The 576,716-nt window shown below is 45.3% G+C and overlaps 1 protein-coding gene, 2 long non-coding RNA genes and 1 pseudogene across 3 annotated transcripts; 3 read left to right on the top strand and 1 right to left on the bottom strand.

Moving 5' to 3' along the window:
• The first annotated feature begins 11,104 nt into the window (after positions 1–11,104).
• On the top strand, positions 11,105–12,731 carry LOC102149167 (mitochondrial fission regulator 2 pseudogene; annotated as a pseudogene).
• Positions 12,732–85,042: 72,311 nt separating this feature from the next.
• Positions 85,043–446,441, top strand: GRIN2A (glutamate ionotropic receptor NMDA type subunit 2A). The gene is made up of 14 exons (XM_023616336.2): positions 85,043–86,012; positions 86,603–86,793; positions 88,204–88,635; positions 298,720–299,312; positions 337,367–337,481; positions 371,280–371,485; positions 377,559–377,727; positions 377,838–377,991; positions 382,836–382,961; positions 385,651–385,880; positions 393,596–393,756; positions 413,606–413,793; positions 437,285–437,523; positions 444,396–446,441. Exons 3-14 carry the CDS (start codon positions 88,222–88,224, stop codon positions 446,193–446,195), a joined length of 4,395 nt encoding a protein of 1,464 aa, XP_023472104.1. The 5' UTR covers positions 85,043–86,012; positions 86,603–86,793; positions 88,204–88,221; the 3' UTR covers positions 446,196–446,441.
• LOC138917027 (uncharacterized) lies at positions 115,090–120,272 on the bottom strand. The gene is made up of 3 exons (XR_011424354.1): positions 120,167–120,272; positions 117,973–118,056; positions 115,090–115,227 (listed from the first exon to the last, which is right to left on the bottom strand). It is a non-coding gene; the product is annotated as an uncharacterized lncRNA (long non-coding RNA).
• On the top strand, positions 179,137–245,062 carry LOC138917028 (uncharacterized). Its single transcript, XR_011424355.1, has 4 exons — positions 179,137–179,320; positions 243,785–243,920; positions 244,387–244,469; positions 244,949–245,062. It is a non-coding gene; the product is annotated as an uncharacterized lncRNA (long non-coding RNA).
• Positions 446,442–576,716: the final 130,275 nt, after the last annotated feature.

Below are 576,716 nucleotides of genomic sequence, written 5' to 3' on the forward strand. Positions count from 1 at the left end.
TTTTTAAAACACTTATAGCAATAACATTTACCCACACAATATCATAGATCTCTATGAAATAATGTCTGGTTATCTATTTAACCTAAGTGACAACAGAAGATGTTAAAGGCAAACATAGAGAGTTAAATAGTTAAAAAAAAGAAAAAAAAAAAACCTTAGTTCTCTTAATAGAGAGACCTCAGCCTTTTTGAACATAGGAAATTATTTTGACAAAACCAAAAATTTCTGTCTTTTAGGTAGACTTACTCAAAGATAAAGAAAAATCTTTTATAATCTATTTATCAACAGCAGACTATGGGACCAGTCTGGTGGCACAGCGGTTAAGTTCGCACATTCCACTTTGGCAGCCTGGGGTTTGCCGGTTCAGATCCCAGGTGTGGACCTACACACCACTTGCCAAGCCATGCTGTGGTAGGCATCCCACATATAAAGTAGAGGAAGATGGGCATGGATGTTACCTCAGGGTCAGTCGTCCTCTGCAAAAAGAGGAGTATTTGTGGCAGGTGTTAGCTCAGGGCTAATCTTCCTCACACGAAAAAAGAGCAGACGAAAAGTTTAAGAAAATTATCCTCTTAAGAGAGAGAAAACCAAATTCTAATTTTGCACTGACTTATTTTTGATATTGAAACTCATTTACGTAATTAAATTCATTTTAATCTTAGTCAACTTGACCACGCACAAAACTCTTTTCTCTCTTTCTCTCTCTCTTTTTTTCCATAAACTGCTGTAACCTTTTTTATTTTTGAGGAGATTGGTGCTAAGCTAACATCTGTTGCCAATCATCCTCTTTCTTTTTCTCCCCAAAGCCCCAGTACATACTTGCAAATCTTAGTTGTAGGTCATTCAAGTTCTTCTATGCGGGGTGCTACAGCACCATGGCTTGCTAAGTGGTGCATAGGTCCGTGTCCAGGATCTGAACCAGCAAACCCTGGGCCACTGAAGCACGGCATGTGAACTTAACCATTCAGCTGTGGGGCTGGCCCCTGCTATAACCTTTTTAACAAACAAAAATATCTTTATTTCTTATACCTTCCTTACTGAAAACATACATCTTACTTTCCTTGAATATGAAGATGTTTTCCTTATTAATTTTTAGTAGCTTTAATCACGTATATTAGAGTTTTTAACCCTTACAGACCTTAATTTTTAGTGAAAACTAAGAAGTAAGCAATTGTGAAGTGTCTTTTACATTAGCATTTTGTGGCTTGGCAAGTTTATAAATACTTTTTGTAATTTCTAGAAACATGGTACTTTATAGTGCAATCTTTTAATAAAATGCAAGACATGTTTACTAATAGATCCAAACATTTTTTAGTTTCTCCGTAATAAGACAAAAGTAGGTAAACTTAGACATGTTTAGCAATTCATGTTTCAGTATTTTATCTCACTTGAAAATAATCTAGATACTCAATGAATTCTTTTATCATTTAATTTCACCTCACAAATGTTCAAAGTTTTTAAGTTACTGAAGAGATATTGGAAGTTACTTTAAATACCTGTTTCATAAAGTACAATTATCTTTAAAAGTTTATCTATAAACTCTTATCTCACTTACGTATAAATCATTTGCTCCCAACAATTATGTTTGATCACCCAAAAACCTTATGAGATATTAGACAAAATTAACTATCATTCTAAGTTATTATTATTATTTTTTTTGAGGAAGATTAGCCCTGAGCTAACATCCACTGCCAATCCTCCTCTTTTTGCTGAGGAAGACTGGCCCTGAGCTATCATCTGTGCCCATCTTCCTCTACTTTATATGTGGGACGCCTACCACAGCATGGCTTGCCAAGTGGTGCCATGTCCACACCCGGGATCCCAACCAGCAAACCCCAGGCCACTGAAGTGGAACATGTGCACTTAACCGCTGCACCATCAGGCTGGCCCCTAAGTTATTATTTTTGCTGACAAATTTTGTAGCTGAGATAACACGAGCTTGTTTGACCAGTAAACCTAGGCTGCATGTCTGCATCATATCCAATGCTGATAATTCTTAGGACATGTTTATTTTAATCAAACCAACAAACTTAATTAAGCTTTCATTTACCAAAGATGATTTTATATCATGTTAACTTGAAAATCATTTCAGTTAGTTTCTATTACATTTAGAAATAATCAGTATAAGTGCTTACTTTAAGCCTATTACATAGAGCTCTTTTAGAAGTTATAGCATCTGGAGGGAAAATATCACACAAACATAGACACACATACACAGAGACTCCACAGCTATTGTTTCAAAATTACCATCATGAATCAGGTACAGTAACATGAGGCTCACTACTTATGAAAGAACGATTGGATCCAAATTTTGTTTCAGCAATTGGAAAGAGTTAAGTTCACCTGCTAAATGTTTTTTCTAATATTTGTGGAGAGGACATTTAAAACCTTTTTTTTAAAAAAAAAAAAATAACCATCTTAAGATTTCCATCCTGCTGGGATGAGACTTGTGACTTTTCCCTTTCTGATTCCTCATTGTTTCCCTTTTTAATATTTGATTTACTTACCTTATTTTCTAAAAACCTTAAAAAAAATTTTTTTTCTTGTGGAAGAGAGTCTCTTGACTTTCCCTGGACTTCTTTCTATTTTCTTTTTAAATTAACTTAATGTTTTCATTAGCATCTGTGAGATCCTGAGAGGACGCTGAGGCCCTAAATTTGATTAAGTTCTTAAGGCTAGTCATTATTTCTTTGTATTTCCTTTTTAATTTGGTCTTTTTGCAGATATCAATGAAACAATTATGACAAGAGCTCTCTAAAAATTTTTCAGATTTAGAAGTTTTTCCAATTTAAATGATCCATTGTAAATCCATTAACGAGTAGGATCTTAATAGCGACTCAAACCAATAAGCCTTTTACGGCCTAACCACGGGCACAAGAGGAGTCCCCAGAAGAGAGTGCAAAAGAAGCAGCCCTCACAAGATCCAGAAAGTTCTCTCCCAAAAATAGTCTCAGAAAGCAAATGTCTTCATTGCAGAGGCAGTAGCAAGCAATGAAGTTTGAGACAACACAGGCCCATTGTGAAAGCAACTGGGACCCCTTATGACAAACTCACCTGAGAGCTGACACAGCTGGACAAAGAGAATGCATCTTGGAGGCCCAGTCTGTTCTACTAGTTACCAAGATGCACACTGGTACATGCATCTACTGGGTGGTGGAGACCAGAGAGGTCACAAAACCAAGCTCTCAAGACACAGAACAAGACAAAAGAAAAGACTTTGTTTTATATGCATGTTGAGCGCATTAGCTAAGCCTTGAGTCTCTTGGAGCCAAACTAATACCTAGAGGGAGGTTCTGTGGAATTGTGGGTTATGTGTGTTTTACATAGTACCTCACTGCAGGGCCATTTTCTTGAGATTGGTGGAGGACCTGTGTCACCTACCCTGCTCTGTGAGCAACTTCTCCTATCATGGGAGTCTTCTTGAGGTGGCAAGTGCCATAGTGGCTCTTAAATGCTTGACCTGTGCCCACTAATTTTGCAATCTTTTTGCTTTACAAGATGCCCCTTAGCAACAGCTTTCACCCCATGCACATATTAACCCACAGCAAAGTTTACTGTGGGATCAGCCCAGATAACAGTCTTATAGAGGTGCCTACATCTTGCCCTGTGGTTTTTTATCTTTATGACAAATGACACAAAAAAGAGAGACAAGGAAAAATAGTGACCATCTCTGGGAGGAGAAGGATCGATAAACTGATCAGTACTCAAATCAAATTTCCCAGAGTTGCTGAGTCCAAGAAGCTAGCTTCACAAATATTTCCTCCTGCTAATCTAAATTTAGCAAAGGGAAAAATAAAAACTCACCACTCTTGCTTCCACTGGACCCTGCAGGCAGAGATCTGGGAGACTCATGTGGTAAGAACTCTTACCTCCAGCCGGCTCTTGTCAGGGGTCCAGGATCTCTCCGCTGCCGTAGTCCCAGAGTGAGCAGTGTCCAGCCAGCTAAGTTTTCTCCTGTTCTCATCACCAAACTGTAGGGGAAGAAGATCTATTCCTTCACCCTCTAGGTCCTTCTGGCTGGTCTACGAATTAAATTGACATGGAACAGAATAACAGGAGAAAATCAAACAACGTATAATAATATGTATACCCAAGAGAAACCCGGGAAAACTGAGTAACTCACCAAAATGGCCAAAGCCACCACCTTAAATAACATCTTCAGCTAAAGACAAAGGAGGATGTTGGGGGCAGTGGTTTGGGCCTTGAAAGGGGAGGAAGGGAATTTACATGGAGATGGAAAAGCATGTGTGTGATAAATGAATGTTGACCGTGTCTTGCAAAGACGATGAGAGATGGAGAGCACTTTGATTAAAATGTCCTTGCTGGGTTCCTCCCTGTCTATCACGGCTAGTTCGTGTTATACTATAGTTATCTTACGGTGATAGCTCCATCCTGGAACAGAGCTTCTATCTTAAATTCTTTTAGGCAGTTAGGGGGAAGGTCAAAGTTTCTTTCAGAGACTTTTCTCCTTAAAAATAATCAAGTCAGGGGCCGGCCTGGTGGCTTAGTGGTTAAGTTTGTACACTCTGCTTTGGTAACCCTGGGCTTGCAGGTTCAGATCCTGGAAGCGGACCTACACACTACTCGTCAAGCCATGCTGTGGCAGCATCCCACATAGAAAATAGAGGAAGATTGGCACAGACGTTAGCTCAGGGCCAATCTTCCTCAAGCAAAAAGAGGAAGATTGGCAATAGATGCTAGCTTAGGGCCAATCTTCTTCACCAAAAATAAAAAATAATAATCAAGCCAAAGAGACATATTTTGGGGGGCGGGGCAATTCTGATCCCCGACAAGAGCATGGGTTTTTATTTTACTGACTTAAAGCCTATCCAGTTTGTTTGCTAGATTCTGCTCTTATACCAGGGAGCAGGGGCCCCAAAATCTGTCTGCACTTTCATCTTGGCTCTTATAAACCATTGTTCTTTTAGTTATTTTTGTGAGGCAGATTGTCGCTGAGCTAACAGCTGTGCCAATCTTCCTCTATTTGATGTGGGATGCTGCCACAGCATGGCTTGATGAGCGGTGCTTGGTCCACACGCGGCATCTGAACCTGTGAACCCCAGGCTGCTGAGGTGGAGGGTGTGAATTTAACCACTATGCCACCAGGCTCACCCCTTATATACATACCATTGTTATTTGGAGTTCCTTGTATACACAGGTGAGTGTCTGTCCTTACTGTGAGTGTTATTATAAGCTATTCTTTCCCTGCCCAAAGGCCCCTTTTCTGAATCAAAGGAAACACCAGGATTAGATTATGAATCTTTTACCGTGATGGTTAAAATTATTCTGGGGAAATTAATTCGGAGGGAAAAAACCTGAACATCCATGAGGGGAGAAATAGAGACACATAAACAATTTATCTCCCAGCTTCACCTTTAGTTTCCTCCCCAGAAAACAAGGGCAGGACCTCAGGGGCCCCTTTGAACTGAAGACTTTTCGCTCATGATACATTTCCCAATTAGCCAGTGGCAGATTTTCTGCTCATTTGCATCTGAACAGGATGACTTTCCTTGGAGGCATTTCCAATAGAAACCAAGCTTCATAGAGAAAGGCAGAGGGAAGAAGACATTTTAAACACAAGAGTGGCCAAAGTGGAACAGGTGAAGACACCTGGTCCGTTTGCTTCCCCATTGTCTGCCTGCATCATGAGTCACACCCTCGAAACCTGTAAGGAAGCTCACATTCCAGCTCCTGACCAAGTGTCAGACTTGATTATGACCTGGTGAGATGGTTCCACGTCTTGGTCCTGACCGACCTGGGAGCAGTAGGGAAAAGGGACCACAGGATGGGGAAAGTGGGACATTCCTTGAGAGGACCAGGGAGCAGGGCCTCATTATCATCTACAACAACATTGTAATACGGAGGTGAAGACTTGCTAAGGAGAACCATCTCAACTTGGAAATAAGGCAAAAAGATGATTGCAACCTGCTAGGACATTTTTTAACCAGCCCACCTAAAGCTTGTCTGACTTGCTATGGGATTGTAGCACTATTTGCACAATCGATTAGGGCCCAGACATTTTATAATTCTGTGAAACTAATGAGATAGAGAAGAAGACACAACCAAGACTCTCTCTTGAGCAGCAGACAGAACAGCAGCAGGATGCAGCTGTCACCCAGCCTCTGGGATTAACCATCGGCCTGCGGCTCACACCTTCCGGGAACTCCACCCTCTGCGAACACCCTCCCCTTGCTCAAACCTCCCTGCTTCAAACTGACCAATCACCAGCAGCCAGCCTGACTCCCATTTCAAACTGACCAATCACCAGCTGCCCACTTCAACCACTATAAATCAGGACCCCAGACCCCTACTCGGGGCTGGGTGGTCAGTTTGCACCCAGTCAGCCTGGCCTGTTTCCTTCCTTAGATTTTCTCTAATCAGCCTGGCTTTTGCCTTTTAATAAACTTGTGTAATCTCTCTTGACTTGCTCTTCATTTCCTTCATGCGCGAGGTCAAGAACCCACACTAAGGGCCAGTTCTCACCTGGGACCTCCGTCCCACCCTATCTGGTATCTCTGATAAGGTGCCATGATTCTCCTTTTTTGTCCACTAGAGAAGATAAACCAAAAGGTTATAGTTTTATCGCCCTGTAGGGTATTAACCAATTTTGTGTATAGTGTGGTCATAGCAATCTTATCTCAGCATTCTTTTGTTTTTGTTTTTCACGAAGTGTCTACAACATATCAGTTTCTTATCTTGATGTAGCCTTGTCATTATTTTGCTTCCCTCAAGACTCAGACATGTGTGTGATACCTATTTGAATGAGAATTATTATTTTTTAAAAATGTTGAGAATTATGCTTTGATGGGGTATAAGGTTTGGCCTCAGGTGGCCTGGTTTTTTGTTTTTTTGTGAGGAAGATTGTCACTGAGCTAACATCTGTGCATATCTTCCTCTATTTTAGGTGGGATGCTGCCATAGCATGTTTTGACCAGTGGTGCTAGGTCCATGCCCGGGACCAAACCTTTGAACCCCAGGCTGCTGGAGCGGAGCACATGAACTTAACCACTATACCACCCGGCTGGCCCCGTGGCAGCCTGGTTTTGAGGACTGGGCCTGACACTTTTTAGCTCCCTGAGCCGGAGGCTGTCACTTAACCACTCTGAGCCTCACTTGCCTCATTCATAGAAAACAGAGTAAGAATGGAACCAATTTCATAGCGTAAGTGGGACAAGTGACTACGTGAAGCTTCTTAGCACATGACTGGCTCAAAGTACAAATCTGTTAAACGCAGCCACTATTGTGTGTGCCAGGAGTGGTGTGAGATGGAATGAGGCACAAACTTCCCCCCTCCCCCCACCTCCAACCTCTCCCTGTCACTCGGCCTGCACCCACCCAGTCCCGGTAACAGGGAGTCTTTTATAATGCAACTCAAGGAGGAGGAGAGAAAGAGGCCCGTTTAGCATAATAAAGCCCAGGTTTTGGGAGGGGACCACTCCTGGCCTCCCCCAAGGGCTGACTGCTGTGTAGATGGTTCCCGTAAACTGGCAGAGACCTCTTTCCTTCATCCTCCCCAACCTCTGCCCCCAGGGGTCCCAATCCTGCAGGTCTATTCTGGGAGCCAGATGCAATGTAGGCACCGAAAACTGGCCCAAGGCAGAGAAGACAGGTCACTGGGGTTCAGGGAGCAGAGTGATCACAGGAAAGACTCTGCCAGGTAGGCGGAGGGAGGGCTTGCTTTGTGGTCACCCCAAGACAAGGAGGCCATGCCCGCAAGTGAGCATCTTGGTCCAGATCTCCAAGCGAGTGGCTGACAGAGGCAGAATGCGAACCACTCACTGAGAGCTGAAAAAGGCAGAAGAGGGACTCTCATCGCTTTCTGTGTTTGCAGAAAGTGGAGGGAGAAAAAATGACATTCCCTCCCCCCTTCTAGGTTCTTGGTTGAGACCCGACTCCTCCCTCCCGCCCACCCCTCCCCCCCCCCCCCCCCCCCGTGATAAAAAGACAGATTAACAGGAGAAAAACAAATTTAATTACATATGTATGTATGGAAGTCCCACAAAAATATGAGAGTCAAAGAAGTAACCAAAGCAGGAAGCTTTTATATCTTTCAGACAAAGAAACAATTTGGGAAGAATTGACAGAACAAAGGGGTTTGGGCCAGAGGTACTAACAAGGTTTCTTTGTTTGCACAGCCTTCTTGGCCCTAAATTCCTGTCTCTGGCCATGAGGATACAGAGAGGCTACCCTTCACGTGGGTCATTCATCTCTCGCTTTCAGGGGGACAAAAGGGGCCGGAGGGTCTTTCTTGCACTGACTGTTTCTCAAATACCTTTAATTCAAAATAATTAACATGCCAAAGTGGCATATTTTGGGGTGACATATTATGAACACCTGCAAAAACAACTGGATTTCATAGAAAAGAACTTTACATTCTTTTGGACTTGAAAACATTTTATGATTACGATTATTGTTATTTTTAAAAGAAAATTCCACAGGCACTTAATTTCTGGATCTAGTCGACTTTTATTAGTGATTTGTGAACAAGGAAGCATCCAGTCATAAAAATAGAAAGGACTCTGAAGAGCTGTGCCAAAGCAGCAGAGTTCTGTGGTCCAAGGTGAGCAGGAAGGAGGAAGTTATCCCAGGCAAAGCGCTGATTGGTTAATGCAGGGTGACCTCGTTATTTGGAATAACAAGGAACCTTTAGCTCAGGTTGGGTAACTAGGGCTGAGAAGGCAAGTTCTGATTGGCTGGCTTAGGTTTCGTCTGCTTCTGTGAGCTGCTAGGGTACCAAAACCATCTCAGTCAAATTGCCTGCTTGAGCATTAATTTAATGTTATTATTATTGCAATGAACTATATCTGGGGTGAGCAAACTTTTTCTTTCTTCTTTTTTAATTGTGGTAACTGGTTTATAACATTATATAAGTTTCAGGTGTACATCGTTATATATTTTGTTTTCTGTGTAGATTATATCAGGGTCTCCACCCAAAGACTAATTACAATCCATCACCACACACATGTGCCTAATCACCTCTTTCGCGCTCCTCCCTGCTCCCTTCCCCTCTGCTAACCACCAATCCAATCTCTGTCTGTGTTTGTTTGCTGTTGTTTTTATCATCTACTTATGAGTGAGATTATACAGTATTTGACTTTCTCCCTCTGACTTATTTCACTTAGCATAATACCCTCAAGGTCCATCTGTGTTTTCACAAATGGCCAGATTTCATCATTTCTTATGACTGAGTAGTATTCCATTGCATATATATATATACCACATGTTCTTTATCCATTCGTCCCTTGATGGGTACCTAGGAGCAAACTTTTGCTTTAAAAGGCCTGATAATAAATATTTTAGTCTTTCTGGGTCATGCAGTCTCTGTTGCGACTATTCAACTCTGCCCCAGTGTCAGGAAAGTAGCATAGACAATATGTAAACACGTGGGTGTGGCTGCATTGCAATAAAACTTTATTCACACAAACAGGCTGCAGGCTGCAGGCTGGATTTGCCCTGTAGGACGTAGTTTGCTGTACCATCGTGCCCTTTCGTTGCTAACAGCGTGATAAAGCCTAAGTTATTTTTAACCTTCATAGCAAACCATGAGTCCAGATTGTTATCCCCACTTAACATATGAGGAAACTGAGGCTCAGAGCGGGGCAAAGTCACTTTGCTAAGGCTTCACAGCTAGGAAGTAGAAGAGTTGGGATTTGAATCCAGAGCTGACTGCTCTGAAGACCATGCTCTGTTGACTATGGTGAAGTCACTTCCTAGATGCAAATGACATGCATAAATTCAGCTATGCTCATTCAGGGGAAGAGAGGGAGGGAGAAAAGGAAGGAAGGTGGGGTATCCTACCCATCAGTCAGCACTCTGTGCTCCAGCGGTGATGTATAATGGGGAGATGTGACCGCTGGTCCCCTGGGCAGTCTCAGGCCCAGCAGAGCTCTCATAGTGTGGTAGATTGCCATATATTAAGGAAGAGTTTTTCTTAGGGTATAGCCTGGCTCCTAACTGTAGCTCAGCCATACCATCTAATGCCTAACTAAGAGAACTAGTGACCTCTCCCTTTACTGGAGATGAAACAACTCTGGCTGGGCTGGACCTAAGTAGAGATGGTGCAGGATAGTGGTCTCCAAAGATAATTCTCTCTCTATGCAATATTCATCTTAAGTGCTGGCTATAAAACTTAGCCTCTGTGGACTCAGGCTGTCAGCTGGCAGGAGCAAGGAGGCCACAAGCTTGGTGGAGCCATGGTATTCAGCTCCTTGGTGATGGTTTGTGATTCTGAGATTTCCTGGAAGATATAGATTCCTGCCTGGGTGCTAGCAAGTCCTGGGAGTAATAAGCATTGGCTGGAGAAGCCACCATGGGGCTGAGTAGAACTCAGGAGGGTTGATACATTGACCAGGTGAGAGATGAAATGATGGTGATGCAGCCATATAAACCACTGCCGTTGACTTGTAGACGTGCTTCCTGCTATCAGTGATTTGTGTTCAGGGCTCTCTCTGACCTGTGGCGTGGCGTGTTGGAAAGAGCTGGAAGCGGGAGGTGGGAGACTTGGGTTCTACGACTCATTCTATCACCAACTTACTGTACCACCTCAGGCCTATCTGTTTCAGGGCAGCAATGTCTTCATCTGTTAAGTGGAGCTGATATGGCCAAGGCAAGAAAATGAATATTAAGGTAACACTAAATATTAGTATTTAGCGATCGAGTGAAGGTTTGTCATCATTAATCTTATGCCTTCTTCCCCCATGATTCATTTGTTTATGAATCGTTGAGTCAGCCTTATTTATTCACTCAGACGCCAGGCAACCACACACCCCAGCTCTGCTGCTACTCTGGCTGCTGCTGTGAGTGGTGAACTGTCCCTCTTCTCTGACCCAGGAGTCTCGTGCCCTTTACCAACATCCATGAAACTGCGATAGACTAATTTGATAGCATGCAAGAGGGCTAAAATCTCTCACCTTCACAGTTCTCGACACTGTCCTGGTCCAATACGTCTGCCGTCATCTAGAGAGGAGAGGATGAGGAGAGGCAGGAGCAGAAGGGCGAAACCTCTTCCTGGAATCTTGAGTCAGTGTTAGGGGTCTCCCTGGAAGTGCCTGCTTTCTGCTGCACGGCCTGCAGTTGCATCTGCAGAGAAAGCACTTCTGGAACAATGGGTGATGGGGAGAACGAGAGACAATGTAGGACAACTCACCGGGTCTCACCTTTTGCACAGAACAATGTTTTCCAAACTCCAGCCCTTCGGGTACCAGTTTGATTTTTATTTTAGTCCTATCTGTCTACAATCTCCATAATTGCCTTCCTATTGTTATTTTTAATTGACTTGCCTTTTTATTTACTTAGATAATTCTTTTAGCAAGAATCTCGATATCACTATGACAAATGGAAACTCCAGGATTTCTTGGCTGTACTCAGAAGACAACTTTGCAAATAAATACAATGAAAACAAAAATAAGGTTATCAAATAATAACCAGATACAGTTGCCCTGAAGACCTTGGTCCTGTTCTTACTGTTACAAAGGGGCATTAGGGTTTGATTTTCCTGTGGGGACGCGGAAGCAGCGAGCCGGTCCTGGGGGCGGTGGCAGGTGTCGAGGAACTGATAATGTTTGCTTGAATTTGCTTCTGTGTTTGCTTCCTCAATGTCTCAGGAGAGATGCTGGAATATTATGGTGTTCCCATAGGCCAAGTTTTGCAGATTTGGGAAAATAAAGACTATGGATCAGCTCGAAGTATTGTTCAGATTATTGGAAAAATTCTTCCTTTAGGACCTGGTCCCAGGTCTAATTTTGAGAAATAGTATATGGAGAAATGATGAAGAGGAGAAAGTTGAATAGTTATTGTCACCTGCTCTAAGACATAACAGACCAATGAAAAATGATCGGCCTGTAAGTGAAGCTGCAATTAAAAAAATTAGTCGCCCTTGAAGATGAGCTGACTTTTCTCTGCTCTCAGATTGCTGTGATTGTGGAAATGCAGAAACTGAGAGACAGGACAGATTCTGGCTCCTTTGACTTGAATAATGGGTCTAGTGGTTTGGGACAAATATCGTCATCAGGGACTGCTCAACTCAGCGACGAACCAGATCCATGTTCAAGTTCATTGCCTCCCTCTGCTCCTCCTCCACCACCCCTGCCCCCTCACTTTTCTCCTCTGCAGCCTCCATGTTCTCCTCTTGTACAACCAGGATCTAAGAATATTTGTGACTCAGATAATTCGGCAGCTGAAATGAAAAAACAGCACGCAGGTGCTTGTCAGACCATTTATAGTCGTCATCCAAAAAAACCAGAAAAATAAAGATGTTCCAAACATGCTGGATGTTCTACAGGATATGAATAAGGTGAAACTCCGTGCTGTTGAATGGTCACGGGAGGTAGATCCATTCCTAAGAGATCTCGTGGCCTTAATACCCCATGCACTTAAGCAGAAATTTGCATTCCAAGATGATTCCTTTGAGAAAGAAAATAGGTCTTGGGAGCCTTTTCCCTTTTCTAGTCCAGAAGCTTCAAGGTTTGGACATCACATGGCCCAGTCAGAAGGACAGTGAACTAAAAGAAGAAGTGACAGACACAAACCACGTTGACCAAGGTGTGCACGTTGCGAGCTGTGCCTACACCCATGAGGAAAGATTGCAGAAGCACACCAGCCAGCCTTTCACGACGTGTTAAAGGAGCACGTCTTCTGTTACGTAGTTAAATGAAGTCTGTACATGGGGTATATGAGTGCAGAGCTGTGAAGAGTCTTGACCCTCAAGAATTCCTGTCTCTGGTCTTGGAAGATCCAGCAGCTACCTGGGTACTGGATAGTTAGGTGTATGGATTTTTTCTTTGCTTTGTCTCCCCAAATCCCCCCAATACATAGTTGTATATTATAGTTGTAGGTCCTTCCGGTTAAGGTATGTGGGATGCCTCCTCAGCATGGCCTGACAAGTGGTGCCATGTCCGCACCCGGGATCCGAACTGGCAAACCCCAGGCTGCCGAAGCAGAGCGCACGAATCTAACCACTGGGCCATGGGCCGCCCTCCTGGACTTTTAAAAAAGTGTATTTAGTTAACGCTATTAAAAGCTGAATACACACTGTGAATGATTTTCCTAAGAGCTAAATAGTAAATGACCTAATGTTTCTCATTAGAGAATAGTGGGCTCTCCCTATAAGGGAATAAACCATTTTAAATGGATTAAGAAAGTTATGTAGGGGCCAGCCCGGTGGCACAGAGGTTAAGTGCACATGTTCCACTTTGGTGGCCCAGAGTTCGTCGGTTCGGATCCTGGGCGCGGACATGGCACTGCTTGGCAAGCCATGCTGTGGTAGGTGTCCCACATATAAAGTAGAGGAAGATGGGAACGGATGTTAGCTCAGGGCCAGTCTTCCTCTGCAAAAAGAGGAGGCTTAGCAGCAGATGTTAGCTCAGGGCTAATCTTCCTCAAAAAAAAAAAAAAAGGAAAGTTATGTAAAGTCTGTATTGTAGTACTCAGAAAACGGTGGGGTATTCGGGTTTTTAAAAACAGTTTCTTAAAGCAATTATGACTTCTTAATTTAAGAGCCTTTGAATCTTTTAAAAACTGGTGATGATCTGGTTGACTTGGCCTCCAGGAACTTGGCGATTTTCAAAGAATATAAAATTGTGGTTTTTTTCATTAGGATAGTAGTGGTTTGAATCGTGTAGGTTGAGCCTCCTAAAAATTCTTCCTGAGGTGACAAAGAATTATTCTTAGAAACAGATTTGGATTGTTAAATTCCAGAAGTAGAAATATTTAAGGAATCTTCCTGGTAAGTTTTGCCTACACTTCTGTGTAAATATTACTCTCCTAATTTTATTTCCTTTATTTCTTATTACATTTATACTCTGTATCTTTGTAAATAAATGTGTTTTTTGAAGGAAAAAAAAACCCCAAAACCCAAAAAATCCTAAAAGAATCTTAACCAGGATTGAAGGGTTTAAAGATAGACCATCGCCGTGCAGACTTTCTCTTGATGTAACGGCAGTGCTGCGAGACCAAGGCAAAGGGAGGGCCTTCCTGATCACGTGACTCAGGGTCAGCCACTGCCGTGGGAACTTGCTGCCCCAGATTGTCCAAGTGGAGGTTTAGGTGCTACGCTTTGGGAAACGCTGGCCGGAACGATGTCTAACCAGAAGGGCCTCCTGCTCCTGGGGGTGTCCTTGCATCCACCTCAGTGCTTGCCCTGCCTCCAGGCTCTCCCTTCCTCCGGAACAGCCAGAGGAGGCTTTCCAAAACTCCAGCCTGACCGTCACTCATCTCTCATTTCTCCCTATCTCCCTTAAGATAATGTCCAAGCTCCTTAAGCAGCAGCCAAGGTCATTCACTTGTCCTCGTCCATCCAACACTTGTCCTGCATGCCAGTCAAACAGGACAACTTACAGTTCACTCATTCACTCAGCAATTTATTGAGTGCCAACTGCATGCTGTTCTAGACGCTGGAGCCATGGCCACGTTACCATTTTTGGGTCTAGGCACTTTTACTGTCTTGGGCCCCTTCCTCCATAAAAAAATATAAAATCATATGTTGCTGCTCTCTTGGTATAAAGGTGAATAAAACCCAGGATGGAATCATTATTGTCACATTCATTTGTTTCTTCTGATTTTAAAATAAAATTGAAAGATGATACTTGAAGTATCATGGGCCCTAGGTACCATGCCTACTGTGCCTAATGGGGAATTCTGCCCGAAGAGCGAACACACACACACACACACATGCACGCACACACACTCTTCTTATACACCTGAAATTACTGTCCAGTTCCATAAGTGTTTGCTGCTTTTTCACATCTCCGAGCCTTTGCTCCTTCTGCCTACAACTCCATTTCTTCCCTTCTCTGCTTGGTTGATGATGCTCAAGCATGCCCTTTTTAATGTGTGGGATTTGTTCTGGGATGTATGAGTGGTCCCAGTTGGATCAGCACTGGGTCCTCCCAGCCCGTGGAGGTGGCTTCTCACCATAATTCATTAATTTTGAGCAACACAATTAGGGGGTTGCTGGCCGACGTCTCTACCTTCTCAGCTTCCTTTGCAATTATTTGAGGGTAGCTGCGGCCAGGCCCTGAGCACAGCCCAACTCATCCAACCTTCACTCTTGAAGCCTTCAGAGTCATACACTGTAACATCCAGGGCCTGAGTCTGGCCCTAAAGCAACCCTGTTTGTTTATCCCGTGCAAAACTCTCTGCCTAATTGCTGGGAGTCAACAGCCTACCACCGTGAAAATAGGACGTTAACAACAGAGGGGGAGACCACAGTAGAGTAAACAAAGCTAGCAGATGGCGGCCCATCTTGGGCTGAGGAGAACACTGCCTGGCCTCATGGCCTGCTCTCTGCAGGGAGCTGCAGGGGCAGCACCGAGGGAGGCAGACCCACAGCCCCGAGAGGCCCAGGTCTCTGACCAGCTTGTTGAATTGCCTAGTACATATTTACAGAGCAACTGCTCATGCTAGATGCTCTGCTAGGGCTAGAAATAACGAGCTGGGCCTCCAGGAAGCCCTCCCCGTGGCTATCTCCCTCCCCCAGAGGTTGGGTGTCCCAGGAATGTTTTCATAGCATTGTCTTAACACTTCCCATTCTTCCGTGTAACAGTCTGCTCACTTATCTGTTCTCTTAAGTTGTCTGCAAATTCTTTGAGAGAAGAGAACATGTGTGAACCCTCGTATCGTAGCATCTTGTCTGGCACATGGTAGACGCTCAATAAATCTATATTAGATGCCTTAGTCCATTCAAGATGCTATAACAAAAATGCCATAGACTGGGTGCCTTAGACAATAGACCTTTCTTTCTCACAGTTCTGGAGGCTGGGGAGTCTATGATCTAGGTGCGGGCAGATTCAGGGTCTGACAAGGACCTGCTTTCTGGTTCATAGATGGCGTCTTTCTTGCTGTGTCCTCACATGGTGGACAAGGGAAAGGGAGCTCTGTGGGGTCTCTTTTATGAGGGCACTAATTCCACTCATGAAGGCTCCACTCTCAGGACCTAATCACCTCCCAAAGGCCCGCCTCCTAATGTCATCGCATTGGGGGTTAGGATCTTGACACATGAATTCTGGAGGGACATAAACATTCAGTCCATTGCATTAGATGAATACCTGAAATTCCACCGTTATTAATTCATTCCATTGTGTTGTGCATTGCCTTCTTTCAAGGTGCATCTTAAAATGCAAACCACCTCAGTGACAAAAACACATTCAGGTCCTGGGAGCTTAGTTATTTAACTCTGTTAATTTATTTAAAATTGGTGGTATATTCTCATGGTTCAAAGTTGTGAATGTTAGATAACCCAGCATCCTGGTATTATCAGATGTCCATTATAAAGGAGCCTCAAGAGGCTGGCCCAGAGGCATAGTGATTAAGTTTTCATGCTCCACTTCTGTTGCCCAGGGTTCACAGGTTTGGATCCCAGGTGTGGTACCACTCATCAAGCCATGCTGTGGCAGGCGTCCCACATACAAAATAGAGGAAGATTAGCACAGATGTTAGCTCAGAGCCAATCTTCCTCACCATAAAAAAAAAAAAGGGAGGGCCCGGCCCAGTGGTGCAGAGGTTAAGTTTGCATGTTCTGCTTCGGCAGCCCAGGGTTTACCAGTTTGGATCCCGGGTGTGGACATGGCACCACTTGACAAACCATGCTGTGGTAGGCATCCCACATATAAAGTAGAGGAAGATGGGCAGGGATGTTAGCTCAGGGCCAGTCTTCTTCAGCAAAAAGAGGAGGATTGGCGGCAGACGTTAGCTCAGGGCTAATCTTCCTCAAAAAAAAACAAAAAAAAAAGGAGCCTGGAAATAGAGAGGGATGGAAGGGGGAAAGAGTGAGCTATGATACAAATGTGGCTGTCTCTATCATTTTGCTGTTTTTTGTTTTTCTTCCTTCTCTGTGTCTATGTTATGTTATGTAGTTAATTAAAAAACGAAACAAAACACCTTTACTACCATACCGAAAGCATTGGTATCCCTACATGATTAGACACGGTAGAACACCTTTATATTAGCCATGTTTTTTTTTGGTTTCCGAGTGATAAGCCTAATTTACAAACCCACAAACACAGCATTGAATGACCTAATTGAGACGTTCATAAAGTTTTAGGCATGGCTGGATCTGGGTGCTTAAGTGATGAAATAAAGCACTATTAGCCTGAGTCTTAGCCTTTAGTCTAGCAAATCCAGAAAAAAATAAATATTTCCCAATAATTTCCCAAATAATTTCTGGGACTAACGTTGTTACCGCCAAAAGGGGTCTTCTATTTGCTGCAAAGACAAGCCAACAGTCAAGAGGCAAGGTGGTAGGAGAGAAAGGGTTGTTTTAAATTTTTATTACAGCTTGCTAGCAAGGGGGAAGATGACTGACTAATGTCCCAAAGAACCATCTTAAGACTACAAAATTTTGAAGCAGTTATATAGGGCAGATGGGCTGAGAAAGGAGGGGGTGTCTCAGAATGTTGACCGTCTGGTGTAGTAGACCTTGCGACGTGAGATCATCTCTCTCCTGTCACAGGTGATCGATCCCAGCATAGGGCCCTTTCCTGGAGGTCATTACATTCCTGAGAAAACTTCAAGAACAAGGTTATCACCTTATCGCGATTGGGGGTTACTATATGAGCCAGGGCTACGAAAATAGCAGAGCAAGCATATTTCTCAGAAGCAGGTGCTTCCTTATCTAGGTTATTAAAGCACTGTTGACAAGTAAGGGGGGTGTCTGGTGGGTAGGGTCATTTACACTTCCAGCATGGCGTCCTCCTACAAGATGGCTTCCCTTCTGCTAACCTATGCAAATCATTGGCTGTATTTATCTCAGCTACTTAGGCAGCGCTAACAATCCTGATTATTTCTGGTTGGAGCCCGGGTCTTAGACTCCCTCTTGGATACAGAGCAGGGGAAAATCAGGATGCTGTTATTAGAAGAAGGAAGGATTGAGGCTGGGAAGGCAAAACTGCATCCTCCCATGACATCTTCACCCTCATTAGACCCATCCAAGGCCTGGGACACAGCCCAACAAGCCATTTGGCTTTAGATTTACTTTCTGAGAGCTCGCAGGTCAGAGACGGCTTGAAATTTCTGGCACATCATGAGAGCAGTTGAACTACAAATTCAGGGCCGAGAGGAACATCAGTTAGATACGTTGGCTAGCCACCAATGAGCCTGACTTCTGTTCCAACCCGGGAATGGAAGGGAGGGCGGGTGGAGTTACCCTGGTTGGATTTACTCCCAAACCATGATGCTACACATGCCGTTGTTACTGCAATTTATTGGTACTTTTGGCCTTGAGGCTTTGTTGTTAGTCATGCATCCCACTTCCTTTCAGAGATCTGCCTCCCCACAGGACACAGCCTTTTGAGGACTGTCCCTTGGCCACGTGTGGACACATGACCCTCCCCAGGGGAATTTGCTCTATGCTGTCAAAGAAAAAAAAATTATTCTGACACTTGTTACAGGACAGTAACAAAGACCTTATTCAAGGGACTAATGATGTTTCGGTCAATGACAGACCACATATACAGCAGGGGTCCCATAAGATTAGTACCACAGAGCGTAGGTATGTAGCAGGCTATTCCATCTAGCTTTGTGTAACACACACTAGGAAGCTCACACAACGACGAAATTCTCAGAACGGGTCCCCATCCTTGAGCGACACAGGACTGTACTGCCATGGGAGTTTGCAGAATGGGAGAGAGATTGGGCTCAGCTCCAAATACAACATGAAAAGTGGGGATTTATAGCCAAGAAGTTGGGGAGCAGGGGTGATCAGTGGATGGAAAGTTACTAAGAGGGTAGGGTAATTCTTGCCAAACTGACCTGGCAGGATTCTTGCCACAGGCAGCCCAAGCTGATCGGATAGCCCCCTGGGGGATGGTGGCCAATGAGGAATCTGATCAGATATTGATCAGGGGATCAGATGAATGGGGAGATTTTGGGAATGGTAAAAAGGATATGTGGGCTTTGAACCGTTTCTGGCGCCACAGTTCTGCTCTTGCAAAGACTAGATTTGTAAGACGAGTGCAGTTGCTTTTAGTTCCTCAAAGAATTTGGTTGCAACGTGAATGATATAGAAGCTGCCCCACCCATCCAACTACATCTTCATTTTGCTTCTTTATATCGGGGAGGGCCTCCACTAAAACAGAAACCAGAAGATTCCTGGGTTCTAGATTTAGACCCGTGTGTCTTTGGAATGCTTTAGTAAATCCTTCCACAAAGGCTTTCAAAGGTTTTTCTTTCCTTCTGGGTACATAGTTTTGTTCTTTCTTAGGGGAGAAGACCTAAAAGAAGTTCTTATGAGACTTTGCACATCACCTTCCAATCTGGCTAACTTCTGACCACTAGAGCTACTCAAAAAAAAAAAAGAAAAATCTCTTCAAATATCTTGTCAGGTTTCAGCCAGGACAAACAGTAAATATTCCTGGTCGTGCTGAGCAACCCCTTGGAAGGAAAGGGTGTCGCCAGAGAGGGTGCCAAGGATACTACTCTCCCAAGATCCGGAGCCACTCTCAAAGATAACCCAAGGAAAGAAAGACTTAAGACAATTCCCCTGAGAGCTGGAACAGCCAGTAGGACCCTAGCCACAAATGAGGGGCAACCACATTTCTGTCCGGCCATGTTTTTGGGGTCCCCAAACTGACAATCACCAAGCCAAGTTGTCAGGACACAAAACGAGACAAAGAAGAAGGCAGGAGCTGTCCCTGGGAGAGAAAGGATGGCCATCGGTGGGTACCCGAAGGCAAATTCACAAGTCAAAATTCAAAGATCTAATTCTTACAAATGTTTTGTCCCAGTAATCTGAATTTGGAAAGGAAGGGACAACGTGAAATGTTATTTTCCTCTCTCGACCAGGCATCACAGGCAGAGATCTGGGAAAGCTGTCTTTCGTAAGAATTCTCACTCATTGCTGGGTTTTCCAGGATCCTGTCTGTCTGCAGGTCTGGCGTGAGTGGGGCCTCCCAGTGGGTCTCCTCTTGGTCACCAGAAACCGGAGAGGAGGAAAGATAATTTTCCCTCCACTCTTTATGGTGAGTGGTTGGCCCAGACCCCTTTGTTTCTAGGGCATCTCATGAATGGATCAGCTTATCTGGGTTAAAAGTTCTCTGCTGTGGCCACAAGGTTAACCTGGTTGTTTAGTCTTAAAACAAAATTTTATTCACCTGCGGGCTCACGCTGGCCCCAGCTTAAGTTGGACCCCGTCTGACCTGGAGCTCCTCTGGTTTCTAAGTCGGACCTGGTCTGGTTTCCGAGTTGGACACAGTCCACTCCAGCCTGTTTCCAGAGTGAGTTCAGAAAAAGAAGCGCCCTGATAAAGTCTGGAAGCTCATAGTACAAAGCTGCAGGCTGGGATGCAAGAGGGACTCAGCCACGACCTCCGGAGGCAGTGAGCTCAAGGGGCTCCACAGGTACCCATGTCTGGTTGCTCGCGGCTCCTGGGTCTGTGGCGCAGGGCGGGGGTGGTCTCCTTCATTTTCCCCTTCTGACATGAGAACTATTAAAAGCTAAACTGAGGCATATTAACACTTTTAAAAGTTTATTTGAGCAAAAATTGATTTGAATCAGGCAGCATCCAATCTGGCAGATAGAAAGGAGCCTGGGGAGCTGTACGAAATGAAAAACTTATAGGCGGAAGAGGGCAGGAAGAGGGAGGTGGTACTTAGACAAAAAGCTGGTTGGTTATGGTAAGGTCACGCTCCTATAAGGGACGGCAGGGGCCTATCAGGCAGTCGACCTCACTAGTGCTGATCAGGCGATTCTGGACTCCATTTCTGGGACAGCCGAAACTGTAATGAAGTTAAGTCTTGCTTTGGTGATGTGGGACTTAGCATAAGCAACTCCATTTTGGTCCTGTTGTCTTGTTCTTTTTTTTTTTTTTTCCTTGGGGGTGAGGAAGATTGGCCCTGAGCCAACATCTGTTGCCAGTCTTCCTCTGTTTTATAGGTGGGATGCCACCACAGCATGGCTCGATGAGTGGTGTGTAGGTCCACGCCCAGGATCTGAACCTGCAAACCCCAGACCACCCAGGCAGGGTGCACAAACTTAACCACTAGGCCACTGGGCCAGCCCCTTTGGGCCTGTTGTCTTGTTTTTTTAACAACAGTGATAAAAAGATTGGGGAAAAAAAGTAGAGCTGTAGAGCTGCCTCATTCCTACTGTTCTGAGCTCAATTCCATGGCCTTCTTTTTGATTCTTCAAGTTACCTGATATCCTCTCCATTCATTCCTTTTCTTCATGAGTCTGTCAGAGCAAATTTCTGTTACTTGCACCCAAAGAACCTGACTAATGTAACAGCAGCTCATAATGGGATCTGAGCATGTTTGCTAACTCTGTGGTGCGTGGGTTTCTTCCTCTGTAAAATGAGACTATTAATTCCTGTTTGACAGCTTGGTGTATGGATTCAAAATAAAATGACTTAGCGCAATGATAGTATGTTTCGTATTAATGAACGATTTTTAAATTGGGGGTCTGTGGATGGCCTTTCAAAAGACAGTGAACTAGAATTTATATGCTGACTTGTGTTTATGTGTGGGTATGTGCATGCAGAATTACTTAATTTAATTTTTTTGAGCAGAGCGTTCATGAGATTCTCCAAATGGTCCCTGACCCCAAATTATGTTAAGCCTCCCCTCCCCGCAGCACTAGACCGTGAGCTCTGTGAGGTCAGGAACAAGCCTATCTAGCTTCCTTCTCTATCCCCATCTCCTGGCTCAGTGCCTGAAGCTGAATACATTAGTCACTCAACAAATATTTGTCGAATAAAGAAGAGATGAATCATAAATGCTTGGAGCTTTGGTTTCCTCCTTTATAAAATTGGAGAGTTGGCATTGAAGTTCATTGTCATTTCTGACCTGTAGTCCTGGAATTGTATGCCCCAGGGAAGTGAAATGGCGTGCCCCAGAGAGCAAAAGCCATGTCTCCAGCCCCCAGGCCAGTGCGCTGGCATCTACAGCATCTTCTGCTTAGCCCAAAGGCTTCCACTCTTGCTGAAAGTCTGGTTTCTCCAAGACTTGTTGCCAGGTGTGACTGAGAGGGGCAGTTGGTTGATTTCTCTTTCCCAGACTGTGCAATCACTCGTACTCCAGAAGTGGCTGTTTTCCACTGATCACAGTGGTAAAGGTAATACTGAGCCCAGAGCTGGTGCGTGGGTGCGTGTGAAGGGGGCACACTCATGCTCTGTTGGTGTCATTGAAAGTGGGTAAGACTCTGAAGGGAGGACAACTTGACAATATGGATCAGAATTTGAAGGGTGCATACCATACTTTCATTTTCAAAATTTCAATTTCTGAAAAATCAATTTCACTTTCAAATACTTTTCTTCAATTTCAACATTTCAAAGTAATTTTCACTTTGGGGAAATTTCTTTAAGAAAATTGTGTTAGCACAAAGAGTTGACGTGTCACTTCAGACTCATGTGAATCATGTATCTAATCTAACACCCATCCTAACCAGTGATTAAAAATTACAAGCAAGACGTAGGCACAAAAGTTGCGTTCCTTTATGAAAGATCCCAGATTTGTCAGCTGCCGCTTCTTAATTGTTCTGAGTTGGTTTTGGATTAACCAGGGAGTACCCAGTGATGGGTATGGATCGTTGTCCTCAGAAGAAGCAATTTTGACTTTGTGGTTTCCCAGTTTTATCCTTCGTTAATTACATAGATAGAAATGCCTGCGCTTATGTCCTGTTCTCTAGCTAGCTGTTCCCACAAATCGCAGGTTTCCTCAAAATAGGCAATCTAGACAGGCCAGGTACATCCCGCTAAAAGCCTTAGAAACAAGGGCTCCCTGGTCTCTTCAGTTAGTAAATCCCATTAGCCTATTTTCAAGGAAGTCTGGGGGAGGCCATTCACTTGCGGGTCTTCCCTGGCTGGGAAGCTGTGAGTCACGGAGGGTTGTAACTCTTTGCATCCCCGAAATAATCTGGAAAGTGCAAAAAGTAATATATAGGAGGGTATAATTACAACATCTCTCTGATGATTGTTAACATTAATTCTCAGAATGTTAAAAAGCATAGTTCTTACAAAATGCATAGTAAACATGTGTGAGAATTTCATTTAACTTATTAATGAGGGTAACAGAAGGATGAAAAAGCTGGTCCGAAGATGGATACAAGAAACTGGAGCGAGGCCGGCCCACTGGTGTGGTGGTGAAGTCTGTGTGCTTCGCTTCAGCAGCCTGGGGTTCGTTGGTTCAGATCCCGAGTGCAGACCTACACACGGCTCATCAGCCATGCTGTGGCAGCATCCCAAACACAAAGTAGAGGAAGATGGGCATAGATGTTAGCTCAGCGACAATCTTCTTCAAGCAAAAAGAGGAAGATTGGCAATAGATGTTAGCTCAGGACCAATCTTCCTCAGCGGCAAAAAAAAGAAACTAGAGGAATCAGGGGTTCTGTTTGGGCTTCATGAAGTTTGCAATGCCTATGATACATCAGAGTGGAGAGATCAAGCAGGCAGATGAGTATACAAATCTCAGACTTAGAGACGAACCGGCTAATGGCATAAATTCATGAGTCAGCAGCATTTAGACAGTATTTAAATGAAGGAGAAATGAATGAGATCAGCTAGGAAGTTGGCTGAATTCATTATGATATCTTTATGCATTGGAACCTTGTAGGGCTCTTAAAGGGATTAAATAGCAGTGAAAATATACTTATGATTTATTGTGGAGTAAAAAAGCATGGCTTCGAGAACATGATGCATGATACAATTCTATTTGGCCATCAAAAAAAGTCAGGTGTAAATAATAAAGTCAGGCAAGGTATTCACCCACCAGTTAGCAGTAAGAATCTGAGAATTCTTTCTCAATGCCAGAGCATTAAAAAAAGCAACACCAATACTTATAACGCCTTGCATTTAACTCGTGCCTTGAGATTTAGAAAGCATTTTTGTGTGTATATTTCATGCAATCCTCAAAAATACCTTCTTAGATGGGGAGGGGTATTCTGATGGCCTTCTATCACCCCAATGGGGAGGGAGGGACCTTCACCCTAAATAGCACGAGATAGCCCAAACACACAACACACAACGCTGGACAGATGAGAGAGACGGCCGTGTTTGGTCACGTATACTCACAGCCCTGGGGAGGAGGACAGTGCGTGCCCGGCAGGGCCACACAGGGCTTTCACTCAGGGACAGAGTGAGCAAGCAGGGACTGTGGGGGGCAGGTTTGTAGGGACCAGAGGGCAAGGTGACCCCTGGTTTCTGTGAGAGGACGTGATTGGCTTGTTTGGGCTGGCAGGGAAGTCTCCAGGTTGAAGACTGAGTGAGTCCAGCTGGTCCAGCTCATGGGGAACTAGCCAGGTGGGGGGCCTTTCCCTCTGTGTCGGGGCATTTCCCTTGGGTGGGGGCATATCTGGCAAGAACAGGGGAACTCAGGCCTTCAGGGCCTTGTGAGGCTCAGACACACCAAGGCGGCATGTGAAATTTTAGGCCTTATGATATGGGGGTGGGGGAAGGGTAACAGTGAAGAAGACCCACTTTATGGCTGTTATCAAAGAGTCGAGAAACAGCAAGTGTTGGCGAGGATGTGGAGAAAAGGGAACCCTGTGCACTGTTGGTGGGATTGTAAATTGGTGCAGCCACTATGGAAAACAGTGTGGAGGTCCCATATGATCCAGCAATTCCACTTCTGGGCATTTATCTGAAGAAAATGAAAACAGTAACTCAAAAAGATATATGCACCCTCATGTTCATTGCAGCATTATTTACAGTAGCCAAGACATGGAAGCAACCTACGTGTCCACTGATGGATGAATGGAATAAGAAAATGTGGTTTATATGTAGACAGTGGAATATTATTCAGCCATAAAGAAGAATGAAATCTTGCTTGTGACAACATGGACAGATCTTGAGGGCAAGTGACAACATGGACAGATCTCGAGGGCATTGTGCTAAGTGAAATAAGGCAGATGGAAAAAGATAAATATGGTATGATCTCACTTATAAGTGGAATCTAACAAAACAAAAGAAAAAAACCTGAGATCATAGATACAGAAAACAGACTGGTGATTCTCAGAGGTGGGGGGTGGGGGATGGGCAGAATGAGCGAAGGGCGTCAAAAGGTACAGACTTCCAGCTATAAAATAAATCAGTCCTGGGGATCGAATGCACAGCATAGTGACTACAGTTAATAATACTGTACTACATATTTGAAAGTTAAGAGTGAATCTTAAAAGTTCTCATTACAAGAAAAACATTTTTTATAACTCTTTATGGTAGTGGATGTTAACTAGACTTCCTGTGATCATTTCACAATATATACCAATATAGAATCATTATGTTGTATACCGGAAATGAACACAATGCTGAATGTCAGTTATACCTCAATAAAAAAATTTTTTTTTGAAAGGAATACCCATTTTACAGATGAGAGAACTGAAAGAGAATAAGCCTCATGCCTAGGGTTACTCAGGCACAGAATGTGGTCTTTTATCCAAGTTATTTTATAGATTTTTATGACAAACATCTTCAAACATGCATAAAAATAGAATAAATGAAACTTCATAAAGCCATTATAGAGCTGTACCATCCAATATGGAGGACACTAGCCACAAGTGGCTATTTAAATTCAACTTAACTGAAATTAAATTAAAAAAAAATTGTTTCTCAGTTGCACCAGGCACATTTCAAGTGCTCAGCAGCCACAAGTGGCTCATCACTACTGTAACATCCAGCTTACATACAGAACATTTCCACCATGCAGAAAGTTCTAATGGATAGTGTTGTTTTAGATTGAACGATTATTAATATCTTGCACTTTCTTTCACTTTCAATTTTTGCTATAGTATTTTAAAGCAAATCCCAGTCTATGTAATATTTCACCCTTAAAACAGTTCAATATTCTTCTTGATAAAATAAAGGACACTGTCTTATATTGCTACAGCGATCACATTGAACAAAATCAATAATAATTCCTTAATCTTGTGTAACACCTGGTCTACAGTTCAGTTTTTGGATTGTCTTCATGGTGTCTTTTTATAACGGGTTTTCCAATTGGGATCCAGACAAGACCCACACCCTGTGTTCGGTTGTTGTGCCTCTTGAATCTTTGTCAATCAACAAGGCTCTCATTTTTCCTTTTCCTTTTTCTTTTTCCCCATGCCATGGACTTATGAAAGAGACCACTCCCAAAGTGTTTTAAATTTAAAACCTTGTTTTTTTTCTCCAACGACATCCTCTCCTTGAACTCTCCAAACCACGAAAGTCAGGCTCTGGGGCTCAGAGTCAGGTTTTGAAGAAGTTAGTGAAATTCCTCCAGGGCAGTGCGAGGTGATGGGCTGTCCAAACGTTGGAGATAGTACGTGTGTTAATCATAAATCTAAGCTTTGGTTCTTGAGGATGCTCTGGGGCACGGACGGGAGAAGGCATACTCTAAGCCATTTGGGGCCAGCTGAGTGGCTGCTGGGGAGTGGGGCGGAAGTGAGACCAGGGAGCCTGGAGTTGGGAGGGCTGACAGACAAAATTGAGTGTCGTGAAATGAAGGACTTAATCTTCTGAGTTCACCACTATGTCCCTAGCACCCTGAACCACGCCCGACCCTTTGGGAGTGCTCAATATTTGTTGGATGAATGAATGAATGAACCTCTCTGCCTCACGTGCTTCCTTTGCATGGCGTGAGGATACCACCTCCCCGTGGTGAGTTTGAAGGGTTCAGGGATTCAAGTATGTTAGTTCTCTGCCTTTTTGAAAGTGAACTCTCTTTGTTATTAGTGAATTTTGCCTATTCTAGATTTTTCTGAGGTTGTCAATGACAAACGGCTGGTGTCATTATTTTTATAGGGACAATGGCATCTACCAATTTTCAGTTCAAAAAATTCAGTTGTCTCTCTGAGCCTTAGGTTGCTCATCTGTCAAATGGGAATATTAATAATAATATTAACTTTGTAGGGCCGTTGGGAAGATTTACCGAGATGTGTAGGAGGCACCCAGTGTTTGGCATACGGTGGGCATTCAATAAGTATTTTTGGCAGGAATGGATGATAGGTGGGCATGTAAACAAAGGCAAAATACACCCAAATAAATGTTGGTTAATCCAGTTGACATTTATTTGTGATGCTATTGGCAAATCACTCGTACTTGTTTGAAAGCTCCGTTTGCTTGTTTATCCTGTTTAATTTGGTCAACCGCTCTTGGTGAGGCTGATTAATTAATGTGGATCTCAAGGGACGTTTTCCATTCTCGGTGGTCTTAGATGATCCCCTGAAGTTGTTGGGTAGGTAAAAGCAAGCCCAGAATTCCAGGATGCTTTCTCCTGTGGAGGAGGGAGTTATTGCTTACCGATTTTGCTTATTCTCATGTTCTTAAAGAGAAAATATGTGGTATTTAGCACCTCTGTCCAGAAAACGTGTTCCTTTTGTCCCACTTCGCTGGCCAAACCCTATCAAGATGTGATTTCACGACACAGAGTTTATGAAAGAAGAAGGCTCTGTCTTGATAAAATGCCGAGAGTCCGTCGAAAGATTCAAAGCAAATCTTTGAAGTTCCCCAACACTCTCCTTCTACCATCAGAACGTGTGCTCCAGTCCCTGAGGGCCACTTGAGCTGTGTGACCTGGGGACATTCCAATTTCTCTGAGCTCCCAAATGAAACCAGGCAGAAGGTAGAAACATTTCTCTTGATTATTATTAGTAATAAGAATGTCTAATATTTATTGGGTAGTTAGACACCATGATAAGATTAATTTGGTTACGTAAGCAAAGACTTTATTTCCAAAAAAGGTCACAATCACAGACACCAGGTGTTGGGACTCGAACATATCTTTTGGGGGGACATAATTCTATCCATTAGAGATGCTAGTCTAATTTGTTTATTTCCCATCTCCCCGACTCCCCTTCACTAGGATTTAAGGATGTAAGCTTGCACGGAGGCAGGCCTGGTTTTCTTTTTATGCTGCTTTTAGTTCCTGATACAGGAAACAATTGCCCACAAACAGTTTGTTGAATGAATACACGAGTTTTAAATTCTGGTTCAGATATCTAGAGGAAAGTTCAGGCATGGACACGTCCCCACCCCTGCTCTCACTCCCACAGTTTGGGATGAGCACCCCGGAAAACAGCAGCGACCTCGTAAAACCCCTGGAAGAAATGGGCTATGTAGGGATTTTTGAAAATTTTCAACCAGAACAAGAAATAGCTTGTAGAGTTGAAGTGTTATCATTAGTCTTTCAAGAGTGAGCAACAGTCTCGGAGATTTTGTGTTTGAATATGACAAAACGTGTTTGTACCAAAAAGAAATGAAACCCACAGAGAGGTTGAATGTCTCCACTTGATGTGTATAAACATGGGAAAAATAATTTAAAAAGAATTTTACGTGTCACATTCCCCTTGACAGGAAGGGTATCAGAAGTGTTACTATTAACACAATTTTTACAAGTGTTGGCCTCGCTACTAAGACCCATGCATATTTATGTTCGATTATCTGGTCTTTGTCCTCCCCCACGAGATTCTTGGCATTACTCCTCCGTTATCATTACCATCACTCTGCCCACCTGCCAGTCTCACCAACAAGCCTGATGTAGCTCAGAACAGAGAAACTATTGAACTGGTCACAGTTCTCAAACACACTTCTCTCCCAACCTCAAGTTTAATAGCATTTAAAACATCTCCAGCTCTTGTGACGACATTTGACTAAAACATTTTTGGTTTCGGGTGAATTTATCTTAAAATATGTTAGGCAGCAGGACCTGAAGTTTTTGGAAACAGAGACCTGGTTTAGAACCACCCCCCGTGTCCTTCATTAGCTGTTGTGACCTTGGGAAAGACGCTCAACCACTCTGAACCTCAGTCTCTTCATCTCTGAAATGGGGATGAATATCTGCTTTTCAGATTAAGCTAGGGAAAAAGTGAGATACTGTAGGTGAAGTTCCTTGTCTAGTGTTTTATAAAGGGATCAAGCAATTTTTTTCAGGGGTGGGGAGTGAGGTGGGGATGTCACTGTTCTGAAAGTCTTTTGGAACTGATTCATTAAAATCACGCAAGTTGGGCTGGCATTCCAGAAGGTTTCGGTTTGTTGTTTTGAACACTTTTGGCAAATGCAGGGAGCATGAAAGAAGGCAACGAGGGGTCAATTTGGTAACTACCTCTTATTGCTAAGTGGTAACTGTATCTTGCCTTCTCTGTCAGTTAGGTTCGGAGGGGGTGGGAGTTAAGCACCAGAAGGAATCGAGTATGTCCTGGGGTAAACGGGGCCTCTCTCTCCCCAGATCTTTCATTCCCCTACCAGATTACTAACTCCAGCATTAATGGTATAAATGGCTAAGCGAGGTGCACATTAAAACTTTCTGCAGGGGGCTATCCGGTGGCACAGCGGTTGAGTTCGCACGTTCCGCTTCTCGTTGGCCTGGGGTTCGCCGGTTCGGATCCTGGGTGTGGACATGGCACCGCTTGTCAAGCCATGCTGTGGCAGGTGTCTCACATAGAAAGTAGAGGAAGATGGGCATGGACGTTAGCTCAGGGCCAGTCTTCCTCAGCAAAAAGAGGAGGATTGGCAGCAGTTAGCTCAGGGCTAATCTTCCTCAAAAAACAAAAAACAAAACTTTCTTCACAACAAAAATAGCATTGGCGATTACTGCAAATTACAGAGGCTGCAGAGTGTAGCGTTCAGACTGTGGGCCAAACGCCAGCTCCCACCCTCACTGGCTGTGTGTCCTGGGCCTCATCACTTTACCTCTCGGAGCTGCAAGTGTTACCAAAACCAACGTGTGTTCCCTTCTGGCGAGTCAAATCAGACTCTCCCCTAGAAGTAGTTGTCTCACAAAGTAAACTATATTTGCAGCAAACAGGAGACCAGGAGGAACCGTATCTAAAGTCCCCTAACAAAGGGAAGCGGGGACATTTATTTCTGATGGGGAGTGAATATTCAAGAAGGAGAGGTGGGTCTTCGCTTGCGCAGGTTCAGTTGGAAAACTTGCTTCCACACACACTGCAGGTTACGGGAATAAGGCCTCAGCTCCTCCTGGAGAGATCTTGGCGTTAACAATAAGGCAAAGGCCACAGGCAGAGCTCTCGTGGTGAGGCTCGGTCGGGTTCAGGGGTGTTGGTGATTGCGTCTCCTTAACTTAACAAAAGGAAAAAATAATTAAAATGCTTCCAAACCCACCCTTGAGTTCCTCGAGGGGCAACTCGTTGGTGACACAATGGCTCATCTGGAAAATGGGAATGATGCTGGGACCCACCTGTGCGGATGAGATGAGCGTGCACATGTGGAGCGCCCGGCACAGTGTGTGACAGACAGTGAGCACAGCGCAGACGTCAACTCTCATTTCAGCTAAGGTTCTCCTGTTTTCTGTTGTAAAGTCTTTTGTGCCTCAGGAGCACATTTTCCCACAGCGGTTTATTTTGCTTTCTGTTCCCTGAGAAGGAAATCTTAGATGCAAACCATGTGGGCATTCGCCTAAACATGTATACTCGAAAAATCAGAACCTGGAACAGAATTGGCAACAGGCAACTTTCTTGACCTTTGCCCTAAGTACCATTGGACCGAATTGCCATTGAACAGAACCACGACTTGGGAACAATTTAGTCTTCTGAGGTGTCGAGCTCTGGCCTTTGCAGTGACAGACGCTCCTGTGGATGTGAGGGGTGAGGTCGCTGTCACCTCTGTGGGCAACATCCACTTCACCACTTTGCTGCGTGCAAAATGGTGCAGAGATTGCCACGTTTCTTTTCAAATATGGAATCCTTTGGTCAAGAGTTCTTAAGAGCCCATCTTCTTTTCAATCAATTTCCCTGGGCTCATTTTGGAGCTAAAATAAAATGTTTTCAATTAATTTTAACTGAAGATGAAGTCATCATGAACCACAGAAGCCAGGGGTGTGCCCTGTGGGCGTCCCCACCTTTGCAGTCACTCACCTCTGCTTTGCCATCCCAGGGAGGGGCTACATTTTCCAAAGCGTGTCTGGAGGGGCTCTGGTCCTAGGGGATATCCGTGGTGTAGTGGGCCAGAGAGTCTGGGAAACACTCGGTTCAACACAGCTAAAGTGGCTTCTTTAATTAACAAGTTCATTAAATATTGATGCCATTTATTCATTTATCACATGTTTGTTGAGTGCCCCTTGTGTTCAGCATTGTTCAGGGAGGGGACACTATAGTGACTTAGACTTGATCTCCCGGAGATTAAAATCTAGTAATGATGCAGGACTTCTCAGAGCCTTTATTAACCAAACATGCCTAATTTGCTCAAAAAGGAAGGAGATGTCCTGCATTTTCTGGCCTGAAAACCCTTTTTTAGGAGAAATACCTTTTGAGTTTAGTCTTCCTTGGGACATATCTTTAGGAAATCCTTGGGTTGGGAGTGTAGTTGCTACATTGTGGACACCAAACCACCCCCAAACCTTTGGTGTGCTCAGAGATGATGCGAAAATGCCAGCAGGGGCAAGGTCACATCTTAGAAAGTGAGCACACCCCCCCTCCTCCCGGTCTCTCTTCTCATTCCAATCTATGGGCCTTCTTTTGGTAAGTATGTGCGAGACCCATCTGAGTGTGGGGGGAGCACTGCAGATATGAGTAAGAAAATAATAATAGAAGCAACAGTAGTCAGCTTCGGTACACACTTAATGAATGTCTAGTCTTAGGGTAAGTGCTTATTTCCTTAAAATCTAATGCCAACGATAGCTGGCATGCACTGCGTGTGCACTTCACATGAATCACTGTGTTTAATTCTTACAATGACTCGGTGAAGTTAATACTTTATCATCAACTCAGATGATGAAACAGAGGCACAGAGAAGTGAAGCGGTCTGCTCAAGGCACCCAGCTGAGAAGTGGCGGAGACAAGACTGGGGGCGCCCCACGGCCCATTACTTTAGCCCAGGGCTTCTCAGCAGAGGGCAGCTCTGTTCCCCGGGCACAGTTAGCAGTGTCTGCTGGAGACATTTGTGCTCGTCAGTAGTTGAGATGAGGTTGCTATTGGCATCCCGTGGGTGTGCCGGGGACGCTGCTAAACGTCCTACAATGCCCAGGACAGCCCCCCAAGAAGGGATTATCAGCCCCAAATGCCCTTGGTGCCAAGGTTGAGAAAGCCAGCTCTAGCCAACACGTTCGGCAAGTTTTAGCTCCACTTGAGTGCCTCACCGTTAGCGGGTGACGTGACAAACGCACACACTAATTCTAATACAAGCCAAGAGGCGTGCTACTGAGAGGGTGTAAATCGCCTTTATGGCCCTCATTTGGGCCTTTTTACTTCTTTATAAACTCTTCGTCGCCAGAGCCACCTCACGGGGCCATTTCCTAGCCGGAAAGCCACTCTGGCCACTCCCCAGCTGGACCTCCGGGGCCTCCAGGTGGCCTCAGGAGAAACTCCAGCCTCCTCAGAGACCCACAAAGTCCTCCCCTGTCTGGCCCTCACCTGCTGTTTCTCCAGCCCCAGCTACGCCCCCTCCGCGCCCGCTCTGCTCACCCCCGCCCCCATCCGGGGCTCCTAGCTCAGGCGCTGCTCCCTGTCTGCCATCCTGTCCTTGCTGCAGCCCAGGGGGCTGCCCTCTCTGTCTGGACCCTCTTCCTTCTTCTTTTGCAAACTCCACTCCCCCTTTAAGATGTTGCTCAGAGAGCCTCTCCTCCTCGAGGCCCCCTGATTTTCCCAGAGTGAATCGCGAGGCCCTTTGTGCTTTCCGCTCCTTGGACGCAGCTCTGGGATTCATGCTTATAACTTATTGTTCATATGTCTCCATCTCCATCTGTTCTATCCCTCAATCTGTGGCTTCTAAGCCTGACTACAACCTATTCTGGAGGGTTTGCTAAGCCCACAGCCTTCCCTGCGGGATCTCAACACAGTGGACCCAGGACGGAGCTCCCATCCTGACCCTTGTTTCTCGGGGCCGTGAATGCCAGGCGAGGGCAGAGCACTGGGAGACGCTCTGTGGGCTTCCCAGGGTTTTTGCAAGAGGGAGGGAGGGAGGTGACTCACGGCGAGTGCCGGGTGTACCGTGCGGTAGCTTGGTGTACAATGGATGCAGGAGAGCCGAAGCCCAGCTGTGGGAAGTGTCTGTGAAGAGGCTCCCTCAGAACCTGCAAAGGAGGAAACGTGGACTTGAGCTGGGCTGATGGCTGCGAGCATGGAGCACGGGGAAGAGGACCATGCGGGCACGCGGGCTGGTGCAGGTCTGGGCCGCTGCCTGGCTGCAGGGAGGGCTGAGATGAGCCATTCAGGATCGACACCCGGTTCCCAGCCTCAGCCCTGGAAAGCTCGTGCCACTGCTGGTGTCAGAGAAGGCTGAGAAAGAGCTCCTCTCCCAGGGGTGGAGGGGGAACCAAGGGTGGGACCCACTGAGTTTGGGATCCTGGCAGGTCACCTAAGAGGAAATGCAGTGGACCAAGAAGAAGGTCGAGAGAGGAGAAACTGAGGAATCCTCAGAAACACCTTTATCGAGGGTCTGTGATGTACCATTTTGTTAATTCAAGAAGTAGTCCTGTGGCACCTCTGGTAGGCAAGTCCCACACCAAGCATTGGGTTTGAAGTGATGGACTGAACAGATGTGGTTCTTGTCCTCATGGACCAGCCCCTGGAGGAGACAGAGAGAAGAAATGTACCAATTTTTTTTTCTTTCTTTCCTTTTTTTTTTTTTGCTGAGGAAGATATGCCCTGAGCTAACATCTGTTGCCAATCTTCCTCTATTTGGTATGTGGGTCGCTGACACAGCATGACCATTGAGTGGTGTAGGTCCGTGCCTGGGAACCAAACCTGGGCTGCCGAAGCAGAGTGTGCCACACTTAACCATTAGGCCACTGGGGCTGGCCCACCAAACATTTTATATAATTAATAATTCAGATAAATGCTCTGAAAGAAACCAAGATAAAGAATAAGACCCAACTTGTCCTAAGTGGGTTTCCCAAGCAGAATCCGAGAAGGGGATTCCCATGTAAGTGATGTACTGAGGGGACCCTCTCAGGACAAAGGACAGAGGCAGGCTGGGCAGGCAGGGGAAGGGGCCGGCTGAAGACGTGGTTTCAGGAGAAGTCCAGCTCTGACCTGATCCCACGGGAGCGCTGGCGTGTGAACTGCATCACAGACACAGTCCTGCCGAGATGCCAGGGGGCCAGGGCTCCCTGTCCCCCATCAGTCAGTCATTGGCCACGGAAGGATGTAAACTGGCCCTCCAGGTGGGACAGCTCCCACGAACCGAGGATAGTCCTCTGAGACGGGTGTGGCTGTGAGCCACGCACAGCAGGACCCGCAGCGCCTGGGAGATGCGTCCAGTGGCCTGGGAGCAAGGATGTGGTGGCACACCAACGGTCCCCGTTCCCTGGTGGTCAGGGAAGGCCTTGAGAAGGTGGCATTTAAACTGAGACCTTAAGGGTATGGAGGGTGTGCTGAGAGAAAGCCTGGGGGCATGCAGTGGGTGGCGAGAAGGCAGGGCTCAGCATTCCAAGCAGAGGGATCAGCACATTAGTCCTGATGGAAGAATGGACTTGCGGGGCTGGAATTTTCTGACAGAAGGAAAGAGTGGCCCAGCCTGAGGTCAGAGGCTCACCAGGGCTGCAGAAGCCAGAGCGGGGAGTCTGGATTTTATACTCAGAGGGTGGGATCCTTGGGAGGGTTTGTAGATGAGCAATTGCCAAGACCTAATTTCTGTTTCGAGATCATCTGACTGCTGTGCAGAACATGGATTAGGGTGGGCACCAAGGGAAACCCACTGTGCTAAACACCTTATAGACACTCATGCAAATCCAACAATTGATCCCCATTTTATGGAGGTGGGAACTCAGGCCCAGAGAGGGTAAGCAAGCTGCCCACAGACACACAGCTAGCAAGTTGGCAGAGCCAGGATTTGACAATAGGTGGTGTGGATGCGAAGTCTGAGCTCCCACCACAGGAGCATCCTTTTTCTCGAGGTCCGCCTTGTTCTTCATCCTGTCCCAGCGACGTTCGGCACAGGATAGGAGCTCAATAAATGTTCGTCGAGTGGAAGAGCGTAGGAGTGAGTGAATCTGAACAGGAAGGGGAACAAGAGTTGGGAGCACGCTGGGTCAGAGAAGTTGGAGGACGGTGTTGGAAGACGGTGGTCATCCAAATGATACGCTCCCAGGAGAGACGCGAGACCCTAGGAAAGATGCCGGACGGGGCGAGTGGGAGTCAGCAGCGCCCTGGCTTGGGCGGCAGAGGGAGGAAGCCAGATTGCAGCGGATTAAGGAGCGAGGGGGCGGTGAGACCTGCTCTCCCGATTCAGCCACGGGAGCCGGCGCTCTCCACCCACACGTGCGGCTTGACTGCGGCAGGAACGTGCGCGCACGTGTGTGTGTGTGTGTGTGTGTGTGTGTGTGTCCGCGCGCACGCCCACAGGTGCGACGCGCACGCAGGTGGGCAGAGGAGGTGGCGGGGGAGGCCCAAGGCCCAGGCGGCACGGGGAGTGCGCAGCCTGGAACGCGGAGCGGAGCGGTGTGGGCTGCCGTGGGACCACGTGTGCCGGCAGCCACAGCGACTTGAGTGGTGGGAGTGGAACAGCGTGCAGGGGCCTCGCTTGGGGGCTGGGATGCCGGTCTTAGGAGATGGCAGAGAGGAAGAGGGAGCAGGGGGAGAGAGAAAATGGTTAGCGGGCCAAGGGGGCCGGCCCGTGGGGTTTTCCCCAAGGCTGTAGCAGAAGCAGGAACGGGTAACAGCTAACGTTTACTGAGGACCTACTGTGTGCCAAGCACTGCGGAGTATGCTTAATCTTCCTGATAGTCGCAGCCTTAAGAGGAACGTAATACTAGTATTACCCTCAGGTTGCAGATGGGGAGACTGAGGCCAGGTTAAGTCACGTGACCAAGTGGGTCCATCCCAGCGCTCAGATGGAACCGGGGTTGGCAGGTTTCCGGCTGAGGCCCCTGGCCCCTGACCTCTTTTCCGTGCTGCCGCCTTCACCAAAACTTTCTCATTCGAGTGCAGACACCGTCCCGGGGTGACACGTGGGCTTCGGAGTCGGGCAGACCCGGGAAGCAGCCACTGCGCGGGGACTGTGGGTCCTTCCCACCCCACAAGGCTCCGTTTCTTCTTCTGCAAAGTGGGGACACGGAGAGACTGACTTTGGAAAGGGTGATGTGAGAAGCGACTGGATTACGGCAACGCGTTCATTCTTTCATTCATTCCACGGCAGGTGTTTATGGAGTGTCTGCTGTGTGGCCAGATGCTAGTTGCTACGGACACGATCACAAACTAGACTAAGTCTGGGACCTCATGGAGTTTAAGTCCAGGGGAGGGAGATGGGTAGTAAGGGAGTAAGTAAACTGGATAATTTCAGATGGTAACAGGTGTTACAAAGACAATAACGTGGGGTGATGAGAGAGAGGAGGCGTGTTGGCTGGAGGCCTTTGCGAGCTGTAGCTGTGGAGCTGATGGCCGTAGATATGATGCTCCGGCTTCTGCCTCAGGCAGAAGCATCCAGAAACCTGAGCCCAAAGATGCTGGACCCCTGAGAAATCCAACCAAAAAGTGGATGCCTGGGGCTGAGGATTTGGGAGAAGATTCCCTGTCTGTTGGGTGGATTATCCTTAGCATGAAGAAACGGAGGCTCAGAGAGGTTAAGTTACCTGCCTGAAGTCACAGAGCTAATCAATGCTGAGGTCAGGATTTGAGCCTGGACGATTGGATTCTGGAACCCGGAACCCTCACCAGTCGGCTTCTGGAGACAGCAGATGCTTCTGGTTAAAATGCAAATATTCATCCTGGGAAGACTATTGCATGGGGCTGTTCATAGCTGTCGCGTGAATTTCAGAGTACAGAGGGCCTTTAGTGCTCATTTAGGGTTGTGGAACCTGAAGATCAGAGAGGAGATGTCACTTCCCAAGGTCACACAGCTAGGCAGCCAAGGAGCTGGGTCAGGAGCCTGAGGACAGATGTCTCTAAAGGGTGTGACAGTCTCCAGCATGAGGCTCCTTTCAGGTGGCTCTTGTCAGCTGATCCCCTGGCTCTGTCAGCGATTCTGGCTGTCTTCATGGGCACAGACATTTTTATGCCCTTTATTCAGGCAAAACTCATTCCAGATTTTGAGTAACTTTGCATCTGGGGACACGCTTCACAGAGCCCCGGGCGGCGGGTTTGGCTCTTGCTGGGTGACAATGACTCACTTTTATGGCCCCGTTGCTTTTGAGCCTGTGCCCGCTGAGGATAACCTTGCGAGAGGCTGCAGCTGCCCTGGGAGGGAGCCGCTCCCCGGTGCTCTCTCTCGCCCCATCTGCAGCAGAGGTGGCATCCAGTTTTCCCATCCCATGCCTCCCTCTACCCACCTCTCTCCCCGGTGTCTGCAATCTGTCCCCCTGGGAAAGGCAACTTGCCGCCATTTGGGCCTGGGATGAGTAATTGGTACTTAGAAGGAAAATAAAGATGCAAAACATGTCTACACATTTGTCTGAGTGACGCCCGTGTTCTTTCAGACCCCGATTTCACGTGGCCCAGAGCATTCTGACTTCAAGCACCATTTCCCACCCTCCTCCCTGGGTTGGATATGGCTGAGAGCAGGAGAGACCCAAAGCGGGCCCCTCGGCTTTGAGGCAGCGGATGATCAAGCTAAGCAGACAGAAGAAAAGGTGACCCCCACGGATGGTGCTGATGCAACCCAGATGTTGGTAGGCAGCTTTGATTTCAGCCCTCCCCTGGGCATGTCATTTGTCAGAGCCGCATTTGTTGGGGTCTGGTTCTGATCCTGCTGTCATCACCTGTGGTCACTTATTCATTCAACAAACAAGTGATGAGGCCTCCAGTCTCTCTGTCCAAGTTATAAACAGATTTGACTGATGGCACTGGAGTTATCTGTGTTTTTCTTTCTTTCTCTCTCTCTCATCCGTCTCTTTCTTTCTATCCACCCATCGATCCGCCTATTTTATCTACCTCCCCCCTCCACCGACTTTTTAAACAAAAAAATCAAACCTGAATGCTGGTAGACTCTAGGCCAGGGTTATTCACACTTGACACCATTGACATCTTGGGCCAGATAATTCTTTGTTATCCCCAGGGGCTGTCCTGTGCACTGGAGGATGTTGAGCGGCATTCCTGGCCTCCACCCATGAGATGCAGCCTCCATCCTTCCTCCGCCAGCTGTCACAGCCGAAAAATGTTTCCAGACATTGCCAGAGGTCACCCGGGAGGCACAATTGCCCCAGACTGACAGCTCCCGCTCTAGGCTATTAACCCCCCACTGCTACTCCACACCACCAGGCTCGCACTTGACCTTCGTTCCCGGTGAAGCGATGAGCATGGCGCCAGCTGCCGTCCCCTTACCTGCTCTCAAGTGCTTCTTGTTCCCCTGGAGACCCTGAGGCTCCAAATAGGTGTCTTCTTCCGTGGGCCGGGGGCAGAGCCAAGCCTGGTGCGGGCGGCGCAGCTGACGGCTGGGTCGGCCTGACTCGTCTACACACACTGCCGTCTGTCCTGGGCCGCGTCCCCGGGGCTGTCCCCTGGGGTCTGTGCGCCTCTGTGGCGTTCTCAGCGGCTGTTCTTCTGGACGCGGTGCCACTCTTCCAGCTGTCCATCTCCTGCAGGGACGTGTTGTTTCCCCCACCTGCCAGGTGACGTTCCTCAGACAGCGACACGGCTCTGGAGGATTTCTCCAACTTTAAAGGGAGTTTGTGACCATATGGAGCTCTCGGCAGAAAACCAGTGGTTCTATTAGAATGACAGTCACGGGGCTTGATGGGACTTAGGGAAGAAACCGTGTGCGGGGAGGGGGGACGCCTCTGCTTGGGGCCTCGTCCACCTTTAGCGCATTCCTTCTGAGTCCTTTGGATAACGTCCAGACTCCCTCTGACCCCTAATTATTTACTAAACAAGATTACCGCTTGCCAGGCTCTGCTCTAAGTACCAGGATTCAGAGGTATCCTTGCATCCATGATCCTTAAAGTCTACTGACTATCCACAGATTTCATTTTCGTTCTGTAAACAATGCTCTTGAGGGGCCGGCCCCGTGGCCGAGTGGGTAAGTTCACGCTCTGCTTTGGAGGCCCAGGGTTCCACCAGTTTAGATCCTGGGCGCGGACATGGCACCGCTCATCAGGCCATGCTGAGGTGGCGTCCCGCATGCCACAACTAAAAATACACAACTATGTACCGGGGGGCTTTGGGAGAAAAAGGAAAAATAAAATCTTTAAAAATAAATGCTCTCGATTATAAGAAGTACCACTAATTCAAGAGTCGCCTTTTGGTGGTAAGGGGAAAAGAAGGGGTGAAAGAAGGGAAAAAGAAAGGAAGAGAGTCTATATGAAATATGCATACTTGAGGTAACAAGTTTCAGAAACATGAAGATATAATCAACTTTGATTTTGCGGGGAGGCTTGAAAAAATATGCCTAAAGCTGCAAAAATGCAACATATTTAGTAAGAATATCCCGAAAGCCCAGTAGACCTGTGGGGCTTCATGACGGTAGGTGCATTCGTTTCCTAGAGCTGCCACAGCAAAGCCCCACAAAGTGGGGGGCTTAAAATGACAGAGATGTGTGGTCTCACGGTCCTGGAGCGTGGGAGTCTGAGATCACGGTGTCGGCAGAGCCCGGCTCCCTCGGAAACCTGGAGGAACCCTGCCTTGCCTCCTCCTAGCTTCCCGTGGTTTGCTGGTGAGGTTGGTGTTCCTTTGTTCACAGCCGTGTCACTCTAGTCTCTGCCTTTGTCATCCCCTGGACTTCTCCTTGTGTGCGAGCTCTGTGTCCAAACTTCCATCTTCTAAAGACGCTAGTCCTGGTGGATCAGGGGCCCACTCGACTCCAGTAAGACTTTGCATGAATTCATTCCGTCCGCCGTGACGCTGTTTCCAAATAAGGTCACGTTCAGAGGTGCTGGGCTTAGGGCTCCAACGTAGCTTTCTCTGGGGGGAACCCAGTTCAACCCCCTTACCGGTAGGTATCTACTGTCCTCTGTTCTAATTTCTCTTTGTGATGGCATCTCTCGGTTTCTGTCTCGCCTCTCACCCCACTTCTTCCTTTATATCGCCTCTTGGGTGAATATAATACAGACCTGAAATATCTCTTCATCTCTATTTTGTGAGGTACGCTTTTATCTTAAAGAAGCCCATTGTACTATTTTCCTATGGCCGCTGTAACCAATTAACATGAACTTAGTGGCTTAACACGAATTTATTACCTTATGATGTTGGAGGTCAGGAGTCCAAAATGAGTCTTATGGGGGCTTAAGTCAAGGTGTCAGAGGGCTGCCTTCCTTCTGGAAGCTCTGGGGGAGGAGCCGTCTCCTTGTCTTTTCCAGCTTCTAGAGACTTCCTTCGTTCCTTGGCTCATGACCTCTTCCTGCATCTTCACAGTGCACGACTCCAACCCCTGCTTCCTTCATCACAGCTCCTTTTTCTGGCCTTCCCACCTCCCTCTTATAAGGACCCTTGTGATCCCATTGGGCCCAGCTGGATAATCCAGAACACTCTCTCCATCTGAAGATCCTTAACGTAATCACATTTGCTCAATCTCTTTTCGATGTAAAGTAACATATTCACAGTTTCTGGGGGTTAGGAGGTGAACATCTTGGGGGGGGGCATTATTCTGTCGTCATGGGGAGCCACACCCATGAATGAAATTTTTTTTACGCATACACAGAAGGCCTCTTTCTGGAGAGGCGGTCCTTTCGTACAAAAGCCTGCAGCAGGATAGGAATAAATACCAAACTGGGAGTCGGGATACCTGCCTGTAATTGTTAAAGGAACTGATTCTTCAAGGATCAGGGCATAAGGTCTAACAAAGAAGGCCCTCCAATGTCCAGGACATCCGGCCACCGTTGGCCCCATATCCCACCAAATCTTGTCAATTCTCCCTCTTGGCCTTCCCCAACTTGCCCTCTTTGTTCCATCCCCACGGCTGCCAACCTGCCCAAGCTGCCACCGTGCCTCACCTGGATGACTCCAGTGGCCTCCTGACTCCGCCACCCCGCAGCCCAAGGCATCCTTCTTAAACTCAAACTGGCCCTGCCGGTCCCCTGCTGCCAGTCTCCACGACGGCGCGTTTGCTGTCAGGATAATGTTCCAGTGCATGAGCAGGGCCCCCGGAGTCCTGTACGGTCCGGCCGCTCCCCTAAGTCTTTTCTGCTGCCGCTATCCCCCCCAGCAGACGCTCCGGCTGACCCCTGTCTCCCCCTCCTCTGTGTTTCTCCAACACTCGCTCTTCCAGAGACCCCCAGGCTAAGCCCCACCTCATCAAGGGCGCCTTCCTGGACCCCCAGAGCCATTTCCCCTATTGCAACACAGACCCAGCTTTGCTCCTTTAAATCTGTCCACCTTGCCAGATTTTAAGCTCCATGAGGGTGCGCCTTGTCTCTAGTGCCTAGTGCAATGGCTGACACACAATGAACCCTCAACACGGAGTCCTTGAATACAAGAGCGGTGAGTTCTGATTGCGGCCGACTGTGTGACTTAGAGAAAGTTTCATTCCCCCTCTAGGAGCTTCAGCTACCTCATCTAGAAAAGAGGGTGGTAGAGATGTGTTTTTCATTCATACAGGTATTTTCCGTTTTCTCTCTATCTGTGTATCTGTCTATCATCTATCTATCAATCCTTGAGAGGCACAGGGAAATGGATTGTCTGAGTGGCAGCTTCTGAAGGTAAGAGTTCAGAAGTCAGAGAGGCCTGGCTTTGAGTCTTGATTGTGCTATTTTATGCTGTGTGACCTTGGGGAAATTACTTGGCGTGTCTGAGCCTCACTTTACTCCTCTGTAAAAATGGGGCACTGCTGGTACCAGCCGAGTTAAGTGGAACTGTATGTGTCACCCCAGAGCCAGGCGAGAGTAGCTGCTTTAGAAAGGCTGGCAATTAGTATTGCTGTGATTAAAAACATTTGACATGATCAAGTCCCTTACAAATACTCTTCCTTTTTCGGAGACCCGTTGTTGGGCAAAGCAGTGTGGTTCGCTTCCTATTACCCTAAACGCCGTGTCTCCATCAGTTCTCTATTCCTCGGCACTTGTTCTGTTCCGGAAACTTGGCACGTAGCGTGTGCAGCTATTTTCAGAGGAACGAGTGGGTAAAATCGGCAGCGTTTCCCCCGGAGTGTCTGTGCCCGGGGAGAATGAGTTTATGGTGCATCTGCTTTGTGTAGAAAAGCCTTGTTCTCCCCCAGCACCCCCCCCCCCCACCTCAGAGCAGAGCAAGCGGGGACCCGGGCTGCTCCCCGCGCTCCCATTCGCCGCCCGGGGAGGGCTCGCTGAGCAGCCCGCACGGCTGGTGCCTGTGCTTCCAGGCGTCTGGGTGGGTGGAGGTCACTACGGGAGGGGCGGAGGCTCCGAGGGACTTGAGAGCAGAATTCAGGCATTCTTCCTCAACCTGCAGCCCCACCCAAGATGATGATGACAATGATGATGACAATGACACTAGCTGCAGGGAGGGTGGCATCCTCTCCCCACTGTCTCAGCTCAGAAACCCAAGTTGGGGTCCCTTTAACTCCCCCTGTAGGGGTGGGGGTGTTCCTCACTGGCCTGCTGGGTGTCCAGAGGTTGCCTTGGGTCTTGTGGTTGTGGAGGGGTGGGGGGTGTGTCCTCTTGGGGCATCCACACATGGCAGGAATGAAGACCTTGACCCTGGGGCAGATGCCTTTGTTGCCCCAGAGGGTCAGCTGAGGGGGAGTGGTCAGCAGGAGAGCCTCCGCTCTAGCAGAGATCTTGGGCACCGAGGGGTCCCTCTCAGCACTGTCTCTTGGCCTCCCACTGGCATTTCCTGGCCATTGGTCTCTCTCAGAAACCACCCTTGGGTCAGGGTCTCTGGTGCTGAATCTCCTCCCTCTCTCCTCTCTGGCTTCTCCTTCCGGCCCTCCACACCCACACCCTCCTGTCATTTTGTTTCTCACGGCAGCCTTTATGGCAGGTCTAGGTGACCCCCTCCTGACTCTTAACCCAGGAGCCCTCATAATATTCGCCACAGAAAGTTCCTTCCTTGACCCTTCAGGGAAGGGAGGGTTTGATCTTCACAAAACACACATCACCTAATTTCTACTTTCTGTACTCCAGAGCTGAATTTTCATAATTAAACAGACAGGTTGAATCATGACCTTAACCTTTATTCTAGTCTCTTTCTTCATTTCGCAGGAGAGTAAACCAAGGCTCAGGGGAGACAACTTGGCCGTGTTGGCGTGTGGTTACTAAACTGCCAAGTCAGGATTTGAGTGTTGGTGTCCGATGCCAAAGCTGGTTGGTTTCCCCGCTGTGCTTTCCTGCCTCCTTTGTGGCCTTGGACAAATCAGCCTCTCTGAGCCTCCGTTTGCCTTACTGTTCATGGAGACAACACCTATCTTGCAGGGTGCTAATAACAGCAATAGATATGGTAATAATGATGATGATGATGGCAAACGCTTACATGTTGCTTCTTATCTGCCCCGGTCTAAGCATCTTTTGTGTGTTGACACAACAGTCCTCTGAATGGGTACACTGATTACAGGGTTAAAGCAACTGTAACAGTGTCTGACACACAGTGGGCTATCAATGGTGGGTCTTATTGTTATTATTGTTATTAATAGAGACATGAAGTGAAGCTGCTCTTGGGTCTGAGAGGCCCTGTGAAAACACTGCCTTAATCAATCCTGGCTCCCATGTTTTGGAAGCTTTTCTAGCATATTCTCTCCAGTTTGGCTGTTGGATTCTTTTGGCGCCTTCCCAAAGATAGGCATTCCCAGACAGTTAGCAGAGAGGAATTAGTTTTCTCTTTAAAGAATTCTGCTCTCCGCCTTGGCCATCTTTTCCCTCCCTGTGTTGGGGAATAGAACCTCTGAGGGCAGCATGAATCTAGCGCACGCCCCGAGGCTCACTGCTTCCGGCACTGACGGACCCTGGTGCTTCCTGGTGGGGGAACCAGGAAGAACTCACCCCGGGGGAGAGCGAGCAGGCCGAGTGGTCCAGCCGCCTGCTCTGGGTGCCCCAGCCATGAGCACACAAGTGACATGCCTCTGTCCCTCGGGGCTGCTGTGGCCTCCCGAAGCGCAAGCCCCCTCGCAGGGAGAAATCTGGCATTGTGGAGGCTGCATCCCACTGGTCTCTGAGTGCCAGCTGGCGCGCTGGGACCAGCTACAAAACTGAGTTCTGGTTTCCTTAGGATCGAGTGGGAGGGAATCGGGGCCTCCAAGGCGATGGGAATAATAATAGTGATGTTGACAAGGACAGCAGTAACAGCCGCAGCTATGGTTTAATGGGTGTCAGACTTTTTGTCAGGCACTTTGTTGTCAGATTTAATCCTTAAAAGCACCCCATGATGTGGGTCACCTTCCCCCATTTTACAGATGGGAAAATAGAAGCTTAGACGGCTTAACAGATGGTGTGCCCAAGACCACATGGCCACCAAGTAGCCAAATGAGGATTCCAACCCAGGTCTAACTGATGACACGCTAAGGATCTCACTGTTAAGCTACTTGGGTTTAAAGGCTGTGGTGCCCCCCAGCACGAGGCAGCCCGTAAGAGCATGGGCTCTGCATCAGGCCGCCGGGGTTTCAATCAGATCTCTCCCACTTTCTGGCTGTGTGAGTGTGGGCAGTTTGCTTACCGGAGCCTCAGTTTCCTCATTTGGAAAATGGGAGCAATGATGGTAATAACGGTGCCTCACTCATAAATCGTCATTGTGAGGATTAAATGAGCCAACACTTATAATGCTCAGCGTCTTGGAACATAACAGGGTTTCTCAACCTCAACAATATTGACTGGATCTGGGGCTGGATCAGTCTTCACTGTGGGCGGCGTCCTGAGCACTGGAGGGGGTTTTGCAGCATCCCTGGACTCCACCCACTAGATGTCACTAGCACCCCCTCCTGTTGTGACAGCACAGATGTCTCCAGACAATGACAAATGTCCACTGTGGGGGGAGAAATTGCCCCCATTTCAGAATCCTTGGCATAGAGCAATCGCCTGATACATGTTAGGTGTTTCATGATGATTATTTTGATGGAACCCTAAGCTACCTCAAAGCCGGGCTGGTGGGGAGGTCCTTTTGGGAAGTCCTTAACCACTTTGCCAGCCAGGAGGGCAGCCACTCAAGGAAATTTGGAGCTGCTCCCTGGCTGGGGCTGTCCAGACAAAGAGCTGTGCTCTCTCCTAGGCAATAATAAGCAGGTTTTGTTCCCAATTTGGGAACATTTGGGGGGACCATTTAAAAGTGCCTGGTTCTTCTGTAGCACCGTGACAACCCATGAGAACTTCCTTTAAAGTAGTTAGGCCTCCTATCATTTTACCCATTCAATCAGCAATGACTGAGCACCTCTTGTGTGCTAGACCCTTGCAATATAAAGAGGAATTGCTAACACTTAGTAGGCCCTTCAAGTGTGCCAAGCACTGTTCCAAGTTTCCTACAGGTGTCATCTCCATGCATCCTCAAAACGCTCGTATCATTCCCCCCATTTTAGAGGTGAGGAAAATGAGATACTGACAAGTTAAAGCATCTTGTCTATGATCACACAGGCAGCAAGTTCATCCCCAGGTGGGTCTGGCTCTGGGGCCACTTCAGTCATATGAGATGTCTTGTTCTGGGGGAGCTCACAGCCTAGAAGGGAAGCCAGACCAAGGAGCAAGGGGGCAAGGATGAGGACAAACCCAAGACACTGTGGGGCCGGAGGGTGGAGAGAACCCTCTGAACCTGTGGTCAGGAAAAGCATCCCCAAAAAGGCAGGCTGGAACTCAGTCTTAAAAACCCAAATGATGAGTGGGACAAAGGCATTCTAGCTACAGGGACAGAATGTCCAAAAGTCCCCAAGTCCAGAGACACAGAACAATATAACATGTGTGTGGTGAGCTACAAATGTATTGGAACCAAGAATGTGAGGCAAGGAATGTCGGGGATGAGAATCTAGAGATGGGCCAGGGCCAGAGGGTGCTGAGCAGAGGAGCTAGAAGAATCGAGGAAACCCATCACTCTTTGGAAAAGATCCAGGACTGACTGGGTGGCGGAAACTGGTTGAAGTACAGGACAGCAGGTACGTGTCCATTAAATTGGAAGAACAGAAAAAGCCAATGCCTTCGGAAATGTTGACCAAAAAACTTAGCATAGGCGGATTATACTGAGTGCCAGGAGACCTGGGCATGAAGTGTCTAGGTCACTGGGTGAGGGTTGCTGGCTTGCGCAACTCCAGGGGGCGCCATCCACATCGTTGTCTATGTCAACAGCACGATCTGGAGCAGCACAGTCCACCAATGCTTTCTGCAAAGATGCAACTGCACTGTGTCTCCGCTGTCCATTATGGTCGCCACGTGTGGCCTTGAGCACTTGAAATGTGGCTTGTGACTGAAGAACTACATTTTTAATTGTATTTAATTTTAATGAAATTTTACTTATTTGTAATGAATTAAAATTTCAATAGTGGCTACCCTTTGGACCACACAGCCCTAGACTCTTGCAGTGTCCAGTCTGTGTGGCTACAAGTTGTGGCTTTGACTTACACGTTCCTTGGTCAAGCCACTTGCCTTTCAGTCCATCCCAGCCAACTCACAGACACGTGAGCTAAACGAGTGGCTTTTGTCATAGGTCACTGAGATTTTGTACTTGTTATGTGGCAGAGGTCTATAGATACATGGCTGTTAATTATTTGACTTGAAATACCCTTATTCTTCTGGAGTATTTGAAATTTAGGGGCCTACGTTACCATCTTCTCCACCCTTTGACACTCTAGTTTCTCTCGATGATATTTACAAGTTAAATATTTTCTTTTGGATTTTAAGAGCAATACGTACTCATTTCAGGAAACGGCATGAGAAAGAAAGAAAATTTTAAAATTATGTGTAATATCAACCCCCAGAGATAAGCACTGTTAACATTTTGTTGTATATCCTGGCAGATACGTAGAGAGATTGATACATACATACCTGTGCATGCACACACACACACACACACACACCCCTATACAAGGATCATATTACACAGAGATCTGTGTTCTGCATTAGTTTATTTAGTTCAACATTTATATACATCAGCATTTCCCCACGTCCTTAAATATTCTCTGGGAACATGATTCTTAGCAGCTGTGTATTAATATTCTATGATATGGCTGCATCATATTTTATTTAACCATTCCCGACTTTTGGACCTTTCAATTCTTTGCAATTTTTCACTATTACAAATGATGCTGCAGGGTACATCTTTGTCCATAAATCTCAGTGTGTTTCTATGGTTGTCCCCTTAGACTGTGTTTCTAGAAGTGAAATTCCTTGGTGAAAGGGTCTGAGCAATTTTAATAAAGCATTGCCAAATTGTCCCCTAAAAGGGCAATTTATAGCCCCACCAGCAGAATAGGAAAGGGGTTGGTATTTGTGATTTGTAAGGTCACATTGGGGAAATTTCAAAGCAGACAGACTGGGACAAGGATCTCTTTGAGTTTGTGGCTTACCCGGGACCACAGACTTGGAATCATGTGGAACTCCGTTAAATGTGACATTGAGGGAATCCCAACATTCTTGACCTGCCCCATCACCTCTAGCCATGTGATTTCTGGCTGAGCTTAGGCAGTGTCGTTTAGAAAAGACAGACGCATTGCGCAGTGGGCGTGCCCGGTCGACACCTTCTTGGCTGGCAGCACCTGCCTGTATGGAACATCCCTGTCACACGAGGGCGAGCTCCAGCTCCATCACTTTGTAGCTTTGAGACTTTGCCCATCTACTTATACTCTCAAGGGCCAGGTTTCCTCATCAGTAAAATGAGGATAAAACTGTGATTTAAATTGGCAAAGCATATACTTAGAAGGTGCCCTACGAATATTAATTTTGTCCTTTTGTTTCTACAGAGGAACTGGGCCTGTGGGTGAGGTGGGAAATAGTTACAAATTCAGAGTCATTTGCAAACTTCTTCTTTGATTGTTGTATATCCCAGATGAAGTTTTCACAGGTTTGCGACAAAATGAAAAATAATATGTAGGCAGTTATTAATAGAGATACATATATCTCTAAAGCCTTTCCTTTATTATGAAATGATGTACTTTTGATTTATTATTGTTTTTTTTAGAGCTTAAAATCCTTTCTTAAGTGAAATATGGAATTTTGCTCTGGTAATGGCCAAGTAAAACCCATCTCCTTGTAGGGAGGATGGTGGTGGCTAAAACTCCAATAGAAAATCTGCACTCTTTCTGGCCTGAGGAGCTAGAGGACAGAGCTGTGGACAAGCACTTTCATAGGAAAGGAGCTAGAGAAGGGGAGCCACAGAGATGTGGATAAATTCCACCCAAATCTCCAGCTGACTTCTGAGGCATCCTTGTACGTGGCAAACCCTACGCAGTCCAGACAAGGCTAAAAGAGAGGAACTGAGAGTTGAGCTGCTGCTCAGCTGGTAGAGTTTGCAGTTTGAGTCCAACCAGGTTCATTGGCTCCTAAACAAATGAAAAAAATCAACCCTCTTTGGGGGAAATAGAACAGAATCCAGAGTCTCCTCCATGACGTGACATTAGAAATATCTAGGATAGAATCCAAAATTACTCGAAGTGCAAAGAAATAGGAAAATGTGACTCATTCTCAAAAGAAAAGACAATCCATGGAGGCTGAGTGCAGGATGACCCAGATGTTGGCATTAGCAGACAAGGATTTTTAAAGTAGCTATTGTAACTATGCTCAGTGATGTACAGGAAAATCTACTCATGATAAACGAAAAGAAAAGAAATTGCAACCCAAAGTAGAAGCAATAAAAAAGAAACAAATGGAGATTCTGGATCTAAAATGTACAATATCTGAAATTAAACATTCACAGCAAGGGTTAAGACCAGAATCAAGATGACAGAGGAAAGAACCAGTGAATTTGGAAACAGATCAATAGTATTTTTCAAATATTAATTGATGAGCTTTCTTTCCATTTTCTTTTCTCTCTCCATGTCCCTTCCACCCAATCTGAACAGATGGCTGGGCTATTTCCTAGAGGGAGGGATAACACGATATAAAAAAGATATGGGACATTATAAAAAAGAACGTCTGCTTGGCTTCAGTGTTCAAACATCTCAGGCTTTGGGAGAATTCAAAGGATTCAGAAGAATTCCCAAATGGTTGGAATAATTAGAGTTTAAGAAGAGTGAGGCTTCCGCCTAGATTGGGGGGAAGGGAGAGAAGAGGGGAGTTGAGTAGAAATAATGGTGCATCCTGGAGAAAGACCAAGGAGAAGAGACTTATGGAAGATCTTGTGCTGTCAATAAAATGCCCCAGTCTGGAAGCGACACACATCACTCTGCTCACAACTCATTGTGTAGAGCCAGTCACTTGGCCCCCCTCAACCGTGAAGAGCCCGGGAGGTATTATCCCACCGTGAGCCTGGAAGGGGGAAAGCTGGAAGCATCTGGTGGAACAGAGCTGATGATTCCCACGGCAGGCATCTTTGAGACCCAAGTCTTCTCCCACTGGGATTATGACAAGTACCTCTCATAGGCTGTCTCTGTCCCAGAATCTCCTGATCTCCAATCATTCTCCATCCAGACATCTTTCCCCAAAACAGATTGAGGACTTTTCAGAAAGCCATTCTCACGGGAGAAAATTGCACGGTCCAAAGTGACACAGGTTGACCTAACTCGTTTGGGTTTTGTCTGGATCTCTTCTTCTTAGGTGAGCGTGTCGCCTGGTCTCGCTGGTCCAGGCTTATGGTGGCCTACAATTCACTGGAGCAGCCAGTCCCTTTTTCTACATCTTGGCACGTGGGAGGTTTCTTCCCTTTGGCAGCCACAAAGATGCTTCCCTTCTCTCAGGAGACCTTGGAAAAGCAAACCCCTTCTTTCCTTCATCACTCAAAGATGGAGGTGCAGACGATAACTGTAGGGACCTGTCTAGTTGGCAAGGGAAACAAGGCTGATGGAAAATTCCATCCAGGCCTTACATCTGCCTGCTTCTCTTACCCTGACTCATGTCTTTTCTCCATGTGCACATTATTCTCTTGGCACACTGAACGGGGTGTGGCTTCCCAAATGCACCAAGGCTTGCTAACTTTGCATATGCTCCTAACTCTGCGGCGAATGTCCCTCTCCTCTGTCTTCCACGTGGGCTCCCACTGATTTTATTCACTAACAAAGATTTCTTGAACACCTACTGTGTGCTAGGAAGCACCCTTGGTGCTGGGGATACAACAGTGAAGAAGACACAGTCCCTGCCCCCCTCATGGAGCTTATAGTCTAGTGGGAGAGCCAGACATTAAACAGAATTCCCAGAAAGTAAGTGCTAAGAGTGACGAAGAGAGGACGCCTGGAGAGAGAACGGTAGGGGGGACCTAATTTAGATGGAAGTGGGTCACGGAAGGAATGCTTGGCTGAGCAAGTGGCGTTTAAGCTGAAACCTGGAGTGTGGGCAGAAATTAGCCAGGTGAAGAATGGAGAGAAGCTTCCAGAGAGAGGGGCCAGCATCTTTTAATCAGAAGCAGCTTTGTGCTTTTGAGGAACAATCAGAACATCCTGAACAGGACCAAGGCCAGCGCGTCAGGGCTCAGCTCGCATATCCTCCCTCCTGGGGAACCTTCTCTGACCACCACGTGCTCTCACAGCGCTGGTACATCCTTCCTTATGCACTCTTATGTCAACGTCACTTGTCTATGCCATGCACATGCCAGCTGGGGCTCCCCTGCCCCTCAGGAGCTCATTTTCTCACTCAACAAGTGTTTACTGAGCATCTAATATGTGTCAAACTCTATAGACACATGGGTAAATAAGATAAGGTTCTTGCCTTCATAAAGCTTATGTTCTGGGGGCAGAGAGATAATAAACAGGTGGATACATGAATCAGCAGTGCAAGTTCAGATGATGGTGAGCGTTCTGAAGAAACTGATATAGAATCATATTGTATAGATTGAGGGAGAAAGTTCTCAAATACACAGAGGGGTGGGGAAAACCTTGAGAGAGGAGGTGATGGTTGAGCTGAGAATTAAATAGTGAGGACTCAGCCTTGGGAAAATCACAGGGTGGGGAGTGGTTTAGGCAGCACAAACAGCCAGTGCAAAGGCCCTGGGGTGGTAGCAAGATGGGTCTGTTCAAGAAACAGAAAGAGGGATTTTATAGGGTCTTGAAGGGCTGAAGAAGAACTCTGGAGTTTGCTCTAAATGCAATGGGAAGCTGGAAGCCATCGGAGGGTTTTAAACAGAGGCGTGACATGATCCGAACTCAGGGACTTTATAAATTTAGTGTCAATATACAGTTGCATTTGAAAAGCTCACTGTGGCTGCTGGTGAGGAATCGATACTGTGTGTGTGGGGGGGGGGGGTGGGGGAGGGAGTTGGCAGACAGAGAAACCAGAAGACTCCTGAGGGGGCTACTGTGGCCTCCTGGTGGGCAGCCTGCAAACTTGCTCAAACGTCCCTGACCCCTCGGCTTGAAGCGGTCCGAGCCCTCCCACGGTTTCTCAAGGGCTTACTTCCTTGTGCTTCCTCCATCTTCTGCCCCCGTGCCTGCATGCTGGTGCGCTAACTGGTTGACGATGAGAGGCCTCACCCCACGTCCCAGTGCTCCTGGCCTCCCCTCCGTGTCCTGGCACTCCCCTTCATTCTCTGCTCTGGGGAACAGACAAATCTGCCTCATGCAGAGCGATTTCATCCTCTTCTCTTGAAGTCTTGGCACTGGTAGCGTTCATGCCCGTAGGGAATCAATTTTGCCCTCAGTGAATTTATTAAGACTCCTCTCCAAACAAATGTAGCACTTTCCCCAAAAAGAAACCTGGTGAATCAAGTGTTTTCCGGTTTGTGGCATGTCATCCTCTCCGGTTAGCCCGAGAGCTCCTTGAGGGGAGGGGCCGTTGTGTGAATGATGCTTGTGTCGTCATCAAGGTCTCCCAGAATCAGACCCTGGGACGAGGATTCAGGCGCACATGATTTATGAGGAAAGTGCTCCCGGCAGAAACTGACAGCCAGGGCGTGGGGAAGCAGCACAGGGAAGGGGGCACGGCCAAACACCAGTGAGGTTTCAGACCAAGTTCACCCACAGCCTGATCCCGCCTGATCCTGTCTGGAGCGTAAGTGACATCTTAGAGTCTGTCCCACCTGGAGTCAAGGAGCAGCTGTGCTTGCACCCTCCTGCCCCCAGGAGTCATTGGATGTGTCTGTTCACAGGCCCTTCTATGGCTCTGAGATATGAGGGATGGGGATCGTGTAGCTCAAAGGCAGACCCCCCAAGAAGGTAGCAGGAGTGAGCTGAGCACGTAGGAGCTCGGAGATGAGCACCAATGGTGTCCACTATGGTACCTAGCCTCAGTTCCCAGAACGACTGATGCAAGGTGGGTGCTCAGTGGTGTTTGTTGAATGAATAATTGAGTTACTGTCCAGGATTTCAGGCTGGTATGGATCACCGTGGGTACGAGGTAACCAGAAAGGCAGAAAATTCTTAGTGAAGAAAACTCTTCTAAGCTTCAGGAATGGTGTGCGGTGAGGCAAGACTTGGAATACCAGTGACAACAGCACATGAGGTCTCGGGTGCCATCGTGATTGTTAGCCATGCCCTATTCTGAGAAAGCTCCGGTAGCAATCATAACATTTGTGCAGTGTTTTGACATTTATGAGTTGATTTTTCCCACTTAATTTTCTCATTTGACTCTTAAAACACACCCATGAAAGAGATTATTCCCATTTCAGAGATGAGAAAACTGAGGCTCAGAGAAGTTAACTCACCGAGTTTCATAAAGTGGAGGAGTGACAGCTCTGGGGCTTGAACTTGTCACTAGGGGTGGTTGATAATGATTAATTAGCTTCCTAAGGATGCTTAAGATGATTATTTAATGAAGTTGCTCTTTGCTTCTGAGGTAGCACGGTGTACGATAGAGCTTGCAAAATGGTGGCCCACATGTGAATTCTCAGATGTGTTCTGTCTGGCACAATGCCGTGGTCTGGACGCTTGTGTCCCCACCTGCCTCCAGTTCATATGTTGAAATCCTAACCTCCAAAGGTGATGGAATTAGGAAGTGGGGCCTTTGAGAGGCTTTTAAGTCACGAATGCGATTAGCGCCTTATAAAAGATGCTCCAGAGAGGTCACTTGCCCTTTCCACCATGTGAGGACACAGCAAGAAGTCAGCAGTCTGCACCCGGGCAGAGGGCTCTCACTGGAACCCAGCCCTGCTGGCACCGTGATTTTGGACTTCCAGCCTCCAGACTGTGAGAAATAAATTTCTGTGGATTATAAGCTACCCACTGTCTGGCGTTTTGTTATAGCAGCCTAAGCACACTAAGACACATAATATTTTTTGTTATTGGTGAGGAAGACTGGCCCTGAGCTAACATCCATGCCAACCTTCCTCTATTTTGTATGTGGGATGCCGCCACAGCATGGCTTGATGAGCAGTGTGTAGGTCTGCACCTGGGATCCAAACCCATGAACCCTGGGCTGCCGAGCACATGAACTTAACCACTACGCCACTGGGCCGGCCCCAAGACACACACTATTTTTTAAGTTCATGGATCCATTGTTTTAACATTGAAAGATTTGACATGAAAATCTGGATTTCTGGCTTTTCTCGAAAACCAGAACATCTGGTCCCACATTCCTTCTTGGATGGGATTGTGGCAGCTGTCACCTATAGATGGGTCACTGTGCCCCCTCCAGTTTTTAAACGTTCCCCACCACTCCTTATAGCTCCACCCTCCTTAAGGTAGCCAGTAGGCACATGTGGCTGTTGAACACTTGAAGTGTGGCTGGTCCAAACCGAGATGAACACTTGAAAATTTTAAATTACCAACGTGGCTCACATTGGATTTCTCTGGGACAGTGCTGGCCTGGAGTCTTCCCCATCAGGCCAGCTCTTTGCGTTTCTGCTGCCTGCCTGACTCTGCGGGCTCATGAATTTACCATCCCTGCCGAATGAGAAGGAAAGAAACTCGGAGTGAGGAAGACTAGCGTTCACGTCTTGGCTCTCATCCTTGCTGTGTGATCTGGGGAAATTACCTTCCCTCTCTATGCTTGGCTTCCTCACTTCATGATGGGGAGTTTGGACTTAATTTCCAGCTCGCTCCTTCCTCGCCCACGCATCTCTGAATTTACCCTTCTGTGGTGGGATGTGCCTGCCAGCTTTGATCTGAGCTTTCCCTGCTGTAGCCCCCTGCTCTGGCCCTGGTTCCCAGCGTTCTAACTGCTCCCACCTCTTCGGGGAGCCCTGTCTCCATCAGGGCCTCCCTCCTGGCTCCACGGTGGGTTGCATCCTGGATCCTTCCGCTTGGCTTGTTTTTTACAAAATGAGAGCCTGACCACGTTTCTCTTTCTGCTTTGGTTAATATCTGCAATTTGCCCTCAGTTAATTCACGTATATCAGCCATCAGTTTGCTCACCTTCCACAGTTGTTTTCACGCACCCTTGGGCTCATAAGCCATTGTTCCAAGTGCCGTGTTGCCTATTTTAAGAACTTAATTTGTTTGTAATGTGTGCATCAGCCGCATGATTTGTTTCTCACTTGTAATTAACTTTTAAGCGGATGCCATTCCCCCGCCAAAAGTCAAACTCAAGGTAAATTTCGTAAGATTAATCGTGCCGGCTGCCTTCACATCTTCCGACATCTTCCTCGGACTCAGCAAGTTTGGGGGGAAATGATATTTTTTCCCTTCCACTTCCATCTGTTACCCTGCCGAGCTTGGAGCCAATCGATCCACTAGCGGGCTTCAGTGTCGGAGTTAGAGTCTGATACGTTTCAGTTTCTGGACCAAGATAAGCAAGCTTTCCCTCCAAACCCTCTTACCCTGCATCTTGAACCCATCTCTGCTTTCCTGAGAGGGTCCCTGGACCCATGGGCACTGATGAGTCATGAAACGGTTGTATAAGATCTTCCAGCTTCCCTTGTCGCTGTTGCTGATTTCCACGGTCTTTTGCAATGACATGAACCAGCAATGTCTTGGATTCATAATCTATATTGGGGGCGGGCAGGGATTGAGTTGGACACAGCTAACTATATTAATCTTACCATTTCACGACACTCTGTGGGTCATGGGTGAAATCTACATTCCAGGCCACTTTCCTCTGTGGCTCTAAACAGATTTAGAAATTAGACTGTTCTAGACAAGTGCTTCTCAAACCTTAACGAGCACGTGAGTCCCTGGGAGATGTCGCTCCCAACAGAGGCCAGTGCTGCTGGTCCAGGACTGCACTTTGAGAGGTGGTCCATGGCTTCTTGAAGACTGGAATTAGATCTGTCTTGTTCCTCATTGCAGGTTGAATGAGTGAATGAATGAATAAGCTGCCTCGGGAATATAGATTACTCCCTACCAGATCGATCTTATTGGAGGGAGATGTCTTCCTTCTGATTCCCACACTAGCAAAAAAAAAGGAGTAATTTTATCTATTTCCCAAGTTAGGAAGGGCTAAATGTCACAGGCTGATTTATCCCTCCATATATATGGTATTTATGTATGTGCACACATATGTTTGGCTTTTGGAAATGAATCTATAGTAACAAAACTGCTCTTCAGCATGCGTCTCTGTCTAAGTATAGCTGCCTGCCTTCATCCGAAAGGGCCTGCTTCCAGAAAGCCCTGCAGACGGAGAAATCCTTGTTCCTGTTTTTAAAATCCTTCGGAGAGCTGCTGCCTGCTTCTCCCTCTAAAGCCTGGCTCTTCCAACGTTCTTCCAGGTCTCTGATGACATCAAAGGAGGAGCTTCAATTAGGTGCTGACTTTCTGTAATCCTTCTCTCGAACATTCGGAAGCTTCTATTCTTTTTTAGCTACTACGGATGGGTTGTTAATTTTGCGCGAGGCCAAGACTGTAAATCCATTTATATACACACAGACTGTATCTTTGAAACAGAGTCAGGACATAGGATCTGACGGCGATGCTTATTGAAAGAGACAGAGCGGGAGAGTATTTTAAATCGGATCCATTTCCTAATGCACCTGATTTTATGTTTGGAATTTCGTATTTGTGCTCTTCAGGAGGCCCCCCCAATTCTTTCGGCTTCAGGGTCCACTTGAACCTCTTCCTCCAAGATAGGCGGTGGCGTCTCGTAGATTTTTCCACCAGGCTCTCTGGATGATTATGGACTTCTGGGGTTTCTTGGCTCAACCCCCGCTGTAGGATGTGGGAGGAAGCCCAAAGGAGGAACAGAGCAGCTCAGAGGTTGTCATTTGCCCAAGGCTTTGTGGCTAAGAGGCAGTGGGGTCACTCCAGAGATTCAGGCAGTCTGACCCAGAGCCAGCAGTCTTAACTATTATGCTCCACTGTCGTGCTTCTCAAACTTAACGGGCTGAGGACTCTCGTGGGGACCTTGTTAAAATGCGGAGTCTGACTCCGCAGGTCTGGGTGGAGCCTGAGAGTCTGCAGGTCTAACCGGCTCCCAGGTGACGCTGATGCTGTTGATCTGGGATCCACACTCTGAGAACCACTGATCTAGCTGGTCTCTCCCCTGACTGCACGTTGAGATCACCTGGGAGCTTAAAAAAAAAAAAAAAAGCCTGCCACCTTGGCCACCACCCCAGAAATTCTGGTTTAACTGGTTTGGGGTGCAGCAGCCTGAGCATCAGGAATTCGAAAGGTCCCTGGATGAATCTAGTACATAGCAAGGCTGAGAACCACTGTTCTAGCGCCTTTTGTTGAGATTCCGTCTGTTTGAGACCCCACCCATCTGCTCTCCTACGGAACAGTCCACTCCCCTATCTCTGGGACAGGGAAGACCAGCCTAGGGCAGACTCGGTGTCTCCTCCTCACCCCCTGTCCAGCCATGGGCTGGTTGGTTGGACCAGAGATGCTCTGGGTACCATGGCAGGGGGGAGCAGGCATGTGATGGGCTAAATCTGGCCACGTACACCACAGGGAGAGGAACAGAGGTCTCCCCTGGGGTCCAGGAGACACTGCCAAGATGCTCTTTGCTGAAATGCTTGGCTGCTGACCTGAAAATAGCTTCCACATTGCTGAGGAGGCTATCAGGGATTCCCTTCCTGCCTGAAAGGGGGGCGGTGGGGGCCCTGGAATCCCGGGGAAGTCGATGCCACCAGACCAGGGTGTGTTGGCAGCCCTGGAGCACTGACTCCCTCGGAGGGAGCTGGGTAGGGCAGACCTAGTGCAGCTCGGCGCCATTGCGCATCCCCGGCGATGGAGGGCATCTAGTCCGGCTGTCCTCCAGTGATGCAGGCCCTTACGGGAGATGCTTCCTGGCACATATTAGCTTCCTATTGCTGCCGTAGCAAATTAACTCAAACTGAGTGGCCGACAACAGATGCAAGTTTATCTTACAGTCCTGGAGGTCAGAAGTCTGGTGCAGGTCTCCCTCCGCTAAAATCAAGGTGTTCTTCTTGGAGGCTCCAGAGCAGAATCCGTTCCCTCATCCTTTATCAGCTCCCGGAGGCACCTATGTTCCTCCGCTCGAGGCCTCCGCCTTCAAAGCCAGCAACAGCCGGTTGAGTTCTTCACATCGCTCATCTCTCTGACCTCGTCTGATTAATTGGGTCCACCTGGATAACCCAGAGTAACTCCTGATTTTAAGGTTAGCCGATGAGCAACCTTTAATCTGAAGCCTCAGTTCCCTGTTGCTACGTAACAGAACATCGTCACAGGTGCTGGGGATGGTGATTGACATCTTTGGGGGGCCGTGATTCTGCCTAACAGGAGATTGGGGGTTAGCCTGAGTGTGGAACCCCTGATTCTTATCCCTTACTTCAACCAGACCAGTTCTGTTAAATACATTGTCATGCAAAATTTCCTTTGAAGAGAGTATTCCAGGGCTAACCAAGTTTCTCAGCCTGTGGTCCAGTCCCTCACTGCTCTAACCAGGGCTCTGGACCAGCAGCATGAGCATCACCTGGCAGCTTGTTCGAAATTCAGAATCTCAGGCTCCACCGCGCACCTTCTGAACCAGAATCTACATCATAGCACAGACCTAGGACAATTGATACACACGGGGAAGTTTGAGAAGGCCTGAGGCAGTACCCTGAAACCATGGCTGAAATCACCTAGGGAATCTTAAGAACGTACCGACGCTTGGGTCCCCGCTGGTTCATCGGCTGGGGAGGGGGGCGGCCTGGGTGTTGGGATTTTTCAAATCTCCTGGGTCATTTAAATGTGCAGCAAAATTTGGGCACGGCTGGTCTAGTCTAGCTTCCTCTTCGTGCAGAAGAGGACATCTCCCAGAGAGGGAAAGTGACTTGCCTAGGGTCACGCAGAGGGTCGCTGGCCATCCCAGGAGAGGATTGGCACTCTTGATTTTCTAGATGAAGGATTTCTCCCCCGACCAAGAAAAGACAAACAGTAGCAATAATATCAACAACAATTTGGGCGGAGTCAGGGGAAGGGGGGGTGTTTTCCTTCTGGCTTTAGCCTTCTTCGAAGTTTGAACTGTTTTAATGTCCAGCATGTTGTAGTTTGTATGTATAGAAAATACTAAAGACTGGATAAGAAACAATGAGGATAACTCAGGGCTCTAATAACGGTGACCATTTTTGGAAAACCAACCACATACTGGCAACTTTGTACACAGTCTTTCACTCCGTCCTCGCTGTGTCTTGGCAAGGTGGGAGCTCATTGCTCCATTTTGCACATTTTGGGGAGGATCTCCTGAGTTCTGTGGTCTAGACCCCAGAACCTAGCTGATGCCTGAAAACTTGGATGGCCCACGGTTAGCTGTTGGCTCGGCCCCTGTTACAAGGTGGGAGGTGTGGGGGTGCGGTAGCCCCAAAGACTGGTCTCGATTTCCTGTTTTTTCCAACTCACCTGGTGTGTGCCCCGTGGGTCACCGTTCTGTGACCATCAGCTCAGAAGCAGAAACAAGTCGCTGTGTGTCCCCTGTCTGTTTCCTTTTTTCCTGCTCTTCTGGTCTGGGTGGAGGAATCAAGAAACCTTTGCCTTTGCCTTCGTTAATTCGGTCCCTAAATAGCATCATGGCATTACAAAGGAAACAAGCGGAAACCTTAATTATTATTACTCAGTTTTGAAGTTCAAACGCAATGCGTAACACTCACCCGCTTTACTGGGTTAGCTGTAAGGAGGATAATAACGATCCTAAGAAACAGCGAACATTTATTGAGGCTTGCTTCTTGCCAAGTTCTGTCCTTTACCTGTTTGAACTCATTTAAATCTCACAAGCCGGGGGGGCAGTACTGTCACAGCCCCACTTTACAGATGAGAAAATCAAGCCTCAGGGATTAAATGGGCTGATGCTCAGAAGTGGCCAGACCGCGGCCGCGGGCAAGTGTGCAGACACCGGGTGGGTTCCTGTCGCTCGCTCTCCCTGACAGCTGTCTAGTCCAGTCCCAGCGCTGCTCAGAGACACCCTGCCAGGCCTCCTCGCTGGCGGTCCTGACTCCCGGGGGCATCACCCGTCTGCCTCACCTCCGTCTCCCCTCCTAGGCTCTGCTTTCTCTCTGAGGTGCTGGGAGGTTTCTGTAAATAGTTCCCTCGAGGTGCTGGAAGCACTGGGTGGAGAAACTCACTATAAATACCCGGCATTTATAATTAGTCCTCGTGGCGGCACAGTTCTGCGCATGGGGGAGGCAGACACCTGCAGGGGCGGAAAGTCAAAATGCAGGGGGCTCTCGAGAGCTGGCTTCTTGGTGCCACCTGAGCTGGAGAGACCCCACAGGGAGTGGCGCCCCCCAGGCAGTGACAGGACTCCCGTGGTTTTGCTGCAGCCTCAGGCAAGAGCAGTGGGGACCACTAGGGGCTCCCAGCTCCGTCGCTCCCCGTCTGTGCGACCTCCTGCAAATTAGTTCACGCCTCTGAGCCTCAGTTTCCACATCTGTAAGAGGGGTATAAGCATTCTTATTGTGAAGAATTAAAGATAATGTGTATAAAGGTCCCAGTACTGGTGCATGGAGTAGGTCCTTAATGCATGTAAGAGTCTCCTTGTTTCCGTTGTGAACACAGCTGGGCAGATGCCAGCTAACTTGCATACCAGAGGGGCCTCTCCTCCCTACTCCTTACAGACTTTCTGAGACTCCCTATTGGTGGCAGAGGTCCCCCGTGGCTGTGTGTTATCCCCTGGCTCCTCCTCTGGGCTGAGACTCACTCTTGCTCGCAGCTGTCCGCCTCATGAGTGTGTCCAGCATCTCCTGTTTTCTGCCCCCAGAGCCTTCTGGGATGCTGCCAGAATCTGCTCAACCTGTGCAGAAGGTTGTGCAAACGTGCAGAAGTGCAGAGTAAAGAGCCCAGAGCAACCATCAGCCAACGGGGGAGGGGAGCCGTGGTTAAGTGTGCTACTCCCTCTTACAGGAGGAAATTTCGGAGGCTCCCTGCTCACCTCTGGGAGGTCTCAGCAGCGTGGAGCCTCTGCTCCCCCAGCAGTCGCTTGATGGTGAACTCCTATATGGCTTTCCCTTCCAAATCTTTCCCTTCCAACCTCATTCCTGCTTCTTAAAATTGCATCCCAAATAAACCGCCTGCACGAAACCCTTTTCTCTGGCTCTGCTTTTGGGGAACCCAATTCATGACATTATCATACCTGGAATAGGATCCACACTCCTTGCTGTGGCTGCAAGGTCTGGCACAATGCACTTTTGTCATTCCAACCTCATCTCCTACCACACTCCTCACTGCCTGCTGCCTTCCACCATACTGGCCTCCCATTATCTTCTTTTAACTTACCAAGCATTCCCTCCACAGGGCCTTTGCACGTGCTGTTCCCTCTGACTGGAATGCCCTTCCCTTTGCTGTTTAGCTGTGTCAGTCCTTCAGGTCTTGGCTTAATTGTCAGTTCTTTGACTCCCTCTTTGCCTCTGATCTCCTGCAGGTTCCAGCCCCCTTTACTCTCTCTCATTACAACCTGTTCCCTTTCCCTTGCATGGATTTGAACTTGTATATTTATTTGAATGTTTATTTGTTAATTATCTCTCTCCTGCACTGGACTGTAAACCCCGTGTAAATAGGGATGGCCTCTGCCTAGTCCCACGGACTCTATAGTATCTGGCACAGCTTCTGACACACGGGGAATAGTTAATAAATATTTATCGAATGAAGATACAATTCAGATTGGTCAGTTCCCCCACCATCCCAAGCTTTCTCTCTTCTGCCAGGCTATGGCATGTTGGCAGAGGGCTTTTATGGGGGATGGTGGGAAAGGATGCAAGAGTGAGGAGGCCGTAAAGTGAGGTCTCTGTCCTCGCCTCCCTCACTCCCACTTTGCCGGGATCAGAGGATCAGTGGAGACCAAAAGAGACACTCCAGTCTGGGCTCAGGCTCCAGGAGGATGTACCCGAAGGCATCCTCCATGACAAGGAGATTTCTTGCACACCTGGCGCTGTTCTCATCCGGATCCTGGTGGGGTGTGACTTCAGGGGGCCCAGGAAGGCTGATCTTCATCGTTGGCCTCTGTAAGGATGGGGCCAACTTAAAGGTGGTCTGTGTGACTCTGTGCTTATCTGCAGAGATGCTGGAACCATGGACTTGGCTGAGAAGGGATTAGCTGTCCTAATCAGTGACTTGTAGTGTGCTGTCTGAAGTCCAAAACTGCCTGGAGGAGCCGTGTACCAACTTGCTGCATCGTTTATTGGAAAAACACAGATGGATGGTTTGCACCTGGTTTCAGTTATTACGCCAGGTTACTCAGCCGGTTTTGGCTACGTGACCAGAGGGAGACAAAACGAACAATGGTCTCATTGAAACTTACGCCTTGGCATCCCTGAGGCTGAGATCTCCCACACGCATCGAGGTGGTTTGTGGTCCGGAGACCAAGCTAGTCCTGTGCAACTGGAGGGGCCCTGTGCAACTGCTCACGGATGCCGTGGATCTGCCTGAAGTTGCCCTACTCGTGTTGTTCTGAATCCTTTGCCTTTAACAAAAGCTTTCATGACTCTCACTGTTACCAGCCCTTAGTTAATATCAGTCCTGATATTGGTTCCCCTACAGTGAACCTGGCATGTGTGGGGTTAAAAGTAAAAACCTGCGTTCCTAGTTCCCTGGGTCTTTCGTTACACTCATATGTAAATATTTGTTTCTTTAGTGTCTGACTCCCTGAGCTTTACAACCAAATAGAAGTTACAAATTGAAAGCCCAGATGGCCTCAAGCTGGGCTCCCACTAAAGTTGCAGCTGATGCCAGGACCTCAAAGTTCTTTCACAGAGAAACTAACGTCCAGAGAATATCAAGAAACTGAAGCTTCCCAGCCCAACTCCTCAGCTTCCTGATGCCAGAGTCTACCTTCCACTATGGACATAAACATCCAAGGACACTCATCGGAGAAACCCTTTTTCTCCTCCGCTGGAAGCAGCCCAGACACAGGCTGATGGGAAAATGCTGATCAAGGAGTCCACGGCCCCCCCTCCCCTACATAAAACCCCAAATAAATACCTATCCATTTCTTAATGGGGAGTAAGCAACTTTTGGGGTACTGGCCCTTGCTTTGCTCCCTCTGCCTGGCAAAGTAAAGCTTTTCTTTTTCTCCCGAGACTCTGTTCTCATTATTTGGATTGACATTGGGATCAGAGACCGAACTTTTAGTAACATTACTTTGTTGGAGTCTTGTGGGTCCTTTCAGTGATCTGACCCAGCACAATTGCTGCAGCCTCTCTTATAGTCTGGCCTTTGGTTTTTGGCAATTTCCTCTTTTGATGCTGAAGTTCTAGAATCCTGGAATGTCTTACCCCAGGGGGCCCTTAGGGCTCCCAGGCTCTGGCACCTGTTTCTTATGGATGAGAAAATGGAGCCACAGAGACCCAACCTGCATTTTGTGGAGGAGAAGATGGAGACAAGGACCCAACCTGCATCTCATGGAAGAGAAGACAGAGCCGTGGACCCAACCTGTGTCTCATGGAGAAGAAGAAGGAGCTGTGGACCCACCTGGATCTCACGGAGGAGAAAATGGAGACAAGGACCCAAGCTGCATCTCATGGAGGAGAAGATGGAGCTGTGGACCCAACCTCCATCTCAAGGAGAAGACAGAGCAGCAGAGACCCAGCCTGAAGGTGTGACTTGCCTATAATCAGCAAGCAAGTTATACTCAGAGAAAATAAACGTTACCTACCATCCCATTATCCAGAGACAACAATAGCTAACATTTAACACATTACCTTTTGGTCTTTTTTTCCCCTCTACATATATATTTAAATACAATTGACATACTGAATAAATAATTTTATATCCTACTCTTTACCTCAACATTACATTATGGGTGTTAGTTGACGGTCTCATGAAACTCAATTTCTTCATTTATAAAATGAGAATAACAATAACAATGATGATAATAGTACCAGTACCTATATTATAGGGTTATTGTGGGGATTAAATGAGATAATGCATGTAAAAGCTTTTAGCCCAGTGTGTGGTATATATTAAGTGCTTGGCAAAAATTGTTATAATCAAATACGTTAGGATCGTGAATGGCTGCAGAGCAGTCTACGGAGTGGATATGTCATTATTCACGTAATTATTCCTTTACTGAACCCACAGGTGCTAGTTAAGAATCAGGTAATCGGGTTAACTTTCGACTCTGTTTTTTCCATACAGCACCATATTACCCTCTAGAAATGCAAAATGTCAGTGTAGAGCCGGAGTCCATGTGGTTGTTAACAGTGATCACAGCTGCAGTAGAATAAGGGGCGCCCTGAGCCGCTAGACCCTTGGGTGATGAGGAGACTGTCAGAGCTGAGTGGGGAGTGAGCTCACAGATGCACCGTGATGGGGGACGGGATGGGGTTGATCATGCACATGTCCACGCAGATGTCAGACAAAGCAGGAGACGCAGGCTCAAGTTGGCCTGGGGAAGAGGTCAGCAAGGGTCTCCTGGAGCAGGCACAGAGGTGATGTCACAAACATAGGCTTATGTCCTAGTTCAAGCTCCTCTGAAAGTGGAGCCTGAGACAAGGACGTGGGTCAGGTGTTTTATTCGGCAGGGGACCCTGAAAGCAGGAGAGAGGGAGCAGGGGGAGTGGGTCTTGGAAGGGACGAAGCCAATAACAGGTGTGTTCTTGAGCTGTGGGCAACTGGACGCTGGTGCCTCTGGGGCCCTCTGAGGAGCCATTAGAATATAATTCAGAATTGTCGCTCCAGGGTGCAGGAGCCCGGGCATTGACCCACCCTTGGTTGATGGTTGCCCTGGGGTGTGGAGGCTGCCCTGTGTGTGGAGACCCTACTGAGTGAGCTTCTGAAGTTCTGGAAGAAGCCCTGAAACAGAAGCATGGAGGGACGTGGAAGCCTGAGGAGGGACGGTGTCAGGTGTGTGGGATCCAGACACATGGCTGCAACTCAAGCTGGTGAGTCTAAGGAAGCTAGAGTGGACCAGGGCTTTTCTTCAGAAACGAGGCTGGCACGGTGCCATGGTGCCCGGTCCTGTGGTCCTGAGTCTCCCACTGCCGTGAGGAAGTTTTCCCTTATGTCTGCAGCAAATCTCTCTTGCTGCATTTTCTCTGTTTTCCCTTCCTGCTAGCCTAAAAGGAGATGCAGAGCAGCTGGCCGTGGTCAGAAGGAAATGCTAGAAAAGCTACAGATTCTTGGCAGCCTGACTCTTCCAGGTTCATTTGGGGCCAGACCAATGCTCTCTCAGGACCCCTCTCTCCTTCCTCATTCTCTTTCTTGCCCCCAACACTCATGCTTTCTTTATCCACTTACACCTGCTGTGAGCACCCAACGTACCCAGATTATTTGCTCCATCAGGTGGTCCAGACGCTAACGTCTCCTGCCTCATGATAGCTACAGCTGACATTAATTGAGCGTTTATTGTAAACCAGGCCCTGTGCCAAATGCTCATCTTGTCTCAATTCTAACAGTGGCCCCTGTGCTAGGTTCTGTTAACACCCCCATTCTACTGACCAGGAGACTGAGATGTGGAGAGGTGGTCATCCTCAAGCATGAGGTGGAACTGGGCATCAACCTTAACCACGCCACCTGCTCCCCTCCCTTCAAGCAGGTGTACGTTCGCCTCTTTGTAACACACCATGTGCTCCAATGCTCAAGGGGGCACCTGGGGCTTTCACTAGAAGTTGTTCCCTGGGGACCCTTTGCTTACCTGCCTGGTCTGGAGTAGGAAACAACTCTTAGCACTTGGGAAAATGATAATCAATAATGGTAATTGTTACCCTGAACCTGTTCAATCCCCATGGGACAGAGGAGGAAACCGAGGCTCCCGGACGTGGAGATTTACCCAAAGCCACACAGGTGGCAGGTGTGGGAGCTAGGTTTGGAACTCAGCCCATTTGATCGCAAAGCCCATGAGATTCTTCATTAGCATTTACAGGGTGCCTTCTGTAGGGTGGCCATAAAGTCCAGAAACAAAGGTAAGAATGCATAGCACATGATTGATTGATATTAAAATACATGCCCAATGGGGCTGGCCTGTGGCATAGTGGTTAAGTTCACACACTCCACTTTGGAGGCCTGGGTTCATGGGTTTGGATCCTGGGCATGGACCTACACCACTCATCAGCCATGCTGTGGTGGTGACTCACATATAAAGAGGAGGAAGATTGGCACAGACGTTAGCTCAGGGCTAATCTTCCCCAAGCAAAAAAAAAAAAAAAAAAAATTAGATGCTCAAATAATGTATGGTGCCAGGCTTTAGGGCCTCCCTGTATGAACCTGGTGGGAGGAGGGATTGAGAAGTGACTAATGGCCGTAGATAACTTTGACATAAACACTTGGTGGTAAAAATGATCATGAAGGGCAGAGGGAAGTCTGCACCAAAGTGCCAGGCTCGGTCCAAGTGGAGAGCCAGGGTGGGGTGGGCGCCGGGCGATGTAAACTTGTTTCCTTTACAAGGAATGTGCCAGTTAGACAACAAATGGCTCCGATAGACCTCTGAGAAGATCTAGTTCCTCTGTCACTTTCAGGATGGGCCAACGGAGGCCTGGATAGAGGAAATGAACCCTCTGGGACCCCACGGCTCTTCAGGGGCACGGCACGGCCACACCCACCGAATCCCGGCTCTCTGCCGCGCATGCTCAGCACGCTGCCTGTGCTCCACACCGGGATCAACTGAGGATGCGAGGCGTTTCTGGTGACCTGTGGCTCCTTCGCTCCGTGGCTTCCCTTCCCCGCCCCAGGGCTGCAGCGGCTCATCCCTCCTCCTGCTGTCTGACTAAGAGAACCCCGAAGGCCCCCCTTCTGCCAACCCGTCGCCACTCCCTCTCCTCTGGAGCCCCCAGGCCGTGAGCGGTGGCTCCATGGAGAAGCAGGGCCGTGGGCGGGGCGAGCGGGGTAATTATAGCCTTGGAAGCTTGGAATCTCAGGCTGAGAAGCAGGGAGGCAGTTCTTCCTGTCCGGTTTGGGAGCTGGGTCTGAGTCAGAAACCATCTCCTACAGCCCAGCCTCTTAGAGGGGCTGAGCTCACCTTGCCCTTCCACCCTCGAGCCAATTCATTCATGCATGCCTGCATTCATTCGTGAAGTGCTGATTATGTACTTAATGCATGCCATGCAGTGTATGGAGCCTGGGGACACAGATTGGGACGGGGGTAGGGGCGATGTGGCATGGTAGTTGAGTGTGTCTGTCAGTCAAACCCGGTGGCCTGCAATCGTGCCTCCCCCATTTACTAGCAGTATAATTGTTCATGCATTGTTTAAGCTCTCCGGGCCTTACTTTCCCATCTGAGAAATGGCTGTTATAAATATCTCCCGTGTAAGGATTAAAGGAGAGAATACATACAAACCACAGAGCTTGAAGCATGTTAAAAGCATGCAAAATGTTAGTTGTTCAGTTAACATTATTTTAAAAATTTTCATTAAAGGGTTGAATAATGGACAGTTCCTGCTCTGGAAAACCTCCTAGTCTAGAGTAGAGATGGCAAAGAAGCTTCATCTCACACGGCAACTCTGACTGACTGATAGAGGCTGCTTGACGTACTGTATAGTCACGTGCCGCGTAACAACGTTTCAGACCACGACTGACTGCATATACAATGGTGATCCCATTAGATTAGTACCATACAGCCTAGGTGTGTAGTAGGCTACACCATCTAGGTTTGTGTAAGTGCGCTCTATGATATTTGCACAACAATGAAATCGACCAATGAGGCATCTCTCAGAATGTATCTCATCGTTAAGCGATGCATGACTGGATTAAGATTCTGAGGATCACTTCAGACCCATAAAGAAACAGAGCTTGATTGATTAGCAATGTCTGCAGTGGGTTTTAGATAAGGGAGAGGTGGCACATGTGCCTGGCGTCAGCTGTCTCTGTTACTGCGTTGGTTCCGGAGGGGAGAAGAGGAAGGAATGGCAGGGGCAGTAAAGAGTTTAGAGGAGCATACGGTCAGACCTTATTAGGTATTCGAAGATATCGGAGGGGTGAGAGCTGTGTAAGAGCTGTTCCTATGCCGATATTTCTGAGCATCCACAAGAGATGTGCGTTTTCCCTGCGGCAGCGTGCTAAGAGCTTTTTGTCAGAATATACAGGCTTGAATCCTGGCCTTGGTACTCACAGGCGATGTGGCCTTGGGCAAGCATCGGACCTGTTCTAAGTCCCATCTAGAAAATGAGGAGAATGACCCACTTCTCACCACCCCTCTTGGATTTGGGTGAGGATTAAATGAGATAATACATGTTAAGAATTTAGAACAGTGCCTGACACATACTAAACACTCCAAACCTCTTAATTTTAATTATTTATAATTTTAGCCATTAATGTCTTGTCTGCCTTAAAGAACTGGGGGGTGGAGAGGAGCTTTCTTTCCTTTATAATCCACTGTCAGTCAAATAGTTCCACTCTGTGTGTGCGCTAGAAACAATCAAGGATTAGTTGGAACAATCGAACTGTTCAAAAATGGAGGATTAGTAGGAAAAAGCTTAACACTTCCAACAATTGGTGAATTGCTCAGATAAACTGTGGTAGGTCATACAATATTATATAAAATGTGATTCCATTTTTATGAAAAAGTATTAATTCATCTATGTCCTGGAGAAGATTTGGAAACCTGCACACCATGGAGTTAACAATGATTGTCCCTGAGTAGCTGGATGGTGGGCGTACCCATTAGAGTCCTTAACGGAAGCCAACTTGGGCTAATTCAGCAGAAAAGGAGCTTATGAAGAGCGTGTTGGGGAGCCCCGGACCTCAGGTGAACATCTCAGCTTTCAGGAGCTGAAACTTGTGACCGGAACTTGTCCTGTGGCTTGCCCAGAGCCCTGTGTGGACCAGGAACTTGACCGTATACAAGTCCACCACGATTCCTGAATGTAATTAACTCAACTCCGCCCCTGAGGGAGGGCCGAGCGTAACAATCTTTATGACTGAGTGGTCGGTAGCCCAGAAGAATGTACGAAGAAGTCCTGCCCTTCCGCTCTGAGTTTCCTCTTCCAACTCATGGAGTCCACAGGTGGGTGGCTCCTCAGTCCAGCTCACTTGGTCCCTGCTCCCTGCTGGGCAGGTCCTTCCAGTTGTGTTCCTGGGGCCTCCCAGTTTAGCCAAGTCTCTTCCTAGTCATTAGGGAGTCATGTTCCCCAGCCCTTGATAACCCCTTTGGGCCCTTGCTCTCTTCTTGTTTGCATAGACTGTCTTTCTTTCAGGCCCAACTGGTATCAATACCATCAGACCCTTCTGCTATCATGCAGCACGTTTTGGTATGAAAGGGTTCTAGGGGAAGAGTTTTATGGAAGAGTGGTCCATGAGGGGTCAGGATGGATCTAGAAATCCGCATTGAGGAGGAAGCTTCTGAGATGAACTTCAAGGATAGTTAGGCTTTTCACAGGCAGGGATGGGGTGGAGAAGAGAGAGGGCAGTGCCCGCTGGAAGAGGGAAGCATGTGAACTGGGGAAAAGTGTTTTTCTTGAAAACAACTTGGTTGACACAATCTTTGGTCTTGTTTTCTCTTCTATCAATAATGCCCAAGCAAAGTGCCTGACACTCAGGGGGCTTTTAATAAATAATAGGTAAAGTAATGAATGGATGAAGGAAGGAAGGAATCAATGAATACCCAGTCTGTGGTGTGGGGCAGGGAGCCATCTAAAGCCCAGCTGGGTGGTCAGTATTTAAATTCTTAACAGGGTCGCCATTGACTTTGGGTGACAACATGGTTGTAATTCCCCAATCAAGTCGTAAGTGATGCCAACTCCTTGCAGTGGGGAGAAAGGAGATAAGGGGAGATCTCCTACCCCCCAAGGTAGGTGTGAGAGGCCTCCAGCCAGCTAGCCCTTGTCTCTTTAACAGCCTCCAGGAGGCCAGGTCTTGATGCACAACGTGCCAGGCAGCTGGCTCTTGCCTCCCTCTCCAGGTTTGCCCTGCTCCCCTCTTCGCTTTGAACCTCTCTGAGAAAGACAAAAGCATCCCCTGACAGCTGGGAGCTGGCCTGGTGCTCACAGCTGGGCCTTGGTGGTCTCCTGTTGAGCAGAAACAATTTTACAGATCACCAACATCAGACAAGACCACTCTGTGACCGTGACAGGTCAAGACAAAGCAAGACCACTCTGCGATTATGTCGGAACACAGAAAAAACAGGAACCTTGTCCAAACCACAAACGTTCAAACAGCCCCCACCCTGGCTCGTGTGAGTGACTGCTGCATCTTCATCACTTATATCACTTCCCCACTTCATCACTTTAGCCTTGCTTCCCTACTTTCTAGATAACACTAAAATGCCCAATTATAGACACCATATGCCATTGGTTAGAAGCCCGTCACAAACCCTGGTCACACTCAGGAGAGGAGGTTTTACAGGGAGAAATACAGGGGGTGTAGACCATGGGGGACATCTGAGAATTCTGCCTACTGTGGCAGATCATTAAATCTTCATTTTAATGAACACTCCCTCCCCACCCCACGATTCAGATGCAGATGGAAGGTGAGCACCTGCACAGGAGACAGTACAAGATGGTGGAAAGTATGTGCACTCTGCCTGGGTCCAAACCCTCTCATACGGGACTGGGGGCAAGGTAAACTTTAGAAGTTTCAGTACCCTCGTTTCAAAAATAGAAGTCATCACAATAACAATAACAGCTGCTTCCTACGGCTGTCCTGAAGATTGCATGAGAAAACACGTAAGGACTACCTGGAGCAGAGCAAGCAACCAACGGAGGTTAGGTCTTACCCTGCTGGGTGGTAGTACTGCTTACACTGGAAGGAAGGTTTTCAAGACACTTCCCACCCAGTCCTCCCCAGCTAGATCTGGCTCCTCTTGGGCCCTTCAAGCCCCTTTGCTCTCTACTCTCGCAGCCCTTATTCCATCTTCCCCGTTGGACCGAGGGCATCTTAAGGCAAGATGCTGTGTCAGTTACCACAGGCTCAGTTTGGCTGCAGTAACAAACAACTCCCAAAGGTCGGTGGCCTCCAACGGCAAAGGTTTATTTCTTCCTCACATTGCATGGCCATCGTGGGTTGGCAGTGGCTCTGCTCCATGACACCTTCACTCTGGGACCTGGCAGATGGAAGAAGCTCCATGGGGAACATTGCCAGTCTCATGGCAGAGGGGAAATAAGACAGCGAATAATGTGTTGGCCGTTAAATCTGCTGGAAAGTGACAGGTGTCAGTTCCGTCTGCATATGGGTGGCCAAAACAAGTCACATGGCCATTACTGAGTTCCATAGGGTGGGGATAGAAAAGTCTTATGGGAGGTAATCCAGAATCTTTGGCGAACAGGATTAAAATCCACCATGGAAATCTTATAAAATTTCTTCTCTGAATAATAACAGTGCTAACAGTAGCAAAGTACCCGGTGTGGTTCCAAGCTCTTTACATAAATTAACTCATTTAACCCTGTGAGGAAGGGACGATTATGGTTCCCATTTTACAGAGGGGGAAACTGAGGCACTGAGCAGTCCAAAGCCCAGGGTTGTAGAGCTAGGTGGACCCTCCAGGGCTGGGTGGGGAGGGGCAAGGTAGCTGTGATGGGAATGGAGTGGAGGACCAGAAGGGAGACCTGAGACAGAACTCCTGGGTCCAGCTGGGGAGCCAGAAGGCTCCTTCCCCCTCCGGCTGCTCCTCAGTGACCTCCCTTTGCACGTGGGTTGGGCTCCATGGGGTCCCACCCCTTCTCATAGCTCTCATTCAGCTCCCCAGCTGAAAATCCTGTGTTTCGGGCCTGCTGAAACTGTGAAAACGTCAATTAAGTTGATTTAAAAATGCTCCCAGTCTCATTAACAACAAACTATTAGCGCCAGTGCAGGCAGGGCCAAGAATAAATAATATGAATATTAAAAAGGTTTCTGGTGTCATTAATTATCAATAATACATTATCCCCACCCCCACTCTGTCTCTGGCTGCCAGGGGTCCCTTCTTCCCTGGGCAGGAAGAGTCATTACTAGAAGTCTGAGATTTGGCTTCTTCATCTTCTGTGGAGAAGGAATGCAGGCATTGTAGACTCAAGCCCCAGGAGTCACCACTCTTGTGACCTATAGTCTGACAAATTTAAACTGTCAGCAGTCCTGCGGCAGTCTGTACTCACCTGACCCAGAGCAGGTTCCCTAGCAATGTTTGGTGAATGAATACATAAATGAAATGAAAGGCACAAGCTTACCCTCAGACCTCTGAGTATGAGCCTGGGCTATGCTACTTCTTAGCTGTGTGACCCTGAATAAGTCACTGCACTTCTCTGGGTGTCAGTTTCTTCTTCCATGAAATGGAGTTAATAGTGGTAGCTCCTTCACAGCTTGCAAAGATTAAAAGACAGGACGTGGGCCGGCCCAGTGGCGCAGCAGTTAAGTTCTCACGTTCCGCTTCTCGGCCTCCTGGGGTTCACTGGTTCGGATCCCAGGTGTGGACATGGCACCGCTTGGCAAAAGCCGTGCTGTGGGAGGCGTCCCACGTATAAAGTAGAGGAAGATGGGCACGGATGTGAGCTCAGCGCCCGTCTTCCTCAGCAAAAAAAGAGGAGGATTTGCAGATGTTAGCTCAGGGATAATCTTCCTCAAAAAAAAAAAAAAAAAAAAGAGGACGCATGTTAAAGTTGCAGGCACAGAGCAAGTGCTCGATGAATTTAGCCATCATCATCTCCTCCATCAGCATCATTTTAATTATAACTGCAGCTCTGCGGCAGAGGAACTGAAAGGTTTTCTGGTTCATCCCCCTCAGACGAATATTCTGCAGCCATTTAAAATGATGTTTGCAAAGACATTTTAATAACAAGGAAAAATGCTTATGTTATGATAAGTTTAAGAAAGCAGACTGCAGAAATTCTTGCGCTTTGTGTTACAGTGATGATAAAACACAGACAAAAACAGGATGGAGATGCATCAAAACACGGTTGGTGATTTTTTTCTAGGTGGTGGAGTTATTTTGTTTTCTTCAGTCTATTTTCTGTAGCTTTTAATTTTTTACCGTAAGTATGTTTTGTTTATTATGAAAATTTCCCAACATACACAAAAATAGAGAAAGACTGGTATTACTAACATATATTATAAACATAAACCCATCAGTTAGATTTAATGACTGTTAACATTTTGCCATATTTGCTTCACTTTTTAAAAAAATTTTGGGTGAAATGTTTTTTCTTTTTGAGGAAGATTAGCCCTGAGCTAACATCTGCTGCCAATCCACCTCTTTTTGCTGAGGAAGACTGGCCCTGAGCTAACACCTGTGCCCATCTTCCCCTACTTTATATGTGGGACACCTGCCACAGCATGGCTTGATAAGTGATGCGTAGGTCTGCGCCTGGGATCCGAACTGGGGAACCCTGGGGGCACCGAAGCGGAGAGTGCAAACTTAACCACTAAGCCACTGGGCCAGCCCCGTGGGTGAAATATTTTAAACTTCTGACATCATGATATTTATCCCTAAATATTTCAGGATATATCTCTAAAAAAATAAGGATATTTTCCTACCTAACCACAATACCATGATCATATCTGACAAAAGTAGGAATAATTCCTTAATGTTCTCAATATATAGTCCATATTCAAATTTCCTCAACTCTCCTTGAAAATGTTTTTTTTACAACAGGTTTGTTTGAACCGGGATCCAATTAAGGACCATACAGCAGATTTGGTTGTCCGTTTCTTAACTCTCTCTAAATGGAGCACAACATATCCCCGCCTTTCTATCTATTACCTTGGCTGTTGAAGGGACCAGGCCAATTGTTCGGCTGAATGTCCCAACTTCTGTATTTGCTTTTTCTTTGTGCTTGCATTGCTTTTATAATATGAAAACAAAGTGATAAAAAGGTACCCTTTCATTGTTGCTCGCCCCTCTCCCAACTGTGTAAGCAATAATAACCACCACACATTCCATGTGCAGACACTCTTCTAAGCACTTCATTTGTACCATTTTATTTAGTTCTCATAATAAACGCATGGCATAAACACTCCTCTTCTCAATCTCATTATATAAATGATGAGGATGAGGTACACAAGCAGAATGACTTGCTAAGGCCGGATCGTTGGGCAGACTAGCTCTCAAGCCACCACGGGTGACCACCGCGCCATATTTAACAAAACGGAAAGAGATGCTGCAAACTAAGAAGAAAGGTAAGGAAACGAGCTGTGCCTTCCCTCGAGGATGCTCAATGCCCACCAGGAAGCAGATTTCCATGATGCCCGGGGAGAGCACTGGAGGGAGGCCGTGGAACAGTGTCTGCAATCATTTAATCCGTTCTTCTGCCGGAGCTTGGAGCTGGGCTGGGCATCTCTAGGGCTTCCTTCCTTTTCTTCCGTTCTTAGGAGGTTGCAAGGGCCCTAGGAAGCGTGTGCTTTTCCTTCTCTCGGCCTGAGAATCCCTAGGTCTGCTATTTATAGGCGAGGAGACATCAGACCCAGAAAGCAGCCCTCGAGGGAGCCTCCACAGCCGCCAGGGAATCACCAACGATTCCTTTCTTGGGTCTTTATTCAGGAGCATTCTGGAAAAATCAGGCGAAGAACCCAGTGCATTTTGGGAAAGACCACTGGAGGCGGAGTTTGGGCGCCTGGATTTTTAGCTAGCTTTGCCTTTCCCATGGATGGGCTGTGTGTCTTTGGCCATGGCACCCAGCTTCCCTGGCCGAAGTGTCCTTCTGTTTATATCCAACTTAAAGCTGTCAGTTCTGTTTCCACTGTGAGGCTGTTATAAGTATTATATGAGACTAAAAGCCGGAGCATTTTGAAGCGTAACGATGGAGATGTGAGAGCTCCCTTCCAGGGTGTACTGTGGGCATACAAATTCAGATGTGCACGCTGCCTAGGTAGGCAGCAGCGTGTGGTTCCCAGGAGAGCTGCCATCTTCTAACCCCGTCCCAAAGCTGTGGTTGATTGGTCAAGGTGTCGGCAATGGACCCCAGCTGGGCCAATGAAGCGCTGCCCTGGGACGTTTGGACTTGGGAAGGGAGGGGCTCAGTCATTCTTTCCTGCCGGTTTCCGTCCAAACTGGAAGCAGGGAGCACTGATGCGCGTGCTCCCTGACTGTAGAGAGAGACCGTTTGGTGAGGGAGGGTGAAGGCAGTGAGCCAGAGAGTGGGAGAGAGCCACGCGAGAGCCAGGTTCCAGCTATCCTTGGGATCTGACTGCATCCCTGGGGCTTGACTCTTCAACCCATTTTTGGCTTCTCTGAGCCAACCATTCCTCCTTTGTTTTTTGGTTTAAGTGGCTTTGAGATGGTTTCTGCTGTCTGTTGCTAAAGGGGAGTCTGATATACTAGCAGACAGGACACGCTCCACAGCCCAGAGGAGGAAGCTGGAGTCCACTGGGAGCTTTGAGATCGCCTCCTGGCCTCTCTACCTCATTTCACAACCACAGCCCAGTGTTGTCAACCACCTTGCCTCAGGCCTCCAAGCAAGTAAGCGGCAAAACCAACACAAGAATCTAGGTGTCATGACTTCCTGCTCGGGGCCTCCCTCACCGCTCCAATCTGCCTCTTTTCCATCTGGGCAGCACGTAATAATGACACATCTTAAAACACAGTGACTCTTACTATCTGTTGACTATGTACTAAGTTCCGCCCTGTGCTAGGTGATTCTTATGCGTTATCTTAATAGCGACCAAATGAGGACGCTATTATTTTTCTCATTTTCTGTAATGGGAAATTGAGGCTCAGAAAGGTGAACCAATTTGCCTGAAGTCACACAGCTAGTAAGTCACAGAACCAGGGTTCAAATTCAAGTCCTTGTGCTTCCTCATGGTGCTCTGCCTCATCGTTGGCTTCCTGCTCCTCTGAGAGTGGCCGTGGCCACACACTCCTGGAAGCCACTGCCTTGCTGGGGCTATGAGTGAGAAGGAGTGGACCCAAGAGACCAGTCATTTCCTGCAGCTTGTGGCTCCTGGCATCGGAGTATTGTTTTGGGACTTGTGTTATTTACCCAAGAATTTGCAAGGCTGCTTCTTGCTTGGGTAACAAATACTTCTGCAAATATGGATGGAAAATTGGCTTTGCTTATCCAGGAGTTGGAGGAGCTCCAGGCATTCTTGGGAATGTGTTGGTGCAAACATATGCGTGTGCAAAAGAGGCCCAGGTTTTGCTGATCAACCCCTTGGCAAAGAAAGGGATTCTTGAAGGCCCCCTGCTAAGGTGGCTTTGGTGTTTAGGAGCAGAGTCTGCACTGTGGTGGGCAGGGATGGTCCACTCAGGTGCCATCCAAGTTCACAGAGGTGGCAAAGGGCAATCTACCCCAAAGTGGCCGCTTCTGACCCCCTGTGACAGAACCACCTGGGATGCTTGTTAAAAATGCAGTGTATGGGTTATCTACTGCCATGTAACATACTGCCCCAAGTCTTAGTGGCTTCAAACAACAACAATTGGTTTGCTGATGACCCCGCAGCTCAGGCAGGGTCCAGCAGTGACAGCTTGTCTTTGCCGGGGCCGCTCAGCTGGGGACCGGAGGGTCCACTTTCCACATGACTCACTCATGTGGCTGGCGGGTGGGTGCGCTGGTTGGTGGGGAGTCCTGCCGGGGCTGCAGGCTGCGGGCCTTGATTCTTCTCTATGTGAAGCTCTCTGATGGATGCTTGGACTTCCTCACAGCGTGGTGGCTGGGTCCTAAGAGGGAACGTCCTAGGAGAACAAGGTGGAACTACATTGCGTTTTTATACTCTAGCTTCTGAAGTCATTTAGCAACACCTTTGCCATGCTATATTGGCCAACGGAGTAATAAAGGCCCACCTCGTTGCAAAGGTTCATAAAGTGAACCTCTTGATGGGGAAGGGGCAATAGTGGTTGTCCCCAGGGAGGGCAGCTAGGTGGCTGGGGGCAGGGAAGAAGAGACAGAGGGGAGAAAGGGACAGCAGAGAGAGACAGGTGAGATGAGAATCGCGTCTCCTTGTAGGGCTTGGTTTGTTTTTGACATGCACATACCTTTTGCTTAAAAAATGAATAAGAGACTGAGATGGCAGGGAGCAGTGGGTGGGTGTGTTCACATGTGAGAGTGTGTGTGTCTGTGTGTGCTCGCAGTCTGGAGCAGGCATGGGTGACGCGGTTAAAGCAACAATTCCAACGGGAACCAAAGGAGAGGGGGCTCCGTGTCCTAGGCAGGGCCTCAGGCTCCAGGGTGCCAGCGCCCGTGAGCTTCCCAGAGGAGCTTCTGCCTGACCGAGTCCTCTCTTCAAATGGGAAGAGATCCAGCTGTTGGCCAGGACCGGAGGACCCCTGGAGATGGCAGAAACACACCCATAGGCAGAAATCACAAAAATCCTTCACCCTCTCACTAAGAGCACGACAAAAAAACCCTCCAGACAGACCAAAAAAAAAAAACCCAAACCCCCAAATACCTCACTTAAGAAAGAAGGCTGTGAGATAGAATAATAGCCACCCTTTATTTAAGACCCAATAGGTGCCAGAGTCTTAACCCAATTTAATTCTCACACAAGCGTGATTTTGCAGATGAGGAAACTGAGGCTCCGGAGGCAGAGGGGACCCTGCACAGCCAGAGGGAGGGCACAGAAGCGTGGCCCCAGCCAGGTCTGTTGGCACCCGGGTCTGGTTGGTGAAGTTCAGTCTTTCCTCCTCTGCCCATAGCCCGGATCCTTGGGCGGCATTGCCTAATGAAGAGAAATGTTCTGTATGCAATTTGGATCTGACCGCTGGACTTGGCGACAATTTATTTTGTGACTTCCCAATAAAAATGGAGTTCTTTTTTAGGAACAATGACTCTCTGAGGGCAGAGCCAGGAATTTTAATTGGGCAAGAGGAGGCAGCAAGGGGCGGAACGAGCACCAAGCTGGGGGTCAGGAAGCACTTGTCCAGGCCTAAGTGGCTGTGTGACCTTGGGCAATAATACTAATTAACTGCTCGTTAATAATAATAATAGCCTATACTTATGGATCTCTTCTCGTGTTCCAGGCGCTGTGTATCTCCTGATTTAGTCTCCTCAGCAATCCTGTCAGGGAGGGAGGTACAAATATCCCCATTTTGTAGATGAGCAAACTGAGGCTTGAGGCATTGAGCAACCTGCCCAGGGCCACACGAACAGGAAGAGTTACATGCAGATTTGGGCCTGGGTGGAGGGGTTCCAGGGTTTGTGCTTTGACCATTGTGCTGTAATATTGACACAAATGTGAACAGAATACAGCCACTTATGGCACGCACTAGTCCCATCACCATAGGCAGTATATCAGCTCATCCCCACAATGACTCTCTGAAGTCCATATTGTCATCATCTCCATCTTTCAGATGAAGAAATTGCTTTCTCATGTGTTTAGCGAAGGGTTTATCTCCATCCCCTGCATGCTTGTTTTCTAAGAGCCATCACTTCCAGAAAGAGGGTTATGGATGGCATGGACCCAGGTCCTGTGGGGTGGGGGCTGGCTTTGGACTAAGCCCCTCCGTCTCCCTCTCCGAGAGAAGCTGGAGTGGGGGCAGCAAGCTCCGGGACACGGCTGGACAAGTGCCTCCCCTGTACCTTTTCTGGAGGCTGGAGGCACAGGCCGCTCCTCGGGGCTCGCCAAGCCTGTCTTCCGTCAGTCCGGGCTGGGCAGCCGGCCTCCATGGCAGAGCGGGCGACAGCCTGAGAGGCTCCTGGGCCCCGCGTGGCTTGGTGAACTGTGCAAGGAAGGGAGGCTCTGCCAACGTGTCACCGGCCAGCTCCCCCCTGGGCGCCATCTGGGACACAGTGAGCTGAGAGCCAGGGCTGGCCAATGGCTGCCTCCTCCGCCCTGCAGGCCTCACCTCCCTGAGCACATGCCGCCGGGAGCGCTCAGCCCTGACGCTCAGGGGAGGTGTCAGAGGCTCAGGGGCACAGCATCCAGGGGAACCTCTTCTTTAGGCCCCAGAGGGCCCTATCAGATGATAATAAGCAGACTAATAGCTGACATTTATTAAACCCTCAACATGGCTGGGCACTGCCCTAAGTGCTTTGTGCCCATTGTCTCATTTAACGTACTCCTTGCACACCCCTATATTTAAGTACTATTATCATCCCCATTTTATAGATGAGGAAGCTGAGGCACAGAAAGGCTAAGGGACCTACCTATTGTCACGCAACAGGTACGTTTCAGAGCCAGGGTTCAGATTCTACTTTCTAAAGCCTGGCTGGCAGTCGTGAGTCTTGAATCTAATCTTTGCTCAGTCTCTTCCTGATGAGTAATTCTATTCAGACCCTGCTCTTTACAGGTCCTCAATTTCTTCTTCTGCAGGGGTTGGGCCACATTTTCAAAATGTGTTCATCGGAGTCCCAGAGTTCAGTCAGGAGCTGTGGTGTAGGTGGGGGTGGAGTCGGGGAGGGGGTGAAGAGAAGCTGGGGATGAGTTTTAGACCCCAACCTCTTACCCCCTTAACCTGAGATCAAAGCTCCATTTTTTGCTGCTTCCTGTCTTAGGGTTATGTGTGCGAGCTGGTTTACAGAGGGGGTTCACTAGCGATTGCTGATCTGACATTCTTGTACCCTAAGAGTGGAAGAACATGAGCCTCAGAGAGGGTAAGGAACCCATCTAAAGAGGCCCAGCAAATAGTGACTTGGGCAGAGAATGTATTGGTTCAAAGTGTAGGCTCTGGGAGCAAGCCACAAATGGGTTCAAGTTTTAGCTCCGCCGTGACTAGTGGTGTTCTTGGGCAGGGTCAGCTCTTGACTGCTACACCGTCCTCATTTTACTACTACTAGTGCTCCAAGAGGGAGAATGGATGCCCTGAGTTACTTCTCTGATGGAAGAACTCAGTAACTGGGTTATCTTTCCTTCCCCTCTTCACCCCCAACCCCAACTCCCAACCCAGGGGCCACAGGGCACCCACGTGCCTTTGGATCTGCCCGTTATGATGGAGAAACCAGGGCTACTCAAGGACTGTCCCCATAAGGAATAACTTATAGAGACTTTCTATCTGTCAGCCTCTACTGGAATTCGTGCCCAACAGAGTCTGTATTTATGGATTTGGAAAGGACTGTGCTTGTGGCAAACAGACGTGAATAAGAGACTGGGCGACCCTGAGCAGGTGTGCGACCTTCAGCACCTTACTTCACGTCCCCAGGCTGGTGTCCTCATCTTTCAAGAGCGGTGTTGGAGGCTTGATGACCCCCATGAGCCTCTGCAGCTCCAAGATGGCATGCCTCAGTGATCCGGGGCACCAGGAAATATGACCTCTCTCCTTGGCCTCCAGGCATTTTCCCGAGCAGTCTTCTCCCTAAGCGCAGACTCCTGCATCAGACAGAGTCGTAATTGACCGAGGCTCCCTCTTTATCAGCGGGGTGCATGTCGAGACTTTTGAGTACTCCTGGCCTTGGGAAACTGGCCTCGAATGGTCTGGCTGCAGGGCTTTCAAAGTGCTGTCCTGAGGGACTGCTCTGCTGGGAGCTTTTGGTCAGGCCAGCGTCTCTACACAATGAAGTCTGAGCCTGTAAGGGAAGAGATTTTCTGAAGGAGAGGCCTGGCCTCCTCTGGGCATGGGAGCTGCCCTGCGTTGGTGAGTGTGAGAAGATGCTTCCTCGGGGTCTAGCAGTGTGGCCTGCATGGGTACAGCAGGAGCTCCTCCTTGTCCATTCTCTTCGAGGGTGATGGCTCATTTGGTTGGTCAGATTCCAGAACCCTGATGGAGCCATGTTTCCTGGTGGGCAGAGTGACTGGCGGTTAAAAGGTGACGCGTGTTTGGCTTCCTCCTCTCTGAAGCCCAAGGGGTAGAAGGCTCAGACTCATTGTATTGCAGAAGCCTGGGCTTCTCTCTCCCTCTGGTTCTCCCTTCAGCCCTGCACACTTCAATGCCTTCACGTGATCCATGCCTTTCTGGTTTCTTAGGCACCACCTTCAATGTCCCACTCACATCTCCTTGGCCCACCCTGTCTCCAAGGTCACTTGTAGAAAGTTCACGTGCACCCTGATGGCTTCCTGCATTTCTCTGTGTGCAGGGTAGGTTGGAAGGGTGGGGAGTTAATACCCCAGGAGGGACCTTCAACCAATAAAGGATCAGGGGGTGAATTAATCCCCCCGAATCCCTGCCACCAAGTGGGATAATTCTGAGGTGTATTCTACACAGTCTCTCAGCCAGTCTTAGCTGGATTGGGACGTAATTGCCCCCAGTGGCCACCCTCCCATTAACACGCCCTTTTTTGATTTCCTCCCTTCTCACTTCCTCCTGTGCCTCCTGGGTCACTTCCCAAATAAACCAAGGTTCTCACATGCTTATCTCAGGGTCTGCTGATGATATTGCGATTTATAATAAGAAATATATATTTGGTCTTCATCCTGTTGCTGGCACAGAGCTCCTAAAACCCTTGGAATTTCCTGATAAGAGCACAAAGGTGTCTTTTGTTATGTTAATGAGGTGACGTTCAGAAAGCACCTGATAATGGGGGCTTGGTTGCCTGCCACTGGAGCCAACCAAGCAATTAGAGGTTTGGAGCTTTCCGTCCCTCCTTCCTCTCCTCCGGAGCGGGGAGAAGGGCTGGCGATTGAGTTCAATCACCAATGGCCGATGATTTAATCAATCACACCTATGTAATGAGGCCTCCATAAAACCCAAAAGGATGGGGTTTGGAGAGCTTCCGGGTTGGTGAACACGTGGAGATGTGGCGAGAGTGGCTCACCTGGAGAGGGCATGGAAACTCTGGGCCCTTTCCCCATACCTTGCCCTATGCATCTCTTCATCTGGCGCTGTTGGTTCATATCCTTTAATATCTATTGTAATAAACTAGTCATTAATCTGGTTTCCTGAGTTCTATGAACCACTCTAGCAAATTAATCGAATCCAAGGAGAGGGTCGTGGGAACCTCTCATTTATAGCCGGTGGGTCAGAAGCACAGGGAACAGCCTGGACTCGGGGTTGGCATCTGAAGTGGAGGCCAGTCTTGTGGGACTGAGCCCTCCACCTGTGGAGTCTGATGCTGCCTCTGGGTAGACAGTGTCCGAATTGAGTTGAGTTGTAGGACACCCAGCTGGTGTCTGAGAACTGCTTGGTGGTATGGGGAACCCTCCCCTCCATTGGAACTGGGTGCAGAATGCTAACTGCTCTGGAAGGGACCCACACTAAGATATATCCTTACACACCCTTGACTACAGTGCTGGGGGAGGCAGGGTGATTATTGATTTTTTAATTTTTTAAAATTTTTACTGAGTTCATAATAGTTTACAACATTGTGAAATTTCACTTGTACATTATTATTTGCCCATCACCGTATCGGTGCTCCCCTTGATCCTTTGTGCCAAGCCCCGGGCTCCCTTCCCCTGGTAACCACTGAATTGTTCTCTTTGTCTCTTTTGTGTGTTTGTTATCTTACACATATGAGTGAAATCATATGGTGTTTGTCTTTCTCTGTCTGGCTTATTTTGTTTAACATAATGCCCTTCAGGTCCATCCATGTTGTTGTGAATGGGACGATTTTGTTTTTTTTAATAGCTGAGTAGTTGCATTGTGTATATACACCACATCTTCTTTATCCAATCATCGGTCGATGGGCACTTGGGTTGCTTCCATGTCTTGGCTATTGTGAATGATGCAAGGCAGGGTGATTTTACTCCCATTTTACTGATGGAGAAACTGAGGCCTGGATAGGTTAATGAATTTTCCCAAAGCGGTAGAATGTAGGACTCCTGACTCCCAATTCACTGTGATTCTTCTCTCAACAATATGCCTTGGTGCCTCCTAGGCTCCCATCTGATGTAAGGGAGGACACCGGGGGTGCATTGGGTAAAGAGCAACAAGGAAAGAAATCTTTTGCTGCTGTCTTCATTTTAGTCCCCAAGACTAGCAGTGACTTGGTTGAGAAAAAGCCTTGCCCTTTGATTAGAACTATTGATACCGGAATGGGTCATGAGAGCAGGAAGGGCTTTTTGGCTGAGATATTATGGAAGGGTTAACTGGCTCTTTGGGTGGTCCCAGGGTCGAGACCTTCAAGACAAGTCATAGCATCATAGAACATTAAATGTGGAAGGCAGCTTTGAGGTCATCCTGGCTAGTCTAAACCTTTCTTTTACAAATGGGGGAACGGAGGTCTAAAGAAGAGGAAGTCCTCAAGGTCATCTAGTAACATGGAAATTAGGATCTGAGAGAAAGGAAAGGAAATAGAGGCAATCAGAGTCAGGTTTGCTAAATCAGGGGTCTATGAGAACCTGCTAAGTCAGGAATGGCAAATTGGAATGAACTCTAATCAAGGGATGGGGCTACCCAGAATACCGAGAACTGAGCAAGCTTGTGAGGCCCTATCTCAAATTTGAGAGAAACAGTTAAAGAACTGATTAGTGGTACCAGCCTGGGTACAAGATAGGTGAGTACTGTTTATCTGTCAATACGTAAAGACAAGGGCAAGAAGTCTGGGGCTGTGGTTAAGACAGAATAGGAATCCACAGGGAATTTGGAGGGATGGCGAGGGTAGGTCACTAAATGGGGTGGCTAGCCTGGTGGTCAGGTTGCTCAGCCACCCTAAATTACTTTTCTGCTCTATCCTTCTCTGTCTGGATTCTATCATGGTGCTTTGGAATCCCAATAATGTTGTAGAAGCAAACAAACTTTATTTTACATGGCAGATGCTTAAAGTAAAAATTCTGGATCCTGCTCCAGATTTTGCCTTTAGCCTCTTGTCTTGTAGTCCTAAAGTTGACTAGTTCCACTTGGGTCTCACTTTCCCCATATGCAAAGTAAAGGTGTTGGGTCAGGTCAAAAATTCTCAAAAAGCATTCAAAGAAACAAGAATTCCTTAGGATGGTTGTGGCTATGATGTGCAAATTTCATTTGGAATGTTGCTGGATTAATAAAAACATTTTTTTTTTTTAACTGCAGGGCTTCTCAGATCCTTTAATGTAAGAATTCATCTTACAGTGACTCAGGTAGGCAGAGTTCCCCAAACTTACTTGAAAACACAAAATATACAGGACAGTCTCTAAAGGTCTTTCAGCTTCAAAATTTTTCTTTCTTTTTTTTTTTCTTTTTTTTTTTTTTTTTACCAATTTCCTTTGAGAATAGAGATTTAAAGACAAGCATAATCAATGATTGGCTCACTTTCGTTCTCTCCTGTAGGCGTGATAGGGTGGTTGGTTTTTAACCACAGCGTTTGAATGGCTCAAAGCAGGTGGCAACCATAGGGGTCATCTATTTAGCAGAGCACTTGAAGATACATCAATCGAATTGAAAACAACTGAAACAATTTGGTCTTTAAGACCAGACTTGGTTCTTTCAGTTACTTCCATGATGTGACTGGCAGTAAAACCAACTGGCAAAATTGACTGCAGAAATGTGCTAAGGGGCTTTTTTTGGGGGGGAAATATAGTTTTTGTCAGTATAGCTGCTATGAGGGTTTTCCATCTGAAAGTCTTGCTTAGCAAAATCCTGCCCAGCAGGCTAAGCTGGGTGGTGGCGTTAGCCTTGCAGCACAAGGTGGAGCAAGTTGTCATGATCACGTGTACACTGTTACCATCTCACATGTGCCATGAGTTCTAGGTGCCCAACCCTAAATGGTTCTCCACACTGAGATGTCCAGCCTGGGGCAGCTCCAGCTGCCTGTGTCTGTCTTCAGAGACAGAGTCTTCCTTTGAATGAAGGGCTGTCGGTTTTCTCTATTCAAAAGAGGCCACGCCTGTTTGATCTGCCTTTGCACAAGTCTGGTCATGAATAACTTCAAACTCTGCATACCAATAGTTTGCATCAAAGACTATGTTAGGGTCAGCACTGCCATCCAAGAACGGAAAGTATGGTGGTTTTTAACCAGGGCTTCATGGGAATCATCTATGGAATTAAAACAAACACACACCCTTGGCTCCACCCCTGGAGATTTTGATGGAGAACATCTAAAGCGGGTGCAGTCATGTGTGTTTTAAAAAGCTCCACAGATAGATACAACCCACGTGTCCATCAATAGGAGATTGGATACACAAAGTGCGGTTTATTCATACAATGGAAAGCTACTCAGCAATAAAAAAGAAAAAGCTGCTGTTATACACAGTAACCTGGACGAATCTCCCAGACATTAGGTTAAGTGAAAAAAGCCAGTCACCAAAATATATACAATGTAGAATTCCATTGATATGAAGTTCAAAAATAAGCAAAGCTAGTATATGGTGTTAGAAATCAAAATTGGAGGTGTCTGCTGGGGGGAAGTGAGATAACAACAGAAGGCAGAGGGGCACATTCTGGGGGATGATGAAAATACTCTATACCTGGTTTTGGGTGTTGGTCTACACAGATGCACACAGTTTCAAAACCTAAACTGAATCCTTAAGAGATGTGCATTTTATTGTATATAACTTATACCTCATTTACATAAAACAGCCTAACTTCCATGTAAGTCCCTAAATTAGGGTCCTATACCAGTGCCAAAGTCCGAGAAGCGACCATTTCTACACATGGGAAGGGCCTAATCCAGCTCAGCCCAGTTACAGCCTTGAGAAATGGAACACTCCCCTCTTCTCTGCCTTATATCACAAACCCCCATTTTCATTTACCCTCTGGGATGTCTCCCATCCGTTCTCTGTCTTTTGGATAATAAAGCTCTAGAGAACTCAACATAACAACCAGCTTAATAATAAGGCCATAGGTCTCCAGGAACTGTGCCTCTTTCCTGTCTCCATTTCAGCAGCCCGCTCTGCATTCCTGGAAGGAATCCCATCCTTCTTAGGCCCCCTTATAGGGACTTCACATTTATTGAGAACCTACTGTCTGCTGGAGCTTGTTGGCTCCTTTACCAAGACTATCTCATTTTATTTTCGAAATAACTCTGAGGAGTAGATATTTTTTACTATCTTCCCCATTTTCCAGATTAGCAATTGATAAGGGAAGATAAATAACAGGCCCAAAGGTGAGATCAGGCTGTTAAGCGGAGGATACAGGGTTAGAACACTGGTTGCAAAACCTCTTACAATTTAAGACCTCTTCCCTTTGGGGACCTGAGGCGGGAAAAGCAGAGACGGGCGTTGGCAGGAGAGACACTGTGGAGTGTAAAAGGGGCATAGGTCCTCACTTGACAATGTTTTTATGCCCAGTTGGCAGAATTCAAGCCAGCCGGGCCCCACACACCCAGCCCGTCCCGTGCTCTCTGGCTCACCCATGCTGGTGGCTCCGAAGTGGCAGCCTCAGGGCGAGTTTTGTTCGGTATAACTTAGAAAACAAAAAGGAAGCAAGTGGGAGATGTAGAGACGTCTTTACTTTTAGGATTCTGGCTCCCTGAGATCAGAGGAGTGGGTTCCCGCACAGGGGTGGCTAGGCACAGGGAGACGCACTGGAGCAGATTCTGTGGGGGGTGTGTGTGTCGGCGCGCCTGTGCGTGGGGCGGGGTGGGGGGGATCGCTGTACCCAGCGCCAGGCACTGGGGGAGGAGAAAGCGGTAGCGGAGATCTGAATAATTGATTCTTCAGCAGCACCAGACGCCCCGGAGCGGGCGGAGAGCGTGGTTTCAGAACCACGGACAGCGGCGCACCGCCGCTGCAGGCGCCCCCGCCGCCAGCCAGCCACCTAGCCCGGCCTTGTCGCCGCCGTGCGCCCCGGGAGCGGGTGGCGGCGCGGAGGGACTACGGGGTCTGCCTCGGCCCGCCTCCGGGGAGGGCGGCTGCGGGAGGGAGACGCTTTCGCCCGCCGGAGCTCCAAGCCTCTCCGGCTTTCGCGGGGGCTGCTGCGTCTCGCCGACTGAGAACAAGTCCCTAAGTTGGCGTGGGGGCGCCCCTGCCTTCCTCCTCCTCTTCCTTCGAGGCGACCGCAGCAGAAGCCCGCCCCGGGAGCCCGGCTTTGCCAGTGCTGTGATCCAGGGTGGCCAGGCGCTCTCCGGACTCCCGTCGGGAAGTGGGGAGCTGAACGCCCGGCGCCGAGCTGGCCCCTCAGCGAAGGGCCCGGAGGGAGCTGCCTTCCCCCGCCCCCGCCTCTCTCTCGGCCAGGGACCGCGGGGATCCCCGGCCACACGCGCGCGCGCGTTCCCACACTCACTCACACACTCACTCGCCCTCACACACACCACCCCGGCGCCTGGGCTGCGGAGAGGGCTCTCGGGGTGCGCTCAGAGGACCGGGCAGCTGCTGTCCAGAGTGGGGCGGGAAGCCGAGCTCCGGCTCTTGGAGGGAGGCGCCCAGGGCTTAACCAGAGCATGGGGCCGGGTGAGCGCTGAGAGTCGCGGCCGCAGCCATCAACCCTGGAGATGACCAGGAGCGGCCACTGCTGAGAACTATGTGGAGAGAGGCTGCGGTGAGTGCTGGCGCGGGACGCGGGGCCTGGGCGGCCTCTTTGGGAAGAAGACGGTGGGAGGCCTGGATAGGAGGGGGCAGCAGGACCGCAAGAGGGTCTTGCGTGGGAATGATCGCACCTCCTTCGGGGATCTGGGACCGCGGGAGCCCGAGTCCTTCCCTCCCCCTCTCCTCCTGCCGGCTCATCGCAAACTCAGCCAGGGCCCACCTCCCAACCCCCCTCCCCCCATTCCCTCCTCTTTTTCTCCCTACCCTCCTCGCTTAGCAGCTCCCGGCCGCACAACTCCCAGCAGCCGGCGCCAGGGAGGTGATAGGGAGTGAGGGTGGAGGTGCCCAGTTAGCTTCTCTCGGGTGGCCAACCTAAGGCTCCGGTTCTGTGCGCCCCGGAGCAGAGCTCTCCATATCGGCCACGGGGTCTTTGGATCCGCACTGGGGGCGTCTTGGGCACGGAGCTTCAGCTGCCCCTCTCCAGTCGAGCCCCCTGTGCGCACAGAGGGGCTGTGAGCACTGCAGACTGCAGCCTGCCCCCCACTCTCCCTCCCCCCGCCAGTGGGCTGACCCTCCCTCTCCATCTCTTCTCCGCTCCGGTAGAGCCCTGCTGCAGAGCCTCCGGCTTGGATAGCCGCCCCCCGTGGGGGCGATGCGGACAGCGCGGGACAGCCAGGGGAGCGCGCGGGGGCCGCAGCATGCGGGAACCCGCTAAACCCGGTGGCTGCTGAGGCGGCCGAGATGCTCGTGCGCGCAGCGCGCCCCACTGCATCCTCGACCTTCTCCGGCTACAGGTACGTCCCAGAGGGAGACCTGGGCTCCGCCGGCTGGGGAGGAGGAAGACACGACCGAAGGGAGAGCGGGAGAAGGATGGGAGAGAGAGAGAAAGCGGGAGAGGGAGAACCAGTAGCGAGGCGCGGGAGGAGCACCAGGGGGCGCTGCGGCTCCGCACTCCGCGAAGCTCCTCGGAAGAGCGCCGAGGCCGGCGCGAGTTCGCCCCAACTTCCCCTGGCTCCCGCAGCGCCCGGCTCGAGGGGCGCGCGCCTGTGCACGCGTGCACGACTGTTCCGGTATTTGCAGGCACGCGCGGCTGTGCACCTGGCGCGGTACATGTGTGTACACCGCGTGGGGACGTGTACGGACTCCGGATGGGCACCGTTACCGCGGCCTGCGGATGTGCGCAGAAATGCGAGCGTGCCTGTGAAGGGTGTGCGGCCCGCTGTCCACGTGCACCTAAGACTTGGTAACGGGACCCGAAGTGGAAAGCCTGGGATGGGGCTGTACCGTTCATGTCCGTCGGAGAGCTTCTTGGGAGCCTACCTTGCCCCTGCGCAGGTTCTTTGCCGGCTCTCACCCGCCAGCCCGCGGGGGGACGTGCCTCCTCTCCGGAATTCTGCATTGCACACGGCAAGCGTGAGAGAGGGTGTGTGTGTGTGTATGCGCGCGTGTGTGCACGCGTGCGTGTAGGGGGCGGGTCCCGGGGCCACTTGCAGTTGAGTGGAAATCGCTTCATGGCCCCTCCGCGCGAGGTGGGGCGGGCCCCAAGTTCCCCCAGGTACCCCGGGGCCTGGGGCGCACAAGCAAGCGTCCTCATTCCCATGCGCTTGGGGTGTAGCCTGTAGAGGATGGGGGTCTGCAGCGGATGCAGCGTGCAGCCTGGTCCGTGCTGCACCCCGCGACTTCGCGGGGGGCGGGGTCAGTTAACTCGCTCAGCGCGGGAGCGGGAATGCGGAGTCGCGGCACCGCCTCCGCACGCCAGGGCTTGTCGCTAGTTCGCTCCTTGTGAGAAGGAGGCGGGGTTGGTAACTTGGTTCTCACTAGCCAGGGTGGGAGAGGGGTGGGTGGAGGGTTTGCTCCGCGCGCCTACTCTCGGGGGGCCGTGGTCCGCAGCTAAGTTGGGGGATGTGGTGGGAGATGTGGGCAGAGTCGGGCATGGAGAAGAGGCCGGAGGCACGGCATGAGGAGGAGGCTGCGTGCGAAGATGCATTTGAGCACAGGGATGGAGAATTAGCTCAAATTGGAGTTGTGGACAGAGTTGGAGATGGGTCAAGAGATGTGGATGGCGTCGGGGATGGGGAATGGAGTCAGTGACGCCTGCACCTCGCGCTGGGGGTGGGCTCCTAAATCAAGAGGCTGGGTCAGTAATCTCTTTCGTCTAGAACCCTCGCTCATCGCGGCCTTGACTCTCCCTCTTCACCTTGCAGGGACCGTAAGTGGCGACTATGGGCAGACTGGGCTATTGGACCCTGCTGGTGCTGCCAGCCCTTCTGGTCTGGCGCGGTCCGGCGCAGGGCGCGGCGGCGGAGAAGGGTCCCCCGGCGCTGAACATCGCGGTGCTGCTGGGGCACAGCCACGACGTGACGGAGCGCGAACTGCGAAACCTCTGGGGCCCCGAGCAGGCGGCGGGGCTGCCCCTGGACGTGAACGTGGTAGCGCTGCTGATGAATCGCACCGACCCCAAGAGCCTCATCACGCATGTGTGCGACCTCATGTCCGGGGCGCGCATCCACGGCCTCGTGTTTGGGGACGACACCGACCAGGAGGCCGTGGCCCAGATGCTGGATTTTATCTCCTCACAGACTTTCATCCCCATCCTGGGCATCCACGGGGGCGCATCTATGATCATGGCTGACAAGGTAAGGCCGGGAGGCGAAGGGCTGCCAGGACCCGGGAGTGCGCCAATCCTATGGTGGACACGCCTGGTCTTCGCGAGCCTTTGGCATCTGTCTTGATCTGAAAGGGGGTCGTGGCCACTGGCCTTGGTGAGAACCAGGTTCTGCCTCTGCAACCTGGAAATGAATGGAAATGATTTTTGCCTTGGTTCTGAAAGTGGGGTGCGCAGAGGCACCTTGGGTGTGCCAGGAAGAGCTTGGAAAATGCAGAAATTTGATGGAGTGGTGGAATGCTTGGAGAATTTCAAGTAGTGCACAGAGGCAAGCCTGGCAGCGCTCGAAACAACGTGGCTCATATTCCTATAATGTCAATTCTACCTGATTGTTTTGTGTGAAATGTACATTTTTCCCTCTTGTGGTAAGCGACTAAAACTATTTCAGAAAAGATTAAATGTGGGTATGTGATGGAATAAAATGCAAAGTTTTTAGGTAAAGCACGAAAGGGCAGAGAAATGTCGTGCTTAAGCAGATTCTCTGCAATTCGGGGAAGAGAGGGGCAGCATTTGAGAAACCCTGGGCGAGAGGCACCCAGGAGTGTTCCTCTAGGGGAGTGGTGTGCTTGGAGAGAACTGACTGCAGACCCAGCACATGGAGGGCCTGGCTGTTCCTACGCGTTCCCTGGGTGGGGCTGACAGGGGCTCCAAAGCCCTCAGCTGGTGGGGTTGGCTCCCAAGGATGGTTTTGGGTACTGAAGTTGGTGTCAGAATGGAGGATGATGTGTCTGAATCTCTTGGCTTAGAATGAGATGGAGGGTCTTTCTGTGGACCAGCTGGGAGTGTGAGTTTGGAGAAGAGGGGAGAGAGATGAAGATTTGAATGAGGGCCTGGTTTAACAATTGTGCAGAAGGAGAGAGATGGGAGAGGGTGGGAAGGGAGAGGGAAGGTGTGGAAGGAGAGAAAAGGGCAGGACTGGGGTTGCAGGTGCCCTGTACCTCTGTCTGAGCCCAGGAAAGGGTGGTGGGGTGGGTTGGAAAGGGTGAGTGTACTTGTGTGCCGTGGTCCCCAGCCCTGAGACTTTCTTGAGCTTGTTCCTTAGATAGAAGGAGACATCCTAATGGAGCGGGCAGACATTTGTCACAGCACTTCCCTTCTGACGCTCTCAAAGCACTTTTATATTTATCAAATCACATCCTGCTTCTGCCTCAGCAGTTCCCACCAGCTCCTCTGGGAACCGTATTAATTCTTTCAGGGCTCTCGGGTTGCAGCACATTCGGTCGAAGTACACAACCGATGCAGTATCTTATTAAACATTCATTTTAAATGCTTTGCAGCCTAGCAGCATTCCTGCGTGTGGTTGAGCGTCCTCCCAGCCACCTGTCAGTTTTGGGGGCGCTCCTCTCTGGGATGCAAAAGTAGGGAACAGCTGTGTCCTACCACCAGTGTGTGGGCCGTTTCAGAACTGGAAAGGGCCTTAGAGTTTCCTGGAGCATCCTGAAACTTTCAGATGAGGTAACTGAGGCATAGGGCAGTTACAGACTTGGCCAAGACCACATGGGGCGTGGTGGAACTAGATCTCTGGTTTTCTGGTCCCAACCTGTGATCTTGCATTCTACCAAACCAAGCCTGTCCTTTAACTTTGTCATCCCTTCTTCAGGAGGGTCAGGAAGTTATCTCATTTTTGGGGAGGTACCGAGCCATGCAGAGGTGCAGAGAATCAGGGTCTAGAGGGATTGTGCATAAGGCTTGGCCAGCCTTCTGATGAAGGCAGGAAGAAGAACAGTAGCTTCCAGCAGGGGTTGGCAGTGAGATTTCGGGATCTAAATATTACCACCCATCACTTCTCCCTTCTGAAGTTTTGACCAAAGGAGCGACACGTGAAAAACAGTGGCCAAATGGAGAGTGAAATTTCTTGATTGACTAGGGCCCAGCATAATCAATGGAGGAATCTGGTAAAAGTTGACTTGGAGAAGGCGGTTTGAGGCTTAGGGTGGGAGGTCTGAGCTGGCAGGTGTGTGGCTCACGCTCGTACGTGACCTACCCATCCAACTGGGCAAAGAAGCAGGAATAGAGGGGGGCTCCTAGTTGAGCACCCCCTTGATTGCAGTGGCCCCATCCACTATGAATGTCAGGCTGTGACTTACCAGACCAGCAGCTGCTCCTCCCTTGAAGGGGTATTAGAAAGAGTTTTGAGAAGTCCAAGGGGTAAGGGTGGAAACCTATTTGTGGAAGGGTATATATTGGGCCCCGTGTGTGGGATGTGCAGGTAATGTTGAGAAGAGTTGGGTTAAAGGGTGGTATTTTGAGAAACCTGGATGTGTTAAAAAAGGAAAGAGACTGTCTGAGATGTGAACAGTCCTCCTTTCCATTAGTAGCACATCCAGTTGGCTTGCGTCTTTGCCACCTGTTTTCTTTTGGAGCTGAACGCTGAGTACAGTTGGTTTGGCTCTGAAGAAGCAGTCATGGGATGTTGCCTAAACCTCAGACTTGGTTGGGTGTACCAATGGTGTGTGGCCACAAAGGCTGAATCTCCCTAGACGGACAAGGTGTCTCTGTCTCCCCCTAAGGTGGTGTTCGTTTGGTACAGCCCAGAGCATACCTGTGTTGCTTTCACTTCCAAATCGGTAACATGATAACGCCGCTGTGGATGAGAGTGTAGTTAATTTGATTATCAAATTGAACACCCCTCCCCCCATTTTTACCTTTCTCTCCGTCTACTTGACCCTTAGACAAAAAAGAACCAAGCTTGGTAATAATCGAAATGTGTTAAGTGGCAGATTTTTGTGGTGTTAATTGAATTTACAATGGAGATGTTAATTTTTGCTTCTATCAGTGGGTGTTCTTGCAATATAATTAATTTAGAGGTGCAAATAATGCTTGATGTAGATAAAGTTCTCATCTTCTCTTGGTTTGACCATTTTGATCCCATCCAAACAAAATACACTCTGGTTGCAGTAACAGCTGCTAGTAAATCCAGCATGTGCACCAGACATTTATGTTCCTGCTCAGTGTCCTCACCTCTTCCTCTCTCTTCCCCCTTATTCCTAATTGGGCCATGGGGGACAAGGCAAGGCTGAGATTTTTACTGCATCTCTCCATGTGGGTTACTGCTTAAATGTTGTTTCTATACGTTCCTCATCTTTTCTACTGAGTCGAAGTTCCTTGAAGATGGATTTTTTTAAAAAGTGTGTTTGTGTCTATTTGAAATAATGAATACTCCTCCCCCACAGTTTATAAAAATAATGTCTTTTCATTGTGGAGCACATACAAAGTAGCTTTAAGTTTAAAGAAGAAAAGAAAAATCTCCCTCTCAATCCTATTGCGAGGAGTAACCACTGTTGACGCTTGGGTCTATTTCTTTCTAAGCGCTATTTATTTAAAGTTCAGGATTATTCTGTGTATACAGTTTTGTTTATTGTACTTTGCACTTGCTCTCTTAGTCAGAAGATCCAGGTTTTTCTTGAATTCTAGAAAAATCTCAGCCATTGTCTGTTGGATGTTTCCTCTCTAGCATTATCTCTGTCCCTCCATATGTTCTTTCTCAATAAATTCTCCATGTCTTAACTTAAACATTTTTCTTTCAGTTCTCTGTCTCTATGCTGTATTTGGGAAGATTTCCTCAATTCTCCAGGCCAGTTAACCGGCTCTTTTCATTTGCATCTGATCTATTATTTTGCCTATCTGTTGAGTTTTTAATCTCAACAATGGTTCACTTTATTTCCAAGAGAAATAGTTGGTTCCTTTTCATACCTTCCTGCTTTTTTTTTTATTTGTTTTATAAAAAAAACTCTTCTCAGCTTGTGGATGTAAAATTCCTCCTCTGTCCCTTTGAGGATTTAAAAAAATACTTATGATGAAGTCCTTCTCTGATTCCTGTAGCATCTTTGTTTCTTCAGGTATGAGTTCTTCCATTCTGGAGAGTCTGATCATTGGATGTCCTCATATGTGCTCTAATTTTTGCTTCTGAACTTACCTTCAAGGCAGTTTTATGATTTCTTCTGCCCTCTATCTGTAAGGGGGTGCGCTTTTAAACCAGAGCTCATGTCAACTGCTCAGCTCAGAACTCTCTTCCTGCTCTATATTCCCTATGGTGCAGGCTTGGGTCTCAGTCTCATGTGGGTGACTTCATTTTGGCTCCTTGACACAGACAGGGGCATCCTTTTTGGCCGTGACTGGTGGTGGGTGCTGTGGATGTTCCAGCCCTGTTCACAGCCAGCTGCACGGTTCTGGGTCCAGTTTTGTCCCTTATCCCCTGGGCAGATGTGAGGATCTCTGCTCCCCTGGCCCACATCAGACCCTTCCCCCCATGGACCATGTGGCTTTGATTCCTACTTGAAACCACAGAGTCCCATCTTCATTTATTTTTTAGGAAGTCCTCTCTGTTTTTGATCTGTGATTCGCTTTTCTTATTTCCAAGCAGTATTCTGTAAATTTTAAAATATCTAAAAATCTATCTATAAATTCTCTGTGTTAGGAGAAGAGAGAGGTTACAAAATCAGAGTGAACACAGTTCACAGCTATATTTCATAACCTGCTTTTATTTTTTTCAAACTTGATTTTGTATTCTTGAAATTTTCCCTTGTCATTAAATAGACTTCTAAACAGGATTTCAAATGGCTGTAGAGTACTCTGTATACACCACAATTATTTTACCCATTCTTCTATTTTTCCACCTTTCGTAGGGTTGATTTCTGATCCGCACGGGTGTTCTTCTCGGCACCTGGCACTGATCTTGCCCTCTGCATTTGTTTCTCGGTGAATGTTTGTTGATTGAATGAATCAAGTCATTGCTTCTGATGCCAGCTCGCTGCAGTTTCCAGACAAACTCGCCACACTGTTGTTCAGGGCTTTCCAGGCAGTGTTTGTTCCCTAAAGCTGGCTGATTTCCTGGGTGTGTGCCAAGTCTCCTCTCCTTTCTAGTGGGCAGATAATTACTAGCCATCCTGGAGATGAACAGAAATTGAGGGGTTCCGTACCAAAGGCCCTGTAGGGCTCCTGAGGAAAAGCTCATCCGCAGGAGGTGGATGTTGGTGCTCTCGTAACCCCGCAGCCCCGGGGTTGGGGTGTGAGTGACGGGCCTTCCATTAAACACTGAAAGCTCGTGGAAAGGGCAGACGCACACATCAGAATGTCGGTGGAGCCCACTCAGCTCCTGCTCTGGAGGCATCGGGTAGTTCCTGAGACAGAGAGTGGGGAGGCCTATCTTTAGCCTTTGCGATGAGCCATGTCAGATGCAGTCATCCACGCCTCCTCACATAAGTCATCCCAGAGCAACAGGCGTCACTCACTTTCCACATGGCCCTCGGGGGTCGTCGGCAAGCACTTGAACCCTTGGTGGCTGTGGTCTGGTGGGGTTGGAGTGGGGAGCGTTCATCTTCTCTTTGGCAGCCTCAGGTGGAAAATGCTTCTCTAGGTAGAGCAGCAGTCAGGGGAAGGGGGGGGGGGGGAGAAACATGAATGGAAGCTTGGGTTTGTAACAGGAGTCGGTGGCTTCTGATCAGGCCTTTCTGAAAATAAGAGGTTACGTTATTAACTGGTGTGTTTTGTTTGTCCTGAACTTTATTTTATTATTTTACTTTATTGTTTAGATTTGAATTTGTTGCCAACATTTTAAAGTTAGGAGATATCACGTTTTTAAAAAGTCCACATGTCATGCTTCTTTGAAAGAGTCGGAGGGCCTGGTAACCCCGTGCCCACTTCTCCCTGGGGTGACCGTCGGCTGGAGATGAAGACCCCTCCTTGCCCCCTTGGACAGGGCAGGTGCTCTTCCGTTCTACAGCCTCCAGCTTGTCCGCTGTACTCAGTTGTGTTCCACGCTTGGTCCTGAAGGCATTGGGTCTGAGGCCCCCTGATGTGGTGAAGACAATAGCTGGTCTTTGTTAAGAGAGCCTTTCCCGGGCATTCTCCTTCTCTCCCAGGGGCTGCTCCTTCACAGCTGGTGAGTTCCTGGCGTGTGTGTGGCCACGCTGCTCTGCTCACTGCCACCGTCGTTCATCTGTGCTAGCACTCTCTCCTTTTGAGCCGGCAGGCCTTGCATCCTGTTCAACACAGTACTGCAGGAAGCCACTACCCACCAACTCAGGACAGAAGACCCCAGAAAACCTTGGACAAAGAGTCTGAGGATGTAAATTCCATTTCTAAAAAGCAGTGTGACCTTGAGAAAGGCCCTTCACCTTTCTGAATCTTCGCCTTCTGTGAAGTGAGAGTTTGGGATGATATTATCTTTAAGGCCCTTTGGGCTCTGAAAATTTTATTGCCTTCGAGAAAAGATTGGCAAGAAACATACCAAAATGTGAGCAGTATTTATCTTTGGGGGCGGGGTTGACTCATGGCTGTTTTAATCTTTTAAACAATGTCATTATAGTGTGGCTAATAAGTTGGACCTTGAGTCAGAATGTCTGGGTTTAAATCCAGCTGCCGTCACTTACCAGCTGGGTGATCAGATGAAAGTTCCTTAATGTCTCTGAGCCTCAGTGTCTTCGTCTTTAAAATGGGGACAATGATAGGACCTACTTCATAGAGTCGTGAGATTTAAATGAGATAATCGATATACAGTACGTAGCTCAGTGCTTTGCTCATAATAAATGCTTATTACGGGAAGGCCATTGTTATCATGTCTATGCTTTGTAGTTTTTGTTTTTCTCCAATGTGCATGCACTTTTTAATAACCAGAAAAAATGCAGAAGGGTGAAGTGGTGATGTGGGGCCATTCCCTGTGAGAAACTGGGGATGAAGCCACAGACCTGAGAAGGGCAGAGTGCAACGTGAAATCATTTTTGTTTTCTTAGCTGGGACAATCAGAAGCTTCCTTTGAGCCCTTAGGACCTGCCATGAGCTTCATCCAGGCAAACTGAAGATTAATGCGGCCAGTGTGAAAGTGACTGCAAGAGAGACTGTGTCAGTGGCCAGTTGGAACCCATGTTTGCTCGGAACTTAGGGTTTGGGGTGCAGACATATAAAGTTTCTCATTTCGTCTCTGCCAAGGATTACGTAACCCAGCGATAGCCTGGGGACCTTGGCAGCCCCAAAGGTATTTGATTAAAGAATCCTTATGTTTTTAAATTTTATTCGTAAAGTTAAAGTTAGTGATTATGAATCTAGTTGGTTTAGGGAAGGGGCTTAGATTCAAGAGGGACAGTAGTTTTTTTTTTTGAGGAAGATTAGCCCTGAGCTAACATCTGCTGCCAATCCTCCTCTTTTTGCTGAGGAAGACTGGCCCTGAGCTAACATCCATGCCCATCTTCCTCTACTTATTATGTGGGACGCCTACCTCAGCATGGCTTGCCAAGCGGTCCCGTGTCCACACCCAGGATCCGAACTGGTGAACCCCGGGCCACCGAAGTGGAACATGCGCACATAACCGCTGCGCCACCAGGCCGGCCCCAGGGACGGTAGATTTTGCTGTTGCTGGACCCATGCTACAGGCTGCACCAGAGGGTTTAAGAAGAATTTATACCCTTTCAGGAAGGGGAAATGTGACCTTCCAGCTTACTCGAGAATGGTTTTTGCAAGGGCCATGAACCGTGGGCTGCCTGCTGCGTGTGCCTCATGGACACATCAGTATTTTGTTTCACCAGCATAGTATTTAAAATGCTTGAATTTTAACGTCTTTGGATGAGGCATGCGTTTTCAAGTTCACTGCAGTCCCCCTCGCTCCCTGTTAGTTCACATTTGGCCAGATTCCCACATTTATGCTGACTGCCTGGTCTCTGCAAGCATTTGAGATTGTGAGCCCCAATCACAGGGTTTTTATTTATTTGCTTGTTTGTTTTGCGTGGACCAGATGCTCAGCAGATTCTAAGCAGTGATATGGCTCTTAAAAAAAGTAAAGGCCACGTTTCTAGAAATATAGACAAATTAAGAGAGGTGATCGATCCATTATACCTTTTCTGTTAAGAGTGCTTTCAGCTGCAGGGAACAGAATATTTGACCAACAGTGGCTTAAACCATTAAGACATTTTGGTTTTTTTATTTAACAAGGAGCCCCGATCTGATTTAGTGACTCAACAACTGGTCAGGGACTCAAGTCCTTTCCATTTTTCTATTTTGCCTTCCTCAGCTGCTGGTTCATCTTGGTCACAAGATGGCTGCTTTTGCTCCAGCCATCACATTTTCACATACCAACATTCAAAACCGGAATAAAAGGGAGAGAAAAGTAGTTTTCTTCTAAGTCCTTTATCCTTTCATTAGAGTAGACCTCCCCTTACATTTCATTGGCCAGAACTGGGTCATATGTTACCCCTTGAACATCACTGGTAGAGATTAGCCAACAAGATTCTTCTCGGAGAATGGATAATTGCCGCTGGAGCAAAATTTGCTTCTGTTAGCAGGGCTGTAGGTGCAATGGCTAAGCGGTACAACTGATGATTTTTCCAGCAACACTAACACCATATCTGTACACTTGACTTAGTTCTGGGGGGTAATATGTAAAGATGGATTTTGACAAACTGCAGTGTGTCCAGAGGAACGGCCTCCTGGATTATGCAAGATTTAAATGACGTATGATAAGAGTCTCGGAAGAAATCTTTAGGGAAGGGCACCCTGGAGAAGAGACAGGATATGAAAGTTCAAATACCCCATGGGCTCTTCCAGGGTAGAAGGTTTAGTCTTAATATTTTTTTGTTCAGGAAACAGAATTGCGGCCAGAGGATGAAATTATAAGGTGTAAAGCTTCAGCTTGATATGAGGACTAAGCTTTGGCAGTTAGGTTTCTAATAGAAGACTATGATGTTTCATAGAATCATAAGTGTCTGTCGGATGTGGCTGAGCTGTAAGCGACTGCGCATCAGTCAGGAGTGGGGTGGAGGGCTGGACTTGCATTGGCCAGCTGAGGCTGAGTCACCTCTGAGGTCTTTTCTAACTCAGAGACTCTGCGCCTCTCAAATCCTTGATTTTTTTTTTTTTAAATCCCCAAGTCCTGGTACTTTAGGCCCTTGGATTTGGCTGAAAACCAACATCCTCACTTTCTGTGTGTAAGTAATTCAGTATAAATTTGCCTGGTGTGGGGGAGGAATTTGTGATGGCTGCCTCGTCACCTCGATTCCCCACAGGACTTGACATCATCCTGAAGGGGGAGACGATCTTCAAAAAGCCGGAAACCTATGTATATATCAAGTCACACACGCCTATATAAATATAAACATAAGTAGGTCAGCCGGCCTCATATTTACTAGCGGAACTGTTTGGCTAACAAGCACAGCTACAGAAGACGATGTTTGGAATAATTGCCAACGATCTGCAAATGGGACGTTTCTGCACACATCCAGTTAATCAGGATCACTTATTAAAGTATACTCAGTTTCACACATCTTACTGTCATAATCCTTTCCTATTCTGAATTCCTGATACTGCTTTCCTAAGACTAAAGGGAGAGCCAGAACACTCCTGATTTCTCAGTTGTCAAATTATTCTTATTTGTTTATTGTACTCCTCTGCGTTTTGAACATTTTCTTATGATGGAAACTGCTCTGGGTCCTGTTCCGTTGTTTATCTCCTTCCTCTGTTTTCCCCTCACATCTCCCAAGGAAAAAGAAAACCCGAAATTGCTTTCCAAATGCTTTGTCTTTCCATTCGAATTTTACAATGTCCCGTATGATGGAAATGGATGTGTTTTTTCTAATTATTTATTATAATAAATATGTGTAGGTAATCGTGTACAGAGTACTCGTACGGAGTGAAAAAATCCAAGTAATACAATACAGCATTCAGAGAAAGAATATTTGCTCAGTTAACGCACGGCAGAGCCTCAGATGCAGGTGCTCTCCGGGGAGGTGACCGTGTTACTTACTCAAAGAGGAAAAACGTTAATTGGAACGGTAGATTGTTTCCGTTTGTAATTTTTGCTGAGGTTGGTATGTTAAAAGGATCTTTTCCTTTTTAAAATCTCGCTGACTTGAAAGAGGGTCTCATTTTTCCATTAGTCCCTCACTGTGCCTGTTTTGCCCAAACAAAGTGAAAACTCGCTCTAGATGATGAGGTGGCTTCTCAAAATCCTCGGCACCTCAGAGCTAGGCACGCATGCTCACTGAAGGGATCTAAGATAATTTGGGGTGATCTTGGGGAGTCATGATGGCTTCATATGCTAATGAAAGCGATGGACCCTCCCCAGAGGAATCCACATGCATAAGCATGCATTCAATATTGTGTGCAATTCCTGGGGTTCACAGACCCCCGGAACCCATTCCTAGCCCTCCTTGGAATTGACTTACTGATCGGTTGATTAATATGTTCATTCTTCAAACATTTGCTGAGCCTGCACTCTGTACCCAAATGTCCTGTAGCTATATCTGTGATCAAATTAATTGCTTTGAGGTAGCTCCGAATCTAGCTGGAGGAGACTCACAGAGAGATGCTCAGAGGAGATGCTGGAGGAGAGCTCAGAGAGTTGCAGGGGGCTGTGGGAATGTGGAGGAGGGTCAGCTCTTTCCGAGGGCTGAGGGTGGGGGCTTTGTCAGAGAAGGTGCCCTGGAGGGCTGTGATCTGGGGTCAGATTTGAGAACTGCTCATCCAGAGAGGCTCGCATCCCACTTCCTGCCTCTACAGGTTGTCATCTTGCGCAGCCAAGGACGAGCTGCCGGGTGGCTTGCTCACGGAGCACCAGGCACCAGTTTACAACCCAGACCTTTCCCTTCTCAACGTGTCCTCAAGGCTGCCAGGCTGGAGCGATGTCACGATAGCTCCTGAATTTTCCTCTGGACGGCAGCCCTCACAACAGAACATTGAGCTTTTTGCCAGTTTCTGTTTTGTTGTCACAAATGGCTGAATGTCTCCTGCTCTATCTTGTCTCTTTTAATTTAGGCTACCCTAGCCTGAAAGAGCGAGTGGCATTTGAAATCCATGTTGTGTCGCGTGTCTGTAGTCCCAGGGCTGAAAAGAACGCCATATTTTCCAGGTGACTTGTTCTAAAGCTGAGACATTTGTAGGGCTGAGCAAATGTAGTGTTGCTTGACTGAGGTGAGTAGAGCCAGAGCCCCAGAAAGAGGGTGTCAAGCTGTAGAAGATGACAGGCCAGCTGTGGTTCTGGTGCTAGATGATGGGCATGGCTCCCAGCAATGCGATTTTGAAAATGGCAGGCCCTGGGTGAAGACCTGAGCCTTATGGTCAAACTGCACTTTAGGTCATTACTGTTGGTTTTGCCTTGGTTATTTGGTACTTTTTTTTTTTTTCCCCTTTTCTTTCTTTTTTCTTTTGAGGAAGATTGGCCCTGAGCTAACATCTGTGCCCATCTTCCTCTACTTTATATGTGGGACGCCACCACAGCATGGCTTGATAAGTGGTGTGTAGGTCCGCACCTGGGATCTGAACTGGCGACCCCGGGGGCTGCCAAAGCAGAGTGTGTGAACTTAACTGCTACACCACCGGGCTGGCCCCTCTTTCCTTCTTTTTTTTTTTAAAAAAGCTATTTGGTAGCATTAAAAGAAATACTTTTATCATGGAAAACTTCAAACACATACAAAGTAGAGAGAATAGTATGATGAGCCCTCAGGTACCCATCGCTTCAACAGTGGTTAACATATGACCATTCCTGCTTCATCTATAACTGCACTGATTTCTACACCCCCACCACTGGATCATTTTAGAGCAAATCCGAGACATGGTTATATTTCATCTATAAATATGTCAGTATGTATCTCAAAAAGATAAGGATTTTAAGGACTGCTAAAAAGCATAACTACAGCTAGTACAAAATAATCTAATACACACTTTAGAGGGTTTGTGGGATTCAGAGACATCTAAAGAAAATAAAAATAACCTTTTAGGTCTCACCATCCACAGACAACTGCTATTCACATTTTGGTATATTTCCTTCTAGTCTTTTTTTCTGTGCCTTATATGCAAGCACGCACATCTACACACTGATGATATAATTTCACATACAGACTTTAATTTACTTAACATTTTATCATGAGCATTACAAATTATTTGTAAACATTTTTGTCTGCTACATTTTCCATCCTTTGGACACATCGTGATTGACTTGATAGTTTAGATTTCTTCAAATTTGTCGCTTTTAAAAAAAGCAACACCTCGGTGAACATCTTTGTAATGAAGTGTCTGAATTGTAGATTTTTGGTTTTGAACTGAATCCCATGACTGAAATTACCGGGTCCCTGTGCGTAAAGAATTTTTAGGTTCTTGATGCGTCCTGCTAGTTTCCAGAAAGATCGGACCACTGGACACTTCCAATAGCCGTGTTGAAGAACCTCTGCCACCTACCTCTGGTCAGCACTTGGAACAAACGTTTCTCTAATTGGCTCCATGAAAATGTTACCTCATTGTTTTAATTTGCATCTCTTCTATGGCACCTGCTGTGGAATCTATTTTAATTTAGTTACATTTTTATGTTCTCTACGTGTTGCGCATCTTAACTTCTTTGATATTCCTCATTGTGTAAATGGAAAAACCTCAGAAAATGATGGATTCCCATATAAAGTACAGTGAAATAATTTGAATTTTTAAAAAATAATAAATATTTTGAAGCCTGGCAGGAGTTCCAGGCTTATTCATTTTTAGTCACCAGGCGTTTCTCGATCCTTGTGTCTGTATCAATGTCGTTGCAAGAATTGCTTTCAAATATAAAATTTCCCAGCCGAGAATCATCTGTGGGATTTGGCTATTAGGATTTGCCAGGAGGCGAGGTAGAGAACCGTGTTCTCGTGGGCCGGAGATGTGCTCCCGTCACAGGCTTTGTGAGGAACCGTAAGGATTTGCTCCTTTCTCTGGAAAAGCGAAGGCAGAGTGAGGATGACAGTAACTGCCCTGCCATCTGAAGGGGACATTGCATGTGTGGCAGGCAATAGCTGTTCTCTGTTTCCATGGCAGGGGTGCAGGCAGAGAAATGAATTTTAAACAAAAGTAGGAGGGATTTGCGGTTGATATTAACAGGTGTGGGGGGGATCTTCAAAATATTTAACTGCTAGTGTGGGATGGTTACTGTTACGTACTCAATGTGTCTGCCCCCGCCCGCCCCCCGCCAAAATTTACATGTTGAAATCCTGACCCCCAAAGTGATGGTCTTGGGAGATGGGGCCTTTGGAAGGTGATTAGATCATGAGAGTGGAGTCCTCATGAGTAGGATTAGATCTCTTATAAGGAGACCCCAGAGAGCTCCCTCGCCCCTTCTGCCATGTGAGGAGACAATGAGAAGAAGTTCCTCTTAAACCAGGAGGCAGGCTGTCCCCGGACACTGAATCTGCCAGCACCTTGACCTTGGACTTCCAGCCTCTAGAAGCGTGAGAAAGAAATTTCTGTTGTTTATGAGCCAGCCGGTCTCCGGTATTTGGTTAGAGCAGTGCAGACGGACTACAACAATCAGTGATCAATCAGAGCCACACCCCCTGCCTGAGCTCCTGGAGCCCCTGCGGTGTCAGGCATTAGTCGTCTGGTGGCTGATCCTGAAAAGGTTGGGGGTTCCTGAGGGAGGGGCTGAGCGGCAGAGGGACTTGAAGGCCCTGGAGGCTGTTGGCTATTCGTAGTCGAAAGCCAAGCATTTCAGTGTTAATAACCAGTTCAATTGCACAGCGTGCATATCTGCTGGATATCAGACTAGAAGACGAGTGAGATCTCTTATGTCTTCTGTGCCAAAGCGCGTGCAGGACGTCTCCCAAGGAACCGTCCAGAATGGGACAGAGGATGGCTCTCTCTTCTGCCACACATCAGCCATGCCTCAAATGAGGATTTAGGGCTGAGGATATTTCAAAGTTCCCTTTCCTAAGGTAGGGACTAGAAATGTGCTTCTTTCTACTTCTGCCTCTGAGCCCAGTGCTTTTCCCTTCTCTGCTGTGAGTTAGTCTTCCAGCCACACTCCACAAGCGTGCCTCGCTCCCCTGAAAAGAGGCAGGCATGGGAGCTGAAGCCAGCTTCCCTTCCACCGCCCCCTCCCCACCCCCTCACCCCCTGTCTTTCAGGGCAAGACCTTCCCAAGCAACTCTTGTTTTCACTGGGCTTGAATGGAAGGGCCAGTTTCAGCCTCTGGTTTTGGGGTGTGATGTGGCCATTTGCAGAAGCATCCAAGTAGTCTTGTCGCTTGCTGGAAATACTCCACAGCCTCAACGAGCTTTGTTAAAGATCCACTTTCGGAAGATGGCCATGGCTATGCCTTAGTGGGATCGTGTATTTGGTTGGCTCCAAGAGTCCGTGGCTTCCCTTCCTTCTCCAGAATGGGAAATTCTCCATCCCCGTCCTGGTGCTTAGAGCTTTCCAAATTCCAGTGGTTTCCAGGGAAAAGAGGCACATCTCTGGCTTCATCTGAGGGTGGGAGGAACCTGGGATATGTTGGGGTTTATTATTTGAGAGTGTTATGACCTCCATTGTGACCCCGTAGAAGTTATATATTGAAGTCCTAACTCCTAGTCCTTGAGAATGTGGCTGTATTTGGAGACAGGGTCTTTAAAGGGGTGATCAAGGTAAAATGAGGTCATAACTTAGGTTAAAGTGGGCCCTAAAGTAACAGGACTGTTGTCCTTATCAGAAGAGGAGATTAGGACACAGACACGCACAGAGCGAAGACATGTGAAGACCCAGGGAGAAGACGGCCGTCTGCAAGCCGAGAGAGAGGCCTCAGAAGAAACCAACCCTGCCGACACCTTGATCTTGGACTGCCAGCCTCCGGAACGGTGAGAGAATCAATTTCTGTCGTGTGAGCCCCAGGCCTGTGGTTCTTTATTATGGCAGCCCCTGCTGGGGGCTGGGAGGTGCTTCCAGCTCGATTCCCAGCCTCTGTGGCACTCTTCTTCTACTCTTGGACCTGGAGGGAGTTAAGATGCTCCAGCCCAGGACTCGGACTGCCATCTTCTAACACTGCCTTTGTTCTTCTCACGGTGGGATTTCCGTTCTGGCCGTGAGGCACCCCCACTGAGCAACTGAGTCTTTGCCTTGGAAATCTTTCTAGAATACTTCTAGGACTTCCAGGGTCAGTGCTTCCTAAAAATTTTTGCTCAAATAGCCTTAGGGGGCTATGGTGGACAGAATAATGGCCCCCCCAAAGACATCCACGTCCAAATTCCTGGAACCTCTGAAAATGTTACCTTATATGGCAAAAGGGGCTTTGTAAATATGATTAAGTTACGGATCTTCAAATAGGGGGATTCTTCTGGACTGTCTGTTGGGTCCAATGTAATTATGAGGATGCTTATAAGAAGGAGATGGGGGCGAGAGTCAGAGAAGGAGATGTGATGACAGAAGCAGAGGTTGGAGTGATACACTTTGAAGATAGAGGAAGGGGCCATGAGCCAAGGAATGCAGGCGACCTCTAGCAGCTGGGAAAGGCCAGGAAACAGATTCTGTCTTACAGCCTCAGAAGGAACATGGCCCCATCGACACCTTGATTTTAGTCCACTGAGACCGGTTTCAGACTTTGGACCTCTAGAGCACAAGAGAACAAATTTGCGTTGCTTCAAGCCACCGAGTTTGTGGTGATTTCTTACAGCAGCCATAGGAGACCAGGGCAGGGGGAGAGTCTGGTAAACGTGCTGGAGGGAGCTGTGCCCCTAGTGGCTGTCTCTCTGAGCTTTATCTTAGAAAGTTATGCAGATTATGCATCTCAAATCCTAAGGTAGCTGGGTTGGTATTAAGGCCAAAGTAATTTGAAAATGGCTTACTAGAGAGATGTGTCAGTTTTTCCCTTCACCAAATAGTCAAGCAGAAGGAATGCTCTAGGAAGTTCTACTGTATTTGTTCCCAGCCTGTGTGTCCTGCTGGGTCGTGCTTGTGTCTGTCTGAGAACCTGGGAGAGTGTGCTCTGAATCCAGACAACTCAAAACCTGGCTCCTGAACTTACCAGCTCTGTGTCCTTGGTCAAGTCACTTGACCATTCTGAGCCTCAACTTCCTTATCTATAAAATGGGTCAATAGTAATATCGATCTTGCAAAGTTGCTGTGAGGATCAATAGCTATCTGTGAAAAACGTATAGCACATCACTTGGCACCCAGAGGAGAGCATGCCGTCCAGTGAGCACCGTTCTAATGTTAATATAGTCTACATATTAATACTTCTCATCTTCATACAGCACGATAAGGTACCTTTCATTATCATCCCCATTTTTCAGGTGAAGAAATGGAGGCCCAGAGTCTGAATTCATAGACGTGGTAAGTGGTAGAACCAGGATTTGAACCCCACTAGTTTGGCTTTTGGTCAGGGTTCCTCAATGCGCTACTGACATGTTGGCTGGATAATCCTTTATTGCGGGGGGGGCTGTCCTGTGCGTTGTAGGATGTTTAGCAGCATCGCTGGCCTCTACCCAGTAGATCCAAGTAGTACCCCTCCATCCCCAGTTGTGATAGCCCCAGATGTCTCCAGACACTGCTAAATGTTCCCTGGGGGGCACACTCGTCTCTGGTTGAGGACCATGACTTTAGGTTTTTTGTTCTGGTCACTGTGCAATACCGTCTACACTGTAGATGCTTAGTAAGGTCTTTATTACACTTTGAGCCCCACGTTTCCCCAAACCTTCGAAGCTCTAAATAGACAAGTGTCAGTTGATGGTCCTGCCTCTTTATCTAGCCGGTAGCCAGTGGAATCCACTGGCTTTGCCGGCTGGTGTCAAGACCAAGCAGAACTTGGTGTGTGAGGATGTTAATACTCTCCGCTGGCTTCTCCAGCAGCTGAGAAACGCAGCGGCAGCTTGAGTAAGGGCACCAAGCAGATTGCAAAAGGTGCAGACGCTCGTGCCCATAGGTGCTTAATATTCTTTTGTGAAAGATGATTCATGGAGCTCACATGTGGCCTTATGGGGAGTCGTCTGAACAATTATTGTGGCTCTGCCGAGGTCTTCGTGCACAGAGTTTCTCCATCACTCTTGGACCCGGATGGGGAAAATGAGTCAAGACATTCAGGGTACCTGGGGAAGAGAAAAGAGGAAGAACAAATTAATAATGAGCTTTCTGTTAATTTGGGCATTTCTCCAAAATACACTGAGATCAAGTTTTGTTTCTTAAACGAATCTGTTGACTTTTATGGTTGATTTGGGTTGGTGCAATTGGTTGGAAGAATTTATCAAAGCAGCCAAAATCTCTGGTTCAACGGTACAAAGAAAAGGCTCTGTTCCCTGACCACACCTTTGCCTCCGAGCGGTGGTGTCAAAAATACGAATCATCAACCACACAGCGGCAACAAGAGAGATCTAGATGGATCTCTGATCCTACCCATTATCAGGGATCCTGCTGAAATGTGCGTTCTAACGGGGCCCCCTTCCTGCTGCCTTCTCTTTTGTTCCCAAAGCCACATCTAGTGTCCTGGCTGGCGCAGAATTTTGAAGCTGGATCTAGGCTTGTCCCAGTCCGTGTTCCGTCCACGGTTCTCATGTCCTGGGTCCAGTTCGCTGTGTGGTGTGTGTTCCTGCTCACTTGGTTTGTGGAGCACTTACATTTGTGACTCCACCTTTCCCTACTCCCAGCACCCAGCACCCAGCACCCAGCAGCCAGTGCCCAGTTTTGGGGTGGGTTAGCTGCCTGGTGGATGTTTAAAGAAAACAATCTGTAGAAAGGGCCGGGTCCAGGTCTCTATTAGTTTCCTACAGCTGCTGTAACACGCCACAAACTTGGTGACTGTAAACCACACACTTTATTCTCTGGAGGGTGGAAATCTGAATTCAGATTCACCGCGCCAAGTCAAGGTGTCAGCCGGGCCGGGCTCCCTCTGGAGGCCCGAGGCGGGAATCTGTTTTCCTGCCTTTACCAGCTTGTGGCCCCTTCCTCCACCTTCTAAGCCAGCAGAGCAGCATCTTGCTTCAGGTGTCACACCTCCTAGAAGGACCCCTGTGATCACATTTAAGGCCCCATCAAATATCCAGGATAATCTCCCCATCTCAAGACTCTTAATTTAATCACGTCTGCACGATCCCCATTGCCGTTTAAAGTAGCATTTATAAATTCTGGGCATTAGGACCTGGATATCTTGGGGGCCGTGGTTTACCTGACCTCAGGGGCCAGTGCAGCTGTCTTACCACAGAGGCACGGCAAGATCATACTAACATGTTTAATTCACTTCGCCTCATTAATAGCGTGGCTTGTTGCGCAGGCCCGGCCAACTCTGGACCTCAGTTCCTCATTTGCATGCAAGAAGGTTGGGCTACGTGCTCCTCCAGCCTTAACATCTTTCCTCCTTCCGGTGAGCTCTATGTGATGAGAAGAGCAGGTTGTGATGGAAAAATTTGCAGCTTTGTGCTGGGCAGACCTGGGATGGAACCTGAGCTCCAGTATTCTCCCCTGTCAAAAGGAATTATGTATATTTGCGTATATATGAAATACTGCATTTATAATGTGTCTTCTTCCTTCTTTCTCCTCTTTGGGGCTCACCTTTCCTCCTGTAAAATGGGATTGGGTTAAGGTCCACCCCTTCATGGGGGGTGTTCACTGCTTCTCGGAGGTTGGGAGTCACTCTGACTTGGCTGCCTTCTGCCTGCTTGGTGGGACCTGTGCCCCCCAGACAGGTGAGACGGGGCCTTCCTCCAAGCATCCTTAGCAGCTGCTCTCCTCCAGGCGGGGTCCTCCATAGCTGGAGCTCTGCAGAGGCCTTCGCCGTCTGCACCTGCCGTCCCCACCCCTCACCCTGGGTTCCTGTCCCATTTCCCTCGCTGCTTAGTGGGCTTCCCCACTTGCCATAAAGTAGAATATACTATGCTGTGAGCCATGAGCCTAGGGCACCTCAAACGGAGCCTGTCCAGAACCTGGTCTCCTCCTGACTCGTCCTTGTCCTGGGTTCCCTGTCTGTCAATGATGTCCCTGCTCTTCAAGTCACCCGCACTCAGAAGGGAAAGGAAGGATGGACGTATGTTGAGCGCCCAGATATACAGGCACCGTGTTGCTGGCAGGGGTTGGAGGAGTCCCATCTTCATTGTACAGAAGGAAAGTGAAGCCCAGAGAGATGCAGACAGTTGCCGTTGGTCACACAGCAAGTAGATAACAGAGCTGGGACTTGAATTCAAGTCTCCTGACTCCACAGCCTGTGCTTTTTCCACCACAAGAGTTCCTTAAACTTCAGTTTTTCCCATGCCACCTTCCCACTTTTTTGGCTGCTTTGACTATTTTTTTTTTTATTGTGGTAAAGTACACAGAACATAACACTTGCCATTTTAACCATTTTAAAGTGAACGATTCAGTGTTATTTAGTGCATTCACAATGTTGCGTGAGCATCATCTCTGGGTACCTCCAGAACATCTTCATCACCCAGATGGAGAGCCATAGTCATGAAGCAGTCACCCCCATGTCCTCCTCCCTCCAGCCCTGGAAACCATGAGTCTTCTTTCTGTTTCTACGGATTTACCTATTCTAGATGGAATGGAATCATACAATACGTGACCTTTTGTATCTGGCGTCTTTCGTTTAGTGTAATGTTTCCAAGGTTCATCCGTATTGTAGGAAGGATAAGTTCTTTATTCCCTCTTGTGGCTGAATAACATTCCATTGTGTTGACAGACCACGTTTAGTTCCTCCATTCATCTGTTGATAGACATTTGTGTTCTTTCCCCCTTTGGCTCTTGTGAATAATGCTGCTATGAACATTTGCGTATAGTTTTTTGTTTAAACACCTGTTTTCAGTTCTTTTGGGTACATACCCAGGAGTGGAATTGCTGGGTCCTATGGTAATGCTACACTTAACTTATTGGGGATTGATCTTTTTTTTTTTTCCCAAGTGCTTTTCTTTACATCTTAAAAGAAAATAAATATATTTTAAAAGGAAATGTGGTATCATTACCAAAAATAGAAACCTGTTTCACTTTCCATAAACAGTAGACAACAGTAAACTAAGGAACAAACAAAATCACAGAAATTTAAGAAAAATCTTAAAAGAAAAGTAAAAAAGAGGAAGCTCAACAGTGGTATTAAAATCTAACTTGGTGCCATTTCCTGCTACGCTGACCATATTACACTCTCCTTCAAAAGGAGGTTGGTGAGTGTTAGAGAGGTGTTGAAGACCTGTTAGCATCAACATGAGACTTTCTCATCAACTAACCAGAAGGACTGAAAGAGAATCGGAGCTTTGTCCTGTGTGCTTTGATGTTATTTTGTGTCTTGTCTGTGTAAGACAAACCATCTCTGGTGCCACATCTGGCCCTCTGGTTCTGTCCGTTCTTCCATTGCCCAACTCGTGGTGACCTCCTTCCTCTCTCTGTCGCCAGGTCCTTACCACCCTTCACCTGGCCTCCGACTCCAGTCTTCTGCCTTCCATGCCCATATGTTCACCATCAACCACAGCTCCTACCACCAATGGGGAGCTTGGAGCTTGTTACTCTCCACTCTTCAGACTTTGGTGATATCTCCATCATTTCCAGGGTGATGTCTAAGCTCTTAGCCAGGCAGCCAAGGATGACTACAGTCTGCTCCCCACCACCTTCCAGCTCTTTCTGCCTGTTGTGCCCATCAGATGAACTAGAGAGCTTGCTCTTTCTTCCACATGCCCCATGGTTCTGACTCTCTCACCGAGTTGTCCCTCGCTCCTCCAGCTTCACCTGGTGGATTTTCACCTTGGTTGGTCACCCTCTCAGAGTTCTTATGAAGGTCAAATGAGATAAGGCATACAGAAACCCTGAAAACTCTCAAAAAGAAATACAAGTGAAAAATGTGTCATTGCTAGTCCTACTTTATCTTACGTCCTCTAAGTTTTGAACGTCAAGGGCTCCAAGGTGCGTTTTCCATTTCTTAGGTTTGAAGCAGTTGCCTTACCTGCCTCCTATGCCCTCAGTATCTTTCGCGCCGTGTGACAGACAGAATGGCCTCCTCACATTTCTTTATCCTCCATGTAGCCATTTACATCTTCCCATCCCCCAGCACCTAGTATATGTGGTTTGAAGGTGCAAATCTATGCCCACCTGTGGGAGAGACCATCTTGTCATCGTCAACCAGGAGTTGAGACAGCCATAGTAGCACGGCTTGAAAAAAATCAAACATATTTTCTTTCCTTATTTTCCTTCCACTATTAGTTGCACCTTTGAATGTGCTTCCTCTAATAGGAAGTGACAGTTTAATCTTTTGGGTTTTTAAAATTTATATTTTTCTGCACAGATGACCACACGCGATGAGCAAGCAGCCCAGCCTTGTGGCATGGTGCCCTCCCTCTTGCTGTTTGCATCAGAAGATTTGGGTGGAGCCACTAATTGGCTGATGTTGAAAGTCACTAAGGGGGACAGGTGCTTCCTTGGGGAGAAAGGAGAGGGGTAAGCGTGTCGGTGCAGAGGTGGAACAGGAAAGCTGACAGTTCTCCTGGCCTCAAGGCTAGGACATTCCTTTCATTGCACAGGGTCTTTTCTGCCACTGAAAATGGGTTTTCTGCTTGATTATTTACTTTCTTCTCTTCTTTTGAAATCTTTCGAGGCTTTGAGCTCTTTCGGTGGGAAAGACGATATCTCAGACCTTTACACTCAACATCATAACCATTGACGGTATCAAAGTCACATTATCGAACATAATAGTCAACAGAGACCATAGAAGGGATGCATTTAACTTGATCCATCAAGCACATGTGGAAGACGAGCCTCAGAGACGTTGGAGGACTTGCTGAAAGGCACCCTTCTTCTTGAATCCCAGTCTCCTGGCCCATCAGATGTTGATGACTGATGCTCTTGGGAGGACCAGCAAGGACATCCTTTGTCTGTGATGGAGGATGGTGATAAAACCTCTCCTGGCTGCAAACTCGTCACTTATCCCACATTGCCTTCGGATAAAATGTAAACTGCTGGCTGCATAAACCCTCTTACCCAGATTTCTGCCCCCTACCCACCTCTCTAGCCTCTTCTCAGTTCTAAGCCAATAAATTTAGAAGACGCTGAATGTCAGCAAACCTTCGAATATTTTATGGTACACATTAGCCCATTCAAGGCTCTGAGAAGTTCTGCACTACAGACATCTCTTAAACTATATTTAAATTGTTTCCTAAATCGAGTAGATCGTAAAAACTCTCCTTTTTTTTTGTACAACGCTTGCTCTTGTTGGCTTGATAATCTGTAACAAAAGACGTTGGTCTGGTTGCTTCAATACACCTGGCTTCTTTCACATTTTCTGGTCTTTGCTCCTGCCTCTCTTATATCCTTCAAAACTCGTCTCAGACGTTGTGCCCTTTGGGATAACGTGCACCACCGCCCCCTACGGGATGAGGTGTCTTTCCTGTGCTTTTGTAGCTTCCGCATTCAGAAGCCAAGGATATTCTTGTTGGTGATAGGAACTGTCTTACCTACTTCTATTCAATGAGTCATGCCATAAATATGTGTTGTACCTCCATTGTCCAGGCATACTGTTGAAGGCACTGAGGATCCTGGGGGACCAGACAAAGTCCCTGCCCTCAGAGAGCTCCCATTCAAGGGGATGGGGACAAAGTAGGAACTTATGACAAATAGATAATGTTAGATTGCGGTAAGTGCTGAGGAAACAGCAGGGTAAAGAGACTGTGAGTGATGGGAGATGCCCCTCGGCATAGGGTTCTCAGAAAAGCTGCATCGGCTAGGATGGGGTAGGGTATGCTGCAGAAACAACAGCCCCTATATCTTATTGGCCTTTAACAATGGCGACTTATTTCTCATTTGTGCAGCGTACCCACCAAGTGTCGGCTAGGAGTTCTGCTCCACGTCCCCTCCCTTGGGGACCCAGGTGAACAAGACCTGTGCCACACAAAGCGTGGCCAATTGTCATGGGTGAGGGAGAAGGGGTGAGACAAGTGATGTACTGGCTCTTAAAGGCTTCAACTCACATTTGATTGGTCACAACTAATTCAAGGAGAGAGGGAAGTGCTCTCTTGCCGTGTGCCCGGAAAGAGAGGAAACTAGAGTGGTTGATGGACAGCGTTAATGAATACACAGAAACCCTCTCTGATACAAGGACATGTGAGCAGACCCCTTAACGCGAGGAGAGGAGTCATGTGGATAAGGGGGAGGGGCATTCGGGATGGAGGAAGCAGCACATGCAAAGATCTGGATCCTCCAGTGTGTGAAGTCCTTTATTGTCTAGTGTGCAAAGTCCCTGATCCTTCAGCACTCAGCGAGGGTTTGGCATAGAGGAGGTGAGCATGCAGTGTTTGTTGAATGAATATCTTGAGTTCCAGATCTGTCTGTGTTTGTGAGATCTTTCTAGTCCAGTTGCCCAAGTGGCAGATCCAGGTGAGTATACATTTGTAGGACTACAGCACCATTGCCTGTCAAGATGGTGAAAGGGATTTAACTGGAGGAGGAGTGAGTTTATCTGGTAGAGGAAATGGCGGACTGAACACCAAGCCAAGATGGATGATAAGACTCAGACGGATTAGCTGAGGCTCCAGGGAAATAAACCAGGTCAGAGTGAGTGCTGGTGGGGAGGAAGAACAGGCTTGATGGGTGAGTAGGATTTCAATAGTGGAGCTGGGGAAAGATTGCCACATGGGATCCATGGTGTTCAACCATATTATGTCCATATTAAATGCTAACTTTGGCAAAAATAAGCAATTTCCCTGGGCTTATCCAGCTGGAGAGAACAGCACGCATAAAGAAGTAGGCGGCGGAGTACATGGTGTGTATGGGGAACCATATGTGGATGGTCGGGTTGGAGCATGGGGTGTTTGCATTTTAACCCTAACTCTTCTTGACTTTGATGATCATTTGGGGCAAATGGAAATGACACCAGCCACATTCTTGGATCTGCCAGGCGTGTTGACTTTTTGGTAACAGCTTGCTCAGTCCTTTGGTCCTTTCTTGCTCAGATCACTGTTGTACTGGCCTCCCTGTTGGCCACTGGCGGGGAGAGGGTGTCTGAGATGGGCTCACTTGGGCGTGCTGCGACTCCTTTTCAGGATGAGTGGCAGGTTCAGCATCTCTCTTGGCATGATGCTAAGTCAGCAGAAGGTCCTAAGTGTGCAGGCTCAGCATTTATCCTCCCGCTGCGTTGAATGAATGTCTCACCTGAAGCTGCCTTGAGAAAAGCTGCGGTGTCTGATGAGAAGGCTCAGGGGTCAGATAGAGACTGTGTTGTCTTGGTGACTTTGAGGGTTTTGTTTTTCCTTTCAGCGGGTCGGTATTTCCACCTGGGGAGCCTTTAATGCCTTGAAGTCACAGGCTTTGGGGAACCTCCTACATTAATGGATTTGAAAGTTCTTTGAAAAGCTGAAATTACTGGACAAACACAAGATGATAATAGCCATTATAGTAATTATGATAAAAGTAGGAGGAAACTTTCAGTTTTCCAGCTGATATTATTTTAAGGATGCAAAATTAGAGGCTGGTAATATTGGCCAAGCATTGATCTTGCAGAAAATGTCCTGTTTTCCTGTAGGTAAGAGATGTTCTAAGAAAATAGTTCTGTGACTTTTGAATTGAGTCCCAGGGTTTGGGACAATATGTCTGCATGCTGAAAGAACATTTGATTTTCATGCCTCATCATTCCTTATTATGCCATGCTTGAGTGCCTCTGTACAAGTTGTTACCTGCATCTAGAATGTCCCTCCCCACGCAGCCGACAGGGTCAGGAGCAATTCTTCACTCGCAAGCACTAGACACATTCTCTGGAAAAGAGAGGGGAGCTCATTAAATTGAGAGGCTGAAGGGGCAGGGCCAGGGCAGTTCCTAGAGTTAGGGGACCAGAAACTGCTCAGGGTCCTTGGCTGAATCTGGGGGACACACTGCTCAAAATTACAAAGCCTATTGGACCCAGTTACATCCTATGTCTCAGATCTTGATCAGGGGAGGGCATTTAATAGATTCACCAAGATGGCAGATGGCAAGAGTGAGGATCTCCCAAAGGTATTGGGGATAGTGGTGGTTGCTGTGCTGCCAAAGAAATCGACACATGTACATTTCATCCTCATTCCGACGCCAGCTTGACATCATCTCCTTTTGGAAGCTTTCTTTGACTTCTCCAGGCAGAGTTCATTCAACAGATAACATTCAGCAGGTATTTGGGCATCTACCATGTGCCAGGCATGTTCAAGGCAACCAGGTGCAGCCATAAACAAGACAGATAAAGTCTCTGCCAACAGCGAACTTACTTTCTAGTGGGGAAGATAGATAATGAAAGAATGCATAACCATGTAAGGTGAATTCAGGTAGCCATATGTGCTAGGCAAAGAAATAACCCAGGAGAGAGTGAGAGATGGTACTGGAGATGGGTGAGGTGGAGTATTTTGGATAGACTAACCAGGGAAGGTCTCTCTGAGGAGGTGACATCTGAGCAGAGACCTGAGTTAGTTGAGGGAGTGAGTTGTGTGGAGGGTGGGCAGAGGGTGACAGCAAGTGTCTAGGCCCTGGGGTGGGGGCGGGTAGGCTTGGTGTGTTCCGGGAACAGACCAGGGTGGCTGGAACAGACTGATCAGATGGAAAGTGGGAGGAGACAGGTTCTGAGAGGTGGGCAGAGGCAGCTCCCGCAGGACATGTGGGCCATGAAAAGAAGTTTGGATTTTATTCCAAGCGTGATGGGAAACCATTGGAGGGGTTTGGACAAAGGGGTGTCATAACCTTATTTATGTTTTCTTAAGAAAATCACTCTGGCTGCTGTGTTGAGAGTAGAAGAGAATGAAAAGGGGACAAAAGGGGTACCAGGGGGGCCAGTTAGGAAGGTATCGTGGTAATCCAAGTGGGGACAAGACAGGAGAGTTACTTGGGCCAGGATGTGTTGGTGGAAGTGGTGAGAATGATCAGATTTGGGATGTGCTGGGAAGGTAGACCACTCTTACCTGCTGACTGGTTGGATATGAGGAGTGAGAGAAAGAGAAGGCGAGAATGAGAGAGAAAGAGTGACCCCTAGGGTTTTTACGTAATAAACTATTTGGGGGATGATTTTAGATTTACAGAAAAGTTGCAAAGATAATACAGAGAATTTCGGTGTACTCTAGCCAAGTTTGTCCTAACGGGTAAGATGCTAGAGTTTTAATGTGGTTAATGTGGTGGATGGAGTTGCTCTTGTTGAGCTGGGTAAGACGTGGAGAAGAGGGGGATGTCTCTAGCTCTGCTTTGGTCGTGTTATCATTGTCATTTCACATCCAAGTGGAGATGTCAAAGCAATTGGCTGGATATGTGAATCTGGAACTCAGGAGAGAGCCCAGGCTGTACATGCTGCTGCCTGCGTTTACGTGGTATTTAATGGCATAGAACTCTCTGCTCTTGCGTAATTGATAATTTGTATAATGAAAAACTCGCTTAAAAATTGAATCCATTTAAACAAAAAGAAGGATTAAATAATAATGTAGGTCAGGGGTCAGCATACTTTTCTGTAAGGGCCCAGTAGGAAATATTTTAGGGTTTGTGGGCCATAGGGTCTCTGTTGCAATGACTCAACTCTGCCATTGCAGAGAGAAGGCAGTGTAGACTATATGTCAATGAGTGGGCATAGCTGGGTTCTAATGAAACTTCAGTTACAAAAACTGGGCGGTGGACCGGGTTTGGCACACCAGCTCTAGTTTGCGAGCTCCCGGGCACCCCCAGGGTTGAGAGGTCAGGAGGATGAGGGAGAATCCGCAAGGAGGCTGAGGGGCAGAAGGTAGTAGGATGGCAGGAGGACCAGGGCAGCGTGGTGCCCAGGATGGCGAGTCAAGGAAACGAGGGATCCACAGGGTCGGGCGTTGAGTAGGTTGAGGACCGAGAGTTGGCCAGTAGATCTGACAGCATGGAGAATGCAGAGACCTTAACGAGAGCCTTGCCGTGGTGCGGTGGTGGCCAGACCTGATGGCAGCTGTAGAGGAGAGGATGGTAAATGAAGTGGAGGCGGTTGCTATAGACAACTCTGATCATTTTTGCTGTAAAAGGGAACAGAGGATTGGAAAATTATATAGAAGGGGGTGTGGGGTCAAATAAAGGTTTTTGTTTCTGTTTTTAAGGCAGAAACTATGTTTATATTTGAGAGTACGCTCTTCCTTTGCTCCAGTTGTGCCCTGCACGCACTTCAATAATTGCATCTTTCAGACTGTCTTTTGTTTAAAATCTGTCTTCTATGAGGGCAGGCTTTCTCAATCTTGGGGCATTTGTATTTTGGGCTGGATAATTCTCTGCTGTGGGGGCCATTGTGCACTGTAGAATGTTTAGAGCGTCCTTAGCCTCTGCCCACTGGGTGCCAAGAGCACCCCCTCCCCTAGTTGTGACAGTCGAAAGTGTCATCAGACACTCTTACGTGTCTTCTGGGGAAGCCATTGCTCCGGCTTGAGAACCAGGGTTACAGTGTGAGCTCCTAGAGAGCAGGGGCTGAATGTCCTCTGCTGGGTCTCTCTGGGTCTTTATACTGTGCCTGGTGGGTGTTAAGGGCCCGAAAAGTATTCCTTTGAGTGAGCGATGTTTTGATTATCTGATGACAAAGCCACATCATACTGGGTGACCCAAGGGGGAAGGAAGGAGGTCTCCAGGGAAGAGTTCATGGCTGAACTTTGTTGGGGATCCCGGATTTGCACTTGCACTTGAGAGGGTTGCACAGTCATCACAATGGGGACAACCACATCCAGCTGTCATTTCTCATGCAGTTTCTGGACTGTCGAAGTCTCTCGGCTCATGCCTCCTTCAGCAGCTTGGGAATGTCACTATCATGTTATTTCTCCAAAAGCAATGGGACATCAGCGATGGGGAAACTCTTTGTCTCAATGTGGTTGTTAAGTGTGGATTCTAGCATCCAGGCTAGTGCCTAGAAAGCCCCTGGAGTCACCTCCCCGACTCCTCTCCTTCACCTCTGGACAGAAACCCAAAGCTGAATGGACTTGCAGAGTCAGAACAATAATAATAGTAATAACCCTCACTCTGAAATAGCTCTTCCCGTTTATGCTCTGTGGGGGAGCCTCTATTCCCACACGGGTTAAGCACGGGGCAGGGGTATCTGTGTGCGAGCTGGTCTCAGCAGGAGCTGGAAAGGACATGGATAGATTTAGTAGCCCCCGTGGCAGCATCCCCTGAAGCAAGCTGACATGATGTCCTCCTACTAGGGCATTCTATAAAATGCTGTCAAATGAATGGGTCAGTGGCTATGCTTTTTGCTCCCACCTTGTCCCTGTCTTCCTTTTATCTGTGTCTCTGCCTTGCAGAAAGCCTGGCTGGTAGTTGCCTCTCAGACTGAATCGATAAGACCTTATTACGCTAAAGGAAGGCATCTCAGGCTTCCTCAAATTGAGTATTTCTCTCTCTTACAGTCTTTTCTATACCGCCTTCATATTGTTCGTCATATCAGTGCATTACTGACCTCAAGGGTCTGCAAACTCTGGCCTGTCCCCTGTTTTTGTAAATAAAATTCTGTTGGAACAGAACTGCACCCACTTGGGTATGTACCGTCTAAGGCTGCTTTTGAGACACAAAAGCAGAATTGAGTAGTTGCCACAGAGACAGATGGCCTCCAGCGCCTAAAATATTTACTGTTTGGCCCTTTACAGAAAAGTCTGCTGCCTTCTGACCTACATTATTATTTAACCAATTTTTTCTTTAAATTGACTCAATTTTTAAATTAACTTATTTTATTTATTTGTTTTTTTTTTTTTAATTGGCACCTGAGCTAACAACTGTTGCCAATCTTTTTTTTTTTTTTTGCTTTTTCTCCCCAAAGCCCCCCAACACATAGTTGTATATTCTAGTTGTGAGTGCCTCTGGTTGTGCTATGTGGGACGCCGCCTCAGCATGGCCTGATGAGCCGTGTCATGTCTACGCCCAGGATCCGAACCAGCAAAACCCTGGGCCGCCGAAGTGGGGTGGATGAACTTACCCACTTGGCCACAGGGCTGGCCCCCATTTTTTTTTTTTTTTTTTGAGGAAGATTTGCCCTGAGCTAATATCTGTGCCAATCTTCCTCTCTTTTGTATGTGGGACGCTGCATGGCTGATGAGTGGAGTAGCTCCACGCCCAGGATCCAAACCCGCGAACCTGGGCTGCCAAAGTGGAGTGTGCTGAACTTCCCCACTATGCCACTGGGCTGGCCCTAAATTAACTTCTTATTATGGAAATTCTCAAACATACAAGAGTAGAGAGAAAATATAATGAACCTTCAGGTACCCTCAATCCACCTTCAACTCATGGTCCATCTTGTTTTCTTAATACTCCCTCGTCCTTCAAACATATTGCCTCATTTATTATTTTTTAATTTAATTTTTATTGAGTTAATGATAGGTTACAATCTTGTGAAATCTGCCTCAATTATTTTAAAGCAAATTCCAGAGATTTTATCATTTTATTATAAAATTTCAGTAAGTATCTTAAAAGATAAGGACTCCAATAATTGAATATAAACATAATTTCATTATTACATTTTAAAAAGTAGTAATTCCTTCATATCATCAGTCATCCATAAATTGACTCAATGTTTTTAAACATAAATACCTACTTAACCTTTGTTCCAAGCAACAATTTGCTGGAAATTATGGTTTGGATATGCTATTTATATTTTTTTCTCATACACATTAGAATAAGTACTGAATTAAAAGCTTTGAAGGGACATGTGTCCATATACACTCACTTTGGAATACACCACGTGAAAGAGGCCCCTGGCAGGAAGTGCTGTGACTTTCTTCTTTGCTCGTGTGAAGGGTCTTAGCGCGTCCTTGTTTTCACGACCCCGACAGAGCCAGTTGGTGCCCGGAGGGAACACAGGGACGTGCAAACCAACCATGAAATCCAAAGGAACAACAGCTTTACAGTCACCTTCGTGAGCTCCACACAATTTACAATACAATTAAGACCGACAGATATAATTGGATAAACAGAAAAATAGAATTAAGGTAATCTATCCTAAGTGTACCAAATTCCTGTAATGAATTGCTTTCAGCAGTTGTGGAAACATATAATTACCAAACAAATTACATGTTATTTTTATCTAAGAAGCTAATTAAGTGTTCTGTGTAAATTATTATGTGGTGGCACGAGGATCCAAGTTGTATTAAGTACCTAATTGGAAAAGGGACGAGACCCACGAATTGTACATGGAATGCGACTGAGAGAGATGGGAGCAAAAGGGCTGGATTCCCAGGAGGGAGCCGTGCGAGGCAGGAAGGGACCTGGAGAGCTGGGGACGCCTGTGATGGGTTGAACTTGAGCCTGGGTGGTGGAGGTAAGTCAGGGATCTGGTCTTTACGAAGCTCTGGGTCCTCTTTGCTTATTTGTTTTTTAAACTTACTCCCCTTTCTAAGCTCAAGCGGCGAAGCTCCCTGTGTTCGAGCTGACTTGACTCTGGGCTCTGTCTTCTTTGTAGCACTGAACTTTGCTCCTGTTTTCTCGCCACTTAGTAAATCTTCCAATATCTCCTTGTGGGTTTGTGCCCTTTCGCTCTCCATTGAATGTGAGGAAATGGGCATTTGAGGATGTACGTTTTCTCTTTCCCATAACTCAGAACAAGTAGCCAGGAGGAATTTTGCAGTGGAGCTTTGAGCTGGGGCCAGCCCTGCAAGCACACCCCTGCTGAGTGTTATAGGAGCGAGGGACGCCTCTCCTAGGTTGAGGCAGGGGAGGAGAGGGTGGGAGGCGCTCTGAACTGGAGTCCTAAGACTAGATATATTGTCCCTCTCCTGCCGTTGGTGAGCTGTGACCTGCAAGGCATCGCTCCCCTCGGAGCCTTGGTACCTCCTCTGCAAAGTGTGGAAAACAGCCCATGGCCTATTTGCTTCATGGAAGTGCTTTGAGGATGACGTGTTGTAATGCAAATGAACATTATTTGTAAAGTGTAAATCTCAGTAAAAAAAAAAAAATCCAGTTTTGCTGTTATTATTAACTGATGGCGGCAGTACAAAGTTAGACAAGGCGAATGATGTAATTGCAAACACCAGGAACCGACTTCTAGCCTGGCTAGATCCAGGTGTCATCAGGAATGGGTCTCCCATTTCTCAGCTCGATTCTTCTCTGTTATTGGCTTCAGTCTCAGGGCATATCCCCTCAGCCCCACTCCCAACGTGGCAGGATGCCACCAGAAGCTCTGAACCTTCCTTCTACCAGTTCAGTGACTCAGAGGAACTAGAGTGCAGAGCTTCCTTCCTGGTAGCTCCATCAAAAGGCCCAGGGCTAACTCTGATTGGGCTCCTCTGGATCATGTGCCCATACCTGAGCCAATCACTGTGGCCGAGGGATGGAGTACACTGATTAGCCAGGCTGGTCCTGCGTGGAGCTGGAGATGGTGTTGGCCCCATTTGAGCTCCGTGGAAAGAGAGGTGGGGAGACTTGGCCCAACGAAAGTGCCAGAAGGAAGAGTGTTTCCTGGCCTCGAGAATATGCTAGATCCCACTCTCCCACGGGAGACCAGTTTGAGTTATGATAGAAACACGGTCTAGATGGAGAGCCAGGGAGAACCCGGGTTCTTGTCTTGACCATGTCATTGACTCTCTGTGAGCCTGAACACATCACTTCCCTTTTTTGAGACCCAGTGTGTCCAATGGACGAGCAGGGTCTGTATTTCCTGGGGTATTTTGTTTACATTGCAAATGGCATCCTTACAGACAGTCAGAATCTGCATCTGAACAACGTAGTGGATGGGTTTTTGGTTTGACCTCTTTTCTGTTTTCGTTTTAATAAGGTTTCTTGCCTGTCCTCCTTTCCCCAGACCTCTTCAGAAGAGCCACTGTCCCCCTCCTCTTGCCACCTAGTAGGGCATTGTAGAGGCCTGTCCCATCCTTGGGGGATGTTCACCCCAACCTCCCAGCACCGAGAGAAGACGTGGGACTCACGAGAGAAGGCAGACTTGACCTCCAGGTTCAGGGAACAGCAGACCTCAGCAGCTCCGGGCCCCCAGGCCTGTCTCTCGATCTTGATTTTAACTCAGGTTGATCGGTGCTGGCTCAGGTGTTCTGAGGCATTTCACACACGGCTGGGCTCAGGCAATTTGGCCAAGCCTGTTCTGTTCTTTTTCAGTTTTCTTAATTGTCAGGCTTTTTGTTTCCTAAGTGGAGAACTTTCACATGAAGACTTCTGAAATCCAGGCGCTGCTGGGACTTCACTTGTGATGGTGTTTGTTTCTTGGCATTCATTCATTCATTTAGCAAACTGTCCTTAAGCATGGTCTATATTCAAAGCATTCTGATAATGATGGCACAGTAATAATGATAATGGTAATGGTTGGCATGTACTGAAAACTTATTACATGCGAGGCAGTGTGCCAAGAGCTTTAAATATCTCATTTTAATCCTTATACTAACTCTCTGGTGCTGTTGGTACTCTTCCTGCCATTTGGCAGGTGGGAAAACTGAGGCTCATGGAAGGGAAACAAAATATGTAGCCAAACAGCAGGTGAGTGATTGGATCTGCTTTCAGATCCAGCTCTTTCTGACTTCTGAGTCTGCGTTATTAACCAGGATGCAGGCTAACCCGAGTTAGGCTTGATGGGAGGAACCCGTTGTTCCTTAAGCCTTCTCTACAGAGCCTTTCTTACTGCCACCACGAGGAAGGTGCTGTGCCCACTTAGGTGATGACAAAACTGAGGTCTGGGAGTGGATTGATGGGGTCAAGGTCACGTGGCCAGGAATTGGCAGACACCAGATTTGGACTCTGGCTTCTTGCTCTGGATCTAAGGCTCTTCTTGTCACCTCAGGCTGTACAGGCCATAGTTCAAGGAGCAGGCCCCTTGGAGGGTGAAGCCATGTCTAGTACTTAGGAGTTTGTGACAATGTGATGTGGCTCTGGCAGGTGTCTCCTGGGCTCGGAGGATGAAACAATGACTGTTGGTTGAGCTCATGGTGATAATACGATTCACACTGGTTCAGCATGTACTTTGTGCTAAGTGCTTGACACTCTCTTATTGAATCCTTTTAACAACCCTCTGATTGCTCCCATTTTACGGAGAGGGAAACTAGGGGGTAAATAGTATAGCTTCTCACACAGACTAGGTGCTCAGTGAATTTTTTATTGAAAAGAAGAAAGGTGACATTGGAGCTGGGTCAAATCGGTATAGACTAGGGCTGGGGTAAGAAGGCCAAAGGTGGCCACAGGGACAGCTTATGGGAAGAGTTGAATGCCCTAATAAGGAGTTTGAACTTGATCCTACAGTCTGTGGGAAGCTCAGGAGGGAAGGTGAAATTGGCTGTAGTGTGCAGGAAGGACTGGAGCCGGTGAAAGTGTTAGGTCACCGCAGGCCTGCAGGTATGTGCGAACTCAGATGATGACGGCAGGAACACAGAGGGCCACCTGGATATCAGCATGAGAGTGGGTAAGAATGTGACTTCGCAGTCAGACAGACTTGATTTTTAAAAATTTTATTGTGGAAAGAACACTTAACATGAGATCTACCCTCTTAACAAATTGTTAAGTGCACGATGTGTCACTGATGACAAGAGGGACAATGTTATGCAACTGATCTCTGGAAGTTACTCATTCTGCTCAACTGAAACTTTATGCCTATTGATTAGAAATTCCCCATTTCTGGCAAATCAAAACCACAATGAGATATCACCTCACACTGTGAGGATGGTTATTATAAAAAAGACAAGAGATATCAAGTGTTGGCGAGGATGCGGAGAAAAGGGAACCCTGTGCATTGTTGGTGGGAATGAGGATTGGTGCGGCCACTGTGGAAAATATGGAGCTTCCCTTAAAAATTAAAAATAGAACGACCATATGATCCAGCTATCCCACTACTGGTTATTTATCCAAAGAACATGAAAACACTAATTCAGACAGATGTATGCATCCCCTATGTTTATAGCAGCATTATTCACCATAGCCAAGATATGGAAACAACCTAAGTGTCCATTGACAGATGAATCGATAAAGAAAATGTGATATATACAATGGACTGTTATTCAACCTTAAAGAAGAAGGAAATCCTGCCACTTGTGACCACTTGGATAAATCTGCAGGACATTAGGCTAAGTAAAATAACCCAGACACAGAAAGAGAAATATCACATGATCTTACTCATATGTGGAATCTAAAGAATATTAAAAAATTTAAAAAGTCAAACTCAGAGTATCGTAGAATAGAATGGTGGTCACCAGAGGCTGGGGGATAGGGGAAAAAGGGAGATGTTAACCAAAGGGTACAAACTTTCCGTAATAAGATAGATAAGTTCTGGAGATCTAATGTACAACATGGTGACTATAGTTAATAATGTATTATATATTTGAAATTTGCTAAAAGGGTAGCTCTCAAGTGTTTTCATCACACACACACACAAAATAGTAACTATATGAGGTTATGGATATGTTAATTAGTTTGATCGTGGTAATCATTTCACAGAGTATACATATATCAAAACGTCGCGTTGTACACCTTAAATGCATATAACTTTTATTTGTCAAAAATAAGAAATAAATAATAAAAAAGGAAACTCCCCACTTTCCCCTCTCCCCAGCCCCTGGCACCCTTCAACTGTTTGATTCTATGAATTTGACTTTTTTTATATTTCTCCTATAAATGGAATCATGCAATATTTGTCCTTCCGTGACTGGCTCATTTCATTTGACGTCCGTACGTTTCATCCATGTTGTTGCCTATTGCAGAATTTCCTTCTTTTTTGTTTAAGGCTGAATAGTATTCCATTGTATATACATACCACGGTCTTTATTCATGTATTTGTAGATGGACATTTAGGTTGTTTTCACATCTTGGCTATCGTGAGTAGAGCTGCCAAGAACACAGGGGTTGCTAATATCTCTTCCATATCTTGATGTCAATTCTTTTGGGTAAATACCCAGAAATGCGATTGCTGGATCTAATGGCAGTTTTACTTTCAGGTTTTTGAGGAACCTCCCTTCTGTTCTGTAGTGCCTGCACCATTTTGCATTCCCACCAATGGTGTGCAAGGGTTCTAATTTCTCCCCTCTCCAAAGTGTACTATCTTTCGTTTTTTAGATAATAGCCATCTTGACAGGAGTGAGGTATCTCATTGTGGTTTTGATACGCATTCCCTGATGATTAGTGACATTGAGTATATTTTCATATACCTCTTGGCAATTTGTGTGTCTTCTTTGCAGATGGACCTAATTTTAATGCTGCTCCATCATTTGAGTGAGTTACATTATCCCCTCTAAGCCTCAATTTTTTTTCCTCTAAAATGGGAAGAATACCACCTACTTACTAGAGTTGTGTAGTGTGTCCTTGCCCATTTCCCCCTCAGTCCTCACCTCTATAGACCAAAGGCTGCTGCCTGTGAATACATGTGACTCTCTGCCTGCAAGGTCTTCTCTGTCTCTGGAAGCACGTTTAGCCCACCTGCAGGGTGAGTGAAGGTGCTGGAAGCAGTCAGTGATAGACAGGGAGTTGTGAATAAGTACTCTAGGTCCTTGCCTTTTAGGTGGGATGACTATGATGTAGATATTTTATGCTAGATCCCAGTAATAATAAGGTTCAGTTGCCTACCATTGTAACTTGCTTAAAAATGCACCATTATTGTTTCTTTTTCCTCCCTAGTCTCTTTTTTCCCCTATCAGTGTTTTGGGGGATCATTTCTCAAATAAACTACTGGGAACTCGAATCCTTGTCTCAGGGTCTCCTGCCGGGAGAACTCAAAGTATGACAAGGTTATAATAATGATCAAATTAAATATTGTATGCAAAGAGCTTAGCACGGTCACCTGGTGCAAGGTAAGTCCCAATAAATGGCAGCTGCTCTCATCATCACCATCATCACCATCATCATCATCAATCACCATCATTCTGAAGGTAGAATGAACTCATTCTTTCAAGACGTTTGCACTGACAGATAGTTAAACCAAAATTATGAAGAAAAATATGAAGGAAAAGGTCACCTAGAATGTGTGCAGCAAAGTATTGCAATAGTTTCTTTTTTTATGGAGATGGTTTATTAATTATTGATCAGTATTTTTAACCTTCGGTCCTTGTCTAACGCCATGGATAACAGGTCTACAATTGAGTATGATTGGTCAAGCACTTTTTGCATCCTAAATTGGTCATTATGAGTCACCCATTTTGATCTTCTTGAAGAACTGGTTTCATTAGAGCCTAGATGCAAATGAATGTCACCTTGGAAGTTTCTGTTGATAGCTAAGCTCACATTCTTCCTTGTGGGCTGGAGAGAGAATTGCTCTTGGATTTTCATTGTTTTAGCCTTCATCTGTTGAAGAGCTGAGATTACGGGGTCTGTGCTGTGGGTAATTATGCTCCAATATTTACAATATTGGCTTCCCAAAGTATAAGATGATGGGTTTTCTGGGAGGGAAGGGCGACAGGGAACCTTCAGAATCGATGAGGCTGGATGGTGGAGCAGGAGAGGAAGAGGGAGACTGATGGAAAGTAGTGATGAAAGGGTAAACCCATGTGCCTGGAAACTTGCTCATTTGACTTATGTGTGCTTGCTCTGGACCTGGGACCTGCGGGAAGGGATATAGAAATGCGTGAGAGGCTGTCCTGAGTGTCAGGAATGAAGTGCGATGAGTATAGCATCTGTGTGATGGTCAGTTTTACGTGCCAGCTTGGCCAGGCTGCATTCTCCAGTTCTTCAGTCAAACACTAATCCAGGTGTGGTTGTGAAGGTGTTTTGTAGATGTGATTAAAGTCTATAATCAGTTGACTTTAAGGGAGATTTTCCCAGATAATCTGGGTGGCCTTGATTCAATCAGTTAAAGGCCCTAAGAGTGGAGCTGAGGCTTCCCTGAAGAAGAAGAAATTCCACGTGAGGATGGAAGCTTCAGCTGATGTGCAAGAGTTCCAGCCCGTCCTACAGATTTCAGACATGTCTAGCCACTCCCCACAATTATGTAAGCAAATTCCTCGTAATAAATCTGTTAATACATATCTCCTACTGGTCCTGTTTCTCTGATTGAACCCTGATTCATACAGATTTTGGTGCCGGGAGTGGATGCTGCTGTAACAAATACCTACAAGAGTAGAAATGGCCTTGGAATTGGGCAGAGGGCAGAGGCTGGAAGGATTCTGAGGTACATGATAGAAAAAGCCTAGATTTTCTTGAACACACTGTTAGTAGAAATAGTAATGCTAACAACTCTGCTGTTGAGGACTCAGAAGGAAGTGAGGAGCATCACAGAGAAAACGTATATCATCTCAGAAAATACCTAAATCATTATGAACAGACGATTGGTAGAAATATGGATGTTAAAGGCACTACCAATGAGGGCCAGCTAAGATGGAAATGAGGAGCATGTTACTGGAAACTGGAGGAAAGGGGATCCTTGTTATAGTGGCAGAAAGTTGAGCTGAATCGTGTCCTGCAGTTATGTGGAAATCTGAACTTGTAAGCAATGAATTTAGATAGTTAGCTGAGGAGATTTCCACACAAAGTGTTGAAGGTACAGTCTGGTTTCTTCTTGCTGCTTTTAGTAAAATTTGAGAGGAAAGAGAGAGATTGAAGGAAGAGCTGTTAAGCAAAAAGGATGACTTGAGAAATTCTCAGCCTATCCAAGTTGTAAAAGATGCTAAAATGAGGAGACTCATTATCAGGAAAGCTGCTCTGGAGAGAAAGCCAAGGGTGTGGCTGGGTAACATTTTGCTAGTGCCTGGAAAGGATGGAAAAGTCACAGTATTTGATCATACAGAGGGATCTTTAAAGAGATTAGGTGTGTGACTCATGAACCACTCAGCCATCTAAACAGAAGCCAGGAATAGAGATAGGATTATCTAGGAAGGATCTGTGGAACAGCCTCTTGACTAATGGAATGAGTTCCTGTGAAATACATAGGAGACCCACAAGGTTCTTTAAATTTCATACCAGCAGAAACATTGCCAACTTGGACTGAAGGAAATGGAGAGTGGATGAAATGAAAGAGAGCCATCACACTTCCAAAATTCTACAGGCAGGAAATAGACTGTTAAAATTACTAGGCTGCAAACACATGCTACCCCTTGTGAAAAAGGAATTACTCTGAAGCTGAGCCATAAAACACAAAGATTATTCCCAGGCCTTAAAACCTAATGATTGTTTGGCTCCCTGGATTTCAAAATTTCTTGAGTGTGGTAATTAGTTTTTCTCTTTCCATTGTTTCCCTTTTAGATCAGGATGGCCTATAACTGGTATCCCAAGCCTGTCCCACAGTTGTATTTTGGGAGAAGATAATTTGTTTTCTAGTTTTACGGGTCCACAGATGGAGAGAAATTTTGCCTCAGGATGGCTCACACCCAGAGTCTCATACATACCTGATTTGGAATGACTGAGATGATGAGATTTGGGACTTTTGAGCTGATGGGACTTAGATGAGATTTTTGGACTTTGAGTTGATGCTGTAACAGGTTGAAATTTTGGGGGATGGGGCAATGCACTTTCCATGTGGGACAGATGTTAATCTTTAGGGGCCAGAGAATAGACTGCGGTAGACAGAATAATGGACCCCCCCAAAGATATCCACCTTCTCAGCCCTGAAACCTGAGACTATGTTACCTTTTATGGCAAAGGGACTTTGAAGATGTGATTAAGAATCTTCCCATCTCGATATGAGAAGCTTATCCTGGGTTATCTGAGGGGTCTAATACTGTAATCACAAGGGTACTTAGAAGGAAGAAGAAGTGTCAGCGTTAGAGAAGGAGAAATGATGGTGGAAGCAGAGTTCAGAGTGATGTGGCCATGAGCCAAGGAATGCAGGCAGCCTCTGGAAGTTGGAAAAAGCCATATTTTCCCCTAGAGCCCTCAGAAGGAAGTTCTAGGAAGCCCTGCTGACCTATTTTAGACTTCTGACCTTCAGGACTCTCAGGTAATAAATTTACAATTGTTTTAAGCCACTAAGCTGTGGTAACTGGTTGTAGCAGCGATAAGAAACTAATACAACCTGTGTGCTGGGCCTTCTGCTGCACTCATCTTGTTGAATTCTTCCAGCAGTCCTTCAGGATATAGGTATTATCCCTATTTTGAGACTGTGAAGACTGAGGCATTGAAAGTTCAGATAACTTGCCTAAAATGATACAGCTAGTAAGTGCTGGGTCTAGGACTTAACCCATGTTCAACTGGTTCCAACATTTACGGACTAGATCTTGGATGATAAATGCCAAGGGACATGAGGAGCACAAACGGGTAGGTTGGAAAGCCGTGAAGACATAGTTCAATGTGAGGCTTTACATATGGCATGTGTGATGACTAGTGGGAAGTGGTGTACCAGATGTTTAAGTGCACGGGAGTCATATTCCCCGGGCTGAAATCCAGCTGTGCCACTTCTACTGGCTAGGTGCCCTTGGGCAAGTTGCTTCACTCTCTGGTCCTCAGTTTTCTCACTTCTAAATGGGGATCATAGCAGCATCTTTCTTAGAGGGATGAGGGGCCTCAAAGAGGATAATGTGGGTCAAATGCTTAGCACAGTGCCTGACACATAATAAGTGTCATAAATAAAATAATAATAATGATAACAGCAGTAATAGTACTAATAACAATGACGAATTCCTCTTCCTGTTCTGGAAGACTAGGTAAATTGATATTGGGGGAAAGAACACGGGATCCATGGTGGGGAAGGGGTACAAGCATGTTTACAGGCAAAGGGAAGAGCAGGTTCTCCAAGCCTTTGCACATCCCGAGTTCCCCACCTGGACCACTCTTCTCTGCCTCTTAAGTTGGCTACTCTCTCCTGATTCTTCTTTTCTCTGCTCAAAAGCTGCTTCTCCCAGGAAGTCCTCCCCGACCTTGGCTGGAATGGATGCCCTTCCTCTGTGGGCGTATAGCATGAAGGACTTTCCTACTCCAGTTTTGTCAATATGCTTGGTGCCTCCCCCAGGTGCCTGGAAACTCCCTGAGGGTAGAGGACCCCTCAGTCTCTCATTTATTACTCTGTCCTGGGGATTTTTTTTTTTAATTGAATGAAGGGTGTGATGAGCCTGGAGCCATAGACCTGCTCCATGCCAGGGAGGGCTCTCTCAGCCTCCAACTTCCCATGAATTTCCCCTGAGGTGTTTTTCTTTCTTTTTTTAACTGAGAACACCCCAGGGAGAGGTGTGGATACGGGACCTGCAGAGATGAGTCTGGTTGCTTAGCATCTCCATGGCCCTTCACCACTACAGCCCACTCTATAGCTGTTCCTGGCCTCATTAAAACTTTTTCTCCACCAACCTCCATGTTTAATATTTATTGATCGCCCACAGCATGCAAACTGGTCAATAAGTGTGTTCAGGAGCTTCATTCCATGCCTTCTTGATTGGCTCCTGCCGCTCCTTCCATCACCCAGCTCTTGCAATCTTGTAGACGTGCCTTGACGTTTTTCTATCAGCGCCTTTCTAACAAAGGTCCCAGCTGTGGAGATGCAGTAGCTGAAGTCCCGTTTCATTTGCCTCCGAGCCTTGAGAGCATTGGTTTTTATATAGCTGCCTCCTTCCCTCTTGCTCCTCTGTCCCCACACTTCACCGGAATGCTGAAGGGGAGGAAGAGCACCTGATTGGCTCTGAGTTACGGCTCCCCAGTAGCTCTGCCTGTGTTAATAGCATCTCTATTAGCATAAGCCTTTTGACTCCCCCAGCTGTTTGCTTTCCTGGGGATCTGCCTGAGCCACGCTGCTCCTGAACTTCCTTAATGAAGATATGCCAGTGGGTGGCTGGAGACGGGAAGTCGGAGGAGACGGGAGAAGGGGGGAGTCCCTTGGGTTATTGCCCTGTTACTCAATATTGTTCAATTGGGTCCTCAACACTCTGTCACGTGATGTTTGGGTGCTGGGAAGGGAGTTAAATATAGAAGTCCTCCTTTTGGCATTTCGGAAGGTTTATATAATGTCCTGTTCCTTTTGACAGCAGGGAAGAAGCGGATAGGATGGCTTGGAAGATGAGTCTGTGTCCGCGGCTCCATTCAAAGCAAAGTCTACTCAGCAGCCTAACCCGTCTGCCTACTCGGCGGGCTGTTCTCCGAATCATGTTTGCAAAGACACAGGTGCCTTTTTGAGCCTAAGGATCTGCTCAGCTGGAAAATTCTATTAATTCTATGATGCTACAAGTAGCCTTCACAAGAGTGGGTGCTGAAAATAGATCAGCCATGTGGCATGCCCTGAATTTGCCTGGGTTACCGATTTGATTTTTCCTTCAACGCCTCTCTGCACCTGGCTTAGAAATTTGGCGTGCTTTGCCATTTGAATCCTTCCCTGGAGTCCCAGGGACCGGTGTTCAAACCCTGCCTCTGTCACTTCCCAGCTGTATGACTTTGGGAGATCTCTTGTCTTTTCTGAGTCTCATTTTCTCATCTTTGGCGTGTCCCGAATCTTATGATTCCAGAGGGAACCTTTCCTGTTTAGTAAATGACCCCACTTTCCATTTAGCTGTTCAAACTTCAAACCTAGGAGTCATCTTTGATTTCTCTCTCCCTCTTACCCACCTCATCCATATCCTCAGCAAGTGCGGCCAGCTCTGCCTTCAAAACATAGGCATAAGATTTTTCCATCTTCACCACAACTCCTTCTGCAAGCTACCATCAGCAACATCTTCCAAAGTGGGCTCTGCTTCCAGCCTTGATAGCTTACAGTCAGTGCATAATCCGGCTGCCCCAGAGATTAAGAACAACACCACCACCCAAAATCTGATCACATTAATCCTTACTAAAACCTTCCCACAGCTTTCCATTTTACTAAGAATTAGAATCATTTCCTTGCCATGGCCTAGTAGGACTGCCATTATCTCCTGATCACATCTCAGACCAAATCCTCTCCTCCTTTCCCTTGCTCCCTTCTTTCTCTTCCTAGAACAATCCTAGCACCCACCTCAGGGCCTTTGCACTTGCTCTTCCCTCTGCCTGAGATTTTCCTCCCCCAGATCTTCCAATGGTTGGCTTCTTCTCATCATTCAAGTTTTATTTCAAATGTTGTTGCCTCTCACAGGCTTTTCTTGATCACTCAAGTTCAAGTTGCCTCTACTCTCAGCATTACTAATTATCAGCTCCATTTTCTTCCATAGCATAGGTCCATCTAAATATTATTTTTTTAATATTTTTGTCTGACTCCTTTCATTAGAATTTGTGTCCTTTGAGAGCAGGTAGCTTACTTGATTTGGTCACTCTTATATCCTAAGAAAAGAGAGTTGTGCACATAGTAGATGCTTAATAAGTATCTGTTAATTGAATAGATAAAGAGTGGCCATGGGGGTGGAATAGAGTACACACACCCACACCACACCCACACTCACATACACTCCCCCCCCCACATTTATAACCCCCACTTTGAAACTGCCATGGTAAGATATGCTATGTTCATAGCTGGAGCCAGACTTTGCACAACTCTCCAGCTGCCTTGGGTTGTCCTTCATCATATTATGTTCCCAAGAAACTTTTCCTGCCTCTTGTTGAATAAAAATTCTTTAACTTCTCTGCTACCTCATGGGCCTTTGCATCTGTTCTGCATCTGTTTCTTAGCAGACTAGCTTGGCACATGGCGCTTTTTAGAGACATTTAGCATGTCAAGATATTTATAAAGGAGGAATTCTCTTCTATTTTTGCCCAGTCATCTGTCGGAGAGAGAGGGAGCGGCAAGCAGGCTCTCATGATTCATTCTCTCGCCTAGAGAGGGCTGCCCATCTTGGTCCTGGGAGGGTGGGATGACAGCGCGGAACCTTCAGCTTTCCCAGGCTGTTTTAATGAATGAAGCATCCACAGTGGTGGCTTTGCCGGGCTCCACATTCCATGAGATGGGCCTGTCCTTCAGGGTTCACATTTTCCAGATGAGCTATTATTACCGCCACTGCCTTCAGAATGTCCTTAAGTGTGAAGTTGTGAAGTTAGGGGGGCACCGTCCATAAAACCGCCCCCATTTCTGGGGCCAACTTCAAGTTTGGGAGTCCCCAAGAGCACCCTTAGCGTTGATAATTCACTGGAAACACGGAACTCACTGGCAGCTGTCACACCCGTGGTTAGGGCTTATTACTGCTAAGGATACAGACTAAAATTGGCCAGGGGAAGGAAGCACAGAGGGCAGAGTCCAGGAAAGTCACAAACGTGGAGCTTCCAGTCATCTTCTTCCCAAGGAGTCCTGGACAGTGCTGCTTTTCCAGCAAGAATGTGTGACAACATGCATGAGATATTGCCAACCGGGGAATCTTGCCTGAGCCTTGGTGCCCAGAGTACTGGGGTCTGCCGTTGACTGCCCACATGGCTGATCTCAGTCTCCAGAGGAACTGATACTGTGGGACTCAACGCCCCCAGCCTAAATCCCATTCTTACACTATCCGATGTGAGCCAAGGCCCCCGGGCAAGCAGAAACGTTCCTATCAGCCATGACCATCCCAGGGCTTAGTGAGAAGCACGGCGAAAGACCAGACTTCCTTTTGGGCAAGACTGAATTCTGTATGATATAGGAGCTAAACCCGGTACTCCTGGTATGGACATTTGCAGACAGCAGTGGGGCCAGTCCTTTTCCTGTTCTAACACTTGAAATGATCCATTGGTTCCACAAATATGTGTTGATTATGAGCCAGGAGCCCAGCCCTGTGCTAGGTGCTAGGGATACAGTGATGAAAGACATAGTTCAAGCTGCCAAAGGCCAGGGAGACAAACAAGTAAACAGGCAATTACGCTTATATGTAATTATACAATTACGGTGTTACAAATGATACTAATGGTCCTTGGTGGAAGGGTGCCTATTCCAGTACAGTTGCTGGTGCAGGCTTTCCAGAGGTGGTGATGGGTAAGCTGAGACTGGAAAGATGATAGAAGTTGGCCAACCTGGGTGGGTGTACGTGGGTGGGGAGGTGCTGTTAGGTAGAGGAAGGCCACCTGTAGAGGTGTGGGGATGACAAAGCACGTGATGAGCGTGAGGAGCTCCACGTTTATTTGGATGGTACCGCTCACAGGTGATTCATGTTGGATGTACAGTCAAATGCCATCAAAGCTCCCTCCATCTTGTACCAATGCTGTTGGGGGTTGAAACCAAGGACATGGGGTTTCTGTGAGGGATTCTTGGCACCCGTTGTTGTCAGGGAGTCCTTTAGACAAAAAGGAATGGAAGGGGCTGAGTGGGGGCAAATGAGTGTGAGCTTTGATTTTCAATGATTTAGGGCTTCTCCAAACCATCAAGAGACTGTCCTTTGTGTATGGTGGCGTCAGGACTTCAGAGTGTGACCCGGAAGTTCCCCAAATCCTCTACAGAGGCAGAAAAAAAGAGTCGGTTGTTGCTGCAGCCCAAACGGCGTGGTCGATAAAGGCGAAGGATTTCTGAGACATTTTGGGCGTGTGAGCAGGCGATTCGTGGAGATTCTAGAAACCATATTTCAGAGACAGAAAATAGTTCTGGCAGAATGAGATGGCTGCTTTGTGGACCTTTCGGAGTATTCAGGAAACACCATAAAGGCAATTAATAGAAACCAACAAAAGGGAAGGGGAAAAGTTGGCAACGTTTGCCAAAGGGTTAATATCATCAATACGTAAAGATTACTTACAAATTCAGAAAAAGGCAAACTCTGGAAAAAGGAAAAAGATAAGGGAGATTAACAAGTGGTTAGAGAATAAAAATACAAGGGTTAATGACCCCCCCCCCCCCCGGAGAAAATGTGAAACCCTGCTAATAATACAAAAATATTCAACATGAGATAGCGAAGTCAGTCAGCAAACACAAAAGTGTCGTTAAGAGGGGCTCTGTGTTATTTTTACAAAGGAAAGCAAAAATCACAGGTAAGCAAAACAGAGCAGCTGGAAGGGGCTTTCTCAGAGCTCCCGCCGCCTTTTTGGCGGGAAGCGGGAGGGGAGGGGGGTCTGGCTCCTGCCTTCTCTGCCTCCATGTTCTCATTTTGTCTCCCACCCGTCGCCCCCCGGTTTCCCTGCCGGTGTGAATGTGTCAGACCTCCTTCTGTGCTGAGTGGGAGAGAATTTGCTGTGCTCTGGTGAGCTGAGGACAGGGAGAGACTTGCCTTCGAGCATCCTCCTCCTCCAGCTTCTTCCCCCGGCTCCCTCCCCGTAGGACGCCTGAGTTTTTTGGCAGAGGAAGATGGTGCCCTCCTTTTGCTTTCCCAGGCTGCCTGAAACATCGCTGTGGGGGGTAAGGCAGCCCCCTTCCCCTCCGCCACCCAGCCTCGTGTGGTGAGACCCAGGGCTTAGCTAAACAGTCGGGGATCAGGAGCCTCCTCCCGGAGCCCTGCTCCCTTCCGGCTGCTCAAGGCGTGGGGATTATATCTTAGCTCCTTCCCTTTGCTCTCGGCTTTCTTTCGGAGTCACTGGAGGAGATCCTCTGCTGCTCCCTGTGGGGTCTCGGATTTGCATACCTGGGGGAGGCTGTCGGGACAATTTCCGTCCAGATTTACTTATTCCTCAGGAGTGCAGAGCCCCTGGTGGAGGGATAGGCTGCTCAATAGCATATTTCCCCGGCACCAGCTTCCGGAAGTTCCCACTTTTCTCTTTTAAAAAAAAAAAAAAAATTATTGAGGTCATATCGGCTTGCAACATTGTGTCAATTTCAGTTGGACGTCACTGTGTTTCAGTTTCTGTACAGACTGCTTCTTGCTCATCACCAACAGTCCAGTTTTTATCTATCACCATACACATGTGCCCCTTTATCCCTTTTGCCCTCCCCCACCCCCTTTTCCTCTGGTCACCACTAATCTGTTCTTATCCATGTGTTTGTTTGTTTATCTTCCACGTATGAGTGAATCATACAGTAACTGTCTCTTACTTATTTCGCTTAGCATAATACCCTCCAGGTCCTTCCATGTTGTCCCAAATGGCATTATTTTGTCTTGTTCATGGCAGAGTGGTATTCCATCATGCATACACGCCACATCTTCTTTATCCATTCATCTGTTGATGGGCGCTTGGGTTGCTTCCACGTCTTGGCTACTGTGAGCAATGCTGCGATGCACATAGGGCTGCATAGAACTTTTTGAAGTATGGATTCCACGTTCTTGGGATAAATACCCCATAGTGGGGTGGCTCTGTCCTGCTCATCCTGGTACTTCCAGGGGAAGCCAAACGTTCCTTGCTTACCCTGAGCTTTTGGCGAGGAATGCAAAAGGCTTTAAGAGATCCCACACGGGGTGGTGTCCGCAGGGTCAAAGACCTTCAATTTCTAGTAGGAAACAAGAAGGCCTTTAGAGGACAAGTCCGGACCCCATGGTCTCAGGCCACTGTGGGACTTGATTTCGGCAGTGCTCAGTCTATGGTTTTGTGGGACAGATGGGTGGCATTCTCCTGTTTAAAACCCTTCCTTGGCATCCTGTGGTCTTCAGAAGGAAGTCCAGTAGCTTCCCTGTGGCCCGCAAGACCCTGTGTGATTTGGCTACCGCCTGCTTTTTTGGCTTTGTTTCTTACCTTTCTTCTCCTTCTCTTTCTAACTCCAGGGCCTTTGCACTCACTGTTCCCTCTTCTTGGAATGCTCTTCCACTACTCTGCCCCTGATTGTCTCCTTCTTATCCTTCAAGACTCAGTTTAAATGTCTTTTCCTCAGAGAGGCCTTCCCTGACCATCCTGTTAACTGCTCTCATAGGAGCCCTCTCTGCATGAACTGTACCACAACTCTGATTTAACCTCTCTCTGTTCCTTTATGTGGTTTTGCCTCCTCCATGACAGGAGCACTCCTTGAGGGTGGGGCCTCGTCTGCTTCACCACTGAATGTCTAGGAGAGCTGCTGACACATGGGCCAACTTAAAAATATTTTGAGTGTGTGGATAACTCCCCAGGAAAGCAATTGTGATTGCATCTTTCCTGTCCTCTCCCAGCTCAGTCACACCTGGGCCACATGGAAAAACCACCTGCATCTGACCATTTCTGTACCCCTGTATCTAAGGCCATGGAAAAGCTCTGCACCCAAGCCCCAAGCAGTCCTGCCGTCATTGCCCATCCTTTCAGGTTGGCAAATAGCCCCCGCTTGTCCTGGATGAACAGAGAGTTATCCAGGCTGGGCTTCCAGTTCTGTTGGTCTCTTCTCCCATTTGTCATTGTGAATATGCGGTTTTGATGGGAGGCATAATCACAGCCTCTGTTTGTTGAGTGCCTACTGCACAAGGGGCAGGCACTTCGCACTCGTAACCCCTAATCCTCATCGCATCCCCGTGTGTGGTTCTTTTTACAGGTGAGGAAGTAGAGGCTGTCAGAGGGAAATTTGCACACCGTGTTACTTGACTCCTAAATCTGTGCTCTTTTTCCACTATACAATGTGGCCTGGTTTTGGGAACACATGTACGCATGCACACCACCCTTCTCAAAGTATGACGATATAATGAGCAGGCAAGACTTTGCTTTTAAGAAGACTAAGCTGGAGGGTTGAGTTGTGAGGGTCAGAAACTTTCGATTTCAATTCCTCTGTGTCTGGGGACTCTCCTGGGTTTCCTTTGGCTGGGGGAGAGGTGGACCCAAGGGAACTGGGAGAGGTTATCAGAGCAGCGACAGCCTGCATCTTGGCCGCTCATTCTGTGCCGGGGCTGTGCTGAAGGCTGTGGACGTATTGTCTCATTTAATCCTCAGAGCAACTCCACTTTTGCTATTATTTCGAGCACCGTTCTGCAAATGAGGAAGCTGGGGCACAAGGAAATTAGAAAGGGCAAGTAGCAGAGGCTGGATATCAACCCAGGCAATCTGACTTCAGAGCTTGAGAGCTCAACCACCATTTGCCCACCATAGGGCAGGAAGAATATTCCTCCGCCCTCTAGATCCTTCTCACTATCTAAGAATTAGATTGACATGAGACAGAATAACGGGAAAATCAAACAAAATTCTTAACATGTGTACATGGGAGAAACCCAGGAAATCTGAGTAACTCACCACGATGGCTGAAGCCACCACCTTAAATACAATCTTTAGTTAAAGACAAAGGAAGATGTTGAGGGCAGTGGTTTGGGACTTCAAAGGGGAGGAAGGCAATTTACATGGAGATGGAAAAGCAAATGTTTGATAAACAAGTGTTTTCGGGGCCATCTACAGACAATGTGATGTGTGTGAGAGAGAGAGAGAGAAACAGAGAGAAAGAGAGAAAAAGAGAGAGAAAGAGAGAGAGAACTATGATAAAAATGGGCTTAGCAAGGATACTTTCAGTCTGTCACACCCAGAGTTATCTCCAGTGACAGCTCCTTCCTAGGACAGCCCTGCTGTCTTAAATTCTTTTAGGCAGTTAAGGGGAAGGTCAAAGTTCCTTTCTGAGTCTTTGTTCTTAAAAATAATCAAGCCAAAGAGACACGTTTTGGAGTGGCAAATTCTGATCCTCACGCTTCTAGCCAGCTGAGTAATGCTTCCCCAGATCCTCACTACTCAAGGTGTGGTCCATGGACCAGCACCTTCAGCATCCCTTGGGAGCTTGATAGAAATGCCAAATCTCACACCTCGCCTCAGCCCGACTGGGTCAGAATCTGCATTTTCACAAGGTCCCCCAGCGGTGATTCTCATGCCCAGTGAAGTTGAGATGCGCTGCTCCCGAAGCTGTGTGAATGTGCAATAAGCGCGACCTTACTGAAGTCAAAAGCTGGAGATTTAGGGCCTGTGGCTTCTCGGAGACAATCTGTGATTTCAGTATCTCACGAATTATGGCATTAACAAACCATTGCCTCGTTTGCTGGACGGATGAGTGACGACAAATAAATTTGGTACCTTCAACAAAAATAAAAGCAAGTTGAGCTTGCAAAGTTGATCCAAGGCTTAAAAGATTATGAAGAGGCTGCTGGGGGGTGTACAGGACACTGTTACCGTGACGTGGTGTTACATGGAAGAAACCAGGACGCCCCTCGGCTAGGATTGCCGAAGGCGTCCAGACGGTGGGTGAAGTTTTGGCAAACAGCATCTCAGCGGATGGGGAAGGTAGCTGCCACATCAGGTCTGCCTGTGGCTCACACATCTGCAGATGTGTTGAGAACAAAAGCAACCTTTGATCCAAGAGAGGCTGGTTCCGTCTCAGCATGCTGGGGGAAATACATCGATTTCCTTCTTCGATTCGGAACGTTGGCATTGAAAGCTATGTATTTAATCATCATCATCGGACAGCTATTCAGCTCTATTTCTCCATTTCACTAAGTCCTTGTAGACGTCCTTAGATGCTGGAATCCTTACAGACAGGGAGAGTTTTTCCCTCTTAACCTTTCCCAGCCCATAAATGCCCCGAGGGCTGTGAGGCGCCCACGTGGGCTTTACCGATGATGGATGTGATCGCGTTTGAGTCAAAAGGATGAGCGGCTGCGTAGAAGATGATGGATGTTGTGTGTCTCCGAGTCGCCTCATTTTGGGGAGGGGATATGCTGACCGTGCATCTGAGTCTCGAAGGTGGGCCATCCAGCAGGGGACCCCAGGAAGGTCACGCCATGTCCATATTCCTTCGCTAATTCCTTTCACCTTGCCAAGTTACATTTAGCAGGTTATTCATCTAATTCCTTTAAAAAAATTTTAATGTCCCTCCCTCCTTTTTTTTTTTTAGGGACCAAAAGAGCCTTTTAGGAAATAAGCATCAGGAAACTAATCAAAGCAGGAACTTTCTGGGAGGAATCTGACAGCAGCGTGTCTTAATGACCTTCAAGATCACGTGCTCCAGGCAATTACAGGATTTGGGAGAAAATAGCTCGTTCTGAATAGTCTAACCTGCTGCAGAGTTCCTTTGTTCCTTTGCTTTGCCCTGGTTTCCCCACCACCCCCCTTTATAGCTTCCTTACCAAGAGTCTCCTGAAAGAGACTTTACTTAGGTTAGTACTCTCCCAGTTTGGACAAACCGCAAAGGGGACAGCAGAGGCTAAACAAGGGGACCTTTTGCAAGGTGCCAGGTTTCTTCTGAGTTTTTTGGCTCTGGCTACAGGAGGTGCAGAAGGCATTCTGACTTGGGGCCAAATATTATTAGCGGATTTTGCTGGTTAAGCTCTTGAGTATGGGTGCAGCTGGAAAAATACCATATTTATCAAGAGGTTACCAGTTTTGCAGCTGGTGGTGCCCGGAAAGAAAGGGCATGGAATGACCTCCAGCTGGACCCACGCGGCTTGATGAATGATGCTCTTCTGACATGAAGCCTGGGTGAAAAGGGATTCAGGAGCCTAGAAGAACCTCTTTACCTTATTTTCATTAAACCACGTTTCCTTCTTGTTTGCAGGGATCTATCAGAATTTATGCACATTCTGCGTTTTTTCCCCTCTCTTTTTGCCTGACAGTTTCCGGTATTTGAAACCTTTCATAGCGAGTAAAATTAGCCAAGGCCAGCGCTGTATTCAAGTGTCAGAGTTTTAGCATTTGCTCACCCACCTGTCCCAGGCAGAGCAGATTTCTCTTCATGTTTGCCTGTACGCTCTGCTATGACTCATAGTTTGGAGAAGCCCCCACATTCTTGTGCAATGAAAGAAACAGCATAGCGATTTCAGCTCAGGCACAGCGGCCTGGAAACTCTAGGTGTGCAGCTGTGCCCAGCCAGGCCTGCGCTGGCCTTGGTGTTATGGAAATGATGAACTTGTGCCTTTGTGTTCCCAAGTTTCTTGAGAGCTGCCCGATTTCTCTGGTCACAGGGACCCACAACAAGAGGTGGGGACCCCAGCCTCTGCTGGATGCTGCTGTGAGGGATCCAGAGGCGGAAGCTCTGTGTGGGATCATCTGAGTGGTACTCTGAGAAACCTCATCTTCTTCCCCTTCACAGCTTCTGAGCCTGGGGACCAAGAATTGTGATCTTCTCAAAAGATGTTCCCAGACAAGGTGGGCGCCCCCCCCCCCCCCCAAGCAGAGGTGCAAGCCAGTGGAAGGGACAAGATGATTTGGTGACCCCCTGGGGCCTGGGAGGTAGTTTTATCCTGCCAGTAGCTCAGTTTAAGTCTGTCTGTGGTTGATGTCCCTCGGCCTGGTGGGTACTTGTGTGTGGGTGACCATGTGCTGGGGAGGCCAATTCAGTTCTCGTGGTTGACCTGCTCACGACCCCTGCCTCCACAGCCTCCACCTGGTCTTCCTGTGCACACTGGTGTGACTGGGGTGGTGGACCTTAAAGTGCTGCCAGTCCACAGACTGTCTGATGGCGTACGGCTTTTGTGGCTGGGCTTGAAAAGATGAGCTTGAGTGTGGGGTTGAGCGTTGGAAATAGGATAGGATTTTCCAGTTAGCCTTGTTGATATGGGAGCTAAAAGGAGGCCATGACAAGCTGAAGTTAGGAATGATCAGAAGAATGATCTGTGGCTGGGGATAGTGGGGTGAATACTCTAGAAGGAGGCAGAAATAAGAGACCATGGAGGGGCTGGCCTGGTGGCACAGCAGTTAAGTTTGCCGGTTCTGCTTCGGTGGCTCGGGGTTCGCCGGTTCAGATCCCAGGTGCAGACCTACACACTGCTTGGCAAGCCATGCTGTGGTAGGCGTCCCACATATAAAGTAGAGGAAGATGGGCATGGATGTTAGTTCAGGGCCAGTCTTCCTCAGCAAAAAGAGGGTGATTGGCTGCAGATGTTAGCCCAGGGCCATCTTCCTCAAGAAAAAAAAAAAGGACCATGGAGAGAGAGTCATGCACAGAGAAAGACAGACAAAGAATGAGACTACAAAGGCATTCTAGTGACAATCTGCGTGTATCCTTATAAGTTTTTTTGTTTTGAGCTGAGATGAGTCTTTTTTCTTGGCAACTCAGAACACCTGCATAGGAAGAAGGAGACAGAAAGGGAGAGATCATGAGAGTATTTCAGACAGGTCTGTTTTCCTGTGTGGAGTCTTTCTGGTCTGCTTGCCCCGCCCTCCAACTTCCCACACATACTCTCTCTCTCTCTCATTTAATGAATTAAGAAAAGAGAACTTTCATCAAGAGGTAAAATTCTAAGACACATCCAGAAAATTGGTGTTTCATGAATTAGGAAGCTGAGAAAAAGGTCCATTGGCTTCAGGACCCAGCAGAATTCAGTAGGAGAAGGGAGGACTGGGGGCAGAGAAAGCGATAAACCGATTCACTGGTCAAGTTGGGGTGGGAGGCTCAGGTTACGTGTTCTCAACCCCAGCGCTATTGATGTTTTGGGCCAGATACTCCTTTGCTGTGAGAGCCATCCTGTGCGTTGTGGGATGTTTAGCAGCATGCCTGGCCTCTACCCACTAGATCCCGGTAGCGCTCATTCCCAGTTGTGACAACTAGAAATGTCTCCAGACTTTGCCAAATGTCCCCTGGGAGTAATATCTCCCCCAGTTGAGAACTAATGGATTAGACAAAAAGAAAGCCTTCCTTCCTTGAGCCAGTTTTTTCCCTTTTCTTTTGAATCTACTCTTTGTGAAATGCTGTGGAAGCTACAGAAATGAGTAAGGAACAGTCCTTGACCTGTATGAACTAACAGATTCCTGGAAAATATTAAGCATGAGAACAATTTAACAAATAAAGCCAGAACATCTCTTCTCCTTGGCTTTGAAGAACAGCAAAGATAGCCATCTGTGTGAAATGGGTAAAGCACATTCTAATTCAAAGTATATAAGGATATGGTAGATGCTGTAACAAAAAAGCCCACAAATTTCAGTGGTTTAACACAGTGGAAGTTCGTTTCTTGCTCATGCAATTGTCTGGTGAAGAGCTTTCCTCCGTGTGAGGATTCAGGGACCCAGGCTTCTGCCATATTGTGGCTCTTCCATTCCCCAAGGTCTTACTGTCCTCTGTCTCCAAGAAGAATGAGTAAGGAGAAGTCATGTCCTCTTCTTAAGAGCTTTGGCCAGGATGTGCGTTCATTTATGCTCCCCTTCCATTCGCAGAAGTTAGACTCATGGTGGTCTCTGACCAAGTAGAATGAATCAGTATTGAATTGTTATTCTTGGCTCAAACTCTGTGACACTCTCTGGTCGTGAATACTCACCATCAGGAGCCTTTCCAGGTGGAGTGCTTTCTTCAGCGGTGGGGAGAGTTTTGCAGTCTTTGTCTATGCACAGTTCGAGGTGGAGCTGGGATATGACCCCAGATCTCCACGTCCAGCTGTCTGTCTTCTCTTTGCATTTTCTCCTTCTGTCCTCTCCCAGGATTGGAGACATGAATTGTTCCTAATTAATTTCTCTATCCCCAGTACTGAGCACAGGCTTAGGCACCTGTAAAGCATCCAGAAAATGTTTGCAGAGGGGATGAATGGATGAGAAATATTGTTTGCACTTTCAAAAGCATGCACTCAAGGGTGGTTTTACTTGTTAACCCAAAAATTGCAACATGTGCTTGTAGAACTGTACCCCCAGTGGGAGGGGCTCCAGAGAATCTCCCAGGGTTGAGTTTCATTGGCCAGTGTGGTGTCATGTGCCCATCCTTGCACCAGTCACCACAGCCTGCCTCTCATTGGCCAGGCCAAGTCACATGTGCCCTGCTAGAACACGCGGTACCCAAACCACAGAGAGTGAGAGGTAGGGAGGGACAACTCTTCAGGGAAAACCTAGAGTGCTATTCAAGAATGTGGGGCAAAGGGTGCTGGGTGGGCAAAGATGCCCAAATGTCCGCTATATTTCCAATCTCCTTACGTAGTGGACCTCTATATTTTTGCACCTAACACTCAGTAACACTCTTCTGGTAATTGTATCTGATCAACCTCTGTGAAGCCCTCTCCCCTGAGCTGATGGAGATTCCCTGCTAGTTCCGAAGTGGAGCATATGGTTCAGCCCCGGGCCATTGTGCTCGTTATATTACCCTGGTCTCAGTGAATGGTTCAGAGATGGTTACCTGACCCGGGAAAAGCCAACGAGATGAAATCAGACTTTAGCTCAAGCTTTAGCAAAAGAGATTCTTTTTTCAAAATTAACTTTTTATTATGAAAAATTTCCAAAATACTCAAAAATAGAGGTAAGCATAATAATTAACAGTGATAACCCCTATCCAGTGATACCCACCATCCAGCTTCAGCATTTGTCAACTCATGGACAGTCTTGCTGCATTATATCACCACCCACAGTGGATTATTTTGGAGCAAATTCCCAACATCATATCATTTCATCTATACATTTTTTCAATGTGTGTCTCTAAAGATAAGAGCTTTTGGGGAAAAAAGACTTGGTATTTCCTGTTAGAAGGGAATCTGAAAAGATGTAGGGGATAAAGTTGCAGCCGCCATCTTGCTTCTGCTTGGAGCCAGCACCTGCAGCCAGTTAGACCACAGTGGAGCAGCAAGAGGGAGAAGCCAAGTGCTGATGACAAATTTTGGGCCCTGAATTCAGCTGTGCATGAAGTAAGCTTTATCATTGTTTTTTCCAGTTAGGTGAGCCAGAATATCCCTTTTAGCTATGTTGTTGGTGCCCTGTCTGTATCCTTTTGGCCACCCTGAGGGTCGCTTGAAGCTTAGGTGGACAGTCCTGAAGACAATGATGGCTTCTCACTCCAAGCACGGGTATCTCTCTGCCTAAGGGCTTTCTTTGGCTATAGAATTGGGCTTGGCTTCTGCATATGGCAGACCAGAATTGGCAGGGAATAAATGCCCCCAGAGCCACCTTCAACCATGAGGGACAGAAAGTCATGAGTAAATATCCCAGCTTCCTTGCAGCTCAATGAGACAACGTTGAGGCGCGTTCTGTCCTGAGTGTCAGAAGGCCCCTTGTGGGACTGATCTCCCACCATAACCCTCCCATTAATGCACCTGTGATTGGCTTCCTTCTCTTCCTGGTCTTACTTTCCTACCACCTCACCACGCCTCCTTTAGTCACCTCTGAACTAAATGGTGTGCCGCCAATTCCTTGTCTCAGGGTCTGCTCTAGAGGAAACCTAACCTGAGATTTCCCCTTTCCCCCAGTCATTCTCAAAAAAAAGTCATAAGTAATTATGCCTCCTATTTCCTACCCCTAATATTTGCTACCCCATGTTTCATATTCGTACTTCTGGGGAACTATGACCCCTGCTTTCCTCAGTATTCACACAAAATGTTTTAAACCTAAGGGGCCAGTTGCAGAAGCCAGTCAGGTCTCAGGAATACCTGGTATGCAGTGAATTTCACCTGCAGGGTAATAAAATGCAGGTGCTGTTGACTTGGGCACAACTGCCAGACTATGATAAGCAATATGGGTACCCCATCAGCCTTGACTGATGGTTCAGATGCCAATTCATGGGGGAAGCAGGCTTCTGGGTGTGCACATGGAAGGATGATCCCCTTATCCTCCTTAAGATGGATTTCTGACATCTAAGACAAGGGAAGGGGGACAACAAGGAGGGCTGCTGTCTCTGCGGGGCCATTTTTAAGTGTCTCTCCTTCTATCTACCAATGAAAACACGCAGGCAACCATACACTAAGTTGGTGATGAAACAAGTAGCTTCAATAAAGGTTCTTAGCAGCTTCACTAATCTGGAGACCGGTTATGCAGCATCTTGAACCCGTAAGGAAATCACAAAGCAAGCTGAGAAAGAAATCTTAGATCATCCAAGCAACAGTCTCTAAGTCTGTGTACTTTACTCAAAGGAGCATCCTCTTAGACTCCCCGTCAGGGCTAGGTTACTCTTACTTTACACCCAATTCCAACAGAGGGCTGGAAGCACCACATTTTAAGCAGGACAGGAACACCTGCAGTAGAGCCCGCAAACTCAAAAGATGAAAGAGACCAGGCAAGAGTTGTAAATGCGTGAAAAAATGCCAGTCAAGTGATCCGTGCTACACGGGAATGTGGGTCCATTGTTGTCGATTCTTCCAATTTTTCATAAAAAATGGGAAATTGGGACTTTTAGTGAAATAACTTTACTTTCACATCAAGAAATAGTTAAACAAAAGTTTTAAAAACAATGTGCAGGTCTGGTACATTGGGAGCTTGATTTTGCCCCATCAAGTGAGGCATGCATTCTCCATTTGGCCACTGTGGCTTCCACTGGGCTCCTGTAGGACACCATAGACATTCCTTGGTTAGATCACTGGGTTTTTGAGCACAGGGTCTGGATTTTGTGTGGGAAATATTTGTTGGAGAAATCGATGGGTACGTAACTGTTTGCAGAAGGCGCTCTTATTTTGGTTGAGTGGGCAGTGTTCTTAGTTCCGCAAAGCAAACTGGCTGTGGACGTCCTGGGATCAATGTGACGGGTGCCTGGGGACTGCCGGGACACACAGAATACATCCTCATCCTCCCTCTTGTGTGTTTACACAGTCGGCTTTCAAAGGTTATGATTCCTCTGTGGGCGACTGGCCTGCAGCATCGGCTCTCGCTCCGTGTGATTCAGTTCATTTCATCCAGGCTGCAACCTCCGAGTCTGGAGTTCTCTTGGCTTGGCGCGCCCATGCCCTGTTGGGCAGATCGAAAATAGCCCCTTCGACTCCCTCTCAAGTAACCCAGATGTTCCTCTGGGGGCCTTTCCAGTGGATTTCAGCATCAGCATTGCAGAGCACAGGGCAGTAAGTCCTTTTGTGTAGTTTTATGAAGGATCGAACCAGTTCTCCTTCTTAGGATGCTCTTTAAGGCTCTATTCCTCAAGGTGGTGAGATGGTCTTTTAAAAAATTTAAAAATAATATTCATTGTATGTGTTTTATTTTTATCTGATCCCAAGACTGTTAGATGCCCCTTGTTTTGGAAATACAGAATAAAATTAAAATGATCAATAGTCCTGTCACACGTATTAAACACAAAAGCATCTTCCCTTCTGTTTCCTTTCATATATGAGTGCATTGGTGTGTGTACGTAGGTGTTTTAGTCTGTTCAGGCTGCTGTCACAGAAATACCATAAACTGGTAGCTTAGAAATAATAGACATTTATTTTTCACTGGTCTGGGGCCTGGGAAGTCTAAGATTGTGGCGCCGGCAGATTCGGTGTCTGGTGAGGGCATGCCTCCTCACTGACGGCTGTCTGTTCCCTGTGTCCTCACATGACAGAAGGGGCAAGTGATCTTTCTGGAACCTCTTTAATAAGGGCACTAATCTCACTTGTGAGGGCTCTGTACTCATGGCCTAAGCACCTCCCAAAGGCCCCTTCTCCCAATGCCATCACCTGGGGCATTAAGTGTTCAACAAATGAATTTTGGGGGGACAGAAACATTCAGTCCATGGCAGTGTGAATGTACGTACGTGTGTGTTTATGTACACACATACATAGACATATAAATATATAAATGTATATCGATAATTGAGAATAGTTTGTATGTGAAGTTTGTGTCTGCTTTTTTCCCTTATGATCAAATTCTCTGTAAGCATCATTTTTAATGCCTGCATAAGGCCATATCATGATGGTACTTATTTAACTACTTTTTCTTCTTTTTTTTAAAGGTGTGCTTTTTGCTTTTTTTTTTTTTTTGGTGAGGAAGATTGGCCCTGAGCTAACATCTGTTGCCAATCTTCCTCTTTTTTTTCCTCTCTGAAGCCCCTGTACATGGTTGTATATGCTAGTTGTAAGTCCTTCTACGTCTTCTATGTGAGCCGCTGCAACAGCATGGCTACTGACAGACGGGTGGTGTGGTTCTATGCCCAGGAACTGAACCTGGGCTGCTGAAGCAGTGAGAGCACTGAACTTTAACCACTAGGCTGTCAGGGCTGGGTCTCCTTAAATGTTTGATAGGATTCATCAGGGAGGACATCTGGGATTAAAGTGTGTTTTGTTGTTGGAAGTTTTTAAATTATGAATTAAATTTCCTTAATTGATGTAGGGCTATTCAGGTTTTCTCTTTCTTCTTGAGAGAGATATTGCATCTGCAATATCATGATTTATAATAAGAAATGGATATTTGGTCTTTGACTCCATTTCTGGCTTCTGAAACCCTTGGAATTTCCTAAGTGTTGAGAGTGATAAAGGTGTCTTTTGTTGTGTTAATGAGGTGACTTTTGGAAAGCACTGAAGGATAGGGGCTGGTTGCCCTGGAGCCAAATGAGTGATTAGAGGGTGGGAACTTTCAGCCTGTTCCCTTCCCCCTCCACCTTGCGGGAGGGGAGAGGGGCTGCAGGTTGAATCAATGGCCAATGAGTTAATCAATCATGTCTGTTTAATGAAAGCTCCGTAAAAACCCGAAAAGACAGCCCAGAGAGAATATGGAAGCTCTGTGCCCTTTCCCCATACTTTGCCCTATGCATCTCTTCCATCTGGCTGTTCTTGAGTTATATCCTTTGATAATAAACCAGTAATCTAGTAAGTAAAATGTTTCTCTGAGTTCTGTGAGCTGCTCTAGCAAACTGATTGAATCTAAAGGCAGAGGATGTCATGGAAACCTTTATTTTACAGCCAGTCGATCAGAAGCACAGGCAAGCAACCTGGGCTTGTGACTGGCGTCTGAAGTGCGAGGGGAGCAGTCTGAACCCTTTTCCTGTGGAATTGGATGGTGTCTTCCGGTTGATAATATCAGAACGGAGCTGAATTCTCAGACACTCTGTTGGTGTCTGAGAACAGCTTGTTGGAGTGGAGAAGCCACTCCCCCACATTGACATTGGTCTCAGGACACCAAAAGAGCATTTTTCAAGCAATTTGTCCATTTCGTCTCGGTTGTCAAAATGTCCTAAGTTCATAATATTGCTTTACTCTCCTTTTAATATCTGAAAGGTCTGTAGTGATGCCCCCTATTTTATTTCTGCTGTTGTCTCCTCTCTTTTTTTCCTGACTTATCTAAGTTTATCAATTTTATTGACATTTTTTCTAAGAACCGTCTTTGGGTTTCATTGGTTTTTCTCTATTATTTTTCAGTTAGTTCTCAGCCGAAATGTCTTGTCAGAAGGATGTTTCTGTTCTTCTAAAGTGGCTTCCCCTTTCACTTGCCTCCAACCCCCCACATTATTTATTTTCTTTTCAGCCGTGTGTGTAATTATTTTTTATTTGCTCATTGTTTGTTTGTTATGTGCCTTCTTTTCTCTTATGTCCTTTTCAGATATTGGTGAACAGTAATATGTCTACCCAACATGCTAGTGTACCTTGTGGATTTCCTAGAAGGACACATATGGCAGATTCCAAATGTCTTGGAATAGCAGTATCTCTAGTGGTTAAGAGTGTAGGCTCTCGAGTTGCCAATCTGGACTTGAATCCTGGTTCCATCATGTACCAGATGTGTGACCCTGGACAAGTTGGTCAACCTCATTGGGCCTCAGTTTTTGCATCTGTAAAATGGAAATATAATGGTGCTTATCTCACAGGGTTGTGGGAGATATACCAGTTCTGAAGTGCGAAGTGTTCAGCACAGTGCCTGGTACACAGCAAGAGCTTAATAAGTGCAAGCTGCCTCTTTGAGCTCTTTGAGAAGCATCTTGCAGAATAAAGCTCTATGGAGGACATTTTGGGAAACTCTGATTTATGCCCTGGATATTCATGATTTTGACTAAATGGCATGGGATCATCTGAATCATTGCTGCTAAGAGTTTGCAACTGAGGGAGCCCAGCTGAGCACCCAGAAAGTGCTAAGTTGGTGTGGTCTCCTTGTGTGATTCTCCTAAGAAGCCCAGGTGCGGTTATTCCCATCCTACAGAATGCTGATGCCAAGAATTTCATGCTATGGTGAGGGTCGCGAATATTGTGCATCACAAAATCCTCCCTCAGATGAATTCTGATCCCTTTGGAGATGAGGGCTATGCAGTGTGGTGGCTACGAGTACCGGCTTTGTGATCTGGACACCTGGGGGGTTTGAATTCTGGCTCTACCACTTGCCAGCTGGGTGACCCAGGAGGCAATTACTTAACCTCTCTGAGCCCCAGTTTTCTCTTTTTTAAAATGACTTGATATAAAAGGGACTTAATCAGGGGGTTGTTGGGAGGACTGGATGAGACATGCATGAGATGGACGCAGCCCAGGGTCTGCTTATTGCATTTGGAGTCCTCCCTTACATGCTGTTATTACCCCCAAGATCATCAGCTCTTCCCACCAGAAGGGAGTTGTCATTGCAGCCGGCACTTGGCATGGTTTGTCCCTCTGTATCCCCACCGCCCAGAACAGTGTGGTCAGACAGCAGGCACTCAGAAACACTCGTGCAATGGATTCTTCTTGTTGTTGTTTATTCAGTCTGTGCCTCTGACCTCCGCGCCCTGCAGCTCGGCAGGAAAACCATAGCTTCAGCAATCTAGGCCTTGGTTATCTCAGCCGGCACCTGCTCGTCTCAGGTGAGCTGCTCATTTTCCTCTCAAGAATCTTCCAGACTGCCAGGATCCCTGGGGAGGGACGGGACCTTCAGGGATCCTGTGAACTCCAGAAGAATAGCAGTTGTCTTTCACAGATGCACGTCCACCATCCTTCAGCCCTGATTTGCAAATTCCAGACGTGGCGCTGTGCTATTTGCCAACCTGGCCTGGCAGGAGCACAGACATTTATTCAAAGGTTACAGGACTCGGTGATATAAAGTAACAACAGACTCAGCAGGGTCCCGTAAGTATTTTCTGTGCAACTGCCTGCGGTGAATTTAAAGTTGGCTCATGGCAGTTTCCGTACCAGAGCTGGAAGGAAGAGGTGTGTGTATCATGGTCTCTGGAGGCCGCTGTGTTTGTTTATGCACCGTGGTCTTTGGTGCAAGCAGATCCATCTTGCTTTTCTTCTCCATCTTCCTACACTAACTCATCCTGTTATCTAGTGACGAAGTGGGCCCTAGAAACGGTCAGCGCCGTAGACTTGTGCTGAGATCTCCCACCCGGCTCTTCCAGATGCAGAAAGTACTTCCCTCTGTGTGATTAGGATTAAAGTACATACGCTTGGTGCAAGGTTCCTCCCATAGGAAAGTCTGGTCCCTACCACCCCGCCCCCTACCCCATACTCTCTCCACCTTCATGATGTCTCTTAAGGGTAGAGTTTTCTGGATTCGAAGTCAGCTGACCCAGGTTCAGATCTCCACATGTCCATTTGTGAACATTATATCTTCAGTCCAGTTCCTTTGTCTTAGTTTCTTTACCTGAAAATGGAGATTTCGGCCATGTCTTCTTCAGAGGGTTCTTATGAGGATGAAACAAATACACGGGTTTACCTCTCATTCCACAGCCTGCCATCACTCCTACCTTCCTTTCCTCCCTTCCTGAACGCCCGTCTCCCACTCTGCCCGTTGTATTGCTGTTCAGAAGAGCGTTTTGAATTCCTGCCTCGTTCTCCTTTCTCCAGAAGTGGAGGAGCTGACTTCCCAATATTTCTTGGAATGGCATTTTCCTTCGCTAAAAGAGGACATTTCCTCCCATGCCTTCACCTTTGTTCATCTCACAGATGTCATCTGAGCACCTTCCAGGTGTCAGGCTGTTTCCAGGCACCAGGAATTCAGAGACAAAGTGGTCGTGCTCCCTGTCCCTAAGGAACTCAGGGTCAGACACAGAGCCGGACGCTAGAAACCGTCTCATGTGTGATGGTGTGGTCAGCATGCTTGTGTTAAGGTGGTGGTATGTGGGAGCTTTTTCTTATTTTTAAATAAAAAAAATTTTTAACAAGAATTTGAAAAAAGGTGAAAAAAGAAAACCCAAACCAAAAAACGCTCTTCCAGTAGTTTCTTTCCCTTGGGTGTTGATCATCATGGATAGTTCAGATGGGGATGTGTGTATGCCTCATTTGTCCGTGCTTTCTAGAATGCTTGGGGGTGCAGGTCTTTTTCTGTGTATAATTCCATGTATAATGAGTGGCTATACAAAAAATTTTAATATAATAGTTGGCCATATATATACGTATATATATAAATTTTATTTTTATTTATTTAGAACGTCGTAAGGAATTCCTGTGTCATTAAAATTATTTATGTTTACAATGGCTGCCAAAGGCTCCATCCTATGGCTTGTTTCATATGCATTTAAAGCCCCCCATTATGAATTGTAAATGTGGTTTTCTTTTTATTTGGAGGAAGATTAGCCTTGAGCTAACTACTGCCAATCCTCCTCTTTTTGCTGAGGAAGACTGGCCCTGAGCTAACATCCATGCCCATCTTCCTTTACTTTATACGTGGGACGCCCGCCACAGCATGGCTTGCCAAGCGGTGCCATGTCCACACCCGGGATTTGAACTGGTGAACCCCCGGCCACTGAGAAGCAGAACATGTGCACTTAACTGCTGCACCACCGGGCCAGCCTCTGTAAATGTGGTTTTCTTACGCTTGCGTATTTTTAATATCTTTATTAACAATGGGTCAGCTGGTCCCACCGCCTGGGCCTGGAGGGGACGCCTTATAGCCGAAAGGTCTCCTGGCTCTGAGGGGACCCTTAGGCTTCTCCTCTCATTTTTCTGTGTCTGCGGAAAGACACGGTACAAACCGCCAACTTTGGAGATTTGGGGCAGCTTCCCCAAAGGGCAAGGCTTTTCCTCTGTGGGGATTTGCTGGGGAAAGATGCTGAGGCCTTTTATCAGGGTTTTGGAGCCTTCTCACTTCTGCCGGACTCCTCCTGTGGGCTTCCATCTATGGAAAAGATGTGGGATGAACTCTGGCTCCTTCGGGACCACGACGACAGGCATCAGACCCAGAGTGGCACCGTTTTCATCTTGGCGGAAAAGACCAAAGACTTTTTTGGGCAAGTAATTAAAAGTTTACTTCAGGCTCCTTGTGTTTTATGCCTCCTCTGTGGCCCCGTAACACTTAGCATGTGCCTCTGCTATATCGTTTATCACACGGTGTTGTCTCTTTATTTTATTTTCGCTTCCCCGTCAATCTTCCTCTTAGACTCCGAGCTCACGAAGGACGTGGAATTCTGACCCGTTTCTCATCGTATTCTGGCACCTACTGGAGCATCTGAACATAGTGGGGTCTAAAATGTTGACTGGAGGGGAGCTGAAGATTGTTTCATTGATTTTTAAGGCTGGGTTTTTGTTTATTTATACGTATTCCTTGCACTTTTCCTCTAGAGAATCTGGGTCGATGTAGAAACTTGGCATTGTCATGTGGGCGACCCAAAGCATCCAGAATTGAAAAAAAATGTATATACAGCGGACACCATTCCTCCCTATAACTAGGTAAAATCATGCTCATGCAAGCTCCCCAAATAAAAGAATGCATTTAGGGACCAGCCCTGTGCATAGCAGTTAAATTCATCTGCTCCCTTTCGGTGACCCGGGGTTCGCCAGTTCAGATCCCGGGCCCAGACTTATGCACTGCTTATCAAGCCATGCTGTGGCAGGCGTCCCACATATAAAGAAGAGCAAGATGGGCATGGATGTTAGCTCAGGGCCAATCTTCCTCAGCAAAAAGTGGAGAATTGGCAGCGGATGTTAGCTCAGGGCTGATCCTCCTCAAAAACAAATGAAAAACAAAAAAGAATGCATTTAATCAAATGGAAAGCAAGTGGCACAGGAGGATTAATGTAACTTACATATTTATTATCTAGTTACTTCATTAAACCATTTCTTCTAGTAGTATTTATTGGACTCCCTTGATATTCGAGGCCCTCTGCTAGGCGGTGGGGATACAAATTTGAAAAGACTTTGTTTGCATCTTCATGCAACTCTCACATCTGAAATCATTCACTGAACAAATATTTATTAAGTGTCTACTACTGTCTGAGCTGTTTGAGGTGGTGAAGATACATCGGTAAACAAAACAGACAACAAACGTTGACTGCCCTCCCCTGTGGGGAGATAGAATGATAAAGACACAAGCAGTAGTGTCATGCCAGGCTCTGGGCAAAAGAACAAAACGAAACACAAATCCGACAACCAAAGTCCAAACAAACATTGTGTTGCAGGTTCTCTTCTTCCCACTGGCTTTTTCTTCTGTTTCCTTCTTGCCCATCTCCACTCTCCTTTTTTTCCCGGGGGTTGGGAGAGGATGGGGAAGAGAGTTTCCTTATGAGCTGTGAAAAGTGAGCATCATATTTGGTAAGATTCCTTTGGGAGCCTAAGGTTAAAATATAAATAGTTCATGCCATGTCTGAACCGCCAACCAAGGTTGTGTCTCTATATGTAAGCTGGTTAAAAGGAAAAGCTTGAACTCAACTTTCTTACCCAGTTTTTGGCACCCAGCAGAACCATGCCTTTTTTCTTGTGTGTGTCTGCCATATCTGTATTTTCTGACTTTGCCCCTCTATTCTTCCTTTTTTGATCACCTATTTTGTACAGTGCAAGGTGCTAGCCATGAGGGATATGTCGGAATGCAAGACAGATACAGTCTCAGGCTTTATTGAATTTACGGTCTCATTGGAGAAAAACACCAAATAATGAATGAGGCAACAAATTGTTTAATTATAATTGCCATAATTGCATGACTGGGAATTACAGGCTGCCATGAGAGGGCCTCCGGGTGGAGGGTGGTACTCAAAGAAGGCTTCTCTGAGGAAGTGATGTCTGAACCATTTCAGAAGGATAATGAGGAGTTAGCTAAGTAAAGGTGTGGGCTGGACGAGAGAGTGGCAGAGGAGCAGAGCATTCCAGCATGTGCAAAGGCCCTGTGGTTGGTAGGACTATGGCCCTTTTAAAGGACTGAAAGAAAGCCAAAATGTTATATGTTAAAGATGAAGGAGTGGGAGTAGAGGAATGGAATAATAGTGGTGGTGTCAGAAGAGGCCAGGCCATGCAGGGGTAAGTAGACTACTTTCAGGAGATCCATGAAGGATTTTATTTAGGCAAGAAACAGACAGGATCAGGTTTTGTTTTTTAAAAGACCCCTCTGGCTGCTGGATAGGGAGTGAATTATAGGGGGCAACAGTGGTTTCAGGAAGAAAGGCTAGGATGGTATTGAGCTTGTCCAGGTGAGAGATGACAGGGAATTGGGCCAAGAGAGAAAAGGGAAAAGTGGATGGATGGATACGAATAGTATATAGGAGGTGGAGTGAACAGGCATGGGGTGTGAAGGACAGGAAGGGGGCAAGAGTCCCAGAGTTTTAGCTTGGGCATCTGGGAGCATGGTGGTGTGGTACCCTGAAGAGGGGGTAATTTGAGGAGGGGCAAATGATGAGTTTTCTTGAGCATGTGAGGCTGGAGAAGCCGCAGGTCACCCTGATGGAGATGTCAGGGAAGCAATCTAGAGCTGGACGGCGGGTGAGCATGGGGAAGCTTCGGCCTTAGAGATGGATAATACCATCCTGGGAGAGAAAAAAGCGGGGGAAGAGAAGAGGGCCACAGACTGAGCCCTGAAGGTGCTCCATAAAGAGAAAGGATTGAGTTGATTTACTGTCATATGCCCAACCCTTCTCTTAGGCCACAGTTTTAGAACCAGCACAGATCTGTGAAATCAATGAACAAATGAAGGAGAAGGAGTGAATTTAATGGTTTCTTCAAACTGGTTTGTATTAGGAGAACTGTAGTTTATATTTTCGCTCGGTCCCAGAGGAAAAAAAAATTCCTTTGCTTCTGCCTAATAGACTGTAGTTTTCAAAGCCCCTTCACAAATATTTTTATCTTTGGCTCTGCTCATCTCTGGGGTCTGTATTTTAAGAAGGACATTGATAAACTGGGCTTGTTAGGAGTGAGATGACTGGGCGGGGTGCACACTGCTGAAAACGGCTCCCTAAGAACGTCAATGGAAGGATAAGTGTGTGTTTTCCTGGGAGCAGAGGAAAATGGGGAAGGGAGAGGTTTCGTAGCTCGCTGTATGTGACTATCTGAGGGCCTCCATGTTGCACATGGAGCAGACGTCTTCCATGTTGCTCTGGAGTCTAGAGGAAGAAGCAGATTGCAGAGGAGATACAACCTGGCTCCAAAAAGTGTAAGGAGGAGCACTGGGTGGACTCATTGAGTCTAGGATTCTTTATCGTTGGAGGGTCATCAGGCAGAATAAGCACATGTCACAGAGGCCCCACAGGGATTCTTGCATTGGGCATGACTTTGACATATATGAACTTTTTTGTCCCTCAGATTCTGGGAGGTTATTAAGACTTCCGGCAGTAGTCCCATCATATAGATAGATATTGCTTCCACTGCCTAAACTAGTATCTCCTTGTAACCCCCCCCAAAATTCTAGAGCCATGGCCTTAGAATGTCAAGAAGAAACATTCTGGAGGTTAGTTAATACCCTTGACTGTTAGAATTATGTGTGGTCGTGATTCTCTTTGTATCTATTCTGGTTTCACTTAAGGCGGCTGAAATGATTGATCACTGCCCTTCAGGGACTCAAATATTTTCTGCTCTGCAAAATGTCTGCAAATTGCATCCCTACTTATGCAGGGAGAGCCCTGCCCCCAACCCCCAAGTGTGTTGTTTCTTTCAGGAATGGTGATTTAGAGTCTGTGCTGTCCCGGCTTGCTGGGTTTGGGTTTCAGCTTTGTCATGACTCACTGTGGGTCTTTGGATCAGTCTACATTCTCCCATCTCCAGTTTCTTCATCCTTAAAAAAATGTAGCTGTTGTTGCTGATGGTTTCTATTTCTTCAGAGTTAAGGGTGGGTCTCTCATCAGAGAATGTAAGAGAAATTGCTACATGGTAGCTCTTCCGCTAGTCTGTGAGCTTCTGGATGGCAAAGATCATCCTTTCCTTTCTTTCCAGTGTCTAGCACAGGGCGTGCCTCAAGGTAAACAAAAAATGCAGCAACTGAAGCACCCACTGTGTGTCTGTGGGTGGGTGAATATTTCAGAGAATGAGTGCCCCAGGGAAAGAGCACTCCAGGACAATGGAGGAAGGATGATAAACATAGTCTTTGATTTTAGAGAGACCTAAGTTTGAATCCCCTTACTAGCCTTGTGCCCTCAAACAAGTTACTCAACCTCTCTGAGCCTTTGTGTCCTCACTGAAAAAATGGGTGCTGATATCACCAACGTCAGTGAGTTCCTGTGATGACTACATGAGTGACTTGTGTGAAAATGCCTCACCCAGTGCTAGAAACATACTGGTTGCTCCATAAATGCTAGTTGCTCTCGTTTGCTCTCTAAGAGTAGCACGTGTTGTCAGCTTTGCCTGTCACCTTTGCCGTCAGGAAGGTGGCTTGATGTCCTAGTAATTGAGATTAGATTACACTTTGCCTATATTCCCCCAAACCGACTAACCCATCCCCCAAATTATAGCAACAGCACCTCCCTCTGACATTGGTGCCGTCTCTCCAGTAGATTTGTAAGTTCTGTTACGGATGGGGGTACTTTATGTGTGTTATTTTAGTCTCCATCTGATTTCTTTTAGCCTGAGACCCACGCTGCTTTTCTAGGTAGGAAGGGGTAAAGGAGACTGGGTTTCCTTGCTGGCAGATCGTCCCAGGTTTATAATTAGTATCTGAAATAATGGCTGGAGAGGAGTTGGCCAGAACGCGAGAAGAACTGGCTAATCACAGCCCTAAATGACCCCTGGGATTCCGGCCAAAAGCAGGGAGCCATCTTTCTTGGAACCCCAACATTTGCTATTACTCAGAAAGCTTCCTGGTGATCTGAGCCAACTTAATTAATTAGACCATTCTCTTTTATAGCTCTTGGAGTTTTTAATTCTTTGAGACAGTGGACAGCTCTGAGTTGCGTAACTTGCCTCGTACTTTTATTTGCTTCTTCCTGGTGTAGCTTTGAGTCCGTCTTCTCCCCCAGGTGTGCCGATTGGATCCTCCAGGAAGCAGAGGCTGACTCAGAGCCAGGAGTGCAAGAAGTTTATTGGGAAGGGGGAGGGGGCCTGTGAAAAATAAAATATGGGAGGGAGGACCCAGGCTTGGGCAAGGGGGAGCCTCAGACAGAGATGCACATCTGACAAAGTGTCTGCCAACTCAACAGAAAGCTCTGGAACGGAGATTGTCCATTAGAAGAATCCTATGTTGGGCAGAAATGGCCAGGCTCCGGTGCCCCCACCCTGCTCAGTCCCTGGCTGGGGACTGCCTGGGAGGAGCGTGCCTCAGTTTGAAAGCTGAAATGGATCCTGAAGGCCCTGTGGTTAGAGGCTGACAGTGGACTGCGCTCCTTGTGGTTCAATGACACGTTCTTTCTTGAAGGCAGATCCAAGTGACGCCTCCGTGGAAGCCACACCTGGAGAGGTGTGAACTCAAAAGTGTTGACCAGCACATCTGTGATGGATACACTCAAATGGTTAGAGAACCTTGCTGGCTGCCACCATTGGGGCCATTCAAGTCAGTTCCCTCCAGGAATATTTATTTACATCTTCCAGATGCTTGTCACCCTGGTGGGAGACCTAATTTGATACACTGTGAATCCAGCAGGGACCATGCCTTCAAAGGACAGAAAGCCTTGCAGACGAAATGAGAAGCGTGGACATACAGCCATTTTAAAAGGTATAAATGGACAAGGGTCTTACAAGAGGTGCAGAGAAGATCACCATTACAACAATAGCTGTCCTTTATCGAATCTTCATGATGGGCCCGGTGCTTTCCACATGTCATCTCGTTTCGTTAGGAGGTGTGGGCATCATTGTTCCCATTTTGCAGATGAGGAAATGGAGGTGCAGAGAGGAGAAGTGACTTGGCTGACATTGCACAACCAGGAGAAATACTTCTCTCCATCTCCACTGTCACTACTGTGGCTCAGCGCTCAGCATCTCTTGCCAGGACAACTGTGGCCCTCAGACTGTTATCCCGCATGAGTCCCGGCTCCTCTCAAATCCACCGTCTCCACCGAAGCCAGTGAGGTCTTTCCAGATACAAACCCCATCACGTTGCTTCCTTGCGTGAACCCCTTTGATGGCTTCCCTTGCCACGGGGATTGGAATAAAAATTGTCTCAGGGTCTTCAAGGCACTGCCTGGCTGACCTCAGCTACTTCCCCAGCTGCTTCTCACCTGCTGTTCCTCCCACGTCTCTCCTTGACTGCTGAATTCTTTTCGTGTGCTGAAATGGCACTCTCTACCATTTGTGCTGTTCCATTTACTTTTGTGATTATTTGACTCACTCCTGTCTTGAAGCTCCTGCACGCTAAGCTCCATGAGCATCGAGAATTATCTGTTTGTTTTCACCGATGCGTCTCCAGCACCCAGCACAGCCCACAGCAGGTGCTCAAGAACTTGGTTGAAAGGGCCAATGTGGCAGTGTTGGTGTTGGAACTGAGACCGCTCTGACTTCACTGCCCTGGGAAAGCAGAGTTCCTTCTAGCTGGTGGTGGCGGAGGGTCCTCGTGGCATTCTGGAAGAAGTGGTTTTGGAATCCAGCCTTAAGCAAGCTACTTCTATTCTGTCTCTTGGCCCCGGTAAACAAGCCAGAGAATCAAATCCTTCGAGACAGCAGGACTGGGTGGCAGAGTAGGAACAGAGCTCTTCGGACCCATCCTACCTTTGGAAAGGGTCAGCTTTGTGAAAGAGCGCCCGTTTCCACATGTTCATTGAACCAGGGGAGCACTGATATCCTCGGAGGGGAGCAGGACAACATCCTATTTCCTTTTCTGAGTTACTTGTTTCCCCCGGTGCTGAATCTCCGCACTCCGGAGACAGGCCCTGAATTTGGAGCTCTGGTGATTTGCATTTAATTACTGAGAATGTTTCCCTCTTTTAAAATTGTAATGCTGCTTTCGGCGTTAAAAGAAGTTCCTGTTGGAATAAAAACATTAAAAGCTTTAGAGTAAGTATCTTTTCTATGGAGCATGTGGAGTCATCTGAAAATAGGTAGTTGGTTTTCATAATGGTTTTGCAATTACCCATAATGATGCCCTTTTCAAGTCTTTAAGGTCAAAGAGGAGGTCTTTGGTCAGATGTGCAAGATATGGAGGATTTTAGAAACTTCTTTGCTTGGATCCAAATCCCTGTAGATGGGGACAGTTTAAGAAAGAAAGTGAGAGAGGCCCACATGCCACATTTGTCAGCCATCACCTGTCCCTCGGGCTCAGAATCGAGCATCCTCCCACGGCAGCAGGTGTGGTCAGGGTCCCTTTCCAGCCCCTGATTTCAGGAACGTTTCAGGCACCAGAAGGAAGGACAAAAGCAGTTTCTGCTGGTCCCTCCATTGGAGCTGGTGTTCCCCTCTGGCTGGAGCCTTGGTTCTTTCCCGGACGCCTCCTCGGTTAGCTCACGGGAGGATGCGGTCTCCAAGATGCCAAGACGATACGTGTGGTGCGAAAATTTCAGAGAGAAGAGGCCCGGGTCCTCCTCCTCTCAGATCCCCAACTTCAAACATCTCTTCTGTGATTATTTGTTTAATGGGTGCCTCAAATCACTCGCTTTTAAATTTAAGTACATTTCTTTTAAAAAAGCAACTTGGCATCAGAGCCGTAAATGGAAAACCAGTATCACTTCCCACAAATAGAAAGTAAGTCCCAAAATAAATACAAGGAAGACCAAACAGGGCTTCTCGTTACTAGCTGGAGACTGCGGCCTGCCCAGGGCTCTGAGCCCGAGGCCTGATCTCGGTTAAAAAGGGAGATTAGCCAGGCTTGTAGGGGGTCCGGGACTTTTTCCTAGATGTTTTCAGAATGGTTGAAACAGACTTGAAAGGGAGCAGTATTTTTTTCTTTTGTTTTGAGGAAGATTAGCCCTGAGCTAACTGCTGCCAATCCTCCTCTTTTTGCTGAGGAAGACTGGCACTGAGCTAACGTCCATGCCCATCTTCCTCTACTTTATACGTGGGACGCCTACCACAGCATGGCTTGCCAAGCGGTGCCATGTCTGCACCCGGGATCCAAACCAGTGAACCCTGGGCCACTGAAGCGGAACGTGTGAACTTAACCGCTGAGCCACCAGGCCGGCCCCGGGAGCAGCTTTCTTACATGTGATTTGATGTTAGTTAATTCCGTATCCTTGTACCACCTAAAAGGCAAACTTGCCGAAACCAATCGTGCAGCCTCATGCTTGGAAAGACTTCCAGCCTTGTCCAGTAGACACCGTTGAATCGGTTAATTCTGTAGATGGGTTCTTCATTTCTTTGGCCGGCTCAGGGAGCCTGGCTTGAGAGTGATGTAGAAGATAGGTTAGTTTCAAGGAGTTGGCGGTGGTTGTAGCAGGGCTGTGTATGGGGTGCTGCCCTGCAGGGGAAGTGAAAGACATGGGGTGTCTGGCGTGGGTAGGAGGGTGTCTGGCATGGAGGTAAAAATCTATGCTGATTTAAAACTTTTCTGAGCTCCTTTATCTCTTCTTATTGGGTCTAGACCTTTGCTATTCGTGGTGTGGTCTGTATCCCCTGGGAGCTTCTTATAAATGCAGAAGCTGGGAGGCCTCCATCCAGGACTTCCTGAATCATAATCTGTGTTTTAGTACTCTTCATAGGTGATTTGTAGACATAGGAAGACTGAGATTGCACACTCATGGTCATGGCAGCGTTATTCACAGTCGCCAAGAGGTGGAAGCGACCCAAGGGTCCATCCACGGATGAATGGATAAACCAAACGTGGTCTATACTGACAATGGAATATTATTCAGCCTTAAAAAAGGAAGGAAATTCAGACACATGTCACAACATGGATGAAGCTTGAAGACGTTATGCCAAGTGAAATAACCCAGCCACAAAAAGATAAATACTGTCATATGGTTCCACTTACATGAGGTATCTAAAGTTGTCAAATTCATAGAAACAGAAAGTAGAAAGGTCAATGCCAGGTCCTGGGGGGAGGGGAAATGGGGAGTTGTTTAATGGCTACAGAGTTTCAGTTTTGCAGGATGAAAAGTTCTGGAGCCCTGTTGCTCAACACTGTGAATATACTCAACACTACCAAACTGTGCATTTAAAAATGGTTAAGGTAGTAAATTTTATGTTATGTTCTTTACCGTAATTAAAAATCAATTAAAAAGGAAAAGAGGAACCCTATTAGTTACCTTAAAAGTAATTGAGAAGCAGTGCAGACTGTGGTTCTCAAATTTCAGCGGGCATAGCAGCCCACTGGAAGGCTTGTTAAAACGCAGATTCCTGGCCCGCCCCCAGAGTGTGCGATTCATCAGGTCTGGGTGGGGCCCAAGGATTTCCATTTCTAACAAGTCCCCGGGTGATGGGAGCGTATTGTGAGCTATACTGCACTAGACCCTCCACGTTGATAGGTATGGTTCAGAGAACGTCAGGATGGACTTCTCGTCTAAGACCCATAGGCATTCTCAACCCAGCAAACACACTAGAGCCACTCAAGGAGCTTAAAAAACAAAGATTAAAACACATATACGGATGCCCAGGTCCCACACCCAGTGAGTCTGATTTATTAGTCCAGGGTGAGGCCTGAACCCATATATATTTTTAAACTGTATATTTTGATATAATTCAAGTTTACAGAAAAGTTGAAAGCATAGTGGAAAGAACTCCTATATATTCTTTATCCAGATTCACCAATTGTTTACATTTTGCCCCATTTCCTTTACACATTTTGGGCCGGAATATCACGGAAGTGAGATTACATCCTCCTTGGTGCACCACATGACGAGGCACCTGATGTCGCCGGTCCTGATGTTGGTGCTATTCATTTTGATTACTTGCTTAAGGTGGCGTTTGCAGTCTCCACTGTGAAGTTCCTATTTTCCTCTTTATAAGCAATAAGTAACTGGTGGGGAGATACGTTGAGACCAATTTCGCTCATGAGTTTTAGCGCCCGTTGATATTTCTAAGTCCTTCATTCCTTCCCTTTATTAGTTGGTGTTCTGCCAGAAGAAAGAATGTTTCTTTCTCCTTTATTTATGGACTTACGATTATGGACTTACGATTCTTAATTTTTTTCAATGGGCTATAATCCACTACTGTGATTATTTATTTTTATGCTTAAAGTGTCCCAGATCTGGCCAAGCAGGCCTCTTCACGCTGGCTCTTGTGTCCTTTTGACATGTTCCTCTCTGGTCAGCTTGGGCCACCATGACAAAATACCGTCGACTGGGTGGCTCAGACCACAGAAGTTTATTTTCTTACAGTTCTGGAGGCTGGAAGTCTGAGGTCAAGATGCCAGCATGGTGGGGTTCTTGTCGACTCTCTTCTTGGCTTGCAGATGGCTACGTTCCCTCTATGTGCTCACATGGCGTTTCCTTGGTGCATATACATGGAAGGGGTTGGGGGAAAAACAGGGGGAGAGGGGGAGAAAGCGAGAAAAAGAGAGAGAGAGAGATTTTCCTTTTCTTGTACAGCCACCGGTCCTATCGGATTAGGCCCCCACCCTTATGACGTCATTTAACCTTAATTACCTCCTAAAGTCCCATTGCCAAATAAAGTCATACTGGGGAGTTACGGCTTCAATGTATGAATTGGAGGGCGGGGCACGACTCAGTGCATAGCATTCCCCATGGTCTTTTGCATACTATTTCACTTTCTGGAGCAATAAGATGCTCCAGGTTCACCTTGTACTTTTCCTACATCAACCCAGGAGTGAGCAATCAGCCATTTCTCCAAGGGTCTAGGTTCCTTTTTGAAAATATACTCCTTGGGTGAGAATAATATGCGGTCAGAACTGAGACCTGCCCTTCTACACCAATCCGCTCAGATACGCCACTTTCTGTAGATGAGGAAGCTGAGACCCAGGCATCGGGAGTGACTTGTTCAAAGTCACCTAGCAGGTGAGGGGCAGAACGGAGCCTACGAGCCTCACCTCCTGCTTTTTAAAACCCAAACCCTGCCGTCCCCTAACTGTTTTGTGTGTATGTGTCTCATTGTTTCACAGGCAGGACTCATTCACTCTGTCACAGGTCAATGTGGCAAGTGCTATGGGGGACGAATAAAGAGTGTAGCTGGGCCCCTGATTATAATGTGTCCCCCACAGTACTTGTCCCAGCGCTGAACAGAGAGCTACTTCTTGTTATGGGTGGGATTGTGTCCCCCCAAATTCCTATGTTGAAATCCTAACCCGCAGTACCTCGCAATGTGACTATATTTGGTGATAAGGTCTGTAAAGAGGTAATTAAGTTAAAATGAGGTCGTTAGAGTGGGCCCTCATCCAACGTGGCTGGTGTCCTCATAGAAGAGGAGGTCAGGACACAGACATGCACAGAGAGAAGACCATGTGAGGACACAGCGAGAAGGCAGCCATCTGCAAGCCAAGGAGAGAGGCCTCAGAAGGAACCAGCCCTGCGGACGCCTTGACCTCGGACTTGCAGCCTCCAGGACTGTGAGAAAACACATTTCTGTTGTTTAAGCTCCCCTGTCTGTGATATTTTGTTACGGCAGCCTGAGAAAATGAATTCACTGCTCAGTAGATCTTGGCATTTCCAATTATTTGGTTGACATCCGGGTCTCTGACGTAGGGAACCTGGGCCAGGAAGACAGGAGGTTTAGGTTCATACCATAGCACCGTTTGCTCACTGGGTGACACATAAGTTCTCCTCTTTGGACCACATTTCTCCTTCGTAAAAGGAGAGAAACCGAACCGCCTGAGCTCTATGGTGATGTCTTGGCCAGAGGTCCGCAGGACCATCCCCTCCCTGGAGTCTTGGGTCCCCCAAGCAAAAGCCACATTGGAACAAAGTCTGTTGGTCGACTATTGCTGTGTGACAAACCGCCCTAAAGTTTCAGTGGCTGAAAACCGTAATTACCTGTCATCACTGCACACCCGTGGGTGGGAGGGGTTGGCCGACCCCGGCTGGGCGAGCTCCTGGATGCTTCGAGCTGTGGATATGGCTGGGCTTAGCCCCGCGGTGAGCATTGGGCTCGGGTCTGCTGTGGTGTTTGTTCTGTGACTTGCGCTATGGAAGGGGTGGCTCTCTGGGGAAGTTCCTCCTGTGGTCACAATTGGGGCTTAAGAGAACAAGCAGAAACCTGCAGGGTCTCTTCAGGCCTGGGCTTAGAACTGGCTTGCTGGCCCTCCTGCCTCACTCTGTTGGCCAAAGCGAGTCACCCGGCAAACCCAAAGTCCAGAAGAAGGGAAAGATGCCCTGCTTGCTCCTTCAGTGGAAGAGACCCCAGAATCACATGACAAAGGACCCAGTAAGGAGTGGAGAATTGGGCTGAGAATGCGATCTTCTACAAAAGGCTCCCCTCACCATTTTTTGTTATTGTTGTTGTTGCAAGGGCATCCTTTATTTATTTATTTATTTATTTTTTAGTTTTAAGCTTCTTCTTCTTCTTCTTCTTTTTTTTTTTTTTTGCTGGGAAAGATTGGCCCTGAGCTAACATCTGTTGCCAATCTTCCTCTTTTTTTTCCTCCCCAAAGCCCCAACACATAGTTGTATATCCTAGTTGTAAGTCCTTCTATGTGAGCCACCACCACAGCATGGCTGCTGACAGACAGGTGGTGTGGGTCCAGGACCGGGAACTGAACTCAGGCTGCTGAAGAAGAGTCCACCAGACTTTAACCAGTAGGTCCTCAGGGCTGGGGCAGGGTATTCTTTAAAATAGCCAGAGACTGTGGGTCTTAACTACAGAGCCGGTGGTGCCTCTGGATTATGATACAGTCACTGGAGTTCAGATGCCAGTGCTAAGTGGTAACGGAAGAGCGGCACGGAACTTTAGCTGTGTGCGTTTAGAAGCTCTGGATGCCTGGTCCCTCCCACAAGGGCAGGCTGAACTCAGTGGTCTAGTAGATGAGGAGGGCTGAGGAGAAACGGGACACACACCGGCGACACGCTTCTGAGAGTTGAGATCTTCTGCGAGGCTGTCGTTTTCAGGACTGGGCGAGAAAGAAGGATACAGTTTCCTTTGGGGCCTTCAGCCTGCTGGAACAGCTGTATCCCTCCTCTGTCTGCTGTTCTCACACACACCTCCTGCCTCCAGTGGAAAGAAACTGTAACTCTTAGCCCCACTTGCTTTTCTTCCTCTCTGGGTCTCAGAACAGTGGGAGGTGACATTAAAAATTACTTATATTTTTCTCAGACCTTGAGATTTAGTGTCTCTGAGTACAAGAGGTGGAGGGCTTGAGAGAAGGGTCTCTAGAGTTATCTGCCTGATTTGAATCCTAGCTCCATTATACTAACTTGCTGTGTGATCTTGGGCAAGGCACTGAACCTTTCTGTGCTCTAATTTCCTCATCTGTAAAAGGAGAATAAAATAGAATGGACCTCATAGGGTTGTTAGGAGCATTAAATTAGTTAATACATATTAAGTGCTTCCAATAGTGCTTGGCACATAGTAGGCAGTTACTAAGAATTAGTTATTAAAGGCCAGATCATTGAGGAAAAAAATGCCAATTTCTAGCTGAGAAGTTGCTGTTTTATCAGACAAAGGAGAATTCCTTCTGCTCTGACATTCTAGACAAGAGAGGACTCACGAAGCTTGTGACAACTTGAGGACCTCCTTCCACTGCCTCCTGGTCCCCCTGCGATCTGACTGCCTTACTGCTAACACAGGACGATCTGACAACATTGCCTTTCTGCTGAAATGCTAATTTATAATTCAGTGTAAAAATGGATTTTCCCTGCCCTGTACCAACCGGAGAGATTAAAAATATATGCGTGTAACTCTTACGCTGACACTATTGCTCTGTTTGTGTCACCTTTCAAATTCTTCCTAAATATCGTTTGGGTAGGATTATCCCAAGATAGAGGTTAGACCGTGTCTGACCTCCAAGACCCCTCCTCTGACCGGATGCTTCTCCCCTTGTTGAGAGGACCGGGCTGGTGGAACAGCAAGGCACGCAGATGACTAGACTATTTGGTGGGCTGGTGGGGCCGTAATTGCTTTCTCTATTTTTACAGATTTATTGTTGCATAATTTACAAATGCTAAAATTCACTCCTTGGAAATTCAATGATTTTTTAAGTGACTTTACAGAGTTTTGCAACCATCACCACAAGACAGTTTTAGAACACTTCTATCACCCCTCCGAAATTCCCTCAAGGCTGTTTGGAGTCAGTCACTGCTCCTCCTCCAGCCCCAGGCGACCGCTGAGCTGCTGTCTCTCTGTATAGATTTGCCTTTTCTGGTCCTTTCGCATAAATGGAGTCAAACGACATGTGGTCTCTTGAGTCTGGCTTCTTTCGCTCAGCGTCGTGTTTTTTGAGGTTGACCCGTGTTGTAGCTGTGGATCAGTGTTTCGTACCTTTCTGTCGCCAAATCATATTCTGTTGGATGGCTACACAAGATTCTGTTTATCCATTCGCCAGCTGCTGGGTGTTTGGGCTGCTTCTACATTTTGTCTATTGTAAATAATACTCCGATGAACATTGATGTACAAGTATTTGTGTGGACATAGGTTTTAATTTCTCTTGGGCGGGTGCCTAATGGTGGTCTAGTGGTTACGATTTGGGGCTCTTGCTCCTGTGTCCCGAGTTCATTTCCTGGTCAGGGAACCACACCACCTGTCCTGTTGGTTATCATATTGTGGTGACGGCGTGTTGCTGTGATCCTGAAAGCAGTGCCACCTGTATTTCAAATACCAGCGGGGTCACCCACGGTGGACAGGTTTCAGTGAAGCTTCAGACTAAGATAGACTAGGAAGAAGGACCTGCCCACCCACTTGCGGAAAAAATTGGCCATGGAAACCGTATGAATAGCAGAGGAGCATTGACTGATAGAGCGCCGGCAGGGGAGAGGATGGCGCAGAAAGACCAGGCAGGGCTCTGCTCTGTGTGGTTGGAGTCAAATCGATGGCACTAACAACAACAAGATACCTACGAGTAGAAACTGCCAAATTGTTTTCCAAAGTGGTTGTACCATTTTACCTTCTCATCAGCCGTGAGTGAGAGTTTTGGTTTTTCTATATCCTTGCCAATATTCGTGTTTTTTATTAAGCCTTTCTCATGAGCATGTAAGTGGCATCCCATTGTGGTTGGTATCCCATTGTGGTTTTTTCATTTCCCTAATGTCTAATGATATTGAGTACCTTGTCATGTATTTGTTAACATTTGTAGGTCATTTTTGGTGTAATATCTAAGTCTTTCAACTATCTTTCGGTTGGGTTCGTTTTCTTATTATAGCGTCGTAAGAGTTCATATATTCTTGATACAACTCCTTTATCATATATATGATTTGAAAATATTTTCTCCCAGTCAATGGCTTGTCTTTGCATTTTCTTAATGGTGTCTTTTGGGGTGCGAAAGTTTTAAATTTTGATGAAGTCTAATTTACCCCTTTCCCTTTATGGCTCATAAAAAAAGTGGTGCTAACAACTCTTTGCCTAAGCCAAGGTCACGAAGATTTTCTCCAATCTTTTTTTCCGAAAGCTTTGTAGTTTTAGCACTTCCGTTTTGAGTTCATATTCGTGTGCAGTTTGAGATAAGGATTTAAGTTCACTTCTTCACCTATGGATATTAAATTTTCCCAGCATTGTTTGTTGAAAAGACTGTCTTTTCCTTATTGAATTGTCCTGGGATCTTTGTCAAAAATCAATTGGCATAAACGTAAGGGTTTCTTTCTGAACTTTTGGTTATGTTCCACTGATCTGCATGTCTAGCCTTACTTTTTAATACCACATTCTCTCCTTCTTTTTAAAGAAACGCGGACTGCCACATGCAGTGCCTCGTTTGGATGTGTCTGGAGTCCTGGAAGCTTGACTCCTCTAGGTTCTTGTACAAATGGACCTTGAGAGCTGGTTTGGGGGGTCTAGCAGGGGAGAGCGGCTACTTGTATACCCTTGACCGAAGAACGGTCCTCCTCTCTCGGGGAAGGTTGTCCTCTTTGCCCGAGCGCCCATCTTCAGGGGGGATGCACGTGGAGCAGTGAGGGAGGAAGGGGACACCCACCTAGCCAGCAGATCAGCCGAATCAACCCTGGTGATCAATGGGGTGACAGATGTCACAGCCAGGTCGCCCTCACATCCAATACCACATTCTCTTGATTACTATAGTTTATAATAAGTTTGAAATTGGGTAGTACAAGTCTTCCAACACTGCCATTCTATTTCAAAATTATTTGGCCATTTCCATCCTGTGCATTTACATATAGATTTCAGAATCAGTTTGTCAATTTTTATGAAAAAATTCTGCTGCACGAATATTGATGGAGATTGTATTGAATCTAATAGCCTTCCAGTCCACAAACTTGGAATGTCTCTCTTTTCACTTAAATTCTCTCTCACTCTCTTAGACAATGTTTCGTTCTTGGCAGGGTATAAATCTTATGCTTCTTTTGTTAAAATTTATTCCTGTGTATTTTATTCCTTTTGACGCTATTGCGAATGGACTTGTTTTCTAAATTTTTGTTTCTAGTATTTGTTCATTAGTTCAACTGGCATTTTGTGGGTTCTTTAGGGTTTTTTACAGTTTTACATCCTTTCCCATCTGGATGGATTTAGTTAATTGACTAATTAAGTTATTTACCAAATTGCACTGGCCAGCCTCTCTAGTGCGATATTGTCGAAACGGTAAAAACGGACAGCCTTGCCTTGTTCCTGATCTTGGGGAAAACTTTCAGTCTTTTACCACCCAGTGTGATGTTATCTGTGGGGTTTTGGTAGAAGCCCTTTATCAGGTTGAGGATGTTTCCTTCTCTTCAAAATTCCAAGGGTATTTTTCTCAGAAATAGAAAAAAAATCCTAAAATTCATATGGAACCACGTTATCCGACTCGAACCCCATCTTTCTGCTACAGAGAAAGGAGGACTTGCTGGTGCTGCAGGGCCTCTCCCATCTCACTGAGGGCACGGTGGTCCCTACCTCTTGCCCTCCTCCAAGTGCCTTCATTTTTATTTGACCGTTTCCCCTGATGTTTATTTTAATCTCATCTGTTGCAGCTATTGGAGACCATTCCCCCTGGCATTTTTCGAGGGCTGGGGCTGGTAAAATGGGCTTGGTGATACTTGACATGGCCCCAGAGAGTGTCTGATGGCGATTTCCATGCTGAAGCTTAGGGCATCTATTTCAAGATGGCGAGATGGGTTTCTCAACCTGGGCACCTCTGCCGGGGGCTCTGAACCTGGGACCTGGGAGCCACCTATAGCTGCACACATAACTGTGCCCGTGTGCGCATTTCTCGAGAGGTTCCAAGGCTTTCATTAGTTTCTCAACAAGGTGTTGACATCTCCAAAAGGGAGAGGGCCATGGATGACGACATTGATATGAGTAATAATAAGTCAGCTTTACTGAGTGCTTAGAAAATGCCAGATATGTGTTAAGGGTATTATATAGATTATCTCATTTAGTCCTTGTATCAGTCAGTTTAAGCTTACTTATGTCGCAGTAACAAACAGCTCCAAAATCTCAATGGCTTGCAAAACAAAGGTTTATTTCTTGCTCACGGTTTTTGTTAGGTTAGTTGTGGCTCGTATCTTAGAACCACGACTCAGGCTGAGGGAACAGCCCCTATCTGCGTGGTTGCTAGTCTGATGGCACAGGGAAAAAGAAAGGTGTAGCTCATGAGATGAGTCTTAAAGGTTCTTCTTGGAAGTGGCACATATCGCTTCCACTGGCTTCGAGCCTGAACTAAGTGGGGGAGGCATCCTGCAGAGAGGGGCAGTGAATATTTGAACAGTACTGTAGTCTACTAAAGTCCTTATGAAAATCAGTAAGGTATGATTATTGTTTCCTTTATACAGATGAGGAAACCGAGTCTCAGAGAGATTTATTTTTTCCCCCAGTGCTGCATAATTACTAAGTGATAGATCTAGGATATAAGTCAATCTGACTCCAGAGTCTGTGGCTTCAACCACGGCACTATACTGGTTTCCACTGCCACAGCAGGAGCTAGCTGCTTCTCTCTCCCTCTTCTCCTGCCTCCCTCCAGCTCAGGGCAGTCCAAACACACCAGTCTCTTAAACCTTCAACAATCTCTGACAATACTCAGGAGAAAACCACTTGCCTAGTTGGAGTCCACATTTTCATAGTCCCCAGGCTTGGGACTCATTCTGGAGTGTCCAGCTAGGCATTCGTTTGGCAGGATTCCTGTCCACTAAGAGCTTACCATTCGTCCACGGTGGGGGCGTGCTGGTATTTTTAGAGCTCGGCAGCCTTGCGATGCTGCTTTCTCCGCCCCGCGGTCCGTGGATTAACCCCGGAGTGGCATATGTCCACGCTTTGCCTGCCTGGTCCTGGACACAGTCCTCTGCATTGTTGAGAAAACAGATTGTCCCAGGTAGACATGTAGCCAGATTTTTTTTTCTCTGCTTCCCTCCTCTTCTGAGCTGCTCCTCCTCTTTGTATGGCGTCTCTTCTCCTGGGGACCCACCACGATTTTGCAGCTGCTTCTGAGCCAGCGGAGATGGTGGGGTTTGCTCACTTGCAGTTAAGTGTGGCCAGGAAGCTGCTGGTTCTTGCCACAGACATATTACATATTTGCAGCTTTGCCTACCCTCCTGGGCAGGCGCAACGCACGTGCCCTCCTCGGGGAGAGTGAGAGGATGCAGAATGCTCCTTTCTTTTGTCATCATTGCTCCTCTAAACTCGTTATCCACATCGATCGAACACTCTCACGGCCCAGAAACTGGTGGCAGTGTCACTGTGAGGCACGGTAGCTTTGGTTTGCTTACTGTCAAAAGCTCTGGATAAGGACCAGCAACATTGCAATTCGTGCACAGGTGTTGTGACTCTCCAGGGGAAGGAAAGCTGGAGATTTGCATGAAAAGGTACTTAGAATGTCTGGAAGCACTAACTCAGGTGTGATCCAATTCAACAAACATTCCTGAGTGCCTACTGTGTGCAAGGCATAGGATTTTGCTTTATGTAGCGGTTACAACATTCTGGAAGATATCGGGGGAGCAGATAAGCACATCCCTCAATATAACCCCAGACACTACGTTTATAGGAGGTGATAGACATTAAGTTTTTCTTTTTCTTTGTTTCTTTGTTTCTTTCTCTCTTTCCTTCTTCCTTCTTTCCTTCCTTCCTTCCTTTTCATTCATTCATTCATTCATTCTATGGTTGTGGTTAAGAGCATAAACTTTGGAGCCAGACTGTCTGAGTTTGAATCCTTACTCTGTAACTCACGAGCTGTATGATGGAACAAGTGCCTGAAATGCTCCACACCTCAGCTTCTCCCTTCCTAACGTGGGGTTAATAACACCCAGCTCACAGAGTTGTCGCATGGATTAAGTGAGTTAATACACAATGCAGTTCAGTTCCTGGTGCCTAGGAAGCCCTGTCAAAGTGCTGGCTCCTCCTCCTGTCGCTCATTCAACAGATATTTATTGAGTGTCTACTATACGCCAAGTCCTGACCCAGGTCCTAGTCACAGAGCAATGAGCCGAGTCCAAACCCTTGTCCTTGTGGAGCTTACATTTCAGAGGATGGAGGCAGAAAATAAACAAATAAATATATAACACAGCAGCTGGTGATTAAGGCTTGGAAGAACAGTGCCTAAGAGGTTCAAGTCAGACTCTAGGAAAGTCAGACGAGGGAACAATTGATTCCTAGTGAGCAGAAATGGTGGGAACCTCCCCAGAGGAGCTGACATCTGCTGAGGTGAAGAAGCAGCCATGTGAGGCATGCACACAGCATCCAATCCCGAAATGAGAGGCGTAATTGTCATAGCTCCCTTTTTCCTGCCTCCTGTAGACAGGGATTCTCAATGAGGTCAGAATCCAGGGCTTGTTTCTGGTCTTAGGGTCAGAGTTCAAGTCTTTAGCCCAGGACTGTGCTAAACCCCACACTTAAGGTGCCGGCAGGCAGGGCCCTGTCTGTGCCTGTCCTGCACACTAGCAGCCCACGCATTTAGCGCTTCATAGGTGCTCAGTAAATAACAGAAATAGTAGCTGAGTGTTTCTTATGTGCTGAAGACATGTTGCCAAGTTCTCGCACGCGATGTGTAACTTATTTAATTTTTACCACCCAAGGGCTATTTCTCTCCCTGTTGAGCAGATGAGGAAACTGAGCAGAGGCTGGGATGGCTAACGTATCATGGGAAGAGTCCGAGAAGGCTTCCTGGAGGCGGTGACTTTGAAGCATGTCTTGAAAGACAAATAGCAGCTCTCTGAGTGGGAAAGGGGGGCAGAGAAGGGCATTGTAAGCAGAAGCCGCTCAGGGAGAGGTGTGGTGAGCCTGCAGTTCGGAATGCAGACCCGGGGGAGGTGGGCAGGGTACAGAGCACGACAGGCTGTGTAGGTCTTACTCAGTAAATTAGATTTTTATCTTGACGGCATTGGGTGACCATGCAAGGAATTTCTGAAACGGAAGTTTTCCATCATCAAACCGGCTTCACTCAAAGGTTACCACTGAAACCAGCAACCAACATTTAGCACTTAAATCAAGTACCGTCTCACAACATTTACCCCCATCTCCCAGCAGCCAGGCTGCTTCTCACTGTGCATCAGCACCTGTTTGGGGTCCAAGAGGGATGGGGAGAGTTAACACGAGGGTTGTCGTGTCTTGCACACCTGTCAGAGGTTTGTACACCCAGAACCAGATCCCTTTTGCCTCATCTCTCTTCTAGCTCCTGCAAATGCCAAATGGTGGGAGTTTCTTCTTGGCTGAAGTTGTTGTTTTTTTAGGTTTCAGGCTCAAACGTTTCCTTTGAAAACATGTTTTTTGTTTCTTTTTTCTCAAAGAGCGACTTGTTCCTCCTCTGCTGGCAGAGTCCTCTTTTCCTTCCCTCTTAGAGGAAGCTTATTTCGTCCTGCACTGATCCAGTCAGCCCAGGGGACCCGTGTTAGTGTTTAATTTTCAAAAAGGGAATGGCGGCAAAAGGAAATGGACCAGTTAGGGTCTGAAGTCTTTTCTGTTTTATTACTATTGAAGGAAGCCCACGTCGGGGGACGTCCAGTGCTGGTGCCTTATTTTGGTGCCACTGACGTCATCCCCCCCTCGACCTCCGTGGAATGGTTGGTTCTTGCTGGTGTGTTAGCTATCTATTGCTGTGTAACAAATTACCCCAAACCTATTTATTATTTCACAGACTTCGTGGCTCAGGAGTCTGGGCCTGGTTCAGCTAGGTTCTCTCCTTGAGGTCTGACAAGCCTGCAATCAATGGCTGGGATGCTTTTTCAAGAGCACATGGTTGTTGGCAGGATTCATTTCCTTGTAGCTGTAGGACTCACCTAGGCTTCCTTGATCAAAACCAGCCATGGGGAGAGAGAGAGATTTAGAAAGAGTCTCTTTGCTCTTTTCTAGTCCCTGAGTGCAGGGAAAGTCAAAGCCCTCACCGGCTGAGGTCAGGCCCACTTAGGATAATCTCCTTTTTGATTAACTCAGAGTCAACTGATGAGGGATCTTAATGACATCTGAAAATCTCTTTGCCTTTATCCTATGACAGTAACATAGTCACAAGAGTGCTACCCATCCTCAAGGGGTGGGGGGTCTTACAAAGGGTATGGATCGTTGGTGGTCATCCTAGAATTCTGCCTGCCGCAGCTGGTAACTCAAACCAAACAGAGACTCTGTCTTCATCTTCCAGATTTTTGGATTAAGCCTGTGGCTTGGAGAACAGCTGTTTTCCGAAGCCCTCTCATAATTCCGTTGTAAGAGGAGTTGGAATATGACCATAGGATGTTTTGGTGGTTTCGAGTCTGGTGAATCAGAACCACTGATACAGAAGAGGTACCTTGTTTGCAGAGCCAGGTAAAGGCTGCCTGTTTCTGGACCAGCTTTTCTAGAACTGATTTCTCTGCTGGATAAAATAGACCAGTGGCTTCACAACCCTGTGGGAAAATAAGGGTTCTGGAAGCTGACAAGTTCTGGAAGGGAAGCTGACCTCAGACCTCCCGATTCCACGTCCTTTTCTTTTTTTCTTTTTCTCCTTAGACATCGTTTTCTTTTCTTTCAGTTTTCTTGAGATATGGACATCCAGCACTGTGTAAGTTTAAGGTGTGCAGCCTAATGACTTGTGTTACCTGTAATGCAAATGAGTACCAACATAAGCTTAGTTAACATCCGTCATCTCATAGAGATACCCCTCCCAAAAAAAGAACATTTTTTTCCTTGTGATAGAACTTTTAGTACTCAGCAACTTTCAAATGTACCATAGAGCAGCACTCAACTATAGTCCTCATGTTGTACGTTACATCCCCAGTACTTATTTATCTTATAACTGGAAGTTTGTAACTTTTGACACCTTCTGCCCATTCCACCCCCCCCCCCGCCCCCCGCCCAGGTAACCACAAATCTGATCCTTTCTTTTGGTTTTTTTTAGATTCCACATATAAGTGCGACCATATGATACTTGTCTTTCTCTGTCTGGCTTATTTCACTTAGCATGATGTCCTCAAGGTCCATCCACATTGTCACAAATGCCCAGGTCCTTTTCTACGTGGCACCCTTGAGCTGACTCTTGTGGGTCCCTAGGTCTCAGTTTCTCACTCTGAAAAATGAGGGAGTAGGATCAGGGTGTCTCTGAGGTCCCTCCTCATCTCAGCATCAGTTCCCCAGTGTGACCCAGATCCAGTGAGCATCACATTTGGAGTACGTGCCTTGTAGGAGACAGGCAGGTTGGGGAGAGATGCCCATGAGCACGTCTCAGGTGTGTTTCCTTTCCCTAACGCCCGTTCCAGCCAGACGCTTTGTCTTCAGGAAGGTAGAAACCCTCTGGGCAGAGAAGTCCCATTTGTAGTTAAAACTGTCTCCAGCTGTGTGTCTCCAAAGCGGCAGGATGTTGGGCTTAGGGACCCCCGGGGTTCACAGGGCTTTCTCTCTTAATGCCTCGATCATACTTTTAATCAGGATAAATTTCCAGCATTAATCTTCAGTGCTTGTTCTTGCCATTTCCAGCCACTCGACACTTTTTCATAAACAAAGTGACAGTTTGATTGAATGTGGTTTTTAATTAAGCTGCCTTCACTCGGAGCAACGTTCTGGGAGCATATGTAAGGAGCAGAGCTTCTGAAGTGCAAGCTGAGGCTGACTTCTGAGAAACTTCCGCCAGGCAGTTTGGGAAGAACAAAGGAAACCAGGCAAGTGGAATTAACCAGGCCCCCGGATTTCCCCCGCAGCCGGCTGCCCCTGCTAATAAATGTACAAAGGCCAGCAGTGCATACAGCTGCCTCCTGCTGAACTCAGGACAAAGCGTGTGAAATCTTAGGAAATTGCCCCACGGGTCCTATTTATATTATCGACATTTAAGCTGTTTATGGCATGTCACTCTCTTCCACAGTTGGGACTTTGCAGAAACAAAATGAAATAAGCCACTGTTATTCTGCCTTCGGGCACGACTCGGAGTTTTATGAGCAGTGGCAAACTCTGCAGTATGAGACCTTCCAAGATCTTGGAGTCTCTCAGGGGGCAATGCTCGGGGACGGAACACACAAGGTGGGAATAGACGAAAGGGCTACCAGAGCGTGGAGTGGGGGCATGTGGCTGGGGACCACTCTGCCAGCTCTTCCAAGGGCTGTGCAAGCATAACAGGGGACAGTATGTCAAAGGACAGCGTTTGGTCTCAGGGTCCCAGGTATTCTCATCTGGATACAAAACAAGGATGCAGGCGAGGATGGTATCGTTTGAAGTCGCATCAGATCGGAGCCCCGTCCCTCCCGTGGTGTTCTGTGGTCTACAGATCTACCCTGATAAATAGCTGCTGTGGCGGAGAAATCCATCAAGCCTTCGCCCTCCGCATGACTCATCTCCCTGTGGCAGGCGAGGTGCTCAGCTTCCAAGAATAGCCTAGCCTGAGGGATCCAAGCTCGGAATCCCTCCAACTTTCAGGGCTCTGAAGTTCCGCGCCCACAGAGGTCTGTGCTTAGGGAACGGGGTGCAGATGGCTCGGCGTTTGCGGAGACAGTGGCTAATAACCATCTCCCTTCCACCTCTCCTTTCTGCAAAATTCCAGGAATGCAAAATTCCAGGCCGGATCACACGGCTTACAGAGGAATCGAATCATAAGGAGTCCTAACGGTACCTTTCCGTGGCTTAAAAATAAGGGGCTCAGGAAGCCCACTCCTTCACGGGTCTGCTCATTCAGCAAGTATTTGCTGACTGCCTTGTAAGCGAGAACTACGGCAAGAAACCCAACGGGTGATCTTGCAGAGGTGAAGCAGATCCAAGTGGCAAGCCCTCAATGTTGTCTGTGGTACTGAATCCAGGCAACCGGACAGGGGAGTGATAAAAATAATAGCTAACCTTTATTGAGCACTTACTGTATACTGTGTTTCAAGCGCTTCATAGGAATTGGCTAGGTTAATCTTCACAACGGTTCCATGAGCTGGTTCCCGTTATCAACCTCATTTGCAACCTCATTTGTCCTTAGTTAAGAACAGAATGGCACAGAGGGTAACTTGCTCAAGCTCATACACGCCAGTAGGTAGCCGTGTCAGGAACTGAACCCAGGGCTCTCTGATGGGAACACACTGAAGTGTCACGATGCTTACCCCATTCCGTCATCACAGTGCCCTTCTGTCATTTCTTCCCAGGACGTGCCAGGCTCCCTCCTACCCCGTAGGCTTTGCCTTTCTCTCTGTGTTGGCTCTCTTTCATCCTTCGCATCTTAGCTCGAGGGCCAGCTCTCCCAGAGGCCTTCCCTCACCACCTCGTAAGCTCTCTCTTCTTTTCTCCAGCCCAACACTTCATTTCCTTCGCAGCCCTTATATTGTTACATTGCGGTGTTTACTTGTTTGCTTTTATTTATATGCCAATCCCCACTAGACTTTAAGCCCCTAAAGGCGTGGACCTCGTGTAGCTTCTTTACCTCCATATCTGTGGCCCTAAGATGGAGCCTGGCACACAGCAAGTCCTCAATAAATACTGTATTCGCTGGGCGGTCAGAGGAGGGGCCCAGGTGCAGAACAAATGTCAGCATCGTTGACGCCTAGTTGTTAGAATGAATGAAGCCACTGAGCGCAGGGCTGTGCGGCTATTGTTATTGTCATTACCATGGCTGCTGATGAGGAAAGACACGGGGACTCAGAAGGCACAACAGAACATTTGGGGTTGCAGTGCAGACCCAGTGATCTGAGAGTCATTCAACGCGCGCCCCTGCTTGGGGGCTCTGTCAGTTCCTCTGCTGTCTCCGCTGTAGGGGGCTGTGCCCTTGGCCCCAGGCAGCTGCTGCAGGCGGGGAAAGGGAGACGATCTCAGCCTGGGGCGGTGCCTCCGCAGGACAGTAGTGATGGAGCAGAGATGAAGATGTGGGTTGCGTCCCCCCACATCTCGTCCCAGGAGCTGGGGACCCCCCAGGTGCTCAGAGAATCCCTGGGTGTTGCTGGCTGCCTCCTTCACAGCACATCATTTTGCTTCCTCTAAGAGTCACTTTCTTCTCCTATGCCTTGCTCATCTGCCACTAGCACATGCTAGAAAGAGGACTTACTCTGTTCTAGAACATTCTACCTGTGTGGCTTCTTCATTCTTCTGTGAAATGAGGGTTACACTGACCAATGGTGTGGTCAGGAGGATTAGGTGAGGCTGTCGTCTCTCCAGCACAGGTCTGGGTGCTTGGCCTGTGAAGTGCCATGGTGCTAGCCCGACACCATTAACGGCACAAACCAACAACATCTTCATCTTACATTTACTGAAGATGTTTCGGGCATCGGCCTAAGCACTTTGTCATTATTATTATTATTAAAATTTTGCAGTTGTAACAGCTTTATTGAGGCACGATTGACATGCAGTAAACCACACAGCTTGACACGTGTTGACGTATACATCCATCCACGAAACCATCGCCACAATTTTATTCAGTCCTTACCGCATCTCCATTTTACAGATGAGGAAAGAGAGGCTTAGAGAGAGAAATACTTCATCTTGGATCACATGGATGGCCAAAGGCAGAGATGTCTGACCTGGCCTGAGTTCCTAACCACTGGGCTGTACTGCCTCCCACTGTAGGGAATGTTTCCCTGCTCCGTGATGTCAGGGCATGCGTCCTTGCTCACACTCGCCTTGGGGGTTTGCAGAGCTAAGGAGTCAAACAACCTGAGTTGTGTTAATGGGTCAGCTTCCCCATAGTGAAATTCTTGAGCTGGCTTCTCCACGCGTGGAACGATGTCACTGGGCTCACTTTACAAGGGGCCGATGAAGGTAGAGTGATGGATAAGGGTCGAGGGATGGCCTCAGTCAGTCAGGGTGCCGAGATGGCCAGCATCCAGTTTTCCCGTGGGAAATCCGTGTGCTGGATGCCTCCAAAACCCAGAGACCAATTCCAGTCCCCTCGACTCAAGGGGTCACGTGGGAACGTTTCAGAAAATCTCACGAGTGTTCTTGGATGTGGTGTCCCAGCTGCCCAGAGCCTCAGAATGCTGGATATGCGCGGAGGTCCCAGAGGCTGCCAAGGCCTGAGCCTGGTGCCTGCCCACAGTTAGCTTTCTCTCTCCCCGAAATCTCCTGCGTGGACTTCAGCTGCGTCAAACTCTTGATAGTTTTTAGATGCTTCCCTTGGACTCCACGCGCTTGCTTAGACTCTTCTCCTGAAGTGTCTTCTCTCCGTCTCCTTGACCCATCCAATGCCTGGGGTCACGCTCCCTGGTTTCATTGCCCTCCACTGCTTACCGCTGTGTGACCTTGGATGAGGTGCTCCATCTCTGGGCTCTGCACATCATCAGTGGGGATGGTGACAGTGCCGACCACGTGTGCATGTGCATTAAACACAGCAGCGCACGGCAAACGCTCAGCGTGAAGCCAAGACCAGAGCAAAGCACCAGTGGATGTTGCTGCCATTATGCTGCTGTGGGCGGTTGCTTTTGTTGTCAACACCACGCCTTTGCCTGGCTGGTCCCTCTTCTTGGACTAACGTGTCCTTCTGCCTTTTCCTCCCCCTTCCTCTCCTCCGTGTGGCTGTCTTATTGGTTGCCCTTCAAGGTATTCCCTTCTCTGATGTGAACCACTCTTTGGGTTAAGAACCTCTCTTCTGAGGCCCGTTCATTCTTTCCTTCCACAGACATTTATTGAGCGCTACTGTGTGCCTGGGAGATGAACCAAGTGGATGAAATCCCCGCCCTTATGACGCTTCCATTCCTGAGTAGGAGGAGGGGGAGGAGGCAGAGGATAAACAAAACCAGCGAGTCAAATACGAGGGTAAAAAGTAACTGCTGTGGAGAAAAATAGATAAGGAGGGACATTTGGGGTCTGTCTCAATTTAAGTCTGTTGCCGCAGGGTAATTATTGAAGGTCTCAGAAACATCTCAGTTTGGACAATAATGTGTTTACCTCAGAGACACCTTAAGACATTCGTCTTGGAGATAAGGAATGTCAGAGATGAGGCTGCAGTTTTAAATATGACATCAAGGAAGGCTTCACTGAGAAGATGATATCTGAATAGACACAAAAGAGGGGAGGGCGTGGACCATTCAGAAGAGCATTCAAATAAGAGGGAACAGCATATGCAAAGGCCCTGAGGTGGGGACAATTCAGGTGTGTTTGAGGAACACTAAAGAGGCCAGGGTGGCTTGGGGAGGAAAGGAGATGATAGCAGAAAGGTAATTGGAGGTCAGCTAGACTGTAAAGGGCCTTGTGGGGTGGAGTGAGGTCTTTCCTGGGAAACCATTGCAGGGTTTTGGGCATATAAAGGAGGTAGACTGACTCATAGGGCCATTCTGGCTGCTGTGTGGACTGGGTTGTGAGAGGGCACAAATGGAAACAGGGAGACCGTCATCTAGGGGAGAGGTGACAGTGGCATGGACCAGGCTGCTAGTGGTGTTGGTGAGAGTGTAGGTGGATTTGTTGATGGATGGGATGTGAGGAGTAAGAGGAAGAGAGACGTCAGAGTTGCCTCTCGAGTGTGTGGCCCGAGCAACTGGAAGGTGGGAGCTGCTGTGCCCCGAGGTGCCTGTTTGATGTCATCTTAGTTTTCTGTTGCTGCCCTAGCAAATTACCACAAACTTAGTGGCTTAAAACATGCCTATTTCTTATCTTCCGGTTCTGGAGGCCAGATGTCTGCCACAGGTCTCACTGGGCTAAAATCGAGGGGCCAGCAGGGCTGTGTTCCTTCTGGACGCTCCAGGGGAGAATCCGTCTATCGCCTCTTCCAGCTTTTAGAGGCCGCCTGCATCCCTTGGCTTGCGGCCGCTTCCTCCATCTCCCAAGCCGGCGACACTGCATCCCTCTGGGCCTTTCCTCTGTGGTCACATCTCCCTCTAACCAAAGCCGGGAAGATTCTCTGCTTCTAAGAACCCTTTTGACTGTGTTGGCCCCACCTGATCATCCAGGATGTCTTCCCATCATAAGGTCTTTAACTTAATCACAGCTGCAGATTCCGCTTTGCCGTGTAAGGTCACAGACTCGCAGGTTCCAGGGAATTTGGATGTGGACCTGTTTGGGGGTCAACGCTCTGCCAACCGGCAGGTACATCCAGGTGAGGTGCTTGGAGACAGTTGGATGTTTGAATGTGGATTGGGGGGGGGGAGCGGTGTGGCTGAAGCAACAGTTTTGGAGAAGCCCATAGTCCCCTTGACTCTTCCAGACGCACCCTTGGTGTTTGTTCAGCCCCCTTGGCTCTTTCTCCTCCAGACCGTGAGGATGGAGCCTGTGTCTTCTCTGTATTTCTCAGAGCCACACCCCAAAGAGTGTTCCGAATGGTCCGTGAGATGAATATAGTCTGAAACCAAATTTAAACCAAACGCATCTCCTAACGCGAGGAGTGTGCTGTAGGTCCCGGCTCTCAGGACGGCCGCGGACACCTGCTCCCGCCCCGCCCTGCAGCGAGGGCAGGCCTCGCGAGAGCTCAGGGCAGACGTGAGCCCGCCCGCCTCGTGTCTGGGCTTCCAGGCCCCGGCTTCGTCCCTGTGGGATGAACTTGGCGCCGTGGTTCAAGTTTTGTGGGACTGACGGAACAGATGTGCCTGCTTGAACGTTCTCCTGTGAATGGTTTTTGGGTCCAGGCCCAGTTTCACAGCCACTGGATCCCGTCGCGAGGTAATCGGCAAAGCTTAGCAGGGCCTAGCGCGGCAGGGAGGGTAAACCAACACCAACGGCAGGACAAACTTCCTCAGGGGGCCTCAGGAAGGCATGGGGGTGGGATCTCGACCCACTTTGCTTACTGAGACCCCAGGCACAGGGCTGGGGGAATGGTGTGGTCAGCTCTATGTCTGGGCCTGAGAGCATTCTCATTTTTCTATGCCTTCTTATGGCAGCATATCCGGCACATTTTTTACTTTTTTTGTTTTTTTGAGGAAGATTGGCCCTGAGCTAACATCTGCTGCTAATCCTCCTCTTTTTGCTGAGGAAGACTGGCCCTGAGCTAAGATCCGTGCCCATCTTCCTCTACTTTATATGTGGGACGCCTGCCACAGCATGGCTTGCCAAGCCGTGCCATGTCCACACCCGGGATCCCAACCGGCGAACCCCGGGCTGCCGAAGTGGAATGTAGGAACTTAACCACTGCGCCACCGGGCGGGCCCCACATTTTTCACTTTTGCGGATGGGTCTCGGAGTGAATTTCCTCACATCGTAAAAGGGAGTGGTTTGAATTTTCTCACTGTCTTTATACACACACAGCTTTTAAAGGCCAAGAGCAGTTTCTGGACTCCTTCTGTTTATTCAGAGCCCAGATCTACACATACTGGCTGTGGGATCTTAGCCAGGTCATGTTATCTCTCTGGGTCTCAGTTTCCTAATCTGATTGTGTATGATTGTGAAAATAATAACAACCAACACTTATTAGATGCTTACCAGGTGCCAGGCACAGATGCTATGGTGTTCCCCAGTAGACAGAATAGGAAACTGAGGCACACAGAGATGAAATGACCGATGCAAAGTCCCACAACCAGCAAGGTCAGGGCTGAGGGTTTCTTTTTGTCCAATTTTTTGTGGTGGTAAAATACACATAACATAAAATTTACTGTCGTCACCATTTGTAAGTGTAGAGTTTAGCTGTATGAAGTACATTCATGTTGACGTGCAACCAACGCCACCATGCATCTGTGGAACCTGGCACCTCGTAGAACTGACGCTCCGCACCCATTAAACACTAAGTCCCGTGACTCCTGCCCTCTGGCTCCTGGCAGCCACCACCTTTCTTTCTCTCCCTCTCTCTTCTTTCCTTTCTCCTTCCTTCCTTCCTCCTTCCTCCCTTCCTCTTTTCCTTCCTTCTTCCTCTTATTTTCCCCTACACCCTAGCTTCTGATAACCACCATTCCACTCTCTATTACTATGAGTTTGGCTTTTATTATTATCATTGTTTTAGATTCCACATGTAAATGAGATCAGGCAGTGTTTGTCTTTCTGTGTCTGACTTACTTCACTTAGCATGATGTCCTCCAGGCTCATCCATGTTGCCACAAATGACAACATTTCCTTCTTTTCCAAGGCTGCATAATATTCCATTTTCTTTATCCATTCATTCATCAATGGACATTTAGGTTGTATCCATATCCTGGCTATTGTGACTAATGCCGAAGTGAACACGGGGTTGCAGACATCTCTTTGAGATGCTGATTTTGGGAGATTTTAACCCAGGTAGTCTGGCTCCAGAGCCATGTTCTCAGCTAGCACACCATGCTGTCTCTTGACAATAATAGACTCTACTTCATAGGATTTTTAAAAGAGTAAAACAAGGCCTTTAATCTCTGTATAGCACTTAGCCCAGTGAGGAGGAATTGGTTGATGAATGATACATAGTATTTTAAAAATATTTTTAAAGCTTTTCTTAAAAACTTTTTAATCAAATGTAATTCCCATAACATAAAATATAGCATTTTAAAGTTTACACTCCAGTGGGTTTTGGTATATTGACCATCACTGCTGTCTAATTCTGGAACATTTCCAAAAACCCCCAAAGAAGCTTTGTTCCTATTAGCAGTCACTCCCCATTCCTCCCTGACGCGCCAGAAATCTGCTTTCTATTTGGATTGCCTGTTCTGGAAATTTCATATAAACGGAATCATGCAGCCATACAGTATGTGGACGTTTGTGTCTGGCTTCTTTCCCAGAATGTTTTGAAGTTTCATCCACCTTGTAGCTTGTATCAGTCCTTCGTTCCTTTCGATGGCCTAACAGTGCTCCAGTGTGTGGATATAACCCATTTGGTTCACCCGTTCATGAGTGGATGGACATTGGGTTGTTACCACCTTTTGGCTGTTGTGAATATGCTGCTATAAACATTTGTGTACAAGTTTTTGTGTGGACGTCGGTTTTCCATTCTCTTGGGTATATACTGAAGAGTAAGGTGGCCGGGTCATATAGTAATTCTAGGTTTAGCTTTCTGAGGGGCTGCCAGACCGTTTTCTGCTGCAGCTGCGCCATTTTACATTCGCACCAGCAATGCACCAGGGTTCCTATTTCTCCGGATCCTCATCAACATTTGTTATTTTCCGTTCTTTTCATTTTACCCATTCTCGCGGGTGTGAAGTGGTACCTCATTGTGGTTTTGATTTGCACTTCCCTAATCACTGGTGATGTGGAGCATCTTTTCATGTGCTTATTGGCTATTTGCATGTCGTCTTTTGAGAAATGTCTATTGCAGTCCCTTGCCTATTTTTTAATTGGGTTATTTGTCTTTTTATGGTTCATTTGTAAGAGTTCTTTTATGTTCTCGATAGTAGACCTTTATCAGATATATGATTTTCAATGTTCTTCTATTTTCCTGAGAGTGTTTTTTCTTTTTCTTTTCTTTTTTTTTGAGGAAGATTAGCTCTGAGCTAACGTCTGTTGCCAATCCTCCTCTTTTTGCTGAGGAAGACTGGCCCTGAGCTAAGATCCGTGCCCATCTTCCTCTACTTTATACGTGGGACACCTGCCGCAGCATGGCTTGCCAAGCGGTGCCTTGTTCCCACCCGGGATCTGAACCGGTGAACCCCGGGCCGCCAAAGCAGAACCTGCACTGTGCCACCGGGCCAGCCCCCTGAGAGTGTTTTTTGATGCAGAAAAGTTTTGAATTCTGATGAAGCGTGCCCAGTGTTATTGTTTAAGATCCACTTTCCCCTCTAGCCGCACTTTCTTGTCCTCCGACATCGTGGTTGCTTGGTCACTTGCCAGCACTCTGCTGGTTCTAGGGTGAGGAGGACAAGACCAGCCCTCTGTGCCTTGTCAGACCCAGGACTCAGGAGGAGAGGGAAGGACGGGAGGGGACCGTCAAGCGATGGCCACTGTCACCACCCCCGGCTTCAGAAGCCCTTTCCCAGACCAGTCCCGCGTGACATCAGCATGTGCTGAAATGGCCCTTTGGAGTCTTCAGAAGCGCCAGTCTATAAACGTTTTTCTATCTCCCCTGGGTCTTGCCTGCAAGCACTTTCCGTCTCTCTCTAGGTGTCAGGAATGCTTAGAATATGAGGTTTGTCCCTGAGTTTCTTCAGCTGGCTTCTGCGTCTGTCTCAGCTCATTTCTCCTGCTTCTCCATAGCCACCTGGATGAAAACAGCTGCAGCTTCTGACCACAGCCAGTTCTAAAGGGTCCCAAACTGCAGTGGGTGTCAGAACCCCCCAGGGAGCTTGCTATTACACATACAGATTCCTGGCCATTCCTTAGATACACTGAATCTGAATTTCTGGGGGCAGGACCCGGAGATGTGCATGTTTCACCAGATCTCCAGGTGATTCGGATGCCAGGGGTCCACAGACCACATCTTGAGAGGTATTGCTCGATTCTAGAAGCCTACCCATCCAGATTTGTCCTGAGATCCCAGAGAGGGTAAACCCAGTGGTTCGCAAACTTTGCTGCAGATTAGAATCACCTGGGAGCCTTAAAAACCTCTCAGCTCCCAGGCTACACTGTGGACGAGTCACACCAGAATCTCTGAGCAGGGGACCCAGGCGTCAGTAATTTTTGAAGCTCCCCAGGTGGCCCCAAGGTGCAGCTAAGGCTGCAGATCAGAGGTTATATAACTTGCGTAGGACTGGCGGCCATAAAAGTTTCTGTGCTATTTCCCTTTGCTGAGCCCTCTAACTAACCCACTCAGGTCAGCTGGATTCAGGAGTTTACTCTCTTCTCTTTTACCCACGCTGCAATTTATTCTTTATTCTCATGCTGCAAACTGAGGGCACAGAATTGCAAGAGGTGGAAGGTGTGCACATTTCTGAGTTCCCTACGACTGGGCTTGGAAGCTACACAGGGCATCACTTGAGACATATTTGCTCCCTCTCATGATGGTACTAGATTGACCTGGACTTATGAAGGGGGTCACTGATGTCCCAAGCCCCCAGATTAAGGGATTGTCATCTTCTGATCCTGAATCTGTGGCACCAGGGTCTTTCTGGGGAAGATTGTTCTACAAAGTGGTCAGGAGTGTGGGCTTTGGAGTCAGGCTGCCTGGTTTGAATTTTAGCTCCACCACTTGGGCAGACCAGCTACTGGTCCTCCCTGAGCCTCTGTTTCCTCATCTGTGCAATGGGGATACATGACAGTACTGAATTGTCTTAAGCAGATGAATGGATAAAGAAAGTGGGGTATATATATGCAATGGAGTAATAGTCAGCCTTCAAAAAGAAAGACATTTTGCAATATGGAAGAGCATGGATGAACCTGAAGGACATTATGCTAAGCGAAATAAGTGCATCACAGAAAGACAAACGCTGCATGATTCCATTTCTATGAGGAATCTAAAATAGTCAAATTCACAGAATTAGAGAGTGGAATGGTGGTTTCCAGGGGCTGGGGTGGGGGGGAGGGGGCGGAAATGTGGAGTTGCTAATCGATGGGAATAAAGTTTCAGTTAAGCAAGATGAGTAAGTTCTAGAGATCGTCTGTGCAATGTTGTCCCCTCTAGTCAACAAACTGTAGTGTGCAGTTCAAAATGTAAGAGGGTAGATCTCATGTAAAGTGTTCTTACTGCAATAAAATAAAATGGAACGTAAGTAAATAAACAAACAAATAAATAAATAAATATGATGGAGCTTCCAGAAAGAAAAAAGAATTGTCGTAAGAATTCAACAAGATGATCCACGTAAAATATTTAGCCCCATGGCTGGTGTGAGCTCCTCTCCCCTCTCCTCCAGTGTTGCCTTCCGAGTAGCGACGTTGACAGGTGGGGCAGGTGCTGGGGACCAGGGCAGCAGCAGAAACGACAGCCCAGTACCTTGCCCAAAGTGCTCTGGGGTGCACAGCTTCAGTGTATCCTCCTCATTTACCACCCAGCCCTGCCTGGTGAGAGCCATCGTTTGTCCTCTACTCTACACCTTCCCAAACTCCACATCAACCCCTCTGTGAAGGCACAGCTTGTGATAACACCACGTAGCTCCATCCTGGTTATTGAATGCACTTGAAGTTTCGCTCTACATGATGTCTTTAGTATGAGGAGCGGCCTTTCATATCGAGGCCACCGAAGAGACGCTGGTCTTAGCGAGACCCATGCCTGACCTGGCTGAGCCTCCGAGAATCCTAGATGACTCTCTTATTGGGGTTGTAGAGTGTAGACTCTTCATAGGTCTTCCCTTATGCCACCTGGGTCTGCATCCAGATGGTCAACAGTGACGTGTTCTCCTCGGACCAATACATTTACTATGTTGCATTTCTACTAACACAATTTCCAGAATATTTCCAAGTTTATGTTTCTACATGATTCTACCTTTACAAAACCTCTGACCACAGATCTCAACTTTTCATTCCATAGTATTCAACTTTCAACCACATGCCAGGCATGATTCTTTTATGTATGCATTCCTTAAACTGATTTCCCAATTTTGACATACTAGGTTCTCCCTTCTGATCAATACTGCCCATCGCTTGGCACCAGGAAAGTATTGGACGAATGGGTGTTGTTACTCTGGGAGGACGTGGAGTCCTCATGCTCTGCACGTCCAGGGCTCTCAGGTAATGGCCGTGTGGATGCCAGCCATTCTCCCAGACACAGAGGAGTGGGGAGAAGAAGAAAGGAAAAGAAACCTGAGCAGACAGAAGGGAGCTGACTCCTTGGAGGGACAAGTGCCCCTGAGCAGGCGAAGGAGAGAGGACCCTTGAAGCTCGTCTCCTTGATAAACCACCGGTCCAAGTGGCCTGTGGGTGAGGCAGCCTGCAGAGGTGGCTAACCCAAGCGCCAAATGATTTACAGCCAGTTCGCAAAATCTCAAAGAGGAGCCACGGGGGTCCAGACAGGAGCAGAGAGGGAAGGAGGACCTGTTTAAAATTTACTATCCGGAAAATCTGAGGATGAGCGATCAGAGATCACAGAAGCGGGAAATGCATAAATATCTCAGTGTCACCGGGATCTTGAGCCCCGGGTGGCGCTTGAAGTGTAGGAACAAATCATCTCAGGCCACGCCAGTAGCATTTTTTACCATAATCACAAACAACTGACGTATAGGAGTGTTATGGATGGCTGGCTTTGAGCCGAAGACCAGCGCTCCTCAAACTTTAATGTGCGCGCGAATCCCCTGGGATCTGGTTCAAATGCAGATTCTGGTTCAGCAGGTCCGAATGGGAGCCTGAGATTCTGCATGTCTAAGAAACTCCCAGGAGACACTGCTGCTGCTGCTCCGGGGACCACACTGTGAGGCTGGAGGAGTGCTTGGTGAAAAGATGCAGGGGGCCTGAGTGGAAGTGCTTCTTGGTGGTGTGGAAGCAGATGGGGTACCTAGAAAGCATTGCCGGCATCTCTGGGGGGCCCGTGTCCATGGCAAGGCTTGGGGACTCCCCCTCCCCAGGTTGGGGCGAAGAGTCAGTCTTTCTGGCTTCCTCTCAGTAGAGAAGAGGAAGAGATGCTTTGGAAGTCTCAGGTATGAGTTGATTCTAGAGTTGCTGGGGTTGAGAACATTGTCATTGAACTCAGACAAAGAGAGGAGGTGGTCAGGGGGTGGACAGGCAGGAAGGAACCCAGAGGTACAGAGTGTTTCTTGATTGTCTTTTCTCTTGCTTCCCGCCCCCAACCTGCTCTTCCTGTCTCTCTCTCCTCAGTAATTGCACCCACCATCCACCATTCAATGCTGAAGCCAAAGACCCAGGAGCTGTGCTGAATTTTTCCCTTTGGGGAGAGGCAGTCCTACACTGCTTGTTCCACCCCTGCATGGCTGCATAAGAGTGGCCTTGGGCTTTAAACATTTCCTTGCAAAGACATAAAGAGCCCTCATGGCCGGTGCTGGATATATGTCCTTGCTTGGTCATATCTTCCCCTGCTCTGGGCTTCACATGTACTTGTTTGTTCTGCTCGTGCGTGTGCATCGCATGACACCTGGCCACCCGCTATTGCTTTATCTGCTTCTGGTGGGGAGAGATTGGGGTCCTTCCACCACAGCACGAAGTGGGGTGCATGAAGCCCTGCTGCAGTGTCACCTGCAGGCAGATCCCTGGCCGTGGGGGACTGACACATTCCAAGGGACTGGATCTTGTGCTCTTTCTCTCCTCTTGCTCTAAGTAAACACTGGACCACCTGAACCAGTGTGTGTGTTGTCTGTTCTCAGTGACCTTGAGTCACACACGGATCTCTTCCCTGGATGGCCCTTATCTGTGTGTCAACCTTGGCTGCACAGCCCGACCACCCATTGAACAGCGAAATGTTCCCTTTCTCTCTTCCCCTCTACCCAGTCTTGTGCGATTTATAATTATTCTCCTTCAAACAAATATCTCAAATTCTTCCCTGTCTCCATGACCACCGCCATCCCTTCTCGCCTGGACCTCTGCAGCAGCCTTCCAACTGATCTCCCAGCTTCTGCCTTCATCCCTCTCCAGTTCATCCTTCCCATTGGAGCTGGGTCTCTTCTCTCCTTAATAGCCTTCAAGGGCCTCTCAGGACATCTTGGCTAGAATCCAGGTGCCTTCTCAGGACCTACAAGGCCCTACCATCCTCATCCCTCTCTTCTGTGCCAGCTGTGCTCTGCCATACTGGCTCTCTGTCCGTTCTGAGCACACCCGGGTGTTCTTAGAGTCTTTGCATATTCTGTTCCCTCTGCCTGGAACCAGCACCACCCTCCCCCGATCCCCCTGAAAAACCCCTCTCTTCTCACCACTGGCTCCTTCTGTCCTCCAGTTGTCTGCTTCATCGTCCTTTCCTTGGAGACGCCTTCCTGGACCACCTCACAGGTGGTTGGTCTCTGGCACTTGTCCTTTACCATCATGGCACTAGTCAGAAGTTTGTTATACATTATTGATTGCCTGCCTCTGCTGCTTGGATGTAAGCTCCATGAGGAGAGGGACCCTGCCTTCCTTATCTGCTGTTGAGTACCCAGTGCCCAGGTCCAGGCTCATAGGAGATGCTCAATACATCTTGGTTAAAGGAGTGAGTGAATTGAAGAATAAATAAGCTTCGGGAAAGCAGAGGACAGGGGGGAGTGCATAAAAGAGGCTAACATTCATTGAAGCACCTACTGTGTGCATTACACTCCTACTGTCTCATTTACTCCCTCCCACAGATTGCTATGGGATTCCTCTTGCAGCCCAGAGAGTTTAATTAACCTGTCCAACTCACACAGCCGCTGAGCAGCAGGGCTGGTTTGTACAACACTTCCTCTTAGCCTAGGGTTTCTTGACCTTGGCGTTATGACATTTGGGTCTGAAATAATTCTTTGTTGTGGGGTGGAGGAGGTGTCTGTCCTGTGCATTGTAGGACATTTAGCAGTATCTCTATCCTCTTGATGCTCGTAGCACCCTCCCCAACTTATGACAACCAGCATGTCTCCAGATGTTGCCAAATGGCCCCTGGGGGACAAACCAGCCTCCAGTTGAGAACCAGTGGCTCAGCCTGTGGATGATTTCAGCCTCTCAGATTCCCCTCTCTTCCAGTCCCCCCCCACCACCCCAGGCCTCTCCCAGACCCGCTGTTTCTTCTTGTGGGCTCTTCCTCCTCCCATCACTTCCCGCAGTCCTCCTTGTGCATCCCTCTGGGAATGCAACAAACGGATGGTGATGTTCCGAGTGTCGCAATAAACATTTGCGTTCCTGGTTTAACATAAGTCCTGTGTTCAGAGGCTTGTGTCACTGGCATGGACGCTAAGAGGCTGTCTAGAAAATGTCCAGTATATTTTTTCCTTTGCCTAAATGCACGTCTAATTGTTTAGCGTAAGATAAACCAGTGTGCTTATAAGGAGATAACTTGTCAAAACAAACTCGTGGCTCCACGGCTGGAACAGCCTCGCCTCCTAGCCTTCTTCATTCGGAGACAGAATATGAATTTTTCTGGGATGTTTTATGTGGATTTAAAGTAAACAATTATTTCTGCCCATTTTTTTGGAAAGAACAAAAGCCCCAAATGCAAGTGTCTTTTGCGCAAAGGATGAAGCTTCAGAAAAAGCCCCAAATGTGAGGTTTTTTTTTTTTTTTTTAACTCCCCAGGTGATTCTTTTTTTTTAAGCTATGCTTTTTGGTGAGGAAGATTGGCCCTGAGCTAACATCTGTTGCCAATCTTCCTCTTTTGTTTTCCTCCCTAAAGCCCCAGTACATAGTTGTGTATTCTAGTTGTAGGTCCTTCTAGTTCTTCTCTGTGGGCCTCCACCACAGCATGGCCTGATGACGGTATGTAGGTCCGTGCCCAGGATCCGACTCAGCAAACCCCAGGCTGCCAAAGAAGAGTGTGAGAACTCAACCACCAAGCACAAGGGATGAAGGGAGCAAAGGGACTAGAAAAGAGGAGTGTGTATGCTCGAGAGAGAATGTGAATGAGTTCCTAGCCAGGGCTTTCAATTAGAGGTAGGGTTCCCTTTTGGTTCATTCATCCATCCACCCACCCACCCATCCATCCACCCATCCATCCACCCACCCACCTTTCACCCATCCGCCCATCCATCCATCTACCCATCCCCTTATCCATCCCCCCACCCACCCACCCACTCATCCATCCATCCATCTACCCTTCACCCACCCACCCATCCACCCATCCATCTGTCCGTCCATCCATCCATCCATCCAACATATTATGAGCTAGAGAATGTGCTGGTGCTGGGGGCTGGGTACAAACTTGTCCCCACTTTCTAGGTGTTTTCATGGAAGACACACAAGTCAGCAGTCATTACATTATGACACGATATGTCAAGTGCTGGGATAGAGGGAAGCACTAGATTAGTCAGAGGTAGGCCCCTTGGCCCAGTCCTGGAGGGGCAATCAGGGAAAACCTCCTGGGAGGGGTTAGCTGAGGGTTGCCTAGCAATCCTTGCCCTTCCTTCTAGCTCCAGCAAAGGCATTGGTGTGCAGAGTCGCTCACTACCAGCAGGCAGCCCAGAAGACCGCAGAGAGGGGGCTGTCTGTGCTGACTGCTGCCCCTGCTGGTTTCTTCAGAGCTTCCTGCATGCTCTGTATGCCCACGGATGATCTCATTTAGCCCTCGCAGCTGCCCTATGAGGTCAGCACTATTATCAGATGAAACTGAGGCCCGGGGAGGTGGGGGATGACTGTACTCACCCATCAGGGATTAGAACAATCAGGGGAAATGTATTTAGAGTTTCTGGTACCTAGCGCCTACTCCATAGCATCATTATTACGCACGGGGATTCCTCCTGCTAACAGAGGGGCAATTCCCTGGTTGCTGAGCCAACCTCTTCCTCCTCCAAGGGTGCAAGCTTCCTCTTCACCCTCTTCAGGAAGCAGCTGAGGATCTGTCTGCTCGAGTTTCACGGGTTGTAGTTGACTGGCTGGTGGGGGGCCTGAGCCGTCCCAGTGAGTGGTCGGCGGTGGTCATCAGATTTAGAATACACCCGCTGCCAGCGTCGATCGTGGTCCGCATGCTCCAATCCTGACTTTGGGCATCTCCATCTTTTCTGGTTTTCTCAGTATTGAGGTGAGGGCCGCTTTCCCATGGCCTTGGAGCTCAAAGTGAGAGACGAGAAGGAAGAGATCTGATGCTTCCCCTCCGCCCCCCAACTCCCTGCCGAAGTCCAGGGGTTGTTTCAGACTCTTTGGGCTTTTTTTTTTTTCCTTTTTAACCATTTTAATAATTTTTAAATGTACAATTCAGTGGCATTACATACATTCACATTGTCGTGCAACCATCACCACCCTCCATCTCTGTAACTCTTTTCATCTTGCAAAACGGAAACTCTGTATCTATTAAACACTAACTCCCCCTTCCCGTCCCCCAGCTCCTGGCAACCACCATTCTGCTTTCTGTCTCCATAAATGTGACAACTCTAGGTGCCTCGTGCACGTGGAATCACACAGTATTTGTCCTTTCGTGACTGACTGACTTCTCTTAGCCTAAGGTCCTCCAGGTTCGTCCGTGTCATAGCATGTGACAGGATTCCCTTCCTTTTTAAGGCTGCATAATATTCCGTTGTGTGGATGGACCACGTTGTGTTCATCCATTCATCTGTCGATGGGCGTTTGGGTTGTTTCCACCTTTTGACTATCGGGAACAATGCTCTTGTGATGGGCTGGCCTCACAAATCAGTACTAAAGTCAACGTCCACTAAGTGCCCACTGTCGCAGGCTCTGTGCTGGGCTCTGCACACGTGTCTCATTTAATCCTCTTCAGCCCCAGGGATGTTGACCTTCTGTCATCACACCCAACAGACATTGGGCAGGAGGCTTAACGTGGTTCTGTCGCTTGTCCCAGGGTCTCAGAGTGATAGCTCCTGGGTGGGAACACCAGTCTCTTTGTGGCTCTTCATTTGTATAAACAGCATAAGCAATCGTGAATGAGGTCTTATTCAATGAGGAAAATGAGACCGCCCGTAGTTTTTCTTTGGCTGAGACGCTCCCTCGTGTTTGCACGGCGCTCTTTCTCCTTCAGCACACATCCACCCGCGTACCGTTTTTCCTCTGCAAACATTGGCTGACCTTGAGACTCTCTGCTCTTCCTTTCTTCTCTCCTTTTCATGAGAGGGATAAATAAGTTGGCGATCTCTCCTCAAGAAGGACATGATGAGACAGGCAGGATCGGAGTCTGGGAAGGACCCCGGGGGCTGCTTCATGAGCTAATGTTCAGCCAACCCTCCCCAGAAGTGCAGAGTAGCAGAAGTAAAGGCCCCTGCGAGGCACAGAGAGGGAGATTCGTTCCAAACGTCAGAGGCTGTCAGGCTCCTGCTAGACGCTGGGAGGTATGAAATCCTGTGGCAGGCCGGAGTGCCGCCTGCTATCTAAAGCCATCTCCTCAGATGGGGCAGGGCTGTGAGCAGCTATTGAGGGCGTCAGGAGGACAGGAGAAATGATTTCCTGGTTGTTGCAGCCATGACATCTAAATTCATTTCCAAAAGCGCTCTCTCATGGAACAGCCTCTCAGGTGTGGGTAGGTCCCTCTCCGTGCTATACGTGTAGTCTTGGTTTGGGACGGGGTTCAAGGAAGTGATGTAGCCGACTCTCTTCCAGCTGGGCATTCTACTTGGTGGCAAGCAACATCTTCCATAATAGGGCCAGGCCCATGGCTGAATGGTTAAGTTTGCACTTTACTTTGGCAGCCTGGGGTTCGCTGGTTCAGATCCTGGGCGCAGACCTACACACTGCTCCTGTGGCAGCATCCCAGATAGAAGAACTAGAATGACTTACGACCAAGATACACAACTATATATTGGGGCTTTGGGGAGGAAAAAAAAAGAGGAAGCTTGACAACAGATGTTAGCTCAGAGCCAATCTTCCTCACCAAAAAGCAAAGAAAGAAAGATGGAAAGATGGAAAGAAAGAAAGAAATACTAATTTCATAAGTGTGGAAAAAAGTTACTAGCAATTTCTAACTCTGATAGTAAAAAAAAAAAAACCCAAAACAAAAGATCTTCTGTAATTATTAACACTGTTGAAAACATGCTACATGCCAAGCCCCATGGTGGGTGCTTTATATCCATGATCATGTTGAATCTTCTTAAAAATCCTACGAATTGGAAGCTATTATTAGTCCCATTTTACAGATGAGGAAATTGAGGTAAAGTGCCTTGCTCAGGGTCACACAGGGAGCAAATGACAGAGATTTAAATATACATTAAATGAATTTTGGGGATGAGTGAATCTTGGAGGCGTCTCAGAGAGATGGGCAATGATTAGCCCAAAGTAGAAAGAGAGGCCTCCGTGGCAATGTATTAAATTGTCATCGACGGAGAAAGAAAACAGTGGTTTTAACAAGGAACCCTAAATAGAAAGTCGTAAAGGTGGATGCTCTGAGTTGCAGGCACGTTATTTTGCTAACAAGTTGCTTCTTGTGCGGGTACCTCCACACCTCAGCTCTCACGTGGTAGCTGCAGGCACATATTTATTTATGGATGGTTAATAATCCTCCCAACCAATGCCAGACAGGTGTGCTACCTTAGAGTAAAGCCCGGAACTCAGGGGCTTGTGTGAATTCACGAGTGCCCCCGAGATTCATTACATTCTCCTCCGTGCGAGACGCTGTGTGGAGAGCGTTCTTAGATGTTATCACCAAATTTTGCTCAATTTCCATACAACTTTTTGCACAGTCTCAACCCGTCTCTTTCATTTACACTATTGTGGATTCTCCAGTTTATGTTCCCTTCTGGGCCCTGCAGGCAGGGGTTTTTCAAAAAGTGTAGCAATTGGTCAGGCTGAGGCACTGGTCAGTTGGAATGGATGCACTGACCGAATGAATGGATGGCAGCTGTCGGATAACCGGCTGGATATCAGTTCTGCCCCGAGGGGCTGGAGAGTTCCCTCTAGTTTAGCCCATGGGATCCGACAGTAATTTATGTTTTACTGAAGTGTGTGAAGTCAAAACAGAGACTGAGCAAGCAAAAGCCGGAGAAGAGCGTGTGAAGGACAGATTTTCAATGGAGACATATGTGTGTAATTTCCTGGGGTGCTGGTAGCACGGGTTACTGAACCGTGACATCACTTGATATGTTTTAATTCATGTTATTTCAAATAGCGTTAGAGGAAAATGCAAGTTAAAAAATGTATATGAAGGTAAATGGATAAAGAAAAGGCAGGATACACACACAACGGAATATTATTCAGCCTTTAAAAAGAAGGAGATCCTGCCATTTGCAACAACATGGATGAACTTAGAGGGCATTGTGCTAAGTGAAATAAGCCAGTCACAGAAGGACAAATGTTGCATGCTTCCACTTATAGAAGGTCCCGCAAATTGTTAAACTCATGGAAGAGAGAACATAAGCGTGGTTACAGGAGCTGAGAGGAGGAGGCAGTGAGGAGCTGTCGTTCAGTTGGTATGAAGTTCAGTCACGCCAGACAGGTTAGCTCTAGAGATACGCTGTACGGTGTAGTGTCTATAGTCAACAGTCCCGTGTTACACACTTAAAAATTTAAGAAAGTAGACCTCATTTTAAGTTTTCTTACCAAGAATGAAACAACACATACACAAAACCACAAAGGGACACGAGGAAACTTTTGGAGGTGATGGATGTTTCTATTACCTTGATGTGGCGGCGATGGTTTCACGAGTGTATGTGTATATCCACTCACAGGTGTATACATTCAATATGTGCAGTTTATTGTGGATCAATTATATCTCAGTAAAGCTGCATAAAAATGTCTATCAAGGGGGCATTAGTGAGAAACATTAGTGAGAAACACTAATGTAAAGGTGTGAGCCGTAGAAATAAGCATGGGTTCCATGTAGCTGTTGGGCACCATGGAGCAAAAACATTCAGATTTTTCTGGTTGGTGAAGAAAGTCCTCACTGAAAGTGGCTGAGGGTCTCTGTTGCAGAGCTTAGGGAATCAGGCCAGGCCTCAGTGCCCAGAAAGTGAAGGTGACGAGGGGCCAGTGTCGACGTCATTCTGGTGCATCAGAATGGGCAGAGGAGGGGGAGTCCCTGGGACGCACTAACCAGTATTCATCTAGTGTCTGCGGGTGCACAGCTCATGCACATTTCTGTGGCTGGTAGGGGGTTGTTTAAGAAATAGAAAAGTCAGTCCCAGCTTCTCAAGGAATTTCTGTTCTCACAGGAGAGACAAGACACTCAGCCACGAAGTCAGTTCAATTCCAGAGTTATTGATTGAGAGCCTACATGAGTAAGAAAAGCATTCTGCTTGAGAAGTAACTTGAGAATCGTTGCAAAATGACATATGGAATTGAACGAAGCAGGACAGAACAATCCTATATGTAGTGCTGTGAGGCACAAGCTCCCAGAATCTAGGTGTGCTCTCGTGAGGAATGGCTTTCAGATGAGGTGATGGTGGGGTCATGGGTAGAGGGGCTGCCTCCTCAGGGGAGCCTGAGAAGAGGGCTTTTTCTCCAGTATCAGCCTGGCTTTGGGCAATGCAAGAAATGCAGGCTACTATAGGTGTAGAAGCTTCCAGAGTTTTCACCACCGAATGCAGTTTTTTGTGTTATTTTCGCCCCTATGAACACTATGTTTTGAAGAACTGTTTCAACTAATCAAATCTACCTGTAACTTGTGATCCAGATTTCCTAATTTGCTTTTGATTGATTTATTCATTCAACAAACATTCTCTGGACACTGAGCCAGTTAGGTTTGGGGGTTTGTGATAGAAAACCCAAATTAACAAAGGCTTCGTGAGACAGTTTTATTTCACTCTCACATAAAAGAAGCCTGGCAGTGGACCGCTAACTGCCTGTAAGGTGGCTACACAATGACAAGGACACAAGTTTCTTCTAGCCTGTCTTTCCTTCCTAGAGGGCTTCTATTCTAAGGTCACCTCATGATTCAACATGGCTGCTGGAACTCCAGCCATTGTGTCTACATTTCAGACAGCCGGTTAGAGAAAAGAGGAGAAAAAGGCAATAGGTATATAAGTTGTCTTTTAATGGAGTTCCCCTGGGGCTGCCCAATAATACTTATCTTACATCTCACTGGCCAGAATTTAGTTACATGGCAAAACCTAGCTGCAAGGGAGCCTGAAAAATGTAGACATGTAGGTTTATTCTGGATAGCCATAAATCCAGCTGAAACTTGGGATTCTAACAATAGGGAAGAAGAAGAATAGAATAGCTTTTTTAGGTGAGAAGCTAGTAGTTGCTGTTACAGGCACCCACTAGGAGCCAAACACCAGACTATATACTAGAAATGACTACATGAGAGATGGCGCTCATACACAGTGATTTACTGTGACTCCAGCCCCATGGTTTTCAAACTTTAGCAGGCATCAGAATCGTCTGGAGGGCTTGTGAAAATCGATTTCTAGATGCTATCCCTGGAATTTCTGATTCATTAGGTTTGGGGGTGGGGGAAACTGAGAATTTTCATTTCTAGCAAGTTCTAGATGCTGCTGATGCTGCTGGACTGGGGACCACACTGAATTGATGGTCTGTATCAGAGGACAGCACTTATGGCCCATGGGTCTGATCCAGCTGGCTGCCTGTTTTTGTAAATAAATTTTATTGGGACGAAGGCACACTCACTTGCTTTCTCTTGTCGAGGGCTGCTTTTGTGTTATAACAACCGTCGAATTGAGTACTTGCAACAGAGACCCTGTGGCCCCCAACCCTAAAAATATTTACTATCTGACCCTTTCCAGAAAAGTTTGCTGACCTCACCTTAGGTAAAAGCTGATTCTCACAATTCATAAGGCAGTGTGTCCGTCAACAGAGAAGTCAGTCAGTATGGGACCCGGATTCCCATCCCATCCCAGCCACTAATTTTTCGTATGACTTTGGTTGGGCTGCTACCTTGTCTGAGCCTCAACTATCTCACTTCTGTAATGGGGCCATTGAGCAAATGGTTTCAAAGATCCCTTCCAGCCCTCCTCTGATTTCAGCTGAGAAGCTGATAGAACGGCCTTACCAAATGACAGGCACTGGCTGAATATGTGCCATTTTGTTGCCAAGGTGGAGTTGCCTTTGTGTTCTGTTTGTGACGCTGTCCCCTTCCCCACTTTTGGAGGGACCCTCTTTCTTCCTTCCTTTTTGATTGACAACTGACATTTGTCGGAGCTGACATTCATGAGCTCCTACTTTCCCCAGCCACTTTCCAACGTGTTCTATTCGTCACGGTGACTTTTTGGTGCCTTTGCCACTACTAACCTTCTCAGAGGCAGAAAAGAGGCACTTAGAGTTTATAATGACATATATAATGTCACACCACCTCTCTCTGCCCCAGAATTATTTCACTGTGGGTTGGAGAGTCTTTTTCAGGAGCAACAAGGGAAAAAAAATCTCCTTTTGATGGCGCCCAGTCAAGCAAAGTGAGACCCACACTTGACTGTGTTTAAATCAGAATGAATGAGTGGAAATGAGTATGTACAGGACTCTCTGTTCATTTGGTTTTTAGTAGTGTTGTGGGCAAGTTCCTGCATTTGTTAGAAATTGTGTTTGCTAGTAGACAGATCTGGGAATCAGTTGCTAAAATAAAAGTTTATTTCCCCCTGGGTTAAAGCAATCTGGAGGTAGGAGGTTCAGGGCTGGCATGGTGGCTTCACGGTGTCATCATAGATCCAGGCTCCTTCACTATTTCTGTTGTGTTCCTAAGCACATGATTTGCATCATCAAAGTTGCTTCATGGTCTAAAATGGCTGCTGGAGCTCCCTCGTCTTTTGTCAGGACAGGTATATAATTTTGTTTATTTAGTTCCATGACTCTTCATTAGCTCTAGGAGAAAGTTTAGTCTGCTCTATTCTTCCAGATTCTCCATAGTCTGTTGCATAAGCTCCTTTCTAAAGTTATTACTCCTTTCTGAACTTTAGAAATTCTCAGAATAAATTTTTTCCTGTCTTGCCCATCACCTCCAAAATATATCTTCCACCTGCCCACGTCCTTCTATCTTCACCATCATTGCAAGCTGGGGGCTCACTGAGCCCTGTACTTGCGCACAGTCCTGAAAGTGAGAGCTTCCTTAAATTTTGTACCCTGGCTGCCTCACTCACCTTCCTCTAACTCCAGCCCTGCCCCAAGCCACCATTGTGTGATTATTTGTTTTATATCCATATATTCATCGGAGAAAAGATGGTGGGTATTTTGCTCATCACCTAGTGGAGGCTTCAGAACTTTATATCAGGAGGGCCTAAGTGCCACCAATGTGGTTGCATCAGGTAGGGATGGCTAGGGAACTGCCTTGAAGATCAATTTGCTTAGCAAGCCCACCGCATTTACTTACATTATATTTATACTTAGGGTCTGGTGATATTAGTGGGGATATTAGTGTGCATGGGAGCAAAACTCATGCTGCATCCATTGTTATCATTGTATACCTAGCACACAGAACAGTGCCTGGGACATAGACCCTAAATAAACTATGGATGGATGGATGGATAGATGGAATGAGTGGTGGATTGGCTGGAAGGAATGAATGGTGGATGGATGGATGAAATGAATGGTGGATAGGGTAGATGCAATGAATGAATGGCTGATGGGTGGGTGGGTAGAATGATGAATGGAATGAATGGTGAATGGGATGGATGGTGGATGGAATGAATGAAATGAAGAATGGATGGGGAAGATGTAATGAATGATGGGTAGATAGATGTTTGGAATAGTGGATGGAATGAACGGTGGATGGGGTACATGGAATGGTTGATAGATGGATGGAATAGTAGAAGGAATGAATGGTAGATGGATGGATAGATGGACTGATGGATGGTTAGAGTGAATGGTGGATAGGTGGAGGGTGGATAGTTGGAAGCGTTAGTGGTTGGGTATTGGAGAGCTGGAAAGGAGCGATTGGTGGGGAGAGTGGTATTTGAGTTTCCTAGGGCCGCTGAAACAAAGTCCTGCAAATTTGGTGGCTTAAGACACAGAAATTTATTACACCAGAGTTCTGGAGGTTAAAAGTCCAAAATCAAGATGTTGGCAGGACTGTGCTCTCTCTGAGAACTCTAGGGGAGGATTCTTCCTTGCCTCTTCTAGCTTCTGGTGCTTGCCAGCAGTTCTTAGCATTCCTTAGTGAGGCTTGTAGATGCCTCACTCCAATCTCTGCCATTGTTATATGGCATTCTCCTTGTGTGTGTCTCTCTTTTCTCCTCTGGTAAGGACACCAGTGATTGGATTTAGGGCCCACTCTAATCCAGTTTGACCTCATCTTAACTAGCTACATCTGCAAGACGCTATTTCCAAATAAGGTTATATACTGAGGTTCTAGGTGTTTGTGAATTTTGGGGGTATGCTATTTAACCCAGTGCAGGTGGTTAGAGAATCGAAGGGATGGATGTGTGGAGCAGTGGCAGGTAGTTGAGTGGGTGAGTGGAGAGTTGGAAGGAAAGATCAAGGTGGTTGGAAGGGTGGAAGGATGAATGGATGCACAGGTCGTTGTATGGGTGAGTGAAAGGATGTAGAGTTGAATGGATAGAAGGTAGAGGTTGATGGGTGGAAGGGTAAATGAGTGGAGGGCTGGCTGGCTGGCTGATTGAATAGGTGTATGGGTGAATCGATTAGATTAAGAACTTCATAGGAATTCGTGACATATATGTTTGTCTTCTCTTTACTGCCTAGAATGGCACTTTGTGTTTAGGGTGTGCTTATTAAATATTTATTATCTGGTTTTCTATGCATTCAGAAATGCTGTTCACCAGAACGGCTGCTGACAGCTGTCGTAGGCTGTGAATTTCCAGGAAAGAGGGGTATATGTGTGAATTCATTTGGTGCAATGTCCAGTCTAGATCTCTGCCTAGCCTGGAACGTGCTTCCGGTGTTCAGGAAACTCCGAGAAAGAAATTGCATGCTGAGTATAATTCCTGTTGTTTAGGAACTTCAAAATATATAGGCATCGCTGTTTCATATCCCAATTATTATATATTTAAAATCTTAAACCTGCTGTCAGATAAGTATGCCTTAGGCATGCACAATTGCTTTCATTATTTCAGATCGAATTATTCAGATTGATGTAGTGTTGGTGATTCTAGAGTTTGGGTATTGATTTCTGTTGAAGGTTTTATTTTATTTGCCTAGGGAAGGACTTAGTTGAATTCCAAAGCACCTATTCTGCTGTTGTCTCTTTAAGTGATTGAGTTTTCCAGTGTTCTTTTAATAGGAGATTTGCAGACTGGTGCCGGACAGATTTACTTCATTATATGCCACAGATCTTCTCACGTGCGTTGTCTGCTCAGAGCATCCTTTAGCGTTGGTCCACATATCTCGGATGAACTCCCAAGTCTCAGAGAAGTAGTCATATCATTGTGCTTGCAAATTTCTGCTTTTCTCTTTGCAAAGAAAAAGATTTATAAATGCTGGTCTGTTTCAGACATAAAGAGAAGTATGAAGAATAAAATAAACACTCATGCAGCAACTATTCAGATGTAACAAATGTTAACATTTCATCGTAGTTATTTCAGACTTTTAAAATAAAAATAAAGATACTGTTGAATCCTATCACCCTCATTTCATTCCCCTCTCTCCCTCGTCAGAGGAAACCACAAACCTGAAGCTGATAAACATGTTTTTCCAGATGTGCATGCAAACCTAAAGAGTATGTGGTGTTAGTGTTTTTAAAGCTTTTTACAAACTAAGCTATATTGTATGTATCCTTCTGCAACTTGTTTTTTTATTTACTATTAAGCTGTTGAGCCATCTGTGTTTATAAGTGTAGCTCTAGTTGATTGAACTGTTTTATGGTATCAGTTTACAGATGTATAAAGACTTTTTGTTGTTAGTGCCCTGGGGTTGATTCCAACTCCTAGTGACCCTGTGTACAGCAGAGCGGAACCCTGACCGGCCTTTTTGCACCGTCCTCTCCCCTTCTGGTGCTGTATCAGACAATGCTCTCCTTCCATTCATAGGGTTTTTGTGGACAAATTTTTTGGAGGTGAGTGATCAGGTCCTTCTTTTAGTCTGTCTTGGTCTAGAGGCTCCGCTGAAACCTGTCCACCGTGGGTGACCCTGCTGGTATTTGAAATACTAGTGGCATAGCTTTCAGCATCACAGCAACATGCAGCCACCAAAGTGTGACAACGGACAGACGGATAGTGTGGTTCCCTCACTGGGAAATGAACCCAGGCTGAGGCCATGAGAGCACTGAATCTTAACCACTATACCACCAGGGCTGGCTGAAATAAAGATTTTTACTTATCTGTAAACTGAATGATGGGCACCTTTTCACAAACAATTAAGTCGCGAACATCCTTGCACATATGAGAGATTTTTCTCAAGAATATATACCTGTAAGTAGAATTTCTGAGTCACAGGGTTTGGGTCTCTTCAGCATCGCTAGAGATTGCCAATTTGTTCTGCAAAATGACTGAGCCCGTTTATGCTCTCACAGCAAAGAAGGGAAGACACAATTTTCTCATATTCTTTTCACATCTTGGTATTATTAGTCATGTCCATTTTTGCTTATTTGATAGGTGTGAAATGGAATCTTACTATCTTTTTTCAATTTGCGTTTATCTTGTTCCTTGGGAAAATGAGTATATTTTCATGTTTATTGGCCATGTGGGGGACTAGAATTGGCCACCCCAAGATACATCTCTTTGGCATGAGGATTATTTTGAGCAGGTTGCTTTTAAAAACTGAAGACATGAGAGAAACTCTGAAAAGTAGAATTTAACCCTTTGTAAGAGACATTTACATTTATAAAGGAAATCTCCATCTGTAAAGGTGTCCCCCTCTCTGTCCCAGGAAGAAGGGGGGATGACCTTATCTCTAGAAACTCTTATCAATGCAGCAGGCAAGGACTCAAGTCTGCATAATAACCTTACTCTTGTTTACTGTGCTTTTCTGATAATCTCCCATAACTGACTCCCCCAACCCCCAACATCCTCCTTTGTCTTTAGCTGAAGACAGTATTTAAGGGGAGAGTTTCCACCATTTTGGCGAGTTACTCAGTTTTTCTGGGTCTCTCCCATGTATACATGTTATAAAGCTTTGTTTAATTTTCTCTTGTTATCCTGTCTCATGTGAATTTAATTCGTTTTCTGGCCAGAAGAACCTAGAGTGGGTAGAGGAAATGTCTTCCTCCCCTATAGCCATGTGGGTTTTCTTTACTTTTAGGGTGATTATTTTTTTCTTATTGATTTATATAGATTTTTTAATATATCATGGATACTAATTTTTAAATCTATTAAAAGTATTGCAGATATTTTTATCCCTGTCTTTAGTTTGTCTTTTATATTATGTATTGGGTCTCATAAAAAAAATTTTTTTTTTGAGGAATATTAGCCCTGAGCTAACATCTGCTGCCAATCCTCCTCTTTTTGCTGAGGAAGGCTGGCCCTGAGCCAACATCTGTGCCCATCTTCCTCTACTTTATATGTGGGATGCCTGCCACAGCATGGCTTGCCAAGCGGTGCCATGTCCGCACCTGGGATCTGAACTGGCGAACCCCAGGCCACCGAAGTGGAATGTGCGCACTTAACCGCTGAGCTACCGGGCCGGCCCTGCAAAAAACTTTTAACATACGAGAGTTTATCAAACGTTGTCTTAATAGGTTTTGCTTTTTCATCCTTTTTTTTTTTTTTTTTTAAGAAGATTAGCCCTGAACTAACATCTGCCACCAATCCTCCTCTTTTTGCTGAGGAAGACTGGCCCTGAGCTAACATCTGTGCCCATCTTCCTCTACTTTATATGTGGGATGCCTACCACAGCATGGCTTGACAAACAGTGCCATATCCACACCTGGAATCCAAACTGGTGAACCCCAGGCCGCTGAGGCAGAACATGCAAACTTAAGTGCTGTACCATGGGGCTGGCCCCTTTTCATCTTTTAAAATAGGTCGTTCTCTATCCCAATGACATAAAGATAGAAGCTTTAAAATGTAGAGTTTTGCCTTTCACATTTAGATATTTATTCCATCTGGAATATATTTTGTATGTGTTGTGGAATAGGGGTCTGGTTTTATTTACTTTTTGCGTGGAAAGCCAATGACTTCAGCACTATTTATTGACGATCCCACCATTTTCTCACAAATTTGCAATGATTTTTCAGTTTTATAGCCCTTTCTAGGTTTTCTATTTTGTTCCGCTGAACTATCCTCATACCTTTTTTAGACTATTTTTTTGTGTGTTAATGTAGTTTTGTAATAATATTTGATTTTTGTGAGGGTAAGTCTTCTGCCTTGTTTGTTTTTATTGTAATTTTCTTTTTCCTTCATAGATCTTTACCCTTAGATGTAAATTTTGCACTCAGCTTGTCAAATTTGATGAAACATTTCATTGATTCCAATGATTGATTAAAGTCGTGTTGAATTTATAGATTAATTTAGAGTAAATCAACATTTGATAGGGATTCTTGCTATTCATGAACATGGTATAGCTTTTTCATTTATTTGGGACATAATTTAAGTCCTTCAGTATAGTTTCAAAACTTCTGCATAACTATCGCACATATCTTGTTTGACATGCCTGGGTGCTTCACGATTTTTATGTATATATTTTGAATGGGGAAGAAGATAGCTATAGCCATAGATAAAACATTTTCTATTTGGTGGTTATGGATATGTGGGGACATTATTATTTTCTGTGTATTGATGTTGTTTTGAAAACACAGGCCAGGACTTCCAGTTCCACGTTAAGTACAAATTTTATCTAAGAGCTTTTTATATGTCGTCTATTACTCCTCACTACTGTCCTATGAGGTACGCCCATTTTATAGATGGGATCACTGAGACTTGGACTAATTATGTGAATAGCCTACAGTTACCCAAATAATAAGTAGGCTTTTTAACTCTGGCAGCCTGGCTCCAAAACCTAGGTTACTAACTGCTATGCAACATTGCCTTAAAAAAAATAGCTCTGTTGAAGTATAATTTATATCCAAAAAGCTGTACATATTTAATGTATACGATTTGATGAGTTTGGACATACGCATACCCCTGAGAAACCACCACCACAATCAAGGTAATAAACATATCTGTCACCTCCAAAAGTTTCCTGTGCCCCCCTCCTTTTCTATGTGACGCTGCCTTATAATCTTCTCTCTTGTAACCCCAAACACTAAGCAGAGTTAGAATTCAGTATGTGATGGCTAAATGAGCCAGGAGACCTGGGTTCGAGTTTCTTCCCTGTCACTTAGCCAATTGCTTTTGTCATCTGGCCACTTTTGACTCAGCTTCCTCCTCAGTTACCAAATGTGCAGGAAAATCCTTGCCCTATCCACTTCAGAGTCTCGGTTCTCCCCACAGAATTAGTCTACTTCTCTTCATTCCAGCTGCCCTACACTGGGCCACCACCACCATCATCTCTTTCCTGGACTGTTGCCACAGTGACTAACTGATTTCCCTGTATTCTCTCTGCTCATCCCGTATTCACCCTCCGCTTTCTACCAGAGGGGCCCTGAAGTTTTTCTTAGGCGGCTGTGCTGGGGAACTCTGTACATCAGGCCCCTCGTCTCTCCACTCCTGTTCTCAGATGTTGCTACATAAGCACTTACATTCTCTATATAATATTCAGTGATGCAAAGACTAACCTGCATACAGGCAGACGGATGACTTGGTACAGCTTAGGTCAAAGCACCGTTTGTCTTTTAAGAACATGGAGTTGAGGTTTTTGCTTGGAACTCTGAGGAGACCTCTGTTCTCCTCCTTCCTGACCTTCATAAGCACAGGGCCTTTTCACTACAGGAGGTGGGATTCAGAGCAGGCAAAGGGGTCTGACCTTGGCTCCATTCTTTCCCAAGGCCAATCCACCTTCTCTTATTAGCATCTGACTTTGGGCAAATTAAATTAAAATGGGATGTTCATATAGGATTTTTGAAGGTTAAACAAAGTGATGTATGCAAAATTCCTAGAAAGTCTGATACACAACAGATGCTTTATAAATATATGTTCTCTTCCTTGTAGCCTGATTTTTAAGGTCTTCTAGCTCAAACTTCCTCTTCAATGGTATCCTCAGCCACTCATCTGCAGAAACCACCTCTCTCAATCAGTCTGATTTCTTTCTTGCATTTGGAAAGTTTAAGGTGAAATTCCTTCACTCCACCCTTCTCTGTCCAGTATTTTTTCCCATGGTGGCCCATGGTGAGCTGTATCAGAATGACCTGTGGGACTTTTTTAAAGTGCGGATTCTCAGATCTCACCCAGTCTCACTGTCTGATTTTCGAGGGGTGGGTCCCAGGATGTGCGTTTAAGAGAAGCTCCCAGGTTTAATGGGATCCACTGTTGTGATGGAGACTGACTGCCTCATCTGATCCTTCTTTATGTCTAGCACATGACCCACGTCTTCTGGGAGGTCTTTCCCACCAGCCAGCCTCGGGGGAGCTTGCCCTCCTTCCAACCTTGAGGCAAGTTGTGTCTTTTCCCACTTCTCTGCCTGACAACCAAATGTCGTTCCTGTCCCCTCAGGCAGATGGTGAGCCCCTTGTGGGCAGGGCCTGTGTCTCATTTCCAACTTGGCTCTTCCTGTTGGAAGCCTACGGTGCATGATATGTACAAGAACTTAGCAAGAGCATAGCAAGGAGCACGGCCTTTGTAGTTACCCAGGTTCTGATCCTGGCTCTGATCTGGTGTATTTGGATCACCCCTCAGTCTTACATTTTTTAAAATTATTTTTATTAAGATATAATTGACGTATAACTTTGTGTAAGTTTACAGTGTACAACATGTTGATTTAATACATTTATATATTGCAATATAGTTACCATTGTGTCATTAGCTAACACCTCCATCAAGTCACGTAATTACCATTTCTTTTTTGTGGTGGGAACGGGTAAGATCTAGTCTTCTAGAAACTGTGAAGTTTATAACACAGTATTGGTGTCTCTAATCACTATACTGTGCAATGTGTCTCCAGGACTTATTTATCTACTAGTATCAAGTCTGCACCTTAAAACACTGTCTCCCCAGTTCCCTCACCTCCCAGCCCCTGGGAACCACCATTCTACTCTCTGTTTTTACAAGTTTGGCTTTTTAATATTTCACATATAAGTGACATCATACAGTATTTGTCTTTCTTTGCCTGACATCTCATTTAGCATAATGCCCTCAAGGTCCATTCATGTTGTAGCAAATGGCAGGATTTCCTTCTTTTTCATGACTGAATAATATACCATTATATATATATATATATATATATACACATATACATATATATAAAATCGCAACTTCTTTATCCATTCATGCATTGATAGACACTTAACGGTTGTTTTCATGTCTCGGCTTTTGTGACTAATGCTCCAATAAACAAGGGAGTGGAGCGCTCTCTTCAATATCCCGTTTTCATTTCCTTGGCTATATACCCAGAAGTTGGGTTGCTGGATCATATGGTAGTTCTGTTTTTACTTTTTTAGGGAACGTCCATATTGTTTTCCATAGCTCCTCAATCTTCTCAGCTATGAAGCAGTGATAGCTGCGCCCACATCATGGGTCTTAAGGGGAAGATTAAGTGTAACAGGCTCTTTGAAAAGTAGTTTCCTTTTCTCTCCTATTCCAAATGGGGAATAGCTTAAGTCATTATAAGAATACATCTATCATTAGGATTGTATTTTTGTTATTTTCCTCAGCAGTCAGATTTAATAGCCTCCTAAATTTCCTGACGACATTGTTTTCAGCCTGCGTGACGTTGCCGTCTGGCCTCAATCTTTGTCCTTTAGGGATTAATCTTGCCAGTCCATTATGATTCTGCAGTTTTCCTACGGAAGTCTTCAGTTATACAGGTAGCTTGGGATCCCTCAGCACAAATAAAAGAGGTTTTTTTTAGGATTTGACAGTGATCTGAGGAATGAAAATGCATCATTAGGATATCCACGTTGCTGCAAGTGTACAAGTCTTTATAAGATACCCATCTAACTATGTCACTTTTCTGCCATGTAGAAGGGTTTTGGGAAACAGAAACCCTAAAGGGCTGAATGGAGAGAGGAAGTGGGGAGAGAAAGAAATCCTTTATGGATTGAGATATTTTGAGCCACTTAGAGCACTAGCCCAAGGGAGGCCAAGTATGGTGGGCGTCATTGTCTTGGAGGATGGACTGTTGCTTGCCCATGGGAATGCCCATGTCTGCAGGGCACAATGCTGGGGTAGGTCAGCATTTGGGGACACTGATGTCTCTGGTCTGTTTCCCAGGACAGAGGGATTATTCAGCAGATTCATATCTGTCCAGGCACATTTCCTAAGCCTTAATTCAAGTTCAGGAATCCAGGCAGTTTGCAAGCAACATGTCCTCACATATGTCCTCACCAACAAGGGCTGGAATTGTGCTTGGGGCAAGTGAGAGAAGCTTCCTTCTTGCTGTTGTTGACTGTGTTTGGAAATAAGATTCTTAAACAGTTCCTGATGTGTGGGCTTGAGATGGTGGGCTGCAATCCCAAGCCCTGGGAACTTGACCCACACTGCCATGGAGGTTGGGATTCATTAAGAATGTGTTTAAAGGAATAATTACCTCTGTGGGGCCTACTAGGTCCTAAGCACTATTTTAAGTATTTAACAAATGTTAACTCATTTAGTCCTTGTAATAACTTTATGAATTAGGTATTATTATCTCCATTTTACGAAAATAAAACTGAGTCATACAGAGGTTAAATAACTTATCCAAAGCTACAAAACTAGTAAATGTTGGAAGTGAAATTCTAACCAGTCAGTATAGCTCTAGAGTCTGGACTCTTAATCACTAAACTAAAGGGAGGGTGTCTTAGTTGGGTTCCCCCTAGAAACAGACCTTGACTAAAGATTGAGTGCACCTGGTTCGTCAGGGGTATGCAGAGGCACCAGCAAGGGAGAGGGGAGGTGACACAAGGAGAGGAAGTCCTCCCATAAGGGTTATGTTACTAAGCCAGATGCCAGGTGGGCAACTGAAACTTAATCCTGCAGGGAAGTTCTAGGAGTCAATGTAAAGCACACGCCTGAGAATTATTCCTGCCAAAGAATGAGGGAGCTGGGGTATTTATACTCCCACACCCGTTAGTCATCAGTTAAAGGCTGTTCCAGGGCGGAGAATGCCTGGTGGATCAGAAGCGTCCGGGGAATGTCGAGTCCAACATCTTCAGGGTTGCCCTCTGACAAAGATGCAGGTGCTGGCTATTGGAAGTCAAGCTGGCCTTGCCAAAATGGTAAGAAAGTCTGAGGGGATTTCAGTGGAGCACAACAGCATCGACTTCAGGTGTGGAACTCACGTCTGTAAAACTATGGACCAAAGTGAGGGAGGTCGACCGGAAGTGAGGTCCTAGTTCCTAAAGTCAGACAATAGTCTTTGAACCAGGAACACAATAATAAGCAGGGCCAACACATATTAAGTACTAAGTGTATGTCAGGCATTTTGTGCTCATTATCTCATTTATGCCTGAAAATGCTGCTGAGAGGCAGGCTTTTCTGGATGAGGAAGCTGAGATGGAGACAGTAATGCTCCTAGGCTGGTAGAGAGTGGAGGCAGCATTTGAATCTCGAGCTATATGATCTACCTGCTACCAGATAATGGTTGTGGTAGTTTTACAGTATAAACATAAATGCTCGTTTATACAAGAATGTAAGTTTCTTGAGGTCAAGGAACAAATCTTTTGATCTATATCTTCCTACCCTCTGCACCAGTGGCTTTCAATGAGAGACAATTTTGTCCTCCAGGGACAAATGTCCCCCATCTGGCAATGTCTGGGGACGTCTTTGGCTGTCATGCCTGGGGGAGGTGGTGCTCCTAACATCTAGTGAGTAGAGACCAGGGATGCTGCTAAACATCCTACAATGCTCAGGACAGCCTCCCACAGCACAGAATTATCTGGCCTAACATGTCAACAGTGCCCCGGCTGGGAAGCTGATCTATACAGAGCTGAGTACATCGCTGGGCTTAATAAATGTTAGCGGCATGTCTGGATGTTGGGCGGTGAAGTGTAGATGTGCTGCTCTTCAAAGGGAAAATAAAATGATCCTCATGAAGAATTTAGAGTTCACCGAGCATTTTCCTGGGCACCATCTCATTTGGCGATCGTAAAATCCCAAAGGAGTGCAGAATTGATGCTATCACCCTTGGAGAGATGAGGGAAATTAAGTGACTTCTGGAGATGACAGAGCTGTGTGTGTGGAGCTGCTGCGACTCCTCAGCTCTGCACGACTCAGAGTCCAAGGGTCTTTAAACTGTCATCTCACACGGCTTCTAAGTGCATTTAAAGGTGACGTTTGATCCACTTATGAGTGAGAGGCAAAGTGAGTTTGTTCTGGGGAGGAGAGGAAGGTGTATGTATTAGGATGCTTTTGGCCTCAAGTGACAAAATCCCAACTCAAATTTGTCTCATCAATAAGGACATTTGTTATCCCATGTACCAAAAAGTCTTGGGATACTTAGTTAAGTCAATTGGGGAACCCTGGCTTTAGAAAAACCCCACTTTTTCATCGGCTGCATCCTCAGGGTGTTTATAAGATGTGTGCTACAGTTCCAGGCATCAGAGCTGGACATATCAGCAACCAGAAAAAGAAGAGGGACCTTCTATTTCATATCCTTTTAAGAGTGAAAAAAATGTTCTTAGAAGCCCTCAAGATGGCTTTCCCTCATGCTCATTGGTCAGGATGGGATCACATGCTCTCTTCTAAACCAATCACTGGCTAAGGCAGTGGGGCTACCATATTGGCTTAGAGCAGTGGGTCTGCACAGGGGGCAATTTTGTCTCCTTCTCCTCTCAGGGTGATGTCTGGAAATATTTTGGGTTATCTATCACAACTGGGTGTATGTGGGGAGGTTGCAACTAGTATTTAGCATGTAGAGGCCACGGATGCTGCAAAATATCCTACAATGCACAGAACGTCCCCACAGCAAAGAATTATCTGATTCAAAATGTTGGTAGTGCAGAGGTTGAGAAATCCTGGTGTAGGGGAAAAGATTTCATCCCGAGCTTCATGAGGGAGAGGTAGACACCTGAACAAAACGGAGACTCCATCAACATGGGAAAAGGGGGGCATAGGAATTGTGTGGGCCCCCCAGATGATCTGCCTCAGATGGACTTTGCACATTTTTGATGACTGATGTCATAGGAGACGCATGCAGCTCTTTTCTGCAAAACATCTCTGGATGGCTCTGTCAAACAGCGCCATGGCCTGAACGGGCCATTGGTCTGACCCAGTCTGGCATTTCTTATGTCCATCAGGCTTGCTGCCAAACCCTGAGGATAGGACGTCACCTCTGGCAGGAGATCAGTCAGGATTAATTGATAGTGAGGCTGTGTCCCACTTTGAACCTCTCTCTTCTGCAGCCTGAGCGGTGCAGAGCAGTTTCCAAGAGACCTGAGATGGAGCCTGCTATGCAAAAGGATGGGAGCTCGTCAGAGACCCCTGGCAAACATACGGGGAAGGAAGCACATTTTTAACTTGCTTCTTTTGGGTGGAAGGAAATAACAATTTCCTGGGAGAGGGCATCTGTATTTCTTTTTTATTTGTATTTTTGAAAATTCCACTTTGCTGTTTTGAACTTCTGGGATACACTTTCATAGGCCAAAGCTTATCAGACATCCTTGAGTCAGGTCTGCAACGTTGCGATGCAAGATACCAAGGAAAGCCTTGGCCAGTTGGCAAGAAGCTGTTGCCAACTTGAAAAAGACTATGACGTCAACTAATGGTCTGCCCAAAAGGTTTTTAAAAAGAGTTATTTTTGAACTGTTTTCTGCCAGGTGATCATGTATAGTAAAAGTTTAATTCAAGAACCAGTTTCTTTGTATTGCCCAATAATTCATTGATCATTGATTGGGGAACAGTAGCCCATTTAACGCTTAACTAAACGGATAACAACCATCACACATGCTTGCCTTGTGCCCCATGCTTGATGTTAGAGACGCAATGGTGAAAACAATCTATTCCTTGTTCTTTGAAACTCACAGTCCGATAGAGGAGATGGCCTCAAACATATCATTGCAATGTAGTGGGCAGAGACCTGAGCTAACTGTTACAGAAACACAGCAGACTTTGGATAGCATTCGAATCATAAACGTGTTCATCCATCGCATCAACATTTATTGAGTGTCTACTAAACACCGACCATTGGTACTCGGGGAATTGAAAGGATGTGGTTTTTCACTTACCTGATTCCCAAGAGCTTTCAAGAGGAGGTCCTCATAAAGCAATAGGATTCTTGTTTTATTGAAGATATATTCATAACACACTGATAGCCTAGAAGAAGAGTGACAATTTGGGGGCATGGGGATGGCATTAGGAAAGAATTCACAAGGATTGTGCAAAGGCATAGAGGAAAGAAGAGGCATAAAGGAGGGCAGGCAAGTGAAACTTCTCAATGCAGCAGAAAGCCCTGTAGACATGATTTACAAAATAATATTGCAGCCCCTTTCCATTGGTCAGACAGCGTGAAAGTGCATATTAGGCACCCACATTATGCCTAATACTTTGATACCTAGACCCAGGGGCTGAACAGGAGAAGCATTCAGCCCAGGATTTGATCTTAAGAAACAGGCAGCTGGGCTGATGGGAGCAGGTTAGGCTGCTTGAAACAATTTGAAAACCCTTTAGCACTAAACTGTCTAGTTCCAGTTATCAGTGCCGTGGGGGTTCAGAACAGGGGGCCTTCCCCGAGTGCTGGAGTGGTGGCAGAAGTGTTCCCAGCTGAGGTAATTGAAGGTTGGTGGGGCCTTTGTGGGATATTGAGAAATAATACCTTCTGTAGTGAGAAGTGGAAAATGACCTCCAGACTGGTCCAGCTTTGGGAGGCTGGGTGGCAGAGGGTGATGCTCGGCTGTACAGAAAGATACGGAGTGAGCAGTTAGGGTTTGGGCTTGCTGCAGATGTGGTCCTGGCTGCCTTCCTGAGTGACTCTTGGGGAGCTATCTTAGCATGGCATTTTGCTCATCGGCATGGTGTGTTGGAAAGAATGTGGACTTTGAGTTCAACAGGCATGTCCTGAATGCCAGGTATGATCTGAGACAAGTTATGTAACCTCTTTGAGCTTCAATTTCCTCATCTTATAATAGAGATGATAATACCCAAGTTGTAAGATCCTGGAGAGATTAGAAATCATCTGTAGGAAGTGTCAAGGATGGTGCCTAATGTGGAGTACCGGTAGCCCATCTAACTTAGCTCTTTGAGTTGGGATGTGTTTAGTGAGAGAACTTTGACTCCAGGTAGCTTATACAATGTATGAGTTTATCATCTCACATGACCAGAATCTCTGAGTAGATCAGACTTTGGGACTGGTGGATTCAGTGGTTCAATGTCATCACCAAGAACCTGGCTTCCTTCCTTCTCTCTACCCTACCATCCTTGGTGTTGGCTTCACTCACAAGCTGGTACCAAAAGGATTTCTAAGGTTTGGGGCATCCCATATAGACAAAAACATCTAGAAGAGGCACTTTTATCTTCCTTTGCCCCCTGAGGTCCCCTGAGCCCTCTGTCCTTCAGCAGCTTCCTTGTGATCTATCATCGTCCAGGATCAGATCGAATTCCTGAACCTGGTACTGAACGAGTATATGAGTTAGCTATTGGTGCATAACAAATTACCCCAAAACTTCACAGTTTGAAACAACAAGCATTCATTACCTCCTAGATTCTGTGGGTCTGGAATTCAGGAGCAATTTTGTTGGGGGATTCTGGCTTGGGGGTCTTTCATGAGGTTGTGGTTGTCACATTGGCCAGGGTTGCAATCATGGAAAGGCTAGACCAAGGCTGGAGGACCTGCTCCTAAGATGGCTCACTCAAACGGCTGTTGGCAGGAGGCCTCACTTATTCACTTTGAGAACCTCTCTGTGGGCTACTTGGATGTCCTCATGTCCTAGCAGCTGGCTTCCCCCGGAGTGAGTGATCCCAGAGAGTGAGAAGGAAGCCCCAGTGCTTTCATTGACCCCTTCTGAGAAATCACAGCCTGTCACTTCTGCCACATTGCATTCGTTAGACGTGAATCACTGACTGTGTAGGAGAGGACCAAGCTCCACCTTTTGAAGAGAAGAGAGTATAAAAAAATTTGCAGACATATTTTAAAACTGCCCTATAGGCGGTGCAGCTGAAATCCCATGATTGTCTTAGAACAATTATCCGGTGGTCGAGGGGCAGTGCATATGGGGGAGCCGACCACAAGGACTACCACGCTGTTACCATTAGGAGCGTGAAGAACACGCATGGAGCGCCTCCTGTGTGCATCTGATTGTTCTGAATGCTGAGGGGGACACAGGGATGCATTAGACACGGACCCTGGTACTTACGGTAAAGAGCAAGTGTAAGACATGCTGGAGACTTTACTACAATCTGGCGAGCTGAGTGTGCCCCAGGAGAAGGACAGATAAAGCGCGGAGGGTGGGTCTAGACGACAGAAAGAAATGGTTTATCTCAATGAGCAGATTCCTGGGCACCTCGAGGGGGTGGCATTTGAACCGGGCTCCACGGAAAGGTAGATTTATACTGTCAGAGATGGGGGTTGGGGTTGGTGAAGAGCATGAGCATCCCAAAGTGTCAGCCAGCATTTATTGAGCACCTGATGTATACCATATGCTGCACATATATTTTTTAACTCTTATAACCCTCCCGGGAGACAGGCATATTACCCCCATTCTACAGATGAAGAAACAAGCTCAGAGACATGAAGGGGTCCCGAGAGGACCTGTAGGTACTAAGAGGCACCGCTCAGATCACTTACCTAAGGGAGAACTGGTGTTTTAAAGGGCTTGGGGGTTAGCGTCTTGCCTGAAGAAACTTGGCTAGCTTGTTCCAAGTCAGGCTTTTACATAATGATTTCGCTTTAGGGAGTAGGTACAGCAGAGTGAGTAATCTCTTTATAAAAGAATTTGTCATTTTATTGAACCTTTACTTAAGATTCTCCCTAATTAGCAAGCCCACACCCCACACCGTGCCTTGAAAATATGATTCAAAATTTATTAAGATTACTTTGCGCACCTCTCCCCCTGGAATTCCTGCTCTGCATTATACTTTTTGTAGGCTGGGTTGTTGGAACACTTAGCTTGTAAAAATTAGCTGGTAAAACGGGGAAGGTCTCGAGGAAGAAGTAAGGTCTTAAAAATTTAAATTCCCCTTTTTAAATTATAAAGGTGATAAGGTTTATTGAAGTAAAAAAACATTAATTGTTAATTAACTCCTGGAACTCCACCCACTCAGACAGTCCCTGGTGTACGGGACCTGAGCATCGGCGGCAGGGCGGAGTGAGTCAGCCATGGCTACCTTGCCGAGATGCTCTGGGGTCAGGGAGAGGCTGTGAAGGGCTTACAGGAGGCGGGGAGAAAACCGACCCCAAAACCTGAGACAGAAGGGGACATTACAAGCTGTAACTGCTCCTCCCCAGCACAAACAGTGCGCCTCACCAGGGGCAGTGAGGGACCTCCCAGCCTCCCTCCACAGCTGCGCCTCCCCACAGCTCTGTGTATCTCCCCCAACAGCTGTATCTGTCTCCCCCCACAGCTGCCTCTCCCCACAGCTGCCTCTCCCCACAGCCGTATGTCACTCTCCCAACAGCTGTATCTATCTTCTCCCACAGCTGCCTCTCCCCACAGCTGCATCTCTCCCTACACCTGCATTTCCCCCCGTAGCTGCATCTGCCCCACAGCTGCATCTCCCCAACAGCTCCGTCTCCCCACAGCTGTGTCTATCTCCCCCCACAACTGCGTCTCCACCACAGCTGTGTCTCAGCCTTCAGAATGGCTTTTTGAGGAACAGAGAGGCAGATGTAAAGAGAATTAGAGGCACAAATGTGAGTGTGTTGTGTGTATGTGTATCGATGTGAGTATGTCTGTTGCCTGTGATGTGTGTGTCTGTGAGTATGTGTATGTGCATGAGAGAGCATGTGCAGTTTGCCTGTGGTGTGTGTTTATGTGTGTATAGTGTGCGTATGTGGTATGGATGCCTGCATTTGTGTGTGTGAGTGTGTGTGCATTTGTGAGGCTGTAAGTCTGTGTGTGTGCTGAGTGTGTGGGCTGGTGAGTGTGTACGTGTGTTGCCGCCCCGATTCCTTGGAGTGAGTGTGGAGGAAGGGCTGCTCTCTCTCTCCTTCAGCCCAGCTCCTTTGTGGCCAAGAGAGGGGACAGATTTCCGCCCAGTGTCCCTCTAGTAAGGAGCCAGGCGCAGGCCGCTCCAGGACGCTCACTGCAGGCCCTTTTTCCGGAGGCGCCCTCGCCTGCCCCTCCAGCCTGCTCCCTCTCGCCACCGAGGCGCAGGCCTTGGCTGCGCCATGCTCTGTAGGTGGCAGCCTTGAGAAGCCTTGCTTCCGTCCTGGCGTCAGGGAGATCTGCTTTAGCAAATGCCTCGAAGACTTCAGCTTCTTGCCTTTTTAAAAAAACTCTATCTTTTTAAGTTTAAAAAAGAAAAGAAAAGAAAACCGAGTGAGTGTGGTTTTAACAAAGCAGCACGTATCTGAGCCCCCGGGGATGGAGAGCAGGTTCAGTGCGGGGGTCTGAGCTTGATTCCTATATGCTCCCTCTCCGGTTGTCCCTCCTTATCCGCCTTTGGGTGGTGAGCCAAGGACAAGTGCTGGACGAAGTGAAACCCCTACAATGTGGCATCAGGGGCAGGACCAAGCCCCCTTCTCTCTCTTTCCCACTCACTCATTTTTTCATTTACTTGATCCACAAATATGACGCCAGGCAGGCCCTGTGCCAGCACCAGGGGCACAAAATAGAGGCAGACATGGTGGTCCAGTCTAATCTGGGGGAGACTCAAAGTAAACACACAGTGAATTTGCAGTGTGAAGGCTGCAGTAAAAACAGGGCATTGTACGTGGAGCCCGGAGGAGGGGCAGGAGAGCTTCCTGGAGGAGGTGACACTGCTCTGATTTTTAAAGGACTGCTTGGAATTATCTAGGGCAGGGGACATTGGACAATGTCTAGGGACATTTTTGGTTGTTAAAACTGGAGGTGGGGAGGAGTTGCTACTCGCATCTGTGGGTAGAGGCCGGGGAGACTGCTGTCTCTTGTGAGGGACAGCCCCTCACCAGGCAGAATTATCAGGCCCCAAATGTCAGCTGTGCTGAGGTCGAGAAACCTGGTGTAGGCAGAGCAGGAGGAAAAGGCATTCCAGGGAGTGAGGTAGGGACTGAGAGGAGCTGCCTGGAAGGACGGCCAGGTGTGAGGGAGGGCGTAGAAATGGGAGTAGAGAAGTCGTCACCTGTAGATTAATGATGGACCTTGAATGTCCTGCTAAGGAGTTTAGACTTTGTTTTATGATGAAGCAGGGGTGGGGCATCAAAGGGTTTTAAGCCCAGGAGCGACGTGGTCAAATACGCTTTTTAGAAAGATCACCGTGCGTACTGAGTGGCAGGTGAGATGGAATCGGGCAGGGCTGGCCCCGCGGTGGGGGGCTTCAAGGAGGCGGCTGTTAAGGCAGGCAAGCGCAGAGGCAATCACTGGGTTTCCGCAGAAGGAAACCGCTTAGGATCGGTTTAGTTAACTCAGTGCAACGGCATGTGGTTATATAACAGCGTTGTTTTTATAGTTCAAGAAGAAAGCCAGGGAGAGAAAAGCATTGGTGAGGTGAGCATCCAGTGTTTTACACGGCTACGGACGTCCTTTCATTTAAATGACCAACCAGGTCAGCACATTGCATAACGACACGAACGATTCTCTTTTGCTAACCTGAGCAGAATTCTCCGGGTGCCCAAATTCTGACGCGGGGACTGGTGATGAGGGGCCTCTCTGGGATGACGTGTCCTCAAGGCGAGTGAGTTGTTTGTCTCCATGGCATGGATCCTCTTGGGATCAGAGGTGGCACCTGAGAGGGTGTCATGGGTGAAGTTACGTCCCCCTACAAATGTATGCAAAAGTTCTAACCCCCAGGACCTCAGAATACGCCTTTATTTGGAGATGGAGTCTTTGCAGAGGTAATCAAGTTAAAAGGGGGTGATAGGGTGGGCCAATCCAGAATGACTAGTGTCTTTATAAAAAGGGGAAATTTGGACCCAGAGGTCAGACACGTACCCAGAGATGATATGAAGAGACGACTTGTAAGTTTTTGAAAATAGTAAGTACTAATATTTTTATTATGGCATAAATGGGAGAATGCCATTTACAAGCCAGGGAACGCGTGAGCCTACCAGTAACTAATACGTCAGGGTAAATAGAATGATTAAAAAGAGGGGGTCCTGGTATACTTTAGGGAGACCCCTGATCTCAGCAACGTAAGTGAGGGGGTCTTAGTGGGGAATCTAACAACATTCGGTCACCACTTTTACCTGGAAGCAGGAAACAGAAAGGAAATGAAATTCCACAGAAATCTATTGATGGCCTAGGGCAACGGTTCTCAGAGTGTGGTCCCCAGATCAGCAGCATCAGCATCACCTAGGAATACAAATCAGAAGCTCCAGGTGGTGCTGACAGGTGCTCAAGTTTGGGAGCCACTGGCTTAGGTGTGTGAGACCCTGGAGAAGGCAGAGGAAGCTTTGTGGGGGAGGCGACGCTTGAGATGTGACTTGAAGGATGAGTAGGGCTTTAGGAGTTTGCTCCGGGGGCAGAGTATATGAAGAGGAGTATGAGGAGAGAAAGTGAGTACAGGCATGGTGGGAAGAGAGGATGAAGCCAAAGATGTTATGTTAAGTATTTGAAAGCCAGAATGGGTTTATACTTAATGGGGAGCCCCGGAAAGAGTTTCAGGACGATTACCATCAGATGAAGCATCAGTGTGTAATTGGTTTGTATGACATTCAAATTGGCTGGACCTTTTAGGATGCTCCCAGCCAACAAATCAGTGAGTACTGAGCTACTGTTTCTCAAAGTGTGGGCCGCAGACTGGTGGCTCTTGAGAGAATGGAGGGGTCACACCAGCACCAGATTAAATCAGTAGAATCACAGACCCCTCTCTTAATCCTTTTCCAGTTTTCCAGATTATGTCAAGGAGAAAGTCGTAGTCGGGAGAATTGTGTCTCCAGGACCAGCTTTTCTGTCTTTTTAACAAAATGTCAGTAGGTCTCTGGCTGAAAGCCTTGGACAGGGCCCTGTCTCCAGCTAGAATTCACCAGCATTATTTTGTATGCACTGTATTTATTTTTATGACTGCCTTTATGTCACGGTGAATGATACTGGTTTTTCATTTATGGTGCTGTGAGTATAGTTATCTTTCAAAATAAATTTATTTAAGTGAAAACTAACAACTTAGAAAAGATTAAGTTGCTAACAAAATAGGTGGTTTGCAGCTAAGGCAAAAATCTCAATGATCCTTTTTGAGTAACAGAAGTTGGGGTCACGTGCAAAGAAAAGTGCAAATGTGAAAGAAGGGAATGGCTGGGTGTGAGGAGGGTGAGGACCGAGTGTGGGGGTCGTAGGGCTAGGTCAGGTTTATTCTTCAGGGAAGACCGCTGAAGGTTTTTTTAGAGCGGATGTGAGTGATGTCCAGCAGTATATGCGTGCGTGTGTCTGTATATACATACCCGTGTGTCTCTCTACATGTATATGTGTTAACGTCTCCCTTTCTCTCTGTGTCTATACATCCATATGTCTCTTTCTATATTTGCATGTTTTCATGTGTGTCTCTGTGTATGTCTATATACATTACATATGTGTGTTTATATGTACACATTTGTATGTGTCTATAAATGTGTGTATGTATATACATATATAAAAATATGTGTGTGAGTATATAAGGCGGCGATGCTAAGGATACCTAGATTTTGGGAATCTTTGAGAATGCCCAGGGTTGACAAATCTCCTGAATGGACACCAATTGTCTCCCAACTGGGGCTATTAAAAGACAGTGACTCCTTTGTCTCTTGACCTTGACCATTAGCCAGCGAGTCGTGGTTCTTCTCCCCAGAGCCCGGCGCCATCGTGTCTGAGCCAGTTTTCACTCCAGCTGTGAAGCCTCTTTCATCGCTGACCCAGCCTGAAGGCAGAGGATGGGGGGCCGTCGTCTCTGGGTGCAATACGATTTGGTCAGATAGAATGTAGCACTGTCTGCCCTTGACGCTGCTAATCTCGGCTCTGCTGGCAGGCTGGCTTCGTGAAGGCATCCGTCTATGCCAAGGCCCTGGCCCCTCCTAGGAGGTCTTCCAGCAGGTGCTCCTTGTCGTTCTTTGGCCCGAGGTGATAGGAAAAAAGCAGAGAAGAGGCAGAACAGTGGGCCCATCTGCCTCTGTCTCCTCTTTGCTGAATGACCCGGTGGGGTGGGAGGAGGAAGGTGCCTCTGGCCTGCCTTTCTCGTGGTTGGCTTCTGGGCTGGACGGGGCTGGAGGCCTTGCCTGCTTATTGGGCAGTGAACAAGCATGGACTGAGCTGCATCAGAAGGAGTAGGGGGCGGGGCTCAGAGAGGACCAATTGTGGTGTCCACTTAATGCTGGTGGCACATGCCTTCATGTGGCCTGTCTCCATCCCTGGACCGCACGTGGTGTCTTCTTCACACCCGAATACCTAGCACCGGGCTCAGCAAAAGCGTAGCTTTCATTTCTGAGCATTTTCCATATGCAGTAGATACTGCCGTCCCCATTCACGGATTTAGAAACTGTGGCTTGGAGGGGTTACGACACTTGCCCAAAGGTACAAAACTTGTGAGGGGCACACTGTGGCTCTATTTTAAAGATCTCTCCAACCCCCCTCTCCCAGTTTCACCCACCACATCATCCTGTCTATTTCCATCACTGCATGTCACCCACTTGCCAATTTCCTTGTTTGTTTATGTGTTTAGTGACTTAGGGTCTGTCTCTCCCACCAGGCTCTGAGTTCCTGATGGCAGTGCCCCTGTCTCTTGAGTTCACCTTGGTACCTTGAGTGCATATCACAGCTCCATCATAGAGCCAGGGCTTCTCAATGTTTGTTAGTAGAATGAATGAATGAATGAGTGAATGAATGATTTGAACCCAGGCCTGTCTGGCTGAAGCCTCATTCTGTAACTTTTACTCTCTGCAGAATTCCATGTGGTAGAATCTTGGTAAATGTTGATGGAATCTATTGACAGCCCAAGGTTGGTGGGAGAGGTGGGGGCACCAGATAGGAGCACCTGAGAAAGTCATAGAAACGCACCCGATCGTGGTGTAAACTTGTGCCCAGGAGTGCAGGGCAGACGGTGCCAACAGGGGCAGACCAGCTGGGGCACCGGGGGGGTCCTGGGAGCCTGGTGTGCTGGGGGGCATGGCCTAGTGATGGGTTCAATGGACTCCCCATTGGGCGAGAACATTGGACATGGGTCTTTTTCATGCAAGGGGAGGCGTTGTGTTCGGAGTCCCAGCGGGGAGTCAGGCAGACATGGGACTAAACCTCTCTGGGCCTCAGCTGCCTCATTTGTCATTTGTGTGGGTTCCACCCCTGCTGCATGATGGTTCAGAGCGTGGACTGGAGTTGGAATGCTGGGTTCACACCCTGAATCCACCACCTTCTAGTTGGGTGTCTATAGCAAAGTCCCTTTGCTCTTCCATGCCTCAGTTTCCCCATCTGTTCAATGGGGATAATGACAGTTTGCAAGAGCTGAATGTGTTAATTTATATTAAGCGCTCAGAACACACAGGAAATGCCCATCTGACTGGTTTGGTGAGCAAATCCTGTGAGATATTGACTTTTAATTGTGCAAAAAGCCGCTTAAGAAACTCAGCAGAGGTGGTGTTTGGATTAAAGTGTCTTGTGGAAGGTTTCAGATTCAACGGATCACAAGAGACCTAGAGGTGGGCGGGCTCGAGTCTTTCAATAGCCACTTAATTTGTGCAATGGGGCCCATTTCTACTTACAAAGCACCATCATCCGTTTTGTCTCATCGAGGCCTCCGGTCCCTATGGCGTAGCTGTTATTGCCCGAGGCTCAGCAGGCTTTAAGGAGCTTGTTTGACAGTGAAGTTCCTTGGTTATTTGTTCACATATTTCTGGAAAGCCTACTATGTGCTAAGCTCTGATAATAAGATGGGAGCAAAAACCCGTGCTCTCTCTGCTCGCCTGGACCTTACAGTCTAGAAGGGGAGGCAGATATGAAGAAAGGTATCTCCCAAATAAGTACGTAAAAATACCCTGTAATGAGTCCTGTGAAGCCACAGGCTCTGTGAGAGCAGATGACAGGGTTTGACCCACTCTGGGATGTCACAGAAGGGTCGTCTGAGGACATGGACTGAAACTAGGGTATGGAGACTAGGAGGGGGTGACTGCGTGAAGAGAAGAGTATTCCAGAAAGTTCCAGAACAGCCTGGGCAAAGGCCCTGAGGCAGCAGGGACTGTAGCAAATGTAAGGTCTGAAAAAAATGCCAGAGAAGACCGCGGAGCTTGGAGGGTGAGGATGAAGGTGGGCAAGTCTAAGACCATATAGGGACGTGCGGGCCACCTTTGGGAGTCACATCTTTACCTTAAGAGCAGAGAGAAACCACTGAAGATTGCCAAACCATGGTGGAAGAGGGTGTGAGCCGGAAACATCCTCTGACAGCCACGTGGAAAACCGACTGGAGGGGGGCAGAGCGGGTGCTGTAAGTTATAGCTGCTGAGCGGCATCCATCATCCACAGATCAGCCTGAGAGGGCTGACGTTCCGGTGGAGGAAGTCAGACACAGAGACGAGCAAGTGAAGATATGCTGTGTCACGGAGCGACATGGGCTGGAAGAGAAACTGAGAGCAGGTGTCAGTCCATTTGGGCTGCTGTAACAAATTACCATGGACTGAGTGCTTAAGCAACAGACATTTCTGTCTCACAGTTCTGGAGGCTGGAGGTCCAAGATCAAGGTGCCGGCAGATTTGGTTCCTAGTGAGGCCCTGCTTCCTGGCTTGCACGTGGCCGTCTTCTTGCTGTGTCCTCACTTGGCAGAAAGCAGAGAGAGAGAGAGAAAGAGAGAGCAAGCTCTTTCATGTCTTTCTATAAGGGCACTAATCCCATTCATGAGGGCTCCACCCTCATGACCTAATCACCTCCCAAAGGCCCTGCCTCCTAATACCATCCCATTGGGGTGGGGGTTGTTATTTTAACAGATGAATTTTGGGGGACATTTGGTCCGTAGCAGCAGGGGAAGAAAATAGAGAGTGTCAGCTGCCATTTAGATGGGAAAGACCTCTTGCAGTGCTAACATTTGAAGTGAGGGCAGCAGCCATGGGAATATCAGGAGGAGGGCATGGCAGGTGCAAAGGCCCTGAGGTGGGGACAGGCTCTGTGTGTTTGAAGAACAGCAAAGAATCCAATGTGGCTGGAGAGAAGAAATAGAAGCCAGTGTGTTCAGAGAAGTAGCAAGGACAGATCACGTGGGGTCTTGAAGGCCACATTGAGAATTTAGATTTTATTCAGGGAGTGACGAGAGGCCACTGGAAGCTGGAGAGCTGGGAAATGACATGAAGTGAGTGGCAGAAGGATTCCAGCCTAGGCCTTTTAATCTCCAATTCCAGGGCCCCATACCACTTTCCTGAGTTCGGATTTCTCCCTGATCTCATGAACATTAGCCTATTTTTATTTCAGCAGCCAGTGTGGCAGAGTCCACCCCTTGAACACTGCTTGAGACATAAAACCAAGGAGGCTTTACTAAAATTGTTTTCTGGTGATAAATTATAAATGTATTTATTGTTTTTCCCACTAGAAGGTAGGCTCCTCGACAGCAGCGACTGTGTTTTGCTCACTGCTGTATCTCTGGAGCCTTAAATAGTGTCTGAGATTGAAGACGTCAGTATCACTATTTGCTGAGTTAACTGATGATCATGCTTAACTTTAGTTTGTGTGTAATGCCTCCTGGTCTGAGAGCAGAGATTCAGCAAAGAAAGAGGTAGGAGAAGGTTAGAAGGAAGAGAAAGACGGGAGAGGCCCCTTTGTAACTCATCAATATAAAAGCACAAAATAAAAAGTCCTGGGCTTAAGGCACGATGCAAGTAGAATGTATTCTTGACAAGACCTTTCCATCTGAGAATGCCTGGTCCCTGTGCAGGCCCTTCCCAGGATGCCTGGATTCACAGGTGCCAGCTCCATCCCCAGGGCAGGAGAAAGTACAAGCAGGAAACTGAAACTAATACCGTCTGGGTTCTACACCCTCCTGCCCATGGCAGTGGCGAGGCCGGAGCGCATCACTGGAGAGAGCTGTGGCCACACCACCTCGGAGCCTCCCAAGGAGGCAGCATCTCAGTTGTAAAGACTCTGCTAAGCCATCACGTCATCGTCTGGAGCAGAGAAGCGGGCAGGAAACCCAGCATGTGTCTGCTACACTTTCTGCGAGAACTGACAGTAATATTGAGTGACGAGAGAAATGTAAATTGTATAGCATTTAATGATTAAAAAAATCCACCCAAGAACACGAAGATGACTTGAAATTTCAGATGACTCTGAGATGATTTCTTCCCGTCCGTGGGCAGCCCAGCGCAGCTCCTTGCCGGTGCTGCGTTTCCATCACCAGCAGTAAACGCCGAGGACCCTGCAGCCTCCGCGGAGTTTCTACTTCACCTGGCCGCATTCTGCAAACAACAAAAAAGCCACCACATGAATAAGGCAGGGGACTTTTTCATCGCAGATGAGGTGGGACATATGCTTCATCCCCAAAATAAATGTTGGGGCATGAACTTTTAAGTGTTGCATTGGGCTTTTCTATTTAATATTTTATTCAGCATTTCTGTCTTCTTTTTAAAATGCTGTTTTTCGTTTGACTCTATATGACTGCAGCCTTCGGGAAGATGTGCGATTAGGCTGGGAAAGAGAGTATTCTCTTTGGGGACTCCCCCCCTTCTGATTTTCACAGGCCTGGTTTTCCAAGCCTGTGGCCCGGATTCGGGGCCTGCTGGAGCTTTGGGGAGGAAAGATGGGGGTGGCCTTCTGGAACCCCTTCACATGCATATGGTCATGGACCATCAGGGGACCAAAGAGGGCTGTTTCTCATCATTCCTCTCCCCTCCTCCACATTACTTGACTAACATTGGCTGCAATGACAAATTTCCCCCTGACCCCCACTTTAATGGCTCAACAGAAGGGATGGCATACTACAACCCAAGGGCCAAATTTGGCCTGCTGTCTGTTTTATTTGTAAATAAAGTTTTGGAACACAGCTTCACTCGTTTGTTTACAGATCGTCTCCGGAAGCCTTCATGCTAAATGGCATTGCAGGGTGGGTCATTATGACAGAGACTGTACGGCCCGTAAAGCTGAAAATATTTGCTCTCTGACCCTTTACAGAAAAAAGTTTGCCGACCTCTGACTTAAACATAAAGCTTATTTCTCACTCATGTAATGGTCCGCTCAGCCAGGAGCTTCCTGTCGTGTGGGGATTTAAGGACCAATCTCTATCATGTTGTGGCTGTGCCATCCTCGGAGACCTGAGTGTTCTGCAGCCAGCTGGTGGAGGGGGTGAGAGAGGAGAAAGTTTCCTGCTCTTAAAAACTCTGGCCACTTCCTATTGGTGAGAACTAGTCACATGGCCAGATGCATGGGGTGCTGGGAAATGTAGTCCCGGGCTGGGCAACTCCCTCCCAGCGACAGCTCCACACTATTTATGTAAAGGAGAGCGCACATTCATTTTGGACAGATTGCTGTCACCATCATGCTCTTTTCCCGCTGTACAAGATGCCTGGCTTTGAATCATCGCTCTGCTGCTTATTGACTGTAAAACTATGGGGAATTTAGTTAAAAACTCTGTGCCTCAGTTTCCTCATCTTTGAAATGGGTATAACAGTAGCGCCTGCCTCATAGAAGTCGTTGTGAGGAGTAAGCGATGCTATAGGCTGCATGGAGTGCTTAGCACAGGTCTGGCACGGGGCGTACAGAGAACGAATGCCAGTCGCCCATGATGATGATGGCATTTCCAGCAATGCCACAGAAAGCCAGAGGCACCTCAGCAACGTCCTTTAGACCACTTTGTAATAAGTCCCCAACCACCGCACCTCCCAGGGGGAAGACATGCGGATGTGAAAGGAATTGCTTCTTGGAGAGATTTGTCCAGGGCAAGGCCGTGGGGACGGACAGAGGGTGCTCTGCCCAAGGTGCACGAGTGTCTGTCTGGAACACCTGGGAGCAGGGAGGAGAGGGGAACAAGCAAGCAGAGAGAGTGCTTGGTTCGTGGGTGTGGCAGCATCTCTGGGTCTGTCCTTTACTGAGACAGCATCCTCTTACTTGTGACAAGTGGCGGAGGAGCATCTCAATGGAGAGTCGCAGAGGCACTGGGCCAGCCCTCGCTGGGAGCACGCCCACTTGAGCACTTCCATCAATACACCAGCAAGGGCTTCTTGTGTCTCGCTATTTTCCCCTCCCACCCTGGAAGCCGAGACACTTTTCAAAATATTCTCCTGATGCTCAGAGCACCGCTGGTTGGTGATAAGAGCAGGACGTATTGCTCCATTTTGCAGATGGCCAGATGGACTCACTGAGAGACACGCCCACCCCACTCAGCTAGTCGGTGAGGACCCAGGCCTGGCAGCCAGGCTGCCACCCTGCCATTGCTGTTATGAAGGTTGCTTCTGAGGCTGGGCGAGATGAACCTTCCTTGGTGCATTGAGAGAAAATTCATGATATTCCAACATTGACACGTGGGTGTTCTTGCCAGCTGAACTGCTAAACTTTGCTGTGAGAGCTTGCACCAGTCGCTCCTCCTCTCTGGGTCTCAGTTTCCTCCCCTGCAATATGGACGACTTCTTTATAAGGTCCCTTCCACCCTCATGTGGATGCCAGGGGATGGGGGAGCTATAAACAGCTCATTCTCTCCTGTACCAAATACTCTTCCAGAGCCTTCGATGGGCTCTGAGTGCTGAGGATACAACAGTCAACAAAATAGGCAACACCTTCTGTCTTCTTTGTGGCTCCAGTCTAGCGTGGGGGCAGCAGAACAGACATAAACAGTAAAGTATGTGAAACGTCAGCTGGTGATAAGCACTAGAAAAAAATGGAGCAGGGAAGGGTGCAAGAATGGGTTAGGGTGGGGGTGCTATGGGGTTTCTATTTTAAATAGAGCCATCAGAGAGGGCTTCCCTGAGAAGGAGCCATTTAACAACAGACAGGTGAAGTAGGAGAGGGTGCGATCCTGCCACATACTTGAGGAAGAGCATTGCAAGAAAGAGAACAGCATGTGCAAAGGTCCTGGAGGTTCTTCCAGCTGATTTGAAGACTCTGAAAGGACCTGCTTTCACAGTTCCCCAATTAGTTTTTTTTTTGGTTGGGGGAGGGAGGGGAGAAAAAAATAGACCCGATTCTTATGTGACATGACTCTAATGGAGTGGAGTTGGTGGTTTCTCTGGGGGCCGTTGTTAAGAGCTGTCACGGCCCTTGTCTGCTGGTGGTATCCTTCCTTCCGTGTTCTCTGCATCTCCTCCTAGGTTGATGGTGCAGCTGAGTGGGGCATCTCCATCTTCTTCAGCTCATAGAAAGGGGGAGTTACAGATGGGCCTTAATGCTCTTCTTGGATCAGAGGGCAAAGTGATCTGAAGATTGAATTTAGGAAGTGTTTTTTATTTTGTAATGGCCTGGAAAATTCCTTCTGCCTATGTTGGGTACATTACATAGACCGCATTCCAATGCCAAGAAATAAAAGAGACTGAAAGGAAATCTACCCAAATAACAATAATAAATAACAGCCATAGCTTTCCTGTACATGCTGGACAGTGCATCAAGCATTTTATTTATTTATTTTTCTCACATTTTGTTACTTCTATTATACTGATGAGGAAACTGAGGCTCAGGAAGGTGAAGCAGCTTGCCCCAAATTACCCAGTTCGTGAGAAGCTGAGTCGGGTTGAACCCAGCTCCCCAGCACCAAGCGGTCCTGTGTCCTGGTGGTCGCCACTGGGTGGGGGATTCTAGAAGTCTTCTCTGCATCCTTCTGCTTTTGTGTCTTTGGTCTGTGGTAAGTGTACGGAGCATCTCTCACCGGGAAGAAGCTTGGACTGAGAACAGCGATGATGCAGGAGGCAGACAGCGTTGTGCACGTCGGAGAGGCTGCCTTGGGGTTGACTCCAGGACGCCGGCTGCCAAGCCTGCTTTCCTGACTCGCTCAAGCCACTGGCCTCCCTTTTTCCTTTGAAGGAAACTTCCACTGCCTCGGCTGCATCACGTCATTGCAACCCTGTCCAAAGCCGTGGTCTGGAAGTCTCCAGGGTTTGCAGCAAGATTTCTCTGAAGCGAGGCTGAATCTCTACCTGGGGGCCTTTGCATCCCCAGCTGCCTGTCACGCCAGGTGACACACGTGGGGCATGGCGCTCGTCAGTACCCTTGGGTGCACTCTGCCCAACGTGCTGCTCTTGCGTCTTTCTTTTCATCTTGGGGCAAATTGTCATTTTCCTGGAGTCAATTTAGAAGGCATGCTGGCCTTCTTACTTAAACACACTCCAGAAGCCCTGCTGCTTCTCCAATCTGGCCAGTTGAAGACACAACACCTTTTGTTAAACCCTGGAGCCATGAGTTTCCTATAAACATGAAAGTTTTATGATTCGGCGGCGCCCCTAATAATTTCCTTTCCTCGTTAGCCGCTGTAATCTCTCTGCCACATCTCTCAATTTTCTCCTTCACTCTCCCCCTTCGTTCCTCCCTTCTCCTCTCCATCTCTTCCCATTTCTCTCTCTCTGCCTCTCCCCTCGTCATCCTCTCTGTTTCTCCTCCTCCTCTCTGTTCCTCCCCGAGCCATCTCCTTCAGCTTCCCAGCCTCTCTCCACTTCACTTGTGACGACCTCCTGCTTTTTCACTCTTGAGTCGTTTTGTTGGAGACTGTGTTTGAATTAAAAGTTCATTTTGTTTCCTCAAAACATGAACAACCAACCAGCCAACCCAATAGCTGTTCCGTGTCTGCAAGTGGTCTCTCTGCCACTCGGCGACTCTTACTTGACGTGAAATAATTGCTGAGCAGTCGAGAGCTATGGTGCCTACTCTTCAGTAAGTGGCGAGTAGCGGGGGGTTATGCTTGAACGTGGACCCTCCCAGTACCACTTCGGCTTCTCATCTTGATGAGACAAATCGAACCCTGTCGCTTGAATGGGATTGCAAAATGAGAATCTCTGAAAGCCAGCCCCGCCCCCCTCCCCCCCGACCCGGGGATATTGTGTGATTTCCAACAGGAGACAGGAGGCAGAGGAAAGGCGGTGAGGACGTAGGTTAGCTGAGACTGAGGCACCCCTTTGCTTAGAACTGTGTGTGGCCACACATCCGTGAACAGGCAGTTATCCGATGGGAGTCTGGTGGACTCACTTTGAGGCCTTGTCTGTCCTGGGGAGAGGCAGGATACCATGGTGATTGAGAGCGTGCCTTTGGTTTGAATTCTGGCTCTGCTGACCAGCAATATGACCTTGGACGAGTCACTTAACCTCTCTGAGCCCCATTCTGCTCTTCTGGACAATGGGCGCCATGACGGTTTCATATGAATGGATTAAATGGCATAATGTGTAAAGTGCCCAGCATCAGGTATATGCTTAATAAATATTTGTCATCACTGTTTTGGGACCTCATTTTCTTTGTATGTAAAATGGCACCGATGTCCACCTCCCAGGCCATTGGGGGATTAACTGAGACACCGTATATCAAAGAGCTCTGTGGAAGGCCTATGGAAATGAGTACATTTGTTATCCCTTGTATTATTTCTGTCTGCAGGTTCAACTAGCAAGACAGTGATGCCCATTTATATCAACATACACTGAAAACTTTCATCTCATGAGGTCATTGAACCAGGGCAAGAGGAAACACAAGGCTCTTTCTGGTATTTTAATTCCATGATACGTATTTCTTTCATCAATAGTTATCAAGGCCTTTTCTGTACTCGCCATTAGCAGTAATGGAAGAAAATGGGCTCATGTTGGTGTTCAGATCCTCATATATCCCCTTACTGGTTTTAAGATTTGTGCCAGATCGCTGAGCAAATCTCAGCCTTAGTTTTCTCAACTATAAAGTTGTAAGCATAATATTTACTTTGAAGGGTCATTGTGAAGACCGTAGTTACTTGTACCGAGATACACACAGACACAAGCACTGTAGAAAATAGCAAGTAGACCACGCGGTATCTGTCCAATATCTTCTACTTGGCTTCTGATGGCGTTCATGGAGCCGCGGCCTTAGTTGGCAGAATTCCTCTGGGTTTGGAAGCACCTCACTCTCCAGCTTTGGAGTGCCGCTGGAATAGTAGCAGCAGCTGCTGGTCATCATTTTCTTTGTTTACGATGTCGTATAACATTGGCCTGGGAGAACTCAGCTGGAATCTTCCATCTCAGTGTCTGGGGGTTGTTCATTCTTCCTTGGTGGAGCCCTCTCTCTCTAGGCTTGGGCGTGCTGGCTGATCATCCAGGGTTGTTTAAGCAGGAAAATTAAGTTATAGTATCCGGACTGGCATGATTTTCTTCCAGATTCCTGTATTAACCTAAAAACTGAGCTGTTCATTCCCAGTAGACCTAGGAATACCAAAGTGTGGTAGTCACGTTGATCATCCACTATCTTGTAGCGATCTCTAGCGGTGCCCTGTTCGGCCAAATTTTGACTTTTTGAGAACAGCGTCACTCTCGTCAGTTTCCTCCCAAAGTATTCGGCATAATACTTGAAAACAACAAGTTCTTCTCAAATCCTTGTTCATATATATATATTTACAGAGGAGGAAACTGAGGCTCAGGAGGTTAGCGACTTGCTAATGGCAACACAGCCCGGATGATCCCCACTGACTGGGGGAGGCGAGTCCATCTGAGCACAGAAGAGAGTCTGACGGGCAGCGTGCATCCTGAGGTCACGGAATGTCCTGACTGGGCTGGATGGGTGTTGACCTTTGGCAGCTTCCCCATCTTCTCCGGCTGCACTGGCTTTTCTTTCAGCCTGGAATGCTCTTCCCCTCCCTCCTTCCGTGGCTGGCTACTTCTCATCGTTATGTGTCACCTCCTCAGATGGGGCTTGCCTCGCTTCCCATTGATCCCCTCCTGCCCATCTCCACCGTCAAGGTACATCTCAGCGCCTTTGTTTCCCTCCTCCCTCCTCCCGTAGGTAATGATGGAGGAGGGCTTCCAGCCGGGCTGAGCCTGGCACACAGTAGGTGCTCAATGAACGCTGAGCATTATTTTAGTCCCTTGCTTTTTGGTATACCTCCCCCATAAGACTGTAAGCTCCATGTGGGCAGCGAACCATCTGTTCTATTCACAGTTGTATCTCCGGCTCCAGCACTAGCACAGTACCTGGGCCATCAAAGGTTGAGTGGATCCACGCTTGATCCATCCCTTCGTTTTAATCTGTCCTTCAATGCCTAGGTCCTGTGGCTGCCTTAGTGCTGGGAAGCCACAGGTTTCTTAGAGGACCCAACTGTGGTCTTCTCTCTTATGCCTACCCAGCGGCTGGTCCCCAAAGGTCAAGCGTATGCTTCTGTGAGGGTTCTGGCAGCCAACCACCCTCTGGAAGGAATTCTCCTTGAGCTCAGCCTGCTGAATCGCAGCCAGTTAGGGCCGATTAGATGTTAATGAGTCTGAAGCTGCTTGATAAGCTGTTTAGCACATACTCAGAGGTGAGAGAAGCCCACGGGATGTAGCGGCATCAGCCTTGGCATCGTGTGCAGGATGCAGAAGTGCAGGGGGCCTGACTGAGACCCACAGCAGCTCGGTGGCGTGTCTAGACTCTGCCGCTGTGGTCCTCCATGCTGGGGCTGACACGGGTGGGATCCCTGTGACACCTGGCAGGGCAGCAGCAAGGATAATAACAACGATTATTATTATTGGAAAATAATGCTGTTTACTGAGCACTTAACAGGGGCCAAGCACTACGCATGATGCTTTATATGTGCTTAATTTTATTTCATATTGAAGCATCGTGGGTTCCACCGTGATTATTTACCCTCGTTGTGCAGCTGATGGTTGAAACACTTAATTAACTCACCTCGTATCATAGGGATAGCAAGCAGTGGAGTTTCACATTGATCTCTTGGCTCCAGCGTCTATGCCCTCCTTGGTTATTCAGAAACTCCATATTGAAAACTCTAATCTTACATTTATTGAACACCTACTATGTGCCGCATGCATTAAACTCCCACCTTATATTGAAATCATAATATGCAGAACTTCCATTTTATATTTATTGATGACTTACACTGTGAAAGGTGTTTTCTACACGACTGACTTCTGGACTTCTTGGAAAAACAACGCGGGGCCGATATGAGGATTCCCATTTTCCAGATGAGGAAACTGAGCCCGAAGAGCTCCCAAGTGTGTGAAGGATAGAGCCTGGGTCTGGATGGAGGTTCACCTCACTTCAGAGCTGGTCCTTTTCCCACTACACCAGTGCTTCTAAAACAGCAGCAGTGGTGGGAAGTACGTTTTTGAAAAAAATTATGAATTCTTCATTGTCAGCTACTTTTGTAAACTACAATAAAAATAATTAGCATCACGATCCCATGTTTGGACACGGCAGCAGGGCCAAATTGCTATACAAGTTTCTAAACGCTTACTCTCCATTTCTGTGCTCATCTTGTCGTGGACCCGTAACAAACAGGTCCACGAACCACACGTTGAGTGGTCGTCTTTGAAAAGCACGTGCTACTTCTTTGCTACCCAATCTTTTTCATGCACAGCGGCTTCCAACCCTGCGTGCACATTAGCATCCCCAGATGGCTTTCAGATTTCATTGTTCTGGAGTGGGGCCTGCATCTGAACTTTTAAAAAGTACCCCTTGTGGTGATAATGCACAGCCAGAGTTGAGACGGTCTTTGAGTGTTTATGCCCATTATTTCACTCGGAACAGTCTGGTGGAGCCAGATCTAGCACCTACTGTTCTGAGTCACAGCTCGGGGCTCTTTCTGGTCTTTTGGTACCCCTGAGGAAGCCCCCTTCTTCCCATAGGGTCCTAGAAGCCCCCTGTGCTTAATTAGAAGCCTGATTCAATGGGAGTCCTCATGCGCTCCCAAGACCTGTGGTACCCAGGCCGGAGGGGAAGGTCTGAGCATCCCCTGCAGCTGCATCCGAAATTGTAAGGAAAGGTTGCCTGCATCCTCAGGGACTTGCAGAGATGCCGGGCTTGGACCAAACAGCCTGCTGAAACCCTTTCCAACTCTACGGTTTTATGATTCCAGCATCCCTGAGCTCAGCAGCCAGGGTGGGGCGTGCCTGCTTCTCTCGTTTTCTTCTTTCTTTATGAGCTCTCTCTAACAAGTAGAAAAACGCAGGGAGCTGTTGTACAACCCTGACTGGCCTATCTCTTAGATTAAACATCTACCCAACTTTCTGGCCCAAAGTAGAGTCTATTAAAAAGTTTCCTTTAAGACCAGAGACTAAATGTTCTAAACCAACCACCCGTGGGGAAAAAGTACAATTTCTTGGTTTCAGAATGCGAGGACAGAGCTTCAGAAGCTTTTCATTTCTTCGGGGTAATTTCTGATCCGGCCCAGAAGTCAGTGTGATGTACATCCAGAGCCCGCGGTTCTGAACCCTGTCTGGCCAGGCTGAAACTGACCTGGTTGCAATCTGAGAGGAAAGCCTTTGTCAAGCAAATGAGCAGCAGAAAGAGGAATTGGGGCATGAGGTGGGGGTGGTTTAATCCACTTGGGAGCAAACCAGTTTTCTTGCCTTGGGTAGATAAATTGTTTATATGCAAATAATGCTGCTAATTAGAAATGTGTTTTATCTTTACAGTCAAGTGTGCCCACAGATTTCTGCTTAGAAATACTATTTTAGCTTTCCTCTTTGAAATGCCTTGCAGATTTTACCATTTCCCCACTGCCATCCTTATGACAATCCCTACCATTGATTGTAGCCCTGCCGTGTGCCAGACTGTGATGGATGCTTTACATGCGTGATCTAATTCTAGTCCTTACAACCTAATAATAATAGTAATGACAGCAATGATTATAAAATGATAATAAACGATAGCTCTCCTATATTGAATACTTGTTAAAGGCCGGGGATTGTGCTGACTGCTTGCTTTTCCTGCACAGTCTCTCTCTCTCTCTCTCTCTCTCTCTCTTTTTTTTTTTGGTGAGGAAGATTGGCCCTGAGCTAACATCTGTTGCCAATCTTCCTCCATTTTCTTGAGGAAGATTGTCCCTGAGCTAACATCTATGCCAATGTTCCTCTATCTTTTGTATGTGGGATGCTGCCACAGCTTGGTTTGATGAGCACTGTGTGGGTCTGCACCCAGGATCCGAACCTGCGAACCCCGGGCTCCCAAAGCAGAGCACAGAAACTCAACCACCACATCAACAGGCTGGCCCCTGCACAATCTCATTTTATTCTCATACAGGAAGGTGCTGTTAGTGTCCGCATTTTACCAATAAGAGGTGTCAGCAGTGGGGTGATTGCCCCTTCTTATTGATGGGGTAACTGAGGCATAGAGAGATCTAGCAGTCTGCTCAAGATCACAAGCTTAAATTGGGATCCAGGTCTTCCTTCGAGAGCTCTGCTTTCTTGGACTTGTTGCAGAATGGATCATCCTCTCTTCATTGGCTCTTGTTAAAAGCACCCTTTCTAAAATGAGAATTTTTTCTTGGGGCTTGGGGGCACTTGAGAGAAAAAGTGGAGTCTGAGCCATGGCCTGGTCCACAATCGCTGAGTGCAGGCCACAGGCAGCGCCCAGACCGAGGGTTTGCAGCTGTAACTCTGGGTATGTTCTCATTTATGGCAATCGGGGTTTCCAATGTGTCCATGATTCTGAATCTGGATCTGGACTGTCGGCAGCCTACAAGCGAGAGGCGAATTTCTTTCCTGCGCATCTTCCTGGTACAGGCAGAGCTGGGGTAGGCAGTGTGGATGGGTGAATGGCAGAGACAGGCATTCCAAGCTGACTTGTGGCACCAGGACAGTCACCTCCCTGGCCAGAGTTCCTCTTCTGCAGCCTCAGCAGTAGCTGGACCAGAGGTTCACCCTTCCCTCTGCACGAGTGTCCCCAGGTGGACAGGATCCTCTCGCCTGTCTCCGAGCGGGTGTGGCCACAGAGCTGAGCTGAGACCCAAGCAACCACAGCGCACGGGGCCGGCTGCCCCTTTTACAGTTGGGGGAGCCGCCCTGCAGGGGCTGCCCTGTGTGTCAGATACGGTGGGATTGCTGCCCCTGGCTTGTGCACCTTCTGGTGCTACCTGGTAAAACCCACCTTCTTCTCTTCCGACTCTTTGTGGAAAACACCAGCCTGCCCTTCTCTCACCCTGATCAGAATTCTTATCACACCCACTGTTGGTTCATTTCGAAGGCTCTTTATCACACATCATTGTATGGTTTTGTATTTGAAACAGCCCACTTTGCTTCCCAAACCAAATACCTCCTCATCAAGCCTCCTTTAACAATTCATCTTTTTAAAACAGTCATCTTACCTTTTTTCCCTAATTCTAAAAGTAGCATCTACTCATTGTAGAAACATTAGAAAGCAATGTATCAGGGCCAGGCCTAGGTGAGCTCATGAGGCACTTGATTTGGGTCCAACATTCAAGGGGCGCCAAAGAAACTCAGTTATTAAGATAAATGCTGTTTTAATGCAGTGTTGTAAAAAGCAGAAATTAGTGTAGAGTGTTCCATGATGAACAAAATATGGGATTTTTAAATAAAGAGAGGATCCGACAGGGCTGGGACGAGGTTGATAAGCGAGACAGATCCAGCAAGTACAGGTTCGGATCTGGTGTTTATTTGCAATTTTGATATTTCTTTCATCATGGACTTTTTTGTGTTGGTTTTTAGTTAAGAAAAATATTGCATTAAAATATTACTTATCTTTGTTGCTGAGTCTTTGCTATTCTCTTAAATTTTGTACCTAAGGCAAGTGTGTCATTCACCACGCCCTGGTCCCAGCTCTGGTAATAATGGCCGGTGTTTCCTGAGCACTGACTGCGTCCCAGGCTTCCCCTCGTGTCTTTTGGGTTCACAGTCCTAGCAACGACCCTATAAATTAGGAGGTGTTACCATTTGCATTTCTTGGAGCAACTGAGACCGCCAGAGTAGTAAATTGCTACTAACACACTAGAAAGAGGCAGAACCAAGATGCTAACCCAGGCTCTTTGTTTCTAGAACATGCCTTCAGTTGCCACCCCCTGTGCAGAAATAATTTCCAGTCCCCCCATAGCCTCCTCTGACCCCTTACTCATCAGGTGCCCCATGATGACACAAGGGCATATAATGATTATCTATATAATTGCCTGTCTTTCTCATGAGGCCTCTGAAAGATGGCCGCATCTTCATCTTCCCGTGGTTATCTTGTGGCCAGAAGGTGAGAGGTTTACAGGCCTTTTCGTTTGGGCTTGCGCACCGGCTCACGATTGCTCTGGACTCAACCTCATTTGCCCCCTCAGAAACATGCTCTGCCCTGCGGAGGACAGAAAGAGGGCCCATCACATCTTATCTTTCAGTTGGTAAACACAGCCTTTCCCTGCATTTGTGCTCATCCATCGTGGCCCATTAGGCAGCGGTGGCCTGGGGCCATTTTCCAGCGTGACTGATGCTATTTGAAGACTTGGCAGAGAATGGTGTGGGAGGCCTCTCTGGGGCCTGCTCCACCCTGCTGCTCTGTGTGAATATCGTTGGTGGAGTCAGGGGCGGTTCTGGTGGAGTCAGAGATGGATCCGCCCACCTCACCCTGCTGTGGAGGAGCAGCCCAGTCACTCACAGGGAAGAGAAGCTATCGCCAGACCTCAGCTCAACTCAACTCCTGGCCTTTCAGTTATCTACTCATCCCACAGTCGCTATGCCAGCCACCTGGGCTCCGGCAGTGGTCAAGAATGAGGGGGCTGCCCTCGTAGGGTGCGTGCTTTGTTGACTGCCATCTGCATTGTGCGCTAAAATGGGTTTGTGATTGACAAGCAGCACAGCCCCTTAAGAAACCCTAGATGCAGTCCATCTATGGGGCCATAGTCCTCTTTCCTTTTCCACGCTCGTGTGGAAATCCAGTGTGCACAAAGTGGAGGTCCTCCCCATCCTGTCTGAGCTGTGTGCCGAGAGTTGTGTGGGGTGACAGAGGGAACACCCACCATGAGAAGCCCACAGTCCAGTTGGGAAACTAAACTCTCCCATTTCCAAGGTATCTTAGTGACTGTCACCCACCCTGGCACAGGCTGAGTTCAGTGTACCTCCTCTGTGCCCCTAGGTCCCCTTGGGCTTCCTTCGCCTAGGGCACGCCCACCGCGTTGTTGGTCTGCATGGGTCTGCCTGGGTGTCCTTTTCCCACACTAACCACGAGCTCCCTCAGAGCGGGGGCTGGTTGTTTCTCCTCCCTGTCCCCTGCAGTCGCCAGCACCTGGTAAACAGTACGCGCTCAGTGAATGTTTGTCCAAGGAAGGCAGTGAACGGGTGTTTGGGCAGGTGAGAGTGCTTAAGAGCAAGCAATATTCAGTGTGTGCAAATTAATCTAGTGCAAACTGTGTATGTCAGGGCAAATGATGTTCCAAATATGAGTAGACTCTGACATTTGAAGCGCTTTCAGGATCAGCAGCAAGTCTTTTTTTTCCGCTTGAGCGCGCTAGTTAGTTGTTGTGTCACTGCAACAGGTCTCTGGTGGTCTGCCACAGGGATCTATACTTGGGTCTGTGTTGTTACCTTACATGGCACTTTTGACAAAGGGATTAGGATATGGACATCTTTGGGCACCATTATTCCGTCTACCCTACATGGCCACCCTTGTAGACTCTAGTGAACGGCTTTATGCATTTCCTTTACCTGCCTCTCCCGTGTAGAAGTTTGTGTTTGTGATCCCTGAGTTAAAGGGCTTGGCTAGATTCGGTTGAATAGTGACTTGCTGGCAGTTTTCAGGGATGCTCTGAGAAAGCACACGCCTACAAAAACTGGACAGAGGACCTCTCCGGGGACCTAAGAAGCGGGCTCTGATGGCAGCTACTTCAGCCCATGGCACTCAAGGTGAGTCAGCTCTGCCCTTGCGTCTTCCTCCTTGCGATGCAAATTCTTGGAGGAATGAGTCTGATTGGTGGATCCAGGTCCCAGCTTGACCTGGGGAGGGCAGGCGCCTTGATTGACACTCTCGCCAATGGGACTGGGGAGAGGTGGTTCCCAAAAGGACAGAGGACGTTGCTGCCAGGAGAGGGATTGGATACTGATGTCAGCTGTCCCTTTTGACTTAAGATAATTTTTAGAGTTGAGACCCGGGTGATTCCACAGGGCTCTTAGCATCTTACTAAGTGCCACTTACTGGTGAGCAGGTGACTTGGAATAGCTACGACAGCTGCTAATGAGCTGACTGAAACGTGGTCGAGCCCATTTTCCTTTCTGGTCCTCAATTTCTCCTCTTCAAACCAAAGGGAGCAGCTTAGAGCATCTCTAAGTTCCCTCTCACCTCCAAACCTAGAATTCTGTCTAGCGTAAGCCCCTGGGCAGATAATCTTAGCATTAAAAAAGTTAGTTTAACATTGACCTGCAATTGACTACCATAGGAGCTGTCTTCAGAGTAAAGGCACAAATATTTCCTGATAATTTCAAATTGATTCATGAATCAGAAAAAGTGGGGAGAGGTAGGCGAGTATCTCCCCAGTTGCTTGTGGGGTGACAGTTGCTAAGGAAGAGTGTGGCATTGATGGCTGGGTGCACTGGGGGTGGCCATGAAGAGTTGGGGTGAAGATACCATGGAAGCAGATGCTGCAGTGATAAGCCAGCAGACCTGAATCTTTAGCACGTGGGGGCTGCCATGTTGCCCACTCTGGATGCTGGTGGGAGACTATGCTAGTGGGATACAATATGAGTGCTGTCTTCTGGAGCAGTGCAAAGTGGCAGTCACGGGGAGAGACCAGCACAGTGTAAATGCGTATCATCCCTGGGGACCGACGTAAGAGCCCTGGAGAGGCAAGGGAGACCCTTTACTAGTTGGGCAGGTGCCTGGGGTTCAAGGTCTGCTCTCTCAGTTAGTCATCACTTGTTAATGTTGCATATCCGTCGTATTGACGGAGTAACAACCATGATAGGAAGCATTTATTGAGAACCTACTCAGTGCTAGGAATTATTAGATACTTCTTATACATTATCTCATTGCATTTTACAATAATTTTCAGAGGCGGGAACTATTGTGAAGCTTCTCAAGACTAAATACTCTCTTGTCTCTGGAACAAGGTCCTATCTTGAAAGTTGTGGAGGACTCAGAAAAGTAAGGATGTGGGAATTCGCCTGGGTGGGGATTGCTGTTGCGTAAGCACGCAGAGTGATATAAAAAGCTAGACATACATGCCTGAAAGAACAACTGGATAATTCATAATAAAATAAGGACACACCAGACAGGCCTTGTTTTTGTCTGCCTTTTACAGACGGGAGGATGGAGGCTCTGAGATGTTCATCGGTGCGCCCCAGGGCATGAAGCTAGGAAGTAGAGAGCAGGAATTTCAACTGAGTTCAAAGTTATGTGATTCTCCCTAGGCCTCGCTCCCCACTCACGGAGCAGCGGGGACTAAGCTTGGGTCCGGCCCAAGATAAGTGGCCGCTCCATGCCAGGCCAGCATCTTTAGGAACCTCAGGTCCAGTGCCTGTGTGCGTTTGGCTGTCGTCCACCTGTTTCTGTCTCTTGCTCCTCTCTGTCGCGCATGACCTCTCCCTGCTGCATGTGCCTCTGGCCACGTGACCTCGCTCCTTGGCTGCGTCTCTGTTCTGTGCTGGAACAGTACGTTGGTTTTCATCTCCTGCAGGAAAGATCAGGTTGGCAGGATTTGCTCATTTGCGGGAGACACTGAGAACATGGAGGGTGACGATGGGAAGTGGCCTTTTGCAAACCGTGCTTGTGTCATTGAATTGACTTCAGGGAAGAAAGACCCATGAGGATCACCTGGGACAGGTGCGCTGGTGAGCCCAGGCACGGATTCCACCGCACCCCATTCAGCCCAGGTCTCTCCCCATTACTACTGGCCTTTCCTGATCTGTGTCTAGGGGTCGCACTGTCCTTGGGGATTGAGTCGAATCACAAATAAAAGGCCACTTCTGGTTTTGAGCTGAGCATTGCCTTCCACAGTGTGTCACCTGCTGACTCTTGCATTAAAAAAATTCCAGCTCCTCTTACCTCTTAATCCTCACTCCATCCTTATCTACCTTCTGCCTCTCTGTGGATGCCAACTCTGTTATGCTTCTATGATTACATATTTAAAAATATTTATTTCTTTTGAATAGGCAATACACACATGTGATAAAAAACTAATCAGCCCACTGTGTGTAGAGCAAGCATTTTCCTCCTTAATCTCCCTTCCTGGAGGAACCTCTGTCTGTTTCTTTCACATCTTTTTGTCTGTGCGTGTGTTGGGTTAGACCTTATGAATTTACCTTATTTATAGGTCATGGTAGTGCATACTGGTAATTTCACATGGTTCAGCAGAACTCAAGCATAAATATGGGAGCAATATCTCATCACCACCTGGCATATGACATGTTTCGGTGTGTAGTGTCATCTCTCTCCATCAGGTCGTAAACTCCACGGAGCCAGGCTTGTTTTGTCATTGCTGTGACCCCCATGCCTGGCACCAAAAAAGGCTCCCAATTAATAAAGGCATGTACCACTCGCTCTGTTTTCGCAAATGGTAGCCAGTGCTGCACACCGATCTGCACATTGCCTTCCTCATATAGCACTGTGTCTCTCACGTTGTTCTTTGTCAGTCCACGTGAATTGCCTTCTCTTTCTAATCTGCTGCATAGAATGTGCCTCTGTGATGAGGATGCACCCGAGTCGATGTGACCGATCCCCTCCTGATGGCCACCTAAGTTGTTCCCAATCTCTTGTCATCGCGGACAACAATGCCCTGAGCCTCCTTGCGCAGACCTCCTTGTGCACACATCTCAGTACCATAGGGAGTTTCCTACAAGTGGAGCTGCTGGGTCCGAGGTTGTGTCACTATTTTGGGAAGATGTGGCCTAATTGTTTCAGTATGTGCCCAGGGAGGAATCGCCATCCTCATGGGTTCAGTATTTGGTCTTTTGGTTGTTACTGTTAGAAACATCCCACCCACTTTCTTGGACTCTACAGAACCACCATATTGGGGGGCTGGGAGAGGAGTGATAGCACCCTGTTCAGGCTTCTAGAAGTCTGTCTCGCTAACCCCTGTGGCCACCAGCAGTCCATTCTTTGTGTGCTAACCTGTTACGTTTGTGTTAGAAGATGAATTTCTCAGCATGATACAGCCAAATTCGTTTTTCTGCTGGAAACCACCAGAGGATGCTAGTTGGGGCACAGCTGCAGCAGAGGCATGAGACATAACAGGGGAGGAGGAGGCCGTGCCATGACATCACAGTCTCTCTCAGGAGCGAGGGGTGTCCTCCATTAACTGCAGCCGCCACCTGAACTCTGTGGAGTTACGGTTCTTCCCCTCAACTTGTCCAGGCTCAGCTCATTTTCCTAGTGTATCTACTGTATGCCAGATGGTGTTTGTCCAAGATCCAATTTAACTTTCTGAAGAGTCCTGTAAAACAAGGCTATTAGCCACATCTTAGAGAGGGTGTAACAGAGGCTCAAAGAGGTGGAATGACTTGCCAGAGTAAGCTTTTAAAAAATGTAAATAAGACTGAGTCACTTCCTGCTTAAGACCTTCCAATTTAAAGCCCTCCCATTCTCCTACCAGGACCTCTGCCAATACCTCCGATTTAATTTGAGTCCCGCTCTCTTCCTCTTGCGTCTCGCTCCGGCTGCCATGGCCTTTCTGCTGCTTAAGTCTACAAGCTCATTCCTACCTCAGGGCCTTTGCACTTCTACCTCCCTCTGCCAAGAACATTTACCCACTAAGTTTTATGTGGTTGAATTCTTCTAGACACAGCACGAAATGTCACCTCCTCAGGGCTGACATATCTTTCTTAACCTCTCTCTCTCATCACACTGTATCTCATTGCCCTGTTTTATCCTGCACACAGTTCTTTTCACTATGTGAAAAAATTGTTTTCATTGTTCATCTGTTTTGTTTGTTGATGTGGACTCTGGAATCACTTTTTAAAAACTATGTTTCTGGGTGAATGCTTATTTGTCTGAGATGGTTCCATTCTAGTCCTGACCATAGGCCAGGAGGACATGGCCAATGACCTCTCTGGCTGCAATTAGGATGGTGTCCCATGTTCCTGGGACCATTTTGCTTAGATGGGCGTTGTAGGTGAGTCACATTGCATTTGGGAGGCTAGTTTTCTCTCACATCAAGTAGGTCATTACTCCAACCCTATAGCCCTACATAGATCTTCAGTGAGGGGAAAACAGTTATTGGTCAGTGCTGGCCAAAGATGTAAGATGAGGTTAAAAGCTATCCTTTAAGAATTTATGGTTTCAAAAGTAATTCATTCACATAATCGTAGGTTTATGCAGGGGTGTGTGTGTGTGTGTGTGTGTGTGTGCATATATGTGCATGCACATGGTTGCATTAGAAATAAAGTCAACACAGATACACAGATATGCCCACATCATGCCACTGGGTGAAACCTTCTCCCTTTTGTCCTCAGGTTGAAAAGTAAAAAGTACTTAACAGAATTTATAATGGAGTTTGCAAAGTGTCAAGCCACAGGTTGTGTGAACTTTATTTGGCCTGAGTGGTATTTTGAATTATACTCCAACATTTAAAAATCGGGAAATATTACATGAAATTCTGGGATTTTGACTTCTCTTGAAAATTTAAAATCTCAGGTAGAACTGCCTTCTGAAATGGCATGGTGAGATGATGAGACAGAGGTGAATGGTGGCTTCTTTCTCTAGGTAGGGCACATCCCCCCGAGTTTGCCACTTTTCCCATCTGGACCACTTCAGTCGCTTATGTCACCTGCTTGGCCCCTATAGCATTTGGTTTTGTGACCTTTCTGAAATTTCTCATCCATTTCCCTTCAAAATGGGAAACAGCAGGTCATGTGAGTAATAAAGAATGATATATCCATGTTTGTTAATTGGCGTAATTGCTCAAGTTCACCAACACAAATAGCAGATGTCTGAGAGAGAGCGGGTGAGGAATCAACATGGAAGATTACATTGGCTCAGAATATAAGTAGCTTTTCATAGCTGTATCTTCCCTACGACTTTTGCATATCAACACTTCTTTAAAATAAGTGCTGGCAAAGAAGTAATTACTTGACATGATTACTTCAAGTGATGCGTGTCGCTGGATGTGATTTTTTTCAAATGATTATTTTAGTGGACTAATGCCTGTAACCTGCATATGTGCTGGTGCCCCTTGTGGTCCAGTCTCAGAATTGTGTCAAATTCAGAGAAACGTAGTTAACAGTCATTGAAAAAAAAAAAATCCTCATCTTTACTTGTATCTTTCCCACTACGTTAATGGAGATCTAATTTATAATGCACTTTAAGTAACAATTCTTAAAATCACCTTTCTTCTCCATTTATACTCTCTCTTGCCCCGTGTATAGGCTGGATAATAACTCCCTAATATGTCCATGTCATAATCCCTGGACTCATATGTGAATGTGTCACTTTATATGGCAAAAAGGACTGTACAGAGGTGATTAAATTAAGGGTCTTGAGATGGGGAGATTATCCTGGATTATTCATCTGGACTCAATGATAGAATCACAAATATCCTTACAAGGAGAAGATAGAGGGAGATCCTACTTCAGGGATAGATTAAGGTATTCGATGGCTGAAGCAAAATGCTGTGCTTCTTGCTTTGAAGATGGAGGAGGGGGCCATGAGTTAAGGAATGCAAGGGCTACAGCTCTGGGGGCTGGAAGAGGTAAGGGGATGGATTTTCCCCTAGAGCTGCTAGAGAGAGTGCACCCCTGCTGACAGCTTGATTTCAATTCAGTGCAACTGACTTAGGACTTCTGATATCCAGAACTTAGAGAATAAATGTGTGCTGTTTTAAACCATCCAGTCTGTGGTCATTTGTTACAGCAGCTGTAAGAAACTAATACATCCCATGACTGGCCCCTTTCTTTGTATAATCTCAAGCCTCTCCATGAAACTTTTCCAGACCCCTTTTTTGAAATTTTTTTTTTTTAGATTTTTATTTTTTTCCTTTTTCTCCCCAAAGCCCCCCAGTACATAGTTGTATATTCTTCATTGTGGGTCCTTCTAGTTGTGGCATGTGGGACGCTGCCTCAGCGTGGTTTGATGAGCAGTGCCATGTCCGCGCCCAGGATTCGAACTGATGAAACACTGGGCCGCCTGCAGCGGAACGCGCGAACTTAACCACTTGGCCACAGGGCCAGCCCCTTCCAGACCTCTTTTGATCCCCTTTTGTGGGCAACAGTGAGGTAGCACTCACGGGGAACTAGGACGGTAAACCACCGTCTTTCCCCGTTCCATGATTCCTTCCCAGGAGAGACACAGAAAACTACAGCAGATGAAGCCGTGTGGATAGGTGGCTACATGATAAGTTATCCATAATGACTTGATCAAAAGCAGTGGGAGAACCAAGAAGTCTGTAGAACTCACGGTCTTTCTCAAACATTTCTCTCTCTTATTTTTAACTCAGTGTCTTTTCTTTTATGACCTTATTCTTTGCCACACGAGCCCACTCAGTTATTCCCTAGACTTTCCTCTCACGTGGCTCTGTCTAGACTGCACGTGGCTCTGCCTCTAATTACCGTGTGCTTCATTTGCATGGGGTTCTACTCATTCTCTTGTCACTAGTATAAAGTAGGAGTCTCATTGCCAAGGCAACCAAAAGTGGGAGCATGCACAATTTCAGCCTTGTCCGGGTACTCACATCTACTTGATCTACTCCCACTGTGTTCTTGGTTTTCCTGTCTTCCATAGCCACGTAATGCAAACCATTCCATGGTCAATTCTGTTCATTTTTTTTCTCTTTTTATTAATGTTTTAGTAAGTCTGCACAGTTTTTCCTGAAATCAGTAACTTAGTTCTTTATTTTCTCCTAGCTAATCCTGATGTTTTTTCCTTTTCCCATGTGATACATTTCCTCTCTGAAATCTCTCTCTGATAATTATTATCTTCAACGCTTTCCACATGGGCTTTTCTCTTTCTTCCACTCCACTCTTGGCCATTCCATGTCTCCACCATTGGAAGTGGAATCCGGGATTTCTGTTTCTGCCCTGCGTCTGGACCGGACCACTCACAAATGAAGGGAGGATCACGGACTCCATACTCCCCATACAGAAGGACAAATGGAGGCCTCCAAGAGATGTGGTTCTCATTTTACACTGACTTTCCCCTTTAACATGCATCAGGAGCCAGTTTGGGACCTAACGTCCATAATTGTTAGTCACTGCAACCACACACCCACTCAGTGGCAATATGCCAGATATTTCTAGTAGTTAATGCTTAAAAGTTTATTCTATTTTATAAAGTGTTGATGAATTTTGACATTCATAAAAGGCCTCATGGTGTTCCACGGAAATTGCCTTTCTCATAAAGGCCACAAAAGGGTGGACTCATTGGGAGATTCTGGTTCACAAATGGGTTCTCTTTGGCCTCCATCAGATCTTAAATGTGAGTGAGTTGCCAACTTTTAAAATAGGAATACTTCACATGAAACCCTGATTTCTGGATTATCTGGAAATACTGAAAGATCTGGCTACATTAAGGTTGTGTTCTTGGATGGCACAGAAAACTGGACTTGAGTAGTTGTGCCTCTGGGCACGAGGCAACCTTTGGTTCATCTTGGTCTGGTATTTGTCTGCCCAGTTTGCTCAATTTTGTTACCTGCCTGATTTCTGTAGGCATCTGAGTCTGCAGCTTCTCTCAAGGAGCTCCAGGCTCACAGGAGGAAGGCACCATATAGACATCTACACTGACCCCTCCCTCACCCACCTGATCCGTGAATGTCCCTTTTCTATATCTTGAAATTGGTCATTCAGCCTCTGGAGAAGAAGTGCTCGTTGCCTTCCCGCATAGCTGTTCCTTCTGTAATCAGCTCTCCTTGGAAGAAAGTTCTTCCACAGATTAAAGTAACGTTTGTATCTCTTAAGTCCTCCCACCCCTGGGCTGGAGATATACTCAGGGGGCATCTATTTGGATTATTGGAGCCCCTCCAGACTTGATTTCTGCCTTTTCAATGGCTTGGTCCCACTAAGGGCTGACAAGTCAACATTTGCACTGTGCAAATGTACAAACAAGGAAACTGAGGCCAAGAAAGGAAAATTAGCTTGTCCAAGTCAATTGAAGTTCAAGGCTCAGGTGGGCTGACCCCAGGGCACTACCCTTCTTCACATCATAGCACCTTTATCCATTTTTCTGTGTATCTTACTAGTTAAATGGGTTTTTTCTCATTGATTCAGAGCCCTTGTCTATAGATCATGGATCAATGGGTGATGGAACAGACTTCCTAGGGCCAGCAGGAGTCTGGAGTTTGTTTGTGAAGTCTGCCCTTTGTACTGCAGCCAAGACGAGGACCAGAGCAATGGGGATGAAAAGGTAAAGTTCCCCAGTATTGCATCAGTTCCTGGAGAATGAGAGAGAAGGGAGTGAGTGAGGACAGCAGACAAGGGAAAGAGAAGAAAAAGGAGAGAGAAAGAGGAAAAAGATGCTCACAAGAAACAAAAGAAGCATGAGTGGTAATAAAGAAGAATCTTTGCCTTTCTCTTCCTTAACACAGTGAAATCAGCGTAGATCAGATGGGCCACCGTACCTAGAATGTTTCTTCTCTCCTCTCTGGCTCCTTTTGTTTTCGATGCCAGAGTACCTTCAAGGATTTTAGGGCTGCTTAATAGTGCTTTGGAACATAACTCAGTGCTTGGTACTTTGAACAAGCACCCATTAGTGCAAAAGGAGATAGATGTTGTATTAAGTAATATTAGAGGAATTTCAAGAGAGAAGGATATTGGATTTTTACCTTTTCTCTCAATAGCTGAACCATGACTGCTTCTCATTTTCCTTTTAGGAGGACAAGAAATTTTCTTTCTCTGTGGTAGTGGGGGTGACACGGAAGCAGCAGCAGCTGATACATGAGTCTCACTACGTGTGGTAGGCACCATAATGGCTTCCCAAAGATGTCCACATCCTAGTCCTTAGGATCTGTGGATTTGTTACCTTATACGGCAAAAGGGTCTTTGAAGGTGTCATTAAGTTAAAGATATTGAGATGGGAAGATTATCCTGGATTATTTGGGAGGGCCCAATGTAATCACAAAGGTCCTTATCAGTGAAAAAAGGAGACAGGAGGGTCGGAGCTGGAGGAGATGTGATGACAGAAGCAGAAGCAGCAGGGATCGGAGTAAGGAGATTGCTGGGAAGAGGATGTGACCCAAAGAATGGTAAATCCAGGAAGCTGGAAAAAAATCAAGGAAATAGATGCTTCCCTCGAACTTCCGGAGGAACAGAGCCCTGTGGACTCTTTGATTTTAGCCCCGTGAAGCCCAGTTAGGACTTCTGACCTCCAAAATTGTAGGATAATACATGCGTGTCATTTTAAGCCACTAAGCTTGTGGTAATTTGTTACAGCAGCAGATGGAGACTAATACAGCATGTGACAGGGCCGGTGCTCAATGTTTTGCATAGCTTCTTGCTCGATGTTTATCAATCCTTCATTGTAAAGATCACAAAATACTGCTCAGAGAGGTAAGTTGATGTATCTGGGGTCACTCCATCAGTTACATGGTTGAGTCAGGATTTGAACCCAGTCTGGTTCCAGAACCTGGGCCCTTAACCATGGCACTCTGCTGCCTCCCCAATATAGCTGGGAAGTCTTAGACATAAAAATGTCCTTTCTGGGCCATCAAGTGCCTGGGAAGCTGCCTTAGGTGTATACTTCTGGAGAAATACTCCACCTGTATAGTCGGAATTGTGGAACATTGGACCCTCTGGCTTAACTTTGGTTGTTGTACTGGTGCAGCACCTCCGCTGGTTCCCACCTGACCACAGGGATAAGGATTCTACACATCCTTATGCCCTGCCCACCCCCTAGCTTGTTTACGTTCTTCAACTGGGCATCCAGGAATGAGCTGTGAGCGGCAGGAAGGGGAGGACCATGCGTGTAATTGGAACTGATACATCACCTGAATTTGGGGGGGATAGGGGAAGTGTTTGTGATTATTGTGAGAGCCATTCATAGAGTTGGAGAGCAAGGTCAGAAGAGGCTTCCCAGTCTCCTGAAAAGGAAATAGAGCATTGAGGGAGCAGGAGGGAGCAAGGGAGAGAGGAAGGGAGAGAGAGAGGGAGGAAGGAAGGAGGGGAAAGAAGGAGGGATGGAGAGAGGGAGACAGATAATGAAATCAGTGGAGAAAGATACACAGAAAGCGATATCTACAATAATACACAGAGAAAAGGAGGACCATTTTACAGGGCAATTTGCCAATCTTTATTAAAATGAAAAGACCACATACTCTGTGATCCAACAGGTCTACATTAGTTTGATTTTAGTAAAATACTCATAAAGTTTACTGTTTTAACCATTTTTAAAGTGTGCAATTCAGTGGCATTAAGTACATCACAGAGTTGTACAACCATCACCACTATCTAGTTCCAGAACTTTTTCATCACCCTCAAATGGAAACCCTGTACCTATTGAGTAGTCACATTCTCTCCTCCCCCTGCCCCCCGCAACCACCAATCTGCATTACATCTGTCTGGATTTACCTATTCTGGACATTTCACATGAATGGAATCATACAATATCGCGTCTACCTTCTTTCACTTAGCACGATGGTTTCAAGCTTCATCCATGTTGTATGTAGCGTGTAGCAACACCATCACCACCAACTAAACATGGACTAAATATTAATTGCTGGGCCATGGCTAACCTATGACCCATCTGCACCACGGGGAAAAAAAGCTTGGTAGAATGAAGTACAGTCTTGTACTGATGTGGAGAGGTCTCTCAGACACTGTTTTGGGAGAAAACAGTAAGTTGTAGAACAAGAAGCATATTCTATTATTTACATAAGAAGTTATGAATTGGGATGATATAATTCTCTCTATAAATGTAGGCACATAAATGCACAGACAGAGGTTTGGATGGAAACACAACAAATACATAACACAATGGTGGTTGCTGTGGGGATGACCTAGGATTAGGGGTGGTGGTCAAGGGGGCCTTAGCTTTGTCTCTCAATGTTTGGACTTGTCAAGGGAGCGTAGATTCATATATGGAATGTGTACATATAAATGAATCAAATTGAAAGGAAACAAATGGAGTAAAAAACAGAGAGAGAGAGCCCAACAATGCCAAGAAAAAGGCACAGAGGGAAGCCCTCAGAGAGGCAGAGATGCCTGGGATGAGATTTGTGTGAAACCATCCATCACACCATTACTCTACCCATTGGAGCGGAACGGCATGAGTGGGGCCGTGTTGAACAGCGCGAGCTTCCCGACTTGGCCTCCTCTCCATTGTGATAAACTGACTTTAATTACAACATCTCGAAAGCTGGTGATTATTGGTTTGTTCCAGCGTTAGAAAGTCTAGAGGCCAGTTCAGGACGAATCTACTGTTTTGGGTCTTACTCGGCAATCAGTGTTTCAATTTTAGAGAATGTTTTCCAAGCTTAATCAAGTTGTTCTTTCTGTGTTTGTCAGGATGATAAATTTTGGGGATGGTAGTGATAAAAAAAAAAAATCGTGGTTGCTTAAAAGAATGGAAGAGCATAGTTTAAGGAATTATGTAAAGATTGGCGTCTTTGGTTTGAAACTTTGTAGCAATTAACTACTCAACGACTGAGAAATAATTCCATGGTTTTTTAAGAACCTGGTAGAAGAATCAGACCAGAAAAATGAGCAATGTTCCTTTTATTCTGTTTTCCTCGTGAAGAACTGTGAGTTCTGGTTTGGGACCCCACCTCTATTCATTTACCCATTCTTCAGAATTATTTAATGAGTGGTTAGCATGTACCCAAAGCTAAGGGTTTTAAATTAGGTATGATCTGTTCCCATGGATGGAGCTTCTAGTTTATTGGGGGAGACAGATATTCCACAGCAATCACAACAATTATGTATATGGGATTATAAAGCCTGACAAGGGAAATTCTGTGTAGACAAATGAATTTGGAATATTACTCACAGGTGTGCCCACCACAATCCACTCAGGGACAGATCACCTGGAAGGAGATGTCTAGTTGGATTTCCACTCTCTGGCCTCAGGAATTAATTTTCTCTCTTAATGACTAGGGTAATGGGTAGGAACAGGTCTTCTGGAGTTCAGTTCGCATTTAGTTGGACTCAATTTCCACGCACGCCCACGTCTGAGAGAATTGCTGTTTGGGAGAGCACAGGGAGCGTGCATCATGGCGGTGGGTAGCAGAGATGGTTTCACACAGCAATACTGTGGAAGAAACTGAGGTTTCCTGCTTCTCCAGCTGAATCATCAAGGCAGAAAGGAGCAAATAATGACACAGTTGGAGGTAATTGTTGGAGATAACCCTCCACCTTGCATGACTCCACCGTTTTTTTGGCTGTCTTGCTTCTTCCTTTTCTGACATCCTTGTCTTCCATCTTTTTATTACATTATTTCCGCATTTGTTTCTCTTTGGCTTGCTTTCTTTACCAAACCCTCCTCTGTGTTCTCTTCCTTCCTTGTCCTTTCCCTCTTACTCCTTGCTTTCTCTTTGACCCGCCCATCCCATTTCCTCCTTTGTCTGCTCTTTCACCTCTTTGCTCACTCTTGTTCAATGTACTTCCGACTCTTCTTGTTTCTTTGATTTCTCTACCTCCCTGCTAGCCCCTCCTCCATTATGTCTTAGACCCATCGAAGGTGCCATATGGATTCTCCAAGCTTTGCTTCGTTTTCTCTCCTTAAGTGGCAATTAGGGTTATAGGGACCACTTACTCCTTGCATCAAAAAAGTATTCTGAGGATATAGGATTGGGGGACCCTCTCAAAGGAAAGTGAGTGAGGACATTGGGGAATGTAGAAAGCAAGAATTATTAACATGATAAACACAATATACATTGTGTGTGGGGAGACAAGGAGCTGGGAGGTGTTGTTCTTAGATGACCAGGACCTTGGGTACATTTATGTGTTTGTAGAGATTTCATTCTGACTATGGATCAGACTGGTTTGAACCCCTCCTCCATTTGTTCACACATATCCTTCCCCTTCCATCTGGCCAGTGTAGCCAGAAAGAGTGGGACGTCCTCATGATATCTTAGCCAAAACAACAGCAACAACATTTTTGTCTTTATGAACCTCCTAAGGGAATAAATACTAGGAAGTCTTTTAAAAGTCCTATTTCCTCATCTATCCCCTCCATGAATCTGCTTAAAAATCTCTTTTGCCTTGTTTGTTCCCCAAATTCTCTGGACCATCTCCAGCTCTGTGTCTTTCCTCTCTCTCCTCCCCTGCTGACTGGTACAGCTCTTTATCCTACAGATCATCTTAGCTTTGCTTTCCCTCATCCCTTCCCCACCCTTCCCCAAGTCTTCACATGCCTGATTTCTTGTCATTGGGTCCTCAGAGTGACCTTTTCTCCTGAATCTGTCTTGCAGTTAGTTATTCCTGACCTTTGGTAGGAGGGAAAAGACGCCTTGATGAATTTGATGAAAGCCAAGGGCTCTCTTCACAGGAACACGCACATACACATAACAATTTTCATTTCTCCCAAATTCAGAGCTCCCTGAAGCCCATCCCTGGACCTTTTGGGCATCTATACTGCCAGATCAATCTCTAAGAGTGGCTCTCCCTTGTCACACCCTATCACATCGGCTTGCGTTTATTTGCTTCTTAACCCTTACAACTCAAATTAGGTTGTTAGTCTGCTTATTTATTGTCCTCAAGATCCTGGCCAAGAAAACCTCCATTGCCATAGCAACGGGAGGCAGTCAGAAACGCTTCCAGGATAAAGGAAATCCAATGACACGGAGATGTCGGGCTTAGAATTTTGTTTACTATTTTTTTGTGCGAAGGCGATATAGGTGGCCCTGGCCTGAAACTTCATCCAGAAAGTCTCTATGTGATACCTGGTGGTTTCCTCTGGTATTCAAATCCTTCCCTTCCTCTCGTCTTCTCTTCTCTTTGCTCTTTGTCTGTTTCGGTAGAAATCAACAGTTCGCCTTGTCTTGCCCCTGCATTTAGCAAAGCGAATCAACTCTGCAGTCTCCGTGCTCCGCTGACACACAAAGGCTAGCATCTGGGGGAAGTGGATCCTTGGGGCAGAACTTAGTTAAGAGAATGTTTTCCTCCTAATTGATTGGATCCCGTTGCTGAGACCCTCTTGTTCCACCTCTCACCTGGGGATGTGGAGGGCTCCATGGTCCCCCGAACAATGACATTTTGCTTTATTGCCTTGGAGAGAAGGAGATACAAAGCCTGGGTACAGGCAATATGAGACGAGTAACCCGCGTCACCTCTTCACATAGCTGAAAGAAACTCTCCAGAAGCCGATAAATGGGTTTTGTATTCTGACAAGTGCAAAGCCCTCTTCAACAGTTTGCCATGGAAATTGGAAAAATGAGCCTCGGAGCTGAAGATCTAGGTTTTCTTTCTGCTTTTTAAGTGGGAAAGGAGGTGTTTCACAGCATTCCCCTCACTGCTGAGCATTTGTGCCAAAGATGTGAGATTATAACATGCAGGATGATATTCCAGGTGATGAATTTCTACTTTACTTGCTCCAGAATGTTCGAGAATAAGTATCCATCTGCAATTCCTGTAAGATAGCAAACTACTCTTTGCAAGTGAGTAGAAATGATAGTGCAACAGAACACCAGGGGATTGCAATGATGCTTCTGGAATCTGGGAGGGTAGCGGGAACAAGGACCGCGTCCCCTTCCTTCTAAGAGCCATCTATGCGTATTTGTGATGTACCTTGAGGCTTATTGCTCCTGTTGACCTGGAGCCTGGGGTCTTTACAGGGCATGTGGTGGGTAGGACGTGAGCAGACTTAGGTTTTGGCCTTTCTTCTCCCTTCCGTCGAGTTTTTTGGTGCCTTTGGAGAAGTCACTCAATTACTCTGTCTTTGTTTCCCTACCTGCAGTACAGGATGGAGACAAGTCCCATGCACAGGAGGGATTTGAAATGGAAGAATCTCAACTTTTAGGGAAAAAAATAATTTTTTAAAATATGAGAGTTTAGCATCATTACTTATTGCAGGAAAAAGTAGTTTTGGAAGCAGGATTGTAGAGGAGATAATTTAGGGCCCGAGTATGGCTCCCGTTGTACTTCGTGTTACGGACTGTTCAATTGCTTAGTTGAGTGTTGCCTCTCTGTCTCCGATTTGTCCAGTGTCAACATCCCTATGAACTGCATCTCACATGGATGCTTGATTCCTCTGTGGTCTGATTTATTATCTCTGGTTGATGCAAAGCGAACCTCCGTGTGAAATCAAGAACAACTTATAACCTGCCTCGACAGCAGATATCCAAAACGTTATTCACAATGAATGAGTTCGTTGGTCCTGTTCTTTGTCTCTGGATGAAGGAGCTAAAGCAGGGACAGGTTATTTCTGCCACAGATACCTTCGCCTTAACTTTGCAAACTGGGAAATATATTGGCCTGTCTCTTACCTTTGACGGCACAAAGAAATAGGACATAGACAGTTTACAGTTAACTGGCTGAAAGTGAAGCTGGCCCTTTTTCTGCTGAGCAAATAGAAAATCATTTCTCTGTCCCATCTTCATAGGGGAACATGAGCTCCCAGAGCTTCTAGACATGGAAATCTCTCTCTTCTCCTCTTCCAGCTCCCTCTATACACTGTCTTATCATCTGAGAAGACTCATGGTAAGAAGCTTGATTGCACCTTGAAAAACCATCATTTATTTCACCAATTGGACCATTTAATTATTCAGAGCTAGACTTCGGGGTCAGATGACCAAGATTCAATTGTTTTTCCACCTTAGGGACATTATTTCCTCTCTGGGACCTGTTTTCCTAATCTGCAAATGGAGTTAATGGTACCTGATATTAGATTGTTGGGAGCATTAAATCTGATAACTCCTGGAACGTACTGAGGGGGGTGCCTCATTAAGAAACGCCTGGCATTTTCCTCTTTCCATTTTCTTTTTAATGAGGACGTTGGCATCTTATAAATATCAAGTTATTTGTTAAAACAAGAAAACTGTGTTATCTAAAACCTGCCTTACAAACTCTGTTGGCCAAAATTTCTCCTACACTTGACCTTTATGACAAAGAGACTGGTGAAAGAAATGTCAATATGAAGAACGTGGTCACAACTCTATTTCTAGGCAGAATCCAGGGTCAGCATTCATTTTCCCTTAGCCCTAAGTTTTTGATCTCTGGGCAGAGATGACTGATGTTCAGAGGGAGAGCACCAAAGCCCTACCAGAGTCACCGTCACACACCAAGATGCAACACACATCAAGATTTCCTCTCCTTACTAAGGTAGGAAAATGGACCAACATAGTAAGTTTTCAACATTGACTTGAGGGGGGAAATAAAGATTAGTTATAGGATGAAAACTGTTAGCTGGATAGGTATATTGATTACACCCTCTTCCTTCTCAGCTTTCTGGTTGACATCATCCTGTCCTTGGGGATCTTGGGCTGTGTTACATCGGCAGTGGGAGTACTGGGGGCTCTGTGGCATTGTGGAAAGAACATGGGCTGGGAGTTAGTCTGACTTGAGGTCGGATCATGCCTTGGCTGATTTCTAGCTGTATCAACCTGGGGAAGTTACTTGGCATCTCTGGACCTTCTTTCCCTCTTCCTCATGATGGAGAAAATCATGGCTTCTTCGGAGGGTTGCTGTGAAAATGAAATAAACTGAAGGTTAAGGACCTATCACAGTGCCTGGTATACAGAAGGTGCTCTTTAGGTATCTTTGTCCTTGTTAAAAATGTGTGTAAGTGTCTGTGTGTGTGCGTGCGAGAGAGAGAGAGAGAGAGATGACCAGATAACCACTGGGGGGAATAGACTTGGAGGAGGCTGGAGGGGATTTCTGGGGATGTTCTGTGTCTTGATTTAGGAAGTGGTTACATGGGTGTGTGCAAATCATAAAAAAATGAGTGATATACCGTAATGATTTGCCCACTGTTCTTATGTATTAAAATTTTACTAAAAACGTGTCTTTGAGATATGTCACACCCACAAATATGTATTTACAGCGATGGGCCTCTTTCTTTCAGTGTCCAGAAGAGACACAATCTCAAAATGTCTTGGCATCTCCTTCCTTCCGCTGTTGATTTCTGCCTCCGACATCAGACGTGATCTATACCCATATTTCTCTTCGGACCTGGTATTCTTCCGTTGCCTCTGTCAGGTGGTGGGCTGGTGTATTGGGAGTCACATGGACTTTGGAGGCAGAGAAACCAGGGTTTGAATCTTGGGTTTGTGTTTTACAAGCCTCAGATTTCTTGTCTGCAATGTTGGCTGTGCGGATGAGAGATGATTCAGGTACACCATTTAGCACAGTGTCGGATGTGCAAAAGAATTAGCCTCATACTCTTTGGATTCATCTCTTGGGTAGAGTCACCCCCCTGCCCCCAGTCTGGAAAGACAATGTCTTTTGTAGAGCAGCCTCTTGATATTGACTCAATTGATTCTGTGCATGGGCATTTTCCTCTTCTAGAATGGGGGTATCTACCCAGTCTAGATCTGAATTCGCCTGGATCCTCCTAGAACTATTTAAGACCATTACCTCAGAACTGGGCTAAGCAGAGTAAATAGATGTCATGTGAGTGAGAACTTCTCTGTTGTTCTTTGCTTTCGTTTAAGCCAAATGTATAAGACTTGAATGTCCAATGCTTTGCTTCTGTTGGGGCCATTGGTTTTATTTTCTCAGCTCAGCTCAAGGCAGGGGTGGTCAGATATTTTTAGTATGCCACTTTTTAAGTATGTGTGGGCATATTTGTTTGCCTTCTTCTTTCCTCATTTATTTCACTGCATTTGGACGGGGCGCAACCTAGCTGTTACCAGGTAGCTACTATTCTTAGTGAGTAGGCAGAATTCCACATGTGCCGAACAGCATACAAAGAAAACATTATTCCAGCTGCTTTTTTTTTTCCTCCCTTAGTTTCTGAATTACAGATGGAAGTGACTAGACTTTGATATGCAACTACATGATGAGTGTTTTAAAAAGGGAAGAGGTAGCGAGTCTTTGGGTCATGTTTGTTGGTCTATTGCCCAGAATCCTTTTGGAGGGCTCTGGGACAAGAGGTGGCTCTGTTCTTTCATAATTAGTAATCTGGTTGCAGTAATGTAATTGCATGCTGTGTAATAACAAACAGCCATAACAATAAGTATCAAATTATGTGCCCCATGGAAAGTCAAGTCCGGGATCCAGTGTCTCCAAATGGGGTCCATGGAACGCTTGCATCAATGACACCAGGTGTGCTGGTTCAAAATTCGGATTCCTGGGCACCATATGCAGAGATTCTGATTCAGTGGGGCTGGAGTGGAACTCAGGTATATTCCTTTTAAAAAGCTCATTTGGGCGATTCTGATGCTCACCAAATTATTGAATTACTGCCTCTAGCACTCTAAAAGTTTGGAGGGTGGAAAAGTCCCTACGTGAGGTTGTAGGGTTTATGGAAGAGACAGAGTGACATCTGGATCTTGAAGGATGAACGAAACATTGACAAAATTACCATATTTTAGTTGTTTCATAAAGCCTTTTGGTTATTATAATAAAAGCGCATGTTTAAAAATAGAAAATACTATAAAATATAATAGGAAAAGATCACTTGTAACTCCATCACTATCAAAACATTTGTTTATAGTATTTCACTGCTTTGTTTTTCTTATGAGTATCTTTTCAGACCATCTTGTATGTATATTTTGTGTCTTGCTTTTGTTCACCTAACATCGTAACTTAAGCATTTCCCATGTTATTACAACCTTCCCATAAACATTTTCTTTTGATTGTAGAATTCTTTTTAATTGGTTGTAGCCTATTCTATAGAGTGAATTTCCTTTCTTATCAGTGTACCTGGGAACCCAGGCAGAAGGGACAGTGGTGTTGATGGCTTCTATTTCCAAAGGAAGCTGTATACTTCGATTTTTCTTCAAAGTTGTTACCACAGCCAAATGATTAAGAACTTCCCATTTGCTGGAATCAAGATGACTGTGATTACATACTGTTTTGGCAACATAACAACCACATTCCAATGTATTTTCCTTTTAAAACACTGACTGATAAATATCATTTCCTCGTGATGAAGGCAGATAGGAATCAGAAGGATAGATTGAAATTTCTTTCCATTCTGTATGGAGAACCATATAGAAATGAGCATTTAAGTCATTTGGCCCCATGCTGGGTGATGGAATAGCGCCATTTGGCTTATTCTTACTGATGGCAGGGTAATGGCTCTCCTTAGGTTTGGGCCCAACTAGACTGAGGAGCCTACTCAGAGAGTTGGGGAATCAGGCAACTTCTGTCAATAGTTTAGTTTCTGGCAGAGGCTCACAGAGGTCAAGATACTCTTTAGAGGGTGTGTGTGTGCATGTGTGTACACACGTATATGCACACCTCTGAACGTATATGTGAGAGAAGGTGCGAATACTGGTATATGTGTCTTTGTAGCTGAAAAAATGTCACATCAAGAATAAGCTTATGAGGACAATCTGAGAGGTCATAGCTGAGCTTTTGAATGTCTTTGAATCCGAATCCCATAAAAAGACAGAGCAACAAAGGCAATAAAAGAAATTTAAAAACTCATGGGTAGCATCTACAAAAAAATGATGAGACAGAATGTCCCCATCAACCCCCAAAATGAGTGTGTGGATAAAACCACCAACAGCTACAGTTGCATGTGGCATTGGAAATCGGGTATGAGAAAGGAAAGACCAAGTTACTTGTGATGACGCTGAGAGTTTGAGAAGTCCAAAATCACCATTGGGTCCTCCTGGAATGCTGGGCAGACCATTTTAAGGACAACTGCAGAAATTGGGGGGTGTCTTGGATGCTCCCATTGAGAATGAGTGCGGGGGTCTACAGGAAAGGCTGATGGTGTTGGAATGGTCTGGGAGGGTGGGCTTATGAACTCTCAGAACTGACAGACCTAAGCATTCTTCCAGGATGAAGTCCTGTACGAGAAGAAAGAGCTGGGAGCAGAAACCAAAGTAGACAGGATAGAGACAACGGGGAAAATGACAGAAGTTTAGACAAAAGGGCGAGAGAGGAGCAGAAGAGGAAGCTCTCCAAAAATCAAGAGGCTGTATTTTTTTTTTTTTAAAGATTTTTTTTTAAATTTTTTCCTTTTTCTCCCCAAAGCCCCCCGGTACATAGTTGTGCATTCTTCGTTGTGGGTTCCTCTAGTTGTGGCATGTGGGACGCTGCCTCAGCGTGGTCTGACGAGCAGTGCCATGTCCGCGCCCAGGATTCGAACCGATGAAACACTGGGCTGCCTGCAGCGGAGCGCGCGAACTTAACCACTCGGCCACGGGGCCAGCCCCAAGAGGCTGTATTTTTAATCACTTCATGATAAAAGCAGAACAGGGGACCCTAGAGCCATGAAGGAGAGAAGCCATCTCTCCCTCCTAAAAGTATAGGAAAACTGATTTTGCTTAAAAAAGAGCAACATAAAAGGATCATAGCTGAATCCCATAAAAAGTTATTATGATAAAAAAATACAAAGTAGAATGCTGAATAAACGTATTAGAAAACAATTGGGAACTGTAAAGTCTTATATACATATAGGGAACATATAGATAGATAGATAGATAGATAGATAGATAGATAGATAGATGATGAAAGCACATATAAAATCATAAAATCGTAGCTGCAAACAGGTGAGAACCGTAATCAAGCATTTCAAAACTAGCTAGAAGAAGCCAACAAAATGAAAAAATAGCATAAAGCTGAACTAGGAAGTCTTTGAAACAAGACAATTGGAGGAAAAAAAATTGGAAGAGAGACAGAAGAAGTTATGAAAAAACTAGAAAGAAAAGAAAAAACCATTTCAGAAACGAAGGAACAAAGTAGTGAATAAACCCAATGGATAATGCCTTAAGAGTACGTAGAAGGGAGGAGGGAGAAAAATCTAAACACTCAAAAATAAATTAAGACATGAAAACGATTTCCTAGAAATGGAAATATACAAAAGACAGGCAAAAAAGATCCAAAATATACACAAAACAGGAGTCTTTGAAGGAAAAAACCCCAAAGCAATAGAACAGAACAAATATTAAAAACTGTAAGGAAGTTTCAAGAAAACTTTTATGAAATATAAAAAGCTAAAAAACTGTGCATTGAAGAGACATACTATGTATCGTCCCAGATTGGCCAGCACTGAGCCTTATTCTAGTAAAACCATTGGACTTCAAAGGAAAGTAAAATAAAAGTTTGGAGAGAGGAGAGAGTTACTAACCAGCTTCTGGTGGTTTGCTGGAGATCTTTGGTATTTCTTGCCTTGAGGAAGCGTCACCCCCATCTCTTCCTTCATCTTTGCGTGGTGTTCTCTCTGTGCGCATGTCTGTCTCCAGACTTCCTCTTTTTATAAGGATAGCAGCCCTGTTGAATTAGTGTCTACCGTAATGACCTCATTTTGACTTGATTACCTCTGTAAAGCCCCAATCTTGAAATAAGGTCACATTCTGAGGTACCGAGGGTTAGGACTTCAATATATGAATTTGTTGGGGGGGATGAGGGACACAATGCAACCAATAACAGGAATTATGTAAAAATGACCATCAGAATAAAAAGACAAATCTTCCTATATATGAAAAGGTATGTTGAAGAATGGTACTGAGCAAAGGACTTCTTAGTGAGAGAGTCTGTCTCTCTCTGTTTTTATCTATCTATTTATCTCTCTGTCTATACCCACACACACACACAAACACACACACTGTGTGTGTGTATATATATAATATAATGATTACCTATGGAAGGAAGGAGGAAATAGACTAGAGGAAGTAGAAGCTAGACTTCTTTGAATATATACTGTTATATAGATTTGACTTAGAGCTATTTGAATATTTTACCCAATTATGAAAAATAAAATAAAAAAGGAATTCCTGTATACTGAAAATAAAACAAGTTAATCTAATTTTTGCAATAACCACATAGAAAGGAACTATTCCAAGTGACTTTAAAACTGAACTTTGTCTGTTGGACTACACTCTAAAGACAAAAAGAAGAGCAAAACATCTCATGCTGTTCTCAGTATTCTTGAGGATGGTAATAATGTTGTTTTTTGGAGACTTGTATGTGCTTAGTGTGAGATAAAGAAAATTAGTAATTATGTTGATGACATTGTAGAGGAAAAGTGATCGTCCCTCTACCTTTCTAGATTCTTGGCTGAGACCAACCCCCGTAATAAAAGATAGATTATCTGGAGAAAAACAAACAGGAGTTTACTAACATGCACACCTCCTGTACACATGGAGATAGCCAGGAAAACTGAGTAACTCCCTGAAACGGCCCACGTCACCACCTTAAATACCATCTCCAGCTAAAGACGAAAGAAGATGTTGGAAGGTGGCGGGAGGCCAGTTATGGGAGATGACCAGGAAAAGCACAGTAAACAAGGATAAGGTCATTATGCAGATTTAAGTCAGGCCATCTCCACTGACAAGAGTTTCTAGAGACTGAGTCATCCTCCTTTTCCTGGTATAGAGAGGATGTCACCCTTACAAGTGGAGATTTCCGTTATAAATGTAAATGTCGCTTACAAAAGGGTAACTTCTCAGTTTTCAGAGTTTTTCCAGTGTCTGCTCTTTTTCAAAAATAATCAGCTCAAAATAATCCTGATGCCAGAGAGGTGTGTTCTGGGGTGCTATATTTTGCTTCTGTTCAACATTGAGAATGAATATTTTGTCATGAGGAAAAGAAGAGATCTGTGAGGTTGTGTCCTGAGCTTGAATAAAAAGTGTCAATGTGAACTCATGATGTATTTTAACTTAAAATAGCTCTACTCTAAAACAGTGACCAACCCAGCACCCCTAGCACTCAGATTTTGGTTTTTAAATACTATTTTCCATGGAGAGAAACCATTGGGAAAGTGGCTCTTTCAATGGGCTGACCCTTCCTAGAGCGACTTTTCATGGCAGACGGAGAGCAAAGCAGTTCCCAAAGATTGCAGGTCCGAAGAACTCAGAAGCCAACCTGAGGTCCCCATCGCCAGAGATGGAACAGTTTGGGCTTCAATAGTGGCATTAACTGCAAGGGACTGAAACACACAAAATCCATGAGTTTCTAGTAATACATTCATGAGTTTATAATAAAATATTTTAAAAGATAACTTGTTGGGAACCTTTGGAGGATTCTGGGAAACCAATTCATTGTTTCAGAAACCTACGTAGCGGAGGGAGAACTATTCGTCTGCCCTCTCGGTCCTTCTGGCTGGTGTAAGAATTAAACTGACATGAGACAGAATGACAGGAGAAAATCACACCAAGTTTGATAACATGTATCCGTGAGAGAAAGTCAGGAAAACTGAGTAACTCACCAGAATGGCTGAAGCCACCACCTTAAATACCATCTTCAGCTAAACACAAAGGAGGATGTTGGGGTAGTGGTTTGGGACTTCAGAGAGGAGGAAGGCAATTTACATGGAGATGGAAAGGCAAATGTTTGATAAACAAATGTTTGCTGAGCCATCTATAGACAATGTCACCTGAGAGAGAACTTTGATAAAAATAGGCTTAGCAAGGATCCTCCCAGTCTACCATACCCAGTGTTATCTATGGTGGTGGCCTGTCCCCTTCTATCTAAAATTCTTTTAGGCAGTTGGGGGAGAGTCTAAATTTCTTTCATAGTCTTTTGTCCTTAAAAATAATTGAGCCAAAGAGATACATTTTGGGGTGGCCAATTCTGATCCCCCACACCTACATAAAGGGAAAGAATCAGCATTTATTCTGCCTTTCTTATATAAACTATCCCTCAGGCTAATCAAATAGTTGATGGAGGAAAGTTTCTGTTTTCAGCATCGTTCCAGGCAATAAATGAAGAAAGAATAGTGGAATTGGAAAGTCACTGCATTGCAAACTCGAATGAATTAGTGGATCTATGCAATGATCATCAACGCCTGTTAATGTTTCAAAAAGAGACAACTAGAAATTTTTATTTCCTGAAGAAAGTACACACATCACCTATGACATAGCCTTGGAAAAATAAATGAAATCTACATCTGATCAAAGGTCTAGATTAAACCACCAATTTCCAACAAATATGGGAGGAGATTTGAGCCTGTTAAATGACATCATGGGAAGTCATCAGCAAAGCTTGACTCTTGGAGACTGAGATAAAAGAACCCATTTTTTCAACCAAAAATGCAATGAAATTAAATAAGAAGGTAGAAGGGTGACCTATACATTAAAAGAGACTTGAGACGGGGCCAGCCCAGTGGTGTAGTGGTTAAGTTTGCCTGCTCTGCTTGGGCAGCCTGGGGTTTGCAGGTTCAGATCCTGGGTGTGGATCTACACAGTGCTCATCAAGCCGTGCTATGGCAGCATCCCACATACAAAACAGAGGAAGATTGGCACGGATGTTAGCTCAGGGTGAATCTTCCTCAAGCAAAAAGAGAGGATTGGCAACAGTTGTTAGCTCAGTGCCGATCTTCCTCACCAAAAAAAAATTTAAATAAATAAGAGACTTGAGTCTTATTAACCAATCATAATATATAGATTTTGTTTGTATTCTAATTCAAAGAAATAAAATGTTTAAAAGGAAAGTATATAGGACAACCAGGAAAATGTGAGCACAGACCAGACGCTTGATAACCTTAAAGATTAGAAAAAATTTCCAAGTGTGATGACTGAACTGTGATGATATTTGAAAAGGAGAGCCCCTGACTGTTAGAGATACATATTGAAATATGTACACATGAATTGATATGATGTCTGGGGGTCACTTCAAAATAATTCAGGGAAAGGAGGACATTCGTAAGAATATGGACAAAACAAGATTGGTCACAAAAATTGTTGAAACTGGGTGATGTGGTACACAGGAATTCATTATAATTGTCTTTCTCTTTTCTGTGTTTGACATTTCTCATAATGATAAGCTTAAAAAGAATATGGTGACCTAAGTCTATGGAAACGTTCCTGTAAATGATCTAATTGTGCTATAACAAAGCCTTGCAGATAGGTAAAAATCTACCAGCCCGATTTCTTTTAGCACTGGGTAATTATGTGACAGGATAGAGGTGTTAGCTAATGCTATGGGGTAATCATATTGCAACATGTCAATGTATCAAATCAGCACGTTGTACACCTCAAACTTACACAATGTTCTATGTCAGTTACATCTCAATAAAAATAAATTAGAAAAAAAGGAAATAAGAGAACATCAAAAAAATTATGAGAACAGCACGGCAGCACTGCCTTGATGATTATGGGGGAGAATTCATCAAGTCGGGAAATTAATAACAAACAGCACGGATGGCATTTTCAATTTTTATTCTAACACTCGTTTGTGCATTCCCTGTCTTGGAGTTCTTTCAGCTCCTTATGGGCGCCTGACAGTCACAATGACTGGTATCTTTTCAGTCTGGAGCCCATGCCAACTTCTTTGCCTCCTCTAAGTTAGCTGTGGGGCTTAGAGACCGCTGGGTGAAAGGTTCTCTGGTTAGAACGGGGACTTTTCCAATATCAGCAGAATGAGTCTATGATGTCACTTTCTATATGGTATGTGGGTGGGTATTTATAGATACATGTAATTATATAACATACAATTTTTATATATAATATTTATATATTATATATTATACTATAATATATAATTTTTTAAAATCCTGTTACGTATATCTAATGTCCCTTATATGTGTATAGGGTTTTACAGTTCTCAAGTGTTTTCTAATACATTCACTCATTCAGTGAGTATTTATTAAATGCTTAGATAGCTGGCACTGCACTAAATGATGAGGACACAGTGTGAAAGACCAGATTCTAGCTTATGCTCTAGTGCAGGGTGACATCAATACTCAGGTGAAAAAACTAATCATAGCTTTTGAAAAGAGCTATGGGGCAAAAAAACCCAAAAAACAAAAAACAAAAAAACCCAGAGAGCTGTGGTAAAGACTAATGGGCAAAGGCCGTGCTAGAAAGGGAAGACCTCTCAGAGCAGGTGACACTTAAGCTGAAACCTGGAGGATGAGTAGGAGCCACTACTGATGGGAAGAGCTGGGGGAAAAGCATTTCAGGCAGAGGGAACAGCCAGTGCAAAGACTCTGAGGCGGGAAAAAGCTGATCACAGTCTGGAAATTGTAGAGGTCTGTTATGGTTAGAGTACAGTAGTTCCGCCTTACCCATGAAGGATACATTCCAAGACCCCCAGGGATGCCTGAAACCACGGATGGTACCAAACCCTACAGTAGTTCCGCCTTGTCTGCAGTTTCATTTTCCTCCTTATCCGCGGTCTTGTTTTCCGCGGATAATTGAAACTGCGGAAAGCAAAATCGTGGATAAGGGGAGACTACTATATAATGAGCGAGAGGGAGAGTCGTCCAAGATATGGGGTCTAATTTGGCCTTAAAAATAACCATGTGGAGCTGTCCTCATGCTCCTCCCATTGTACAGATGGGAGAAGTAAGGCAGTCCTCTTTTGTCATTGCTGGTAAGTCACGGAACAAAATCTCAGATCCTTTTCATCAGGCTCCAGATCTGGTGTTTCTTCCAAGCAGATAAAATGAACCTGTTACAGTCTTAGCCTCTTCTTGCCGCACTTTCTTCACGCCCAGAGAGGTCAGTTGAAGCTGTGTGTGACCTGCCCCCGGGGAGGGACTTGCATTGCAAAGAGCCGCAGGATCCCGTGTGCTCCTCAAGTTGACATCAGCATTGCTTCACAGGTTTTGCTGTGGGAGTAGGAAATGTGGGCACAACTTTTGAATGTCTCAGAAGTGTCTGTGGGTATATAGCAGAATTTACTGTCGCATCCATCTGCTGCTCTCCCTCTGTCTCGCTGAGTAACCTGCCCTTTGAGATGAAGAACCGGAGCCGCGTTATGTCATCAGAACAGAGATTGAGACATCGCTCTGATTCCGGTGGAGCAACTGGCTTTCAGCTTCTGAGATGCCAACTGTTGATTTCCTGTTTGCTCTTCTTCAAAGAGGAAACTGATAAACAGTCTTCTGGAGAATGGCCTTCATGGTGACCTTGACCTGGGTCACAGAGTGGGAGAAACTGGATGTCATCACTGATGGTGGACACTTCCTTTATGGTGGGGAGGAGGGGGAGCCCGATGGAGCACTTTACATACTCATGTTAATTGTTAGAAAAACCCAGCCAGACTAGGAATGATAATCACCCTTCTGCAAATGAGCGAACTGAGGCTCCGTGGGGTAAGCGCCTGCCCCAGTTCACACAGACGGGAGGAGGCTGAGCCGGGCTCTGCAGCTCTGCTCCCCGGAGCACACAGCTTCTCCATTGCTGCCTCGAAGAGGGAGTGGTTGATGCTTTGCTCACGCTACGGCATCATCGTGTTCTAGAAATGTAGCATCCAGTTGGCTCACGTTGCATGTAAGAGGCTCAGAAAGGTGGAGAATGTGTTCACCCAGCTCATAAACAGCACAGCCAGGATCCGAGTTCTAACTCCAAGTCCACTGCCTTCTCAAACCGTCACTGCCTTGTTCTGGCCGAAGGTCTTTTTCTTCGTTACCTTGGTGGTCAAGCTTCAGGGTCAACCTCATTGAGAATGTCCTTCCATTTGGACTCGCGAGTCCTTCTATTTCAGTTTGCTTGGAGTTGGGATTGAGGCTAAGAGAGGTATATATTCATCAAAGTCTACTCCCCTGGGGAAAGCCATCCAATTGAGCTGAGTTGTGTGTGTGTGTGGCGGGGGGAGGATGCGGAGGGACACACTGACATGCGGGCACATGGACATACGCGCTAGTTAACATTCAGCGGCAGAGTTGCCTAAGCACGTTGAGTGAGTTCTGCCCTCACCTCTCAGCTCCGGAGTGGGTGGAGTGCTATATGCTGAGTGCCTAGGTGTGCACATTCTGCATACACCTTCCCACACACCAAAGGGCTTAACCTAGTATGGGGCAGATGGCCTGCAATGACCGTTATTAATTTTTATTATAATTTTCCCATTTCCAGAGGGAAATAATATTTCCTAAGTTTCAAAGAGAAGAGGAAATGGAGATTGAGACTTAACTAACTTCCCCAAATCACACGATGAGCAAATGAGAGACCCAGGACTCAAACCCAGGCCTGTTTAAGTTTTGAACCTGGTGTCTTGCATTCCAGCCGCGCCCTGAGTGGGGGCCGTGGAACAAACTGGTTGATTGGAGATGCATTACCGTGATCAGTTAGGGAACGTGGGCAGTTAACTCTCTCTTTGTTGTTGGAAGCCGAACGAAGAGTTTTGGGCCCTCGTGTTTCGGGCCTTGGGCAAGTTCATTAACAGCAGCAAGCTGAGCCCATCAGGATAGACGGTTTTGTATCCCGTGAATGTGGCAGCCTTTGCCTGATAAGGCTCGGATTCTGAGATCTCATTCCTCAACCAGTGTGGCGCCAGGCCGGCCACCTGATGGAGAGGGGCTTCCCTCCGAGGGATGAATTTAGAAGTCATGCCAGCTGAACAGCTTCAGAGGACGTGCATCCTTTGCAAGGCACCTTTGGGGCGGGGCTTGCCTGCCTGAGATTCCGTTGCTGGAACTGGAGTGCTCACCCACAGTTTTCTGTAACTCCACTGAGCTTATCGGTCGTGTTAGAAGACGGCACAAACATGGCTCTGGCTGCTGATTGCTTGGATTGCCAATCTTGGATGCTGCTTGCTACTCTAGCACCCTGTTCAGCTCCCAGGTCTTACTTTATCAAGGTGACTGAGGGAGACACCAAGAGGTCAAAGCCATTGAAATAAGAGTTTCCAGTTACTCATAGTTCTCCTAGAAATAAGAGACAAGGCTGCCACACGGGGCCACCAGAGGAGGCCAGGTTTGGGTCAGGAAGCAGAAGCTGGAAGGAGCAGGAAGTTTAGGCCAGAGCTTTTATTGGGGTTTCCAAGGGGCAGGCAAGACAGGATGGGGTAAACAGTTTAGGATTGGCTATTTTGGATAATTTCAGCAGGCTCTAAACTGTAGGGGTGGTCCCTAGTTGCCTGGCAGCTGGTCCTTGGTGATTAAGAAAGAGGAATGTTGCCTTCTAGGGTCTAAGAGCCAGATAGAGGAGGTCTGACTCTGGATTGGTTCCTTTCCATGTCAAAGGCACGCTCCTGCTGAGCCCTTTGGCATCGCTAAGAATGGGCTAGTTTGGGAAGGGACAATCTTTCCCCAGCCAGAAAGATTCTTTAAGAGATCATAATATACAGAAAATTAAAAATATGTACAGTACACACATCTGGCTTTGAGTTGGTTCAGGATCCTAGACCCTGGGGTTTTTTGTTGGGTTCTAGATGCCAGCTTCAAGGTGGAGTCTTGGCTTCCACTCTTATTGCTGATGGGAGACAGCAGAATGGAGGAGGGAGCACGCAGCAAAGGATCAGAAGACGGGGGTCTGGCAGTAACTTGGTTTGTGGCATAAGACCGTTAATCTCCTCCGTTGCATACATGAGAGAGTTGAATTACCTCATTGTTTCCCACAATGTGGGATGCACTTGGTAAGTGAGATGGTCTTCGATGGTAGAGCCCAGCATTAAAGACCGTGGACTCACAGAGCGGGCGTGCAATACTGCACTAATGCTAGAATTTAATAATATGGTGTGTTTTATTTTTATGGTGTTTATTTATGTAAGTGACACAGAATTTCCCATTTATGCAAGCCACAAAATTTCCCTTAAGATAGCTTAATTACATTTTAAAAAGTGAGTTGATTTATAGACAAATTATAAGTGATGGCAAATATCCGTGATTGAAGTTGAAGAGAAATGGATTGGGGAGTTGTCTATTTCTCCCTTTAATACTATCATATATTTTGGGATTCTGTTATTAAATGCATACACATTTATGATGGTTATATCCTCCTGACGAAATGGCCCTTTTATCATCGTGAAATGTCCCTCGGTAATACTCTTTGTCTTGAAGTCTATTTCATCTGACGCTCACACAGATGCTCCAGCCTTTTAATGCTTACCGGCCGTGTGGTGTATCTTTTTTCTATTCATTTGCTTTCAATTTGTCTGTGTCTTTATGTTTAAAGTGCATCTCTTGAAGATAGCAAATAGTTGGTCTTGCTTCTTTTTTTCCGTTCTGAGGATTTCTGCCTTTAGGTCGACTACCGTTTAAGGTGACTATTGATATGTTTGGATGAGGTATGCCATTTTTTCTTTGTTTCTCCTGTGTTTCATCTCTGTTCTCCCGGTCCTGCTGTATTCGTTTTCTATGGCTGCTGACACAAATTAGCATAAACTTAAGGGTTGTGGGACTGAGGTCTGCATTTCCTTGCTCTCTGTGGGCTGGGGGCAGGTGCGTGCCCCTCGAGGCTGCCGCATCCCATCTCAGACTTTTCATGTGGTCCCCTCCAGCAATGGGGCGTCGTGTTCCTCTCATCCTTTGAATCGCTCCGGCTTCTCTGCCCTCTCTCTCTGACTCCAGCTGGAGAAAGTTCTCTGCTTTTAAGGACACGTGATTAGATTGGGCTCAGGGATAGGATATTCTCCCTATTTTAAGGTCCTTAAATACACCTGCAATCCTTTTTCGTGCGACAACACATTCACAGGATCTAGGCATGGGGGCATAGACATCTTTGGGGGCATTCTGCCTCGAACACCTGCCTTTAATAAGTTTTTAGGATACTTTAGAATTCCGTTTTAACTTAATTATCGGTTTTAGCTGTATGTCTTGCATTTTTAAAATGATTGCCCTGGGGATTACGTCAAACATCCTTAGCTTTTCAAAGGCTGCTGAGGGTTAATATTGTACCACTTCATGTAAAATGTAGAAGCTTTTCACTGTATAGCCCGCTTACCCCCTCTCATCGTCCTTGCTGCCATAGTGCAATGTGCATGACACCTACGTACATTAAAACCCCAGGGGACAATGTAAGAATTTTGGCTTTAAACAGTCATATGCATATGTATTTTTTAAAATTAAGAGGGAAAATAGTCTTTTATGCTTACTCAGAGAGTTACCATTTCTAATGCTGTTCCTTCATTCCTGAAGGAATCTGAGTTTCCTTCTGGTATCATTTCCCTTCAGCTTGAAGAACTTTCGTTAGCATTTCTGGAAGTGACGGTCAGCGGGCAGTGAATTCTTAGTTTTCTTTTATCTGAAAAGTCTTTAAGTTGCTTTCATTCTTGGAGGGCATTTCCACCAAATATAGAATTTAAGAGCTTTCTTTCAGCACTTTAAAGACGTCATTCCACTGTCTTCTGAACACTATAGTTTCTAATCTTAAGTCTGTGGAAATTTTGAATCATTATCTCCTGTGTATAATGTGTCGTTTTTCTCTTGCTCGTTTCAAGATTATCTTTTTCTTTTGATTTTCATCAGTTTGACTATGATTATGCCTCTCATAGCTTTCTTCACATTTATTCTGTTTAGGGTTCTCTGAGCTTTTGAATTTGTAATTTTAGTTTAGTTTTTTTTTAACCAAATTTGGGAAGTTTTTAGCCATTGTTCTTCAATATGTTTTTTCTACCCCTTCTTTTTCTTTCAGGGACGTTGATCACATGTGAGTTAGACCTTGCTCTGCTAATTTTTAAACGTCTCTCTTTTTCAGATGTGTAATTTCTATTGCTCTATCTTCAGGTTCTCTGATTCTTTCTTCTGTCATCTCCATTCTCATATTAAGTCCCTCTGGTGAATTCTTTATTTCAGATACTTTCTGTTGGTCACTAGATTCAAGAGGAAGTGAAAGAAGCTGCCTGTCAGCGGGGAGGATGGTAACAAACGTGTGGCCATCCTCAGTTCACCCACTTGATACTGAGTGCTTCTCCTCTCCCTACCACCATGTCCTTTGTTCACGCCCTCATCTCCTTACAGAACCCCTGAAATGGCTGGTAGCGAGGAGTCCTCTTCCCTCCAGTCTTGCCTCTCTCAAACGTCTATCTGCACAACTCCTTGCCTTCTTGAGAAAGCCCTTCTCTATCTCCCAGAGTGAATGAACTTTCCATCTTTCCATTATTCTATGATGTTCTGTATGTACTATAGTATTGACCATACTGTCCTGATTATCAGATCTATTTGTCTTCCTCACCAACTAGTCTGATTTCTCAGGGGAAGGGGCTATATTCGATACATCCGACTTTTCTCCCACTGAGAGTTCACTGGCCCGTGTCCCCAAGGTTGGGACTGTGCCTGCTTTGTTTATTATGCCCCCAGCCCCTAGCGCCATGTCTAGCTCATCAGAGATGCTTCATAAATATTTCTTGAACTGGAATGAGTTTTTTTTTTTTTTCAATTCACAGTCGGTTAAGGCAGAACTGGCTCCCAGATTTGTTTTCCCCTCGAAGTTAATTCTTTCTAGGGCTCTCCAGCCGCTGAGTGAATCTAAACAATCCTCAAGGCCTCTTTTCCAGTATATCCAGCTTATGGCTTTATCCCTGTATCTCATGAGCACTTTCTTTCATGTTTTAAAATATAAGCTGAGTTTAATAGGGTGAAAAGGATTGAGGATTTTCCTGCACTGGTCACTGCACCAGTCTCTCTGATGGGTAAGGCACCAAGCCCTGCTCTCCTTCTTGGTTTTAAACTTGAGGAAATTGGCTCCAAGCTCCAGGACTAACACGCAGATTGTGCATCGTATACTTGTTGCTTTGGACCATGAAATTTACAGGTGAATTTATCCTGGAATAGTGTAAGAAAGGGAAAAAAGAGAGTTCACTGATTCACCTGGAAGCCCGGGAGGTTGGATCCTGAAGGCGGAAGCCATGTGCTCACTCAAACTTTGAATCTGAGCTTCTTTTTCTATTTCAGCTATTCTGAGGCTCGGCACAGAGCAAGAACTCAGTGGATGTCTTTGGAATTAAAGTTGTCTCTGCCTAGAGCAATGATTCTCAAACTTTAGCGTGCATAAGAATCACCTGGAGAGCTTGTTAAAACATGGATTCTGGGCCCCCCTAGAAGGTTCAGTAGGTCTGAGGTGGGGCCTGAGATTATGCATGTCCATGAGGCTCCCGTGTGATGCTAATACAGCTGGTCCATGGGCTACCCATTGGGTGGCAAGGCTTTAAAGCAGTGGTTCTTAACTGTGGAACTCTGCACATTTTGGGCTGAACAATCCTTTTTTTATTATTTTTAAGGTAAGAACACTTAACATGAGCTCTACCCTCTTCACAAATTTTTAGTGGTGCAATACAGTCTTGTTAACTACAGGCACTGTGTCGCAGCAGATCCCCAGGACTTATTCATGTTGCATAACTGAATATACCCGTTGAATAGCAACGCCCCGTGTCCCCTCTCCAACCCCCTGGCAACCACCATTCTACTCTCTGTTTCTGTAAGTTTGACTGTCTCAGATTCCCCATTTAAGTGTTGTCACGTACCATTCGTCCATCTGTGTCTAGCTTATCTCGCTTGGCATAATGTCCTTTAGGTTCATCCATGTTGTCGCAAATGGCAATATTTCCTTCTTTATTAAAGCTGAATAATATCCCATTGTATGTATATGCCACGTTGTCTTTATCCATTCATCTGTGGTGGACATTGGATTGTTTCCTTATCTTGGCTATTGTGAATAAAGCTGCAATGAACATAGGAGTGCGGATATCTCTTTGAGATCCTGAGTTCAATCACTTTGTCCAGTTTCTCAGCAGTGCCATTGCTGGATCATTTGGTAGTGCTATTTTAAATTTTCTTTTGCAAAACCTCCATCCTCTTTCCTCCAGTGGCTGCACTAATTTACATTCCCATCAGCAGTGTACAAGAGGTCCTTCTCCACATCCTCGTCGACACTTATCTTTTGTTTTTTGATAATAGCCATCCTAGCAGGTGTGAAGGGGTCTCTCATTGTGGTTTTGATTTGCATTTCCCTGGTGGTTAGAGATGTTGAGCATCTTTTCCTGTACCTGTTGGCCTTTAGAGAAATGTCTATTCAAGTCCTGTGCCCGTTTTTTAATGGGTTATTTGTTCTTTTGTTACTGAGTTGTAGGAGTTTATTACGCATTTTGGAAGTTAACCCTTTATCAGAGACATGGTTTGCAAGTATTTTCTCCCATTCTGTAGGTTTCCTTTTCACTCTGTTGATGGTTTCGTTCACTGTGCAGAAGCTTTTTAGGTCGATGTCATCCTACTTGTCTATTTTTGTTTTCGTTGCCTGTGCTTTGGTGTCATATCACGGAAATCACTGCCAAGACCAATGTCATGAAGCTTCTGTCTTATGTTTTCTTCTAGGAGTTTTACAGTTTCATGTCTTAAACTTAAGCCTTTAATCCATTTTGAGTTGATTTTTTGTGTATGGTGTAAGATAAGGATCAAATTTCACTGGATTAATTCTTTATTGTGAGGAGTTTTCTCGTGCATTGTAGGATGTTTAGTGGCATCCTTGGGTTTTACCCATTAGATGCCAGTAGCACCCCCTCGCTCAAAGCTGTGACAACTAAATATGTCTCTAGACATTGCCAAATGTCCCCTGGGGGGCATAATCAGCCCCAATCCACTGCTCTAGGATTTCTGGTCTGGATGGCCCGTGGACTGATGTATCATTCACTGAGTAGGTTCAGATGGTGGGTGATAAGGTCAGATTTAGAGTCTGTTGATTTCACTCGGCTCCTAAGGTACCGTAAGCACCCAGTTATTGGGACATAGAAGCCAAGTGGAATGGTCAGGCCTGGTGATATGGATTTGAGGTCCATCAGCATATAGTTGAAACCATAAAGAATGGATAAAATATCCAAGTAAATGTACTAAGAGAGGAGCAACAAACAGAAAACAGAACTTTGGGGAACATCAACTCTTTCAGAGGTGAGTGAAGGAAGAGGTGTTCATACAAAGGAATGATCAGGGATATAGGATAAGGAAAAGGAGAAAAAAGTGTCTCAGAAAACAGTGGAGGAGAGTGGGCAAGGAGAAAAGAGAGATAATATTTGAAAGAAGCAAGATTCACTAACACCAGGTCTGACAAGGGCTCATGGGATACAACTACCAGAAGATTGTCTTGAACATAGAGACCTGTGCTGTGTAATTTGATGGCCACTGACCACATGTGGCTACTGAGCAGCAGAAATATGGCTAGACCAAGCTGAGACGTGCCGTAAGTGTAAAATTCACATTGGATTTCAGATTTACTCTGAAAAAGAAAGAATGTAAAATATCTCATTAATCTTCTTTTACAGTGATGCACCTTGGAATGATAATATTTTGTATATATTGGGTTGAACAAGATACAGGATTAAAATTGATCCCACCTGTATGTATGATAAAATGTGCAGTTACACATGCGGCTTACATCCTATTTTTGTTGGACAGCACAGGCATGGAAGAGTTTCTGTGGAGGGGTGAGCACTCAGAGCAGCAGATAGTGAGCTGAGGAGTGAGTGGAAGGTGGGGACGTGAGCTGGAGGGTGGGCTGCTCTTTGGGCAAAAGGGAAGACAAATGATCACGTTGGAGAGCGTGGACTGCTTGCTCTCCGGCAGAAAAGGAAGACGAGTGATGGCATCGTTAGCTGGGAGAAGAAGCGTCGCTACAAAGAGTTTATTCTTAGGAGGGGAGGGGACTGAGCATGTTTGAGGCCAAGCATTGAAGAGCCTCAAGAGGGGAAGAAGTGATAGATGAGGACAGAGGAGAAAGAGCAAAGCAAGACAGCACCTGGAGAGAGCGTCATTGAGCAGGTGGGTGGGAGACGCAATTCTATCTTTAACCCCTTCGAGCCTCATTCTTTTCTCCTGAAAAATGGGGATCATGCTGTGATAAGGATGCTGCCTCCTAGGGGTTGTTCTGGGGTTTAAATGAGGTAAGAGAGGAGGATCAGCTTCATGGGTGATGAAACGTTGCATGAAACTACTTCAGCCACAGTCCCCAAGCACCTTTCTCTCTGACGGTTTACTGCCTCAGCCTTCTGATGTGTTCAGAGCTCATATTCTTTATTGCCAGAGAGCTGCAGGAAGAATTCATCCCAAATTTCAAAATGTGGGGCCTTTTCAACCCCAGATCTACTACTCCCATATGGAACATGTGGGATTTTAAATAGTGATAGGCACTGGGTGACCCTCACTCGGGGAGCAGAGGCATCAGCATCACCTGGGGATACGACCCCAAAGTGCACATTCTCCGGTCCATATGAGTCCTACTGAATCAGACACTCTGAGGCAGGGCCTGTCTTCTGTGTTCTAACAAGCCTGTCGGGTGATGCTGGTCCAATCTAAACCTTTAGAACCTTGCTCTGGTGAAATCAGGTCACCATCTTTAGTGCAAGGATTCTCAAACCTTGTGAAACCAGTTAAAACAGATCCTGGGCCTAAGAAGCTACCTATTTAAAATGTCCCTGGATTATTCTGTTGAGCTACCGTAAGACGTTGTAAAGCAGGGGTTGGCAAACGTTTTCTGTCAAGGCCAGATAGTAAAAGTTTTAGGCTTGGCAGACAAGGAGGCCATGTGTTCCACCACTGCAGCAGAAAAACAGCCACAGACGATATATGAAGGAATGAGTGTGGCTGTGTTTTGGGGGCCATATAAAATTGGCCAGTGGGCTGTAGATTGTGAACCTCTGCTTTAGAATCTAAATGTCACTCTTAGTTGTGATTCTGGTTTTCTCGTTTTCCCATCAGTCATTCTCCATCCATCCATCCATCCATCCGTCCATTCGTTCTTTAATTCAATGCTTTTCCTTGGGTCCTGACTGCATGCCAGACACTGAAGTGGGCATGAGAGATTGACTGCTGACTTCCTGGCAAGGTTCTTGATCTCAGGGAGCTTGTGGTCTCATCAAGTGTGTGTGTAGGGGGGTTGTTAAGCAGTATGAAAGTCTATTTCCATGTCTGGTGAAAATTGGGGGAGAGAGTTGACTAGCCATCCAAACAGCCCCTACCCCATAGCCAGGCCCCATAGGCTTTGTGCTTAATTTCCTGGCTTCCTAGCGGCCCAACTTGGAATGAAGTGGAGGCAACTTTTGGGATCATTTTTTGCTTTCACCCCACCAGTTGCCGGGTGTTCTTTGCAAATGGTTTACAGGGCTCTTGTCACCCACCAGCGGGCTAGAGCCATTTGTGAGTCAGACCAGACCAGCTGGTTGATCGGCACAGAGGGTTAGGAGACGAATCTGTTCTGGCTGTTGGTATGGAAATGCTGAAACACCATGCAGTGTTTGTTCTGCCAACATATGAGCATGCCACAGATAGTAATTAGTGAGAAAGTCTTACTGTATTTGAAACTTTGGTCCAAATGGAAACTCTAGATTTGTACCTCTTTTGGAGCAATCTCTGCAGACCTGAGCATTCCCAGGGTTTACGGCTAATTTGGTTCCGATTTGCATGCCTACTGGGCTCAGAGCTTCCTCCTCAATTCCTTGGAATCTGGGGTAATAATAACAATAGTAACATCATAACAACTAATCGTTCTTAGGCGCGTATTATAAACCAGGCATTGCGCTAAGTAATATTGTGTGTGGTAGGCAGCATCGTGGCTCCCCAAAGATGCCCACGTCCCAATCTCTGAGATCTGTGAATATGTCACTTTACACGGCAAAAGGGACTTGGTTGTTGTGACAAAGATGAAGGACCTTGAGATGGAGAGATTATCCTGGATTATCCAGATGGGCCCAATTTAACCACATGAATCTTTAAAAGTGGAGAACTTTTCTGGACTGTGGTCAGAGAAAGATAGGAAGACGGAAGGTCGGTCAGAGAGATGCTACGATGCTGGCTTTGAAGATGGAGAAGGAAGCCATGAGCTAAGGAATGCAGGGGAAACTGCAAAAGGCAAGGGAGAGAGTTCTCTGCTGGAAGCTCCAGAAAGGAATGCAACCCCACTGACATTGATTTTAGCTCAGTGAGAACTTTTTTGGACTCTGAACTCCAGAACTATGAGACAATAAACCTGTAGTGTTGAAACCACCAAGATTGTGATAATATGTCGCAGCAGCAAGAGGAAACTACTACACTGTAGTTGATCTCATTCAATCCTCGAAAGAACCCTCTGAGTTAACAACTAGCATCAGTCACATTTTGGGGAAGACGAATCCCGAGCTGAGTAATTGCACAGAGTCACACATTTATCCAGCCGTAGACCTGGGATTGGACCGCTGGTTCCAAGCCACACTTGTACTGAGACTTCGCGTTAGCATCAAGCTCCGTGTGGATCCCTGAGCATCCCAGACATTTCAGGCAGCTGTCCCTTTGCCTTCACACCTTTGAGGACGCTCTCGCCTCCTCCAAAGATCCACCTGGAAGCTCTGCTGCATCCTTCAACTCAGCTTGTGTTGTGTGTCCAAATTCACAATCAGGCCACAGGGCCCCTTCCTTCTGTGCATGACTAGCACCAAGGAAATCCACACGCCCCATCACAGCACTTACCACACATTGACCTCCATCTTCCCACCAGACTGTGAGTTTTCCCAGTTCCTGCATCGCCTTACCTCTCCTTCACCAGGACACAGCACCGCATCTGGCCTGTGGCTTACTGAAATGCCAGTCCCATGAAGGCAGGGAGTTTTGTCCATCATCGCTGTGTTCCAGTGCCTAGAAGAGTGCCTGGCACATAGTAGGTACATAATAAACATCTGTCAAATGGATGAGTTAGCGAATAGCAGGTTCTCAGTAAATATACAGAGACTGAGAGTTAACAAGCCTGCACTAATTGTTTAAAAGCCTTTTAGTTATTTTTCCAGTCATCCTTTATGGTGGTATCGTGTACAAATCCTAAGTGTACAGCTCGATGAGTTTTTATAGGTATGTACAACCGTGAGACCACTAGCCAGGTCAAGATACAGAACATTTCCAGTGTCCTAAAAACTCTCTTTTGCTCCCTTCCCATCAACCCAAAGATAATTACGACTCTGAATTCACTCAGCAAGCATAGATTCGTTTTGATGATTCTTGAACTTTGTGTAAAATGTCTGCATGTTGTGTTATGTTGTAAATGGGATTGTATCGTGTGCATTCTTTTGTCGCCGGCTTCTTTTACTTGGCATAATGTTTTTGAGGTTCATCCATAATGCTGAGTGTGGAAAGCTCTTTACTTCTGCATCCATCAGTGACCCCCATCATTAGATGAGTTCCCAGCCTGGAGGATGGGCGTGCTACTGGATTATGGCTCCTTATTGACATGGGAACGGTACCCAGTGACTCGGGCTCAGAATGTCTTCCTCGTGGGCTGCAGCAGCAGGGCGAAAGTGGCTCCTGGTACATAGCAGAGATGTAATAAAGGGCCATTAAATAAATGAGTACACGAACGAGTGCTTCTCTACCTAACATCTATTGGGTGTTTACTGTATCCAGGCACCACAGGGCTGAGGATCGTGCTTTCATTATCTTATGTAGATGAGAACCACAACTCACTTGAATGGTAGAGACTATTTCTAGTATATAAATCAGGAAATTGAGAGCTTCATTTTGGGCCCATGTCAGATGGTTAATAAATGACAGACTGGTGGATTCCAATGAATATATTCCCCTCGCCTGTCTGGGCTGTCTATTTTTTTTTAAAGATTGGCACCCAAGCTAATCGTTGCCAATCTTCTTTTTTTTTTCTGCTTTTTCTCCCCAAATCTTCACCAGTACATAGTTGTATATTTTTAGTTGTGGGTCCTTCTAGTTGTGGCATGCAGGATGCCGCCTCAACGTGGCCTGATGAACGGTGCCATGTCCGCATCCAGGATCCGAACCCGCGAAACCCTGGGCCGCCAAAGCAGAGTGTGCGAACTTAACCACTCAGCCACGGGGCTGGCCCCTGGGCTGTCTATTTTTAAAGTAAAGTAAAGTAATTTTTCCTTTATAAAGGAAACACAGGTTAACCATAGAAAACTTGAGAAATACAGAAAAGCAGAAGGAAGAAACCATAAAGGCATCCATGTGCCACCACCCCAGGGCTATCACGATTAATATTTTTGTGTATATTACCTTTTTGTATTATTTTCTATGTGTAGTACACTATTTGTTTAATACAGTTATGATCACGGCACACCTGCAGAAATTTATCTTCCTTTTTCATGTCACTTTTTCCTGGGGTGTTACAAACTCAGTGGCTGTGATGTATTTCATTCCGTATTCATTCAACTGATGTTTATGGATTACTCACTGTGTGACATTATTTATGGAGCCCTCCTGTGTGCAGGGCGCTAGGCAAAGCTCATATTCCTTACCATTAGAGTCTACTATCCCCCACCCGAGCCAGCGTAGTTGGATCCCAAGCAGGAAGCCACACCATCCCTGCCTCAGTGTTGACATTGCTGGATTACATGCCTTTAATGGATGCCTAGGTTTGCTGCAATGTGCTACTTTTTTAATTAATAAAAGAAGAGAACCACAAGAACACCAGCAGCCATTCCCTGCAGATTCCCCGGGCTCCTTGCTTTAGCACAGCGGGAATCCTGTGTAACAAATTGCAGCAGGGACTCCCAAAATACATCATCCCAGGTGAGGAGTTCAGATACCGCATGCCGCGAGCGCGCGCTGCATATTTAAATACTAACGAGCCTTGCTCTGCAAATAGATCGAAGGGATTCCAAAACCTGAGTGCCATAACTTGATTTTCAGAATCAGGCGGAACCTGCAAGCTGGTTAGGAGCTCTTGCTGGGGGATGTGCAGGGTGGGAGGAATTGCAATGGGAGGAGGAGACGCGATGTCAGGTAATTTCACCCTAGGTTCAGAGATGAGAGCGGGGGGGTGGGTCCGGGTGGGCAGATGAAGCCAGCCTTTTTATCTCTTAGGAGAAGTTGTTTTCAAGACGGCTGTGAGAAATTTGAGGCCGATTTTGGGACCTTGCTAAGATGAATGCAAATCCAGCCTATTTCTCTGGTCTGGCTGGTTACTCATCCTTGTGACACTCAAAACCAAACATTTGAATGGGAAGGAGTCCTTATGAGGTGGCACAGGGCCAGACCACACCTGATCAGAAGCTCCTAGCAGTGTTTCAGTGGCCTGATGGAAAGATGGTTGTAAAAATCTGTGCCACGGGGCAGAAATCAAACATTCGTCTGTATCGACATAAATGAGCACCAATTCTTTTCTTCTTGTGCCTTTTCCATACCGACTCCTCCATATTCACTTACTCATTCATTCATTCAGCAAAATTTGCTGCACACCTCCTGCAAGCCCACACAGGCGATACCACAGGGAGCAAGGCCCTGCTCATCTGGACTTTATAGTCTGTTGGGGTGGTTTATATTTTAGCTATTTATTGAGCGCCTACTGTATGAGGCTTGGGGAGAGCTGGAAGTCTGAAGGTTTTCAATTTCTCATTTCTGCTCTCAAATAGCATGCCATCTGGTGCGAAAGTTAAGATGTGCAATGTTTACCTAGCAAATATTCTTCCCCCAACTCACTGTCATGCTTGATAGTTCATTTTGGCAAGATGCTTCCATTCCATGGGGTCTGTCCTAGGGCCAACTTGAGGCCCAGAATTTGCTTAAAAATAGATTCCTGTGCCACACCTCAGGCTGCTACACCAGATAAAATCTATGGGAATAGGTTCCTAGGAGACCATGGGTAAAAATATAGAGGGGAGACTGAGCTCAAGTGTGTGTGCGTGTGTGTGTGTGCTTGTGTGCGTGTGCGTGGTCATTGACAGATGGGAGGAGTAGTCAATAATAAGCATGGAAACTCACAGCCTGGTTTCCCAACAAAGTTGACTCTAAAGCCCCAACATTGCCCAGTCTGGCAAGAGGGAGCTGTGGTCCTCTGGCAAGTCAGCGTTCAGAGAGGACGGATTTGGTAGTAAGTTCCGGGTGGGATGGGTGACGTCTAATGGCAGTTAGAGTGACAATGGGATGCACTGGGAGTTCATCGCGTGCCAGGTGCTTCTATATCACTGCCACCTCTCACCCTCGTCATCTCTTCTGCAGAAAGTACAGTTGTTATCTCCATTCACAGAGGAGGAAACCAAGCCACAGAGAGGTTAAGCATCTTGCCCAAAGTCGCCCAGCTTGGAGATAGCAGAGCTGGAATCCTAATCAGTTCCTCGCTGTCCTTCCTTCCCGGTCTGGCTGAGAGGAGAGACGAGAGAGACACACACCGTATGAGAAACGAGCCAACCTGTCCCGTGGGGAGGATTGTCGTCTCATCGGCCAGTGTTGCTCATGAGGGTGACCCACGCCGCACTCTGCAACCCTAAGGGTGTGTTTGCTGGAAACGTCTGGGAAGAGACGGAGGCGATCTTCTCCTGCCTCGGTCTCCGGAACGGTTCTCAGGTGAGGTTCAGAGAGGTCCAGGGAACACTTCTCTGAGCCACCTGGCCCTTCCGAGTCGCCGTTGGTCGTCTTTGGGTTGTTAAATCGCCCAGTGCAAGAAGAGTGGAGATTGCCCCATCCCTTGCCTGCTTTCCCCTGGTTGGGAATTCTGGCTGCATCCGCAGGCGTGACGTGATCGCATCGTCCTCGTAATCTCCTCTCCTCTAGGAAACAGCCTCTCAGGAGTTTGATTTGCCTCATTTCTGCTCCTCTGGCTGCCCAGTGTAGGCAGAGGACAACTGTGGATTGCAGTTGTGTCCCTGATAATGTCTTCCAGGGTGAACTGGGGTTTCACAAGGCGAGGCATGAAAAATAAGGCTCCTTAAAGGAAACCACAGTCTATGGACCCAAATGCTGAGAAATGCTTTTACAAATGAAAGACCTTGTTCCTCTTTGACAGCCTGTGGGGCGAGTGGTGGCTGCGTCACGCAGCCAGAGCAGCCCTGGGTTTGCAGTTCAGTTTGTGAGCTGACCCTGGGTGGGTCCTTTAACTCCCCTTCCCTGAGTAAAACTAGGGTCTGGTGCCAGATAGGCCTGACCCCATAGCTCAGAACAGGCCCAAGGCAGGGAACACATGGGGCCTTAGTGACAGCCCAGTGGCATTTCCTGGTGGAGGAAGTTAAGAGCCTTTTGTGATCACAGAGAAGCAGAGGAGTGCTAATAAGGTAATTAGCACCTTTTCTCTGATTAGCAGCCAGGGAATGATTGAAAGAGATTAACTAGAAACTGTGAAAAGATCTCTGGCAACTGAGAAGTGAGAGAAAGGTAATCACCTGTTTCCTATGTATAAAAGCATAAAAATATGTTTTATAAACAGAGAACGAATCTCTCCCATCCTCGCCTCAACGGCGTCAACTGGAGGTCAGTTGTCTCTGACCACAGGGCCTTTGCACATGAAGCTCCCTCTTCACAAGAGGCACTCTTTCCTCTGCTCTTTGCCTAGGTCACTTCTGCTCTAGACTCACTTCAGTAGGGAAATCTCTGACCATCTAGATTGTTCAGTTTCCCTCACTGTGGATTCTTAAAGTACCATAAACTTTTCCTCCAAAATGCGAATGTCAATAGCGATTTTATGTTCATGTGGCTCTTTGATTAATGCTTGTCTTCTCCATCTGGACCATCAGCTCTTTGGGCGCAGGTCCCATGGCTGGTTTTGTTCACTACTGGATCGCCAGCCTTCAGCACAGTGCCTGGTACAGAGATGAATAAACAACACGATGAAGGGATGGATTAAAGAAAGACAGTTAAGTGATCCTTGACATCTCCTGGTCCTTTGTACAGTTCTAGGAAGCTGGAAAAGCTGCTACTATTTCTCAGTCCCCTGAAGAAACTGAGGCTCTGAGCATCAGGGAAATGAGGCCACTTTCCCAAGACACACACCTTATAAACCAGAACTTACAGAACCCTGGAGAAGCTGAGATTCTATTCATCTTTGCTTTAAATATGAGTGCTATGTTGCTTACTGGTAAAAGCAGAAGTTTTAAAAATTTAGAAATTAAAATGAGAAAAAACCAACAAAAACAGAAAGACAGACCACAAAGCCCACAGGATGATGGATTCTGTTCAAACTCCTCCCTTCGGTGTCGGCCACATTTGAAGAAAGTCTGCCTGTTGCACTTGGCTTGCCTGGCACACACCTCGCCGTTCACCTGGTGGCAGCTGAGAGTGGCTGGTTCCAGCCCCTGGGAATGGTTTTGCATCTTGATCACCAATTGGAACAAGAAAACCTTCCAGGGATGACACAAGCCATTTTAAGGAGTGATGTGGAAATGATGGGGGAACCAGCATCCAGTGCTCGGCCGAGATCTGTCAGCGGGATGCACAAGCCGCTGGGCATTTCTGCCCGAAGGATGTTCAGCCTACTAGGCCTCCTGGCTTGTTGAGGTTGGAGGTGGAGAGAGAATCTGAATTAAACATCTTCCTTGATGCTGTGTGACTCGGGGACCGAATTCACGCTGACGCGCTTGGGCAGGACTCCTAACCTCATTCAAAACAAGCCAGGAAGCCAAACAAAACCCAAGATTGAATGAGGCCCCTCTGTGTGCCAAGGGTATCGTGACTCGTAAAATAGGGTAGAACAAACAAAATAAAACATCGCACATAGTTCCTGCCTTTGTGGGGGCTGATCTTCCAGTGGGGGACACACCCACTCAAAAAAGCCTAGAAATAAATGCTAATTAACCACCACGTTAAGCTATGAAAATACAAGAAAGCATCGAAGAGAGGAAATTGACCTAGTCAAGGAGGTCAGGGAAAGCATCCCTTAAAAAATGATGATCCAGCAATGAACTGAAGGATGAGTAAGAGTTAGACTGAGAAGGAGGGAGATGGAACAGCACGAGCAAAGGCCCTGTGGTGGGCACAAGGAGACTGAGACATCACTGCAGCGGGAGGAGAGGAAACAAGGTGATGTGTGGTCTGAGATGAGCCTACAGAGGTAATAGGGTCCAGGCTCTGCTGGCATCTACAGGCCACGCTGTGGTTTGTGGTATTTGTCCTAAGAGCCATTTGACACTGAGTGGTCAGTGTCAGAGTGGAGATAAACTCAGGTTGTCGAGAATGAAACCCTCTGCTTGACTCAGGGAATTAATTGGCTGCAAGGATTTAGTGAGTGCCCGCAGGGATGACGCCAAACTCATCCGCAAGCCCAAGCACACAGCCTGCAGACATACACCGTGATCCCAGGGGAGGGAGGTCACATCGTCACTATTTGCATGATACTCACGGGGCAAATCCACTGCCACTTGCTACACTCATGACGTGACGGACAAACAGGGTGGCCTGGAGAAAGGAGGATGTTGACGGTAGTGACTCCTGGGCTCGTTCCACAGCCTGACTCGCTTTGGGGATGTGTTTCATGGGAGTGTGGAGAGAATGGGGTGTCGGGCAGATACATTCATTTAGAGGCAGAAAGCTCATTAAAATCCCGGCTTTTCTTTTTGTACCTGCAGCGCCTCAACTTGTCTAATTTAGGGCCTGAAAGTTTTGTGTGGAGAGGGGCTAAAAAAATGAAGAGAGTTGGGGTTTTCTGCCAGGATTGTCCGATCCCCATCTCACAAAAGGCACCTTTGGGGGGTATTAGCGAGCGGGGTGTTCGATGGCCCCTCGGCGCTCTTTTCTCTCTGTCCTGTTCCAACGAAAGGGTGTTGGAAGAAACCCTCCAGGAGACGCAACAGAAAGAGGAGGCAACATGCGTGAGTTTCAAAGAGCAGCCGTCTCGACTCCCGCGAGCGTCCGCGAGGCTGAGGCTGGCTGTCTCCATCTGCCCACCGTGGTCAGCCTTTACTTCCTCTGTTCTCTGGGCAGCAGGACACAATTAGGTTTTATGTTTTCTCTGCAAAGGAGAAGGGATGTCCAGAGCGAAGAACTAAGGAACCCCTTTCTTCAACAATGAAGGTGTATTGCAAGCCCGCATTTGGGAATTAAACAAAAAATGTTCACGTCATCGTCCTCTAGTGTGTAGGGAGTTACTTTAGGACTTGCGGGGTTTTCTTGCGTTCGTTTCCTTGTCCAGCCCAGGAGGAAAGATGTGGAGGACCTGGTGAGTGGGGAAAGAGAAGAAGGCAGGGGAGGAGCCGCCTGGCCCTGCTTGGAATGCCAGCATCGGACGGATTCTTCTCTCTGCCTGAAAGCACCTTCGTGTCTGAGAAGCACCCTTTGGCTGGAAAGTGTCAGGCTTCTTCCGCTGTCTGCCTCACTTCTCCGTCTCCTCCACTCCTCTGCATGGCGCTGAGGTCTGGCTTCTGTGCCCTCACTCAGGCTGAAGCCCCCGTGACCTCTGGCTGCCTTCCAGTCTTCGTCCCCTCGGACGCTTTAACACCTCTCACCCCTCGCTCCCTCCTCCAGCTCTCTACTCGCTTGCCTTCTAAGACTTCACACTCCCCTGCTTTCTCCTTGCGCCTCTCCTGCCCTCCTTCTCTGTCTCCCGTTCATGCATCTCCCCTTCTGCCAGCCCACGCTTTCCCGTGTCCCCCTAAAGTTCTCAAGGCTCCCCTCATTCCGCATTTGTTAGGAGATGTCATCCACAGCCGTCAACGGCCCCCTACAGATGGACGACTCCTAAATCCAGCCCCATCCTCTTTCCTCATCCTCAGACCTGCAGATCCTGCTGCCTGCTGGGCTCCCCCACACGGAGATCTCACGGAGCAGCTAGTCCCAGACTGCAGTCCACGTGTATTTCCCCCCTCTCCTCCCTGTACCAATTGTCCCCCTTGGTCATTCAGTCAACAAACATTTACTGAGCTGCTACTATGTGTCAGGTACGGTGCTAGGTGCCAGGGAAACAACTGTGAGGGACAAAGCAATTGTCTACCTTTGTAAGTGACATCACATTCACCTGGCTGTCCTCCTCAAGTCCTCTCTCTCCTCCACACCCCAAAACCCCGCCAGTCCCATTAACTGGTTACCAAAGCCAACAGAATTTATCTCCTAAACATTTCTTGAATCTTTCTCCTCTCCTTTATCTCCATTGCCGCTATCCACGTTCAAGTCTTTCCACCTTTTCTGGGATTGCTTACGTGGCCTCTTGACCTGCTCTTCCTGCCTCTATTTTTACCTTCTTCCAAGCTGTTCTTCATGCCCCAGCCAGAGTGGTCCTTTCCGAAGTCAAAAATCAGATCGTGTCATGTCTCTGCTTAAAATTCTTCCATGAATTCTTCTCATCAACTCCAGAAAATCTTAGCTCCTTCTCTTTTCTCTTCATTCCCTTTCTGTGTCTCTCCATCCTTCCTCTTTCCCTTTCTTCCTTCCCCCTCCCTCCGTCTCTTTTTCTTCCTTTCCCTCTTGTTCCCTCACTTTCTCCCTGCTTGACTTTCTCCCTTCCTTTCAACACCAATCTGAGCATCTTCAGTTCAATTCCACGAGTTTATGTATTGAGCTCCTGTACAGAAATCTCCTTACAAACTCGGGAGACATCAATGACCAAACAAACAAAAAGAATATTCCTGGCCTCACGGAACTTATATTCCATCAGAGACAGTCAGTCAGGAAACAAGAAACATAATGAATAAATCCTAGGAATTCTTTGGACTGTAAAGTTGATGAGTGCTGTGGAACCACATTCCATGGTGCTCCCCATCATGACAGCAGACGTGGACCTCCCTTGGGCCCCTGTCCCCCCAAGCCTCAGGCTTCCCCTCCTCTTGGCTGTTCTGCTTACATTTTGGCAGCACCAAGCGGCTTGCCATTCTCACTGCATACCGTGTTCTTCTTACCGCCCTGTCCATGCACACGGATGCTCTCTCTAGACCTTTCTGTCCTGTGCCTGGTTGCCTCCCATTCAGAAGCAGCTCAGGGGTCACCTGCTCTGGACCCTTACGAACCCTCTCACTGGGTCAGTGGATTCTCTCTTTCTGGATGCCCCTGGCATCTGGAGCTTTCCCCGGCCATGGCTCTCAACTCTACTGGACTGTGGGTCCCCTGAGGGCAGGCCCAGCTCTGCGGCTCTCTCTCTGGCTGAGTCTAGAAGGCCAGTGAGCCCCCTACCCTCCAGCCTCAGTTTTCTCATGCATAAAATGGGAAGAAAGAGAGCCCTCTACTGATTTTCTTGGTTGCCACAAGGGTCGCAGCAAATATGAAATACCTGAGGGGGAGGGCTGCCAGTGGGTGATGTGTATCAGGGCTCCCCTTGCCTCTGAGGCCCTGAAGAAGGGGTCCCTTCTGTGTTCAGTGATGCTGGAGAAGACAAACCTACCCGAGCTTGAAGAGCACGTCAGCTGGCCCGGGCTCCTGCCTGAAGCCAGCCCTGAGTGTGGTGTCATCGCTGGGAGGCCCTGGGGCTGAGCAGCAACACAAATGGACCATCATCGATTGTGTTTTTCTCTTTTCAAGTAGTAATTTGCAACCGTTTTCAGAGGCTGGCATTCAATTTTCCCTTTTATGTCACTTCTCAGGAAAACACTCAAACCATCAATTTTTCTGTTAAAACCTCTCCCTTCCCCTTATTTATGGTCCTAATTTTGTGCTTGGATTTCAGTGGTGACGGTGAACTCTGGCCACAACTAATTCATCCTCTTTTTTTGAGTGTCAAGTGGGTCTTGACTCAGGACTTGGTGGAGGGAACAAATGTAGCTTTGTGACATTAGCTTTGTGACAAGTGCGCACACACACACACACAAAGGCGCACATGAGAATTTAGCGTTGCCCTGTTACAGGGGCCAATGGTATTCCGTATCTGGTCTACTCGTCTCCAAGGGCATGAGAGAGGAATAAATCTGATGTTTTAAGATGCCTGTGAGCCCGCTCTGATGGCCTAGTGGTTAAAGTTCAGTGCGCTCTGCTTCAGCGGCCCAGGTTCAGTTCCCGGGCGCGGAACCACACCACTCGTCTGTCAGTAGCCGTGCTGTGGTGGTGGCTCACACAGAAGAACTAGAGGGAACTTACAACTAGAGTATACAACCATGCACTGGGGCTTCTGGAGGAAAACAAAAAAAAAGAGGAAGATTGGCAACAGATGTTAGCTCAGGGCAAATCTTTCCCAGAAGGAAAAAAAAAATGGATGCCTCAGTCTACATATGTTATAGGAAGCTCCACGTTCTGTTAGCATCACAGGAAGCGATTGGCAAGCAGATGCTTTGCCAGAGTAAAATGGCGCTGATCGGGTTGCTATATCTGTGGTCATTGGTTCAGGGTTCATTCTTCTGCTGTGGAGGCATTCCTTCTAGAAGAAGAAGACGACAGTGACCAGCACTGTGCTGAGGAAGAAGGATCTTTGGGTGATATTCAAACATATGCAACAGGGTCACCCTCAGGTCAAGGAAAGGGAGCAAGCAGGTGCAGATGGATGAAGAGGAAGGCGCACCTTGCCCAGGGGCGGCGAGCAAAGGCTTCAGCCTCCAACCAGATTCGAATTCATTCACTTTGACATTAATGCTGCCTGCTCCACGGGGATGTACCAACGATTAAACAAGACACCGTAGAAAAAGTGACTGATGACTGACGCGCAATAAAGAGTCAGGAGATAGTAGCCAGGGTGGGTCAGGCGCGGTGCTGCTTGGTGGGTGTGCGAGAGCTCATCTACTCTGTGAGGTGGGCGGTAATTGCTTTACCCACCTTGCAGTGGAGGAAATGTGGGCATAACGATGTTGAGTCAGTTTCTCAAGGCCGCAGAGCTGGTACTCAGGAGAACAGAGGTTTGAACTCAGATATGCCTCATTCCCAAACCCGTGTGCCTCCCACTGCACCAGCTCACCCCACGCAATTCTGCTGGGTCTCTGTTCTGCACAGCAATTATAGCCTTCCTATCAAGTGTGTAACCGAATGGCAAGGGCCTGCTTGGCAGCCCTGTCCAGAGAAGGCTGTTGTCATAGCCCACTCAGGTGGTAGGTTCTGTGAGGTCGGGGGCGGACTGATGACTGCAGGGCTGCCTGGGGACTTCAGATACCCCAGAGGAGCAGGAAAATGTGAATGGAAGCATGCTCCCTCCTGGACCCACAGGAGCTTCTTCCGTCCGGCGGGGCCAGTGCTCAGGCTGCCACGTGGCCCGAGGGCCCCCCTCACACCAAAGGGCTGCAAGACTGAAGGAACCTAGGAGAAGTATCCAGCCTCAGCTGTGGGCTCTGCTTGCTTTATTTATGTTTTTTGTCTTTTTCTTGTTGGTGAGGAAGATTGGCCCTGAGCTAACATCTGTTACCAATCTTCCTCTTTTTGCTTGAGGAAGATTGGCCCTGAGCTAACATCCATACCAATCTCCCTCTATTTTGTATGTGGGACATTGCCACAGCATGGCTTCATGAGCAGTGTGTAGGTCTGCACCTGGGATCCCAGCCTGTGTACCCTGGGCCACCAAAGCAGAGCATGCAAACTTAACCACTACACCACCCGGCCGGCTCCTTGTCTTTTTTTTAACTGTGATAAAATACATATAACCATGTAAGCATGTTAAAGCGTACAGTTCATTGGCATTGCTGGTGTTGTGCAACCACTGTCTATTCCCAGAACTTTTTCATGACCCCAAACGGAAACCCTGTACCCATCACTGTCACTCCCCATTCCTCTCTGCTTCCCAGCGCCTGGCAACCACTGATCTGCTTTCTGTCTCTGTGGACGTGCCTGCTCTGGACATGTCATGCAGCGTGTCGGCTTCTGTGTCTGGCTTCTTTTGCCAAGGATCTGGAGTTGGGAGGGGAGGGCAGAAAACAGGGCTTGGGAGTGGGGTGGAGCCTGGGGAAGGGAGACCGACAGCGGTGGACACAGGCCCTTGTTGGAATCTGTTCTGTTCCTGGGTTTGGATGGAGCGGGGCACCATTTTGTCTGAATCTGTTTGGAGATGCAAGTAGCAAGAGTTTGGACAATGAGGAATCCTAGCTGCCCCCCCGCCCCCCACCGCCCTTCCAAAAATAATTGTGTATTTGTTTCCTGCCTTCAGAGTGTGAGAGTTTGGGTAGCAAAGGATTCCGGTACTTCAGACACTCAGACTCGCCTCCCTGCCCCCCCTTTTCACACCCCCATTCACACAGCGCTGGCTTACACCCTACCCCCTAACTGCATGGACGTGCCCCGACTCAGCCACTCTCCTGCTCTCACTGAATATTCATTCATTCCTTCACTCTGTCATACCCTAACCCACTTCATTCATTCCTTCACTCACTCATTCATTCATTTATTCCTTTGCCTCTGTGCCTTGAGCTAGCGTGTTCCGGGCTCCACCATACACCAGGAGCCTGCTCGGTGCTGTTGCTGCGGGAGACGAATTCGCATTAATCTAGTCACAGGGAGAGAGATATATTTAAATAGACACTCAAAATACCTGGTGACGACAGCGACAATAGAGACCTGGACAACGTGTTCTGGGAGCACCATGCGGGTGGAGCGGGAGGAGGGGGGCCAAGGCGGCAGCCTCGCGTTGCAGACCCTGGAGCTGGCACATGTACCGCGCACTTTGCAGTTCGCGGAGCTCTTGGGTATCACCAGGTCACCGATGCCCCGGCACCACTCCAGGTAACCAGAGTCCCAGTGGGTCCATTTTATAGATGAAAACACGGAGGCTCAGAGAGACTCGGCGTCTCGTTCAAGTTTGAGCGCAGCAGGGCCAGCACTCAGGAGGGGAGGAGAATGGGGTCGTTCTCACCCCGCAGATGGGCAAGGGCACTGGCGGAGTGGCGGCTACCTCTCCGCACACGCCTGGTTCCCGGGCGTGGGGCGCTTCCCCCCCCGGGGCAGCCTCTCTTCCTTCCTCCCCTGCAGCCCCTTCTGACTCAGCCTCTCCGAGAAAGTGCTTTGTCGGAGAAAGTGCTTTGTCGGATAAAGACGAGGGGACTGACAAGCTGTGACATGCGGCTGTCTCAGCCGGGGACGCCCGATGGAAACACCTGGAAGGGAGGATGTCAGACAACAGACACCGTCTTGTGTCACCCCCCTTTCTTCCTTAGAAGAGAGAGGCCGCCTGGGGTCATGGCTGAAGGCTGCTGCGGTCAGACCCCTAGGTGTGAGCCTCTGCTCTGCCAAGTGCTGCGTGACCTTGTGCGCATGTGACTGAGCCTCTGCACGTTGCCACCCAACGCGTGGTCCATGGACCAGCAGCATCAGTGCCCCCCGGGAACCTGTTAGCAGTGCTCTGGCCACACCCACTGAAGCCCTATTCTGTAGTGGAATGAGGGCCCCCAGTGATTCCCATGCTCATTAAACTAAAGAAGCACCTCTCTAGAAGCCTCGGCTTCCTCGACTGTAAAGTGGGCACAGATATACCTTCCCTGAAATGTTAGTGTGAGGATTAAACCCACTTCAAGCTCTCGGCATGCCTGATGGGTTGTCCTGCTTTGCCCACAACAAAAGGGGCTCTGGGGACATGGGACTGCCCGTTGTCACGCTCTCAGCTGGGTGCCTGGGGCCCAGGAAGGGCTCCTCTGGCGTGGTGGTGTCATGATGAGGACATGTAGGAAACACGTGGGAAAGAGCCAACAGGGGGACTGTTCGTGTCTGCAGTAATGCTGTGCTGGTGGGCTGGAGCGTCTGCGGCTTCGTCGCCGTCGTTGTGCTCCATCCTTTTATGATGACACCAGCCGCGATCCTGCCGGCTCTTGCTGGTCAAGCTCTCGGCAGTGTGCTGAGAGCAGTCTGTGCTTTATCTCCACCATGGCAGCCTCTTAAAATTGGGGACTAACACTCCCTCCATTTTAAAAATGAGAAAGTCACGTTTTGGACGTAGTACTATTTTGTCCAAGGCCGTGATGTCAGTAAGAGGAGGAGCCAGGACTCGAACCCTGTGCCTGTTTGGTGCCGACGTCTGTGCCTGAAATAATGTGAACACGCAGACTTTCAAAAGGAGAAGCGGTTTCCTCTGGTGGCTCAGCTCTCGGAGCTGTTGGGAGACATTTATTACAGAACCATGGGGCCTTTTGAAGAGGACGTTTCCACTACAATGTTTACCACCAGGGCCTGCCCCTAGCAACTCTCCTTTTTCCAAAACTAAAGTCACCTCCTTCAGTTCAGCAGTGGCCCCTCTGTGTGTGACAGCCAGAGATGAAGACTAATGAACGGCACCTGTTTGCCGTTTCTCCTCGCTGGAACGGCTTAATGACAAGCAATTATTGTTGGTGGCAACTTGTCATGTCTTTCTTCTGGGTCATAGCAGCTGTGGCTGTCAGACTGTCTGAGAGGAAACCAATCTCAGTGGCATATTAAAGGAAGAAAAAAACAAAAGCAAAAATAAAAGCAGGATGAAGAGCTCATGCAGGGAAGAGGGAGAGAGGTGGAGAGAGGCAGCTGCCCCAGGGGAAGAAACATTGATAAGAAAAAGGAAGGATGGCGAAGGAAAACGCACCACTCTGCAGTTTGAATTCTTCTAAGTTCAGAAGATAAGTGAAGAATGAGTGACATTATTCTTCACTTTTTTTTCTAGCTAAAGTAGCATCAGGTGTCTTCGGTTGCCAGTGACAGAAAAACAAATTCAAATTGGCTTAAGCAAAATACAGTAATTAATTGGGACATGTAATTGACAACAAGAGTATGTTGGCTTCAGGTGTGGCTTGAACAAGGTGCCCAACAAGAATGTCAGGACTTGGTAACTCTCCATCTTTCAGCTTTGCCTTTGGCTCTGATGGTTTCCTTCTCAGGATGGTGTATGGTGGCAGGATAGCTACCAGAAATTCTGGCTGAACATCGTTCCAGGTTCCAGGTTCAAACCTAACTTAAAAGAAACTCTTTTCCTAGTCACTTTCTCCACAAATCCGGAGAGTCACTCTGATTGGGCAACAGTTTGGGCATGTTACTATTCCTGAATGAATTGCTGACAGTAGGGGGATTGGACGAGCCAATTGGATGGACTGAGAGAAGAGAAAGGATGGCTGCTAATGAAAATTCACTATTAACTAGTCAAAGAGAGAAAGGATGCTCAGTGGTCAGAATAACAAAGCCCATGAGGTGGCTCAGGGAGGCTCATACTTCCCTAAGAAAAGAGATCTGACAAAAATGGCTTCAGCTGCACACAGCAAAGCCAGTAGCCCCGTTGGGACTGGCAAAAAAAAAAAAAAAATGCTCCTGTGTACTTGAGGTTATCAGCTTCTCGGAGACCTGACTCAGTGATGTCTGATCAGGTAGAATTGCCCTCTGGCTTTCTGTGTGGGAATGGCTGGGTCTAGCGTCGGATAATCCATAATCGCTATTTGAGTCAGATGCTCACTTGCAGGTTGACAGAGTCCGGGGGGAAGCCAGCTTGGACCTTTGCTGTGTCCTTGTGTAGAAATAAGGGCCTGAGTCTCAGCAGGCATCTCTCGTTGGCCAGCCCTTCCAATGATCGAGAAAGCAGGGCTGGATCCAAGAAGAGCCATCTTGTGTGATTGTGACGGGTGTAGAGGATGTTGGGCTGTTCTCAATGAGTTGCAACTGGAATTAAGGCGTACACCCTCCATGCCTGTGTGCTTTCTCTCCTCCGGCATTGCGTTATATGCTACAGGGAGAGCTTGGCTCTGGATGGTGAGCTGGGACAAGGTCTGAAACGCCCAGCTGGACATGGGAGTTCCAGCCACCCTATTTGAGGGTAGGGTACCCGTTGACTAAATGATGCGGCAAACAGTTACGTGCCTTACCGCGTCCTCAATGTGGGCTCCCCTCTTGGCACAGATCAGAATTCTGCAGGGAAGAACAGAGATGTTTCACATGAAAGCCCAACATGCCCCAAATTCCAAGTCCCCTCCTGGCTTCCCTGCTGGGAATCAAATTGACCTAGGAGTTAAAGGCAGCCCCCTTGCTGTGATCTCCAGGGCACTCACGGTGTGATGTGGCCGCTGCTCGGCTCTCAACACTCTCTCCCTTGCTCATTAAACTTCAGCTGTCCTGACTTTCCTTCTGTTCCCCAAACCTGCCAAACCCTTTCCTGCCTTTGCACGCGCTGCTCCTTCTGCTCGGGTGGCTTACCCCCACCCTGCCCCTCGGCCCTGCCTGGCTGACTTCTCCTCGGGATCCTTCTGATCAGCTCCGGTGTAGCAGACCAGATGATGCCCGCTCTCTCCACCCGATCCTGAACTATTACATAATCTCCTGTCCCTGATCTTATTCTCTTTATTGATCTCCTTCTTCCTTGTCTGTCTCCTCCCGTGAGAACAGAAGCTTCATGAAAGCGGGTCTCTTCACTTTGGCAGTCTCCTTCTCTAGATTCACTTCCCTGGAACAATGCCTGGCACATAGCCGGAGTTTGTTAAATTCGTTGAGTGAATGAAAGGCAATCAATAGATGAATGTTTCTTCCTAGAACCGTAGATCTGGCAGGTTCGCTCAAATATGTAAAGCACAGTCTCCCTTTCTGCCCAGTAGCAGCCTTGCAGACTCAGAATGCTACTCCCGTTCATTCCCAGAGCTGTGGCCCAGCGCCACGTAAGGTGTCGAAGAGGACTCTGAAGGTCATTGTGTCCTGCCCTCGAGAATTCTAGTCCGAGGGGCAGGCGAGGTGCATGACTCTTGGCAACTAGGCAACCACGTATAAGTCTGGGCTGAAGGGTGAGATGTAAAGACGAAAGTGCTGGAAATTCAGAAGGGGAGGAATACGTAGGAAGTGGAGGCACTCTGGAGTCCATGATGGATGTGGGACGTGGGGCTTGACGGTCAAGGCTACCATCTTCACTTCACCACTGTTGACACCAACTCCGCTTGACCGAGTCCCTCCTGTGCGCATTATCTCTCAAAATATGCACAGCAACCTTTTAGGGTGGTTACTGTTATTATCATTCCCGTTTTTCAGATGAGGAAACAGAGGCTTAGGTTAAATAAATAACTTGCGGTAAGAAGCAGATCCAAAGCAGGCTGTCAGCAGAGCCCATGTTCCTCCTACAAACCCCCTGTTCCTTGTAGACTGTCTTTGGCGAACACACGTCACACCTGTGGCCTCATAAGTCAGCAAAGAGAGCACCCAAGCAGAGGGTGAGAGACCCCGTGTCTGTTCCTGCTTTCCCACAAATTTATGTGAAATTTGGAGCAAGTCATCCAAGCTTCTGGAGCCTTAGTTTCCTCAGCTAGAAAATAAGGAAGCTGGACTTAGCAGTAGCAAGAATCCTGTGCATCAGCGTATCCTGGGGAGAATAGGTATTCTAGGGTTCCTCAATGGAGATTCTGATTCAGTGGGGGTGGTGTGGAGTCTGGAAATCTGAAGGTATAAGAACTTCCCCAGATGAGCTGATACACGGCTAGGGTTGGATACTGTAGGCTTAGGTTAGTGCTTTCAACTCTGGCTGCACATTAGACTCACCCAGGGAATTTTAAAAATCCTGGACCCTGTCCCAGACCAACTGAATTGGCATCTTTAGGGGTGAGGATGGCGGGGATAGGAAAGCATCAGCTTTAAAGTTTAAAGACTACTGAGCCCTTCAAATGTGGCTAGAGTGATTGAGAAACCAAATATTTAATTTTATTTAATGCTTTAACATTAAGTTTAATTGGGCTCATGTGGCCAATAGGTGCTGTATTGGAAGCCGAGGCTAGGATGAGGTTGAAGTCTTGATAGCACTATGTGGCTTCATTCCTTGCTCCACCCCAAGCTGTAGAGCTCTTCTTAGAAATTGTCTTACATGATACCCATGCCCTCCACTCTAGTCTGAGAGATGAGCGCACAGACTCTGAGTTAAGGCTGGTCTTCCTCTCTTGGTCTTCGAATCACAGCACTTCGGCCACCCTGGACAGCTACCCTAGCTGGGAACCCACAGTCACCAGAAACTTAAGATAAAATTCTCAATTTGGAGAGAGAAGAGGAGAGAGCAGAGAAAAGGAGAGTTAGGTTTTTTTTTAGAAGAATATTTGTAGATTTGCTCCTGAGACAAGCAAAATGGAGGATAGAATGTAAATCATAAAATGGTCCAATGAGTAGAGATTGCTTGGGATAAACTCTGTGTTTGTGAATAATGGGCTGATGTGCTTTTGGGAAATTGCACCTCGGAATGATTTCCCCTCTCAGCTCCAGTCTCCTGCATGAACTGATGGCCCATTGGTTTGAGATCATTGCCATTGGTTTCTCATTTCTGGGCGATTTTCTTTTCTGGTTGGGTGCCTCAAGAAAGATTGAGTGCTGGTTATTTATCTCTCACAAACACACACACACACACACACACCCATTTCTGTTTCCTGTTCTGCATATCTGGGATCAGTGTTTCCAATAGCTAAGTGTCCAGATTCTGGATTTGGATTACCTTGTCTTTATTCCTAGCTCTGCTATGTACTAACTATCTGAGTTTGGACAGGTTACATCTTTGAGCTTGAGTTTTTAATCTGTAATACATGGATGATAAGACCTCCTACTACGTGCTACATTGTACTACATATTGGATGTGCCCATTAAATGTTGGCTATGATGACAACTGTGATGATGATGAGGAAGAGGAGGAGGATGGATGTATGTAATGGTGATGATGATGATGGTGGCAGATGATGGTGGTAGATGATGGTGATGGTGGATGATGAAGATGATAGTGGATGATGATGATGGTGGTGGATAATGATGATGATGGATGATGATGGTGGTGGTGGTGGTGGTGGTGATGATGATGGTGGTGGTGGTGGTGATGATGATGGTGGTGGTGGTGATGGTGGTGATGATGATGGATGATGATGATGGTGGTGGTGGTGGTGATGGTGGCGATGATGATGGATGATGATGATGGTGGTGGTGGTAGTGATGGTGGTGATGATGATGGTGGTGGTGGTGGTGGTGGTGATGATGATGGTGGTGGTGGTGGTGGTGATGATGATGGTGGTGGTGGTGATGGTGATGGTGGTGATGATGATGGATGATGATGATGGTGGTGGTGGTGGTGATGGTGGTGATGATGATGGATGATGATGATGGTGGTGGTGGTGGTGATGGTGGTGATGATGATGGTGGTGGTGGTGGTGGTGGTGGTGATGGTGGTGGTGGTGGTGGTAGTGGTGGTGATGATGATGATGAAGGAGGAGGGGGAGGAGGAGGATGGCTGACAATGGGATAGAAATCCTCCAGTGGGACAGATTCACTTATATGTATGTGAGAATACTGTTTATCTGAATCCTGAGACTTATCAAGTTTGATACCTTTCCATTTTCTCTAAACCATGGAACTGAAGTAAAATATGTTTAAAAGCCCAGTTGATACATGCTGAGAGTGACAGAAAGCACGTCAGGGCTCACCAGGGCAACCCTCCAACAGGAGCAAGCAAATTCCTAAGGAGGCCCTCTTGCTCTTTGCTGGGTCACCTGCATCATTATTCTTTTTGCTGGTGCCGTCTCTGGCAGGCAGAAGCAAAACAAGCTATGGAAATGGGTGCGGGGTTGACAACAGCCACCAGTTCTCTCTTGCTTCCTGGGGATGAGCTTCCTGCTCTTTTATTTCCTCACCAAGGATTTATTGGGCTCCTACTGTGTGTCAGACACTGTGCTCGTCTTTGAAGATGCTAGCTTGAATAACACTCATCCTGCTGGTGAGGCGAGAAAAGCAAATAAATCAGCTTTCGCGTTCATATACTCAGGTCACAGAAATTTAGTTTCAGTTGGACTGGCGTGGGGCACAAACATTGATATTTTTTATAACTTTCCAAGTGATTCTCTTGTTCAGCCAGAGACGAGAGCCACTGGTGTGTGCAAGGGGGCATTGGACGACATCTTGTAATAACTGAACTGTTGTCAGCATGGGGCCAGGTGGGTTTTGGAGAAACCACTTACCCTCGCTTCCTGTGCCTTTATGAGAAATGCCATCCAGGAGGGTCGTAACAACTTGCAACACCTCATCTCTTGCATAGTTAGAATCAAAGAACTAATAGGTATGGGTGTCCTTCATAGCTTCGTGAGTGGGTAAGGGAAATGAAAGTTGGTGTTAGACTCTATTAAAAGTCAGATCTTGATACCAATGGAGTCAGATCTCACCCTGGGGATGCAGCAAGCTCCAGAACATTCTAGAACATTGCATCAGGAGAACTGATCTAATGAGACCTCAGTTGTGGTCGTACTGAAACACAGAGTTGAGAGCAGACACCCAGAATCCCACATACCCCTGCCTCCCTCGCTCTGTGTTTAAAACAGTTTGTTCTGTCTTCTGCAGAGCAGTGAGCTTGGGGAGGGAACTGCTTCTGCTTCAGCACCGAAGTGGGTGTCTGAAATCTGTTCCTCTCCCCCGGCTGCACACTGCCGAGGAAGCCGGTGCCAGAGGTGGTCGAGACTCATCTGTAGAATCTGAAAAGCACAGGCTGAGTGGTGGCAGGAGGAGGTGAGGGAAGGAGGGACAGCCTCTGCTATCCAGACAGGAAGCAGGAAGAATGTTCTGGGCCTTGAAAGAAAGGGCCATTTGGCATGTCAGATGCCAGACCCTGGGAGTATGGCCAAATTCCCCCGTCACCTCCTGCCAGTCCATAAAACCACCTTAGAAAAACTCAAAGCTAAATGTGAGCTTCCTCAGTGCCGTGCTGTGAAATTATGTTTTGGAAATACCTCTTGCTTCCACCCCTCTGAGGGGTGTAGGATGCCTCTGGCCCACGATGGTTTTGGAAGTTAAAGTTTCAGATGCCAATGGAAATGAAAGTGGTGTAGGGTAGCTGCATGAGGTCCATGAAGGACATTAGTGATGGTTTCTCTCCGAAGCATGATTCATCACTGCGAGGAAAGACAGTCCCTTCTCCTCTTCATGCAGCCTCCTTGGGCTCAGAATGACTGGGCTGGTTTGTGGAGGGGAGGGGGGATGTGAAACTAGCATGTCAGGAGACCGGGAGATTCCAGTTTCTGAAATAGGATGAAAGTCTCCTTAAGTTTCCGGAGGTGTCCATGTGGTCTGCAGGACTGAGGACGTGAAGAGGAGCTCCCTCCTCTTGGAGCCAGAAATGGGTAGATGAGCTTTTTGATCTTACCAGTTCATCCCATCCTAACAGCAGTCCCATGGAATGGTGCTCACTATTCGCATTTTATAGGCAAAGAAACTCAGATTCAGAAAGTTTAAGTAGTTACCCACTGCCACGTGGCTAGTTGACAAAGAGCCAGGACATGGACTCAGGTTGGATAGACTGCAGATCCCATGCTATTTCAGTTATAAAGTTTGGTGTGCATAAAGGGGTAGGCTAGAGAGTCTGGACTTAATGTGATAGGTCAAAGGGAGCCATTGATGACTATGGAGGGGAGGAGTGGTATGGTTAAGGCAGTGTTTTAGGAATGTCAATCAGGCAGCCATCGACAGGGTGAATTGTTGAGATGCTCAAGTCCAGAGGGTGAATTACCTCTTTCGGGGGCAGGTAGCATAAGTCCCTAATGTGAGACACTGAGACTCCTGACCCGTGGGGAATAATCCATCAGGGATGTACATTTGTTGAGCACTTGATATGTGGTGGCTACTGGATGCTTTTCTACAGGGAGAGCCTGAGTGTGTTTCTTCATTTGTAAAATGGGGATGATACCAATTTAGGAAGGCAGTCGGGCATGAGATTAAAGAAGATGCTCCATAGAAAGTGTTGAGCCACGTGACTGTCACCCAGTGAGTAGTTCTGGCATGTCGGCCAGTATAAATATCACCATTGCCATACCATTGTACAGACGTGGAAACTGAGGCGTGGAAGGGTTAAGTGGTTTTTCCTAGGGTCTCGCAATCAGAGTTGGTACCTGGGCAGTCTGACCCCAGAAGTTACACTGTTTCCATCCTTGGGAGAAGATATTCATGGGGTTCAGAAGAGGGCAAGAGGAGAAATTCATCTTGGGCTAAAGTCTTGCAAGATGGGGGAGTGGGGCTGGCGTAAGGCAAGGGGTTTGCACACTCTTAAACAGATGACCTGTGCCAACAAGCTCTTGGCCAATGAACTGCTACTGCTATGATCATCTTTCTCCTTCGTGAAGTTCACAATGCAGCCGTGCCGTCCTCTATACATGGTGAGCCCGAAGAGGTTGCATTTGCTTACAACTCTGCTCTGTGCACAGAGCTGCTCATGGATTCACTGGTGATGTCCAGATCATGGTACATAGATGAAGGGGCGTGTTGGGGCATGTTGGGACATGTTGGGGCAAGTGTTGGGGCATCCCAACGCCACCAACTGCCACATCTAGCGTGTTTGACCTCCACCTCTCCACCAATACCAATTATCCCCAGGAAGTGTGTGTGCGGGGGTTGTCTCAGAGACGGTTCTTGTTGGGTTCCACCTGTGCTCCTAGCACATGTCCTCCTGAGAACTTTCTTTGTCCGCGTGTGATCAGGGCCGGAAGATGCTGATCTCAGTGCCTTTTGCAGTCATAATGTAACTCTGGCGACCAGCTTCTTCAGAGGCATCTTTGCTCTGTGGGAATTATTACATCACTTCTGTAATTAAGTTTGGAACTTTTTAATTCCATCCCAAGATGCACCTGGCAATGCAGGAGCTTGATGAATATGACTGCCTTGAGACTTCACTTCCGCGTGGATTCTTTATGTTGTTGCTTCTTTTTGGTATTTAATGAGATTGTATGGACAGCTGTTGAGGCTTATTGGCCTTCTATCTTCTCCTTCTTCTTGCTCAATATATTTGGGAATTGGATGGTTCCTTGGATGGTATGGGATGACGTTGAAAGTTTTTATTTTTTGGACATGACTTTTGAGAGTTAGAAGACAATCTCAGACGTGGAATTCTCCTCTTTCATTTTAAACCAGGGGCCTCCCTCTTAGGCTTCGTTCGCACATCCATTCACTCAGGCATTTCCTCATCCCCCGTTTACTGATGTGTCCTGTGCCAAGCTTCTGTCAGCTTCTGGGGACAGAAAGAGGAGGACAGCAACATCTCTGCCCTTGAGCAATTCAGAGTCTTGTTGAAGCGTGATTTAAAATGATTAGTCAATCCCAGAATATTGGATTTCTCCAAAAGCTACTGTAGGGGAAAAGGTAATTATACAGAGTCTTTAATCTGTTACCCACTTTAATTGATTTAACTTAATTGATTTAATTGATTTAATAGAACAGTAATGTTGGAAGGGGCCCAGAAGGGATTTAGTCCTACTTTTTCTCTTTCCCTTCAGGTCACACTGCACTCGAATTATCCCCCAGACCCATGCATTTTAGAAAAGGGGACTATTTTGAAGAACTAGCACTTTTGGCCCATTCGGTAAAAATGTTCTGTTTGGTGAACACCCACAGAAAAATGAGGTAGACTTGTTGAAAGAGTTGACAAGCACAGCTACAAAGTATTTTTCTGAAAGACATGAATAGAATCATCCACTCTTAACACACACACACACACACAAAATGGAATCCCCATATTCATACTTTTGAGGTTGTGTTCACTGCACGTGGCCAATACAGCATGCAAAATGAAAGCATGGATGCAATATGATAAGCACTGTTTGAGAATTCTTCCAGTTCCCAGACAAAAAAATATATCTCAGCATTTGTCAGTCCTGTCTTGCTCTAACACAGAGGCTTACCTTCTGTTTAGTTGGCATTTTTGCACCATGCCAATCATTCGACAACATGGTTGAAGCATCTGCTATGTGCGGATCTTAGTGATTCCCAAGAAGGCTGTGGTTGTGGCTTGTAAAGGGAGCTGGATGTGAAATCAGAGACTGAGTTCGGATGCTTGCTAGCCTATGTGATCATTTTGAGCCTCATTTTCCCCTGCCAACAATACCAGCTTCATAGGATCATCGTGGGGATTTGACGAGTTAAGGGGTCTGAGGGTAGTTTGTAAATTAAACAGCTGTAGCATCGCCTGCCTTTTTCAAATGGATTCTTGTGATCAGATCACAGACTCGGGGAGACATCAGGTCTGCTAGAGGCCCTTTAACCCAACACAAACTACCATGTCACTTTCCAGTTTAAGAGGCTCCCCCTTATGCTTAGAATAAGGTTTAAGCCTCTGAACATAGTCTCTGATGCCATACACGACAGGGTTCCTGCCAAGCCTTTCAACATCGTCTTATCCCCTACTTCGTGAGCCATGATGCGCTCATCTTCAGTTCCTGGAATAGTCAGGATGCATCCTCAGCGCTCCCCTGACTGTAGTGTCCCCCCATTACCGCTCTTCTGTACCTGGATACTCCTTCAACACCCTCTTCTGCCGCTCTCAGCTCCCAGTCCATGGAAGTTGCTCTTCCTCAAATTCCTGCCAGATCTATGAAGGCAGAGACCATGTCTGTCTGCCTTGTGTATCATCACTTCTCCAGGCTCTAAAGTGTTATTGCCACATAATTAGGTGTTCAACAAATATTTGTTGATTGAACAGCTAGATGTCCACCTAGCATTTATTATACTTTATATTACACAGGAGTCTAGAGTTCAAGTGACAGAAATCCTACTCACGTGGCCTCAAGTGAAAATGGGAACTTCTTGGCTTACATAACCAACAGGTCCAGAGTAAATGGCTTCAGGTACGGCAGAGTCCAGGTGCTCAAGTATGTCATCAGGAATATGTCTCTATAATCTGATGTTTTGTCTCTGTTGGCTTCATTTTCCAGTCATGCACCTGGGGGCCAGATAGAGTTCATTCTGTTGGAACCATATAGACTCAGTGGGAAGGGATGGGATGAACTAGAGGAGGATAGATGATGGGCTGGCGAAAATAACAGATGTCCTTCCCTGTACCAGGCTGTGGGCTCCATGTTCAGGGGCCTCTCTCATCTTTGTCTTTCCAGCATCTCTTCCAGAGCGTGGCATATAGTGGGTGCTCAGGAATGTTTGAGAATGAATAGATGTGTGATTTATTTCCCCTCATTTCTAGGAAGGAGCTTCTTTAAGCCTAAAAAGACAGATGGTTCTATAAAAACTTCCTTCTGCCTCATCCTCAGTTTTGCTTTTTTTTACCTCTTGGCAGGATCCGACCTCTACCTTCTTCCAGTTTGGAGCGTCCATCCAGCAACAAGCCACAGTCATGCTGAAGATCATGCAGGATTACGACTGGCATGTCTTCTCCCTGGTGACCACCGTCTTCCCTGGCTACAGGGATTTCATCAGCTTCATCAAGACAACAGTGGACAACAGCTTTGTGGGCTGGGACATGCAGAACGTGATCACCCTGGACACTTCCTTCGAGGACGCAAAGACGCAAGTCCAGTTGAAGAAGATTCACTCTTCTGTCATCTTGCTCTACTGTTCCAAAGATGAGGCCGTTCTCATCCTGAGTGAGGCCCGCTCCCTTGGCCTCACCGGGTATGATTTCTTCTGGATTGTCCCCAGCTTGGTCTCTGGGAACACAGAGCTCATCCCCAAAGAGTTTCCATCGGGACTCATTTCAGTCTCCTATGATGACTGGGACTACAGCCTGGAGGCGAGAGTGAGGGACGGCCTGGGTATCCTGACCACCGCCGCGTCTTCCATGTTGGAGAGATTCTCTTACATTCCGGAGGCCAAGGCCAGCTGCTACGGGCAGACGGAGAGGCCAGAGGCCCCGCAGCACACTCTGCACCAGTAAGAGGGCTCTTTGCTTGTCTCCCAAAATGGGATCAGCTTTGTTGTTGTTTGTTAGTTTAAATACTAAGAGCAATGCATACCCATTGCTGAAAATGTACACTGAAAATAGAGAATGTTGTGTGTGTGCTTATGAGATTTTTTTTTCGGTTCTGCTCTCCTCTCTCCTCTTCCTCTCTTCTCGTCTCTTTTTGTTTTTAAGTAGTATGCTTTGTTTTATGAAACTTACTTTTTGTACTCAACAATATATCTTGGAAACCTGCATTTGAGATCTATCCGTCTATCTATCTATCCATTCTCTATCCATAGCTATATCTCAAGTATGTTTGTATACATGCAGACATACATGTATTTATATGTATGTGCATACATGCGTATGAACACACATGCACACACATGTGTGAATATATGTAGAATTATGCGTGTATATGTAGATATATGTGTGTAAGTGCATACATAGAGAGATATATATGAATATCCATATTCTGTGTAACTTACGCATTGCATTTCTCAATAGGGATAAACCATGATTTATTTATCCAGTCTTGTTAATCACAAAAATTCAGATTGTTTCAGGTGTTTTTCCATTAGAAGCTGAACTGCATTGATAATCATCCTCCATGTCTCTTCATGCACATGAAGTATTTCTCTAACGTTGATTCTAAGAAGTAGAATTTGGGGGTCCTGGAACATGTGCGCTTTAAAATTTAAGTATCTATTGCCAAATTCTCCTCCAAAGTAACTATGGCAATTTATAGTCACACCAGCAGTTTATGAAATCACTCGACTTCCCACGTCCTCACTAACGTGTGACACTATGGGAAAACTGCTTACTCTGGGGCTCCTCATCTCTGTCTGAGTCTGTATCTGAATTTTTTCCCTTCTTATGTCCTCAGTATTTTTGTAGGTCATTGGAAATCTTGGCAAACATCACTTTTAAAGCTGCGTTATATTCCGTCGCATGGATGTACCATAATTTATTTAACTACTCCCGTCTCGGCAGACATTTAAGTTAAATTTTATGCTGCTGAGCAATGTCATTGTTCTTTGCGGGCTGTCATTATGGATCAGCTGTTGGGCCTTGGAGCGATCACTCCTACACCCGTTTGGCATGATTTTCACTTGATGTTTGCTGATTTAATCCGTGCTCATTCCTCAGACAACGAGCAGTGTAGCACGGTGATTAAGAGACTGGGCTCTCGCATTAGACTTGTCAGGGTTCACATCTTGTCTCAGCCACTTTCTCTGTGACTCGGACAGTCATTTTGCCTTTCTGGGCCTCAGTTGTCCATTGCACAGTGATGATAATAGTGCCTACTTTCTGGGCAGAGGTTCTCAAACTTGAGCATGCGTCAGAATCACTGGGAGAGCTTGGTAAAACACAGATTGTAGGCCCCACGCTCGGCCTCTGTTTCAGTAGGTCTGGGGTGGGCTCCGAGAATGTGCGATTTGGACAAGTTCCCGAGTGAGGCTGATGTGGCTGGTCTGGGGACCACACGTTGAGAATCAACATCCTAGGGGTTGTCATGAGTGTTAAATGAGGTGGTACATAAGAAGTGCTGCCTAGCAGAGGGCCTCGCACCTGTAACTATTTAGTGAGTGTCAGAAGCATCAGTGATGTTGTTTTTGGTCATTGGAAGTGACAGTTGGCAGACCAGGTTCATTAATTATCCGCAGAGTAACATGTCACGCTGAAACGTCTCTGGAAGGTTTTAGGACTTTGAATCTGCTACAGTTCAGGGATTATCTCTGGGCTGGAGCTATAGAGGTGTGTATGTGTGTGTACGTGTGTGTGTGTGTGTGTGATGGGGTAGACAGAATATGCCTTTCTACAATTGACATACATCTGAAAAATGAACTCTTGAATTAAGAAATCACGGTCCTTTGAAATTTTCCCCCTTCCTCTTTCCTCTCCCCGTCTTTAACGATCCTGTTGCTACATGGCCACTTTCAAGCATTTTAAATAATTGTCCAAATATCAGGCAGGAACCCAGATAAATCAGTATGAGACACGAGTGCCTCTTCCAGAGGCAGGATTGCTGCCAGCCGAAAGACAAGGCCTGGGCTAATGAATTCTTACTTCCCGTGAGAAGTGCCCTGCAGCTGGACTAGTCAGAGATGCATAATTTTGATGGGAACATAACTCAATTTTAGGAAAATTGAAATATAGTATATACAGGAAAAGGAATTTGAGAAGGATAAGTGTAAGACATTCAGATCTCTTGCAGTGCCCACCCAGAACCATTCTTTAAAAAAAAAAAAAATCCTATTGCTGTGAAATGCTGTTGAGCTGTTTCCAGGAGTTATGCTTTGAAGACAGCAATTTTGCAGATGGTATTTCAGCCCCAGAGAAGAAATGCAAGTGTGTTAAGTCATCATCCACTGCCTGGTGTTTAATGAAACATCTCTCCACCCATGGACCGCTGGTGGTGCCCCCCAGTGGGTGGGACTGGGATAACACTGCAAGCAGTGGGTCCCCCCCCCACACTTCCCCATCATAGTGTTTCTTAACTCCGCCCCCCAGAAAGGCAAGGACTGGGAGCTTGGAGAAAGCCCAAAGAAGGCAGTTTTTAAGAAAAAGATTAAGGGCATCATATCTCTTTATCCCCCATCCATCGCTGCTCCTATCCAACGGACCTTGCGCTAGCCCTCGGAATACATACAAGAATTAAGATATAACGTTGCTCCTCAAAGAATGTACAGTCTGATGAAGGTGGGGAAAATTTGTCTAAAGACAAACTCAGGCAACAAGAACTCTTTTTTTTAATATTGAAAAAAAAAGAAGAGTGCAAAAAACTACGGTCTGATACAACACCCGTCCCAATTCTCACCACAGAGAGCAAAAGTTAACATGTCACATTTGATTCAAAATTTTACAAGAAGGGGAATACCACTGATAATGTAGAAGTCCTGGTTATTCCTCTCTCCAGTCCCACTTTGCTCTCTTTCTCTCCATGGGAAGGAAAAGCACTATGATGAACTGGGTAGGTATCCAAATCCACGTGCGTATTTTGTACTTTCAAAATAGAGGTACGTGCAACCTGAGACCCAATGCACTGTTCTTTTTAATGTACATAAATGGTATCTAATGTGTTAGAATTTCCTTTACCTCACCCTGATGGTTCAAAATCCATCTATGGGGACACATGTGGTTCTAGCGTATTCATCTTGGTTGCTGTTTTGTATCCTGTGGTATAAGTGTTCTGTCTTTTATTTGATCATCACCCTTTGATGGACATTTAGGTTGCTGATGGTAAGGGGATCTTCCGTCTGGATAGCTGAAGGCAGAGAACAGGTGTCTCTGCGACCTCAGTTGGACTCGTTAGCTTGTTCCGTGGAAGCCCGGGACTCCAGAGTTAGGGCTTCTCACTTCAAGCTTTAAAAAGCTCCATTTCCAGCTGAATTAAAAAAATCTTATTTTGCAAAGCATCCAGTAAACAAATTGCTCTCGTTACTCCCACTGAGAGGATGCAAATAGCTTCGGAAGAGCTTCAGCTGAAGTCACACCTGATGGTTTCATGAGGCATTACTGGGGGGATGTGGGTCCAGCTTTAAGTAGTTGAACATGACATCTTGGGGCTACCTAGACATGTCCCTCGTGGTCCTCATGGACATTACTTATACTCTTGCACACAGAACATGTGTAGTTAGGATGCTGTCACAATGACCTATTGTCTACGATGCTGGACCTGGTACCAAGGACTGCCGGCTGAGGATGATGTGTCAATGATCTTACCGTGGACCTGTTTCTGTTCCTGGGATTTCAGGAAAAAACAAAGTGGGGGGAAGGGAAAAATGTTCTTTATGTCGAATCTTCCTAGTTTTACAGAAGGCACTTTGAAAAGAGCAGTCAGCATTTTCCGAAGTTCAAAAATAGCTCAGCTGTGTTATGTAACCTCCTGCTTGCTCTCGCAAAGTTATTAAACATCTGTTCCCTCGCCAAGCGTAGAGCGCATCACTGGCAACTTCCGGAGCTGTGAAGGTAAACCAGTACCTGTTCCGCTGGTACGGAACCCAGGCTGTTCTGTCCAGTTCTGTTCCAAGAATCTGTCCAGTTCACTGGCGGATGGGCCGCCTGGGAGTCCGCGTGGCATCGCGGTTAAGAGTGGGCGCTGGAGCCAAGACTGCCTGGTGTGAATCCCTCATCTGAACCCCCTTAGATCTAAGACGTTGGGCAAGTCGCTTAATTCCTCCACGTCTGCTCCCTCAGATATAGCATGGGGCTAAGAAAAATTTTGTCTCTTAGCCCAGAGGCTGGCATACGGAAAGCAGTCTATAAATGGTTACTATTATTGATAAAATATGTGTGTGCCTTATAGTCATCTCTTCTTACTGTAGCAGAATTAAATGAAAACATATATGTATAACACTTATATTGTACCTGGCAGGTAGTAGGCGTTTCACAAATAACTGTCAACTCATTATTGTCTTCTTGCTATTATTATAATGTAATGATGGTCGTCATCATTATTATTACTCTGATTTGTGCTTGTTATACTCAACCTATGCACAGGCAGGGAAGTGAGAAATGGCGTGTATTTCCATCTTGCTTCTTAATGACTGAATTCTGACTCTATGTCCTGTGGCTCCGTTTCAGTTAGAGGAGCAGGAGAAGTCCCTGCATTGGAAGTCACATAGAAGCGCTCAAGTCGATCTGTAGCACACACGAGTACGAAAAGAACAGCTTCCCCTGGGAGACTTATGAATTAGTATTGAAGGGAAGTTATTGGCCTTAATTGATGAGACCTGGCTCGACCACTTATGTGTTTTACATTAACTTCTTGATTTATGAGGTTGGGTTTCTGCTTTGAGAAGCAACAACATTGTAAATTATCACCCCGACAGGAAGGAGAATGGAAGAAAGATGTCTAAACGAGAGTGAGTTTAATTCATATTCAAGTTACATTAACACTTTTTTTCCATCTTCCTTTCTAAAATAACCACAGGAAATGTTTCTAGTTTAATGACCCATTAAGAGACTGCACTAAACTTGGTTGGCATATTTTTGTTCAATAGTCAGAATTATCACTGTTGGTTTCTTTATGAGTGCTGATAAAAGAGCGTGCTCAGTTAATTCTCTGAGCTTGACCGGAGTTAAAACTTCCCTGGGTGAATGTGATAACTCTTCACAAATATTTATCTGTGGGATTGCCATATGCTCGACAAACACTTCTGGCAATGGCACTGGGCACCCAGGAGACCAAGCCATCCTCTGGGCTTGTACTGTAAGTCTAACCCGGTCTCTGGATTCAGGAATGGGGGAAAATGGCTGAACCTCAAAGAGATATGTAGGGCGAGAATCCAGGGGCATGTGCCAAATTGAGAGCCCAAGTACATCCCACCAAGCTGTGGAATGTGGGTTTGGACAGTGCTCTGTTCAAACCCTCTCATTATCTAGGTTATCCTGGGCAAGTTACTTAATTTCTTTGAGCCTCCATTTCCTTCACTGTAAACAGAGATAATTCCAACCATAGAGGATTATGGCAACACTTAAATGCATGTAATTTACTTAGCCAAGCATCTAGGATATAGTTGGCACCCTACAGACGTTAATTCTCCTTCCCTGGGCCAAATGCACAGCTCAATCTGACTCCTTCTGTGTCCCGATCGACCCATGAGACGTGGGCTGTGCTCTCTCGGTGTTCAGCCTGAGAGCTAAGTCAACATTCTCTCCTCGGCATCATTGCTGTTTGTGGCATCTCTCCTGGAACACAGTCCTCTCTTTTTCTGGCTGAAAGTCAAAAGGACTGTATGCCAACCCTGCAATGCGAGTCAATCATCTCCAATTGGCATCCAGTGAATAGGTCGACAAATGGTGGAAACCCGATGCTGGCACCTTGAGAGGACCAGAAGTTGGCCGTGCCTTTACCTTGAAGGAAAGGTGGTTTGGGTTGTTTTGGGGTCACGCATAGAGCATAAATATTGTTCAGATTTGCTTTAGGCCAGATGCAAGTCTTTGGATCTGGGGACCAGCATGCCTAACAAAGAGATGTATTGATCTATTTCCTCCAGGGTTGAATTCCAGGGAAGTTTCCATTTTGAAACTTGTTAATTTGGTGACATATACTAGTAATTTGCTGCAACTGTCTTCTGTGAAAAGATAAAGCAAAGAAAAGCACCATCTTTGTTACCCGGGTGCCTGCTGACAGAGAGCATACTGGGGCAGGGGGTGTAAACGTGTGTGCACGGGGACCGGCTGGGAGACCACCTCATAGTCCAGGAGAGGGAAGCTGTGACTTGGATTGGAGTCAGGCTGCGGATTCAGAGCAGGGTGGGCGGGCTCGGTGCACGTTTTGGAGGTAAAATTCACAAGACTTGGTGGATGACTATGAAATGATGAAAGAGATGTGACGATCAATAATTTTGCACCTGTGCTGCTGCATAGATGGGGGTGCCTTTTACAAAACTGGAGAAGAAACAAACTGGGAGAGAGTGAGTCAGGAACAACATCTAGTTTCAAACATGTTTAACTGACGCGCTTTTGAGACATCCAAGTGGAAATCTCAAGTAGGCCAGTTGGAGACAAGAGTCTGAGTTCAGACTGAAAATTACAGCACACAGGTTTTGAGCTTATTGGTGGCGGTTAAAGCACCAGGATTGGGTCAGGTCACCTAGGAGAAGATGAAGACTCAGAGGGATGGGGTTCAAACCATGAAGAGCTGCAACATTAATTGGGAAATAACCCCTGAGGGGAAAGAGATTGCTGGAGAGAAAGCATTGGGCTGTGAATTCCAGCTGCATCTCCCCACGTGGAGACTCTCTGTCCCCAATCTTGATTTTGTCCTGGAGCCTAGTGGGTGTCTGTACAGTGTCTGTGATATGCTAGACATCGTGATAGGTAGAATGGACCTGCCAAAGATTTATTATCTATAGCCATTGCTAATCTATCCGGGTTTAGTGCAACCTAGGAGAGTTAAATAATCACACCAGCAATTTTAATCAATACGTGGAAAAGTGAAATTTATCATGTGATGGACTGCCAGGCAAATCATCAGAGCAGTGCATCCTTTGAGGCAAACGCGACCAATATGATACTGGGCTGGAGCCATGAGGTAGACGGTGAGCCAGGCTTTGGGTCTGGGGAGAGGAGGAGATGATACTATAGGAAGGGGAAAAAAAAATCTCTGCTTTTGTTTCATTCTTGACATGATCTGGGAAACACCTGATGGCACACAAAACAACAAAATTAAAAATCCCTCCCATCGTAAGGGAGGGCGTGTGGCACAGCGTGAGGGGCAAATGCTTGGGGCCAGTTTGTTTACGAGCTGTCCTTCCTTTGCTGTCCTGGAGGAGAGTCTGTCTACGCGCCTCCTCGTATGCAGGACAGAAGGCTCCTTGTCGTCCCTTCCAGGTGGGAGCTAGACAGCCAGCACGGGCCTCTCCCCCTGTTCTCTGCCTTCATCCTCTTGCGTCTCTGCTTCCTCCTCTCTTGCCTCCGTGTGGATGCCACCTGCCTGCAGGTGTAACTGAGCCCCATGCACGTCCTGGTGCCTCAGAGCCTGGCCTGAGTCCCAGGGACGGAGGAGTCACTGTCAGCCTGGTGACGCTAGCTGGGCTCTGCGTGGGCCGGGGAGGCCAGCCGCATGTTGACACAGGCCCCGAGGTTTGGTGAATGAACTGGCTTATCTGCTGATGTCTGGTGTCCTCTTGTCCAGATCCCCACAGCCAGTTCCTGAGGATTCATTTCATATGGTTAAGTCCCATCCAAACGCAAGGAGTAAATGCACACTGCTCAGTTTCCTGCATGAGGAGAGCGGCTCTCCTGACGCCTGTGCTCATCTCCTTTTCATTCCCATCACTATTAATAAAAGGAAGTTTTAAAAATTCAATTTAATTAGGGGCTGGCCCGGTGGTGCAGCAGTTAAGTTCGCAGCTTCGGCTGTGGCGGCCTGGGGTTCGCCGGTTCGGATCCCGGGTGTGGACATGGCACCACTTGTCAAGCCATATGTGGCAGGTGTCCCACATATAAAGTAGAGGAAGATGGGCATGAATGTTGCTCAGGGCCAGTCTTCCTCAGCAAAAAGAGGAGGATTGGCAGCAGATGTTAGCTCAGGGCTAATCTTCCTCAAAAAAAAATCAATTTAATTAATACATCAGTATGTATGTGTGGGGGGAGGGCAACTTCAAGTTTCAAAAGTTACATTATAAACCATATGTATTTTAAAATGTGATATGATGGAAATATTAAAATACTCTAATGATATGGCCTACCATGTATTGAGTGCCTCCTATGTGCCAGTCAGTTTAAGTACATTATATAACCGGAATTTAAATAAATAAAACGTTCTCCCAAAGCAGAACGTGTGAACTTAACCACTGCACCACTGGGCCAGCCCCTAATTAAATTGAATTTTTAAAACTTCCTTTTATTTAAAACTTCCTGTTATTATATAACAGGAATTTCAGTGGTAGATTGCACTTCAGGTACAGTATGATCAAGGTTTTGGTTCTTTTCCCTATGATCTCTTGACTCTGTGTTTTGGGGGGTGTGGTCTTTGTTCTTCAACTAGTTCCCTTCATGACCTCAAGTTTGCTGCCAGCCACACCTGGGATGACTTCTTTGTGGCTACAGTAGAGCGTGTGCACATTATTGGGCCAATAATAGCTATTTTGAAAATGCCATGTATTGACTGGCTTAATTCTGGACTCCTGCCTCAATCACTGAGAAGGCAAATAGGCTTAGGTTAAATCAAACCAGTCCAACTCTTAGATCTGGGAATGGGGTAAGCTTCCCCCAAGGCCTGTAGATTCTTATGGGAGGCATGAGTCTCACCAATGTGAGTTCTGTTAAGAATGAGGAAGAGAGAAATGGAGCCTGGATAGACTACTAGCGGGTCAATTATCAGTCATAATAACTCATATTACGTATGAGGAAACTGAGGACCAGAGAAGTTACATAACTTGACAAAAGCCACACAGCTAATATAAAATGGAAGCAAACCTCATATCCAGTTTTGTTTGGATCTAGCCCCATGATACTCCTTTCAGAGGCTGCAAATTGACCTGTAGTTGTGAGAATTTTTTTTAACTCACAGAATGTTTTTACCACTTTCAAAAGTTGAATTTCTCGATGTTTAAAAATTGTAAGATTGTGTGAAAAATTGTGTTTTTAGCTAATCTTGAAAATACGAAGAGCTGATGATCATAAGCCTGGAAGTCTGAAAAGTTGGGACACTAGATGCTGGGTCCAACCCCTCCGCTCCTCAGGAAAAAGCTGCAGTTTGCGAGTTCCCTCCTGATTGTGTGTTGCTGGGCTGGGGGTGGGTTTATGGGGAGAATTATCTCAGCGTTTACTGCCCCTTCCAATCTGGGTGTTTCCTCATTCACTCGATGTGTTGGAGTCACTCGGTTAGTTTCTGAATTTCTTTCGGAGGGAATTGCGCCGTGTGTGGCTGTAGATTCAGTGTGTCTGTGGGAGGAGGTGAGTTCAGGAGCCCCCTCTTGTCGCCATCTTGGACCAGATCGTTCCTCCTACCTGGAGATGGTCAACCGGACATGGGAAGTGACTTTTAGATTGAGGAAGGCCTGCCCAGTTCACCTTAGTCCCTATCTGGACCACTTACTCATTCATATTACCTTCATGGCCTCTTTAAGCCTTTGTTTAATCGTAAGATGTATTGGATTGATTACTTTTATCATAATCACCATTATTTACAATCACTACCAAAATAAGAACTTGATGAACCTGAAGACTGGGGGGGGTCAGTTATCAGAACGAGTGATAATGGGAAACTCTGATACCTCACCTCCAGGCATCCTTATCCTGGCTCAGGACAACTAGATCTGAAGACCACATGGATCTCTCATCCTATACGCTTGCAGCTTCACCGAATTCTGGAGAAATCACCTAAAGAACTGCTGGTCTATGATTTTCCGTGACTGGATGCTCCACAAGATTGGAGAGGCGCCTCTGATCTTTGAGTCACATTTTCCCAAAACAAAACAACAAAACAAAACAAAACTGGCTTCTAAAGTTGCAGCTGGGAGTGTGTGGGACATAGTCATCTGGGACTAAGTGGTCATTTTATGTGGCCGTAGGTCACAAACCTACTTCTCCATTCAACTTACAGGTGAGAATTTGAGCTGTTTGTCCCTAGAGTGGCTTGTCCAAAGGCCAGAACTTACTGAATTACCCAAGGAGGGTTCCCACTCACCAGACTGGATTAATTTGTAGGTGGTCTTCTAAAGCTGGAAGAAAATCATTTGTTCTGCCAGAGGGTGGGGTGGGTGTCCAGCTTTTTTTTTGCAATGTCATGAAATTTGTCAAATGAATGGCGGACGGTGGAGTCTGATGGAACTCACGTCACTTGTTCAGAGTCACTGCTGAAAATGTCAATTTGTCATCTAAGCCTCGTAAAATATATGGTTCTAATCTGATTTTTCTTCTTTATGGTACTTGAGTTTTCAATATTTGCTATAAAAATAACTTTCGGGTTTGTAAATTCTAACTGCTAAGGATATGTTCAGCAGATTGAATGGTCTTAATTATCTTCATTAAATTTCATCTTGTTGACTTCCACTTCTGACCAAGATGGAGTAACAGGGACTGGATAGATCCTACTGACTAAAACAACCAAATACAGACAAAAATATAGGAAATGATTTTTCGGGACACTGGATATCAGGCGAAAGAAGATAAGAAATAAACTGGGGGAGTCCTATGAATGCCAGCTCACCACCTTGAGAGAGTTTCCAGGCTGCGACATAAGGATGGGAAACCCAAGTCAAGCCTGGAAGATTCTCTGAGCTGAGCAGATGAAGATGAGGCCAGGGACATAAAAGCAGCTAGAGCTCATAGGACAGCATCCCTGAGAAAAGTGTGGATAGAGAGCGCTGGAGGTCCACACAGCAGGTCATGGATGTGAGGGCACACAGAATGTGCTTATGGACAAAAAGAGGGGAAAATGGGGTCCAGAGAGGGTTTGGGTGTCATTCTCAGGCAAGCTGTGTTCCTTGCCATCATCAGAGTTTTTAAGTGATGGTGGAAATAGAACTTGTATTAGTCAGGGTTCTCCAGAGAAGCAGAACTGATAAGATGTGTAAGTGTGTATACACGCATGAAGAGAGAGGGAATGGGAATTGGCTCACGCAATGATGGAGGCTGAGGAGTCCTAGGATCTGCAGTCAGCCAGCTGGCGACCCAGGAGAGCGGATGGTTTAAATTCCAATCTGAGAGGTGGCAGGCTTGAGACCCAAGAAGAGCTGCTGTTTCACTTTGAGTTCTGAAGTCAGGAAGGGACTGATGTCCCAGATCAAGGTGCTCAGGCAGCAGGAGTTCCTCCTTACTCATGGGAGGATCATCCCTTTTGTTCTATTCAGGTCCTCAACTGATTGGATGAGGCCCACCTGCATGAGGGAGAGCAATCTGCTTTACTTGGTCTACTAGTACAAATGTTAATCTCATCCACAGACACTCTCTCAGACACACCCAGAATAAAGTTTGGCCATGTATCTGGGCACCCTATGGCCTACTCAAATTGACACATAAAATTAACCATGTTAGAAGCCAAAGTCAGATTTAGGGCATTGGATTCTAACCCAAGCTTTGCTTATGTGTATGGCTGTAATCTTTGGCAAGACTCTTAGCTTTTCTGGGTCTCAGCTTCCTCCTGTGTAGATTTATGGTGTTGGATACAATAATCTAGAATGGAATTGCATGATGTCAGAGCAGAAAGGGATGCTGGGAATGACTGAGACCAATAATTTTAAATGTTTTTTCTTCTCTGTACATGAGGGAGCTTCTGGTTGCTTCTGCGATATTAGCAGAATCCCTGCATAGTGGTAACTCCGGTCCTTTTTTCTCATTCAAGAAAACATTAGCATGCACATGAGTTATGACAGTGACTCTGCTCTAATTTATATTTTTAGAATAAATAATTCATAAAATTTGCTCAAACTCATGAAGTAAATTATTAGTTGTAATGTTGGTTTTACAACATCAGACTTGTAAATTACTTCTCTGTGCTTTATTACAGATGAGGAAATTGAGGCCTAGAAGACACAGGGCTCGTTTTTCACTAACGAGAGACTGGTTAATGGCAAAGGCAGGCTAAGCCCAATTTTTCTTTCTCCCAGACTTCGGTGTGTTGCTTCCAATACATCAGTCCTCTTTCCTTCTAGTTCCTTTGTGATTAATAATAATAATTTGGTGGTGATGATGATGACACTCATGGTGATGATGGTGATGGTGATGATGATGATGGTGATGATAGTGATGATGGCGGTGATGATGCTGATGCTGATGATGGTGATGATGGTGGTGATGATAGTGATGATGATGATGGTAGACGCTAGGGACCTTGTACACCAGTACTTAGCACAGCGTAGATACTTAATAAATGTGTTGAATGAATGCATAATGATAATTGCTAACACAGCACTTGCTTTGATCTAGATGCCATGGTAAGGATTTTTACATGCATTATCTTGCTTTATTCTCCCAACAACTCCATGAAATAAGTGGTATTATCGTTCCCATGTTTGCATGAGAAAAAAAATCTCAGAGATAAAAATGACTCTGCCGGGGTCCCCTAGTGGTAGAACCAGGATCCAGGTCGTCTCTCTGACTCTAGCACCTGGCCCTCTGGTTCTCTGGCCTCTCAGGGGAGGAGGAAGCTCCAGGTGTGCTTTCGTGAGGCCCTGGCAAGCCTTCCAGTGCCGGAAAGTACATACGAAGACCCTCCCATTGTCAGCAGGAGTCATTTGCTCGTCTTTTGAGTTAATTTATTATGAAAATGTGATAGATGGGAATTCATTTTATAAACCACAAAAGCTTTCTGAAAATGTTAATATTCTCAGCATAATATCAATTATTATTATTGTCATTATCATAGAGATCTATGTTTGGCATTGCCAGAAATAAAGCAAGTGAAGATCAAAGGGGAGAAGCAGGTCTTTCCTGGGAGGATGTTTATGAGAATAGTTAAAAGCTCAGTTGCAGAGTCATCAGCTGCCTTTAAATTAGTTCTAGAATGAGTCCCTTCAGACTTTGTGCACCCCTGAGGAGTACCAATAAATATTAACTGGATGCAAAGAATGGAGCAGAAACGTCAGCAGGGGAGTCCCAGTGATTCTGAGTAGGCAGAAGGAGGGAAGTAAAAGGTAGAAGGAAGAGGGAAGCCAATACTTAATTTTGACACTGGGTGCAAGCCAGGTCCTAATGGGGTTGTCTGCCTTGATTTTTAAACTGTTCTATTCACATCTAGGCAGGAAGGCCAAACCATTGGCAAACATCTTCCACTCCATACAGGAGCTGGGGGAGGAAGCCATCGTGCGTGCCGCTAAACCACTTCCAGATCTTGAGTTTCATAAATCTTCTGCTCTCGAAACAGAGCTTTTCTTAAATAGATTGAGCTCTGAACACAGGACTAGGAGAAAGTGTTTGTCTTCAGCCGACTAGGTGAAAACCAAACCAAACCAAACCAACAGAGTAAAAGCAGTCCCCTGGCATCTGTCGCCCATGTTCATCTCCTGATTGCCTGGCTCTCATTCTTTCATTTGTTCATTCATTCATTCCCGCATGCATACATTTGTTTTCATTCCTTTGCTCTTTCATGTATTCGACTCTTAGTAGGTGTCTCTTACCTCTAGTAGATGTGAGACGCACAGAGTGACGAGCTAGACTCAGAAAGGCTCCCCACCTGAAGCTCCTATTCTGGTGGGGAGACCAAAAATAAGTGAATAAACAGATGCTGTCATGTGATATTGACAGGGGGTGGGAAGAAGAATGGGGCAGGGTAAGGGGATGGAGAACGAAGGGGGCTTGTTTTAGAGAGAATGGTTGGGAAGGTGGAGTTTTGGCGGATACCTGTAGGAAGGGAATAAGAAAGTGATGTGAAAATCTGGAGACGCTGTGTTCTGGAGGGGGGACCTGTAAGTGCAAGGAACCACAATTGGGAAATTGATCGGATGGTTTGAGGACCAGCAAGATGGCCAGAAGGGCAGAAGCAAATTGGGCAAGTGGGACCTGCATTGGGAGTGGCAGACCAAGTTCCATAGGGTCACAGAGGTCACGGTGAAGGTTCTGGAATTTGTTTCCAATGTTATGGGAAGCCATTGGGGAGTTTTGGCAGGGGAGTGAGGTAGTCTACTGCAGGGACCCCTGAGCTCGCACAGGGTGTATCTGGAGCCTCATTTGCTTTTTTCCCCCCTTGTGCTATTTCATTTCCTATTAGAAACAAGCTTTGCTTGGTGTGGAGCGTAATGTGCTTGCTTTCCCAGATTCCATCCCTCCCCTCTCCCATTATGCAGGCTGTGATGAATGGGCCCTATTTGACCACAGCCAATTAAAAAAATCCCATCCCTCTCACTAGAGCAGTTGGCTCAGGAACAGACATGTGATCTAAGTTGGTCCAATAGAGAGAAGCTTGGGACTATTAGATATATGGCAGATGTGAGGCTGGAATTTCTGCTGCCATTTTGTTACCTTGGAAGAAATCAGGCTGAGGATAAAGGTGACTCATGCACGGGACAGAACTAAGAGGAGTATGCTATGAAGAACAAGCCAGAGCCATGATCAAACTGCACCTGAAGTCCACCGTGTCAATGATCTTTTCAGATACTAATCATGAGACTCCCTTAGTGGTTTAAGTTGGTTCAAGTTGGTTTCTGCTAATTGCAATCAAAAGAACTTGATAGATATGCATATTTGGCAGCTAATCTGTAATATTATGCTCTTTAGTTGATGTATTACACCCTTTAAATTAATGTGGTTGCCTTTAATAAAGCTGAATTTGACCAACAAGGGGATATTATAAGTAAAAATTTTAGAAAGATTGTTTTACATGAGACAACTCTAGCTCTTTAATTCTATACAGAAAACTCCTGATGGACATACTTTGAGCTCAGAATATGTTTGCAGCCTTGAGAGGATCCCAACCTCTAGATCTACAGACTTTGGAATCAGGTTCTAGCTTTTTCTGCCCCTTGTTAGCCATGGGACCTTGAGCAAGTAACTAGGTACACCTGGACCGTGCTTTCGTCAACACTGGTCCCCACCCCTAGTAAGGAGTTTGAGAGAATTAAATAGGCATATGAAGCATTTAGCTCAATGCCTGGCACTTGCTAAGTGGTCTATGAATGTGAGCTCTTGTATAATAACATAATTCTCAGAACCACCAAGGAAAGCGGGACCAAAAATGCCACCTAGACGGCAGGATTCCTCTGCATTGCTTAATTAAGTGTGTTTCATTATTCTAACTCCCTGGGGCTTTTGAAGGAAAGATAGATTTTTAGAAACTTAGAAAGGCAGTCTCATTAACTCAGAGAGCGGGGAGGAGGCAGTCCGCAGGCAGGAAGTGAGAGGGAGGCGATGGTGCAATCATGGAGTAGAATACATGAGTATTGATGTTCACCAGCTCCTTAAGCAGTAAAAAGACACAGAGAGCCACATCACCATGTCTTTCCAGAGGACTTTTTTTTTTTTTTAATGTAAGTAGAACTTGGGTCCTATATAAGAGTGAGATGTTACTGTATTTTATGCAGTCTTAGACTCCAGCAATTATAAAACGATCTTTATTTCAAAAAGGTTAAAATGCAAAAGATGGTCATCATAGAATCGATGCAGTGGAGTACCAGTGCCTGCCATGCCCAGTGCCCTGATACCTATGAGGTAGGGGACAGCCTCATTCTATGGATGAGAAAATTGAGGTCCAGGAAGGTTGTGACCTTTTCAAGGTCATATCATTTGTGGGCAGCCGTGACAATTGCGTTCGCCCATTCATTTGAAGAATTTATCTGGTGTTCAGTGTCAAGCCCGAGAGGGGATACCCAGTGAAAACAAGAGTATAGTCCTTATCTTCATGAGGTTCAGACTAACAGGGAATTGACAAAAATGAGAAGGGAATCAAAATAATTACACTTTATTATGGCTGCTGAGAAGGGAAGATATGGGGTACCGAGATGGAAAACCTCGAAGATGGGAGAATCACTTCCTCCATACAGGGTGAAGAGAGAATGCCTCTCTGTGGAGGTGATGTTTCAACTGAGAGCTGAAGCATGAAGAACCAGACAGGAAAAGAGCCAGAGAAAGTCATGCCAAGCAAAGGGAACAGAGTGTGCAAAGTCCCTGAGGTGGGAAAGACTTGGGTGTTTACAAGGAAATGAAAAAAAAAATTGATCACAGTGGACTCCATTTCAGGTCTTTCTGATCGTTAGACCATACTACCTCTGCAGAAGGAACTGTTGAGTGTTTGAAGGGCCAGAAAGACCACGGAGCAGTGGCTGTCAGAGGGAGTCTGGTCACCTCTTCACATCAATTACTTAATCTTCCAGAAGGCAATTCCTTTTGGACATTATCGGATCAACTTCACCCCAGTCCTGTTAAACCTGGAGGAGATATTTGAAGAGCTTCCATAGGAGATGTGGTGGGGGAGGGAGGACTGTCTTGAAGGGGCTGGAGGAGGGAGGATGGTGGAAGAAGGGCTGGGAGTGGACGATGCTGTTGACTCGAGCCCACCCCTAGTCAGAGCTGCATCACGGGCCAGCTCCCTGCTGGAACACTAGGTGTCTCTGTTAACCCACATGGTGGAAGGACATTGCCCTTCTCCTGGTATTGCAGTGGCTCTTAACGTTGTGCCGTTTAGTCGCAAATGGCTTTCATCTTAGGACCTTTCTTCCCAACAGAAGGCATTGAAAATAAGAGAAGAATAAGAAGATCTCCATTTATAAATGCCTGCAAATTCAGGGTGCATGAAAGGCTCCCACTCTCAATCTGTTGGTCCCCCTAAGAGGTTGGGTGATATTTTAATGTGCAAAGACTTGTGTCATGAAGCTTTGGGCTTTGTTGGATGACCTATGGCTAATGGGACCATCTTTTTTCCTGGTTCTCATTCTACAAGGACATAATTAAAAATTATTACAATAATATCATATAGAGCTTTTTAGATTCAAACACAAAATATCTTTGACTCCTCATAACAATTCTGTGAGTCACATGAGATTATTCCCATTGAATAGATAAAGATAATAAAGTTCATAAAGATGATGTGGTGGAACCAAGATCACACAAAGACATTGACCCAACTCTTATGCCTCCAAATCCAGAAAATAAAGGTTGCAATGTATGAAAGATGCGTTACTGTCCGCCTCTTTCAACGATCTCAGGGAGGGAGTAAAGATGTCAATTAATAACAATAACTAATGGTATTACCACTTCTACAACAGTTAGCGTATATCAAGCGCTTAGAGTGTGCCAGGCCCACTGAGCTATGTTCTCTCTGCTTTTTAACCAGTTTAGTCTTCACAACAATTCCCTGAAGTAGGTACTGTTAATGTCTCTGTTTAAGAGACCAGGAAGTTGAGGCTTAAAGAGGGGAAGTTAACAACTTACCCCGGTTTACATAACTAGCAAGTTGCAGAGATAGTTCACAAACCCTAACAGTCTAACGTCAAAGCCAGGACTTGTCATCACCACTTAAATTGCCTCTATTGATGACATACTTCAGTTTTATAGGAATCACACCAATTTGTTGCATTGAGCACATTCCTAGTTGTGAATCTCTTCTCTCACTCTCAGTAAAAAAAAAAAAAAAAAAAAAAAAAGTAAAGGTTTTGGTGACAGGATGCCATTATGCTGTCTCTTTCCACATAGGCAAATAGAAACAATAATTGGAGCAATTGCCTTGATAAATAATCAGACTGTAAAGCTGCCATCAAAGAAAAAATTGTTTGATGTGTGTTTTCTCCTTTAATCAGAATGTTTGCAGAGTTGTGTGGGTCCATGCCATTCTTCTTAAGGAATGGGGCTGCCATCAGTAAGGGTAGTAGATTCAGTGCAGCCTTCCCAATTTTGATGTGTTATTAACCAGTTGATTCTGATTTTCCTGCCTTCTATTTTGCTGTCAGCTTAGCTTCTTCCGCTTGCCTTATTAAGAATTCTGCATAGTCAATAGGATGCAAATAAATGGAAACATATGCACCTCTCTGCATGTGGGAAATGTCGCTGTTGGCTGTTCTGCCACTTCTCTGCCTTTGCAGTGAGATGCTTCAGCTTCAGATGGAGGCTCTTCATCTTTAGGGGCTGGTCTGACCGCACCTGTCATTTCCATGATGGATCTAACACGGCATTAATAGCAGGTTTGGTTCACTGACTTCTCCCTCAGCTTTGGGTCTGAGAGCCCCTTAACTGCCAGCTCCTTTCACTCTGGAGCCATTTGCACATCTTCGATAAGCTTAACTTCCGTGCCACAGCAGATCATGGGCACCGGAACAAGCTCTGGAACCTGTATGTCGGGAAATTTTCTACTGCGGTTTAACGTGGTAGAGAAGAACCTGGATAGACTGTGCTGTTTGAAAGCCACCTCTGGGATTGAAGGCAGGTGCAGACCTGTCAGCCACACAGCTGGTTGAGTTAACTCTATTAGACAGTGTTGGACGATTTTGTTGTCTGAAATAGAAACCGGTATGGTGGCAGGTCATCTAGTTGCCAAATGGTGCCCCTGCTAGGCTGGTTTAAGTCTGCCTTTCTCATTGGTGCATCTGCTGGGATTGGCTGCCAGCATGTTGAAAACTGGCAGTTCTGGAAAGTTTTATTGTCTTTCTAGGTGTTTCTGTCAAGGAGAGAAAGACGAAGACTTTCCATTGTTTGATGATGACTTGGCATTTTGATTCCTAGCTCTGCTTCAACTAGAAGAAATTAGTCTCTGATTTTATGTTAATATTGGAAATGTATCATCTTTTTGACCAAGAATGATTTTCTACTTCTCTTTAAATCATAGATTCGCAGGAGCCTCTGTGCTAAATTGTTTTCTCACACTCGATTCCCATGCCCTCGTGTAATGGATTTTTGTAGTTTCTTGCTTTCTTTTCTCTTTTGAAAATCAGCAACAAGTAGAAAGAACCTCTATGGACGAAATACAATATCCCTCCCAAAGAAGAGATGGAAAAAAATGTTTTCCTAAGCTTCACGCCCACACCGATGTGATCTACCTTCTACATTTTAAGCAGGCTGAGAGCCTTTGAGAATTGAGGCAGAGAATGCAAAACGTGACCTCTTAGTTAATGGCAAAAGCCAAAAATAGGGATCTAGGACATCAAATAGCTCTTACCAACGGGTGTTTTTATGAGTGAAGTGCAAATGAAGCAGAGAATGGAGCTCCTTTCCAGGACGCAAGACCCAGTTTCCAAAACATGTGAACACTCTCTCAATTGATTGTGTTAGCTGCCTGGGTGCAGAACTGTTGGGGTCCAGAATGGGATGACTTACGTTAGACACCCAACACTGCGCTTAGCACATGCGGGACCCCAAATTTCACATCACCATTAATTATTCCTGTGTAGAGGGACAACATGAAGAAACTCGTCTCGATTACCTACGTCTTTGACCTGAAACACAAGGTCGCCTAACTCATTGTTATGAATGCCTATAAATCTTTACAAAATGGTCCCTGGGATAGCATCTCATTCTGAAAATTCCGGATCCTGTCTGGAGAAAAGAGAGAAGAATCTACAAGTGTGTTTTTGAATGGAAAGGGGTGCCCGTGACTGATATATGTCTATATGAGGAATGGTTGAGGGGTCCCACAGAAGAGACTTCCAAGGGTGTCACAAGAGTTGGTTTCAGTTTTAAATGTTTGCCGTCTGGAAATAGGAGTAGAATTGGTCTCTTAGTGACAATGCAGAGCTAGAGCCAGGAGGTTGAGGTTCCAAGGAAATAATTCTGACTCAGTGGAAGGAAGTCTTTGCTAACCTCTTTGAGCTGTCAGTGAAGGGGACCCTCCGAGGGAGTGGGACTATCACTCAGACACTGGAACCCTCCCAACCGACGGGCAGCTGTCCGTCAGGAAGGGGTTCTGCAATGTGGGTGGGGTCAAATGTGGAGGGAGGGAGTTCTGTCAGTTTAGATAAATAACCTTAACACCCTCCTATGTGGAGACATTCGAGTCCATTGATTTCTCTGCCCTAGAGTCTTCCCGTGCACTTTTGCTGAACGGCACAGCTATTGTGATAACTAATGTTTATTCTTCAGTCACTACAAACAGTGTCACTCATTTAATACTCACAGCAGCCCTATGAGATGAGTATTTTTTTAAAGTATAATTAAAATATAACATTATATTAGCTTCAGGTGTACAATGTAAGGGTCCAATATTTGTATATATTACAGAATGCTCACCATAAGTCTAGTTAACATCCGTTATGATCTATAGTTACAAATATTTTTTCTCATGGTGAGGACTTTGAAGATTTACCCTCTTAGCAGCTTTCAAATATGCAATACAGTGTTATTAGCGATCGTCACCATGCTGTACATTGCATCTCCAGGACTGGTTATTTCATACCTGGAAGTTTGTACCTTTTGATCCCTTTCACTCATTTCATCCGACCCCTAACCCTCCTCTCCCCTCCCCGCTGCCTTGGGCAGCCACCAATTTGTTCTCTGTATCTATGAGCTCATTTCTTTGTTTTTGTTTTTGTTTTTAGATCTCACAAATAAGTGAGATCATATGGCATTTGTCTTCCTCTGTCTGACTTATTTCTCTGAGCATAGTGCCCTCAAGGTCCACCCGTGTTGTCACAAATGGAAGGATTTCATTCTTTTTTATGGCTGAATAATGTTCCGTTGTGTGTTTGTGTGTGCGTGTGTGTGTGTCTCACATTTCCTTTTTTTTTTTTTGAGGAAGATTAGCTCTGAGCTAACATCCGCTGCCAATCCTCCTTTTTGCTGAGTAAGACTGGTCCTGAGCTAACATCCATGCCCATCTCCCTCCACTTTATCTGTGGGACTCCTACCACAGCATGGCTTGCCAAGCGGTGCCATGTCAGCACCCGGAATCTGAACCGGTGAACCCTTGGCCACCAAAGCGGAACGTGCCCACTTAACTGCTGCACCACTGGGCTGGTCCCTCACATTTTCTTTATCCATTCATCTGTAGTCGGACACTTAGGTTGTTTCCATGTCTTGGCTATTGTGACTAATGCTGCAATGAACATGGGAGTGCAGACATCTGTTCGATATCCTCTTTTCCTTCCCTTCAGATATACAACCAGAAGTGGGATTGCTGCACCAATTTCCATTCCCACCAACAGTGCACCAGGGTTCCCTTTCCTCCACATCTTCACCAACAGTTCTCTCTTATCTTTTTGATAATAGCCATTCTAACAGGGGTGAGGTGGTATCTCACTGTGGTTTTGATTTGCATTTCCCTGATATTAGTGATGTTGAGCACCGTTTTATGTACCTGTTGGCAGTTTCTATGTCTGCTTTGGAAAAACGTCTATTCAAGTCCTTTGCCTATTTCTTAATCAGATTATTAGTCTTTGTGCTATTGTGTTGTGTGAGTTTCTCATCTATTTTGGATATTAACCCTTTATCTGATATATGGTTTGCAAAGATTTCTCTCCCCTTCTATAGTTTGCGTCTTCATTTTGTTGATTTTTTCCTTGCTGTGCAGAATCTCTTTAGTTTGATGTGGTCCCACTTGTTTATTTTTGCTTTTGGTGCCTTGCCTCCCCTTTCTGCCAGAGATGTTGTAGAAATTATTTTGGGGTAGAAGGTTGAATCTAGAAACCTCTGGGATCCCTGATGAAGCTCATATGCCAATTTAGACTGCTTGTTGCATCATTTGAATTAGTTCAGTCTCTGTTCAACCATCTACTTACTTTCTTCATTACGTTTTTTTTAAAAAAATGCCTTTTCATTGTGGTTCAGTACAGTTTAACATAAAATTTGCCATTTTAAACTGTATAATTCAGTGGCAGTAAGTATATTCACGATGTCGTGCAACCATCACCACTATCTAGTCCCAGAACTTATTCGTAAGCCTAAACCATTCCACACTTGGTTAAATACCCCAAAGAATTAAAGACAGGTATTCAAACAAAAACAGTCCATGAATAGTCATAGCAGCACCATTCACAAAACCCAAAACGTGTGAACCACTCCACATCTACCGACAGATGAATGGATAGACTTACTAGGTATATCCATCCGACGGCAAATGCTTCAGCCATAAAGGAGTGAAATGCTAACACAGGCTCCCACATGGACGAACCTTGAAAACGCACCAAGTGGAAGAAGCCAGACACAAAAGGCCACATATTGTGTGATTCCATTTATGTGAAATATGTTCGTTACTTTTTGTCATATCTGTAAACCCTCTGTGATATTTTACACATAATGCTTTTTATTTACATTGATTTACATTTTTAGAGTTATAAAATTCCACTATAGTTTCTTCCTGAGCAATGCTATCTGTGAAATAATGGGTTTGGTACGCTAGTTCCATTTTCCAAATATACATGAAAAGAAACCAATTTAAATCTAAAAATAAAGTTAACCCATGCACCATCTAAATGCATCCATCTGTGTACCGACTGAAGTACATCGACGACTTTTCAGAAAGCAGCCTTTTGGTTCCTCTTGGTGATCAATTCCTTCTTGAACATGACCCACACTGCTCCTAGACTTAAGCTGTCCGGTAGGGCAGCCACTAGCCATATGTGGCTATTTGAATTTAAATTAATTAAAATGAAGTGAAATGGAAAAATTCAGTTCCTCAGTCACACTATCCACGTTTCCAGTGCTCAGTAGCCACAGGTGACGAGCGGCTACCATATTGGACGTCACAGATATGTGGCATTTCCATCGCTGGGGAAAGGTCCATTGGACATGACTGTCTAGAATTGGCTTCCATTCTTCCAGTTGCACCAGGGAAGCATCTCATCTCTCAGGCCCTGTGCTTAGGTCAACCTCTCACTCAGCATCCTCACTTCCTACCTCTGGTGGGGACCATTCATCCCCCAGCCAGCTCTGAAACTGACCTACTTTTCCAATGTCACCAGGGAGGGCTTGATGCCAGACCACACAGCTTGGGACCTCCTCTCGCCCTTCCCCTTCCTGCTTGCTGCTGACCAGCTCTGGACTCGCTCCATCTTGCTGCTCTCTTTCGCTCTCATCCCACTGACGCGAGGATCTCCTCCCACATAGTCCTTTCCAGCTTTCCTGGAGGGCCCCACTCTGCTTCAGACTCCATTTTGTTTTGTTATCCGAGGGTGAGAAGACATCACCCTCCATTTCCACGCTTCTCTCTCTACTCTCTTATGTGTCTGTCTTTCTCCCTTCCCCTGGCTTTTCCTTCTCTTCCTTTTCTCCTTCCTACACTTTTGTTTCCTCTTTTTCTTCTTCCTGCTCTCCCCACAACTATTCCCTGTGGTCATAACATTAAACCCTTCAAAGCTATTGAGAAAACAAACAGGAAGAGGAGCTTTGGAAAAAAAAAAAAAGCTATATTCTTCCTGTCATTTAGACAGAAAAGACTAGAAAGCAGTCCCTCCTTGATCTGGCAGTTCTTTGCACCTTAGGCGGTAAATACATCATTTTCTTCCCCACCAGGAGAGTGATGTAGCAATTATGGGCAAAGATATGAATATCGGGGCAGTGTCAGGGACTGCAAAGCTGAGTCTTCTGGGGGACACGTGTCCACCGCAGAAATCCGTGGCAGGATGTGAAGCGTTATTCCTGCTGAATTTACACAGGGCTGTCAAGTTTCATTAGGAGAGTGGGCAGCACTTGGACTGCTATTTAGGCCGGGACATATTTAACTCTGTTCTGATGGTTCTGAGGTGTCATCCAGCACAATGGGACATTCTCCACGCTGCCGAGGACTCCAGCTCTGGCCAGATGAAAATCTGCTCCTGTTCATTCAGCAAATGGCCACTGATCACCTACCATATGCTGGACGCTGTGTGCGGTGTGGGGGGCATGCGGCAATAACTCAGACACTGTCTCTGTTCCCCAGGAGTTTACCCTCCAGCAAAGGAGCTGATGTGTGTGTGTGGAAAACTCTGTAATAATAAGGTAGAAAGGGAGGTGCAGGGGAAGCGATGGAGGTTCCGAGGAGGGAGTGGAGACTGGAAGCTCCGTGAGCCTTTTGGGAAGAGGTGAACCCTTGTGCTCGGTTCTGGAGAGTCTGAACATGTGACTATTTAGGGGGGAAAAATCTTTGTATTAGTTGAGATTTTTGTGATTTTAACTGATGGGAAATCAATTCTCAATCACTTAAGCAAAAACGGAAACAAAAGAATTTATCGCTCCATTCAACTGGAAAAGGATGGAGTATCCTTGTTGTCTGGCATATCTAGACATATCCAGGCTCAAATGATGTCTTCAGATCTCTCCTTCTCTCTCTCTCTCTCTCTCTTTCTTTCATGTTTCTCTCTCTTATGGCTCATTGTTTGCCACCATGAGATGGGGAAGAGCATCATCTAAAATGAATGTGGATTCCCATACTTTTGTCACTGTATCTCCTTAAATCAAGAGAGACATTATCCCCTCTACAACAGAAAATTCCCAGAGAAGGAATCCGATTGGATGAGCTCGAGCCATGTGACCATTTCTAAACCAATCAGTATGGGCAGAGATCCTCCTGTTGGCCAGGAAGGAGAAGATCTATTATCAGGAAATGGAAATAGCCAGAAACAATAGTGATTACTGCTTTCCCAGTGGAATACAGGGTAGGAACAAAAGCCAAGAAGCGGGAAATCACAAGGACACTATGAGTTGTCTGGATTTGCTCCAATGAAGGATCCATAAAGAACAGTTTTAGGAGGTAAGGTTGAAAGTTAAACTTGGCTAAAGAGTAATGGATTTTATTTCTGGACAATAGGGAGGCATTTCAGGCTTTTGAGCAGAATTGAACATAATCAGAACTGAGTTTAGGAATGTTTATCTGGCAGGTGGGCTTCATGTGAGCGTGGGGATGACGTACAGGGAATCTGGAGACCAGGCGAGGTGTTCTGAGTCCAGGCAGGAGCAAAATGAGTATTACATAAGTTATTTTGGTAATAAGTAACAGAAATTAGCTCTGATTAGATTAATTTAAACAAAAGAGGTAGGAAGAAGGAATGATAGAAAATATATTGGGACTTTACTGCTGGGGCATCTTAAAAAATCAAACTTGAGCAGCCAAGGATTAGAAAGGACAGAAGATGACATAACATTCATTGATGGAGGAAAGTCACCATTACCTTGGTCCAGATCGAAATTCCTGGTCTCTCTCTCATCTGTTAAGTTTCAGATTCCTAGGACAGAGAGTCTGATGGATCCAGCTTGGGAAGATGCACCCCCTGACCCCAGATCTATTTTTTGTGGCTGGGGGGAAGAATGATGTTCAGATGTACATAAGTGTTGCTTTTTCCAAAGAAAGGGCTTATTATATGTCAATAACCCACCCTACAAGGGAAGTAATCCTGTGAACTCTACTGGCGTAGAAGGAAGCCCAGGTTTTTGCTAGGGGAAGGAACATGAATATTAAGTTTGTGTTTAGAACAGAGTTCAAATGAGTGGTCAGCAGATGTGTTTTATTTCATTGAGGGTGTTATTTTTAAATAAATTTGAATGCCTCTGGATGGGATTTTCACCACTCTCCGGGATCTTGCACGTGGCCCATTTCTGTCGTTGATGCTTCCTGGAAAGCATGAGTTCTCCTCCTGAGGACTCAGCTTGGTGTTTGCCGTGAAGAAAAGCAGGCAGAAATGAAGTAATGCAAGATTAACCAGTATCCCGATAGGTTAGGTCCCCTGCTAACACTTTTATAGCGTCAGGGACTTTGGTCGCAAATATACTATCATTTATTGTAGTTATTTATATTTTATAATTATTCCCCAATAACGGTAATTTTTTTCTGCTAAACTCTAAAGACTTTGGAGAAAGGACCACAAATTTTGTACCTACCATCTTATCTCTTGCATGTTGCTGTCATATAGTAGGTAGTCAATTAATATTTGTTTAAATTGATGTGTTTGCTAAGAAATGGATTTGAATCATTTCAATAGATGTTCACTTGAGAGCTTACTTAGTGGACCAAACTCTTGATTTATGGTCATCACTTACGGTCCTAGTTTTAACACTGAATGTTGCATGCCCCAGGAAACCCCTCAGTTCTGGGAAAACTGGGGTAGTTGTTCACCCTACTTATGGCTGTCGATCAAGAAATGTGTTTATTATAGGCCCTGGTCTAAGTCTCAGCTCTGTCACCAGGAAACTTCTCAATTACGCTGTGTGGTTGCTTGTGTCCTCCCGAAATTCACATGTCGAAACTCTGCTCCCCAGTGTGATGCTATTCAGAGGTGGGGTCTTTGGGAGGTAAGTAGCGTTCGACGAGGTCATGAGGGCTGTTGTGATGGGATTTGTGCCCTTATAAGAGGAGGAAGGGACTTGAGATCGTCTGTCTCTGCCACGTGAGGACACAGAGAGAAGAGGGCTGTTTGTAAACAGGGAAGCCGTCTCTCAAATCGGCCATGGCTTCATCTTGGACTTCCATGCCCCAGAACTGCGAGAAAAAAGTGTTTGTTATTTAAGCCGCCCAGTAGCTTATTATAGGAGCTGAGCAGACTGAGACAGTGGCGTTACCCTGATTGACACAGGAACGAGCCGAATCTCAGAGGACTCAGGTGATTGCTTAAGGATACAGGGCCAATAAGGGTGGATTGAAAACTCAACTCCAGCTTTTCTGTCCCCAAATCTGCCTTTCTCTCTACCTGACAATATTCCCAGAGTTCAGAGCACTGGGTTATGAACTCTTCTCCTCAGGAGTTTATGATCTAGCAGAGGTGATCAAGTTGGGCAGCTTACGAATAACACAAGTCCAGGCGTCTCCCTTGGCATCACATTCCTCACGGATTTGCGTTTTATTTTCACAGCTCTTCTGGCAGATGGTAGTATTGGGTTGTGTTAGTCAGGGTCCTCCAGAGAAACAGAACCAGTAAGATGTATCGAGATACAGAAATACAGAAAGAGACTTATTATGAAGGATTGGGTCACATGGGGATGCAGGCTGAGAAGTCCCACAGTTTGCTATCTGCAAGCTGGAGGCCCGGGAAAGCCAGTGGTGTTGTTCCAGCCCAAACCCAAAGGCCAAGAATTAGGGGATAATGGTGTGAGTCCCAGACTGAGTCCAGAGATCCAAGAACCCGGAGCACTCATGTCCGAGGGCGGGAGAAAATGGACATCTGAGCTCAAGCAGCGAGAGCAAATTCTCCCTCCCTCTGCTTTTTTCTTCTGTTCAGACCCTCAACAGATTGGATGGTGCCCACCCACACTGATGAGGGCTGTGTTCTTTTCTCAATCTACTGATTCAAATGCTAATCCCTTCCAGAGACACCCTCACTGACACATGGAGAAATAATGTTTTGCCAGCTCTCGAGGCGTCTCTTAGCCCAATCACAGAAAATTAACCATCGCAAGACTCTGCAGAAAGGTGTCTTTTAAAAATTTCCTCCAAGTGGTTGGGACTACCCATAAATAAGGAAGGTGTACTCTAAGAGAGGCGCATGCTGCATGAAAAATAAGCATTGACAGTTAGGAGAGGGCTTACCTGATTTGGAGGAATCAGGAAAGACTACGTGGGGGAGGTGTTATTTGAGATGCTCTTGAAGGGTGGCCAATAAATATAACGTATGGGACGGAAAGGAATTATGGCTCCAGAAAACCGTGTGGACAAAGACATGTGGCCTGGCTCAGCCTCGCCACTCAGTCCTGAGGTTGGTGTTAACTGGGAAAAACGTGATCCCGAGGTGAAGATTAATGCGCTCCTTTTCGAATCAAGTCAGTTGAATGTTGAGCAGGCTGTGCCCGACAGCATGGTGCTAGATAAACATCACTGACTGGAGCCAGGACCTGATCTGTGCTTCTGGTGAGAGCAAATCTGTGATTGTGACATCCTGAGGGAACAGTAGGAGACAATGTACGGCTAAGGGCTGTAACACGAGGTGTGGATTACAGTGAACCAAGAAAAGGAAAGATTACGAGGAGAGGCCACGTGGAGGAAAGTGAGCTTGGAATCAGCCTCATTCTCTCTATTCCCCCTGACAAAAGTATTGCGTTTAGATTGAAGATGATGAGATAGGAAGGCATTCAGGGTGAGAGGAACAACGTATACTAAGAGACGGGGATAAGACCAAATACAGTGTGTATTGGGAGAGAAATCGGGAGACTGGATCAAATGCTGCAGAGCTGGTGGGAAACGGAGGCATATGTGGTACCACACCCACATTTTTCAGAGAAGGTTAAACGAGGTGCAGAGAGGCTAACTGGGAGCAGATGCAGCTTAATTCAGAGGCCTTGGAATTTGTTTTGTTTCAAATAGTCACTCTACCACTTAAACCAGCTGGGATTAATTTTATTTTCAAATAACAGCAAGCCCAAAACATATAAGTGGCTCAAACAAGATAGGCATTGAATTCTCTCTCCTGTAAAAGAAGTCCAGAGGTAGTCCAGGGGTTGTGTGGTGTTCTGTGGTGTCAGGAACTCAGCCTCCTTTTGCCTTGTGGCTCTGCCGCCTTCAGCCAGTGGCTTCTACCTCATAGTCCAATAGGGTTGCTAGTGCTCCAGCCATCATGTCTGCATTGCAGCCAGGAGGAAGGAGCAAAGAAGTGCTTTTCCTCTCCCTATAAGATACTCCCTATAAGTTATACACATATATTCTCTCTTCCAGTTGGCTAGAACATAGTCACATGGCCATGCCTAGCTACAAGTAAGGCTGGGAAATGTAAACTTTATTATAGAAGGCTATGTGCCCAGCTGAAAATGGGTGTTTCTATTACTAAGGCAGAAGAGGAGAGAAGACACTGATGCACAACCAGAAGTGTCTGTCACAGGGTGACTTTGGTACCATCATAAAATCATCATAAAATCTTCTGAGCCTCTTGTTCTTTCTCTGTGACATGGAAAAATCCGCACTTAGTTCTCAGGGTGAAAATTCAGGTAACATACGGAAAGTATCTGGCACAACATTGAACACGCATTGGGTGCGAGATACATCTTAGTCCCTTTCTCTAAGTGGTTGTTATTACTCATATCCAGGGAGGTCACAAGCTCCCAGGTCTCCTGGGGTGAAGACCAGGGTTTGAGCTGGGCGGCAGCACGGAGAAACGAGTTTCTTAACTGTTTTCTGGCTTGTTTGCTTAACCGACTGATATAAGCAGTCGAATATTTTTTTCCAATAATAATTTATAAGGAAGTACAATATATTAAAGGTTCAAGCACGGTGGGAATCTGAGAGGCCCATTGGCTTCACGTCCAAGCTTTCTCCTCTGCCTTCGAGTTCCCTCTCCAGATGCCCGCTGATCCCCCAGCACAGGTGGACGCCCGCTGGACAGATAATAGAGCTCATTGTGGAGGGTAAGATAACGTGGCAGAGAACTGAGACCTGTCCTTCCTTTAATAAATATGGTTGAGCATCTCCTCTATGCCAGAAACTGTTCCAGGTTCTGGAAGGGGAATACAGCAGAGAATAAAATAAACAAATCCTCCATTCTCATGGGGCCCGTATTCCAGTATGGGGATATCCGGAAATTCCTGGATAAAATTGCGCTTTGAACTGATCCACATCATCTCATTCCACCTATTTTCGGGGGATGCGAAGGTGAGAAGACAACATCCACGTACATCTGCCTCTTTGAGATCCCGAGTAATTTGGCAGCATAGACGCAGGTGACTGAGTGAGCTCAGGAGCTGCTTGTCCCATTACCTACTTTTTTTGGCTCTCTCGGAATAGATGCTCATTACGTGGGATGGTTCCATTAACCCCCGTGCCAGCCAGTTCCTCATCTAAACGGTTAGGTGAGCAGAGTCATTAAAGGTTAGTGGTGGTATATTTGGTGCTGTTTTGATAGTGTTATAGGATACTATCCAGAATTTCAAGAATTTTCAGACCCCCCCCCCCCCAGCCCCCACTGCCCAGGTTCCTGAGAGAACCATGCATGTAAGGGACAAGAGCAGAGTGGCATTCCAAGAACCACTTTATTAATGGACACTGAGGCTTCCAGTAACTTCTGATAACGTAGAATGAGGACAGGCATCTTAGACTCTGTGCTCTGTGTCCTGCTCCCAGTGTAGACCTTTGGCCAACTGGTTCAGAGATACCATCTGGGGCGGGAAGGGAATGGCCATATTTACAGAGAAAGCTTTGTCCTAACTTACTTACTGCAAGTTTTAGACTCAGAGGTTGGATTCCCAAAGACAACATGTGGGCCATGTCCCCAAAATGTCACCTCTGGCTCGGGTGTACTACCAAATAGAGACAGGAAGCCCAGGAGACGTGAAAGGCAGGCTGTCACCTGGGTCACTGACCTCATACCATAGCCTGGTCCAGGGGTACTGTGGGCTCTGAGCCATCAGATTCATTCCTTCTGCTTCCCTGAGGGAGGGGCCTCGAGGGCACATTGGCTCCCTTGGGGCACTGGGATTAGCAGCCAAAAGGATCCTCCTGCATCTGAAAGAAAGCCCTTTAATCTCAAATTTTAGGAGGAGAAAAGATAATTATTTAAAACTGTAACCATTACTGCTATTCCTGCTACCATCATTTATTATATGTCACACACTCTTCTGGCCACATTACATACCTTGTCTCATTAAATTTCATCTAATTTAATCTCTATAATTATGCAGCGACGTCACTATTAAAACCTCACTTTTACAGAAGAGGAAATGGATGCTCTGAGAATTTGGGATACTTACCTGATATGGAAAGCAACAGATCTGCATTCTGAGTCAGGCCGTCTGATTCCAGAACTAAGCAGTTGTCTTCCAGAATCCCCTCCCGAAGTTGTTGCACAGGAAATCAGCATTTAATGAACAAGAGCCTGGAGGCCTATGTCTGCCCATTCATTTGTTCATTTATTCGACAAATACCTTTAAGCTCTTCCTGCAAGATGCTAGTTGCTTTAGAATCGCAGTGATCAAAACAGACTAAGATCCCCCCCTTTGTGGAAGTTAGCATCTCCTGCTCTAATTTTTAAAAATTTAGTATCACTCAGCCAAGGCAACTAACATTATTTTTTTTTTAATGGCCACAATAGAATTTGAGTTGAAAGAATAAATACTCCCCTCTTCTTTTTTTTTTAAACCCAGTTTTTTTTTTCTTTTTCTCTATGCTGTAGTTTCTGAGCTCATTTTGGATGGCGCTGGCCTGGAATATGCAGATCTGTGTGCTGGAGTTATTGCATTTCTGTCTTGACATTTAAGCTTTAGCTCTGTGGTCACACCTTTGGGGATCATTCAGGGGAAAAGGGAAGCCACCCAATGAGGGTATGCAATTGAGCACGGGGTAAAGAGGAAGGTGCATTCATGAAGACGCTTGCTGGAAAGAAACCATGGTGCAAGGGTATCTGGGCAAGGGGCGGTGCAGGGGTTGGGAATTGAAAACGGGTAAAGGCACCAGGAGTTTGCTCTCAAGAGAGGCGAGGATTCATGCCCAGAAGGGAGTGGTTAATGGAGGATAAGAGGGTGCTGAGACAGACAGCACAGTCAAAGGGATTTCAAACCACCCAGAGAAAGCTGGAAAGAGCAGAAACGTTGTAAAAATGCGAGCGTCTTGAGAACTGAAAGGAGGTTAAAGAAAACAGTGACTCTGTTTTCAAAAACATGTAAATTAAATGACAAACGAAAAAACCGTGACACCCAAAGCAGTTCCAGGAGGCATTTTAAGGGATAGTGAGATTCCAGACAAGGCCTGGAAACGTGGGAAATGGCAAAGCAGATGGAAAATTAAATGAAAATTGAGAAACTCTAACCGGGTTATGGTGGCATTTATGAAGCGGTAAGAGAATTAGTCTGAAGGGAAATAGTGAATAATAAATATGTCTAGCGAACATTTCCGAAAATCAGATTTGGGAAGTTAAAGGAGACTTACGACTGTAAGGCAAAAGGGAGAAAATAGAAATCTGGAGGAATGAGACATGAAAGCAATAGTTAAGGAGCATATCCAGCCCGTATATGGGGGTTTTTTTTGGTAAAGAAGATTGGCCCTGAGCTAACATCTGTGCCAGTCTTCCTCTATTTCTGTGTGTGGGATGCTGCCACAGCATGGCTTGATGAGCAGTATGTAGGTTCACACCCAGTGGCCAAACCCACAAACCTGGGGCAACTGAAGCTGAGTGCACGAACCTAACCACTACGCCACTGGGCCGACCCCAGATTGGCGTTTCATAGAAGGACAGGGGGACCCTGGTAATGAGAATGGCTGTGATGAGCATGGCTTTAAAAATACCAGGTTGCATTTGGGGCAGGGTAGAAAATATGACAGGGTGGAAACATAGTAAAAAATGCATGGGAAATTTACATATACATTAACTACTATTTATTAGGCAACAGCTGTATACCAGGCATCTTGCTGGGCATTTTATGTCCATTGTTGCTGGTCCTGCCCCTAGACCTGGGGGTTAGGTATCTGTTAGGTTAAACTACATGAAACCGTCATGGCTAGTTCCTAATGGCTTAACCCGATCCATTTTTACAGAGAAGGAAAGAAAGAAATGAAGGCTCAGAGCATTTTAAATACGCTGCCCAAGGTGATACAGCCAGGGAGTGGCAGAGCCAGGCTTTGATCCTGGTGCGTCATCCACCATGGAGACACAGCAATTCGTTCTTTTATTCATCTCCACGTATTTATTCAGCACCGGCTCTCTGCCAGGTGCTGTTTGGCACTAGAAAACAATACGAAACAAGGCCAGTGAGGTCCCTGCCTTCACAATGCATACAATCTACTGGTTAAAACAAACAGACAAACAAAGCAAGGACAGCCCAGAACAGCTCTCGCATAGAAATATAATGCCAGCCTCACGTAATCTGGAATCTTCTGGCAGCACGTTAAACTAGTGAAAAGAAGCAGATGAAATTTGTTTTAATAATACATTTTATTTCACCCAATGTGTCTAAAATATTTCAATATGAAATCAATATCAATTTGTCCATGAGTCTTTCCCACTATTTTTTTATACAAAGTCTTCAAGATCCAGGGTATCTTGGGCCCTTGTGGTGCATCTCCATTCAGACTAACTAACCACACTTCAAGTGCTCAACACTTGAAGCCACCTGTAGTTGGTGGCCACCATATTAGATGGCGCAGGACTACAGAGAACTTGACAATTCTGGCCCAATTTCTTTGCAGTCATAATATAGGGAAAAAAGCCTACCATTTTTTTTTTTTTTTGGTGAGGAAAATTGGCCCCACATTTTTATGTGGTACACCACCACAGCATGGCTTGAGGAGTGGTGCATAGGTCCACGCCTAGGATCCAAACCTGCAAACCCCGGGCCCCTGACGTGGAACATGCAAACTTAACTGCTACGCCTCTGGGCTAGCCCCTACGCCTACTTAGTTTTCAGTGTTATTTCTGATCCCCATATATCAGCTATTCATAAGGCACAAAATACAAGCAGTAGAGAAATGTTCCTTTCACCTGGACTTCAGCTTCAAACACCTAGGACTATAGATACCAAAGGAAGCTTGTATGTGTGTCACATAATTTTCATATTTTCTGGCTGAGTGTTGTGTATGTCACTGACAATAAAAAAAACAACTACCTGGCATTTACCGTCGATGGATGATGATAACAGAAGTGGACCCTCTGTGAACCATGAGAGCCCCCCACCCTTCTATATTTCACCAGCAGGCTTTTGTGTGTTTATTGCTCCTGATGGAAAGATTGAAGGTGTAATGTGAAGCTTAGCAGCAGCCAGAATTTCTGATCTTTTATCTGGGCACTAAAAGTTTATAATCAATTTTTGAGAGAGAAACAAAATGGTGAGCTTTTACTGTTTAATACAAGTGCCCAGCAGGTGTTAATGGGGACCAAGCAATGGGGCGTATAATGGTATTTCCCTAGGTAGAGAAGTTTGCTCTGGAGCAAGTTTAGATGGGAAGAAATCCTGAGGAAATACAGACTCCCTTTCCTAGAAATTGGATGGGGAAATCGAAGGTAATAGGTCCTTGCTCCCTGCCAATTTCATAATGAAATTACTGCTCAGCAAAAGTTTCTGTTAGAGTTTTTTTTTCCCCCTTCCAAGGTACTGAAGACTCTTAATGGAAAAAATAAAAAAGAAAGAGACATTATTAACATTGAGTGTATGGACTCATTGGTCCAGAATATTGAATCTTAAAGGAACACAGAAAAATCTGGAGCATGAGGATCTCCATATAATCTGAAGAGGAGTGATTGCCTGTAAATAATCACCCTGGTAATTCCATCTGATTTCACTACAAAATGGGAGACAAGGGAATGAGCGGAGGAGATGGAGATGGGAAATTAAAGAACGAGATTTAAGTAAATTCGACTGACAACTCCAAAGACCTGGGTCTCAGCAGCACACGTCGGCTTCCTTATTGAAACGGTGACTGTGGTGTTTGGTTCACGCGACGTAACCCCGTGTATGGCTCCTCCTGGCGTCACATGTCTATGTCATACCCAAACATTTGTTCTCTGGCCTGCCTTTTCCAAACACCTAACACACTGGATATTTCCAAACCTCTTGATAATTGACTAAAATTTTTAGTTTCACCCACATTTGGGGCATTAGGTTGATCCGACCTGAACTCTATTCATCCCAGAGTGTTGGATCATTAAAACCTGGCTTGAAAGCTCAGTGGATTCAATAATTAAAAAGAAATACCTCACTGATTTGGCTGGTCTAACTGAGTTTTGGGCAGCAGATACAGAGGGACTTGCTAACGGATTTTCTACTAGCCCAGATGAAGGCCATGCACTGGTGGTCTTTGTCTGCAATTGTTCTGTAGAAATTCCATGAACAGAGTTCCATCAGGGTGTTTCACAGTTCTGTGCCTTTGGCTTTGCAGTTTCCTCCATGCAGCATCTCCCTCCTTTCCCCTGGCCATTCACCTGGCCAACTCTTACTCTTCCTTCCAACACAACCCAAACATCTCCCACTTGGTTTCCTGACTTCAGCCCTGCCTCCACACTAGAACTGGGCACTCCATTCCTCGTGTTCTTCACCAACCTACTTGGTACCTACCTCTAATTTCACACTTACTGTTCTTTACTGCAATTATTTGTGTGCCTCTCTAAAGCCTTGAAAACTGAAATGTTTGGCTATTTTCGTGTCATTTTTCTAGCATAGTTCTTGGTGTGGGCATGACACATAGTAGGTACTCAAGCATGTCTGTTGGATGAATGGATGGATGGATGTATTGACAGATGGATGGACAGATGTATTGGTGAATGGATAGATGACACTTCTGGTGGGGATCTGTCAACATACTCAACCACCAAACATTAAGTGCACCCCTACAGTGTGCCAGACGATGTGAGAAGACTGAAAATAACCATGGGGAGCAAAACCAAAAAGTCGACTTGAAAAATATAAGCAGCTTGATTTCGGCCCCAACTAATTACTTTAAAAGCTGGTTGGTAATGAGGAATTTGACCAAAATTCAGTCCTCCTCTAACCCTAGTCCATGCAAATATCTTCTCAAGAGTCTCAGTAAGGGAATGTGAGTGGAACCTCCTTAGATGTGCCTCTCTGGGCTGCATCTATTTAGCTCATCAAACACCAGCCAGGAGGCATCAGAGGAAAGAAGAAACAGAAAAAAAAGTTCCAATTGTCTTAATAGTGAATTTTTTTTAGCCATAAACAAAAATGTTGACGTTGTCTTCAAACGCAAAGAAACATTGTTACTTCTGCTTCCAATGACAGCAAATCAGAGTGCATCGCTCCTCTTCTGAAAACCTTTCATGGAACTCCAGGGCTTTCTGAATAAAATCTAAACCTTTTAGGGTGTCATACGAGGTCCCTTATGATCTGGCTTCAGGGATCTTCTCCAGACAAATCCCGCTCAGCTTTATCCTGCTTCTCCCAGCCTATGTCACTCCCCTTGCGGGCTCTCCTTGACTCAAGATGCTTCCTCTGCTCAGAATCCTTTTCTCCCAGCTCTCCTCAACCCCTTCCCTCTTCAAGATTCCCCAGGAAGTCCTCCCTAAATCCCTCAGATGGAGATAGAGCCGTTCCTCTGCGTTCTCACAACTTCTCACATTTACGGCCCGTCGATGTTCAAGTGGCATTCTCTGTGCTGCCATTGTTTATGTGTCTGTCGACGAATTGTAAGAATATGGGTAAGAGAGTGGACAGACACTATGTGTTTTATTTCTGTGTCTAGGGGACTCATCATAAGGCCTGATACATAGGCATTCAGTAAATAGTTGAATCAATAAAATACCTCTCTAGGAAATGCCTGAGATACCTCAAATGCACCAAACAGAATAGTGGTTACTCCTTGCTTCTTCTGGAATAGCAGTGTTTTATTTTTCTGGTTTTTAACAAACAGTATTTTTGTTAAAAAATAAGTATTTGCAGAAAATTTGGAAAATGCAAAGATACGCAAAAGAAAATAAAGAGTACCTGTAATGCTTCTATGCAGAGACCAGCCCTATTTTTCTCCTCTTTTCTGCTTGTTTAACATTAAATAGCGAGCATTTTCTCCATGCTATTAACTTGTCTTCCAAAACATGATTTTTAGTGACTCAAATAGTTCATTGAGTGGATACACAATACTGTTCTTTGCCTCTCTCCGTTTTTTTTCGCCTTGTCCTCAGAGACCTCATTCTCCCCGACACAACACAGTCAGGCCCAGGGGCGGACATGTGACCAGTCAGGCCAATCTCTCCTTTTGGAATTTTTTTGTAGTCTAGTCCTCCTCCTTAATATTTTATTTCTTCAGCTGCTTTTGGTGTTGAAGGAATATAAAGCAAGAACATGCTATGGCTTCTGGATACCCAGTCTTTCTGGGGAAGTCTTGGAACACTTCAATTCCACATAGTGTATTTATTGGGCATCTGCTAAGGGGTATGTTTTCTTGAAAGTCTTCAACAACATTAGTTTTTCTCAAGTTGCAAGGGGATGAGGACCCCTGGAGACCCTCGCCCCCAAATCCTGGGAGATGAGCTCTGCCTCGCCTCCCCATCTGTGTCCAGCCTGACTACAGGCGAGGTGGCTTCGAGGACTGGTGGAGGTAGGGTATTGTAAGGCAGACAGCCGTCACCTGCAATGGAAATACCTGCGCCCAAAGTTGACTGCATGGATGTTGTATAAGGCAGATTGCACAAGACTGTGTAAGATTAGGTAAGACTGAGTCATCGTCCTTGATGCCTCTCTCTCCCTCACCCCCACTTCGAACCCATCACTAAATACCTGCTAAATATTTCTCCACTTGGTCCCGTTCGTTGCTGCTGCTTCTCCTCTTTCTTCTCTTTTGAGGCCACAGCAGGAACAAAGCCAACATGACCTCTCACCTGGATAATGAAAGCACTGCAAGCAGCCCCCCTATATCTGCTCTCCAACCGTTCTCTACCCAGCCTTCAGGTCATACTATACAAGAAAAGTCTGATTATATCGTCCCCTGGATTAAAACCTTCAACGTCTACCTATTGTTTTAAAACAAATACGAAATTCCTCAACATGAAAAGCTTTGCACCATCTGCCCCTATTCACCTTCTCAGCCACATCACATTTCACATTCCCCTCTCTCTGTGTCAGCCTCGCTGATTTACGGTCAGTCCCTCATATGTATTACCACAGGGCCTTTGCACATGCCTCCTGTTTACCAGGAACATGGTCATGTCTTTTCTTACCTTGTTAATCCTGGTTCACCATTCAGGTCAAGCTGCACTTTTTTACAGAAGCCTTGCCCGACCCCTGTTTCACTTTCACATAGCACACCCACCTCTGAATTGTAGCACTTGTCATAGCTCTGTGATTAATCAATTAATGCCTGTCTTCTGTTTTAGACTATAAGCTTCACGAGGGCAAGAATCATGGCTGTTTCCTTATTTATCCCCAACCAGCTAGCTGAGTCTTGGCGTGTAGCGAATATTTCAGAAATATTAGTTGAATGAATAATGAATGGATGGGATAGTGTTTCTTTGAAGCCATAGACCAGGTGGTTTATAAGCAAGTAGTTTCCTCTAGGGAAGCTTGTTAAAACATAATAGAACATGCTTTAAGGTCTTCCTGTAAGAAGATTATTTGAACAAAGACAGGACGGAAAAGTTCCATCCCGTATGCTGGTTGCAGTCAATTGCTAATGCCTAGACAAGACTGGGGATTCTGAGAGTGAGAACAGGCTCATGGAAAAGAGTGCACAGTCGACTAGCAGTGCCTGCATGGGTACTAACCCTCCCGCAGCAGAGGCTGCTTGTGATGAGTGATGCTGTGTAGATTTACGCTTTTCCAGTGTTACACTGCTGGTGGGTGGCATCCATTCTTTAGTTTGACACCTCTTTAATTTTGCCCTAAAAACTTGTCTTTCTCTCTTCCTCTCTAGATTTATGGTCAATGTGACTTGGGATGGCAAAGACTTGTCCTTCACGGAGGAAGGCTACCAGGTACACCCCAGGCTGGTGGTGATCGTGCTGAACAAGGATCGAGAATGGGAAAAGGTGAGCATCCGTCTGCGTGCGGAATGCAGGGGAGGGAGGGCAGCGTGGTCAACAAAGGGGCTCAAATTACTCCTTTTCCCGAAACATTTCCCTTTGAGCTGCTCCAGATCCCATCCCAGGGCCAGGGGCAGACCTTTCTAGGAACAAGGCAGAGCAAAGATTGTAAGGTGCAGTTGGAATGCTTTCCGTGGACAAACGGTGGTAATTGTGTGCTGTTCTCTAGGTCAGGCTCTCAGATCCCGGTAGGAAAGGTCCTTGAAGGACTTAGGATAATTTAAAGACTGGAGTTTGGTTCACATCCTTGCAGTAGCAAATGTTGACTATATAGCAGCGATCATACCAGTTTGCTTCACCCTCATAATCCTGTATTGCGTTGACATATTTTGCCATAGGACGAACCTCTTGCATTTTCATTTACTTAGTCTATTCCTTTAAATCAACTAATTTCCAAAACTAAAGTGTACCATATCTGTAAATCATAGGTTGGAGAGAGAGGTTATATTTCTCATAAAGCACATTTTCTAGTACATATATATTAACTATTAAAATATAAAAAATAACTGTGCAGGAAAAAAATCATCTCACGTCTCACACAAGCCATCTCCTGGGTCAGAGGCAGGAGTCTTCACGGGGGAGTTATAGATGATCCCATGCAGACAGTGACAATATCTGGGCCACTTGTACTCTCTCTTCCCCCATAATTCAGCTCTCAAATTAGTGGCCACAATATCGCATGAGACAGGAATAAAAGAGACCTTAAGCGAAGCCTAGGTTGCTGTCTTGTCTTTTTTGACAAGCAGTGAATGGCCCCTGAACTACTTCAGCAGCTTGAAGTGTCTTCACTTGGCGCACCAGACGGAGGCTGAGAGATCCTTGGGGTAGGAAGTTCCGGGATGGAGTGTGGGAGCCACGGCTCTAGTTAACTGCATCAGAAGAGAATATTGTGCAAACAGAATCGTTGACTTTGAGGGGGTCAGTGACAGATTCCTCGAAGGGAGAGCGGAAGGGGGAGCTTTTGAGATTTTGCACGCTACATCCGACAGCTGCAGAATACACGTTCCTTCAAGTGCACTTGGAAAATTCACCAAAGTAGACTCTATTCCAGAGCGTAAAACAAGTCTCAATATATTTCAAAGGACTGAGATAATGCAGGATGCGTTCTTTGACCACAAGAGCATTAAAATAAAAATTAATAATAAAAATATATCTAGAAAATCCCCAGATGTTTGGAAATTAGGTAACGCCCTTCTAAATAACCTGTGGGTCAAAGAAGAAATCAGGAAGATGTTAGAAAATATTTTGAATGGGATGGCAGTGAAAACACAACGTATTAAAATTTTAAGAATAAAGCTGAAGACGTGCTAAGAGGGAAATTCACGGCTTTAAATGCTTATGATAAAAAAATCAAGGAAAATGTAAAGTCAATGATTTACCCTTCTACATTAAGAAGCTATGAAAAAAAGAGTGAAGTAAATCCAAATGAAGTAGAAAGAAGAAAATAATAAGTATAAGAGTAAAAATCAACAAAGTAGAACACAGAGCATAGAGAAAATCAACAAAGCCAAAGGCTAGTTCTTTGAAAAGATTAATAAATTCGTGATTCCCAGCAAGAGTGATCGTACAAAAGAGAGAAAACACAGCTACCACTAACCAGTACTGAACATGCAAGAGGGGAAATCACCACAGACATTATGGACATGAAAATGATAAAAAAATTTATGCCAACAAATTCAACAATGTAGATAAAATGGCCAGATTTCTTGAAAAACCACAAGCTTCCAAAACTGACACAAAAGGAAATAGACAATCTGAGTATCTCTAAATTTGCTAAGAAATTGAATTCACAACTAAAAACTTTCCCGTTTAAAAAACAAGAAAAACTCCTGGCCTACAGGGCTTCACTGTGAATTCTGTCAAACATTTTAGAAAGAGATAATACCAATCTACACAGAGTTTTTCAATATGTTAGTAATCATAATCCAGCAATATATTAAAAGAAATACATTATGGATAAGTGGGGTTTATCCTAGGAATTCAAGATTGGTTTAACATTCAAAAAGTATATTAATGTAATTTATCATATTAACCTAATAGAGGAGAAAATTGTGTAGTTATCTCAATAGATGCAGAAAAAGCATTTGAAAAAAATCTAATATTCGTTCATGATAAAGAAAGGAGACTTTTTGATCTGAGAAAGATTATCTATGAAAACCCTATAACTAACATCTTGTATAATGATGAAATAATGAAAGTAGATCCACAAACATACATTCAAATGATTTTTTTGGAATAATTGTGACAATGGGGGAAAGGAAAGTCTTTTTAATAAATGGTGCTTGATCAACTGGATATCTGTGGAAAAAAGAAATAGACCTTGACCTGTAGCTCACACTATATACAAAAACTAACTTAAAATAAATTTCAGACTTAAATGTAAAAACTAAAACTATAAACTTCTAGAAGAAAATATAGGAGGATATTTTTGTGATCTGAGAAAGCAGAAGGCAAAAGGCATTAAGCATACAGTAAAAATAATAAACTGGACTCCATCAGAATTTAAAACTTTTGCCCAAGTACAGACACTGTTATAAAATGAAAAAAGCAAGCCACAAATTGGGGAAAAAATATTAAATAAATATATATATATACATATATCAAAGGACTCATATCCAGAATATATAAAGAACTCCTATAAATCAATAATAAAAAGAAAAACCATAGAATTATAAGTGGGAAATTGACTTAAACACTTCAAAAAGATATTACTCAGATGGCCAATAAGTACGTGAAAATATGCTTAACATCAATGATCATCAGAGACATGCAAAATAAAACCAAGTTGAGATAACACTTCACACCCACTGAATGGCTAAAATGAAAAAGACTGACAGTTAAGTGTTGATAAGGATATGGAGCAATTGAATCTCTTAAATATTGCTGGTGGGAATGTAAAATTACTACCCCTGTGGAAAACTGTTTGGCAGTTTCTTACAAAATTAAACATACACAAACCTTATGATCCAGTAATTCCACTCCTAGTATTCACTGCAAAGAAATGTAAACATATGCCCAAAATAGTATTTGTATAAGAATGTTCATTGCAACTTTATTCATCATGGCAAAACAGAGAGAACTCAAATGTCCATCAACAAGGAAATGGATAAATAAATTATGGTATATTCATAAAATGGAGTGCTACTCATTAATAAGAATGAACAGGTAATACCTACAACAATGTGGACAAATTGAAAAAACATTATGTTGAATAAAGGAAACCAGACACAGAAGATTATACTGTATAATTCCGTTTCTCTGAAGTTCAAGAAGAGGCAAAACTAGTTTATGGGGTTAGATATCAGAATAATGGTTGCTTTTGTGGAGGAGAGCCATTTATAGGAAAGGAGCACAGGGAACTTTCTAGAATTATAGCAATCTTCCCTATCTCAAACATTTGTCAAAATGCATCAAATGATCACACAAGATCTGCTTATTTTATTGCATGTCATTGTACCTTAATTAAAAAAACTTCTTTAAACCCTTCAGATAAAAATACTCGGCGCAATTAGCTACCAACGTTTACTGAGTTTTCCTATTTAACTCACAGACATAAATACTAGTTATGACAACAATATCCATTGTTTGTTGAACGGCTACTCTATTTTTCCCTTAGGTGGTCCACCCAACCACTGACTGACAACTTCGTTTATTCATTCACTCAACACACATTTATTCAGTTCTTCTTGTGTGCCAGGCACTATTCTTGATGCTTAGAATCTGTCAGTGAACAAGAGACAAAAAAAAAATTTCTGTACTCAAGGAACTTCAATTCTAGTGTGTGTGTGTGCAAGGGGATAGGGTAGGACCCCACACATTTGTGAAGCTTGAGAAAAGCATTAGCTTCTAGTTAACTTGTTCTCTCTCTCTTCCCTTAGATATACCCTGTTGTCCGCCATATTAATTGACGCGCATCTCCATGACTGACCTGGGTTCCTTTATGCATCTGGGACTTTGAACACCTTTTTTTTGGCCTGTAATGCTTTCCTATATCCTCACTTTCTTTTATCCATCCTTCAGGTTCTGGTTTTTCTTTCCTCTTACAAATGCAAAGCCAAAAGGCAAGTTATTTTTTTCTTATCCTTAACAGGAGGTTGAGAACTTGGGCCTTTCTGCCTTATGTTGTTGCGTTTTGGGGTTACTTTTCAAGCTTTGAAGTTACACAATCTGAGGGTCACTTTGGGAGCCGTAAAATCATTCTCTTTGGTTGGATTTACTCAGTCCTGGGTCAGGCTTGGCTCACGCCTGTCGATTTTCCGTGCTGCCTTTGGACCTGGCTCGTTTGCCAAGGACTCTGTTCACAGGGAGGCCAGTGTGGTGCAGGTGATTACGTTGCATAAAAGAAGGCTGCCCTTCATATACTCCAATTCCAGATACAGAAAATGCCCTTTTACTATTTTGTGTGTACTCCTTCAAATTCCTGTCAAAATACAGCAATTTCCCAAAAAGGCAGCTTGGGGAATTGCTGCCGAGTTGAGCTTAGAATGTACAAATGTTTCCTGGAGTTAGTTGAGTCTCTTGGCACTTGGGGGATCCAGGGCTTCAGAAATAACTCCTTGTGCTGCTGTCTCGGAGAAAGAGGAAGCCAGTGAAGCAGATAAATGCCAGTCGTGTTATCCTTAAGGCTGCCCCCCAGCAGCGCGCACTGGTACAGTGGGTCATCAGAGGGGAAGGCCTGAAGAAAGAGGGAGCTGTTACTCTGGGGCTCAAAGGCAATTTCTTTTCATCTCTGAGGTTACCCTGTGGCGTCATTGGAAGCAGCAGCATGAAATGAGGGTGTCTGGGAAAACATAACAAGCCCTTAGAGGGGCATTGGGTTTCTGCTGGGCCCTTGTGTGTGGCTGGCGTGGATCATTCCAATGCTGTGCACACTGCCCGCTTATGTTCAGCAGACACAGAACTCAATGCTGATCAGGCTTTCTCTTGCACATTGGGACTTCCATACCCTTTGACTCTCCTTTTTTCGATGGTTTCCTCTGCCTTGGAGCTTGATGGGTCCAAGGCTTCCCAGAGATGCTTGAAAACAATACCCTGGATACAAACCAATTGGCATCCCAGGCCAGTACCACCAATACACCCTGTGCACCAACTCTATGGCCAACATTCCGTGAGGCACCAGGGTGGAGGCAAGGATGGGTAAGAAACCATCCCTCTCCTCAAGTAGCTCATAACTGAGCCAACTCTGGGAGAGAGGGGTGACCTTGACTCGGTCAATTGGGGAAGACTTCAGGAGGGCAGGGACATCGCAGTTGGACCTTGAATGATAGATTGGATTCCTCCAAGTTGAATCACTTTCCTATTAGCTACTTGAAAAAAAATGCTTTGAGAATAACTCCATTTACCATTTTAGGATTACACTAGCTTTAAAATAAAAATACGTATGTATGTATGCACACACGTACATACATATATATACAGACTAGCTGTAGAAAGGATATATATTCAGAGAGAGAGATTTAAAGAAAGATTTTTAAAGCAGTTTTGAAGTTTCGACACCGAGCATAAATAGGATAAAACTCATAAATATTAAACAACCTTATTTTCTAGAGGAGTGCTAATTAGAGATGATGGAGATGCCAGTACCACAATGGGAGGTAGAGATGCCAGTAAGACATAAGGGAGACCCATCGTTATGTCTTCCTGAGTGAAGCGTCCCATTCCCCTCGCTCGGATGCATCTGTTTCCCTCTTCCTTCTCATCACTCGGGTTGCGTTCTCTTTGGTGCCCTGGGTTTCAGCTGCCTTCCTCGCTGTGATGACTCCTAGAACCCTCCCTCCAGCTCAGATCTCCTGACCTCCAGCCTTGCCTGCAGACCACCCCCACGTGGATAGCCTCAGACCTCCAACTTCATCTTCTTCAAAGCCAAAGTCATCATCTTCCTCTCCCAAATGTGGTTCTTCTCCTGTGTCCCAGCACAGAGAGCTTCATTCTTATCCTCCCAGTATCCCCCAAGCCTTCATGTTCAGTTGTCATCTACTCATGTGTAGCATGTCCCTGGTGTTCCTGTCCCTTCAAACATTTTTCCCTCTTTGCCAAGGACACCCTTCCTATTGATTCTGCATCCGGATAATCCTAAATGGATTGAGTCCTTTCCCCTTCGCTTCTACAGACATACATACTAACTCCTAAGAGCGTTAACAGCTTGTGTTGTAATTGCTTGCTTGCCTATTCATCTTCACTTAGGCTACGAGCCCTGTCAGGGATGGGTCTGTTCCTTTCCTGTGTTTCTTTAGCTCTCCCACAAGGCTTTGTTTAAAGTGCATAGAAGGGCCTCTAAACAATCTGTTGGCGTTGATGACTTCAGCCACCATTTATTAACAGCTAACACCATTTATTAACCATGCTGAGGTTTTTACATTCATGATCTCAGTTAGTCATGTCAATAGCTCATCTAGAGTAGGTACTCTTATCCCTGTCTCATAAATGGAAATTCAGATTCAGAGATACTAGTGACCTGCTTCAGATCTCCCAGATAGTAAGTGATGGAAGTAGGATGTGAATGGAGGTCTGCCTGGCCCCAAAGCCTGCGTTTGTAATCACTACATCCTACAGGGATGGGATATTTTGGAGGAGAAATTAAGGGATTTCCTTGTGCCTGTAGAATGACACACACCTCCTTTTTCTCACTGGATGCAGCAGATTCCACCCAAACCCGGCTCCTTGGAACTTGAGGTATAAGTATTTATCACATTTCACAGGCCCTGTGTTTTTTTGTCTACAGTAGCTCCATCTTCCAGTTTGGCTCATTAAAGAAGGGGATTTATCGTACCCTGTTTCTTATGTCTTGTGCATAATGAAGTAGATGCCAATTAAAGAATTCTTAGTGCAGATATGATAAAGGAGATCTTAGAAAAAGCTAAGATTGTTCTCTGGAGTGTATGATTCTCACTGTGACATATCAACGTGTTGCATCTAGGCTTTCACCAACAATGGTGTGTGCGTGGGTTGCAATTATTACATGATGTGGTTTCTAATTATAGAAGCTGTAACTCCCTCTCTTCTAAATCATTGTATTTTAACTACCCCCCATCACTTTCCCACCACATTTAAACTAGAATGGCCCAGTGAGTCTCAAGAACTCATGAGAATGTGCAGAAGATTTCTTGTGTTTGTGTGTATGTGCTTGTGTGTTTGTGTGTGATATCAATAATCCACAAAGAGCTTCATCCTGCTAAAGGATTGAAGGATTTATGCAAGCATCGTACTTGGCTTCTGCATACACATATTCCAATGATTATGTAAAAGAAGTCACGGAGGGAAATTATAATTGAGAGGACACCAGTAAATGACAATTGACTGAACAATTTTGTGGATTGCTAAAACTGAAGTGCATTGTTTACACGTTCTACCAGCGGGCAGAAACACATTATGCCTTCTGCTATGTTCTTGCTTTGCTTAGAAAAACAATGGCAGCGCATTGATGAAGCCATGAATTCTGGCTGTGACAAGGACTGAAAGAATACTGTTTGTTTGTTTTCAGGGTTTTTCTTTACCATTATATCTCTGCTGCTCAATAGCCAAGACTCAATAAATATCTGTAGGATGGATAGGAGAATGAATGGGAAGATTTTTTTTTTCATGAACTTCCCCAAGTGAGGAACATCTTTTAGTGTGTTCATTCCGCAAGTGTGGTCCTTTGGGTTACCGGTATCGGAGTCACCGTAGAAAAGATGTCAAGGTCTTAGCTCTCTCTCAACCTACAGAATAATCATTTCTGATTCTGCTTTTTCATAAGCTCCCCTCGTGATTCTCCTGCCCATTAAAGATGTAGAACTGTTGCTTTAGGGCATAGATTTGCTCTTTGTAAGCCTGCAAAAATGGTTTCATCTAGGTCATCCTGGTTGTCAAAACTCCTTGCTTCTTAGTCTTTGTGCCTCTTTCTTCCTTTGGAATACACTGCTTAGCAACAATGCTTAAGAGAATGGTACCGGGGAAAAGGCAATAAGGAAATTGGAGTCTTGTTGCATCTGAGTAATCTCTGGTGAATGAGACAGTAACATGGCCAAATAAAGTGTTGTCTATGGATGTAGCTCAGTTCCTGTCACTTGGTGTGTCCTCAATAAATGCTGAGTTGTTAAATGTTTTATTTTTTTTTCAGTTAAATCTGTCCCCCGATAAACAGAGATGGCTGAATTTTGGGGTGTATTTATTCAACATTTATTCCATCAAACAAAATTTCCTGAGCACCCACTATGTGCAAGTCATTGTTGAGGACTGCAATAAGACATGGAACAGACTTCAAGATGTATAGAGTTTAATAGGGCTCTAGGAGATGCTCATAACTACAGGACAGTGTGACATGTGCCACAGAAGATGTTCTGATAAGACTCTATGCTGTTTAGAGAAGAGCTATGTTATATGTAGGCAGAAGGATCAAAGGCACAGAGGATTTCTCATTTGAGCCATGTCTCAGAGAACAGGCCTGGGAAGACCATTCCATGCAGAGGGAGCACTGAGAGCCAAAGTCTAGAGGCAAGAGTGCTCAAGGCCCATTTGAGGAGAGTTCACTGTGTCTGGAACGTAGCTCGTGTGGTGGGTGGAATTCGGAGAATGACTCCCAATGACCCTCACCCTTCTATAATCCTCTACCCTTGGAGGATGAGTGGGACTTGTCAATATGATGAGACATAGCTTCCATGATTATTATGTTAGATAGCAAAAGGGACTTTTCAGTTGACTTCGAGTCAATCAAAAGGAAGATTATCAGGGTGGACTTAACCTAATCACATGAGCCTTTTAAAAGTAGAGAGTTTTCTGCAACTGATAGCAGAAGAGGAAGTCAGAGAGATTTGAGCATGAGAAAGATTTGACTGACTGCTGGATTGGGGGATGGAGGGGACACCTGACAAGGAATGTGGGTGGCCACCAGAGGTTGAATTTAGTCCCTGGCCAACAGCCAGCAAGGAAACAAGGACTTCAGTCCTGCAGCCTCAAGGAACTGAACTTGGCCAACAACGTGAATGAGTTTGGAAGCGGATTCTTCCCACATCCTTGAGCTATGGGCTCAACCTGGCTGTCACCTTGATTTTGGCCTTGTGAGATCCTGAGCAGAGACCCCAGCTGAGCTCTGCTGGACTTCTGACCCACAGACTGTGAGATCCTAAAGAGACATTGTTTCAAGTAGCTAAGTGTGACATAATTTGTTACATGACAATAGAAAACCAATGCAGATTGTTTGAGGGGAAACTCTGGGAATGAAAGACCATGCTGGAATTTGAATTATAGACTATGGGACTTGATTGAATAATCTTTAGGACACTGTCGAAGAGCTGGAGTTGAGAGAACAACATAAAAATAGTAATAGTGATAGCTAACATTTATTTAGTATTTGATGTACCATGCAGAGTGCTGAGCATTCAAATATATAAACTCGTCTAATCCTCACTGAACACTGTAATACAGATACTGCCATTACCCTCTTTTACAAATGTAGGGAGTGAGACCCAGAGAAATTCAAGAACTCACTCAGGGTCACAGAGCTAGCGAGTTGCAAAGCCAGGATGTGCACCCCATAGCCTGCCCTCTTAGACATTAACTCCACTGCTTCTTTAAAAATAAAACGGTGATTGGCATGAATCTTTAGGAAAATTGCCAATGGGCCTCTTTAAGTAGCTCAGGTTAAAGGGAATGTAGGTGTAAAGGAGGACAGTGGCAGTGGATCTGAGAGAAATTTCAGAGGCAGAGTTGAAAGCACTTGGCATTGCCTGGATGATTTGCTGGGAGATTCATGATAGAGAGGAATCAGTTAGTTTTTAAAAATTTTTAGGCATGGGTCTGTGCTTAGGGATTTCTGGACTGAGTATTTCCAGAAGAAATTTGTCATGCCCGGAAATGACATTGTTCTCTCTCTTCCTTCCCTCTCCCTGTCTTTCCCGTCCTCTCTCTTTTTTTCCTTTTTTCTCCCAAATCCACATCAAAAGTCAAGTGCTCTTTTGTAAAATGGGTTTGGTAATATCACTGTCTTAGCAGAGTCTGTGTGAAATTTAATTTGTTTCTTTATATAATGGTCATTAAGTTTCTCAAATTATGTGAGCCATAGAGAGGGAAAGTTAAGCCATTATAAAAGATTTAAAATTATCGTCTGGCTTCCCTAGAACCCCTAGAGGGCCTACTTTAAATACCCACACAGTACAATATGTGAGGTCACAGTGAGGAAAGCATAGTAGGCCTCTAGTAAATTAACACATCCAACTGAAATAAATGATGTCATATCCTGTGCGTGTGTGTGTGTGTTTCTGTCTTTCACTCTTTTTTTTTTTGCAATTGTAACATCAACCCAACTCCAGAAAGAACAGCAATTGAACCAGCGCTCTCCTGCAAGGCAACGCTCTGCTAAAAGTTTTCTAGATTTCGGAAGTTTCAAAAACAAACGCATAGGAAAAACACCTCTATCGAAACATGCAAACATGCATTGATGGGGATGTTAACAATAAAGAAGACTGATGATGATGGTGGCGTTGATTGATGTGGGCGTGATGATGGCAGCAGCTGCCACGAGTCGAGCTTCTATTGTGGGTCAAACACCATGCAGAGTGTTTTCAATGCAATTCAGTTATCTCACTTAAATATCACAATGTTCTCTGCCTTTCCTCACATTTAAAAGGGAACCAATAACAGTAGCTACCTCATAGAGTTGTTGGCATAGTTAAACAAAATAATATATTAAGTGTTTAGAAAACTGACTGGCGTGTATTAGATTACCAATAAATGCCAGTTCCAACGATGATTATTTGTATCTTCATGTTATAGGAGAAAAATTGGAAGCTACGTGGGATGAATGACTTGCCCAAGGTCATGTAGTGGTGAAGGCAGAATTTGAACCCACTGGTACAAGAGAGCCAGAGTCAACCATTATGTCATGTGGAGTTTTCTTACCTCCCCAGTCACATCCCCAGTTTGATAAGGAGGCTATCAGAGGGTGATGGGACATGATTGAGCAGCCAGATGGTATAAATGTAAGACAAAAGCTGTACCCTTGATAGTTTGCCATTGCCATCAATTATGAAAATGAGTGAATAGATTATTTAAATGATCTCAGATGAGTAAATTATTCAAAGAGCCTCTCAGTCAGAAGTATTTCTAGCAACTCCTGAACAGACAGATGAGAGCCATTTTTACTTTCTGACAGGGTCATCAGCTCCTCTGTGTTGTAGATGAATGCAAAGCTGTGACAGAGAGGGGAAGAGGTGGGGTGGGGGAAGGAGAGAGAGAATGAGAGAGCGCTAGGCTCTAGGCCCAGCACTGCAGAACACAGAATGAGACTTCATGACATCATCTAAGAGAAAGGTTTTTTCTTACTATGTTCTCTAGAATGCTAGATTCTTTCAGAGTGCCACAGGGGTCTCTGACAGGATGCTGGTTAATGATACAGGATCTGGCTTCAACTAGAGATGGTAAAGCTTTATCTGATTGCTATGTTGGTGCTGCAGATGAGCTTTCATTTGGGGAAAAGACATAATATTTCTAAAATAAGTTTGAAAGTGACTGAGTAAGGGGATTGACCTTAGTGATCCTCTGAATATAGCGAAAATAAATAGCAAGCTTTTTTGAGGACCCATTATATGTCAAACCTTACAATATTGGTTTTTATATTTATTATTTCACTTTAGCTACATGACAACCCTGTGAAGTAGCTGGTATTCTTTGACTTTTGAGTAGAGAAATCTTGGCGATATTCAGTGGCATTTTTTATCCACAGCTGAGAAAAGATTCAAGTTGAAGTCTCGTGAGTCTTCAAGTCTGGTGTTCATTGCACCACTTTGCACATTTCTGGGATGAATGATGAAAATTTTCACAGAGGACCTAGAGATTCTCATGGATAGTATTTGCCTTGGAAGTTGTGTGGAAGAGAGAAATAAGAATACCCAGCCCTTTAGGTAGACTCAAATCTTACTCTTCAGGAGAAAGTAACTACTAACTATGAATGTCTGATGTGATTGAACTGTTCGTCCATCCGTTTATCCACCTATCTATGCAGCCAATCACCCAGTGATCTGTCATCTAATACACCATCCATCTGTCCATTCATCCCCCATCCATCCACCCATCCATCCGTCCTTCAACCCATCCATCAAACCCATTTGACCAGCCATCTTTCATCCATCCATCTGGTTGTGCACTCTCGAACCTACCCACTCACCCACTACTGATCCATTTGCCAAGTATTTACCTCCTCTGTGCCAGGCCTGTGGTGGGTGTGGGTGAAGCAGAGGTGAATAATGCAATGTCCCTGACCCCATGGAGCTCCTAGTTTAGTGGGAAAGACAGAGAAATTAACTTTCAATCACAACATAATAATATGATGCTAATAGTAGAAGTAAGCCTAGAGTACTGTGGACACCTACCCAGCCCACAGGTTAGGAAAGGGACAAGAAAAGGCTTCCTGAAGGAGCTAACATACGTCCTGAGTCCTAAAGAATGAAGAAGAGTTACGCAAAAGGTAAGAGTCATCTGACCCATTATATTAACTGAATCACAAACATTTGAGGCCCCTCCTTATTTTTCTTCATTTCACGGTTCAGCTGGTTAGCAACAGCTACATTGCTTCCCTACCCCACCTACAACTCCCAGACCTCAGTGGTTCGTTGTCTGGACCTGCTCTCTACTTTCTTAGCTTTGTCTCTGTCAGTTTCTGTTATTTCCACATTTGCTGCTGGTGCAGACAGGAATGACATTTGTCTGTAAAAAAAAGAGACAGAACAGTGAAGCGCTCCACCCCAGCAATCTGCTTCTGGCTACAAGTGGCTGTGTTAGGCTGCCTTCTGGAGGTGCAGTTTGGTTTTCTCATCTGTGCTATTGGCAGCAGAAGCTGTGTTCCCCACTACACTGTTTTTCTTGGCATTAGAGCCTGGATTGGACCAGAGGGAAGGCAGAGATAGACAGGGGTTGAATATTCCCAGTGTTGATCTCTAAGATGTACAGGACATTATGTGCTTTCTGGACTCTGAAGACAAGGAAATTGGCTACCTGAAACCTTGAGATAATTCCCCACATTGTATAAAATAATTAATAATTATGATGATAATAATAGTAGTAATAATAATAATTACTGTGCCATGCTCATAGCTTAGGGGCTTTGTAATCATTACTTTGATCTCTTTTCAACAGCCATTCAATATGAGTACTGTCACCCCCGCCCCAGTTTACACATAAAGAAGCTTATGCTCTGAAAGGGTTGGTGACTTGCCCGAGATTGCAGAGCAAGTAAACGTCAGTGTCGATTCCAGCTCAGGTCTGTCAGACCCTACAGTCCATTTTGTTTCTACGACACCATACGGTAGAGGTGGGGTTCTCTGCATTTCGGTAGTAAAGGTTGTCATTGTTTAATTATGAAAACCTAAATTGGGAATGCCCCCTCCCTGCATGGTGGACATGCTCCCAGTGTTTGCAAGAAAGGCTATTACAGGTACAAGACTCCCCACCGAACCAGGCGTCTCTTCCTGACGTAGCTCAGAGCGTCCCACTGAGCTGCATGCAAAGCTGCTACATAATTAGTCTCTTGCATCTTTGTGCTAAACCAGTCAGCATTCCTCTGCAAAGCTGAAGAGCTGGATCACCCCCACTCCCGCAGTAAGCTGCGTGTTCATTCTTTATTACTCCACCGTCGGGTTCGTTATCTGTAGCCATTGTCTTTTGAGAATGTGTTTTAAAATGCGTCGTAATCATATCTATAGAATTCTTGCAGTCTATTTTCCTTCCATTTGAATTATAATTCTGCAAATTAGAAAAACCGAATGGACCTATTTAAGAAGGAAGGAGGTAAGGGCTGAACCATCTTGATCTCTCTCAGTTTGAAAAAAAAAAAAAGACTCTATTGGAAATGCATATGAGGAAAAAAATCTGAAATTGACAAAAGACAAGAGAATCACCTCTTATTCTCTTCAAGGGAGTTGTATAATAATTTGAAGAAACCCGTGGCCTGTCTTTTATGCTGTGTTTAACTTTAAAGTTGAAACAGACAATCTGAGTTGGAAGAATCCTGATTCTTCACGTCGGTTCCCACTGTGCTGGCCTCTCTGTGCACCAGCAGATTATAGTTGATGGCATATTTTTCTTTCCGTGATTAAAGTATGTTTGAAGAAAGTAGGACAGTCAGATGTAAGGTAGGAAAAGAGGGCGAGAATAAGATTTGGATATCAGATCCTGACAACCACCCTATCTATAGAGAAAGCAGGAGCATTAACCTTCTTTTAATAGGTGAGGCCACTGAGATTCAGACAGGATGAGAGACTTGTTCAAGGTTCCTCAGCAAGGACTGTGCACATCTCACTCCACAGATAGCATTCGAGTTGGTACCTTGGATCAACACAGGCAGATTTGAGTTCCATTACCAAAATGACACCCTACGTGTTGCATTTGGGGATTGTCCTCTCTTTGGATGAACATGGATGAGGATTCAAAAATACATGACACATCAAGTTATACGATAAATCATTGGAGACGGAAGTTGGAGACGAGACTGTGTCTAATCCAGAGCCCGAAATCCCAAATCAGTGTGGAAAGATAAGGGAGCGGTCCATGCAGACTGAGAGAGGTCAGCACCATGGTCAGCAGAAACGGGCTGATACTCTAGTTCCCGCTTCACTGAGCGTGACGCTGGTTAGTAGCTGAGACATTTAGGAGAGAAAGGGCATTTGATCAACTGTATATGATTGAGTTTGGCCGTGGGTAATACTTAGCTCTGAGACCCAAACCAACCCCGAAAAGTTGTCCTTTGTATTTCTCAGATAATCAGAGTGTCTCTATCAGTAAAATGGGGCTAATGATAATACCCACCCTGTGGGGTTTCTGTGAGGATGTTAAAGCTACCACTTATTAAATGCTTCCTGTGTGTCAGGAAGAGATTTAGGTAAATGATCTCCCTTAATTCACGCGAAAACCCTGTGAGATTGGTACTATTATCCCCATTTTATAAATGAGAAAAACAAATCGTACAGGGAACAAGTCAATTTCCAAGAATCTGAGCTGGATTTTGAACTCCCATTTGTCTGATTCTGAAACCCACACTTTGACCATTAACTTCCATTATCTTCCTCAATCCAATTCCACGCTGCCGGTGACACCACCCAGTGAAGCAGGAAAAGCATGGAGTTGGTATTTCCTATATAATTCCTAATCATTGGAACAAAGAGCCTAACAATTTCTGAGTGGTGTCTCTGTCACAGGTCCTGAACCAAACATACTCCGTACATTATCACATTTTATGTTCACCACAACCCTAAGCAGTAGATACTACAATTATTTTTATTTTACAGATGAGAATATTGAGGACCAGAGAAGAGCATTAATTGGAACATGGTCCCAGCCACTTCATAACTTGTGGGGATTAAACATAATGCATGTAGAGCATCTAGCATAGAGCCAGGTACATAGTAAGAAAGAGCTTAACAAATAGAAACTATTATGCAAAATTCAATATAGATTTTAAATGACAATTATTTGGGGCTTTTTTTGTTTTGTTTTTTCATTTTGAGTGGATTTCCAGAAGCCTCCTGATGGCCATTATCTTTTCTCAGAGGAGTTGGGCTCAAAGTTTAAAGATGAACATACTCAAGAATCATTGTCCGCTTGTTTTCTCTTTAAGTCCCACACGAGCAGATGAACACTGAGCCATACACACTTAGCAAGCCCCGGGCCAGCAGTCAGAAAACTTCTAGTTCTTTTACATATTTGCTGCATCTTCTGGACCAAGTTACTTGAATGAACATTAGTTTGCTTCTCTGAAAAGTTGTAATAATATCTCCTTCACTTTTATGTGACTCTCTGGCATGAAGGTCAAATGAAATGAGATAATAAACAGCAACTTGTAACCCATAAAGGGCTCATAAACTCTGGGGACGTTATATTATTATCCACATAGTGCCGTACAACGCTCTGGCCAGAATGCTTCTTCCAAGTGTGTCTGTGATTGAAATTTCCTTTTCCTATTTCTCTTTTTTTCTCCCCCCAATACAGCTTCTTAGCCAGGTGAGCACTAACAAGTATATTCACAAGGTCGCGCCTTTTGGCGCAAAGATCCAAGAAAGCTTGGGTTACATTTATAGTTATGAAATTAACGGTATGCAATAATTGTGTAGAACCTCAAACCAGCAAATGGAATTGCAAATAATTAGCAGGCCTTTGGATTTATCGATAGAGCTAAAAGAACACCAGCCTGCTCTTGGCAGGACCTCCTCTGTGCACAGAATTATATTAATAGGCCATATCAGTTCTATCTAAAATAGAGAGCAGGAAGTGAAGACCATATCTGTCTTGCCGTAGGGGAAAAAAAAGCCAATGCATTTCCTGAGTGTCCTTTTGGTATAGAGGCCCTGGGCCTGGGGTTTTGATAAAATCAATGCCTTGCTCTCTCCAGTTTTGGAGGTACAGCCAGTGTCCCCCATTCAGGGCTTCGTTTCAACCTCATGAGGGTGTGCATGTTGTAAATGGGATGGAATTAACCTTGACCAAATACCTACCATGGGCCAGGCTGGGAGGTTCGCCTAAAGGAATTAATGTAACCCTCACAAGAGCCCTGTATACAATAAAGCACCTAACATGGGCTGAGCAGTGCTCAGGTGGCAAATGGAATAATTAGTGCTTTGCAGGCATTATTTTATTTAATTCTTACAACAATCGTATGATAACGATTATTCCTGTTGCGCTCTCTCTGCAGAGAAGGACGCTAAGGCCCAGGAAGTAAACTTAGCCAAGGTCACACAGCTAGTAGGCAGAAGAGCCAGTATTCAGGCTCAGGTTCAGCCGACTCCAAAGTCCACATTACTTGCCACACATGTTACCCAGAAGAGACCAAATAAAGTTGATAATTAATTATAGGAAGATGAGGGTTATGGCGGTCATGTTGGTGCATTTAATTTTTCACTTGTTTTCTTAATAAACATTTACCCATCCTCTGTGTAAGAGGCCATGGGCTGGGAGTGAGGGATACTAAGGCAGACAGAACACAGTCCTCACCCGCAATGAGTCTGCTAGGGCAGATGGGTGAGTATATGATACTTATCCTATTTGATGAGATGAGCAAAGAGTTCACCTGACCTGCTTTGTGGGGTCAGGGGCTGCATCCCAGAAGAGCTGTCCTCTAAGCTGAGTTCTGAAGGGCAAGTAGGAGGGTGCCAGGCAGAGAGTGGGAACAAGTTTTCTGTGCTGGGTGACTAGCGTCTGTTAAAACCTGGCATGGAGAGGAGCTCGATGTACTCAGAAGTCTATGATTAGTTCTATGGGATTCATGAGTCGATGTGGGTGGGGCAGGGGTGGAACAGGAAGTTGGTTGTCGGAAATGAGTTTGGCATGAATGCAGAGCTAGCGAGGCCTGGCAGTGGGCCGAGTCATTTAGACTATGGTCAGGCGTTTTCACTTGATTCCAAGTGTAGTGAGAAACCATCCAGAGACTTTAAGGGGGAGAATGGAATGATCACATATGCAGAGATATTTAGAGTGATGGCTTGGGCTGCTGCTTGGAGGAGGGGCTGAGAGGAACACTATCTGGGAAAGGGAGAGCAGTCAGGAAGCTGTTGCAGAAACCAGCCAGAGGGGAAGGCCCAGACTGGATGGTGGTTGCAAGTCAGGATAGAAGAGGACAAGGAAAATTATTCAAACATTAGAACTATCAAGGCTTGGCAACTGATTTAATATATATGGGGGTGGAAAGAAAGAGATGAATTAAGGAATATTTCTAAGGTTGGGGTTTCAAGAACTGATATTTGGCACACAGGAGAGAAATCGTGTGTGTGTATGTGTTTAATGATAGAAGGTGAGATGATGAGCTCTACTCTAAGCCTGTTGAGTTTGAGATTTCCTGGAGGCAGTCGAGAGGAGCTGATGAAAGACAGTCACATCTGAGGGTGCTCAACACAGAAGTGATCACTGGAGAGTGGGCAGTAGAAGAAGCCTGAGCATGGAGGTTGAAGGCAGGAGGGAGGGGCAGGACATGTGAAAGAGGAGCTTGCATTTTGGCAGAGCTGGAGAAGTCAAAGAGGTGGGAAATAGCCCAGAAAGGGTAGGATTATGACAGTCTAGGGCAGGGGACTCAAGGAAGATGGGAGTGGCCCTCCATGTCAAATGCGATGGACCTGTTGGATTTGGCGACGAGGAAGCCACTGTCAATCTTGCTGAGGCCAGTTTTAGAGGAGAGGTTGGTGCAGAAGAGGACCATGTCCAGAGCACCAATGATGGAATTAGTGTTAGCCTAGAGGAGAGATGCCTCTTTCAATATTGAAGGAGGGGAGAAGGAAGACATGTGCAGAGGCAGGTAAGTTTGTGGGGTGTGTGGGTTGTCCATAGATTCTGTGGAATAAGAGACAGATTAATCAGCTGGAAGTGAGGAGGGAGCTGGCGGAGTTGCAGTCTCGTGGGCAGGTGTGAAGGTTTGAAATAGTTTCTGGGGAATGCGAGATAGCCAATCAGGGAAACATAGAAGGATTTCTAGCCAGAGAAGGAGTCCTTCCATTTGAAGTGATATTAATCCATGTGGTTATGTGATGTTCTCCGCCTATAATTGGAGGTTTACAGGTGAGGAAGTGGTTGGATTGACTCAGAATGAGGGGCAGTGGTGCCTGGTGGGTGTGACAGCAGGACAAAGTGGGGGCAGGATAATTCTGCATATGGCAAATAATCTATTGATGTGATAGATGAAGAGGTCTCTGTTGGAACGGGGAGGAAGAGGATGCCTGAGTGAGTAGAGTGATTGGGAGAAAATAGAGCAGCCAGGGACCAATGGCCAAAATGATGGAAAACAGACATGAGAGTAGCTGAGTGAGAGCTATTATCTAAATTTAGAATCATCGAAATCAAGCATTTCTAAGTGAATTTCTCCCCATGAGAACGGGTGGGTAAAGTGGACTGGAGGTGGTCAATGGAGAGAAGGTCAAAAAACTAACCGCTAATTTGATCCTTAGTGTCTGACAAGTATGAATGTACTTATGAAGGAAATGATGTAATTATTTGAATAGGACAATCCAAAAGATGTGGGAGATGATAAATACTAGCCATACATGGATGAAATCACCAATATTATCCTCAGGTGTTAAGTAAATCATTAAGAGATCCCAAGGCCAATTGCCACCTTGAACTCAAATGCAGCCAAATTCCAGTGAGGCTTGAATTTCAGTGTCCATAAATAAAGTTTGATTGGAACACAGCCATGCTCGTTTTCTTATAGATGCCGTTAATGGGTTTTCAGCCCAACTTCCAAGGGTTTCTCTGATCTTGTCTCAACGTATCCCTTTATTGCTCTTTCTCTCTCATTCTCTTTGTATATTGTGTGTTTCATCCAATTTGGGCAACGTCCTAGTCCACAAACATGTCCCTTAAACTCAACTTCTGTGCTTTTGTCCACACTATTCATTCAACCGAGAAGGCCCTCCTCTGATTGTCCAACTGTCTATCTCCTTTGCCTCCTGCACGGCTCCCCTCCATTGCACTCCTTTCATACTTTCTTCCCTCTCTCACCAGACCTGCTCTCCCACTTCTGCCTTTATTGCACTTTTCTTCTTTTGGCACTTGCCATTCTCTGTTTTATAATTAATTCCAAAGGCATTCTATCTTATTTTCCCTACTGGTGGGTGGGCCCCTTACAGACAGGCACTTAGATCAGGCATTGGCAAACATTTTGTGTAAAGGACAACTGGTAAATATTTTTTTTTGTATGCAGGCCATGCTACCTGTATGGCAAGTCCTCAATTCTGCTGTTTTAACATGAAAGCAACCATTAACGACATCTATAAGAAAATGAGCAGAGCTGTGTTCCAATCAAACTTTGTTTATGGACACTGAAATTCAGATCTTGTATCATTTTCACATGTCACAAGGATATTATTCTTTGCTTTTTTTCCCCCCAGCCACTGAAAAATGTAAAATCCATTCTTAGCTCGTGGGTTGTACAAAGACAGTTGGCCCTTGGGCTGAAGTTGACTGACCCTCAGCTAGGAGTTTATTTACTGCTGTGTCACCAGTGCTGGGACAGTTCATGGCACATAGCAGGCACTCAATAGACATTGGTTGAATGAATTAACAGTGAATCAATGTCGTCCAACTTAAAGTGACTAAAAGCCTAGAGAAGAGCTTTGCTTATTGGTTTGAACACTCAGAGCGATCAGGGATCTTGAGATCTTTCCTTTGGCTACAATTGGTGGGAATCTGAAAAGTTTTGATCTCACTAAGGTGACACAGCTCACACGCATCATAGTTGAACTTGATCTTGGGTCTTCTGACTCCAGGTATAGGGTTCTTTTTTTTTTTTTTTTCCTTTTTCTCCCCAAAGCCCCCCAGTACATAGTTGTATATTCTTCATTGTGGGTCCTTCTAGTTGTAGCATGTGGGATGCTGCCCCAGCGTGGCTTGATGAGCAGTGCCATGTCCGTGCCCAGGATTCGAACCAACGAAACACTGGGCCGCCTGCAGCGGAGCGCGTGAACTTAACCACTCGGCCACGGGGCCAGCCCCAGGTATAGGGTTCTTTTAAACTACTGAGTTTGCCAGTATAATTCAACAGGAAATGCCAACGAGCTGCCTGGTTGGTCACCAATATTCTCATTTCGTCCCAGTACCTCTAAGAGGGCTCTGGGATTGTTCGTTAGTGTCCAAGAGGAGGAGAATCGGTTTGGATGAAATCAAATTGACAGTAGAGTGTTACTTAGGCTCCGTTTTCTAAAATAGTGAGTCTTATCTGGCCTGTCCCAAGAGGATCCTCATCTCCCCCACTGCCTTTTAATAATCGTGTTTTTAACAGTGAGCAAAGCTGTGGTTAAGCTTATTACTGTTTCCTCACCATTAAATCTTCTGTTGGCTTTAGTATTTCAAAGGATCTTCTCCCTGGAATACTTTAGGGCTCAGACAAGCCTGGAGCAAAGTAGTTTAGGGCCAGAGCTGAGCAAAGAAAAACGATTGTCAAAATACCATCTTATCTAAGGAGAATTGAAATGCTGATCAGTGTGCATTTCATCACAGCGATGGATTTCACCCAGGCACAAGGGCTGCGGTTAGCATCCTCATAATAACTAGCAGGGCCTCAGGCACCAACCCCTGACTCGCCCTTTCATCTGGAAGGAGGAAAACATCCATCTCAAAGATTTAAATGTATTATTTTGCCCCAGATACTGAAGAACAAATGCCCATCAGAGACCTGACACGAAGTTCTAAACACTTCAACTGTCACAACCCAATGGCTTTTCATGGGGCAAGGGATGAAATGCTTTGCAGCTGATCAATACCCCCAGGTCTTATAACCTTATTTTAAAACTCTGCAGACACGGTCAATGAGGTTAACCTCGAATGTTGAGGGCCGAGATCCAAATGGAATTGGCTTTTTTTACATAATGCTGAGTGAGGAAATCCATCAGCTTTTGGCCTGGTCCGTCCCTCGAGTCAGGTGTAATGCATTGAGTTCTCCCGCTTTCGTAGTCTGCAATTTGATTACCCGGAACTTATCTCCTTTCATAAACTGTTACACACACAGCCCCAAATTTTTGCCACATTTCAAGGAAGGTTTCATTAAAGAAAGAGTTGTCCAAGCGTAGGAGGAGTCAGATGGATATTCATGCCCAGCCTTGTCGTAATTTTCAGGCTGGTAAGAATAACCTGATGATCCCAGCAAATGAAGGGCTCTCTCAGGCATCAACCCAGCATCCGAGGATGCCTCTCTTCTCTTCACTACATCCTAACTCTTATAGACAACTCTGCTGAGGGTACACGAGCTGCTAAATATCATTCAGGTAAATACTCAAAAACGAGCTATTTACTCTGCCCGATTGCAAACGGCATTTCATTTATCTTACAAGTAGACAGTACCCTGATCTTTGAAATTTACCCAGAGAAAGCAGAAGGTCAAAAGAAAAACCTTTAACGTATTTCAAAACTGTCTTTGTGAAGGTGTTGAAAATAGTAGTGGTTGTCACTGTTATTGTTAGAGAGGACTGACCTTAGGTCAAGTTCTCACCCAGTATCACGTGCTTGTCCCACCCCCCGACCCCTCCAGTTTCTGTTGATTGTCCCGTGTTCCTTCACGTTTCCTCCTGAACTGTTTTTGCAGACCTAAATGCATTCTGGTTTTCTTCAACCAAGTTTATGTTCAAGTTTTGGAAATAACAGATGCAGCAATGTTAATACAATTGCATTGTCTTGGCCGTCAGCATCTCCAGCACAACACGATACAAAGGGAAGATGGAATGTTCCCTTCTCAGGCCCCTCATGTAATGGATGAAGATGACCACAGAGGCAAAGAAAAAGTCCAATCAGCTGTTTGAGCCTTAATTACATTCCTCTTGGTTGAAATCCCCTAATTACCTAATTGTCACGCGGTTCACATTTGAGGGGTTGACCCTCCCCACCCCCGATCTATTATTCGAATCGCCTTTTGGATGTCGGGGTTAGTGGTAGTGGAATTCCACCTCAGGCCTCCAGGAGCTCAGTGTAGCTCAGCTGTTAGAGGCATTTTCCACCGCGGAATTCGAGGTCCTTAGGAGAATCCATTCACAGGTAAACTCAGGAAATAAAACTGACATATGTAAGAGAAAACTGCAAGACCACAACGGCTAGCTGCTCTCTCCCCTCCTCCAGTAATTCACAGGGAAAGAAAACCACCCCTGTCTCCAAAAGGGGGCTACGCCTAGTGGGAGTCTGAACTTGGGTGTTCTACTTCCCAGGACATCCCTCTTCCTGCAGCAAGGGCTTTCCAACTGACCCATGGAGTATTCCCTCAACAAAGCAACTCCTCCTGTTTGCCTTAATATTTCCCAAAGCAAATATGATGGCAACCTTGGAAATTTCAAGTAGTGGTAACGACCCCAGGCTCTCAAGTCAGGTGACTTGAGCTCAGACTGTCTGATGCTCTCCTTCTCTTTTTGATCTCGGGCAAGTCACTTAAGCTTCCAGCTTCCCAGCCTGTAAAATGAGGGTTAGAATGGTCTTCTCCTTACAAGGTTGTGAGGGTGAAATAAGAAAATGCACGTTGGGGTGATCACAGTGCCTCAAGAAATGCCAGTTATTAGACTTATTAATTATTTAATAATCATTATTATAGCCTGTGGAGGACTGACTGATGCAGAAGTTTCACAAAGTTTCTTTTCCCAAGAGCCTGTTCAGAAAATTAATTAGTACATATGAGAGAGCTCCTTTTTACATTTTGCTGATTTTTCCAGTCTCTAATGTTATATCATTCCAATGCGGAAGGAGAGAAGAGAAAGAAAACACTATTAGCTGTTTAGCTAATTACCAGATCACTTGTAAAGGCAAACAAAGAATTAAAAGTAAACCCAAGAATTAGAACTTGTCTCCATCCCCAGGGACCTGAGAACAGAGGACCTCTCGAGGATTGAAGATGTAAATGAACTGGGGAAGAAAATGCTGGCCCGCTGTTCCAGAAAATTCCACTTTTAAATGTGCAGTTGAAGGAGCACTGAGCTCTTCTCCTGTTGGCTGAACCTCAAGAGGAGAGTGGAAGCAAATTTGCAGGTGTTCGCGGAGATAACAATGATCAAAACGCGTCTCGTGAATTACCAGATCGGGGCTGGGTTCTGAGACAGCTGACGCCGTTATCCATAAAGATGTTAGATTATCCTGAGAGCTGTTATAATGGGAAGAAAAAAATCAACTGCTCCAATGCGAGCTGTGTAACAATTAGGCAATTCTGAAATTTCAACTGAGAGGAATTTAATTAAGGCTCTAATAGCTGATTACACTCATTTAGATCTGCTGGCAATTGCCACGGGTTACGTAAGTAACCCAAGAAGAAAGAGTCCCATCTTTTTTTTGGTGCTGTATTCAATCCTGCTGGCAGCCATAGGTGTGGTCCTTTAGGTGCTTCTCAAAATGTACTCCTAGGACCACCTAGAGCCGAAAGACCAAGGATCCAGGTTGACAGGTTCTCAGGCCTTGTCCCTGACCTACCAATGCAGACCCTTCAGGTATCCTGGAGCCTGCCTTCTTAATCAGCCTCCAAGGAGAGGTGCTTATTCACGCTAAAGTGTCATAATCCCACCGCCTCCAATAACTGCATTTAAGATACCGCAATCAAAGGAAGCAGGCACTTTACCTCTGTTATCTAAAGAGCAAATTTTACTGTCGCTCTGCCAGTGGCCATCTGAGGCCCCGGGGCAATGAAGACAAAGTAGGTTTGACTCACGCTTGAATTTCAGCAGTTGCATTGTAGAAACAAGTTGGTATCTCCCAGGCAGCAGAAATCTGGGTTCCAACATGACATTGGGTTTCAACCAACTCTAGCTGTCAGGGACAAACTTTAGATTGGGTCTTGGTTTAAAAAGAAAAAAATCACTGAACCCCACTGCACAGTAGTCCAGATAGAGCACATTTCAACTTCTTATCAAGCCTCGGTTGTGGCTCCAACATCTGTGTTGTAGTTTCCAGATCAATCAAATTCAGGTCTGCTTTTGGTTTCAAGCAGCAAGCCAAGACACAAGATGACTCGCGTGTAAGACCGCTATCAGCGTGCTTGTGCGTTCGTTAGGTTTGCATGCAGAGCGATGGAAGTGGTGCTAATCGATGATGCTATTTATGCTAAATATGGACATTAAATCATTTTAAATTTCCTTCATGGCCACTTGTCTCATGTCCTTTGGAGACTTGATATTTCAGGTGGAGAGAAATAGCCCTCCTGTTTCTTTGTTTTTGTCCTTAAATTCATCTTCCTGAAGAGTTAATTACTCATGTTTTCTCCAGCTTGGAAGTAAATCACTGCTTATTATCTGGAGTGAAATGTTTTCTGATGTTTTGCACACGTAAAGTGTTTGTTTTAAGGCCTGTTTTCCCTTTGGTTATGAAATCATCCAGTGAGCTAACCACGGCCAGTCACCCTGGGGCCCAGGCGGCATGAACTCTGCTTCCATCGTCAGTTTTAATAAATTTCCTCCCTCATTTTTAATTTTGCAATCCCTATTGTCTTGTCTCCAAGGAGAGGAGCTGAGTAAACAGGCAACTTTCCTCTTTTAACTTTGAATTCTAAGTAAAACTTGATGCAGTGCTGCAGTCTGAATCGAGTTCAATCCAGCAAATATTTATGGAACTGGCTTGTGGGTGAACGCTATACCACAGCCAATGGGGGTCACGTGCTTGTGGAAGCCTGGCCAAGCTGCATCTTCTACGGAACTTTGACTTAAGGCAAACTGGGCCGTCACCCACCCCTACAGTCATACAAACGGAGTCTAAGTTCTATTGATTCTGCACTTTGAGACTTCGTGAGTTTGTGCCAGCCTGCCCGCTGTGGCCCTCTGTCATCCAGATTAGTGCAGCTGCCTCCTAACCCATAACTGTGCTCAGAATCTTCTGGGCACAAACCCTGTCTCTGCACCACATTAGGAAGAGGTCTTTTAATGCATCAACCTCATTGGATCACTCCCCTGATTGAAAGTCTCTAATAATCCCCACCCCCACCCCTCTATACACTTCAGATGACCTAAGGATAAAGATAGAACCCTTTAACAAGCCACATACCAACGCTGCTAGTCTGGCTCATAGTTGGAAGTCGCTTCCTTTGGAAAGCATCTTTTGGTTCCCTTCCAGGGAGGGAGCTCTCTGCTTCAATAGCATCCTGGGCTTACCCCCAGCATGGCATTCATCTCAATTTATTGCCACTGAGCTTTGACTTCTCCTCTCCAACCAGACTGGAAGCTCTGAGGATAAGGACCAGGCCTGGATTGTTCACAATTGTAGCTCCAGAGCCTCCTGCAGGGCCTGGCACAGTGTAATGCACCAGGAGCGTGCGTGTTGAGCTCTTGAATGAGCAAGTGAGAGAATTCCAGGGAAACAGAGAATGTTCTGGAGGCACAGAAAATGCAGAAATGAATTGCAGCTGGAGAACGAGTCTCCGAGAGCGAAGTGGTGTTTGAGCTGGACCCACGAAGAATGGGTAGGATTTCAGCTGGTGGAGATGACAAGGAGAGGAATTTAGGGTGGAAGAAACGGCGCAGGAACAGGCAGAGAAGTGGGTGTCATTCAGGGTGAGTTTGGTGAGAAGTGAAGTGTGTGTATCATTGTGGCTGAGCGATGTGTGTGTGTGCTAGTAATGTGTTTATATATAGTTGTGCACATGTGTGTGGATGTGAGTGCATATATGTGTGTATTGTGTGTTTGGGTAGGTATGAGTGTGTGCGTGTGTAGGTGATTGTATTGTTCGTACACATATATACATATATACAACACAACCATGCATACATACATATACACATATACATATGTGAGTGTGTGTTGGTGTAAGTGTATGTGTGTTTGGATGTGCACATGTGTATGTTGTTTTAGTGTGGGAGTACGCATAGTGTGTACGAGAGAGAGATTGAAAAGTATAGAGAGGAGAGAGAGAGGGTAGTGAGGTTGGACCCTCTCTTGTTGGGTCGGTTGATATAGAGGGAAGTCTGGATTTCATTCTGCAGGCAGCATGAGTTAGGGAAGGGTTTGGGTAGGGGTAGATCTGGGACTTTAGTGTTTAGATATATGTTTTTAGGGGCCGATTGGGGAGACCAGGAGACCAGTTACGAGGTGATTTTCATTGTCTCTTGTAAGCATTTCATGAACAGATCAAACGATATCCATAGTCATACCTCTTTGAAAGGAAAACCACCAACATCCATTAACCTAATTTCTTCCAGCCTCTTGCAGCCTCTATGACATCTCTCTGAATTTACCCAGGCATGAAGGGGTGAATATTAACCTACGCCACACAGTTTCTGGAGATGAAATTATTTCTGCTCTGAGAAAATATTGGCTGAATGTTTCCATGAGTAATCAGGGCCCTTTCACAAAACACTTTCCAGGAGCCAAAGAGCAATTAGCTTTCTAAAAGCACTGTATTTAAATTTTATTAATAAGAACGGACAAAAAATCATTACAAAGTTAATTTTGCCTTTTTATATTTCTTTTAACAAAATCGCTTTTCTCCATCAGAGGTCAATTATTTTTCTTTGTCCTCAAAACCTCAGTATATTTGCTGAAAACGCTCAAAGATTTATCACCAAAATTCAGCTTATTTAGAAGGTAAAGATTTTTTTTTCTCCTCCCACACAGCCAGTTTGGGTGTGTTTGGGACTGGTTTTAATTACAAAGAAATCATGATAGAAATAAAAATCGCCTGTCTGCACCTACTTCTTTTGTATAGAGTGTTTATAAGAATTAAAGTTGTGCTAAAAATGGTGACCAATACATAAAAAGTGCCCAGTGAATGTCAACTTTGTTATAAGAGCTCAAGCAATGCCATCATGACTTTATTGCTCTCTTCTCTCTATTTCTTAACTCTGTATTCATTCTCTGATTGGTTCTTCTGTCATGACCACCTATCTTTATAGTCCCAAAAAAAGTCTCAGGGAAAACTCCCATTGGCTCAGCTGAGGTCACACACACATTCCTGAGCCAATCACAGTGGCTTGGGGGTTATGTGTTTTGGGAGGAAGACCCCACAGGTGACGCACCACTGTCGTCACATCCTATCAAGGGGACCCACCATCAAAATGACTCACCCCTGTTGGTATTGGCCTTGATCATCTGGCTGAGGGAGTTTGTCAGCTTTCTGCCCTGTAAAGTTTTTCTTTTTCTTCCCCCAGCAAAAACTTCCAGTTGCATTTCTTTGCTTGTTTAAAAATAAGTCCTGGCTTTAGATCCTGGCTTTGCCACTCTCAAGCCATGTGAACTGAACAAGTTACTTAAACTCCCTGCCTCAGTTTCCTCATCTATGAAATGGAGATAAGAATAAGAGGTATCTTATTCATGGGTCTGTTTTTAGAATTACATGAGTTAATATTTAAAGCTCTCAGAATAGTGGAGGCAGAAAGACTTATTTTTATCCTCTCACGTAATCCTTAGCAACAGCTCCGTAAGGCGGGGGCTATTATTTACCTATAAAAGATGAGGAAGCCAGATTTCAAAGAGGGTGATAGTGACTAAGCAGGGCTTTAGGTTTTCACTGGCCAAGTTCAAATTTCTGCTTTGCCGCTTGTGATGTGACTCGAACAAGGTACTTCATCTCTTCAAGCCTCAGTTTACTCACTACATCACGAGAGTAATCATTGTGCCTTACCTCCTGGAGTTGGTGTGAAGATTGAGTCAGATAATGCATGAAACACCCTCAGCACAGTTCCTGGAAACACACAGTAAAACACTCAATAAATTTTAACCATTGACGTCGTCATCATTGCCCAACGTACAATGGCCGAGTCAGGACTTCAACCCATGCTCTGCTCTAGAAAAGGAGAAAGAGTCAGCTCTGAGTGAAGCCTCAGATTTGGGTACCACTGGCCCTTGGGCAGCACAGAGGTGTCCCAGCCAAGAAGGCTCTCTTGACCCCATTCTTTCTTCTTGGTCTTCTGGCATGGTTCTCAGAACCATCCTACCTACTTCAGAGATAGGCATGTCATTTGGCTGGTCTCTGCTGGCTTTTCTTTCCACATGCACAGCTTCCCTGACATATAGCTGCTCTCCAGAATTAAACATCAGATCATGAGAAGTGATCCCTTCATCCCTTTCCAGTTACCTACTGGTTGCCCTGATCCAAATCAGGAACGAGTTGGGAGGGCAACTTTCCCTGTGCTTTGCATGGAACCTTAGATCTGAAAGACCTTCGAGATCACCTACTCCAAACCCACCTCCCTCTTCCCTGTTGCAGGCGAGGAGACTGAGACCCAAACAATGAGGTCAAAGGTCAAGGGCATGTCATAGCAGAAACTCAGGTCTCTATTTCATCAGCCAGTGCTTCTGCTACAAAGGCTCACCATTTTCCCAAAGAAAGGCTTAATAAATGTTGGGTTAGTGATCAATGGTACCACATATGGAGAACTTGCTGTGTGCCAGGAACTGTGTATTCTGGGACATTTGCCATCATTATCTCACTCATAACCCCCAAATAGCATGTGAAATGGAAATATTTTCATTTTGTGGTTGAAGGAACTGAGGTTCAGAAAGATTATGTGACTTGCACAAGGCCACACAGCTAAGGGCAGTGGTGGGATTTGAACATGTCTGTCTGTCTGACCCCTAAGCCCATGGTGTTAGTGATTCTGAACGCTTTCCCTCTGTGCCAGATGAGAGAGAGAAGAGAGGGGCCCGGTAGCAATGAAGCTGACCCCTGAAAATCAATGGGATCCACATGTACACATACATGCACGTGTATCCAACACACACGCACAAGTGCACTCTCTTGTCCTGGTCGTGTCTAACGCTAACCAGAAGTTTGGCAAGTTGTCCTAGGACTTCATTTTCCCTTTGAGCTCCAGAAATAGGACCACGTGTTTGACAGCAGCTGTATCGTTTCACTTGCTTTGATGCATTGAAAACTTACCCAGGAAGCTTTCATTTCTGGCAGAAATGTGGTGCAACCCTGAAACCCGCTAACTTTTCTGGGTAACTCATATGGGTCAGGACTGCTGATCTCAAGTTAAAGACTCCGCCAAGTGCAGTGTGCACGATTCTGGAAGGGACTGGGAGCAAGAAGGAGGTCCAGTTTAGAGACTAGCAGGGGAGTCACCATCGGATCAAAGGTGGGGGGAGAGAGAGAGATTGACGGCTACCATCTTCAGAGCACACAAGGGTCTTCTGTTTTGGACACAACTTTAAAAAAAGGCACATGGAGCATTCTTTTTCCATACCCATTTAATGCTTATGAAAACTGAGGCAAGCAGAGATGGTGTGATTTGACTGAGACTGAGGTTTCTTCTCAAAACAGAGTTTATTCTGTTGACTCTTTTTGTCCTTGTGAACAGCTCAGAGTAGCTGGAGTCCCTTTTAAATGGTGTCAGCCTGAAAGTATTGGCTCTTTCTGGAAAATGTAATACCTAGAGGCTATTCAGACAGCCACCCTCAACGGCTCCAAGTCTGGGAGGCTCAAGTTGAAGTAAGAGGGAGAGAACATGGGTTCTTGACACTTCAGTATTGTGCATACGGTGCAAGATTTCACAGCTGAGGCACATATGGACACGTCGATCAATCCACCGGCATTTTCTGAATCATAAACCTTTTTAAAAATGCACTTTGTTCATTCCATCAAAAACCGTCCAATAAGCCCCTCCTCATGCCAGGCCCTAAGTTAGAAGCTGTAGACATAGAGACCCATCGCCATATATATAACATCCCTATAGACAGGGGATCATAGTCTAATGACTGAAACATACACATAAACACATAGACTGTTGAGGAATAATATTGTGAAGCAGATGGAGATTAGATGCTTGAATCAAAGTAAGGATTTATGAGTGAAATGACAGGATGTCTGGGATTTCCTTCAATACAGTATGGGAGAGGTGGGTGGGAGTATAAATGAAACAAGATTAACCACGAGTTAGTCACTAATGAAGCTAGATAATGGGAATATGGAGATTCATGCTACTATTCTACTTTTGTATGAGTTAAAATTTTTCTGTAATTAAAAAAGAAAAAAAAAGAATCAAGGAGGCAAAGAGCTGCCACCTTCAGGCAGGTTGTATATGGACATATATTCATGATGACTTCCATATATCATTGTCCATTTTTGGCTGGATTAGACTAGATTAGCTCTTAGGGTAAATCTCAACTCCTTAACAGGACCTACAAGGTTTTACATCATCTGGCCCCTGCCTGCCTGGAGTGCTCTCCTTTCTTCTGTTTTCCCTTTACCCCCAACCCTCTCATCTTGGATCCCATTGCAGCTTAAGTGCCACCTCCTCCAGGAAGCCTGCTGTGATTTCTTTCCCCCTCTTTCCTCTCTTAGACCCATTTTTTCTTTCTTCCTCCCAGCTTGCATGATGTATATTTTTGTAGGATTATTTGACTTGTGTCTGTCTCCCTAATGAGCATAAAAAATTCCATACAAGCAAAAACTTTGCTGTTTGTGCTACAGTATCCTTAGTGTCTAGCACAGAGCTCGACACCTAGTAGCCACTTGATAAATACTTGTCAAATGAATGAATCTCTGTTAAACCTGTCTACAAACAGTGGACTCAGTTATAGTCCCATATAAATAAGGACTTAGGAGAGGAATGTGAAGGATGTCTGCCCTCCCACATGTGGTATATAAAATCTTGGAGTTGGGTTTTTTGGCATTTGGAATGGGAGCCCATCAGGCTCCGAGAAGGAGGTAACAGCTCTCAGGATCTAGGACAGTGTTTACACAGCAGCTTCCACCCCGGATCAAGTTTGTCCAGCCACCATTTGCTTCCACCCTCCTTGGCCGACCCATGGGTGCTTACTTAGACGTGTCGGGAAGGGAGAGAGGAACTTAGAGAAGATTGAGGAAGTTATTGCACCCTGGGAACCCATAAACCTTGGCAAACTCTCTCTCCATGAGTCAGCCTTGGGCTGGAACTTTGGCCTGCCTCCCTTGGGGTAGGGTATGTGATGTGGTCCGTGACATCACCAAAGATCCTACTGGGTAAACGGTCTTTGCCTCTGTTTATGTTATCCCGGGACTTTCAGAGCTGTTTCTGCAAGGGAGGAAGGGTCTTGGAGCTGTAACATGATTCCTGCAGATCAGTTCGTAGGAGTGCTAGGGGGAAAGCACTCTTGGTTTCAGACAACCCCATGTTATGGCTCTGCTTCTATCGCTTACTGCTGTGTGAGTTTGAACAGGTTACATAACCTCTCTGTGCTTCAGTTTCCTGGACTGTGAAGCTGGATTAATAATCCTTACCACGTAGGCTTTGTGGGGATTAAACTAAGTGGTATATTGGCACGTTTCCTGACTACACTGACGTGCTCAAAAGTGACGTTGCTATAATTATAGCATCAAATGCTATGGTGGAGATAGATGCAAGGTTCTATATTGCTGGGGAAGGCAGGAAAGTCTTTACAGATTAGGTGATATTTGAGCTAAATCTTAAATGCTAACTATTACAACAGTAATAAAATAAGAACAGCTCCCATGTATCTTCCATACTAAATTCTGTGCTCGATGCTTCGCGTACATTTTAGGCTCATTCAAATCTCACTACAGACCTGCAAGGAGTATCCTGTCATTAGCCACATTTCACAGAGAGGGGAAGTGAAGCTCAGAGAGGTTAAGTGACTTTCCCCAGGCTACTGAGCTAGTGTATGAGGCCAGGATAAACAGTTCTGTTTGACTCCAAAAGCCATTCTCTTACCCACTGAACTACCCAGCCCCTGGAAAGAAAAGAGATTGGTATAAGGGGTTGGTGTAACATGTCCCAGAAGGAAAGGCTTGGTTATCTCTTCGTCTATTTGCATCTTTATTATTATTGGTTTGGTCTGTCCCGCAGCCGAGTGATAGTTCCAAGAAGGCAGGAGTCGTTCTGTTTATCCATCATTGTCCCCAGGCTGGTGCCAGCTCATAGTTGGTATTCAATAAATCTATGTTGAACGAGTGAAGAATTTGATGGAGTCAACATGCTCTCCCACTTGTGTTACACATCACAGCATGGGTGAACGAACGCATTTGTTTGACCAAATTACTCTCCTGCCCGTCTTCTCTTTAAGAGGAGGGTATCAGCGAAGCCGGGCGATTTTGTAATTGGCCACATGGGATGTTTCTCTACCAGCAGCAGGAATTTTCCAGTCCAAATGATGAGGTAATCTTGCAGGGGCATGATGGCCTTCTCTCCCGGGACCCCATCACCTCTCCCGGTGTCCAGCATGTCTGACATCTCTTTAAGGGCCCAAGATTCATTTCTGGAGACACTTACATTACAGGAGGAGAGGGGACTGGGTCACGTCAACACAGACAAGCCAGGACTCGGCACTTAGCTTTCAGATGAGGCGTTTTCCTGGAAGTTGGTATTACAAATGAAGCGCTCACCTGTGGTGTCAAGCAGTCGCGCGTGGGAGCAGGAGGAGGAAGCAGAAAGTGTGATGCTGGGGGCAGCTGTCTCCCGGTCTGTGTGTGAACAGTGCCAATAAGCTGTCAAGTAAAATTAAGGTTCAAAACGTACAGCCTTCAGTTTGATTTCGCTGAGATGCTGACTGCTGCTCGGAGGAAATGCGGTCGATTCTGTTTTGACAGCTGTTGATGTACGTTAAGCACTAGAAGTCTCCACTCTGTGCCGGATTAATAAAAGTTCACCTGAATTTGCGACTTAAATAGAATCCTATCTGAGCCTGGAGTGACGCTGTTTCTCCTTCCCCCACCCGCTCCGTCCCCCTTCTGTGGTCTCTCCTGCTAAGTCTGCCTTCCTTTTTTCGCTCTTTGATTTCATCTTCCTCTTCCCTTTCCTCTTTTTCTTTCTCTTAGCACCTTTTAAAATCTTTCTCCTTTTCATCGTCTCTCTTTTATTCTTAAAAGAAAAGGTATAGAGTCTCTACTATGTGCCACACGTTGTGTTGTCTGCTTTTCACAAATTGCCTTATCTAATCCCCACGACATCCTTATAAAGTAGGTACAGTTGTGCCTGTTTACAGAGGAGAAAACAGACGCTCCTAGTGGTTCAGAGAGCTTGCCTGGGTTGCACAGTGAGTAAGCGGCGGAGTTGGGGATTCACGTCCAAAGCTCTTTGATTCTAAAAGTCCATGCTGTTTTCAAGACATCAGAGGTCCTGAACTCTGGCAGAACGCTAGAATCACCTGGGAAGTTCTAAAAGTATGAGGCTTAGGCACCACCCCCGTACTTAATTAGTCTGGGGAGGTTCCAGGGCATGGGGGCTGCCCAATATTCTGCTTTTCACTTATCCCCACTTTTCTTGGCGTATAAACACATGTGTATGTTGAGGTAGGTAGCCGAGAAACCCTTAAGATGGATGGGATTCTTCTCCATGCCTCTTACGTGGAAGGACTTGCCTTTCTAGAAGCCAGCGGTCCAAGAAAGCGAAGCGTGACTCTGTCTTTGTGACGCAGGTGGGCAAGTGGGAGAACCAAACGCTGAGCCTGAGGCACGCCGTGTGGCCGCGGTACAAGTCCTTTTCGGACTGTGAGCCGGATGACAACCATCTGAGCATCGTCACCCTGGAGGAGGCCCCCTTTGTCATCGTGGAAGACATAGATCCGCTGACCGAGACGTGCGTGAGGAACACGGTGCCGTGTCGGAAGTTCGTCAAAATCAAGTGAGTCCAGGGGTGCTGTGGGTTCAGTGTGTCTTATCCTTTAAAATAGCACGTATCGTTGATAGTAATGAGATCTATGAAACAATAATAAAATGCATTATGAAATATACTCTATTATAATAGGTATAATATAATCATGGATTTTTAAAGAGACTTAATACCTGGAACTACACCAAGTGCTTTGCATTATTTAATTCCAACAACAGCAGTATGAAGTAAACGGTTTTGCCCATTTTAAACATAAACACTAAGTTACGGGGAGATTTAAGAAACACGTTCGAAGCCATCCAGCTAGTAAGTGGAACAAGTCCATCTGACTCCACCACCATGTTCTTAACCACTGTGCTGAATCAACCCTCCCCTTCAATCTATCCTTAAATAATCATCTCTTGTGTCTTTTTCTGGCTGCTCCCTCCCCCAAGTCTGCACCTTCCACTTCCTTCCATCTCTTTTGTATTTCCAAGATCCAAATTTTTCAAAAGTTTTCACAACTTCTGTCCATTTGGGGGTCAACATACACCTTGCATATGACTTTCTGATGTGATCAAGGTGGACCTGCCCTCCTGGCGGTCTCCTAGGTCACCAGCAGCAAGCAAGCATTGCATCTGGGTCATTTCCTCTTTCGTGATGGCTGAAGAAAGAGCTGATTTTTTTTTTTTTTTATCAGAGCCTCTGGTGAAGGTTCTCCCTAATCTATAAACCCTTTGAAGAAGCCTGAGACTTCATAGCCGAGTCCAAGACCCCGATTATAGTCTTTGCTAATGAAAACATACACAAAAGTATCATCCCTTTGGGGGTTTCACAAAAGGAAAAGGCCTACCATTGGATGGAAATCTCCCTTCTTTCTGAGTATTTTCTGATTGCCTCCTTTCACCTAGCAAACTCTTGCTTGTCCTTTAAGTCTTAACCACTCCCTCCCCAAGTTGGGTTTATTCTCCCCGCTTCCACGGAGCCTGGGTGTGTCTCCATGTCTCAGTCAGCTCAGGCTGCTGGAGCAAATGACCCCAGACTGAGTGGCTTAAACAGAAGACATTTATTTCTCATAGTTCTGGAGGCTGGGAAGCCCACAGTCAAGGTGCCGGCAGGTCCCCGAGTCTGATGAGGGCGCTCTGGTTTGCAGATGTCTGTCTTCTCATTGGATCCTCTCGTGTGGAGAGCAGAGAGAGAGGAAGAAAGCTGTCCTGTCTCTTCTTATAAAAACCTGCGTCCTATCCACAAGGGCTTCACCCTCATGACGCATGACCTCCCAAAGGCCACACCTAGTACCATCACATTAGAGTTTCAACATGTGAATTGGAGGGGACACAAACATTCAGTCCATACCACGCTGTCTCTATCTCTATCACCTGTTTTTATGGCTTATAGTTTGTCTGCATTTCCCCCTAGGGTATCAACTGCCTAAATATAGGGAATGTGGCTTATTGACCTTTTTACCCCCAGTGACAAGCAAAGAACGTGACATACCAATGCGAATGAACGATCAAGGGAATGGATACTTTTCCTCCCACGTTCCAGATTCCAACTCAAGTTATTATTATACAGGATGCAAATCCCCAGAGCTCCACACTTGGGATAAAGATAATTTTTTAAAAATACGATTGCTAAATGTATTATGAAGGCACATTTTGGTTTGGAGAAAATTTCCTTTCGTCAACGAGCAGCCTCTGTGGAGTTGAAACTCTGAAGAGATGAGTCAACAAATAATGATCAGCCTTTTTGGAGTTGTCAGCCTTTTTGGGGTTGAAATTCTGAATGGATTAGTCAATAAATAAATATGCAATAAGCACAGTTTTTGAGGCAGGCACAGTGCTAGGCTCAGGCGGATTACATGCATGGACAGGGAAGACAAAGGACAAGGACCTGGCAGTCATGGAGCATAAACAGCTAAAAAACAGCTCAACCAATGAAAGACCAGGACAGCTCCATGTTAGGGTAAACGTCGTGAAGGATGTAAATAAGGTGGTCTGAGGAGAGAGTGACTTGAAGTATGTGGGGCTCCTTTAGCTCACAGAGGTAAGATTTAAGGTCACATATAAAGGATGAGAAGGAGCCAAGTGTGTGAAGAACTGAGAGAAGAGCCTTCCTGGTAGAGAGAACAGCAGGTGCAAAGGCTCTGAGGGAGGAGAGGTGGGCCTGTTTGGGAGACAGAAGGAAGCCTAGTGTAGGACTATATAGTAATGAGCCGGGGGACACTGGAAGGGGTAATGTGAGAAAGTTATTAAGGGAGGTTTTGGTTTGGGTGGGGGCTCTTTGCACAGCACTTGGTCAGATGGAGAAAGCAGAGTGGTGGCGTAGGTCAAGAGCGTCTCCTCGGTAGGGGCCTCCTTTGTGATAACAAGACTCCTCTGTTTCTATGGAGCCAATCAGGTAGGGCTCTTGTGCCTCACAATCAACAATAGGAGTTTAAAGTCTTTAAAATCAGAAGCCTTGGAGCTGAAAACAATAGATCAACAAGTCCTGAGTCACATTCGAATGGAGAAAATGAACCTCCCGATGATTACTCTCTTTAGAAGAACTGACTTTTCTATTGAGGAATATAGACAGATTACCAGGTCCAAATTCACCTTTTTGGCTCCTGTGGGAGGTGGCAGCTCACTGTTTTCCTAGGTGAGATTCAAGTCTTTGTCTTACCCTAAAGCCATAGAAAATGACTAAGATCCATTAATCCCAACATGAATACAGCTCAGATTCATCGCATTTCCTAAAGGTAACATCTCTGAGGCAGGCTGACTGGTTCCAAAAAGGATTCCTCTTAGATAACATGGTTATATTTGTTTTCTGGTGATTTCTCCCAGGGAAACCCTTTGTCTCTCACTTCTGGTAAATGAGGAGCCTTGAGGGCACACATCAGTCTTCCCAAAAAACCAAGTAATAGGTAATGAGCTGAGAAATCAGACTTTTCTTCTAACCTGTTCATTGGATGTTAAGGCATGAAGAGAAAATTGAGGAAAAATGATCTGGCTTGATACGTAGGGAGAAATGGCCATACTGATTAATTATTCCCCAAACTGTCACATCATTGGTGAGAAGAGGGCCAATGTATTTTTCAGTGCTTATGTGAGAGGTGCTTCAGATGCTTTATTTTGTTTAATCTTCCCAACCATCCTTCAAGGTCAGTGCCCAGCATCTCAATTTACAAATAAGTAAACCGAGGCTCTGTGAATGAAGAGACTCGTCTGAGTTTCCATGGTGCTTAGGAGCAGACCCAGGATCTGAAAGCAGCGCTGTCTGACTTGCATGGCCATGCTCACATCCCCTGGCCACACTGGGAAATGGTAGAGCTGGGGAATTGCATCATTTATTGGATCCCTTTCCCTATATTGTTTTTATGAGCCACCCTTTCTTTTGGGTGATGGTGGCGAGCTGAGGGAGATTGCATGGGTACCATTTCTCTCGGATGTCTATGTGGTTAAGTCACACCCCCTCCTCACGCATGTGGGGGCTGTGATAGGAACCAACAAAATTCCCACTTACAAGCTGGTCTGTGTTTCTAGACTCTCCATGATAAATTCAACTGTCACATTTGCTACTTGTCCTTTTCGTCCCGTGTCCTCAGGGCCTAGTTCCCTGTCCTACAGAGTTGGTACTCAGTGGCTGCTTGTTGGGTGAAAATGCATCAATGACCATCAGTACCTAGAAATGCACCTAGTGTTAGGGGTTTGGGGGGATAATTAACTCATAAACTGCCTAAGGTTCCCAGTGAGGCCAAAGAACTGTGTAAGTGACTATGTGCCTGTGATCTTGAAGCTTAAATCTGGGACTTTTGTAACTCCTGTCCAACCCTCCTGGGAATCTGGACCAGGTGAAGGAAGAGGCTGTGATAGAAGAAGGGAAGGAGCAGAGAGTGAAGGAGACACAAATGGGAAGAGGTGGAGACGAGGCATTGATGCATGGCCTGTAGTGGCCAGGATGAAAAAGAGAGAATTTGATTTTGACACATTTTTCAAAGAGCCACAGATACCAAGAAGAAAACTGTATCTGGACATGCCATTAATTTAGAGTACTTAGGACACATTTCTATCATATTTATGGCAGTTGTAATTCCAGCCTGATGCCCTCTGCTCTGGGAAATTGGTGGGACTAGAGAAGATACCTAATTCCTATTACACTACAGAGTTGAGCCTACCAATCACCATATGTAAATATACACAGATGTGGCCTCCCAAGGCTCCTAAGCTGAGGGCAGAAGGGTCAGAGCAGGTCATCCAACCTGCTCGCTAGAGAGTTAAGTCTTTATTGTGGTATAGTGGTCGTGGCTGGCAGAAGTGGGTTGGTGGAGCAGGGATCAGGGATAGGATAGGAGGGAGGCAATGTGAAGGCAGCAGTCCATGATAGGTGATCTGTGATCCTCAGATAAGGAAAGCATTAAGAACAAGATGTCATTTTGCAACCCACTTCCATTATTCAAAGTTATATTGTCAAGTCTATCCATATTCGTGGGTATAGTAGATATACACCAATGGTGTTTGATGTGTGTGTGTATCCAATTATATATGCAGTATATACTCACCGTAGATCATTTTGGGGGGAAAAAAGCTAAAAAAATGGAAAAGAGAAAAAAACCATTTCTCACCATTCAAAAACAGCTATGCTTCATATTTCATTGTTCTTCCATCCAGATATTTCATGAGTTCACCTGTTATTATATAGTCATGTATCTCATAATGATGTTTCAGTCGATGACGGACTGCATAGATGATGGTGGTCCCATAAGATTAGTACCATAGAGCCCAGGAATGTAGTAGGCTGTACCATCTAGGTGTGTGTAACTACACTCTATGATGTTTGCACAATGACGATATCGCCTAACGATGCATTTCTCAGAAGGCATCCCCCTTGGTAAGTGATGCGAGACCGTAGCTATGATCATTCTGTATGTATCACTGCGTAACCTACTTTTTTCATCTGATGTGGTAACTTCAGTATTTTCCCATTATGATGCTGGATATCCATAAACGTCACTTTAGTGCTTAGGTAACATTCCAACGTGTAGATGTGCCAGCAATGGAATGTTCACACAGAGCACTTATCTCATGACATGCATGACTCAGTGACAGAGAGTTGAGCTAACAGAATGCTCCAGTCCAGGTGGAATCGAGTGTGTTGCCCAGGGAGGTCTTGATCTTCCTGGAGGAGTTGTCTAAGTACTTGTCGCTCCAATTGGGAGGACCCTTGCTTCCTTACCTTTTAAAGACATTCCCGATTTTTGTGGGCATCCTTTGAGGATGACTTGGTCGGTTGAATAATGCAAGGTGACTGGCACAACCAAGCTAACGTTAGTAGATTAGGATAGCTTTTAAGAGGTGTACACTCTGTATTTTAATAGGGCTTTTTCCTGATCAAGGACATTGCTATTTAATAGTGTCGCCTTTTGTACTTCCCTGCCTGTAGGGCGGGAGGGAAAAGATTATGAATGAGCTCTCATTTGACAGATGACTCGATCAAGAGACATTAAGTCCAAGGACTCAGGTGCAGAATAGACCCTGGTCCCCTGATTCTTACCTGAGGAGTTTTCCTCAGCAAGGAAGGTGCCTTTCCTAAGTAAGGTGCTCTTACTTCTTCCCTTTGGTTGCAAATTTTTATCTGCAATGATAGGATAAAGAAAAACTCTTCCTTCCCCTGAGAATTTCACATCTTCCTCTCTTCCATTTTCCAATAAGTTTTTATAATTCAATTTAGATCAGATGACTAAACTCTGGTCTAAAGACGTTGTATGTGTTACAAACTTTTAAAAATAAGAGGTAGTAACTTTCATCTGTGTAATAAGGCTGTGAATACTACCTCAGTAAGAGAAATGTCATGGAAATTAACCCAACAATTAATAGAAAGCATTTAGCACAGTGCGTAGCTAATAGTAATTACTCAATAAATGTTAGCTATTGTCATGAATACCATTGTAACTAGGAACACTTCCTATTTTCACTGTCATAAACTCACTGCATGAACTTGGAAAAGCCACTTCCTCATTTTGAGCATCAATTTCCCATATGAAAAATAGTAGAAGAGGGTAGCCAATGATTGTGAACAAATTCTCCAGTACTAATATTCTATGGTCTTGGGATTTTCTCTACAGCAATTCAACCAATGAGGGAATGAATGTTAAAAAATGCTGCAAGGGGTTCTGCATCGATATCCTCAAGAAGCTTTCCAGAACTGTGAAGTTTACTTATGACCTTTACCTGGTGACTAATGGGAAGCATGGCAAAAAGGTTAACAACGTGTGGAATGGAATGATCGGTGAAGTAAGTTATCTTTTCATCCCCGGGGCTCTCCTTCAGACTTAGGACCTGAGGTCCTCAGGGAAGATGGGAAGGATAAATAATGGTACTGCTCACTTTTTGCCTCGCACCAGGTGGTCTATCAGCGGGCAGTCATGGCCGTAGGCTCACTCACTATCAATGAGGAACGTTCTGAAGTGGTGGACTTCTCCGTGCCCTTTGTGGAGACAGGAATCAGTGTCATGGTTTCGAGAAGCAATGGCACCGTCTCACCTTCTGCTTTTCTAGGTATGCGACCATCATTATCACTCTTGCTCTCCTACAAGGAATTATAGGTATTTTGTCTTGTTTGCTCAAAAGATGGAACTAGATAGGACCTTGTTCAGTTCCATTTTAACCACATCAGCATATTCCAGAGCACGTTGCATTTGAGTTATTCCAATTCACTTTTTTCCCCAGTTAATGTCTTTCATTTATCTTTAACTAGGAAAGATCTGCTGAAAATACAATGACATATTCAGATAGTGGCCTTGATTGTGTAGAATGTAGATTGCTAGATATATTTCTTGGAGCCTTGGAACCATTTAAAAAATAAACCTGTCTGTCCACAGTTAATCTAAATCAGCCCATAAACCTTTATTTAGCATCCACATACTCATCTTCCATCGTTCACTGGAGTGAAAGTCATTTATTTACTGCATGGAGAGTGAAAATAATGACGACTGCACGATGATTTATACTGTACTCTGATAAACAAAACAGAAATAGTCTGAAGAGGATACACTGATTCAAAATTAATGGAATCATATTTCATTTGACTCTGTTTTAAGCTGAATGATTTGTAAAGGAGGAAAGTCTTTTTAACTATTTCATAAATTTATGTCTTTACATAAAAGGTTTTTTTTGAAAGCAAGATAAATCTATATTTTCTATCATCTGGTTTCCTTTAGCACTATAAGTATATATGCATTAGGCAGCCTGGCTAGAGTAGTTGAAATCGTGAAACATACCCAACGGTTATTTATTCTTTCTTTAAAGGAAAGTGTTGTGTTCAGTATTTGGTTATCATCAGTGGTTTTTGATAGTGAAGATCATGGAATTCAGATTAACTTCCCCTCCGTACCCCCATATCAGTGGGTTTGTCTCAAATTTGGGATGGTTAAGATAAACATTGATCTCTAGCAGAAAACCACATGAGAGAGAGAAAACAGTTAACTAAAGCCAACTAAATTTCATACATTTTTCCAGAGATAAAAAAAACTTTTGTCTATTAAGGAATTAGAACTGCAGACTAGACCCAATCTGTGGGCAGCAACTCCAGCCCATGCTCTTATTCTTCCACTGTCTTCATTGACGGGTACTGTCAGCATCCAGTGACACTTTTTATGTTTCATTCTCTTGAGTGAAATGTTGACTAACAGGATTTTGGATACTGCCTCACTCACAGAGACATATGGATTTACTATTTTCATTTTTGATAATCCATTTAAGCTGTTGAAATCCTTACCACTCACTGGCTTTGATTTTGCACTCGCTTCAATTTTCATAACCTTTGTTGGAGTAATGTGAACCTTGACAAACATACACTTCATTATCTTCCTTTTGTGCCTGTGTCTGGTATGGATAATGATGCCTGTATCTTACTAAGGGAGCCTCACTCTGCCACGAAAAATGCAACTGACTGATATTGACAACACGTGCAGAATCTTAATAACTGTTGGGTAGACTCTCACTCATTAGTCACTCCTAATCATCTTTTCCCCACTTCTTATCAGACACTTTGGGGAACTTTGGCCCTGGAGATTAAGAGAGGATTGGAGGAAGTGAGTCCATGGAAAAAATGGAAAAGAGATCTGTTTCTTTTCTCAAGTTGTCCACATATCTCCTTAGTGAGCTAGAGAGAACTTTTTTCCAGTTCAATCAGAGAGAAAATAATATCAATTGTCTTATAAAAATGGGTCGCTGATATTCAATCTGGCCTCAACCCAGTTTTCCTAGATTCTTATCTTATCTGCATTAGTAGAACATTTCCATAGAAAGTCGTGTTTTTGCTAAATTTAGGCAAACCTCCTTTTCCCCCTACTTTTCCGACTGTCTTAAAAATAAAATTAAATTGTAGCTAGAGAAAACTATTTTCAAAGCTGTTTTAACACAGTAGACTTAAAATTTTTCCTAGTCACTAAATTACATCCCTATTCGATTGACTATGGACCCCCTTATTTACCATCATTATCTGCAGGTTTTGAAAGTCATAATGAACCGTGCTAAGCTACATTTTCCCATTCACTGGCTCAGTCATCTGGAAGAGCCAAAACATTCGAAATCTGATTGCATTGCTCTTCGTTATTTCCTATTCTCTCTCTGCAAACTCCATTAACTCACTTCAGAAACCCTTGCAGGTAATGCCTCTGAGCTTTTGTGTAAAAATGTAACCAGCGACTCTTCAAGGACAGAGAGGACATCTCTTGCAATATTTCCATTCACTTAATTCTAACGACTTTCCAGGCAGGTTCGATTCTTTGATCCAAAGAAACGCTGACCTGGAGTCTCCTAGATCGAAGTTCCTTCATGGACAAATGTTGAATGTGTTTTAAGCCAGTAGAGGATGTAATCCAGAGCAATCTAAAAATATTTCTGGGTCACTCCTTAGACATTATACATAGTGCTTCACTATTGCTCTAATGCTTTTCTTCGTTGTGGGGTGTGTGTGTTTGTGTGTGTGTATGTGTAGTGTCTGAGAATAGCAATCCTTCAGAGCACTAGTAGTACCTAAATTCTTAAAACCGGAATACTGCAGCAGAATCCCTTTGTCTCTGTGCCATGCTCACAAGTCAAGGGAGAGATGTCACTTCCAAGTGAGAAAACATCTGGGATCAGCTTCTTGATCAGCTCCCACCTAATTTTCTGACCAGTTAGTGACTAGGATGCATCAACTGCCAAATAAAGTCCGCTGTAGGTTTGCAGATTCTGACATGTGAATAGAAGAATTCAGTGAAGATTTCCCCTAATATTTTTTGTAATGTCATCACAACCTGCAGAGAAAAGGAAGTTATCAGATTAACAAGTGCGTGCATGTTTTAAACCAGGATGACTTTGTCAGGACCCTGGACAACACACCATGCCCACCACCAATTCTGGCTTTAACCATGGAATCAAACAGCTATTCCATTTAATTCGTTGTGTGTATACAGTGTGCAACACACATCATCAACTGTGTATATTACCTGTATATGCTCATTTACTCATCACAATGATCCTCCTCCAGTAAGACACGCTACGACATTGTATGTCCAACTTGGAGGATTACTTTAGCATCTCTATTCTTGAATATTAAGCAATTTTTAATCTCCTAATTATTCATTTACTTCTCCTTTTTGGATACACCTCGTTACCAAATTGCTATGATTTCAGGGACATCCTATTGTTAATTACTCAAGCTAAATTTAACTAAGATAAATTTCAGTCGTAGTTTCCTTGATTTCTTCGAGCTCATCTTGTGTTGAGTTGTGTTGTTACCTGTTGCTTTTGGACATAGTTGCACTATCAAAACTGCAACGCAAAGCATTCCTTCCAGTTTTAAAATTGTCCACTCTAGTTAAAGCTTCAGACGTGTGAATTTCTGGTTATATATTAAGCTCATTAAATTGGAATTTGTGATGACCTCTAGCTGTGTTAGGTAGTCACAGAGTTTAATAACAAGGTGGCCTGCTGTCAGTCTAGTTCTTTATGATTATTACTAGCTTCGTCAGGAAAGCAATTTAAAAATAATAAAATGTCTACAATTCAAGAGGTATTATTGGGCTTCTTATATTTTACCCTCAGAAAATGTTTGCTTATGATGGAAAGGATTATAAGTTCGTTGGTGTCCAAGGGCGGTTTCTTCCCAATGGTGCATTCAGATGGCGATACAGTCATTTTTTAAAAATTTAATCTCTGTTGATTTTCTAGCAAATCTTTGTCATACATGGATAAAATGGCTCCTTTTGGCTCATTTTCATATCCTCAATCAGACTGAATAAAAATATTAATTTATTTTACATAATATCTCTTACCTTTCTAGAGTGTTCTAAGATTTAGAACCTTGTGACTTGGCCAGCCCTTCTGAGACATCCACATGAAAATGAACTGATGAAAACTACTTTTAGGGGAAATAATTATCTATTACTTCATTGCTTCTGCTCTGAAGTGATGCTTTTTCACTGAATTATCTTGTGAATGTAATATCCTCAAATGACTTTTCAATTGCATTTAAGCCCGTTACCAACATCAACAAGATTTTAAAATTGTAGAGCTCTCATCTGTCTGCAGCAGAAGGTGAAATGGAGAATGTGGTAGTAGTGGTGGCAGCCTATGACCTCCCCATGTTCCCATCAATCCCGTGATTTTATGATCCTTTTCTAACAGGTTATCATTCTCCCTTTACTCCTGGAATTCCCTGGACATCACTCCTCCCGGATGTAAAAATAAAAATGAAAATAAAAATAAAACTCATGCTGATTTACAGGAGCCTTGTAATTGGCTTTTTGAGTCTAGACTTGTTTCTCCCTAGCTTTGGTCCCCTGGATGACTCTATGATTATTTAGTCATGCACCACATAACAAGATCTCAGTCAGTGACAGACGGCATATATGATGGTGGCCCCATAAGATTAGTACCATAGAGTCTAGGTGTGTAGTAGGCTATACCATCTGGGTTTGTGTAAATACACTCTATGATGTTTGCACAATAATTGAATCACCTAACAATGCATTTCTCAGAATGTGTCCCCAGGATTAAGTGACATATGACTTATAGGACCCTGTGGCCTCTTTGTTTGCATTCTAACTTTCTCCCTTGGTCTTACCATTCTTTTGTTTTTATTATCCTTGACCTGATTTATAAAGTGTCATATGCTCTTCTCTATTTTTATCCTATTATGTGCAGTCTTTTAAAATACCTCAAATATTTTGTAGAATAAAGAAAGATTTAAACACGTGAATAAACAATGATTAGCTTCTTTCAAACGGTCAGATTCACACTAGCGAAAGTTTCTCGGTCAGCCCACAAATGGCGCTCTGGGCTTCCTGCTGGCCCCGGTGGTGAGGAAGAGTTAACTGACCCTGTTTCTATTCCCCTGGCCTGTTTATCTGCAGAACCGTTCAGCGCCTCCGTCTGGGTCATGATGTTTGTGATGCTGCTCATTGTCTCCGCCATAGCTGTTTTCGTCTTTGAATACTTCAGTCCTGTTGGATACAACAGAAACTTAGCCAAAGGGAAAGGTAGGACGCCTTCAAAGCGTGACTCAAAGCTGATGCTATTTAATTGACTTTCAGTGAGTATTTCAGATTTAGAACACAGTATCCTATATTGCCTTCCTATCCCATCATATGAATGGTGTTACGTCATGGATATTCCTTATAATTCCATACAAGGATGGGATATTCACTTCAACTGAAAAAAGGTTAAAACAAAATGAAACGTTTTAATCTTGTTACAGTGTGGAGCCAATAGCTGTTAGGTGAAAACTCCCCGTCTTCAATCTGTGGAGAAAGCAGATTTGAAGGTTTTTTGGTAATTAACTTAAAAATCTGTGTCAAAAGACATGTTAAAATTGTAGTGAGCCTCACCTTCAATCTGTGCAAAGAAAACGGCTTTATAGTTTAAATGGCTTAAGAATATTCTCCAAACTACTGAATCATTGCATTTGTTTCACCCTAAATATAATTACAAAACGGTATTTTTCCCTCAAGAGTTACATTTTCCTCTTGACAGTGCCTGACCCTAGTGCTTGACAAAGTGGCGATCAGTAGATAGAGAACTGAACTGGGAGGCATTCATTGGCTATAACTCATTAAGAGGCTCCCACACAAGCCAGTATTCGTATCGTACACATAAACACATTACACCATTTTGAGTGAATTTTCCTCAATGCACAACACTTCTAAGTGGATGGTATCAGAAGGGTGCCAGGACCAAGTCTCTTCCCTGAACAATGACTCAAGATGGTGGAAGATGGCAGATCTTCAAGGTACTGTCATTCAAAAACAAGGCCCTCTAATTTGCCACATGTTGTTTTCACTTGTAGGATTCTGTCTTGGAAACAGTCCACAGGTCCTGGGAATCTATCAGGAACTTAGTTTTATTGAACTCTTCCCACTTCTTCTTAACCATTGGAGAGTGAATGGTTACTCAAAAACCATCTCCAATCAACCAAACCCTAGAAAAACGCCATAAATCATCATATTCTGTTTAAATGGGAGAATTGCCAGCCTTCATTAAAAGGGTAATGCAACTAACCAGCGAGGAGCTTTCCAACAGAGTGGAAGGATAAAAAGTTATCTGAAGGCCATCGAGTGCAAGAATTTCTCCCTTGGCTGAAGCTCACTCTAGAAGACTATTTGAAGGAAGGGATCTAGCTTGCCCACTCCCTACCCCTTCCATTCATTACCTGGAAGCTTCTTGTTTCCTGCTCATCTGCATGTGGAAACTCTCTGGAAAGGAGAGCTACTTGTTTCTTTGGGCAAAATGTTTTTCAATTCCATTTCACCGCACTTTGCGGGGAAAACTACGCAGCCCAGCAACAGTACTCGGGAATCAGGGATTCCCGAAAGTCTTGGACAGATCCCTTGCAACTACCTGTTTCTGCTTCCCAAGTAGCCGCCACTGCTGATCAGTATGCATCCTTAACAAATTAAGCAGTTCATGAAGTTAACTGGGTTCACTAGAATTATTTTTTCCTGAGTTCTCAGCCTCTTGGGAATAAGCCCAGAAGATCATAAAACTAGGCAAAGAGAAACAGGAGATCTTGAGACGGGGACGAATAGAATTCATTGCCTTCTCTTTAGTGTGTTGTCTGTGGACGTTATAAGGATTGCTACAGCCTGAGTTCAGCCTCCAGTGTGTGGAAAGCTCGCGTCTCCTCGGCTCCCTGCCCGGAACTTCATAAGTTCCATCCATCTGAATTCACTTCTGCCCCTTTATTTATTGCCCACTCTGCTTGCATCGCCAACTGAAGTCGGAGTAGATCATTTTTTCATATCTTCATTTACTTAAATGACATAAAAATTAACCTTGTGTTAAAGGAAGATGTTTTTTCCCATGAAATGAGGGCATAAATTGATTTTTTTTTCCGCTGTGCAAAACAGACTCGAAAGCCCTAGCGTGTGCGTTTTACAGGCTGTGTAGTCCCCACGCCAATGCATTTTGCCAAATTGTTCTGGCTCTTTCGTTAAGCCTGTTGCAAGGAACATTGAAGAATCTTAAAAGGGACACATAGCTGTTGCAAGGACACACTGAGGGAGAAAAAGTGCCGGCCTGTCACAGTTCATTTCCCATGACCCCGCACCCGAGAGTCTTCCATCTGTGAAGTGTTGGAGGAATTAAGCTCTATTGTTCCGTTCCTTAAAGTCTCTCCATTTGGAGAGGGTTTAGTTTGGTTTAATTCCTATGTTGTGTACATTTCACATCTGAGTTGGAACAGGAGCGATTGCTAGGGACATTCAGATTAGAATAGCGAACGTCAGTCCCTCTGAATTGCGTGGTTCTTGTACGATGGTGCACACATCCGACGAATACCGGAGCAGCCCCCACACACACGTTATTGTAAGGCTGTCTTTACACTTATTAAGGAGATTGATCTGAAATCAAATCCATATTTAAAACAGGTTGTAACACTACTTCTCATTCAAACCCACATTTTGCATCGCCATTTTCTCTTCCTTTTTTTCTCTTTTTTATTTTCTTTTAAGAAACAAGGCAAACACCCAGCTAGATAGAAATGTGGGAAGAATACTAATTTTTAAAGAAAAAAGGACTGATTGTGGCTGTGGTTCTGGGGCAATGATGGGAGCCAACGATGATACAATTGCATCTTCTGCAACCTTCCGTGTTGCTGGGGGCCACTGCATAGTTATCAAACATGTGTGCCTTTTGAGACAGCACTGAGAATGTCCTTTCTGTCATTCGCAGCACCCCATGGGCCTTCTTTTACCATTGGAAAAGCTATATGGCTCCTTTGGGGCCTGGTGTTCAACAACTCCGTGCCTGTCCAGAATCCTAAAGGGACCACCAGCAAGATCATGGTGTCCGTGTGGGCCTTCTTTGCCGTCATATTCCTGGCCAGCTACACAGCCAATCTGGCTGCTTTCATGATCCAAGAGGAATTTGTGGACCAAGTGACGGGCCTCAGCGACAAAAAGGTAAGGTCACCTTGCTTTCCTCTCTGCCCGAGGGGTTGATCTCAAATGCTCTCCCCTCCAAAGGGAGCGATTCAGTCTGCCTTGATACAAACCCATCAACTCGAAAGCACAAAGCCAGAGGATTTTCTTCCCTCCTAACTTAAATTGGCATGTTTCTAAAAAGTTTAGGGACAGAATCGTCAACTTAGCTCTCCTAAGTCTAAAAGACTCCAGATGGAATTCGGAAGCATAGTTTCCCCAAGTGGTCATTTCTCATGTTTATGTGATCTTGCTGATGATGCTTACAGAGGCTCTGTGACTCAAGGGCGTCTTGGAGCTCAGGCTGGAGTGCATCCTTTCAAGGAGAGTGTAATGTTGGGGAAGATCCTCTAGCCTGGACGAGGAGAAACTTGGGGTGAAGTAGGGTGTTCTAGGCTGTAGGTACCTCCCAGTTCTCTGACGTCGAATGAGTCTCTTATCTACTCCATGCATTAAATTCTCCATCAATGGCATGAAAATAAACATCACCTCTAAGCCCCACCCAGAGACAAAACTGACAGCTCCTTTATACTATGTAGCAAGTCAGCCCCGGCACCAGCACTCCCAACTCACCTGAAATTTCTCCCAGGGACGCCAAAGGAGCAGAGAGGTTTTTCATTTCCGCTGGTTCCTTTTACTCAGACACCTCTCCAACCCTCCCTCATGGGGCTCTGCTTCCCACACCCGTGGGAGGGGAGCGATAACACCTGCTCTCTCATTCTCCACTGAAATGTAACGAGGGCTGCGGGGTGTGAGAGGCTATTCAGAAATGCACGCAGAGGAAGAAAAGAGGTAAGCCGGGTGCATCCTTCTATTGAAATTTTAGGTTCAGGAAACAAATCCCGACTTGCTAAGCTCAGCAGTGTGGGAATTGCAGCACGGCAACGATTTTCTGTCTCGTGTGCTTGGATAATTTGTCTCTCTTTATAAAATCTTGCTATCCTGTCTTGTTGACGTAAGTCTACATATTTCCTTTCTGCATCCATCAACAAACTGCTGAATAGAAAATCAGCCCGTGAAAAGCCTTAACAGCTTATCTGTGACATACGCTGTGGGTGAAAGAGGTACAGAGGGACCTGTCCTCAGAGAGATGATGAGCATGGGGTGATTTACCTTCACAAAAGCGCCATCACCCTTGGGAGTGGTTGGCCTCTCTCGGATGGCTTCCCACTGTAGCTTGAGTCAATGCCACTCTACTCACCATGACGCCAAAGCCTATGGCCCATGTTCCCTCCCTCTGGCTCAGTAAGGCCCTTCTCTGTTCCTTAAACACTCCAAGTTTATTTCTACTGCGGTGCCCTGTCCCCTGCCAGCAGCGTTCTTCCCCCATTATTCTCATGACTGGCTCCTCCTTGACTTTCAGGCCTTTGGGAAAATATGACCTCTTGGGAGAGGTCTTCCTGGCCACTGTGGTGAACTTGGCAGCCTGAGCAATTCTAGTAGGAAGAAATAAACAGCATGCAAGTAAATGTAAATGGAGAAGAAAATTCCAGGCGGAGATGAGTGTTATAAAGGAGATAAGACTGATGAGATTAAAATTGACTTAGGGGAAGGGGATGTCAGGGGAGTGCTTACGATAGAGTCATCATCTGGCACTCAGTAGGTGCTCCGTGCATTCTTGCTGACTGAGTGAGGGATGCAGGGTGTGTTGGATACTGTAGGCACCCCACCTGGCTCTCCTGGGATCCCCTCCCAGCTCTGTGCGCCCAGCCCAACCTTAGCTGACAAAGGCTCACACCAGGGATCTTCAGAGGATGATTACCTTGGGGCCCAGGAGCTGTAAATGCCTGGAAATTTAAGTTCCCTCAGTCCTTTCAGTTGTCTGTACCCAACGGCTGACAGTGTGAGAGTCCAGAAGCCCGGCGCTCAGTGGCTTCTATGCAGGGCAAGCTCAGAGGCGCAGTGTACTCTCCAGAGCTCCCTCAGGACCAGGCTAAGACTTTGCCTAAGATCACACCCTTGGTTGGCTTCCTCCCCTTCTCCAACTCCTTCCCCAACTTTCTTCCTGGTTTCTCTTGGAGTCTTCCCTTAATAAATCATGTACACCCAATTCCTTGGCTCAGGAGTGGCTTCTGGCTGACCCTGCCTGGGGTTTATGGCATCTGTGAGGCAGCACATAAAGCCGTGCACTTAAGAGTGGGGGAAAGTCTGGTTCCTGTTTCCCCTCTGCCCCTTACGAGCTGTGTGGTGCCGTTACAGTCACGTGGCTTCGCCATGCCTCCTCATCCCTCTCTGTCAATTTGGGAAACATAGTTGTAGTGAGGACGGAAGGACACTGCAAACGTGAATCTGCCTTGCAGCCTATAAAATCCTCTGCAGACACACAGCATGGCTATATGATTCCATCACATCACGGGAGCAAAAGTACAATCCCTAGAAGAAGTGACCAGAGGCACAGTGGAAGTGGTAGGGAGCCATGTCCTGGAGGAGGGGATTTTTCAAGAACATCTTTGGCAGCATACTTTGCTTTTTGTTGCTATTTTCAAAAGCAAGGGGAAAAAAAATCCCTTGCTACATAGTTTTGGGTCTGAATAACATGACTGCTTGTGGGAAAACTAATTAGAACCACTAATAATTAGACTGACCTTCTCTGCCTTGGAAACACCTAATAACAGATACCACATCCTTAGGAAACACAGCTCAGTTTCCATGCTCAGAGCGTTAGCAGGAACCACATAGCTCTTTTAATGAAATGTTTGATACAATTAGATAAACAGTGAAATTCTTGGAGTAAATAAGCTAAATGCTTCCAGAAGATTAATAGCAGATACACCAAGAAAGTCTGCAAAATAAAAATCTATATTAAATCAATTTAATATTATACACAAGTGGGGTTTTTTTCTTTCTATCTTTTTCTTGTTATGAAGACCTGTGTAACAACTCAGAATTATAATACTTTTAAGCCATTTGCAATATGAGTGCTTGCTGGAAAAAGGCACCTTTGGAGCCCATGATGCTCTCATAGAAGCTTAGGTTTAAGTTCTAAGTAGGTGAACTCCTGGGTAGATGCTCCCCTGGGAATTGTTAAAGGAAAGTTGGAAGGATGGTGGGGACTCTTTCCAAGATGGTGGGAATCACTCTGGTAGAGAAAGTCCATCTCTGGGAGGCAGAGCAGCGTCATGTTTGGGGTCAGACGGACCTGCACACACACGCTGACCTTGCCATATAATGATTGTGTGATATGTCAATATCCCTAAGGCTTAATTTCCTAATAAAGGGGGAGGGGTGTTAATACCATTCTGGCAAGGTTGATATGAGGATTAGAAATCATCCTCACACTGTGCCTGGCACACCGTAGATAATCCTAATCCTATTATAAGTGTGATGTCCTCCTTCAGCCCCCCTCCCTCTCTCCTTCCTCTCCACTCCCCCCTCCGTTCTCCCCATCTTTCCCTTCATCTCCTTCCTTCTCCTCGTTATCATCATCACTGCCTCATTTCAATCAGCCTTCACTTCTGGGCTCTGAGGAGTCATTGCACTGAGTTGGCCTTTTGTGGCAGCAATGGGGGGAAGTTGGGGAACTTCCCTTGGTAGGTGAGCCCAGGGATGTGTTCTCGTGGAGTTGTGCTGTCTCTGGGCACTGTGATTAGACTGCTGGGTGGTCCTGGACCACCAGACTTATTGATCGAATGCAGGCCTCTGAGCCTCTCCTCCCTTTTAAGGTCCACTCGTGTTTGACACCGACATCAAAAAGCATGTGGAACTCACCAGCAAGAGAAGACCATACTAGAAGTAGGGGCTGCAGTAGCCATTGTCCGTTATTTACAGCCACAGAAGACAGATAGATTTTTTAAATAAATGTGTAGTTTGGGGTTCATAAGAGGAACAAGGAAATGTCCTGGTTAATTGCTACATTTTTTTCTAAAAAAATTTATTTCCTAGACTTGCATCTCTACTTCCTCCGTCATAAAATGCTTTCCATGTCTGCTTCACTTGGATGACTCTGAGACCTGTCCACTTAGGGAAGGGAAAAAAAAAATTAGAATGTAATCTTATAATCCTCCAAATTGGAGAGATGCCAGCTCTATTATTTGGCTCAAGTCGCTCTGGGTAACAGGAGGTGATGAGGTGATGTATATCAAGCCTTAGGGGGTGTCAGGTATTCTTTCAAGCATTCTGTGATTAGTTGCAAAGGCAATCCCCAATTTACAGGTAGTGAAATTGAGGCTCAGAGAGCTAAAGCAGCTGCCCCAAACCACTGAGTTCCGGAGTGGCTGGTGAGAAGCTGAACCTCGAAGCCCAAGGCCAGGGGAAGCCAGTTAACATGAACAGTGAGGGCTACTTTGAGAGAGGGGAGCCGTGAGGAGTTCCTCTGACCTGTGATTCCCTTGCTCTGAGGGCTTGCTGGCGGTGGAAACCTCTGCAGCGCCCTTTCTCTTGCTAAAGCCCACATTTACGTCTTTCTGCTTGCACACGAAACTCTCTGGGACAAAGTTGCACTAGAAATCACTCCTGTAAGAAGCACGGAGTGTGTGCTTGATGCTCGGCCCTGGAATTCCAGAGATGAGCCATCCTGGCCCCGTTTTTCGCGCTGTAGATTGTGATTCTTTTGTGAGCCATGAAATTAATTTAAGGATTGTGACCATTAAAAAAATGGAACATAATGGATGACATCAGAATATATCACCTGTAGAAAGGGGTGCTGGGAAGTGCTGTGCATGCACACATGTGCGTGTGTGTGTGTGTGTGTGCACGTATGTCTCTACAGGGCTGGGATGGAAGATGTATGGTGAGCCACGCTTTAAGAAGTTTGACAGCTTTTAGTGTAGCGGGAAGGGTTCCCGGATCTGGGTGCTGGGGTCACTTTTGTGTAAGTGAGGTACCATCCAGGGCAGAGAAGTGTGGAAATTCATCATGGAGGCTGAATATCTGTAACACTGTGCAAACCAGAGGCAGGAGAGAACTGGAATCAAAAGGAGCCATGTAGCTCCTCGGCGACCAGATGGGAGGGAAGTGTCAGGCATTTAGTCAAATAGGCTGTCTGTGGAGATTGGGAGCGGCTGCTACAACTGGATTTACGGACGGCCCTGGTACCTCTGTCCCCCAGAACAGGCAGCTGCTGACTCCTCCTCTTTGGGTGACGAGCTGAGGCTCTGCTCGCCAGTGTGAGTGCAAAGAGCATTTTGCTGTCCACACACACACACCAACACACACACTCACATCACAACTAAGGCGCCCAGCGGGAGGATCTCGTTTGGACAATGTGTGGCCGCTTCCCCCAAATCTGGTTGCAGCTGCTTATTAGGCAGCAGCATGCCTAATTTAGGGGAAACGATTTTCAACTGGAAATTTTAATTAACGGTGAAGTGAAGTGTGAGTCTGGAAAGAAGAATAATGTTTCGAGTTGGTCTGACATTTGGGTAAACTTGGATGCTTTCTCCAGCGGTTCTCAATTCCGGGGAAGACATGCTGGCCTGGAAGTCTGAGAGACCTCTGGATTCTAGCCCTGGCTCTGCCGTGGATTTGCCGGGTGTCCTTCCCCTCTCTGGATCTCAAGGTCCTCACCTCTAAAAGAGGAGGGGTCACTAGCAAGAGTCTCTGAGGAACAATGGAGTTCAGACCTTAGCCTGTGGTCAGGAATATCTAGGTTTGAATTCCGGGTCACTACTTTTTTTTTTTTTTTTTTTTTTGGTGAGGAGGATTGGCCCTGAGCTAACATCTGTGCCAATCTTCCTCTATTTTATATGTGAAATGCCACTACAGCATGACTTGATGAGCAGTGCGTAGATCCGTGCCCGGGATCCAAAGCTGTGAACTCTGGGCTGCCAAAGTGGAGCACTTGACCTTAATCACTATGTCACTGGGCTGGCCCCTCGGGCCACTACTTTTAAGTAGTGTAATCTTAAATAGGTCGCATAACCTCTCTGAGCCTCAGTTTCCTCATCTGTAAAATGGAGCCCCTAAGATTAGCTACCTGGCCGGGTTGTTGTGAGGATTAAATGAGCCAGAGTTTGTAAAGTTCTTGCCACAGTGCTGGCCCCAAGCAAGTCCTCAAAAAGTGTTAGACATTACTATCATTACTTTCTAGTTCCAGAATTCCCTATTTCACAGAAAAATGGGGCCCAATTTCCTTTTTCTGCCCATGATGATAGTAAAAATGAAACATAGTAATAGTTTGATTTTTGAGTGCTTACTCTGTTCCAGGCACTATTCTAATGACTTGACAAACATTTTAATTTGAGATCTTCCCATCGACCCTGCAAGGGAAGTAGTGACATGTTTCCCACTGTGCAGATGGAAAGTAAATGGAGGCAGCGTGAAGTGAGGTGACTTAGCTAAGGTGTCATAGTTTGTAAGTGATAGAACCTGATTTTGTAACGTGTGAACCTGAGCTCTCATTCATAACCATCGCCCTGTGCTGCCTCTAGATTTTAATTGTGTTTCCGGGGCTCAGACTCGGTCCTCTTGACTCCTAATCTGGTTGGGTTGCCCCAGTTACTGAGGTTGTGAACAGACTCATCAGCCAATCAGAGAGGGCTAGTGAAGGTGGACAATGAGCCTTTATGGAGGGTCAAGAGCCGTACCAGACATGGGCATCCCCATTAGGAAGCTATCGGTTAGTAGGGGCTTGAGCTCCACAAACATTCCTGGAGCCTGCCGCTATGCCTGGGATGTGTGAAGCCCCCAGTAAGTATCGCATGCATGCATGAGTGAGTGTGGAGAATGAGTGAATGGCAACATATAGTCATTGTAGGGGAGGAAAAATAATTTTCCCTCTACCATCTAGGTTCTTGGCTGAGACCCCTCTATGTTAAAAGACAGATTAACGGGAGAAAAACACACAGAAGTTTACTAACGTGTATACCTCCTGTACGCATGGGAGAGACCCAGGAAAACTGAGTAACTCTGAAATGGCCCCAGCCACCACCTTAAACACCATCTCCAGCTAAAGAAAAAGAAGATTTGGGGAGGTCAAGGGGAGGCCAGTTATGGGAGGTGACCGGGAAAAGCACAGTACATGAGGGTGTGGTTGTTAGTTCAGATTTCAGCCCTCGCCTTCTCCACTGACAGGAATTTCTAGAGTTTTAGTCATTTTCTTCTTCCAGGTACAGAGATGAAGAGTCCCTTAGAAATGGAGGCTTTCCTAAGAAATGTGAATTTCTCTTCCAAAAGGGTTAATTTCTACTCGGTTTTCAGAGCTTCTCCTGTGTCTGCTGTTTCTTAAAAATAACCAGCCTAAAATAATCCTTATGCCAAAGAGGCATATTTCGGGGTGGCAAATTCTGCCCCCCTTCATCATTTTCCAGGGGAGGTGACGGGGCCTGTAAAGGGAGGTCAAGGAAGAGATTGACTGGTGTGGATCACAGAAAACTTCATTATAAGGTGGATAGATGAACTGAACCAAATTAATACCTTAATTCCTGCTCCACTGGGGTTCTGAGCCCTGCCTGTGTGCCTACCACCAGCCTAGTCTCTATAATGGGGCCGAAAATCTCAATCCAACCAATATGTGTTGTGCACGCAGCCGGGCCCTGCTGGGCACTGGGGAAGATTGCAAAACAAGACAGACATGGTTTCTGACCTCCTGGAGCTCACGGACCAGTGGAAGATGTGATTAAGTAGAAAGCAAGCACAAAGATGGTTTTTTGCTGTCCTGTGCTAATGCGTGCGCCCGTTTAACTCCTGACACAAGGCAGAACCACGGCTGACTTCTCCTCCTCCTCTTTCTCCTCCTTTCTCTGTCTCTCTCTCTCCAGTTTCAGCGACCTCACGACTATTCCCCGCCGTTTCGATTTGGCACGGTGCCCAACGGCAGTACCGAGAGGAACATTCGGAACAACTATCCCTACATGCATCAGTATATGACCAAATTTAACCAGAAGGGAGTAGAAGACGCCTTGGTCAGCTTGAAAACCGGGTAAGGATGGCGGTTTCTTTTTCTCGGCAGGACTGGTTATGCCAGCACATAAACCTTGCAGAAAATGACTGCCTGCCTTGGCGCTTATCTCCCCCCCCCCCCCCCCCCCCCCCCCCCCCCCCCGCCAACCTTTCTATTTTCTGGAGAGCCGCTGCAGGCAAGAGAGACCCCAGTTGAGGGCTGCTTTTGTTAATCTGATGAGCATCGGGCTTCCTTCTGAGTTGTGTTAAGGAAAAGCAAATCCAGGACTCTTTGAAATGCAAACAGAAGGGTTTCTTAAACTGATAAGGAAGTTGGTCCAACGCCATAGGATATTTTAGCCAAATAGAAAGATGTAAGGAGATTGAGAGCTTATTTAAAGTGGTGAAAACAAAATGGTCTAGATTTTTATCTGACTTTAGGTGGGAGTTTTGGGTTGTAACTTTATGGGAAGATTAATAGTATAACCGATGAAGGAGAAAAGAAACGTGGAAAGAAAAGCAATGAGGACTCCATCTCTGTACAGGTGCAGCTAACATTCTTGTCCACCTGTTGGCACTGCGGAGTGTGGCCTGCGCGAAATCCCAGAAGCTGTAAAGAAAAGAGCACAGAGGGTAGGGGTGTAGGTTGTGGAGCTAGGGGTCTTCTCCTCGCCCTGCCGCTATTTGTTAAATGACCCTGGGCGGTTATTTAATCGTTTGCGGCCTCATATGTAAAACGGGAAGAGTAATAGGACCTAATTCATAGATTTTTGGGGAGGATTTAGAGCAAATTTCCTGGGAAGCATGTGGGACAAGGCCTGGCACACAGACAGGACTGAATTGCTAGTGTCGTTACTTGATGTAAAGGTTAAATTCTACGCTGTGGTTTCTTCAGAGTCAGGGAGGTCTGAAATGCATTGTTGAAAGGGTCCCCTTGCAAATGACTCTGTTTTCAAGGAAGGAGGTGTTTAATGAGGGAAGTTTGGCTTATCCAGAAAATTAACTTCCATGGAGCATCTCAGTGGTCGGGACTTCCTGACATGTGAAACGTGACTGCAGGGCATCCTCCCTGCGCCGCCGTCCCGGCCTCTTCCTCGTGGCTGCTCTGCCGGCTCATTGCCAAGGCCTTGCTGGTCCTTCGCGTTTGATGGGGAAGAGGAGGCCCTGTCGACACCATCAAGTCCAATCTCTGCGTGATTTCCAAGGACTCTGGCCGACAGCATCTTGTCCTCAGAGTCCCTTTGGAATCTCTTTGGTACCTCCGCAGGCGCTGGAACAGCATTTACTTACAAGTCAAAACCATTACTTATCAACTCATTCACACACTGCTCGTTCTGGCTTGGAATGGTTTTTTACAACTTTTTATTAAAGCATCACAAAAATGCAGAAAGTGTACAAATATTAAATATACTGCTCGATGACTTTGTATAAACTGGCCATCCAGATCAATTAACAAGATGTCACCAATCCCCAGAAACCACCCCACCCCCCACATGCTCTTCCAATCACTATCTTCCACCGACCATCCTCACTTGTGAAGCCATGGATTCTTTTGGCCTGTTATTCTAATACATAAATGAAGTCATACCGTACGTTTTCTTTTATTGTTTGCCTTCTTTTGGCTCAAGATATTGTTTGCGAGATTGTCGCATGCCATTCCAGTTCTTTCGTTCCCATTGCTGTATAGAATTTCATCGTGTGGAGGTACCACTCTCTTCTAATCTTGATGAACATCTGGGTAGTATCCCTTTTGGGGCGATGATGAGTGATGCTTCTAAGGGCATTCTCACATGTCTTGTTGCACAAATGAGTACATTTCTCTTGGTGTATACCTAAGACTGGAATGGCTAAGCTATACAATGGATGTTCCATTTTAGTGGATACCAGCAAATTTTGATGACTTTCCAGCTCAGCCAGATTTTTGATGACTTTCCAGCTTAATCATGGTTATGGGTTTTTGTTTGTTTGTTTCCACTGTGGTCTTTTCAACAACAGATACCGTTGCTTTGGACAGACCATGAGCGCAAATGTGGATGACAATGGTTAGAAACGATGGCTGAAGGCTGGCTGTCCCCCTCTTCATCCATCAGTCACCCAGAGCACAAAATGGGTTGTTTCTTTCTCTTTCGATTTTTTTTTAATGCAAACAGAAAGGAATAGAGAAATGAAAACCTTCCCTGGCCATAAATTGTACAAATTGTTTTCTGGAAGCCATAAAATAATCATAACATTCATCTTAGCAAACTTGGGCAGATGGTGAGTTTACGCTGCACTCAACCTCCCATGTGGGGATGCTTCACAATGGTACATTAAACTCAGAAACTAGACCTAAAGGGGTGTGAGTCTTTTTTTTTAAAGAAATAATTCCACATACCCTTAGTGGTGAGGGCATGGCAGTGATCATTCCTGGAGATTCCATTTCAGTGCGGTTAATGTTGGGGGAAACTGCTTCTGTGTTTAACAGCTCCCCAGTTAATTATTTAAATTCATTAAATTTTGATTAGATAGTACATTTACATGATTCAAAAATCAAAAAGTATTATATAAAAAGATAAACAGTGCAAAGCCTTCCTTCCACACTGTTCTTCATCTGCCTTGTACCCCCATAGTAACCACATTTACTAGTTTCCTGTGTATCCTTCCAGATCTTTCTCTGTCAATGCATGAACAGGTACAAAGTTATTTTGTACAGATTCATAGTCATCCCTTGTGTGAATGTACCAGACGGTGTTGAGTCGGTCCCCTATTGATGGATATTTAGATTGCTTTCAGTCTTTTCCTGTTGCAAATACTGCAGTGAACATCCTTATGCACGTGTGTCACATGCAATGTAGAATGAATTGATTGAAATACTGAGTCAAAGACTACAGATAATTGTGATTTTGACAGACATTGACAAATTTCCTTCCAAAGGAAATTCACTTTTACCCCCTCAATGTATGAGAATGCCTCTCTCCCCAAAGTCTGTGCCAACAACAGTGTGTCATCCATCTTCTCAGATTTTAAGATAAAAGATAAAACACATGCTGGGTATATTTTAATTTGCACTTTACTTATCATCAGTAAATTTTTACCATATTTTCATTTGAAATTAAAAGCCATCTGCAATTTCTTGTTTGAAAACTTTCTTTTCTTTTTTCTACTGGTTTGCTGGTCTTTTTCTTAATGATGTATTAGAGAAATGAGCCCTTTATTTCTGGTGTGGTTACAAACAGTCTTCCCAGTTTTTTTGTTTGTCTTTTGAGCTTAAGGATGATATTTTTTCCATGTGGATTTTTATTTTTTGTAGTCAAATTTAACGATCTTTTTTTTTTGGCTTCTAGATTTTGAGTCATAATTCAAAAGTCCTTCTCCACTCTGAGGTTACAAAATAATTTTCTCTTGTTTTCTTCTATTTTGGTTGCATTTTTAATATTTGGAATTTTTCTTGGTGTACAGTGTGCCATGTGATTCCAACTCCTCAGATGATTACGAGAAACAAAATTTGAGAACCATCACCATAGAACTGCGCCAAGATGTGATAAACTCTGTGTTGACCACCTCTGCTCATCCTCCCACTGTGAGGCTTCTGTCTTTCAAGTGTCTACTTCACCACACTTAGTCTTTTTCTTCCCTCTTACATCTTGTTTCTTTGTCAACTTTTCATTATGAAATATGTTATTTTAAAATATGAAATGTATTAAAAATTAATTTTACAAGTGTAAATTTCATGAGGGCATTCTCACATTGTTTAAGCAATAATAATAATAAAATGAACTCCTATGTACACACCACCCGGCTTTAAAAAATAGTCATTCTCCTCCTTCATCAGGTATAGCATCTCTAGAAGTTTCCTTCCCTTAGGAAGGTAAAGGGAAGTGCCCCATCTACTCCTGAATCGTTAAACCTCAGGACATTCCCTGTATGACCTCCAATACCCTAAAATCCAGCCAGCCTTGCCTTAGACCCAGAGCAGCTGCTGGGTCCTACCCCTCCCGCACAAGTCTCAGTGACATCGGCTGCTTAGTGAAGACGTGTACACACCAGGGGCAGTGAAATGGGGAGGTTTCCTCAGGGGTCGTAATTTTCTGAGAGAGCCTGGAACACAAGAGGGGTTTTGGATTCTGGTTGAATGAGAGTCCCAACTTGGTTTGAGTCCGGGCTCCATCATTAGCTAGCTGTGGCCTTGGACAAGTCATGTCGCCTCTCTGAGCCACAGTGTCCCCATCCATTCTTTGAGCTCTGAAACAGTTCTGAGATTCTTTTATTTGTACTGAACACTCGAACACTTATTTAGAACTTTCCAAAATACAAAATCCAGACGAGCCACATATATAAACAGCTGTCAGTTTTGCAGAAAGGATTTAGAATAACTCTCCAAAGCTGGGTGTCTCCAGGCCTGGCCAATGGACCAGCCGTGCCTGAATCACATGGGTGCTCATTAAAATGCAAGTATCTGGGCCCCATGCAGGACCTTCTCTCTAGTGATGGAGCATGTAAATCTGCATTTAACAAGCACCCTTCTGTTCCAGGTGATTTTGATACATGCTAAAATTTGAGAACTGCTGTTCTAAAGGAGTTTGATAAGCACATTTTATGGAGACAGCATATAAAGAGTAGACCAACCAAATGCTTATCTTTGGTATCCATAGTTGCTTTAAGAAGAGCTAGGCAGAGAGAAACTTGAAAGTAAGTTAAGTTTCATTGTTTATTGAAATCTATAATAAATGGAGACAAAGCATTCCAGGAATTATCAAGTAAATCGATGAGAAAATAAGATTTGACGTGCAAACATTGACGGAGATAGGATTTTTCAGGAATAGATATGTCGTGACATGTGGGGCTCTCCTGAACCAATGGTGGATGAGCACTTTGTGACTTCAGGTTTCTAGATCGTTGTTTCTCAAATTGTAGCCTGAGTCGAATAAAAACGTGGATTCCTAAGCTTCGCCAAGCCCACAGAATCAGAAATTCTGGGGGCAAGGGCCTGGAAATCGGCACGCTTTAAGATGCTCTTCAGATGATTCGGAGGCACACTAATCAAATTTTGAGAACATCTGCTCTAGAGGAGGATACTGAAGCTGAAATGCATGGAGACGGATTTAGCCTTACTAATGCTCAGTCATCAGAAGCCGATGTTCTCCAAGCAGTTTTGGCAAGTGGAAAACTGCAAGCATAGCATTTATGCCAGATTTAAATTCCACGATCAACATCCCTAGGACTCCAAAGAGCCTAATATTTCAAGACACAGTGGGATGCTTTGTGTTTTTTTTTAATTTTAACTGATTTTAATGTGGAATTATGTGTATAAAAATTTATGAAAAAGTCCCAATTTCCTTTAGAAACACCAATCTTTAGCCATCAGGCCACTCCACTTCCCGATCTGATTTCATTTCCAACCCAGCGATGTCAGGACACAGACAAACGTCTTTTGGCTTCCTTTACGTTGAGTAGATGGAGAGGAGAATTGGAAGGCAGGATTGACTTTTGACCAATAAGCATTTTTCTGCATGGCTCAAATTGTCCTCAATGATGTGTCTGTAAAAATAAAGGAGGGAGTGGTCATATCGACCTGCAGGTGTCAGAACTGTCTTCATAGAAAAGGTGATCATTGAACCCCTATTCCAGCACATGGGCTCTCAGAGCCTGTGGGCTCAGGAATCTACATTTGTATTAGCACTTCTGGGTAGTCCATGGGCTTTGAGAGGTTAATTAGTTGAATACTGAGAGATGGCGTTCTGTCTGGCGTGGACAGAGCAAGGCAGAGGAAGGACATTTCAGGAGGAGGACAAGAATGAGCGGAGGTGTGGTGGAAGGTTTGGGCGTGTTAAGTTGGAGAACATCATCATATTCCCATATCATCCTTGCATTTATTGAGACCTAGCAATTTGTGAGATACAGCCTTGAGCATAATCTCATTCAGTCCTCACAACACTCCTGTGAGCTGGGTACCATTATTCTCCTCTTTAAGAGACAAAGAACCTGAGGCTCAATGAGGTTAACTAATTACACAACAGGCTATTTAACTGACTACATTGTAAAATTATTAAGTGTAGGAGTTAGACTTGACTCCTCACTTGGCAATGCCAGCTAGACAGTTGACTATGCGACGTTAGAGCTGAGGGGAGAATTAGAGACTGAAGTTATATATTATATATAGACGTATATGCATATTTAATATGGTGTATAATAGACATATATTCTATAATATATACTTATTAAGTGACAATCTGAGAGTTGATAAGATCACAGCATCCTCATTTCCATCCTTAAAAGAAACTGGTCCAGGGATGTTGAAATCGCCAAGGCGAAGGATAACCAGGAAGGATAAGGATCCTCGTTGATGTTTAGTTGCTGTGCAGAGCAAGATCTTCCAAGGATGCCATTTGTGGAGGTTTTATTAGCTGTATTTTATCAGTCAAGCAGAATCAAACTCAGAGGGTTCCTTTCCAGCTGCTGAGTTTGAAAGCAGGAGTGGACACCCGGGTCCAGTGAGCTGGTCTCCTAAATGGAATAGCGTCACAGCCACAGAAAATCAGATCGACAATGACCTGGTTTCTGAGCTCCACCCCCACACTGCAAATAAAGCTCAAATATAATTGCTGCCACATCATAGAGTTAGGAATTTTTCCTTAATAAAACTCAGGAAAGCACAGATGTCTTTTTTTTTGTACTTGAAATTATTTCTGTTTAACTCTATTAAAATAACATGAAAGGATTTTTAAGACCACTCATAAGGTGTTAAAAATAGAAAAAATGGAGGGGGGAAATTGGATAAAGTGGGTTCTCAATTCTGTAAACTCAGAGATGGAAAGAGAAGGCAAGAGAGAAAGGAAGAAAGGAGACTACAATGAAATATATCAAAATGTTATCAGAAATATGGCTAGGCAACTAGGATTATGGTCTTCTTTATATCCTTTTATATTTAACAAATTTTCTGCAATAAAAGTATTACGTATAATAATCAGAAAAAAGTTTCTTCTGAACATAATGCTTCATTTCTTCCTGCATTTCTGGCATTTTTTCACATGTTTATGCAATTTACACACGTTGAATTGGTGTATGTGCAAATCCGTGTTTTGCTTTTCTTGTTAAATCTGTACGCTTTTGTTGGGCAGTTTTCGCATTTAGTGACCAGGTGATTTTTCATTGAGCTAGAGGAATATTAGTTAATTTAACTTTTACTGCTCTGCATTTTCATCCTACTGCGACTGCCATTGGAGGCCCCTACTAGAAACAGTTATTTTGGAAAGCTTGCCCCGTATCCTTATTTTAGACCAATTTGTTGAGATGATCCTACATCATCTCCCAGACTTCTGTGCCGTGAACAGCATTGTTTTTCTTCTCTTTAAGGCATGCTTCTATCTTGCAAACAACTCCTTTCCTGAAACTACTCGTAGTTTTCTTTTTGCTTGGACTACTACACAATTCCGAGCTTAATTTATGATCCTCTGTTAGCGATTGCCGAGAGCTTATGACCCGAATAGCTCCTTCCTGACTTTGCATAAGGCCTTAGCTCCTATTCCACCTCTGAGTTCACTTAACTCAAATTGCTTTGTCCATATGTTTTCACCTTATTCTATTGCAATTTGAATAAACTACCTGAATTGTTTAGGGAAGGAAGCGAGGCATTTCTAACTAATGTATAACATTTATTGGCTTATGTGCCAGGTACTGTTCCGAATGTCTTGCCTGCATTATCTTATTTAAACCTCATAACAACCCTAGCAGACAGTGGCTATCGTGATTTCCTCTTACAATCGAGGAAATAGGCATAGAGAGATTAAATAGCTTGTCTGGGGGTCACACTTGCCCTGGATCGCATGCTTTGAGTCACAACCTAAAGTAAAAAATATGAACGTTCTCGTAACCTTGTACAGTTAGCTTGTTTCTAATTGCCCACTTTTATACAAAACCCAGAACCGATTTTGTTCGTACTTTAAAATATCTTTTTCCTTTGAAAGCCTTGCTACTGCTTTAAAAGGGAGCAATATTTCTCCTTCCCTTGAGATGGGGGAAAGAAATGAACTCACAGGGGAAAACAAATGAGAAAAAGGATGTATTCCTTATCCTAGACACATGCGGTGAAGAGATTCCTCCTGGGGAGACTGAAGAAGCAGGAGCTCGCTGGCAGGTTCCATCTCCTTAGGGATCATCTCTTCTTATTGACTGTAGAACTCACATGAGGACTTCAAATATGTGATCGCTTTGCATCCTGATTCAAGTCTGCCAAAGGATGTGTTCTCTTCATTTTACAGAAGAGGAAACTGAGGCTCAGGGAGCAGAGCAACTTGTCCAAAGGTTAAGTGAGTGGCAGAGCCGGGATACAGACTCAACCCAACATCCCTTTCTACCCATCGTGTGCTGGCTCTGCTTGTCCTGACAAGCAAATGGTCCTGGGAAGTGCTGCATCTCTTTGTTACGAGGTAGTGGGGTTTAGAACCAGGCAGGTGGATGCTCTTGGCCATCAGCAGCTCAGATTTGGAAAATCTCAGTAGTGTGCTTCCCTTCTCGCCACTGAGAAAATGTCTAAGGGTGCCCACTGGCCTCGGTGCTAAAATGGGGACGGTGTTAAAGCATCAGCCCCATGGGTCCTCTTGCCAGTGTCTTGCTCTGGCAGCCACAGGGAGGAGTGAGTTTTCCTGGTGCCGGGCTAGCTCTGCCATGGGAGCCTCTGGCACAGGTTGGGGGACACCCTTCATACCCTGTGGCAAGTACTTGGGGCCAGCCCTTAACAGCTGCTCCTGCCCTGGCAATTCAAGCTCCTTCCACTGAGAGAAGTGCAGGTGGAGGAGTAATGGGGACTCAGGTACCACCCTCAGGTTTCCCACTGTAGTAGTTTCTTCAGGCTGCCCTAACAAATTACCACAAACTTGGAAGCTCAAAACAACAAAAATTTATTCTCTCTCCGTGCTGGAGGTCAGAAGTCTGAGATCAAGGCATCCACAGGGTCCCTCTGAAGGCTCTGGGGGAGGATCCTTCCTGCCTCTTCCAGCTTCTGGGGGGTCCAGGCGTTCCTCGGCTTGTGGCCACATCACTCCAGTCTCTGCCTCCATCTCCATATGGGCTTCTCCCCTCTGTGTCTCCTCTTCTTAGAGATTCTTCTTTGAAGTCATTGGATTTAGGGCCCACCTAAATCCAGGAAGATTTGTCTGCAAAGACCCAATTTCCAAATAAGTCACATTCTGAGGTTCCGGGCGGGCATGAATTTGTGGGGGGGGGGGTCACTATTCAACCCACTACACTCACCTAGGTTACAGTGTGGGTTTCCCAACACCGTCTTCTGACAGGTGTCCAATGTCAGCACTGCCAGAGAAGGCTCTCTTCTCGTGTCTAGGGGCTGGGGGGTGGGGAAGAGTCCTCACTGCTTGGCGCTCTATCTGATTATGTGCTGCAGGAGTGATGCTATATCCCACCCGGATGCTCAGTGCACATGTATGCACTACGGATGCTTGCGTGTGACCCTCCAGCATCGGGAGACGTGACTGTTATCCTAGCTGATTCCTGTGCTTTCTCCATCCTGGCCTACCAGTCTCAGTGTTCAGTGCCAGGCGCTGGTATAAGCACTTTACCTATAATTCCTCATTTAATCTTCACGGCTGCCCTGCGACCTTGGCACGTCTATCATCTCTGTGGTATACACGGAGAAACTGTCCTGCAGAGAGGTTAAGTGCTTGCCCAGGCAATTGCTGGTAAGCTTCAGAGCTGGAATTGGAGCTGGCTCCAGCGTCTACGCCCTTAACTGCTATTGTGTATTGCTTCTCATTGAAAAATATATTCTCATGGTAAAAGATCAAAAATACAGATAAGTGAGCATCCCCCCGACCATGTCCCAATCCCAGCCACCCCTCGAACTAGGTAAGCACTGTTATCTGTTTGCTATACGGGCCATTTCTCCTAGACTTTGTTATATGCTTTTGCATATATTTATATGTCCACACATAATTATAAAATTTCATTTTGTGGGATGCTATCGAACTATGCAGCGTGTCACAGTTGGATTTTCAATTAATAATATGTTTTGAGGAGCTTTCCATGTCTGTAGGTGTCTTTTGCCTTCGTTCTCTTTGACAGCTGGAAACAACTCGATGCTCTGCATACATCACAGTTTATTAACCATTTCCCTCCAGGGGATATTAGTCATGGGCTGTGTGATGAGTCCTCTGTGCACTTCTGAAGTAGTTCTCTAGGAATGATAGCCAGAAGTAGAATTTCTGGGTCAAAGTAGTCATACTTTCTCGAAAACTGTAGTCATATTCAGCCAATTGATTGATTGACATTTATTTTCTGAGTTGCCTTTGGGTGCAAAAGATGGACTTTGGAGTCCATGGCTTCACATCCTGGCTCTGATAATTACCAGCTGTGTGCCTTTCACAAGTTAAATAACCTCTCTGAGCCTGTTACCCTCATCTTTAAGATCCTGTCTTCCAGAATTCCTTTGAGAATTAAATGAATTGCCTTAGAGAAAGTACCTGGCACTGTATCTGACACATATTAGGGTTTTCTCAAACATTGATTCTTTTCCCATTCTCTCTTTCATTTTCATGTTTTCCGGCCTTTGAGTTTCCCTGTCTTTCACTCCTGGTATGTGACAAGTTCAGCAGCATCATGATCACTACCAGCAGTATGACGTGATGCTCATAAGCTAAGCATCCTGCATGGCAATTCTCTCTCTGCTAAGGTCCAGCTGTGGGGCCTTGCACAAGTTAATTAACCTCTTAGACCCCCATTTTCCCTTTTACGAAATGTTGCTAACTTTGGTTCCTCCACTTAGGAGTACATCGTAAGGGTTAATTAAGATGTGCAGGCAAAGAGCACAGTGTCAGGCACATAGTAAACACTCAGGAAAAGTCCAAACAAAGGACACAGTTTTGAGCATTCTTTGTAATGTGCGATGCACCACAGTAGAATGGTTAGCTCTGATCCCAACCCTTAAAGAGTATATTCTAAGGAATTCTAAAAGATTTACATTCCAGAAGGAATCGATACTCATCCTGTGTCAGAGGATGAGTTGTAGCATGAAGAAAGAGTAGCATTTGCATCGTGCTGTGTAGGTCACCAGGCAAATCTATAGCTGTTACTTCGTCCAGCCAGCATCCCACCACGTGGGGGAGATTGTTTTCCTCTGGTTCAATGGGGAAATCGAGGCTTAGAGAATTGCGCAGACTTGCCCAACGCCCCATGTGTTGTTCCTCTGACCCCACATCCCTCCAGAGGACTTGCCCTCAGATTTGGGAAGCCCCCAGTGGTGCCCCGAAGGCACATTGCTTTGGCAATAGTCCACTGGTCTGGAATCGCTGACTCTGAGGAAGGCCTGGGCCTCAGTTTCCTCATCTGAAAACTTAAAAGGCTGCGTTGCATGATCTGTCAACTCCTTAGACATGGTTAATTTGGGTCTAATGTTAAATTTAACAGAAACAAAGCAGAATTTGCTGTAACTCTTTCCTGTTTTCGAGGTTGTTAGTCAATAGGAAAAGTGTGTGCACCCCATCTCTGCATCTCTGGGGTTTGCTCCTTTTCTCTCTGTCTCTGTCCCTGTCTCTCTCCTTCCCTCTCTCTTCATCTCTTAGTCTCCCCCTATAAGTTTATCTCCCTCTTTTTATTCCCTCCCTTTCTGTGTCTTACTGGGTCTGCCTCCCTCTCTGTCTCTTTTCCTCACTCGCTCCTTCTTGTTCTTTCTCTTTTCTCTCTTTCTTCCTCTCTCACTGTCTTCCTGTTCTACTTGGTGCTGCTTCCATCTGTATCTTTCCCTCCCTCTTTCTCTCCCTTCCTCATTTTCTCCCTCCTTCTCTGCGTCTCTGTCTTACAAAGTTACTCAGAATTTTCTCAGTTAAAAAATAAATGTTAGCCGCCGGTCTTTTCACCCAGTTCACAGTGAATATTACTGGTAGAAATAATCAACACAAATTCAATGGACAAGAGCTCAAGCACACAGGGTGAAATTTGTTATAGTCCAAACACTGATCAATGAATCAAATCCTTATAAAATTTAAACACAAAAGAATTGATCCCAGGGAAAATAGTTTCCAAGAAAATTGGAAACAATTTAACTATGCTACGCAAGACATTGATCTAGGAATTAAATTAGCTGAATAGAGTTTGCTCTGAAAAATGCTTCCTTAGTGAAAAAGCATCAATGTCGGTATAATTCTGGTTTTAAAGTTTGTATTCACAAACTCACTCAAAATGTGATTCTAGGGGCTGGCCGAGTGGTGCAGTGGTTAAGTGCACATGTTCCACTTCGGCAGCCCTGGGTTCACCGGTTCGGATCCTGGGTGCAGACATGGCACCGCTTGGCAAGCCATGCTGTGGCAGACATCCCACATATAAAGTAGACGAAGATGGGCACGGATGTTAGCTCAGGGCCAGTCTTCCCCAGCGAAAAGAGGAGGATTGGCAGCAGATGTTAGCTCAGGGCTAATCTTCCTCAAAAAAAAAATAAAAAAGTGATTCTAGGCCATGTTCCTAAAACCAGTTCTGGACCATCCTGTGCTGATGGCGGGTAAAATGTCTGTGCATGTTGAGTGTCTCTGCCCCAGCAGGCACTTTCAAAGGTTGCCATGCCTCAGCAGCTCTACTTCTTAGGCCCATAAATGCCCTTCCGCATCAATAGCCCTGTGTCTGGGTGCATCTTGATGATCCTTGCCACCATTGCCTCTTTGCATGATGACATTGTAGGGGAGGAAGAAATTTTCCTCTACCTTCTAGCTTCTTCTGGCTGGTCTAAGAATTAAATTGACATGAGACAGATTAACAGGAGAAAATCAAATAAAGTTTAGTAACATGGAAGAAACCCAAGAAAACTCAATAACTTGCCAAAATGGCCAAAGCCACCACCTTAAATACCATCTTCCGCTATAGACAAAGGGGGATGTTGGAGGTAGTGGTTTCAGACTTCAAAGGGAGGAAGGCAACTTACATGGAGAAGGAAAAGCAAATGTTTGGTAAACAAATGTTTGCCCTCCCCTGCAGAGACAGTGAGATGTGGAGAGGACTTGATCAAATGGGTCTTGCCAGGTTCCTCCCTATCTGCTGCACCTGGTTCATATTATACTCTAGTTGTCTGTGGTGAGAGGTCCTTCCTGAGACAGGCCTTCTATCTTAAATTCTTTTAGGCAGTTAGGGGGAAGGTCAAATTTCTTCTTGAGCCTTTTGTTCTTAAAAATAATCAAGCCAGGGGCCTGGCCCCATGGCTGAGTGGTTAAGTTCACACACTCCACTGTAGGCGGCCCAGTGTTTTGTTGGTTCGTATCCTGGGCACGGACATGGCACTGCTCATCAGACCACGCTGAGGCAGCGTCCCACATGCCACAACTAGAAGGACCCACAACGAAGAATATACAACTATGTACTGGGGCGGCTTTGGGGAGAAAAAGGAAACAAAAAATAAATAAATAAAATCTTTAAAAAAAAAAAACTCAAGCCAGGGGCCAGCCCCATGGCATAGCTGTTAAGTTTGGTGCGCTCTGCTTTGGCAGCCCAGGTTCATGGTTTGGGATCCCGGGTGTGGACCTCCGCCACTCATCAGCCATGTTGTGGCAGCGACCCACATATAAAGTGGAGGAAGTCTGGCACAGATGTTAGCTCAGGGCTAATCTTCCTCAGCAAACAAAAAATAAATAATCAAGCCAAAGAGATATCTTTTGGGTGGCCAATTCCACTCCCCCGCAACGTTGTCACTGCCACAACCACCTCCTGAATTTGCATCAGGGTTTGCAGTTTACAAAGCACCTTCCCTTTTGTTTCCATCTGTCCAGCAGCCACCCTGTGAGAGGGATGCTGTTACTCATCTTACAGATGAGAAAACCGAGCTCAGAGAGGTCTCCTGACAGGGTCTCATTCACAGAGCTGGCAGAGGCGGGTCTGAATCTTGTCCACCGTTCCACAGTTGCCCCCACCTGCTGTCTGGCCTAAATTTCTGGCTGATGCGTTTCTTTTCCAAGCAAGGCTTTGATGTGACCTCAAAAAGTACATTCAGTTATCATCCAAGAGATGTTTAATTTTCAGTAGCACTTTAGACTAGACCTCCAAAACACACACACACACACACACACACACACACACACACACACACACACTGGTTTCATTAATTCATCAGAGCAAGTCAATGTCTTGTTAAAGGCTTCTTGAATGTTAATGAATGAATAATTAACTTTAACTATATAATTAGCCTTTAAATGTGCTGAGACCCCCAGAGAGCATCTGAAAACATGCATAAGGAGATGATGAGCTAAAACTGGAAACTTTTGATTAGGAAATGTCAAGCTGCTTGACAATACAAGTCCCCATCCCAAAGGGGCTGTGCCTGGACCTGAGGCCATAGTCTTCTCTTGTGTGAGGGAATCAGCTTTGCTGACCAGCAGTCTTGGGACTAGGAGTGGACTGTCAGGCCATTGTGCAGGTACGAGAGAGACCGACTGAAGAAGCAGGGTCAGATCCACACTCGAGACAGCTGGAGCAGCTCTTCAAAGCTGTCGAAAAATCTAGCAGGAAACTGCTAGGTTAAATTAGCATGGGGCTCGTGTGCTACTCCTCTTTGCTTCTTTGCAAATTTACAGAAAGGAGGTCTTCTTTCCCCCTCTCATTCTGAATTACTGTCATTGTTAATCATTTGCTGTCCTTGAGGACTGCCGGTGACAGGGAGAGGGTGACAGCACCCACACAGCCTCTCTGATGCCCTGTGGTGGGTGGGCACGTCCTGCAGCCAGCACATCACAGCACTGCCTTCATTTCAGGCTCCAGTTCTGTTGCATCCCTCACGCTGGAGAGCCGAGGTGTCGTCTCGTTTGTCACAAGTGTTTGGAGAATAGATCACCCTTCTGTAGCGAGTGGAGGCAAAGAGGGGGACTGGGTAGGGGCTCTGTCCCCATCACGGTTCTCAGACACTGTCCTTTGAGCCTCCTACGCCCAGTGAGAGAAGCACTTAGCCAGGGACAGCCACGTGACCTGGGCAGGAGCTGGGACAAAGATGATTTCCTCTTGGAAACACTGAGCAGCGAAGCTAACTGTGAGCCCTCATACTTCCAGCTGACTGCTCTGAGTTCTGAGGGACTCTGCTCCAGGGCCAGCCTTTAATCTTGGTGTTGTTCCAAGCCCAGTGCTGCCAGTTGCCGCCCTGCAGCCTAGTATATCACTGTCTCCCGCAGTCACAGCTCCTACCCCTGAAAGTTTGCTCTAAATTGGGCTTCCGTTTCAGGGGGTCTTTTTCTCTTTCTCACTCTCTACCCTCAACAAGAAGATGTGGCCATCTACACCTAAGGTTCTCCTGAAGGAATTGGGTAGGCTGTGCTGGGGACAAGAGACGTCTGCGAAGATGACTCTAGACCTTACACGGCTGTGCGTGTGATGGGAAAGAGACGGAACTGAACAGCCCACCAAACCTTTTAAAACTCCAGCTTCTCTGGTCTCTTCCTTGTCTCCTTTTTTGGGCTTGACTTTTAGCTGTGCCCCAGAGTCTGAATTTCATAAGTAATAGACAGAATTGTCTCTGTCTATTTCACATGGATATTCCATTTATCTTATGGATAACATGGTCATTGTGGTTATGTCTGTGGCCTTTGGCAGCCGACTGCCTAACTCCAAATGCTGCTTTGACACCTATAAGCTGTGGGGGGGGGGGGGGGGCGGTGTTGAGTCATTTTACCTCTCTGTGCCTCAGTTTCCTCATCTGACAATAGGGATCGCAGTGGGACGTCCATCCTTGCACAGTTAGAAGGAGTACATGAATGAGATAATGCATATAGAGTATTCAGTACTGGGTTTGTCACATAGAATGCATAAAAGTTGCGAGCTCCTTTGCCATAAACTCCGAACTCGATTGAATGCGTCTGTGGGGTTTGAGCATCTGTTATGTGCCAGGCACTGTGCACACATCTTAAACTTTAATAGCATCACCTTATTCCCAACGGCCCTCAAAGGGCAAGTATTGTCCACTCTGCTTTGCAGAGGGAGGACTCAGGCTCAGAAATACAGGTGGCTGCCTCAGAGTCTTTGACCACAAAATTCTTGAGGACATCGGCGAGTTTTAATTTTTTCTTTTTAACGATGGGAACATTTTTCTTTCATTTGAAAAGAGATCAAAAAGGAGACCTCTCTGAGTCAGAGCAAGGAGGGGAACCCACAGCCCTGCTCCCTCAGCCCTCCCTGCCACCACGGAATGTGGAGAGCTGCGCTGTCCTCTCCAGCAGCCACCAGCCACACATTGACCATTTACATCAGAATCTAAATTAAGGGTAAAGTAAAAATAAATAAAACTAAAATGATGAGATCAAAAGAAAACCTCAGTCCCTCAGTTGCACTAACCACATTTCAAGTGCTTGAGAGCCTTATTAGACGGCGTAGATAGAAATCATTTCCATCACTGCAGAAAATTCCCCGAGAGAGCGCGGTCATAGAGAGTTTTGTAGTACAGAGTTTGGAAATGTCACTGATGAGCTCCAGGCAGCCTTAGCCTCATAGAACCTCGCCTGCTTATAGATAACATAGAAAAATAATAATAATAATATTATCAATAATAATATATCTTCCTACTGGGCAGTTGCGAGGCCTCTATGGGACAATATTTTGAAGTGCTGTGCACTGTTTTGTAAAGCACTATGCAGACAACGACTGTCGCCATCAGTGAGGCTGCATAAGCCCCAGGATGTTTTTAGACATGTAGGCAACTGTGGCCATTGCATTTAGACTCCAGCTCCAAAATCGTAGATGAGGGAGAGAAAAGATCATGGGGTCCCACAGTTTCCTTCATGTGCCATTCTCGATTTGGTTCTGATGTGACCCCGAGACCGCAGAGAGTCAGGCTGTGGAGGGCAGGCCCATCTGTGGCCCTCCTTGGCCAGACCCCTGTGAGAGAACAGCCACCAGCCCACCCCATGTGTAACTGCTTTGCTCAGAACCAAGAGTGTCTTTTGCAGTGGTCCTCCCTCTGACTTGACAGCATCTTGCTTTTGCAAACTTTGTTACCCTAGAAAACTTCCTGTTTTCTTTCTGCTCATCTGGCTGTTTGTTTCTCAGCTGAAGAAGATTTGTCATGAAATATGGTAATGATTTGCAGAAATCTGTGCCTGTCTATAAAATCCTGATTTAAACTGCTGTGGGACAACTCTCATATGATTGCCAGGTACAGTTTTAGATTTCCATCCCGGCAACGCATCAGTGTGTGCTGGATCAACAGGAGGGGGAGAGGTTTCACCCCAACACCGACAGATGGCCTTAACATTTCAATGCCCCTGTGCGCACATACACGTGTATTTATGTTTATCTTTTGAGGAACTGAGAGAAGAGAGATGGGTAAGGCTTAGAAACTCTTAATAAAACTCAGATTCTCAGCATCTCCATGGCAACTTTGAAATGTGAAGTGTTGACGTTGCAAGCAGCCCAGCTTCATCAAGAAGACAAATGCCATCCATGGCCTGACGTCTTCAGGACACCCATGTTATCTAGCCTCAGTTTCCCATAAGGAGAGTGACAGAAGGTGACTGTTGGCTTGTGGTATCATAGAATGCCACAGCTGGATGTGCATCTCAGCAGGACCACAATGACCACCTCATCTCACAGATGAGGAACCAAAAGTGCGAAAGAAGGAAGAGACTTTCCGGAGGTCGCGCCATCCGCTAAATGTAGACTAGAACTCAGATCTCTTCTACCTGCTCCTGTCACACGCCCTACCGCCATCATACACAAACCGACATCATAAATCTCCTCATCCCGTGTTTCCACAGGTCGCAGCATTGCTGTCTGTTCAGAAAGGCTGTTTCCTCTTGGTTTGTCAGCCCCGGTTCACCGTCACCACTGACAATGCCCAGTTTTCTTCCTCTTCCGCTTGGGTGATCTGATCCCCTTGTATTACTCTCAGAGTATAGAACCAAGTCTCCAATCCCACAGCCTTAGGATAAAAGCTTCAGAGGCTTTTTCCCGGTGAGACAAGCCCAGTAGTTTCCCCCCCATCTCCAACCATTACAGAAACAAAAATTAAAATGAAGAACGCAGCCGTAAACCTTCCAGAGACTTTTGTTTCCATGGGGAACCCGCCAGCAGCCGTGTCTGAGAGGATGCAGCATTTTACATCCTCTCCCTGCCACTTTTATTTTTCTTTGCTTTACTGTTTTATGTTTTCTTGTTAAGGATGGAAAGGCAATAAAGTTGAGAAGGTGTCAGGAAGTGGAGTAACCTCTGATTTCGTTTTCCTGCCTGCTTTCGAGTTGAGGCATCCACCGCCATGTTCAAGGGTGATCATTTCCAGCTTGTTATATGGCTCTAAAAATTGGAAGCGATATGCATGCTCACTGATAGGGACCTGGGTAATGAATCAGGCACAGCTATGCCGTTGAGGGGGTTCCTTGATGCCTGCTTTTTGGGGGTGCTGACCGGAGGAGCATAAGGCCTTCTGAGATGATGATAATGTTCTATACCTTGAACTGTGCGGCGATTTCAAGGATGTATACGTACGTAAAAGTTTATCTAGCACTTTATATTGTGTACGAGATATACCTTAATAAAAATAAGTATATCAACAAAGGAAAAAAGTGCCATGTTTATTGACATGGAAACACATTCACTGTGTGTGGTGTGAGATGAGAAAAGGAAGCAATTGGTGAAAAGGTTTGTGCGGAATAGTGATATTTTGGGGGTTAAAACAAGGATTGGTAAACTATAGCTCATGGGCAATCTGTTTTTGCAAATAACCTTTTATTGGAACACAGCTGAATTCATTCAGTTATGTGTTATCTACGGCTGCTTTCATGCCGTGTGTGAGTTTTCCACAGCTGCCATAACAAAGGCCCACAAACTAAGAAGCTTAAACAACAGGGATTTTTTGTCTCATGGTTCTGGAGGCTGGAAGTCCAAGAGCAAGGCGTCGGCAGGACCATGTTACCTTTGAAAGGACTAGGGAGGGATCTGTTCCGGCTTCTCTCCTGGCTTCGGTGGTTCCTAGGCTTGTGACAGCGTCACTCCATCCTCCACGTGGCGTTCTCCCGTGTGTGGCCAAATTTCCCTTTTTTTATGAGGACACAGGTCATGTTGGACTAGGTAGCCCATTGTACTCCACTGTGACCTTATCTTAACTAGCTACATCTGCAATGACCCTATCTCCAAATGAGAGTACATTCAGAGGTCCTGGGGGTTAGGAATTTAACGTAGGAATTGGAGGGGGACACACATTCAGCTTATAGCATGACACAACAGCAGAGTTGAGTGATGCAACAGAGACTATATGGCCCGCGAAGCCTAAACTATGTGCTATGTTTTCTTTACAGAAAAAGTTTGCCAAACCCTGTGTGCCTATATCTATGTATGTGTGTGCGCACGTGCATAAAACATTTGGAAGACTGTTCCCTGATGTGTTAACAGAGGTTGCCTCTGCGTTATGGAATTATGGGCAATTTAAATTTTACTTGTATTCTTAATATTTTCTACATTATTTGGTTTTCTAAAAATTACTGCGTAATAATTTTTGTAATATAAATGAACAGTCAGCATATTTCTTTGGGGAGGAAAAAGCATCATTCCTATTTATTCCTCTGCCTTTCCGTACACTATTGCCAAACTCTCCTGTCCCTTAATGGTTTATTTTGTTCCGAGGCAAACTTTTCTAAATAGGCCGCTGTTCTCCACTGTTGGGAGTGCCAAGGGCAAACACTTAGCAAACCGGCAAACTCAACTGTTTACTCACTTGGGCATAAGCATTCTTCATGTCTTTATTTAGCTGCCTCTTGTAACTTGGAAAGAAAAGGGTCTGGCTTTTAGCTCCTCATTAAAAATAGATCCTTTTATGATGAGGGGACGGAGCGGCCATGAGTCATCATCTCCTGTGTGAAAGAAAGTGTGTAATGCTGGATCAGGCCTCGGGAGCTGGGCCCTGAGATGGTACCCTGGCGTCTCCATCATTCCTTGGTTTCTTGTCATTTCAGGAAACTGGACGCTTTCATCTATGACGCGGCCGTCTTGAATTACAAGGCGGGGAGGGACGAAGGCTGCAAGCTGGTGACCATCGGGAGCGGGTACATCTTTGCCACCACTGGGTATGGGATTGCCCTCCAGAAGGGCTCCCCTTGGAAGAGGCAGATTGACCTGGCCCTGCTCCAGTTTGTGGGTGATGGTAAGACCTTGGGTGACCCCCTACTTTCGGGGAACTTGAGACCCTTACACTCTCTCTGTTTGCTAATTGGCTTTCCAGTGGACTTTCGTATGATGAGTTTGCTCACTAAAAATATTTATTGAGTGCCTAGCACGTGATACCGTGGTTCTGGAGGTTGCTTATAATGGAAACTCAATTTTAGACAACTAAATTTTAAAAAGGAATTTATTTTAAGGATGCAGAAGTGTCTGTCTCAGTGAATTGAGGAAAGAGTTGAGCAAATAGATTTAGAGAAAAAACAGGAGCCAGGACAGTCCTGGGGCCTCAACAGCAGGAATTCATAGGTCTTGTCTCTGGAGCAGTGGTTCTCAACGGGGGGCAACTACCCCAAACCCGCCCCCCCCCCCACACACGGGATATTTGGCTATGTCTGGAGACATTTTTGATTGTCGTGACCAGGAGGCTGTTTGCTACTGGCATCTAGTAGATAGAGGCCAGTGATGAGAGATGCTGTCAAATATCTTACAATACCTAGGACAGCCCCCCACATCTCAAAATGCAGAATCACCTGACCCCAAATGTTAGTGGTACTTGGGTTGAGAAACTGTGCTCCAGAGCAATGACATTACACAACTAGGCTACAGTGAATCCCAATCTCTGTTCTCTACATTCTAAATTTCAAGTTCCCGAGAAATGATTCCTGATGTATTTTGGGTCAAAGACTCTTGCCTGGACCCCTCGGGAGTTTCTGAGGGGTGGAGTTATGTCGTACTAACACTACAGCTCCTGTTGTTATCCTATGGAGGAATGAAGGAGAGGCAAGCTCTAGAAGAGGAACAGTGAGCAGAAATCCCATGGGTTTCCACTACAGTCCACCTCTTGACTGCCTATCATGCCAGAAGATATGGTTTCCACCCTCACGGGGCTTACAATCTAATGGGATTATGGCATTTATGGAATTGCACAGCTAATTGGACTGACTCTGTCCCCAGCAGCATTTCCTTCTGACTGTCCTTCTCTACTTCCTAGTTGGTGATCTCACCACAGCCCATTGTTTCATAGCATGGTTTTTGGAATCCTGTTGTGGCTCTGAGGGCATGTTTGTTTCCTTTAAATTGCCAACACTAGGAAAGGAAAGGCAAAGCCAGTAGAGATGGCAGGTAAGGCTTGAGTAAGTGAGAGTGGGATACAAAAGCTCAGAGCATAGAGTGCAAGCTGCATTCAAGAATGAGTGGAGGCTGAAGCCAGAGTTGGTTACAGAATATGCTATTGGTGCATAGCGTTGATGTGAATTTGAACAATGTAGGTAGTTCCTTGCAGCCTCTCCTCTTCTCTCGACTCCCAGAATTAAACCCTAGATTCTTGCAGTGCCATCAAGAAATCTAAATGTGTTTTATATTTAACTCCTAAATAAGAACATCTGATTCTTTGAATTCCCTGTAGGGCATTTGTACCTTCCTCAGACCACGAGCTGTGTCCTCTGCTGTGTAATAGGGATTTGTGGCTGTGTTGGTCAGCTAGAGCTGTGAAATCTTAGAGGCATACAACAATAAATGTTTATTTTGCTTAGGGGAGTTCAGGTTGAGTGGAGAAGCTCTGCCTCAGGCCGAGGTGGCTGTGGCGGCTCTGCTCCCTCCTGTAGGCCCATGGGTCAACAGCGTGGTCTCTGTTCCGCCTGTGTTTGTTCTGGTCTGAGGCTGGAGGGACACCTGGGAGAAGCTCTTTTCTCGGCTGTGTCAGAGGCACAGAGAAAAACACCTAGCTGCATATACACACTTCAAGTTTCTGCTTTGTCACATTCACGTCTGCTAACACCCTTCTGTCCAAAGCAGGTCAGATGGCCAAGCCCAAAGTCAAGGGATCAGAGGCACACGGTACCATTTATGGGAGGAGTTTTGGCATTACATGACAAGGGGTGTGGACACAGAGAAGGGGTGAAGAATCAGGGCTAATTTTTCCATCTGCAACAGTGGTTGCCTAATCACCCATACTCGGGGTGAACTACTCAGCAAACGAGAGTCTCATTTCCAGCAGTAAATGCCACGAAATCCTAAACATAACGTGTAACTGGTCAATGAAGGATTGAGTGAATAAGTACATGCATGGATGAATGGGTGGCATTGGGATGTATTTAACTCGACAGGAAACTTCTAAACATGATGCGTAGCTGTCAAATAAGCGAGTTCTAATTCTACTCCTACCTACCATTGCTGTCGCTCTTGTAGCATCTATTATGAAACAGCAACATATTTTGGAACAGGACATGCCAATCACCGTACTGGATGCATTACATGTTTTTTAAAATTTTGTATTCATAACAACCTTCTGCAGTTAAATATTGCTTCTACCCATTTTACAGAGGAGGAGACTGAAGCTCAGAGCATTTGTGAGTCCACTAGCTAGTAAGTGGCAAAGCGTCTGCTTAAGGGGCTTTACTCTGGAAGGGGGTCAATTATGGAAGACTCCTCTTTCATTCAGTTCTCTAGGATGTCTATGAAAGTTGGCTAATCAGACACTTGAGATTTATAGATCCTTTAGGAAGGAGTAATTTAGTGTTTATCTAAACTAAATCTATTGTCCCATTTACAAATACTTTTGGGAAAGGGGTAATCTTTTTTAGCCTCAGTTTATTCATTGGTGAATGAATGTAGAAATATTTACTTGATAAGGTTGGTATGAAGATGAAATGAGAAGAAACATGTAAATAGCTTAGCTCAGTGCAGCACCTAGAAATAGAAATGGTTCGATAAATGCTAGCTGTTACGATCTTCATCACCATCATCACCACCATCCTTATCATCATCATCATCGTTATTGTCACCACCACCACCATCGTTATTATCACCATCATCATCATTACGATCATCATCACCACCATCATCACCATCACCACCACCACCACCACCATCGTCATCATCACCATCATCATCACCACCACCATCATCATCACCAACACCACCACAATCACCATCACCATTACCAACACCAACATCATCCTCACCACTACTACCATCATCACCACTGCCACTACCATCATTATCACCAACACCACCTTCATCACCACCACCATCATCGTCATCACTTCCGTCATTGTTATCATTACCATCATCATCACCACCCTCCTCCTCGTCCTCATCGTTGTCCATCCACAACTCCAACATTCAACACAGTTATTTATTGTTGCCTTGGTGATAATATGGTCAAGTTAGTATCATGGAAACAACCTTTTTAGTACTGAACAGAAAATATCCTCTTTGTGGCAAATAAGAAATGAAAAGTAAAGACATTCACATAGGCGAGAGGTGTGTTCCTTGTACTAGCAAAGCATCTAGATTCTAATAGATACTTTCTGTCCTGGCTCATTGCTTTTGTGGTCAAACTGTTGGGGTTTGGAAATGTGTCTTCTCAGCTTCATCTTTGGAGATCATCTGGAGGCAAAGCCATTGGAGAGAAAATGACGTTGCTGCAGGGGGCGTCTTAAGATAATCTTCCCAAAAGCCATGTCCAAGTCTAAATGTCTCTCTAGGAGTAAATACATGAATTAACGCAGCTGCATAAATATTTCACTTATCGTATGCAGCTTCACCAGGATTAATTATGCTCTAAAATTAGACTTGTAAAGAGCACAGTGCTGAGCGGTACCTAATTATTATTCATCCTCTAGAATGGAGTGTTTATCTCTTGTTACAGAGTAGCTTCAGTGGACGATTACGAGTCTAATGAGTGTCAGAAGTATAAAAAATTTTCCTAATGAGCTGTGTAAATATAACCTTTGAGTGGAGTGTTTGATTTGGGGGGAACCTCTTACGTGAAGCCTGCCAGGCACTTCCCTAGGAAAAAAGCTACTGATCTGCCTCAAGAGATACACAGGATGCCAATAAGACCTCACTTTCCCTTTCTTGTCTAATAGTTGTGTCCTTCTGAAATAGTGGAGTGCACCATAGAGATCTCAGTAGTTTAGTGACACTCATAGGTGCTTTTCAGCATTGATCATCAATATCCAATATTTGTTGAGAAACATACCTTCCTGGGCATTGATGTTCCAAGAAGGGGATGTCACGATCTTTTTCTTTCCTTCAAGGAACTTATAGTCCAGTTGGTTGACAACGTATAAACAAAATATCTAATTTCAAAATATGAACATATTTATAATAATTCATATATATGAATTAATATATGCATATATATGTATATATATGTATTCTTAGGTGTCTTGGGTAGGGGAGAGAGTAGTCAAGGAGAAATATGAGATGTACTCGTTTTTTTAATAGAAGAATGAAAGAACAGAATGAATAAGAAAGAAAACGAGTATCGTAAGATTTAGACAAAGAATAGAATAGTCCAGAGTTCATAGAGCCGCATTCATTAACTCATCCCGCAATCAGTAAATACCTACTAAGTACCTGGTATCTGCCTAGCACCTAAAAGGTGACACTTGAGTGAGAACATAAAGAATGAGTAAGTCTGGGACCTAAAATAAAACGGTATTTCTGGCTTCAAAAGGGAGGTTGAACAGGAGATCTCTCAGGTCCCACCAATCTCATGGATTTTGTCATTTGTTTTTAAGTGATTCTGGGATTTGAAGAGACAGAAGGAAGATCATAGAGGTTAAAGCCCTTTTGATGTATAGAGGCCAGCAAAAAGATGCTGAGCAGACCAGGATTATATCACAATATTATTCAGAGCACGTGATACTGAGAAAAAGAAGGAAACAGTTGTTCTTGAGCCTGGACCCAAAGGTCCAGGACCATGCTAAGTACCTCACAAATGGTGTCAGTAACTCTTCATACAATATTCTGGAGTGGATCTTATTATCTCCATTTTGAAGAGCAGGAAAACAAGGAGGTTCAGCTGGGTTAAGTGAGCTATGGCAGAGCTGCTCAGACATTAACGAGAACAGGAATCACGTGGGGGTCTTGTTAATAAATGCAGATTCTGTTGCAGTCGGTCTGGGGAGGGGTGCCTGCGATTCGGCATTTCTAACCAGCTCCCAGGTGATGCTGATGCTGATGATCTTGGAGGACACCTTGTATAGATTTTTAGAGAAGTAAAAATGGAACGAAGTTCATCTGACTCCAGTTTGGATCATCTTTCCATTAAACCAGGCTCGTAGGAGAAATCTTGGTCACTGGTGGCCTGATCAGCTTAGCTATAAGTAATACGCTTTAGCCTTGAGAAGCGTTTAATCTTCTTCTTTGTACTTCGTTCAATTTTCTTGGTTGTTGGTTTATTTTTAAACTCAGAAATACATTAATTGTCCCTGGTATCTAGTCTGAGTTCATTGAACAAATAAAATTAAATATATGTATTTATTACATATTTTTATAAATTATTTACGTGCATATTCCATTGCACTTATATCATATTTAGGTATATATGGTAGATCTCAAATCTGAAATATTTGAAGGATATGACACATGGATCTCTTGTATTAATAGGGTGACCAGCTCAACCCATTTTGCTGGGACTCTCCCAGTTTTAAAAACTGCTTAGTGACTCCAGTTATATCATCTTTGGGCATATATGATAGATCTCATACATGAAATATATGAAAGATACCATATATAGCATTTCAGTCGGGTAGGCACATTGGGTTCCCTTTGTCCCTTTTGTACTGCATATTTGCAAGCAGCTGTTTTAAAGACTCATCTAGATTGATAAATTGGAAGGGACCACACACTCTGCTCCTGTATTAATAGGGAACTTTGCTGCAATAGACTAGAGTTTCAGAAAGCACCACTCCAGGATAATGATGCTCACAGGCCTTGGAGTGGGAGAGTGCGGGAGAGGAGTCAGTGGAGAAGCCCACTGCCTGCTTCTGAGTGGGTCCGTGTTGACATTCCTGGTGCCTTCATTGGTTGGCTGCTCTTCCGCTGAGGCACACAGGATGGCTCTTGACTGTAAGAGACCTCACGCTGCCCGCGGAATAAACAGTGTCTGTGTGATTGCACAACTTCTTCATGGGTCTAATTAGGATTCTCATAAATTGCTCTGAGCCACTGGATGGGTTGCTAATGTCTTCAGCACTGCCCTTGTCAAGCTTCCCAGGTTAATATCTTTGGGCTGACGTCAGAGTCTCGGGAGAGCTGGACACCCCGCAGCTTGGGTGGTGATAACCTCTCATGCCTCCACTCTCAGGATGGGTACATCCCTGCGTGGCCTTTGCAGCCCGTCTTCTTAGGGCCAGCCTAGGAATGGTGTGGCAGTGTGGGCTGAGGAAATCACCGCAGGTCCCCTCACTCCTAAATATATTCTCTATTCACCTTCATACAAGGTCTGAAATTCCACCAGATGAGCATGAACTCTTCTAAACAACCCCCCTTAAAAATAGAGTTCCTGGGGCCAGCCCAATGGCGTAGCAGTTAAGTTCGCACATTCTGCTTCGGTGGCCCGGGGTTCACTGGTTCAGATCCTGGGTGCAGACATGGCACCGCTTGTCAAGCCATGCTGTGGCAGTGTTTCACATATAAAGTAGAGGAAGACAGGCACAGATGTTGGCTCAGGGCCAGTCTTCCTCAGCAAAAAAGGGGAGGATTGGTGGCAGATGTTAGCTCAGGGCTAATCTTCCTCAAAAAAAAAAAAAAATAGAGTTCCTTCCTCCATCTTCTCCTAAATCCATTTCCTGGTTTGATATCTGACCCATTCTTAGAAACTAGCCCAGTGCTTGGCATGTAAGAGACGCCTCTCATTGCTGTTCTCTCCATGTGCCCTGGCCCACCGCAGTACACTGCACTGACAGTCCCCTGAGGGCATACACTATCATGTCCATTCTTGTTGCCCCTCCCCACCCCCACCGGGGGCTCACTACTGAGCTTGGCACACCGTGGGTGCTCAAATAAAGCTCGTTGAAGGAATGAATAAATTTGAATGAATGGATTTGAATGACGGAATGAATGGATAAAAATGAACGGATTTGAAAACACTACAGACACACTCTAGCAAGGCTTATTTCATCAATTAAATATCTTCTCTGATGAAGAGGATGTTATTTTCTTTAGTAAGGACATTAGGTATCTCTAGGGAGAGAGATGCAAGGAGGTAATCACTAAATCACTGTCTGATGTGACAACCTTCCTAACCCTCTGACCTCGTATTCACCATAAGACAGAGGCAAATTCCCCCATTGTCTCATTTCTGTGCTGTAGTAGTCAAATGTCTCTGTTTTACTTTTTCTTTTTAACGCACTTTTCTGTAATGCATATAACCAGCAAGATTCTATACTCCCTGGCCTTTGGAACTGGAGTGGATCATGAATTGTTACTGAGTTTGTGGTTTGTGATCATGGAGGTAAAGAAGAGAAGGAGTGTTTTCCTTGGAGTTTGGCAAACTATGGTCACCGCTCAAATCCAGCCACCACCTGTTTTTGAAAATAAAGTTTTCTTGAAACAGTCACATCCACCCCTTTAGGTATTGTCCGTGACCGCTTTCACGCTACAACAGCAGAGTTGAGTTGTTGCAATAGAAAGTGTCTGACCTGCAAAGCCCCAAATATTTACTGTCTGGCTCTTCATAGAAAAGGTGTGATGACTCCTGGTCTTAGACTGTCTGGAGATAGACGAGAAGGGCAGAGAAGACTTAAAATTTTAGGTTGTCTGGGTCTCCTAAGGGAAGGAAAAAGATTAAGACAAGAAGAGGAAGAAAGAAGGGCAAGTAGGGTGGGAGCAAAAGAGAACAGAGATGTGTGAGAGGGAGAAATAGAAGGGAGGAAAGGTCAGGAGAGGAGGAGGAAAATGATAAAGGGATAAAGAAGAGAACAGTCGAGAAGGAAGGAAAGAAGGGGCAAAAGAGGAGGAGGGAAGGGAGACATGAGGAGGCCAAGAAAGAAAGGAGTGGAGAGAGAGATGTGTGCGGGGTGACCAGCCCAGTGATATTCAGCCTGGGAGTCTACAGAGCAGGCTGAATTTGTTCCACGGAACCGTCAGCCACGTTGTGGATGAAACTGATGAAGTCTGGGAGCCGTCCACTGCCCCATCTCTGCTCCGTCATGGAGCAAGACACAGACCACTGGCTGACTCACTCCTGCCTCGGAGATGTCTAATCCATCTCCTGCTGGCTTCCCCTGCCGGCACTTCTTCGTGACATAGGTCCCTGTGTCCTCAGATGACTCAGCAACACCCTATTGCAACCAGCCGCCTCTGCCCGTTTAAAGAGATAAACACCAAAATAAGGATGGAGGACTTAGGGGAGAAGAGGTGCCGAGAATCTGAGAACCCCCTTTGAGGGGAAGAGACGGTTCTCCATGTCTCTAAATTGAAGTCATTCGGCAGCGACCATTATCGTTATTTTTATAGACGTTTATAATAATAGCACCCACAAAGGGATCATATAGGTCACAAAATAATCTCAGTCTTTATATGTATTAATCTCATTCAGTCCTCGCAGGGGTTAAATGGCATGAGTTATGGTTATTAATCCCAGTTTACAGATGAGGAAACTGAGTCACAGGTAGGTTAAGTAATGTGTCCAAGCTAGTAAGTGGCAGATCTGAGATTGGGACCTGGGCAAGCCAGCTCCAGGGCCTTCGTTTTAACCATAATGCAATGTTGCTTCTCCTTTGTCTGTTATAACCCTCATAGATATCTTGTAAGGCAGGTTTTCTCATCTAGAAAGGGGCAAAGCTGTGATTTAAGTGCAAATCGGTCAGAATCCAGATTCATCGTTCCTTCCTCTGGCACAGCATCGGTCCCCTGCAGATGATACTGGGCAAAATAACTTGGCAACAGAGGTTGAGGGTGGGAGAGAAAGTGACCTACACTTTCTTTCATTTTTCCACGGCAGCAAAAGGAGAGTTGTCCGTGCCCCGGCCCCTGGCATCATGGGAACAGGCTCAGCCTAATTTTTGAGATCATTCAACCCTGGCAGTTTGGGGAAAACTCAGGACCCAGAAGAAAGAGATGAGAAGAAATGAAACAAGGACAGAATGTAATTAAGAGGAGTCAGATGTTTGGCCCCGATACGGCTTGCAGAGCAGGCTCTCAGGTTCACAAAGACCCATCTTGGTTGCTGGAATTGCTTGTTCCCCACAGAGCTCCTCAGAGCTGCATAATCCCCAGCCTTTCAGAAAGTTATTGTTCCTTGCTAAACGTGTTTTAATCAAATTGAGACTTCAAAGCCAGAAATCACAGTTTGGGCTGAGCTGGGCTACTCTGTAAGTCACGAACTTTCTAATCAAGTTAGCAAAGACCGGGTGCCATTGACGAAACCCCCCAATTTAGTCACCCATTTGCGCATTCTTTCATTCATTCTCCCTCTAGACGTTCATCCAACAAAGAATAACTGAGCAGCTTCTAAGCTCCAGGTGGGGGGATATAAAAATGATTAAAGGCTCCTGATTTATTGCCCTTAATGTTTACCCTACTTATAAAGATGCTGTTGACACTTCTGTGTCCATCAGACTCACTTGGGGAGCCTGTTGAAAATACAGATACCTAATTTTCACCCCATGGGGCATTTTTATATCCTCTCAGAGTGATTCTAACGCACGTAAGATTTAAGAACCACTGTTTAGAACAGCAGTATTTAGCCTTTAGAAGCATCTTCTCTCATTGGCAAATACTGGATACAAATGTCAGTGGCCATTGGATCACTCATTTGGGGTCCATGAAATTGGATCTTTTCGCTGCATTTTATTCATCCTCCTTCTCTCAGGGCTCCTAATTGGGTTTCCATATTTAGAGACCTTGGAGACTGTTAAATCCTGAGGAATAAATGGTGTGAACTTGTGTCAGCCTGCGTAGTGACCACAATAAGGAGCATTGAATGGAAGAAGTGGTCCAAGACGCTTTATTGTCAAACTCCCTCATTCAGAAAGGAACGAAGTAGACATGAAAATGCGTGTTGCTTCCAAAGATTTCATTTTCGTGTATTGACTCTGATAACAGCATTAAAAATAAAGCAGACAAGACTGAAAGACCCACATATGGGCAGAAAATGAGCCAGCGCTTCTGTTGATTCAATTCAGTCTGGAACCAGATTTGGCCCGATGGCTCTCCTGGGTCCCTAGACAAGTAGATGTGGTCTCATTTGAAAGCACCGGGGAAATGTGGCTAGGGACCACTACTGACGATGGGTTGACTGTGTCTCATTTTTTCCTGTGGATTTCATTATTGCTTCCACTCCATGTGGATGACTTTGACAGGCGCCAAAGCCTCACTTATACACAAAATAGCAGCTTTGATGATATTTACCCAAAGGGGCTGATGATTAATGACCATTTTGATACCCCAGCAACTAAGTCATTTTGACCCTCCTGTGATCTAAAACTAAGTGCAGGGCAAACTACTCATTTGGAAATGAAATGTTTTCAGAGGAAGAAATGTGTCAGTCCTAAATATAAATTAGCAATAAAGGGCTTAACTGCTTCTTCACTGGCCTGTGACCAGATGGTACCATAAAAATTAGACTTGTTTATCTCCCTCCTAATTTTAACTAGAGACATATTTGGAATAATGATGGAACAGTACTTACTTAAGAAACAGATAAAATCTATAAATATCCTGGAGAGCCATTGACTCTCCCTCTGTGTTTAAAGCTCCAAAAGTTTTCCTCTGTGTAAGTTCTCAGTGAATTTCCCGATAGGCCCCTTGAGATTCAGTGACATCCAGATTAGAACAAGGTCAGTGATGTCAAACTCAGGCCTCACAAGCAGTGGGTGGTTCAAACCAGGGAAAGTCAGTTGTCAAGAGAACCATCCAAGCTGAAATAAGACATAACGAATGGCTCGCTGGTAAGTCAAACACTGATGTCACAGAACCTCCTGTAGGATTTACGGGACAGACAGACATTGGCCCCAAATCGCTCTCAATCTATGTTTTTAGACACTTTTATTTGAAAAGGCAATATAATATACATATAAAATCATCCCAATCTACTACCTTAACATAACTGTTTTTAATTTAGATACTACCTTCTGGTCTTTTTACTTGCAGAAACATTTCTTTAAATAAATGTAATTATTGCTTATATACACTTTTATTTTATTTTTATTTATTTATTTTTGAGGAAGATTAGCCCTGAGCTAACATCTGCTGCCAATCCTCCTCTTTTTGCTGAGGAAGACTGGCCCTGAGCTAACATCCGTGCCCATCTTCCTCTACTTTATATGTGGGATGCTTGCCACTTGACAAGCAGTGTGTAGGTCCACACCTAGGATTCAAACTGGCAAACCCTGGGCTGCATATAATGTCATAATCATTATTAAACCATAATTCATTTCATTCTTTTCCTAATGTTAAACATTTTATTTTATTTTTTTGCCGATATAGATAATGATGGAAGGAACATCTTCATGCCTATTTTTTTCTTTTGAATAATCTGTTCATTACAAACTCTTAGATGCAGAATTTGAAGGGTTAATGGCTATAAACATCTCTAGGAATCCTGATATATAGTGTCATATTAATGCCCCAAATTGTTCCCATTTAAAAATACTTCTAATAATGAATCACTGTACCAATTTTACAATAATCTAGCAGCATTGAGCATTTTCGTTCTTTTTGCTGTTTCAGAAGGTGAAGTGTGCTGTCTTAGGGTTGCCTTAATTTGAATTCCTTTGAATACTAGTGAAAGCGAAAAACAAAATGTGAGTTGTCTTTTCATCTTTTTTGACTATTTAACTATTTTTACATATACATTTTAATGAACATTTTATATATCTTAGTAATTTATTAAAACTTTGGTTGCAATATTTCACACAAAAAAGTCATAAATGTAACAGCTTGGGGTATAGTTAAGAACAAAGGCTTGGGTTCAAATATAAGAGCTGATCTTTACTAGCTCTATGACCTTGGGAAAACTACTTACCCTTTTTAAGGGCCAGCTTCCTCCTCTTTCAATCGGGGTCTGTACTGGCACCAACGTCACCAAGTCAAATAGTACAATGTATGAGAACAGCTTGGTGTAGTGCCCATCAGACAGTAGGCACCCAATAAGTATTACAGATGATAACAATAATGAAAATCTCCAGAAACTGAGATTTATTCATGTTCATATTTATAGTTTCTTAAAAAATCTTTTCGATTCCTTATTTGATTGCTTAGATCAGGATTCTGCTAACTCTGGCCCACATTGGCCCCTTGCCTATTTTTGTAAATAAAGTTTTATTGGAACACAGCCACGTCCGTTCACGCACTACGTGGGTCTATAGCTGCTTTTGTGCTGCCAGAGCACAGCTGAGCAGTTGTGACAGAGACCAGATGGCCCATAAAGCTGAAAATATTTGCTAATTAGCCCTTTACAGAAGAAGATTGCTGACCTCTGGCTTAAATTAGAAAAGTAAAACATGTTCTTTTAAAATAATTCCAACAACGTGGAAGAGTTTAACATCGTGCATGCCCCTGATACTGAGCAACGGGCTCGCTCTGCTCGCCGCCATCTGAGCCGATTAATCACAAAAAGTTAGAGATGGAGAAAGGAAGCTTTTCATCCATTAGCCAGCATAACCAGAAGATGCAGACTAATGTCTCAAAAAAACATCTTAAAGAATTGCAGAATGTTGAGGCTGTTATATAGGGAAAATGGGCAGCGAGGAGCAGGGTTAGAAATGTCGGCCTGCAGGCATGATGGACTCCAGGGTCCCTCATTGTTCTTTTCTTCTGTCAGTGATGAATATCCTACAGGTGTTCCTTCTTCCTGGCAGCCTTCTTATTCCTTAGGAAAATTTGTTGATTGTTAAGAACAAAGCTATTAGAGTCCCTCAGCAGGAGAATGGGCATAGGATCAGGGCCAGAAGCTCCTGAAAGCATGTAGCAATTCGTCATGATCACACGCTGGAAGGGTTTTAACTAGGAAAGGGTCATTTAGCGTAACAAGATGGCCTCACTTATGTTCACTTACGCCCCTTTATCCTTTAAGACTTTTTTCTTTGTGAAATACCTTTTTTTCTGTTTAGAAAGTCTGCTTCCTTTCGCTTTCCTTATTTCCTCTCTTGACCCTCAAAATGAAAGAACGCCTTACACCTCTCTATGCCACCCTTGTTTTTTTTGTCTTCTACAAACTATAACATACATTTGTTATATTGCACAAATCTCAACATCCAATTAATTTTTATACAACTGTGTAACCACCGGCCAGATCAAGACCTAGAACCTGACCAACGCTCCAGAAAACTCCCTCATGGCCACTTGCAGCCAATATCCCCCCAAAAGGTAACCCCCATTCTGCCTCCTGGATCATGGGTCAGTTTTGCCTCCTTTTGAACTTCAAATAAATGGTAGACTCATAGAACATGTATTTATTTGTCTTTTGTGACGTTAATCCATATTAATGCATATAACTATAGCTCATTATGTTTTCTTTACTGCGTGGTATTCCATTGTACAAACGTATTGCAATTTATTTATACATTTCCTGTTGATGGACATTTGTGTTATTTCTCTCTTTTGCCTGCTTTGAACATCCTAGTATATTTTTGGGTGCATGTGGGCACTCATTCATTTGGGAATATGCTTAGGGATGAAATGGCGAGGTCATAGAGTGGGCATATTCTCCACTTTAGTAGATACTTCCAAACAGTGTTCAAAACCAATTTACATTCTCACCAGCAGTGCATGTGGTTTCTCTAACTTCGGAGTGCCTTGTTTCTCCCTTCTAGGACACAGGTAAAGCAGCCTTGTATAACTGAGCTCTAGGTGTGCTCATCAGTGGCTGTGTGGTTGGATGTTGTTGTAGGGTCATAGCCAATAGTTTAGAGGTCCAAATGCCTTTCCTGCTTCCTTATTTTGTGACCTTGGTTCATCGAACTTGACCTCAGCTGCATCATTAGTCTTGGAGCAAGAGGACTGTGGAGTCTGTCCCACATACTTTCCTGAGTCAGAATCTGAATCTAAACACTCTCCTATCCCCATATGCTCTCCCACTCACCCCTGGCATGGTCTCACCCCCATCTGGTACTTTAGACTTGGGATATGAAAGAGGAGGCCAGAGGAACATCACCACCCCTAATGTGGGAGGGGGCTTCATCAAAGAGAGAGTTGAGAGCTCTCGTAAATCATAACCTAGTCCTCCACGTCACCCCACCTCTCTCCACGAAAAGAGAAACTGAGTCTTCCTTCTGCTTTAGTTATGGATAGTACTGACGACAGGTATAGGGTCCTTCCTTTAAAGGTCCCATTTCTCCCTTTCTGTCCTTCTCTGTTCTTCTTCCTTCTCCTCCTCCCCTCTTCCTCTCCTCTTTCCTTTCCACTCTCTCCTTCTCTTTCTCTTTCATCCCGCAGCCAAGTCTTGAGTGTCCACTAAGCTCCCTGCCCTGTCCTAGGCAATGAGGAATGCAGATAAATGGATGTGATCCCTTTGCATAAGGATTTTATAGTCTCAGAGAGCTTGTTGACAACACTTCAATAAAAAACGAACTGAAAGCGGTGATGTCATTTTACTTGCAGAAAGAAAGAAGCTATTTCTTGGCATGGGATGCAGGATTATTGCTATCCTTTTCTCTTTTTTTCTTACATCTACAGCTTTTTAAAACACAAGGACCCCTTTGTGATATTAAAAAGTCCTAACACTCTGACACGATGAGCCAGAAGATTCTGAGGACTATTGATTGAAAAAATGTGCAGTGCCAAAAAGTTGCCATGAATTCACTGATGCTCACGAATCATATGCCTTTTAATTCATAGCAGTTTGACCATCTATATGTGTGGGAGGCAAATTGGTTTAAGCAGACTCCAGCAGGCCTTGGTATACATAGAATTTCCCAGACTTCTTATAATTTCTCTGCAGTCTTACTCCAGAGAATTATTTCTCACCAACTCTACCCTCTAATGGAAAACTGTGACTATGTCCCTTGTTTGACGTTTGACAGAGTTGCCCAATCCTATCTCCTCTTTTTCCTTTTTCTTCTCCAAGAGGCACAGGTTGGGGACCTGTGTACATAAAATGCCCCAACTCCAACTTGCATGGTTCATCAGGCAGCCTATGAAATCCCAGCCAGATGGCGACAGCGGCAATGAATTCTGCAACGCTCTAGCTCCAATCCACAGAGCAGAGACCTCAGTTGGAAAGTGGTGCTAAAACATTTATGCCAAAGACAGCCTGTCTCTGCATCTAACTAGATACATTGAAGCCTAGCCCTATTTTTATTTTGGTTTTGTGGCTTCTCAGCATTATACAGAAATGGAATATTCTGACATTTAAATAAGGGAGATTTGTCTTCCAAATTCAATCTATTTGTGTCCAGAATCTTGTACTATTTCTCTCCAGCAGCCACCCTCCACCCCCAACCAAAGGTATTTTTTTCTCTCCAGCAAATGGTTCAGTGACCCTCAGAGATCATAGATACGGAGGTCCTTGGCTCTGGGACACTGTTATTTCCAGACCCAAGGATAGCTGGCTTTGAGTCCAAAGCGTGAAACGAATGAAGCTAAGGCCCCAAGGTCAGCGATCAGATAGTCTGGCTGACCTTACTCTGTTCCAAGGCCACGGACTACATCTCTAGATCTAACCAGAGGTTTCCTTCTAGGGAAACTGGATAAGGAGAGGACTTGACCTCAACCCTGCAGACCCCAAGCCATCCTTACACCTAGCACCGCAGTGCAGAGCGAATCTGTTCTCATCGAGAACACGAGCCTGCCAATGATGGTGCCCTAGATTTTCTACAAAGAAACTTGTTCCTTTGCCATTTCCACTTCCACTCGGGCTTCTGAGAAACCCAAAGTGCCCAATCCCTGGGCAAGACATGAAACAGGATTGAAATGGGGTCAGTTCCCCTCTTGGTGTTCACAGCAAACCCTAATGGGATCAGCAGCAGCATCATCCTGACGTCTTTGGGCTATAGATGGAAGTCGGTTCCCTGTGGGGAACCACTGAACTCTGCTGCTGGGGTCTTTGATTGGAACTTGTTTGCCCCGAGAGTCGGCCTTGATTTCTGGGTTTCAGAAACTGTTCCTGACCCTTTGCCTGGAACCTCATGGAGTCCCTCCTTTCTTGGGCTCTTGCTGATCCTCTGGATCAGTGGATCACAAACGAATTGAGAAGAGGAGACTTATGTCATCTAAGTCAATACAGTCTTATGGGCCACCTACTGTATGCCAAGCCCTGTGCCAGGAAATGCAGATACAAGAAGAATAAGACAAGATCCCCACGCTCAATAAACTCACCTCCCAACGGGGAGGACTTGGAAGCAAGTTGCAGCTATATTCTAGCATGACAGATTCTCTATTGATGAGATATCCAGGATGTCATGGAAGGAGAAACCATGGTCTCATACCCATGTCTCTGTGTATTCAGGGAAGACTTCCTGGAGCTAGAGACCTCTGAGCTGTACCCCAAAGATAGCCATGGCCAAGTCTTCAGCACAGTACCATGCACAATACCATGGCGTATCCATAGTAAGTTGTTATGGGCAATGGTGATATTGATGACAATTTACAATGGACCCTTGTCAGCAATTTCTTACAAGTGAGTTTCTACCAGTCACAACATCTACTGGGAGCTGGAGAGTTTGATCTGCATGTCCTGCCTGCCCCTTGACCAGGAGGACTCTAATAATGATTGTGACACTGGGATAGAATTTACCCGTGACCTTCTACCACGCTGTAGCACCATTGTTCTAATTTGCCATCCCCACCCACCTGGAACAGCCTGCCTTATATTAAATGTGAGGAAACACTGGGTTTCCATGGACAGAAGCTGAAAAATCTTGGGCCCACCAAGCACACAGCTTAGCTCATCTAATGGCCTCACTGTTCCCAGGATACCCCAAACTCCTTAACGTGAAAGCTGAGTCCTTTGCAATTGGCTCCTGCCCTTTAGGCCCCTCCTTTGACCCCTTTTTCCTTCCCCTAAATTCTGAACCACTCTGATGTCAAAACACCCCCTGTTTCTGGCTGCCTCCAGCCCTAGGCAAACTCAATTATCTCATCTCACCATGATTCCTGGTGTGCCTGCCTGTCTCTCCCATAGGACTCTGAGCTCGTAGAGGCCAAAGCCTATGTGTTCTGAAAATACAGATGCCGACCATGTGCCAAGTGCTTTAGAAATGTTCTTTTTTCAACGAATGAATGAGTGAGTGAATGAATGAGGGAGGGAGTAAAGCAAAACTCAATGCAGTCCTCAGACAACCAAAAATCATTAGCTTCCTTGACTAGAAATGAAACAGAACATCCAGCCCAGCTTCTCAAAACCACACATTATTTCTTTCTGTCCTGTCACTGGCTAGGTTCAGGTGCTTTGCCCAGAAACCAAGAAAAGAAATATGTAGATGCGCCTACAAGGATATACGTGCGAGCTGATTCTAGAAGATGTGTTTCACCAAATTCTCAGGCCCTGGACCAAGCCTAAAGCGTAGAGGTTCAAAATGGACTTTTTACTACCAACCTCGGGGGAGAAATGCTCAGGAAGTCTGAAGGCTGGTCACATCGCATGCTATAAAATCCTTTCCCGAAGCAATCCCCTTAGCTCTCAGACTGTCTTAGAGAACAGAATGAAATCTAATCTGAAAAGCAACTTCACTCCCTCTGGAAGCGCAGAGAATGAGTCTAGGGCAAATAAGGAGCTGTTTTCTCTTACTCTGGACATACTAGATTCTTCTTGGAGAGCCAAGCCTCCACTTGGACATGCATTCTTGGAATCATAGACTCTACAAATTGGAAGGATACAGGAAGGAGTATGTGGTCCACCCCACCCCTCAGCTTCCCTGGCTTCAGGCAGGAAATAATGATGTCTCCAACAATATTTATTGAGTAATTAGTGTGTGTCAGGCACAGCGTGCATGCAAGCTTGTTTAATGCCAACAGCTCTCCTATGAGGTATATACTGTTGTGCTCCATTTGGTGGATGTTTGAACCGGAGCTCAGAGAGATGGAGCAAGTTCCTTCACCTCTCTGTAAAATGGGTGTGACAATGGTGCCAGCCACACGAAATTGATAGGAGAGCTACATGGGTTAATTTTTGAAAATTCTAGTGCAGTGTCTGAAGCAGGATAGAATTTATGTAACTTTGTTAAATAAAAGAATAGAAAAATAGATAAATGAATGGATGGGTGGAGGGATAGGTAAGTAGGCATCTGGACCAGGATGAAATGGGTGAGGGTTGAATACAGGCAGCTGATGCTCACACTACCTCCTGTGGCTGTCTAGACCTTACAAGATCATTGACATGCTCCCCAAACCCTTCGGGGAAGGGTGCTCCCTTATGTAGCTCACTCTAGTATTTTCTACCTGAAACATTCTTTCTTGTGATTCGCTGGAAGTTGTCCACTCGAATTTTCGTCCATTCCTTTTTGCAAATCTGAAACTCACGGCTTCTACCTTGCAAGTGAGTGGATGGATAACGTGAGAGACTCCATGCTCGTGCGTGGGCCCACACTGTCTGTCTCTTTTCTGTACAGGATTTGGCCTGACCAACGCTGTGCATTTCATGCAGCCTCTTGCAGCATCATCCACGGAGCTAATGGAAGCAAGGCTCGGACCTATGTGCAATGCTGTCTCAATTATTCTCGCCTGTTCCCTTTTAGATTTTACATCGTTCTGGCTCCTGCCTCTTGAAGCCCCACCAGTCTGCCTTTTAACTGGCAACCTTGGGAAGGGAGAGGGCTGTGACGCACCCCTCTATGTACTGGACTTATGGCCTTCCTTGGGATGGCACAGAACTCAGAGGTCGGCAGGTAGACCTGTGGCTGTCAACACTTTCTCCTGTGAAGACAGATATAGGACGAGCTTTTGAACAGGCATAACTCCCATGGATGCAAAGCCATTGACAAGTGCTCATGAGCTTCCTGTTGTTAGAGGTATAAATAGAGAGGGGGGGATCGTTCAGCATCGTGCAGGGACCCGTCCTCTTGGGTGGAGAGAGGAAGACAATACGGGCCTGGCTGCAGACCCAAAGCTGCCCAGCTCCCTCTGCTCCCAGGAGACCACTTAGCGTTTGTCTTCCCAGCAAGAATGATCTGCTTCAGGAAAGAGATTGAATTGTTCCATTTCCCAGCTCCCGTTCACAAGATCATATTGACAAAGATCGTGGCCTCTCTGTAAGGGGAGAAACGGAGGGTGGAATGAGCATCATAGGGCTGCTCCTTGGAAAAAGCGCCCTTTGTCACCTCACCCTGGCTGAGGACATGCGGCTTCCCAGCCTTTTACTCTCAAGCCTGCTGCAGGTTCCCTTTTTCTTTGCATTCCTCTATTTACGTGGCAGAAAAACTCACCCGACAGATCTGAACATTTTTGCGATGATGCCCAATTTAAGCTTGGGGATGGAAGGAGAGAAACAGAAACAGAAAATATGAGTTCAGTGCTTACTAGATGCTACAGGCCATGAGAAATATCAAAATCATAAAACACAGTCCCTGATCTCCTGCAAGGAGATTACAATATACTTGAGTAAATTAAAAGTGAAATAAGAAAGTATTTGAACTACAGTTCAGTACACGAGTAGAAGGCCACGAGGCAGGAAATGATTAACTGGAAAATGATTGGAACAGGCTGTAATTGGTATTGAGAAATGTGCATTTACTCTCCTTTCGGCTTGCGGGTCTGATTTACCCAAGTGGACTTGCAGAGGGCAGAGGAAAGATCTTTATATTTCCATCCTAAAAGGAATCCAGATGATGTTTCTTAATACCCAGACCGACCGTGTTAGAGGCATACGACCCTGGCTTTCTTTGGGATGGCACCAAAAGGAAGAAGCCCTGGAAATTTGACAAAACCTGGTGACAAAACGTGTGTCCTCACAAATCCAAAGGGAGGCAGGAGTCAACAGCACACTGCATTTTTGAAGGGATGGCATTGGTGTTTTTGTGAGAAGAGGAAGCGGTGATGGACATCCTGAGGCATACAGCGGGCACAGGCATGTGGCCAAGTTGGTGATGGCGCTGGGTGGACAATGAGCTAATATGGCAGAGTCTCCCAGGACATTTGTGACTCTGGGAAAGCCCTGAAGGCTGTTGGAAGGAAAGGAGTTGAAATCAAGATATCCCTTCCCATTGCTTTGCCTGGGCCCAGGATTAACCAGCATCCTTCCTTGAGGGTGAAAAATTTGTAAAGGGATATATTTCCTATTTTTTTCCTGCCATAAATATGTATGCTTTTTCAATCCTGACTACAAAAGCTAAACACACATATATGGTTGTGGTACAATGGTAAACTGAACTGGCGTGAGCCCCCTTTACGCTGCAAACACATCCCAATGCAGGGTTAGAAGCGTGTGCACACACACAGACTTGCACAGTGCACAGTCAAGGTCAAAAGAGAGGAAAACCTCAGGTGCTGGAAACAGAGTAGAAGGGGATAGTCTCCTGGGTTTTCAGCTGAGGGGCAGCAGCCTAAGGGGCTTCAGGCAGTAGGGGTGGAGACCAGAGCTCTAACTTCCACATGGGGGCCCTCGACTGTGCAAAGAGAGTAGAAAGTAATACCACTGCCTAAATCAGAGACCTTCAATGAATCAATGCGTCTGTGAAAAGGAGACTAGAAAAAACTGTCCATCAAAGTGAAAAAAGTACAAGAAAACTCGCCATCTGTTTGAAGCTCTGAGTGAGAAATTAAAACCCAAATGAGTATGGAAGTCTAAATGTTTACTATTCAAATGGTGTGGTAATTACAGTAAAAACTTTGCGTACAAAAACTGGTAAGTGGAAGCGCCTGGAACCAGGGCAGGAGCCCACTGTAGCCCGGTGTGCTTGGGAGCCTGGTGGGTTTTAGGGGGAGAACAGCTCTGCTGAAGACTAGCTCATAATCAAAAGTTACGAGTGTCAAAGGAAGTAATCCACCATGAGAGTCAACACACAACAAACAGAAGAATTCGAATTCCACGAAGTAAGGTGGCGGGGAGGGGCAGGGCGGAGAATAATCCGAAAGCCTGTTAGGTTTGAAATTATTAAATGTATAAAAGTTTTAGAAATCATAACAGAAGAGTAGGACATTATGATTAAAAAAAGGTAGAACTTTAAGAGAGCTGGATGAATGTCACAATTAAATAGATTAAAACCTAAAGCTAAATATTGCTAATGAAAGAATAAATGAACTGGAAAATAGATCTGTGGGAACCATCTAACTCCATGACAGAGAGAGAAAGGAATGGAAAATGTTAAAACAAAATTAATAATATAACCTAGAGGATAGAATGAGAAGGACCAGAATATTTGAAACAAAATTTTCAGGAGGAAAAAAAAAAGATAGAGTTATTATGTGTCCTTAGGGAGTCGAAAATTCGTGTGACGTCACTACACACCTTATTAGAATGACTAAAATCCCCAACACCGACAACACTAGTCAATTCTAGTGAGGATGTGAGCAACAGGAACTCATTATTTAGCGATAAAAAGAAATGAGCTATCAAGCCGTGGGAAGACATAGAGGGACCTCAAATGCATCTTATTAAGTGAAAGAAGCCCGTCTGAAAGGCTACATACTGAATGGTTTGAGCTATATGATGTTCTGTAAAAGGCAAAACTGTAGAAACAGTTGAAAAGATCAGGGGTTGGCAGGGGTTGGGATGGGGGATGGGGAGATGGATAGATAGACACAAGAGTTTTAGGGCAGTGAAAACTACTCTGTATAATACTGTAACGATGGATACATGTCGTTAAGTATTCAGCAAAACCACAGAAATTTACAACAGGAAGTGAACCCTAATGTAAACTATGAACTTCCGTTAGTAACAATGTATCAAGGTTGGTTCCTGAATTGTAAAAAATGTACTGCAATGCCAGATGTTAAAAGGGAACGGAGATGGAAAATACGAGAAAACTCTGTACTTTCTGCTCAGCTTTTTGGTAAATCTAAAACTACTTTAAAAGATAAAGTCTATGAATTTTAAAAAAAGATAGGTTGGGGAGAGTTAATATTCAGAGCAACAATGGATGAGATTTTTCCAGAATTAAAGTTATGAGTCATCATATTGAAGAATTACACTGAGTTCAGAGCAGACCAAATAAAACAAATTCACGCCTGGATTCCACACCAAAGACAACACGAAATTCTCAGAAGCAATTAGAGAGAAAATACAGATTGCGTGGAAGTAATGACCCATTAGAGTACTAGCTGACTTCTCAATCTAGATCAGAACAAAACTCAATAATGTCTTCAAAAGGTCAAGGAAAAATAATCGTCAACTTCGATTTCTGTGTTCAGCCAAATCGTTTAAGACTGAGAACAGACAAAAAGCAATACACACTAATTTCACAAAACTTAGAAGAGAAGGCAATGTGAGAGCAATAATTGTGATTAGCCTCTTCAAAAGAGAATCAAATAAACATTGGAGTATGTCCTTTATTTTTCTCTGCATGTCTCTTATGTCTTAGTGTCTTATGTCTTAGTATATATATATATAACACACACTATAGTCATACTTTACACTGAACATTATATGCATCTCCCCTGATTTTCACTGTCTTTGAAGGATAATTTTTAAAGGCTGAATCATAGTCTAAGTGTCATAGTTTAGTGAATTGCTAGACAGTTAGTATAATTGCTAGACATTCATATCAGAGAACTTCCTCCTAAATGGCAAATGGACAAATGTGCATAAAAGAGAGACGAATTCATGCTAAGCATGCTGACATTTTCTTCCATTGAAAACCCCACCTGCTTCTGCTTCTTCCTTTTTTTTTTTTTTTTTTTTGCTGAGGAAGATTGGCCCTGAGCTAGCATCTGCACCAATTGTCCTCTATTTTGTACATGGGATGCCATCACAGCACAGCTTGATGAGCGGTATTTATGTCTGCACCCGGCATCTGAACCAGTGAACCCTGAGCTGCCAAAGCGCAGTGCACGAACTTAACTGCTACACCACTGGGCCGGCCCCCACCTGCTTCTTTCATTGCCTACTGAAGTTGGGAGGTGTTGAGATGGCAAGGGGCCATTCGGAGCCCATTGGGATGTCTCTTTTCAATCTATGTTTTGTGCCTAAGTGTGCTGCTTGTAGGTGACTGGGGGTTCTAAAGAAAGAAGAAAAAGGAAACTAATATACTTGAGGACCACTGTGTGTCAGGCACTGTGCTGGGCACTGCCTTTACAACAATCCTGTGAAGGCTATTATTTATGAGATCTTACCATGAGTCAGGTACTCATCTAGGAATTTTGCATACTAGAGTGCATTTGATCCTCACCAGAACTCTAGGAAGCATGCACTACTGTTACATCCATTGCGCAGAGAGGGTAACCGTGGCTCTGAGGTCACACAGCTGGTAACGGATGAAGTCACGGCTGGAACGCAAGTCTTTCCACTGTAGCATGCTGCAGTTTATCCCGTGTTCTGTTCCAGGCTTGTGTGGGTGTTGGGGATAGGGATAAAGAGAAGCAGAGAGGGCAGAACATACTGATAATGACCCAAAAAACAAAACAGGGACTGTGCCAACCCTCTCCACATGCTCTCATTTCACCCTCCTGCAATGATATTAGGGAGGTGTTATTACCATCATTATCTTTACTCAACAAGTGAGTGAAGGCAGACCAGGAGAGCTCAGTAACTTGCCTTACTGTTAGACAGTTATAAGTCACATACGTCTGTCCCAAACCCAGTGGTATCTGCCCCAGTGTGCATGCCCTGCTCCTCATGCCTGTGGATCTTGTCGTCTGTCCAGGTGAGATGGAGGAGCTGGAGACACTGTGGCTCACGGGGATCTGCCACAACGAGAAGAACGAGGTGATGAGCAGTCAGCTGGACATCGACAACATGGCGGGCGTGTTCTACATGCTGGCGGCCGCCATGGCGCTCAGCCTCATCACCTTCATTTGGGAGCATCTCTTCTACTGGAAGCTGCGCTTCTGCTTCACGGGCGTGTGCTCCGACCGGCCTGGGCTGCTCTTCTCCATCAGCAGGGTCAGTACCCCCGGCGGCTTCTTCCTCATGGGGCCGGCAGGGCCAGACAAACACGGGGCTTCGCGAGAATCAGGGAGTCTTGACTCCTTGGATGGGGGAGGGGGTCCCGCACATCCTCCTGTCACTCAGCAGCCGTTCTGGGGCTTGTCAGAAGGGGGTCCAGATTCTGTGCGTTCATAACCCAGAGACTGCAAACTTACATGACTGTGGAAGCCAGAGAGGAAAGGTAAGTGGCTAACGCAGGCTGAGCATGAGAAAAATAGCACAAATGAGATGAAAAATAGCAACTGAACCTGGATGTCAAGGTGAGGGAACCACAGTGAATGCTGGGAACTATGACAAATTGCATAATTGTTCCCACACCCACAGGGGGCAGTCATCCTCAACTCCTGCCCAGTATTGTCTTCTGGGAAGGCAGGGCCAGTCTTATCAGGTCTTCTAGTTTTTAAAAGAGAAAGTGGTCATCTGATTAGATGCGAAACCTTTTGGTTTTTAAATATTAGTAACTAAATCCATTAAAAGCCAGAAAAAACCCAAAACACTCCATGGGCCAAACATGGCCAGTCTGCGGCCTCCATCACTAGCACCCAGATGTGCCATACAACACTGCTAAAATTCCTCTGTGGGATGTCACAACTTGTGCATGCATTCCAGCAGAACACGCACCAAGAAACAAAATCTATATATAATGCTACGTTGTGTGTATATACGCATCTAACAAACCACAAGAGCATGTGTAATGCACCAGAGCCTGAAATGGAACACAGATGTGAAGAACCATGAGAAAATGCACACACATCAAACAGAAAACAAAAATATGCATTCAACCCAATGTAAACTACAGCACAGAAGATGCGTGCTATAGTGAGCTCACGCGCCATCCAGGAAAATCTCTCCTCCGGCTGCACGATATGGCATGTGTAGGTTGCCATCAAAAGATACATGTGACATAATTCATCAATAATGAGAACAATTAGGGGAAATGCTGAGGTTTGTGGAGCACATATATGTGCCAGGCACCATATAAGGACTTTTCTTCATCTCATTTAACCTACAAACCAGCTCTATGAGGTGGGGACTGTTATTAGCCCCAGATTACAGATGGGGAGATTGAAAGTTATGAGGTTAGGGGAATTACCCAAAACCACATAGCTTTGCTGGAGCCAGGATTTGAATCTAGAGCACGTGGTACCACACTCTTACACCAGCAACAAGCATCAAATATAAGCAATACAAAAGATTCGATGCAATTCATACTACCCCACATGTATGTGCGTGCAACTCACATAATACATATTTATATATTTAACACAATCTAGTCATTTACTTGCATCATGATAAAAGCACATACATACGTTGTTCACTCATCTTCCAACACAGCATAACATTATCCAACTATCTGGCAATCAATCATCTATCTATCCATCCATCCATCTATCTTCTCATCTATTTATCTACCTATCTCTCCCATTTCCTCACCTTGGAGTTTTTTTCACTCTGAAAACATTTAACAAATTAGGATTTGAAACATGGTGAAAAATATTTGGTTAAAACCATCTAATTTTATATGCTTATGTTTATTGGGAAAGCTAAATATTCATTTTAAAAGGAATGTGTGTAATCTTGGCATTTGATGATTTTTAAGAACGTTGGAGATTATGTAGGTACACATTAACTTAATGAGGAGGATTTATTTTCTCCATTCAGTAGCACCCTAAACTTGGATTCTGTGCAAATACGTACTTCCTAATTAGCTTGATGGCATCTAAACACGCAGATTGCTTAAAAATAACATGCATGCATACAGCTAGGTATTATGCCAACTTTAAGCTAATTCTCTCCACCAATTACTAAAGGCTTTCCATGTCCAGGTCATTCTGGGATTATCGTGAGCAAAGGCACGCTGTTGCTTTTACTTGTAATTACTGCTTGTTTTTAGAAAAGCATCGCCTCTGTTTGAGATACCGTTAAGCAAGCCAAGATGATAGGATTGGCATGACGAGAAATGAACTGAGTCCTTCACTCCCGTCCCAAGCATCTTGAGGGGCCTGAGTGGAGGGGGCGCTGAGCAGACAGGAGCAGGCGTTGTGCTGTGGCTTGACAGGCTGGTAGTTCACTTCAGCCTCCTGTCCCTAGGACACTGCAGGGACTTCTGTGCCCCTTGAGGACTCCCAGCCACCATCATTCCTGTATCCTCGAAGGCTGCAGGGAGCCCTACTTGAGCACTGACCATCCTTCTCCCCAGATAAAATTTGTCTTTTAAAATAAGTGCAGTCCGATATGTGTGAATAGAAAGATCTCCTACTTAATGGTATGTTCTTGCCTCTCTCATGTATAGGGGAGCTCAGAATAGACTCACCCTCTGACGCTGTGTACAGCAGGGCTTCTGGGTTGCTAAAAAATGTCCTTCCTTTCTGGTCAAGGCCACGACCCACCTCTACAGCTGTCTGATGTGCATATTTACACATATGCCACCTTCCATATATGCTTACTTACACAGCACAGAGAACACACGTGGAAAAAAGAGTATCTTCATTGTGAGCACACAATCATTTTCATTAACAAAGCTGCAGTGGGAATTTCCCAGCGAAGAACCTGCTTTCCTACAAATGCAGGGCCACAGTTACACACTGAGTTATGCTTAGTGTGTGAGCAAGGGCCTGGGCCACCTATGTTTCCGCCATCCTCTCTAATCCTGCCAAGACTTTGTGAGGTTGATATGATCACATGTGTCTTATGGATGAAGAAACTGAGGCCCAAAAGCTTAGAGTGGGTTCACCTTATGTTTCCTTGAAGCAACAGGGCTCTTCTCACTTTGTCTGTCATCCCAGAAGAAGACACAAGAATGGAAAAATTATCTGTGTATGCAGGGCTGGGTGGCATGCGTTAGTCAGTTTCCGAGTTTAGGCTCCTTTCTGAGGGATGTCGATCCAGGATGCTCTGAAATTGACTTCTACCCCAAAGCAGGCTTTTCTGTACATCCACCATGTCTCTCAATTACAGTTCTTTCAGCACATGGACCATCCAGCTGATAGACTTACAGCTATTGCTATGCAACAGACACACCCGGCCCTCCTTGTGAGCTCGACATCCTTTGGGATGCTCCTGGATAACGCGATGCAGATGCAAACCTACAATACATGCACTCCTGGCACTGCCAAGGGAGAAGGCCAGGGCTCAAAGAGTCATTTATTGAACACTAGAGCCGAGCTTCTCCCACAGCCCCACCCCTTGTCTTTTACAACTTCCACAAATGTCCCGCCTTGTCTGTGGGATGTTCTTAACTTTTGCTTTCTATCCAAGACACTTTCCCTCTCATGCAGAAAAATACAGCCACTGTCACCAGCAAAAAGAACTACCCCAGTTGTCTCCCGACACGTGAAGAATGGGAGACTAAGCACAGCCAAAGACCAGGGAGATGGAAACCGTGGCCGCCTGCCCAATGGGCTCAGATGGGGGGAGCTTGGAAACAGTGAAAGAAGCTTCTGGCTAACCCACAATTGGGACCAATAGACTAGAAGTCAGATACTGTCTTAGTCCATTCAGGCTGCTCTAACAAAACACTATAGAGTGGGTAGCTTATAAATAACAGAAATTTATCACTCACAGTTCTGGAGGCTGGAAGTCTGAGATCAAGGTGCCAGGAAAGTCAGGTGAGGGTCCTCTTCTGGTCATAGACTTCTTGCGTCCTCACATGGTGGTGGGGGGGGGGGCAAGAGGGTTCTACGGGGTCTCTTTTATAAGAGCACGAATCCCATTGATGAAGGCTCCATTCTCATGACCTAATCACCTCCCCAAGGCCCCACCTCCAAGTACCATCAACTTTTAGGGTTAGGATTTCAACATATGAATTTAAGGGGCGGGGGGGACACAAACATTTAGACCATAGCAGACATTTTAGAGATCTGGCCCAGGCTCCAAGGAGGACAGCAGAGCCCGTGCCCCGTTGAGGGTGTTCTGAGAGGTCAGGAGCAGAGCAAATTGCCTGGAACGGCACATTGAGTCATCAAGGCTAATTTTATCTGGGCCCACTGGGTGGCTGAGAGGGCATCTTATTTCCACAACTCATAAAATGTAGCTGGAATCTATGAATAATAGAGAGGAGAAAAGAAAGAGAGAACTCTGCAGGGAAGAAAAAAACTCCAGCCCAGGGATTTGGTTCCCCAGGTAGGGTTAGGCTGCCTGTCTAACCAGAAAGCCACAGTGGCTTTCCAGAACAAACCTTCATTGTAAAGGGCAGCATGCATTTTCTTGCAGCTTTGACAGAATGGGCGCTGTGTGCTCATGTTGGTGAGAAAGGATAGAGAGGCGAGGTGACAGCAAAGAAGGGCAGATCAGGAATGACTGAGGAGCTTGTCCAGCTCACATTTATTGAGCCCCTGTGTTGGCGTTATTGTGTCTTGCCCTGGTCCCCACCTTAGGAGTCTATGATTCCCATTTTATAGATGTGGAAGTTGAGGCTCAAAAAGATGTAGTGGCTTATCCAAGGTCACAGAGCTAATAAAGGATGGAGCTGGGACTCACGTCCAGTGGCTTCCAGGCCTCTGACTCTTCCCATTATTCTGTAATATGCACCTCCCCTCATCAGCAGCCCATCTAGAAAATGGATCAAGTCAGTTAGAGAATGCCGTCATCAAAACCTGGGATGCAGGCATGGTTGGTCACGTTGACTCCTTCCTGTGGCTTCAACTGGCAGGTCAGCACCTGGGAATTGCCTTAGCTCTGTCCTGTCGGTTCCCGGGGAAACCAAGGATGGGAGAAAGCAGCCAGCAGCCATCCTCCCATCTCCTGAAACATAATTCAGCTCCCTGACCCCTTCTGCAGGCCTCCTGCATACAGAGAGACAGCGAGCTCATCTCAGCGGGTAGAAGCATATTGCTCTGATGGTGAAGGGGTGGAGGGAAGTTCTCACAACCTTTAGGGGGTGGAGGGGAGCTCATGAGAATTGACAGGGAGCCAGCAAATTCCTGTCAGCCAACAAAACTTCAGGGAAAAAAAATGTGAAAACCGCTGTTTTCATAATACTAACAACAGGGAGAAAAGGCACAAATCTTGGCTGATTCAAACATATAGGAGACACACTGATTTTCACCCCTAGTAGCAGAGTCCCCCGAGGTCAGGGTACAAGATTATATTACTAAATTGGGCAGGGAAGGCATAGGTTAACATGAAAGGCTCAGAGGCGCTGTGCTTTGTGAAGTACGTGGTGAGTTTGTGATTTCCACATCCATCAGCCCTGGAAGCAACGAGGAGGAGACATTGCTTCCTGGCTGGGTGAACAGCCAACCACACACGACGTAGAGAAGGAGGCTAAAGACAGGGATGCGGGAAGTGGGAAAGGGCATGATGCCAGGACTCGGCCTCAGGGAGCCTTCGCCACGCAGCCTGGGGTTGAGAGGGGCAGAGAAAGAGCCGCTCAAACACACAGCTGTGGGCTTTTCTGTTTATTGTTCCTTGAAGGCTGGGGTGGGCATTGTCTTTAGAAAACCCTGGGGACAATGCAGCAGTGCAAATGGGTTGAGGCTGTCACAGTTCTGTGAGCATCCTTGTGGGTGAAGCTTGTCCCCACCATGGGGAACCGATGGAGCCACTATTATCAGAGTCCACAGTTAATCACTCATATTTGCCACTAGTTTATGCCAAAGTCAGCAGCAGCTGCCACCTTCGCTTTATAAACCCCTTCTTGGGCTGGCTCCCTGTCCGTCTTGGGAGGACCAGGTCAAATCCTGCAGCTTTGATCTGATTGTTCCCTTTGGGTACAGCTGCCAAAATCTGGGGGCAGGAGTGGGGGAAGGGGGCCACAAATGGCAATGTCACTGGTGCTCCTTCGTCTCCTATGGCAGCACGAGTCAAGATCTCTTCCCTTGGGTTACTTCTAAGTAAAAGTAAATAGCTATTTTTAAGAAAGGAAGAAGATGGAGTGGAAAGTAAGAGACCTATAGACGGGGCTGCTTATATTTGAGCTCCCCAGGAGTCCTGAAGTCACTCAGTTCCTGGATGGATTTAAATGCAGCATCACTGTGTCATCGGGACTCTCCACTGTTCTTAGTAACTAAAACCCAACTCTAACTATGTTGAACAAACTCACACACAAAGAATGTATTAGTGGGGTAAGTGGAAAGTCCAAAAGGGTGGTCCAGGGGTTCGAACCATGTCATGCCTCTCCATCCCCTGTGCTCTGCCTTTTTCTATGATGGCTTCATTCTCAGGCTAATGTCCCCACGCGGTGGCAGGGACAGTCTGCTGCACCTGCTCCTTGCATCCCAGCATCTACGTCTACCCTTCCAAAAGTGTCTGAGTGGTCACACGTGCATTTCATGCCTATGCTTAGACTAATCAGAAAGGATGCTCTGATTGACCTGCTTGAGCAGGATCTCATGCCTTGATTGACAGCTTCAGTGTGTGGGTAGAGGGAATTCCCCAAAAGAATTAATAATAGGTGGTCCTTTTGTGCCGACTTAGTTTGTCAGTACCTGACTCTCTGGTATCCAGACTCCAGTGATGATCCTGGGAAAGTTTAATAAAAGTGTGAGTTAGTGACCTAGGTATTGGGAGGTCAATTAGATATCCTTGTATGCCAATTTGGAAGCGTCAAGACCCTGATAGTTACAAGAGCATCAGTTGATGCCTTTTCTCAAACTCCATGTATAACTATGTGTCAGATAATCTGGTGCCAGAGAGACAAGACAAGCCTGATGCTTTGCCACCGGTCTCATACATTTAAGAAACATCATTGGAATTCCTACTGGATTTCACTCTTTCTCCAGGGCTCCTACAAGAAGCACATATCTCACCTTTGCAGGTAAAGTTCAGCTGTGAAGTGGTTTCCTATCCATGCTGCTGCTGATGGTGTTTTATGTGACTTCCCACAGGGCATTTACAGCTGCATTCATGGAGTGCACATCGAAGAAAAGAAGAAATCTCCGGACTTCAATCTGACTGGATCCCAGAGCAACATGTTGAAACTCCTGCGGTCAGCCAAAAACATTTCCAACATGTCCAACGTGAACTCCTCAAGAATGGATTCCCCCAAAAGAGCTGCTGACTTCATCCAAAGAGGGTCCCTCATCATGGACATGGTTTCCGATAAGGGAAATATGATATATTCAGACAACAGGTCCTTTCAGGGGAAAGACAGCATTTTTGGGGACAATATGAATGAACTCCAAACATTTGTGGCCAACAGACACAAAGATAACCTCAATAACTATGTGTTCCAGGGGCAGCACCCTCTGACTCTCAATGAGTCCAACCCCAACACGGTGGAGGTGGCCGTGAGCACAGAATCCAAAGGGAATTCCAGGCCCAGGCAGCTTTGGAAGAAATCCATGGAATCTCTACGCCAAGACTCGCTGACACAGAACCCCGTCTCCCAGAGGGATGAGGGACCAGTGGAGAATAGGACCCACACCCTAAAGAGTCCTAGGTACCTTCCAGAAGAGGTGGCCCACTCGGACATTTCAGAAACTTCGAGTCGGGCCACATGCCACAGGGAACCTGACAACAATAAGAACCACAAAACCAAGGACAACTTCAAGAGATCTGTGGCCTCCAAATACCCCAAGGACTGCAGCGAGGTCGAGCGCTCCTACCTGAAAACCAAAGCGAGCTCCCCCAGGGACAAGATCTACACCATTGACAGCGAGAAGGAGCCCAGCTTCCACTTAGATCCTCCCCAGTTCGTTGAAAACATGACGCTTCCCGAGAATGTGGACTTCCCAGATCCCTACCAGGACCACAATGAAAACTTCCGCAAGGGGGACTCCACACTCCCGTTGAACAGGAACTCCCTGCACAACGAAGACGGGCTTCCCAACAACGACCAGTATAAGCTCTACTCCAAGCACTTCAGCTTGAAAGACAAGAGCTCCCCTCACAGCGAGGGCAGCGACCGCTACCGGCAGAACTCCACGCACTGCAGGAGCTGCCTCTCCAACCTGCCCACCTATTCAGGCCATTTCACCATGAGGTCCCCCTTCAAGTGCGACGCCTGCCTACGGATGGGGAACCTCTATGACATCGATGAAGACCAGATGCTTCAGGAGACAGGGAACCCAGCCACCCAGGAGGAAGTCTACCAGCAGGACTGGGCGCAGAACAACGCCCTCCAGTTCCAAAAGAACAAGCTAAGGATTAGCCGTCAGCATTCCTACGATAACATTCTCGACAAACCTAGGGAGATCGACCTTAGCAGGCCTTCTCGGAGCATAAGCCTCAAGGACAGGGAACGGCTCCTGGAGGGAAATTTGTATGGGAGTCTCTTCAGTGTCCCCTCAAACAAACTCTCGGGGAACAAAAGCTCCCTCTTCCCCCAGGGTCTGGAGGACAGCAAACGGAGCCAGTCTCTCTTGCCGGACCATGCCTCCAATAACCCTTTCCTCCACTCCTATGGGGATGACCAACGCTTAGTCATTGGGAGGTGCCCCTCAGACCCTTACAAACACTCGTTGCCATCCCAGGCAGTGAATGACAGCTATCTTCGATCGTCCTTGAGGTCAACGGCATCATACTGTTCCAGGGACAGTAGAGGCCACAGCGATGTGTATATTTCCGAGCATGTTATGCCTTATGCTGCAAATAAGAATAATATGTACTCTGCCCCCAGGGTTTTGAATTCCTGCAGCAATAGACGCGTGTACAAGAAAATGCCTAGTATCGAATCTGATGTTTAAAACCTTCCATTAATGTTTTATCTATAGGGAAACATACGTAAAGGCCAACCTTCTGGAGGGTAAATGTCGGATGTCCAATAGTGCCCTGCAAAGAGGAAGAGGATTTAGGAAGGTATTTTTTTTGTTGGTTCTTTTGCACATGGCTCCATGCCATAGTCTTCCACTCAAGGAATCTGGTGAGGTGTGTGCTGAGCACAGCGGATACCAGATAGGTGAGTCCTTAACCAAAAAAAAAAATAAATAAAAGGGCAAGTCTCCTGGACATGCCTGCTAGGTATGTTGGCAATAATGATGCATTGGATGCCAATGGTGATGTTATGATTTCCTATATTCCAAATTCCATTAAGACCAGCCCGCCATGTAATTTCCTCATCGGAAACACCTAACGGTTTCTCTAATACAGAATAAGCAATATGGTATGCATGTAACTCTGACACAGACAAAATAAAACCGTTGAGAATGCATCTGCACCGTAGCGAGATTGACATGTGCAAGAGATTAGGAAGTTTGGCTTTGTAACCGTTTCAGCTTTATTGTTCTGCCTTCTGTCACAGCCCAGGCCCAACCCCAGAACTCCAGGCTCCCCCAAAGAATAGTAAGTGAGTGTGTTCGTGGTAACTCTGCTATCCTCATTCTAGTCCCTTTCCAAGACATAGCTGAAGTCAAAGGCCGGAAGGGCCCTCAGGCAGAGAGCTACAAGCATCTCTTTGGATGTCGATTTGTGTGTTTCACAGACACTCTCTCACCCTCGGCTTTGATGGTCTTGTTCAGAGCTGCATAAACTAACACATTTATGTCTTCAATATCTAAGTGTGGATCTTCTGTCTATGACACAGCGGCCGTTGTAGTCTATGCCGAAGACTCTTGTGTACGTAAGTTTGCATTCCTCCCTCTGGTGATGACTCAGGGTTGTATAGTATCTGTTACCCCTCCCCTCCCAGGTAACCATAACTCATTCAGTCCCTGAACAGCCATGGCGGTGTCTCCTTAACTGTGTGTTGCTGTGCCCAGAGTTGTTAATGTGGTGGCATGCACCAGCAGCCATATGTGTACTGTGATATGTGGGAAGTACAACGCCAGCTGTCTGCTGAAGGCTAGCACGGTTTTAGGTGTGTCTTCCTTAACGTCATGAAGTTCGGTTGGATTCTCGTTTCCACCCAAAACTCCTCAAATCAAAAGCCTTCAAAACATGAGAGACACTCATGCATCTACCCTGAGCATCCTCCAAATTGTGGATAAACTCTAGTGGGACAAGTGATTTCTCTCTTCTGAAATATTCCCTCTATTGGAGGCAAACTGCTTCACCAGCACCAACAGAGATAAATGAAAATTCCTCAAAGCATTTGTCATTTCCGAGTCGCCTCCATTATTCCATTCTTATGCTACTCAAATCTGTGCCTGTGTGATATGAAATGATACTCATTTTCAAAAACTGGGAGAGGAAGGGAGAGTCTCCATGCGTGGAAAGCTCTTAACACAGTGCCCAGTACGTGCAAAGTGCCAAGAAAATAAGTAAGTAAAAGTGCTTGGTATAACACTTTATCAGACCTAATTTTTCTAGTTTAAAAATAAATATTATAAAACCCGCAAACGTATTAAATAAAGATTTTATACAGTCCTAATCTAGTAATTAGTGTCTTTTAAAAAAACACTGATGCCCCTGCAATATTTAGGATAACTAGCCATCGGTTTTTGCAGAGTACGTGGGTCTCTTTGGTTACTTGCTGCAGAAACCCTGAGCTAATGTCAACCAACCTGCTGGTTTCCCGGTTTCCTCTGGCATTTTGCTTTGGGTTCTTGGAGAAAGGGACAGAGTGGCAGGTTGAAGTGTTACCCTGTCTCTCTTACTCATGGCGTGTTCTGTTTTGTAGGTAGTGTTTTCCTGTGAGTGGGCAGATGCAGGAATAATTCTCTTAGAGCTTAAGGGTTCATTGACTGGCTCCATCTTTGGGAAAGTGCACTTAACCTCAAGAGCCCTATAATGATAACAAGTGGTTGCAATAAATTTCAGGGTCAGTGGTAGGGAGGCAGAGGGAAGCAACGGGTGAGAAAGTGTTCCCATTATTTTTGAGGTTGGAAGGCAGAAGAGGCTGACTAAGCGCTGATGACAAATGCACCTGAACATTGCATTTTATTTCGTGGATGTTGCAATCTTGCTGCCCTAAAACCCAACATTGGAGACGCCTAGATTGAAGGACCTGGAATAGTCGCTCTAATTTCTAATCGTAGGCACCCCTCTGACTGTATTGTCTTTTAGGACTTTCTGCCTTTGCTCTTCCATTGCATTCCAGACCTATATTCCCCCAGCCAGGATCACCTCCATTTCCTCGCAAGACTAGCGTGTCTTAACACGAAATGAATTAAAAAGTCTCCCCAGAATACAGAGCAGTGGTATGTCAGCAATCCAAAGAGGCTGACTGTCTTTCTCCGGTGCCCTCACAACCCAGGGGGCTGCCAAATGTGGCAGAGACCTCCAGGGAGTGTGCAAATTACACTCAGAATGATTCCATAGACCAGAAAGTCTTCTAATAACACCATTATTTCTGCTATTAACCCCATACTTCTCCGAATAAGGAAACTAAAAATGTGGCTTCTGGAAGAAGCAACAATAATCTAGTGAAAAAATATAGACTTCTTTTAATACCTAAAGTGTTTTAAAAAATAAATAATCAGGATTGGATGATATATAATCTCTCTCTTCCACAAATTCACTAATTCTTAATTGTGATGATCCCAAACCTAAGGAAATTGACCACTGATCAGATGATCAATTTCCACGTGAAAGGTAGTAATGGAGAGCAATTCAGAGGTAACCCGAGTCAGTTCAGTTCTTTGGTAAAAGAATAGGAGGATTATAACATCCAACAGTACGTGATGCCTATAGTAGAGGAGGTGACGAGAATTAAATAGGAGGCCCTGAACTATGGCCCCATTACAAAGGGTCCTCTGACATATCCCAGCTTTGAGATCGTATCTTTGTTGATGCCAAGGAGCCAGAATCTCTGAACCCAAATTTGTGCCCGAGTTGCATCTGACTCAAGTCGGAGCTGGCATCTGTAATGATGTTTTATTAACTGGAAATGGTTTCCTCCACTTGAGAAGGACCCATGTGGTCCTCAGATAAATACTCCTGAATTCAAATTCTCGTATTTCTGTCCATGGGTAATAGTACAAGCACACAACCAACTTAAAATATTCTGTGTAAGAGGAAAGCTTCCTAGGGCGTGAATTCTACTCTGGGAAACCTTTAGGTTTCTGGAGAATTGTTTCCATTATCCTTACACCTGCAGGTTCTTAGCCCACTTCTGGTTTCTGTGGCTCTGAGAAGGCAAATCCCTAATGGGGCTATTTTTCTGCCAGTGAGGTTTCCATGAGGGGGGCAGCGTTATAATATCCTTATTTGTTACTCTTTCATCCTTTGAAAATCTCATTGCATTATTTCAGCCAGCACCGTGACTGGGTGTCTCATGGATTATTCTTGGTTTTCTCTTCTCTGTTTCCTAGGGCGCCGGAGAAGTTTTCACACTTAGCTTTTCTGCTCAAAGTATTAACATTCACCCATTGCGGCAAAATCAGTCAAATCAATTCATGCTTATTTTCAGGGGAGAAAAAGAAAATTACACCTTGTTTACAAATGAAATAGTTTCACTTAAATGGGACTCTAGCCAAGGCAGTTAATTAGTCAAAAGATCCACAGCAGCCATATACTCACAATTGTTTATTCTATTTGATACGTCTACCACTGATGTGTATTTAATATTCTGCATCCTTCTCAGGAAATGACAAATGCCCTGAATTCTTTGCAAATAGAATTGCTAATGAAAAAGAAAAAAAAAAAGAAGTTGGTGTTAATTAAATGATGATTAAAAATTTATCTTCTTTAAACCTAAAAAGTGCAGCTTTAATAATCACTTGTCACATAAGTAAATACCTTGCACTGAAATCCCCTCGTGGTTTTAGACCTAAATAAATACTAATTTGAGAAACCTAAATATCTTTCAGAAGAGCTGAATATATTCGTTAACTTTATGCACTTTCCTGTACTGTTTCTTCGTGCATAGCTGTTGTGCATGAATCCTTGACAAGGAGACATGAGTTGTTTCTGAAATAGAGCCTGTTTGTATTAACCATGGCTATAGGAGACATAATTGGACTTCAAGAAAAAAGACAAAACAAAACTGAGTAGCTGGAAGGTAAATTCATCGGTTGATATCTAATGTGAGTCAAGGGTTCAATATGAAGGCGTATACCTAACCCTCTATATAAACGTTCTATACAAAGCTTCTATATAAAGGATTCCAAAAGTGGTGTTTATTTTCACTTGAGACAAAATTAGACCTTTCCTGATACCCCATCTTCTTTTGGTAAACAGGGTTGACAGTGCTGAATGAGAGGTGACGTGGGGTCACCCAATATCAAATGGCCCTTTTCCATTCAATCTCTTTACATTGTACTGTGTTCATATCTAATTGTATCAGGTGAGGTCAGCGTGCCACTTGATATAGATCAGAGATGATCAAATGCACTTATCCTGTGAATATAAATGCTCGTGTACACATGTATATAATATACATGCCTGATTTCTACAATTCACACGTTAAGTGTATTATCCAAATAAAGTTGTATATAATGTAAAGTTTATGTTAAAACTTAAATGGTGATGATGATACTGACACATGGAAAACCCATTCTGGTTACTGGTGGGATGAGATTTATGTAGAGAGCGAACTGTTATTATTTTTTTTTTAATCTCAATTCTAGGGAGGATGACAGAGCCCAAGTGGGACTTGGGTGTTGGTGTTCTTGGCCCCTTCTTAAAGAAATATCTGGGTTAAGGGTGTGTAATATATTCTGCTCACATTTGCTTCTGAAAGTAATGCTGGTATGGACATGTGTGTGATTTCTGTAAACCCATCAAAGGGCATATTTCCTGTTAAATTCCTTTTCCTCTTTTCCCACCCACGCTCGTTTTGTGCCCGGAAGTACTCTCAGTCTGGTATCAGCTAAAGATGCTTGCCCAGAGGGGTCTCAGAAAAATATAACTTATAGAGCTACACCAAGATTTGAGGCAAGGGGAAGGGAGATGAGAAAATGAAGTTCCCAAGGGTCAGTATAAGATGGTCAGGTTGACGGTATCAGAGGCAGGTCTAGAACCCAAGACTTCGTGGTCCGATTCCTGGCTTGACCCTTTACCAGGCGGAGCCATTTCTAGGTGTTTCTCAGGAGCATCCTCCTAAATACCTCTGGGATGAGAGCCAGAGAGCCTCATAGAACTGGCCCAGCTTTCCCTCCACTCTTACGCTCTACACACCCATGCATCCCTCTTTGAATTTGGTTTTCCTTCAAACCCCCCAGCATTCCCTGCCTCAGAGTCCTGGAGAAGAGAAAACTTTTTTTAGGGACCTATTCCCTGGGAAGAGTCCACAGGGATGTAGTTTAAAACCTCAAACCAAAGACGAAAGCTGGCAGTGATCACTGAGATACTAGAGTTCTGTTTCGCATGAGCCAAGGATGAACAAAGGGCACTGATCAGCTGGAAGGACTTGACTGAGTATCTGCTCTGTTTTTAAGGCCAATTTGGGATTGGGGCGATGCAAAGGGAAGAGAAAATATGGACTCTTCCAAGAAGTAGCTTGCAGTCTAGAAATTCAGTCCCCTAATACTAAAGATGACATAGGACCCATGGAAGGCAAACAGTCTAAATGTAAAAAAAAACAGAAACGATACATAAAGTTCTTGTCAGGAAATAAAAATTTATCCAACCCCATGATGAAACAAACAAGAAAACCCTCCCTTAGCCTTGTAAGTAACTTTGGAGAATATAGCTGGTGCTCCTAGAGATGCCCTGGCTTATTTTAATCTTCAAAGGAAACCTGGAGGCATCTAGACAGGTAGACAAACTTGCCCTTCTACATTTTTGCACAGGCAGTCTTGGATATGGTTCCACTCAGTTCTCCAACCTTTGCCGAATCCTGCCTCCCTCCTGCTCTGCTTTATGCCATGTGCTTCAAGAAAAGGTTGAAAAAAATCCTCAAAGGTTTAGAAAATAGACTGTGATGGAAAAAGACGATTTCCTGAGAGCTTTTTCGTTTGGTTTTGGTTTTGACTTGTGAAGAATACTTTCGATAGTTCAGGGTATAAGTGTATCAGGGAAGGGAGGAGCCAGAACCCCTCACTGAGTCCCAAGTGCCTACTGTTGTGGCTGGCCACAGGTTCCCTACGAGAAAGTGGGGCAAGGAGATGGCAAAAGGAATCGAGGTGTATTTCAGGAAGATGGAGGGTGGGCAGGGACCTTACTTTTTTCCCCCGTCCATCCTATTCTGTGTGTTACTGGAATGTTGTATTCTCTGCTTATCCCAAGTACATGCCTTGGGTCAGCACTCGAATTAGGAAAAATCAAAATATATCTATATGGAGTATAGACTATATTCTAGGCATATCCTAGAATGCGATCCTCAAAATAACCTTAGGATGTAAGGATGAGTGCTTCCATTTTAGAGAGAAGGAACTGAGGCTCAGGTTGGTCTCAGCCCCCATCAGGACCAAAAATCCCTAATGTTAGGAATATTCTTGAAGTGCCTGATCTCCTCCGGGGAGGTCAGAATGGAAGCCAGAAAGAAAGATGTGCTGTTCGAGGTCCCCGGGGCTCTCTCTTGAGTTTCAGCCTCCATGGTGAGGAAGCTTGTTCATGTCCTACGCTTGTCACCTGGTTTGGGGTGTATTGAGGACCCCTGGGGATCTCACCTCCATTCATGGCCCCTTCTGAGACTTGAATGCTGTTTGTGTCTCTCCCCTCAATGCTTGCACTAGCACTTATTTTTTTTGGTTCCTGGGGAGTTATTTTCTCGACTTAGCATGTGCCTAATCTTAAATATCCCCTTCCTAGTCTCTCTTCTTTTCTCAGTAGACATCAGGGCTAATTCCATTAAACATATGCAAATAGTATGCACTCACGTGTGTGTGGGCGCGCACAGACACACACACACACATACACTACCTTGCAGCCCCTCCCTTAAAGCTGTCCTAAACGTTGTGGGCTATTTTCAGAAATATGTTATTTGCAAGTGACTGTCTCTTCTATTTTGTCTATGTGTTTGGTTGTCTTTGCCAAGCAGACAGAAGAAGGTTCCAGGTGTGACAGGGACTAGGAAATAGAGTTTTACATAAATGAGCAGGAGCTTGGCTAATCAGAACGACTGAGGGCCAGCTATTAAGACTCTTTCCTTCTTGGTCTGTTCTGTTTTTTTGAAATCATCTTAGAGATCCTCTCCCGGTCACTCACATCAAGATAACGACTGAATCACTGAATGCTCATTCAGTTTGTCTCATTAGACAGTGTTGAACTGGAATATTTGCATCAGGCTTTCTAGGAGTCCAAAATGACACAGTGCTTACTGCATCGTGTAGGCAACGACACTGAGCCCACCCTTCCTTTCTTGTACCCGTCTCCCACCTTCTAAGCCACACCTCTCTCTCCTGGCATTTATGTTTACTGTGAGGTGGGGTACTTTAGGTCCATTTTGTAGGTGAGGAAGCTGAGCTGGGATTTGAAGGAGGGTTTTTCTGGGAGGTTCTGTGAATCGATCCTTCTGGAAGGTCAGTTAACCTAATTAAGCACCCTTCTCTTGGTCCCTGAGAAACTCTCTAGCCATTTGCATCTTTCAAGTGGCAGTAAAAAGTCTCTTGAGACAGAAAGGTTGTTACTATCTAATAGCTATTTTGAGATCCTGTTGTTGGGTCTACAAACGCATGACAACCTTCTCCCGGGGAAGTTGGTCTGTGCAGAAACTGGAACACTCAAAAGAACCATTTGGCCAGTGGTATTTCTTCAGTAGGGCCATAATTCAAAGCTCACAACTCTCCAGGGAGCAAGAACCAAATTGTTTAAAATGGAGTCATTTCTCAGCTTAACTTCCTCAGATAAGGTGTCAGCAGTATGCAGAAACAAACAAGACAAAACTGAGATTATCACTTATAAATCCCTCTTAGGTACCACATCCGTGAAACGATGAGTTTGCATTTTGCTGATTCTAGAACCTTCCTCATTAGCAGGAGACCTGGGTCATAACCTCTTCCAGTTAATTCTCTCTCACACGTTTGGGAAAGATTTAAGATGAGGCTTCAAAAGATTATTAACATAACACATAGCCAATACCACAGCTGCCTTTTCAATTAATAAGGTTAATTGTTCTTCAGCAAACATGAGTTTGTCTTTGGCATTTTAAATGCTTCTCATTGATCTGACATTTTGCCGTTTCAAGCTTTTAAAGGGCTCAAATCAAAAACTATTGATAGCTGAGCAAATAGTGAAGGTCCAGAAATATAAAAACATTGTTGGTTTTTCCATGAAAAACAATCGTAGCCTTTTGAATTCAATTGAGGTTTTTACCTTAGCCATCTAAGACTTATTGAATTATTTCTATTCTCAGTTAAGCCAATTCAAATAAATGAACAGTATTGACTTTTTAAACCTATTTTATTTATTTATTTTTAAATCTTAAGTTCATTAAGTTTGTAGACACAGCTCTGGGGCCATGACCACTAAGGAAACGTTCCAGTTTAGAAATTGAAGATTCAGATGACTATTTTGGGTCAAATTCAGGTGATCATCTTTGAAAATTCTGATGGATTTGGGAAGATGAAAGTGACACTTGTAACATTCATGTTCCCCCAATTTTTCACTGGGAAAGGATGTCAATTGCCTATTTTTTTCAAATCAGAGATAAGATCAAGAATAACATGTTCATAGAAAATTCAGTAAACTACTCAATACCACTAATTATGTGACTAGATGTGGCTCAGATGCCTTTTAAGCCCGAGGGCCCCCAAAGATTTCTTTGTTGGTTGTTTCTAACTATGAATCTTAATCTTGTTCATTCCCCTGCTAAAACCGATTTAAAAGCTTATCCTTGCCAAATTATTTAGTCAGTAGAGTTCACTGTCATTTATCACAATAGAATGTTTATATGTATGTGTTCATGTGTAGTATATATATTTCAAGCTGAACATTCAGAAAGAATTAGGTGAGTTACTTGGTAGCTTGAATACGAAGGAGATCATAAAAATTATAGATAATGACCTTCTCAGACAGAAAAAGAGGGTAAACTATTCATCTTTCACTCACTGGTTGTGTAACACACAAGCTGGTCATTACCCATAAGAAAGGAATTGAATGGAGCAGCTTTAAAGGTCCATGTCTGAGTCCGTTTGTAGATGAGTCCATTTGTGGGATGAGGTTTGAATGCCGTATGCAGAGGGTTCCCATTCACAGCTACATTCCAACACAGTCCAAAACCCACGTCAGAACCGGCTTGATCTCTTGTACGGTGGAGCCCAAGGCAAGCCGTGCACTCTACTCAGTGGTTTCCATTTGGGATGTTCACTCACCAATCGCAACAGTTTATACCTGTCATGTTTTAATCCACTGCATGAGGAAGTGTTAATAACTGTATTAAATATTTCCAAGCATAGCTACAAAATTACACGTTTGCTTAACACCTTTCTATGATAGAGAAAGTATATACTATGGTTGTCTTCTTGTTGTATGTCTTTTATTTTCTTTCAACGTGTTATCAACTGTTTTAAGGAATGGGGTTTGAAATGTGTGTGTGCAAACTGATATGTACATAACTCCCAAGGCAACAAAAGTGCCCAGTCATATGGTGTACAAATGTAAATACAGGAAAATTTCATTTTTCTAATAAAGATAATTTCTGCCAATTGATATGAAAATGAGAAATGGAGTCGTGGTCTTTGTGGTCGTCGTTGCTGCTGTCTTGGGCATCACTAAGGTTTCAGGCAGAGCTAGTATTTGTAGAAAGGGGAAGTGACTTGATTTCCCTCTTTGTGCGATGCAGGAGTGTAGAGGGAGGCAGGGAACTGGGGAGAATCCATGGTTGGCTTCAGGGTTTTAGCTGCGAGCTTTGCCGCTGACCCTCACCTGGACTCATCTTCCTGTGCAGTCCCCACGCATGCAGCCTTGATTCTGATGATGCTGGACTTCACTAAGCTCCCTGACATGTGATTCTGGAAAAGAGTAATGGTTAAAGATCTCCCCTCCTTTTTGCATTTCAGGAAACAGCTTACTGCAAAGAACCACCCCTCTCCATATGATTTCCATATGACTCACCATGCCCCCTTTCTTCCCTATGCCAAGGCCAGACACACACCCTCCATCTTCCCAGTCCTTGCCTCATAAATGATTAGCCGAACTTCCTGTCCCTACTGATCAATCAGAACAAAATGCCTGTTGAACAAAGTTGGGTGAGCTTCTCTCCTTCTCCTGGGTCCCTGAACTTTGGATCACTCACAGCCCCAGCCAGCACCCAGCCTCCTCCGGGAACAGGCTGGCCTCAGATTCTCTAACCTGCTGTCCAGTTGCACCACCCCCTTCATCTCGCTTCTCCACACTCCATTCTTTTTAGCTTTGTTTGAAAACCTCTTTTTGCCTAACCCCTGAGACGCTTACAGATCTTATGGTCAGAGTGTTTTCGCTATTGTAATAGTACCTTTCTCCCCCTTGAAATAATTTTGATGAATAAAGCCTCCCCTTACTAAATTCAGATTAGATTTTTATTTGACGACTCCAATCCTCATATCCGGTGACATTTCCAAAATCAAAATCTGATGACGTCCACTCCATCTCTCCTTTACTTAAAATCTTCAGCTTAAAATGATGACCCACAGGAAGAGTCTGGATTCCATGGCCCAGGACACAGGATTTCCAATCCATGACATACCCCTTCCTACCACACACCTTACACTGTATCTGCATCAGACCTTTCTGCTCCTCTGCAAAGACACCAGAAGCACTCATGTTTCCATGCCTTCGCTCATGCTGTTCCTTCCTCCAGGAATGCTGGTCTCCTCCTCGTCTCCTCATCAACTCTTAGTCCTCCTTCAAGGTGTATCTTCAATAGGAACCTCTTCTCAGTCTTTCCAATCTTTCCCTCAGCAGCAGAGTCATCAGTTGACCGCTCCATGATCCAACCCCATGAACACCCTTCTATCAAATAATTTAGCAGTCTTTGCTGTATTTTTTGTGCGTGCTCTCTCTCCTTAGAATGTGAGCTTTTCCAAGGCAGGGGCTATATAATTTTTCACCTTTGAATCATAGTACCCAACCCAGCATCTGACACAAAGAGGGCATTTACTAAACACTTTTGGACAGACAGAAGGATAGCTAGTTGGAAGAGCAGATGGTGGCTGGGTGAGTGGATGGCTAGATGGCAGATGGATGAAATGCCTGGGAGTCTGTTCTTGCTTTCACTCTCCACCTTACCTGCTGTATCTCATCCAGTCCTTTGACTTTAAATGCAACTGATTGCCCCCCACATTTTTATTTGGGTCCAACCTTCCCTACAAGTTCTAGACTCACATATCCATATCTATATTTTATATCTCTGCCTAGAGATGGTAAAGACATCAGAAACCTAAAATGTCTTGAAAAGTACTCTGGACCACCCCCCAGCCCCCACGCCCCCCCCCCCCCCATGCATCCACTCACACACACACACACAGAGAAATCTGATCCTTTCCCGTGTCCCTGTCTCAGGAAATGACACAGTTACTGACCTGATTTCTCAGGACAAATTCCTATTGGTTATCCTGTACTCCTGTCTCCGCTTACATCCAGTCCATGGGCAAGCTCTGTCTGCAAGATCTTTAAAATACATTCGGGATCCGTCTGCTTCTCATTGCTTCTACCACTGTCATCCCAGCCCATCACCTCCTGTTTATACTACTCCAATCCCTTTCTAACCGGTTCACCAGCTTCTTCTGCTGCCATGTCGATCCATTCTCCAGACAGAAGCCAGGGTAACCTTTTAAAGACATGAGTTAGATCCCATCCTTCACCCGCTCTCAAGCCTACACTACCTTTCCATTACAATTAGAATAAAATCAAAATACTTCATGAGTCTAACCCCACGTCCCGAACTCTTACATTACACTTCCCTCTCCAAGAAAAAGGACAAATGTTTCCCTTTTCTCTTGCCTCATTCCCTGTCCTCTGAGCCTCTCCTCATGCAGCCAAAGACGAGCCATTTCCAACACATTTTCCATTAACTGAAGTGGCACTAAATACCGTCGCTGCTATGAAACTAATCGGCAATTTGTGAGACGACTCTACATCCGTGTAGCCCCATTTGGGGGCATAATTATTTCCTAATTAGAAGGCGATTTATACTTGGGACATTTGCTTCTGCCAGTGGCATGGCTATCCAGAATGGTTCAGTTCTTTTCTTCTCCCACAAGCTTCTGCTGGCTGAAGCCAGATGACCAGATAGACGAGCGAACTTAATTAGCAGAGAGTTCTGGTCTTGTGGGAGGGAAAAGCTCTGACTTACTAGTCAAATTTGCTAGAATTCTGAGGATAAAACCAAAAATGTTCCTTTAGGAAGACCTTGTAGTCTTCTGTTAGAAATGGAGTTTTCAGGGGTCATTTACCTTCTTTCCTGAGAATTCTGAGGAAATTTGCCAAAGTTCATTAAACTAACTAATCTTTGTAGAGAAGCCTTTTAAAATCGTCAGAGCACTCCATTGCAGCAGGAATTATGATCTCCATTCTACATATTTGGAAACCAAGTCTCCGAGAGTTGAAGTGACCCAGGTCATTGCGAAGCTGGGGTCCAGGGTGAGCACCTGTCAGCTGGGCTCCACATCCCATGGTCTTTCATTTCTACTTCCACGCATGCTATCACCTAGATTCCAATACAACACAGGCAGGAACCGCCTCTGTGTCCCTAATGTCTCAGGCACTGTAAATGCTTAATAAATATTTTTAAATAAACAAGCAGCAAGAAGAGGAGTCAGGAAGGCTGAGTTCTTGCCTACATCCTAGCTGTGTGACCTTTGACCAGTCACTCCACTTCTCTGATTCTTCTCAAAGGCCTCTCATGCATATCTGTAAAATGAGGAGCTTCGGCTCCAGCTCTGCCCTCATCATAGGCTTGTGCAGTGGCATTGTCAACCATGCAGTACAAAAGATAACCCCTTTTGTACTCTTTGAGTTCCAAAACTTAGCACTTGTGCTCAGGGTATGTCCAAAGAAAAACAACTTCCTTATGGAGTGGCTGGAAGTCCAGGCCACCTGACCCTAGCTTTACTGAGCACAGAGAGGATTTGTCCCTGGAGGTGAGCGTGGTCATAGATCAGGCCTCTGCCCTGAAGAAGCAGGTAGAAAAGTCCTCAGGCTTTCTTTCTGAGCTCTCCAGGGATGGACAGGCAAAGCCTTCACTCCTCTCCTAAGACAGCAGATAGAAACGAGGTCCACATTTTTGCTTGTGGAAGCTCCAAGGTGCCAAAATTTCTGGGGATGTCAATGTAAAGCCTTGCGCACTCTAGTTTGGCCAAAACTTCCATTCAGCTCACATGCTGCAGAAGCCAAGAGCAGGCTATGCTGGTGCTGTGACTTCCCATCTGAAATTCTTTATCTTGCCTTGAAGAGGTGTCTGACTCGCTCCCATTTCACACCACCTGGTGACAGGCCAGAGTGTTTCAGAAGATTTCTCTTCCTTTCTTTTTCTTTTCCCTCACTTTGTCTCTGTTCCTGCCTGAGGAAGAAATAGCCACCTTGTGCTTCCTAAATCAGAGGTACTGCGGGAAGCCCTGTGTTCTCAAGGACGGCCTCCTTACTTCCATTTCTTCCCAAGCAGATAAGAAATCCTAGTCCCCATTTCAGAGGCTGAGATCCCAGGAACTGGTGGCATCGGATGTGCTCACCACTTGTTACTTTTGATTGCTCAGGACCTTTGATGCAAACAAGAGCCAAGGAAGAGGAATGTGCAGCGAGAGATAGAAGAGGGGGTCATCCCCCATCAAACAGCACCCGGGTCCCACTCTGTATCCCCTATCACTGAACACAATGAGGAATAAGCACACACAGACTTTCTACTTGGAAAATCAAAAAGGTGGTTATTTATGGCCTCTTGATAATGCTCAGAGCAATATAGAGAAGTCAGGGTCCAGCCTGGTTCATGGAACCATAGCATATTTTCCTGACTTCAGGATGTACAAACATCATCAGAACAGGGAATGTGATGACACAAGCTTATTTCAGTGCAATCAACACTCACAAGAGGCTTTATAATCCAAGACATCCCAAATCCCCTATTAGAGGTAAGACTGTGAATCACATTCTACATCTTTCCCAATTCCCTCCCATCATCTTAACGACTCACATTCCATCATAAGCTGCAGGGGAGAGTAATTTAGAGGAAGAAGTGTGAGCGTTGCTATTGCCTTCAGCACTGGAAAGCATTTAACTGGTTTGGGGCATTTTCCGTGTTTGGCTGTAAGGAATAAAGCTCAGGGTCATCAAGCTCACATTTCTTCATCAAAGATAAGGTAAGTAAAAATAATAACACAGACACATATTTTCAGCTGCCTCTTGGATATCTTGAAGGCACTCCAAACTCAACATATTCAGAGCAAAATGCATCTTCCACCTCCTGCTACGGGCACTTGCTCCTCTTTTGGAGTTTCCTATCTCAGAGAAGAGGATCATCAGCTCCCACTCACCAGGCCAAAATCCTGACAGTCTTTTTAACTCCTCTCTCAACTTCCCTCCCCCAGTTTTGGTTGATTTCCCTGTCTGCATCCTCCTACCTGCCTCCCGCTCTCCATCTCCGCTGCCTGACTTCCATCTCTCATTTTCTCCTACATAAATTATTGAAACAGTCTATTAACAGGTTCCCCTGCCTCCAATATTGGCCCACCTTTAATTCTTTCTCCATTTACCCACCGCAGTAATAGCTCTAAGATAAAACACCGATGATGTCATCCCCAGCTGAGAATCTTTTAATAGCTCCCATCACCTAGAGCGTCAAGACCAAAACCTTTGACATGTTTGGCAAGGATTTTCCTGATCTTTTCTTGCTGACAGTGATCTCTAACCTTATCTCTCACTACTTCCTTGCACACAGATGCTGTCCCAGCCCAAACAAATCCTTGTAACCCCTCCAATGGGTCCTTAAAAATACTGCTTGGTCTTCATCAATATACTTTAACCATCTGGCAAATACATAGTTATCTTTTAAGTCCTGGCTCTCATGTCACCTCTGTGAATCCTTTCTCAGTTTCCCCAAACAGAGCTAGTGGCACCATCTTCTGAGTTCCCATGACTTTTTAGATATTTCTCTATTGCGGCATGTTATTTGTCCCTCTTTCTGTTTTCTTTCCTCTACTGCGAGTTTCCCCTTAAAGATAACGGCTTGTGTGACCCAACAGGTACATGAAAAGATGCTCAGCATCACTAATCTTCAGGGAAATGGAAATCAAAACCACAATGAGATATCACCTCACAACTGTTAGGATGGCTATCATTAAAAAACAAAAGGTAAGTGTTGGTGAGGATGTGGAGAAAGGGGAACATCTGTGCACTGTTGGTGGAAATGTAAATTGGTACAGCCACTGTGGAAAAATAGTATGGAGGTTCCTCAAAAAATTGAAAATAGAACTATTGCATGATCCAGCAATCCCACTTCTGGGTGTTTATCCAAAGGAATTGAAATCAGGGCCTTGGAGAGCTACCTGCCCTCCCATATTCACTGCAGCTTTATTCACAACGGCCAAGATATAGAAACAACCTAAATGTCTGTCAATGGATAAATGGATAAAGAAAATGTGGTATATATACATACAATAGAATATTACTCAGCCTTAAGAAAGAAGGAGATCTTTCAATTTGTGACAACATAGATGGGCCTGGAGGACATTATGCTAAGTGAAATAAGCCAGAAACAGAAAGACAAATACTGTATGATCTCACTTACATGTGGAATCTGAAATAGTCAAACTCATAGAGGCAGAGAGTAGAATGGTGGCTGCCAGGGGGATGAGGGGATGCGGAGGGGGAAATGGGGAGATGTTGGTCAAAGGATATGAAGTTTTATGCGAGATAAATAAGTTCTGGAAATCTACTGTAGAGCATAGAGCCTATAGCTAATGACACTGTATTGTATACTTAAAATGTTCTAAGAGGGCAGATTTTATGTTAATTCTTCTTACAATAACAACAACCACAATAATAATCATAGGGGCAGGACGAAACTTTGGGAGGTCACGGATATGCCTACGGTCTTGATGGTGGTGATGGTTTCACGGATGTATACTTATCCCCAAACTCATCGAGTTGTATACATTAAATATGTATAGCTCTTTACATGTCAATCATACCTCAGTAAAGTGGTTTAAAGAAAAGTTAATGACCTGTGCGAGGCACAGGACAAGGACGGAGCTGGAGATAACTTGGGAGTCACCAAGACACAGATCATAATTAACAGTGTGATTGTGGACAAGACCCCTTGAGAGAGTCTGTTGGATTTGTACGGTGTCAACTTCCTGGTTAGGGTGGGCCACAAGAGCTATGGAGGGAGAATTGGAGGGAGAAAGCAGTCATTCGTTTTTATGCTTGGAAGGTCACGGTAGTGCACACACGTTATTGCTTATCTGCTGGCTCACCTCACTGGGGCACGGTCGCAGGCTGACCCGCAACTTTCCCCCTCCCCGAACTCCCTTCAGCTTCTCTGACTCCAGGACCAGGTGGGTGTTGAGCTCCGTGACTAGGGTGCCAGCTTCTCCAGCAGGACATCCACTTGGTCAAGGTTGAAGGCAGTAAGAACTGACATAGTTTCTAGTCTCTCGTCATGAGTCCCAGGCTCATTCTCACAGGTTCCCTGGTGTCCTTGTCCTTCCCTCCCCTTTACAGCAATCTGCCTTTCCTGATGACCTTCCCTGCAGGCTTCAATCTTCAACATTAGATATGGAGACAATGGCCTTACAGACACTGTTTTGTCAGCTCCCACAACTGCATGGGGTCAAATCCCTGTGACATCTATCTATCTATCTATCTATCTATCTATCTATCTATCTCGATCTATCTTTATCTATCTATCATCTAGCTAGCTAGCTACTTATCTACCTATCTTTCTATCTATCTATCTAATCTATATCTATCTATCTATCTATCTATCTATCTATCATCCAGCTAGCTAGCTAGCTACTTATCTATCTATCCCGCCATACATCTATCTATCTCCTAGTGCTTCTTATCTGATTGGACTCTGACTAATACAGAATTTGGTACCAAGAATGGGAAGGAAAACTGCATTAGTTATCTATTCTATGAAACCCTTTGCCCAAAACTTAGTGGCTTCAAACAACAAACACATACCATCTCAAAGTGGGTCCAGAATTTGAAAGCAGCTTAGCTGGGTGGTTTTGACTCAGGGTCTCTCATGAAGTTATAGTCAAGATGGTGATGAGGGCTTCAGTCCTCTGAGGGCTTGACTGGGGCTGGAGGATCTCCTCTAAACTCACTCACAGGGCTGTTGGGACAAGGCCTCAGTTCTTCACCACATGGATCTCTCCATAGGGCTGCTGGAGAGTGCTCACGACATGATATCTGGCTTGTCTTGGGACAGTAAGTGGTCAGAGAGAGAGAGGAAGCTGCAATGCCTTCTGTAACATCATCTCAGAAGTGAACCTCTGGCTCTTCCATTATACTCTATTCAAGAGATGTGAGTCACTGAGTCCAGCCCACACTCAAGAGGAGGGAGTCAAGCTTCACCTCTTGAAGGGAGGAGTATAAAGAATTTGTGGCCATATTTTAAAGCTGCTATATATAGAGAGAGAGCTGAGTACAGTAGAGGGCCAAGTATGTCTGACTTCATATATCCAAGGTGGGTCAACTCTTTTTTTGTTTCTCTTCCTTTTGCTGCATGTGGGCAGATCTTGCATCCATCTCAGCCTTGGCCACAGAATTTTAAGTATCAATTGTACCCACCAAAATTTTGAAACTCTTCCTAGCCTGGAGAGATTTCCTAAACCTGTAACCAAATACTAACAGTTGCATTAAATTGCACCCCTCTACTATAAATAACAAGCTGAATTGAGACCCACAGATCCATATTTATCAAGTGAATAAACTCTACCATTCAAATATTTGCTCACTACCTCACACATTCATTCTCTCTGTATTCACTGAGCACATATTATGTGTAAGGCCCTGTACTCAGCTGTGAGACATACAAAGATGAATAAAATATCCTATCTTAAAGGAGTTCTCATTTTGCTTAATGCTAATTAATTCCCCATATGAGGCCTCAAGAGGTCCTAAGAGTGAATTTGCCTTAAGCTCTAAAGAGGAGAAGCCCAGCCTCATTTCAGCGATGACTTCTTGAAATTCTGAAGCAGTACCTTAAAGAGTGTCGGCCAAGTGTTCCTGGGCTGGATGGCTTGGCCAGAGTCAGGGTGCCCCTCCCTTTGGGGCAGCCACAAAGCTGGGTCTCCCCAGGCCAGGTGGAGTGGGCGGGGTCTGCTCAAGGTGAGACGCCGCAGAAAGTCGAAGGATGGGGCAGAATGACCATCTTCCCACTCCCCTGCTCCCGCCGGGCCTTGTGACATAGGTAAGGAGGGAGTGAGTCAAAGGGAAGGTGACGTACGCAAACCCCAACTCCGCCTCCTGCCTTACTCGGCGCCTATTTTTGGAACAGGTGCCCTAGATTTCCTCCACGTCACAACAAGAGTTGTCTCTTCAGAGCAGGTGGGAAGGTAGAATCAGATTTTCAGCTTAAAGGGCCACCGGAGGTTGCATAACTCAACTTGATGAGCAGATCCTCTGCATGCCGTTTCCATATGTGGTTGTCTAGCCTAGATTTGGGCAGCCCCTGTGATGGGGAGCTCACCACTTCCTGAGGCTGTTCCTTGCACCATGGGTCAGCTCTGCCTGTTTGAATGACTCCCTACCCCCGCTGAGAAAAGCCAACTTCTCTATAATGCCCACCCATTTGCCTTCATCTTGCCTTCTGGACTCACCTAGAGTAAGTCAATTCCCTTTCAACAACAACAACAACAACAACAAAAGCAATAATAATAATGGTAATAAAAACTAATATTTCTGAAGGACTGTGTGTCAGACACAGGCTGAGGGCTTTACCTGTATTATATCGCTCATTCCTAAAATAACCCTATGAGGTGGATGCTATTATCCCCATTTCACAGATGAGGAATCTGAGGCAAGCATCAGAAAATAAATATCGAGTTCTACCAAGTCTTTATTTTCAAGGCTAAATATCCTCCCACTTTATCAGCTCTTTCTCTTTTGTCTAGAGAGACAGCACAATATGACGGAAAAAGCGTAACCATTTGAGTCAGGCTAACCCGTATTAAAATTTCTATTCTGTCTTACAAGTTGTACCACCTTCAACAAGTCACTTAAATATCTGAGGCGCTGTCCCCTTGTTGACAAGGGTTAACATATTATAAGGTCAAGAGAAGAATTAGAGTCTTTGTGTGTGAAGAGTCAGCGAACGCTCAATACAAAATAAGTGCTCAGACAATATTGTATGTTTCCTGTCAGTATCCTGAAAGGACAGCATCACGACATGGTGGGGTCTGTCACTTCCTCGAATGTTTGACATGCAGGATTGCGTATGTCATACTCCAAATGTCTTCTGGTAGTCTCAGATGAGACAAGGGTATGTGTCCCGTCTTCCTGGGGAGACAACCCAAGATAATACAGTCTTTTTGGTGATCGTGTCACACGGATGACTCATACTGTATTTCCAATTCACTCAGATCCCAAAGTCTTTCCCCTCTAATGTTCTGATTAGAAGTAACATCCTTATCATGTTCTTGGACAGTGAGTATTTGGGGTCCAATTGCAAGAATGTATACTTATCCCCGTTAAACTACAACCTATGGAGTCATTTTAGATCACAAACTCTTGTCAAATGTCTCCCTCCTTCTATCTCTTGGGACCAGTCTTGGATTTGGTGAACAGCTCACTATGCCCTTGATGCAACGAGTAAATGTTTCATCTTCCTTCTCCCTCACCCACAGCACCAATTAATCACAAAGTCCTTCCATTTTGTCTCCTAAGTATTTCTTTAATTTGTCAGCTTTTCTCCGACTCTATCTTCACCACTCTAGTCCAGGCCTCTGTCATCTCATCCCAGACAATGATGGAATTCTCTTGACATTGGTCTCCCTGCTTCTTCTTTTTGTACGTGTTCTTTTTTCACCCTGTTCTTCACAAAGCAGCCAGAGTGAACTTTTAAAAAAGGCAAATCATGGGACCACCCTGTTTAAAAGCACTTCATGATATCCATGATTCTTAGGTTAAAGACCAAAACCTCTAGCACAGCCTGGAGGCCACTCACGGTCCACTTCTCCCTTTCTCTTCAACACCCTCTCTTACCGCGCTACCCAGGCTCCCTGATCTCTAGCTCCACTCAGCTGCAATCAGTCCCGAGCACTCTCTGTGCTCCCTGCTGCAAGAGGGGATCTGGGCATGCCATTCTGTGCCTGGAGCACTCCTCCCTTTGCCTAGTAATGCCTCCACATACTTCAGACCTCGGCGTGGTTGAGAGCATGGACTCTGGAGCCAATCGCCTGGCTCAGCTCAGCCATTTGCTTCCCGTGTGACCTCGGGCAAATAAATCACTCAACCTTTCTGTGTCTCAGTTTCCTTGTCTCTAAGATAGGCACAATCATAGCAGTATATTGTGAGGCTGCTACGATGATAATATGTAAAGCGTAACAAGAAAACTCAGTGTCTGGCACATAATAATGCTATAAAAGCATTAATAATTATTATTACATAACAATAATTATAATCACTCAGGAGAGTCTTCTCTGAGCCCTCAGATTAGGTCAGGGACTCAGAATGTAGAGTGTGTGTATATATATATATGCATACATATTTATGAAATAGGGACCCTATACTTTTCCAGTGTAGAAATGATCTCAGTTGCAATTTTCCATTTATTTGGTGATTATTTGCATTATACCAGCCCCTTCCACTAAATTGTAGTCTCCACGAGGGCAGAGACCTGAGTCACCTTTTCCTCACCACTTTTGCTTTCTTCGGCGTCTGGCCCATTTGTGGCCACTCCAGGAGCTCAATCAATATTCGCTGAATGTGTGGACGTGCGTGGTTGAACACAGCAGGCACATCTTCAGGCTGATCATGGTTCTTTGCTCTGTCTAGGCATCCATCTATCCACCCTCATCCTCTGTCTATCTATCTGACCATCAGTCCGCCAGTTACGAGTCATCACAGTGGTTCCATCACTAGTTTTCTATCCGATGTTCAAGGTTATGGGTGTAGTAGAAAGAGCACTGGCCTCAAACAGAGAAGAGTTAGATTCAAAGTCTGGGTCAACACTTGTCTCTTTGGATTTTCAGGTCAGCCCTTGAACCTCTTTGAGCTTCAGTTTGGGTTTGCTGGGAAAAGGAAAAAAGGGAAGAGACCATATTAGCACTGTCCTTAAAGGGTTGTTGTATGAATTAAGTAGGATCACTGACATTTATGGTGACATGATGGAGCAGTCCCCACATTCCACCTAAAGTCCTTAACCTTTTACATGGATTGTCCCATTTAATCCTCACAACAAAGCTATGCGGTAGGTAGTATCATTTCCCCTAGGCTGTATGAGGACCTGGAAACCTAGAGTGATTAGTATCTTGCTCAAGGGCACATAGAAAATGGAAAAGACCACATTGGAACTCAACCTGTGTGGCCCTAGAGCCCGAGTCCTTAACTCATTGTCCCCTCGGCCTCATGCACAACATTTAAGAAGTGCCTGGTGCAGGTCGCATGCTGGAAGTACTGATGGGGGGATGTCAAAGTTGAGGAAGGCCTACATGAGAGACGTATGGATAGTACTCTACTCTGTACAAACACCTTCGTTCTCCTCTGTCTCCTACAGCTTCCCTGAAACACCCCCTGGCATCATCTCAAGATTATCTACTGACATCATCAACTATTCACTAAGCATCAGGGTCTAATCAAGACAGATTTCCTAAGAATAGCTTTTATTTTCTCCACACCACTGGCTAATATTGCCTCCCATCTACACAATCTAATCACAATTCTTGCTGATTTGAAAGCAAATATAATAACAATAAGAACACCACTTATTAGCATGCAGCTTAGAAAGTGGTTCATCCCAAATAGTCTATTTTTTTTCCACATGAGAAGTCTGGAGATTGCTCAGGCGAGCCAGATATTACTTGGAGGCAGACAAGTGGAGGGATATCTAAAATCAAAGAAACCCCACAGAGAGTTATCAATGATCTGCCTTTTGCTGCCGGAGGTTTGGAATGAGATTGGGAAAGAATATGGTGCAAATCAAGGAACTACAGAGCTGGGGACACTGACTGGGAGATCAGGGAGGGGTCCGGGAGGAAAAATACCCCCAAGCCTCCTATTATGTGTAACGCCCTTATGATGCTCCCACATCAGAGCACACACCATTTCTGATCCTCATAAAGACCTCGGGATGTAACATTCGTCTATTTTATGGATGAAGGAAGTGGGGTTCAGAGAGGCAGAGTAACTAGGTCAAAGTTACAAAGGTTGTAAAGGGTGGAGGCAGAATTCAAATAGCTGTGTCCCCCAGTTCATTGCCCATGATGTGAGTATGTGTGTGTGTGTCTATGTGTGTGTGTGTGTGCTAATTCCAGAACTCATGAGGCTCAATCTCTGTTCCTGAATGTGTTCTTTCTCCCTGTATTCTGTCTATACCCAGACTCAGTCTCATGGCATTCATACAAGCCATAGGCTGACGACTCTCAAATTCATATTTCTAGTCTAGACTTCCCCGGGGAGCTTCAGGTTTGTCATTTTCATTTGCCTACTTGACATTTCCATTTGGATATCTACTGGTCATCTTAGACTTAACACTCCCCAAAGGATAAGCTTGATCTCATCCCAAGGCCCATTTATTCACCCCGCAGCTTTCCCCATTGCAGAGGTTGGTGCCATCATCCTCCAAGCACGAAACAGAGAGCAGAGGACCATTCTGATCACTTCGTTCTCTCTCAGCCCCACGCACACCCTCACATAGCCCCAGCCTGTTTTTCCTCCATCCGCTTTGCTCCATTTCCACCACCACCGCTGAAACTCTGTGGTCTCTCTGCCTCCACTCTTGTCCTCCTCTTTTGTCTATTTCCTTCTCATCCCTTAGAATGAAATCCAGCCTCCTCAAATGACCTTTAAGACACTATGTGATTTAACCTCTGCCTGAGTTATGTACCCCTTTTACTCATTGTTCTCCAGGCACACTGGCCATCCTTCAGCTTCCTGAACACACCAACCTTCTTTGTGCATCTCACCTTCACACAACCTGCCCTCAATCTTCTAATATTCCTCTTCTCCTACTTCCTCTGCTGACTCTAATTCACCCTCTAGATCTCACAGTCAATGTCATCTCCTCAAAGAGACTCTCCCAAACCACGTAATTTACAGTATGCAAGGCATTTTTCACTTGCTATCTGTTTTAATAATTTGCTCTTTTTGATCATTGGATATTCACTAATTATGATTCTTTACAACAACTCAGTAAAATAGGCATATGTTCCCCTCTTTTATGGGAAAACCAGGTTATGGGACAGTTTAGTAGCTTGTCCAGGGTCACAGAGATAAGCAGTTGTAGAACCAGGACTTGAACCCAAGTCATCCTGACTCCAGAACCAATACTCTATTCACTGCGCCGTGCTGCCTGCCCAGCCCCATGTTCATGTGCACAGTAGATGCTCAGTCTAACATACTTCTGTCTCTTTGCCTCCTATCCCTCCTTCAGTGAGTTGCAGCTTAACTGAACGTGCACATTATCAGCCTTCTCTACTCTGTTTCTCTCTCCTGAGCTAGTGAAAAGAACTGGGTTTCTTCAAACAAACTCTCAGCTTTTTCATCGTGGGAGCTTATAGGAAGTGCCATTCCTTTATTTACTAAACAATTCAGAGCTCTTTGTCTGGGGCTTTTTCTCCGAGATTGTTGCTATTTTTTTAAAATGTGCTTCCCTGCAGGACCTTGGACAGAGCCATCTGGTTCCCATCTCTTCACCGCATAGAAATGTTCGATATGGAGCCCAGTGCCCCCTTGATGAAGGTCTTTGTGCTCCAAGTGCCTAAACTCTAGTGGGGGAGACTGACAGGCAGACAATTACTACACAATATGGTAAATGCTATAATAATGGGCTGGCTGCACAGCAGGCAGAGGGCCAGAGCATCCAATAGGCAAACTGCTTGATCCCAGACATAGCCCACCAAAGATGTTTGATCAACAATAAAACTGTTCTCTATTCATCTGTACCCAATTTCTGAGTGTCAGTCTGGCCATCTGACGATAATGGATTGTATCATTTTGAGTCGTTTCAGGTTCAGTGATCTCAGGACACAAACACTTGAAGGACAATTCCTGATCAAAGAGCAAGAAGGAAGGATTTCGTCTCCAAATGCCCAGGGCTTCTATTTTAGCTAGTCATGAAGCTGCCTCCTTCCCCCCTCTCTCCTTCCTTCCCTCCTCCCTCCTTTCCCCTTTTCCTCCCTTCTCTCCTTCCTTTCTTCCTTCTCCTCTTTCTTCCTTCATTCCTTCCTTTTTTCAATTGATATTTGTTGAACATCTTCTACAAGTCCAGGTGAGGTTTGGGAACCTTATGGTAAGTGAAAGGAGCCATTGTCCCTGTTCCCATGGAGCTCTCAGTCTAATGGAGAAGGCCCAAGCAATTTCACTAATCAGTATATAGTTGCAGAATGAAGTAAGACTTCTGAAGAAAGAACATGGTTACGGAATGGAGAACAGCAAAGAAACCCAATCCAGACTAGCAGATCAGGAAAGTCGTCCATGGGGAAATGAAGGCTGAGCAGGAGCTAACTAGCTGCAGAGGGTTGGAGCAGACCATGTTGGACTTGGAGAAGAACCTGTCTGTGCCAATGACCCGGGGAGGAATGCAGCATGGTATGTTCAAGAAAGGGAAAGAAGTGGGGCTGGAATGCACCACAGCTTTCAATGCCCACCCTGGCCCATAGTGCATGTACGTGGCTATGCAAAGGGTTTCTGCTTTGGGGGTCATGCTGGAAAACACTTAGATGGTGATGTTGATTATATAAAAATGGTAATGAGTGCTTCTTTGAATGCAAAAATGATCTCAGTGAACAGATAGCCCCGTCGACTTCTATCAATTGGAAATGATATGTCAACTCCATCTCTGCTCCTCTGGCCTTTTCAGAAGTCATATGGGGAAAGAAAAAGGAATATATTGGCAGAGTGACCTGAACCAGGATTTTCGAATGGTGCCCACCTCCAGGCGAGGTATGGCCATGCAGACAAGATGTGCCACACTGCCAGGTAAAAATTCCATTTGGTCCAAAGTTTACCATATGTTGTCAAAATAAGCTCTCATCAGACAGAGCCTGGGGCGCTAACTGTCACTGAGCATCTGTCAGGGGCCAGGTGCTGAATTCAGCCCTCGAGTCCATCGTAGTGTAATCCTTGTGCTAAAACTACATTGAGGGTATTATTATTAGCCCACTTTACAGACGAGGAGATGAGGCCTGGCGGCCCACTCACTCTCCATCTCAGGATCCCAAGCCAGTTTCTTCACAGCATTCGCCACTGTCTTGAGTTATCATGTTTATTTTATGTGTACTTCCTCTACTCCCTTCCACTCCAACGCATGCTGCTTGAGGGCAAGCCATGTCTCTTTCACCCACCACTGCATCACCAGCACCCAAGCAAGAGAGGGCATTGCTCCAGAGAACCGAGCAACAGAGCGCAGTCAACAAACAGTTCTGCAGGGGGAGTGACGTCATCAAGATGGCAGAACGGGAGACTCGAGACTCTCCCTCCACCTGTGGATGCACCAAATAAACAGCTACGACTCAGATCATTTCCCTCCGAGAGAAATCCAGCAACTACTTAAGAGACTCCTGCAAGCTGAGTGACTGAGAAAATATCCACGTCAAAATGGGTAGGGAAAGCTGAGACGTTCTCCCTCTGTAAACCCCACCCCTGGCACAGCACCATACAACTGGGCGGGAACCCCCAACTCCCAGCTTGTCGCTGCGAATCCAAGGGTTTGGACCACATGTCTAGGGCTCCAACTCTTTGAGCTGCTCCCTGAGGCACTGGGTCCTAACCCCCACGTCTCTGGAAGCTGGCAGCCTGGCATTCTCAAAGATCACAGCGAACAAAGTGCTGGTTTAAGTGGGGCACCCAAGCTCTTCCCGCAAGGGCCTCCCACCCTCACTCCAGCAATAAAGCCCATGGGCATCACATCACCCAGGGTTCCTGTCAAAAGGCAGAATTCTGGGCCCCATCTCTACATACTGAACCAGAATCTCTTCTTAAGAGCTTATTGAATGAAGAATAAAAAAGCTTATTAAAAGCTCTCCTGGGCAATTCTGAGGCACATGAATCTTAGAGATTTCCCCTAATTCTGTACTCTTTCCTCTTTCACTCACCTGGACTGAGCTCTGTATGTGAATGAATTCAGAACAGATGAGCTGTCCTGGAGCAAGCACAGCAGAGGGAGTTTTAATGAAGGACATCCTCCGGCGTTAGCCTTCATTGTTGGGAACCTTGCAAAGCATGAGACTCACCTGCATGCATCACAAGCAAGCTCCAGCAAGGCCATGAGAAAGCTCTTGATCTGCAGGCGCAGCCCTGTCAGCAGAAGATCAGGTTAACAGTTAACCAAGCCAATTCGGGCTCTGGGGTCATTTCCTTTTTTATATTTTATGTTGAATTTTGAGAGGCTCAGTGGTGGAGCAGAAAGCCATGCCTGAGTCCAAATTCCAGCTTCAGCCTGTCCTAAGTGTGAGGTCCTGGCAGTCATTTAGCCAATCTGATCTCTGTGTCCTCATGTGCAAAATGAAGAAGATGACCAGCTCCAGGACAAGGGGGGAATGAAGAGAAATAACACACGAGAGCATCCACCACAGCGACCAGCAGATGGATGCTCATAATTACTGCTGCAGCCTTTAAGAAATGACATCTATCAGGGCTGGACCTGGTGGCGTAGCAGTTAAGTGTGCACGTTCCACTTTGGCGGCTCAGGGTTCACTGGTTTGGATCCTGGGTGTGGACATGACACCGCTTGGCAAGCCATGCTGTGGTAGGCGTCCCACATATAAAGTAGAGGAAGATGGGCACGGATGTTAGCTCAGGGCCAGTCTTCCTCAGCAAAAAGAGGAGGATTGGTGGCAGATGTTAGCTCAGGGCTAATCTTCCTCAAAAATATATATATATGTCATCTATTGTCATTTGAACACTTATTATGTGTCAGGCAGGAGCATTGCTATATGCATAATATTTATTATAATATATTTGTAATATAAAATGTATATTGTTTATGTTTATATAATATAGTTATAATACAAATATATGTAACTATAAATACATTTATTATATATAATAACCATAATACTACATTATAGATGTATGTTTATATAGAGAGAGAGACTGATACCTTCGTGGGTAGGCTTCACTTTCCATATTTTACACATAAGAAAAGTAAAGCCTGAAGGTTCAGTAAGTTGCTCACGGTCACACAGCAAGCACGGAGAGGAGCAGGGATCCAGGTGTTTTCAGCCAACGTTCTTGCTCTTGACCAAGGGGATGTACTGTTCTCTCCTTTCTACCTTTACGTTAGGGAAGAGTTCAGAGAAGAAAATAATAACTGTCGTCCGGAGTGTTGGTCCCGACTTGGTTTGGCTCTGCAGTGTGCATCCTGCTTGTGAGAGAGAAGAACCCCCACCTGCCTCCCCAGCTGTTGTGTGCTGCTCTCCTGCTGCCCTAGCCGGACGCTCCCTGGTCATGTGTTAAGACAGTGGTTCTCAAGCCTAGCTGCACAAGAGTCTCTTCTGGGTACCTCTCCTGGCCCCAGGCCAATCTGAATCCCTGGGAGTGGGACCAGCATCACTGTTGGTTGAAGCTCCCCAGGTGATTTCAGTGCGCACTCCGGGTTAAGACTTGTCTAGAGCTTTCTGTCTTGGTCTTCTGACAAATCTCGGCCCAGATGTGACAGCATCACCTACGGAAAGTTTCCTTAGCCTTTTTCAAATGGCACCTTGGAAATGAGTTTATGAGATGGCTGGGGAAGTCTTTAAGGCTGTTGAAAACATCCTTGGTTATCGCAGACCGAGGAAGGAAGCCCCGGTTTCCATTTGCTCAACGAATCTCCAGTGAGCATCTTCTGGGCAGGGGGGCTGTGCTTGGGTCCCCCAGGCAGTGGGACTGTGGTGGGACAGCATCGATTTTGGGGTCAGACAGTCCCAGTTCCTGGCCCTGTGGCGCTCGGCAAACTACTTACATCTCTGAGCCTCGATTCCCTCTCCTAGAAAATGCAGCTCACAATGTATTCTTTGTTAAAGTGTAGAGATTGGAAATCATATTAGGAAAAAGTAGCATGACCAGAAGGACCTACAACTAGAATATGCAACTGCTTACTGGGGGGCTTTGGGGAGAAGAAGAAGAAGAAGATAAAAAGATAGGCAACAGGTGTTAGCTCAGGTGCCAATCTAAAAAAAAAAGAAAAGAAAAAGTAAAGTAGACTGTGCCTGCCACATAGCCAGTGCTCAATAGACCATAATTATGAATAGCAATAGTTGTCATTTACTAAAACAAGATTTAGTTGAACTAGATAACATTGCCATTTTGTAGGTCAAAGACAAGCGTCAATAATTTCCTGTGGTCCAGCCTCACTCTGTGCTGTGACTTCATGTGGCTTATGACATTCAGTCCCACCAATGGCCTTTTTTGACCCCCTTTCATAAATGAGAATCCTGAGTCCTATGGGGTTAAGAAATTTCCCAAGGTCACAACTAGTAAATGGCGGTCTCTGCCTAGGGTTCATCTCCCACAAATCCCCACGCTGGTCCATTGTCATCCTTCAGATTTGACCTTAAGCATGACCTCCACAGAGGGGTCTTCCCTGACCCCTCTCCCACCGCAGTTCGAGCAGCCTCCAGCCCCTCTAACATCCCATCTGTTTTGTTCTCCTTACCGCCATCTGCTAGGTTCTTGCTTAGATGTCATTTCTCTCCCTCAACTTGACCTGCACATTATGAAAGCAAGGATCCTACTTTAGTGACTACACAGACCCAGCCCCTAAAACAGTGCCTGGCACACAGTAGGTGCGTAATAAATGTTAGTGAAATGAATGATCAAAAGAGCCGGACAGTCTGATTGAAGTTCTCAGCCCCTGCACCATACCACCGCCTTTTGCCTGGTCATTCTTAAGGTCTTATCCCTTTGGGCTTTGATGCTTTGTTAATTGCCTTCTAGATAAAATAGAGCCCACAACTTGAAGGAGGAAGTTGGGAAAGGGGAGCCGGCCTTCACTGGTGTGGGGGTCTGCTTCCCCGCCCCCTGGATCAAAGGCATAATCACAGATATTCCCAGGGACGGAGACACTTTCTCCATAGCTTACATTCTTTTTGCTCCAGAATGGGGATGGGGGGGCCTTGACCATAATCTCCCAGGCAGAAAACCATGGCGACCATCCTCTGGTTCTAATAAAAGTTTGATGATTCAGTGTCTCGAATGACTACAGCCAAATTGAGCCTGATTACATTCACTTTTAAAAGGCCATGTTTCAATCACATTATTTTATGGGAATAATTGTTCTGGAGGTCATTCCCAGCATCATTGCACATGGGCAAAATGTTTCTGGTGGTGATCAGGAATGTTGGACATATCTTCTCTGATGTGCTTGCTGCCGAGGGGGTGAAGCGTGAAGATTATCCATCCTCTAGCAGCTTATTCTGGTGCATGCACATTCCCCATGTGTGTCAGAGAGAGCCCTGTGTAAAAACTCAAATGATACCTGGCCATGTGTTTTCCTGCCTCTTCAGACATCCTTCTCTCCGCAGGCTGGGATCCCTGAATCTCCAGCTTCAGGCTCTCCAGGTAGAGATGTGAAATAGTGAAAAGACCGTTGTCTTGAGAGTCAGATATTTGAGTCTGAATCTTGGCTCTGCCTTTTTCTAGCTGTGTGACCTTGGAGAAATTGCTTAACCTCTCTGAGCTCTGCATATCGATACTTAGCAGGAAAATAGTGTCTTTGAAGTCCTTCTGGAAAGGGAGGTTAGAATCAGATGTCTTAGATGTCACTTCCTGAGCCCATGTATTGTCAGAAAAGGCCAGGTTCTGTGAGCCTAAGGAGAAGCAGTTAGTCCCATTGCGTGGGCTACAAATGAAGTTTTACTCTTCTTTATTTTCTTTTCTGGGGTACTTATATAACAATGTAACATATCTTTTACTGAAAGTTAGAAATACAGTTTTTTAAAGAAGAAAATAAAAATCACCTGTAACCCAACCAACCACTGATAAGATGTTGGGGTGTTTCCTCTCTGATCTTTCTCTATGAAGCTATAAAGGGAAAATATTATTTTAAGATCTGGCCATGAGTTTCTTTTAGTGTTTGAAATAATACACTGGAGGGCCATTTGGGGTAGAAGATGAGCTTGGGGACACTGGTGGGGTTCGGAGGGAGAGAGACAGAGGGTTGCTCCTTGTGTAGAAGAAGGAGAGAAGGTAGACATGGCTCTGAGAGGAGGAGTGAGGAGGAGACAAGGAGAGGAGTGAGGAGTCACTGAGACCGTGTGTGGCTATGGGCTAGCAGACATTTTCTGGGGAGAGAATGGACATTTGAAAGAAAAGGGATGCATACCGCTCAGTTGAAAATTGCTTGTGCTATTGTCTTTGTAGTCATTTAACTCTATTATATTCACAAATGCTTTGTATCTCTGTGTGTGTGCGACTTTGTGCTTCAGGAAGGCCCGACTTGCGCACGGGTTCACTGAAGTCTGGAACAGAGGCAGCCTAAGAGAATCCAGATCCTGACGTTGGAGGTGACCTCAAGACCCTAACCATCCCTTCCCCCGAGGTGATCCACCGAAAACCTGGGAAGGGCTCTAGACTTCCGTGGGACACAAAATTGCATACCAAGTTCATCTTACCTGGATTTCCAGGGGAACGAGGCTGTGTGTGAGCTGTGTGTGAGAAGCAGGATGCTTTGGGCCGGTCAGACACATAGCTGATTGCAGCAATTCCTTATGCCACGCCCCCTCCATCACTACAGACTCTTTGCCTTCACTGATACGCATGGCAATTCTATTTTGTAGTTGGGGAAGAAAGAAGGAGTTTTGATTCAGAATGATTGGGAAAAGATAAATGGAGCTATGACTGAATTTCCATATCAGGTAGGGTTCTTGGTTTCAACCACTGGAAATCCAACTTAAACTTGCATAAGCTGAGAGAGAGCAGGTGCGTGTGCAAAAGGGAACTGTATTGACTCCTATAACTGAATAATTCAGTAATGCTTGCTTCAGGTATGGGTGGATCCAAGTGATTAGGTGCTATCCTCTCCCTCCATCTCTTGTCCTCGCTTCCCTCTTTGTTGGCTCCACTAGCAGATGTGCCCTCCATGTGAGATGATAAGATGCCACCAAGAGTTCCAGTCTTTCATTCTCACCACTCAGCAACCACCTGCAAGAGCTCCTCTGCCCCAAGACGTCTATCTAAAGTCCCAGAGCTGACTCTCAACAGCTCTGACCGGCTTCATTAAATCCATCGATGTGGGCAAGACATAGAAAGTGTGCTAGGGGTGATTCCCAGAGGAAAGCCAGGGTCCTGGAAGTCAGCGGAGAACTTGAGGCTGGGCCAATGGAAACTTTCTGCCCTAGTTTCCTAGATTGATTTTCGTCCCTTTTGTTAAAGTCAGAAAGTCATTCCCCTCCTCCTCCCCAAGACCTAAGCTTCTTTCCTGACTCCCTTTCACACAGGTGCCAAGAGAAAAAGACTTCCAAACAGCAGCAGCAAAGCATGAATGCAGCTCAAACGTCCTGTCCAGCTCCCCACTCTGTCATCATCCCTCCTTGTGGACAGACTGTGAGTGTCGCCCTGGAAGGTCATCTCTCACAAGAGTGAGACCTAAGCCTCTTAGAAATGGAGGAAGGGGTGGAGAAAGGGCACAAGGCTCAAATTGGGTGGAGAGGTCTCTTCTCCTTAGTTGGGAGAAAGACCCTGGAGAGGGAGCCCTGATCCATGGAAGCTTTGCTGTTGCCCTGGAGGCTGCTGGAGTCTGTGCTCTGGGGGTCCGGCTGCAGCTAACTGAACCAAGGGTGCAGGAGACGGGGAGGAAGGATTTTTCGCAGGCTCTGAGCGGTTCACGGGCAGATAAAGTTAATGGCTTTCTTTATTACTTTCTACAAATCAGGCAAAGACGGTCCTTTGCACAGGGTCTGGTAAAGGGAAGTGGTGTGCTTGTGGGGATGATGTAGTGGTCCAGGCCTTGAGCTCTGGCCTCAGACCACTTGAGTTAGAATTGCAGGGCCTCGGGCCTCTCTGAACCTCGGTTTCCTTATCTATAACCTGTGTGTATGCCAGATTGATTTCAAAATTGTCCCCAAGTCTTTACCACTCCCCACATCCATAACTTTGCAATGTGACCTTGTGGTTTCTCTGATCAAGGGATGAGCCTATTTCTCCACCCCTTAAACATGGACTGGGCTCGGGGTTTGCTCTAGTCAGTAGCATGAGGTGGAGGTAACAATGTGCCAGCTCTGAGCCCCAAGGTCTCAAGACGCCGTGTATGCTTCCACCATTGTTCTTGGAAACTTACCCAGCTGCCGTGTGAACGGGCGGAGGCTAGCTTGCTGAATGATGAGCAACATGTGGCCCCCATCACTCTCCACCCCAGCCAACAGCCAGCCAACCACCGGGCATGTGAGTGAGGTCATCCTGGATGGGCCAGCCCAGCCAACTCGCCAGCTGACCAAAGATGCATGTGTGAGACGAGTCAAGACCCCTTGAACATTTTAAGGTATGAAATGATGGAGGTCTGAGAAATGAGGGGAAAGCAACCTTGAGAGGAACTTAGCTGGCTGAGAGAACAAGGCATAACAGTTTACTCCTCATTTCCACTCTTATTTTGGGCCTCCCATCTCAAAGCTGAGGCTTGATATCTCAACAAGGCTTAGCCTATCAATCAAAACGATCAATATTTCAGATGGCATCCACCAACCCAGAAACTTTCATTTTCGTGAACAATGCCCCAATTCACGTCAGCCCCCAAAATGGCATTCTGTATCCTTTTCGGTCCCAATGAGCCAACGTCTTAAAAAATAGGTATATATTTAGGGTTTCCAAAAGAGATAATGAGCAATTGCTAATAATTACTTGAAGCCATTGGAGTTGGACCCAGCACAATTAATGCCACTCTTGAATTTCGATGATACCAGAAAGATAATTTAAGCTCCGTGCACGGATGGCTGCCAAGATGTGCTCCACAACTGAATGGGATTTTCAAACATCCAGATGTAATCTTTTTGAGAGGCGTGAATTCAAGTGAATTGAGTGGCAACACAATGATGGTCTTTTGTACATTTCCTAGAATGTTCTGAATTGAGAGGCAGATGTTTCCAGGGAGGGGACCAGCTCTTCTGAGTCTGGCCTGGTTCCTCTGGAGCTGGATGGGGTGGAAACAGCCAGCATGAGTTCAGAGCTGAACAATGGAGGGCTCTTTGAGTCAACTTTGAGTCAGGACTTCTGTGTTAGTATCCTGTGGCTGCTGACAAATTACCACCAACCTGATACCTCCAACAGAAATTTGTTCCTTCACGGTTCTGGAGGCCAGAAGTCCGAGGTCAAGGTCCCAGCAGGGTTGGCTCCTTTTAAAGGCTCCAGGGGAGAATTCATTCCATGCTTCTCTCTTAGCTTCTGGTAGCTGCCTCCAGTCCTTGGCGTTCTTTGGCTTCCAGGTGCATACCCCCAACCTCTTCCTGAGTCTTCAAATCACCTTTTCCTCTGCGTACCTTCTCCTCTTCTTTTCTCTTATGAAGACACTTGTCATTGGATTTAAGGCCCACCATAATTCAGGATGATATCATCTCAAGATTATTCCCTTAATTATATCTGAAAAAGACTCTTTTTTCAAATAAAGTCACCTTCGCAGGTTCTGGGTGGGCACGTATTGTAGGGGCCACCACTCAACCCACTGCAGCTTCTAAGGCAGTAGGATGCTGCGTACCTCTGACTTCATCCTCTACCGTGTTCCCCATCACTCATTCATTCCAGGCACATGGGCCCCATGACTGTTCCTCAAACACACCAGGCCCATCCTTAATCAAGAATGCTGCTCCCTCTACCAGGAATGTTATGCTGCCTTCTAGCCATTCAGATCTCAATCCCACTGTCCCTGTTTCAAATTGACCTTCCTTGATGGCTCTGTATAAATTGGCCCTCCATCTCCAGTCTCCCTCCACGACACTCTTCTCTTTTATTTTATTCATGGCATTTAACACCATCAAAACTTACTGCAGTTATCTATTTGTTCTTTTGTCTCCTTTCACTAAAATATAAAGTTCCATGAGATCAAGGGCCTCCCTGTCTTATTGACTAAAATAACATCTCCAATGATCTGAGCAACCTCTGCCCGATTGTAGATGTTCAGTGAAAAGTTTTTGAGGATGATTGATTGCATGTGCCCTCTTGGGTATTACAAAGTCAGGTCCATAATGTGAGAAGTTGTCTGACCTAAAATGAGAGGACTTCTCCAGAATCGAGACCACAAGGAGAGAGAACTCTTGTCCACAGGGAGAACGGATCTGTGGAGGAGCCCAGGCATCACTGTGTTTTATAAGCCCCACCATGTGACTCTAATGGGCAGCCAGGATTGAAGACCACTCATCCAAGAGAGTCATGTAAATTCCATTCCTTTCGTCAAGTGACTGATATCACACTCCAGGCATGTGACATAAACCCAGCCGGTAAGCGATGAGGTCAAGTCAGCTGGGGATATTCTGAGAAGTGTTTCTTCCATTTAGAAAAGGGACACAGAGAGAGATATTGTTCTCCATGCCTGGGTGGCACTGTCCTTGTGGAATGTGGATCAGACCTTCTCTGTGTGACTATAGAGAGATTACACTATGTAAGTCACTTGTGCAATTTTTCTAGCAAAGTTATCCTACTTGTAGTCAGGTAGGGGAGATCTAGTTCATTTTCCATCATCCAAGGATTTAGATATTCTGGATGTTTCCAAGGTTGAAAAATTAAGGTTCATAATGACAAGAGTTCACATTCTTTCTCTCTTTCTGATGGACATGGTTTATTCTTGCCTCATGGCCTCAAGATGGCTGCTACAGTCCCTGACATCACACAAAGGCAATGCCACCCAGGGTCAGAAAAGAGATTGTAAAAGTTTCACGTCCTCCTTCTCCATGGAAGGAAAGCTTTCCCAGAGTCCACTCGCAGCAGCCTTAGCCTTCTGGGCTCATCGGCCAGGTTTGTGTGTGTGCTGAGATAAATACGACGCTATTGTTCAGTGATTCCCCAAGAGCAGGAGAGTCAATAAATGAAGACTCCTGAGAGCCCTGGACTCAGAGATCACAGTGTCCTGGCTTCAAATCCCAGCCCTGGCCACCTTCCCCACTGTGCGACCTGGTGGTCTCTCCAGGCTGCAGTTTCCTCTCTGTAAAATGGATGAAGAGCTCTCCTGGTCTTGGTCCTCTTCATCACTGCACAGCCTCATGCCGGAGAAGTCAGAACCCAGCAAACGGCAATGTTCTTTCGGCACCTTCGATTTTTCTCTTGGACCAGACGCTCTGAGTTGCCAAAGGAAACGGGTCATTAAAGAGAATCACCTCCCAGGCAGCCTAAGCATGTGCAAATTTCCTGGTTATAAGCTGGAAAGCTATCTCCACCAGGTGGAGGTGCCCTGCCCCTGACGCTGGCCACCAAGTTGTTGACATTTCATTTCTCAGAAGGAGGCTTTGCCGGAAGACATCAGAGAGAAGATAAGCATTCTTGTCTACCTTTTGCTCCAAACTCTGCTCTGGCTTAAAAGCCTTACATATTTCCAAGTGCTTAAAAAAATAAAAGCCTCCTGAATAGGCATGCCTAATATATCCATGAAAGGATGCCGCAAAGAGGGGCTGGGCTTGCTCTTGTGAGGTTAGAACATGTCCCGTCAAGTGAAACATGCAAATCTGAACCCCAAGCCCCCTCCCGAGATGCTGTTGGTGGGTTTTAAAGGAAAAGCAGCCTTGACATCCTCCCTTAAAGCGACAGCGCCCCATCAGCACCCGCATGGCTGAGCCATCAGGTTTCATAAACCGGCTCACCAGCAGCGTAACCCCCAGCTGCCCCGTCAATTCTCTCTGCTCCCACATCTCATCCGACAGACTTCAGCAAAAATTGATGAATCACGACTAATGTGAGTACGTATTCACTGCAGGCCAGGCACCATTCTGAGCATATTAACAATCACCACTGCGATTTATGTTGAATCTGCCACATCAGACATCACTTTACGTGTTTTGCGTAGAAATCGACTGCGCTTTTATAGTAACCCTATGGGGTCAATGACCATCTACATTTTACATTTGAGGAAACAGGCTCAGAGACGCTGAGTAAATTTCCTGAGGTCCTTTAGGGAGTGGCAGAGTCAGATTTCAAAGCTGGATGCAAAAGTCACAAATATTTACAGTTATTAAGTTCACATTCTTCCCATGAATGCGAATGCGTTATATAGAGACGTGTTATAAACAGTTGAGTGCACCTAAGCTTTCTGTTCGTGCAAATGTGGTTAATGTGCTTTGGGGCCCAGGGCAAGCTGCCCCAAAATATGCCACAATGGCATATTGATTATTTTGCATTAAAATTACTTAGAAAAGAGCCAGTGCAATGACACTCTGGCCCTCCTCTGGCCCCCTGGAAGCAGGAAATAAATCTCTCCTGTGAAAGGTACCCTCTCAGCACCAGGAGAGAGAGAGAGAGAGACATCCTTATCCCCAGAGCTGGGGAATTCAGGGCCGAGAAGCCTATATGAATAAACCTTGTTACTTTTTCTACTAATTTACTACCCCAAACCCAAACTCTGCTTAAATTCCTTACTAATTAAGAACCCAAATCTAAGTTTCTTTGTCCTGTCAAATCCTCACAAATTTATTGTTTCTTTGTGCAAAAAGGTATAAAGCTGCTTGCCTTTTGGCCACTCTCTGAGCATCCTTTCTATGATCTCCCGTGCCTAAGTATTAAATTGGTTTTTCTCCTGTTAATCTGTCTTGAGATATTTTATTATTGGCCCAACCATAAGAACTTAAGAGGAGTAAGGGGAAAACCCCCTCTCCCCAGCCTGCTCATTGTGGGAGTAAGGAAATGACGTTTATTTTTTAAGTGGAACTGAATTAAAATATTATTTTATTTCCAGAAAAAAAAAAAAAGGGCTTTGAGTTCTGGTCAATATTGCAGATGTTTAATTCACCAAGTAGAAGCCATTTCCTGTCCCATCACGGCTTTTGCTCTGTGTCTGGGAAGGACACTCCTGCTTACCAAGTGTTTAATGGGTGTTGGCACTGTCTGGGGGTGAATATATGTTTTTATTTGAATCTCGTAGAAACCACATGAATAAAGTGAAAACCTACATTCTACTCCCAAGAAACCTTAGTCTCAGAGATTAGGGAATGTTCCCAGGGCCATGCAGCCACTCAGGGGTAGAACTGGAATATGAACCCAGGTCTTGAGGACCCCAAAGGTCCACTAAATAGGGTTTCTTTCTAATAGAAATGTTCTAATATTCCAGTACTCCTTTGAGGACGTTTCCTATAACTGGGTGAGTGTCAGATGAGGGAGGAGTGGAATTAAGACTGCAAGGTAGGCCTGGCTGCTCATACAAATATTTGTTGGGCATCAACTGTACGCCAAGCACTGGGATAAATGTTAGGGATGCAGAGTTGAACACAGCAAACCCAGTTCCTGCCCTGCGGAATCTAGGGCAGAGGACTGTTGTTAAGCATGGAATGGATTATATCATTTCAGATTGTGAAAAGTGCTATGAAGAAAAACAAAAGGGAGAGTCTAATTCAGCTGGGGGAGAGGAGGTTTAGTCAGGAATGTCTACTCTACAGATATGACGTATGCTAAGTCCTGAAGGAGGAGGCAGCATTTGCAGATGAAAAGTGAGGTAGAAGTGCATTCTAGGCAGAAGCAACAGCATGTGCAAAGGCCCTGAGGCAGAAATGAGTTTGGTACTTTGAGAAACGGAATGGTTAATGTAGCTATATAAGTGTTGGGAAGACCTAGGCCACAGGATGATGCTAGAGAGGTGAACTTCTTGGAGTCCAGCCAGGGAAGCAGTGAGGAGGTCCTGGCTTGGGCCAATCAGCAAGAGGCAAATGCATGTAGCAGAACACCCAATGAATTAGGGCCTCTGGAAGTCACAAGGGAAGACTAGAAAGGAAGATGAGCTACAGGCACAGAACAGAGCCATGAAGGTGAGCAGGTTGGAGGGGTTGGCCTCAGTGAGCCAGCCAGCATCCTCCTATACCTGTACTATTCCTTTCCTCGTCCATAATCATCCCTGTGATCTCAGGCCAGACTCTGGAGCTTTATGCTCTCTCTGTCCCTTAACCAGCTTCATGTTACTCATGTCCACCATCATGACCTGCCAAAACCCAGGTCTGAGAACATCACTACCCAGCTTTTAGGATAAAATCAAAACCCCCTAGGTGAGCACACCAGCACCCTGGTGATTTGCCCACCTCACCGTGTGACTCTCTCCATCTCCTTTAACCTCTAGAATTGGAGCTCCTCCGTTGTTCCGTGGGATTCCATAATGCCTTGCCTTGCACTCGCAGATGGTTGACTAGATTATGTCAAAATCTTTTCCAGCTCTAAGAACCCAAGAAAGAAACACCACTCTTTTTTTTTTTTGGTAACAGACACGACAGATTTGCATTTTTCTCCAGGAGCTCTGTTTGGAGCAAGCGTGAGTCAGTAATCCTGCTTCACCATCCCCAACGACAAGCCCGTGTGTGAGCTCCGTGTCAGTCTCCACTTTCATTAGATCTGTTTGCCTTCGTGTATTGAGACACAACCTTCAGACTGTGGCTTTGGAAGGAAAGCTGCCTGGAGAGTTTCTTTTGTGTGGAGACGTGGCTATAAGGTATATCGAGTTTCCGTTTCCTTCCAGGAGACGGGAACTGGGGAGGTTACAGAGGGCTCTGGAACACCCTCAGCCTGCTCCCTTGGTCTCTCTGATTTCTGATGAGTAGCTGGCAGCATCTTGCTTGCTTTGCGGAGGAGACTTTCCTGAGGAAGAAAGCAGCGTTCGTTAAACAGGGAGCTCACGAGGCAGGGGAATGACGGGAGGCTCTGGAAGGATTGCTGAGCTGTGAAGGCAGGGTTGTTAAGAAGCCGTGGAATTAATTGGAAGAGGAGCATGCTGGTTAAATTACTGGTGATGCTTGTGTATTCCTCCTGCTTGGGTGACCCTGGGTGGTCTGCACTGCCCAGTTAAAGGACGCAGAAGTTCTGTTAAGAAGAGGAAAAACAAAACTCTTTGAGGAAGCTTTTGGTCCCAGCAGCCAGGTCTTTGGCGTCTTGACTTAGCTCCCACGGGCCATGAAGAGTTTCAGTGGAAAACTCTGAGCCACAGGGGTACTTCTGATTTGCCCCCCACAGCAACTTCGCTCTGCTCCTCATCTGACTTCTCTGCCCACTGCCCACAGCTGGACTCTGTCCCTTGACTTCTCTCTCCTCCCCGGTTCCCCAGGGCCACTGGCATCTCTCAGCTGTCAGCACCCCTCAGCTGGATTCTGCACTGCCTTCTGTCCTGTCTCCTAACTTTGTTCTATGTGTTTCTTCCATTTGTTCTATCTTGCTTTGTTCTATTTCCTTTAACCTAGTTATTCCAAATGAAAGCTCTGCCATCGTGCCACTGGGTTTCATAACTCCTCGTCTTGCATAAGCAGCTTCTCAGTTTCCTCTATGAGAGGCTCATGCACTCTTTCTTTTTTAACAGCCTTATTGATGTACAGTAAACCACACTGTTTCAAGTGTACAATTTGAAAATTTTTGACACGCGTATACACCTGTGAAACCATCACCACAATCTAGATAAAGAACATATAGATCACCCCCAAAAATTTCCTCTTGACCCTTTAAAATCCTCCTCACTCCCCTCTCTCCCATCCCCGGGAAAACGCTGGTTGGCTTTCCATCATTTAGGGTAGTCTGCATTTTCTAGGACCTCCTAGAAAATTGTATGACTGAATAGAGTCATACAGCTTATGTTCTTTTTTTGTCTGGCTTCTTTCACTCAACATAATCATCATTGAGATTCATCTATGTTGACGCAGGGGTCAACAGTTCATTCTTTTTTATTGCTGCCCAGCCTTCTATCATATGGATAATAGACATGACACAGTGTGCTCATCCAGTCACCTGTTGATGGACATCTGGGTCGTTTTTGCTTTGTGGCCATTACATATAAAGCTGCTACGGACACTCGTGTACACGTCTTTGTACGGACATACGCTTTTATTTCTCTTGGGTATGTACCTAGGAGTGGAGCAGCTGGGTCGTATGGTACATTATTATCTTTGAGCAGACCCTGAATAATTAGATGTTGTGTTGTAGGAAAGAATGATACACGTGAACCTCTGCATATAGTTGGTGGGTGCCTATAAGTGTTTACCGTGGAACCAATAAAACATACCATTTCTCTTCTTTCTCCATCCTTTCCTCAACTGCCCTCCTCTGTGCCCCGTCAGTTTCTGCCTCACTGGTTTCCAGCCTTCAAAACAGTGTGTGAAGCAAGGATCCACCCTTTCTTCATGACATGAGATGCTGTGTGTCCTTGGAGCCATCCTCCGAGGAATGGCAGCCCCTGCACAGTTTCAGGGTAACTTTATAAGACAGCACGTTGGCCTCCAAAGGAGGGGACAGGCTCACTGTGTGTTTATCCTGCCACAGGAGTCGGAGAGGAAAACAAGCATTCCCATTGTAAGCATCTCCATATTTCACTGCCTTCTCCAGACAGCAAATATTGATGGGTTAGTGATGGCTCTGGAGCCAGACCACCTGGGCTTGAATCCTGGTTTGTGTCATTCTTGGTTTGTGTCATTCCCTAGATGCGAGACTTTGTGCAAGTTACTTAATTTCCTGTGCCTCAGTTTCCTCATCTGTAAAAAAGCAGACCATGAGTCTTTCTGAGGATTAAAGGTGAAAGCACAGTGCCTGGCACATAGTAAGTTCTCTTAAAATGGAATCTGTTATTGCTATTATCCAGTCTCCCAGCCTAAGCTCTCATCACCATGGCAACCCATGTAACACAAAGGATCAAGAGATGAGCTCTCCTTTGATGCCCCCAAAGTTTACAGCACCACCGTTATATTCAGCTCTCTGCTTCGAAGATGCCTTGTTAATCTACATTCTTCATATCAACGGGCCTAAACACGTATCTGAAGGATGAATGGAAATAACACAGGTATTTTAAAGCAATTAGTTGGGGCAATAGAAATGCCCAAAGGAATGAAAGTAAAATCAATTATGTTAATGCGTAGTTACGGCCATTTTCCTTGAGATAATGTCAGATATCTACCAGAATGTCAGTAAGTAGGGGAGAACATTGCAGGAAAAAAAAATCAATATTTTTCCCCATACCAATCCTGCTTAACTAATATTCAACCTGGATATAAGTAATGTTATGCCCAGGTAACCCTGACTTATTAATATTCTTTAGCACATGGTGTCTCTTGGAACTTCACCAAGTTCAATGACACTGTGAGGCCTTGGAAATATCCAAGGCTGAGTGGCCTGGCTTTGAGGAATAATGAGCTTTTGGAGCTCCGTCTGATCCTCATGGTTTTGTGTGTCTTCCACGGTGGGGCTGCCTGCTGCCCCTCCTCCCAGCTGCCTCCCTGTGCTTCTCCTCCCTTCCTTCTTTAGTTGGGTGCAAAATATGAGATAATTTGCCTCCAATGCAGACTTCAGAGGCTGGAATTTGCTTTGAGCAATATTGGCAACACCGCTTTTGGATGCTCTGTTGTATTTTGATGTTGAGTTTGCTGGCTCAATCTCTGCTCCTTGCTGGGTATTTGAATAGGCGAGGTTGCTGTAAAAATAACCCCTGGTATATGAACACATCATATTTGCATCAAAAAGGTCAGGGGTTTTATTTCATTTGAGATTCGCCCAAGAAAAGAGAAGGTTACAAATAGCCCAAGGGAGGCGTTTTCAATGCATGTGTGGGATCAATGACTTAGGACTCTTGATTGTCTTGTCAACGAGCAGTGAGATGCTGCAGGACAAACTGGGATATCCAGCTAGACAGAATTGGATTCCAATTCCAGCCTTAGTTACCCACCAACACAATGGGGAGGCTAGTCCCTCATCCCCAGAATTTGGGGAGAATAGGCTTATGGATGTCAAGTGCGGGGCCCTCAAGGAAGCTTGACACATTAATCTTCATCCGCTGGGGCAAAGCTTATTTCCACTCTCCCTTCCTGAGATCTCTTCCTTCAGCTTCCCAGTGGAAGGACAGAGCCCAGATACCCTAGAAGGGGACTTCCACGAGGGCCGGGCTCACTCTGTATCCCCAGAGCCTGGCCCTGCTGTAGGTTAGGTATTTCATAAACAAATAATTGAAAAGTATTGGGTTCTAGGACCAGTCCAAGATTGTGATGTATGTTGCTGGTATCGATGGGAGTACATGAAGATTTTTTTTTCGGCTGTTTCAGTCCTAATGAAGATGTGGTGGATTGAAATTCATGGCCTCCCAGACACACCTCAGCATCGCTTCTTCCCCTTTGCTGGTTCCTCGCAAACGCCCATCTCTCTTTTGCTCTTGACAGCTCTGTGTCTGGCTGAAGAGGGCCCGGCCCAGCCTCCCTATGCCTCCAACCTGGGTAATTACTTCAGTCCAAGCTGCAGCTCATTACTTCTCTGCAGGTGTTCACTGAAGCAGAGCTGACCTCTTAGGAGTTCATTAGTCAGATGGCAGAGGGAGAATGTGGACTCCGATTGCCCGGGCCTCCGTGACAACGCTGTGGCCAAGAAGTTTCTCTGTTGGAGGAGTTTTACACCAGCATGTTTAAAGAAGAAAATAGTCACGACGCATCATGTCTTGAATATCTCCCTGTAGGATGCCTTTTTGCCAAACTTTAACTTGGCAGGATGCCGCCCACTTGTATTTAGGGACCAGGTAAGAAATAACCCTTAAATTTGGTTCTGTGTTTGCACTAAGGCTGTTGTTGACAGCTACGCTCACTACCTAACACAGGGCCCTCCCTCTGAGAAGCCCTTAGAGAAATTCTGTTCGTTTTTAGCATGAAAGTTGTAGTTCTTCAGAGAAGCTGCTGGTGGAGATGTGCAGCCCAGCGCCACCGGGAGGGGGTAGGTCTTGGGTAGATCAGACCCAGACATGAATTTCATCCTTACCACTTTCTAGCTCTGTATGCTAGAGCCTGACTTTCATCTTCAAACATGGAAGATAGTACTTAGGTTACAGGTTTGTTGTGAGGATTAGATGAGATAATATATAGAGAGCCCTGGTACTTAGTTTGGGCTCAGTAAATGGTCTTTGCCACTGATGTTGGTTTCTACATATAGACACATAACTCATAACTAATTGTCTTTGCTTCTAGTTAGATGCCGGGAGATACAGAAGCAAATCTGTGGCCAACCTTCAGCAAGCATCTAGGACTCCTTGGCATGGATTTTGTTTGACAAATCCCAATCCAGGTTCTCCCTCACTTTGTTGTTCATTTGGTTGGGGTTTTTTTAAATTTGTGTCTTTATTCATTAGTTATAATTTATTATATCTGAAATATTGTATATATCTTTCATGCCTGCCTTGAATCCTGTTTAGAACAAGCTCAGATAGAAACATTCTAATACAAAATTAAAGAAAAAAAGGAGACCTTGGCAGCCTCTGGCATTTCAATTTTCAGCGGTCAATATTAAAAAATTTGGAAGAAAAAAATCAATATAGAGACTTTCAAGAAAATGATTAATGTCCACGCTTTAGAAATGGAAGGTGTCTTTTGGAAATCAACCATTTATCAGCTATATGGTTGGCAAATATTTTCTCCCATTCTGTAGGTAGCCTTTTTACTCTATCGATTGCTTTCTTTGCTGTATGGTAGCTTTTCATTTGATGTCATCCCACGTGTCTATTTTTCCTTTTGTTGCCTTCGCTTCTTTAATAACTTGATTAAAAAGTAGTCAAAGGACTTGAATAGACGTTACTCCAAAGAAGAGAGATAAATGGCCAACAGGTGTATGAAAAGATGCTCAATACCACTAGTCAACAGGGAAATGCAAATCAAAACCACAATGAGAGATCACCTCAGACCTGTTAGGATGGCTATTCTCAAAAAAGAAAGAAAAGACAACAAGCATTGGTGAGGCTGTAGAGAAATTGGAACCCTTATGTACTGTTGGTGGAAATGAAAAATGGTGCAGCCACTAGGGAAAACAGCATATAGGTTTCTCAGAAAGTTAAAAACAGAACTACTATATGATCCGGCAATCCTACTTCTCAATATTTATCCAAAAGATTTGAAATCAAGATCTCGAAGAGATATTAGCACTCCTATGTTATTGCAGCATTATTCACAATAGCCAAAATGTGGAAACAGCGTCAATGTCCATTCATGGATGAATGGATGAAGAAAATGTGATATAAAATTTCTTTCCAGGATTTGCCTCCAATGCGGACTTCGGTGGCTAGAGTTTGCTTTGAGCAATATTGGCAACGTCACTTTTGAATTATATCTGAATTATTGTGTATAATATAATATATATTATTGTACATTATCCTGCCATATGTGACAATACAGATGAACATTGAGGTAAGTGAATTAAACTAATCACAGGAGGACAAATACTGCGCGATTCCACCCAGATGAGGAATCTGGAATAGTCAGACACACAGAAGCAAAGAACAGAATGGTGGTCGCCAGGCCTAAGGGGAGGAGGGAAGGGGAGTTGTTGTTCAATGGATATAAATTTTCAGTTACGTGAGAAGAATGAGTTCTAGAGATGCGCTGTACCATATAGCGCTTATCAATAACAATACCGTGTTGTACACGGAAAAATCTGTTAAGAGTTTAGATCTCGTATTAAATGTTCTTACCACAATAAAATTTTTAAAAGAGGAAGGCATCTGCTTTTTATTTCCTCTCTCTCACCGGGGGTTCAGGAGTGGCTCTAGTTCCCCGTTGTCGCTCGTTTTGGTTTTTTTTTCTCTTGGAAACGAATTATTTGGCACAAGTTGAGCCAAATGTCAAAGTTTTCAAATGCAGGTTGTTTCCGTTGGCTCCTGTGTCTACTCATTCATCCTCAATTTCCTCTTTTGTGGCCTAGATTCCTTTCACATACAAACATTACAATCCCATCACGGTGGACTCCAAGGGCTCCCCGTTATCAAAGTCAGCAAGAGGTGTGGATCAGAGCTGGGTGACCCTGGGCATGTCACATGTCACTTAACTTCTCTGAACTCACTTTGTTTAATTTTGCTTTCTTCGCGTGCAAAACGGAAAGGATGATTTCCTCCCAACAGACTATTCGTATTAAGGGCAATAACGTATTTGAGACCGTCTGGCAGCTGCTCAATAAATGCTATTTTGTTTTCTTTTGAGTTTCCAAAGACTGGATGAACCCAATTTTAGAATTTTAAAACTGAGGTTCAGGGTCAGCCCATTGGCGCTGGGGTTAAGTTCACACATTCTGCTTTGGTGGCCCAGGGTTCACTGGTTCGGATCCAGGGTGTGGGCCTATGCATCGCTTGTCAAGACATGCTGTGGCAGGCGTCCCACATATAAAGTAGAGGAAGATTGGCACAGATGTTAGCTCAGGGCCAGTCTTCCTCAGCAAAAAGAGGAGGATTGGTGGCGGATGTTAGCTCAGGGCTAATCTTCCTCAAAAAAAAAAAAGAAAAAGAAAAAAAACCTGAGGTTCTTTGAAACATCTGTTCCTCCTTACCTGATCTCACTTTGTTTTTGAGTCAGTTCAGTGCCCTTCCAAGACTAATACTCTGGATTAGTTCCCATTATACTAAACTAGTTTCTGCTGAAATCTGATGATGATAATTTGTATTTCAAATAAGTGGTTCATCAGCTTGGTCATCATTTGGCTGTATAGACGTCCACAAAGATGACATTTATCGTATGGAAGCATGGCCCCAGATTGGGGTCCATCCAGCCCAGAAAGCTATCTCTGATGGACGCAGGGAGACTGATAGCCATGTATTGCCTTGCATCAACAATGCCAAACTCTTTTGTTATAATATTAAGAATAGCTAATAGGGAACCCTTAGCCAGGCACTATGCTAAATTTATGCATTTTACGTGCATTATCTCATTTACCCCTTGTATTAGTTTTCTATTGTTACATAACAAATTACAACAAATTTAGCAGCTTAAAACAACAAGCATGTATTGTCTCCCATTTTCCATGGGTTAGGATTCCAGGCTCGGCTTAGCTGATTCCCCTACTCACAGTGTCATAAGGCTGTGCTCAAAATATTGGGCAGACTGCCTTCCTATGTGGGGGCCTGACTGGAGAAGAATCCACTCCCAATTTGCCTCAGATTGTTTGGCAGAATTCATTTCCTTGTAGCCACAGGACTGAGGTCCCCGCTTTCTTGCCTGCTGTCAGCCAGGGACCTCTTTAAGATCCCAGGGGCTGCCTCTAGTCCCTGTCATGGTCGCCTCCTCTCATAACAGGACCACTTAAGTCTTCAAGATGCGCAGGAGAGTCTCTAGCTGCAGTTAGCTAAGACGGAGTCTTACATAACGCAATGCAATTACAGAAGTGACCATCCCATCACCTTTGCCATATTCCATCGGCTGGAAGCAAGGCACAGGTCCCTCCTCACTCGGCGGAGGGGATGATGCAAGGACGTGGATGCCAGAGGGTGGGAGTCATGGAGCCATCTTAGAGTTCTGCTGGCCACACTTCATCACAACTCTGTAAGGCGGGTCTTTTTATGATCCCCGTTGTACATGTTAGGCATTGAGGCCTAAATACTTGCCAAGGTTGTTCAGAAATCTGAGACTCAAGACTAAGCAGTCAGCTCCAGGCTCTATGTTCTTCAAACGTAAGTCTGTGAGGAAGCCGGTTTTTATATTTTCCCTAAAACAGCCTCCTTTAAGCTCCCATACTTATGATATTGGATTTGAGGAGCATCTGTGTGTACATGATCCATAATCACAGAATATTTAGAACTGGAATGATCTTAAACACACTGTCCACATCCCTCATTTCTGTACATGAAGAAACGGAAGGTCAAGAAGGAAAAGGATTTGCTTAGGGTCACAGAGAACTGGTCAGTGGCAGAGCCAGTACCGGACAGCAGAGGTAGCTGACATAGCTTTCTTCCCTTTCTTTCTTTTTTCTTTTATTTTGTTTCCTACCTAGCATGCATTGCCCTCTCCATTCATTTGGCAACGAGACCTCAATTTCCTTTAGGTGAAACGTCTTCTCCCTTTTACTTCCCTATATTTAGGTTGAGTTGGTCCTTCCTAAGGAGCTATAGAACTGACCCCAAAAGATCCAGGCTTGGCCAATCAGAGAAATGCATCTTCATGATTATAGTAATGGTTGAAAGTAGGTATCTAACCAAGTTGAGTCAATAAGAGTCAATGAGCATCTGCCTTAGAGATTTTTCTAACATTATTGAGAAAGAGATGCTATCTTTCTGATAGGGTTGTTAAAGAGCTGGGATGGGAGTCAGGAGCTGCTGGTGACCATCCTTGTCATCATATGTATGCTGAGTGCCTTGATTGAGCCGTACCTGAAGCTGATAAACTCATAGAATTTAAAGAGACATAAGCTAACACATTTTTAAGCCAATACATTTTTATTCCTTTCCCTCACCTAATTTAAGATGATTTCTGACATCACCAACCAAAAGAATTCTAACTGATGCAGTCTCCTGATTTCTGTTTTAGGGCTCTATTCCTTGGGTTTTGATTTTAAAAATTACTGGCAGTTAGAGACTTCATAGCTCTACCAAGGTAAGAACATTCAAGCTTTCTATCCTATTTCCTTAGTCATCTTAGTCATCCCTTTCTCTGTAGCCTGAATATAATAGGATTTTCTTGATATGAGATGAAGAGGTATCAACTGCCTGAGATATCCCAGTGGGTAAGGAAGATGCTTGGGTGAATTAATACTTTTTCTTCTTAAACTGAGCAATACTTATCAGACCCTTTGGCACTGAAGGGAACAAACTATTGGGCAGATGTTTTCTAGAGATAGAGTGGATAGTAATTACCAAATCCCCCTCTGGGTCTCAGCTGCGAGCTATGTGTCCCTCATTTTCAGAAGCACAGAAGGGATTGCTTTTCCTTAAATATGTTACCTGCATTTGACACGAGTGGCCTCAGCTCAGTCTTTTCCAGAATGATTATCTGCAAAATTGGAGTGAAGGGTCAGGATTCGAAGGCAGCTGTGTTTTCAAAGGATAAGGCATAAAGCCAGAGAAGGTGGCCATCCCCTCACAAATCACAGTGAAAGAACACAGGCTTAGAAAGCAATGAATTGTCTTAGGGTTTTATTGTTTCATTGAACAAAATTGTATTGGGACTTGATGATCCAATTCCAGCTTTGAAGGGCTGCCATCAATCACCATTATCTGAGAAAGGAAAGCATAAGCTTAATGCTTGCAGGTAATAAAATGATTATATGATATTGGTACATGGAACTGGGAGAATGGGCCTTCAAGCTACCACAAACTAGGGTCAAATTCTGCTTATGCTAATTGGCGGCTGTATGCTCTTAGGGAGTTTAATTTATGGAAGGCCTCATAAAAGGGGATAATGCTCATTTCACTAGTTATTTAGGCAAATCTGTAAGGTAAGAACCAGTTTCCAAACTTGAGTTACTCTGACTTGAATGAATAGGCCCTTAACTATTTCTGGCCCATAAGGATATTGCCATGTTTTAAAAGCAGCCAGATTATTGCCGTTCTGGATAGGATGGGGTGAGCACACAATACCCTGCCTGCCTGAGTGAATAGAGCTACAAAACCTGGGCATAACCTGTGGATCAGCTCTTGGGAACTCGGAAAAGTAAAAAGTAGCGGGCAGATTGGAGGAAAGACTATCATGTGAAGTACCTCCGAGTCATCAGTAAGTTTAGCATTTTTGTCATCTGGTATCTTCTAGCCTGGACTCAAAGTAGCCCCCAAATCAAGAACTGGGCATCAGTGAAAACACAGAGAGCTCCAGGAGAAGTCGCTGAGGTCAGGCTCCAAGAACAGGAAAAGGGGTGTCCAGCAGTGACAGCAGCAGCAGAGAGCCCAAAGTGCTTAAGCAGGAATCTTTCTTTCTGATTGAAGAAGCTGTGATCCCAAGAAGGTGAAACCAAATTGGCTCTTTTCCCCTCTCCTCATGTGGCTTGATCCCATACGTGGGTACATTTGTGGGAGTGTTCAGCAGAGTGAGGAAAATGAAGCCAGCTCTCTGAATGGACAACCAACACAGGAAGAACCAAGGAATCGAAAAGTATGGAGGTCACAGAGGAGGAGGAGCCTGGGAAAACGTCTCCATAGTGTTCTTTGAATGACTGGGCTCGCCCCTGAGCTGCACGTGCATGCATCTGGTTCTTTACGGTGACGTGGACCACTAGTTAGACCCCAGACTGACCAACAGGTGACTCAGGCAAGACGCAAATCCAAATAGCATGGCAAAAGCTTTGAAAGTGGAGGTCACATTGGAACCACAACTAGAAAAGGGCAGTAGGAACTTGAGGCCTCAACCCAACGGGCTCAATTGTCCACTAAAACAAAAATGTCAACATTCTCAATAAGATTTCAACAACATTCAGTCTCATAATATAATATGAGGATACAAGCCAGACTTACTCAGTATGGAAGAATCAGGAGAAAAACTTTCATGGGAAAAGGCAATCCGGGAGATGCCAACGTTAAGAGGATGCAGATGTTGGAATATCTGAAAAAGACATTAAAGCATTTATGACAAGATGCTATCATAGGCATGCACTCTGGAAATGAATGAAAATATTAAAAGTTTCAGCAAAGAAGCAGAAGCTATAAAGAAGAACCAAAGGGAAATTTTAGAACTAAAAATACAGTAACAAAAAATGTGAAAAGCTTACTGGAAGGATGGAACAGCAAAATGAAAATAACAAAGGAAAGAATTAGTGAGCTTTGAGAGAGATTAGTAGAAATTATCCAAGCTTGACAACAGAGAGACAAGATTTTAAAAAACTGAACAGTCTCAGAGACAATATTAAAACATTCAGCAATCACAGCATGAAGAACAGAAGAAAGAGCGTGGAGTGGAGAAAAGCTTTCAAATAACAATTGCTGAAAACATCGCCCAAACCTACGTAAACCTACAGAAGCTTGGTGAGCCCCAAACAGAATAAACCTCAGGACTTCATGGGCAGGGAGGTCATAATCAAGATTCAGAAAATTGAAGACAAAGAAAAATCTCGCATGCAGCAGAGGAGAAAAAAGTATATTATTTATAAGGGAACAACAACTTGAATGACTGTGAATTTCTCATCAGAAACTATGGAGGCCAAAAGGATGTGGAACAATATTTTTAATATGGAAGAAAAGAACTGTCAACTCACAATTTGAGATACAGAGCAAATCTCCTTCAAGAATGAAGGAGAAACATAGACATCCTTCTATGAAGGAAAAGGAAGAGAATTCGCTGCCAGCAGATCTTCTACCAAAGAATCGCTAACAGAAATTCTTTAGGCTAAGAGAAACCACACCAGAAAGAACTTTGGAATATTGGTAATGAAGGAAGACAACAGAAACGGTAAGTATCTGGGTAAATGTAATAGACTACTCTTCTCCCCTTGAATTCTTGAAAACAGACTTATTGAAAGCAAATATAAGAACGTTGTCTACAGGAATTTTTAACATATGCAGATGTAATACGTAAGACAACGCCAACATAAAGAGGGAGGGCAAAAGGACAGGTATGGTGGTAATATTTCTGTATTCCACTTGAAGGGGTAAAAGTTGGCTCTAAATGGACTGTGAAAAGTTAAGCATTTTTAGAGCCATCACTACCAAAAAAAAAAAAAGCTATACAAGGGTTACAGTCAAAAACACAATTTATAAACTAAAATGAGATACTAAAAAAGGTTCAAAGGAAATCTCAAGGAAAATTAGAAAATATCTGGAATGGAATGAAATAAAACACAGCACATAATAGTTTGTGGGATGGAATCAGAGTAGCGTTTAGGAGAAAATTTACTAGCATTAAATGCTTACATTAAAGAAGAAAGGTCTCAAATCAATGGTGTAAGCCTCCACTTTAAGAAATCTAAAAATAATGAGCAAAATATCCCAGAGCAAACAGAACCAATAGTAATATATTTGCTTTCAACAGGGAAGTGATTAAGAGAAGAGCAGTAATCAGTGGACTCGAGAACCGAAAAGGAGTATGGGAAATCAATGAGCCCAAAAGATCCTGATTCTTTGAAAAAAGTCAATGCAGGTGATAAATCTCCAACAAGACTAGAAAAGAAAAACGTGCAAAGTCACAAATTACCAATGTTAGGAGTAAATGGGGGGATAACATCACAGACCCTGCAGCTATTAAAAGGCTAATGTGGGAACCCATGCACAGCTGTATACACATAAAGCTGAGCACTTAGATGAAATGGACTAATTGCTTAAAAAGTACAAACTACCAAACTCACCAAGATGAGACAGACACATCTGTATAAAACGAGTTGAACCCAGTAAAAAAGCCTTCCAAAAAATAATCTCTTGACCCAAGTCTGAAATTTATGCAGATAGTCAAAGGACCTAGAAAAGTCAGAATAATTTGAACACAAAGAATAAAGTTAGAAAAATCATACTACCCAGTTCGGAGTTTTTTTTTTAACCGTGTTGTTTAATTTTTTTAAATTTTATTGAGGTTACATGGTTTATAACATAAATTTCAGATGTACATCATTATATTTCAACTTCTGTGTAGACGGCATAATGTCCCTGTGCTCACTGCAGCAATATTCACAATAGCTAAGACTTGGAAGTGACTTAAGTGTCCATCAACAGAAGAATGGGTAAGGAAGATGTGATATATATATATAGAGATATATATAGAGAGATATATATATACTACTCACTTTTAAGGCTTACTATAACAACTACAGTAATCAACACAACATGGAATTGGCTAAGGGCTTGACATACATAGATCAATGAAAGAGAAGAGAGAATTAAGAAACAGACCCAGATGAATTGATTTTTGGAAAGGTGCAAAAGACATTCAATGGAAAAAGATATTCTTTCAACAAATGGTGTTGGAACAATTGGGCATGCGTACGCACAAGAAATGATCCTTGCCTTACACCTCACACCTTACACAAAAAATGACTTAAAGAGGATTATAGTTCTAGGGTAAAACGCAAACTACAAAACTTTTAGAGGAAACTATAGGAGAAGATATTCATAATCTGGGGTTAGGCAAAGAGTTACCAGACATGATGCTAAAAGGACACTCCAGAAAAGACAAATTGATAAATTGGACTCTATCAAACTTTAAAACTTTTGCTCTGTGAAAGATGTTAAGAGAATGAAAAGACAAACTCACAGACTGGGTCAAAGTTTACAAATCACATAATCAACAACGGATTATGTAAAGAGCTTTCAACTCAACAGGAAACAAATAATCAAGTTACAAAATGGGCAGAAGATTTGAACAGACGCTTTGCTGAAGTGGGCAGATGAAAAGCAAATAAACACAGGAAAAGATGTCCAATACTGTTAACCATTATGGAAATTCAACCCCAAACCACGTTGACATACTAAACACCTACTTGATGGCTAACTTAGGCAGTCCTGCCGGTGTTGAATACTGATTCAGACGGACTAATTAGAACTCTCCTACTTTGCTAGTGCAAATGGAAGTGTTGTTTGTAAAACAGTGGTACTTTTTAATGAACTTAAACATAGGCTTAGCATCCAACCCAGAGTTCCCACTCCTGGGTACATACTCTAGAGAAATGAAAACTTGTGTTCACACCAAAACCTGTACACGAACATTTATAGCAGTTCTAGTCATAATGGCCAGAAACGAAACAACTCAAGTGTTCTTCAGTGGCTGGCTAGATCAGCTGTGTGGTACATCCACACATACTGGGATGCTACTCAGCGTTAATAGAGTGTGAGTGACATGCAGCAAGCCAGTTTCAGAATGTTGCATACTGTAGGATTCCATTTAGATGGCATTCTCTCAAAGACAAAGCTATAGGAATGGAGAACAGATCCGTGGTTGCCAGGGGTCAGGAGTGGGTAGGGAGTGGGAGGTGACTGCAAAAGGATAGCATGAGAGAATCTGGGGCAGGTGGTAGATGTCTTCTGTCTATTGATTGTTATGGACTGAATGTTTGTGTCCCCCACAAATCATATATTAGAGTCCTAACCTCTCCTGTGATGGTATTGGGGGGTGGAGCCTATGGGAGGTAATTAGGTTTACATGAAGTCATGACAGTGGAGCCCCTATGATGGGACTGGTGCCCTTATTAGAAGAGGAACAGAGACCAGAACTTCTTGTCTCTGCCATAAGAGGTTCCAGGGAGAAGGCAGCCATCTGCAACCCAGGAAGAGAGCCCTCACCAGGAAGCCAAACCCTGCTGACACCTCGATCTTGGACTCCAGCCTCCAGAACCGTGAGAAATACATGTCTGTTGTTCAAGCCACCGTGTATGCTGTTTTGTTAGAGCAGCCCAAGCCAACTGAGACAGTGATTGTGGTGGTGGTTACACAAATGTATACATGTATTAAAATTCATAGACTTGTACACCAGAAATGTCCATCTTAATGGATGATAATTAAAAATTTAAACTTAAAAAGTGACTATGTCGCCTGTCATTGAGGACGATGAAAATGATGAGTCTTCTGCTTCTGGAAACACCTTAACAAAGAAAAATGTTACTTGACTAATAGCAAATATTTACCGAACACCTACTTAGCAAACACTGCAATATTACTCCATTTTATCTAGTGGAATCTTTCTAACAGCACTAAGACAATGGTCCTATTATTCTCCCCATTTTGCAGATGAGAGAAACTGAAGCCCAGGTGAGACGGCTTGCACAAATCCACGGCTAGGAAGTGGAGTGGCTGGTAGTGAACCGAGACCTCACTGACTCCAGCGTCTGGCCTTTGTGCCAACCACAGTCTGCTGCTTCTGGGGTTCCAGTACTCTGCTTTTCTTGTTTTAAAATTCTGCCTGTAAACCAGGTGTGGTCTTGCCAGAGATAAACATCATCTCTGCTTTGCAATGTGCTCATCTTACCACTGACCTCTAGTCCACGAGAAATGCTGACTCTGGCTGAGGAAATTCTCCTATATTGATTTCCCTTGTTTTCTTTCTTTGGTGCATCTGTTAAGTTCATTTAAACAATGTAATTCATCATGAGATGGCCAAACCTGGGTTTTATTGATGCAACAATTAATTTGTTGGATGCCCAGTCCTGCAAAGTTTGTTCTGGATGAATGGCTGCCAGGTGAGGAGAGCCGTGATAGGAAACTAGCAGACACAATGCTGACTGAGATGTTATCAGAGGTGGGTCCCCTCTCACCGCTGGGCTGGCTGGTCACTGACAGCTATTGCAGGTGCTCCCTCCATCAGTCACAGAGCTGGGGGCTGGTCATTCCTGGCCTTTTCCAAGTTGGGTTCCTGAGCCCCATGAGAAAAAGGTTCTGCGACCTAGTAAGTTTAGGGTTTTCACCCTCATGCTGGAGGAAGGCTGCACCTTGTAGTGGATAAGAGAGTGGGGTCGGACTTCTTGGAGCCCCATCATTGACCCTCACTAGCTGGGCAAAGGACCAGTCATCTTTTTAACAGCTTTATTAAGGTATAATTTACATTCCACACAATTCACCCATTATAAGTGAACCATTCAATGATATTCAATGTATTTACAGATTTGTGCAACCATAACCACAATCTAATTCTAGAATATTTCCATCACCCCACTTCAGTCACTCCTCATCTCCCCCTCCCTCACCCCATTCCTTAGGCAAGTATGAATCTAATTTTTGTCTCAACAAATTTGCCTTTTCTGAAAAATTCATATAAATGGGATTATACAATATATGGTGTTTTGTGCCCAGCTTCTTTTGCTTAGCATAGTGTTTTGAGGTTCATCCACGTTGTAGCATATATCAGGACTTCGTTCCTTTTAATGGCTGAATAATATTCCATAGTATGGGTAGACTATGTTTTGCTTATCCATTCATCAGTTGATGAACATTTGGGTTGTTCCCACTTTTTGGTTATTATGAATATTCATGTATAAGTTTTTGTATAAACATATTTTCAATTCACGTAGGAGTAAGATAGCTGGGTCATATGGTAATGCAATATTTAATATTTTAAGAAACTGTCACCCTATTTTACAAAGTGGCTGAAATCATTTTATATCCATCCCGGCAATGTGTGAGGGTTCCAATTTCTCCGCATCGTCTCCAACACTTGCTATTGTCTATCTTTTTTGTTTTTTAGCCATCTTCTTGAGTATGAAGTGGTGGGATAACATCGTGGTTTTGATTTGCCTTTCCCTGATGGCTAATGATGTTGAGCATCTTTTCATGTGCTTATTGGCCATCCATATGTCACCTTTGGAGAAAAGTCTATTTAATCTTTTGCCAGTTGTTAAATCAGGCTGTTTGTCTTATTATTATTGATTTGTAAGTATTCTTTATATATTCTGGGTACAAGTTCCTATAGACTGGTCATTTAAATCCTTAGCCTCAGTTTTCTCTCTGGGCTGCATATCAGTGTTTAATTCCAGGAAATACATCTGTTTTCACCTTATCTGTCCCTTTTTTTGTTGTTCCGTAATCTTTTCCCATCATAGAAGGGTTTTACTCAAGGGACTAAAACCCCAGACACAGCAAACCTGGAGCAAAATCAGCTTTCTTCAGATTCAGACCTGTCTCTTCTCACTTTCAAAAAACACATTTATCCTCTTCTATTTCCCTCTTTATCCTCTTCTATTTCTTTTCATTAGGAAAGGCAGCAGACCTGACCCGCGTGCATCTGAAGTATTTGCCTTGTCCCCTTCCTCCCAAAAACCTCTAAATTTGGAATAAAAATTCCAGATTCTCAAGCTCTCTTAAAAAGCATCGAGGCATATAAGAAAGAGACAAACTTGGAGTTCTACTGCTCTGCATTCAAATCCCAGCCATGCCACCTTCTAGCTGTGTGTCTCCAGGCAAGTTGCACAACTTCTCTGAGCCTAACTTTCTGCAACTATCAAAGAGAAAATAAAACTTGCTAGTGTTGAAATGCAGAAGAGCATTAAAAAAACATGAAAACATGATTAGGAAATTAACGATCACCTCATAGGTGTACTAAAAGTTCAGTAAAAGAATTTCCTCTGCTCTTGGCTCATTTACTCTCATAGCAACTTTCTGAAGTAGGTGTTATGGTCCCCATTTTATAGGTGACAGAACAGAAGCTCAGAGAGGTGAACACACTTGCCCCATGTAACACAGCCTGCAAGAGGCAGAGTTGGGTTTCAAACCCAAACTTGACTGTCTCCAGAGCCTTTCTTTTTAATGAGTTGCAAATAGAGGGACCCCACTATAAGCTACTACCCCATTAGAGTTATTTCGAGAAAAATGAATGAAATCAGAGTCAAGGGCGTCCCTGTGGGGTCACTTGTCTGTGATGTGCTTGCTTTGTGTAGCTGATTTAATCCTTACGGAGCAAAGGCACTGTGCCAGGTACAGAATACAAAACCAGAAGTAGCTGCCGCTCTAAAGCCAGCAAAAAAATAAATGCACAAGTTACTATTTTATTACACCCTGTGCTAAGAGACGTGCCTGGGTTTGAATCCCAGCTCCACAGTTTCCAACTTGGATGCTTTGAGCATCGGTTTCTTCATCTGTACAACGGGCAGGGCATGTGAATTCCTGCCTCACCAGACGGGGGAAAAAGTAAGGATATTAGCAAGAGAAGTTCCCACTCGGAAGCTGGAATCCGCTTAAAGGCTGCAGTGGTAGCATCACCTTGAATTCCTGTTTTCCAGGTGTTGGCTTGCAAATACTCTGAGCTTCGCTCTGCTGCGGCGAGGCCAGAGGCAGCTCCCTCTTCTCCACACCGTGGTGGCCCACACAGCTCCGGGAAGCTGGCCGGTGTGACTTCATTAGGAAAGGCAGCAGACCTGACCCGCATGCATTGAGAACCGCACACCTCTCCAGGAGCTGCAGAGAAACCACTGTGCACATGATTCGAGTTTTAAGGATGCCTCATAACAACAGACCACACCAGAGCTCAGTATTCCTGCTGCAGAGGAGAGAAATCTGAAGCCAGATGGGGAGACTCCCGTTAATTATATTTTCAGGCTCTTTCTGAGTAAACCAGGGCAATTGGCTTGCGGTCGTATTTAGAGATAGGTCAGAGCTTGCCTGACGCGAGCGGGGGTGGGGGTTAATATGAAGAATGCATGGAAAGTGTCTGCTGTCTCTGCTCTGTCTCTCTGCTGACAGACGGAGATTTCATTTGACTGCAACACCTGGTTCTCAGGGGGAAAGTACTGTAGTGAATGAAAAGGCAGAAAATCTGTGGATGAAAAGTAGTCCTGTGTTGCGGAACAGATATAAGCCCAAACTCTGCAACATGGCACCAAAGACCTCCACAACAGAGCCAATGGGTTTCTCTCCTGGAGTCGTTATCAGCAGACAGCGGGCACTTAGCTGCCTGAGACCAGCTCCATGCTCAGAGTCTCACTCGCTGTGTGACTTGAGCTCTCACAGCCTCATTTTCCTTGTCTGAGAAATGGAATAAATCCACTACCCCATCGAGCTATGATGAGGGTGAAATGGCTTAAAGTCTGTGAGTGATCAGCACAAGGTTAGCACTAACAGCGTTTCTTAAGCTCAGCACCGTTGGCTTTGGAGGAGAGCTGTCCCGCGTGCTGTAGGATGCTTAAAAGCATCCCTCACCTATATCCCCCAGATGCCAGTAGCCCCTCACTCCCATGTGGCTGTGATAACCCAAAGTGTCTCTAGATATCGCCAAATGTCCCCAGGCACACAGCAAGTGTTCAAGAAGGGTTCGTAGTGGCATCTCCCACCACTCGCCTCGAAAACCCTCCACCTCAATCCAATGATTTCAAATCCCCTGGCTGGAAGATGCTTTCTAACAGTCCTGCGCACATTTGCTCACACCTTCCCTTCTGCCTCAAACTCCCCTCTGTGTCTTCTTTACCTGAGTCCCCCTGCATCACCTCCCCCAGGAAACCCTCTCTCTTGCCTCCTCCCCCTCCAAAGGTGGGGGTCATTGCCATGCCTGGCACACAGCAGGCACTCAAAGAAGCACTTTTTAGCACAGCATTATCACTGTCTGTTTGTGGCTCTCTCCCACACAGGGCTGTGATCCTTGAAGGTGGGAATTGCTGGCACATAGTAGGACCTGTTTTAATATACGAGGAGGGAATGGGAAAGGGAGGAGCCTCTGGCTGGGGTCCTTCCCAGGAGCACAAAGAGAATCACAACCCCAGGATCAAGCCCTCCGCCTCCTGCTTTCATCTGGTTCCCCGGGATGCAGCCCACGAAGGAGCAGGAGTGGCATCAGCCCCGATAAACCAGGCCCACTCTTTAAATTCATCATTTGAAATTCATTTACCACAAGCCCCCAAAGCCACGTGAAACAGAAAATCGGCCCATTCCCGACCGTCTTTCTCTTGTCTCATTCATTGTCTTCTTTAGTCTATTTTTTCCCTCATGTTTCGCTCTCTTCATTTCCAAAGAATTATTTCCCCCGCTCCTTGCAGCCAAGCCCCAAACAATCACGCGCACATGTCTGTGTGTTGCTCAAGGCGAGAAGAACGTTTCTGCTGCCGCACGCACTTTCCGCAGTTTGCAGGGTTTTGTTCCAACACCCCAAGCTCCTGGAGCCCAGCCTTGTTCACGTATCAACACCGCCGGTTGGGTTTACTTTCTCTGCATAAAAAATGCACACGGGGTTTTTAATAGAGTTTAATTGCTTACATGTTCCAAAACTCTCTCTAATGTTCCCAATCGTCATCAGTGCCATTGGTTGGCTCTGAAAATAATTTTTTAAACTTATTTGAAAAGCGTCCTAAAGATGCATTTAAAAAAAATATTTCCCATTCATTCAAAATTTTCTTCGTTTTTAGCAGCGAGACTGTCCGGTGTCTCTGTGCTCCCGCTGCTGCACTTTGAGAAGAAGAAGGAAAAAGAGATGGAGAAGGATGGGGGGTGGACCCACCATGTGCCGAGCCCCTGCGGAGAAGGTCTCAGGTGAGCATATTTACAATGGAAGACTCTTGGGCACAGAGAACTTAAGCAAGTTTTCAATGGCCACACTGCTAGTCAGTGACCAAGGCAGGATTCTTAACAGAACCAGCTTCTGGAAAACTCCACTGCTGTCATTTTCTCATTCTTCTTGCCTAACATCATGTGGCCCCTGATAATACATTCATACCTCCTGCAAGGACCCATCCTATGAAGCAGCAGAGGAAATCCTTTTTGATTTGTCTACTGGAAAAGAAGATTCGCATCTCCATCCATCCCAGGGCTGCCACGAAGATTAAATCTCATGAATCGATTTGTTCAGCTGGGAACTCAGAAAGCACTCTATAATTATTAACTGGCATTATTATGACCTCCTTCGAAACTTATCTGTCTTCTGTCCCGTTCTCTAAGCCCTGTGGACTGTGTAAGATTTCTCAGTGATGACTTTGAGAATTGGGTCCACGTTAGAGCCTGTCCCGGATTCCAGCTCACTGCCTGGTGGTGAGCTCAGCCAATGCTGGTTGAATTGAACAGCAGCACTGTTAACAGGCTAAATGAGTAAATGGTATATTAGCAAATACCTTACCCGCCTGGACAGTCCAGTGCCTTGGGCTGTTGCAAATGCACTCTAAAGACCCTAATGGATCAAGCTCATGGCAGAAGTATGAGACACGGTAGCAGGCGCAGAGGTGAAATATTTGACAGGAGAAGAAAATTTTTGTCTCCTCAAATTATATTACAAAGAGGATCGTGTCTTCTTTCTTGTGCATTGAAACTATTCTATTTTTAAAGTTAGGCTTTCTGACATTTTGTTCTTAAGTTCTCCCGATGTGCTAGGCACTGTGATGGGTGCTGTTATGGATGAAGGATGATGAAAACATGCTCATGTTAATAGAAGGAACAATGGTGAGCTCCCGCATATGGGTCTCCCCCTTCAGGTACTTGGCAGACTTTTGTCTCCCGGCGCCCTGGTGGGATCATATGACTCATTCTGGCCAGCGAGTTAAGAAGCAAGTGTCCCATTTCACGTATGAGCTGGACTAGTCACTGGTCCAGTGAGACCCCCTGATCTTTTTCTTCCTCAGTCCTGCAACCAGCAACATTCAGTGTGATGGGTGCTCCATCAACCTGGGACTCCAAGTGATTAAAATGCACAGAATTCACCTGGTAACTTTCAGTGGGCATGCAGCATGTAGAAGAAAGAAATGTTAGTTCTAAGCCACTGAGTTTTTCCAGGTGAGGGGCTGTTTGTTATTGCCATATAACCCAGCCTATCCTGACTCATACAATAACCATATATTGGATCCTTGCTGTGAACCAGACACTGTTAACTGCATTACAAAAATTAGCACATTTGGTCATCATAATAACCCTAGGAAGAGATTCTTCTGCATGTTTCTAATTGAGTTTTGAAAGCTGAGTAGCCCAGGGCCACGCTGATAGTATGTAGCAGAGTCAGGATGGACCCAGAGGTCCAAGTCCTGAACCCTTGTTCTTTACTCCTGTCTGGTGCCATGTTGATGGCTCTCAGATAAATCAGTTAGTGCTGGGAAAGGGGTAAAAACGAAGCCACCAGCAATTAGGAAGGGGGAGAGATGATCCAGGGGGATAAGAAAAGCAGTGGCTTTGAAGGGGAGGGAGATGGGAAGCTCCCCTCTGTGGTAGACAGCCTCTAAGGTGGCCTCAAGATTCCAACCTCCTGGTTGTCACATCCTGTACAATCCTTTCCCTTTGAGTGTGGCAAGGACCTATGATATGTTGTAGGCAATACAAAAGCCCTTGAAAGGGAGACTCCGCCCTCCCCAAAGTGAGAATTCCTCCTCACTGGCTTGACGAAGTGAGCAGCCTGTGGAGGAATCCCCTATGGAAGGGAAATTTGGGTGGCCTCTCGGAAGGACAGGTGGTCTCCAGCGAATAGCCAGTGAAATGCTTATCCCTCCGTCCTACAGCTTCAGGGAAAAAGGAATTCTAGCAACACCTGAATGAGCTTGGAAGGGGACTCGTCCCCGGTCAGACCTTCACATGCGAACACAGCCTGCCCGACCCTTGATGGCAGCTTTGTAAGACCCTGAGCAGAGGGTCCCACCAGGCTGTGCCTGGACTTCAGACTCATGGGATAATGAATTCACATTCTCTTAAGGCCCTAAGTTGGTGGTAATTTTCTCTGCAGCAAAGGAAAATTAATAGAGAGCCCAGGATGGGAATATGGATGGAAGGACATTCCAAGAGGCAGGATGAATAAAGGAGAGGAAGTGGCAGCTCACAGCAGCTTCAGTACAGGGTGCATGAAGGGAGGAGAAGCATGGGGCCTCCCCTGGGAGGGCCTCAGCTTGGCAGACTAATGTGGTTGGAAGTGTTTTATGTCTAAAATGAGAAGGCTTTGTGGACCTTTTGGCATGGGAGTGACGTTATGCCAGGAATAGAGTTGTGTTTGGGGAAGACTGGCTTTGAAGTGGGGACACGGGATGTGGGAGGTGTAGTGGGTTGAAAAGTGACACCCCCCCCCCCAAAAAAAAGATATGTCCATGTGCTAACCCCAGGAACCTATGAATATGACCTATTTTGGGAAAAGGGTCTTTGCAGATATAATTAACTTAAGATCTCAAGATGAGCTTACCCTGGATTACCTGGGTGGGACCTAAATCCACTGAAAGGTGTTATGAGGGCAAAGCCTAGAGGGAGATTGGACAGACAGAAGAGGAGATGACACAGAAAGGAGAGGAGAGCACCATGTGAAGACAGAGGCAGAGACGTAAGTGATGAATCTGCAAGCCAAGGACACCAAGGATGGCCGGCAACCACCAGAAGCTGGGAGAGGGGCGTGGGTTGGATATTCTCTCAGAGCATCCAGAAAGAACGCCTGCCAACAACTTGATTTCACACTTCTAGCCTCCAGGGCTAAAACAACACTTATGTTGTTTTAAGCCTGCAATTTTGTGGCAATTTCTTACGGCAATCCCAGGATTGATTTGCAATCCTACAGAATGATTTGGAGAGAGAAGACAGAGAAGGAACTTCATTCAGACAAGAAGACGTTTCAGCGGTCCACACATGAGGAGTGAATGCTCCACACCAAGCAGTGGTGGTGGGAATGGATGGAGCAGACAGGAATCTACACTCCAGTTTTCATGTTTGACCTATTATTTCCTTCTTGTGTATTTACACACACTCACAGAGACTCATTTATTGAACACTCATCATGTGCCAAGTGCGGCATGCACTGCATTCATTATTTAATTCACATAATAAAAACACATTAGAGATGATGATTATTCCCATTCTGTGGGTGAGAATACTGAGATTCAGAGAGGTTAAGTAACTTGCCCATGGATACGGCACTTAGAAGTGGCAGAGTCAATACTGAGATCCAAGCCTGTCAAATTCAAAGGACAAGGCTTTCAACCAAATGCTGTCCTGTCTCTGAGCTCTTTCTTTCACAAAGAAGCTTCATAAAGGGTTCTTAGATGTGGGAATTCAAGGGATCCTGGAAATACAAACACTGAGCTTGGGTCTGTGTCTGTGGCATCCTCTGGGTACAGCCAGAGTGTTAATTAGCATTTGTTTATTGCCTCTAATTACCCGAGACTCTCTGACAGTTTGAGTTCATGCATGCTAATGTGAGGACAAAGTCAAGAGAAGGTAGAAGGAGAGGCCTCGGGCTTAGAGAAACCAAACTTGGTGTTTCAGCTGACCCAGTGGCTTTTGGTCCAGTAGGGTGACAAGGAGATGGGGTTAAAAAGAGGGATTGAAATGAAGAAGACCACTTACCATGTACCTCCTACCCCAAGAGCTCTCACCTGGGTGGAATTATTCTCTACCTAACCCAGTTCAAGGATGACTGGATCTGAAAGATTGACATAATTTTAACACTTGTATTGCAAAAGGTTGTAGAGCACGTCTATTATTTTCTGCCTACCTGGAAACCATTTCTCTTGCTTCTAGTAATAATGCGTTGATTTTGCTTGGGAAACCCACCCACCCTACTTTCAGGGTATGTGATTCTGATGTGGTTGTTCAGCCTTCCACCCCAACTTACACCCAACCCTTGGCTCCAAGAGGGGTCATGTGACTCAGACCTGGCCAATCAGCTTATTCCAGCTTCTTGGCCTCAGTGATTGCCTTGGGAATAAGCCAATGAGATTCCATTCCAATCTCTTGGAAACGTTGGGGAAGAGAAGTGTGTAAGTTGCAAGTAGATCTGATTGACTTCAGCTCAGTTATATCCATAGGCTCAACCTTATAATCAAGACTGTCATTCTCCATCTCTGACCCCGTTTCCCTTGATGTTGCATCATTTTGAGGTTCCTTCTCTCTATATGTTGGGGATGCTGGCTACCAGCAGGGCCATCCTCTGACTCAGCATCCATATGTCAAATTTCACAGAAATTCTCTTGATGAGTCCTACTGGCCTGCACAGTCCACCCCTTGGGGCAATCACAGTTGGGGAGATAAGGTTCTATGACAAGTGCAGGCCACTCTTACAGCCACAGGCAGGTGTGGCCGGCAGGCACCATGAAGCTTACTCCCAGTGGAGGACGTGTGGCTTCCCCAAGGTAGACACAACCCAAACACCCTCCAGAGTTCCTTTTGACTATGAGTGGCTCCCTATCCTCTGCAGACGTCCAGAAAATGGACTTCTCATTAGACTTTTCAGACTTGGAAGGGCACACTGGCTTCTCTGTCAAGGTGTCATTGGCCAAATCTCAGTCCTTGGAAGGCTTACAATTCAATTTATCAGCAGGTGTTGATTACATACAAGCACGCTACTGCCAAGACACAGACCTTCAGGCTGATGGGCTCACTCAGGGTGGGGAGATCCTTAGAGGCCCATATTCCTCCAAAAACAGGAAACAGTGACTCCTTCCATCCTCTGTCACCATCCTAGGACAGCCTCTCTCTCACCCTTCTTGTCTCATCTAGTCTCCCTCTTAGATCTCTTCTCACACTACTGCCTGAGAGATTGTTCTCAATTCTAAGCTACTCGTATCAGCCCCCTTCCTAAATGCCACTGAATCTCCATTTACTAAGTCAAAGTCCAAGATTCTTACTCAGCATTCCGGGCTCTTTCCAGCCCAACCAGAATCCACCGTTCCAGTGACACGTCTTCCTCACTTCTCCCTCTTCTCCTTCCCCGATACCTCGTTATGCTCCAACTGCAGTGAGCTGCTTTTGGTTCCTTATATGTGTATGCTCATTGGCACCCCAGGGCCTTTGCACGTATGATCGCCTCTGTCCATGAACATTCTTTAAAACTCCCCTTCCATGAAGCCTGCACTATAGTATAGTCACATGAGAGAAGCTATAATGCAGTGGTGGAGAGCATAGACTCTTGAAATCCAGCATCCTCCTTCTACCACTTACTAACCATGATCTTGGTCAACTGAGCCTCAGTTTCTCATCTGTAAGATGGAGGGAAATAATAGTCCCTTCCTGTCGGAGATGCTGCAAGGTTTAAATGTGGTAAATTATCTAACACACTTAGGGCAGTGCCTGGCGCGTCCTCAGCGGTCTAGAAGTGATTCTGCTGTGGCCGTGCGTTCTCATTTCTGTCTCTCTGCAAACTGTAGACTCGTTGAGGGCAGCGGCTGTGGCTTCTTCCCCTCTGTTCCCTAGCGTTTCTTATTTGCTCTCTTTTCTTCCCTCTTCTGCACAAAGAGGCTGGGTTTCTGAGTGTCATGAGGATTAACAACCCCCAGATTCACCACAGAGGAAACTCACCCAAAAGCAAATCTCGGCAAACAGGTAAATTGAGCCAAGCTAGGGACCTGGAGCTGGGGCGATAGCCACCATTCGGGGCCAGCCGGGATGACATGCCAACTGCGAACCTAGTGGCTCTGATGGACTGTCTCAACAGGTGACAGTACAGAGAGGTGACAACACGTTCTCATGGAAACCAGCACCTGTGCGGGGAATGGGGGCACGTGGGGAAACGCAGGAAGCAACACCAGGGGGTAGTTTCAGGGGAGACTGGGCCCCCATGAGCGCAGTGTGCTGAGCCGTCTGTTGGGCGCTGGTGGAGGGCCAGGGTGCAGAGCAATATTCAACCACTCTGCTCCTGCTCTCAGCAGTTGGGCTGTCACGGCTCATACCTCAGACACAGAATAAGCAATCTCATCTGAAATTGTATTTTGGTAAAAACAAAAACAGGCTGGAGTGGAAAAGAGAGTCGTGTTGCCTTTTGATCACACACACACACACACACGCACACACACGCTACCTTTTATGGCAGGAATTGTATTGCTGCTTCTCCGCCTGTGATCACTCTCCCAGGAATAATAAGAACTCTCTCCTGTTTTAAACAGACCGACAAAAGAATTTATTCCTTCTGATCTACCTGTTTGGGGTATTGAGAGCAGTAACAACTGGCATTTATGTATTGCCTGAAATACACATCATCCTTGGGCCCAAAGGGCAGTCCTTGGAGGTCGGGGTGGTAATCACCTCAGTTACAGATGAGGAAAGGAAGGATCAGAGAGGCAAAGCAGCTTGCTCCAGATCACACAGCCGGAGTAAAAGGCAAGATGGTATAAAGGAAAGAGCTCCACTTTGAGGTCAGACAGATCTGGGTTATAATCTCTGCTCTGCTACTTAACAGCTGGGTGGCCTTGAGTAAGCCCTTCACCTCTCTCAGTCTCCACATCCTAGTTAGTAAAATGACGTAGTGATGCCCACTTCATGGGTTTATTACAGAGTGAAGGGAGCCATTATGCAGAAAGGTCTTAACATCGCATGTACTGACCCCCTTTCTGTTTGCTGCTGTTTTTCCTTTTTCATGGTGTTGAATAGAGTTGGAGCTTGAACCCAGACACCCAGCTCTCCAAGCCCACATTCTTTTCGCCTCTCCATGCCTCTTGGAGCCATTCCCCTCTGCCCCTACAGTAACCCAATGGCAGGGTGAGGCAGTGCCTTCATGTGCATCATCTGAGATACAGCAAGGGAGATCCCGGGAACCAGAGGAGCCTGTGTTTGTTCATTTGTGCAATGAGGGAGCTCCAGGAGGGTTTAGGGGGGTGGCGAGTCCAACTGGAACATTATGTACACGTCACACTGTCCGTGGGGAGCCAAGGGTGGCGTCCAATGGAGAGATGGATTCCGCGAGCCGAAGCTTGGGAACCCAATCCGAGCTGGCGCTTCAGTGTTATGACATCATCATCCAAGGGGCCGGGGAGTAATCCCTGCTCTCATGACTCTACAAGTGGTAGAGACAAGGTGTGGCACATGCAGAAATACTTATGATACATCACAGAACATGACGAGTGCCGGGCTACAACAGATCAAAGAAGACAAGACCCCTGTCCTCGTGGAGCTTCAGTTGCAGTGAAATTTAAGAGACGTAACCAAATGATCATCCAAATGCACGCAAAACTGAGGTGTGGACCTCTCCAACTGGATCCATTTTACTTCAAAACTCGTTCATTTCTTTGTTCACGCTTACAAAGGATGCTTATTCTGCTCCTGCGATGTGCCAGGCCCCACGCTGGGTGCTGGAGATACAGTGAGGAGTAAAAGAAGCTGTGATCTCTTCCTCGCATGGAGCCTGGAGTCTATTGGGAGAGACAGATAGTAACCAAGTGTTTGTATAATATACATAAAGTTGCAACCGTGGCAAGGGCTGTGATGAAATAGCGTATGCTACTAGAAAGTCTTAATCTAGACAAGGAAGTTGGGGAGGACCTCCCTGAGGAAATGATGCTGGAGCTGGGAACTAAAGGATCATGAGGCATTAACTAGGTGAAGAAGGTAGGATGGAGAACACAAAAGAATGGCACGTGCAAAGATCCTGTGGTAAGAAGAGCATTGTACGTATGAAGGATCAACAAAAACAAGTGTAGCTCCAATCAATGAGCATCTGGCTACAATACAAAACCCGTCATCGTATTCCCATCTATCGCACATATTTGGGTGCTGTAATACTTAGTTACTTTGATTCTAAGCTGCCAGTGATTGCAAGTTACCCCATTGGTTTATTAACATGGTTTTTCAACTTGAGAATTTAAGAAAACCCAAACTAATGAGAACTTCACTACCACATTAAATCAATACATCAATTTCTAAATAAACTATTTATTTTGAATAGTGTTAGATTTACAGAAAACATCTATTTTAAGATGCGTTCTGAACTTCAAAATGTGAAGAAGACGTATCTTGGAATTGCAGCAATCCCTGTGATTATGGCAATCACCGCTGACATTTATTGAGCTTTTGCCTGTGTACCAGACACTGCTAAGCACTCTTGATTTAAACCTCAGACAATACAGATGGAGACACTCAAGCGCGGAGAGTTAATGTGCTTTCCCAGAGTCACCCTGTTAGGACTGATCAAGTCAGGAAGCCAGGACCTGAATGCAGTCTGGCTCCAGAGTTTTAAAACCACTATATACAATCAAGCTTTATAACTCGGACCAGCTCCAATTCCCATGTTGGGCTTTTCATCCATCAATTGCTTTCAGGGATAGATGATGAGCTGAGAGCCAATGGATGAGGCTGAAGGGGGCTTACTCCCCGCCCAATGACACATCCTGTGCCTTTGGGCATCCCTCTTTCCCCTCTGTGCTCACTTCTCCCATGCCAGACCAAGTACAATGTGGAAATATCATAGATTCCCTGGCCTCAGAGAGAAGATGGTCACCTCCCGGCTCGAGACCAGCCTGGCCACACTGGCTGCACAGATCTGCTGTGTTACTACCAGGATCTCGACTTTCCAATAAATGGGGTCCCCATGGGCTGTTGAGGGCCACATGATAATTCATGCTCCTGTCCAGATAACCAGAGTCATCCTTCAATCTCATTTATCTTGTCCACCCTTGGGAACCATGAGAGGAAGACAGTCATTACTCATTGCACAACTGTTGATCCCTTTTGTTAATTTGTTCATTGGTTTTGTGGCAACTTTGGTGGCAGATATTAAAGCAAATAAGGGAATTCGGCTATAAGGAACTTTAGGAAAAAATAAAAGGTACTGTTGTTCATTCTCAACCATATGAAGGACCCTGTGACTAAGTAAACAGACAGCTGTCACTTATAAGGTGGGAGGGTCCCAATATTCTTTGCTTGACCAAATGCACGAATTTCCCGTTCTTCGTTTTTCCTTTGGATTGAGACTTTTATACATTTTACAGTTCATACAGAGCCCTGTAGCCTCTGAGGACTGGAGCTTACAGGCGTGCCTCTGTGGTCAGACTGTCCGGGATTGAAGCCTACCTCCATTACTTTCTTTGTGAGCTTAAGTTACTTACATTCTCAGTGCTTCCGTTGCCTTATCTGTAAAATGAGGTGAATAATAGTACATACTTTACGGAGTATGTTGGAGGTCCTAGCGCATAGTAGGTCTTCTGTAAATGTCCCTTTCCTCCTCCTCCCCCTCCTCGTTATTATTGTTACTGCTCTTGTTGTCGTTATTTCCAATGGGCTATTTCGTTAGATCTTTTCAAGTAGCCGGTTAAGAAAAGGAACAGCATCATTTTAAAGTAGGGTATCCCGCTCAGAGAGGAATAGGGCTTGCAGGTCTAGCCACCAATAAAGGGGGATTCTTATATTTCTATTGACTTAATATCCCAGTATCTTTTAAAAATCAACTTTACTGTTATGTTCAACATAAAATAAAATGCTCACATTTTAATTGTATTGTTCATGGGGTTTTATCAACTGTGAAACGTCCACTGCAATCAAGATGCAGAACATTTCCATCACTCCCAAATGTTCCCTTGCATCCCCTTCCGGCCAATCCCCATCCACCAGCCTCGGTCAACTCTTGATCTGCTTTCTGTCACTACAGATTCTATTTGTCTTTTACGGAATTTCATATAAATGACATCACGCAATATGGACTCTTTTGTGTTTGGGTCTCTCTCGCTTGGCATGGTGCTTTTGAGATCCACTGCTGTGTGTATCAGTAGTTTGTTCTTTTTTATTGCTAAATAGCGGTACATTGTACGGTTATAACAGAGTTGTTTACCTATTCATCAGCTGATGGGCAGTTGGATTATTTCCAGTTTGGGCTGTTGTGGATAGGGTTCCTCAGTGACTTGTGCACAAGCCCAATCCATATGGCCCATCTTTCATTTCTCTTGGGCAGATACGTAGGAAGAGAATTGCTGGAAAATCACAGAATCTTGACCATAATATTTATTAATGTTATATATTATCTTTCAACCACTCATCTGTACTAATACTCACAGATTTTTTTTATTCAGGACTTTTTAAAGTTTATGAAATTAGAACTCCTTATAATTTATCATGAGTTGACCTGAACTAATAACAGCCAATAATGCATATTAATGTAGTGGCATGCTGCTGATGACTTCTGATCCTTCGGCCCTAAGAAATAGTGACTCATGTGACCAGAATAGGAAGGTGTTTCTCTCCTGGTCTGGGTAGTGCCACTGGTAAGTAATCCCTAAGGTTAGAACATATAGCACCAAGGAGATACACAGATGTCAGCAAACTGCTTCGGTCACTCTGCACAGTCTTTCAGAAAACAACCTCATGCCCCTGACAGATGTGTCAACAGAATCTCTAGGAAGCAGGAGTTCCTGCCACATTGGTCCCTGGATGATGCTAAAGCTTGTCCTTGGTCAGAGGCCACCTACCCCTCCAGGTCTTGCCATGTCGCCGTTTTAAAGTTAATTTCCTTCCCTAATGCCTTTCGGTAAAAGATGCAACAATGTCAACTTTCCTCATCCTCTCCTGCTTTACTTATTTATTCCAGTTAAATTTCACTTCCTCTTTCCAACAGACAAACATTCCAATGCATTTAATGTATATTAATGTATATCATTTCTCTGTATATGTTCTTGCAAAATGTTACTATTTTGGTGACGTGTCTGTTAATTTATTTGAATGAGATCACACCGTGTCTCATTCTGTTTGTTTCTCTTTTATTTCCTTTCCACTATGTTTTCACATTCCATCTATGTTACTGGGTGTGCAGCTAGCCCATTTCTTCTAACTACTGCCTGGAACTCCCTGATGGGCATCCTTCATTTCTTACCTGTCCATGTTCCCTGTGATGGGCACCCCCATCCTCTCCAACTTACTGTTACCACAAATAACGCTGCACTTCTCATGCATGTTTTCTTCTCGACCAGTGAGAACATTGGTATGGGTCTATTCCTACAGACTGTATTGCTGGCTCACAGGCTATGAGCATACTTAATTTGACCAAATCCTGCCAGATTGTTCCAGAATGCCTGACCCACACCACGCTTCCTCTAGCAGCACAGAGCAGACCCATATCTTCCCCCAGCCAACAGTTGGCATTACTCAGCTTTCTATTGTCCTTCAGTCTCATAGGTGTAAATTGATATCTCGTTGTTTTCACGTGCATTTCTCTGATTACTTATAAGTTTGAACATCTCTTCATATTTCATGGTCTTTTGGGTTTCCTCTTTGAAAAACTGATTATATACTTTCCCAAAACTAATTATATACTTTGCCTGCTTTTTTGTTGAGGTTGCTGACATTTTCTTGTTAATTTCCAGGTAATATAAACTTCAAAAGTATAGCACCATGCCCTGAACCAAGCACGCACTCAAAAATACTCGTTGACACTTTACACACCTTAGAATGGCTGAAATAACGAAAACAAAAAATAACAAATGTTGGAGAGGTTGTGGAGAAAAAGGAATCCTCATACACTGCTGGTGGGAATGCAAACTGGTGCAGCCACTATGGAAAACAGTATGGACACTTCTCAAAAAATTAAAAATAGAAATACCATATAATCCAGCCATCCCACTACTGGATATCTACCCAAAGAACTTGAAATCAGCAATTCAACAAGAACCATGCACCCCTATGTTCATTGCAGCATTATTCACAATAGCCAAGACGTGGAAGCAACCCAAGTGCCTTCAACTGATGATTGGATAAAGAAGATGTGGTATATTATACAATGGAATACTACTCAGCCATAAACAAGGACAAAACCATCCCATTCACAACAACATGGATGGACCTTGAGGTTCTTATGTTAAGTGAAATAAGCCAGATAGAGAAAGACAATCTCCGTATGCCTCCACTCATATGTGGAAGTTAAACACGTGGACAAAGAGAACAGATTAGTGATTACCGTGGGAAAGCGGGGTAGGAGGTGGGCACAAAGGGTGAAGTGGTTCACCTGCAATATGACTGACAAATCATAATGTACAACTGAAATTTCACAAGGTTGTAAACTATCATAATCTCAATAAAAAGTAAAAAAAAAATACTCGTTGAAGAGTTGAATGAGAAGAGAAAGCATGGCATGATGCGGGTGGCCTGTTTCCCTGGAGAATTAGGGAAACATGTCAAACAATGAATAATTCAATGCCTGTGTTTGCAGAGGTTTTTTTGGTTGCAAGCAACAGAAACAGACTCTGGCTGCCATAAGTAAGGACATGGGAGACACATTGGGGTAAATTCGTTCCAAATATTATTGGTCTTTGCATCACTCTGCTTACTTTTGAAAATCCCAGGAGAGAGGAACTGACTGGCCCAGCCTGTTGGTCAACCACAGTTCAGGGGTGGACGGATAACCTTGACGGACATTCCCCAGAAAATTGCATTCAATGGGTAGCTCACCAAAGGAAAGCAAAAGGGTTGGTAACCGAAAGAAGGGGGAAAGATCCATGAGCAGGTGGAACCAATAGATACCCACTATAATCTTCATCGTCCCCGCAGGATCCTTCCTGCTGACCCTGGTGAGCCCTTTAAGTGTTTAGAATTTTAGACACCGTGGCCAGGTGTAGTGAAGGGTTTCAGGTAAGTTGGGAGGGAAGATTTGGAATAGGAGCCTAATAGGTGTCTTTTAATCAAACCTTTATTGATACCACTGTGTACCAGATAGTCTGGGGTGAGAAAGAGCAGAATCAGACATGCTGCCTTCCACATTTCTTTTTAAAGCCTGTGGTCTCATGAGGAAGACTGACATGGAAAAAATTCTCTCTCCTACCAGACGGATTACTGCAGGTGCTAAAATAAATGGGCAAAGGCCTAAGAAATAGAAATGAGGGAGAGGTTAATTTTGGCATCGGGGTGAGATGCGAGATGGAGAAGGCTTCCTGGAGGCGGTGCCGTTTTCAGTGAGCCATTTATGTAACCAATATCTAGTGAGCATCTATCCTAAGTGCCAGGGATGCTGCAGTGAATAAGAAAGACAAGGTCTATGTCCTCATGTGGTTTCCACTCCGATTCTAGACTTGCCCCTGTCTCCCCCTCCAGCTGGATGCCTCCCCCCAGCCCTCACCCTCACCTCTCATCTTTGTTCCAACCACGCGGTGACTATTCCTTATCAGATAAGTGGCCGCGTTCTCTCTTGCATCCATGGATGTGCTCACGCTGTTCTGCCTGGAGCCCTCCCTGCCCCTTTCTGTATCTAACCAACTGCAGCTCACATCTTCTCCTCCAGGGGCCTGACCTGGAGACCCTCTCTCCTCTCCTGCCTGAACCAGGTGCCTCTTGTGTGTTCTGACAGCCCCTTGCCGTCCCCTCCATAATTTCACTGATTGCAATATAAACCTTGATTCAACTCTCCATCTTCTTGGATTCGTCTTATTCCCAAGTGCAGGTTTACTAAATTTTTGATGAATGAATGAATGACTATTGGGAGAAAACCCAGACTGAGACCTATGTCTTGGTTCTAGTCTTGGATCTATGTCAACAATCAAATGACTACGGGACCTGAGGTATACCGGTTGCTGGCTCTGAGCTTCTGTTTCTTCATCTGTGATGTGGAGGCTTGGACCTGAAAATCTTTAGAGTCTCTTCCTAGCTCTGAGCTTTTATACTTCCCTCTCTCTCTTAAGAGAATTATGACTGTCTTTGTGGAAATGACACACGACTGTCAGAAAACACTTGGATAATTCAGAAAAGTACAAAGAAGGAATGCCAAACTTACCCCAAATCCCACCATCCAGAAATAACCATGGTTAACATTTGCTGAAGATCATTCCAGATACCCTTCTAAGTTTCCTCGCTAATAAATGGGAGGTCCACAGATAGAAATAGAGTTGTAAAAACAGGATCCTGACTTTTTTGAAATACAATGTTAAATTATTTTTCTCCTGGGTATAATAGAAGAAAAAGAAATTGAAATGAAACTAAGGGAATTGCCAAACCCAAAAGTCCCATTGTTCTGACATTAAACACTCAGAAGGCTACAGCCCAACAAATGCCAACAAATCAGATACAAAGAAATTTCAAATCATAGGATAGAACAGATGGCTTTTCATTCTGATGGTGAAATCCCAGGCCCTAAGCTAGAAGACCAGGCTGCAGGGTCCCAATGATTCGGTTCCAGAGGCTTCTGAAGGCATGATGGATGACAAGCTGCCCAGCCCTGGGCAAGAATTGATGACAGCACAGTATGGACTCAAACTCTTCGGCATGAAAAACCCAGTACCTGAGGCTGTCAGCAGTGCTGTCAGCAATCCAGCAGGGCTGGCGTGGACCCTGTGAGCTCCCATCCTGGGGAGCTGATGTGTCTGACGGCTTGACAAATCCTCCCCAGAATCCGAAATGATGGAGGGCAGATGGGGGAGATGTTCTGGCAGATCTGGAGACAAGGTTCTGATTTGATTCCAGGGGGCTTCCGGCAATAAATTACACACTTGACCGAGATTGGCCCATCCCCGCCCCACATGCCAATCCCTCTTGGCTTCTGTAGACAGATGAACTCATGGTCTGATTTTATTCACTCAGAAGGTGGGGGTGTCTGTGACGAGAAGCAAGAACATAGAAGGACAGAGTGGAATACCAATGGTGGGATTTGAGGGTTGGGCAGGACAAAAAATGGTGACATCACTCTGGGACAGGGCAAGTCCAAAAGTTCTGGGGTTGAATCCAGGGTCTGCCCTTTACTAGCTGTGCAAACTCAGGTAAGTGTCTTGACCTTTCTGTGCTCAGTTTTCTCACCTGTAGGTGGAGATGAGGATAGTAATGCCTACTGAAGTTTACTGTGGGTGTACACAGCTGGCAGACACAGGGCTCTTCTTAAAAGAAAGCTGTTTGTATGACCTTAAGCAAGTCAATATGGTCTCTTTGTATCTCAGTTTTATCATAATGAATATAATAACACTATGGTATTAATAACTAACTGTGAATACTGTGTATCAGATGGTTAGAGTGTGGGGGCACATGCCAAATAGGTAATTGAGGAGAGTTTAATAAGGGGTCTATTTACAAAGATGGGGGCCAGGTTAAGGGCTATGATGAATGATCCCAGGGCTAGCAAGAGGAGAGGGCGAGGAGAAGGATGGGCTTCGGGACCTCGGGGGGCAGCTGCAGCTTTAGGAGAGGGCTGCCCAACAGAAGCAAGGCCTCACAGCCTGGGAGCTCACAGCGCTGCAAGGAGCGACCAGGGAACAGGACCCACTTTCCAGTTTCCGCTGTGCCTCCCACAGGCCAAACCCAACTGGCAACCAGAGGGCACTGGAGCCTGGGAATGACGTGATGCCATCGGAGAGTTTCAGCTCTGGGAGCACAGAGAGGGTTGAGAAGGGTGAAGGAGACGCCCAGCACAACTCTGCAGGCGCTGTCTTATTTCATCCTCACTGCTACCCTTTAGGTAGGGACTGTCATACCCTCGTTTACAGAGGAAGGAACCAAAACCCAGAATGCTGAGGAGCCTCGTCTAGGCCGCACATCTGGTGAGTGTCAGAACTGGGATGCAAACTCGGATCTGTCTGGCTCAGGACCCGCCCTCATGATTATTCCTCTTAGCGGTGCTAATGGGTAGAGATAACGAGCATTCTTGTGATGATCTCATGGGAGCGACATGAGACAGGAAAGGCACAGGACACGTGGAGGGGGTGGGGACGAGCCTCCACTTAGCCACCAGGATGGTCTTTCTGAGACACAATGGATGCAGCCACTCACCTGCTTCTTCCATGGCTCCCCACTGTCCTCGTGAAAAAGTTAAGTCTCTTTCGTGCTCCTCCACAAACTCTGTCTTCCTTCGCTCCCAACCACATGCCCCAGGCTCCATGTCACACAGAAACATGAACTAATTCCTATGCACATGGCATCCATGTCAGTCAGGGTTCTGCAGAGAAACAGAACCGAGAAGATAGATAGATATAGATATAAACGTAGATACAAATACAATATACATACACATATACCTATTAAGAGATTTATTTCAAGGAATTTGGCTCCTGATTGTGGGGGTTGGTAAATCTGAGATCTGTAGGGCAGGCCGGAAACTCAGGCAAGAGCCGATGTTGCAGCCTGAGGCAGAATTTCTTCTTCTGCAGCAAACCTGTTTTGCTCCTAAGCCCTTTCACCTGATTAAATAAGGCCCACCCACAGTATCGAGGGAAATCATGTCTACAACATACCTTCACAGCAACGCCTAGATTAGTGTTTGATTAAGTAGCTGGGTACTACAGCCCAGCCAGGTGGACACACTGAACTAACCAGCACAGCATCCTTTCATGCCCCCATGCCTTTTTGAAAGCTGGTCCCTCTGCCTGAGCTTCCCTCCCAGCTTTCTTAGTTTTGTAGGTCTTAGAGGCACAGCCTAGATGCCCCCTCCCTTGTGAAGCTTTTCCGGATTGAGAATGCCCATCGCTCATGCCCCCAGCGCAGCAGCCCAGGCTCACTCCATTCTGCCATCGCATTTATCACACTGCACAGCAAATATGTACTCCCAGCCCCTCTGCCTCCCAACTAGACTAAGGGCAGAAGCTGGGTCTTTCTCAACCTAGTCTCCCCAGCACCTAGCCCATGTCCTAGAACATAAAAGGGGCTCCGTAAATATTTGTTAAATGAGCCAATTTGTTATAAATAAGAGGGAGAATGTGAAGCAAAAAGAACTGAATCTCAGTGGAGGCATAAGGTTTCACTACTCATGCAACCCGCCAATGTATCAATTTTATTCCATTCAGCCCTGAAGTCAATGCTTCTCCCCCTCTGCTGCTTCGAGCCAAGTGGAGGCAGGACGGCCACAGGGCCAGCTGAGCCCTTCGGTAGAAAGCGGAGTGGGGCGGGGGGCAAAGGCAGGGAGTTCTGCAGAAAGTCACCAGCGACGGCTTCTTGAGAGAGGCCTGCAATTGGTATGCCACAGTAGGGGACGTTTTTCAGCTTCCTGCTGGAAAACACCAAGTGGTTGTAAATCATTCCACTGCAGCTGTCTGAGAGATAAGTGCCTGGGAATTGGGAAGGGACGTGGGGACGTGCCCCCACCCTCAGAAGCTGGGCAGGGCTATTTCCGAGGCTCAGCAAGTGATGCTGAAATGCAGGGGTCTTGGTCCTTTAGCTCCCGAATCAACAGGAGTCGGAGCCACATTTGTTCTCATGGAGGAGTCCACGGGGAGAAGATGCTGGGGGCCAGATCTCCCGGGAGAGGAGGTCTTCAGTGCTCTGGGTGTGTAGCCGCTTTAGTAAGAAATCCACTTCCTTGGTCAACCTTGGGAAAATTGTTTAAACTCTCTGATCTTTGTTCTACTTATATGTAAAATGGAGACAAAAATCAAAGCTACTACGTACGGTTGTTGTGAGATTAAATGAATGCTATGTATAGCATTTGTAACAGTCCCTGGAACATGGCAACCACTCTATAAATGTTTGTCATCATCACCATCATCAACATCATCATCACTATCATCATCACTATCAACACCATCATCATCATCACCATATCGTCATCATCACATCACTGTCACCACCATCAACATCATCATCATCATCATCACGTCACTATCATCACCACTGTCAACATCATCATCATCATCGTCATTATCATCACCATCATCATCATCACCATATCATCATCATCACGTCACTATCATCACCACCATCAACATCATCATCATCATCATCATTATCATCACCATCATCATCATCACCATATCATCATCATCATGTCACTATCATCACCACCATCAACATCATCATCATCATCATCACCACGTCATCATCATCACCATATCATCATCATTATTATTACCACCATCATCATCACCATCATTTTCGTTGTTGTCATCATTATTGTCTTGCCAAGTATTTACTTAGCTCCTGTTACATACCTGGTTCTAGACTAGGTTCAGAGATTTTCTAGAGACTGAAAAATATGATCCTCTGACAGGAAGTTGGACATGTAGACATCTGCAGGTGCTGTAGCTTATTCGAGGGGCACAGAGAAGAAGTAAATGAAGGCTTCCAAGAGGAGCAATGTTTGAACTGCCTCTTTAAGAAGGTCCAAGAGGAGAGGAAATCGGTAAGGCAGGCGAGGCATTGCTCTTTAGGGTACAAGACAACTTTCTAGTCAGAGGCAGGGCATGGAGACCCAGACGTGCAAGGTGCAATCGGGGAGCTATGTGACCTGGCACAAAACCCAATCAGGGATATGAGATCAGAACTGACGACTCCTCAGAACATTCCTAAGGTGCATTCATGGCCGCAGAAGATTCCTGGGATGTCAACACACTCTAACAGGTGTTGTAAGTCGAGGACGGTTTCTGTTGTAAGCTGTCTTCACAGGCTCAGTCTGTAATCTCCCTAGGAATGTGGATAATGTTAGATGGATGAATCCCAGGTCAGTTGGTCCTAGATTCCTTCTTCAGCCCCCAAGAGCTCTCAAGAAACACAAGTTGTCACTCAAGCCTCCTATGTGCCTTGGATACGGCACCCATGTAATTGTAAGTGTAGTATCAACAGCTGTCCCTGGGCGGGCTTCCTTTTTATATGCCTGGCACTGTTCTATACACCTACTACATAATGTGTTATTAAATTATCATGAAAGCTGCAGGGAAAAAAATTTACTAAGCCCACTCAGTGGATGAGAAGACTGAAGCTTGGAGAGTTTAGCTGGCATGTCCAAGGTCGTGCGGACAGTAAGCGGCAGAATTAGGATTCGTATCTCACTCTGCAAAATCCATCTTTTGACTAGAATTATCAGTGTCCAATATGGTAGCCACCAGATGCGTGTGGCTATTTACATGTAAATTTAAATTAAGCTAAATTCAGTAAAATTAAAAGTTCTGTTTCACACACTTAAATTGTTCAGTAGCCACATATGACTAGAAGCTGCCATATTGGATAGTGCAGATAAGCATTTCCATCAGCCAGAAAGTTCTATAGAACAGCATTGCTCTAGAGAACACACAGCATCCTTCTGGTCTCTGTCTTGTGCTGTCAGGAGAACATTCTTCATTTCATTGTAGCTTTGCAACATCATACTTAAGACACTCTAGAGAGCCACAAACCTCCCCTCATAAGGTTACCACCCAGGAATAACCCATTTGGAAGGAAATTAGGCAATATGAATCATGAAAGGTGCAATTAATCAAAGCAAAAGGCATAGAAACAAGCCACAGAATGTGTCAGCTGCTCTAAATGTGGAAACTGCTCTGAGAAACAGCAGGTGAGCCCCAAGGAGCACCGACTCACCCACACCTCACGCTCTCTCTTGACCTCAGAACCACAGGCTGTGTTTTATAATGTTGTTGGATGTCTCTTCTCCATGTCTCTGGAGTTCGCCTTCTACAGCCTTCATGGATGTTAATTCATTGAGTTTCCACAGAGGTCCATGCCTACTATGTGCCAGGCAGGTGGGAGGAGAATCCATTAGGGATTTCGACATCACACCTCGGTCTGACTCTGCACCTCTCTGAAGTCTGGCGCAAGTTCCTTCGTGGCTCTGGACCTCCGTTATCCGTCAGGAAAATGAGATCTCAAAAAGTGTTTGCAAAGACTGAATGAAATGATGTATGTGAAAATCCCCCTTCAAGCTGAGGACTACTGCTCTGAAGCTCGCTGTTTGAATTGAACTTCAAGGCACTTATGGCACCAGTGAGCATCAGAGGACAGACTCAGAGGAGAGGGGAGGATTGGCTCTGCTCATTCAAGTCTTCATTTTACACGTGAGAACAGGTGGGCATGGGCTGAAATGGCTTTCAAGAGTGAGCACAGATGGCCAGAGAGACAGAGAGGGGCTGGGACCCCAAACTCCCCCTTCTCTCTTCTCATTTGATTATCTTTCCATCCTCAGCCAGGCTGTGAATCCCTCTCTTCTTTCCGGACCCACAGGCTCTGAGTGGACTTTCATTATCTGAGGTCAATAATCATGATCCTGAAGACAAACCGAGTGGTTATTATGTGCCAGATTGACACACATGCTGGTGTTTAATCCCCATGCACGGACCCTTATTGTACAGAGAGGAAAACACGATCAGAGAAGTTAAGTTCAACCGTCCAAGGCTACTCTCCCCATAATTGGCAAAGACGGTGATCAAGCCCATATTTTTCTGACTCTGAAAGCATTTCATGACTCATTGTCCTTTAAGGCAGCATCATTCTGTGATTGCCAAGGGCAACAAAGATGGTGGGGAGAAAGGATGCTTCAGCTGTCTCTACTGGGGCAGGGCACTGCTGGGGCCCCCTTCTCCCAGTGCTGGTCAGAACGCCCCACAAGACTGACCACTCTGGGACGTGCTGTTTTGCCAAAGCTCCTTGATCCCCCCACCTGGCTGAGAGAGGAAAGTTGTTGGGAGAGCAGAGCTTCCCGGAGGGAGAAAGTAGAGGTGGGTCCCTCAGGCGTCTTCCCAGGACATTGAGAAGCAACCTCCACTCCCAAGCTTGGGTTTCCCCCTCCATCGAGATCTTCATCCTTCTCTCTTTAATTATATTTAACTGAATTTTTCAGTGAAAACACTTCTGGAGGAATTTCCTAATTAAATGAAGAAGCGATATTCTCAAATTATTTCAGGCAAAGCCTACCTCCGTTTCCTGTGTAGAGAAGAAATTAAAATCCCACATTGACCTTTTAGAAAGATCAAGGCCAGTTTTATTCCTGTGTATCCATTCTAGCTGCCTCCTTCTCCTGTTCTTCCTTCCTTCTCTTCCTCTCCCTCTTGCAAATTTATATCTCGGGTTTACAACAAAGGTGGTAAACCTATCTGGGGATTAGAGCGTGGGATTTACGGGAGTTCTTGGCGAAGTTCTCACATTCTGTGTGTGTTTGCCTTTGCTGGTTGATCAGCACACCTGAGTTATTTCTATGCTGCGATAGTTTCAATCTTCCAAACAACCATTCCTCCTTGCTCTTTTTTACAGCATTGTCCAACTTGTAATGCCATTTCTGTTTTCATCAGGTGGCTGCAGCCCCAGCCTCCGGAGCCCCTGATGTCCAGTAGATGTCCAACCATCGTTGGTTAATTTCGCTTTGTACGTCTTTTACAACATTTAACACTACCTGACCTTATTTCATGTGCATTTCATTTTCTCTTTCACCAGAATTTAAGCCACAAGAGGACGGAGACTTTGTTTCTTTAGCTCAGTGCTCTGTCCCCAGCACCAGGAAGAGACAGAACATAAATATTTGTTCAATAAATAAAGCACAGAAGAGCCACAGTTTGCCCTACCCAAGGAGCTGCTCATCTCAAATTCCAAATTTAAGGTGAGAAAAGAAATGGAAGGTGATACTTGATGTCTGCAGGGAAAGCAAATTAGGGGCTTGTGAATCCAAGCGTGGCAAACGGAGCTGCCAAACGGGAGTGCTGTCATTAGTAAACAGTTCATACACGACTTGTGAAAATTATATCTGAGGTTGTTTGCCAACCACTTGAGGTGCCTTTTATATGCAGTATCACATTTAACCTTTCACGGCTGCCGTATGCAGTAGGCTATCCTTTTTAAAGGCTATCCTTTTGTGAAAATGCATATAGATGAGCATCAAGGTATACAGAATTAGGGAAATTGTTAGGATTACCAGGCTGGCAGTGGTGAGGCCAGATTTGGTCTTGACTGCCCACCCTGCTTGACCACCTCCCTCGGTATGAAAACCAGCCATTTATAGCTGTGATACCATTAACCAGGCAGGGGCTTAGTAGGCAAACATGATGGAAGCCATCTAAGCTAAAGGACCAAAAAACCCCCAAAAATCAAAAAGCAAAAACTCCGTCTCCCTCTAGCTTTGTGTTTTAACCAGCATCTCTAGGCTTCTCAAGAACTAATCCCTTTGTTTCCATCATTCATTTTGATTCTTTCTTTTCTCTTTGCCTCCCCAGCTAACTGCTTTGAAATACATTTTACAACCTAGACTTTTCCTCTTATCTCCTTTGTTAAAGCTCTCTTGGCAGGGGTCTGAATTTCCCCTCTTTGTTATTTAAAGTCTCTCTATTGTAGGATTTTTGATAATGCCCACGCTGATCTCCAAGACAGCAGGGAGCTTGTCTGCTCTGCCCTGGTCCCCTCCATCCCCAGCATCTGCATCCCTCTCAGCACAGAGAAAAGATGCCATAAATATGTCTGAGTGAACAAATAAGCGTTTCAGCCGCACGCAGAATGAAAGATTATGGAGGCAAGAGAGGGAAATCCGTCTGCAGTGAAATCTGGAGGTCCTAGAAAGGTGGAAACAAGCATCTGTTTGGGCAGGGACCTCCGGCTATGTATTATAATTATCAAAGAGGGCAAGATTGGGAAGCGACTGGAAACAGTGTTCTAACGCTGAGTGAGTCTGGCTTGAAGCCACATATGGTCTGCTCTCAAAAAGCAAAAAGAAGCTAAGCTTCTTTGACCCAGATGGAACTCCTTCTCTACTGTGGATGTGGACAGGGTCCTGGTACGGGTGCCCACGTGGCCAAGTGATCCGACACAGATCGAAATCTTCACTCTGGTCTTTTAAAGTCCAATTGATTTTAATAGCTTCTACCCAAGCCAGATTTAATAGATTCTATCTTTGCCTTGAGCATAACGAAGGCAATGAATGCTTTGAAAGGTACTTATGAAGCTTTAGATGCCTGAGATCTAGCCTAGTGAGAGTCAGCCCCCTCAACCCCAATCCCAAGAGGATGGTGATTTATCTGTTCTGCTGCTCTCTGATCAGAGCTAGTGGCCCTAAGAGATTTTACATTCTTATTTGAAGAAGGATAGGTCACTGGTTGTACTAGTTTCCTAGGGCTGTAGGAACAAGTGACCACAAACTGGTATTATTCTGGTTTATTACCACAAACAGAAATTTATCATCTTATAGTTTTGGAGACTAGCAGTCCAAAGTCAAGGTGTTGGTAGGGCTATGCTTCCACTGAGAGCTCTGGGGGAGGATCCTTCCTTATCTCTTCTTGGCTTGTGTGGTTACCAGCCGTCCTTGGCATCCCTCGCCTTATAGCTGCGTCACTCCAATCTCTGCCTCTGCTGTCATATGGCCTTCTTCCCTCTGTGTCTCTGTGTCTCTCTCTCCTTATAGGGACACTAGTCATGGGGTTTAGAGCCCATCCTAATCCAGTATGACCGCATCTTAACTTAATTACATCTGCAAAGACCCTGTTTCCCAATAAGGTCACATTCATAGGTGTTGGTGGTTAGGACTTCAATATATCGTGGGGGATGCAATTCAACCCACAGCACCAGTCAATTAAGGCTTTTTTTGTTCATCAAAAACTCTGAATGGGGGGATTGACTTGTCAAGACTCTTTAACCAAAAGGAATCAGAGGCATCATGGAGTGCAGGAGAGATGGCATTGCTGATTGGCAAAGGATGGTTCTGATCTCACCCACCTTGACTGGACTGCAGCGTGTCTCCGGGTTTCCATGTCTAATTGAATCTTTTAACACCTCTTAGAAGCAGGTGACAACAGCTTTTCTTTTCACCATCTGGGAGGCCCTGTAAAAAGCATCAGTTACCCATCCATCTCCCCAAGGAGTAAGCCGAGGCACTGAGAGGATAACAGACACCTAGGACCTCTTTAGAACCGCGAGTGGCTGGTGTCAGCTGGGTTGCAATGACCTAGTTACTTTCACGTGAATGACGACTGACTGCTCCTTCTGCAGTTTTCCCCCAGTTCCTTGCCCATCTCTGGAATACAGAATTATCATATCACATCTCCCTACGCGCTGGTCTTCTCTGGAAGACAATGAGCTCCCCAGGGGGAGGGCGAAGGTCTCTAAAATCATCTTTGATCCCATGGGACAAGGCAACGTCTTGGCTACACCTTGGAGTCACCTGGGGAGCCTTAAAAATGATTGATCCCTGGCTTCCATCCCCAAAAATTATGATTTAGTTGGCCTGGGATGTGGCTGAGAATCAGAATTTTAAAATCTCCCCAGGCAACTTTAATACACAGGCAGCCAAGGTTGAGAACCACCACCCTGGCCTCTAGTACTGAGGTTTGGTTGCAGTAACAGCAGCTAATATTGATTGATTCCTTATTATGCGGCCAGCCAGTGTGTTTTGCAATTTACATGCATTGTTTCATTCATTACGCAACCATCCTAAAAGACCCCTATATTACGCGGGAGGAAAATGAAGTCTAAAGAGGTTGAGTGATTTACTCAAAGTCACCCAGCTAGCAGGTGACTGAGCCTGGCTATCAATTCCCTAGACATCTGGACCCCTGCCCTACACAATTATGTCATACTGCTTTCACCATGCTCTCTGCCTCCTTCTAGTGGCAAATCAGAGATGCTCCATAAGCCGTTTTTTTCCCCAAGCTTCACTGAGGGATAATTGGCAAATAAAAATTGTATATATTTAAGGTGTCCAACGTGATGACTTGATGTACGTATACACTGTGAAATGATCACCACAATCAAGCTAATTTACACATCCATCACCTCACATAGTTACCTTTTTTGTTTCTGTGGTGAGAACTGCTATATGTGGCACATATATTTAATCAAGAAGTCTCACAAATTACATTGTATGATCCCACAGTTACGGATGGAAACTGAGGTTCAGAGAAGCGAAGTGACTCGTCCAAGATCACGGCTGACAGATGAAGGCGCTGGGCTTCATCTCAGGACCGTCTGCTCTCCCTGCTGAAATCACACAGAATGAGCACAAGCTCATTGAGGACAGGGACCCTCCCCCATTTCACTTCCATTTCACAGCTGAGTTTAGACTCTTAGTTTTTTCATCCACACAGTGGAAATGAGGATAATCACCCCCAAGGGTTATTTTGAGAAATAAATGAGAGAATCTATGCCAAAATGCCTCCACAGTCCTAGACAGTAAGGAGAATTCAATAAATGCTTGTTTCTTTTTTTCATTCCTTTCCTCATCCTTTTATTCCCCAAAATAAATCCAATAGGCGCTACAAAAAGGAACAATTCTTTAGTTCTTGTGAAACTCTGGTTATAGAACATGATCCAAGAATCCAAAATAAAATTAAAAAGACCAGGGTACTGAACAATTATTTAAAAGCCTACTTGTTTTGTCCACACTAGGGGATGAAAGTGAAGATCAGGATTGCAGTTCTGGATCCTTAATATCAGCCTCAGTGGTCACCAGCCATGTGACCCTGGGGAAACCCTCATGTCAACCCCTGCTTCCCAGATATCATCATGGTCCTATGGATGGAAAAGTTGGATATCTGTGCCATGAAAAGTTGTGGGCATCTGTTTTCAGGACTCTAGCAAGTGAGATTCATGCAAACCCATCTCAAACTAAGCATAATAGAGAATGGCATTGGCCAACACAACAGAAAGTCCAGTGGTGACCTCAGGCATAGCTGGATCCAGGTGCTGAAATGATATCAGTAGGAATATTTCATACTGCATCTCTTGGCTCTGATCTGCTCTGTGTTGGCTTCATTACTACCTTCCCAGATGGTGACAAAGAGGCGACCAGCACTAGGTTTACTTTCTTCCAGCTTAGTCGCCCACAGGCAGCTCCAGGTTCCACTATAATTAAGTTGGCTCATGGTACTTTCAGGCCAGGGCACATCATAATAAAACAGAGCATTGACCCGGGAGCCTCGGCTCCCCTGACCTGCCTCTCGGCTTCCGCCCACCCACAGACTGTTCGTCCTCTTTCTTCCCATCGGGACGGGATGCACGGCCACCGATTCTCACTCTAATCCCTCCTTCCCTCCTCATCTCTGCGCTTCTTTATTTTCTCGTTGGTGAAAAGGAAATAAGAATAGTGATAATAAAATCAGTCCCTCAGGGTTGCTGCGAAGATTAAATGAGTGTCGGTGTAAATGCCTGACAGATGATAGAAACTCGTGATATTATGCCTCTTCCCTTTGCATCTTCTATCAGCTCCTCGTCTATATATCAGGGGCATACAATATGGTGGTTAAGAGCTCAGCCTCCCACGGCAGCATTTGAGTCCTGACTTCTCCCCTACTCTGAGCAATTTGGCTAGTCTTTCTAAGTGTGCTTCCTCATCTGTAAGGTGCGGATAATAACAGTACCATGCCTTAAATTTGGGTAACAGTTAATTTCGTGTAACATATGAGAGAGTGTACACCCAGTCAACAGCTGAGCCCCAAGGCTCGTTGTCCGCAGTCTACCAATGTCAACAAACTTTTATTTCTAAGCCCTTGGAGTTCGTGGCAAGGATGGAGGGAGAGCTTACTCTGCCCTGAAATGTGAAATATGTTTCTGAAAGCCAAATAAATGATCATGGTCTGGAAAGTGCTTTCAGTCTCATTGTGGGCGATCGTGAATTGCTTGTGATGTTCCATGTCCATTTGGATGGGGACGAGGGAACCCGATGGAGTATTCTGAAATACACACACAAACAGAAGCCCTCGGTCGTTTACCACGCTAAAATATTTCACATCAGCCCAGGGCAGGTTTTCCGGCTCATGAATCATTGCAGGAGACCTCAGATTCACAGTCTGTTAGCAACTGGTATGTAACAGATACACTTCTTACGTCATTATTCCTACAAAGATTTGTGAATGTTCTGAATCTTAATATTTAGTATTTTGAAGGCAGAGGAGAAAGAAAACTGAATGTTTAGTAGCTTAAATATCATCAAATGTTAATTATTTCTGGGGTAGTATAGGAAGGCCCATAGTGTAATTGCAAACACCTGCTTTGCTAACATGCAAAAAGCCTTGACAAAGGACACTTACCTACACTCTAAAACTTTTCAGAGTTTTCACATTCTTGATCTTTGTCTAATTTTCATAACAGTCTTGTGGACTAAGTAGAATATTACCCTGATTTTAGGGATAAGAAAACTGAGTCACAGAGAGATTAAATAGCTTAGTTTAGTGGTACACTTGGGTGATGTTAGAAACAGATTCAGAATCCCACACTAACCTCCCTTCATCTTGAAACTTTGAGCCGCTAATACGTGAAAAAACTGAAAATATGCTTTTCCTCTTGGGCCATATGCATGGTGAAACACCAAATAGCTCAAAAGGGCTAATGAAGGACTAGCCCCCTGCCGATCTCCAGCCCTATGTCCTTCCCACTCCCAAAACACAGAATGACAAAGACGTTACCCTTGTCACCTTGCGTCATTTCTCACGATAGTTAATTTCGTATTTCTAAATAATGTGATTATTCTGCTATCTATGGATCAATGAGTTTTGTACATTACCTATTGATTTCTTGCTATGATAGTTGAAGGTTTGCTTCATTTAAACCACTTCACCTCTTATATCACACTTATAAATTCCTCTATTGTAAATATTCCTTACATATCTTCTTCCCTCGTTCTAGCAACTAGATATAAAATCTGAATTCCACCCAGCAACTCTGCTCCCTCTTCCAGTTTTCAACTTTCCATCACCTGTGGTTTTGCATTATTATCAAGACTGATAGTATTTATATGGTGATGAACAATGACCATATATCATCAAATCTAAGATGCCGTGGATTGCAAAATGCATCCTTTTATTTGCCACTAAGCAAGAAAACAGACATTGCCAATTCTAATTTTAAAGTGCCATCAATTAAAAGACACATTCCAATTTCAGAGATGTTAAAAAATGTATGATATAGCTCTCACACATTGCTGATGATATTGTAAAACAATGCAGCTGCTCTGGAAAACAGTTAAACATAGAGTTACTATACAACCCAACAATTACACTGCTAATGATGTACCCAAGAAAAATGAAAACTACGTCCACACAAAAACTTGTACATGAATATTCATAGCAGTATTATTCATAGTAGCCAAAAAGCAGAAATAACCCAAACATACATCAGCTGGTGAATTGATAAACAAAATGTTGTGTATTCATACAGTGGAATATTATTCATCCATAAAAACAAATGATGCACTGATACATGCTACAGTAATGAACACTGAAAACATTATGCTAAGTGAAAGAAGCCAGTCACAAAGGACCACATAGTGTATGATTCCAGTTACAGGAAATGTCCAAAAGAAGTAAACCCATAGAAACAGAAACAGATTTGTGGTTGCCCATGGTGGGAGGGAGAAGGAAATGGGGAACGATTTCTAATGGGTATAGGGTTTCTTTTGGGGAAGATAAAAATATTTTAAAAGTAGATAGTGATAATGGTTGCACAACTCTCAAAATGTACTAAAAACTACTAATTGTACACTTAAAATGGAGAATTTTATGGTACGTAAATAAGGTTCTCAGTAAGGTTATTATAAAAATATGTGAAAAAATCATCTTGGAGTTGATGAAACATGGCATGGCAAAAATAATGAGTTTGGACTTCTGTTTCTAGAAATATGGAGTAGACATACTTTTCCCTACTTGTATTTGTTAAGTACAGGGGCCAGCCCCATAGCCAAGTGGTTAAGTTCATGCACTCTGCTTCATTGGCCCGGGGTTCACTGGTTCAGATCCTGGGTATGGACCTACACACTGCCCATCAAGTCACGGTCTCGCAGCGTCCCATATAAGGGAACTAGAATGACCTGCAACTAGGATATACAACTATGTACTGGGGCTTTGGAAAAAAAAAAAAGAGGAAGGTTAGCAACAGATGTTAGCTCAGGGCCAATCTTCCACACCAAAAAGAAAAAAAAAAAAAAAAGACCAGCTCAAGCAGCATTTATTTAAAAAAAAAGAAAAAAATTTAAGTACAAACAAAAATCTTAGAAGTTATATATAAAAAACAAGTATAAGAAGATTCTGGAAGATGGAGAGCAGAAGACAGGCCAGGGAACTTGGAGCCTGAGGAATGACACAGTGCTGAGTTCTCTGGGTTTTCCATTCTGTCTCATATTTGCAGATATGGAAATGAAGAAGCTGGCAATGCAGAAATGCCGATAGGCGCAGACTATAAAAAACCCCAACCAAAGGATAATTACATTACAAATGGGGATAGTAAAGAGACATAAAGGTAGGCAAGATTTCTATACTTTGCTGGAAGTGGTAAAATGATGACACCAGTAGACTGTGATAAGTTTTGTGTGTATATAATGGAACACCTACAGCAACAACTGAAAAAGCCATACAAAAAAAAGCACTAAAAAAAATACCATAGAGAAATCAAAATGGAATTCTGAATGTTCAAATAACTCAAAGGAAGGCAAGAAAAAGAAAACACAGAAATTGAAAAGCAGAAAGAACAAGCAGGAAAAAGCAAACAATAGAAGCATATTTAACTCCCAACAAATCAATAATTATGTTAAATGCAAATGGTCTAAATACTCCAATTAAAAGACATAGACTGGCAGAGCAGAGTAAAAAAATAACCTGAATATATACTGTCTGTGAGAAACTCATTTAAAATACAACCATATAGACAGATTTAAAGTAAAGGGTTGGAAAAAACATGCTATGTAAACATTAATAAAAGGAAAGGAGGAATGTAAATATTAATGTCAGATAAAGCAGACATCATGACAAAAAAGAAAAACTACCAGAAACAGATATGGGCATTATAGAAAGATTCAAGTGTCAATCCAACAAGAAAACACAGCAATCCTCAATATGTGAGCACCAAACAACAGAGCTGCAAAATATGTGAAGCAAAAATTGACAGAAAGGAAAGGAGAAGTAGACAAATCCACAATTACAGCTGAGACTTCAATACTGCTCTTGCTCAACAATCGATAGAACAGTTAGAAAATTAGCAAGGATATAGAAGAACGCAACAACACCATCAACCAACTAGATCTAATTGACATTTACAGAACACTCCACCTGACAATAGCAGAACACATGTTCTTTTCAAGCGCCCTGGAACGTATTCCAAGAAGACCGTGTCCTGGGCCATAAAACAACCTTCAAGTAATTGAAAAGAACTGAAATCATGTGGAGTGTGTTCTCCAACCACAATGGAATAAAACTCGGCATCAATAATAGAAAGATAATAGGAAAATCTCCAAACCATTGGACACTAAGCCACATATTTCTAGATAAGCCATGAGTCAAAGAGGAAGTGTCAAGGGAAATTAAAAAAAAAATACATTGAACTAAACAAAAATGATAATACAACATATCAAAATGTGTGGCCCACAGCTAAAGCAGTCCTGAGAGGGAAATTTATAGCACTAAATGCATACATTAGGAAACAGGAAAAGTTTAAGATCAATAAATTTAAGCTCCCACCTCAGAAATCTAGAAGAAGAAGAATAAAATAAATCCGAAGCAGGTGGAAGGAAATGAGAAATATAACAGCAGAAATCAGTGAAATTGAAAACTGGAAAACGATGGAGACAATAATGAAACAAAGAGCTGGTTCTTTGAAGAGATAAATCAAATTGACACACCTCTAGTAAGACTGACAAAAGAAAAAAGAGAGAAGAAACAAATTACCAATATCAGGAATAGCACAAGCCATGTTCTTGCAGACACTAAGATAATAAAGGAATGCTGTAAGTAACTCTATACGCATAAATCTGACAGCTTAGATGAAATGGGCCTCTTCTTTGAAAAACACAAACTACCACAACTCACTCAATATGAGATAGATTATGTGAATAGCCCTATAGCTATTAAGGAAATTGAATTTGTAATATAAAACTCCTAAAAAGGAAGTCTCCAGGCCCAGATGTTTCCCTGAAGAATTCTAATAAACGTTTAAAGCAAAAAAGAGCACCAAATCTAAACAATCTCTTCCAGAAAATGGAAGAGGAGGGAAAACTTACCAATTCATTTCAAGAAGCTAATGTTATCCTGACATCAACCTAGACAAAGACAGTGCCAAAAAAAGTTCAGACCAATATCCCTCAGGAATATAGACATAAAAATCCTTAACAAATTATTAGACAATAGAACTCAGCAATATATAAAACGAATTATACACCTGAGCAAGTGGGGTTTATTCCAGAGATACAGTATTTGAAAAGCAATGTAATCCACCATATTAACAGACTGAAGAATAAAATCTCATGATCATATCAATTAGCAAAGAAAAAGCATTTGACAAGATTCACCACTCATTTTTAATTAAAAAAATTAAAACTTCTCAGAAAAATAGCAATAAAGGGAAACTTTCTTAATTTGGTAGAACATCCTGAATCTTTTTCCCTCTAAGACTGGGAAGAAAAAAGATATCTATTCTCATCCCTCTCATTCAACATAGTGCTCTAAGTTCTAGCAAAAGAAAAGGAAATAAATGATCCCTATTTGCATATGACATAAATGTAGAAAATCCCAAGTTATTTATACACACACACGAAAAAGCTCCTAGAGCTAATAAATGAGTTCAGCAAGGTTGCAGGAAACAAGATTATTCTAAAATTTATATGGGAAAATGAAGAAACTGGAATAGCTAAAACAATTTTGAAAAAGAATTAAAAAATGGGAGGAATCTGTCTACGTGATTTCAAGATTTATTGTATAGCTATGGTAATTAAGAATCTCTGGTATTGATGGAGAGATAAACACATAGACCAATGAAACAGAACAGAGAACTTAGAAACAGCCTCACACAAATATGCCTAACTTATTTTTGACCAAGTTGCAAAAGCAATTTGATAGAGGAAAGATAGCCTCTTCAACAAAGCATGCTAGAGAAATTAAACATCCAAGGGCAAAAAAAAAACCCAGAAAGGAACCTCAACCAAAATCTTATACTTTACACCAAAAATAACTCAAACTACAGACTTAAATGTAAAACCTTTAGGAAAAAACATAGGAGACCATATTTAGCATCTAGGGTTAGGCAGAGTTCTTAGACTTGGTACCAAAAGCATGATCCATAAAAGAAAAAGTTGATAAATTGCACTTCATTAAAATTAAGAACTTTTGCTCTGGGAAAGACTCTACTAATTGGATGAAAAGGCAAGCTACTGATGGGGAGAAAATATTTGCAAACCACATATCTGATAAAGGACTAGTATCTAGAATATATAAAGGACTTTCAAAATTCAATAGTAAAAAAAATGAAATAATCCAGTTAGAAAATGGGTAAAAGGTGTGAAGAGATGTTTCACTGAAGAGGATATAAAGAGGGAAATAAGCACATGAAAAGATGTCCAACATCATTAGCCATTAGGGAAATGCAAATTAAGACAAGTGAGATATCACTAAATATCTATTAAAATGGCTGAAATAAAAATTAGTGACCACACCAAATCCTGGTGAGGATGTGGATAAATCAGATCACTCATACATTGCTGGTGGGAATGTGAAATGGGACAGCCAGTCTGGGAAACGGTTTGGCAGTTTCTTAAAAAATTAAGCATGCAACTACCATGTAACCCAACAATTGCACTCTTGGGCATTTGTCCCAGAGAAATGAAGACTTATGTTCCCACAGAATCCCTACACAGATACTTCCAGAAGCTTTATTCATCATAGCCAAAAGCCCAGATGTCTTTCAATGGGTGCATAGTTAAACAAACATGATACTGATACCAACCCTAATATCAGTTTCCCTACATTAAACCCAGCATATATGGGGTTGAAACCAAAACACTCATTCCCTGCTTACTCCCTGGCTTCCTGGCTCCAGAATCCACTATTCTCCATGGAGACAGACAACACCAAGGACAAGCACCTGGATTCACTATCTCCTCTCCACAAAGAGATACAGGCTGCTGGGAAAGCTGCTGACCAGCAAGGTCACGGGCTCCCTCCTCTCCGCAAATAGTCTCAAGGCCAAAGACAGGCTGGTGGGAAAGCTCCCACCAGCAAGGCCATATGCTCCCCCTCCCCTCCTAAAACCCCAAATAAAAAACCTTCTTTTTAGCTTTTCAGGGAGTTTGGGGTTTCAGGGTCCTCTCTCCTTGCTCAGCGCTATGCAATAATAAAATTCCTACTTTCTTCCACTACCCCTGGTGTTAGAGATTGGCTTGCTGCGCAACAGGTGAGCGAATTCACTTCAGGTTCCATATCAGTACATGGACACGATGAAACACTACTCAGCAACAAAAAAGAACAAACAGTACATAAAAACAACCAGGACGGCTCTCCAGAGAATTATTTTGAGTGAAAAAAAGCCAATCTCTGTGTGATTCCATTTATACAACATTCTGGAAATGATAAAACTGTAGAAATGGAGATCAAATTCTAAAAATGGAGATTACAACAGATAGTCATTGAGGAGGGGAGGAGAGAAGTTGGTGTGACTATAAAAGAGCAATGTGAAGGATCCTCGTGCTGATGGAGATGTTCTGTGTCATGGTTGTATCAATAATATCCTGGCTGTGATACTGTACATAGTTTTGCAAGATGTTACATTTGGCAGAAACTGGATAAAGGGTACACTGGATCTTTCTGTGTTAATTCTTGCAAATTCATATAATTTCCATTATCTCAAAATAGCACATTTAATTAAAAAATGAGAGTGGAACTGAGATGATTTCACTCAGGAAGCATCACGCTCCAAAAGCTGGCATCAGCAAGTCATCATTGCCATTTCTAGATGGGCCATCAATTAGACTTCACAATATTTCAGAGGGGCTGAGGAGTCGAATCCACTCAAAACCGCTCACCTTTTAAAAACGGATGAGAGCTTGGTTCGAGTAGCTCATGTGACTACTTGGAGCATCATTCATTGATGCTAGCATCGCACAGGAACCACGTGCAAACCCCAGGGCTGCTTTCTGTGGGTCAGAGGGCTACTTTTGTGCGTGAAGTTGTGCACAGAATGAACCACTAGGAAGCAGGCAGCAGGCAAAGGCCTGGCTGATATTTTGTGATGGGTATTAAAGGTGAGTGTGTCATGAGTTGCCAGAAATGAGGCATTGCAAAGGACCCGGGGATGGGATTCCCAGGGGTCTGAGCAATAGACCAAAGAGCCTAGGAAATTGTCCAGCCATTCGTCCAGACTGATAAGAAGCCCGCAGACAGGGACATGAAATGGTTTTACTGTCTCCTACACTGCTCCATCTGTGGCTGCTGTAGCCACAGCTGGGTCTGATTGCAGGCAGCAAAGTCTGGGAAGCAGAAGGTATCAGGCTGAGATGCAAATGGCCTTTGTGGGATTAGCTGTGTCAGAGAGCACAGAGCAGCCCTGGTGAACAGTGGGACTGAAGCCATGCTGAAAATGATGCAGCCTTCCTTTTTTATTGGGGCCAGAAGCTCTCCCTTTCCCAAACTCAAGGCCTCAGCTAAAAGCATTTGGCTCATAGTGGGATGCGCTTGTTTTGCTTGGAGCCGGCATCCTCAGATTCTGGGGGCTGATGCTAAAGCCAGTAGCATGGAGATGAGCTCCAAGAACTGGTAGTATGAGTTGCTGTTACGTGGAGAGTTTTTTTGGGAGATGTTAAAAGACAGAATTAATTGAGTATTTCTCTTGATAGGTCTAAGGGCGATTTGACATTCTGGACCATGACTTCCCACCCACACTGTATGCTTGATGCTTGTTAATGACCCACCACGATGCTTTTGCTTCTCCGCTGCATAAATTCAGAGCTGGACCTGGTGACCTTCTGAAGAGCAGGCAAAGAAGCCTGAACCACATAGAGATCAGGTAGGGGACTTTCACTCCTCTCCTGGCTGACAGGTTACAAAACACAGAGGTTGAATGTCAAGATTGAGGCTTGTCTTTCTGAGAAAATGTTTCCTCCTCTTGTGTGTGGGAGAAAATGACACCAGGAAGAAGCATAAAGACTTGAAACGCATGGCAAAGAGGGTATGGCAGAGCTTCTAGCTCTAGAGATGCTGTCAGGGCTGGAGAGGCAAGTGGCAGGAGGGGGCGATGGAATGACTCTGTATTTAGTCCAGACCAGTGCGTCTCAATTTTAGTGTGCATACCAATGACCTAACAACCTCATTGAAAGGCAGCTTCTGACTTAGTAGGGCTGGGGTGGTGCCCAGGATTCTGCATTTCCGACAAGCTCCCTGGTGGTTCTGACAGCTCGGGAACCACACTTAGGATGGAGATTCCAGACTGTAACATTGCACGGGGGATTGTCTCTCCTTCTTCCCCTCTCTAGCCCCCTGGAAAGGAAGCTACATGAATGGCGGGCCATTGAGTTGGTACCAGAAAGGACATTTTTATTCATCAAACTCCTGCCTATGTTAATGGCTTTCCATGCACTGCAATGGGCATCATCCTCCCCATTTGAGAGACGGACGAGGCTATTGATACTCATGGAAAATTTTGGTTGGTCACTGTTATTAGCTGAATTGCGTCCCCCTCTAAATTCATATGCAGAAGTCCTAACTCCCAGGACCTCAGATGACACTGTCTTTGGAGATAGGGTCTTTAAAGAGGCAATTAAGTTAAAATGAGGTCATTAGGGTGGTCCCTAATCTGACTGATGTCTTATAAGAAGAGGAGATTACGACACAGACACATGCAGAGGGAAGACCATGTGAAGACACAGCCAGAAGATGGCCATCTACAAGCCAAGGAGAGATGCCTCCGAAGAAACCAACTTGCTGACGTCTTTATCTTGGACTTCTAGCCTCCAGAATCATGAGAAAGTAAATCTCTGTTGTTTAAGCCCCCTAGTCTATGGTATTTTGTTCTGGCAGCCTTAGCAAACTCATACACAAAAAGATGGGAAGAATGTTCTAGACCGATGGAACAAATGAACTAAGGTCCAGAGTAAGAGAGCGTCACACCTTTGGGAATCTGAAAGCTGATCTGAGTGGCTGGAGGGGAGAGTCAGTGAGATGGACACAGGGGAGGAAGACAAGACAAGCCAGCCCTGCGGGAGCAGGAAGCGTCTTGGTCTTTATCAAAGGAGCAGTGAGGAGTCACGGAAGGGCCCCAGGCAGACAGGTGATGTGATGTGATCGATGGCTCCAGCTGCAGAGTGGAGAAGCCCCAGGTGGACCGAGACCCTTAGGCTGTTTGTGTGAAGCAGGAGGGGAGGGGGAAAGACAGCAGTGCAGGGCCTGCTGACTTCTGGGTAGACAGACAGACGGTATTCCTTCTGAATACTTCCTGGGATGGGGGTGGGAGGAAGAGCAGGGCTTCTCAAACTGGGCACACTTGACATTTCGGGCCACGTAATTCTCGGTCGTGGGGCTGTCCTGCGCACAGTAGGATGTTTAACAGCATCCCCGACCTCTAACCACTAGATACGAGTAACACCCGCCCCCCAACCCAGTTGTAACAACCAAGAATGTCTCCAGATGTTGCCAAATGTCCTCTCAGAGGTGCAAAATCAATCGACACCCTGTTGAGAACCACTGAGTGGTAATAAAAAAGTCAATGGTTCTCAAAGTGTGGTCCTCAGACCAGTGGCAGCAGCCTCTGGGAATGTGTTAGAAATGCAAATTACTAAGCTCTATCAAGACCTGCTGAATCAGAAACGGAAGGGGTGGGGCCTGCAGTCTGTTTGAACAAGCCCTGCGGGTGATTCTGATGCTCTCCAGGTCCTTAGACTCTGGTCTCAGCATCACAAGGACTCAGACTAGACTGGGAGCGAAGTTCATTTGGAGGGTGCTGGTGAGAGGGTGTGAGAGCTCTGTCCACTTGAGGAAACAAGGCGCTTGCCTCATGGGTTCCCATCTTCCAGCAGCGCCTCCTCTCCAAATGCTTGTCTCTTTCCCTCACACAGGAGGCACTGTGACATCCCTGTAGGTTCAGAAACGATTAAGACATCATCCTTACCCTCAGGAGTTAAAATCCTGTGGCATGTCACTAAGAAGTATTTTTTGTCTTGATAGAAGGAGGGAGCAAACATTTGTTGAGTGCTAATTACGTGCCCAACGTGGGGACAGCCAGTCTCACGTCTCCTCAGTCTTTACAACTATGAATCAGGTCCCATTAACGACCTCATTTAACAGACATGAGTCTTAGCTCAAGGGAAAAGGAGCCAGCCAACGGTCAAACGGCTGACAGGAAGTGGCACTACAGAGCAGGGTCATCAGACCCCAGAGATTTTAGACTTTTCTTTATGTCACTCTGTCCATAAATGATACTTATCCCCAATCATGAGAGACGGCATAAAAATGAGCAGAGTTTTGGAAGTCCTTAGAATTGAATAAGGGGAGAGGAAAAAAAATATACAAGGGCAGAAAAAAGGATTCAAGAGGATATAACAGTATATACCAGGCAGAGTGCAGCCAATATCAGTCCTCTGTCAAGAATGGATAAGCAGGCTGCACAAGTATGTGGAGAAATCTTGAAGCAGAAAAGGCAAGTAGCCTGAATCACGGGACATTAGAAAGTGAACTTTCCAGTAGGAACGGGATAGAGTCTTCCAGGGGGACTGAGAACAGAGGCACAAGGCTAAGAAGAGAAGGAGGTCTTTGATCACGGCCGCACCGAATTGGACTCTGAATTTAAGACATTTTGCAGCCACTGCCTCAGTCAATCGGTAAGAACGCATATAACAAGACATGACACAAGAAAATACAGCTCTGCAGCTGGACATAAATTGGGTCCAACAGGACTGCGTGATTCATGGTATCCGATGTAACACCGTGTTACAGGGCACGGTGACACGACGAGGCTTAAGCCACATAATTCAATACGACGGCAGAAACGTCCAGAGCAGAGGCATCTGTATCTATATCAGCTGTGTTCATTTGGGTGGTAGCCATACCAGGGGACAGTATCAAGAAAGCTCCGGCCAGAGCTGGCAGGAAGCTGGCTGGAGAAGGAGATTATAAATATGCAGAACAGCTGGGCTGTTAGTTATCATAAGAACTAGGCTTTATTTGTGCCAGGCTATGAGCAATCAGCAAATCTATGTCCATTATGAACAGCCAAAGCATTATCTCATTTAATTCTCATAACAACCTGGAGAGTTAGAGATTATTCCCTGAATGGAATAAAATCCCATTTTATTGATGATCTGAGAGTTAAGAATATTGCTCAATGGCACACAGCTGGAAGACGGCAGAGCCATCTGATTCTGTCTGATTCCAAAACTCACAGTTTGCAAGGACTACAATCCACTTCCTCCAAGCAGAAGTTTCCTCCAGTCTCCAGCACAAATGTTTCGAATGCAGTAGAAAGTGGCTATGTGTGGAATAAATGAATGACTGTGTGATTTTTATGAGATGATTCCATGGTTGGGTGTAAAGTTATAACATTTCAATATTGGAATATTCCCCATGAAAATCCAGATTTCCTGTATCTTTGGAAAGATTGGGAAATCTAGCAATGCTAGGCCCCTTTGGCAACCAACTGTTGGAGCTGACAATGTCTGCACTCTCTAATTTGTAACACTCCCCACCACTCCCTATTGCCTCTCTAAGTCTAAATTCAAGTGTTCCTTGAACTTTATAATTTCATTTGGGTTATTTTCCTTTCAGGATAATTTTTTTAAAGTGGAAATATTTATTATATTCTCTATCAAAGGTAGGAAAACAAAATATAGACTGACAGGACCACACATTTCAAGAAAATTTGGAATTGTGAAATTGAAGTATAGCCTATGTGTTTAATATATACATACAGTATGTCTGTGTCGAAAGCACACATCTTACCCATTTTCATTTCCAGCCTGATCTCTGTATAGACTTGATTTTTCAGCCCCTAGTCTGGACACTTGATTTCAATAGCCCAACAGTGTGTGAGGTCTTGTCAACATGAGGTTTGGTCTATTTGTGAGCAATAGGGAAATCCATAACAAATAAGAACTAAGCATTTATTTGTCATTCTGTACGAATTTAAGGATTTAAGGATTTATGAATTTAAGGATTCATACATATATCAGGACGTGGATCTTAAAACTGTCAATGGGCTACTGCATTTCTTTTTTAGAGCAGAAATCTATTTTAAGACAGTGACAATAAAAACAACAAATATTACCCTGTATTGAGCTAGCTACCAGGAGCCAGGATATTTAGTGAAGTCTATACATACATGCTTTGTCCTTCATTTTAATTACACCATCACTCTGAAATGTACGTATTACTTAATCCCAACTTTTTCGATAAGGTAGATGATAATCAGTCAAAGTTAAGATAGAAATTCAGATCTGAGTCCAAAGCTCCCATCCTTTTCACTATGTCATACAGCTTTAACTTTGTCTGATTGTAATACGACCAACTCTGCTTTCCTTTTTCTTTTTAATTTTTTTCCTGAGGTTTACTTGCTGATTTTTCTTTTATGTCTAACTTTTGTTTGTCATTTGCAACACTTACAAGCAACGCAACTCAGCTTTTTAAGACAATTTTTGTAAGGAGTTTTTTGTAAGGAGTTTTGCCTTGTAACAGAGAAGCACATCTATTTATATGTATTACCATAATTGATACATTGTGTATCTGTGCATTTGTTCTTCCTCGTATTTCTTTGGCACCTTTGTGCAGTGAAACAAGTCAGAATTCTGTACACAGGAGGCAATCAATGGACATCCGTGGACACAAAGAGGTGCTCAGCATCAATTGGGAGAGAAGATTTTAAGTTAAACAAAGTGGGACCTTTCATTCCTTAGCTCCTCGGAGCCGTAAAGATGAGGTGACCTGAGATTTGTGTCCTTTTCTTCTTATTCTCCCCTCTAAGGAAATTGAAAACCAGAAACCTTAATAAATATGATGGAAAACTCAGGAAACATTACAGTGCTATACGAGCAGTCCCCACCCCACCCCTGGTAACCACCACTCTGCTCTCTGTTTCTATGAGTTTGGCTGTCTTAAGCCCACATGTGAGATCATACAGTGTTTGTCTTTGTCTGACTTATCTCACTTAAGCACAGTGCCCTCCAGGTCCATTCGTGTCATCACAAATGGCAGGATTTCCTTCTTTCGCATGGCCGAATAATATTTCATTGTATGTTTATATATATATCCCACATCTTTTTAACCATTCGTCAGTCTTTGGCTCTCTTTCTTCCAAGCTTCCTAGCAATCTTCTCTGGTGGACGTGAGGGTGCCAGGGTTAGAGTGAGAAACAAGGAGAGGATTTGGGCAAGTGAGAAAGCAGATTTGAGTTCTAAAACCTGTATTTTCTCCTCCCTTGTCTTTTTCCCTCCTCCTGATCACCACCTCACTCTCTCTCACTGTCTCTCTTTCTCTCTCAGTCTCATCCCTTCACTTTTATTTCCTCTACCTGCTTCTCCCTCCTCCATCCCCTGCTCTCAACTCCATCCTCTCTCCCTTACGTAGGTCACGAGCATAGCCTATGATTATGTTCGTAATGCTCTGTGAAAAATACTCTTTAATCAAATCACAAATAATGGCTCTGAGAGGGGGAAGAAGAAAGAACATCACTGAAACTGTATCCACAAGAGCCTCGGATCACCAAGTGATAAAGGAGGGAGAGGGAGGGTGAGAAAGGATGCAGGCATTTGACAGAGCTGTTTCTGCACGGGCTTCCCCTCGGGGCAAGCTCCACGGTTTCTAGGAACAAGGCCAACTGAACACAAACACGTATTTCAACTTGGACAGGCTTTCTGCAGAGCTCAGTGCCCTGAGCCCCTCTCCTTCCCCAGCATCTTAGAGAGGCAGAGAGCAAGGAAAGTTCTCCAGCCAGCCTCTGGGTCTGACAACAGCCCAGCCAGTGACCAAGCTGAGGGTGCAGACAGCCCCCCAACCCCTGCTAAAGGAATCCAGCTCCTGTAAGTGCCCTGGTGGCCGACAGAGACCCCCTTCTGACCCATGTCTATTGCAGACCCTCCTGGTTCTTCCCTCACCCCTCCTACATCCAATGTCTTCTTTGCCAAAGCCTCTCCATCCCATGTTTTCTCTGGGTGTTCACCCTTTTTCACAAGACCATGTTCTCAGGGAAGGCATATTTTAAAACTGAGGTATAACTCACCTATAAAACACATGATTCTTACATGCTCAGCTCATTTCATTTTTATACATGCAAACTCCCGGGAAACCACCACCCAGACCAAGATATTGACTATTTCCATCATACCAGAAAATTTATTCCTGGTCCCCGCTGGTCAGTACTAATCCCTATGCTGACATCGACCACCATAGATCGTTTTTCCTGTCTTTGAACGTCATATAAAGGGAATCATATTATGTGTATGCTGCTGTGTCTTCCTCCTTTGGTCAACAAGGTGATTTTGAGATTCATTCGTGTTTTTGCATGTAGCGGTAGTTTGTTCTTTTCTCGAATGAATATGCTACAACTTGTTCATCCATCCTTCTATTGGGAGAAGGCACATTTTAAGTGACGAAATGCTGATATTAGGAAAGTTCTCTGTGGAAACAGAAAGAAAGCTAGTTTGGCTGAGGCAAAAATGTGGGCATTGCTGTGACATCAAAACCTGCTGGGTCTGTCTCGCTCTGTTTCAGTACGTCGGCAGGGGAAATGTGGACGGCCTCTCTGGGGTTGTTCCTGGAGACGTAGGCTGGCCAGAAGCATCTGAAGCCACACTGCTGGGCACAGAGGTTCCCCCCCACCGCCCCAGGTCAGACTCTCTGGGTCCAGTGAGCCCAGCAAATGCTATCAACAAATAAGCAACGGAATGCGCTAAGATATAGTAGAAAAGCATGAATCCAGACAGGCAAACTGGGTTCAGATCCAGGAAGTCACTCTTAACTATGTAATGTTTAGAAAGCCACTAAAATGTCTTAGCCCTCAGATTCCACATCATAAAGTGGGTTTTATAATACAGACTTCATAACGTTTTTGCAAGGTTTCAATGAGGCACTGGGTCCAAACCTGACTCACAGTGGGAAAATGCATATTCAGAAAGGATGCTCTTCTCGGGCTGAGGTTTCCAGAAGCTTCTTCAAGAATTTTTTTCCTGAGAAAAAAGTCTAAAGGAATCTTTGGATTTGCAGGGAAGAATTCCGTAACAGAGACATTGAACGTTCTCCCCAGGACTTGTAGAGTCGTGGCTATTGTCTGTGTCCTTTGCAGGACTAGACACCAACTAAATACACACTCGACCAGTGTTTGTATCTTGGGTCTTCTGCTGAGTACTCTCTGCTCTCATTCTGCCCCTTCTGACCAGAGTCACTCTGGTTCATCCTGTGGAATTCCGTCTTACCCTGGCATCCTCTTTCTCTCTTGTATCATTTCTCCATCTTAATTGGATCATCTCACTCGCTTATAAATGTGACTGAATAGGTCCTACAAGAAGTCCTTCCAGTGATCCTCATTCTCTGCAGGTAATGTCCAATGTCTCTTCTGTCCTTCAGAGCAAGTTTCCTGGAAAGAGTTGACTTCACTCACTGTCTTCACTTCCTCAGCTCTCATCCTCTCCTCAACCCACTCCAGAGGAACGACTCACCAGGATTTGACAATGACCTACAACTTGCCAAAGCCAGTGGGAAACTCATCCACTCATTCCAGAGCTACTTACTGAGTGTTTCTTCAAGCAATGTTTGTTCTAGATTCTGGCATATATGTCTGAACAAAACAGGCAAAGATTCCTACCTTCCTGGAGATTAACTTCCAGAGGAGAGTAATGAGATAGAAAGCCATCACTTTGTCCATTCTCTCTGTAGCATCCCCTCCCCCTTGAAATACTTTCCAGCTGTGTGACCTTGGACAAGACAAATGTTCAATGCCTCAATTCCCTCTTTGTTGGAGGAGGTCATCAAAAACATGTGACCACCTGTTGAGCATAGCTGGACCCAGGCGATGCGAGGCTCTCATCCCCTCCTCCATCCTTGAAATGTACGTTCTGCCTACTGTTCCCACAGTGGAGCCATTTTCAAGGATGCAGCCTTGAGAGAGTAATGCTCTTGAGACCCTCTGGATGGTATATGCAACTGAACCCGGTTAAACCCTCTATATAAACTCTTAAGATTCAGGCGGGCAGGTGTGGAAATGTACTGTCTTGCAGTCACCAGAGACGAGTCTCATAAGTAAGTTCTCTTACTTATTAAACGTGCCACCTACCCATCTGGAGCAGTCTGGTCTCTCCTTGCCTTACTTGTACAAGTGCCAGTTTGTGAACCCATGCTCCTCTGAAAGATGCAGACGATAACACCCACCTGGGAGGGTTGAGCGGAAGATCCAGGTAGGAATCGTGTCCCCAGAGCCTGCACACACAGGCATAGAAATGCCAGCTCCACTCCCTCATGTTTTTTCCTTACCCCACCAAATCTGTAATAACAAAGTATGTAACTTTATATTAGTTATGCTTGTAATTATAAAGTAACTTTCAGGATAATATATGCAAAGGAATTAAATTGCCTACAGCGCAACATGCAATTTTTTTAACTTCCAATTTTACGGTCTAAACCAGCTTTCTGATTTACAGACTTGTAATCATCACTTTCTGCCTGTCAGCGCCTGCCAACCCAGGGACAGCTCGGCTTGTTTAGCCAAGACCTTGCAGAGCTTAACAGCCTGACCTGAGGCCCTATTCTTAAGAAATCACATTCTGTTCTCTCTCTCTCTCATTCCCTCAACTTTTGACTTTGATATAATTTCAAACTTACAGAAAAGCTGCAAGATGAGTACAAGGAAATCCCAATGTTCTTTAGCCATTTTCTTAACATTTTGCCCCATGTTATTCATCACTCTACAAATGTATTTTTTTCTGAAGAATTTGAGAAGTTGGAGACATCATATCCATTTATCATTCATTTTAGTGTGAATTTCCTACAATCAAGAATATTTTTTATAAGTACTGTATAATTATCAAAACATAACAATTATAAGTTTAACATTTAACGTTGATATTAACTTGAAATAATAAATGAGAAATTTAACATTGATATAGTACTATCATTGAAATCCACAGTCTATGTTCAAATGTTGTCAGTTTTACCAAAAATGCCTTTTATAATCCCCCACCCCACTCTACTCCACCATTCAATCCAGGACCACATGTTGCATTTACTCAGCATTTCTCTAGTCTTCTTTCATCTAGAATGTTCCTCAGCCTTTCTTTGTCTTTCTTGGCCTTAGCGTCTTTGAAGAGTTCTGACTGGTTATTTTGTAGAATGCTCCTCAAAATCACTTCGTTAATGTGGTGGCTACCAGGTTTTCCACTACACGGTCACAATTTTCCCTCTAAAATTGATGTGTAATTTGTGTGTGGATGCTTTGACACTCTGTACACACCCCATCCCTTTATCAAGCTTTCACAACAATGGTTTAGCATTAATTGATGATTTTCTAACTCCAGCAATCCTTCTATATTTGTTAGTTGACATTCTACCATACGGCAGAGCTTTTCTTTCTTCTCCGTTTACTTATTTATTCATTTATCATTTGTTTCATTATGGACTGATGGATTCCTATTTTACTCTATTATCCTTATTTCCATACTCAAAGTGTGTGGATTGATGCATTAGGCACTCCTTCATGCTGATCCCACGTCCTTCTGCCATATCCACATCGTTCTTGAGTGCTTCCTTACTTTCCGGCACAAAAAGGAATTCCAGGCTCAACTTATCCTTTTCCTTCCCAGCCCTGGATTTGACCTTTGCTCCAAGGAATCCCAGTCTCTTTCATAGGAGAATGATGTTTGTAAGCCAAGATTTGAATCTAGACATGCTCAGTGCTAACACTGTGGGATTGCTTCTAGGTCTTCTCAGCAGATAGAGCTAGAACATACATATATGTCTACACACACACCCCTACCTATATTAAAAACCATGAATTTGTACGGATAATTCTAATCCAACAGCACAAAGAACATTCTAGTCGCCCCCCCTTTCTGTATTTGCAGCTGCCTTTTCTAACAGTGAGAAACCCAGATCTCATTATCTTCAAATATTTATTCTTTTGCTCAAGCCCAGGATACACAAAAAGTAGTTTGAGAATTGCTAACTCGTGCCACTGTAAAAAGCAAACCAATTAGCTAGAGTTCAAATTTTGTTTTTAACTCTTTTTTGGGTAACATTTACATAAAATGAGATGCACAGATCTTAGATATACAATTTATGAGTTTTGGAAAATGCATACAGCTGTGTAACCTACAATCCTATCGATATGCAGAGCATTTCCAGCACACCGGAAATTTCCCTTATGCTCCAGTTTCCAGTCAATTCCCCACAAGAGGCAACCATTTTTCTGATGTTTTTCACCATAGGCAAGTTTAACCTATTTTAAAACTTTATATAAACGAAATCATACAGTATGTTCTCTTTTGTGTCTGGCTTTTGACCCAGCATATCAAAGTGATTTATCTCTGTTGTTACAAGCGTCAAGAGTTCACTCCTGTTTATTACTGAATTGTTAGTCCATTGGATGAGTAGGCTGCAAATTGTTTATATGTTTTCTTGTTAATGCCTATTTTGGTTATTTCCAATTTGGGGCCGTTTTTGCCGTTATGAAGCTGCTATCAGCATTCTTGTGCAAGTGTTTTCGTGGACATATATGTTCATTCTCTTCAGTATTTATGTAGGAGTGGGCCTGCTGGCTTATTGGATAGAAGCTGTCAATTCTCTCCAAAGTAGTTGCACCATTGGACACACCCACCAGCAATATGCAAGCTTTTTGGACGTCCTTGCCAACACTTGGTGCTGGCAGTCTTTTTTAGTTTTAGGTCTTCAGACGAGGATATGGTGCTATGTCACTGTGGCTTTACTTCCACATTTCCCTGATGGCTAATGGCCTTGAGCACATTTTCATGCACTTACGCAAAATTTATATATTTTTGTCTCTGAGAGAGTGTTCAAGGTTTTGTCCATTTTTAATTAGATCATGCCTTTTTATTATTGACATACAGGCGTTCCTTATATATTCTGACACAAGCCATTTGTTGGATATATGTTTTGCAAATATTTTTTCACCATCTATACTTTCTCGACTTTTGATGAGCAAAAATATTTAATTTTGATGGTGTCTAATTTAACATTTTTTTCTTTTTCCTCTTTTGTGTCTTACTTGAGAAATGTTTAACCCCTCCCAGGCTGTGTAGGTCATTACCTATGTTTTCTTCCAAATCTTTATACTCTTGACTTTCATAGATGGGTCCATGATCCATCTCAAATGGACTTTTTTTTTTTTTTGCATGATATAAGGAAGAGATCAAGGTTTATTTTTCTTTCCCCAATGAATTCTTTTGGCGTCTTTGTCTAAAATCATCTTATCATATAAACTCGAGTCTATTTCTGGACTCTCCAGACCGTACCATTGATTGAATGGGCTTTCATTGTGCTGGTGTCACAGTGTGTCGATAAAGTAACTTCCTGTTAAGTCAGGAAGCATTAGCTCTCCAACTTTGCTCACTTCATCAACGTTACTTGGATAGTCTATATCCTTTGCTCTTCCATTTAAATTTTAAAAAACAGATTTTGTCAAATTCTGTTTTTTATAAATTCTGCTGGAGTAAGAGTCTGAACCTAACCAAAAGGCAGATGGCCAGGGAAACTGGCTGAAGCAATTGGTAGAATCCAGTCTCCCGGTCGCAGAGCAGGGTGGAGAATGAATCAGAAGGGACAGACAGAGTAACTGGCACACTCGCTATGCCTCAGTTTTCTCATATACAAAATGAGGATTAGAATGGCACCTAATTAGCGGGTCTCTTGTGAGAAGTAAATGCTTTGTCATGTATAAAACACCCAGGACAGTGTCTGGTCTATAACACAAACTCGCTAAATGCTGTTACCACGTTTCTTCCTTTCCTTCTTGTCCATCTGATGGAACTAATCAAAAAATGATTTGAGTAAAAACTTCTAGCTCTGACAGAAGGCATCTTTCCAAAACGTGTCCAATAAGTTCTAGTTGTTCCAATTTGTACACAGTATAGTCTGCTTATCGACATCTGTTCTTTCCGGAAACTGACAGGTAATTTTCTCACCTGTTAGCTACTGATGTCTCATATGCAACAAATACACAAAAGCATCCATCACACATCGTGAAGCTGACTTTGAGCAGATGATGAAACTCCGGAACCATAGGGGAATTCAGATTCATTTGCCTTGAATTTTGTGATAAGCTCATCTTTTATCATCATCTCCTGTCAAGTTGGCCTTCTGGTACCTACTTCAAAGTATTACAAAATACGTAATTATATATATGAATATGTGATATTTAAAATATAATTAGAAAAATAAATGCGCATGAAAGGAAATGTGAAACATCCACCATCATATAAAATGCAAAAATTATCTGTAATTCCCCTCACTTCAAAACACTATATCCATAGTATATTGTGTTATACATTATACATTCCACATTGAGCATTGTATATATTATATTACATATTACAACGTAAAAGTTTTTGAGTCAGACTGCATATGTTAAAAAGTAGGTTCTGCTGTATACTAATTTTGTGACCTTGGGAAATTTATGTATTCTCTTTAAAATTTATTTATTCCCTTGTGAAATAATGACAATGGTATTCAATTCATGGGGTTGTTATGAGGATTAAATGTGAAACTGTATGTAAGACGTCTAGTATTGTGCCTAACAAATGATTTGTGCACCATAAATTAAAGATTTTGTTACTATGGAAAATAGTATTTCTGTTTATCAATATTTCAAGTTTACTGGATGGACCATTGTTTATTCCCCAAAGACCTATATCTGGAAGGAGGGATTCTGGGTAAATGGGAAACTTTACAATTTGAAAGTAGCCTTTCCTATGGAGGGAAGGAGAGATTTGGGCCAGGAGAAGGGGATGTCTTCTGGGTACTTCTTATGGCAGCATGAGCTCTTCCTACTGTCACTTTTGACACGCTCCTCTGAAGACGGAGATTTCTAGCGAGGGCCTGTCACAACATCCTTATCCCTACGCTCTCAGGGGATCAGCAGTCATGTTTCTTCCACTTCTCACTGTCGCCCAAGGACTTGGGGACATTGTAATCATCTGTGTAGTCCATCTCAGGATGAAGCGTCTGTGGGCATTTCACACATGCAAAGGAATAAGGTCAGAAGGCAATCAAAAGAAAGCCCTAAATAGTCAGTGCTAAGGATTAGAGAGCTCTTTTCTGTCTCATATCCTTCTGGGGATGAGCTGGGGGATAAATTAAATCAACAGATAAAAAAATGAAATGAAATATTAAAGGTACAAGCAAATGGATTTTGTTATCATGGTCCCTGGACCAAACTCTCTGTTAAAAAACACCCAGATAAGAAGGTGGTATTAATTCAAAGTCATGAGTGGACTACAGGGAAATAATAATACCAGCAAATCTATTAATAACGATGGCTAAGTTTTTCAAGTGTTTGCTAGGCACTACACACTATTCCAAATACCTTTTATATATTAGCTCTAAAATCTTCAAAACAACCCTATGAAATAAGTACTACTATTTTCCATACTTTTCAGATGAAGAAACTAAAATAGAGAAGGCAATGAACTGGCCCGAGGTCACACAGCCAAAAACTGGCAGACCTGGGATTCGAACCGAGGCAGCTGACTCGAGTCTCGAGACAGCAGGCCACCATCCTGGCTTCTCTCCCAGATGAAAATGTGGCCTAGCTGATGTGAGTTTAGTTAAATAACAAGGGGACTCAGGTCTTTGTAAACATCCCTTTAAATAGAAGCACATACATTATCAGTGTAAGTTACTCTGGGAGGGAGAGCGAGTTCTGTAAACCCCAAGAATGAAAAAACAACGGCTGTTTCCATGTTTTGGCAGGAAACTCCCTGTTCAGACATTGTCATTACAGCCAAGTGTCACGTTCAAGGTCCAGGCTCATGCTATGACTGTTCCTGCCTCATGCTTTCACTGAACTCTTGAAAATTTCCAGAATTTTGGCTAATAAAATTTGTAACCTGTAGTAGGTCTGTGTATGCTTTCACATGATGTATAACCCACTGGAAATGCCATAAATAATCAGCTCCGTGGATCTCTTGGGCTTTGCTTCTAAGAGTGTGGTCCGTGGACCCACGGCATCAGCATCACCTGGGAGCATGTTTGAAATGCAGAGTCTCAGGCCACACCCCAGACCTTCTCTCATGGGAAGAATTGTGTTTCCCCTACGGAGACAAACACCTTGTACCTCCGAAGGTGGCCTTATTTGGAATAAGGGTCTTTGCCGATGGTCTTAAGTAAAGGATCTCGAGACGAAATCAGACACAGTGATGTCCGTAGAGGAGGAGGAGAGGACACAGACACATGCAGAGGGAAGAAGAGATGTGAAGAGAGAGGCAGAGCTTGGAGTGACATGTCCACAATCCAAAGAACACCCAAGACTGCACGCACCCACCGGCAACCAGGAGAGAGGCGTGGAACAGACTCTCCCCTCAAGCCTGTACAGAGACCCGGGCCGCCGACATCTTGACTGCAGACTCCTGGCCTCCAGAACTGTGAGGGAACAAAATTCGGTTGTTTTAAGCCACGAATTGCGTAGTAATTTGTTACAGCAGCCCGAGGGAACTGATACACTCACTGAATCAGAATCTGCATTTTAACAAATCGGCGGGTGACTGGTACACGCGTTAAAATTTAAGAAGCACTGTCTTAGCATTTACGTTGCGTGTTGACATCTATCACGGTTTCTCAGTCTGCTCTAAGGAGCAGGACCACTTTACCAAATAAAACCTTCACTTAGATGGAAGCCACTCGTCTCTGCTGGAGTCTGGGGGCTGAAGGGAGAGCTTCTCTCTGCTGACTTCAGCCCCTGATGTGCCTGCCAGATTCTACATACAAATTGTCCATATTATCATTTGACCCCTGAAATGTTCCTGTGATGTAGGGAAGGTCACGGTGCTAATAAATATCAGAACCAGAACTCAAACCTGCTTCTGAGGACTCAACGTAGTTTTGCTTTTTTAAAATTTTGGGTTTTTTCCTGAAATCCTGTAAAATCTTACTCAGAAAGGATCTGAAGCTTCTAGAAAGATCTTTGACCAAGCTCCTGGATCATCGATGAGAATTTTGAGTTTTATTGGAAGTAAGGTAAGCTTCCAGATATTGGTGTTATCTATGGCCTCCTGGTAGTATCCTTCTCTTTGGAAACTGGACCCACATGGGGAGCATATCGCCAGCTTTGGTTTTGTCAGAGATGACCCCCTGGCTCGTACTAACGACCTTGACCGGGGAGAAGCTTTCCACTCCATAGAACGTAGTCAGGAGCAAGATAGGGTCACAGGTTTTCAGTCTATTGGCCTCGCGGGCCTGCTTGAGTGGAGGTGGTCACTGATTGATAGCTGGGTACAACCCAAACACCCGAAGCGGAGTGGGATTTATGTAGCCAGCGACACCCTTCCGCAGGCTGGCCGCTGAGTACCACTGGGTAACCAGCCAGAACTGTGTTGAGCCTAAGCCCACTGTGCCTCTAACAGATGTACAAGTCCCTCCATACACCTTACAGAAGCAGTGTTTTAAAGGGGATCCCTGGAACCAGAAGATCTGAGTCCCCACCCTGCCTTTTATTAACCCTGCCATCTTGGGCCATCTAGTTTCTTATACCCCATATGATACTGGTACTTGAGTCATAAGGTGATTGCCAGGAATAAGTTAACAAATGCAACATGCTTACAACAGGGCCTCTCACAAGCACAAAAGAATCTAGCTGTTCTTATGTGAGTTCTCACTGTCCTGTTTGCAAGTCCCCATTTGCAGCACTTTATCGATGAAGAACGTCGACCTTCCTCCAGCCCTGCCTTCATCTAGCACGTGCCTCGTCTCTCACCAAACTCGAGCCCTTATTCAACCTGTAATTACAAATCGGCTGAACTGACCACTCCACCTACTTTCTCTAGGTCTGAACTTCCTCAGCTGAAGCACTCATTACGTCCCATAAAAGAAAGAGTCACCATTTTACTGCATCTTTGATCCTATTCGCCTATAAGATGCTCCTCTGATTTCGCCGCCTTCTTTCAACTTCACACCTGCATATACCTAAGGCCCGCCCACCTGTCTTGGTTTCCAGGTGGCTTCACATCTAACATGACCCATCTGTATCCCAGTACTTAGCCCCAGGCATTCACCAGAATTATTTTGGACTGCAAAGAAACAAACTTAGAAACCATTGAGTTCAATCGCTCCATTTTCAAGATGAGGAAACAGAGAAGGATGGATGAAGGGAAAGAGAATTGACATGTATGGACATCAGTTGAGCATCATCTTGGTGCAGTGCTGTAGCATTTTGTCTGTATTATTTCAGTTCACCCGCAAGGCAATCTTACTGGGCTGGTGGTGTCATTCTCCATTTACCAATGACAAATGTGAGATTCAAAGAGGACTGGATAATTGGCCTAAGGTCACACACTTGGAAAGTGGTAAATCCAAGGTTTGAATCAGACAGTCCTATTTCCAAAGGCAATTTTGGTCATTTCCCGAAATCATGTGACTTAAGTGCCCTGTGATCTATCCAAGGTCACAGAGCTCACAGAGAACGTCTAGGATTTGGAGGCAGCACCTCCCCACTGCAGTTTGGTTGACTGCAAGCCCTTTTAAAATATACGGTTCTATAATCTGCTCAAGTTATAAAGATGCTTGAAATGCAGATGCCTCATTCCTACAGCAGAAATATTAAATGTTGTTCATGCAAAAGGCATCATCTGATAAAGCAGCTGCTTATAGTTTGTCAAATCCAGGCATTGTGATAAACTGCTGCTTACCATGAAAGAATGTATTTATAAAACCATGAGAGCATATCAGAGTGGATACTAAATCCCCTTTCTCTTATCTTTATAGAAATATTTTCCCTTCTCAGCAAACAGAAGGGCACAGGGCAGGGGTGGGGGCGGGGGAGGGGGAGGCTGCCTCTCTTAAGTTTCCAATCCTATTTAGAGGTCATTCCTGTGAGCCTGCCATCCTCTTCCCACTCCTTTGAGCTCTGAGGACATCAGTCTGGAGACCAGGAAAAAGAGCGTGCTTTTTCCTAGCGGTCATGCATGCTTACCTTCACTTATCACGTGTTTATAAGCTGCATCCGTATTCCAAACTGCGAGAGACTCTGGCAGGGATAATGAATATCACAGCAGCAGCCATCTATGGAACTACTGTGTGCCAAGCACCATGCAAAGGGCTTTGCATGAATGGGAGCCCATTTGATCTGCCAGCCATCCTATGAAGTAGATAACTTTATAATCACCATTTTACAGATAAGGACACTGAGGCTTAAAGAGGTAAAGTGGTTTGGTGAAGGTGACACAGCTAGAAAATGGCAGAACTTTTCAAACAGACCTTTCCACCCAGAACTTCTGAAGACTCCAAAGAATGGTTTTCAAAAAGATTGGTTAGTGCATTTATCCATTCGCTCCCATTCCCCAGTGGTTGATGGTTGCCCCTAGGACTGTTAACTCCCCACACTTCCAGGCTTTGCTTGCACATGAACCAAACAGTTTCCTGTAGCATTGGAGAAAAAACTGGGACAGAAACCAGAAAAACACATGGTGCGTGCTTGAGGTAGGATGCCTTCGTTATAAGGCGAGTCTGAGGTTACATGGAGCTGTCCATTGTAGCTGGTCCATTACAGCTGTGGCTGAAATAAGGAGCTGTCGCAGGCTCTATTTTCTAAAGGTGGCCACGCCAATAGATAACCAATCCCACATGTTCTTCTTATAATGTGACATTGACAGTCATCCCTCAAGCAATGGGATCTATATTCCCTTCCTTTGAAGTTTGATGATGGGTAGATAATTGTAACTACCTTAATGAATAGAATGTAGTAGAAATGAATGTTGCATGACTTCCAAGGCTAGGTGATAAAAGACCAAATAGCTCCCAACTGGCTCCCTCTCTTTTAATACTTTCCTTTTGAGCCCTAAGCCAAGTAACAAGCTCATCTACTCTGAAGCTGCCACGTGGAAGAACCTTAGACACAGAGAGACATGACCAAGGAGCCCTCAGTGTGTGAGCCTCCATCTGTCAGAGTCCTCTTGGCATCAGCTGCCAGACATGTGAGTGAAGAAGTCTTCAGAATGACCCCTACTCCAGTCACCATCTGACTGTGATTTCATGAGACACCCCCCATCCCAGCCAGATTGCCCAGCCAAGCTGCTCTCTAATTGCTGATCCACAGAAACCATGAAGGATAATCAACTATGATTTTAAGCCACTGAGTTTTTGGGTGATTTTCTACCCAGCCATAGTAATTACATCATGGGCTATGCATGGAATTAGGGCATCGAAGGCACTTGTTAAAGCCGAGTCCCCCAGGAGACTGTAAGTTTCATGATGGTAAGGCTGTCTCTTTTGGTTTTCTGATTTATCTCTAATGCCTAGCGCTGTGCCTGAGACATAACGCATTCTCAATAAATGTTCGGTGAATGAATGAGTGACTCACTCAATCAATCAATCAATGGCACTTGAAGTCAGGAATGGGGAAAGAACATGTCTGAGATGAAAGAAAGACACAGACCCCAGCGTTGCAAAGACCTGGGCAAATGTGATTCCTACTACAATCTCCCAGGCAGTACGCATTCAAGAGTTTATTTTTGCCATCCTCTGGAACCTCGTGCCAGACCTGGCAAGCAAATCACAAAATATTGCCACCTGTGGAGAACAGAGAAGTGGAGTTGCAGGCATTTCATGAAATCATTAGAGTCCTGAAGTTTTGGTGTCTGACTGGCACGTTTGATTCATTCCAGCAGGGTCTCTGTGGTTCGGCATGAATAAATTGGGACTATTTATGTAAGCGTGTTAGAGGGAAGTTTGAAAATGTAGAGATCTATGACTATGAGATCTATGCAATTCAATACTGTAGCCAGTTCGTATGTGGCTACCTAAATTTAGATTAATATATATTAAATTAAAAGTCCAGCTCCTCATTCACACTAGTCACATTTCAAGCGCTCAACAGCCTCATGTGGCTAGTGGGAACAATACTGGGCAATGTTGATGTGGAACATTCCATCATCACAGAATGTTCTGTTGGACAGTGCACGTCTAGGGCTTCTAGTCACCAACAACTGGTCACTCAATCTTGTCAGCATGATGGTTCGAGGACTTTTTCTTGTTCAACAACTTTCATTGTTGAACACCCATTGCCTATCAAGCAGTAGAGACAATGCATTCCATACATTATCTCCTTCCATCCTCAAAATTCTAGAGGTGAACAGTATCCTCAACCATTTTACAACTGAGGGGACTAAAGCTTTGACAGGTCCAGTGACTTACCGGTTGTCACACTGCTTAGGCGTGGTAGAGCTGGGACTGAAGATCAAGGCTATTGGATTCAAAAGCCAGGGTTCTTCCTGCAGTAATCATTGGCTTTCACTGAAACCTTGTCATGTACGTGTGAAATTTCCCATGAGCATCCTGCAATCTTTGGATTAAAAAGAGTCTTAAAATTCAGTCGCTCACCCAGTGTTTCAATCCTCTATACCCATGATGGGTGGTGGGATACAGGGCAAGCTGAATGCCTTCCTCTTTTGACATCCACGTCTACACACCTGGTTTTCACGTGAGTGTTTTCCAACGCAAGAGATGGATAAAGACTGTTAGTCGTCTATCTAAATCATAATACATATTACTCATAAAAATACATGACACAAACTAAAACTGACAACTGTTAAATCTGCACATGGTAAAATTTGTTATAATGGAAAAACTGACTGAAGAGTCACAGCTTTTTGATAACACTGAAATCTGCAAAAGAAAAATGACTCAAGGAAAAAATTAGACTTGGTAGAATGATTAAAAGAAAGTGCAGCTGATAGCAGCTAAAATTACTGACTGGTAGTCTGTGTTGACTAAAAATTGTTGGAAGACTCAAATTTTCTCGAGAAGTTTAGACATGCAAAATTTTACCTGGGAGGGCCGGCCCGGTGGCGCAGCAGTTAAACGCACATGTTCCACTTCGGCAGCCCGGGGTTCGCCAGTTCTGATCCCAGGTGCGGACATGGCACTGCTTGGCAAGCCGTGCTGTGGCAGGCATCCCACATATAAAGTAGAGGAAGATGGGCACGGATGTGAGCTCAGGGCCAGTCTTCCTCAGTGAAAAAGAGAGGAGGATTGGCAGCAGTTAGCACAAGGGCAATCTTCCTCAAAAAAAAATTTTACCTGGGAAAATTTGATTTGGTAAAAAAAATTAGTAATGATTTTTTTAAATGGCTAACACTAATCAGAGCTATCTATGGATCCGTCAATTTGATAAACACTTTGTATGGTTTATTTTACTTGATTCTCAAATAAGACTGGGAGATTAATACTAATATTATCCTCAATTTACGGTTGATGAAATTGAGACAAAGGGAATTTATGGAACTTGATAGATCATGGAGTGAATAAAGGCAAATAGTGGAATAGAACCCAGGAGATTTGGTTACAATGTTTGTGCTGTTCAATATTTTTTAAAATTTTATTTACAATACTAGTTTATTTTACTTTACCATGTGTTTTATTTGGTTCCATTTTTGTCCTTTCAGTGAAATTATTTTCTGCACCTCTTTTGGTTTATTTTATATTTAACAGTTAAAATATTTTTGGACTTCATATTTCAAAATAATTTTAAAGACAGAGAAAAATTGTAGAGTCAAATAAAGCTTTTTTGAACCATTTGTGAATGCATTGCAGGCACGATGCCCATTATTCCCAAATGTTTTAATATTTCCCATAACAAAGATATCCTCCTAAATAACTACAGTTCAGCCAAGAAAATCAGGAAATTAACATCGACATGTTTTCGCCACCTAATCATGGACCCCATTCAAGTTTTTCCAGTTGTCTTAATATGTTCTTTATAGCAAAAGGACCAACTCCCAGATCACGTGTTACATTTTAGTTCCAATGTCTCTTTCAATCCAGCACAGTTTGAAGTCTCTCTTTGACAGTATAACCTTGATACTTTTGAGGATTACAAACCATTTATTTTGTAGACTACCCCCCAGTTTGGGTTTGTCAGATATTTCCTCGTCATTAGATTTGGGATATAAGCCTTTGGCAGGAATACCACAGAAATGAAGAAGTGTCCTTCTTGGTGCATTGTATTAACTGACTGATATTTAGAAATCAAGATCTGGGTACTAAATGTGCTTATTATTGTTGGAGTGTTATTGTTCCCAGGAAGAACTAGAATATATATACGTATATTTCTTTATCTATCTATCTGTTTGAAAACCATGAGATCAAAACACACTGCCTTCTATTTCAATCCATTGCCACATAGGGCTCACGCCAGTTTTCTCCCTTTCTGTATTTGTAAGTCCCTTATCCTACAGAGAGAAAAATGGCTTCAATTATGCCAATATATTTAGTTATTTGCTCCAATTCCCTGTATGTAGCCAATCTCCTTCTCTGCATCACTATGCAGATGCCTTTCTCCCCCTGTCCAGGCCCTCATCCACACGGGGACTGTTGCTGACTCCTTACCGCAGGCGCGCCCACCTTGCTCAGTGCAAACTACTGTCTACAGGAACGAAGACAGGGAGGAAAGGGAGCAGGGAGGCAGGAGGCAAAGAGGCAGGGAGGGAGAGAAGAAGGAGAAGGAAGAAGGAAGGAAGGAAAGAAGAAAAGAAGGGAAGGAAAATAAGGCAAATTAATTTTAGGAGAAAAAAAGAATTAACAATGTATAAAAAAATTGATGGCAAACTGATTTAATCAAATTCATATCAGAAAATACCATATCAAAATAAATTGACCTTTTCAGGATAATCGTAATTCAAGGTCTATATTTAAAACCACAGAGTAAGTTTCCCCAGAAATCAAAATTGTTGAATATTTACCGGAAAAGAATGACAGGGTTAAAGATTCACCAGGTCAAAAAAGCAGCGTTGATACAATGAGGTTAAAACATTTTTAACCAATATTTATGTGAAGAATTGATCCTGAAGAAATAAGGCTAGTGAAATTAAAATAGAAATCGGAGGAAACGACATTGCTCTGAATGCATTAGATAAATAACGGATCAAAAATTAAATTGGCTTAATTAAGTTAACAGCCTCAAGAACAGTCCCTATTTCCTAAAGCTATATTGTGAGGACTGAATGGACCGAAGGATGACGTAATGTATGTACAACGCTTAGCCCAAGGTAAGCAGTGATGGTGGAAGCGATGATGATGGTTATAAAGAAAACCTGCAAGAATGACTCCCAGGTTCCTTGTTTTGCCCCTGGCAGTGGTGAAAGAAATAGAGGTTAACATGATGTTGCAGTGTACACACAAGAAGAATTCAGATTTAACGTCTCCGGGTCCTATGGTAAATCCAGCCCAGGCACTGGTTTGCCAAAGGAGACCCAGTTGGGTGTCTATGTTCCAGTAAATCAGCCTCTGTGACTTGATGAAAGACCTTGAGCTATAGAACCAGTGGCAAAGGAAGGCATCAAAGGGATCTTTCAGTGTGAAGTCGAGAGACGAAGACCATGCCGGCTGAGAGTGATGGAGCTGTGTCAGATGGGAACTGATTAAAGGTATCTGCTGATGAAAGGAGAAAGTGGAAACCAATCTTGCCTTGTCCAGGCTGGCGTCTCCCACATGGGTTTGAAGCTTTGATCAATGGCGTCTCCCCAGCTTGAGGAGAGAAGCTTCTCTATTCCCATCAAGGGAATTTTGAGAAGGGGCCATTTCCAGTGGACGGTTTTGTTGCACGAAGAACTTCCCTGATGATTGTCTTCTTTCTCATGGCCCCAAGGAGAAAAACATCATAGAAATGACTCAGGAATATTGATGATGGTCTGGAGTCAGAAAATAGAGAAAGAGCGGAAATAATACACAGAAAGTTGTCCAAACTTAGACCATGAGACTTAGACTCTTGGTCTTTGGAACACTGTTTAGCAGTTCCTAGCTAATTGGTGCTCAATGTGTGTTTGTTGAATGAAAGACTGAATGAATGTGTCTCAGACACTGAAATGGTTTTCTCTTCTCAGTGCCCCTCCCATCCACGATCTAATCAAATTGCACCCAAGAGATGAAACAGCAACAGCTAAGAAGATAAACAAAATACAAAAGCTCAAAATAAGTTGGGGAAATGGAAACAGCCATCAATGTGATTGTGATCCTTGCACTCAATTGATATTTGTTGAGAGTAACAGTTGAAGCATGATTTGCAGGGTTTGGGGATTGCAAAGTTATGCCATTGTGCCCTCATAGAGCTTACGGACCAGAAGGAGGCGGATGCACGAAGGCCCATTTACACATTCACACAACAACATTTATTGAGAACTTACTATATTTCAGGGACACAGATATGAATAAGGCAAAATTGCCACCCTCCTAAGAGTTCATAGTGGAGACACGGAGACAGATAATTAAACGGAAGATTAGATCTCTGTAATGAGAGCTGTGCTAAAAGCAGCTGTTGGAACAGGATCCAGTGGTGCCAAACCCACATGGGTGGAGGGAGCGAGTTAGAAACCAAGTGGGAACGGCAAGGTGAGCCACTAGGCATTTTGCTGGGTGGACGGCTACAGTAGAGAGCTATCTATAATTCCTCAAATAGTTAACCAATTGTCCAATCACTGCGGATTGAATAATCCTTCTGTTCCACACCAATTTGAAACAGCACCTTTATCATGAACTTGCTACCTTGTTGTGTGTGTGTGTGTGTATTACATTAGCATCATTGCTAGTCTCTCCTCTGCTCCATTAATCTCCTTTTTGCAAGAGCGCCACACTTTTCAATTTATCGCTGCCCCCTCCAGTACTCACAGATATTAAACATACTATCATCTCACTCTGTTACCTTCCTTAATTTTTTTTCTTGGCTCTTTTCACCCACTTGTTTGTCCAAATGCATTTTGGAATCACTTTGTCAAGTTGCCCAAAAAACGTCCTCCCAGGATTTATGCTGTAATTGCATTAAACCAGTAAATTAATAGAGAGAACCTATTTATAATAATGAGTCTCGCCTTTTAAGAATATGATGTGTTTCTACGTGAAGCCAGAGCATTTGCTAATGTTCCTCAGTAAAGGTTTGTAATTTTATTCACCTAGTTAAGTATATTCCTTCAGGGTTTAGAAATAAATTATTTTTGCTGCTATGGGAGAATGGGACTGTTTTGAGCTGTATTTTCTAACCGCTTATTGCTAACATATAAAAAAGCTATTGATTTTTGTGTATTTATTTTCCTGTATAGTCATTTTACTGCCCTTTCTTATGAGTTCTAAGATTTTTCCAAGTGGCTTTCCCAGCTTAGATAATCACGTTGCCTGTAAACAACAATAGCTGTGTGTCGTCTCTCCAAATAAAGCGATCTTTCTAAAACATAAAACTGATGATTTCCACTTTCTCGCTCCCGCATGTCTGTAGTACAAGATCTACATGCCCTAAGAGTTCCGGAATAGTAGATATCTTGAGCTCTTGCACACCTTCTACAGCTGTTTCCTGCATCCGCCCTGCACTCATCCTAGTCCCACCATCTCCAAGTCCTGGCAGCTTCCCAAGCATAGACCAAGATCATCCCTGGCCTCTCCCCTCATCTCTGGTCTCTCCCCTCGTCCCTGGCCTCTGCCCCCTTTGCCCATCCAGCTCCAATCCCTCTTCAAGACTCAGCTCAGGTATGTAACACAGCATTCTAAAGGCTCCCCCGCCTCCTTCAGGCTCCCTCGGGCTCCTGAGTGCCCCATTCAAATCGTCCATCACCACAGTCTATTCAGGAGCAGACTGTCGGTCTGGCTAACAACACAGCTTTGCTGTTAGAAACCCCGAGTTTGTATCCTGGATCCACCATTTATGACTGTATACCATGGGTCCGTTAATGCGTTCTTCCTTTTTAAAATGAGGTTGATAATACCTAAGTCATAGAGCAGGTATGAGGATTAAATAGAATAATGAAGTGTTTTGTACAATTCCTGGCTCACAGTAAGTCTTAAGTTACAGGTAGCTATGGTTTTATTGTGGTTGTGATGTTGTGGTTGTTTTCATGCTATTAAAATTTTTCTAACAAATTGACAATTGTTTAGGTGCCTCTCTATTGTTAGTATTTTGGGTTTTCCAGCCTACTCAGCATTGAATGACTCAAGTGTGGTCTGAGGCCACCTGTGTTCCTCCCTCGGGGCCCTTGTTGAAAAGGTGGCTTTCCAGATTTCCCACACCTGGTGAGTAAGAAGCCCCAGAAACTGGGCCCAGAAATATGAATTTTGAGCCATCATCAAGGGAACTTCACATCCTCTAACATCTGAGAACGATGTCTTAGTGCCCAACGCTGTGTGCTCAGCGAAGGTTGATTGCCTGAACGAAGTGAATCAGAATAATTGTACTGGATCATACAGCTGGTTAAGTAGCTTAGTGGCAAATTCACAAGTTCCTTTATTATTAGGGACAAAAGCAACCTTAGTTAGGAGTTCCCAATCTGTCTATGACACACCACTGACATTCAAGGGCTTTAGACAGTATCCGGCGCATAGTGTTGAATTGGTAAGCGGATGCATGGATACGAGCGAATCAGAGCCAGGGTGCAGCCCCCGAGCCCAAGCAGGCTCCCTCATTACTCAGGAGAAAAGGCCTCCCGTCCCCAGCCCCTCTTGTCACAGCATCTCAGCGTCACTTTTAAAGGGAACCGTCTTTTGTGGAATCAGCCCCATTGTTGCAAATGCATCCATTATTTTGCTCCTTAAAGATCCAAAACGATAATTTGTCTTTTCCATTTAGGGAGGTTCATCCAACCCCAAAATATGTATAGTTCTTCTTTTTCTTTCTTTTAAATTATAAAAGCCTTATATGTTTATTGGAGAAAACTTAGAAGATAGGGACAAATACATGGAATGAAATAAAACATCAACCACAATCCCTTGATGTATTATTATCATTTGAATGTTGCTATTTCCATTCTATTTTATTAGGATGTGCGTGGTTTTTTTTACACAGCTCGTAAGTTTCAGAGCTCTGGTAAACGCTGCCTACATCATAAAAAGGATTCAAAACATTATTTTCAATAGCTCCATAATACTCTGTCATATGGATATCCCATAATTACCATTTTATTTCTCCTATTGGACATGTAGATTATTTCCAAAGTCTCATTATTACAAACAATGGTTTCTTGAACATCCTTATCTATGCCTAATTTGTTTCCATTTGTGATTATTTCCTTATGATAAATTCCTACGAGTGGAATTACTGTGTCAACAGGTAAGAACATTTCTGAAGCTGAGGATATATCTTGCAAGCTGCCTTGCAGAAAGTTTGTAAAAATTTATGCCCCCTGTGGAAAGTCTGATGGTGTCTGTAAATGATGTTTTCTGATTTCTTCCTTATTTTAATGGGAATCGTTTCTCCTTGGCTTAAAGAATGGGTTTTAGAATGTTTGGAGTGTTCAAAAGCATTGTCAGTCTCCTGGCAACAGAAGCCCGGTTGGCACGCTTGTATGTCCCTCTTTCCTTGGACTTTCATCTCAGAGGAACAAGACCAAGCTCCCCAAGGAGGTCTGCAGGCAGATTTCTCAACCCTCTGCCTGTCTTTGCTTATAGAAGGGAGAGACTCTGAGAATGGAGTTGGGAAGCCAGAATTAAACATACACCTTGGCCTTGTAATTTCCCCAAGTCCTTGAGGATGCTGTCAGCCTTGGGCAGATTCTTCCAGAATGATGTGTGAGTCCTGGGGCAAGCCATGCAGGCAACCACAGACAGTTAGGGAGCCGGGGGAGTGAAAATCTCCTCTTTCAGGTGGACTGTGAAGGAAATAAGACTCTTTCACTTCTCACAGTTAAGGAGTAAACGTTTGGGCAATTTGTTTCTAATAAAAATTCCCACCTTTCTTCCTGTTTCTGAGTTCAGTTTCTCATTCTGCTCCACCACCCAGAGAGCATGTAGGGGTCAATCTGGAGAGGCACTTGTCTAAGGATGTGGGTGAGGGGATCCACGCTTCCTCTATCATCTACCCTCATGAGCTACTTCCTTCCTCTTCAGAGTACTTGAAGTCCTTTCAGTCACCTCATAAAATTTTATTGGGCATTTACTATGTGCTGTTCACAGAGCGTGGAGCGATAAGCAAAAACATACGCTTTTCAAAAGCGTCAAGGTCATGAAAGACAAGGAAAGATGGAGAAACTATCACAGATCAGAGGAGGCTAAGAAGACACGGTGACTACAATCAACGTGGCATCCCAGACAAAAAAAGGACACTAGCAAAAAATTGGTGAAATAGGAATTAAGACTGTAGTTTAGTTGATAGTGTTGTACAAATGTTAATTTCTTGCTTTTCGTCAATGTACCATGGTTACGTAAGATGTCCACACTAGGGGAAGCTGAGCGAAGGGTGTATGGAAACTCTCTCGTACTATCTTTAGAACTCTTCTGTAAACCTGAAATTTTTTTAAAATTAAAAATTTAGAAAGGAAAAAAAAAGACAGTTATGGAACTTATGCTCACACGGGGGGAGACAGATATTTATAAAAAGTCGCTGTGCTCATTGCCCTGAAGGGAGAGAATATATTCTTTGAGAATGTAAGGCAGAGGGACCTCACCTCAGTTGGAAGTTAGAAAAAGATAGCGAGGTGCCAGACCCACTTATCCAGTCTCAGTTAAGAAGGTCAAAGTTTGGGGAAAATTCCTCACTCTTGGGGAATAATAGTCATTAAATATGGATGAGTCTCAAACCCACAGTAGGGGGCTTAGACGTAGGATGCTGGGCAGGACCAGCTACATCATTTGCAGGGCCCAGGGCACAATGAAAATGCAGGACCTCTTGTTCAAAGATTAAGAACAGCCAAATGGCAACAACAGAGCATTATGCCAAGTGGGGGGGCTTTTGAATGCAGGGCCCTAAATGACCACAGAGGTTGTACGCCCATGAAGCAGCCTTGATGCTGGGATCTTTAAAGATAGCAATAGCAGGACCTTGGGAAAATGAGGCAATGGGACACAGGAGGAGGAACTTTTGATAGTGATAAGAAAGGATCACAGAGGGAGAGACCAAATGTTATTAAGCACTTACCATCCACCACCTACTGTGCTAGGCACCAGGGCCAGGTGCCTCCTGGCTCCTGAGCAGCTCTACGAGATAGCATCAGAGATCACCACTGCTTACTGCTTGCTCAGTATCCCCATCCTCTTGAGAACCACCCATCTCCCATCTGGGGCACTGACGAGCACTGGACTCCTCCCCACCACCACCAGGGTGAGCACCTGACTCAGAGTCCTCCAACCTTGGTCAAAATGATTGGTTCAGGGCTGGGCATGTGATTGCAGCTGAGCCAATCAGGGTTTGAGAGCATCATTTTTGCAGCTGCATGGGAATAGCTTGTCTCAAAAATAATCCAACAAGAGGGGAACCAAGAGGGAGGGTTGTGTGTGTGAGAGAGAGACAGACAGAGACAAGGACAGAGAGACAGAGAGAGAGTATAGCTTCATTTGTGCTACTGGATCTAACTTTACCTGAAGCCTCCTCTGTACTTTTCAGTTAAATGTGTCAATAAATTTCCTTTTATTTTTGTTCAGTTTGGTTTGAATTGGGTTTCTGTCACAACCAAAAGAGCCCTGCAGGTCATGGATAATATTATCACTCTCATTTCACAGATGAAGGAACTGAACTCAGACATTAAATGCATGTTTAAAATCTCACAGCTACTACGTGGCAGAGCTGGAATTCAGACTCTGCCTCAGTCCGCCCCCAAAGCTCAGGGTCTTTCTATGACACAAGCCCCTGGGTACACTGGGGGTTGGGAGCTCGGGGAGGGGGCAAAGAAGATGGCAGAGAAGTGCTGAAAAGGACAGATGAGGGAGTCTCTTTTGCAACTGAGCCTGTTGCCAACCTTGGATATCAGTTCCCTCCTTTCTGAACACAGCTCCTTTCTGTGAGCTGCTTTCTTTGGACTCTTCCACTTCACACGTATCCTACAGTTTCCCTGAGCCTCTTGGTCCAGGCTCCCCTCACCTCATACCCCGAGCATTGATCTAAAGAGGCAACTTACTCGGAAAAGAATCAATCGCCCAGAAATTACCCCAACTGCTGGGCCATATGCCTCTTGACTGACCTGCCCTCCTGAGCTAGAGGTCTTGACTTCATGGCATTCTTATGTGTCCCTTAACTCTTTTGAAGGACATCTCAGCCGCAGCTGCTCCATCAACCAGCTTCCAGATATTACTGGGAATTAAAATGCCAGCTGAGGTGTGGGCTGGAGGTGAGCCAGGTTATGACTGAACCAGAAGACTTTTCTGGAGGCTGGGGCAAAATCTGATAGCGTTTCTCAAACATCGGTGCATCTTTCTGCATTTCATAACCTCCCATGCAGCAGGGGTGGGCCGTGTGACTAGTGCCAGCCAATGAAACGTGAGAACGATCACCAGTGTTGGAGTTCAGACATACGTCACTTCTAGGATGAGGCATTTAAGAGCAGGGTGTCCCTAGCAACACTGTTTTCCCCTGCCATAGTGACCATAGAGGCTGTGTGCTGTAATACATCCTATTTTGTCTAATAAAATTACATCGTGCCAAGCCGCTGAGATCTCAGGGTTTATCTGGTGTAACAGCTAACTTTAATTACCCTGATTAATATGGAAGCATAAAGTCAGTTTGAGGAACTTCTGCTTAGATATGTTGGTTAGTAACAAAATTTTTCTTTGAGTAGCTTTTGATGTCCCTTTTGGCCTTGGCTAAAAGCCCTGTAGCTCAGAGCCTAAAATGAGATTTGAGTGACACCTTCCAGTTAATGGTTTGACCCAACACAGCATTCCCTACTTTGGGGATTGACAGGAGTTATAGCTCATGAGGAAAGCTGGGTGAAGGTGAGAATCAATGGTTATTGATTGAGTCCCACAGTTCTGGGTTCAAATTTTGATTCCACCACTGCCTGGCTGTGACTTTGGGCAAGTCACTTAACTTTTCAGCTTCAGTGTCTTCATCTATAAAATGGGACTAATAATGGTACCTACCTCATCATAGATTTGATGTGAGGATCAAATGTGAGAATCCATGTAGAGCCTTTAGCACAATGCTGTGAGACACGAATACTGGACAGAGGAGGAAACTGAGTCTTAGAGAGGTGAAGCCATCTGATCATGTCACACGGTGAGTTCTTTGCAGAACATGGTTGGGAGGCCAACCCTCTCTGAACTCCAAAGCTGGTCCTGTCCCCTCTATGCCTTTCTGCATCCCACTTCTCCTCCCCTCTCAGGAGGGCCTCCCGACCACGTGCAGCGCCACTCTCTGTGGCATAGGCTACAGTGGAAGAGCGTTGTGTGAGGTTAATTTCTGTCTCAGCCTCGGGCTGTGCTCCCTGGTCAGGACTCTGGGCCTCCTCTGGGCCACAAGGAAGGAATGTTGAGAGTTGACAGGGCTTGACTGTCATTGGAGAGAAGAAGCGGGAAACAGATAAGACAGGGACTGTCTTAGAGCCCTTTTACGTTGGTGAACAAGAAGCTTTGAAACTGCACCTCAGACCCATTTAGAACAACAGAAAGACACCATTCAGACACAAATTCCTCTGCCAAGTATGTCTCCCATTAAGGAGAGACATTCCTTTGTGTGGGTCCAAACAATGGGCCATGATAATCTAGGCCAGTGAAAAGGAGCAATATTTCTGTGAGGAAGTACAAGATGGCCTTTCTCTGAGCTGGCTTTTGTTGGATGAGCTGTCATTGAAATATGGGAAAAGGGACCACGATAAGGAAATGGTTTCTGGGGTCAGAGTTATGTGAAGAGAAGATAAAGAGGGAATCTTTGTGAATAGTCCACTGGCACTTGGCTTTGAGAAGGATGAGAAGGATTTTTATGATGTTGTATAAGAAAGAAGAGGATGGAGTGGGTGAAAATGTGACTTCTACCCAGCATCTTCCTTTGAGGTAAAACTTTCTGAGCAACATCATCAATATCTTCAACATTGTTTCCTCCTCCTCATGGTGAACATCATCATCATCATCATCATCATTACCACCATGGGTACCATTTTTGAAGTACTTATGACATGCTGGGACTTCACATCCGCTCTCTGATGTTATTACCATAACAGTCATGTGAGATTATTATCTTTATTTCTATTTTACAGGTAAGGAAACTGAGGCTCAAAGAAGTTAAGGAAGTTGCCATTAGTCACCTAGTGTGTAGTGAAGAATTTAACCTTGCCCAAGGAAAGGTCTGGTCTTTGCCCTTGACTTCTGAGAAGTAACCTCTAAGCCCTTGGAAGGGCATGCCTAATAGGAGTATCTTTGTTTGCCTGGGGGCTTTTGGCCACACAACATGATTTAGGGTAGGGACTAGTCACACAATATGGTTGAGGGTGGGGGTTTTGAGTCATACAACATCAGCTCAACTTCCAGAAGGGTGGGAGACAGATCATTCGCATGGGTAGTCAACCATGCCTATGTGACTGAGTCTCAATAAAAACTCTGGACACTGAGGCCTGGGTGGGTTTCCTCCACTGGCAATTCTCCATGTGTATTGTCACATATCATTGCCAAGAAAAGTAGTTCTGTCCATGAACCCACTGGGAGATGACCACTGGAAACTCTAGGCTTGCAACTTTCCTGGACTCTGCCCCATGTGTCTCTTCCCTTGGCTGATTTTCATCTGTATCCTTTCACTGTAATAAACCATAACTGTGAGTTTTACAGCTTTCCTAGAGTTCTGTGAGCCCTTCTAGTGAACTATTCTACCTGAGAGTTGTCTTGGGGACCCCCAAAGTTGCAACTGGTATCAAAAGTAAAGGTGGTCTTGGGGATTCCCAAACTCTGTATTTGATGGTCAAAAGTGAGGGTGGTCATGGGGCTGGCCTGATGGTATAGTGTTTAAGTTCACGTGCTCTACTTCAGAGACCCAGGTTTCGCAGGTTCAGATCCCAGGGACAGACCTAGCACCACTCATCAAGCCATGCTGTGGTGGCATCCCACATAAATTAGAGGAAGATTGGCATAGACGTTAGCTCAATGACAATCTTCCTCACCAAAAAAAAACATGAGAGTGGTCTTGTGGACTTCACTCATGAGAAGAGTGAGATCTGAACTCTGGTCAATCTGACTCTAAGTTCATTGGTCTTTCAGAAAATGGTCAACAGGAGCAAGTCTCAACCATGATCCCAAACCTGGCTTTGTACAAAAATCCCATGGCAGCTTGTAAAAAATATGGATACCTGGACCCCATCTCAGTTCTATGCAAAGAGAATTTCTAGGAGGTAATGTCAAGGAATTTCTATTGCTAGTTTTTCATAAAGTCTCTGATTGATTCCAATAGCGCTAACCTGGTACCAGTCCATAGACACAGGGAACCACGCCTGCGTGAAATCCCCTTGCTCCATTGTTTTAAAGGAATTTTCCAAGTCAGGCATCTAATTCTGATACATGATGAATCCTCTAAACACCTTGAATATGTGCATTAGACTGTGTTCTCCCTGAGAGTGGGGACAGTGTCTTTTTATTTCTGCATCCTTCACAGCCAACACAGGGATTGGCACATGGTAAATACTCAAGTGTTTGTTGAATAAACAAATTAATATATTTCTGGTTTGCCACATTCATAACTAGCTACGTTACCTGGTGCAAACGATTGTGAAATAAATTACTACCTGTTGCTCCATATCTTGGAGCCTGCTATGTAGAAATACCCCACTGAGAAGCAGCTGAGTCATAAATCAACTCCTGCAGTGTAGACACCCGCCCTTGTGACTTAGAGCTCAGGGATCATATTGGAAACCACAGTTGTGTTCTTGGTCCCTGGCACCAAGCACATATGGCCTATCTCCCTCATTCAACAGACATGTTGGCCTCTGCTTATTTCAGTCTCTGTCTCTCCGATGGTTGACTGCCTTTCTCTGCGATACTCCCTATGTCCTTCATAGGGAATTCCCTGTATGCCACATCACCTATATTTTAAGTCAAATCCACTTTAAACATACCTTCCAAAATCATGTGGTTGAAGGCATCTATCCATTTTTGTGTGATGTGGGGGATAATAGGAAAAAATAACTTAATTTACGTACATGCATATACAGCCTCCCACACCAAGGCTGCTCCATCACAGAGGCGAGCGTCAGGCAGACCCACATCTGCTCTGACACAGGGTCGAGGGAAATAGGACCTGCTGAGCACCGATGTTGCCTCCAAAGCCGTATTAGGCACTCAGATAACCCTGAGTCATTTCATTTCCTCCGGATAACCCTGCACCAAAGGGCACTTGAACGTGCTGTTTTCTTGGCTTGAAATGCTTTCTCCCGTGTCTTGGTTCTTGTTCATCCATAGGATAGTAACTTCGGGGATGTGCACACCCCCTCCTCCAGACCAGCCCAGTCTCCCTATTATACATTCCCACATAACCTCTGTGGGACTTCCATCTGTGGAACTCAGCTCAGTTGTAATTGTATCCGCTCATCCATGTGATTCTTCTTGCTCTTCTCCCTAACTCTACTGTGATGAGCAAAGAGGACCTTTCAAATAGGACCAGGATTGTATTTACTCACCACCACTGAACCCTCGTACCCAGCACCTGATAGATCTCCATGGACCTATTGCTGAATGAGTAAATTAGACCTAAAGATACAGATGAGGCTCAGAGAGAAAAAGTGACTTTCCCAAGGTTCCTTAGCCGGGAAGCACCACAGCTTGGATGGAAGTCCTCTGGATTCTGATGTCCACACTGTCTTCTCCCAGCGTCTCCACCTCCTACTGAACAAAGTGGGAAGCTCAGAGCACGTTCAAGAAGACCCTTACCAGGGGCAGCTGCCGTCTGACTCAAGTTGAGGAGGCAGGAGCTGGAGAAAGGATAAAAGGCTATTTATTATCCCCCGAATTTCAGAGGCAGACGCGCCTTAGCGTGTTATTTCCCAGGGGCCAAGGATTTTGACCTCTATATTGAGGAAAGTGTCACCCGGGCAAATACCACTTTATGAACTGCTCCCCTGGCCTTGGGAAAGTGGAGGGTGTAGGAGAGAGGCTTTAAATGGGGTCAGAAGAGGACAGGAAAAATGGCATTCTACTAAAATCCAGGCTCTGACTACTGCGCCTCCATTTCTAGAGAGAGGAAAGGCTATTTATTCAGCCCAGCGAACCTCGTTTACCTTTCTAAAGGCAGCGGGATGTCATGAAAAGCACAAGGGCTTTGCAGGCAGAGAGACCTGGGGCTTGGTCTCAGAGGTGCCATTTATGAGCTGTGTGACCTAGGGAAAGTTGCTTAACCTCTCTGCCTCAGTCTCCTTGTTGGCCTTGGAGGACAATAAGGCCTACCATTCATGGCACTGGGGGATATTTAATGAGACAAAGAATTTAAAAGTACCTAGCAGAGTGCCTATGACAGGACACGTGCTCAGGAAATCTCAGTTCTCATCGAATGAAACGTACTCCCTTGCATGAACACTTTCAGCATGAGATTGAGGGCAGATGACAGGGATCGTGGAAGAGAGGATAGGAAGAAGGAACAAGAGAACTTTAGGGTCTCCTTCCTGTTTGCTGATTGTCTTTGGGTGTTAACAGGCGCCAGGATTCATGTCTGGGGGCAATCATTTGACATCAAAGCATGAATAAATCGGGGTCTTGGCCACTAAACACTTTCCAGGACTTCTCTATGGTGAAGATCGGTGTCATCTTCAGGTTCCTGGTTTAAGATTAGAGATATCCAAATCTTCCAACCCATTTACTTATTCAGTGTGGACAACGACAATGATAGCTAACGTTTTGGGGGTAAGCACTTCCCATGAGCCACTCACTGAGCTAACATCTAGACATTAATGTATCATCTCATTTAATCCTCACAGGCCAAAAAGGTAAATACTGTTATTATCCCTGTTTTACAAGTAAGGGAGCTGAGGCTCAGAGACGCAAGTTTACTTGCCCAAGATCACACAGCCCGTAAGTGGTGGGACTAGGATCTGAATCAGGCGGTCTAACTCCATAGCCTTTGCTTGAAGCTATGAGGCTATCCCACTCCCAGCTGAGGTGACTTCTCCTCTGCATAAAGTTCTGTGACTTTAAACTCAGAGACGTGTAAGATCCTCACCTATAAAGTGGGAATCATGGGAGCAGCTAAGATAAATGACTCAGTAATTTCAGGGTCTGGACGGAAGTTCACAGACAGTAGAGGAGACGGAAATGGAAAAGCAGAAATATAATATAACCTGATATGTGCTACTGGGGAAGAACGAGGTCCCTGGATGGGGTACCGGAGGAAGCTTTATGTAGCAATAAACTTGAGCTGAGTCTTTACTTTAACTTTTACGAAAATGTTTCAATAAAGATAAATGAGTAAATAGAAAATAACTTGAAGGTAAAACTTTTCTAGCCATGGTTATATAAAATTTCAATATATGATGGTTAACTTAATCCTGAGGAATAATTAATTTTGGGCTACAGGTAGATGTGAATTAAAGCCTAACAAGAACGTGGACTTCAGATCACATTCTTGGCCTGAGCTGAAACTGGAAGGAAAAGTTTGATGAATAAATGAAAAGAATAAGAAAACTATATATATATTGAGGAATATGAGGAAGCCATTTGGTTTAAAACTAATTCAGCCTGACCTTTTTTTTCCAGAAAGTCCTGATGTGGCCTGTTGAGCATGCATTGTACATCTGCTTTAAACATTTACAATGTCCCAAAGCCAAGAATAATGCCCTTAAAGATAGAGATGTATGCCTCCACCCCATGTCAGCATTTCTTTAAAGATAAGCATTTCTTCCCAGAAACTAAGGGTCAGACCAACCCACAGTGCTCATCTTGTCACCACTGACCTGCTGTGCTGGAAAAACATCTTGTGACTGTAGTCAGGGATATTCCTGGTTTATCTGATGTATGTTCCCTGTTCTGAGACGATGCACAACCACACTGTACATCTGCTTCTCCAGAGTGCTTCCTTCCTTGGTGAAGGTTCTCTCCCGGGCTATACGGTTCTCAGGCTGACTCGCAGTAAATTCATTCCAATTTGACTTATAGATTGGCTATGGATTATTTGCATTAACAAGCTGGAAGTTCAAGTTTCAACTTGAGCTGAAAATTTGAAGAAGTCTTCTGGTTAGAAGAGGAAACGGGCGTTCCAGCCCCGGCAATGCAATCTCGAATATCTAGGGAGTGTTTAAGGCTCTGACGATAGTGCCCTGTGGGTTTAATGGGACTGTGAAGGTGTTTTCTGCTGGAAGCTGAGGCTGTAGTTTGCACCTGCCCTCCCTTGAATGTCCAGCAATTCCTGGAACTCCCGCTTGGGTGACTTCTCTAAGTGATGGGGGATGTTGCAGGACCAGAACCCTCCTCGCACCATTACTGTCCTGGGGGGGCTTCTAATAACACAAAGAATACTTGGTGGCTTTTAGAGGCCCTAGGATGTCCTTCATGCTGTGGGGATCAAATGCCCAAGTCCTACAGCTGAGATGAAAACTGACAGAATTTTATTCAACACCAAAATTCTAACAACTTTTTAATCCCACTCCTGCACGTCACCGTGGAACACAGGGAATAAGGGGATGGATTCCTGTTTTCTTTTCTTTTTCTTTTTTGGCTTTTTTTTTCTTTTTTGCAGGCTAGTTTTTCCAAATCTTTATTTGGCTTGTAAATTCACATCTTAATTTAAAACATTGCAGGGTAGAAGTGATGTGGATTAAGGCTGCCCCAGCTAGAGAAGCCCAAGGTGACCTGGCCTACATGCCAAACTATACGACCCAGTGGACTTTTTTTATGGTATGAATTAGGACCGCCCCAGGGAGAGAAGCCCAGGGCATCCTCACCTACATGCCGATCTATATGGCCAGATTCGTATCTAAAGTTATATGACCGCACAATAACCAGACCCCATCTGCACTGAAATCATTTAATGACTTTTTACATCATCTTTTCTTTTCTCCAGTAAAAATAAGTCACGTACCCATGCGTTATAAAATTAGCCCTAACCCTCAACTCGGGGCAGCAGCAGCTGCTCTGCCTGTCCATGGGCCCTGTCCCCATGCCAGCGGGGGCAGCAGCAGGAGCTCTGCCTGCCCATGGGTCCTGTCCCCATGCTATTCCACACTATTCTCTAAATAAAAGAGCACTACTGCCAGATCTCGAGAGTCTAAGAAATCTTTCTTGCGACTCCTCGGCTCACCGACCCCGCATCAGAAGTATTGCAATCACAATTCCTTGGCACCATAATAGCGCTCCTGGGTTAACACTGGGAATGGTCTGTGAAGCCTATT

This window comes from Equus caballus, chromosome 13 (genome assembly GCF_041296265.1).
Source record: "Equus caballus isolate H_3958 breed thoroughbred chromosome 13, TB-T2T, whole genome shotgun sequence".
Lineage (NCBI taxonomy): Eukaryota > Metazoa > Chordata > Mammalia > Perissodactyla > Equidae > Equus > Equus caballus.

What these genes read in the sequence shown, in the direction of transcription:
- GRIN2A (XM_023616336.2), top strand. Translation starts at nt 88,222, where the DNA reads ATGGGCAGACTGGGCTATTGGACCCTGCTGGTGCTGCCAGCCCTTCTG. An exon ending in TTGGTCAGCTTGAAAACCGG is followed by an intron (nt 393,757 to 413,605) that starts GTAAGGATGGCG and finishes TTGTCATTTCAG; the next exon opens with GAAACTGGACGCTTTCATCT. An exon ending in TGCTCTTCTCCATCAGCAGG is followed by an intron (nt 437,524 to 444,395) that starts GTCAGTACCCCC and finishes GACTTCCCACAG; the next exon opens with GGCATTTACAGCTGCATTCA.